Raw genomic sequence first — 576,716 nt, forward strand, 5'->3', positions numbered from 1 at the left:
ATCCTCCTCATTTGACCTCTGAATCTCCCATCTATTCTTCACTTAGCCCTCAGGAATAAGAACTTGAAAAAATTTTTTAAAAAGTTAAAGAAATAAAAGGAATAAGAACTTGTATTGGCCAGCTGTCCTACCCTTGATCTTAATATCTCTTCCAGGACATAATTCTAACATTTGGCTTCCAGCTCGTCATACATCCACCATTTTGATGAAGGACTCTACTGCTACAACCCCATTTAAGACCTCACCATGGTCTCCCTTTTACTTTATTTTACCCTTGAAAATACAAAACCAAATGAGAGGCAGGACAGAAGAGCTGATAATGAGACTGGCATCCATACCCAGGCTTCAGTAAAAGTAAGAGGGATAGAGGCAGAAAGTTGGTTTAGAAGCTATTAGGTGTAACTAGAACCTAGATGCTGAGAGTGGAAGATGTGAAGGTACATTGGAAATCCAAGAGATTTCTTTTAAAGGAGGATAGTAATAGGAAAAAATTTAATTATAAAGATACACTATACCTTATGGCGTACCTAACTCATCCCTTTTAATCCCAATCTGATGGTTATATAAACATCCCCTGCCCATCTGAGGGATAGCTGCAGCGAGAGTAGATTTTTTTTTTTTTTTAGGGTAAAGAGGCATTAGTTTCTCTACAACTTCCACCAGCTTTCCCCTTCAATTCTTTGATCTGGACGGTTGACATTTTTTTGTTCTTATGGAAAGGGTCCTGCACAAATAGTTTTAGGACAAGCCTGCTAAGTTCTCCTTTTTACCACCACATCAAGTCCTCTAAGAAATTTCTATATAGAAATTCTAGATTCTTTATTGAAAGTAGTAGTTTATGTCTATCAAATATTGGTCACTGCACTTAAAATATATGTTATTTTATTTACTAGGTACCATGTATTTAAAATGCTACCATTCAATCATTCAAAAGAACAGTAGCCTTATGCTATACTCCCAGATAAGTCACAAATCATATGTCTTCTTCCATCACCTGTAAAAATAGGTCTGGTGGTATTCACTTCCTCAGAGGTGGCTATTTGATGAAGAATAATGAAAATCTTTACCACAGGCTGATACTGAGCTATTATCTGCTCAGCCTAGGCAGCAGATCATTTTTAGCTAAGAGTCAGAAAGAAAATGTATCTGAAGTGTGATTTGTGAAGAATGGGTTTTGCATTCATGCAGACCTGGTCTGAGTCTTGACTTCACTATTTACTGGCTCTGTGACCATTGGTCATTTATTTAACTTCTTTGTGATTCAATTTATTCATCTGTAAAAATAAAGATAATAGCAGGTCCCTTACAGTGTTTTTTTAGGGGATTAAATAAATCACATTGTCTGATCTGGTATGTCTGGCATTTAGTGACTTGTTATTGTTGGTGATGGAAAAAATAAGTTTATTTCCTGAAGGATATTCTCTCTCATTCCTGTTCGACAGAGCCCCCTCTCAGAGACAGCACGAGGTTAGAGCCATAGTTAGATTGTAATGGTTCTTAATGCCAGCTGCATTTAGACTACTTTGGCATTTTCAAACATAACAACGAGAGGTCACAACCCAGTGCAATTGGATAAAAGTCTCTGGAGGTCAAGTCCAAGCTCAGCAGGTAATTCTAATATGCAGCTGGGAGTGAGGATCACTAGGTAAGAGGAACCATGCATCTGAATTTGGATGATGTGATGGTTAATTTTATGTGTCAACAGGGCCATAGGATGCCCAGACATTTGATTAAACACTATTCCCTGGTGTGTCTGTGAAGGTGTTTTTGGATGAGATTATATCTGTAGACTGAGTCAGGCAGATTGCTCTTCTAATATGGGTGGGTATCATCCAATCTTCTGAAGGCCTAAATAGAACAAAAAGGTAGAGGGAGAATTTGATCTCTGCTGGACTGAGTGAGCTCGGACATTATTTTCTTTTGCCCTCCCACTGGGATTTACACCATCACCCCTCCTGGGCCTTAGGCTAGAATATTCCTCCAGATTTCCTGAGTTTCCAGCTTGCAGAAAGCAGATTGTGGGACTTCTCAGCCTTCATAGTTATGCCAGCCGATTCTTTACCATATATTTCTTTATATACACATATACATGTATGTATATATATGTGTGTGTGTGTGTATATATGTATATATGTGTATATGTGTGTGTATATATGAATATATCTATATCTACATCTATATATACTATTGGCTCTGCTTCTCTGAAGAACCCTAATAGAGATAACATTCCTGTGATCTTTTGTGCTCTCCAAATTTGAGAAGACTATCTATTCTTCTTTGGTAAGAAATATGGACCTCCATTTCCTTAAAAATAATAATCATAGTTGGGTATCACCCTAGATTCAGGTCCAGGATGGAAGAATTTAGCCAAATATATTTATATAAATATAATTATGTGTACAGTATGCTGCAGAGTTATCCAGTGGGTACGTATAAATTAAGGCATGTCTATATTTAGGGACCACTCATGGATGTTTACATATTTGATATGTGTATATTAATCCATTATAGCCATTACTTTTTTTGATGCAAAAATTTTTCTTTGACCAGTGAAAAACCCTTCATGTATTATTTTAATGTGACCTGATAGTCTTTGATAGCACTTATACAACATTAACTACTGTCATTATTTGTTATTCTTATTGGCACATGGACTGTCATATTCTTGAAAAGGTTGTGATTACAATATAGCCCGAGAGACAATGATGTTTAAAATACCAAGTTAAGTCCTTATACAAAGGACTTAAATGCAAAAGGGTCGTGGGGAGAGTAAAATAATAAGGAAAGGTTTAAAAGGGAACACATTGTTATCTCATGCTACATTTACAGCCATAAAGGATTTTTTAGACCACTTCCTTACCAACTCAATCACCTTTATAACAAAGTCAACATTGTATTTATTTCCTGTAGATTTTATAAGCTCCCAGAAGTTTCCTGGTAAGCCCCCGTATTAAAAAGAACAGGTGATATCAAGGCCAAATGCATGTTCCTGACATAAATAGCAGGAAGTCTATGAAGTGTTTGTTGTAAGAAGAGTAGGATTGAAGCATATGCTTGAATATCTATAAGCACAATATGTTCCGCAGCACTATATAACACCTGTGTAGAACAGTTAAGCCATATGTTTCCGAAATAATACTTTAAATTACTATGTAGATGTCAAAAGGGAAAATGCACATTTGCACAAAAAATAAACATGTGTTTGCTATGAATATAATTCTTTATGGTTTCTTCAAATCTTTTGTAATTGTAACAAGTTTTTATCTTGTAGTACATGCCAAAATGTTTCTAAAATCATAAAAGTGTAACAAACTAAAAATCTTACAAGCACTATTGTCAAAAGGATGATATTAAAATTTCTATACAATGCTGGAATTTAACCAGCACATCTTTAATGCAACTCATGGGATTTAGTATTAAAAATTCCATGTGTCACAAAAGAGCCAATGTTAGGTCTATTAGCTTTTGATATTTGCTTGGTCTCAAGTGAAAAACTTTTTACTCTTTTTTGCCAAAGGCTTAACATTATGTGAAGATGATCTGTAATGTCTGTGTGTATGTGTAGCTTAGGGTTAGAGAAGGGGAGGTAAGAGGGATGAAGTAGGTATCTTCAGCCTGCTATGTGTGGCTAGGGAGTTTCCTACCTGGAATATATAACAGAGAAGAGGAAGACTTAAATTTTAGAATAAATGGAAATACTAACTTTAAAAAGATCACAAAAAAATGCAGGATTATAGTATTTGTATTTTACACTTACCATCCTAATGGTTTGACCTATGGTGCTCCTGGAACTACAATTTGATTTAATTGAAAGGGTAATTTAACTGAAAGATTTCTTACAATGTATTTCCAAACTGAGGTCTTCTTTGAGCCTATTTTTAATGACTAGCTAGACACTGATAATTGGTAACATTCATTTGTGAGACATTATTTGATAAAGCAGTGAATATAGTAAATTGATATAGTAGTGAATAGCATTTTGTTTCTATAATTAGGTAAAACAACCAAATTTCATTTACTAGCCATTAGTTTGCTGAGTAAACGCCTATTCACAGTTAACATGAAAGAAAACATTCATACAACTCTGGTCAAAACATTATGACCTCCTGGTTAATTAGGGTCCAAATTACTGGGGTGGTTCTGTATGAGTACAATGAGATGCTCTGTACAAAAGTTTGAGGGAATAAGTCTGGGATATGCTTCACAACTTACCTCTCTCTTGGAGATTCACAATGCACACAGCATATCAAAAAACTATTCTAAGATATTCTGTAATAAAAAAGCCTATTTAACTCACTGTTTCCCAAACTTAATTGACCGTGGTTCTTTTTTTTTTTCCCTGAGGAAAACCTATCATTATTCTGGTAAAACATGTTGGCTTTCCTGTGCTCCTTTTCTAACAGAACCTGATTTCATTGGAATAGCATCATGCCGAGTGCCAGTGCATCATGAGGTCTCTAAGCCAGCCTTGGCAGTCCCTAGTGGCAGGCCTGTGATGCACAATCTGGCCACTGAGACCTAAGGAGAAGTTTGCTTAGAGGCTGTTCCTTGATTTTAAAAAAAGGAAAAGAAAGGAAAGGAAAGGGAAGGAAAGGAAAGGAAAGGAAAGGAAAGGAAAGGAAAGGAAAGGAAAGGAAGAAAGGAAGAAAGGAAGAAAGAAAGAAGAAGAAAGAAGAAGAAAGAAAGAAAGTAGAAAGAAAGAAAGAAAGAAAGAAAGAAAGAAAGAAAGAAGAGAAAGAAAAAAAAGTGGTGGCATAGAGAGAAGTTTTTATTATACTTTGGAGGCTATTATCCGAAAAATAGGATGCCTGTAAAGGTTGTGGCATGTTGCAATCAGGAAGTGACAATCTTGAGGTCAAAGGCTTGGGAAATAGAAGGATAAAAGAGCTTGGACCTTTGATGGAATGGCTGAATCTGCAAGTCAACTTAATGATAGCTTGCCTCTATACTTCTTATAAAGGAAATAAATACAATATAAACCACTATTGGGAAATCCTGGCATAGAAATACTGATTTCCTGTGAGATTGAACATTCAGTACATACTGATGGGGAAAGGACACATGATGGATTTCTTAGGGCTCAGGCCACAGGGATTAATTTAGCTACAAGTCTTTCCCCATGCAAGACTGAGCTTATTACTCTGATCATGGCAAAGCTCGCCTCATATGGGCCAGTGTGGCTCAAATAGTATGGGGCATATCAGTAGAGATAGATTATGCTGAAATAAGAAACAATTGTAAAATCTCAGTGTTTTCCACAACAACAGTTTGTATCTCACACAAGGTACATATTCATTGTGGGCTGGTTGGGCACTGTTTTGAGTCATCTTCACTCTGGAACCCAGGCTGAGGGAGATTCCCCGTCTGGAACGTTGCTAGTTGCTCTGTAACAGAAAAGGAAGCTCTGGGGAGTCACACACTGACAATCAAAGACTTGGTCCAGGAATAACACCCACCATTTCCCACAGCTCATTAAACAGAACTGGTTACAAGATCCCACTCAACCACAAGGGGGCCAGGAACAGGAAACAGAAAACACTCACCGTCAATTGCTATCACTCACATCAGAATGGTTGGTAAAGCAATAGAGGTTTCTAGTCAGAAAGTATGCTTGAGTACTTTGGATTCTTTCTGGGAGGCTTGGGCAAAAATAAAGCCCAGGTTCCTGGCTAGAGAATTAGAGGGAGCTGGATTTGGCATTTGCTAAGTGTTAGATAATGTATCAGGATTCTATCCAAATGGCCTAAAATTCAAGGCAGGACTCTAGCCCTAAGAGGGAAGCAGAGGGGCCATTAATACATTTACCCTTGCTTTCTATTGGCTGAGTGCAGAGAGATAAGCCTTCCATACACTTTAACTTGAAACAGGACTTTCTGGGGCCAGGTGGTATGGGAGAGATTATTTTAAGTCAAAGAAGCAGGAAGGAGAATTTAACCAACCTATGGTTGAATGAAAGCCAGGGAGAATTTTAAAAGTCAAATTTGAAGGAAGTAGTAAGGCCGGAAATAAAAGAATAAGTAAACAAGGCCTGAACTCAGGAGGATTACAGGTGGAATGAAATGTAATGTGAGGTATGGACTTTGACAAATGGCTTAGGAAGAATGCAGTGAACCATGTGAGAGGACTCAACATTTATCTTGCTTTGTGACTAGCAAAGGATAATTGCACAATTTCAAGGGTGATGCTGGATTTGACAAATACATATTTATATTTTAGGGGAGAATTCTATGATTTGGTGAGGCCCCAGGTGCCCAGAGGCTAATGACAAAAAGATGAATTCCAAACCCACTGGCAGGAAGAGTTGGGGCTGGTCTCAACTGGATGTATGTGGCCTGTCTCAGCCCAGGTTACATCAGGGATGGAGCAGAGCTGAATCTTTAGGTAGAAGCTTAATAGATCTCAGAAAGACAGCGCTGGCCATGTTTCAGCTTTCATCATTTCTGGATGAGCCTTTCCAGACACACCTACATCCGTGGCATCCTTGGACCTCTATAGTGCCTATCAGCTATAGTGCTCATTGGCACCTAGCTCTAGCTTTCCATGATATCTCTTTCTGTGTATGTCCCTTCTCTCTTGAACCTAATGCTGGCCCCTTTGTGCATCAATGGGGACTGTTCCAGATCTCTTGACATTGTAAAAGCTCAACAATTAGTTAGTTGTTGATGATAGAACACAGAAGATTCACCCATAGGAAAGTTGTCCAACTTGACCTGAAGCAATGCTTCTAGAAATTTGATGATGTAAAAATGGATTGGAGAGGAGAAAAACTGGTATTCGTTGTACTTGTATTTTATATCAGGCACTGTGCCAGCACTTTGAAATATCATCCAATTTATTCCTCACATCAGCCATCAGGCAGATTTTCTTTTCTCCTACTTTATAGGATAAGAAACAGAGACTCATAGGTTAACTGGCTTGCATGAGTTCACATACCATGTCAATTAGTAAGTAGCGAAGCTGTGATATGAAGAAGGACTTGGTGACTCCATGGCTCAAGGCTTTCTCACTTTACCACTCTGCTTGCCAAGAGAAATAACATAGTACTTTGATCAACCAATGAGCATCAGAAGGGACCTCCTAGCTATTTATACATCTGCTAAAGAAGGGAACTATGGAGGAGAGAGCAATTAGCAAACTAATGAATCATCCTCTGTTGCACAAATAAGCTAATTGAATTTATTTAGGAAGAAGTAGTAGAGTCATGCTGCCTCTGTGTTCCAGCTACACAATCTTAAGCCAGTTACTTAAACTTTTGGGGCCATGGTTCTTGTAGTTGTAAAATGGGATCGCACTCTTTGTCAGACCTTCCTCACCAATTTATTACGAGGAGCTGAGGTAATGTATGTACAGTCAATATGGAAACAGTAGGGAAATATTCAAATGGAAGGCATCATGACTGTCTTTGTCTAAATATCAGAGATTTTCCACTTCAAATGTGTTAATGTTGTACAGCAGGGAGCCAGGCTCACCCCAGATTTTTAATAAGAAAACAGTTCTAATGAAGGCTTCGGGCATGACTACTTAAATAAACAAAATTTAGGTCCCAAGAAATCCTTATTTTAATATGCAATTTTAAGTGATTTTTCTGTGCAGAATGGAAATAGAGCATAAGATTTAAGGGTGCATTAGAGAAACCTGAATTTATTACCAAGTAGCCTTTGTTTTTATTTTAAGTTACTTATGTTTAATGACTTTATTCAATTGTCAAATATTCAGACATACCTGGTAAAACATCCTTTTTAAAAATGTAGTTTTTCAGGACACCTGGGTGGCTCAGTGGTTGAGCGTCTGCCTTTGGCTCAGGGCATGATCCCAAAGTCCCAGGATCCGGTCCCGTGTTGGGCTCCCTGCGTGGAGCCTGCTTCTCCCTCTGCCTGTGTCTCTGCCTCTCTCTCCGTCTCTCATGAATAAATAAATAAAATCTTTTTTAAAAAAGGACTTTTTCTTTTAAGTTCTTCCTCTAGAAACTGGAAAAGGGAAAAAAAAAGCTTTTTCTATTTGACTCCCTCCTATTACTGTCAGTAGCAGTTAAGTGCATTTATGGAGACACAAGGCAGCACAAAGATTCCTCTGTGATTCATCAGAAGGCCCATCTTAAGTATAATTACATTACACAGCTCCACGCAGTCATTAGTTTCTTGTTTAGTGACAATGTCCTTCATTTTAAATCCTTTGATGGTAATTATTTGTAACTATGCCCTTGAATTTGGAAAGCATGTGTACCGTGGCCCCACTGAACAATGGGTATTTCTAAACGAGGACGCAATTGGCTTCCCCTGTGGGACCATACAGGAAATGCTCTGTAACAACTGAAGATTTGCAAAAGGTTTCTGAGGGCTTGAGCTATGGTCCCAAACGAAGGTGTGTGGTTATCCGTATGTGTGTGCAATAAAAAAACTAAAAGCAGTGCGTTAGGTATAAGGCATGATTTTCTTAACCCTTCATAGACCACAGTACACTTTCCAGTTTTTGACGTTGCCTAAATTAAGGCACGTTAATATGTATCATAGATTGGCCCCAAAGTGAGGTACTTGTGAGATATTTTTAGTTCTACAAGTTTTCTTTGTGCAGAAGAATATCTCGTGTTTGTGTATTGATTCATTCATCAAGCACCCAGATGTTCTGGGAACCGTTTAGGTGCAGAGGACATAGACCCTAAGAGAGTTGGCACCCTATACAAGAGCTCCCAGGCCAGTGGCAGGTGGGACAAATAAACCCAAATAACTGGATTATCCTCAGACCTGTGAGAAAGCGTGGATCAGGTTAACATTTCAGCTTCTTACCGTCACCTGCGGATTTGGTACCTCCTCACAGCTGGGAGTTTCTAGGATGTCCTACCATGCTTTTACTGCTCCCTTTGGAGCTTAAACCTCGCTATTCCTCTACTGCCCAATGCATCTGGCAACAGCATCGATCGTGCTCTGAATGAATATAAAATCCAACGCCCAGTCTGGGTCTCCTGGAGAGAAGGCATCCCTTCTGGATGCCTCACTTGGACCCCAGGAACCCTGGCGTCAGGTCTTTGGGTTTCTGCAGCTCTGCAACATGTCACACCATTCTGCCATTCTTGTCTTTTATTCCCCACTTCCCTTTCCCCACATTTGTTCTCTTAGGCTTTTTGGAAAGCCACATTTATGTTCTTCACATATGGCAAGTATTTTTGGTCAAAACTAAAAACCTATGCAATGTGTTCCTTGGCAAAATGATTCGCTAAGCAAGGCTGGCTCCAACTTGAAAGAAAAGCTTTCAGTAGGCAACAAAACAAAACAAAAATCCCACAAACCACTCTGGCTACATTGTAATTCCTATTCATAAAAGCAAAATACACTTATCCTTTACACGTGTGCATTAAGTAAAGCCCCCTTTCCCGGTGCAAGTAGGTGAGTGTTGGGAGTCATTAAAATTTTTGTTCTCCAGCTACACATGGTTATAGGAATCCACACAGATACTTAAATTTTCCTAACACTCTGCATTTATAGTAGGGACCAGAATTATTTTCTTAAGAATTAACCCTCTGGCCACATGGCCCAAAGAGAACACCAGAGAGGTGGTATTTGTGGAGTGCTTATTATCCACAAGCCACTGTGCTGGGGACTTTACACGTAGGTTTTTCACGGATTCCTCACCACTAACCCTCAAAGGTAGATAGCAGGATTATCCCGTTGATGGATGGGGGCCCTGGGACCCAGGGATTAAGAGTCTTGCCCAGGAACTTTCACTGCTGAGATGCCAGAGGATTCCTAGGTAGTTCCCACAATCCTTGCCTCCTCTGTATATGTTTTCCTCTTTCTATAAAGCAGGGGGAACCCAAGGTCAGGTTTGGGTCACCCTTAAAGTGTGGGTCACCCACAGCATGAGCACTATAACGAAAGAGCAGGTGCCAGGGCAGAGTTCCTCTCCTGCTGTTGCAAGGGGGTGACCCCTGAAACTCTGCATCCGGACGAATCTGAATTTGAATATTCTCTCTACTGGTGGGGGTAGGGTGCTCTAGGGACCAGGCCCTGCTGAGCCTCGTTTTCTCAACTGGGACATGAGGTTAGTGCTGCCTGCCTCTCAGCGCTGTAGTAAGGACTGCAGAGAACAGAGAGGAAAAGACCTAGTAAGTCTTCATTCTCCTACCTCTGCGTTCCTACCATACACAGCTCCTGTATTCATTTCTGCTTTGCCAGAGCAGGCCCAGGCCTGTCCTAGTTTCTGAGTCAGGGCCAATCAGCTTTAGCAGTTTAAGCCTGTCTGGCCCAGGTCCTGACACCTCGCCTGGGTCCTGCTGTACCCCGACTCTTCCTCTGAGGTACGGAGTCTGACTCCCCAATCCTTCTCCCCTCTAGCCCAAGTGCTGGCTGGGGTCTAGCTGAATGAGCTGGGCTTTCTCCCACTGCTGGTTTGGATGCCCAAACCCACCTCCAACCTGGGCCGTGTCCAAGATGTCAAAATCCGTGGGATACTGCGGAATGCCCTGGTAGAGCTGGCCTCTGCCACTGGGTGGGTGGTCCTACTCAGTAATTTTCATTGTTGCTATTCTGAGCGTCTTCTAGATCCTAGGCCCTGCAAAAGATAGGCGTGGCCCAGGCAGGTGAACAGAGTGCTTTATGTACATCATCTCATTTAATCCTCACTGGCCTCCTGTAAAGTAGGTACTATTCATATCTTCATTTTAAAAACGAGGAAGCTGAATCTTAGGAAAGTTAAGGATCGTTCTCAAGTCACACAGCTAGAGAGAGGGAAAGCCAGGCCCTGAGTCCAGCGCCAGGGCTCAAAGCCCTTCCCTCATGCTGCTTTCCATTCCACCTGTCAACCTTCTGCTGCTTCCCCCTTTTCTGGGTGTTGGATGGGCCCCACAGCAGCAGGGGCCCTCTCTCTTATTGGAGCATCTCTTATGATGTACTCTGATGGGTTCACTTGTCTCTGCCTCTCTCACTTGCATTAAATGAGGAGCTCTGGGCCATGCTTTATTTATCCCCATGCTCCGGTGCTTTGCACAATACCTGGTACAGAAGTACTTCAAGATGTTTGTTGACTGACTTTTAGTGGCTTTTTTCCCCTCTCTGCTGAAGTCTGTATGTCCTCTGTCCAAACTCATCTGACTTACAATGGCTCTAGAATCAACATTGCTGGTTACTCTTGGGTCTGAAAGGGTGTGTGAGGGTGTGTATGTGCATATGTGTATGTCTGTGTGTGTTTCATGCATGTGTTACGGTATCAACAAAAGAACCATCATTTTTTTTTTTCAAATACTTGTCTACATCAAAAGCTTTTAGCCATTATGTTTCTTTAGTTTCTTTTAATCTGGAAACTTTCCATAGCCTTTGTCTTTATGAAAGATATTTTTGAAGAATATAGTCCAATAGAATGCTGCCTATTTTGGGTTTGTCTGATGTTTTCCATGATTAGATTCAGGCTATGCATTCGCGGCCAGACTGATGCTGTGACCTCAGGGTATCACATCTAGAGGCATGTGATGTCCATCTACCCATCTGAAGTTCATTTTGATCACCCAATCCAGATGCTGTCCCATTTCTTCCCTGTATAGTTAACATTGTTTCTCCCCTGGTAACTACGAAACAATCTGTCAGGGGACATTTTAAGACCATGCATGCATCCTGTGGCTTGTCAAAATTCCCTCCTGGATCCACTCATGGTTCCTATTTGTACCTATTTTGACTGCAAGATGAGGATCCTGTCATTAAATACAATATCTGATTCTACACTGGATCCTGTACAGGAGGGGGGAAAATACCATGAAGGACTTTGAGTTTTTGACAAAATTAGAATACAAATAGAAATTTAAACCAAAGTGCTCTATAAAAGTTAAGTCTATGGGAATTCATTCTCAAACGACTCAAAAAATTCACTTGTGTGTATACACGTATATGTGTGTGGAGAGAACATACAAACAAAAAATCAAATGTTAAAGGGTAAAAAGGTAAAAGTTGCATGGGTGTTTCTGGTATAATTCCTATTCTTGTAACTTTTCTCTAAGTTTGAAATTACTTCTAAATAAGAAGTTAATAATAAGCTTTTGGCCACCTATAAAATAAGCACTAGATGTCCTACCTACAGCAGTGCACATCTTTCATTCAATGGCTGACACAGCCGTAGTTAACAAGTACGAGCTTTGCCTGGACTGCATATGCCCCAAGGTCTACTGCCATAGGAGACCCGGTGACACTATGCAAAATGTCTGTCTTTATGGTGGTGTCTGTAGAAACTACATAACAGTGGTATTTTGAAATGGAAGACTCCAGTTCTGGTTGCACACATCTCAGTTGTCTTTATTAAAAGATGATACAGGAAAGATAAAGTGATACTTAAAGGGTCTTGAATACAAGAGGAGAAGACAGAGTCCCTAATGCAGTGACGCAGAACCTTCTGGCACTGGCACCTGCAAACTCTCTTCAGTCTCCTTTCATGATCGCTGCATATTCCTTCTGGTGTTCAACCAGCTTCAGGAATACTTGATATTTCTTGTCATAGTATCTGCGGGAGAAAAATGAATATGTTGAATGATCTCAGACAAAAACGTTATGCAGCTTCCCCTTAGATTTAGAAGAACAGGAATGTATCTCTTATGGTTGGGCAGACATCTCTCATTTTCTGAATGCTTATAGCATCCTGAGCAATGGATCAGCATGATTCATAGTTATATCTGCCACCTACACGGGGGTGTTATTATCCTCATTGTCGAAGCAAAGACATTTGCTCAGAGAGGCACATCTAAAGTAATCTAGCTCCACACGGGCAAGGCTGGGATGCAAACTGAGGTCTGACTTCACGGCCTCAGCTGTAACTCACTAAGAGGCTGAGGCTCAACACAGGTCCTCGCTCATCCACAGCTTCAATAAATATTTCAGATATGACTAGCCCCAGGTCTGATGACTGGTTTAGAAACCACAGTCTGACCAGGGATGAGACCAAACATTTTCATTACCCTTTGTGGACTCCACACCTACGTTTCCTTTGCAGACTGTTTTACCTGGAAGTGCAACCCTGTGAAAATGTCACTAATATCTTCCTTCTATAGGTGCCCTGCTGTCCAGGCATCCCAGGGTGGACTTTGCCCTCCTAATTTTTGTCTGGGTCTTGGTAGACCTGTTATCCCTGGACCTGTTTGAATGTGGTGTTGACCAGGAGAAGAGGGCAGAACAGTCTGATTTTGAAAGGGATAATAGCAGCTATGACAAATCATACATGAACACTTGCAACTTTGTCCTTACTCCTCTTGGTTGGGAGGAGCTGACATGGGGTGAGGGGTTGATGAGGCCAATTTAGCATGTCTCAGTAGATTCTGGAATGTTCTGGAAAGAAGTCTTTAGGAAGGATTTTTGGTGCAAGCTTGTGAATCTGAAGAAAGAGATTGCAAAAGCAACCCTGCGTATATGTAGGGACTTCTTGTAACATGCAGAGCTAAACAGATTAATATGGGTCCTCCCCAGGAGACTTATGAGCTGTAATGGGGCCAAATACAGAGTTAAGAGGTGAACTCTGAGGCCTGGATCTGAATGTCATTTTGGCCAATACTAGCTGTGTGACACTGGGTATGTTACGTAATCTATCTGTCTAAATTTCCTTATCTGAAAATGAGAATGATTATAGGATCTATCTCAATAGAGTTGTTATATGAATTAAATGAGGTAATGCATGAAAAGCACTTCAAACAGTGCCTGGATCTTAGTAAGTGTTATCTGTGCTAGTTATGATCACTACTTTTTTTAAAAATTAATACTCCAACATTATCATCAATCTTACGATAAGTAGTTTCCACTAAAATCAGTTCTATGGGCATTGAAAGTTATTAATCATAGAACGATTTAGGGGACAGAAATTTTCTCCTTCTAATGATATCCTCTGACAGTTTAACATTAAATACTTCTTAGTTATATGGGATGGATTTCCTGACTCTGGAATCTCAAAACAGCTCGAAGGGAGCTTGGGTCAATAACCTTCTCATAACATTGAAGATTTCCCATTTTAATCCTGACAATTTTGCAGCAACTTTGTTCACTGGTCTTATTCCTTGTACAGTGGAAGAAGCATTGGCTTTGTAGGCAGAGAAGTCTGGGCAACTACTTTAAATGGTGTAAGTCTCAGTTTCCCTGCTTTAAGAAGGATGATAACCATACCTACATCATAAAGTAACTGAATTTTAGACATGAAATACTGTGTGAGCTGCAATGTGCTCATAAATAGAGATTGATGTTGTTTTTATATCCTTCCATGATCGTGGAACACAAAAAGATGGATAGGCTGTATTTTTCCTTTTTTTTACACATGGAAAGCTGAGGTTCAAGGCACATTGTTCCCCTGTGCTTTTTTTTCTTTTTTTCAAAACTTGTTTTCTTGCAAAATACACATAACATGAAATTTAGCCATTTTAAGTGTACACTGCAGTGCATTAAGTACAGTCACACTGTTATGCAACATCATCACCTTCCATCAGCAGAACTCTCTTCATCTTGCAAAACTAAACCTCTGTACCTATTAAACAATAACTCCTCATTCTCCTCCTTCTTGCAGCCCCTGACAACCATCGCTCTACTTTCTCTCTCCCTCTATGAACTTGACTCTAGGTACCTCACATGAGTGGAATCATATAATATTTGGCCCTTTGTGACTGGCTTTTTTTCACTTAGCATGATGTTCTCAAGGTTTGTCCATGATGAGGCATGTGTCAGAAAGTCCTTCCTTTTTAAGGCTGAATAGTGCAGATATACCACTTTTTCTTTATCCATCCACCTGCAATGACCACTTGGGTTGTTTCCATGTTTTAGCTACTGTGAATAATGCTGCCATGATCATGTGTGTATAAATATCTCCTTGAGATCCTGATTTCGGTTCTTTTGGGTACATACACAGAAGTGAAATTTCTGGATCATACGGTAATGCTATTTTTAACATTTGAGGAACCACCACAGTGGTGGTATCACTTCACATTCCTACCCATAGTGGACAAGAGATCTAATTTCTCCACATCCTTGCTGACCCTTGTTATTTTCTGGTTTTTGATTGTAATCATCGTAAGGTGTGTGAGGTGGTATCTTATAGTTTTTGACATTCATTTCCCTAATGATTAGTGATGTTGAGCATCTTTGCATGTGCTTATTGGCCATTTGAACATAATCTTTAGAAAAATATCTATTCAAGATCTCTGCCCACTTTTGATTTGGGTTGTTTCGGTTGTTGTTATTTGGTCTTAGGAGGACTCTGTATATCCTATGTATTAATCCTTTATTAAATATGATATACAAATATTTTCTCTAATTCTGAAAACTGCCTTTTTATGGTTGATAGTGCCTTTCAAAGCACCAGTTTTTTCCACAGCACTTTTAAGTGACTACTCTGAGTGCACAGATAAATTCAGTCTAGGCATGAAGATGAGATTTGGGATCTTCTAAAAAGCATATTGAACCATGGTCACTAGATTGTGTTCTCTGTGATCCTGAATTTTAAAATCAGCTAAATCCTCTCTCTTCCAAATTCTCCCCATACTCAGTCAGTGGTTTCTGTGTAGCACAGACCTAAGTAAATGTCTCATAGAGATAATAATGTGATTTGAGGTAAGGAGATGAAGGGAGTCGTTCAGAAGGAAATGCCATCTTTCTACTTGTAAGCCTTGGGGCCACCTGTAGATGGTGCCAGAGCACCATGTGTGCTGCCTCCAGAGGCGTGCTCCCAGCTGACTAAGAAGCTAAAGATTCTTTTCAAAAGAACATGTGGATTTGCTGAACGAACTTAAAAATAGACTTCCCTCAAATGTCTTGGGAGGGTCAGCAGAGAGATGGAGAAGAATAATCTGTTTCTACAAAAGAAGGAAGCTGCTAGCGGAGACTCCCAAGGCCATTGGGAAATACAACTTCTACATGCTCCTGAGTCGAGCTCCCCCCATGTATCTCTGCCTGCCTCTCTGACCTCAGTATTTCTCAGAGAGGGTTTTATATTCAGGGGGTTAACAATCCAACTGCATTTGGAGACCTTCTTTAAGAAAAGGAAAATAAATTGGGTTGCTTTTCCATGGGCATTTTCAATTCCGTTAAAGACCGACCATGCTTTGGTGGGATCAACACCTTTGCCTGTTACAAGAGGTGGAATTTACTTTTGTACTTAACATTAAATATAATTGTAAAGTCACTTGCACAACTGTCTTCCATTTTTATTTTGCTTTTTATGAAGATTTTATTTTTTAAGTAATCTCTATGCCCCATGTAGGGCTCAAACTCATGACCCCGAGATCAAGAGTCACATGTTCTTTAGACCAAGCCAGCCAGGCACCCCTATCCTTCCATTTTTATAGTCATCACCAATGGCTTAATAGAGGCTGTTTTCATCAATCACTAGATTATTGAAAAAGCCTTCTGTGTGGCCTCTCTGCTTTTACCTGTGGGCCTTCTAATCCAACCTCCGAGAGGGATCTTTCTAAAATCTACATCTGGCCAGGTCTTGCCACTGCCTAAAGTTCACTATCCCCAATCTGCCCATAGGATGAGGTCTGAGGTCTCCAGCATGGCCTCAAAGTTCCTTATAAGATGACCCCCTCCACCTTCCCTCCTTTTTATTTTACCTCCTGCCAGTCCCCAACCCATACTTTGTATTTCAGAATTCTGAGTTGTTTATAAGTTATCTGAACATGGCATGCCGTTCCCACTTTTATAACTTTGCATACGTTAGTCCCTCTACTGAGAATGTTCTCCTCATTTCCTTTAAGCATTAAAGTCAGGGTAGATTTTATCTCCTCTCAAAAGTTTTCTCTCACCTCTACATGGTCACATTCCTTTCTTTCTTAAAGGCTACTTTCTTACCTGGTAATACTTCTATTGTAGAACTTATCCTTTCATTTTGAAATGATCTATGTGCATACATAAGATTATGTCTCATTCCATTGGAAGCCTTGCATATAGGCAAATTAGGATAATGCCTTGAATACAGCATCTCAATAAACTAGTATTTTGTGAATTGGGATTAAAATACTGATCAAGGTCATGTTATAGTCCCCAATGTCAAGTGATATAAAGGACAGATGGACAGACAGATGCTACTGTGCCCTTTGATGGAATATATAAGAGATACCCATTTCAGAACCGAAGACCAAATTTGCTGCTAATGACCTAGGGAAAAGAACCCTGATCTGAGGGTTCAGAAATCTGTATTTGACCCCGAAGTCTGACCCTAGCTATTTCATGACTTTAGGTAACAAAGTGACTTCACCTCTCTGGGACTCGTATCACCTATTAAATGAAAGAACTGGATTACTGGCCCCCAAGGCTTATTCTAGCTCTCCAGTTACATGTCTTTGAATGTCCTCATTCCTCAGCATCGTGCATATAAAAAATATAAACTTACCTTTTATCCTCAAGTCTGGGAAACACAACCTTCCCAACTTTGCTCATTCTTGCCATTGCCTCCTATCAAAATGGAAAACAGAACACAAAGAGCTGAGTTGGAAAACTGAACTCAAGGTGAGGTTTGTCACAAGCAAGAACATTCTATTTTTTTTAAGATTTTATTTATTTATTTGAGAGAGAATGAGAGAGAGAGAGAGAGAGAGAGAGAGAGAGAGAAAGAGACAGGCAGAGGGAGAAGCAGGCTCCAGGCAGGGAGCCTGATGTGGGACTCAGTCCCGGGTTTCCAGGATCACGCCCTGGGCTGAAGGCAGCACTAAACCGCTAAGCCACTGGGGCTGCCCAAGAACATTCTAATTAGAATTTACTCCCCTTAAGATATTCAGTTAGTCCGTTTTTTTTTTTCAACTTATTATCATTGGTAGTAAGAATACACATTAATGAACATTAAAAGTTACATCAATGTTTAAGCCAAAGCCACACAGCCTTGGCTTAATACATGATTGAGTACTGAGGGCTCCAGGGCCTAACTAACCCCAAAGGCAAAGCACCTTTGTGATCACCTGAAGGGAGTGGTGGGAGGAAACGATTTTCCCTTATCATTACCTGGACACAAGGCCTTAACAATGCAATGCAATCAGTCACTAAGCACATTGTTTACTTAAACTCAAGATAACAATAACTAGGTGGACCCCCACTTCACACCTGCTTTTTAGGATAACATACTTAAGAGTTCTTCTGTTCAACATAAGGCCTTATTCCGGCACTCTCTAAAACTGTGAACACAGGTGTGAGGCTTCTGGGCTGAGTCTAATTTACTTGAGTTGTGGACTGTGACTTTAGGACATTCCTGTCTTTACAATGGGGCAATCAGGTAGACACTGAGTTGCAGCATCTGTGTGGACGTGGCTGATATGTGTGGCATCAAGACCAATCACAGCTTGTGTGGGCTCCATTATAAGAATGAGAGGGTTAGGCTTCCTTATGCAGTCTCCTAAAGCTGGTAAGGCAATGGAAAAGTTAGAAGGAATGGAGTGAACCCAAACTTTGGAGTCCAACAGACTTGACTAGGGAGATGACAAGCAATGGCATGACACAGCTTCTCAGATAGGCCTGCCTTAGAAATGGCTATTGAACTCATTGTTAAAGATGTAGTCATCCTGGGGTCACATATGCACACCTTTTTATTCCACATATTTACTAATTGTTATGTACCAGACATTATGTTAGATTTGCATTAGATACACTCTTTGTCTTGTGAAAATTTACATAGTAGTTGGGGAAGAAATAATTTATGTATCTATTATATAAGTTTTATGTTACATATATTATTTACCACTGATTCCCTTCTGGTATGCCATGTATTTACTGGTTTACATGTTCCTTAAGTTCCTCTTACTCCTTGCCCTACCCAGTATGCAAGCTACTTGAGGCCAGGAGCTTTATCTTTTTACTGTTTACTTAACACCTAAAATATTCATTAAAAAAAAAAAAAAAACAAGTCCCTTGTATGTGTTGAGTGCAGCATTCAACATATATAGAAAGCAGAGATGAAGATTACATGGGCCCTTTCATCACAGGGCTCACCATAGAGTGGAAGAGACATTTACTCTGATCAAAGGAGAGGGTGATAAACACCTTGCTAGAAGTGGATGAACTTCTTTTCAGTAGTTATTCAAGGGTTAGGAAACTTGGTATTTTCTCATCTACCAACCATTTACACATACTTTCTACTCTGGCTAGGATGCTCTAGCAACTCTTCCCCAACGATGGCAAGAACATTCTGAAGGAGTTCTCTGGTTTCCTAGCCCTCAATGGATTTAAAAGTGCTGACTAGGAATCAGAGATGCTGAGGTTGGCAAGCACAGTGACAACAGAAAGAAATGGCAGTCTTAAGGAAGAAGGAGATTTTCTAAATTATGAAAAATTACCGAAAACGAAACCATGGTTAAAAGAACCAAAAAAAGACAATCTGGGGCCATTTTGTGGAGGGATAAATAGTCAAACACATCTTAGTGAGGTTGCTGCTATTCCACTTCACAAGGATATTTTAAGAGCTCTGCTCACCCTGTATTTTCCCTCACAGACTAAGTTCCAATTCCCTTCAAGTAAACCCCACATCTTGTGAAGATGGCCTCAGCAATCCCCCGTCACCAACTCTGGCGCTTGCCCTCTAGTCTGTCCTCACTTCTTCTTTTGGAGTGACACTCTGCAGGGCTCCCAGATTGGCTTCTGCTTCCTCTACCTCCTTGGAATCCTGAAAACGCCCTTGGGAAATACTCCTCTAGGTTGAGCTTATGCCGCGGCCTTGAGATGACATTCCAAGATGGCCTTCATGGGTGGGACCTGGCAAACCTGTATTATAGGAGGTGCTCCATAAAATGTCCCTTCCCTTCCCACTGAAATACAATGGCAGCCCACAGGGCTTTCTTCCCTTCTTCGCATTACTTTTGCCTGTTTGTAAAATAAATTATCGAGAAATAAACACCAGCACTAGAGATTCTCAAGGCTTTAAAAGAGGTTAGTTTGTCCCCTAAACAAATATAGCTTTAAACAGTAAACTGAGCTCAGGTATTGACTCCATTGAGGAGGCTTTTTCTGACTCATCCCTGCCGCCTGCCTCCCACCTAGATTGAATTATTTGCTCCCACTGCAACTTGTGCTACCATCTACCATAGCACTTATGACATAGTACCACATTTTTTTTGTTAACACACCAGCCTTCCTGACCAGTCTATGAGCTCCTTAAGACAGGAACTGTGATAATTATTTCCTCTGCCAAACTCAGCATCTGGTATATCGTGTGCACTCAGGGAATGTCTATGAGATGAATGAACTTAAGGGTCATACACGTGACAAAATGTGAAAATGGAAGTTTTGGCTGAGATCTAAAGTTGACAGATATAAGATACCAAAGTGAGCTGGAAACAGACCACCCTGAAGAATCTGTAAAAAAAAAAAAAAAAAAAAAAAAAAAAAGGGTCGTTGAGGACCCATTAATCAACTCTTAAAACTTTCACCCACATGGAAGAACAGAGAGAGATTTTTAGGAGCGAATTGTTGTTTTATTGTGTATCATCAGGTCTACTTTCAAGGGAGGAGTGAGTCTCCCCATTGGCTAGTCAAGAGAGCAGGGCTTCACTGAGAACAACAGGGAACCTGATATGTGTTCACTGTGGGACACAATGGACTGAGTGGAATTCCCATCTGGAAGAGAAGGGCTGGCTGGCAGCTTCAGTGTAGAAGTGGAGGAGCCAGCACTGGAATCAGCCAGCACTGTCAGAGTCTGTCAGGCTCCAAAAAGCATGGCTGGTTCCCATGGACCCTTGGTGGCCCACATGTGAGAGAGCTGTCATGGATTGTCTCAGATACCATCCCATATGGCCACCTCATGAGGCAGTGGGAGTGTGCATAAAGCTTGAGATGACTTATTCCGTGTCTTAGGAATGAAGAGAAAACAGTCAACTAGAGTAGGGTAGCATTAACAAGGGCAAGAAAAGTGAGAGGTTTCTACAAGTAGAGAATTTCCAAAACAAATTGTGTGATGGAGCCTGGCTACAAACACCTAATAGGCTAAGGGAACTGATCAGACAAGAACTTTCTAAACCCTTGATCTCTCTTCCTGTATACTCTCCAACTACCTCAAAGGAATAAGAAAAAACAAAACAAAACAAAAAAATGATTATGCTCCAGAGGGAGTCAGCAGGGAAGAGAGAAGACCAATCCCAGCTACGTCTTCTCATGTGCAACAGACCCCAACTGGGAAGTGGGGAGATGTCTCATCTTTGAATGAAAACTCACATGATGATTATTAAATATTCCTTGATAATCTAATATCTGAGTTTGGGCTATGTCTCACAACTTAAGGAGACCATAAAACTTATATTACCTAGGATCGACTTTGTACTTATCTAAGAAAACAATACAACTACCGGGATTTTTAACCAGAGCAAAGAAAAACTTGCTCTATTGCCTAAGTGTTAGGGGGTGGTGGGAGTAAAAAAGTCAGTTGTTTGTCATTTCTATCTCAAGAATCGTGTTTGTCCTAACCACAAGTTATATACACACAATAAACACTGGATAAAAATGTATCGGAACATTAACAGGTTCAAGAGCATGGGTTGCAATTTTTTTCTCTCTTTTTTGTCTTTTCTAAATTTTCTACAGTGGCATATGTGGATTTGATAATTTAAGGATAATAAAAAAAATACTGCATTCTAAAAAAAAAAAAAAAGTTATGCTTAGATAGGCACTCAAAACAACTCGTGCTCATCCCGTCTCCTGGGAGGCAGGGCTCCTTACGGGTATTGGACACAATAAGGAGGATGCCCGGAGAATCACTGCTATCATCAGACACAGCACTGCTGGCTTTTCTCATTTCTCCAAATAACTAATATAAAGCCAAAACCTCAGGAACCCACTGGCTGCAATAAATCTGGAAATGACCACAGCATAACAATATGAATTTATTATGGGAATGCTGACACGTGCTAAATATAGTCACCCCCCCACAATATATTTCTGTTCAAAAGGGTTTGTTTGAAGTTGGCCTCAAAATTCCTACTTTTTGTCAGCAGGCAGGAGCTGGACAATCTTAATTTGCAGCACGCTACCCTCTTTGTTTGAGAGTCTAGACAGCACAATGAATACAGTGACTTTTCTCTTTCCTTTTTGCCCACACAATGAATGCTTTTTAAAAACAAAATATTTTGTAAAATCGCATTTTAATCACTTCTTTTCTTTCTCTCTATAAGGCAGAGCTATAAATAAACCATGAAAGTTCACATTTGATCGTCACTTCTGAAAGCAAGTCAAGGGTTTCTGTAGGAAAAAATAGGGGCCCTGTACCATGGTCATGAAAGACTGCATTCATGGGGTTTGACCCTTCCCTGCCGTGTCAAGGCTGAGATACCAGTCCACACACACTGCTCACCACTTCTTGGGCCATAGCACCAGTAATCACCAGGCCTGCGTGGGCATGGGAAACACCCAGTTCTCATGTGTTATGGCCTGGCTTGGGAGCTAGCAAAGGGCGTTAGGCTTCACTGGGGTGAGTTATGCAAGGAAATTAAGGTAAGGGAAGAAAGGGGCTCTTCAATACCCATGGAGAAGATGGGATTCCATGAGTGGCTGACACACTACTACAGGCAATTTGAGGAATGGGGGATCTAGTACCTTCTCCCCTAGCCAGGGGAAGCAAAACAGTGGCCTTAAGAATTTGGGAAGGCTATCGGGTAGTCTAGACTTAGGCACTAAAGGACATGGCAAGTTTGGGAGTGTCCAGAGTCACAGTCTTCAGGGAAGAATACTCAGGACCTAGCCTGGTGGGAGCTCTACTGTGCATTCCCCAAAGACAAGAACCATGTGATTGCAGATGTCAAACTTAGCATGGTCCTAGTTCTCATATGTGCTTGGTTAATGTTTGCTGAGCTGCTGAATGAAAGGGTGAGGTCTTTCATAACAGGGGCAATGTAAGACCATGTAAGCCAGTGTCTCTGAAATGGCATATATGTACTCCAGGGACTGCACAAATACACCATTAGGACTCCAGGAGAAAACACTAAAAGTGCCATTTATATGACTTCTAGTCTAAAGAAATTAGTTAAGCTTTACCAGCATTTAATAAGGAGATTGTCACCAGATTGGTCAGTTGGTCTACACATTGGGTAGACATGAGTCACATAAGATGTGTCAGGTTCCTTAAAAGAAGTATGGGATTTCTATGCCATACAGGGGATGACAGCACGGTGATCGCCATGGGGTCCCAGCATCCAGAGATCTGCTCCATGTTGTCACTTACATTCTCTAGTTAAGTGCTTTTTTAGTTTCATTACCTTGTTTTATTTAAGCTAACCTTCATAAAATGGACAAGCAGCTGAAAAAGATTTAGTCAATAGATTAAAGGTAATGGTGATAATTCAGATCCAAGTAAATAAGAAAATAGTGACACTTCCCCTTGGTACTAGCTCTTCATATTAGAATATAAAAAGCAATGAAGACCTGGTCAGATAAGATAAAAACTGGGAAGAAATGAAAATGATCTAGAATACTGCCTGAGATATAGATACACAGGCATATACAAAGTCATTCAGAAATCATCAAAAGACTTTAGAAATCATTAGAAACCCATCTGGCTCTAGATATGTAATACACCTTTAGGTATTGTATAGTGTTAATATGAAAATATCATAATAGGCAAGAATTGGAAATATTTTACTTCAGCTATATTTCATCTGCTTTACAGTGTATATAATCTACAAGTACAGTAGAACACCCCTATGCCTTTCCATCAGTGAGTCTCCACGTACTGAGGATGCAAGCTTGAAATGTTTTTGACTGATTCAAAAAGTGTGGCATCCGTTGATTTAGCAGTCAACTCCCACGGCCACTGCTATGTTAGTGGTTCAAGGCAACATTTCCCAAGTGCTTACTGTTTTAGGCTGTGGACTGTGCTAATTGCTTTATGTATGTGACCTTTTTAGTCTTCAACATGATTTTATGACATAGATATCATCTCTATCCCCATTTTATGAATCAGGGGAGAATAAAGTACAAGTCATTTGCCCAAAGTCATAAAGCCAATACGTAGTAAAGCCAGAATTCAAGTCCAGTTCTAACTCCAAGCCATCGCTTAGCCCCACACTCAGACTTGATGCTCCTCTCTTCCCTCTAATACAAAAAGCCTGGCCCTTGAATGAGTCCCCTAAGTTTGAGTTCAAATCTCATTTCTGCTGCTTATTAATTGTGTGAACTCCCTGGGTGAAAACTGCATGTGTGTGTGTGTGTGTGTGTGTGTGTGTGTGCATGTGCACAATATGCCAGTATAGTACATTGTACCTTCTTCCAGAGATGCTGACACATAGCTCTGAATACATGAATCTGCCTTCTTGACGAACTCTGAGTCATTTTACTGGAAAACAAGTTCACATGGTAATGTGTGGGCTGAAGCACATGACCCCTCCATAGAAAAACAGAAAGTATAGCAATGTGATTTTGTTCCTCCAACAAACATGAAGAAATGGCTAGTTGTTCTTTTATTTATTTTGTTTTTTTTTCTTTTTGATACAGTCATCTTTTGACCTGCACCTGGTATTCTGTGTAACCTCCATGCACTGATGACAACAATGTCAATTTAGAAGCAAGAAGGAATGGGAAAAAGGAAGAGTGGGAGAAGTCCTAATCATTAATCATGATGTGAAGAGTTTCACTTCACTTATAATTTTAAGTTCTATCTATATATTTACATACCCACCTACCTATCTACTCACACACATTCACACATAGCTCTTGTTTAGGGGTAGTGATTACATGGGTATACACATTTATCAAAACTCATCAAACTGTGTGCTTAAGCTCTGTGTATTTTTGCTTTATGTACACTGTATATCAATGCAAAAATTGTAAAAAAGAAGAAACACCTATAAACATGTATGAGTGAATGTGTTGGAATATTCATATTTTATGTAACTTTAATTACATAATGCCTACCAAACAGAGAAACAAAATTGAAGCGCCCAGCTTCCCAATCTTGACTGCAAATACACCTCATACTAGCCTCCTGATCATAAAGGATGGGGGGGGGGGGGGTGGAGAGGCTCTGCAATGCTTCAGGAGATGGAGATGCTAGTGGAAAGATGCTGGGTTTTGGAGATAGGCTTGGCATTGCATCTGGGTTCTGCTAACTTACCCGATGTGTGAACTAAACCTCAGTTTTCCCATTTATAAAGTGGGAATAATAATACCTTCTTGCAGCGCTGCTAAGAATTTCAGCAATCCCCCTCTCTGAACCACCACGTCCTGACTAGTCTCTTGACTTAATTAATAGCCCCTAATGGCCCCAGGGCCAGTCAGAGTGATTTTTCAGGAATAGAAAATATAGTGCAGTGATTAAAACGATAGACTGACTATAGCAGACTGCCAGAGTCTGGAGTTGGGCATTACCACTTATACTGGCTATATCATCAGGGACAAATGATTTAACTTCTGTAAGAACTTCTGTTTCCCCTTCTAAAGATGGGGATAGTAATAATACACCTCTCACTGGACTGCTGTGAGGATCATGAGTTATTTTAGGTAAAGCACTCAGAATGGTACTGGTACATGGAAAATGCTCCATACATTTTTACATATTTACTATCCTACTAGCATACAAACTTCATGTGGCCAGGGGGGTTGACTGGATTTATTTACTGCACTGAAAACTGTGCCCAGCCAGAATAGGTAATCCATAATGATTTGTTGAATGAATCCACAAGTGAGTTAAGTCTCTCTGGGCTTTTTCTACACAGAGTGCTGCTGACATCACATGTGGAGGTTTTCCCTCACACCAATCAATCTTGCACCTCTCCAAACACCAACAAACAACAATTGTCCTGCAATTCAATTCAATTCAATTCTGACACTACCCAGAGTTAGTGTTCAACTCTATAGGTTTAAGGGTTCAGTCCTCCATGACTACCTCCCATGTCAGTGTGTCACAAGTCCCTCCTGTACTTCTGACTATAAACTGGGGGTTCTCATGAACAGCCATCCCACCTTGGATTGGATAATTTGCCAGAGCAGCTCCCAGGAAAACAGCTCACTTACTATTACTGGTTTATTATGAAGGATATGATTCTGTAACAGCCAAATAGAAGAGATGCATAGGCAAGGTTTGGGGATGAGGGGATGGGCACTCCCACACCCTGTGGGGTACACCACCCAAAGCTCTCCAAACCCTGTTGTTCAGGGGTTTTTTGGAGGTTTCATTACATAGGCTTGATTGATAAAAATCATTAGCCACTGATTGAATCAACCCATGTGGAAGCTGTCTGTGATCCCCAGGCACCAGTCATCTCATCAGTATACAAAAGTATATATCATTTTTCATGCCAGAGATTCCTTGGATCTGTGTGCCAGGAATCATGGATGGAGATAAAATCTTTAGTTTTTTTTTTTTTTTCTATAATAGTTGCTTTGACTACTAAACACAGCAATAGACCCCCGCTGCCTTTTGAATGAAATTCAGATTTTTACAGAATGGACTAGAACTTCCAGATCGTGCTTTGCTGTCATCTTCAACCTTCTTTCACTCACTGTCCTGGTCATGCTGGAAACCACTGGCATCTTGCTATTGATTGAACATGGCAAGTTTGTTCCTGCCTGCTCTTGCTCTGCCAGGAATGCTCTTCTGGGTGTTCAACTGTCTGGATTGTTCATATGATTTAGGGCATCTTCAAACACAATCTTGAAGAGCCCAGGGCAGCCCCAGTGGCCCAGCGGTTTGGTGCCGCCTTTGGCCCGGTGTGATCCTGGAGACCCGGGATCGAGTCCCGCATTGGGCTCCCTGCATGGAGCCTGCTTCTCTCCCTCTCCCTCTGGCTGTGTCTCTGTCTCTCTCTCTCTCTCTGTCATGAATAAATAAATAAAATTAAAAAAAAAAATCTTGAAGAGGCCAGACTTTGCCACTTGGCTGAAACAGTCCACTTCTACCAAACATCTATCAGATCACCTCATTTTCTTCTCTTTAAAACCCTTCCTAGCACTTAGCATCACCTGAAATTATATTGCTAATTTATGTGCATCTTCATTTACTGTCCCCCTCTTCCTCTGTGGCCCTCACCTCTGCTTCTCCTTCCTGAATCTAAGCTCCATCAAAGCAGGGTCCTTGGCTTTCTCATTCATTGATGTATCTCTATGTTTAGCAGGGCATTAGTTAAACATTAGCTGAACATATATACTTATTTGATTCTTATTTTAGTAAGGCACTGTGTATGACTTGCCTCATCTGAATGCTCACAAACATTCTGTGACAAAGGCCTTTTTATCTAAATTTATAACAGAGGCTCACAGAGGTTAAGTGACTTGCCTAAGCTAATATGTGGCTTAGGTAGGATTTAAAACTTGCCTTAACTCATGAATAAGACCAGGCTTATTCCTTATTCCACAGCCAGTCAATTTGCAGATCTTTGGGTTAGTCCATGACAATTTATCTTCCCCTGAAGTCTTTAGGGCCCTGTAAGACCCTAAAAGCTTACTTTCTCCACTGTCAAAGACAAATTCAATTATAGTCATCATATTGTGTTTACAAAGGCAGGAAGGTGGATTCACTGATGTAGAGAAAGATTGTTCATATTAATTTTTGAAACAAACAAAATTCCTGCCAGCTGTATGGCCCTGAGTGAGACCTTTCCCCTCCCTGGGACTCCCTTTCCTTATCAGTAAAATGAAGGGGTTGGATTAAATTATTTCTAAAGTCTTGCCAGGTCTGCAATCTGTTGGTTTCATGCACGTGTCTTTTTTTGATTAACTCCCAGTTGACAAGCGAAGCAATTACTCTGTGATATATTTTATTAGGCTTTTACTCGGCCCACTCTGAGAGGCAACATGCCCACTGTGTTTCTCCAGTAAGGCGTAGTCTCACTCCAAATTTAACCACAACAAACTAGCACAGGGGAGTGTTTCTACAATAGAGAAGGCTACCTACCATTGCTGCAATATTCTGAGGTGGGGTCCTAATATGTGGCCTGGCTGCTTAGGGGTTGGGTCCAAATATGAATAGGTGAGCAACTATTCTTCCTCCTTACCTGAGCTCGACTTGCCTCCTCTGGGTTTTCTAAAAGCCAAAATATCAAGCTTCTTACTACAAGCATCAGACTACAGATGTCAAAACTGTAAGCCATTACCCATCTAATGATCTATTATCGACTGGGGAAAAAGGGTCCTGCTGATATTCTGAGAGTTCTGGAACTCAAATAACAATAATAATAACTATAAATCAACAACAAGAACAATAATAATAATTAGTAGTAGTAGCTAACATAGTACTTACTATGGCCTAGCACAGTATTAAACATTTTGCCTACTTTATATTCCCACTTGAAATATGAGGAAAACACACAGCTTTCGAATCTTAACCATTCACTGTAAAACAAAGACTTCAGTGATACAGAGACCATAATTCAAATGCTAGCCCTACCATTTAGTGCTCTGAGTCTCATATTCTTCATTTTGAAAATGGGAGCTTTAATACTTATTTTATAGGCTTGTTTTGTAGATTAAATGCTTAAATCTAAAGTTATTACTAAGACCACTATCTACCCATCAACTGAAACAAGCCCTGTTTTCCTAGAAGCTTTATTAAAAGGCAAGAGTTGCCAAGCATATATTTGGGTACATTTCAGGTTGGTGGAGTGGGTGGGCTAGTGAAGGTGTTGGGTGTCAATATTCTCATGGCTCTGTATAATCATTTCCAGACAATTATTCCTCCATCTGCAAGCAAAAAGCTTTGCTCTTTTGAGGTTTATAGCATCTGGTGATAGATATACGATCATGCCCACATCCAATGCAGCTCACTGCTGTCACCCTTGGCCTCTTGCTTGTATCCCTATGTTAAATGAAGCTGAGACCCAGATCACCTAGTCTTCCCATCTACCTGGAGATTTGTCAATATCTTGGAAAACTTAAGTATCGATTTACATGACCTATCCAATGCTTGAGTCTTATGGCTTCAAAATGCTTCCAACTCCAGGACCATTCATCTCCACTTTACTCCAGCATTCATCCCCACAGCCAAACTCTGAAACTCATCACCAACTGGTACTGGTACATTTATGTATATCCCAATGCTCTAATAGCCACTTTCTGGCTTCAACTGCCCATCAGTCTAATTCTCTCCTTTATCCCATCATTCCTACCAAAGGTCCTTCTTCACCTCATGGTAGTATCAAGATTCTCAAGCCTTTCCTTTTTCTTTCAATCTCTGCACAGACCCCTTCTGGCTCTAATTTCTTTGGTAGCTAGGGTATAATCCACCATTTATTATATCAAACACATTGACCAACAAGAATCATCACAAATACTCGCTTAGTAAAATTTAATTGGTACCTCTAATTCACAGAAATCATTTGGCCAGTATATGCTTCATTTATGGCTGGAAGAGAGAAATCTCCTTTAGGACAAAGGAGGCCAATGGGTGATTGCCACTCAAGAAAGCACAACATCTGGAAAGTTTTCAAGAGTTTGAACACCTTAGAAACTTATATTACCTGCCTCAAAGTTAATTCTATACAGACAAGATTCTCTGGCCAACAGATCAGGAACCATAACTAGCAGCAAGAAAATCAAAACATGACAGTATTAATATAGCACACAATGACTGAGGTGCAAGGAATGTTGGGTAGCTGCTAGGGCTAATTTCTCTGTGTTTAGGTTAGGTTGGTAAATAGCCAAATTATCTAATACACAGACTATCTATCCACCCACCCATCCCTCCATACACTCTAAAGCTCCCTGTGTTGGATCTCCAAGTCTCCTAGGCCAAAGTCATATTAAAGGGTGGATTCTGGACACACTGGTTTAGCTGTTGGGGCTGGCCACTGACTCTTTGCAGTATAGGAGTCCTTCTGGAAAAGCCAGAATTCGTTTCAAACCAACTTCAGCAGGGAAAAGACAGGAGGGAGCTTGAAACAAAAGCCAGAGTTGGGCAGGCCAAGGAGGGTACCAGAAGGCCAAAGCAGGAGAAGGGCAGGTGGGAAACTGGGAAGCCAGGAGGCGAGAGAGGAGACAGAAGTCAGAGAGAGGGAAAGGAGTGGAATGCAAATCTTGGATACTTTACTGTGCTGTCCTTCCAGTTTGGCTTATAAGCTTTTCTTTATTTCCAGAGCCCCATGGTTTCCTTCTTTCTTAGCGCTGAGCACACATTAGGACAAACACCTCTTTTCTTATATGTCTCCCCAACTAGACTATGAGATCTAAGAGGATAGAGACCATCAACTTTTGCCAGTATTCCCAGTAACTGATATAATGTGACTTTTCACTAAATGCATGCTGAGAGAATGAACAAAATGAATGAGTAGATGGATTGATGAAATAACGAATGGATCAGAAGTCAGGAATCTGTAAAAAGCAACTTTGGGATTTCCCTCAGTGAAACTTGGTGTTTCCTGTCAGTTCAACATATTCTTCAACTGTCAGATGTCACAGCTAAGTTCATAGGCTCTGGACTGACTAGATTGGAATGTTGGCTCTTCTAACTGAATGGCTTGGCCAATTTACTAACCTCTTTGTGCCTCAGTTTACTCATCTGCAAAAACAGAAATTATAGAATTACTCACAGAGTTACTAAGATAAAAATAAAATGCATGTACAGCATTTAAATTAGTATTTGGCACAAGGTAATAGCTTAAAAACTGGGGTTACTTGTATTATAATTATTACACTCATCTCAACCCTAGCACTACACAGGATCCTATAATATGTTCTTGAGTGCTACTATTTAAAGATAGTCCTTCCAAATCTTCTGTTACATGTGACATGCTGCCTGGGAATGATAAAGAGCATGGAATGAAGAAACCATCCAACACTGAGTTCCAGCTGATGCCTCTGGTTCATGAGGGGAAAGAAGATGAATAATGAACAGAACGGGGGCTGTGGGGAATAAAAGTTTAGGAGCTTCTAGGTTTAGAAATATGGAGGTTTTTTTTTTTTTTTCTTTTTTTAGATTGGACTTCTAGGCCTTTTACCTAAAACAAACAAAGAAAACAACAACTGTGTCAGCTGTGTTTACGAAAATGGGCTTGCTGTGGTTTTCACGGACGTGGGGGATTCAGTCCACTTCCCTCTGCTTACTAAATCATGGACAGGCACATGATGTACTGGAAAGAGAACTGATCCAGAAATCAGGAGGCTCTGGTCCTGCATTAACCTTGGTCTAAACTCTAATTCTGAACAAGTTGTTTCCTTTCATTGGATCCCAGTTTCATTTTCTCCAAAATGGCAAGTCTGAGCCAGATGTTGGTTTTGTGGTCTAACAAATGGTGACTGAATACCTGCTGTATACCCCAAGCGTTGTGCTAGGTAGGCACTGTGGACACATCAGTGAGCTGGGCAGCTCTGATCCCCGGACCTCATGGGGCTTAGGGTCTACTAGAGGAATGCAGATGCTAGAGGAGAGGGCCAGAGGGAGATAAAGCTAGTCTGGGGGTTAGGGAATGACCTGGCAGTGTAAAAGGAGTTGGCCCCATAAATAAAGTTGATGAAGAGGCATTTAGGCTGCACAGAATGCATACTTGACATTGAAATATTATGGTGTATTTTAAAGGACTAAAAGAAGTCCAAGAGTCCAGAAAGAGTGACCAGAGCCAAAGTTACAAATGAAGACAGGAGTCAGAATTTGGCTGGTCTTGTAAATCATTATGCCAAAGTGAAGAGAAAGCCATTGGAGGGTTTTAAGCAAGAGCAATACTATTCGTTTGTAAAAGGTCACCTTGGCTCATATGTGGACAATGGATTAGAGAAGGTAAAAATGGTGGCAAGCAAACTAGCCAGGTGAGAAGTGATGATAACCCAGACTAGGGTGGTGAGTGTGGAATTAAAGCCAAGTGTAAGAATTCAAGAGACATGAGAAGTAGTTTAGAAAGTGACCATGAGAGACTGAAGTGGAAGGGAAGGAGAGTGTGGGCTCACAATGTCCTTGAGCTTCTGGCAGAGGAGAGTGAGTAGATGTGGTGCCATTTATAGACTGTGCCACGAATGGGCCGGGGCCAGTTTTGTGGGCAAAGGTGTAGATGATGAATTCAGACCTGAACATGCTTCAATCCAGATACCTAAGAGCCCTTTAAGTGGACCTGTTATATGGACAGCTGCTGAGCTGTGGGCTACAGATAGTAAATGAGTCCTTAGAAGTGGATGAGATGGACAGAATTATCTAGAAGACTAACATACAGTGTTGTGCAGAGGACAGAGGGGAGCTGGCAAATGAATTTGGAAAGCAGTGTTCAGAACAGCAGGAGGAAAATCACAAACTGTGCCATCAATGGAAGAATGTGTCAATACAGGGAGTGTTCCTTGTTGCAAAATGTTGCTAAAGGTAAAGCAGGGTAAGGACTGAAAAGCCCTTTGTGCTGAGCAATGGTCTAGGATAGCATTACTGACTGAGGCTAGTACAATTTTGGCTGGAATTGTGGAAGTAAAGAGCTGATCATCCTTGGTTAAGGAGGCAGAGGGTGCTGGTGAGAAAATCAGGACAACGAAGATAGCCATCTTTTAAAATACTTTTGATTGTGAGAAGGTAAGAATTGGATGGGGCTGACACACAGGAGAGAGGATTTTGTTTAAGATGAGAGTGTGTGTAGTAGCATTGTCCAAAAGAAATAATGTGAGTTATGTAATTTAAAATTTTCTAGGGGTCACTTTAAAAAGTGAAAAGAAATGAGTAATTTTATTACCTTTTATTTAACTTATTATACCTTATTATAAATATCATCATTTCACAAGTAATCAATACAATTAGTAGATATTTTATGTCCTTCTATTCATAGTGACTCTTTGAAATCTGGTGTGTAATTCTCTACATTTCAAACCGCACTAGCCACATTGAAGTGTTCAGTAACCACATTCGATTGGTGGCGGCTGTATGGGACAGCACAAGTCTAGAGCACATTCCAATGCTGCCGAGAAGGAGCAAGCTAATACAGAGGAGTGAGAGGATAACGGATTCAGTGGGTTGTCGGGGGGGGGGGGGGGGAATGGAGGTGCCTCTGACAAACAGGCTCTTCCTTTATAATCTCTTCCATTACAATAAATGTGAAGGAGAAAAAGTCTGAATCTGGATATGAGCAGTGATGTGCTGATAAATGTTAACAACTGGCTCTACCAAAAAAACCTAAAATCAAAACAAAATTAAAAAGCCCTACTTTGTAGCATTGGCCAATTCTGCTAGTGTAAAGCCTGCTGTGGCCACCTTCCATTTACTAATGTGATATCAGTGAACACAGAGCGCACTCGGGAAGAGACCTGCGCAGTCAGCTCTCATGCCAGGTGTGAACCAACTGTGGCACGCCATTGGATCTAAGATTTTTTTTTTTAATTTTTATTTATTTACGATAGTCACAGAGAGATAGAGAGAGAGGCAGAGACACAGGCAGAGGGAGAAGCAGGCTCCATGCACCGGGAGCCCGACGTGGGATTCGATCCCGGGTCTCCAGGATCGCGCCCTGGGCCAAAGGCAGGCGCCAAACCGCTGCGCCACCCAGGGATCCCAGGATCTAAGATTTAATGGCAGGTGTCTTTCTAATGGCTTCTGTTGTCTCTTTAAGGTAGGTGGCAGCTGAGAATAAGGAGGTCCTATGTCTGAATGCGAGAGGAAAGATGTGGCTGGGAATCCGGGAGGTTTGATGAAGTTATTACAGAAAACAGGCAATTGAGCTGACATGTTAGCTTCCCATCAGGAAATAGATGGACTCTCATGTTGCGCAATTGAGGCAAAACTCAATACTGGGTTTATTTAAAAGAAGGTTTAGGAAAAGAAACAGTACCCTATGACTAGCAACAGTGGGGAGCCCCTACCCCTACTGCCTCTTGGCCCAAAGGAGCAAGGAGAGTGAGAGACTCCCAACACCCAGAGAGAATGCCGGAGGGAGAGGTCACCTGTAGGGATGGTGGCCCATGGTGGATGGATCGGCTAACCTGCGGCAACCCAGCAAGGAGGGAACCCAGATCTTCCATCTCTCCTCCAGGCACCTACTGGAGCCTCCCACTGGTCACACCCAACTACACACCAGGTGAGGGAGGCAGTCTGGGGACAATATACAATAACACAAGCCTGCTTTGTGGTTGTATAGCATCTTCTTACAGTGCTCAGTGGCCTTTAGGAAGGCTGAATCCATCCTGGATGGGGATGTGGTAAGATAAAAATAATGAAATAATTAGAAAAATAAAATGGTCATATGGACCCTGGCCATGTGGAATGAGGGAAGAGGGGGCAGGAGGAAAATAAACCCAGCCCTTCAGAATGCATGTTAACTCTGTCTGATGGGCCAGGAAACTGAAACTCAAAGCGGTACCGCAGCTTGTCCAAGACAACGGGTTTAGTGGTGGAGTCACGAGACACGTCTGTCTAGCTTGAAAGCATTTTCCACCCTACTGTTGCATCCACAAGCAAATGAATAGTTGCATTATTGGAATTCTCGACCCCTACAGATAGAATCCTCTATCTATATTCTCCATGTATATATACATTCATACACACTGAAAAGCATAGATGCCTTTGGGTATTTTCACAACAGAAGCTCATCCTGGATGTACAAGCTAAGAGGTGAAGTGGGCTAAGATGAGGAAAGCACAGAGTGTCTTTTCTGAAATTAAAGTGGAGCCAAGTTCTCAGGCACGCTCTGTTCCTCACTCTACATCTGCTCTGGCCTCTCCTTAAAGCAGCACCTGATCAGGTCACCTTACCCATGGCTAGTGGTGTGGGCCGATGGGGGAGATGGTGCCATATGACCTCCCCTGTGCGTGCCACATGGACAGAGGCCATGTGTGCTCCCAGGGGCTGGCCGCTCGGCGATGATGGGCTGAATGGAATTTTTCAAGGACCATGTTTTCTGTGTCAAATATTACACGGTCTGACAACAGGATAAGAGATGAGAAATCCGAGCTGCGGAGCCAGGGGCAGTGCCCAGGAAGCTCTGGAAACAGTGAGGCTGGAATTCCTGTGATGTGACCTGAGAGCCTCATCTCTCTGGGCCCATTTATGAAATCTCCGCATTTATAAAATTTGGCCAATACCTAAGAGGGGAGTCGTGGGGATTAAGTGAGCCCAAGCTCCTGGTACTGGTAAATGCTCCGCCAAAGGCAATTCCTTCCATTTCCCTGTCCCCTTCTGCTCCTTCTTTGTTTTGCAGCATTATCACTTTTTTTTTTCTGACACTATATTCCATTCACCGAAGTTAGCAGTGGTTTTCCCACAGCTTCCCAATCATGATTACACCAGGGTTTTTTCTGTGTTTTGTTTTGTTTTGGTCACCTTTGGGCCTTGGTGACCCCAGGTGACCATTTTGTGGAAACTGCGGCATTTTGGATCGTGGCTTCTTCCCCTTCTTTGAATAAACACTGAAAGCTTTCTTTCCCACTTATTCCAACTCTCGTTTGCCATCTGGTGCCTGGGTCGGCCGCATCTGTGTTTGCTTAATGACTTTAGGCGAAGGCCGAGTTTACATATGGGAAGAAGGAGAGGGCTTTGCTGATTTCTTCCATATGTTCATTTATTCGTATATTATGATTTTTGTAATCTCACCAGCATAGATCCCCTTAGACAATCCTTACACTGTTCCCTGGGACCCCCTCCTTTGTGTGTTCAGCTGGGAGTTGCCGTGAGAACGTTTTTTGCAGCGTCTGTTACCTTTAGCATTGCTCTGTGCGGCTTTTAGATGGGTACAAAATTAAGGTTTCATAGGTTCTTCTTTTGGAATGGAGGAGGAGGCTTATTAGATTTGGGTGATTCTGTGGAGTTGGGAGACCTGGGTTCTAGATCCTTCTCTCCATCTGCGAATAGTGTTAACTCGGATAAGCTCTATAGCTCTCTGGCCATCAGACTGCTCGTTGAGGATGAAAAGCCTTGGGATAGGTGTGCTCCCACACCTGCAGGCCCCACAGAGCTTTCTCTATCCGCTTTCCTTCTCTTCCTCTGGGTCCTGGGATTCCTGCTTTTATAGATTTATACCTCAAGTCCCAATGTGTGCTTTCCCTCTTCCCAGCTCCTGAGCAGAGGTGTGCATGGAAGAAAAAATCCAAGAAAGGCATCCTATCTTCTGCATAATGCAGGAACGGGAATGCAGGATGAGCTCTATTTCTTGTTTTGTAAGAAGTCATCTTTTAAAATTCTTTTTATTTTAAAGATTTTATTTATTTATTCATAAGAGACACACAGAAAGGCAGAGACGTAGGCAAAGGGAGAAGCAGGCTCCCTGCAGAGAGCTCGATGTGGGACTCGATCCCAGGACCCCGGGATCATGCCCTGAGCCAAAGGCAGATGGTCAACCACTGAGCCACCCAGGCATCCCTGTAAGAAGTCATCTTGATTTCTTTCTCTACAGTATACTTTGGTCTCACCTTACTGTAATGGCCCATGAGCTCTGGAAAGCCATGGACCTGGGTTGGAAACCTGCCTCTTTTCTTCCCAGCCTGTGCCCTGAGTAGGTTTCTTAATTTTCCTATGTGGTATTCTCCCTTCTCTTAAGTGGGAGTACTGCCTGCCTGGCAGGGATGGTAAATGGACAAGGGATCATTAATCCTAGCATGGTGCTTTGCATAAAGCAGGTGCTCACAAACTTTGGTTACCTCTGTGCATGGTGGATTCAGTGGTGAAATGCCATGGTGCTGACAATGCCCTCAGAGGAGGAAACGGACACTACCCAGGGAAGATCACAAAATCAGTGGATGCCAAACCTTGACCTAGAACTCAGGACTTTTGATTCCCAGGCTGCAGATCTTTCTCAGGAGCTGAAGGGGGCTGGGGAAAAGTGGGGGACTGGGTTGCATTTACTGGAGACCAGAGAGATGATGGCTAAGGAACGAAGGTGGCCTAAGCCTTACTCATGAGGGCTGGTAAGTGAGGGCTGGAAGGGCGATTCTCAAGGGGACCAGGAACATGTATTCAGTGGTGGGAGGGGAGGGAGCGGATCTCTTTTTGTGAATGTCCTCAAATTGCTCTAGGTTTTTTCTCTCTCTCTCCCCACCCCCCTCCCTGTGTCTCCTGCCTCTCTTTCTGACCTTATTCCTTCCTGACTAGTCTCTGTGCCCGGGAAAGTGAAACCCCAAAGAACAAAAATTATTTGAATGGATGTTTCTGGATATGGCCAGACAGGCAGGTGAGGTTGTGTTGGATAGTTTAGGCAAGAAACCTTTGCTAGTTTATTTGAAAAAGTGAAAATAATCTGAGATAACAGAGAAATAATACATCAGGTCAGAGGCAAGTGGAGAACAAGAAACTATCTTGTGCACAGCCTCCTCCTGTGGCCCCCTCTGCTCAGAAGCATGAGGAAGAGCAGTGAGGTAAGGGTGGTCCGGACAGCTGTCTCTAAATCACTTTTCTGTCAGCCCACAGTCAGACTCTGAGAGACGAGGGTCCTCCCCTGCTCCAGGGACTGCTTCAGGGTATTGGGGTGTGTCTCGGCATTCCTGTTATGTATGACATACATGTATGTGTAACATGTGTGATGTGTACACACATGCACTTTGTATGTTATGGCTTAGCTGACATTAAAAGGATGTGCAGACATTGGCATGCAGCCAGCAGAGGACAGAACCACATACAAGGAAGGGAAGTGACACACGTGAGGAATGAGAAGGCCAGCGTGGTTGGAGCAGATGGAGCGAGGGCAAATGTGGGTGAGACAGGACCCAGAGGGAGGCTGAGGCCACACAGGGGACCTCACAGTCTCCTTTCCTAGAGTACTAGGAGGCTAGATGGGCCACCACCTGGCTGCCTTGATGCATTTGGTCTGGCAGGAGGCAGGTGCAGAGGCCCAAGGGGCAGGGAATTAGGGTGGTGCTGGTAAAGAGGGAGAGGTACACAGAAATGACAGGCGTTCGAGCTCGGTGATGGATCTGATGGGGGTATGAGGGAGAAAGAGCTGTCGGAAATACTGAAGCACTCTTAGGTTTCTGGATGTAGGGGATGCCTGAGTGGCTCAGTGGTTGAGTGTCTGCCTTTGGCTCAGGTCATGATCCTGGGGTGTGGGGATAGAGTCCCGCATCGGGCTCTTCACAGGGAGCCTGCTTCTCCCTCTGCCTATGTCTCTCTCTCTCTGTGTCTCTCATAAATAAATAAATAAAATCTTAAAAAAAAAAAAAGATTTCTGGGCTTAGGTATCTCTCCCCCACCTTAGCTACAGACAGAGAGAACTGGGAGGTACTGAGAGGTGTTTGCTTAGACCTGAAATGGCTCTTTGGGGGTCACTGGATGAGGGAGAAGCAGAGCCTCAGCCTGGCCTCCTGCTCAGAGAACAACAGCTACAAGAAAAGAACATCAAGAGAAATAATGTTGCAAAATTCCTCACAGACCTGGCCAAAGCTTACATCAGCCAGTCATGTGCGTTTTAAGCTCTATTATTCAGTTAAGAAATGGATTTGTCCTTGTAAGTGCTACAAGATCTGGCACTTACACCTGAGATGTGAAGGCGCTTTTTTTTTTTTTTTCTTTTTAAAATAGCAGAAGCTCCGGGGACAATCTGGGAGTTTTAAATACAGCCTCTGGACATACAACACAGTGCCTGGGCCCAGACTTTTCCACCAAGGCCTCTCTCAGTTTCCTTAGGGTGGTGAGGGAGAGATGGAAGGTTAAGAATATAGGTGTCAAGACCCACGACATGAGGCCATTGGCAAAGGTAGGGCCTTTATGCACAGACATCGTGGAACAGTAAACTATGGCCTGGAATCCTGTAAACCTGGAATGGGGGGGGGGGCGTGCTCCAGCCAGAAGAGAAGGTGTGCAAGATTTGGGCAGGCAATTCAAGGGGCAGGGGGTGGGGGTGGAGTGGTCAGCAACTTTTTAAGGCTGGAACATAGAGGAAGAGATCCTCTTAAATCAGAAATTGGAAAGAAACTTCTATCTCCTGTACCCTCATCTTTATCAGGTTCCTCTTGAGGGAGCAGGTTTTACTTTCACCTTTGTGGAAGAAGTGGAGACAGAAATAACACCTGGGTGGCTCAGCAGTTGAGTGCCTGCCTTTGGCCCAGGACATGATGCTGGGGTCCCGGGCTGGAGCCCCACATCGGGCTCCCTGCATGGAGCCTGCTTCTCTCTCTCTGCCTCTCTCTCTGTTTCTCTCATGAATAAATAAAATCTTAAAAAAAAAAATCACCACCCATGAAGCACTCACTAGTAACAGTGGCTAACATTCTTGGGTACCCTATGTGCCTGGCATCTGTCAAAAGTATATGTGCTTTATTCTCATTAATATTTGCAGCAACCCTGAAAGATAAGTATTATCATTATTGACTCTATCTTACAGGGCAAGAAAAGAGAGGTGAACAGACGAGAAAGAATTTGCCCAAGATCACCCAGCTAATAAATGGTAGTAGGTGCAGGATTCAAACCCAGGCAGTAGAATCCATTCACTTAACTCAGTGGCTACCAAAGGGCAAGGTAGTGGGAGCTACCTTGGGTGCAGGCAATGGGGGGGGGGGGGGTGCACTGTCTCTAGAGAATTAAAATATAAAAATAAAACCAGTTAAAAGATCCATCTCTGGGGTACCTGAGCGGCTCAATGGTTGAGCATCTGCCTCTGACTGAGGACGTGATCCCAGGGTCCTGGGGTTGAGTCCCACATCAGGCCCCCTGCCTATGTCTCTGCCTCTCTCTGTGCCTCTCATCAATAAATAAATAAAATCTTTAAAAAATCCATCTCTTTTTTTTTTATTATCATATACATGAACAATAGATGAGTAGTAAAATCTCCCCTCTAGGGCAAACCTTTCCTTTTTGATGTATCTCCCACTCCTCCTAAGCTACTGGTTTAACCACTCTACAAGGTAGGAATTAGAAGTCACATTTTGCAGATTTCCAATCCCACCCAAACACTCTCATTGCATCTGCTGCTCATTTAAGCCCCAATAACAAGTATATTACTTATATGTGCATGTGTTTGTCTTTGCCGTTGGACCATCAGCTTCATGAGGGTAGGGGCTGTGTCTACAGTTCGTGCTGAAGTGCCTGGCTTAACATGATGGTGGTGTTGACCCAAAAACATATTTGCTGAGTGAACAGACAGGCAAAGGAATGGTCAGTGTAAAATGGCATTTTCTCTATGAGTCTTCCTGGAGGGAAGAAGAGCCTTGCTCTTCAGAAAGGAAGGTGGGAAAGGTGATATTGGAAGAAGCTGTCAGAATGAGCTGGGCTCTTCTTTCCTCCAGAGCAGCTCTGGAAGTTCTCTGCCAGGTGTGAAGAACCTGGGTCTCAGTGAAGCTTCGATTCAGGGCACCCCAACATTCCTCCTTATGGAACTACCATTCCCAGGAAGGAAAGACTCCCCTCTTAGGGACTGCTATTTGAGAGCTGATAGTTTCTGGACCTGTCGAGGGCCAGAAACTCCTTATACTAAGGCACAGATTTAGGATTAGCTTTAGGGTCACACAGTCCTTAAGATCTAGATATAAAAGATCCCAGCATGCTCCTTGGAGCATCTATTTTGTTTTTGGCATGTTTCTAAGTTGCTAGATAAATGCAACTCTACAAACACCTCTGTGACCTGGGATGTCATTTTTATTTTGAAATGGGAGCATGTTTGTTTATAAGTTCATTAAAATTAAGAATTCAATACGAAGAATTTAAACAAAGAAAATATATATTTTGCTAAAGCACGATGGAGTCAGCATCCCTTCAGCACACCTCTTTAAGCCCATTCGTTAAACAAGCCTGTAATCCTTTGTAAAACATTCTAGATGTCATGCTGTATCATGTCCTCTTTTTTTTTATCCTTTAAAATATATTTTTATATTTTGCCCCTAAAAATAAAATGATGTCCTAGGGCAACCTTTCTGGGTGGTGCATCATCGTGAGATGAGAGTTCCCAGGTCTCCTCTGAGAGGTGGGTCACCGTGAGGTTAGTCCTCATGCTCCAAGCCAACATCCAGGAGGGAAGCTGCATGAATTTCATGGTAAGGTGGTACAGTAGGGGCAGAGGTGCTCTGACATCACAACCAGCCACGGAATGGTTTAGAGTTTAACACGAGTCTTGGCAGAGAACAGGCAAAGATAGGGTCAGAGGGAAAGTTTCCTGATCCCCAGCGTCTGCCATGATATATTTGAAAAGTTCCTCGGGGTTGAGGGAAGGGTCCTAAAGAAGAAAGTCCTCGGTGAAGGGTGACACCAGAAAGCTTGCCTATTTCTCTGACTCACTACCTGGAGTTTTCATCCTACGAGACAGTTAAATGAAGGCAGTACGTCCAGAAGATGAATGTGTACACATTTGTTATGTCTGGCAAGAAAGGATTAACGAAATAGCATAGTACAAGCATGTTTATCATATCCACTAGCTAGAAGATGGGGAAGCCTAGAGCAGGGTCCCAAGGGAGTGGGTGGGGATAGGGGGAGAAGTGTGGATAGAGGGAGCTGGAGGAAAGAAAGGACTTTACACACTCTTCATAGCTTAAGGAGCGAGAGACAACTAGATACCAAGTAGAGGGGGCTTTGGAAGTATTTTTTCCTTTTGTCCAAGATCCTATCTTGTCCCCTGTCTTCCTTCCACCCTCCCTCTCTTCTTTTCTCCTTCCCTTCTCCCCCTATATGTGTTTATTGAACATCTACCATATGCCGATCACTATTTTAGGCTCTGGCAGTCACTGGTGAACAAAATCAGCATGGTCCTCGCCCTTCGGAAATTTAGAGCCTTGTAGGAGAGACAGACAGTAAACAAATGTTCCGCCAAATATCTGTAATTGCGCATCACAGTAAATGCTATGAAGCTGAAAGACAAGGGGCTCCACCATGTTGTGTGAGGAACATGAGCTTCGATAGGGGGTGGGGGGGAGGAGTCAGGGGATCCTTCTCTCTGGAAGTGGCCTTCAAGCTCATAGCTGAAGGAAGAGCAAGACCTAGGTCAAGAAAAATTTGTGTGTGTGAGGGGGAGGGGCAGCATCAGCTTTTATTCCAGGGAATAAAAGAAATAATCACAATAATAGAGATGATAAAAGCAATAGGTACTTATTGCTTACCGAATAGTTTCTATGTGCCAGTTGCTATTGTAAACATCTAATAACTATTCATTTAACCCTCACAACACCTCTGTGAAGCAGTTTATCATTACTGTCCTCATTTTTCAGAAAATAAAGCTCAGAGAAGTGAAAGAGCATGTCCATCACAAAGTGAGAGGGTAGAGAAATCTAGATAAAGCTCAGGTAATCTGGCTCCAGCGAAGGAAGACCTGGTGAGGAAGGGAACGAAGGAAAAGAGTGAGGCTGAACTGTGGCAATTGCAGGGGTGGAGGGAGAGGGCACAGCCAGCCACTCAGGGGCCAGATGATCCCTTCTAGAATCTTTCCTAAATTTGATGGTAGAAACGCACTGCAGGGGTCTTAGAGGGGTAAGACTGACCTTTTCCAGAGCCCTCCCTGGTTGCAGGGGGGAGGCAGCCTGCAGTAGGCGCCCAGCTGGGAGAGCAGGGCAGGAGTCCAGGTGGGAGTAACAGGGGTTTGCATCAGGTACCCCGTTACATAACTAACTGACTAGCTGGGCTTCTCGGTGCTTCTCTTCCCTCCCCTCTCCTTCCCCTTGTCCCCAGCTCTCCCTCTCGTTCCTGCTCCTCTCAGCAGCACGTGGAGGACCCCCAGGTAAGACCCCTGCTCCCGCTCCCTCTGCCGAGCTGCAGATGGACCCTGGCATTCCGTCACCTTCTCCACGGCACCCTTCCCACCTCCCCACTCGGGATCCTTCTCTCCTCGCCTGTGTGCCGGAGGGAGCAGCTGCTGGTCTCCAGAACCCAGCTGTTCTCCCAACTTCTCGCAAGTGTTTCTTAGCGTCAATGCTTCTAATTAGTTAAAATAGGAAGGGGGGGTTGGTAAACAGAGGAGCAAGAGAGAGGCCTAATTTTAGCTGTAGCCAAAAGGACTTTCCCTCAAATACACTGTGATCTCAAAATACTTAGCCAAGCGCATATGGCCACGGTGGGGAGAGGATACGGAGAGCACAGAAGGAACACTCAAAGCCAAGGGGGACCGCCCCTGCCTTCCCTGGGCCTGGATCGAAGAGGAAGGCGATGAAAACAGACCCAATCCTTCCCCTGCGCCAGGCACTGGGCGAGCTTTGTGAGTCAACTCAGCCGTCCACTTCCTCCTGCCAGCCGGAGGGGGCTGCAGCAGCTGCGATCACCCCATCACCCCATCACCCCGGCGTTACAGAGGAGGGGACTGACGCTCCAGGGGGCTGACGGTGAGCCCCAGGAGAGCCAGGATTTAAACTGGGTCGCTCTGACTTCAAAGTGCCCAGCCAAAGGAAGACAGGGTCTCAAACCGGGGTCAGATAGAACGTACTGGGTGGACAGCTTGACCAGAGATGCAGGGCAGAGCAGAAGGACAGACATCCCAGAGGGTGCTGCCGTCAGAGCCCTCAGTGGCATCACTGCAGACACTGGCACAGATCGCCCAGGGCCTCGGCTTTTTTCCACTCCTGAACCCCCTTCCAGCCCTCACAGGATGTCACTAACAATTTACAGGTAGATAAATCATTTGGTGAATGCCCTCCGCCTTTCACTACAGAAGAGAGAGAGAGAGAGAGAGAGAGAGAGAGAGAGAGAGAGAGACCACTGCTTTCTGCAATCTAAGAAGATGCCCTTTGGCAAAAGAATCTGAACTGGCTAATCCCACCCACCCCCGCCCTAGCCTGCCTTCCTAAGGTTGTGGTGGAATCTGGGCCACCTGGTAGGGCTCATCACGTCAGCTTCCTTCATCTCAGTTCAGGCTTAAAAGGCCTCTTCACTGGGAAGCTCCCCAGTGAGGTTTTCCACGCACATCTGGAGACTTTCCACAATAGGCCTTTGAAGCGGCCTGAAGTATTCCGGGAAGCCGGGCTCACTGGGCTGAGGTTTAAAGAGCAGAAGCCCACATTTATTTTTCTTTCCCGCCTTCTTTGACAAAACTCCCCCCCAGTGGTTTGTGGGCATTTGCAAAGCGGCCCTGATTTTCAGCTCACCGCTTTGAGGGCTGAAGGCTTAAAGAAAAACAACAATAAAGCACATTCTAAGGAAGCCCTGATCCCATAAAGGTCTGTGTCTGTGTTTGGCTCCTCCGGCCAGACTCTGACTCGTGCCTTAGTCATCTTCGTAGCAGAAAGAAAATGAACTCTGGACCCAAACAGACTAGCTCCATCACTCAGCCCGGGTGACATTTTGTCAAGTCACTTAGACTTTCTGATCAGTGAGGTGAGTTAACAGTCCCTGCCTTGTGTGCAGGACGGATGGTTAGAAGAGGTGAGGTGAGAAAAATCACTTCACGTGTTGTCTGCCACGGACCTTTCTCCACTGCCAGGATTGTCCTCGCTCACATAGGCAAGCCCCCACTCATTCTCTACAACTCGACTCAGGTGATGCTTTCCTCTTCTGGAAATGTTTTACCTTTCTCTTGCCCAGGCCAATTCCAGTACGTGTCTTCCATGCTTCAATGCCTCTCTATCCTCTAAACCACAGAGAGTTGTTTTTTCCATTTTAGCTGTCTGTCCACCACACCCCCTACCACCACTGGACCTACAGACACATGGTGTTTTTGTTTTCATTGTTGTATCTCCTCACTGGGCACAGTGCCTGGTACATTGAAGTGCTTAGGGAATATTGACTGATTAATTAATTTAACAACTATTTATTAAGCACCTATTCTGAGCAGGGAGGGTACTTATTCTAGCTACTGAAGATACAGCAGTGAGTCAAAGAAGCGTAGCCTCTATTTTCTGTAAGTTTACATCCTGGCATGGAAAGTCATATATTACGGAGATACACAGTCGGCCCTTGAACATGGCAGGCAGGAGTGAGAGGCGCCAACGTCCCACACAGTTGAAAACCTGCATCTAACCTTTGACTCCCCCAAAAACTTAACTACTAATAGCCTACTGTTGACTGAAAGCCTTACTGACAACATACAGATTCGATTTACATGTTTTTTTTTTGTTTTGTTTTGTTTTTAATTCATGAGAGACACAGACAGAGAGAGAGAGGCAGAGACACAGGCAGAGGGAGAAGCAGGCTCCATGCAGGGAGCCTGATGTGGGACTTGATCCTGCCGGGATCAGGCCCTGGGCTGAAGGTGGCGCTAAACTGCTGAGCCACCCAAGCTGCTGACATGTATTTTGTTTATGTGTTATATACTATGTTCTTACAATAATAGAAGAAAATGCTAATTAAGAAAATCATAAAAAGAAAATACATTTATATTACTGGACTGTATTCATCGAAAAAAAAAAACTCCATACGTAACTGGACCTACACAGTTAAGACCTGTGTTGTTCAAGGGTCGATTTTATAGAGGGATTTCTGGTTATAGCTCGAGCATATAAAAGCCTTAGAGGTCCTTACTCCCTTCCTTACAACAAGAAAAAAGCTAAAAAACTGAAAATCACTGATATTTCTTGTATCAAGTGGAGAACTGAGGTTGCAGGGGAAGCCACCCCCCTGAAATCTGGAGACAAGAGAATCCAGACAGTCACAGTTGAGATCTTCTTATCTAGAGCAGAAGTCACTAGAGTAACAAACTGTTAGGGGCAATTCAGTTATAATTTTGAAGTGCTAGGGACTAGCATGAGACTGAGAAACTCAGGGGCTGCAGTCTTAATGGGAGACCCACACTGGCATGGGTTTTACCACCAGGAACCTACGGGGTTCTCACCATGAAGAGGTAAGAATGATCCCCTCTTGGCTCCAGCAGTGGGAGAAGAAGACTAAATGCTATGAAATATGCCAGAGTTTGCTATAAATGATGACCTACTCATAAGGAGAAGACTTTACCAGAGTTTTGTCCCACCTGGAAGAAGGACATCTTCCCACCTCTAGTTCCCTCTAGCCTTCCTGTTTCAGCCAAGAGAGAGGCAAAAAGGCAAGAAACATTCATTTGTGAAGGGACACAGCCCAGGGACAAAGGCTCACTAAATCTAAGATTTAATCACAAGATTATAGAGTACTTTCCCTTCCCCACACCTTAAAACCAAACCAACAGGGCTCCAGGATAATATAGTACAGCTAACAGAACTACAAGACACAGACTATCTAAAGGAGAGGCTCCCAAGGAAAGCTCAAAGACTGAGGGGCAGTTGAAGCCCAAAGTAAGCAGAAAAAGCCAAGAAAAAGAAGCAAGAAGAAAAAAATAAAAAGATAAAAAGAAATAATAAAAAGCAGTAATCAATTAAATTGAATACTGGAAAATAATAGAGAAAATGAATGAAACCAAAAGCTGGTTCTTTAAAAAGACCAATAAAACTGATAAACCTTTAGCCAGACTGACCAAGATAAAAAGAGAAAAGGCACAAATTACTAGTATCAGAAATTAAAGAGAGGTCATCACTACTGAGCTTAGACACTAATCAGATCATGTAAGAATCCTATGAGCAACTCTGTGCCTGCAAATTTGATAATTTAGATGAAGTGAATTATTTCTTTAAAAGATGCAAACTATCAAAATTCACACAAGGAGAAAGAGATAATCTGAAGAGACCTATATCTATTAAAGAAATTGAATTCATAATTAATTACCTTCCAAAAAACAAAGCACTAGGCTCAGAAGTTTTCACAATGAATTCTACCAAACATTTAAGGAAAAAAATTATACCAGTTCTTTACTATCTCCCCCAAGAAAATGGAAGAGAGAGACAGACAGACAGACAGACAGACATCCTAACTCATTTTGAGATCAGCATTATTCTAGTACCCAAACTAGATAAAGACCTTATAAGAAAGGAAAATCAAAAACCCAATGTCTCTATGAATATAGATGCAAAAATCAACAACATAATATTAGCAAATCAAATCCAACTACATATAAAAAGAACAACACATCACAGCTAAGTGGGATTTTTCCAGGTATGCAAGGATGGTTCAACATTCAAAATCAATAATGTAATTCACTACAACCACAGGTTAAAGAATCCAAATCATATTAATAGATGCAGAAAAAGCAGTTGATAAAATGTGCATCTTAAAGTTCACTCTGTGCACTATAATGTTCAATGGTTTTTAACAAATGCATAAAGTCATGTATACACAATGACGATAGCATGATATTTTCACCCCCTCCCCTAGAAATCCCTGTGCCTCACCAATTTTATCCTTTCCCCCACTCTCCTGGGTCCATTGGTAACCTCTGATCTTTTTACTACCCCAATGATTTTGCCTTTTCTGTAATGTTACATAATTGGAATCATGCAATATGTAACCTATAACAGAACACGCTATATATGACAAGCAATCCAACTGTATTACAACTTTATGAAACAATCTCACTTAAGGTTGTAAGAGATAAAGGTGCTGACCTAAGTAGCTCTGGGGAAATGTGAAGAGTTTGTAAAACTGAAGGCAAAAGAGACTACCTCAGCACTGTACTTCATTTGATAAAGCTGTAGCCCAGAGGGGTGTGAGTGAGCAATGCTGGTATTTCTACACTTGTGTCCTAAAATAGGACAATTACAATTAAGGAAATGTAGGGTGGATGGTAGGAGGCAGGTTTCTCACTATTTGAGTAGGAGTTTATAGATAAGCAAGAGAGGGAAGCTGGGATGATCTGTGTGGTGAGAGATTACTCTTGGAGATAAAGTCAGCTAATGGTTAGCTTCATGTAGACAGAGATGATTGCATATATATTAATATTTATAGATATGGGTATGCACACAGATTAGTACACACATAGGTATCAGCGGGGAGGGTTTAGAAGCAACAACAGCTCAGTAGCAATGAGCACACCTGGTACCCAGATCTGTGGGTTTCTGTGATCATTCTCCAATAGATAGAATCAGGGTTCCTTGGAGAAGTACCTGATTCTAGTACTGGGGGAGGAAACAGACAAAATGAGTTTGGAGGATCTTGTAGTGTCAGAAAGTAGGGAATTAATAAAAAAGAACACATACAATTTGGAGTTATTTCAGAGATAAAGGATCCAATTGAGGAGTTCTACTGGCCAAAACCAGAATAGCTGAGGAACAAAATAAAGTAGTACTGGATTATAATCCAAAATATCACATAAATATCTATGAGTTCACACTGATCTAAAGAAACGGAATGCACGCCAGGACACCTGCACCCCGATGTTTATAGCAGCAATGTCCACATTGGCCAAACTGCGGAAGGAGTCTTGGTGTCCGTCGAAAGATGAATGGATAAAGAAGATGTGGTCTATGTATACAATGGAATATTACTCAGCCATTAGAAACGACAAATACCCACCATTTGCTTCGACATGGATGGAACTAGAGGGTATTATGCTGAGTGAAATAAGTCAATCGGAGAAGGACAAACATTATATGGTCTCATTCATTTGGGGAATATAAAAAATAGTGAAAGGGAATAAAGGGAAAAGGAAAAAAAATGAGTGGGAAATATCAGAAAGGGAGACAGAACATGAAAGACTCCTAACTCTGGGAAACAAATTAGGGGTGGTAGAAGGAGAGGTGGGCGGGGGGTGGGGGTGACTGGGTGATGAGCACTGAGGTGGGCACTTGACGGGATGAGCACTGGGTGTTTTTTTTTTTTTTTTTTTTAGTTTTTTTTTTACTGGGTGTTATTCTATATGTTGGCAAATTGAACACCAATACAAAATAAATTTATAAAAAAAGAAAAGAAACGGAATGCATGAATGAATGAATGAATGAATGAGGAGAGACAAATGTCTCATGCAGAATTCCAAATTTATAGAGATATTCCACCCATGAGGAAGTGCGGCATAACTTCCTTATGTGTGGGCTGCACATAATAGTGACTTCTTCCAAAGAGTACAGGGAAAGAGGAAAAACAAAGTCGTTTTACAGTGGAAAAAGCTGACAAACATTATCTTAGCTAGATGATCAAGGTCAATACTAGCTATGATAAGTCATGTTGATACTATGTATCTTGATATAATGTGAAGAGAATGGCATTTTGTCTCCAGAGTCTTCTTCCCCAAAAATCTTAGCTCTGGTTGAATCACCAGAAAAATATCAGACAAATTCCAGGTGAGGAGCGCTCTACACAGTACCTGACCAGTACTGCTCAAAACAGTCAAGGTCATCAAAAACCAGAGAAGCCTAAGGAAACATGATGACTGAACGTAATGTGATATTCTGGATGACATCCTGGAACGGAAAAAGGACATTAGGTAAAAACTTAGAGAATCTGGATAAAGTAGGAATGTTAGCTAATAATGTATCGATACTGGCTCACTGGTCATAACATATACAAAATGGTAACAATAAGGGGAAGATGTCAATGTTAAGGAAAACTGGGATGGGGTTTATGAAAACTATAGTCTCACAATTATCCTATAAATAAACTATTCTAAAAAATAAAGCTTGCTAAAATAATACACATATGTGTACATACATACACATTTGTGTATATTAAGTCAGGTGGTTCTATGTTCTAGAAGAAAGAGACAAGTTGGGCGGGGATGATGGAGGATGAGTGGGGCAGGCGGTCTGCCTGAGTGGCCAGCGATGGCGTCTCTCTGATAAAATGTTTGAAATGATAACTCTCGGGATCCCTGGGTGGCGCAGCGGTTTGGCGCCTGCCTTTGGCCCAGGGCGCGATCCTGGAGACCCGGGATCGAATCCCACGTCAGGCTCCCGGTGCATGGAGCCTGCTTCTCCCTCTGCCTGTGTCTCTGCCTCTCTCTATCTCTCTGTGACTATCATAAATAAATAAAAATTAAAAAAAAATATTTAAAAAAAAATGATAACTCTCTGATAAAATATCTGAAATGATATCTGCTAAAGTGATATATGAGCAGAGATGGACAGGGAACGAGGGAGGGAACTGTGGAAATATCTAGAGAAAGAGAATTCCATACCAAGGGAACCAAAATGTGAAAGCCCTGAGCGTGGGAGTGGTGTTGAGTACGCACAAAGAAAAGAAAGAAGTCAGGGTAGGTGGAGAGGCCTGGGCCAGGAGCAGAGCAGATAATGGAGTCAGAAAGAGGGTGGGCGCTGGGCCAGGTGGGCCCTGTAGGCCACAGGAAGCAGGAAGCAGGTGAACCAGTAGATGTGATGAATGAAAACTCTTCATCTTGAAATTTATTCTAGGTACTCTAGCCTTTAAAAAAAATTTAAATGAAGAGTCATCATAATCCACCTCCCTCCACCCTCCTCATGAACACACACAAATATTCTATCATAACAACGCCAAAATTTCTTAGCCTGCAATTATTCTGACAAACCCCTCTAGTCCTGTAGAAGCTGTCTAAGGCATGCTATATCCTCTCTGAAACAAAATCTCAGATGGTTTCTAGGCAGGCAAAGTGAAATGAAGGCTTGAGGCCAACTTTTCACATAATTCAATTTAAAAGAAACTTACATATGCCTGAAATCTTTAGATAATGGAAAGAAAAGTGGATTTTCCTCTCTTCGTTATTAAAGTAATTGGCTCAAACTCTCATTTCATTTTGTACTTGTAGGCACAACCCAGAGTCTGTAATTAGTTTCAAACCACCAAAGTAGAAACAGAAGAAAACCTCAACTAACTGAAGGACCTTTTTTTTCCTTGACATACTTGGCTTTCAATGGCTACAGGCAAAAGGCACCAATCCAAAAAGCTTATGACTGAGACTTGTTTAAAAAACAAAATAACTTGCAAAGTCTATCTTGGGTGCGTCCCACATGAGATCCTTACCGGCCACCTTCTCCATCTCTACTTCTAGTCCTGGGTTAGGAGAGACAATATCCTGGGTGAGGAGAAAATCCCCACTCGTCAGAGAGCCCACCAGGCTCATCACTTGCATGCCAAGGAAGGCACAAGAACTCTCACCAATAAAGATGAAATCCCAACCACTTTTCTGTGAACTTTTTTTTAACCAGAGATGTTCATAAACAAAGGCATTCTACTGCATGAGCATGAGAGTAAAATGTGACTCTCAGTAGTGGGGACTCGATCTCAGAATATCTTGAACTATTTAAGGGTAGTTGGTGCCACACTCAATCACTGGGCAGGTCTTTGGAGTCAACCTCCCCAAACCTCAGTTTTTCATCTGTAGAATTACAATTATGGTATCTGCTTGCAAAGCCCTTATCAAGATTAAATGAAATAATGTCCCTAAACACCTAGAAGACTGTCTAGCTTATAAAAAGCAATTGATGTATGTTGCTTTCTTTTTTTTTTTTTCCAATATTTATCTATTTTAGAGGGGGTGGGGTGGGGAATGAGGGAGAGGGAGAGAGAATCTTAAGGAGACTCTGTGCTGGGTGTGGAACCAATGAGGGGTTTGAACTCATGACCCTGAGATCACGACCTGAGCTGATATCAAGAGTCAAACTGAGCCATCCAGGTGCCTCTGTGTGTTGCTTTCTTTTCTAAACATCACTTCTACAGCCTGTATTTATACCTGACATGGATCTGGTAAATAGCTGTCTCCTGATAAATGTGGATACATAACTATCTGAATGAAATATCTCAACAATGGTACTTTCTGTCATGTCATGAAGTCAGGAATGATACTTTCTGCCATGATACTTACTACGATGCTGATAATAACAATCATTTATCGAGCACTTCCTGTTGGTAGGTGCTGTGATACACTTTACAAATGGAGAGCTTGAAATGAGCAATTTTCCTGGGATGACACAGCTAGCAAGTCGCAGAACTAGATTTTGAGCCTACAACCTCCTGATTGCAGCAGCCATGCTCTTACCTGCTGGAGCACTCTGTGCATTATTTTAGAGCACATTTAAAACACAAAAGGCACTTTTGACTTCTTTTGTTAAGAAAGACTCAACTAGGGTGAATAAGGCTTTTTGTTGCTCCCCAGAATAACCTCGCCCAGTTGGACTGGCAGCTACCAGGAGCAAATGGGACCGGTTGAGCTACCTGGGAATGGCTTTGAGAAGGTGACTGAACAAATCATTCAGTCCTGTTCTGAGGGGCCAGCATAAATCTGGTGGGGATGCCACGCATCTGGGCTGGCAGGGGAGGAGGATCCTGGAGGCTTTTCTTGAGGAAAAGAAGTAAAAGTGCCCCAAGGGCAAAGGAAATTATTCCAAGAAAGGGAGCTGGAGGAGTGGCCCTGGGTGTCAGTTTCACAGTGGCAGGAAGCTAAAACCAAGGGCATGGGGAACGGCCAGGAGCCAGGAGGCTAAGGGTGAGGGTCTGGGGTCAGGGGATACAGTGAAAGGTTCTAGATAGGCTGTGGGAGATATCAGGCCGTAGCAAGCCTTCTGACTTCCAACAGTTCCCAGGGATGTGCTAGGCTTGTTCCTCTGGGATGTTTCCACTTCCTTGTCTTCTTTCTGTGGTTCTGTCCCATGATGCCCCAATGCCCCAATATGAGCTTCTCCTTTCTCTCTCTCTCTCTTTTTAAAAAGATTTTATTTATTTATTCATGAGAGACACACAGAGAGAGGCAGAGACACAGGCAGAGGGAGAAGCAGGCTCCTTGAGGGGAGCTCAATGCGGGACTCGATCCCAGGACCCTGGAATCACGCCCTCAGCCGAAGGCAGACGCTCAACCACTGAAACACATGGGTGTCCCAAGCTTCCTCTTTCTAATTCTGCTTCGTGTTCAAGGCCTCCTCACACTGGATCACCTCCAGGAAATAGTCCACACACCCCACACCCCTGGTCCATCTTCCTGTCCTAAATACAATCTGTACTAAAGAATGTTTGAATGCTTGCTGTTGTTCCAATATTTTGACTTTCTCACCCCACTTAGATGGTAAGCCTTTCTTGAGTAACAGCTGAGACTGTTTTCTTTAATGTTAGTTTCAGCATAAAACAAATGTTCTCAAAGCTCCCAGTGACTTTTACTCTGAGGGTTCCCAAATGGAATGTAAAAATTCCTGGGAGCTCAGGAGCACCTGGGGGGCTCAGGTTAAGAGTCCAGCTCTTAATCTCGGCTCTGGTCTTGATCTCAGGATCGGAGTTGGAGCCCCACACTGGGTTCCACACTAGGCATGGAGCCTACTTAAAAACAAGAATAAAAAAAAAAAAATCCTGGGAGCTCAGAGGTTGGGAGTGATTTCTTCTTTTAAATGAAGACAATAGGGGCACCTGGGTGGCTCAGTGGTTGAGTATCTACCTTTGGCTCAGGGCGTGATCCTGGGGTCCCGGGATGGAGTCCCACCATCGGGCTCCCTGCATGGAGCCCGCTTCTCCCTCTGCCTGTGTCTCTACCTCTCTCTGTGTGTCTCTCATGAATAAATAAAATCTAAAATAAATAAGCAAATAAATGAGGACAGTAATATCAATCTCATAGAGTTGTTTGACAGATTGAGATAACAGGTATGAAACTGCTCAGAAGTCTCCCTAGTTGAATAGACAGGTCTAGCAGAAGAGAAGGAAAAGGCAAATAGAACTAGTGGGAGCCTCAGGCAGAAGGAAAAGGAGTTGTGGGGGGGTGGGGGGAGGATGCAAAGAATTGCTAATGAAACTGATGTCGTCAGTGTCTCCCGTGTGTCAGGCACCGTGCTAGGTGCTTCATGTATATGATGTATGGGACACTGGTGAAGAGCACACATCCTAGAACCAGGCCAACTGGGTTCCAATTCCAGTCTGATATGCTACCAGCTGTGTGAGCTGTTATTAAAACGCTTATGGCTTATTTTCTTCATCTTTAAATTGGGATAATTTAAAGCAGGAGTTGGCAAGTTTTTTCCTCTAAGGGGCCAGATAGTAAATACTTCAGGGTTTCTGGGACACACAGCTTCTGTTACAGCTACTCAGCCCTGCAGTTGTAGCATGAAAGCAGCCATAGACTCTATGGGAGCAAATGGGCGTGACTGTCTTCTAATAAAACAGTATTTGTAAAAAACGGGCAGTGGGCAAGAATCGGCCCACAGGGAGCGGTTTGCCAGCCCCTAATACAGAATCTACCTCATGGGGTCCAGAGGACTGAAGAGCTAATAAAGCTTATGCCCTGCACACAGTAACCCCTCCACAAAGGGTAGCTGTTATTATTATAATTAACCCGAGGAATAGGTGTTACAATGCCCTTGCACAGGGAAGAAAACCAAAGTTCAGAAATGACTGGAAAACTTCTCCAAGACCTGGCATCTTCTAACAGCGGCAGGGTCAGACGCAGAGCACAGACTTGTGGGACTCTATAGTTGTCCCCCACAATTTTTGTCAACTTCAAGGATCTAATCAGAGCCAAGACCCTATTTTGTACACCCAAAGGGAAACTTGCTCTCATCCTGTATCTCCAAGTGTTCAGGGACTTGACTCACACACTGGTCACACACTGAATGATGAAATCAGTCCTGAGATCCAGATGGGCATTGTCGGAAAGTCCCCAACTTCACTTCCTTTCTATCCTGACTCCAGTCGGTGGGGAACAGGTGTGGAATCCGTGTTCACTACCCTCTTGGGTGCTTACACAGTCTCAGCCCTCCCTGGCCTTGTCGGTTTCCTATGACACCGGGGGATCAGCTGCCTTTGGGGAGCCCTCATTAAGTGCACAAATAGGGCAGCCTTCCCAAATCCCACATTAGTTCTGCTTTGGAATGCCAGAACTTTTCTACCATGGAAAAATGCTTCATGCCCTGACTCTTAACAAACCCAGCAAGTTCAAATGCATTTCTGGGGTGGGGGTTGGGGGTCAGGAATCCCAAGCTGTTATGTGAGAAGGCAAGGAAAGAAAGGGCTTTTCTTGAAAGGGGGAAACAAAGGGCATGCAGAAATGTCACCAAAATGCCCTGCAAACTCTCTAGCTTGCCCCAAGTTGTTCTTTTGTCTGAAAGCCTGTGATTTATGTAACTCCCTCCCCAGGTCAGTGATTGGCTTCTTAAACCTGAGACTATGGAGCCAGTGCCGGCATAGATTTCTTTCCATATATCAAAGACACGGAATAAAAAGAAAAAAGAATCCCCATTAAATGGCACAGACTTGGTGCATTTCCAAAATAGCCACCTATCAGTTTTATCACTACTTTTCTCTTCTCCTTCCTCCTCCTTTCCTCCGTCCGCCCTAAAACCAAGTCTACTACCCAGACTATTCTAAGGAAAGCCTCTCCGGTTCTGTAGCTGAGAAGATACCGTAATGATTGGTTTTGTGTATGTGGATTTAACAGCAATCAGCTGTCTGCTTTATGTTTCATTCCACATCTTATGGAGTAAAACCATTTAGGCTGCAATCCCCCACAGGCACTGTATGCTGTCTACTTCTGGAGTTTAGTGGACCACTGTGTTGATGTATTTTCCCTCATCAAAGGATGGAAGTGGCTTGGCCTTCAACTTGATGTTCCTACAAGACAATGCAATGGTAGAAGCTGGGCTGGCAGTCACACAGATCCATCCACCACTAAGTCTTTGAAGCCCAGAATCCAAGTGGATCTTCCAGGCTCCAGGCTGACAGATGCAACCCTTCCACTGGCCGCCGTGGGCTTTCCGCCCAGGGAAACAGCAGCCTCTGTGGGGCTTGCTGTCTCAGGAGAGGTGAAGGGGCCTTTCATCAGGGTAGCACTGCTTATTACCCCAATAAAATTCACCTTTGAGTCCTAACACTTTTAATGATCGGTTATTAACAATTATACCAGGACATAAGACACAGGCTATCCTGGATGTATTATCACCTTTCCTCAGGGGCTATCAATGGTTGGGAGATTTGGGGAAAAAATTGTCACCAGGCCCCATTCTCTCTAGAGTCACAAGAAAGGGGGAAGTTTCAAACTTTTAATTTTGATTTCAATGCCTTATTTTGCATTGCCTCTTCTGACAGACTCTATCAAACTTTAGACTTCACAAAAGTGAAGATGCACCTAGAAAATACTGAAGCATACAACAATACTAACTGTATGTGGGGTGGACCTTTCTAATGCTGGTGGCTGGGGAAAAAGGCTCCTTCACACAAGCAGGAAGGGAGGTCTTCCTGTAAGGCCTAGCTCAGGAGCTCCCAAATTTTGGACCAACAAGATCACCAAACCCTTTGGAAACCAGCTTTTTATTTTGCCACATAAGGACCTTGGAAATAAAACATAAAAAACCCCAACTACTCAACATTTACTCTGACCATTATGGCAGAATGAATAATATAATGAATAGAAGATTTTTAACATCCAAAAAAAAAAAAAAGTTATCATGACCTCGGAGTAGAGGGAAAACACTTAAATTGTCTACATTTAACTTTGTTAAAAACTCAATACACTGCTCTTATTTTTTCAATTTCCATTGGCTAGTGAAACTTTGTTAAAGCCTGCAGCGAGGGCTAGTTTCACAGGTGTGTCCACTGTCTTGTCACCCAGAGCCCCAGGTCAGGAAGAGCCCCAGTTTGGGGCTTAGTGATCTGTAATCACCATCTTGAAATTTTTAATAATTTTATTTATGGATTTGTGCTTTGCCCGTGAAGGCTGAGGGGACACTGGAGTGTGGGACAGGGGCCCTCTGCTGTCTTTCCTTTCAAAGAGCTGGATCTTGGCTGTCTGCAACCTACCCTCTGCCTCCCACTGCTGACCCTGCACGAGGTGAAGGGTGTGTGTGGGGGCAAGCACAGGTGTGAGGAGAGCCAGGCCAGGTATTGAGCCCGTGGCATCTCAAGGTGGGGCAAGGTGGTGGCTCTGCCTGCCACCTCCACTGCCATGGGGTATTGGGTGGGTAACTGGGAAAGTGCAACACCCTGGGGGTCACCTGCCAGTCACCAGCTGAGGCAGCAGTCCTGTGGGAAGGCAGACTTCCCTGTCCCTGGCCACAGCCTCACATTTTCATTTTGCACTGGATCCTACACGTTCCGCCTGCAGTAGCTGCCAATGACATCTGAGGACCACTGGATTACCCAGAGACCCTTGTCCCTAAATAGTCCCCTCCCTTCCTCTCACTCATGAGGAGACTCTGGGCAATGGCTGTGATTTCCAGATTTTCTTGTGGAAGGCCCATTTCCCCAGGGGCTAAGCGCTGGCCCGTTTTCTGGCCTGGACTGGGTGGCAAGTCATCATTCTTAACATCCTTCACTGGTGGGCAGCACTTGACAGCTCAGAAAGCACGCTTGTACTGTGTGTATGTGTGTGTGTGTGTGTGTGTGTGTGTGTGTGTGTGCGCGCGCACATGCGCACATGCATTAATCTTACTTTCCCCAGCTGGATGAATCTGAGAGAACTTATACTTTGGATTTTCTGACAAATCTAGGTTCAAGTCCCGACTCTGACTTTCCAGCTATGTAGCTTTGAGCAAATGATTTGCTTTTATCTCAACCTCTCACTTTATAAAAGAAATACTAGGATCTACCTACTTCACATATGCTAACTTACAGATGAAATGTAGCTATGCATCTAAGTAAGTGGCAGGCGGCCAATTAAGAGATGAGGAATGATGTCCCAGGCACCCTCCAGGCAGAGGGGTGTGCCCACTGTTCAAGGGGGCCCAATATTCACTGTATAAATGAGTGAAAAGAATGCTGGAAATCTGGGAAAATGCTTCTCGAGGAACAAGATCTGAGCACACTGATTTAGACAGGTGAGAAGAAGTACTGAAACTAGGGTTGGGGTAGAAAGCATCGAGTACGAACATAACCTCCTTCCCATCTCTCCCACATTCCTGCTCTGCCTTTTGGAGAGGACAGCAGACCTGTTATTGCACTGGAAATGTTCAGGAGGGCAGCATTAGGCGTGTTTTGGATGAGGAATCAGAAAGTCCCAGAATCCAGTCTCAGGTTGTGTCTCTATAACCTTGGGAACATCACCTCCCACTCTGGAACCCAATGTCCCTTTTAAACACATTAGAACCAAATGTCTTTGAAACGCATTAGATTAGATGAGTTGTTCAAAGATATTTCAGCTTTAATAGAGAAAGGAGAGTTATAAAAACATATTTTGTAACACGCTGGGACATGCCTGCGGAACTAGGGTGGGCCCCTTCGAAGCAGTGGCTTTCTGAAGGCAGCCTCCAGGCCAGGGCTGCTGCTGATTGCTCAGGCAAGGCTGTCGGCTGGGGCTCCCCAATGGCAGACATCTCATGATGCCTGTGTCTTTCTTCGCACCCAAGGCACATGTGTGTCCTTGGATTGGGCTGTGACTTGACTTTATGAGCAGTGACAGATTTAGCCATGTTCACGTGGGGTGTTTCAACACTCACCTCCAAACAGAAGGAGCACAGTGGGCTGTTGTGATGGGAATTCTGGGGGATACTATTTATGACTGTGTCTTGGTTTACCCTTGGCCTAGGACACAGGGTACCATTGGAAATGGCCTCAGCTGAAAACACTCTTTTGTCTTTCAGGGCAAAATTTCCAAATTTTTACATGCAGTCTGTTGGCTCCAGGCCTATACTGCCCCTGCCTCTGCCTCCTCTGGTCTCTCAGAGAAACAGGGGCACCCCCCGCTCCACCCCTCCCTCTCACTTGGCCTATGAGTCATTCTCAACAGAGGCAGACATATATTAACAGCCTATCACTAGGGATTTGGGACCAAACAGATGTAGGCTTAAGTTCCAGTTCTTCCAATTTTTAGTTCTGTGACCTTCAGCATCACTTAACCTCTCTGACCCTTACTTTCCCCAGGTAAAAACAGGAAAATAATAGTACCTACCCAACAGGATTGTTTTAAGAATTAAATGAGATGCATTCCTGCAGATAGATCCCGATGGATATGCTTAATTGTGTTTTTCTCTCTGCCCTAATCATTTTGCCTTGTTCCATAGAAACCAAGCTTCTGTTTCCTGACTTCGATCCTCTTTCTTATCTCCAGATGCACCGGAGTGGACTGGGCTGTACTGCCATTTCTTCTGCTTTGGGACCCCTGTCTGTAGGCAGGGATCCTCCCATAGATGGACAGGAGACACAAGTATCAGTAGTTGCTCATTTTATTAAGCATTTTCTATGTGCCCAATGTATTACCATTTCCCCCTTACAAGAAGCCTAGAGATAGGCACCATTACCAATCCAGTTTTACAGATCAGGAAATTGTATGTCAGAGAAGTTAAGTCCAAGGTCCCATGACAAGAATGGTAGAGGCTGAATTCTAACCCAGGATCTGACTCTAGAACCTTCTCTTATAATCACCAGCCTCCCTGCATGCTCACTCTTGTCCTTCTCTGGAATCATTACCACAGTAGCCACCACCGATTGAATACCTATTTATCACTATAGACATTATTCCTATCCTGTGTGGCTTTCCCAGCAATCACATGAATTAGATGTTTTCACACCCATTTTACTAATGAGAAAGCTGAGGTTAGAATAAGTAGGTCATGCAGAGTCAATTGGCTATGAAAGGAGGAGATGGGATTCAGACACCAAATATGTTCTCTTCATAGCTCCTTGAGCTCTATACTTATGGGCCAACTGCTTTATAAACATTAATTCTTGTAAGAGCTCCATGAGGCAGGTGATACTAGAATTCCCATCTTACAGATAGGAAGTCTGAGGCAGAGAAAAATTAAGAAACTCGTGCCCAGGACTCATTATTAAGAGTGGCAGAGCTGGAATTTGAAGCCATGCTGCCCAGCTCAAGTGTCTGAGCTCCCAGCCTAGCCTTTTGCACTATGTTGATAAGAGAAGTGAAGGATGCCAGGCAAGGCGAGGGGAAGTGGGGAGGGTTTCTGAGGCAGAGGGAATTATCTCTGCGTGGGTAAAAGGCTCAGTGAACCCAGGAACTACAAAACCTCTGGAAGAAGGAACTCTCCACCCACATAGATTGAAGCAGTCCCCCAGAGCCCTGCCTCTCTGCTCTAAAAAGGGTCGGCCACCCTGGAGAATTTTCCAGCATTGAGCAATGGTTGTAGGTGTTTTGTTTCTCTTAGGCCCACTGAGATGTATCATGAGGAAATTGCCTTAGTTAGACTCTTGAGCAAGCTGATTCTACTATTCAGCTACAAAATCCTCAGAAGAGATGGAAATGAACAGTTTAAATGACCAGTTATATTTAAATATCCAGGGGGGAAAAAAGGCCTTTTGTCAGGAAAGACAGAAACAACCATGTATTGACTTGTGACCACATGCTGAAACGTGGGAGTTGTTAAACCTCATAATAACCTTTGAAATTGTGATTCACCCCATTTTACAGAGAAATAAACCAAGGCACAAAGCAACAAAGTGATGCCCCCAAATCAAGTGGCAAGTAAAGGATCCTGGATATGGTCTAAGGCCCAGATAAACAGCTTTAGGGTACATGCTCTCAGCTGCCTCTCATTTGCCTATGATTGAGATCCATATGGTTTTAGAATTTTCTCATAATTAATGGTGAAATTACCAAGAATGTCTGCACAAACCCACAGACCATTCTGCTAACCTGGTGTGTTCTGGTCTAAAATGTTAACATGCTGAAAAATAGTTTTAGGAGAAGAAACAGTTTACAGGAACCGTTTCCAAGAAATCCCAAAGTCATAAAGACAGAGAATAGCAGATGTAAGTATATGAAAATTTAAAACTCCTGTACAAGACATCATAGCAGAAGTAGATGGTGTGGGACATATTTTAAGAAAGCCCTCAGTGTGTATGACAGACAAAGGATATACAGAGCATATAAACAACTCCAAATCAGTAAGAAAAAGACAACCCCATAGGAAAATGAAGAAAGGATATCAATAGGCCATTAATGGAAAACAGAAATCAAGGATATAAAGAAAATGTTCATTCTTACTAGTAACAGAGCAAAGACAAACAACTATGAACAGTCATTTTCTGCCCAAGAAACTGGCAAAAATGTGAAACGATTGACAATACCCAGTGTTGGCAAAGGCGCAGGGACACTGCTGGCAGGAATACAAATAGGGATAGTCTTTTCAGAGGACATTTTGGGCCACAGCTAAGAATATTTTAAATGCACAATCCTTCCAGTAGTAATTCTACTTTTTCATATCTCTCCAAGAGAGGTTTTCATACTTCTGTATAGAGACCCATACTAAGGATGATCCTTGTATCACCGTTTACCAAAGTTACATACTAGAAACCACTTAAGTGTCTATCAATAGGATAATGGCTAAATAATTTTTTAATATATCAGATTCTGGAATTACACTCCATATGTAATAGACACAGGGCAGCTCAATGTGCACTAACAGACTCCAAAATATCTATATCTATATCTATATCTATATCTATATCTATATCTATATCATCTATCTATATCTATATCATCTATATCTATATCTATCTATCTATCTATCTATCTATCTACACACATATCTGTGAAAGCATGAAGAAGGTTAAGAAAAGATACACAATGTACAGCAGTGATTACCTCTAGGAGCAAGACAGGTTTGTGCCTTTTGCCTTTTACTCCCTAGATCTATACTGCTCCAGTCTTCATGATGTAAGTCTATTCCCGTCATTTTTCACATACCTACAAAAGAAGAGGGTGGCCACAGAGAGCCACTTGCCTTGTTCTCTGGGTTACGCTCGCCCAGGACTGAGAAAGACTCTGACCCAGGGCTGAGCTTCCTCTGACTGAGAAAGACTCTGACCTGAGGCTTCCTCCTCTGCTGAGGGAAATGGAGAGGCAGCTTCCTTGGAAGCTGCCTTTCCCTCATTCTCTCTCTCGGCTCCCAGGTGCTCACACATCAGAACACACGTGCACACATACCCCGTCCTTTTGTGCACAGAGTCACTCAGGGTAAGTACTGCATAGGCTAGTGCACGCTCAAGAACTTGTGAATCATGGACCAAAGTGATTCTTGTCATCTTGATAAAACTTGTACACAATCACACCCCAATACGACCGCAACAAAAATAACAAATTGTCAGGCCCCGTCAGCACAAGCCTTGATTTAAACCATGGGGTCCGACGGGCACATATTGGATGTGAAGTTCCTTAAATAATGTCTCTGCTGGCCTAAAACATATCAGATGTTCCCTTAGCCCTAGCTCGCCCAAGACATAAACTATGTGTTCAGGGGAAAGCAGAGTCAAATGACTCATGACAGAGTTTGTTTTTAGTATGAATTATTTTTTCTGGCTCCTTGCTTTTAAAGACGGATCCTTTTCGGATGGGCTGAAGCAAGGGCTGCTGGGAGCTGGGCTCAGGAGCCTTGCCTTCCCACTGCTTCTGAAAGCAAAACATGGAGCCCTAAGCAGAGAGCTTGCTTTCCCATGAAGTTCACTCCCATTAGTGCTGCTTCTTCCTTTTCTTTTCAAAATAAACCACGTGAGGGCAGCCTCATGGTAGCTGGGTGGGCTGGTGGAAAGAGCACTGGATTTGGAGCCCAAGAGAACTGAGCTCCTTTTCCAGTGCTGCCATTTACTAATGTTAGCGTGATGCTGGGAATGTCATGTGCCTTCTCAGGGCTGCAGTTTCCTTGGGTGTGAAATGGGAAGAATAAGCATCCCCCCACTGGGTCATCGTGGGAATTCAATGAGGTAATCCAGGTAAGGTGTCTGCCCCCCATGAGGCACTCCGTTCTCAGAGTGCACTGGACTGGACCTCCAGGCAGAGACAGTGTCCTATTAGCCTCATATCCCCACTACCTGCCTGAGAATGGGGCAGAAATTATGTAAGGGATGAAGGCAGCAACGTACTTTGTCCTTGCGATGTGCCAGGTGCTGGTCTGTTTTATGTCAATTATCTCATTAATGCTACAATTGACCCTGTTAAATAGAAACAAATATTCCCCACATTTCTTGATGAAAGAAAGAGGCACAGAGAGATTAAGAGGGCTGACGAAGGCCACACAGGTGGTCAGCAGAGGGGCTGGGGTCTGGAAGCTTGCTGTCTGACTCTAGAGCAAGAAGAGGAGAGGGAACATGGGCAAACAGAGGCTCTCCATGTGGAACTGAAGGGAAAGCTACATCTGGAAAATCCTACCTCTCGGATCACTTTAGGGGAATGAGAAGGACATCAGGAGTGTGGACATTCATGGCCCTGGCAGGTCATAGGTAATGGACAACCAGAACCTACCCATGAATGTAGTGGGTTAGGACAGCTCCTCAGGGTGCTCTAGGCCTGGAGATGCCCGAGCTTCTGAAGGCATGAGCAGCTCAGGATATGGCTGCTGCCCTAGAAGGGCCCACCTCCACCACCCCCCCTCCTTGGCAGAGAGAACTAAAATGAACATGGAACTCCCGAGCTGGGAGGGACCACTGACATTCCTTGGTACTCCACTATACAGGTTAGAGAAATGACACTTGCTCAGTGCCACACTACAAGTTAATGGTAGAGCAAAGACTGGAATCCAGATCCCTACTCCCAACCTAGGAATCTGCCTCTGGCATCTAAAATACACCATTGTCCCGTCTATGCACAGCCCTCAACTTAAGATTTGTTTCATTCATCCATTCCATAGTTTTCATCCAAGCCGTGAAAGACAGGAATGTTGGCCATTGGGTTTTGGATACATCCAATCCCACTGATAAAGCCATCCCCAGAGTAAGACGAATGCTTAGCCTGCTATCCCAATAAATCACTGAATAATCTGCTAGGCAAGCAACCTTTTGATAATGAGGTGGGTCTCCATAAGAGTTTGCCTACAGGGAAATAATGGGAAAAATCTGGAATAGTGATTTATGGAGGTGAATTAACAAAATGCCTTTTGGCCTTATGCTTCTAGCCCATGAGCTGCCCCTAATACCATGTATGTAGACAAAAGCGTTAAACATTAATTTATTCACTCATTCACTCAAATTCACATTTTCTTCCCAATACACAACTGAGTTCATTTCAGGGTTCATAACTCCTTTGTTCCCGAAAGCCACAATTCTGCATATCTTCTTATCTCAGCCCATCACACACACACACACACACACACACACACACACACACACACACCTACCTTTGTTTAGTTAACATTCCCAAGCCTTGTCTTAACTGTCACTCCTTCAGAATGTTTTTTCTGACTCCTCAAGGCTGGGGGAGGGGTGTCACCTCTTGTCACCTATTTTGGCACACAGTACATTCTATCACAGTTATCTATATCATCGTATTTCTCCTCTGTAATATGTAAGAACCTTGAGCACAAGGACCAAGTCTCTCTTGTTCAGAATTGTGTTTGTGAACAAAGATAGACCTAGCAGAGTGGCTGGCATGGAGATGGCACTCAAGATCCACTTGTTGAATAAATGAACAAAATAAAGAAAGTGCACTGAAGAGTGATTATGAATAGCCTCAGCCCTCAGTTAGCTTCCAGTTGAGTGGAAGACACACAAAGAGTGGCGGACCAGGAGGTGGTGGACACACAAAGGAGAGTCACCATACATGTGAGAAGTATTATACCCAAGGTCTGCCCTGGACTGTGGCAGAACTGACTCATGAATGACTAACTCTACCAATAAAGTTGGATTTCGCTTATGTCGTATGTTCATCTTCATCTGATTTTACAGAATACAAATGTGTGGGATATGAGTTTACATGGAAGACACACAGAATGTAACATTTCTCAGTCCAATTCTTTTGCTTGTGAACTTCCCTGTCCCCTTACTCCCATAGATGACACTTCAGGATTTTGCCATTCCAGACCATTTCTTTGAGTTCAGTGAAATAAGGATCTGAGGCAGGAGGAAAAAAAAAAAAAAAAGAGTGCCAGAGAGCTGAGAAGGAAAGACAGAGAAGAGATTCACATCACAGAATTCTTCTTACTTAACACACTCCAGCCTCCCAGGTCTTTTTGCTTTTCCTCAGACACATTCAATTAGTTCCCACTTCAGGGCCTTTGCACTTGCTGTGCTCTCTGCCACTTGCATCTCATCTCAAACATCTCTTCCTCAGGAAGACCTTACTGCTCACACTGCCAGTCCTTCATGCTCCTCTTGCTCAGTTCCCTGTGCTGCTTTGTTCCTTTGGGTTGCTTTACTTTCTTTCTGAGGATTTTTTGCGACCTGAAGTTATAATATTTGTTGTGATTACTTGTTGCTACAACTACTTGCCTCTGGATTCCTTGCAACTGGAATATAAGCTCTCTGAGGGCAGATACTGCTCGCTCTCTCCTTCTTTCTTCTCTTCTCTGTTTTGACATTGCTTTCTCAATAGACATAGCAGGAGGGACTGAACAAGAAGAGACAGGTATCAAAGGCTGAAAAAGATGCACAAGCTCCCAAAAGGAAAGACGTTTAATGGAGCAAAGGAAAGTGAACCAAAGTGACTCTAAAAGTTCAAGAAAGAATTAATCATATTAACTCTTGAATTGCACACTACCATGGCAGGCTCAGGCATGACATTGTTGAAGTTTCCTTTTTGGGAGTGCACAAGCATTCTGTGAACATATGTAAAATGGGGATAATTTTAGTTCCTGCCCTATGATATTTTTGTGGTGACTAAATGAGTTAATTCATGTAAAGTGATCTGAACAGTACTTGGCATAGAGAAAGCATCCATAAATGTGGCCTATCATCATCATCACCATCTACAAAGAGACATGACATACCGATAATATCTATTTATAAGAATTTTATGTATTCTATGCACTCTATTTACTGTTTCTTTTTAAAACGAAGCACAGAGGGGCATCTGGGTGGCTCAGAGGTTGAGCATCTGCAGGTCGTGATTCTGGGGTCAACATTGGGCTCACCGCAGGGAGCCTGCTTCTCTCTCTGCCTGTGTCTCTCATGAATAAATAAATAAAATCTTAAAAAAAAATAAAGATAAAATGAAGCACAGAATTTCTACAAACACATGTCCTGAATTTTGAATCGAATAGAGACCAAAAACAGTTTTAAAAGAATTACTTACTCATCAGTGTTCCTAATCAAGGGATCTTACTGCTTTTAATACACACATTTATGATTGTATTAACCCGAGATGCAAAGGCTTTAGGACAAGGTAAACGTGAATAACCATGGAGGAGCTCGAGGAGCTGGAAGAGGTAATCATGAATCATCCGTGGAGAGGATACACTGGCTGACAGGCCGAAACAGAACTTCCTAAGGACTAATGCAGAGAGCAGTGAAGAAAGAAAAGAGAAGGTCTTTTAGATGGGCCAGAGGTAAGAAATCAGCACCAGACAGGGAATGGAAGCACCACCAGCCATCTTCATTTCAGTGAAATCACTACAGAAAATTCCCGTTACAAGGATAAAAACAGCACACAGGCTGCTGAAGACCAGAACAAAAGTTAAACACATTACACAAATCCAATGATATTTGTTAACAACTTTAAAAAATCAGCTGGGAAAGAAGATATGACTCTCTTAAGTTTGGCTAGTTCTTGATAAAAACAGTTCTTGGTTACAGCCCTTTCTGGTCGGCCGCCAGAGTGGAAGCCTGGTGGATGGAACTCGCCACCTACCTCCTCAGGCTGACCTTGCCTTCTCTCTCATTGGACCCCAAGACCCACAAGCATTTTGTCATTGTATCTCCAAGAACAGGGTGTGTGTGTGTGGGGGGGGGGGGGGGGTGGGAATTCCTTTTTTAGAGTACCGAGAAGAGTTTAGCGGCCCACTCCATGTCCCCTATGGCCCCTAGATGTCGCTAGTACAAAACTAACAGAAGCCTGAATAGTTGGCCAAAAGAAAAAAAAAAAATCAAGAGTACCTTTAGTACAAAACGCTAAAAGCAATAACAACTCAAAGGCAGACTACATTTATTACGGAAGCTACAATTTAGTATCTCTAAGACAATTATTAATTTCCTTTTTAATTCAACTGCTCACCTCACAAGGAGACATCTCATTTTTCAGCCAAGAAAAAACAAAACAAAACAAAACAAAACAAAAACCCAAAACCAACTCAGTGTTGTTTTCTTGCTCTAAAACATTTACATTTAAGGGCTCAGTGGAACCCCACACTAGGCTAGAAGTTTGTAGTATAAATTGCTTTATAATCAAAATTGGTTTGATAAAACAAAAGAACTAGCACACAGAGTAAAAATATAAGACAGCAAATGAGAGTAGGCTGGGGTAAGAATACGGTTATGTTAGTTTGATATTCAACCAAAAGCTGTAATCTTATTAAATATACTTAAACATGGTTTTCATTTAGATTTGGCAGCTTGATTAATGGGATGTATTAAATAATACCTGGCTGCTAAGAGTCTATTTGGGAATCAGTGCCACATAAAACAGGCAACATGTACAATTCGGTTTCATTGTTATTTAAGGCTTCTCTGTTCTCTTGGCGGTGTGAGCACACATATTAAAAATTAAGTACACACACTCAATGTATGCTCAAGCCTCTTAAAAGGCTCTCTCTTTAAACAGAAACATGCAATGGAAAATGAACTCAACTGGTGAAAGGTAATGGATTCATGCCTTTGGGGACAGCTGTCCTGTTTATCAAAAGAAAGGAGGGGAGGGTCAGAAGCAGAAAAAAAAAAAAATCCTAACTGGTCTGCAAAGAGAGATGGCCAACTTCAGAGAGGAGCCGAAATCAGTTTTTACAGTCAGGCTTCCTTCTGTGCCCGAGTTGAGAGGTCGGATGAATGGCACCTTTCACCATGAGGCCATGGGGGTATCGAAGTGGGAACAGAGTATCTTAAGATATGGGGAATGTGTTGGTGGCTAAATAAATGCAGGCAGATGTTGGTTCCCAATTCATTAAAGAAACACTTTTATTTTTTAATGGTGGGGGTGGCATCTGTCAGTTCCAGGGGCATTGCATTGGACACTGATCAGGATGTATGAGTTGGGGGGAGGGCTGGGGTAGTTAAGTATGATCAGGGGGACAGATAATAGGAATACTGCAAAGAGCCAAGTACCTTAATACAGTTCTACTCAGTGTGTGCGGTGGAAAAAACATATATCTGACATGGAAAAGCTGCACAATTATGAGCATTTTCTCCTTTCCAATATCATGAAGTTCCTTAAAATCCTCAGGCTGGAACAAGACATCTCAGAGTGGCCAGAATGTCAGATGACTTCACATTACATCTCTAAACAACCTTAAATGAAGTGAAATGGATCACATTATTATTATTATTACCATTATTTTAAGATTGTATCATTTTTTCATGAGAGACAGAGAGAAATAGAGGCAGAGGCAGAGGGAGAAGCACCCTCCCTGCGCAGCAGGAAGCCCTATGTGAGACTCTATCCCAGGACCCCGGGATCATGACCTGAGCCAAAGGCAGATGCTTAACCAACTGAGCCACCAAGGGATCCTATTATTTTTTAATTTGAGAGATAAAGTTTAAAACTAGAGAAGTCCAGAAAATATCTTATGACTCAGAAAGAAAAAAAGAGCAAGCCTTTTTTTTTTTTTTTTAAGATTTTAATTATTTATTCATGAGACACAGAGAGAGAGAGAGAGAGAGAGAGGCAGAGACACAGGCAGAGGGAGAAGCAGCCTCCATGCAGGGAGCCGGACGTGGGACTAGATCTCGGGTCTCCAGGATCACACCCTGGGCTGAAGGCGGTGCTGAACCCCTGAGCCCCCACCCTCGGTTGCTCAAGCAAGCTTTTTTGATACAGGTATCATTCTGTCCATTTACAGATGACCTGATAGAGGCCCTGAGAGGTTTATCACCCCAGATCACAGATCTAGTAAGGCAGAGAGGTTGGGACTGGAACCTGAGGCCATTTTACTTGGAAATGCACTTTTTAAACCTGTAACCCCTACAGCCCCACTGCTTCTCTGTGGATGATGGAAGACCTCAGACAGGGGCAGTGAAAGAAATTGGGGGTGAGGGTGGGAATACAGCATGCAATCTCCCTGACCTCCCTGTCACAATGGAAGAAGAGGGGCCACGTTCTTTTAGAGACTCCTTTCCCCTCTGCTATCACCCATAACTGAGCCATCTATGTCCCTCGCTGGACAGAAAGCATGGACATGTCGAGCATGCCCAAGTCTTTGTGGCAATGACGGGTACAATCCAGGACCACAGAGGAAAGGCTGTGTCACCTTAAGAATACAACCAGGGTAAAACAGAATCCTGATCCACCCTACCACATGGATGAACCTTGAGAACTTGATGCTGAGTGAAATGAGCTAGTCACAAAACGGCAAATGCCATATCTTACTTATTTGAGGTTCCTAGAGTCACCATATTCATAGAGACAGAAAGTAGAATGGTGGTGGCCGGGGGCTGGGTGCTGGGAGGAGGGGGTAGTTGTTGTTTACTGGGTACAGAGTTTCAGTTTTGCAAGATGAAAAGAGTTCTGGAAATTGGTTGCCCAATGATGTGAATAATACTTAACACTCCTGAGCTGTCCACTTAAAAGTGACAAGTTCTATGTGATGTGTATCTTACCACAGTGAAAAAACAAACAAACAAAAGAATCTCTTCAGGAACACCTTCTCCAGTGATCATTTACAACGTTCTCTTGCCTGGCACAGTATGAAGCATGACCTTCTGAAGTTTTAGATTTGTGTGAGTAAAAGTCCTTTAATGCTACATCCCTGCTACTTTTCTGGAAAGCAGGAAGTCTGGAGGAAACGGGTCTTTTTATTATTTTTTTTAAGATATAAAATTTTATATCTGCATGTTTTATATGAATTCTCATCTTGGTTCAACCAGCTAAGACTGAACAAAGCACTTCCCTTCTCTGTGTTCCAACTTCCTCATTCATAAAAGGGGGGAGTGGGTGAGATGATCTCTGAGGGCCCTTTCAATTCTCAGATTCTGATTCCTGTTTTTCCAAATGCAAACACAATTTACCTCTTCAGTACTTCATTTATTATTGACACTCTTCAGAACATTTTTGCAAGCCACTATTCACTTCTGAAATACCTACTCAGCCATTAGAAATGACAAATACCCACCATTTGCTTCAACGTGGATGGAACTGGAGGGTATTTTGCTGAGTGAAATAAGTCAATCGGAGAAGGACAAACAGTGTATGTTCTCATTCATTTGGGGAATATAAATAATAGTGAAAGGGAATATAAGGGAAAGGAGAAGAAATGTTGGGAAATATCAGAAAGGGAGACAGAACATAAAGACTCCTAACTCTGGGAAATGAACTAGGGGTGGTGGAAGGGGAGGAGGGCAGGGGGTGGGGGTAAATGGGTGATGGGCACTGAGGGGGGCACTTGACGGGATGAGCACTGGGTGTTATTCTGTATGTTGGCAAATTGAACACCAATAAAAAATAAATTTATTATTAAAAAAATGAAATACCTACTTATTGCATTTTCCCCAAGGGCTAAAAGCAAGGAGGAAGGATGCAGGATGAAGTAGGCTGACAGGAAACAAAAGAGTTAAAGGTGTCCTAGAAGGAGCACTGGACTGGGAGTCTAAGGCTATGAGGTTCAGTTGGGACTCTGACTTGCTAGCCACATGAGTCAAAAAGGAAGGGAGCATTTACTGGGGTCTTCTCTGCATGAGGCACTTCCATACATACCACCTTAGTACTTTACAATTTTGGCAATTCACACACCATCTTCATAATTGTTTCCACATCCAAGTACTACCTGTAGTATTTATTATGTAGAATATTTTTTTCTAAATTCTGAATAAATTCCTTTTTCTCTTTGTTTAAAATTGCTATCTTCTAAGCGCTAATGCCTATGAGAACCCAAGTATGATGTTGGTTGTATTTTTTTCCTAATATACATTAAAATAAGTATGTAACTATCAGAAAAAGAGAGTCCACATGTCAGCTAAAGTCACCTTGGGTGCCACTGGTGGGGTATGTGCATCTGGGCGATGCCACATTATCCTACTTTATCTCTAGTTATGGCTGCTGGACATTGAGCTACAGAGTTTAGTAACCCATTCACGTTTGAATCAACACTCTCAAAGTAATGTGCTGGTTCATGTTCCTCTTGTCTTTAGAACGAGTGGGTTCTATAAAATGGAGCACATTTCTAAGATTTTTCAAATTTCAGGGACACTAACATTTCCAAAATTACTTTGGAGGCGACATACAGTAAATGCAAGCTTTTATTTTGCCAAGTAAGAACTCAAAAAAGTATTCTCATACCAGGTAACTAAAAAAAACAAAACAAAAACAAAACAAAACAAAAAAAAACAAAGCAGAGATCTTTCTACACCAAATGATTGGGAAGAGTACTCAGGATAATGTAAAGCATTTAAGAAAAACATTGATGATGTTCCTCATCTAGGTTTCTTAGTTTGCTGAAAACTCTGCCTCAGGCCAGCCGCTTGACACGCTCAGCACCCATGGGCCACAGACGCAATGGGAGACGGCTCTGGCATCACCCGAGTCTGAGTTCAAGTCCTAGTTGTGCACTCACCACGTGTGGCTTTGTGAAGCTAGAGCCTCAACTTTTCATATGTAAACCGAGGCCACGGCTCACTGTGGTGAAGATCAAACACAGAATGTGTAGGAAGTGCCTTGCACAGTACCTGGCCTGTGGTAGGACCCACAACTTACCTTTTTTTACCTTTCTCATCCTATCTCACCAGGAGGACTGCTCTCAGGATATAAGATGGCAACTCATGGGAAAGTGCCCTGAAAATGTGTTCTGCAGCTCTAGTCGTTTCTTTAGATCTCAGCTTAGTAGCAATTTCCTCTGGGAAGGGAACCTTTCCTTGACCCGCCACATTGGATAAGAAGCCCCTGCCCCTGGTCCCATGGCACTTTGTGCCCTGCATCTGCTCACTTGCCACACTGTATTCAAATTGCCAGGCAACCTCCCCCTTATCCAGGAGGCCCAGAAGAGCCCCGAGAGAGTGAGAGAGTGGGGACTATGCAGGTTGTACTTATTGTTGCTTCTCTACCATCTTTCATGTAGTTGCTGCCAAATTCGGCACCGGTGCACTCTTCTTTTGTTAAATGCACACAGTTACTGATGGGAACACTGGCAGGATTTTTCGAATCTGCTTTCCGGTATTGCTTGTGGCATGCTTGATGCTTTGGACCATGGGTTTATGGCAGCATTCCCAATTGGTCCTAGAAACATCAGCTCCAAAGATAATTCTTTGGTCAAGTAAGTTGGGAAAGACTATGCTCTATATGCCACCCCACCCCAGGAAATTGCCAATGCATGTTTCCATGGTAAAGCCTTAGGATACTTGCTATAAAGATACTTAGCTAACTTGAACACAGCATTTTCCAAATGAATTCTCTCCAGGAATACCTTTTAATACACCAAAGACCACTCTTTGGAAAGCTCTGGCCTATAAAGAACTTGAGCTCCAAGCAAATTTTTTTGATGGTTTCTGTCAATTCTTTGTCCTGGTTCTCCTTCCCCCACTTAAACTATGCAGCTGGAATCAGGAGAGACATAATATATTGGGCTGGACCAAAAGGCAATGCAGACAATAGAACCTTTGAGAAAACTAGACATATGAATGAGCTGACCAGTCCAGGAACTGACCAAAAGTATTTTGACAATGACCAGAATGCCCTCATCTGTGCCCCATGTCAGAGCGCTCACACTTCTGTGCACATATATCACTACGACTGCTCTTCTTCCCTTTCTCTTCCATCATCATCATCATCATCATCACCACCATGACCACCATCACTGCCATCACCACCACCACCATGACCACCATCACCATGACCACCATCACCATGACTACCACCACCACTATACTTCAGTTTTATGGTAATGGTCTGTGCCAAGCTTTGTTCTAAGTACAGGTACTTTCTGTATTAATGTATTTAATCCTCACAACAAGCTCATAAGAGAGGCGCTAGCATCATCTCTGTTTTCCAGAGGGAGAAACTCAAGTGCAGAGAGGTTAGGGAAGACTTGCATTTTATAGGATGGGTAGACCAATTTGCAAATCTATGCTAAGAAATCTTATTAAGAGACTGACACACTGTGCATTTCAGTGACTGTTCTGAAGTGAAGCAGTCCATAATCAGCCACGTCTGTCTGATTCTAAGACAAGCTCTTCCTACGACATCAGGCTGCCTCCTGGTGTTAACAATACTTTATCTTTGTGGGTTATTTTATGTTTCCTAAGCACTTCTATAGCCTTCATTGTTTTAAAATCTCCTGACCATGCTTCGACAAATGCGATCATTTTATAGATTTTAAAATTGAATCACAGAGAGCTACTACTAGTCATAATAATAATGATATTAATGATAGCCACCTCTCACTTTTGACAAACTTATTGTTCACGGCAAAAATGGCTTAAAAAGGGTAGACTTGGGGCTCAGATGCAAGTCTTCTGATGCCAAGTCCAGAGTTTGCTCCACCCTTGAAAGGCGGGTCCCTCCAACAAGATTAGCCCAGCTGTGGCAGGAGAGAGAAGTTTACAGCACCAGCTCGGTATTCGGTTGGTGTGGTTTTTAAAGTAACTCAACATCTGTCATTAATTAGAGTTCCTGTTGCCATGGTGATGGTTTATTATTGCTAGGCTGATAAGATGGCCAATTCAAGAATACTATCTTTCTCCTTTTCCCTCTCTCTACAGCAAAGATTTTTCACTTTCTTTCCCCTCTCACCTATGAGACATCTGAGCTTTTGCCACAAAGAATGATGCGGTGTTCTCAAACAGGGACCCCTGTTGGTTCTCTGGAGATAATCTTTGGAATTTTTTTTCCCTTTCGCTCAATGCAAAGGTTCTATCAACCCAACTTTGATTCACATTTCATTTCTTCTACTTATTAGCTCTCTGAACAAGTTAATTATCTTCCTCGGGCCTTACTTTTTCATCTGGAATAAGTGATAAAGGAGACCTAACTGGCAAGGTTATTGTGAGAATTTGATATAACGAATATGAAGATATCAACACAGGGCTTGGAAGGTAATGGATACTCAAGAAATGATAGCAGGTGTGATAATTAAAATAACAGCGATAATTATTATTTACAAAAAGATGAGATGAAACTGGGGTTTAGGGTTGGGGGCTGAGGTCACTGTGCCTTCACTCATTCATCAATCACTCTAATTTGTTCGTCCACTGCAACTGTCCTTTTTCTTTACAGCTCTTAGCCCAAAGCATAGTATATATTTATTCATATTTACTTATTTAGCTGTCTCTTAACCCTCAGCTGTAAATGTGATGAAAATTGGTACGACAGTTATTTTGCTCATCATTTTACCTATGAGGATATTTGTGGAATGAGTGAACAAATATTTACCAAGCAGCTATCCCATGTCAGTTTCTGTGTTAGGCACTGGAGATATGGAAATAATTAGAGCACAATTTTTACCCTGGAGGCATTCACATAAGGGATCTATGAAAATTGACAAAAACTAAAGGAAATGAGGCATTCATCTCTACTCCACAAGGGTTTTTGATAAATCTAGTGGCATAAATGGAATTAAATCTGCAGTAATCTTTTAGCACAAAGCATCAATGTGGTGGGTGGTATGGATATCTCAAAGCTCTAAGTGCCAAGGATTCAAACTGGTGGTGTTAAGCCCCCAAAGTAATTAGAAATTCTCTTTGAAACATAGAGTTCAGAAAGAAAGAAAGAAAAAGGAAAAGAAAGGGAAGGCCTTTCAGAGGGCTGGTTCTCTGGCTCCTCCCAGAACAGTCTGATCCCCTCTGCTGGTGAAGCAAGAGGTCAGATCCCCAGACGGAAAATCAATCTCTAAGAGTCACTGGATAGAATTTCTAATTCACTAGTGCCATGACACGCAGTCTGTTTCTAGCCAAGGAAGATGAGGCCCAGAGGCTTTAGCTTCCCCAACCCACTGTACACGATCAGGCCAAGCTGACACCCCTCCACTAGCAACACACAGCATCTAATCGTCACACCGGCACAGAGGTCCCATTGTGAGAGCCTTTGAATATACCTTTCTCAGTGGCTTGGATCTCCCATTTTGAAGTTATTTTATTATTGCATTAAGTAATAGGATTAACTACTTTAATGTATTTGGGGTTATTTCCTTTGAAACAATCTAGTCCATTGCTTCTCATGTTCTACAGAGCCCTTCCAAGACTGCCATGTCCACCGTGGGGAAAGACAAGGTGTGATGGCATAAGCAGGAGCTGTGCTTCATCTTCTGTCTTTCTTATATATCAGCCTCCCCAAATGTTCCACTGCTTTACATTTTTTGAAAACTAGACCTGATTCTTTCAGTCTCAAGATGAGAGACCAGAGGCCCAAAAAGGTAGACCTGTTGCCCCAGCTCACACATTGGGCTGTTCAGGAACCAAACCACTAAGGATGGGGGAGCTTAGTTTTGAAACATGAGGGTAATTGAGAATCGTAAGGAGCAGTTTGGAGTGAGTGCTGGCGTGAACAGGGAAAGCTGTTTCAGCTATAATCTAGGTGGTCTTGGATCGGATTTTATCTGTTAAAGACTTTAAATCTGAGTATATCCACAGAGGCGCTGCAGCTTTAAGTGGCTGGCTTTCTGTGTAACCAGCCAAGAATCTATAAAATTTCACCTCCAGTTCAGTACAACATTTATCCAGCATTTATCCAACATTTATCCAGCACCCACTACTGGCTAAGGATGAGGAATACTTGGTCCCTTACTTAGAAGTTCCCATTCAAATGGGGTAAGCAGACACTGAAATATCTAAGGGCGGCACCAGAGGTAAGCACAGGGGGGTAGGGAAGGGTAGAGGTGAGCCTTACCCAGAAGAGTTTCCCAAAGCAGCTTTAGAGATGGGTTTTAGTATTATCCCAGTGAGCAGACTATGGGGTCAGAACATCCGGGTTCAGAGCTCACCAGCCATATGACCTTGGGAAGTATTTAGCCTCTTTGTAATTCAGCCCTCCTAGAATGCAAAGCTTAACTCATATCGGGACCTTATGGGACTCTAGTGAGGATTATGTGAAGTTAGTACACAAAAAGTGTAGAGACCAGGGCCGATCCATACTACATGAATCATTTTCAGGAGCCCCCTGAAGATAGGGTTCACAGGTCCCCACTGCACTACAGGGCGCTGGACCCACGACTGCCTGCTGTTTCCTAGTAAGTCTAAGCACTTGCTTGAACCTCCACTTCAGGGTTGTCTATGAATTTCTCCTCCGGCGTCTGTAGTGGTTAGTCAGCTTACTGAGATGAAGACAACCGCTATAATCCAATTATCCAAACCAGTCTGGTCTGCCAGGATCCCTCCTCATCAGAGATGCTGACAGGTGAAACCGACACGGCCAACATGGTAGGAATTTCACTCTGAGTGACTCTATCCAACACACAGGCTCCTCCCAGCAGAGGTGGCAGTTGACAGGGAGGGGGGTAGGGAGGGGAGAGGGGGTAGATTCTGAGCTGCTGTGTGGTGGGTTGCTCGCTTCCCACAACCCAGTGGCATTGTCCCAGAAGGCGGCCTTCTCCATCCTGAAATCCTCAAACGTGGTATGTTCCAAACCCCCTATACACAGACAGATGTGCTCTAGTGAAATGGGACCGTTTCTAGGGGGTATTTATTTATTTATTTATTCTAGGGGGTATTTAAAGAGTGTTCTTCTATTCCAAGGACTCTTCAGACCTGGAGATAAGTAATAAACCTGTGTCATTACTCCCAGGCTGAATTAATTTACAGGCTATTTTTCTTAAGCAGGAAGCAGTGTTATCATTTAGGAAGCACTAAGGTTGTTGATTTTTTTAAAAAATGAGACTATTAGTCTACAACTTTTTTGGGGGGGTTGTTTTTAACAAGAGAGTCAAGGGCTGTTGGGCAAAGGGTGCTCCCAAGACTCCTGATCAAATTCCTAATTGATCTGTTTATAGGAAACAACCCCCACCTCTGAACTGAGTCATTACATATCCAGCCTTCTCTCTTGCTACTCTCACCCTGGGCTCTTCTCAGGGACTAAGTTGATCTTCTTCCATCCATGTTTACTCCTTTGCTCTCAACAGCACCTCCAGAGAAGTCCTCTTCTGCTGCTTCCCTGCTTATCATAGATTAAAATTTCTATTTCAAGCCTCACTTCTTATCCCAACCATACTTCTCTTTCCTGCTTCTGGCTGTTAGTTACCAGACAGTAGATAATATAATGGCAAGCTTTGGCTTTAGGTTGCTTCATTTTTATCTATTCATATTTATCTAGCCACTTATGGGTGGCTTTTTCTTTTTTTAAAACAGTTTTTAGGGGGATCCCTGGGTGGCTCAGTGGTTTGGCACCTGCCTTTGGTTCAGGGCATGATCCTGGAGTCCCGGGATCCAGTCCTGCATCGGGCTCCCTTCATGGATCCTGCTTCTCCCTCTGCCTATGTCTCTGCCTCTCTCTCTCTCTCTCGCTGTGTGTCTCATGAATAAATAAATAAAATATTTAAAAAAATAAAACAGTTTTTAATGTATTTTTTATTTGTAAAAAAATGATTGGCCCTATACTGCATAATCCAGCACTTTGATGTGACTTGTCACAATGTGTGCTTGGGGACAGAAAAACCTGCATTCAATTTCCAGCTTGAATCTTAACACTCAGTAGGACTTGGATAGGTTCTTTTAATTTTGTGAGTCTGTTTACTCATTTGCAAAACAGAATCAGCACACTTTCCAAATAAATCTATTGTGAGAATTAGGTAAGAACAGTTAAGTATTGTCCCATAAGGAAATTTCTACACGGAGACCACAGCAATATGAGTCATGCATGCGGCTTCCTTACTGTCTGCATTGAACCAGGAAGAAAGCTTGGAAAACTCTGAGGAACAGATACAATTCTCCAAGAAACACAGGCTCTAAGACACACAAATTTAAGCTCAATTCTTAACGTCATTACTTAATATCTGTGGGACTTAGGGCAAATCACTTGCCCTCTCTGAGCTTCCATTTCCTTATTTGGGGAGTGTAAATAATCACATACCTAACATAGCAACTCACTTAGAATAGTGAATGGTCCTGAGCTCTGGCTCAAGCAAGAGGATTTCTATTCCTTTAGACTGGGCACTACCCTGAACTGTGCCTGGCTCTGACTTGTAACCAAGTCTGGTCTCCTTGAAGAGGCAGTAAGCTACATGAGGCTGTTGGCCTCAAAGCCGGACTTAGAGTTGAGTTATTCAGAGTTGGGTATTCGGTAAAGATGCTTAGGCCAGTTCCCTGTCTTGGGCATCAGTTAGTGAAATTGAACTGCTCTCCATGATAACCAGCCCCTCCTTCTCCAGTGAGCCTAGCTCATTCTAATAGGGAGAGAGGACAGGAAGTAAATTCACTGTAAGGATTGACTTCTCTTTTAATAATTAAAAAACAACTATAATTAGAGTCCAGGCAGAAGAACTAAACTACTCTAGGTCTTTCAATAGAAAGAATTTAATACAAGAAATTGGTTTTATAGGTGACCAAAGGACACAAAAAGCCAGGCAGATGATGTTGCCACAACTCAAGAGATCTGCAACAGCAGAAAGCTGCTCAACCCCTTTCGGGGATCAAGGGAATTATGGGAGACTGTGGTATGACTAGAGCCTGGAGCTGGGGATGCCAGGCTGGAGTTGAAGTGAAAGAGCTGAGTGGCCAGAAGTGGAGCTGGGGAATCACACCAGAGCTGCAGCAGGTGCTTTTCTAGTAAAGGGAGAGAAGACCTAATGACTCCCATCTTCCTGCCTGTCAGTCTTTCACCAGTAACCCCCACTAGCCAAACCTACCCAGAGGCCAGCTGCAAAGGAGCCTGGGAAATGTAATACATTGCGGAATGGGGCCAGAGCGTGGGAGGAGGGGAGAAAAAGCTAAATGCGAGCAAACAGGCAAAGGACCAGCCTGGCCATCTTTGAGTAACAAATCCAAAGCCACAGCACGGTGTGTGATTTAGACAGTCCGCTAATAATAGTATTGGCATAGATATTACCATAATTTTGTCCAACTCTCACTGAAAGTTTACTCTTAACTGTGCTAAATACACATATCATCTCATTGACTCTTCACTACAAACTTATGAAGGATATACCGTTAACAGTCTTATTTTCACAAATGAGGAAACCAGCTTGGCATGGAGAAGGGATTGACCTAAGGCACAGCTATGGCATTTGAACCACAGGATTAGAACCAGATTTAGGTGATACCAGAGTCAGTGCTCTTGACTATGGTTCTAGCTATTCCTTATAATATGAATCATAGTGCAAACCGTAAAAGGGAGGGTACTGGATAAGTGGAAACTTCTCATAATTCCTGAGAGGGTATTTTGAAGACCTGCATTTCCAGGGCCAAAAGCCTAGAACACTGTGGGTATTAAATGTACCCTTAGAAAAATAGAGATTAAAAGAATGCATCCCTTAATGCAGTTTATGAAAGTCCATGGTGTTCCCTCTTGAAGGCAACAGGGTATTTTTGCTAAGAGGATGCCAAGTTCAGTGGCCTCTGTAGGCTTGCTGTTTACTGATACTTGATATGCTTCAACATCTGTTGCCCTTCTCGATTGATGGGTACTTCATTTTAGCACTTCCCTGATGCCAGGCTAGTGAAAAGCTTTGGTACTGAGGTCCCCTAAGCACTGCTGGGTCACTGGTGCAGCTTTGTTTGTAAAGCTGGCTGAAGGGAGGGATATTCAGGGAGGAGGGGAGGAGGGCCACGCCATCCATTGACCACGCTGCATGTTCTCATTTGTAAGCCTGGGTCAAGTGACACCTTTAGAAAGTTATAAACCCCGGCGATCCTTTACTTGAAGTCACGTTTCAATATCATGCTCTGGGCTCTTAACAAACTAGTATATGATGAATTCTTTTGCCACTGTGAAAGTTCATGGAAGAATTGTTAGGTTGGTTTTTAAAGGAATAGCAATTTTAGGATTTGGTACCAGGGAAAATGTAGTCTCTTTTGATGAACGGGTATACTTCCTTGAGTCTGTGGACACCATATGATTTGACACATTTCCCAGTTTTGTCTTGGTTGTCTGGAAGCTCAGAGTAATTCCCTTATTTATGAGTCAGAGACCTATAGGCCAATCTGTCCCATAAATCTGTTTGGTTTGGCACTCGCCAATCCAGGGTTAAAATAATTTGAGTTTCAACGTCCTCAGGCAGAGTATACACTCTACAACTTGGCAAAGAATCAAACCATTTTGTCCTTTGCTGGTATCTCCCCATGTTTATATGGATTGCCTGGCACCTGAAGGCACATGAATTTGAGGATCCCCTAGTCTAAGTGGTTGGTGTATTCTCTTCTTTCTGCATAGTTTCTGATTTGTGAGTTTTATTTTGTTTAGTTGTATTCTGCTTATTCATATATCACAAGCTTCCTCAAGTCCTTTACAGAAGTGGAGTATAAATGATAAATAAACAAACTGTTTTCTTCCCTGAGCAAAACTGCCAAGATCAGTGAAAGCAGCTGCATTCTCTCTGCATCCAAGTGTGGGTCATTCTTCTGGCTTGCCCCACCTGCTAAAGGGTCACCATGGCGGTGGGTTCAGTCATATTATTCCCTCAAGCGCGAGAAAGAATTTCTTCCTTACTAGTGAGTGAGGGCCTCAGCCACACAGTCACGTGGCATTGTCTGTTCTCTCTATGGCATGTTATGTAAATCTAGCTGTAGGTGCTCCCCCTGAAGCAGCGGGCTGCAGGGCGTTGGATCTGTAGCAAGACTGCCTGAGTTGAAACCCTCATCCCACCACTAGCCATCTGTGTGACCTTCGGCCAGATTACTGATGTCTTCATGCCTCAATTTTCTGCTTTATAAAGTGGGACGATACCACCTACTTCACAGGTTTGTGACGAGAATTAAATCAATACAGGAAATAACATCAGTGTTGTCCTGCATGCCAGGCACTGTGTTATATGTACTATTGTTCATAAAATCTCTGTAACAACTCAGTGGGTCAGTTAATATGAAACTGATGCTCAGAGAAATTAAGTAGCTTGCCCAGCCAGGTTTGCCCACAAAGCTAGCAGCCAAGAACAGGCCATACCCTGGAGTGTACATGTCACATGGCCCCTCCCCTAAGTTCTAGCTCCATCACCAGCTAATCCTCCATGGCCCAGTTCAAACGTTGCCTTCTAAGGACTTTCCAAGTTTCCAGCCCTCAAGAGAGTGGAAGACACTCCTTCGTTGGTGCTCCATTATCCTATCATACAACAACTGTAGTTTAAACTAATAATGGCCAACTAAACCCTATTTCACCTTACATGTTCTAACGTGTTCACTGTTTACAACATAAATTGTGAGGTGATAGATCTATGATGCAGGTATTATGGTTATCTTTTACAGATGAGGGATCTGAGGCACAGATAAATTATGTAACTCACCCAAGGTAAGTAGCAGAGCCGTGATCTGAGCCCAAGCAAGGCCCCGAGATCTTTGCTGTTGGACTTTCTCATAGAGGTAACTGCGTGTGTCCAGATCTTCCCCACTAGACTGGAACTACGTGGGCATGGAGATGCCCTTCATTCTCCTTTTGGACAGTACTAGTTTTGTCCTCTGGTCATCCACGCCTGGCCCTGTTGCATGATAAACTCTTGCTGCTGACCCCTGGCTCAATGAATTAAATAGGAAGCCTCATCACCTACTTGAATTGAGGCCCACGTGCATGCCTTTTCCCCATCTAGTCTGCTGGCATCTGTCGGCTGAGCTCGCAGATCCCACCCGAACTCCAGCAGTAGAGGAGAGCAGAAAAATGCACATCCTGACATCACAGGAAGGACTGGAGTAAAAGGTACATTAATGGGAGCAAAAAACAAGCCAGTGGAGTGATTAATTTGGCCTCCCCTTCAATATTATGTTTACACAAGTTGATTATATAGCACTTAATTACTAATTTGCCCTACTTAAACCAAGACTGCTTTTAATTTTTAATGAGATAAGGGAAGGAGATGCCTTTACTTAGTAAGGAGAGCTATTTTATTTCCTTCTCTTGTTTGGCCCAGCCAGTTAATAACGTATCTAAGGAAATGCATCCCTCTCATGAATTCTTCCTCCCCATCATCTTCTCAACCTCCCAGGTTTAAAAAGGGATGGAAACAGACAACAGCTGCTTAGAAACAGACTGACTTCACCTTCTGATCTGGTTGGCTGGGTTGGGAAAGGCCTTGCAAAATGTAGAAACATGGAACCTATAAACGGTGCTGACTCTTTGGGCACTGGGTGGATCTATTCCCAGAAACCATGGTTGGTTGTTAGTGACAACAGAGAACATGGTCGTGGGTGTCCAAACAAGGCAATCCTCCTATAATCCTGCATTATTTCCTGGGTGTGAGTGTCAGGTAATTTTAAGAACAGCTCTGGGGAGGTCTAGACATAAGAAGAATAAAGAGATTGGCATCAGATCTGGACTCGATTGCTAGCTCTGCCACTTGCTTGCTGTTAGACCATGGGCACATGACTTACACCTCCTGAGACTCAGTTTTCTATCTGTAACAGTGAGGTGAAGAACCTATCTGGCAAGAATTAAGTATCATCTAAAGCACCTTAGCATAGTGCCCAGCTCAGAAGATGTGTATAGGACATTATTAGTTGCTTTTTAGCAGAGGTAAGGCAGGGAAATGAGAGCAGGTGTAAAGGAGCACCTTTGAGACCCCAGGATGTCTCGGGTCCTTGTCTGCAGAGCTGTGGAGTCTCCATCAGAGTGACTCAAACAGCCTGGCCATAATGCCATAAGGACCTGGCCCAGAATGTGAATAAGCACACTGACTCTTTCATCGAGAACATATTAGTATGAATAAAATGTCGTAACTGATTTACATTCTGATGCAAGTCTCTTATCTCACCACAAATCAGTAACAAACCATTCACAGATTGGTCTCTTGTCTACAGACCAACTTAACAGCCCAGCCTGGATGACTGTGTTGAACATTTGCATATTTCCTGAAGACCCCTTCTCCACCCTTCTCCAGGCCTTGCGAAGCTCACTTGTACCAACGGTATCAACGAGTTCCTTTGCCCTCTGACTCTCAGTCCAGCCAATGGGGAACCCAGCAGTAAATCAAAAAGTGGGAGGAAAATGAGGTCAGTAATTCAGCTCTTTCCTTCCAGAGTTACTGGCAAGCAGGCTGACTCAGTAGTCTCTTGTGGGGTTCTGGGGTTCTAGCAACTGTGCTCTTCACCTCATAAGGTCCAACTGTTACAAACCCCAGGGTACCACATCCTCCCTCGTGACTTCTCCACGCCCTGGTCTACAGTCTTGTAAACAGTGCCTCTACTAAATTCTCTAAAATTATCCTAATTTAAAACTAAAACAAGATGAAATCAGAGAGACAAATCATAAGAGACTCTTAATCATAGCAAACAAACTGAGGGTTGTTGGAGGAGTGGGGGTGGGGGAGGGGATAACTGGGTGATAGACATTAAGGAGGGCACATGATATGACAAGCACTGGGTATTATATAAGATTGATAAATCACTGACCTCTATCTCTGAAACCAGTGGTGAAAATGAAACTAATGAAATTTGAATAAATTTTTAAGAAGAAGAAGAAAAATAAAATTATCTTAATTTAAGAATGCTCTCTATGGGGGTGTGGACTAGAACAGTGGCATATTAAGGTACATTCAAATTCTTTTTTTTTTAAGATTTTATTTATTTATTCATGAGAGACATACAGAGAGACAGAGGGGCAGAGACACAGGCAGAGGGAGAAGCAGGCTCCATGAAGGGAAGCCCGACATGGGACTCGATCCTGGGTCTCCAGGATCACACCCTGGGCCAAAGGCGGCGCTAAACTGCTGAGCCAGCTGGGCTGCCCAGTACATTCAAATTCTAGTTGTCTACTACCAGTACTAGTTTTTTTTTTTAATAATAAATTTATTTTTTATTGGTGTTCAATTTGCCAACATACAGAATAACACCCAGTGCTCATCCCGTCAAGTGCCCCCCTCAGTGCCTGTCACCCATTCACCCCCACCCCCTGCCCTCCTCCCCTTCCACCACCCCTAGTTCATTTCCCAGAGTTAGGAGTCTTTATGTTCTGTCTCCCTTTCTGATATTTCCTACCCATTTTTTCTCCCTTCCCTTCTATTCCAGTACTAGTTTTTTAAACAATACCAATCACACTCAATCACAGAAGAATACATTTCTATCTGGGAAACCTTACCTTTGAAATCTTAGGCTAAGCCTTGGATTCTGGCTCTATCCCTATCTAGCCATTGGCTTTTGATAAGTCATTTCACCTCTTTTAACCTGCGGCTTCATTTGTAAAATTATTATAACAGTATAGGAAACGTCCTTATTTACAACTTTTAACATGATATCAAATTTCTAAATGTTCAAATTTCTTTGATATGCATATTACTAAAGACTTGCCACTCAACTTTCTGAATACATGGTACTTTCTTATGGTTCACTGCAGAGTACCCAATACCTCCAGTAAACAACCGTAAAATAATTTTTTTCTTTCCAAATACTTCTTGATCACTTGCCTCAATGCTACAACCCAAACTCTTTCATTGACTTCAGTAAGACCTCTGTACATTGAATGAATCTGAATCAAACTTTGTCCAATAGCATGTGGTATGTACATATGTATATGTATGTGTATGTACGTGAACATCTGTGTGTGTAGTCATTTGTTAGGGCCTTTTTCTCAATTATAAAAAATTCCTGACTTAACTAAAGGTCTTATCTTTCCTGGTCTCTTATTTGGGTCCATAGCCTAATTTATTGTTTTGAACATTAAGCTTATACAACATGGATCTGCTCTTCATGAATTATCTTAGTGTAAAAGAAAAAAGAAATTATACCCAACCTACTCATTTCCAGTTTATTTCAAAAGGAAATTTTATTATGAAAAGTGAAGGTATAAATGATCATTACAATGGGAAGTTAATTACTCACAAGCATTGGTTTCCACAGAAAGATCTTATGTATCTTTTCAGATTTGCACCAGTATGAAATGTTGTCTTGAACAAAATAAAGTTAGAGTTTGATAAACTTTATTCTAGAAATATAGTTCTGTAACTCTTCTAAGTTATTTAAGGGCTCAGTAGAGGTTTGACCATTGTATACTTTTATAAAAAGCCCAATTCTTAAGTTTCAAAAAAAAAAAAAAAAAAAAAAAAAGAGGAGGGACATATTTGGGGAAAAAATGTTCATTAGGTTAAATCTTTTGTTAATAATGAGAGATTAAAAAGTGTCTTAATTAAAGCTCTGAATTAAAGTGCTTTTCTGCATCTACCTCTATAAAAAGTAAATGAGTGGATTATGATTTAAAAAGCAAGATATAAAATAAAACAAACAAAACAAAACAATACTGGTGGGCATGGTATGAAGCCTTCTCCAGGAAAAGGAATTAGAAAATTTCTAAATCAAAGAGGGCACACTTCTTTTTATTTCTATACTGGGTGCTCACCCAAACACTGATAACAAATGTATGCTGCTGATAATTTCTATAAACCGTATTACCCTGTGAAGGACAGCTACACTGCCATGTTGGGATCTATGTCTTTCCTGGGGAAAGTATATGTATTTATGGGGATACAGTTTGTTGGAATAAAAAGAGCATGGACTTTGTATCAAATAAGGCTTGATTATCTTCCATGTTTCAGAGTTTCTCATCTGAACACTAGGACTGTTACACACTCACTGGCTGCCACAAAGATTTTATGAATGATGAGGGATGGAGAGTGACAGGCCCTGTTCCTAGATCACCCTATAAGGAGCAGGAGAGTCAAATGCTATATATTATATTCTGAAATAATTACCTAAAAAGAGAATTCTAATTTTCAGCTGATGTTTTGACTTTTATACCCATGATTCCATTCTGCAAAGTACATTGGAACAGGAGATTTACAATTAATCAGAACCTGAATCTGTTGCCTTTTTTTTTTTTTTTTTTTGATAAGGAACGATTCTTGAAAAGATAAGAGTGTACTGTTAACCAGGTGTGGCAATAAGTATAATGAATGTTAGGGCCAGCAGTGCATTCTTAATTTAATCCTTCTTTAAACTACTAATTCTCAGTCCAGGATTTTCTGTTGACTTTCTATGAGGCATTGACATATGGGACAGGACACTCAGAAAATTCAATCAGAAATCTGAATCTATTTAATTAGAAACCAGAATCTCGTATCTCCAGAAACACATGCTTAAGCAGCAAAGGGCAAAAGGCGACTAAAGAAAGTTGATAATATCAGGACCATATGTGAAATGAATAGGATTATAAAGGGCCTGGGGATGAAAGCTAGATGGAACTAAAATTCAGAGCAATGGACTCCTCATACACGAGAAATGGGAGCCCTGAATTTTCATCCACCGTTGGTGGGAGTGTACGGTGTTAATATGTATCCAGATTCTAAAAGTTGGGAAACTTTTTGGCTAAACAATTATATCTCCCTAATTTATTTTATGGAAATAATTTAGGGTATCTGCAAACCTTTAGCTGTAGAGATATTAGCTGCAGCATTCTTTAAAACAATAGAGGCAACGTAAATACTCAAAATGAGGGGATTGGTGAAAGAAGCCTTGGCATATTCTATGGGATATAAAATTATGTGGCCCATAAAAATGACAAATAAAAATGTTTACTACATGTTTTTGGGTGGGGGAGAAAGCTATAGAACATTAGGCATGGTATGAACACATTTTTGTAATTTAAACAAGTGTAAAGTGGTTTAAAAGTATATATAAAAGCGCTAGAAGTATAGAAACCAGAATCTTCACTACTGGGAAATTTTTAGGGTAGTAAGGTCACTGTTTTCATATTTTTTCTTTCAGCTTCCCTGAATTTTCTTACTTTTTCTCAATGAATATGACTGATTACTTGTAGTCCAGGAAAAGGGGGGAGGGAGGCAAATTAAGCAAGGCTGAATGTACCAAGAAATGGGATGGTTTCAAATTTCTGAACGTCTGCGACCTGTGAGTGTCTCCAAGCCTCTGGCAACTAAGATCACGATCATCAGCTTTACTCTGCATAGTGTGAAACTGGTATGTGGATGGTGACAGACTGCCAAACAGCTCTCAAACTCACAAAAGCTGACTCCCACGTAAGGAAACAGAACGGAGACGTCTTGGGTCATCTAGGAAATCCCAGACTTTGAAGCACATAATAGGTCTGAATGTAACTGGCTCAAATGGAAGTAAACTTTGGGACAAAGAACGGCCTTGCAGGCTTCAGCGAAGCAATGAGGGTGTCTGCAAGCACTAACCTCGAGGACAGACCACTGTGGTCAGTGAAGACCACCTCTCTTGTGGGTGCCCATTGCATAAAGTACGAGTAATCAATGGCCTTCAACAAGCCACTTCCATGTGTTGGTCTGCAAGACCCAAGAGTCTGTCTGGAACATGACAAGGAAAGCTGATGGTGGGAACCTAAGGAGTCAAGGGTTTACAGGAGTGGCAATGTTCACATCGTGGGGGAAGAGAGGTTTGGATTAATTGGTTGATTCCAAGGGCTTATTTTCTTTATACTGGTAGGTGCCTGACATTGATTGGGGAGTTCTTCATTTCTTGTCACCGCCCCCTTTTTGCCGACTGCTGCTTCAGAGACATCCTTTACTGCTGTTTTGGGGGGTGGGGGGCAGGTGTCAACATAAATAGCACTGTTAGAGCTTGTTTCAGTATAATAGATTGGGAACAACGACACCAACAAAACCCCTGTCTTTTATGATAAGAAATTACAGAAAGCACATGACATCTGCAGAGCCTGAAGGAAGCAGAAAGTGGAAAGCTGTTTTGTATTTTTGCCTCTGTTGCCATTTGACTGAGTTTTCTTTCATGGTGTCTTGAAACCGGTTTCTTGTTGCATGTATCCTTTGCAGTTCTTAGAACTTCTCTACTGTCTATGCTTAGATAATGTGAGCACGTTGCTATTTCATGAATGTATTTTTTTTTCCAGCTTGTTCCTTTTCCAAGGCCTTGGGAGCCTACAGAAGGGTTATGGGATGCCCCAACTTTCTAATCATAATTATTTGCTTTCTAAGGCATTCAGAACTAGAGAATGACTTCATAGTGCATGGCCAGCCAAGGGAGTGATGATGGGGTGACTTGGGAGATCAGGAGTGGTCAGATGGAAAGGTAACAGAGGTCAAGACTGCGTAGATTCCATATTCCAGTGCATAAAAGGAGGAAGGAAGACGCCTCCTTGCATCCGCTCTCACTTGCTCAATGATTGAACTTTTACCATGAAGTGGCATCTCTGTGGTTTGATTTTATTTTACTGATTCAGCTACAGATCTGAGGTCTCTGTGAAGATAACCGTGCCATGATATTTGTCATACTATCTACTGTAGGTAGAGTTTTGAAAACTACTAAATGGAGAACACCATTTCTAGACAGAGACAACTCTTGAAGATATTATTAGTCATTCTATTCTTTAATATGGATGGATGGTTATATCACTACCCTCTGTGAGATCCTCATTTGAAAGGGGATCAGCAGGAAGCTTTCGAAGTCTAAGGGAAGGGAGGGCAGGAAGGAAGCAGGGAAGAAAGGGAGAGAGAGGCTATGAGGATGGCCACATGAATGAATAAAAGAGCAACCAGTGGAGGCCAGGCACTGGCTTCAAAATTTGAAATAGTAATGGACCTTGTACTTGACTAATCTCTCCCCTTAATATCTTACCTGAACATGCTATCCACTATCCCTCTCCATCTGATAAAATTGGCCCAGAATTGCAATATATAGACAGATTTGCAATTATTATAGGTAAAACTTGCAACACTAAATCCTTCTGACCTATTGCTATCACCATCGGAAGGCACAGGACTCTAACCCTGGCTGGATATCCCCACTCGTGGGCCCAGGAAGTCGGGAACCCCTGTCTCCCCAGGCATGTAGGTTTCTTTCCTAGGTCTGTAGCTTGGGTCCTCTAGACTTTTCCTAGTCTTTCGTTCATCTGGAGGAGATGACTCTGGCTATGTCTACCAAAGTCTGCACACTATGGGAGTATAAAATGAAATCCTCCCTCCAACCACTGAATGTGTGGTCTACCAGAAGAGAAAACAATGAGCTGCTGGCAGAAATCACTCAACTTTCTTTTTTTTTTTTTTTTTTCTTTTTTTTTTTTTCGCTCAACTTTCTTATAAGGAAGGAGGAGCAGGCACGCTGAAGACCAGGTAGGATCTCTGAAGTTCAAAGAAAAACCTGTACTGAAGTTCAGGTTAAAAATATGAATCATAAGGAAAAAGCAATTCTATTCCACATCAACTTGTCAGAATCCTGAGCTTGTCCCCAGGCCTGGGGCACATGGGTTAGTGCCTCTTCTTTGGAGAGGGGTGAAGGAAGCTGTGCATATGTGCATTTACATTTCCAAAGCAGTTGTGAACATAATCATTATAACAATGTTGATGTTTATACCTGGGGTTCATGGAGGTCATTAGATTTTTCAAGGGCTCTTTATCTCAACAGTCCCATATGAGTGGCAATTCTTCCTCTTTAGGCATTTTTTTAAAAAAAGGAAATAATAAAGCAAGTACGCGGAGAGGCCAGGTGACATTGCCTGAAGATACCCAACGAGCAAGCACAGGGGTGGAGACTATAGGATTCTCTCGGGCATGCAATGCCAGATGAGCTTTCAGGGCTCTCTCAGCTGGGGGCTCTCTTTACTAGATTATAGTGTCTCCTAGAAATTACAGTCACGAGGGGCTCATCCTTCCTTGGGTTTAATAGGAGAGACGAGCTTGTCTTTAAAATGTTGTGAGATTTGCAGCTGCTACTCTTGTCACCAATCCCAATATTCAATGCACCCTATCTGAGATTCTGTTCCAGAAGATTAACGGAAAAATCTCATGTAGTGACGATGATGTCAGTGAGGAATTAAGTTCGGTTTCCACGTAGGCAAAGATGTGTGTGGAATCGTCTTGGAGCTAGAAACTCCAGATTTGACCAAGATACCACTGAGGTACATAAAGTCACAGTAGGAAGTATCTATCTGATGAAGCAGCCCTATCCCACACTACTCTTTTTTTTTTTTTTAAGATTTTATTTATTTATTCATGACAGACACAGAGAGAGAGAGAGGGGCAGAGACACAGGCAGAGGGAGAAGCAGGCTCCATGCAGGGAGCCTGACATGGGACTCGATCCTGGGTCTCCAGGATCAGGCCCTGGGTTGAAGGTGGCGCTAAACCCCCGAGCCACCGGGGCTGCCCCCCACACTACTCTTTGTTCAAGCTACAGACTATCCCCTGATTTGTGACCAACAGCAGGTATTTCTTTTCAGAAAATACAGCTTTAAACATTTATGAAGCCAAAACCTATTTTTAACACAAAAAGAAAAAAAAAAATCAAAGTAGGAAAAGAATGAAAATCAGGATGGGATATAGAACCAGAGAGCCTTAGTTTCAATTCTGCTTCTGCCCTTTATTAACTGTAGTCTTGGGAAAATTATTGAAAACTGCTCTGAGCTTTGGCTTCCTCCATATGTAACACAAGGATGAAAACATTTAGCCTTCAGGCAGGGAGGCTGTCAAGATCAAGTGAGGTGTCTTAGTCTGCTCATGCTGGCATGACAAAGTAGCAGAGATTGGGCATTTAAACAATAGAAATTTGTTTTCTCATAGTTCTGAAGGCTAGGAATCCACGATTAAGGTGCCAACAGGGTCGGGTTCTGGTGCGGGCTCTCTCGCTCACTTGCAGGGGGCCACAGGTATGCTGGGTCCTCACATAGTAGAGAGAAAGCACAAGCTCTCTGGCATCTCTTCCTAGAAGGGCACTAAGTCCATCACGGGGACCCCACCCTCATGGTTTCACCTGACCCCAGTCTCCCCGTGAAAGACCCAGTTGCCAAATACCATCACACTGGGAGCTAGGGCTTCAAAATATGACACATGAACGGACATGTTCCGATTACAATATGATGTAAGCCTATGCAGATGCTTCTCAAAGCATCTCTCCTGTTTTGCTTTACCTACTATTTGCCCTAGGAAGAGCATTCTAGCTGTGAGAATGTCCCCATAAACAGATGCATTAAAATAACAATTGACCAATCATTGACATTTCAGCAATAAAGAACCCCACACAATGTTTTTGAGACAGTACCAGAAAATCCAGAAATCGTTGAGAATTCAGCTGTACCATCTTTGATCAAAAACTGTCGTTGAAAGCCACTTGGCATTCACGAGTGGATTCAATTCCCCAGGAGAGATATTTCCCAGATTTCAGTTCCAGAAGTGTGGCCGGTGTGCGATATACAGACAGACCGTGGAATCAGACTCTTGCATCTGTTTCCAACAGTGTACCCTTTGCTTCTGTCACCTTTTTGTAACCCTGTCATCTAACCTCTGTTGCCCGTGTAGGTTATAGGTGTCAGGAAGGTCACAAGAAGGGCACCCAGTACAGTTCTTGGTAAATACGAGGGTCACAATAAATAGCACTCTAGTGACTGGGCTACTGGTATAAAAGCTGGCTTCTCATCCTGACTTGGAGACCTTGAGCCAGGCAGTTAAGCTCTCTGGACAAATATTTCTTGAGCTCTCAGTTGAGGCTGGGGAGCCAGCTTCCTTGGTTCTGGCATTTACTACCTTTTCTGAGACTAACGTACTTCATTTCTTTACGCCTCAGCTTTTTCAACTATAAGATGGGAACACTGGGACTCAGTACGCATTCCTGATCTAGAGAAAGAGCTCCTGTGCGCCTGATGATTACTACAGATAAAGAAACAGAGTCAAGAGCAGAATGGTCAGGTCACAGAGCTAGGAGGGAGTCAAGGCAGGATCTGAGCCCAGGCAGCCAGAGTCCAAGGCCTGTGCTCTCAGCCTCCTCCTGTGCTGCTTCTCTACCTCTCCATAACCTGTTGTTAATTTTACTATTTTACCACTCAAAATCTCTCCATAAAACCTACGTGAGATGTCTTTTGCAATTTGGAGGCAGGAAAAGCCTTGTCTCCCACAAGAAACTAATGTTTCCTCTTTTTTGAAAATAAGAATTATGCAACTTACCATGTGTTCGTTTTTGTCTTGGCTGCCAGGAAGCTCAGAGTCAAGTTGTGTGCTCCATCACAGCCACCACATTATTTCCTTTTTCCTATATCTTTGTTCCTTTTTTCCTATTTATTTATTTATCTATCTATCTATCTATCTATTTATTTATTTCTAACGGTTTCATTTGTGTCCCTTGTTGATAGAGTCCTCAAAATTATCTGGAAAGTGGTGGGTGGAGATGAAATAAGCAAATAGTAACCTGAAATTTATACGAAAAACAGAAGTTTTGAACCTTATCTATTTCCTTTGCTACAAAAATAAAAAAAGGTCAACAGGAAAGTAAAAGAAACAATTTAAGAGCTATTTGAAAGGAGAGAAAAGAAAACTAACAGAAAAACAGAGTGACCAACACTAACAGAGGCCAAGTCAAATGAAAACTGCAATAAATATGTCTGAGGCTAGAAGTGTTTGTGCTTTCCCTGGCTGGAACCTATCATTTCTTAATTACATCCTATGTGTGTTTTGCAAGATGTGAGCTGCTGTCAAGAGGAAGGACAGCCTCAGACGGGGAGGGGCCATGACCCACCCCTTGGTCCTCACATACCTGTACAGAAGTGAAATCCCCCGAGGCACAGGCACCCAGAATAGCAGCGCCCACAAGAACAGACTCCACCTCTTGCGACAGGACCACAGGCATGCCTGCACAGGACAAGGCCACACCTTGGTTAGGGAGCAGGACAGGGGTGGCGGCGAGGGGAGCCAGCAAGCAGCTCCAGCAACAGAAACACCTGATATGATGTGGCGTGAAGGGGGCGGGAGGTACCCTCTCCCCGTTCCCCACAGTTCTCAGTTCTTTGGGATGACTTGATTCTGAAGGATTTCACAGCCTGTGCGTGCTGGTGAGGTAGCCAAGAGCCCCAAGGGACCCGGCACCACAGACATCAACTCTTGAGACCTTTTTGCCCAGTTTTCCAGGCTTCTGCTAGCTGCTACTTGCCATGGGTTCAAGTTCCCTTCAACAAACACTTCTGGAGTTCTTTGCAGGGCCCAGCAAACATGGAGATGAATCTGACTCTGTCCTGCCACTCGGGTCTCAAAGGAGAGGTGGAGGAGAAAGAGGTGAAGACGGTGCAGGGGGTTGGTTCTCTGAGATGCACTGAGGAAAGGGAAGTAGTGACAGGGTGTGATTAATCCTTCTGGTGGCTTCCTATTTCTCTGCATACAAGCCAAAGCCTTTACAATGGCTGGCAAGACCCTCCAGAGCCGGTGCCCACCCCGGCTGTATCCACCCTGGCCTGAACTCCTTGTTTTCTTGAATCAGCTTCGGGGCCCTCGCCCATACTATTCCTTCTGTCTGGGTCACTTCCTCCCAGATGCCCACAAGGCAACTCCCTCTGCGTCCCTGTGTACTTGCACAAACATACCCTTCCCACTGCGGCTTTCCTGACCATTCAGTTTAAAGTGACAACTTACCTGCGACACTCCTCATCCCTCCTCTATTGCCTCAGCACCTTCCAACCGTGCGTGATTACTTCTCTTGTTTACCACCTGTCTCCCCTGCTAGAACAGAAGCTCCATGAGGGCAAGCGCTTGGTCTCAGCTACTGCTGAATCCCTGGAATTGACACTAGTTACCTAGTATCTAGCACATGGTAATAAGGGCTTCAGTGGCAAAAGAATGAGTTTCCCAGACAGGGGGTGGAGGCTCATCAGAATGGAGAGGTATATTCTGGAGGTGTGTGAAGGACAAATAGTGGTCCACCAGGCAGCAAGGAAGTGTTCTGCATGCCAGCTCCTGGAAGTTGAGGGCTCACAGTGGGTTTAAGAGGAGTAAAAATAATTTCACATCCTCGGGATTGTATATTTATATATGTACATATGTGTGTGTGTGTGTGTTGTATAAATAAAATATACATGAAATATAAGTATAAATGCATTTGCTAATCAGGAGATGGCAGCAGACTCCACAGAGGTAAGCTCTGTAGCCAGACCTGAAAATTTCCCTCTATTCAAGACAGGAGACTGACTTTTCCAAAGACTGGATTTGTCTTCCTATCTTTTCTGCAAAGACCTTCCTGGAACATCCACCCCTGGGGTCCCATTAGCTCCTGACTCATCCTCCTACTCCCAGGCTGGGTCAGCTGCTCGGCTGCCCCAGCAGAGTGTCGGGGAACAGAACTCCCACACACAGCCAGGGGGCTCAGGCATGCCAGCCCCCCGACCTCAGGGCCAGCACTTGAGCCACTGTAGGCAAGCATCTGGGGTGGGATCGGGTCTTTGGGAAGAGCTCAGAGCCAGTGCCACTAGCCCTGGGTCCTTTAGCAAGTTACTTAATCATTCAGCCTCGGTTTCCTAGTGTACACAGTGGGGCGGATAGTGAGACTTGCTGCACCGGTTTGCAGTGAGGATTCCTGAAAGAAGGCACACATGGGGCTCAGCACACTTCCAGCCTCTGTTTAGCCCTTGAGGGCAGTGGCTGCCGCTGTCAGAATGACCACTGATTGTAGAAGACCCTCTACATGTGCTTTGCGCAGACTGAGACTGGAGCAGTGGGGGAGGGACAGAGCAGGTGCCCGTCAACCTTCTAGGGGGGAAGGGCAGGCAGTGGGCCACACAGAAGGCCTGTGCTGCCCAAATCAGCAGAGCACGGCATGCCTCTGCAGAGCCCCGGGATTATGTGTGTGTAAGTGCGTGTGAGTGGTACCGTGACCACCCCGGGGGACCTGGCACTAGTTAGAAGATAGCAAGCACCTCCAAATGCCATTCCTCTCCCTGCCCCTCCTTAGGCTGTCAAAAGTATAACTAGTTCTGAGCAGGGAGGAGCTACCTGCAGTCCCCTGTCCTTGGGAGCCAGAAACCAGCATGAGTCCAGTGAATTATCCCCCACTAGCTCTCCAGTTACACCCTAAGCACCCTGGAGCCAGACTGAGAGAGTAGGAGTTCTGGCTTCCTTGCCGATTTAGCTGTGGGACCCTAGGCAAGTTACTGGACCTCTCTGTGTCTCAGTTTCCCCATCTGCAAAATGGGAGGCTGAAATTCCACCTCCCTCTGGGGCTGCTCTGAGGATTGAAAGTGCTACTGTAAGGAAGGCACTACAAACAGTGCTTGGCTTAGAGGAAGCACTAAATTCACATTAGCGGTCAGGATTCTTAACATTTACCTTCTTCTCTCTCAAGCCTCTCTTCACGCCTGTCACCCCAGTGGGGAGGAGGGAGGGATCAACTCACTGCTTCTGCTTCTCCTTTGGGTCACTCCCACCTCTTCCCCATTCACCAAGGGTCCTGGGACACTGGTGCGGGTAGGCCTCATTCATGGTTCCCATATCCTCATGGTCACGTCCCTGACCCACCTCCAGTCTGGCAGCCTTTTCACGTAGCTGCCCAGTCTCAGGTGGGTTATGTCCCTGCTGGGTCCCTGCAAGCCCAGGGCGGGTAAGACTGTGGGTAGACCCAGAGGACTGCCTGCCTGGTCATCAGGGTTTCCCTACACTCTGCCCACACCCCAGCAAACAGACCCTCTGTTTGACTTCTCTCCAATCTCTGAGTGTGTCATCTGTTCCCTGCCTGCTGCCTGGACCTGACTCATACTGACACCAGCACCCTCTGGGTCCCCACTGCACTCTCCAGACACTGGTTAGAGACCCGAGAGCACTCTTTCTCTTCATAACGACCCTTTTGGCAGGACATCATGGTTCCTTCTCGCATCCCCCACCAAGCTCTGAGCTTGGTACGCTGGTGGGCTTGAAGACGGCTCCTGAATCAATCAATGGAGGGGCAGAGGATGAAAACAACGAGTAACACAGAAAGAGGGAAACCCTTGCTGTAACTGCCAGAGCTAAAAAAACAAAATTCAGATGGAGGAACATTTAGTCCCAAGTCAATGGGGGAAACCTACAATTACTTAGTACACACCAAGTATTTCTTGAAACCACAGTTAAACTAACTGCCAGGGGTACTGGGAGATTCTTCGTCCTCACGTAGAAGCTACTTTCCCAAGTTGGCCAAGTCCCATTTTCTCTGCTTGCACGGAGACGCCTGCTCCCCAAATGGCAACGATTTGCTTACAAAATATTAAACTGCTTCTTCCCCCCTCAAACACCTCTTTTTTTGGTGTGGGGCTGTTTTAAGGGAAGAAGTGAACTGACACTTATTGATCACTGACTCTGAGCCAGGCTTGGAGCTTGGTGCTCACAAACTCACAAGCAGGTACTCCTCGGCATGATCTAACAGGGAAGTCGTATTCTTTCTTCAGATGAGGAAAGCGAGGCTCAGAGGGGTAAAGCAACTTGCCCAAAGTCACAGAGGTGATCCCCTGCTCTTTCCAGGACTCCGCACTGTCTCCAAAGAATCTTCTAAATCCCGTTGTGTTTTTGACAGTATTCCTAAGAGTCCTGCAGGTCCAGGGTCCTCTCTAATCCTTTCTCTGTGGGAAAACTAGAGCAACTACAATGTTTAAAGGCATCAAAGACTCTACCTATACACCCTCTGCTGTGTACGTGCCTTTTACAGGAACAAATGCAAATGTGTTCTTTTCTCTGAGCTGGGTGAAGGAGAGGAAGAAGGCAGCTCTGCCTGGAATGCGAACTATTTTATCTGATGCATTAATGAGTTTAGCAGAACCCAAAGCATTTAAAGGCAGATGCACTTTGCCATCACTTGTCAGTCACAGCTTCCTAAAGCAGAGGAATTCCAGCCAAAGAAAAGGTCCCTTTGTCTGGAACTGTAACTGGTCTGCAGCCAGAGACAAAGGGTCCAGTTTCAATCGGAATCCAAATAACGATGAACGGCCTTTTCATTCAGCAGCCCTGGTTTCCAAAGCAGAACTTTCTGTGAAGTGCTGTACCCCTGCTTCTGAGTCAGCTCAGGGACATGAGGCCTAGCAGAGGACCCACTCTCATCAAGGCTTGAGCCACAGTGGCCTGTCAGGCCCCAGAGTCACCCACACCGCCCTGTTCCTGGGGGCCTGTTTCCCATTCTCGAAGGGGATGTGATAGCCAAGGCAGATCTTATCCCTCTCCTGCATCCAGGTAGGAAGGCTTCCTGGCTATCAGAAGGCTGAAATTGGGAAGTGGCTCATAGATCACATTTTACATCTGAATCTTATCTGACTGGTGGACTTCTAGATAAAACGGTGGTTATGGGTTTTCTCTTGGGGGAAATTACAAGGTAATTTGGGTTCCTTTTTTTAGGTCTGTCTTCTCTCTGCCTCAGAATGGTCTTTTGGGAAAGGAAGAATAATCATTACATGATTACAAATTACTCAGAAAAGCTAAGAGACCAGGGCGGGCAACACAGTGCAGGGGGCGCTGGGCCTAGATATTCCTGGGTCCCAGTCCAGGTGCTGCCCCTCCCCTCCTCCTTTGACTTTGGTCAGGCAATTGAACTGACCTCCCTGAGCCTTGGTTTCTTTGTCTGTAAGATGAGGTGCCAGTTTCTACTCTCAGCAGTTTATAAGGTTAAATGTACACAGAGGGATTCCAGCAATCCACAGTGGGATCTTGGTTAATGATGGTAATTTCTATACCTAACATCCCGATATATTTACCCATAGACTATGTGCCTTTTCCATACTGTCCTCTGGCTTGTGCCTCAGTTGACTTATCTCTAAGATGGGGATGAGTAATTTATTTAGTTGGATCTCACAAAGTGCAGGGGTTAACTATGCCCCAACATTTGGTAAAGCTCTTGTCTTCAGGGATCTGCATTATCTGGAGGCAGTACAGGTAATATGATGAGGCAATGTCAAGGGCAAGGCCCTCGACTCACCCAGCCATCAGAGGAGGAATCCAGGGGATGGGAGACAGTAAGAGATCATGATGAAGAGACACCACTGAAGGGCCAACTCATGTCACGTTTGAGCTGGTGCTGTGGGTAGGGCCCAATCCCCTTCTGTTTCCTCTCTCTCTTCCTGCTGTGGTGCCTGGCCATGCCAGGGTGGGTCCCAGGGTGTCAGGAGACGTATGGAGGAGAAAGGAGTGAGACGTATGAGGCCACTAGTTCCAGGGGAATGGAAGTCCAGGCTAGGCTCTGTAGTATCAGCAAGCCTCCTACCAATGGGATCCCTTTCTTAAAGCCCAGGGATCTGCACCAGGGATCCTGCTCTGCTGTGCTCATATCACAAAGGGAGTAGCCCATGATGCTGGATTTTCTCTATCTGTGTCATGAGCTCTGAAAGAATCACAGGACCCTGGGATCTTAGGGTTCACATTCCTATCTGCAGCCAGACCCCTGTTCCCACAGTAGCTGGGCTCTGAATTCTTTCTTCAAAGACCGCTTCCCTGTCACTTCCTCCAGACCACTTGCCTTGCCCTGTCCCAGGTCCCAGCCAGGATGAGTTACCCCATTACGTTTCCCTAAAATTCTGTGCGTTTCTTACTCTAAGCTCTTGGGACACTACATTTGTACATCTGTTTGTCCTTTTCAATAGACTTAGAGATCTTTGGAGGCAGGAATCCTCTTTCTTCAATATTCCCCACAGGCGGGCATCAGAAGAGGTAGTTGGACTGTTTCATAAATGGTTAAATTACAACCTAGCCTTGCTGGTCTCTCTCATCTTATTTCCCAGGATCACTCAATAGTTGGATTCACAGAGAAGTCGCCTTCTCCATCACGACTACAGACACTTCATAGTCATCTTAAGAAAAAAAACAAAACCTTTTAACCTAAATATTCATAATAACTTGGCACATCACCTGTATACCCTATTTCCAACCCTGCCCAGCTGTTAGCCAGGGACATTGGCTGCCACGCCCACGACAGCCTCCTCTCTTCCTCCCCACACTCACCTGTAATGTCCGCATGCATCTGCACAAAAAGTGGGTTCTTGCTCAGGCCTCCGCATAGGAAGAGAGTACTGATCGAGTGCCCTGCTGCCTCCATGGCCTCTATAATGAGGCGGGTCCCAAACTTGAAGGGAAAAGCAGAAGAGAACATCAGTATAGGAGCACAAGGAAACGCTATGGGACGTTTACTGTTTACCCAGCACCAGCCACCACGCTGAGAGCTTTACGCACACAGGCTCAGAGAGCTGAGGCTTGGAGAGATGAGGCTGCCTCTGATCACAGTTAATTCCAACCTGGGTCTGTCTGACTCCAAACCTCTCTTAATTACTATCCCATTGATTTCCATCAGTAAACAACTGACAATGTTAACACAGTTAATGTTAACAGAGTTCACCGACACAAATGTCTGCGGTATGTCCACTGTGGCCCTGGTCCTCTAGCCGGGGCTGGGGATGGAGGCACTGGCTGGTGGCCTCTGAGTCCATCTCTCTTCTTTTTGTAGGAACTAAAGAGGTTTCTAAAGAGGTTTCTTCTTTGAGAAAGGGCACCAATAAAATCAGCGGCAGAAACGTGGGAAGAGAGCTCTAACTGCATGAAGGCAAGAGCAAGACTTCAGACTGACAAAGGGCCAACCTGACCTTTGTTATCATCCGAAACCAGGTAGTGGTTCCCCAAGGATGCTTCCAGAGCCAGAGTCCATTCCAGTCAGTCCTTCACAGTCTGAGATGGCAGGGAAGTCACATGCTCTGGATTGCTCAGGGTTCCACCGTATTTTCATTTCAGACCTTGTGTGCTGGTATCTTCCTAAATGTGCTATGCTCATCCTTGTCTTGCTAAGTTTTACCAAACTCCGTAAAAAAAATCATTGATGCTTGAAGAAAGGACACTACCATAGGATCATCGTGGTGAATGTTAATGTGCAATTCATTAGTTTTAATTAGGATATGTAAACAGTTAAAAAAAATCAGTTTCTTTGGAAGTTCAAAACTGAGAAGCTCACGAGTCCTAATTTTTTGGAGGGTCAGGATTAAAACCAAAAAGATGAACTGTGACATGACTTTAGGAGGCAGCCACGTGGCAATGGTTGAGAAAGGGGTTCTGGAGAGAAATGAGAGATGAATGGTTTTGTTTTGTTTTCTTTTGTTTTGTTTTTGTGGAGAAAGAGCCCTTGAGATGTTTAGAGAGTGACTGACTCTGAGGGATGACACAGTACAAGGTGTGCTCGAGGGGATGCATTAAAGAAATAGGGAGAGAAGGTCAGGGAACCTAAGGAGGTCCTAAGGATCCAGGAGGCCACAGATGAGGCAGCCACCAAGAAGGAGGCGGAGTTGGGGCTGTAAAGAAGTTGAGAGACAATGTCATAGATTCTGTGACAGTATGAAGGTGTCGCTGGGAAGGCAGTACCCAAGGGTGTAGAGAAGGGGAGGAGGTAGTTTAGTGTGAGGGCAGGCTGTATTAGAGCTTAACCAAAGTGAAAGGAGAAGGTTGGGAAGCGGTCAGGACGTCCCCCTGACCACTGACCCCAGGGGATGGGATGTAGGGCAAGTGAAGCCTCTTTTGACCAGCAGTCTGGAGAGCTGTCTCTCCCATACCTGGGGGTGCCTCTGGAGAGGGAGTAGCTAGAAGGTGTTCTGGGGACAATGGGTCATGAAATCCTGAATGTTGTGTAGTAAATTATGAAAGACAGGGGCAGTTCGGGAGCAAAAGCACAGCAGTTCCAGCCCAGAGGCCTTCAGCTATTAGTGAATCTGGTAAGAATATGGATTAGGTAAAAACTTAGGCCTCCAAAAATAATCCACAGATGTAGTGTGTTAAAAAAAAATTAAAACATGTTGTACCGTATAAGGCCAGATCCTGCTTATTGCATGTGGCTGATTACCCCCAGATGTTCTTTCTTAAGCTTTTTGGGGGTCATGAACCCTCTTGAGAATATGATAAAACCTACTGACCTTTCCAGAAGACAGTCACTTAAAAAATAGTATTATAAATGATTTTGGGAGGTCTACAGATTGCCGTTACGTCCACCTGGATCATTCGCATCTGTGGACTCTGAGACAGCCCAGTCTACTCGAGAGCATGATGAGTCTGTAGTAGCCAAGAGCATGGCTTTTGAATTCAAGAAATCCAGGACGGCATAAGGCATTTCACCTACTTCTTGACTCCAACCTGTATCAAATCTTTCTAAGACTCAATCCTCATTTTAAAAAAAGTAACAGTAATACCATATTCCTGTGTTTGAACACTCTGAATTGTCAGAAATGTTAACATGCAAAAATAGTCTTAATGTGCTCTTAGATTTGATGAACTATTAATACCACGGTTGCTGCTGTAGACAGTGTATGTACAACACACACAAGAGTGCTGAGTACATGGAAGGGGTGTGGAAATGAGCGTTATTCTGGTTATTAGCTGTATTCTAGGCACTCTGCTATGCACTTTGATGTCATTTCTAATCTGTGGACAAACTCAAAAATCGCACCTTGTTATCCCCATGTAGGAATTATGGGATTTGCCTGAGGCAGTGCAGTCTGCATGGGGAAGGGGGCGGGGGACAGCTGCACGCACCACCCCCTCAAATGCATGGAAACACCATGCAAAATTGGGATTTCTGATACTTCTAAAACCACAGACCTGCGGCTCACGTGATTAGCAGGCCAGAGTGGAGAGTAACACAAAGCACATTCCCTTGGGAAAAGGCAAAAAAGTATCAGAACAAGAGGCACTCCCTTGGGAGGGGCTGTGACAGCCTGCCTGCCCCCCATGTGGCATTGTTGGCTGGAATTTCCCACTAGGGTTGGCAGGGCATTCCCTTTCGGGTGTCCTAGGCTCCACTCTGTGAAACGTTCCACCCTCCTTAAATGCCCTGCCACAGGGCTTTGTGCTAAAATGATTTTGTGCTCACCTTTCTGGAAAAAATGTTTTCACAGAGAAATTTAAATTAAAATTGGGCTCTTCCACTGGGAATGTACAGAACCAAATGCAAATCGAGAGACTTCAAATGCAAATAGTACTTTTTAAGGGTCTATTCTGAAAGGAAACTACAGATGAACAGGCTATGGATAAACTGGTTGTTTGACAAGTCTTTCAATTAAGTGTGATCGAGAGAGAATTTTACTTCGTGGAGAGTTTCGCACAGTCCCAAGTTAACTTCATTACAATATCTCTTTCATTCTATTCCTGCAAAATACCAACCACAGATATCCCTATAGAGAGCAATTTGTTTAACTTTAACCTATTCATAACGAGTAGATGCTAGGGCAATATTCAGAGCCAATGAAACAAAAAAAAAATTTTTTTTCAAGTTAAACATCATGGGAAAATATCTGTGATCAGGCGACTTCATTAAAATGCACATTTCTGCCTCAAATATCAGCATACCCTCGTACCTTTGCAAAACAAGTTGAACTCCTCACAACTCAACTGACCCCACAATAAAGCCTTGTCGAAAGATGGGTCTTAAATTTCCTTCCCTCCATGGTATTATAAAGGTCATTAAGACAATGGACAGAACAAATATGACAGCTTTTAATACATGTACAACCCATTAAATACAAGAGTGATTTTCCAAGTGGTGGTATTTGGGAACATGGAGCTTGGCTCCACCCAGCCCGTGTTCCGTTTAACCTCATTTATATATTTTTGGACTCTTGCTGCAATGTTCTTACCAGGAAGGGGGCCTCTGTGAGGCAATCCCGGCCCAAATAACAGTGTTTGCTGAGATGTGTAAAATAACAACTGGTCTTGGAAATGCCTGAAAGCTTACTTCGTCCATATAGCTTTTACAAACATTTTGAAGAAAAATGCAGGTTGGTGGAGTGGAAGAGCAGAAGACTGGGAGTGAGAAAGGCAGTTCTCAGACAGGCTCAAGGTCTGACTCTACCACACACGAGCTATCTGACCTTGCAAGGTGGTTTTCCCTCTGTCTGGATAATAAGGACAATCCCTCCTACTTACAGGGTGACTCCCCTAAGCCACGGTGGGTAGGTACTCTGGTGCCTGGCACAGCAAGTGAATGTCAACGAAAGTTCTGCCTCTTAACGTGTACTCAGAGGATGAGCATCGCATAGCTCCGATTTTCTATTTCGATGCATCCATTTCATTCCACTCTAAGGCTTTTCACACAATAGCACTGGCAATTCGAAAAGGAAAGTTCCTCAATACTTCATACGTCTACTTTTATTCCAGAAAGCCATGGCTTCCAATCCCAGCTCTGTCACTTACGAGCTATATGAAGTTGAGCAGGTTAATGAACCTTGCCAAGGTGTAGGTTTCTAATGTGTGGAAGGGGGATGCTAACATCTAACTCATATTAGGTTAAGTCATGTAATATTTGTAAATATTTAGCACAGTGCCTAGCACATAACATCCCAAAACTACATTATTTATCATTGTCACCATTATTACTATAAAACAGGATCACTAAGGAATTGTCTTTACTACTGATGCACATTATTCTCCTCCATATTCATTTTACTATTCACTCCCTCCATTGTGAGAGATGTCAGAATGATCTGTTTTTGACAAAGCTCCGATAAATAATGCTGGCTGATTGATTTCACTGAACTGGCCAAGCTGTTAAATTGATGACAGTTGCTTCAGGAAGATAAGAGTCAAACTGGTATGTAAACTACAAGGACTGTTTGATCTAATCAAGTTGGCCTATTCTATGTAAGACCATACTTTCCCTTAGTGGTTGGGAAGCTCTGCTCTCTTATCATATCTACATGGCACCTGACAAAAGGGAACATAAGAAAAGCACCTCTCTTAGTGATATGGGTATACGAAAAATGTATGTAGTTCTATTATTTGAAGGAGTAAGATTATGGAAGTGGTATATGGAGAAACAAAAGAACAATGGCATATAAACATGTCCACGTACCATTATCATAAAAACTTTCTGTGTCTCTGAAAAATAAATCTTGAATCAGAATTTAGTGAACTGATTTTTCCTTTCGGTTGGTCCATATTCTCTTACCAGAGTGACTAAGTTTCACTTAATTAACTGTAATTTTGGGATTCCTCCCAGTTCTAAAGCCTGGAAAGCTAGGACCCACTCGTCCAAAACTTCCTAACATACGCAGATACAATCTTCTGTAGCCCATTTCTGGATCACCTCTGGAGAATAAGATTCCTTAGATGGCGATGGTTAAGCTTCCAGGATTTTGTTTTTATTTTGGATTGATCTGCAGTGTAGGAGTTCCTAATGCTTTAAATTCTCCCCTCCTTCTCTCCCTAATCATCCAAACCTCTCATTGAAGCAGCTAATTATCTAAAAACAAACACTAAGGATGCTTACTATTTAAGGAGCCCTATAATGAATCCTTTTGCGAAGTGAACAATATCGTATGTTTTATAAGTTTGTACATTCTTAACATCAGCTTTTCTTAATGCAAGTATAAATGGCATCTGCTTCTACTTAATTGAACTTGGAAGACAAATTAAATGACAAGTATGATGTTCAAAGACCCGAACTCCTTTCAGCTTTTCAGCTACACGAGGTGATTAGTAAAGCAGGTGAAGACCTTCTTCAAGATTTCCTTCCGAAAAGACACGCATCCCTTGCTGGCAAGCTCCCTTTTAATTAACAATCTCTGTCACAAAAGCACATGATGTATCTTGGAGGAACATGTGGCCTAACGTTTATTGATAGCCCTAAGTCTCTTTAAAAAATGGCATTAAAGTGTCTTACAGCAATGGCTTGAACTGTGGCCAGGTAGAGAATGGCAAGATCATCGAGGTCCTGAGACAGTTTCAACCCGGTGACCTGTAGGGATGAAGAAAAGAAAAGAAAGAGATGGCCAAAAGGAGCTGCCATGGATAGAGATAGTTCCCATGAAACACGTTCAGATGTGTTTTCTTGCCCAAACAAGTTCATATGCAAATCCCCTTTTTGTGAGCTGAACGTGAAATGCCTACCAAATTGTTTAATCTCCAGACCTGGGAAAAACTATCATTTCTTCTCCAAGAGAAAGTGCCCTGCCTTGTATTAAACAAACAAAACAAGACAAAGCAAAACAAATACTATACAGAGATGGTGTTTGATACTCCTTACCATGGCATTAAATGCCTTTCTTCGTCTCTAAAAAAAATGTTCTTTTATTACAAACACCCATTTTCTTTGGCTTACGGGAATCAACACGGAGCAGCAGCTTCTAGTAAAAGATGATCTTATTCAGAGTTTTGCCGTTGTCAGAATTCAGTGTAACAGCATCCAGGGGGTACTCAGGGTAAAATAATATGTCTCCTATAAATGTTATACCTACTAGGGGATAATTTACAATCTGTGGTTTGCAAGGGAATCCCATTAAAGTCAATCGGAACCACATGCTTCTATGGAGTATGTCAATTTCTGAGAGATTCCAGAACTGAACAGGATGCTGAATTTGGATGCCTTCAAGACCTGTTCACAGTCCTTCCCTCACATCTCCCATCTGTTAATGTCTCCTCTTGGGGCATTTCTAGAGGGTGAAGAGCTGCTGGGTTCTTCAAACCTACTTCGACTTTTGTGAGCATCCATACCAGAGTTTACTTTGTATTTTCACATTACAATTTATATTAATATACGTTTACTCAGAGACTACAGGGGTATGATCCTGAGTGCAATGAGGTGGTTACACGCAGCCTGCATCAAAAGAGGGGAGCTGAGGGGTCTCCCCAGGTCCTTTCCAACTTCGTCTCTTTGGTCCCATTTCATTACCCTCTCCAGACTGCACCCTGAGCCATGACGAAGGGGCGTGTTGGCCTATTGCAGGGCACAGACACCATTCCGTTGCCCAGACCAGAGGACCCGTCAGCGTTCTTCCTCGACTTTTCCCTTCTTCCCGTTTACACAGTCTCCAAATTTTGTCCATTAGCTCCCCCAAATCTGTTGTGAATCCATCCCTTCTCTTCATCTTGTCACTCACTTCCTCAATCCAGACCACTGTTAGGTCCTCGTGTGCTGAAAGAGCCCCTTTTCTTTTTTTTCTTTTTTTTATTTATTTATGATAGTCACAGAGAGACAGAGAGAGAGGCAGAGACACAGGCAGAGGGAGAAACAGGCTCCATGCAGCGGGAGCCTGATGTGGGATTCGATCCCGGGTCTCCAGGATCGCGCCCTGGGCCAAAGGCAAGCGCCAAACCACTGCGCCACCCAGGGATCCCAAGAGCCCCTTTTCTAATGGTGCTCCTCTCCACCATGGAGCTAGTAATTGTTGTCATGTGCAAATGTGATCCCAGGACTCTGTTAAAAATTCTCTGTTGCCCTCATCTTGAGACAGAAATGCCTGTGCTGTTTTTCGAGCCTCTTCTTGGGCTTGCCCCTGCTTACTTCTCACAACATCTGTACAAACCCTTCCTCACTTAGTATCCTTTGCTCCAGTGCTTCTGATTACTCATGGGAGTCTGCTGATGCAGGGATTCCTGGCCTCAGTAGGGCTACCTGCTGATAGCTTCTCTTGGTAAATAACTGGATAACCAGATGAGAACTATGCGTTTGATTTTAACACATGGGGACATGGAAGGTTTGAATGAGGGACCAGAGGGGAATTCTGGGTACGCATCTTCCCAAGCCAATAACCCTGTGAAGGAACATCCCTCGTAAAGTTCCCCAGAGACCTACACATACAGTGAAAACACTGGAAGTGAGGGAGAACATGAACACTGTTGACATTATAGAAGTTCACAATGTGCGTAAGGAAATAATGTGCCCCGGGGAAAACAGAGAATGGAAACCAGAACCTAGTGGTTCTGACAGACGATCCGTGATACTCACACAGTATCGGCAATGCCTAGCACCATGTTGGGCACATAGTAGGCACTAAGTTACTGTTTGTTAAGTGTGTGAATTAGTGACAACGCTCCTTTTTCCTTTTGTATACCACTGTCTTTCCTAACCTCCTAGCCTTTTGTGTCTAATTCCATGATTATGGGAGGATAATGTCTACAACCTTGGTTCTTCATATATTTACAGAGGGGAAGGTCATTTGCTCCATACCCCAAGAGGGAACACAGGAAGATCACTTCTAGTTCCAGGCTTCCAATCCCACTCCCCTCTACAGTTAGCTTTCCTCATCATGGTGGCTTATATGAGATTGGGGTAAAAGGAGTGTGTGTCCCTGTAGCTCATATAGAAACTTCGTATGAATTAGGTAAAAGTACTCCCTCCAGGCAGACTAATGCAAAAGGCATCCCATCTGGGAGAATGAACTATAAAAAGGAGCAGGGTGGACAGGATCTCAGCCTTGTCGTATGCCTCTTCATCCGAATGTCTTGTGTGATCGACCAGCAGCATGGGATGCAATCATCCTGGATAAATGACTAATCATGAATGGTCTCTCTCTTCTGTACTCACCTGGCCTCTACTAAGAAAGCTAAGTGGGCCAAGGTCTAGACCTTCTTCCAGAACCAGTCCAGGAGGCAGGTTACCTCTGGCTCCTCTCTCTGGTCATGACTGTGATGTGACTCAAGCCACAATCCTTTGTGTGACTGGTATGCGTCTGCTTAGCAGACTCCCATCTTCCTATAGGTAGGTCCTGAAGACCAGATTTGGATAAATTGATGGAATTGGGAAGAAATTTGACTTTGTATACGGGATGCATTCTCCTCTTAATTGACGAACCCCAGTGCTCTGTATAACATTGATGACAAAACTTGTTCTGATATCCTTCTCAATTAGTAACAACCCATAAGACAGAAGGGATGTAATATCACCAAATTTCATTATCATAATCCTCAATAAATATTCCTGAGAATTTCCCCAAAGTTATTGGTATTCAAGCAAAAAAAAAAAAAAAATTCATGGCCTCTTCTCTAAATTTCTAGTGCCTCTAGAGCTCAGAAATCACAGAAAAGAGAAGATGGTTACTTTTCTCCAGAAACTGAGAATGAGATCATGTAAATGAGCATTAAATTCAACTCCTGAACTTGCTAGTAGCTCTGACAAAATGGACATAGGATGTGTGACATAGCTTTTCTTTTTTTGGTTAATAGAACATACCTATCATTCATAGAAGAAAACATTCTAGGCAAGAACGTACTCAGCAGCAAAAAGGATTAACCAAGCACCATTCTCCCATAGCCAACTCCAACATCTCTTCACCACTAACACCAGGGCCATGGAGTTGAAATGTGACTCAGTGAAAGACATTCCTCTCTAAAATGTGAAATTACTATGATCTGGGGTCCTGCTTGCTTGACATCTCATCTAATACAGAGATGAAGATTCTAGAAGGGCAGATAATCATTAATTCCATTTGACTTTTCTCTCAAATGCTAGGGATCTCAGCCCTGCCTTGGCAAAAGCCAAATGGCTGTCAGCCCAAGATACAATTTTCTAAGGAGTGCCTGCCATATGGACCACTCAGGAGGCTATAGAGACCCCTTGGGGAGCCATCTCGGTAGGGAAGTGGCAGCAATACCCCTGGAATGCCAGGGATGTCCTGGAGGACGTGCAGCTTTGTAACCAGTGAGAAGGTCAGGATGTGACAGAGGAGCAGATACCATGTGAGGGTTGAATGGTTCCATCAATAAGAGGAAGTGGGAAGAAAGCATAAGTGGAAGCAGTGTGTCTATAGAAGATGTGCAAGTACCTAGTTTGAATGTTTGGGCAAGACAGTGAAATGTGGGGGGAAACCCCATGGGAGAGTTGCACTGGTAAGCATATTTTATTAATTTTCCTATTGTGCAATGGGGATAACTGTAAGAGAAAACACTTAAAATTGATATTTAGAGATGTGGTGGATATGGTGGTCACAGAAACTACAATTGATAGCAAACTAGAATTGATAACTTCAACATCCTCGATAGTGGTTATAAAATGCTTATGTAAATCCTAGGTTTTTTGAGCTTGGAAGAGAAGTGTAGGGGAATGGTAAGATGACAAGCTATGGAGGAAGACACTGAAGTTCAGATTTTGACATTCTTCCAACAACTGGCTGCACGATGGTGTGAGTTTTATGGACCTGTTTCAGCCTCAATTTTTTTCATTTATGAAATAGGAATAATGATACCTCAAGGAATTTCTGTAAAGATTAAATATAATTTGCAAAATGTTTTACTTTTTTAGGAAGCTATACCGAGTCTATAAGAGCTAAACACTTATAGTGGCAACTATATGAGCATAGGTGGCAATTCATGTTGATTTTCCTTTCCTTTCCCTTAATAAATGTTCATTCTCCTTCTCTTAAATGCATGAAGGGTTCAATTCCATTCATTAATTGGAATATGGGAATTAAGTGTCTCCCAACATGGTATGGGTACCCCCAGGGTATTAATGAGGGACACTGAAGATTATATATACACACACACATACACACACACATATATATACACACACACAGCAGGTAAACAGGGCAGAATGTATGTTGACCATCAGTGTCAGGATCACAATGTCAAATATAAGAACAACAAGACTGTGGTGAAGCAAAATGATGAATGTCTCAGGAATAGGAAGCGGCGGGGGGCAGGAAGAAGGTGTCTCACTCGCAAGCACTCCTTAGAGAAGCCTTAGTCCTTATCAACCTACACACTCTCATTCATTCTGTAAATAGGAAAGACAGATGATTTTACCCTAGACTTCACCTTAAATCTGGCTGCCACTCAGTAGCTGTGAGAGCTTGGGCATGTCTCTAGTCTATTCCTGGGATCCTAGCTGAATGCAGATTTCCTGAGCTCCAACTCCAAATGTATTGGATCTTTGTTGTAGGTCCAGCAATTTGCATTTAAGCAAGGTCCTAACACACAATAAATTGTGGAAATACTTGTCCTTAACCTTGGCATTATGGATCACAGGTTGATAGGTCCTAAAATAGTTGAAATTAATTTTTTAAATGTAGTAGTAACTCAGCTATTTTTTTCCTCCTTAGCTGTTAAAGGAGTTAGTTATATTTGTCAGTAAGAAAAAAAAAAAGCTTAGAGAAAAAAAATCTCAAGGCATCTCTAAAGATCACAAAAGATAAGAAAACAAGATCCCCAGCACTGAGACTTTCTAGGCCCATCAGAGCTTGATGGGGTATCCAATGCTTAAGGGAATTGGTTGAAAGCTTTCCAGAACACAAAGGAACAGCAAAAATACTGTTTGCTCAGACAATAATGCAGGCAGAGCTGATGGACACACAGCAAGGAAATGAGGAGGATCAGAGAACAACCTATAGAAAACCTCTGGAGAGAGGACAGAAATTGAAGAACAGGTCTGAAATAATCAGCAGCCTAGAAGAGAAAGGGAACAAATTTCCCCGAGGTTTCAGGAAGTACCAGAAATCAAGGCTGACACTTGGCATTGCCTAAAACTCACCCAGATTTGGGAAATGCAGATAAATGTGTGAACACAGTGTGGTGAATGAACTCTAAAGATGTTCCCTCAAGATTCCTGTCCCCCAGTTACTCAATCAAATACCAATCTAGGCATTGCTGTAAAAGGACTTTGCAAATGGAACCAGTTCCTAGCCAGGTGACCTTAAAATATAGAGATTATCATGGATTATCCAATAGATACCCAGTGTAATCACATGAGCCCTTACAAGCAGCAGCAGAAGGCAGAAAAGTCAATCAAGCAATCCAGTAAAAGGCAGGAGAAATGCAGAAATGGAAACCAGAGAGATTCAAGGCATAAGAAGAACATGGTCTGCCATTGGTGGCTTCGAAGATGGAAGAAGGGGAGGGGGCGCACTGAGTCATGAAATGCAGGTGACCTCCAGGAGCAGAGGACCCCTGCCTAACAACTAGCTAGAGAATAGGGACCTCAGTCCTACAACTGCATGGAGCTCAATTTGGCCAAAAATTTGAATGGATTTGGTAGATTATTCCTAGAGTCTCCAGATAAGAGCCCTTGTTCTGGTCTTACAAAAACTGAAGCAGAGAAACCAGCTGAGCCAGCCTGGGCTTCTGACCTGCAGAACTGTGAGATAATAAATTTAAGCCTCTCAGTTTGTGGTAATTTATTAAAGCAGCAACAGACAATCAAGAAACTCACGATGAGTAGACTGACATTCTCCCTCATGACTTTATTCTATTGGTGAACCGCACATGATAAGCTAGTCATTTGCTATTCCCCAGATGTAATAGTCACTTCTCATCTTTGTTCCCCTTCTGATGCTCTAAATTCTAAGTCATTTTAATGTCCTCAGTGTTCCAGTATCCCAAAGCTGCTCTGGTCAACTGTACTGGCCCCTCGTTGGTGTCACCCAACCTGTCTTGATTTACACAAACTTGGATCCCATCTTTGGTCCCCCAGCCTTAGATCTTTCCCATTATTTATCTGTTGGGTCCTCCCAGCAGATTTCTACCTGATTCATTCTTCAGTCTTTTATCATGCCTTACTACCCTGGGAAGGACTCCTGTTTATAATCCATATTCCTCCTGCCGTCTCCTCTGGGTTTTACTTGTTGATTGGTATATTTAAACAGGGAAGATAGAAAGCACTAAGAAAATAAAGTCTGAATCTGAAATAATTTAAAAAGTCAGTAAAATGAGGGGAAAATATGGTAGACATACTGAAACAGAATTGGAGCATGAAAACACAAAAACCCATTTTTTCTTAAAAATTTTTTTTTCCTCCCAAAGGATGTCAGTGACCTCAGTTTGAACTGACTAGGTTCTAATACTTCTGTTTATTCCCCCTCTGGGCAAACAACTTTGACTCTCAGAGCCTTAGTTTCTTCACCCTTTTAAATGGAACAACAACATTGTCAGGCAGGATTACTGAAAAAGTTAGTGAAGCATCTATCATGGTGCCTGACACAATGCAGTTCCAGAAAAAAAAAATGATGCCTATTACAAAATAAAATACCAGCTTCTAAATTAGTTGCTTCAATAAAAAAACACATTATGGGAAAACCAGCTAAATGATACTTAGGATGCTAAACTTTGCTATAGGTCTCAATTTGTCATAGGCAAAAATAATATGTGAAAAACAGTGAAATGAAACAGCATTAAGTTTTAACAAAATCATCAACAAACTGGTGTCAAAGAGTCTTCGCAAGCCTGATAAATTTATTAGTCAAAAGCTGCTTGATTTAGCTCATGAGCTTCCAGCTATGTCATCCATCTCTCCATTCGAGGAAGCCACTGAGATACAAAATTCCTACCACACTGGCTGTTTTGTACATCAACACTTGATGGGATGAGCACTGGGTGTTATACTATATGTTGGCAACCTTCTACTGAGCTCTTGCAAATACTCATCTGAGTTGCCGACTCCATCGACATCTGACTCTGTTTAGTAATACCCATCTCTAGCTGGGGTTCAGTCCTCTGGGAACTGGCTAAGATCTTGTAATGCTTCTTTCCTGACTCCCTCCTAGTTTTTCATATGCACACTTGCTCTGGGCTTGCTTTGAAGAGCCGTTGGAGCAGCACTCAACCTCCCCAGCAGTTTGAGCAGCATATGGCCTTATGTTAGAAATCACAGCTCTTCAAAGAACCAGAAAATAACTTTCTGTTCTGGGTAGCACTGTGCTTGCAATATGAAGCAGAGAAAACACATTTCAACCACCGGTGAACATGGTGTTTTCATGGCCCGATATGCCTGAGGTCACCTGCACCTGTGATTAAATTTGATTAATTTACTTCTTGGATATTTCAAGAACAAAGAGGTGGTATTAATTCGAGAATAGAAACTGGTCATATATACAAGAAGGCCAGAACTCTTTCAAAATTCCTACCACACTGGCTGTTCTGTACATCAACACTTGATGGGATGAGCACTGGGTGTTATACTATATGTTGGCAAATTGAATTTAAATAAAAAATTTAAAAAATGTAGGGTACATCAAATTTGGGTTTCCTGTTGTGTTGAAAGACTTGAGGGCCAAGGACTTCCATGGAAAGACTAAGCTCCGTACCTGTATGAAACGTGGTTTATGATGGACCAAGTGATTGTTTAGCTTCACCAGCTGGTTGTTCACGGCTGATGACCTCCACGGCTGGTGAGTCCAGCTGGTCCTCGGACTAAGGCGGATGGCTCAGGACTGGCTGCTCAGCGTTCAGACTGAGAATTCTCACTTAAAATCCTAGTCATCTTCTAACAAGCAAACACGGGCCACTAAGCAGAAGCTACAGTCTCAAGAGTATTTGCTGTTGTTTGTCTGTCTACGATGTGACAGTCTCCCCATTTGATCTGACAACGACCCTGCAAGGAATCCTGTGCTGGTTCTGCTTGCGAATGAGCAGACTGACCTCACAGCTCTAACCTCAGAGGTCACTATCTTCAGGGCAGGATGCAAATACAAATCTGACTTCAAACCCCGGGCTCTCTTCAATGTTTCACAGTGGTAAAAACTATTCAACCAATCGTTCCAAATAAAAACAATCACCAAAAAAGTATCTGCAACAGGCAACCGTTCTTGGTATTTGGCTTTATCCTTCTTTATGCATGACCATGCCATGCTTCTTTAAGAGTAAGCATTTTTTCTTTTGTTTTGCTTTTAAAGAACCTAGAGTCACCAGTGTTAAATGTTTTGATGCTGATTACTATGACCTGAGCTTCTGCTTCCTTTACACATCACATGCACGGCCCTTACCTAATTCATCAAGCGTAAAGGAGAACTATTTACGTAGGTGGCTACTTGGTCCAGGCGTACTATTAAGTTGCCCACCCCCTAAACTCTTTCTAGCCCAGAGCCACAGGCCAATAATGCATCACCAAAGGAGAGTGAAGCAGCAAGATACATGGAAAGGAGCCAAGTGTCACCAGAACAGAAGATGATGCTCTCATGCATCATGGAAAGATTCCTGGGTGATGCCCTGTTCCTACTTCTGAGGGCAGGCACCCCTAAAGCAGAAGGGTTTAGAGCAAGGTCAAACCAGGAGTGGTGATTACTTTGTTATCTGAGTCAGTGAGGGTGGAAGGAAATAAGAACCATTACTGAGGACAGCGAGCTCAGAGCTTAAATCCAAGGGCCAGGGTAGGGACAAACACGGCAGAAAGAGTGAGAAGTCTGGTTTTCAGGGGAGCGAGGATTAGGCTGTGAAGTGTGCTTGGGTACCACACCATGCATGAGATGGCTGTTAGGACTCCTGTCTTACAGTCCTCAGCGCATGGAGTGAGGTCTGGAGGAGTGAGTTAAGGCAGCCTTGTGGGGGTGTGCATACTGGAGGTCAGGATTCACATTTTTATTTAAGCTCCTCATTTCTTGGCATTGTGATCTTGGGCAGATCACGGTTCATTCCTCCCTTGACAAATAAAGACTGAAACATATTGCTTAGCCATAAGGCAATTATTTGAGGCCGGTCTTTGACCTAAACGCTGTTGAAATTGAAAAAGTGAACAGGCCACAGGTAGCCTCTATCCTCAAAATGTTTTTCTAATAAATGTAAAATATATGCTATGTACGATAGTGCAGATCTTATTTTCTCCCATAAAAATGGTTTTTTATTGCCTTAAATGTATGTTTTAATTCTGCTAGTGTATTTTTAATTGCCTTATCATTTCCTTTTTCTTCCCATTCCACTGCCTTTCCATCTGAGCTCATTTTTCCTCCACTAAGTTTCTGTCCTATTTCAGAGATGTTCCCTTCAAAAAACAAAACAAAACAAAGCAAAGCAAAACAAAACAAAACAAAAACCCTACTGAATATGCCAAAGAGGTTTTAATATTTTCTTTCGGTTTCAGTAGTAAATAATTCTTTGAGAAGCCTTTCCCTAAGTATTCCAATGGCACTCTTTTTGCTTTGTATGCAACCCGTTTTTCCTAATGGACTCACTTTATTATTTTTTTATTCATTCTAACTAGAGAGCTATACATATTCAGTGTTTCCCAGCAGACCGTACACATGATTTACTCTCTGCCCCACTCACTGCAATTTGGATGGGCCTCTTCAGATCTATAGCTGGCAGTTCCCAGAGTCCAGCAATTTTTATTTTGGGTCGCTTTGGTGGCCTCACCACTGCCCAGTTTTCTAACCCCAGAACTTACAGCAGACACATGCACCTATACCCCTCCTCCAAATTCACAGTGTTTCCTATTTATCTCTCAATAACAGAGTTTTATTCAGGATCCTCAGAATGTAGGACATCACCAGTCATCCCAAATCAGACTTTATGCCCAGTTGGCTTCTTGGGTTGGCAGTTTTCTGATGGACTGAACTGTAAAGGAAGATAAGGTCTGGGTTGTGGGAGAGTTCTGGAAAGTTAAACTCACTAGCTGCTTCCAAAAAACCAAAACACCCTAAAACCACTGGCAGCAGAATAGAGGGAAGACTGTCCTGTTCTTAGGCTTAAAGGGATCTTGCATTATTCAGCTAAGGAGCAAAAAGGTGGAAAGGCCTGAATTCTGCAAGGCTAGAGGTTCACTTTGTTCATATGTCATAGATTTATTCAGCAAGTTCCAGTTAGTCTTTTAGATTCTGGAAAATCTTCCCAGATTCTCTCTGAGACTGTCAATTCTAGTGTCACTAGTTCAATGACATGTAAAATTTCAAAGTCAGCATGGGTTTATGCTTTTTTTTTTTTTTTTGCATCTTCACATGTATTTTCAAATAAAGTAGAGGAAGGCAATGTCTTCATAATTGTGATAAAGTGGGAGCCTCTTAGCTTCATTTACCTATACACTAATATTGGTATTTTCTTTATAGATTTACTTATTTATTTGGGGGAGGGGAGGGGCAGCGGGAGATGTAGATAGAATTTTAAGCAGACTGCACCAAGCATAGAACCTAACACGGGGCTCAATCCCATGGCCCTGAGGTCACAACTTGAGCAGAAACCAAGAAATCAGATGCTTTAACTGCTTTAACTGCCTGTGCCACCCAGGCGCCCTGATGTTAATATTGGTATTAAATACTTCTCATATGGATAGTAAGAGTAGCAATTAATCCATTTAATATTAGCAAGTTATTCATAGGTATGTTTTTAAAGCAGTACATGATTTCTTCCTTATGTCCATGTTGATCATCAGTTAAGTACATATTAACTACTTAGATGCCCAGAGAAATGTTTCAGGAGCCAAAAGAAGAAATCATATGTGTTTCTTTCCCTACTGAGAATATCATGACAATTCCATGCTAAATAGACATTTTATCAAGCACTTGCCTCTCCTCCCTTGAAACGTGCTCCATGAATGTAGGAATTGTTGTACCTTACTCCATCGTAGAAGTGGTTGGCACGTCTAAGTAAGAAATAAGTATTGACTGGACATGACAATAGAGATTTTTAGGGTGATTGGTCTGCTGTTATCTGAAATTAATTGAGGGAGAGAAATATTAGGAGAAAATATTAGCCCAGAATTTTTTCCCCTCTATCTTATCAAGGTCTCCTTCTCCTTCCAGTGTGGTGATGTAAACTCACAGAGTGGCAGCTATTCCAATGAAAATCCAACCCAAGAACAGTTACAAAGAGAAGTCATTGCTAAGAAATATCATGTGACATATGAGGTATGTTTATTAAACAATAAAAATTTTTAAAAAACTAAACAAACTAGGATTTTCTGATATAACTGGGGACATGTCTCCATGCAAGTAGTCTTCTTTGGTGAGTATCTGCTTAGCTGTATTTATTATAATGAGGCAGGTATTCTTCAAAACCCTCCATTGACTCCTTTGGGATTACATTCTGGATTTAGGTTATCTTTTTTTTTTTTTTAAAAAAAAGACTTTATTTATTTATTTGACAGAGAGAGAGAACATAACCAGGGTGAATGGGAGCGGGAGAAGTAGGCTCCCTGCTGGGTGGGGAGCCCCATAGGGAACTTGATCCCAGGACTCTGGGATCATGACCTGAGCCAAAGGCAGATGTTTAACCAACTGAGCCACCCAGGTGCCCCTGGTTTAACTTTATAAGAATATCCTTATGATGGTACTTCCTCAGTCTCTGGATGTCAGGCTTGGTTTTAAGAAACAGACAAAAGCCACTGGGAAACATGGGTCTTGCCACACTGGGTCTGACAGAAGTTGGCAAGAGAGGGCCCCCAGGGAAGAACTCCAGACCCATGAGCATTTCACGACATAGCCCTGCTTTGTTCTGGGGTCATTTTATGAACTGGTCATGCTTCTTAACATCTTTCACATTTTAAAGGTCCACTATATTTGGTTTCAGATACTTGTCTTCAGTTAAGACTCTCGCTTTTGTATCCATACAAAATGTGCTCTTCCCCAGCCTCTGTTTGTACCCAGAGAGCCAGTTATCTGCAAGTACAGCTTTCTGGCCGCAGCCTGTGGCCACATGGCCCTCTCCCGACATTCCTCTTCTGCTTCCACGAGCCAAGTAAGGAGGCCAAGCTCATTATCTGTTGTATGGGCACGCTTCATGGACTCCAGACAGACATAACTTATGCTATGTCCAATTTTCTTTTCTTTTCTCGTGACTCCTTTTTATTAGCACAAGTTGATTATGTCAAGTAGGTAATGAAAATAAAGATCAGGTCTTCCCGTTGGCATCATAAAAATATTTAAAAACAGTCTCAATAAAATTAATCACAAAACCATAGAATTTGGGGTCTTGCAGCTCTTTAAGCCAGCAGCCCACGCCACCATCACGCAGCATAAACCCTGATTTGCTCACAGCCTCCATTCTGATCTCCCCACCTCCACTCACAGCGCACTCTGTTTCTCAAATTTTTCACATCTTCCTAGATTCTGAATTCCTGGCTTACTTTCTTCTTATTTGTGGCCCCCCCTTGGCCTCTGAAGCTTGGTTCTATTTCTCTAGTTTGAACATGCTTCCTCCAACCTCAAAGATGATTCTCAGTGGCTATACTACTTAATCTTGCCTGGCCACCAGAGTGTCCCATCCTAGCTTAGGTGGCTATGAAGGCTGCCACAAGTTCATTCTGGCCCCTCCCGGAGCGCCCAGAATCTTAAGCACCACCAGTGACCCTAAGGGTCACCAGCAGCTCAATGTATCCACCGACGTAAGTTACTAATTTTATTTTACTTTGAGCAAAGTTTAATCTGAATCCTAATAATGTTAACATGCACTCTGAACAGCTCTGACTCAGAGCCTGAGCAGATATGTGGTTGTGGCAATCAAGACCATGGGTGGTAATATTTACCACTTATTTACCGGGTGGCCTGGGGATGGAGACAGAAAACATGACTCTGCAAAGTGATGTAAATAAAAAATCACACAGGCAGGGGCTCATGACTTCTAGCTGCTCCACAGGACAAAGAGGCAGCAGTAGCTAAATCTAAGAAATAGTGCTTTTAACGCTTTCAAGGTTGGCTCAGAAACAATGAGAACTTTCAGCAGCTCATCCTGGGGAGCGGCAAGAGCCTTCACAACAGCAATGCATCTGCAAAAAGCCTGTGCGCCCTTGGCCTGTCTTGTTTATTTTTCCTCTTTTCCTTTCCCCTCACTTTGCTTCTTCCAAACTCTGTAGCCCTTTGGCCCGCCTTCACCTTCGTGCAAGGACTGGCTGTTACTTACCATGCCCTTCAGTGTCAGATCTGCTAAGGGAGACCGGTTGCCATGGAAATCTGGCCAAACATGTAAATCAACAGTGAGAAAACCCACAGGCCGAGCCTTCTTAATCAGATCCAGGTGACTGTTCAAATATGCATATACACTCTGGCATCTGGAAGAGAAGTTGATTTTGTTTTTAAAAGGGGGGTGTAGGGTCGGGAAGCAAACTGTTCTACAGAAAGAAACGATTTGTACTTCCATATCAGATCCAGAAAGAGAGCAGAGTCCCTAGTTTCAGCAGAGAAACTACCCAAAACCACAGGAACCAGCATACTATGCTCTCTGATCATGCTGTGCCATCACCCAGAGTAGGTAGCATGTCCCGCTGCAAAGTGGAAAGGCTTGGAATCAGAAGACCAGGTCCAGGAGTGGCTTTACCCCTAGAAAGATGTGTAACCATGAGAAAGTTATTCAAACGTTCTGACCCTCTTTCTTTGCATCTGTAAAAACAGATATCATAATCCCTGTCCAACTTACCTCATAGGGTTATTGTGAAGATCAAAGGAGACTATATATGTGAAGAGAGCATATTTTGTAAACTGTACAATACTGTACATGTGTAAAGGATTTTTAAAAATCAGTATTCCTAATTGTAACAATAATGATGAGGTGACAGATATAAAGGTAAGTTCCTGGACTTGGGATGGGAGTTGGCTAAAGGAAGTAATGGGACAGAGGAATGCAGTTAGATCAGGAATGAGGAGATTTGATTTCCAACCCCAATGTATCAAATGGCATCACATTTGTTCTTTCTCCTTTCTAAGGCTCTGTCTCTTTGGGTGCAGAATGAAGGAGTCACACCACCTCTCTGTTTTCAGTGTTTGTGTGAGAGGGAGATAGGAGGGGACTGGGAACCAAGGTAGTCCTGGGCTCATGTGTGGATTCTACTCATCCTAGCTGGGTGACATGGGCCAGTGACTTACGCTCTCTGAACTTCAGTTATCCCATACATAAAATGGGCATCATGATAGCTATCTTACTGAGCTAAATCTTACTGCAGGGCACAGAGACTGAAGTTGGTCACCTTTCCCCTCTTTAAATGTACTTCTGTCTCAAAGTCTTGAACCAATGATTCTAAGGAAAGTGAGTTTATCAGAGGGTGGCTTCCATGCTACTTCTCACTGGTGGCCTCGGGAAGATAGCTTTAAAGGTTAAAAGCACTGCCTGAACAGTGGCAGGAAAAAAAGTATAGGAAATTAATGTCCAAGGGACATTAATATCTTCGATATTAACCTAACATGATATTATTTGCATTTCACAAATGCTTTAGGACTGCAGCTCGAACATTTCTGGTTCCAGTTTTGTGACACTGTGAATGTTCCTTTGGAGCCCATGAAGTTCCCGAAAGTTTCCTAATTTAAGCTTAAAAAAAGAAACAAACAGGTAGAACAGTGGTTTTCAAATTATTTTGTTAAATAAAAACTGTATGTGGAGCTCCAGGACAGAAAAGACAGGAGAAAAAACTGGTCTATGTAAGTGCAGAAGTGAGTGCACAAGTCAGCCTCTGTGTGTGTGCACCAGCGGGTGCGTGAGTGCCTGTGTGTGTGCGAAGGTATGCTGGGTGGAGGCAATCTATTTGCTTCTTGCCATGACACCTCATTTCCATCTGTAAAAATCTTCTGCCTTGGATCCTACTTGAAGGATAATAATACTGCTGGAAAAAGGCTCACTGGCCACAGCAACATCAGCAGCCATGCCCCACCCAACAGCACACCAGGCCCTCAATCCAGCTCAGTGAGCCAATAGCACCCCTTTACAGAATACCAATAACACCCCTTTACAGAAGATGCTCAGAGATGTGAAGACACGAGAGTGAGGCCGAATTTAAATAACCCTATCTCTGTGTGATCCCGAAGCCATGTGCCTTCTGGAACCCAGGTCTGAAATGACTTGTCGGGCCCACATTCAAACTGTTTTTTAGCACGATTCTATTCTATGACAATGTTGGGAAAGGGTCCTGGAGGCCTCTGTGGAAGGCAGGCCCAGAGCCTTACACCTGGGGAGAATATGATCACATTCTGTTTTTCTACTTCCCAGTTCTCTCCACTCATGGTCCAACAGGAACCCCACTGACAATAAAAGCCACAGAAATGTCCTTCCAAGCCAGAAATCAAGAGTGATTTCTTGATTCTAGCAAAATCCCATTTCTGAATACCATCGCTGCACTTAAAGGGATATATATATATATTTTAAAGCACACATCTATAAATCTTTTCATTTGCCTCTCAAGGAATCTCAGGGCAGGGCATTTGGTTTCAGACATCTGGGTCAATAAGAATCTATAGGCCTAATTACTATTGATTTGTCATTGTCTCATTTAATGTGGGTCTTTGCAAACAGTGAGATTCGTTTAGCCTCTTACATATATGGTCACTCATGCACTAATGAGATCCCTGGGGGACGGGGCATATGCTTACCCCTTTGACTCCTAACCTCCTCACAGCTGTATGTTTATTCTTTGAATGCAGCCATTCTCCTGCATGTTTTTTCAATTATACCTTACCATGTGTGCTATCTGAGTATATCATTCAAAATGAAATGCACTTGGAAAACATTATAATAACAAATGCACATCATTATTCACATAATTTTAACCTTACATGATGCCTTTTTTGGTTCTGACTTTGTTTAATTTTGTATTTTTTACCAATTCCTTCTCAAACGGCGGTAAGCCCCCTTTCAGCTCGGGAATCACATGTTAACTGTTTCAAGTGGGTGGTTCTCCCTCCATCTCACAAACTCCAGGCTCATATATCTTCTCCCAGAGGGAGGAATTCCTGCTGCCCTGGTCCTCACTGTGTATGATGAAGAAAATAGAGTTTCAACAACCACAAAGTGACTTCACTGGGTAGCAGTTGGGTAGTCAGGTACACTAAGCCTCCCTAAGCCTAGTTTACTTTTCTGTACTTGGGGCTAATTCTCTTACATTACAGGCTGCTATGAAGATTCAATATAGAGACCGAACACTATAAAATGATAGGTAATCAATAAAGAGTTACCCTTCCTTCCCATTGTAGGAAATTCATTTCTAGTTTTAAAAGTCCAAGAGTCAGGACTGATTTCTTTGTTTTTCTTTTTTTTTTTTTTTTTTTCAGACTTTATTGCTTACAATCTTCAATGAGGACAGCATCCCTGGAATCTCAACTCTTTCCTGCCTCTCTAAAGTCATTTTAATTCTTAGGATTCATGGGCTACTTGTCCAGAAGCGTAGTGACCGTATTTTGAAGTCAAAAGTCAGAAAATACAGTCCAACAGCAGACATTTGTGCCCCTTCCAGAAGTTGAGAAAGCTTGTCTCCAGTTCCCCACTTCCTGACCCGCCACAAGATGGAGTCTACTGAAACTGGTCCTGTGGTGAGGAATAATACCCTTTACTCTCATGACTTCAGGTACCATCTAGGGCTGAGGACTTTCAAATATATGCTCTTATCTCCTGCCAATTTCTCTTATGAGTTTCAGGTCAGATAGCCAACAACCCAACACATGCTTCCTCTTGGATGTCTGCTCTTGAAATGGAGGATTTATTTCCTAAGTCAGCACAGTCCTCAGTCTTCTTGAGAGGACCCCAATGAGCACTTTCCTATCCTTGCATGCAAAGTAGAAGCCAAAGAAAGGCATTATAATTTCTACTTATTTCGGTTTAAGAAACATTTCTCATCCAAGAGCCATCAAGAATTTACTGGCTATCCTGGCACTGCCTAGGGGATGAAAGGTGTTAATATTGTCACCCTCGTTTTATGACGGTCCTAGCTCAGAGGAGCCTAAATAAATACTTGCTGATAGACTGATGGCCCCAGTTGTCAGACTGAGGGACTGAGACTGAAGAAGCCTCCAGGGCCAAGGAAGCAATGTGAGAACTTTGGAGTGGAATGGAAAGTGGGAATCAGCTTTAGATGTAGAGTCTAAGAGTCCCTAGAATCTTCATTTCCTCATCTAGAATTAAATGAGATAATATACATAAAACTATTAGCAACTACAGTGCCAGGAACAATGCAAGTTCTCAAAAATGTTCATGTCTTTTCTTTTTCCTTTTCTTGCACCAAGGGAACACATACAGCCTTTCATGGGGAGCTTTAAGTGTAGTTGAGATTTGGCATATGGGCGCTAGTGCAATTGAAGAAACTGCTCCTCAATGGGATTATGGGAATCAGAAAAAAAAAAAAGCCTGAGGAAAAAATCAGATCAATAAACACTGATTGTCCTTATAGAAATGACAGAAAAATCCAGGGATGGTGGGAGAAAAGAAAGGTTGGGAGAGACAATGCGATTTAGAAAAACTTCATTCTGATAATCCTAAATTAGGACCCGAAACCAGCAGAATCACAAGAAATGATCACTGCTTGCAGTGACTTCTGCAAAAGTAACTCAGAACAGGCTGGGCTTCTCTGATAATAGTCTTTTCCTTTCCATAGACGATGAGCTCGCTGAGATGGAGGGCCCGATCTTTTACTGTATCCCTCCCTCCCGACTAACGGTCTAGTTTACTCTCCACAGAACAGCCAAAGTAATCCTTCTAAGGTATATCTGATGGTGTCTTTCTTCTGCTCAGAAACTAAAACCTTGAATAAATTCTAGTGTCTTTACATACCACAATGATCCTCATGCTCTGGCCTTGACTAACTTTCAAGCCCTCCTCTGTTACCAGCTCCCTCCCACTCTGGTTCAGCCAGGATGGCCTTTACAGTATCTTGAAGCCTGCCAAGCTGACTGGTGCCTTCAGGCCTGGGGCCTTGCTGTCCCTTACATCGTCTGGTGTGGCTTGGGGCTCTCCAAAAACAGAACACTCCTGCCTCAGATCTCAGTATCAGCAAATCCTATTTGAAACTGTAGAAACAAGTACTAATAAACAGATTTAGTATTTTATACTCTTGATTTGCCATACAACCCAAACACTATGGCTTGCTCCCACTCTTCACTCAGAGTCTTGCTCAAGTGTCACCCGACTTCCTCACCTGAAAGAGTTCCCATCCATTACCCTAACGTCTGCCTCTTAACTCATCTCTTTCTTTAGAAAGCTTACCAATTCCTGTTGTGCGAATGTGTGCTCTTTCTCTACACATGTTTGTATGTATATAAACGTGTGGGTGTGTGTAATTTACATGAAAGTAGGGACTTGTATTTTTACTTTATGATCTTAAATGCTCTTAGACACTCATCACACATCACCTTGGTTCTGCTACCAAACTTGCACATAAACTTGTATTTTAAGCCAACACCTTCTGACCAAACCCTGCTATTTCTAGAATCTCATTCTGAGACATTGGGAACTAATGTTCTATAAAACAATTAAGACAATAATGGGAAGTTTAGAGGGAAAGGGCCAAAGTTATGATCAATGTAAGGAAATCTCTATCTAAGGAGTGGAATCGCTGGATATTTGGCCTCACATAGAGAGAGACTCTTGCCAGTTGCATGCATGAGCACATCTAGTTACTGTTTACTTAATTCATAAGCCAACAAAACATTATTCTTCAGGGGTGAGTCTGAAAAGATTATGGCAAATCAAGAGTATAAAATACTAAATCTGTTTATCAACACTTGTTCCTACAGTTTTAAATAGGATTTGCTGATGCTAAGCTCTGAGGCAGGGGTGACTAGCATTCTTTTTTCAGAGAGCCTTAAGGCATCCCAAAAGAGACATGCAGTTTCTGATTCCAAGGGATTTGTTGTCCTTTCCAAACAGTCAAATTCACTTGAATAACAGTTATGCCTATTTCTTTCTAAGACCTAATATATAATGGGTCCTACAATCTTGGAATATTCTGTTCATATATTTGGTAAGATGGAGAAGCACTTTCCTTTATAAGACAATAGAAAGTGAAAGGAAAAAGAATCGACATTTATTGAATATCTACTAAATAGATGAGCTGCATGTAAAATTTGAGATACAGAAAGAAATGCAGCAAGAGTGTGGATGGGACCACCTTGGTAGAGATGGTAAAGAGAGAAGGGAAGAGGGCCAGCAGCCTAGGGATAATAAACTTTGATATGATGGTCAAGACACCTGGGTGGCTCAATAGGTTAAGTGTCTGACTCTTGATCTTAGCTCAGGTCTTGATCTCAGGCTCCACATTGGACTCCACACCCAGTGTGGAGTTTACTTTAAAAAAAAAAAGAAAAAGAAAAAGATCTTGAAATTGAACTTGAAGAGGAGACTAAGAAGGACAAGCCAGAGATATAGGAGGAAAACTAGGAGGAACAGCATTCCAGAAAGAAAGCCCAGGAAAGAGAGTGTTATAAAGGAAAGGAAGGTATGATCATTGGTACCACATTCTGCTGAGAGTCCAAGGATGAGGACTGGAAAGCACCCTACAGACTCATTAACAGAGGTCACTGAGGACCTTATCATTAACTCTTTCAGGGGCAGATGGGGACAAAATTTAAATTGAAGTGGGCAAGGGATGAGTAGAAAGTGAGGAAGTAGTAGCCATGAGTGCAGACAATGCTTTGGAGAAACTTAGCTCTTAAAGGTAGAAACACAGGGAGGTAGTTGGAAGGTAGTATGAAGTCGACTAGTATACAGAAAGAGTTGGGATTTAAATCCAGTTCTGACTCCACATAAGAATCCTAATAATTGCTGCTTCTGGATCACCTCAGGCTGCTGTTTCCCTGAGTCTGCACTGGTAATCCATCAATCTCTTTCCTTTTCTCAATCACAACTACTCTCATGAGGCTCACCCATAGAAGAAAGTTCTGGAAATTTTGAATATTTCCATGCAAAATCTATCCCTTAGGTTTGTGTTCAGCTTTAAGATCTTCAGAGACTGGCACTTCCCCAATCTACTTTCATCCATATAACCCCTGTAAAATAAGTTAAGCAGGGTGGTATTATTGTGGTTTTATGGGTGAGGGAACTGAGTCATTGAGACATTTATGGTAGAACTGGCACAAGAATCCAAGACTTGTCATACCTAGTCCAGGGTTCTTGCTACTTTACCACACTTTGCATCAGAAGGTCAGCAGGTTATGGATGACTGATGTGCTGCTTACCCCTAGAACCACCACCACCAAAACATCCTCCTCTTTTATAAAACCATTAGTAATAGCGGCAGAAATAGCAGTGGTACCTGTTGTCATAATTGCCATAGTAAAGTTTACAAGCCTTGCCAAATACGTTACCTCATTAAAATCAAAACAAATTCTCAGAGGTACTCAGTGCTGGTTCTCTCAGAGCTACTATCCCATGTTCTGATGAGGAAACAAGTTCATACAATGATGCCTATCGGAACTGGGATTTGAATCCAGATCTCCAAGCTCCCAAATCCAGTGTTTGTGTTTGTGGTTTATAAATGCTGGATCCCTTCAAGAATCTGATGAAAGTTATGGCCTCTCTTCACAGAAAATTATGCATTAAGTAGACAATTAAGGGGTTCATGGATGATCTAAAGGTAGGAACCCTTGCTCTATGTACTGGCTAAGAGGGGTTTCTCTGTTAATATTATAAAATACCTTGCCTTTCTAGAAAAGCCCAACAAAGCATTATTATCATAAACAGTTTGAAAAACAATAAACGGATTTCATTTTGAAATAATTTTAGATTCATAGAAAGAGAAAGAGTAAACAGACTTCCCTTACACTCATCATCTAAGAAATTAACATAAATATGATATTATCAGCTATCTGCAGACTTATTTGAATGTTGACAGTTTTCCCCCAACTCATGTCCTTCTTCTGGGTCCAGGGTCTAAACCATGATCACACATTGTTTTTGTCTTCTCCAATCTGAGACAGTTCTGCAATAATTCCTGAAATTTCAGCATCTTATGAAGCGTCCTGGCTAATAATTTTGTAGAATGCACTTCAGGTGGGGCTTGGCTGATGTGTCCGGACATTTTTACTGAGGTGATCCATTTTTGGCAAGGGCCTTACAGAAATGATGTCACGTCCTTCTGGGTACATTATGAAGGGAGGTGCTCAACACTGAGAGATCCTGCTGCCGGTACTGTTTGACTTTGATCACATGGGTGAGGCACTGTTTGCCAGATCTCTCCACTGTGAGTTACTGTTTTTCTTTTGCTATTAATGAGTACCTTATAGTAAGATACTTTGGGACTATGCACATAGCCCACTGTGCATCATACTTTCCCTAATTTCAGCTTCCATTGGTGATTCTCCCTTGCAACAAGTATTACTACGGTGTTTGCCTAATGAGAATATTCTAGTTCCATTATTTCCTCCACATTTATGCTGGGGATTTACCCCAAAGATACAGATGCAATGAAACGCTGGGACACCTGCACCCCGATGTTTATAGCAGCAATGTCCACAATAGCTAAACTGTAGAAGGAGCCTCGGTGTCCATCGAAAGATGAATGGATAAAGAAGATGTGGTTTATGCATACAATGGAATATTACTCAGCCATTAGAAATGACAAATACCCACCATTTGCTTCGACGTGGATGGAACTGGAGGGTATTATGCTGAGTGAAATAAGTCAATTGGAGAAGGACAAACGTTATATGGTCTCATTCATTTGGGGAATATAAAAAATATTGAAAGGGAATAAAGGGAAAAGGAGAAAAATGAGTGGGAAATATCAGAAAGGGAGACATAACATGAGAGACTCCTAACTCTGGGAAACGAACTACGGGTGGTGGAAGGGGAGGTGGGTGGGGGGTGGGGGTGACTGGGTGACGGGCACTGAGGGGGGCACTTGATGGGATGAGCCCTGGGTGTTATTCTATATGTTGGTAAATTGAACACCAATAAAAAATAAATTTATATAAAAAAATAATAATTTCTAGGACATGGTCCCTGAAGTGGACAAGAAGACCTGCCCTTTCTTCCCAAATATTTATTTCTTCAATAATTTACTTCTATCAGTATGGCCTCGGGGAGTCACTTTATACTACCATTACTTATTCTGTTGATCAAATTGTCCCCAAAGGCCATGGAGAGATTCTTAGAACTGTGTCCTATGCACTAGGATGACAAGTTGTCTTCAAGTACTTCCTTACTTTCTGGCATCATCAAATGTTCATGTGTGTTCTCTGTCCTCACCCTGGAACTGGCCAGGTTTCTAAGAAGAAAGTTTTAAGTAGATGATTAAGGAGTTCATGGATGATCTAAAGGTAGGAACCCTTGCTCAAGATAGGGTATGTGGTATCGGACCCAAATAAAGTGTTAGATGAGGAAGTTCCATGGTGTGATCCTTCTCAGAAGTTTTCTGATTCCTTTTAGGTAGACAACAGTATTTAAAAACCAGGATCTGGTGCTAGGTATGCATACTGCTACGAGGGGTCATTGTTTCCAGGCCATCTCAGCAGAGAGCACAGGGAATATATGTATGTATACTCACACACGGATATGCACACTGTATTTATTTCTGTCTATGACTATAGCTCTGTCTAGAGACAGCTGTACCTATACACATATATACAAAATCTCAAGTTGATCCTAATACCTCCTACTTCCACTCACTACCACAGGGTTCACTGTAAACTTCCCCCTTCCCTATTTAAGAGAAACCTGGCTCTCATTATCCACAATATATTTATTTATTTGCTTAGTTGTAGTATACACATAAAGGATTTTTTGAAGAGCTAATCCAGACATTTATGAAAAGCAAATTTAGGAATTAGACTATAATACTTAAAATTGTTTTAAAGATTTTATTTATTTATTAGAGAGAGAGAGAGAGTGAAAGAGAGAGCGCTCACACATGAGCAGGGGGAGGGGCAATGGGAGAAGGAGAAGCAGACTCCCTGCTTAGCAGGGAGCCTGACACATGGGGCTTGATCCCAGGACCCTGAGATCATGACCTGAGCTGAGGCAGATGCTTAATTGATTAAGCCACCTAGGCGCCCCAGAATATAATACTTATATATGGTTATTTTATCTTTAGCCATACATTATACTATCAAAATATTCTTTCTCAAAGCTACTTAGGTTCTTTTCTTTCTCAAATCCTTAATGTGGTTATGGTATTCATTGTTAATACAATAGATTTAGATTTTGCTAATTGTATTTCATTTTGCACACTCCCACCACACACATACATCCTAGTATCTATCTATCTATTGATCTACCTACCTACCATCTAACCTACATACCTTCTATTTTCAAGGGGCATGTGAAGTATCACCATAGTTCTAAGAATTAGAGTTCTATAAAAAAGATATGCTGAGAAAAGTGCTACCTCCACCTCTTACCCTGTTCTCACTCCCCCATGTTTCCATCCCATTCCTACCCCAACCTCCATGTAACCAGTCAGTCTCATCAGGTTCTATTTAATCTTCTTTGTGTTTCTTTTGCATAAATGAGTAAATACACATATAGTTTCTTACAGTCACCTTCCTTTTAAATGAAAGGGAGTATAATGTAAACACTTATTTGCTTTCTTCACTTAACAAAAAATCCTAAAAATCACTTCAGGTCATTTCTTATCCTCCACTGTACAGATGAAAAGCCAGGTGTAAAGAGGTTGGATAACTTGCCCAAGGTCACACACCTTGTAGAGTAAATCTGGATTCGAGCCCCAGAAGTTTGGACTCTGAAATTCATGTTCCTTCTACTACATTAGAGTCTCTCATCCACAGTTCCTGGCATATTTTTTGGAACCTCTAGTTTTATTGAGTTCTCTTAGATCATTTTCAAAATTAATATATGGATCATCCAGATGACTGTCTTATAACCAAACACTGCAGGGCATTTTCATCACCCAAGGGGAACTGAGTCACTCAGCTGCCTAAGGTGAATGTCCTCAGTGCAGGAAAGCGTGGGAAGTTGTAGGGGAGGAGTGAATAGTGATTCACTATTTACTGATGCCTAGTGCATTCACTGTGCCTAGGTTCTAGAAATACAGTGGAACATAAGAAATACAATTAGCAACAGTTACCTGGCAGCGGCCTTGGCTTTTAGCTCAGGGAAGGCAGCATGGCCCTGCACCATGTGGTCTATCTGAAAAACAAAAGTGATGGGTCAGTGTTATAGTTTCTCTGACTTATATGGACGCCAGAAAAAGAGATATTAACATATCTGTTTCTTTCAACTCTGTCCACAGAGGACCTAAGAATGTTAAAATGCTAACTCAACTAGTGTCCGGCTCTTTCAGAAACTTAGCTTTGCTTCACCTACTGCCAGCTTCTTGATCCACAAACCAAAGCAGTCTAAAGAAAAATGAGCAGGAAATGAAACTCTCCAGGCTAAACTGGTAGGAACAGGTAGTATCAGGTCCAAAAAGGAGGTGTGAGGACAAGAGTGGGAAGGGGTAATTCCAGGACCTGGGTGTTAAAGTGCCAAGCTCTGGGTCACACCATTTCTGTCTCCTGGTTCAGGCTGTTACCCCAGGGCAATAGCAGGCCTTGAATTACTCACCCTGTCTTACTAATGGAGAAGCTGAGTGAAACGGACTATGAGGAGGGATTATCAATTCAAAAAATAAGAAAAGAGTTGCCCTAGAGCTGTCAAAAGGACGTCTCCTGATTGGAAAGTTATCACATTAAAAAAAAAAAAAAAGAAAAAAGAAAAAGAAAAAGTTATCCCATGAGAAATTGGGGCATAGCTCTCCAAGGACAGTAATGTCTAAACCTGTGGACAATAATCTACTTCTCATTTGAAATCCCATGTCTGGGATTTTATTCCTTGGTAGCTCTAAACAAAATAATAAATAAAAGTATCAGGAAGGGAAATGTTTCCCCATGATGCTACCCTGCTTGCTAAAACACACCCAACAGTGTGCCTGTATTCCTGAACCTAATTTGGGCGTCTTCCCAATGCTCACATAAGTCTCTAGTACTCCAGAATCATTCTAACTACTTAATTTATTTTTTATATTTACTTTTTGTTTTTTTCTTTTTTAAAAATTTATTTATTTATTTTAAAAAGATTTTATTTATTTATTCATGAGAGAGAGAGAGAGAGAGAGGCAGAGACACAGGCAGAGAGAGAAGCAGCCCCCATAGAGGGAACCTGATGTGGGACTCAATCCTGGGACTCCAGGATCATGCTCTGGGCCGAAGGCAGGCCCTAAACCGCTGAGCCACCCAAGCATCCCTCTCTTTTTAAAATTTAGTTAAAACATATAAAACATAACAACACATAGTTCATCATTATTTTCTGATGTAGTTTTCAACAATTCTTTAAGTCGCATATAACACCCAGTGCTGGTCATATCACATGCCCTTCTTAATGTCCATCATCTAATTTATTTTCATTCAGACTATGAACCGATTGGTTATTTTGGCCTCATGGAGATAGTCACTCTCTCAAAGAGTGTTTCCTGACAGCCAGAGCTGTGTAAAGGGGAAGATAATTTTTTTCTGGAGCCACAGAGATCAGGTCTAGGTTCTGGCTCTGATACTAACTAGCTGTGTGACTTTGTGCAAGACACTTAACTACTCAGAACCTCAATAACCTCCTTAGCCCTCCCCCAGACTCCCTTTAGAACAGGACTGCTGGGCTGTAGAGAGTGTCTACCACAACGTCAACAATAGTATAAATACTAGCACCTAAACTTTGTATCCACACTGAGCTAAGCTTTTTACATACATTATTATCTCATTTATTCATTACACTATTCCTGGGGAAAAGATAACACTCTCTACTATACAGATGAGAAAACTGAGACCAAAAGAGAGTAAGCAATTTGTCTGAGGTTGGTCACAGGGAGTAAGTGACAGATCTTCGTTTCCAGTTGAGGTTTCTCTGTACCTAAAAGTCCTTGTTCTTAACTACTATGCCGTAACATGTACTAAACTTGTAGGTCTATGTTGCTGAATTCCATGTGTACAGTTATGAAGAAATGCTCAAAATAATACCAAAGCCACTGGTCATTTCAATGAGAAAAAGCTACATGGGTTTCAAATGCTAACTTCCTCCAGATTCAGCCTTGGGTTCCTGTGATGAGGGGTGTCAGGACCTTAGAGTTTACAACAGTAAAGGATAATTAAAAGCATTCCTTGATTTGAGGCCCATCTCTATGGGAAGCACTTTCAGAGTTCAGAGAAGGGAGATTTAAATTAGCATCCAGTGGGAAGCACAGAACCCAGACGTGTGGTGCATGCATGAGTATAGTGATTCACTATTTACTGATGCCTAGTGCATTCACTGTGCCTAGGTTCTAGAAATACAGTGGAACATAAGAAATACAATACATATAATACATATTAACATAATGTCAGAGGTCAATAATTTGGCAATAATTATTTAGTTGGGGGAGGTGAGGCTTCAGTTGGGAGGCTGAGAACAGGTAGCTTGGAGGAGTAGAAAGCTAGAGGCCAGGCATGCTGGAAAGGAGGCCGTGATGAGTAGATATGGAGATGGAAAGAGATTGATGGCTGCGGACAGTAAGGAGATTGGCAGAGCCCTGAGCCTAGCATATCATAGCTGCTCTGTAAATATTTCTGGAATAGATGTGGGATGCGCAAAGCACAATGGAGACACACCACATGCTTACACAGTACTGTGTGCTTCTCAGATGCACTACCACACACTTTACATTTGTGTCTATTTTTGTGGGCCACACTTAGGTCACAGGTGGTTGTTAAATTAAAGAATAAATGGAGTAGCGACAATACTGGAATAATGGGGGAGTGTGGGGGCAGAGAGTGGGTCTTGAAAGTCAGGTAAGTGCTTATACTTTTATTGAATTAGAGGCCATGAAATTATTTAGATCTGGGGAGCAGAATGATGAGAAGTTAAGAAAATTAGCCTGGCACTGGATGTTATGCTATACGTTGGCAAATTGAACTCCAATAAAAAATAAATTAAAAAAAGGAAAAGAAAAGAAGAGAAAAGAAAAGAAAATTAGCCTGGTAGGGAATGCAGGACAGAGACATGGCCAGGTGTAGAGGGCAGGAAACGTAGACAGGGCTCAGAGTCTGAGGGTGAGAACATGAGGCAAAAATGTTTCCTGTTCTTGCTCTATTGTACTATTTAGCAAGTTTTAAAGAAATCATTAATTTATATGTCTTTCTTTACCCTACACTCTGAGCTCTATTACATCAAGAGCCCCATTATTTCCCAATCCCCACTGCCTACATCAGTACCTGGCACCTTGAATGAATAAATGAGATATATGTAGAAGAAAACAAATTTGGTAGCTGACTAGTTGCAGAATGTAAGAAAATCAGATCAAGAAAGGTGTTTGGGTCTGAGAAGAGGCAGTGTGGCCATCTTAATCACATATTTTTATCGTTGGTATTTTTGATGCTTTATTTTTTATTTTTATTTTTTAATTTATTCTTGAAAGACACAGAGAAAGAGGCAGAGAGATAGAGGAAGAAGCAAGCTCCTCACAGGGAGCCCGATGCAGGACTCAATCCCTGGATATTGCCCTGAGTTGAAGGCAGACACTCAACCACTGAGCCACCTAGGCATCCCATTTCTGATGCTTTGAATCTATGGTCTTACTGTCCCCAGAGAGACTGCCCCTGGTAAGGCTGGCAATTTCTAGACAGCAAAGGACTCAACTCATCTGTGAGCATGCCTTTCATGTGCAAACTACTTCAGGGCCTACCTTCCCCCACCTCGCCTATGGGCTACTGCTTCCCTGCTCTAAGCACGCCAGGGCCAGGTACCAACCAGAGGGCTAGGGACAACTGTGCTGCTTCCCGTGTGGTCCTGCATGATGGTAAGGCATGCCCTCCCCAATTCAGAACTGTGAGCAACAAGCTATCCTTTCAGATCCCCTGATCTGTTGGCCTCATCATATCAGAATAATAATAAAATCTACATTTTAAAACAGTAGCTTAGTGCAAAGAACACAGGCTTTGGAAACAGACAGACTCATGTTCAAATTCATGGTCTATGCCTATATTCTGTGCTAAGGAGGAAAAGTTACTTGACCTTTCAGAGCCTCATCTTGTATGACTGTAAAATAATGATAATAAAGTTTGCCTTGCAGGGGTGCCTGGTATATAGGTGGCTCTTAGTTCATAACATCTATTATTAAAAAGAAGGGGATGCCACCAAAAGGGCCAAAAGGTCGGGAGAACGGAATTTCAAATGGTCAGCTGCATTTTTCCCCCCTCAACAGCATCTGGTAGAAAAGCCTACTCTGGTTAGCAAAGACCAAGTCAGTTTTTCAAATAACTAAGCACTCATTTCAAAAGCCTGGAGTGCCTGATCTTAGGGTTGATCTCTCTATTTATGTTCTATTTTCTAATGTATTTAGCATGGTATAGAACACAGTGTCCTATTAGTGGTTATTTGTTTCCCAGTGAAATAACCAGTTTAACCACAATGACCGTATTTGCCAAGTGGTTGCCTTAGAAATATAGACAGAGCTCGCCTAACTTTATGACTATTTTTTTATTTCCTTCATCTTCTCAGATTTCAGCTCTGAGAGCAAACAGAAAAGTCTACAAATGATATGGATAGGTAGGAAGCTTGTACTGGACAGAGTCAGATCTTCTTCAGGGTGGCTTTCTAGATCAAGAGGGAAAAGCCGTCTTCTGATATATAACTAGGGTTGACTTTTAGGTCCTTCCTTGTAAAGGTGGCATCTGCATTTGGAATACGGGAGAAATAGAAACATAACCCGCTATAACACAGAGATCATAAACGGGTAATACAAAGGGACATCTGGCCCACAGATGTATTTTACTTGGGTTCTATCATGCTTAAAAAAATCAGCCAATATTTTTAAATTGGGAGATTCCACTTGAAATCCAGATTTTGGTTTCTCCCAAAGAACTGGCATATGCAAGACATTAGGCCACCCATATTCCCCCACGGCAAGAGTCAGCTAGAGCCCAGGGATGACTGATCCCTTCATAAGGGACTGCACTGTTCAGTATGTAGAAGACCCTGTCACTCCCCACTTCCTCCCACAACAGACACCAGATTTCACCAATTTCTCAGTATGACCACACAAATGTTTTACTTGTAGGAGAAATCTATTTCTCTATGCCCATCTCTCTATGAAAGGAAGGAACATAAAATCATTCCCTAGAGTGCTATAAGTTGAAAGAAAAACTTCTCTATAAAAGTAAAAAAAAAAAAAAAAAAAAAGTTTGCCTAATCTGTTTATGCTGTCTGACTCCTTTAGGCATGTGAGTTTCCAACTCTCGAAACGGCGCAAACACAGACAGGAAGTCCTGAGACCCAAGTCAGTTCTGGCTTAGGTCTTGTTCTTAAACAAGACCATTTCTAATTCTTTCTCTACAACACTGAGTAAATTAATATGACAAAGAGCCAAATGTTTGTAAAATCAGACAGAGCACTGCAGTGCCTGAGATCTCAAAACTGTGGGCACAGAGCTCATAGACGAGAAAAACACATGAAAAAGGCAAGCTTAGAATCCCAGAATTTTAGGTTCTATGACCATTTTGCTGAGGCAAAGCTATCTTATGGCATGGTGGGCTTTTCTCTGTTAAGACCAATTTTATGGAGCACTTGGCTCAGTGGTTGAGCATCTGCCTTTGGCTCAGGTTGTGATTTCAGAGTCCTGGGATCGAGTCCCACAAGAGGCTCCCTGCAGGGCACCTATATCTCCCTTTCTCTCTCTGCCTATGTCTCTACCTCTCTTTCTCTGTCTCTCGTGAAAAAATAAATAAAATCTAAAAAAAAAAAAATCAAAAACAATTTTATTGGTTGTCCTCAAATTTATTGAGGCTGTCTTCACCTTGCTTTGAAAAATGAAATCATTAGGCTCAGAGAAATGTTCGTCACTTGCCACAACTCTCTTTTGGCCATTTGCATTTACCTGAAATGTCCTTTTTTTCATCTCAGCTCTTCCAACTCTTTACTTAATCTCATCTCCTTATCTCAAAGCAAAAACATTTTGTCTGATTTTTCCCAGCCTTGAAATTCTCATAAAAATCTAATGGAAGAAGAAAGCCCAACCTAGACAATTTCTTTTATGTTGTTGGAAAGAATTGTGGGTTTCAATACTGAACAGCTCCTAAGAACAACAAACATTCCTGAAAGAAAACGTAAACTCTTTAATTTTTCCCCACAACTTTAATATTAGCTTGAGATAGAACAACTTCACTTATAAGTAGACAAATCCTGATTTAATCCAGTGCTAGTTTGGTCAGTTTCATTCAACAACAAAGTTAATAGCTTTGTGTATTTTTATAGTTTATTGATTAATTCACTTATTCAGGAAACTAATGAGATATATGGCTATCCTATGCTAGGTATCACTCTAATAATTGAAGACACAAAGATAAATGAAAATCATTCCTCTCAAAAAGCTCTGCCTGTCAGTGGAAAACAGGGCTGCCAATATTCAAATATGGTCTTGACTGATTATGCTCTTTATAGATTCCACAAATGTTTATTGAACTTTTATTCTGCTCTAGCCATAGTAACACAGGAGATCCAGTAGCCATAGAAAGGCAGCTTAAGACTTCATATAAATGCTACCCCAACCTCTGGATGATCTCTGAGTTACATTATAAGCAGCCCAGCTAAAGCTGAAAGAACTCAACAGAGATTTCAGTAGGTGCTCATCACAGGAAAGACAAAACTTGAGAGTCTGAGTTCAACCAAATAAACTACCTGTTAAAAAAAAAATACTCTTCAGAGGAATAAGAATAACCCAGTGTCTCTATAATTTATCAATCATAATATTCAAAATATGATCCAAAATTGCTAGCTATATAGAAAGAAGGAAAATGTAATCCATACTTAAGAGAAAAGCCATTTAATGGCCAATGATCCTGAGATGACACAGATGCTGGAATTAGATGGGAAGAATTCAGTAGTTTTGTCTAGATTTGTCTCCTGTCCAAGGGAAACAAAAGCAAAAATAAACTATTGGGACTACATCAAAATAAAAAGTTATTGTACAGCAGAAGAAGCAATCAATAAAACTGAAAGACAATCACTGAACAGGAGAAGATATTTGCAAAAGACATATCTGATAAGGGATTAATATCCAAAATATATGAAGAACTTACACAAATAGGTGAAGGGGTTTGAGAGTACATTTAACTTGCTGAGCACTAAGGAATATATGGAATTACTGAATCACTATATTGTATATCTGAAATTAATAGGATACTATGTTAACTATACTAGATTTAAAAGAAAATAAAGAATATATACATCTCAACACCAAAAACCTAAATAATCCAACTAAAAATGGGCAGAAGACCTAAACAGACATTTCTCCGAAGAAGACATACAGGTGGCTCACGACACATGGGATGGTGCTCAACATCACTCATCATCAGGGAAATGCAAATCAAAACCACAATGAGATAATCACCCCACAAACTGTTAGAATGGCTACAATAAAAAACACAAGAAATAACAAGTATTGGTAAGGAAGTGCAGAAAAGGAACCTCCATGCACGGTTGGTGGAAATGTAAATTGGTACAGCCACTATGGAAAACAGCAGGGAGGTTCCTCAAAGAATACAAAATAGAATTACCATATGATCTAGCAATTCTACTGTTGTGTATTTACCCAAAGAATACAAAAACACCAATTTGAAAAGACATATGCACCCTTAGCTTATTGCAACATTATTTACAATAGCCAAGATATGGAAGCAACCCAAGTTTCCACTGATAAATGAACAGATAAAGAAGTGGTGTATGTGTATACGTATATATATATATGTGATATATATGTATATGTATATATATGTATGTGTATACACACACACACAATATGGAATATTTCTCAGCCATAAGAAAGAATGAAATCCTGCCATTTGCAACAACATGGATAGAGCTAGAGGGTATACTGCTAAGTAAAATGTCAGAGGAAGACAATACTATATGACTTTACTTATATATGGAATTTAAGAAACAAAACAAATATACAAAAAAAAAAAAAAAGAGAGACAAACAAAAAACAGAACAAACTGATGGTTACCAGAGGGATGGTAGGTGGGTGGGGGGATGGGTGAGACAGGTGAAGGGGATTAACAGTACACCATCATGATGAGCACTGAGTAATATATAGACTTGTTGAATCAGTGTATTGTATACCTGAAACTAATATAACACTGTATGCTAATTTTACCGAATATAAAAAAATAAAATCAACACAAACAAAAAATTCACCATATATCCTAAAAAGGAGGGGAGGTGAGAAGAGCACTACAAAACTGTTGCTTGATCTGAGCACTGGTATGTATTGACATTGTTGAAATTCAATAAATACTGCATAAATATCATGGCTCACCTTAATAAATATTTAAATAAATAATAAATAAATTTTAAAAATGAATTCAGTAGTTTAATAATGCTTTAGGATATGAAGGATAATATTCTCATAATAAATGGATAAGAAACAAAACTATGAAAAATGGAAATTCTAGTCTTTGAAAATGTAATATCTGAAATATTTAGTGGATAGGCCTCACAGCCAAGAGATCATAGACAAAAGAGTCAATGAACTTGAAAACAGACTATTAGAGTGTATCTAATTGTGAGAGAGAAAGGAGGAGAGGGATGGAGGGGGCAACTGATACAGGGAGAGGGAAGAAGACAGAGAGAGAGGTGGGAGAGGCAGAGAGACAGACTGGAAAAAAAAGTCCCTCATAGGCCTGTGGGACAATAGCCAAGGTTCTCAAATATATGCACTTTTGAGTCACAGTAGGAGGAATAAGAGCAGATGGGGCCTTGGTAACTGAGGTAGGGATGTTAGTATGGGTGCCAATGAGGATACCCATATAGAACATAGACACCCTCTGATGATATTAAGGGGCAAATATATGGCATCATCCCCCAAGGAAAGTACCTAAGCCAGGGGCGGTACTGGCTCATCAGGACCAAACCTCTATTGTATTTGATACATGAAGATCTTCCATATCTACTGCCTGTAAAACATTTGTCTTATTGCTCCTAGCTTCACATTGCTGATGTTTCTTACTACTACATTAGGAAATGTATTCCTGCATGGGCTACCACCTATGCTGAAGTTTACAATCACTCCAAATGCTGTGTCTGTGGAAAGCATCTTTTCCTGGGTCACTGGGAAACCATACTTCTAAGCACTTTCTTTTGTCTAATAGGTATATTAACCTTGTGTTGTTGTTTATACTGCTGGGATGGTATGTGGCTGCAATATTTACTTATATTTAAATAAATAAATACTGACAATTTCCCAAACTTAGTGAAAGACAGAAATTCACAAATTTATGAAGTTTATTAAACCTGGGAAAAGAAGGCTAAATCCAAAGAACACCACATGTGGGATACCATAATAAAAATCAAAGATTAAGAGAAAATAAAGAAAGTAGCAGAAGAAAAATAACATGCTTGTAGACATGGGAAAAATAATACATATGATGGTGCCAGGATATAATACGGTAACATCTTTAAGTGCTGAAGGAAAACAAACAAACAAACCTGCCAACCAAGAATTCTATATTGAGCAAAAATTTCTTTCAAGATAGAAGGTAAAATAAATTCATTAAAAAAAATAAGAGATTTTTTTTCTTTTTTTCTTTTTTTGCCAGTACAGCTATAAGAGATGAATAAATGTTAAAGGAAACTCATCAGGCTGAAGGGAAATACCAGACAGATTTTCAAATTTTCAGAAAGAAATTTAAAAAAAGGGAAATGCTGATTATGCAGGTAAATACAAAAGATAATGTTTGGTTCTGAGAATTCTTTGAAATACATATGATTGTTATGGATGGAACTGCATCACCTCTCAAAATTCAGATGAGAAGCCCAAACCCTCCATGTGTGACTGTATTTGGAAATGGGGACTTGATGGAAGTAAGTAAGGTCATACAAGGTCATAAGGGTGGGCCCCGAATCCAATAGAATTGCTGTCCTTATAAGAAGAGCAAGGATCTCCAAAGCCCTCTCACTACATGCATGCGCCTGGAAAAGACCACGTGAGATCATGGTGGGAAGGCTGCTGTCTACAAGCCAGCAAGAGAGCTCTCATGAGAAATTGAACTTTCTAGCACTTTGATCATGGACTTCTAGCCTCCAAACTGTAAGAAAATGAGTGTTTATTGTTTAAGCCACCCAGGTGATGGTATTTTGTTATGGCATGCTGGGAAGACTAATACATTATTTAAAGCAAAACAACATAGCAAAAACTACATTGTTGGACATAGAGCCTATGTAGCCATCACACATACTACAACCACAGCATAGAGAGTTGGGGGATGGCAAATGGAACTATAGAGTTGAATGCTTTTTATATTTTACATGAAATTATACAGCATACAGTCTAAATAGACTGAAAAGTTTAGGACGTTTATTGTATGTAATTTCTGAAGAAATAATTTTAAAAAGAAATTTAAAAAATCATGCCTAAAAAGCAAATAGGAGGATTAAAATGGAATTCTGAAAGCTGCAAGATATTTCAATAATCCAAAAAGATGGAAGAAAAGGAGAGACAGAGAAATAAAAAACAGAACCACTGGAGAAAACAAAGAGCAAAATGGAAGACCTAAATCCAACAATATTCATCTTTGCATTGAATTTTGGATAGTTTTAACACTCTAAATATCAAAGATTACAAGACTGCAGAAAAGCAAGACCCAACTATATACTGTGCATAAAATATGCACTTTACATAGAGTGGGACAGAGATAATGGTGTTTTGACTGATGGTGTTAAGAGTAAGGTTGAAAAAAGAAAAAACCAGATGGAGTGGTGATATACATTTTGGAGTTAGAATCCATAGGACTTTCTGACTGGATGTGGGCAGAGAAGGAAAAGGAGGAGTAAGGAATTAATCCAAATTTTCTGGCTTCAATAAAAATATAAATGAAGGTGGTCTTTACTCAGATGAAAACAAATAATTCAGGATCAACACAGAAAATATCAGTTACTAGAGTCAGAAAACGAATTCTGGAATCCTTCCTCCCTCTGCCTCCCTGATATTGAATCCATCTTCTTTCAATTGATAGCAATGCTATCCTTTAAAAACCTTGACCTCTCTCTCTTCCGTACACTTCATATCCAATCCATCAGCTCTACCTTCAAAATATATCCTCAAATACAATCACTCTTTACCAACTCCAACGCCACCATCCTCACGTCTTGGCTCTACACAGTAGCCTCTTTCTGGCATCCCTGCTTCTGTCTCCACCACCCTTACTCCACAGTTTATTCCCACCATAGCAGGCAGCAGTTTGAGTGATCTTTTGAAAACTACCTCGTATGTGTCATGTGCTCATTATTCTCCAGTGGCTTTCCATTGCACTCAGAGTAAAAGCCAAAATTCTAACAGTGGCCAATAATACAGCCCCAAATTACCTCGTGAACTTATTCCCTACAACTCTCATTTTGGTTCCCTCTGCTCCATCTTTGTGGCATCTTTGCTATTCCTGTAATACCGCAGGCAGGCAATCCTCCCTCAGGACCTTTGCACTGGTTTTTCCTTTGGCCTGGTATGTTCTTCCCCTAGGTTTCCAAAAGGCTAATAACTTCCTTCCCTTCCTTGTTGTTATGCTTGCATGTCACATCAAAAAGGCCTACTCTGACCACCTTATTTAAAATTTGAAACTGCTCACCTGAAACCATATTCCTACTTCCTCTTTTATTTTTAACAACTTATACCATAAAATAAACTGTACTACTTTCTCTTATTATTTATTTTGTAGAATGTAAGCTTGACAGGGAGCAGATTTTTGGAGTGGGGTGCAGTAGAAGCTGTTTTATTCCTTGCCTATTTCTCAGTCAGAATAGTACCATGAACGTAGGTGACTCCATAAATACTGATTGTTTAAATAAACATCACTCTAAAGAGTGACAGGGTCACATCTATGTGCTTTTGTCACAATTCTTAAAGAGGATGTTGTGGAATGTTTGTGTCCCTTCAAAATCATATGTTGAAATCCTAACCACCAGTGAGATGAATGTATTGGGGAGTGGGGCTTTGGAGAGGTGAGGAAGCATGAGGGTGGAGCCCTAACAAATGGGATTAACACCATTATAAGGGTATGAAGAGACCAGAGTTCTCCCCTCCCACCATGTGATGATACAAGGAAAAGTCAGTCCTCTGCAACCTAAAAGAGGATCCTCACCAGAAACCAACCGCGCTGCTGCCTTGATTTTGGACTTCCAGCCTCTAGAGCTGTGAGAAGTAACTTTCTATTGTACATACATCACCCCGTCTGCAGCACTTTGTTACAGCGGCCAAATGAAGACACAGCTTAGAGAGGGAAGGATTAGAAGATTAGAAGGAAGAAGGTAATTAGGGAGCTGTGCAGGAATCCAGATGGGTACACAAAAAATACAGTGAAAGCCTGGGTAGGAGAGAACACAGAAGCATTTGTTTAATGCAGAGTTGGTCTCTATATCCATGAAGTCATTCCAATTAGTCAATGTGAAATGTGGGGGACACACCCAAGTCCATACATAGGTTCTGTCAATACTGATACACATGCTATTTTTTTCTCTCATGGCCTTACGAAGCCTGCCAACTGGCTTTGCTTCAATGTCCTCGAAAAGAAAGTCACACCAACTCACAATAATTGCTTCTCTGTACAAGACGAGTGTAAGAAAAACTAAAAAATGTACCTTCACAGAAGTCAGGTCCAGAGTTATGGAGAGTTCTGGGTCTTCTGGTAGCTGACTTGGGTTTGAACGAAAGCTTTCTCACTTGTAACTATTAAGATCTTGATCAAGTTAGCTTATTGTTCTGAACCTATCTATTCACTAGTAAAATGAACAGAACAACACTGACCATACAGACATGCTGTGCAGATTAGAGAGAATGCTAAATCTTAATAAAGGGCCTGAAAGTGTCCCATTGTAGATACTCTTAGTAGGCGGCAGGGGTGGGGCAACCTACATCAAATGCCACACTGACTTAAAATTATCAGGCTTGTATCCCACCTTCCAAGTAGAGGATAAGCTATTAGAGGACAGGAGTCATGTGACTATATTCTTGCCTGGCCCAGAGTGATCACTGTACCATGAGGAAAGAATGAATGAATAAAGGAGTGAAATCACCACCTCCATCCATGCACAGCACTGTGCACAGTGCAAGTTCTCCATACCCTACTCATGGAGGACTGATGGACCTCTTGAGGCTCTAGCCCCAGGCTGAGTGGCAGTGGGGATGGAAGGGGAAAAAGGCCTCACAATGCACAAATGCTAAAATTCTGAGCACACAGCATCTTGCTACTTTGTGACACTGGAGCTCAAGCTCATATATTTAAATTCTGGGTTCAAACAATTCAAAAGTAGGGCACCTGGGTGCCTCAGTCAGTTAAGTGTTTGCCTTCGGTTCGGGTCATGATCCTGAGGTCCCGAGATCGAGCCTCACATCCGGGCTCCCTGCTCCACGGGAAGCCTGCTTCTCCTTCTCCCTCTGCCACTACCCCCTGCTTGTGCTCTCTCTCTGTCAAATAAATACATAAAATCTTAAAAAAAAAAATCAAAGGTAACCCCCACCCAAGCCCAATTATTCCAGAAAGCCAAAGCCACCACAGAGGCAGCTTAGGAATTTGACTAAGCCTCCCTTACTCTACACCTCCCCCAATGAAAATGACTCCAAGTTAAGACAGACAAGAGTGCTTGCAGAGAGGGATGGCCAAAGTCCAGCTGGAAATCAGCTTCAGCATCTGGATGCAGTGACTGCATGGGCTGGTGTTCTATGGAAAAGGTCTGGGCAAAAAGCAAGGTTTTCTGCACAGCTATTCTGGAGAGAGTATTGACAAGCACGAGGCAATCCCTGCTGGGTGCCCAATTGATGCAACTAAAATCAATCATCCACTGGATGGAGGCATGTGCCCTTCTAAAAGGAAATAAGTGTCAGTAGCACAAGCTTGAAACGAGTGAAAAATGAATCCAAATCTTAGTCAAATGAAACTGCAAGAGGTCCAGAGCCAGAAAAGAGTCTATTCTGTTTTTTTTCTTTCCCCCTTCATCCTGAAGTTAACCAGATGGAGATTTTTTTTTTCCTCAGTACCAAGCTATTCACATACTTGGAATGAAGGATTTGCTTTGGGATGGAAGATCTTTTTTTTTTTTTTTTTTAATTGTAAAATTGAGACAAAATAGCTTTTTTTTTTTTCTTCCAAATCTAGAGTTTAGGTAATTTTTTCTTTTTTTTTCTTCCCTTTTTGCTCCTCCTTCCTTTCCCTCTTCTCCTTTCTCTTCTGCTTCAGATGGTATGTTTGTGGTTGTGTGTTTAGAATCTACTGTGGACAATGTAATAATGGAGCAGACACTTGCAGACACAGCATATCATAGATGTATATTTGAAACAACATAAAACATATAACTTCCTCTTACCGTATCCTATGTGAAAACAATGTGCTGTAAAACCAGAGATCAGAATTTCACAACAGACTACATGAGGATAAGTAAATGGAAAGGAATGGCAAACGGCAAGGGAACCACATAGAAAGGCCACTGGTGGTGCACTAGGAATCTCTCTGGGCTGGGCCTGCTACTCTGAGTATGCATTCTTCATCTATCAAATAGGAGTAACAACTGTACCTATTTCACAGGGATTTTGAGAAGAGAATTAAATGAGATAGTATATGCAAAGCTCTTGGCATTGAGACTGGGAAATAAGCCTTCGACATAAATATTAGGCATTGTGGTTATTATGAATCCCATTCAAGGATTAACAAGATTATGTATATAAATCCTTTCCACAGAAAAATATTCTCAATAAAGTAGGATTTTTATTACTATTTTAATCACTATTATTCTTATTTTATCTCTTTATTCTATAGGTTGTTTCTGTCTCTTTGCTTGCCTTCTTTGGACTAGACTGTGGCTCTACCGGGTAATCTGCTCTGTTCTTGATTTAGATTTTGCCCCATCATGCTAGCTTCTGGATTTCCCAAGATTTTGCTCTCCATAACCCACAGGTCAATCATGCCCCACTTGTATGGCCAATGAAACTATTAAGTAGAGTTGTCCAAAGTGTAACTCCAAGTGAAGCTTGGTTGGTGATGGGGCAAAAGCAACTAACTAGGCCGATGATTCCCATAACTCCTATCAAAAGTCATAGTAGACTATTAGGAAGATTTTATTAATGGCCAGATAGAGGTCACATTTTTATTTAAATTCAGGCTCATGAAACAGGCATAACCAATTCTTATCCACAAAGATATGTCATAATGTTTGGGCAAAGATGGCTTATATCCATAGCAACAGAGCAAACTTTGAGCCAAATACTGCAGAAAGTATTTCCAGACTGACACAGATGTTCAATTTGCATATTAAGTCTCTGAAAACCTGTTGATAGACAGCTTCGTGGACAATGCATCATGCACAAAGAGTTGGTTTACTGGATCATTATCCTTATTTAAAAAAAAAAAAAGAAAAAAGCCTCTGGATTGTGTCATCTATGAGTTCTGGGTCTGCGAAGGGTGATCAGACTATGCTGCAGGGTTGAAACAGGCTATATTTCAGTAATGGGTTTTCCATGTGTCACAGAAAGGGAATGGATATTTAAGTTAAAAGTTGTGTAAACATATGACACTCATTTAAATAGGAGAGTATAAAGCCCGAGTCCCCTGGCACCTTCATACAGCAATGTCAATATCTCAACTTCTCTAGCAATGGGTTATTAAGACCAATCAGATGTCTTTATTTTATAGACACTGAGCTTCCCTACTAGACAATGAGCTCCTCAAAGCCAGGGTCTGAGGGAAGTCTCATTCATTAATTTATGTCTGTAGCCTGGCACTAGAGCAAGCACACAGAACATGTGCTTCAAATCCAGTCATCCACCTATGTTTCCACCGACTTTGAAAGAGAGTATGAGGCAGCTAAGTATAAAATAGCAATGTACTAAGAAATGGAAACAATGATGATTTGCATCCATAGCCAGCTTTGGACCTGATCACTTATAATTTGGTTGAACATTTAGAACAATTGGTACAAGACTGAGACCATAAACAGACGATCTCAGTGTAACCCAGCAAATATGAGATTGGCTAACTGAGCCTAGGTCTCATTTTCCTTTGCCTTCCACATGTAATCCCTCCAAGGCTTGCTGATTTCCTGACCTCAGTTCTCAGTCATCATTGCCACTGTCCTCATTCAAGCCCGTATGGCTTTCTGTCTGTGGACTAACCTACTACAATTGGTCTCCCCACCTTCAGCCATGTGCTCTCCAGCCTTCTTCCTTATGGCTGCTAGCCAGAGTTTGTACATTTTTTTTTTAAGATGTTATTTACTTATTCATGAGAGAAACAGAGACATAGGCAAAAGGAGAGGCAGGCTCCCTGCAGGGAGCCTGATGTGGGACTCAATCCCAGGACCCCGGGATCACGCCCTGAGCCAAAGGCAGACACTCAACCACTGAGCCACCCAGGTGTCCCCAGAGTTTGTACCACTGAGATCTGAACATGTGCATCCATTCTTCCAACCTTTCACTGCTTCCCCTTGGGCTACCAGACAAAGATCAGTTCCTTAGGATGTTCCACAGGGACTTAGGATGTGGTTCCCCCTGAGCTCTAGCTTTTTTTTTTTTTAAGATTTTATTTATTCATTCATGAAAGACAGAGAGAGAGAGAGAGAGAGAGAGAGAGAGAGGCAGAGACACAGGCAGAGGGAGAAGCAGGCTCCATACAAGGAGCCTGATGTGGGACTCAATCCTGGGACTCCAGGATCATGCCCTGGGCCAAAGGCAGGCGCTAAACCGCCGAGACACCCAGGGATCCCCAGCGCTAACTTTTATTATAAGCCATTCTTCTAAGAAAAGTTTATGCCACAGCTGAAACTTTGGACTATGTGCAATTATCTCAAATATGCCTGTTATTTCTCACTCCCATATTTTTGTTCCTACACCAGAAGATGCAGGAACTCAGCATAAACTCTGCAAAGAGTTTTTTAACCTAGCTTTATGCCAACTCCATGCCTTGTCCCTCTGGTATAGTATTCATCTCACTTTTATGGGTCTTGTATCTTTCCTATTAGAAAACCTCATAGAGGGTATTATGCTGAGTGAAATAAGTCAATAGGAGAAGGACAAACAGTGTATGTTCTCATTCATTTGGGGAATATAAAAAATAGTGAAAGGGAATATAAAGGAAGGGAAAAGAAATGTTGGGAAATATCAGGAAGGGAGACAGAACATAACGACTCCTAACTCTGGGAAACGAACTAGGGGTGGTGGATGGGGAGGAGGGCGGGGTGTAGAGGGGAATGGGTGACGGGCACTGAGGCGGACACTTGACGGGATGAGCACTGGGTGTTTTTCTGTATGTTGGTAAATTGAACACCAATAAAAATTAATTAAAAAAAAAAAAGAAAACCTCATGGATTCAACAATTTTTTAAAAATTCAATTAGCCAACATATAGTACATCATTAATTTCAAGTGAAGAGTTCAGTAATTTATCAGTTCCATATAATACTCAAAACCCAGTGCTCATCACATCAGGTGCCCTCTTTAATGCCCTTCAGTCAGTTACCCTATTCCCCTTCACCTTCCTTCCAGCAGCCCTCAGTTTGTTTCCCAGAGTTAAGAGTCTCTCATGGTTTGTCTCCCTCTCTGATTTCTTCCCATTCAGTTTTCCCTCCCTACCCCTATGACCTTCTGTGTTGTTTCTTATATTCCACATAGGAGTGATATGTATATTCCACCATATGATAATTGTCTTTCTTGGACTGACTCATTAATCAAATTTTTATCAAGCACCTTCTATGAACTGAGATGGAAGCAAAGAACAATGCTTTCAGGCACTGAGCTAGAAGCAAGAAAAAGTATGATATGGCTCCTGCTTTTAAGGAACTCATAGATTTCTGGAAATGACAGATTAGTAAACCATTAAGAATAATAGAATACTTTAAGTAGAGTTGTATCTTAAAGGACAAGTAAAATTATCCAAGTGGTAACTCTCTGAGCAGGGAAAAAAACACATCCAAAGGCGCAAAAGAGTAGAATAACATAAGCCATGAGGAAGTTGTGGGCAGGGTAATCTAGTCTTAGTGGCAAGTACATGAATGGGACTGGAGGGGAAGAGCCACGAAAGGTATGATGTGTCCATAAAACTATCTATCTCCAGGGGTATGGAGAACTACTGAAGAATTTCAGCTGGTGAGTTACATGGTCTTTTTTTACAATGTAGAATATCACTTTCACTGCCATGAAAAAAAAAAAAAGGATTTTTGTGTGAAAGATAGGTGACAAGATGGGTTAGTCATCATTGCCTGGACCAATTTCCTTTGGCAAATGCATGCTGCCTATGCACCATATGTTAGGCTGTACACTAAGAGAAAGCTAATTCTTCTGATTTTAGCAGCCTGCAAATCTTCCAGATACTGGGTATATGGATAGTGTGACAAAATGGGCTGGTCAAGGCTAGAAAACATTTAAACCCAAGTTGAGAAAGTGTCAACTTACCAATTTTCCAGTAACACTCTGACCACCTTCATTCAGCCAGAACCCAGGGATCATGGCTGAGAAATAAGGGCCCCAGACCCCTGGTACAAAGATTGGGTCTTTGCTGATCTGAAAAGAAAAAGGCAAAGTAAATGAAAATAACTGATGCTCAGGACTAGAAGCCTTACCCTCCTCCCATCCGATGTTTCTATGACCATGAAATTCAATTTCCCATTAAATATCTTCTTTGGTAAGAGAGTCATTCCTTCCAAAGGAAGGGCATGGCTTCATCTTTGGAGGCCTTGCTGATAAAGTCATTCAGATGTTAGGGTAGTAAAAGATATCTTTTTGAAAGAAACTGATGAGACATTTCTTTGCTGGCTCCCTCTCTGTAGCCGACACATTGCAAAAATGGTGCCCATTCTCTATCCTCCATGTATCCAACCCCTTTGCAATATGACTTTGCAGCTCCTCTCATTAACAGGTGGAGTCCCTACCCCTTGAGTTTGGGTCAGCCTGGTGACTTGTTTTGGCTAACAGAATGAGATGGAAGTGACACCATGCCAATTTTCCAGGCTTAGGCCTCAAGAGGACTGTGTGCTTCTATTCTTCTTGGTTCTCTACCTTTGCCAGAAGAGCTGAGAGTAGCCTGCTGGGTGGAAGAATAAGCAACAGAGCTGAGTCTGCCCTAATATAGCAAGTGACATCTCACATACAAGAGATAACCCAAACAAGATCAGCAAGTCATCCTAATCAACCAGCACTAACAAGCCCAGATCACCAGAATCATCCAGACAACTGGTGACAATCTTAGTGACATACAACAAGATGTGTATTTTTGTTTACAACTCTAAGATTGTGTGTTTATCACCTAGCATTTCTGTAGTAACAGATAACTGGTACATTCCCTTCCTTCTACACTTACTAGTCAACTAATAGCATGCCATCTCCCTCTCTTGGGAGCTGAGGATACAGAGATGAATCAGAGTTTCTGTCTTCAAGAAGCTACCCACCTAGAGGGGAGCTCTACAAGTAAATAGACAAATAGCATACAGTGTGGTACATAGGATGGTAAAGACACAACACAAAATGTTATGGAGGGGCAGAGGGGGTAAGGCATGAATGGTCTCAGAGAACACAACATCGCTTAGATATAGGATTGAGCCAGGCATGTTAAATCAAGGGAATGGCTTGAACAAAACCATATTTCAGATTGAGGAGATGCATAGTTAAAGGTGGGGAGTGGGGAGGAAAAGTGAGTGAGGCATATCAGGTCTACTCCCACATACCTTCTGGACAGGCAGCAAACCTATTCATTCATTTGTTCTACAAATATTTATTCAGCCCTTATCATATGCTTGGTACTATGTCACATCCCAGGGATATAGAAATGAACTGAATATTCATGATTTCTGCCCTCATGAAATTTATAGTCCAGCATTTTAGCACAGGAACAAACTTTCTTTAAATGTCTTGACCTGCACTATTCCAGTTCCCTTTTTACTAAACCAGCTAGTCCTCAAATCAGTAGGATTTCCAACCCTCAAACAGAAAGGAAGTGAAGACATGGGAACAACACAACACTGTTAACTTTAAATTCCGTGAAATAAAGATAATTTATGAAAAGGGACACTTAGCACCTAAAATAGGAAGAATGTCAGGGAAAAAAGAGATTTTTGCAAGAAAAGATAGTTCGGCTTACATTGACATATCCACTCACTTCCTTATTGGCTCAGCAGATGTTTTCTGAATCCTCACTGTGATCCCATCTGCACCAAGCATTGGTAATGAATGTCAAACAAAACAGCTTAGGCCCTGCCCTCATGAAGCATTCTATATTGAGATGGGGACAGATGAGAGTGATCATTCAAGTTTGACCAGGAATCTCCTAGGCTTAGCACTAAAGGTCTTGTGTCCTAGAAAACCCTTTCGTCCTAGGCAAATGGGACAAATCATGGGGCACTCTCAGATAGATATTAATCAGATCATCACACGAATGTGTAATTATAAATTGTGGTAAATGGATGAAAATCAAAGGGTACTGTAAGAGCAAGTAAGTGAGGCACCTAATCTAGTCTAGGGGTCACAGAAGGCTTTTTTCAGGAAGCAATATTTGAATTAAGGTGTAAATCATACACAGAAGTTGTGAGGGTGTGTGAGTATATATATGAGCATGTGTATGTGTATGTGTATAGGACATGGAGACTGTTCCAGCCAAAAGGAGCACACACAAATGGTCTTTGTTTTTGTCACTTTGTCTTTGCCCATGAAAATTTCTCACATGCTGGGCCTAGGCATTACTCATCCCACAGTGTCTTTGGGGTGAATAAGACAGCTCATGTTCACAACCACTTAGAAACCAGTGTTTGAACAGGTGGATAGATAACCACCAAAGTCAAATCATCTCTTGTCATGTCCTGCACCCCCTCCTCTTCTAGCACTGTTAGCCCCATTTGATAGATTAGCCTCAGAGAAGATGATGTATAAGATGTCCACGGTCACACAGTCACTGCTCAAGGTGGGATTTGAACCCAGGCAGATGTTGGCCTCCAAACGTATGGCATATTTTATTTTTCACTTGTATACATAAATTTGTTTGGAAGATTATATATCACCCCCCACCCCATGTCACAATTTATTTAAGCTTGTTACTGAGTCAGCTGCAGGAGAGCTTCATTGGAAGATGAGGGTCTGCTGCTCAGAAATGTCAAGTGATGGCTTTGCCTTGCTCTGTCCAGGGAGAAAATTTTGAGCTGTTTGTGCTCACTCTTTTGAAATGGCACATGCTTCTCATCAGACATCTGAGTAAAGCAAGGAAACCAACACACAGAAATATGTTTCCCACAGCATTTCCAATCACTTCTAAACTCTATGTTCTTGGAGAAAACAAGTAATAGTTTGTTTTAAGAGAGAGAGAGAAAGAGAAACACATTTGTATATATCTGTGTGCTTTAATCCTTTGCAATAGACCTAAATATTTAAGGATATTTTTGTGAAAGCCCTTTCCCATGCTGATGGCTATCTTGGCCTGGAGGTTGCTCTGTTCCCAAAGAAGGGAGTTCATTTAACTCCACTGATAATAATTGTCTGTATAGAACATTGATTTCCTAGTAATAGTGGTCCTGCTGGCAATCACAACAGCCAAAATTGACTGGGTACTTATTAAAGGCCTTATTCTAAGCATACGATAAGAATTAAACCACTTAACTCTCATAAAAACCCTGAGGGAAGATTCCATCACTATTCCTACTGTATAGATGTGTAAACTAAAGCAGAGAGAGTTTAATTCCATGTCCAAGGTTATAAAAATGCAAAGCAGCCAGGCACCACACTCTGCAGGTTCTATATTTGTCTCTGCCAAAGCATGGTCTTATTTTCAGGCTACCATTGCTTCTTTGAATCTTTCTTTGCCTCTTAAGGGTAGAAAGCAAGGGCCATCACAACTAACATAGACTCACTCAAATGGAACACACCTGTCGGCCTTGATGACAAGTTAGGGAATCTGCATTTCTAAAAAGCTTTTGATAAATTTTCCCCAAAAGGCTTGTGAAGAGCAGAGGAAGAGAGCATGGGTTGAGTCAAAGACCTATCTTGATTCTATTCCACCCTGCCATATTCCAGCCAAGGGATCTTACACGATCCTTCATCTTTCTGGGCCTCAGTTGCCCCAATTAAAAAACAAGAGGGTCAATATGAATGTTGGAGGACTTTGGTGAAGATAGAATAAGCTGTCAACTACAAACAGCTTACCATATATATTCAATACCAAATACACATGAGTTCTCCTTGAAATGAAGCTCGTGTGATGGAACAGTAAGGTGACAGGACTGAATGACCACAGCCAGAAGTAATTATGACCAGGTAAGAAGGTCTCTAGATTTGCTCGTGGTCTGATTTAGTCACCATTCTTACCCATGAAGTAGAAAATGATACAGAAGTAAAGCTTATCATATTTTCAGATGGTATAAAGATGGGAGGATATTATGCTCCATTTTATGGAGCATGTCCAAATTAAGATTCAAAATTACTTCAAAGAGCTAGAACAGCAAGCAAAATAAAAGAAACTAGCTAACATTTGTTGAATTGTATTGTTAAACATTCATACTTAAAAGGTACCGGAAATATTCTCTTCCATAATATTCCTTTTCATGGGTGGGGTGGCACATGAGTATTCAATTTGGTAGGGTCTAAACACTATGTACACATGTGCCATATTCTTTATTTATGTGGGATAGGGAATAAAATTATAGAAACCGGCAGTGATACAAAACATTTGGTTGCACACCATATGCCAGGTACTGAGATCAGCATCCAGCCTATAAAAATAATAAAGTTAAATAATAATAACAATAATAATTACTAGTAAGGCATGGCCCCTTTCCTCAAAGGGCTCCTCGTCTATAACCAGGCAGACAAGTGGTGGAAATTTAGAAATTACGAAAAAGCGCGCTAAGTATTACAGTAAAGTAGGGAGGAGTGTGGTAGAAATCGAAGCTGCGGGCACTTTCCAGAGGTGGCCACAGGGGAGCTAGGCCTGGATGGAGATGTAAGTGTTCCCTTACTTAGAGGAGGGTAGCCCAGGCAGAAATGATTGAGCGGGCAAGGCTCACACTCATGAAGCTGTACAAGCATTTTGGTTTTCACGAGGGCTTAAAGTTCTGAATTTTACTTTAAATAGAAAGTCATGGGGCACGCGGTGGCTCAGCAGTTGAGCATCTGCCTTCAGCCCAGGGTGTGATCCTGGAGTCCCGGGATCGAGTCCCACATCGGGCTCCCTCCATGGAGCCTGCTTCTCCCTCTGCCTGTGTCTCTGTCTCTCTCTGTCTCTCATGAATAAACAAATAAAATCTTTTTTTTTGTTTTTAAGTCATAAGGTTTGAAGGATTGGTATATTTTTGTACTAATATACCCTACTGTTCGTCAAAAATTTAATTTTTAAAAAAGCCACGGCTTTTGAAAAGGAAAAAAAACGTCTCAGGGAACTAAGTCAGGCAATGACAGTAAGAAATAATCATATAGAAATAAAGATAATAGTAAGAAACAATAAAAGAGTAATTGCTAACAGTTACTGTGGGCTTATAACATGCCAAATAGTCTCCTAGGCTCTTTACAGACATCCTATCATTTAATACTCATGACAGCCCAGTGAGATAGGTCCTATTATCATACTTACCCCACAAATGAGGAAATCTAAATTGAAGGAGGTCAGATAGCTAGTACACAAAAGAGGAGTAGCTTTAGATCCAAACAAGGTCCAAGCTACAAATACCAACTTATTACCCTCTGCAGATTTTATTTTCCTCATCTATAAAATAAATAGGTTGGCCAAAAATATTTAGTATCTCCTTGGTCTTTGAGAATATCTAAGATCCCATGAAATTGAGTCATTCTTCCTCAGCTGGTCAATCAGAATTCTCCAGCAAGCAATTTTAACACAGGCTCTGCCCTGTGGCTCAGGGGATCACACTGGGTGATCTTTTGGGGCTTCTCTAAGCACCAACTTTGCCCCACCACCCCGGTGACCATGGCCAGGATTATCAGGGGCCTTTCTTGACTGTCAGCTTCATGGGTTGTATTTAATGGCTACTATCCATAACATCTGCCATTCACATATCATTATTCAACAAATACTTATTAGACACACACTGAGTTCAAACTATCGCTTGAAACAAGAAAAGATACAGAAAGACAGGCATCAGAGCCATGTATTCTCCTGAGGTTGGCAATCTGGTAGAAGCTGGAGTGCAAGATGGTCTGGGTTGGTAACTCTGGTATTAAGTTATTTGTAAGTTTATATTTGTGTTCACACTTGCAATTACCCTGATAGTACCTGGAGTCAAACAGGCACAGCCTATCTTATAGCTGAAGACAAAGGCAGGAGGAGGGTAAGCAAACCACCCGGGATCACAAGGATGGAATTGGTAGAGCAGGAATTAGAAGCGTCTCTCCATTTGTTCCTGCCTCTTTTCATGTCTATGCCCAAGCTGGCTCCATGTCATCGAAGGCTATGCTCTTGTCAGCTGAGCTGCCCTGCAGTGCTAAAGCCCAAGCGCCTGCTCACACCTCTTGCTGGGAGAGATGACTGGGCTCAGAGCAGGGAGCTACTCCAGCAATTTCCGTTCTGCTTTGCCCCCACCCCATCATACCGAGGTTGGACTAAACCTCTGGCAGGGGCAGCAGGCAGGCTCCAGGCGCCAGTGGTCCTGGGAGGGAACAGGAGGTTTTGTTTTGAGTGCCTCCAGCCAGGTTGGGAATTTTAGAGGGTAGCCGCAGGCATGTGTGGGACTGAGTATTTCCGTGGTGGCTCATCTCTCCCTCCAAATGGACTGTGCTATCGTCTTACTAGAAAAAAACCATTTATACACATTCCAGCCAACTCCCAGCTCACTACACAGTACAAAAAAGAGCATAGAGAATTCGGTTTTTGAATGGGGCTCTTAGCACTGACCTCTATTTTTTTGCACTTCTCAGATTAAATTGGAATGAGTTGTGTGCCTTTTCTATGAAATAGTGAGTAGACACATCTTATCTCAAAGACAGTGAACATGGTTTACTAATGTGAGCATAGACCTTGAAGTTAGACAAATCTGTGCTTCAATTCTGGTTAGGGGGGCTGTTTATTTTTTTATTTTATTTTTTAAAAGATTATTTATTTATTTATTCATCAGAGACACAGAGAGAGAGGCAGAGATGGGCGGAGGGAGAAGCAGGCTTCCCACAGGGAGCCCAGTGTGGGACCCTGGGATCACACCCTGAGTCCAAGGCAGATGCTCAAACACTGAACCACCCAGGTGTTCCAGAGGCTATTTATTAGCCATGTGCCTTTGAATCTGTCTGAAACTCCATTTCCTCATCTATAAATGGGATAATCTCACCTCCCACAGAGTTCTGTGTGAGTCCTAAGTGGTATAATGTAGATAAAAATCTTAGGACATAACATGGCTCTCAAGAAATGTGAAATGATAGATGGTTTAACGCTACTCCTTTTGGGGACAGTGCAAAGATCTGGAGTACAAACTCATGAGGTCAGGTCTAGACTCTACCTGTCCTTAGTTCTGTTCCTTTGGGAGGCTCTCCTTCCTCTTCCCTCCTAGATTCACTCCTCTGTGTCTGTCTCACTCATCACTTCTCCTGGGGTCACCTCATCCATGTCCATGTGTGCAAAGGCGATTTTCATGCAGCTGAGTCCCCAATTTTTCTCCCCAACTCAGGCCTTGCTCTTGAGTTCAAAATTGGGCACCTGACCTAGATGTCTAATCATCGTGTCCACAATAGAGCTTGCCATCCTTCCTCTCAGGGCTGCTCCTGTGCTGGGGTCCCTGTCTGCCTATTTACCCAACCACTAGAGTACCATTCTTAACCTTAAGACCCAGTCACCTTTCTCCTCTGCCCCATAACAGGTCCCATGTCCTGCCAATTCTATTTTTTAAACAAAGCTTATTTCTCCCTGTTGCTACTGCACTAGTCCAGTCCTTTATTATCTCTTCCAACAGTAATTAAGCTGGTTTCCCTGTCTCAAATACTGCCCTCCTCCTGTACCCCCAAAACCCTCCTCAGAGAATCCAACTTCCTTACCTCCAAAACAATGATTCTTCTAACACACAAACCTAATTATATCATTCCCTTAACATGCTTTAGAAGTTCCCCATAACACATGAGACCTTTCTGACCTGGCTTTTATCTACGGGTCTTGACTTATCACACATGGTACAATTTCCTCATCATATACCCCATCATTTTTACCCCACTGTAGCCTAGAAGCTCCCTAAGTGTGCCATTTTCTCATCTCTGCATCTTCATAAATTCTCCTCTCCCTGTCTAAAAGGCATTCCTTCTGACCTCACCCTGACTAACTCTTCCATGTCCTTTTATAGGATTTAGCTCAATATTATCTGCTCTGGGAAGCTTCTCTAAACTCTGACTGGCTAAGTTGCTTCTTCCTCCATCTTCCAATGTTCTAGTATATGTGCTGCTGAAGCGAGCACTTCCTCCATCTTCCTTAACCCTCTGTACTTCTATGTTGTGGGCTGTCTATGTTGTATGTATAAGTGTATATACCTGTATCTATAAATCATATGTAATGTGTATTTAGTATATAATATGCATATAAAATGCTTTATAAATAAGTCACGCAAGGCGGCTAATGGCTAAAATTAATAACAGTGTCACAGACATTCAGAGCAATAATAGAATAGAACATGTGTTCAATCACAGAATTAATGTGGCACATAGTTAATAAAGCTCAGGCTTGCCAAACTTTCCTCTCCTCTATCTGGAGGTTTCGGAAAGGTTAAGAGTCCTCCAGGATAGAGTATGCCCTTCCTAGAAATCCAATCCCTTTATTTCAGTTTGAGCAAAACAAGAACACATGAAACCTGTCCACAGATATCTCTTGGGGCTTAGCAGTTTGAGCCGGCAGGAGGGCACTGAATGGGTTTGTCACCCAACCAAGCAGTCCACAAATTTGGGATGAAGGGAGACAGCCAAATGTTGCTTGCAATGTCCTGAGTTCTTTGCCAAGTATTTTGGACTCCTTAAACCCCGAATTCCTTATTCTTCATCATTTTGAAACCCATATGCGATCACAATAGAAATGTAATCCATATGTTTCTCATTCAGATACACTTAAAACACACCCAAAGTTGCTTTGCAAGAGACTGAATAGCCAAGAAAACTTTGAGGCCTTCCTAAAATTTCCCCCAATTTTCTCTCCCTTGCAGACAAGAAGCCACACTTAGCCTCCTCTATACAGATTCCTGACTGGCTCCAGGGAGCTCAGACCAGCTTTCAGCCTTGAAAGCTCCAAGAGCCGTATGACCCCAAAGATATAAAAATCATAGCTTGCATCTTTTTCACAGCCTAAACAATCTGTGGTGGGTAAACAGTTATTGGTCTCTTCTGTGGATCCTGTGAGGCAGGGAGGAGGGGCTGGTGGCCTGTGTGGGGGAAGGGGAGGCAGCTAATGAGAGGAGAGAGGATACCCTTTTTGGTGCGGTGGTCACCAGATGGATTCTTAGCTCTGTTCCAATGTCACATAGTGAGCTGGACTCTGAGAGTCAAAACCGTATCTTCTATTTCTGTCACGTCCCCAGGAATGAGCATAGGACTAATTGAGCACTTCTCAAATATGACCCAGCCAACGCCCTCGTTTGATCCTAAACTAGCTGTTAGGAAAAGCAGCTCTCTCTTAGAGATTTCAGTTAAAAAGACGCTAGGGCAGCCATACAGCCGAGGCTGATCAGCAGACGCGGACAAGGATGACACAGCCTTTTCCCTGTGACGAGCGCGTGGCCGCCCCACGCACAGCACCTCTGTCAGACAGCCTCTGATTTCTGACTGCGAAACTGTGGACACCTCCTCTTCCTGCCCAGCTCCTGATCAGCTCCTGAGTTTCCCTTGCTACGACCTTTTGTTTGGATTCCAGTGTCTGGTCTCAGATATTGTATCATCAATCTGACCACAGATTTAGAGATTGGTCTGACTCTCAATGTTTAGTCCTAACTTGCTATGTGACTCTAGTCCTCGGGGTGATCATCTGAAAAACGGGGCAAATAGGACCTCTTTTATAGACTTGTACAGATGAAATGTGGCACAGTCTATTACAGGCCTTGGTACAGTGCCTGGTACATTCAGTGACCCAGGGAAATGGAGCCTGTACTAATATCATCACCTCTATACTGGCCAAGGTGTACTTCTTATTTATGGAGCGGATTACACGGAGGCATTTAATTTTAAAAAGTAAGATCTGACACCACCTTGACGAGAATTCTGAAGTAGGGTACAGGGTTTGTATTGGCTCTAGAGAAGAACAAGCTACGAATCAACACGATCACTCAGATGGATTAATTTCTATTTGAAAGATCTGTCACTGGGAACAAACACAAGTGAGACGGACCCTGTTGACAGCGTATGGCGTAAAGGCAAAGAGAAGCTTGGCTGAATTATATCAGGGCCTCTTTTGAAAGAAGTCAGAATTCCTGGGCATTCGCATCAATCACTGCCTTTTGGAAGCACTCCCCCAAAGAGCCCACTCCTGCTTCTCAGGTTTGGCTCAGGGAATTTGGGACGTGCCCATACAAATCTGGATCTGAAGAATCCCGATCTTTAGAAATCTTTCTGCAGTTTTGGCCTATAACAAGATGAGAAGGCTATAAAGTGGCCAGGCAAGGAGAACTAAAAATTATGCATAGACACTTGTGTAGTTCCCTGAGAGATAGCAACAGTATTATCAACCGACAGGTATTTACTGAGTCTTCAGGTGAAAGACTTCATCCCTCACATCTTCTCTATAACAAAGCAGACTGCAAAAAGCATTAAAAAATCGTGATGGGGGATGCCTGGGTGGCTCAGTGTTCAGCGCCTGCCTTTGGCCCAGGGCGTGATCCCGGAGTCCTGGGATCGAGTCCTACATCGGGCTCCATGTATGGTGCCTGCTTCTCCCTCTGCCTGTGTCTCTGCCTCTCTCTCATGAATAAATAAATAAAATTTTAAAAATTTCTTAAAAAAAATAAATCGTGATGGTTAGATGGGAGGAGGTCAGGAGAAGGATGGAGAGAGAGGGTAGGAGCCCCATGTTCTTTGGTTACCTAACAGGTTATCAGGGACAGCACACATGTACCAGCACGCCCATGTCAGGCGGTTATCCGGGCCCGCCTTCCTGCCATCGTGGGGCCTGGCCTTGGAATCCGCCACAGGACGGTGTGCCAGGGAGCCACCGCCATCAACTGAAGGGACGTCTGTGTGAAGCTTCTGTCATCCCCGCACGGGGCACTTTACATCCATTTCTCTCACCTGAGATACTGCACAAACCCATGTCGCCCAGTTTTGATGGAAAACTGGGCTTCAGAGATGTTAATTCAAGTTCACAGGCTCACCAAGAGGTAGAACCAGGTTTTAGACTCAATCTGACTCAAGAGTCCACAGGCTTCCTGAGACACCCTTCTTAGAGGAAAAAAAAAGCTGTCAACAGGAGAGGCAAGGACACAGCCGATAGCACCACCTTCAACATCTGGTCTGGGGCCGGCCCAGCTCCCCTTGTGCCCTGAATGGAAGATGCCCCTCGAAAAGTCAATGGACATGATAGGATTTTCCTGTTGGAGAGGAAGGGAGGGAGGGAGAGAAGAGAAAAAGAGAGAGAGAGAGAGAGAGAGAGAGAATACATTCCAGTGGTATCTTTTCCCTCTTCTCCATATTCAACAGCAGTTCTTTGAGAATGCTGAGTGACTCTCGTGTTGAAGAAAAAAAAAAAAAAAAAGAAAGAAAAGGAAAGACTTAAAAATCGCTTCCCTATTTGAATGAGTTCCTAAGAAAGACAAATGGTCCACAGAGGTAAGGAGACTGAAGGAAGAAAAGGCACTCAGAGGGAAGGCGGACCCAGGGGGGTTTGCCCTCTGCCTGTACTCTAGAAAAGACCATGCTAATAAGTCAGATATGTAAACACTGTGGAACAATCAGAAACAAATGAAAGGAGGACTTGAGAGGAACAGTGTTCAGCTGTGGCCCAGGGCCAGGAGGCAGCTTTTGTTATGAATAGATCATCTGCATGTGAAAGAGACCTGATTTTAACCCTTGGCAGAGGCTACCCAGTGTATAAGAATGTATCAGGCCCATCTGGACTTCCTTAGAGAAAGGAGAAAAAAGGGGGCAATAGGGAAGAAAAAAAGGGGAAAAACCCCAGCTATCTGTGAAATGATATGACATGATGCAGGGCAGGGTTACAGTCCTGTGAGAGTGGTTTAAACAGTTTTTGTGTTATTAATCAGTAACACATTTAGCTCACAAAAATAACAAATGACAATTATAATGGGCTTTTTTTTTTTTTTTGAAGGCATTACAGGTGAATGGGGAGGGTAAGGAAGGGAGGGTAGGCAGCCTGACATTTGCCTACTAGGTGCTGATTGTTTTATACACATTCTCATGCACAATCTTCATGATAATCCAGCCATTTTCTCCAGTCTAAGGTGAAGAAACTGTGACTCACAGATGTTCAAAGATGCATTTATGGTCATATAGGTACCAAGTGGCAGAAGTGATCTGAGTCCGTCTGACTCTGAAGGCCGGGCTCTTCTTACTGTATCTGGCTAACTCAAAGAACTACAAAAGTCAGATGAATATAAGGGGCCAGTGGAACCAGCCCTCCCCCTTCCCGGACATTTGAGTTGTTGCTGTGGGTTTACAGAGACCGGTCCAGGTAGTGCCTAAAGGGACTCTCAAAGAGAAAACCAAACCCCAATTTCTGGAGATCCACGTGCTTCCGTACGATCCTGCCTTCCTCCATCTCTCCACTCATCATGCAGTAATCAGAAACAAGATTAAATGAAACTGGCCACCAATGCCAGCCTGGCTTCCAGGATGTGTGAATTCCGGCAGAACTCTGCGTGTGCTGATACTCTGTGTGTGTGTGGTGTAGACTTCTTCGCCATTGGCCTAGCAATTTGAGAATCTGGCTCTCACCTGAGGGACAGATGACAGAGTGAGGAGTAAGAGCTATTTTTCCATTTCACTGGCCTGTGCACTTAGGGTGGTGACTGAGCACTCAGCCATGGGAGTAGGAAACATCCCTGCACACCTGCCTCTGGGGGATACAGAGAAGGGTGTGGGGGGTTAGTGAAGCCTGGGGCCAGTGACACTGTTTCCTTCAGATTGCCTAGTGCCTTGGAGAGAGAGAGAGTTTTGGTCCAGCCAGGTCAGGAACCATAACCGCATGATCCAGCTATGAGACCCCGACAAGTGCCAGTTTCCTCCAGGGTAAAAGGCATGGGAGACTATTCGCCTTCCAAGACATTGGGAAAGAACTGACACAATGCAGAGAAAGCCCTGACACACCACCTGTACATAGTAAATTATCAACAAGAGCTGATTATTTAACTTTCTGTACTCTTACTTTTTTTTAAGCCAGGAAATATTTAATCTCTACTTTTCTGAGTTCAGAGTACAGACTGGCCCGGCTAATCCTGGTAAGGTGCAAACAACAGTGGTGCCAGTAGAGGGTGGGAATAGCTGGAGACACAGTGAGTTTTAGGTGGAAGAAATCTGGGTCTCATTTTTCATGCCAGACCAAGAGGATTGTTTGGATCTCAGCTTGGGTTCCTAGTGAGTTCACGGTAAAAAAATCATCTAATGTTTACACTTGAGGCATTTCTGTTAATTGAGGCTCTGTACTCATCTGTCAAGAGTTTACGTAATAGCTGCCTTCTAGAGGGGTAGGGCTATTAACTGAGATCGTGTGTGCCAAGCACCTGGTGTGGTTTCCCCACACACAGTAGGTGCCTAATATGGGTAATGAAAGGGGGCTCACAAAACATCTGGGGACTGCTGAGAGTCAAGATTCTCCAGAACAGAGACACTTCAAGCAATTCTTCAGTAAACATTTACTTGAGCACCTACTATGGGGATCAGGTTCTGTGGAAACAGAGATGAAGAGATGTTGCTCTTGCCCCCATTTTCAGTGTAGTTAGGGTATGTGACAGTTAATCTACAAATAGCAAGATACTCTGATAAGCACCTCAAAACAGTTCTTAGTACAACAATGGCTTGAAGAGACTTATGGTTTGGCTGGAACATAGAAAAAAAATCCCACAAACATTGAATTGCCATATACCGCAAGCAAAGGACTATGTCAGTGGCTTTACATGCACTATCTCATTTAATAATTATTACAGGCCTAGTAAGACAGGTATTGGTATCCCCATTTTACAGATGCAGGAACTGAGGCTTACAGGGGTTACATAACTTGCTCAAGATAAGGCTTGGAGCAGGAGATATAAAAAAAAACCCAAAAAAACAAAACAAAACAAAAAACAAAAAACAAACCTATGAGTGGGAGGACAAGCAGAGGTCAGATCATGAAGGTCCTTTCATGGCAGGCTAAGTGGTTGGAATTATTCTCTTGAAGGCAATGGGGAAATAATCCCAATTTATGTTTTGGTTACTTTGTAGCTAGCAGTCCACAGACCCACTGCCGTCCCCTCTCCAGCACGTATTCAGGATTACCAGAGGCTGGACTTGCACAGTGGTTCATTTCAGTTTGTTCTGATTCACAACTGAATGCATAATGAATGATAATCACCTGTTATGTTGCCCAAAAGTTTGTGGTCACAGGCTACGTAAGTGTTCCACACAGAGCTGGGCCTTCCCTGGCCCTCTGGAGGCTCCAAGCTCCAGATCAGCTCCATGGTGGGTAAGTATGTGTGGTTTCTTCTATTTTGCTAAGTCAACAGTTCCAGGCAGGGGAAAAGAGGCCTTGCCTCAAAATATTTTTCTCCAAAACCCCTTCACTGCTTCACCTCATTCTACCCATCTCCTCTTTCCCAAATCACCTTCCCTATGACCTTCAGACCCTCTATGCTTTCAAGGTCAACTGCTACCTTTACCTTGGATTTTTAACCACCTGATCTGCCAATACATAAATGGTGATCCTGGGGCATCTCAAAGGGGCAGGGATCAACTGTCAGCCACTTCAGACATGCTCTGCCCTGATTCAGTTAACATGTGTCCCAAGACCCTCCCTTCATCCCTCTTCCATGACATGGATGGTCCAGATGGCTAGCATTTGAATTTAGTTTTCCAAATCCTGACTCTCCCTGAGGACTCTGGCTTAAATGCACTCCACTAGCTCTACCTACTCCAAAAGTCTTTGTGAGGATCATCACCAGAGTTGGACTCAGATAAGGGTACCAGCCTAGAACCCAACACCTTACAGAGGGGCTCTTGCATGAGGCCAAAGGCAAAGGTACTCTTCCATGAAGGCAATACCCTATATCAAGTATGTTCCTCATTAAATATCCCCTCCTCCCAGCCTGCTTCAATGCATCTAAAATGTCTACATGCTACAGAGGGTTTCCAGACAGCTCTTACAATCACCTATTCAACCAATACTTGATACATCTAGAAAGTAGGAAAGGCCATTGCTTTTTATTTTATTTTTTTAAACACTTATTAATAAATGAGAGCAGGGAGGAGGGGCAAAGGGAGAATCTCAAGCAGACTCCTCGCTGAGCATGGAGCCCAACATGGGGTTCAATCTCACAACCCTAAAATCATGACCTAAACCAAAACCAAGAGTCACACACTTAACCAACTGAGCCATCCAGGCACCCCAAGGCCATTGCTTTTTAGAGAAAGAGATGGAGGTCCTAAAAAATAAAAAATCAAATGAATCACTCAAGTTCATCTAGACAGAAAATGTTAGTCAAAATTAAGACTGTTCCTTTTATTTCTCTCTTGGTATAATACTGAGAATGGATATACATGATTTGAGAGAAGTAAAAAAAAAAAAAACCCTTTTATTCCCCCAAAGCCATCATCCTTCTGGTCTCCTGTAGGATGATGCACCAGAGGAGAGCCTCAGTCACTTAATTTAAAGATTTGATTTTGGTAAGAAGACAGATGTTGCATAGGGACACAACCTATAATCAGCTGTACCATACTATAAAAAGGACATGGATGCATTTAAGATGGTGAGAGGCTCTCCTACATATGCCACACCAGACCTTTCTACAGAAGTTCTTGGTACAACTCAACAAAAGCATTCAAACATTAGAGATATCAGTATATAGTTGTGGCATTAAAAAATGGTGGGTTCCTTTGGGTCCTCAATACTGGGAGAGTCTTCAAGAACACCTTCAAGATATCAAAAAGGTGAGCATTCACCACCACTACATCTCCAAAACTTAGCACACTTCACAGTGGAATGCTGCTAAATGACTGTTTCATTCAAAATTTACTGAAAGCCAACTTTGTACCAGGGACTATATTAGACACAAGTGCTAATATAAATGAATGAGCCACAGTACCAGCCCTCAAGGAATTCATAGCCACGTGAACAAGGAAGACATAAACCCAGGTAACTAACCACAAATAGGGAGGAGTATGCACTGAGAGAGAGGTATGTGCCATGGGAGTACATAGATACTTCACCTCATTTATTCTGAAAACTTCTGGGAAGTGGTGATGCCTGAGCCCAGATCTGAAGTGGGGGTTGAACAGGAGAAGGAGTGGAGGGAAGGGGATCGCAGGTAGAGGGAGAGGAAGCAAAGGGAGAAGCAGCAGAGAGCATAGTATGTCCTGGAGCAGGGCTGGAGGAGAAAGGTGAATACTAATTCCATGGCGAGTTGACTGATCATCATGCACCATGCTGTGCAGTGGGTCATTAGAATGCTAAGGATTCAGAATAATTACTTTAGGGGATATGGAAAGGAGAAGGATAACATGTTTCCAAACGGGTAGGAGAGATTTTGGCTAAGATCTTTTTTCTTCTCTGGGGCTCCATTCCATCTTCTGTAAGTGAGAGTACTGAGTTAGATGATCTTGACATGTGCCTTCTGGGTCTCCCATTCTGTTCATCAAATGGGTGATTACAGTTACAGGAATATTTTTCATATTTTTATAGAGTTGGTAGCTAAACATTATAGATGGGTGCCTGAAAAATGTGTTAAGCTCTGATGAAGGAGACAGACCATAGAATATGGCTTCTAGTGACTTGAAATCAAAGCTAGATCTGCCACTTACTATGTGACTGGTAAACCCCCTCACCCACTCTCTCATCTATAAAGCAGGGATAGCAATGCTTTGTAGGGAAACTGTGAGGGAGAGAGTTTACCAAATATGTTAAAATATCTGGTTTACAAGCAGTTACTCAACAAATGCCCACTGACTCTACTGATTGGACTAGACAGACTGTAGCTCAGTATATTCTTTCAACTTTTACTGTCTGTCTGCTACATGTAAGACCTTGAGTATGCAGAGATGAATGAGCCACAGCAGCCGTCCCTGAGAGCTCAAGGTCTAGTGGCAGGGATACACATTTAATACATTTTCATAAAATAAAATGAGTATAACAACAGACATATAAATAAAGTGCTCTAGTAACACAAAGGAAGGTGAGACTATTTTTGTCTGGGGTCATGGGAAGAAGCTCAGGCCAACTTTAGAGAAGAGGCTGTTTATGTTCACAAACAAGCTACCCAGGATACCAATTAATCTATCTCATTCAGCACAAGTTGTGAGGTCATTTTATCTCTAGGCCCAATTTTGTCCAACGAAGAATTTTTCACCTGGGGATTCTAATGAAATTCCTCCTCATGCAAATGGTCTCAGGGTATAAAAATAAGGAATAAGTTAAGAGAAAGAGAGGAAAAAAAAAAGAAAAGCATTAGTTCATCTGTAAATTTTTAACTTTTCCAAGTTCTGTCATGAAATATTACCAGTTTCTTGGCCAAAACCTAATGGGATCCTATCAGGAAGGCACAGAGGTGAGGTGACTGATCAGCCTCATCTCCCAAAGCCTTCAAGGGAAGCTCTAAAATGCTGTCATGGGATCCACAGACCCAAGTCATTTCCCCCATGTATAAACCAGATGAAAAGTTCATCTAAGCCATTGCTGACTGCCACCACTCAGCCTTTGATTATAACTGATCAGGGCCATCTCAACGCTTAAGTAGGCCACATAAAAGGAAGTATTCTCACTCCCCACAGTCACAGGGAAGGACACTCAGTGGAAGAGATGGGCTTTTTCCTTAACATTAAATAAAAGAAGCTTGAAGAAAGTGATGGGTGTATCATGTGCCCCTGGACGTGTGGAGGAGGAGAGGAAGGAAGAGGGGAAGCAAGGGGAGGAGGACAAATAGGAAGGGGGGAGGGGGAGGAGGAGGTGGCAGAGGGGGAGAAGAAGAACAAGAAGAAGATCAACAGGACAAAGAGAAGGAACAAGGGAAAATACATGTGGTGGGGCTGTGGGACTGAAAATTCTAGATTTAGGATGCACACTGTTGCACGCAGTTCAAAGATGGCTACGTTTCCAGTTCCACAGTGTGAGAAGGACCTGCGGTTGCTGAGTTAGTCATCTGTAAACCTAAAAATCAAGAACACGTAAGTCAGATGCAGTGGCTAAGATCATGAGCTTGATTAAAGTGCAACAGAGCTGAGAGCTAGGAGTCCTGGGGAGAAAGATGAAGTCTGGCTAGGGTGGCAGCACAGAGGAGGGGTATGGAAAGGAAGCCCAGGATCTTAGCAGGCTCAGCTGGGGTGCAGATGTAAGGAACAGGGAAAAGAAGCTTTCTTGACAGAAGGAAGGGCATGGGGAAAGGCTAGGGCAAATTAGAAAGCAGTCCTTCATTCAAGAAGTATCTCTTGAATGTAAGTGTCTACTATATTCAAAGCATTGTTCAAGGGGTCAGGGACATAGCTATGAAAAAACAAACTCCCACTTTCATGGAACATATCATCTGGTGGAGAGTGGGGTGATGAAAACACATGAATATTCAAATACATAATATGTCAGCTCTGATAATGCTATTTGGAAAAAGGAAGCAGGAGAGAGGTTAAGTAGTATGGTGAGGGCAACCATGGTTATTTTAATAGCGGGTGATCTGGGTGGACCTTAATTATGAAGTTGCATTAACCAGAGACTGTAAGGGAAGGAGGGAGGGAAGCATGCAGCTAGGCATGATACAAGCAGAAAGGCAAGAGCAAGTGCAAAGGCCCCGTGGCAGGGAGGTGCTTGTTATCTTATATTAGTAATACAGCGGGAGTGGTGTGAACAAGGAGGAGAGTGATAGATGGGGGCGGAAAAGTAAAGATGAGCAGATAAATGGGGGTATCCCACTCCTAAGTGGGATATGGGGTCAAGAGAGTTTTTTCTCCCTCCCTCCTCTGGTTCATTAAAGACAGCTATTAGAGCATGCTCTAATCTTCAATGATTAAGTAGAGAAAGAGATTTGTCAATACAGGAGGGGAAGCGAGAATGAACAGAGCCTCATGTATGTCCTAGTTTATTGAAGGACGCTTACATGTAGGTGTATAGTGGGAAAACAGCTTTATTCGCTCCTCTACTCTGTCAAATTTTTTTCTGTGAACTGTTTCTCCTTGTCCTGAGATAGAATTTTAGGTGGTTCCATAGTATCCTGAAACTCTTAAATTACAAAAAGTCTACTGTCCACCTCCAAGCATTAAATGCGTGCACTCCATTGTAATAATTAAAACTCCCATCTTAACTGAATTAAAAGTTCTCCCTCCTCCAGCTACAGTTTATTTCAGGCTTAGAAGCATACCTGGAGAAGAAGACAGGGAGGAAGCAATCCTTCCTCTCTCGCTCTCTCTCTCTCTCCTTTTTTTTTTTTTTTTTTTTTGTTTTTTTCTCTACCTTCTCCTCCCTGGGAGAGAATGCCACATAGGGGGTGGGGTACCTAGGGAAGGTCCTACTTGACAGATCTGGTCATGATTGGGTTTCCATGTATCCTCAGGGTGGGGTCCCTATCCAGGATGGGCTCCTTCGTCATGTGGTCTTGGTGTTTCACTACAATGTCCTCTGGGGACTCTACCTCCCCACTGCAGTGTGCTTGAAGCTAGCTTATTCTCTGTCCATTGCTCTGCTTGCAAGTCCTTTTCAGTCCTGGTCTTCAGGTGGTTTACCCGTCTATTGGGAACACACTGATCCTTCAGGTGAACCTTTTGGATGGGTTCCAATTAAAGATCTGCCGAGGGATCCCTGGGTGGCGCAGTGGTTCGGCGCTTGCCTTTGGCCCAGGGCGCGATCCTGGAGACCCGGGATCGAATCCCACATCGGGCTCCCGGTGCATGGAGCCTGCTTCTCCCTCTGCCTGTGTCTCTGCCTCTCTCTCTCTCTCTCTCTCTCTGTGACTATCATAAATAAATAAAAATTCTTTTAAAAAAAAAATAATAAAGATCTGCCGAGCTGGCTCCCCCTTGTGCTGGACCCACACACACCTTTGTCTTGTTTTTAGTGGACATACAGCCTATTCCCAAAGCAGCCCTCACTTCCTGCCTTCTAGCTCAGACACAACAGTCAACCTCAGCCTCTTTCCTTAGTCCTCGCTTTTGACTTCTTCCATCATTACTTTTATATCCCAGGGCAAGTTTTACAATCTTTTAGCAAGTCCTGCAGAGGTGATCTGGTCTCTGAGCCTTTTCCAAAAACTCCAGGGAAGGAAGACCCTTCTTGTAGGATCTGCAACATGTAGCTGGAGCAGACAGTGTGCTGGGAGAGGAGGTGGACAGATCTGAAGAGGGCTACACAAATTGACTTTTACCTTCTACGCAAGACAGTGTCATCAAAGGCTTTCTGAACAGAGACCCAAGTTAGGAAAAGTTAATCAATTTTGAGAGACTGGACATTCTAGTACTGGTTACATGAACTAACTTATGAAATGAAATTCCCCTTTGAAATGGGAAGTACATGCAGGATTAGAATCACCTTCATCAAGTATTTAAAACTACTAAGACATTTCTTACCTAACTTCCTGCCTCTTTTATGAGAACCAACATCCCTCGATTGTTCCCCAATAAATCTGTATATGTTCTTACTTTGTCTTTTTGATGTCAACTTTAAGCCTGCCACTGTAGCCAACCCCCCTCCAGTTTAATACTGGAATTCTCAACGCTCTAGTCACACAATAACACAGTCCTTTGAATACTCAACTTCATTAGAGTCATCACTTCTACTACTTTGTGGACAACATATAGAAATTGAAAGACAGTGGCATGAGATGAATGGCTAACTTAAAGGAGAAAATGAAATAAGCAATTATTCTATTAAAGAGAGCATTTTATTTTTGTCCTGATTAAATCATCTTCAGCCACCTGGCTTCAGTTCAAATAAATGTGAATCTTTAGGGGCAATGTCTAATGGCCATGGGCAGAATGTTCTGGGACTGACTCACTCATTTATTCCTTCATATGTCAAATGACTAGCTGACTGTGCCAGAGGCTGAGAGGAAGCAAGAATGGCAGCACCATGAACTCAATTCATTTTATGAGGGGTATGGAAAGTAGTGAGATTTTTGGCTGACTTTAAATAATAATTTGCTAATAACTTTAATTCATTCATCCAACAAATACATATTAAGAATCTTCCCTTCATTCGATCATTCATTCAATATTGAATGCCTAATTAAGTCCCAGGCCCTGTGCCAGACACTGCGGATGCCATCGCAAGTCAATGGTCACTGCCCTCATGAAGTTCACAGTGATGGAGCTCTGTGGCTATGGAATTGGACTGCCAAATAAAATAATCCTTAGTAGCTAGTCAAGCACAGGATACTGATCATCTGTCCTGAAGCCTAGTGAAGATCATTTCCTCAATATCATAAAGGGTATATATCTCAAAAATCTCCAGCAAATACCAGGCTCACTGGAGAAATTTTAGATACATTCTCTCTAACATAAGGAACAAGAATAGATTACTTTATTATCCTAACTGCTCACCAAAATACTGGAGATCTTGACAAACACAACTAGACAAAAGTTCACAACAACCAGAGATACTGAGAAGGAAAGAGGCAAAATTTTGGAGGTGACAGGAACTCATAGATATAGCTCATACTGTCCCCTCTGCTTGAACCACACTTTTTTCCAACCAGAATATTACAGTTCAGCCTTACTGTCTTACAGAAGCCTTCCCTAACCATTGAAACTACATTAGGTCACCCAGCTCTATAGTTTAAAAATTACTGGGAAAGATATTATGCATGCCGACAGTGCATGACACATGTACATTTTAAAACTCAGCAAGAGAGTATTTAGCAAGGTTAGTGGATATAAGATCAATGTTTTGAGATCAAATGTATTTCTCTACTCCAGCAATAACTAAACAGGAGATAGAATAGAAAACTAGATGCCATTCATAAAAGTGATTGAAAGTCACAATGTAAAAATCTGATTCCTTTGCTTTATCAGAATAAAGCAAAGGAATATATATATTTGAAAAATCTGATTCCTTTGCTTTATCAGAATAAAGCAAAGGAATATATATATTTGAATTAGAGTATAGAAATAAACTAATATATTTTTACTTACTTTGAAAAAGGCATTTATGTGTCACTTCTTTCACAAAGGGTATGGAATGCTGAATAATGCCCCCCCCCCCCAAGAATACCTATGTCCAATCCCTACAACCTGTGAATGTTCCCTTCTAAGGGAAAAAAGGATTTTGTAAATGTGATTACATCAAGGATCCCGAGATGGAGAGATAATCCAGGATTGTCTAGATGGGCTCTAAGTGCAAACATAAGGGAGACTGGCCACAGATGTGGAGGCAATATGACTATGGAGGCCAAGAAGAATGATGTGGCCACAAGCCAAGGTAAACCAGCAGCCACCAGGATCTCAAAGAGGCAAGGAACAGATTCTACCCAGGAATCCTCAGAGGGAGTAGGCCCTGCCAACATCTGATCTCAGCTTAGTAAAACTGATTTTGGACTCCTGGTCTCCAGAACCTTAAGAAAATAAATGTGCATTGTTTTAAGCCACCAAGTTTGGAGTAATTTGTTATAGCAGCCATAGGAAACTGAATAAAGGCTGAATATATTTTAAATACTGCCTCAATACACGTGTGCATACTCACTCACACACATACACAGAGATATCACAGTAACACATGGAATATAAGACTAATGAAAATCAGAGTGGAAATATGGCAGACAGAAGGTTCAATATTTTAGCTTGAGTGTTCAATTTTAACTCTGAGCTTTCTGGCTTGTAGAGTTAGAAGAAAAAGATGATTATATAGCTTTTACTATTAGAAGACAAAAACACAGTGATGTTTAGATGAAAGATCACTTTTCCAGTCATATAAGTTCTAAAATAAATTCTCCAGTAGGACTTTAGAGGGGTAAAACAAGTGACATATTAACTCATCAGCATGGGTAGAGCCAATATAGGCATTGCCTTCACATGGCCTTTTTTTTGTGTGTGTGTGTATTTTAAAATTTTTTTATCAAAATGAATTTAGACTTACAGAAAAGTTGCAGAAACAGAAGAGCTCCATATACCTTTCACCTAGGTTCTGCCAATATTTTGCACAAGGCTTGTACCCATAGTCTATATGAGCTTATAAATTCTTTTTTCTGAATCATCTGAGAGTAGGTTGCAGATATAATGTCCATTGACTCTTCAGTATGTATTTTATAAAAATAAGGATATTCTCTTATATAGCCATCATTCAACTATCCCATCAGGAAATAAACACCATTATGATTCTACTATTTAATCTACAGACCTTATTCAAATGATATCAATTGTCCACAAAATGTCCTTTACCTTAAAAGAAAAATATAGGACTACACATTGCCTTCAGTTGTCACGTTTCTTTAGTCTGCTTTTATCTGGAACCCTCCTGTCTTTATCTTTTGTGGTCTGGATATTTTTGAAGAATTAGAGGCAACTTATTTTGTAGAATATCTGTCAATTTGGGTTTCTGACTTTTCCTCATGATTAGATTCGGGTTAGGCATTTTTATTTTTGTCAGGACTGCCACAGGAGTCATACTGTGCTCTCAAGGCTACTTCTTGGGAAGACTTGCTAAGAGCCAAGGGGGAAAATATTTAATTTTTATATAAAAACACAGCTGATTGTGTTAACTGAAAAAGCTCCTGAACAGCAACTGAACAAGTTGAGTTTGTCCATGGAATGCCTGAGAACCTGCTGCTGCCATCCAGCCAGACCCCTGGTCACTAGGCAGTGGTGACCCTGGAAGACTAGGTGATACATCTAGGAAGGCTGTATTGCATTGACCCTACAACGCTGGTGTTTTTATTGCCAAAAATGTCACTGACTGCATCTTCTAAACATCTTTCAAATATATCTACTTCTCTCCATCTCCCTCACTATAATCCAGGACAAGCTGCCAGGATATCACCTCTCATCTGGACCACTAATCTCCTTATATATGTGGTCCCCTACCATCCACTCTGGCCTCTCTCCAATCTCTTCTCCAAAATTGCAATTATTTGGATTCTCTGTAAATCCAATTATGTTACCCATTGTGTTTAAATAAAACTGTTCAGTTTTTTGTAAGATAAAAGACCAAAATCCTTCATAAGGCTTATACATCCAGCCTGCCCTGCCCCATTTTGCTTCTTCAGCCTTAACAGGTACCACTCCATTCTCCTATGTCACCTTGAATCTGCCAATCTCCCTCCCATTATCTTGCTGCAATTTCTGGACCACTTTCTTCTCAACCACCATCATGTAGACACCTCCTTCCTCCCCTATCAGCTCTGCTTAGTTACTTAATCAGTGTGTCAGCTCAAACATTCTATATTTCTTCCATATCCTATTTCTTTCACTTAAAATTGATTGGTCTATGTTGTTCATATAGCTTTAGTTCCTTCATTTTAAATATGTACACCACTATAGGAATATAATACAATTTATTTATCCATTCTGTGACTGGTAGAAGTTTGGGCTGATTCAAATTTGGGGCTATATGAGTAATAACTCAAATACCCTTGTACTTGTCCCTGGGTCCCTGGGTACATTAAACAGGTGTAATGCTTCCTCCAGGTTTTTACCCAGGAATGGAATTAGTGGAGTGCAGTGTACACGCATATTCAAAAGACATTACTTTGCTGCTTTACAACGTGACTGCATCAGTTCATACTCCAAACAGCAGGGTATGAATGTAAAGCATTTATCAAGGTCTGTAATCATATATTTTTGTGACTGTTTACTTAATATCCTTCCCTTCCACTAGATTGTAATGTCTAACAAGTCTACTTCCACTTATTATTTCCACTCCAGCACCTGGAACATATTAGATGTTGAAAAATAACTGAATGAAAGAAGCACTCAGGATAAGAAAGTTTAATATCGTCAATGTGACTATAGTCTGACTTCAAAACCCAAGTCTTTTCTTTTCTTTTTAAAGATTCTATTAATTAATTAAATAAGTAAGTAAGTAAGATTGGCCAAAGGGCAGAGGGAGAGAGATACTCTCAAGCAGACTCCAGGCTGAGTGTGAAGCTGATGTGGGGCTTGATCTCATGACCCTGAGATCATGACCTAAGTGGAAATCAAGAGTCAGATGCTTAACTGGCTGAGCCACCTAGGTACCCCAACTCATGTCTTTTCTACCACATTCTATTTTCCTTATCTCAAAATAACGATGATCATTGGTTTCCTACTTATTAGTTTGCAGTGTAATGGTAGTAATCAAATGAGATTACAGATGCCAATCCAACAAACACGGAGCACATATTAAGTATCCAGCAGTGTTCTACTACCATGCACCTGGACCCCAAAGGTCCACAGATGAGATATATGAAAGCTGACTGTCCATGGCAAATGCCTTATGAATGTATGTGGATTAAGATTACTTTGTAGAGGGCAGCCCGGGTGGCTCAGCGGTTTAGCGCTGCCTTCAGCCCAGGGCGTAATCTTGGAGACCCAGGATCAAGTCCCACATCAGGCTCCCTGCGTGGAGCCTGCTTCTCCCTCTGCCTGTGTCTCTACTTCTCTCTCTCTCTGTCTCTCATGAATAAATAAAATCTTAAAAAAGAAAAGATTACTTTGTAAAGGAAGACTGGGGTCTCAGATATCACTGCAGGGAAAACCAGGGAGACCAATTAATGCTTTCAAGTCCAAGCTGCACCTGTGTCCCAAATTATTCACCAGCACAAACAAAAGGAGCTTGCTCCAAGCCCTGATCAGCACAAACATTTTAAAATGCTTTCACCCAGGTGGCATCATCTTTCATCTGTGCCAGGGATCCAGGAAGGACTGGGCAGAGAACTGGCTTAGACACTCTGCTTCCGTTTGGCGCTGTGGGTTCAAAAGTAAACTCTGACTTCCTATTTACACTGAAAGATCTTAGGCTTTTGTGGTTTCCTGTTGCATCCTGGTGTGTCTGTGCTTCGGTGTCTGTGTTTGTCTTCACAGAGCTGCAAATGGAGTCTCTGTTTCACTTGATTCTGCTTTTCATGAGAAAATAAGAACTCTCCCATTTCTAATTGTTGGAAGATTCAATCAGGTACTGTATCCAAGTCCTGACTTCCCACGCCGTCTGCACCTACACTCACCCAGAGAGTCCTTATGTGAAAGGAAGGGGATTGGGGCACGGGGGTGGTTCAGTGGGGTTAAGCATCTGCTTTCGGCTCAGGTCATGACCCGGGGTCCTGAGATTAAGCCCTGAGTCTTGTCTCTCCTTCTCCCTCTGCCTCTCCCCCAGTTCATGCTCTCTGTCTTGCTCTCTTTCTCTCAAATAAATAAATAAGTAAAATCTTAAAAAAAAAAAAAAAAAAGGAAAGGAAGGAAGAAGATTGAAGGAACCTCCTAATGTGTCCTAAACTGACAGGGACTGACTGTCCAACTTGATTTCCATCATTTTACATTCATTCATTTCACTTTTACCTTTGTCAAGTATGAATTTAGAGTCCTATGTACAAGATGTTCTGAGAAGCCAGAAAGATACTGTAATGGCTACTCTGGAGAAGCTGAGAGAAGTTTCTCTGCAAGTCCTCCCTTGGGCACATGCAAAAGTACAGATATACTTCTTTCCAGGCAGACCTACACCATCAGACCTTGTGGGAGGGGAACCGGGGGAGCTGCATTTTTAGGGAGTTCTTCAGATCCACTGCATGCACATTAACTGTAATCTAATGGCCTGCAGATCGGAGCTTTTTTTTTTTTTTTTTAAATCAGAGAATTTCCAATCACAATGGAGACTAGTGACAGAATCAGGAGTCCTTCCTGCAAGGAAGAGATTTTCCCCAGCTTTCTGAGCCTTCAATTTGAGTAAATAAAGATGAATCGACTAAAGATGCAGGGGAGAAGGCTTGGTCCTATCATTTGCTAGCTGTGGGACATTGGACAAATCACTTACCTTCTTGAAGGCTCATTTTATAAAAGAAAACAGCACCTGCTCTGAGGGCCTCACTGTTATTCCAAGTATCAGATTCCACAGGCACTTAAACTCCAAAACATCAAGAAAGAGTCATTTTATCATCACAAAAACCTCAACAAGAAAATAAAGCCAACCCCTAAGGTTTCTCTTAAACAGTCAGAACCACTCCACCTTCTAACTATCCCAAACTCTGACAAACATTTTCTTTCCTTTTACTGTGAAGGACATTTTGTGGTCAGGTGATGTAATTTGAATAAGGTCCACAGATTAAATAATAGAATTGTATTGGTGTTTATTTCCTGATGGGATAATTGTATTATGGCTGTATAAGAGAATATCCTTGTTTTTATAAAATACATACTGAAGCATTTAGGAGTAAATGGGCATTATATCTGCAACATACTCTTAAATGATTCAGAAAAAAAGAATTTATACACACATACAAAATATGGGTACAGTGCTTAGACAAAATATTAGGAGAATGTAGCTGAAGGGTATACAGAATTCTTCTATTTTTGCAACTTTTCTCGAAGTCTGATACTGCTTTTTTAAAGATTTATTTATTTATTTATTTATTTATTTATTTATTTATTTATTTATTTATTTAAGAGAGAGAGAGAGCAAGAAAGAGAGAAAGCAGGAGCAGGGGAAGGGGCAGAGGGAAAAGCAGACTCTCCGCTGAGCAGGGAGCCTGATGTGGGGCTTGAACTCAGGACCCTGAGATCATGACCCAAGCTGAAGCCAGACGCTTAACCCCACTGAGCCATGGAGGTGCCCCTGAAATCATTTTTGAATAAAAAATTAAAAATGCCAAAAAGGGGGGGTACCCAGTTTCTCCTAAACATTGTTAACTGTGTATTATGTGCTCCTTTCAAGGTTTTAGGTTCCCCCAGATTTTTCTGAAAGCAGAGCTTAAAGCTGGAGCCAGTCCTGGGTATGCTAGCAATATAACATAATATGATATTATGTTAACATTTTCAGGGAATGGATACAAAAGTCAGGAGTCCAGCCAGACCTCACTTCCCCTAATAGGTCCTAGCTCTCCAATCTCTTCAACCTCAATGCATCATTTGTTAAATGGAGAAATGTACTCTTGTGGGCTGTTTCAGGTTATTATCTTCTAATGACATTTACCTTTTGCTTAATCTAAATATATTAGTATTGCCCTTTTATTAGGATCTAACGCATGGCTACTACTCCTTTCTCTTTCTTAAATCAATCTTACATATCACGACAGTGAGGACTGGACATGCTAGATACAGACTGGTGAAGAACTCAGCACATGGCCCATATATAATAAATCCTTTCAGCTAAATGTCCCCTTGACCTACATCATTTTTAAGTATAAACATATTCCTTGGTCATTTTTGAAATGCTGCCCCTCATACATTCTTCTTCTTTACACATGAACCTGACTAGCCTTTTCCTTTCTGAATATTTCTTTCTCTTTTTCAGATCCAAATTTTACATCCTTAAACTGGGGGTTTGGTGTTTCCTATCTATTTCACAGAGGGTACAAATTATTTGCTGTTAGCACATCTATGGAGGTAAACCCAATTATAAACTATCTGTGGAGCACCTACCCTGTGCCCTAGAGGCAGAGCATCAAGTAGGCTTTTCCCCAACTGCTCAAGGAGCTCACGCTTATGGGGAAGACACGGAGAATAACAAGTGATGGGCTGGAGCTGTGACGAAGAGCTAGGGAGGCCCAGGGGCTCAGTTAACTAAATGTGGCAGAGGAAGAAAAAAGCCTCATGGAGACACCTGAGCTGGAACTTTGGAGAAGACACACACCAGGGACGGCACAGTGACCGAGAACAGGCTCTGAGGTCCATGTGCTTCGGTGCCACCTCAGCTTCACATCTTGCTCTGTGACCTTTCCAAGCCTCAGTTTACTCTTCTGAACACTGGGGATCATAACTCTATGAGAACCACTGCAGAGTTTACTGGGAGTATCAAATAATACAGAAAATGCTCAAGAAATATGAGATATAACAATGGTGATGATTCTGGTGATGACCATTCTCACCACGCAGAAGGGAGATGCAGCCACTGTGGCAGAGAAAACACATGCTCAAAGGCTAGACATGTAACTGCACACGGACCTTTTTCCAGAAGAGTAAATAGAAGCTGGTACTGCATCTAAAGCATTTCATAGGGGCACCTGGGTGGCTCAGGGGTTGAGCGTCTACCTTTGTCATGGTCCTGAGGTTCTGGGATCGAGTCCCACATTAGTTTCTCTGCGGGAGCCTACTTCTCCCTCTGCCTGTGTCTCTGTCTCTCTCTCTCTCTCTGTCTCTCATGAATAAATAAATAAAATCCTAAAAAAAATAAACACCAAGTTATTCCCTGATTCATTTCATGGTAAAAGCTGATGTGAACTGATCAAACTATTTAGAATCTGTTTAACCTACTTGGTGTGAATAGTCACAAGTTTTATTGTAGACATACTCACGTGTTTTACGAGGGGTGCTGCTCCAGACCTGTCCGCCAGTGTCATGTAATACACTGCATACACCCAATATTAACTTTTAAGTCTGAGTATTCTCTATTCTTAAACATTTTAGGCCCCATAGAATTCAGATAAGAGTGTGTGAATGTACCTGGTGGACTATAGATGAAAAATGAGGTATAGAGGGATAAAACTAAGCCTCAGATCACATGAACTCTCCCATGCCCTGATAGGATTCTGGGATTCAGGAGATACACTGAGAGATTTTAATCAAGACTGTGAGGCCATCAGACTTAGTACTGAGGAGAGTCTTCACTGTGGGTCTATCAGAGTAGTCAAATCCATGTAAATTAGTGTTGTACACCACAGAAAAATGAAAACACATATTAATAAAACTGGCCAAGTTCTCTTAGGTTCTCTCTTCTTTTTCACAGGCCATTTCCCTAATTCCAGAGAACCCTAGCCCTGTATTCCAAGATCATAGTAAGTCTCTCAGCTAGGAGTTACATGGAAACCCAATGAAGTTTCAGTAAATTTTAACATGCAGGCAGATGATAGCTGCCCGAGTCAGGGAGGCTCCATGTCTGGTCTATGCCAAGTACATCTTCCAGTTAAATGTCCCTTTGACCTACAGAACCAAGGCCCAGTCTTTTCCTAGCTCCACACAAGGCCAAAACCAACGGTTAAAAAACCCACACATAAATTTGGCAGTTAGATGTAGGGGATGCTTTTCAGTTCTATGTTTTTGCTTTTGGACTGTTTCAAGCTATAATTCACTGAAAAGCTCAGTTCTCAAGTGGGTGGAATTTTGTGACTAGATTGACCAATAATGCTGTGTCAGGTAGGAGGAGTCTGTTGATGAGAGAAAGAACCTAAGCCTTATTGAACATTAGGTACTTCACATGCTGGTTCTTTCTTCCTTAGAATAACCTGCAAGTCCTTAAAAAAAAAAAAAAAGTAAGTTTAACTGGAATGGCATGATCTGGTCTTCAATGAACTTTGATGTATATCGGGTCTACTGTATATTAGCTGCCTACCATGTTTCTGCCTGTCCCTGTCCCTCTGTCCATCTCTCAATCCGACATGTACTGGTTCCAAACCAGGTGTAAGGAACTGTGTTAAGTGCAAGTAAATGGAAACCTACTGTTTTGAAATATCCCTCTGTTCCCTCCCTGAGTAATAAAGGCTACCTGCTGGTATGGCAGGGGTGAATTTTATAATATATGAATGATCTTTCATTAAAACAAGTGTTTTTTTTTGTTTGTTTGTTTGTTTGTTTTTTAAGGCCACCTGGGTGGCTCAGTGATTGAGCATCTGTCTTTGGCTCAGGTCGTGATCACGGGGTCCTGGGATCGAGTCCCACCTTGGGCTCCCTGCATGGAGCCTGCTTCTCCCTCTGCCTATGTCTCTGTCTCTCTTTGTGTGTCTTTCCTGAACAAATAAATAACTAAAATCTTTTAAAAAACCAAACAGGTTTAAAAAAAATACATGATAGCATTGTAGTAACTTTCACCTCCTCTGGATTTAAGACTCCTATCTTCTTTAAATTGATTATTCTAAATCTTTAACAACGTGGTCAAATGTTCATTTAGTTTTCCCTTTTGAACATTTTTTTTTTCTATTGACAGTAGGGAGCCACTGACTATTCACTAGAAAGAGACTTTCAGTCTCAATCCTACAGTCCTGACTGTTCAATAAATTCTCATGGGTTCTTCTGGGATCTTTGGTTCCTTTGACATTATTGTTCCTTATGTTCTCACACTGTTTAAGTGAACAGCCACTCTGGAAAACTGCGTAGAGCATCCTCAAAGAGTTAAAAATAGACCCTATGACCCTACCCTATGACCCACCAATTGCACTGCTGGGGATTTACCCCAAAGATACAGATGCAATGAAATGCCAGGACACCTGCACCCCAATGTTTATAGTGGCAACGTGCACAATAGCCAAACTGTGGAAGGAGCCTCGGTGTCCATCAAGGGATGAATGGATAAAGAAGATGTGGTCTATGTATACAATGGAATATTACTCAGCCATTAGAAATGATGAATACCAACCATTTGCTTCGATGTGGATGGAACTGGAGGGGATTATGCTGAGTGAAGTAAGTCAACTGGAGAAGGACAAACATTATATGGTCTCATTCATTTGGGGAATATAAAAAGTAGTGAAAGGGAATAAAGGGGAAAGGAGAGAAAATGAGTGGGAAATATCAGTGAGGGAGACAGAACATGAGAGACTCCTAACTCTGGGAAACGAACAAGGGATGGTGGAAAGGGAGGTGTGTGGGGGGGGTTGGGATGACTGGGTGACGGGCACTGAGGGGGGCACCTGACAGGATGAGCACTAGGTGTTATGCTATATGTTGGCAAATCAAACCCCAATAAAAAATATACAAAAAATGAATAAGTAAGTGAAAGAAGAGAAACTACCCCTAATTTACCATGGCCTAGGGGACAAAATAAATGAAAATTTAATTAACATATGAAAAAAGAAGCCCTTGAAGCAGACAAGGGGAATGGGAGAAGGGAATGAAAAAAAGAAAGAAAGAAAGAAAGAAAGAAAGAAAGAAAGAAAGAAAGAACAAAAGAAAGAAAGGAAAAGAAAATCAACAAGGCAAAACTACTAAAACTCCTGAACTAAAATGCACGTAGAACTAAGTGAATGGGTGCGTGTCGTGGTCCTTGGCACACTACTCAGTCCTTGGAGAAGGCTCTATGAAGGCTGTCTTTAGCATCTTTTTCCATGCACACTGAGCCTCTGAAAAAGCACAAACATTCCAGTAACTGCTAGGTTGCCCTCAGCAGCCACACTACCAGAGTTACCACACAGCAGATGAGTGATAAATAGGAAAAGGGGGAGGAAAAAATCAATGTGGTTTTCATTTCATGCTCTTCCAAACAAATATAAAAACATCTTCATGAGTTGGGAGGTTGGCCGCATGTCTTCAAATTGGCTATTCAAGTACTTGACCACAGAGCAGCAGGGAATACTCTCCTCCCCGGGGATGATGGTGACAAGTGATGCTGTTTATTTTTATTGTTATCGTTAGACTGGTGGCCTCTTGAAAGGCAATGATTTGAAAGCCCGGGAAGAAGCAAAAACAAGAGCACTGTGGTCTAGCCTTGATCCAAGCCTAACTTTGCACTTCTCGTCAGGCTTTGGGAAAGGTCTACCTTGTAATGACCCCACCCCTGTTCCCACAAAACACACGTGTGCACGGTTAGCTTGCCTAAGTCTCCTTGTTCTGCTAAGAGTTGAGGATATCAGCTCTGGAGTCCAACAGCTGAGTTGGAAACAGATCTCTAGGACTTACTGGCTATGTAACAAGTATATTGTCTTTCTGACTCCATTCCTGTAAAATGGGAGGATAATTCTGATAACTACATAAGGTTGTTAGGGAAATCTGATCATATATTTGAATTTCTTACCCCACAATAAGCACGTAGTACACATTAGTTATTACTCTTACTGCTGCTAATTTTATTTTTTTCCTCTGCTTCTTTGACCATTCCTCCAGGCAAGCTGCTGTCTTTGTGGAAAGCCAGGCTTAGGCCAGTTGACATATTCCCACAGAAGCTTTTGTTTCTGACCTCTCTGGCCTTGTGTCACCTGACCTTGTGTTGTTCCTGGTGATCTTCCAGAAACATGGGACCAGACAGCCCTGCCCAGCTTTTATAGGAGCGGAATGGCTGGGTCAGAGTAGGTGTGACTGTAAGAATATGCTAAACTCTTGTCCAAAATTGTTGTGTCATTTAATGTCCCCACATCCTTGCCACAACTTCAGCCAATCTAAAGGCTGTGGTGGATCTCCTGGTGGTTTAAATTTGCATTCCCCTTAGAAGTACTCCTGTGGAGCATCCTTTGCTCCTCTAACACATGGGGCTAAGGGAAATAGTGCCCCAGGCCTGGGCCACAATGCTTTAGGGGAACTTCCTCCTCCATGATGTTAGGAAACTGCAGAGCTGCACCACAGCCATCACCCAAAGAACATGACTCTAACAACATGGCACAGTCTGATGGGTGGTATTTCTCTGGTGAGAGTCCAGAGCCTAGGGCTTCTCAGTTCTCTTTTCCCAAGAGAACAGACATCAGGCTAGAGAAAGTCGCGGAGCCAAAGTGTGTCTTGAACTGCTGGAAGGAGGACTGGCTGGTGGGGTGGGGGGGAGGTTAGTTCTCCTCCTAAGGGCACAAGGTAGTGGGGAGTGTGGACAGAGCAAGGGAATGGAAAGTTCTGGAGGACTGCCATGATGGATGAAAGCAGAGAAAGCAAGTATGGCTGGTTTGTGTCTCCCAAGACTCACTAAGTAATACTGTTCGATGAAAATCTTACTTCCCAGAGAGGCCAATCAACACCCAGATATCCCTGGGAAAGTGGGCTGCAACAGACTGCCAACAGCTCACACATGGGGGTCTTCTTCCCATCAGTCAGGCCCCACTGAGCAGAGACATGATGAAAGGTGACACCACTGGATCAGGAAGGAGAAGACTCTCTGGAAAATCCAAGCACTTGCACACTTCTGAATGGTGGGGCAAGTGGGTGGGAAGCCATCCAACCACACACTCACTATGCATCTATCAATCCCTAGCTCCGAACTGGACAGGATGGGCCGACTGGTGGCACAGGAGACATGGACCCACAAAACAAGTCCGCTTCATCTGAGATACAAGTTGGTACCAGTAAAACACAAATAACAATAACTACTGGTCTATGCTAGGGGTTGATGGAATAGAATAATAAACCATGTCAGAGTAACCTGAGAATTAAGTCAGGTTGGAAGAAAATAAGTAAAAACCAACATTTATTGTCTGACTTTTAAAATGATAATGAAATAATTTCTATAGATATATTTAGAATAGTGCCTGAATGATAGTAAGCACATAAGGGATTGCAGATACTACTGCTTTTGTTTTTTTTTTCTGGTCTTCTTTCCTGTTTTTTTTTTTTTATTTCATTTATTTATTCATGAGAGAGACACACAGAGAGAGAGAGAGAGAGAGAGAGAGAGAGGTAGAGACACAGGCAGAGGGAGAAGCAGGCTCCATGCAGGGAGCCTGATGTGGGACTCGATCCTGGGTCTCCAGGATTATGGCCTGGGCCGAGGGCAGCGCTAAACCACTGAGCCACCCGGGCTGCCCTTCTTTCCTGTTTTTTAAATAAGCTTCATTGAGGTATAATTAACATTCGATAAGCTGCATATATTGAAAGCATCTGATTTGATACGTTTTGACACAGCATACACCAGTGAAGGCAGTACCATAATCAAGGTAGACATATCCATCAATCCCAAATTTTCTTTGTGCCATCTGTTTTCTACCTATCCTCCTGGCTGCCACTGCGTCTGCTCTCCTGGTACAGGCAACCACTGATCTGCTTTCTGTCATTACACGTTATTCTGCATTTCTTAAAATTTTTTAAAAATGGAATTATGTTATCTGTATTTCTTTGCGTTTGGCTTCTATCCACATACTTATTTTGAGATCCATGCTGTATGTTATATGAATGGTTCATTCCCTTTTATCGTTTAGTAGTATTCCCTTATAATGGACATACCAACAGTGTGTTCATCTAGTCACTGTTGATAGACATTTGGGCTGTTTCCAGTGGGGGGGCTAACACAAATAAAGCAGCTGCAAGTATCCTTGCACAGGTTTTTGGACATAGGCTTTCTTGAGTAGAATGGCTGGTGTGCGGTGACTCTGTAAGAAACTGCTAAACTCTTTTCCAAGGTGGGTATGCCCTTTCATGGCCCCAGCAGCAGCAGGTAAGTTCCAGTCCCCACATCCACACCCTGAGGTTGGCCATTCCAGTAAGTGTGTATGTCGCTGTGGTTTGGGTTTGCATTTTCCTAATGACTAATGATGGGGAGCATCTTCTCAGATGCTTGTCGTTCAAATCTTTTCTTTGGTGAGAGGTCAGCGCCCACATCTGCCCATATTCTCATTGAGCATGTTCCCCCTCTCCTCTGGAGCTGTGCGAGGAGCTGTTAAACTGAAAGGGAAGAGCAAGGACTCTGGGGTCAGTCCCTAGAGGGCTCGAACATAGCAGGACCCACTTAACTACTGTTCGCCTCAGTCTTCTCACTTTGGACATGAAGACAGTGATGGTGGCTATCTCACAGAATGGTTGATCACATGATATAAAGGATGTAGCACCTACCACTGTAGGTGCCTGATAGATAGTAGCAGCTAAATACTATTTATTGTCTGTCTCCTCATAATGACCGAGGCTTGGCCAGCAAGGTTAAATGTCCTCTCTGCAGCACAGTGTGGACCTTCCCTGGCCTCAAATGCCAGGAGAAGCACTAACCTGAGCTTCCTGAGTATATGATCTCTTACTGCTCGCTGAACCCTGGGCCAGCCTCCTGTAGAGAGCCTCCTGAGAATGCTGGTGAGTGAAGAGGGAGCTGGGCACTTCATGTACAGAACCCTAATTCTTTCACTGGTAGGTATAACAGTGGTCCTATTTGTACCATATGGACTCACTTCCCTGTCCACCTTTCTCAATGACCTCCGCCGATGCCACCTGCTAAAGCGACCAAAATAGAGAAACTGGTCCTACCTGCCTACTCTCTTTTTAGCTGTGACACCTGCTAACATCTGTTCAAGGCATATGGCTGTTCTCCTCACCTAAGGTGCCCTCCCAATGGGACTGTCCATAACCAGACCACAGAGGAAGTCACCTGCATGGTGTTGTGGACCCATAGAGAAAAGCAAAGCAAAGAAGAGAAAAGACAAGGCATGTGGCCTGAAACTGGGCTGGCAAGAAGTATCCTGGTGGGATCAGGGAAATGTCACATCCTGTAGGAAAGCTTCCTTGTCTACTCAAGACTTTGGGTGGGCCCTCCTCCCTATTTCCACCACACTCCAGTCGTGCATTTACCATAGCAATTCTCATCTGTGCTGCAGGTGTCTCCTTCTTGTCGGTCTTTCTCAATGAAGGCAGGCATGCCACTTTCATCATATTGATCTTAATACCCTTAGCACTTAGCCAGGCAAGTATAAGACAATGCTTTCGTCATGAGTGAATGATTTAATGAATGATTTAAAAATAAACTTATAATTTTAGAATAGTTTTAGATTACAGAAGACTTATCAAAATAATATAGGGTCCCCATATACCTCACACCCAGATTCCCTTACCTTTATCATCCCACAGGAGGTATAAATATCACAATTAAAGAGTAATATTGATATATTATTACTAAAAGCCATACTTTATTCAAATTTACTAAGTTTTCATCTAATGTCCTTTTTCTGTTCAAGGACCCCATCCAGGACCCCACATTACATTTGGTTGTCACATCTGTTTAGGCCTGTCTTGGAGGTGATGGTTCTTTAGACTTCCCAGTTTTGAGGAGTACCGGTCAGGTATTTGATAGAAATGCCCTCAGTTTGGATTTGCTGATTTTTCTCTTAGGATCAGACTGTCGTTACGGGTTTTGGGAAGCATGATGAAGTGCCATTCCCATTAAATCATATCAACAGTACATATTATCAACACGGCTTATCACCTTTGATGTTGACCATCACCACCTGGAGAAGGCAGCATTTGTCAGACTGTAAAAATATACTCCCCCCCACCCCTGCAACTTTTTCATACTGTGCACTTTGAAAGAAAGTCACTACATGCAGATCACACTTAAGGAGTGGGCAGTTATGCTCTACCTCATTGATGGGGAAGTATCTACATAAATTATTTGAACTTCTTCTGCAGGAGAGATTTGCCTTATTAATTTAGACATTTATGTATATCACTATGGACTCAAGATATTTGTGTCATTCTTTATCATCCAATCCCATTTTATTTTGCTGCTCACAATGTTCCAGTCTTGGTCACTGGGAGTGCCCTCCATTGGTTCCTGACCCTTTTTCCTTTTTTTTTTTTTTTTTTTTTTTAGCATTTCCTCACTTTCTAGTACTACAAGATGCTCCAGGTTTAACTCATCCATTTCCTTCTCCAGTCCTAGAATCAACTATTTCTCCAAGGAGTCCTTGGTCTTTTTATTGGAAAAATATATTAGGAACCCAAATCTGGGAACCAGGTATGCCTGAAACAACTAGCTGCTGGTGTATGCTAGCTTGAGATCTTCTCAACTGTCAGAACTAGGAAATACATGTATGTTCCCTAAACTACAGATATCTGTAAACACTTGCATATGAATCTGCCTGTAATCTAGATGAAGCTAAATGTGAGTTCATTCTGATGCCCCTAATTCAAATCCATTACCACATGGATCATCTTGGCCTTCATGAATCATTTTTTTTTTTAAAGATTTTATTGATTTATTCATGAGAGACACACAGAGAGAGGCAGAGACATAGGCAGAGGGAGAAGCAGGCTCCCCATGGGGAGCCCGATGCAGGACTCGATCCCAGGACCCAGGGATCATGACCTGAGCCGAAGGCAGACGCTCAACCACTGAGCCACCCAGGTGCCCCTTCATGCATCATTTTTAATAACACCATTGTATTTGGTCTTTTGTGCTAGGTATAGTGCCAAGCTGTTTACAAAGATCACCCCATTTAATCCTCAAAATAACTTTATGGGTAAATACTACTGCCCGCATTGAACAGATGAGAAGACTGAGGGAGCAGAAGACAGAGAGCATCTTACCTAAACGCAGTAAGTGGTGGGGCCAGCTCAGGAGCCTACGTCTTTGAGATTGGCAGAGAACTACCATCCCCACATTCAGCTAAGACCTTGCACAACCTTCACTTCTGAGTGATTTAAGATGCAGATGTAACTACCAGCCCTTAACTACTATTCTGTTTACATCTTATCTCTTCAATACTTCCCAGGGTCCTCTCCCCATCTGACACACTAACCGCAAGACAGGTTGCCAAGTTACAATCCAACTTGTGACCCCAGGAGAGGGGGGTTGGAGCAATGGCAAGGATCAGCACCATCTGACCCTGTGACTTTCCAACCTCTGGCTAACCCCTGCTGTGAATTATCTGGGGTCTTGGTGACTTGGTAATTAACCCTGAACAAGCAGCTCTGCTTTCAAGGAGTTAAAAAAAGAACAAGTATTTTTTTTTTTCCTTTTTAATTAAATAAATCTAAAGGAAGATAAAGGTATTGCCTACACTTGTATCTTCCAAGATATCAAAGGCCTGATTAGAAACTCTTATGTTCAACCTCAAGGTTTTTTCTAGATTCCTGAAAGTAATAGGGACAGGAAGGTAAGGAACTTCTAAGTTTTTGTTAACATTTGCTTACTTGGACATCCATCCATCCATCCAATCACTCATTCATTCATTCATTCATTCATTCATTCATTCATATCTAGAAAGAGGCAACCTGGATCAAGCACAGAATGTTCCTGGGAATTCTGACTCCATCAACTTACTGAATCAGAAACATAAGCAGTGCACAGACAGGAAGAAATAGAATGCTTCAGACCAGGTTGAACACCATTTTTTGAAAAGCTCAGAGCCCCTTCTGGTCCCTGTGTTCTGTTTGGTGAATTTTTCCTGACAGTTGGTGGTTTTATTTGCCAGAACCACAACAAAGGGGGTCCTTGAGTTTCCCTGGGAGTGTTTCCTTAGACCTGCACTTCTCTAGACCTCACAAAGGTGTTATTGTTGCTGGCTCACTGGGCGCCCGGCACCTGAGCAAGATCAAAGGCACTTTCTGATGCCAGCATGACCACAGTCTCGCCCTCACCACATAACATTAAAGCTGATGATTAATCCCGTTGGCCCAGAAGGTCCCTTCCCACTCCCAAGTACAAAGCGGAGTGGGGGTGGGGACTTTATTTCCAGCACAACACAACCATAATAAACTGGCATTTTATGGCCCTAATTCATTGCAACCAACTGCAGCTGCCCATCAAACTCGTTAAAGCCCAAACAGTTGCTTCGTGTGAGCCTTATATATCACTAGGAAAGCGTACTAAGAATCTCTACCATATCTGAGTGTCTGCTGTGTCCTAGATATGTACATGCAACCATTCATGTTAACCAGTAGCACCTGAGACTGGCAGTGCCACCCATGATGGGATAGAGGAAGAACATGAGATTTGGAGAACTAGCACACCTCTCAGGTCACGAGTACAAAAAGCACACGAGCAGGGGCTCAACCCATGTCTAGATAGCTCTGATGCCCAGGCTGTCACCACTTCAGGGACATTACAATAATGCACAACACAGCGAGGCACTGAACAGAATGAGTTTGGGAATGAGATGGAGCTAGGTCTGAGGGCTCAGCGTGTGACCGAGAGAAAATTTCTAGACATTTCCCTGCCTTATTAGTTGCCTAATTTGCAAAATGGATCCTGTAGAAGAAGGCAATACCATCCCCATTATGAGACAAGAAGAATGAGACGTGGTCACATGACAGAGTCCCTCACATTCATTTGGATTTGCTTCTGCTCTGAAACCTGAATTGAGTGTAGTAAAAATGCCTGAAATTCAGATTTCACAGGAGAAACCAGATTAGATGTGTCCCTGTGAAAATAGGGGTGATTTAAATAGGTTTCAGCCAGTGTTCAGTTAAGACAAGCTAACCAGTGTAGACTCGTGTCAAGGGAGATAAGAGCTGGCTACCCCCACTGGCACCTCCTGCTTGAGCGGCCGGACGCCACTGCAGATCTCTGCCTTCAGTGACAGCTGGGGGATTTTAGAACTCAGTTAAAGAAACTCCACTTAAGACCTTGTCCACGGAAACAAATAAAAGGGAAAGTTTTGTTTTGTTTTGTTTTGTTTTGTTTTGTTTGGGGGTAGGGGAGAAGGGGAGGATCAAGGGACTCTATGACCTTGGACTCTAACATAAATGTTCCCTCGGTAGGTGTCCCTAACCCTGAACCCTTCCCAGGCAGAGTCAGTCACTGTCTCCTTTCTGCCTGACAGCACCAGTACTAGTCATCAAGAGAGAACCACTGTGAAGTGCTCCCTTTATGTGAAGCACATCACATAGCCTCATTTCACGCTCAGAGCACCAGGAGCCATGGACTAGAACTCTCCACATTTTGCAGAGAGGGGATCTGAGGCCCAGAGGGGGTGAGTGCCTTGCCAGGGGGCCCATACTCAGTCAGCAAAGGAGGTAAAATTGGAAAGCAATGAGGATGGCTCTACCATCTCCATGAAATGGAAATGTGCTCAGGAAATACCAGGCACTATGTGGAATATTTACGTGTACAATTTCATTTTATATTAACCCTGTCAAGTCTGTATTATTAATGCCACATACATCAGCGGAGAAACTGAGGCATGGATCAAGTGACCCGACGAAGGTCACATGGCTAGTGAAGAGCACAGCTGAATGGGCTCTAGTTTAACTCATCACATCTCAATCTCAAAGAAGGCAACTGAACTGTGCACAGTGTCTGGCACATAGCAGAAGCTCAGGACCACAGGTTCAATCGGAATTGACATTCTGGGGTCTCATACTGGAATGCGAGCTCTAATTATGGCTCATCGATGGGAGGTCATATGTCACCCTTATGTCCCCAAGGTTTAGCATGGCTCCAGACACAAGAAGAGGGGGTCAGTAAGTCATTAGCCGTATCACTATTTACTCAACCAAAATATTTAACGGTAAAAAAATAAAAAAGGCTCACTGGTCCCTACTGTTAGTCAACACAGTTTGACACGGCACATGGTTCCCTCCACGGCTGCAGAGATTCTTCCCTGGACTGTATCCACTCTAATCCTCGCTCCACCTTCCCGCTCCTCCCCCACCCACCTTCGTCCTCCTCCTTCCTCCCCCTCTCTCCCTCTATTTTACTCATCTGGGAAAAATCCAAGGAGTCGTCCATCTAAGTTTAACAGAGTAATGACTTTTAAATAAAAATATGGTAGAAATGGGTACTTATCGAAATGGAATGCTTTCAGACTCATGCATTTAAAGAAGATATAAATTTTAGGGCAGGCACTAAATTTTAACTGCAATCTTGGAAAACGCCTTCCCACTAATTCATGGAGAAAAATTAACAAAGTGAAAATCGCTTATCAGTGTTCTTTTGAAGTCATGATATGCAGCCTAATTCTATAGATCATCAGGGCGCTCCCAGGGAGATGGATTTATATTGATTGGGAGAGAGCTCAGTGGCCAAGGAAAACAGACACCCCTCTGCGGAGAAGACTCAGCAACCCATTAGGGACAGATTGGCCTGGGAGTCCAGCGTTACCATCCTTGGATCCAATTTCACCCCTCATGCCTGGGCTCTCTGGCCAGGCTGATGTCAAAGACAGACTCAAACCTTTCACACTCTTTAGAATCTGGCCCCTAGAAAAAGAAAGATCCAGCAAATCGAAGCACAGCTTTTGGGAGAAGGGCTGGGCTTCTGGCTAGAGGAGCAGAAGGAAGGGAAGAAATGCACATCCCCTCTTGGGCTGCCCTGCCCCGCCCCCGGGTGGTGGCCCTGCCCTCGGCCTGCAGACTCACCCCCATGTGACAAGAAGATGTTCCACAGATGATAGCCAGCCGTGACGTCACTGGCTGTCCCTCACAGGCGAGGCCGTGCCCTCTCACATCTGCTCCAATCACTCCTGTGAGAAAGCAAAGCAAAACAAAACCCTCTTAAAAAATAATAAATAAAATAAATAATAAGAAAAGAAAGCTAAGAACAAGCATACAACACTCCTTTCTACAGCCAAACATTAAGAAAGTCTTCCTGTGTAGGCCAGTCTCAAATGGAAACCAAAAGAACATACGTGCCTGCCATGAGGAAACTAGGAAACACATCCGGTCTTTGTGTAATCTGGTCAATGTACAGTATCTAACCATTGTAGTCATAAAGGTAACCATAATTAGAATAATAAAAGCAGCAGCTATCAGTGATTTTGTGCTCAGGAAATACCAGGCACTGTGCTGAATATTTATGCATACGGTCTCATTTTATATTAACCCTGTCAAGTCTGTATTATTAATGCCACACACATCGGTGGAGACACTGAGGCATGGATCAAGGGACCCGATGAAGGTCACATGGCTAGTGAAGAGCAGAGCTGAACGGGATCTAGTTTAACACATCACATCTCAATCTCAAAGAAGGTAACTGAACTGTGTGGTGATTGAATCTTTTTGGCATCTCTAGGTCCCCATTCTTACGACTACTTGTCACAGAACTCTTGGTGTAAAGGACAGGGTGACTGACAGTGAGTTCCTGTTAAAGGAATGTGAGATAATGGAGACTTTCCCATAAATGGTATAAGCACACGCTTCGTCCCCACAAGACTGTATTTGTTGATACTTGCTGGATAAATGGAGTTAAAAACGTGATGATGGAGCTAAAAAGACTAGAGTCTAGAACTGTCTTTCGCTTATTTGAGTGTCCAACAAGCATCTTCTGTGCACAGAACTATATGGCAGGCGTTGTGAAGTGGGAGCTGCAAACATGCCAACCTTCCTCACGACAGCACAGGCAGGAGGGCAGGGCAGGGACTGGGCTCCCACTGACCTCTCCAGCTCCACGTGATGCCAGCCTCACCCCCCTCTCTGCTCTCTTTCCTACTTTAAGACTTTTGCACTTGTTCTTCCCTCCACCTGATATGCCATTCCCCAACCTCTCTGCCAGGCTAACTCCTATTTATTCCTCACGCAAATGTTCCTTCCTCAGGCAGCTCCCCTGGTCCTCCAGGAAAGACAGGAGTCTCCCTATTCAGTATCCAAACACATCCCTGACCTTCCCTAGCACACAGGACACTGGCAGTTTTAAAAACCCTACACTGCCTGCCTCTTCTTCTATGATAGAAGCTTCTGGAAGTTGGCACTTTCTCATCCACGTGCTTAGCAGCCCAGCCCCTACACAGATGCTAGTGCAGAGCAGGAGGCAGAAGTCCCAACATGTGGGGATGCAAAGGTAAAGGAAGACAACTCCCCATCCTTGGGGTGCTCCCAGTCTGGTGGGAGGGAAAGAACCCGCAAGGAGCACTTTAATGCGGGGGGTGGGGCCAGGATAGGATGGAAGCAGGGGCAGCTGAGGCAGGAGGGGCTGAGCTCAACCAGTAGGGGTTCAGGGAGGTTTCCCCAGGAGGTGGGTCAACACTGTGTTCTGTAGGAATCGGCCAGGGGAAAGGTGGTGTGTGGGTGCCTCCTCAGGCCACAAATCCCTAGATTTGACAGCACTGGCTGCTCAGCGAGCAGGCCTTTCCAGAAAGCAGGATCTAGAGGGCCACTGACAGGCTCTTCCATTCCAATAACTTTCTAGGTTTTTCCAAGGCTTTTTCCAAGTTCTACCTTCCCAAGCACAGCAAGTTGAAAATCTCAGCCATTGGTTCAGAGGGCCAGCAGCAGGCGGGGTAAGACTCTTTCAAACTTTCTGTGGTGATTATCACTGCAGTGTGAGGTCCGAGACTGAGCCTCTAAGAGTCCCGGGCCTACTGGCTTTCATCAAGTCCCCCCGCTCTGCTCAGTACTGTGCGATCCTGCAGACTGCAGCTCCCAGACTCCGCACTGGGCAACGTCGGCGGGGAGATCTGAAGGCCGCAGGAAGTAGAGAGCCAGAGTACGTCTCCTTCTCCTGCATTTCAGCTCTGCCCTTGCTGCAATGGGTGTGACATCAGCTGACACCCTTGGACTCTGGTAACCTTCTCCTTCCTTTGTCTCTCCAGCCCAGGGGTACTGGCAGCTTCCATTTTCCTGGTCTCTGGCTTACTTCACACAATATAGCTTCACTTGGTGCTTCACTATTCAGGTCACCAATTTTGTGTACTAAATTTCTTGTTTTTTTTTTTTTTTTTTTTTTTAAATCTTATTTATTTATTTGATGAGAGGGAGGGAGGGAGGGAGAGAGAGAGCAGGGAGCCCAGTGTGGGGCTTGATCCCAGCACCCTGGGATCATGACCTGAGCCCAAGACAGACACTTAACCGACTGAGCTACCCTGGTGCCCCAATTCCATTTTGTAAATACTTAGTGCAGTTTACATTTTTCTAGGTAGACCCTGAGCGATACAGCTCCCCATTCAGGGCACAAAGGCTTTTGCACAGGAAGAAACTCTAGATAATGAGCCAGTATTAATTGAGCTGGTTTTGCACATGCTCACTCTGTACCTGTCTCATTTTATTCTTGTAAGCACTGAATGTGGCTGGTACTGTTATCATCCTCATTTTGGACAAGAGGAAACTGAAGCTTACAAATGAGGGGTAACTTAACCAAGTTCACGCAGCTCACAAGAAGCAGGGCTGGGATTCACATCCAGGCAGCCTGATTCCAAACTCTTGGTTCTTAGGTTGTTCTCCAAAGTAAAAACCCAATAACCAGGTGGCTGATATTTATTTACCTATCTGCAGCTCTCAAAATACTGGGGTCTTGAAGATACTAATCCTGTGATCTCTGATAGAAGAAGGGATAGCCACTGCTTGTCCACAGTGTTAACTAATAAGTCCAGAGGATTTCCGATGATGACCCATGTTTATTGACCCCACATATATAAAGTACAAGGTTTCTTTTTTTTTCTTTTTTAAAAATTTTTATTTATTTATGATAGTCACACACACACAGAAAGAGAGAGGCAGAGACACAGGCAGAGGGAGAAGCAGGCTCCATGCACCGGGAGCCCGACGTGGGATTTGATCCCGGGTCTCCAGGATCAGGTCCTGGGCCAAAGGCAGGTGCTAAACCGCTGCGCCACCCAGGGATCCCAAGTACAGGGTTTCAAATAGGAAAGTGGGGGAAAAGAAAAAGAAGTCTGTAGTGAATACTTCCTTGTTTCTTCTCCAGTAGATTCATCGTTGATATATCTAGGCTTGGAATATGAGAACCAGGGCATTAGAAAGGGAGAAGAGTGGAATCTGCAGATAGCAAGACCAGCCATAAAATGAAGACAACAGCAGTCTCATATGGTGGCTCGGATACTGAGGAGATTTGAAAAATGAAAGTTTGATCATCCATGGTAGCTATGTGTCCATCACCATCACCACAGTGACCCTCACCACTAGCACAACTATCTGCATCACCATCACCTGAATTCTCTCTCAAGGGACAGCTGGATTCTTTCTTCCTTTCTAGCAAACATAACAGACATCTAGGACAGGCTGAGTACTGCGCTAAGCTCTTTAAATAGTATCTCATTTAATTCCCATGGCATCCCTATTCTTTCTCCTCTTCAACAGATGCAGAAGGAAAGTATCAGAGTATTCAGCTCACATGCCCAAGGAACAGGATGCAGGCAGAAGAAGGAATGTCAGGATTTGACCCTGTCCCGTTTGATTCCAAAGCCCATGTTCTTTCTACACTCCTTCAACTTTTGATGTCATATTGTCCCAGATAAAGGAAATACATCTGTAAGTGTCGGCACACCACAGAACATTGGTAAGAGCTGTGGGTTCAGACTTAGAAAATCTGAGTTTTAGCCCCAACTCTGGCAAAACACAGCAAAATCTGAACTGTTTCTTCACAACCACCACGGATGTGGAGACATGGACCATGACTGGAGATCCTTTCTCAGCTATGTTCCGCACAATACACATGGTGCTTCTTCAAAAAACCAAGTAAGGTGTCTCCTTTCCTGGAAACAGGAAGACAGAAACATGCCCCCCTCAATCCTACACCCTCGAGTTCTAAGACGTCGATCGCCTCAGCTCAGGCTTGTTTAACAGGGGTGAGAGGCAGGTCATATCTAAGCTGTCGCAGGAGCGGCCTTCTAACCCTGCTTCATGCCCATCCCACTCCTCAGCAGTGCACGGCTGATGCCTGCTGTGAGGCCGCACAAATCCGAGAGCTGATGAAGCTGATGCATCTCGTTGTTCCTTGGGCCGCAGAGAGCTTAGAGGGGCCTTCCCTGAGCAAAGAGGCCCAAGGCAGGGAAAGGAGCAGAGGGCAGGAGGAGCTTTCTCCTTTCTGAATAAATACATTGCACAATCCGTGGAGGAATCACAGGCTGCACATGTTCATCAGGAAAAAATTCACGAGATGAGATTTGGACAAGCCCAGCCCTCAACACGGCAGGGGCCCTCCATATGACAGTAAAATGTCAGTTTACTCAGCATTCTACAGAAAGTTTAAAGGGCAAAATTAGCAGCTGAAGAAATAGGTACAAAAAAAAAAAAAAGTGAGACATTTGATCATATTTTTTCCTGAAACTTGCACAATGCTCAGCTGACGGTAGTTGCTCAATAAATTTTTGTTGAATGAAAAAAAAAAAAAAAAAACCCAACGCATTCATCAGAAAAACAAGCTTACGGAGTCAATGAAGCAAGACAACGCTTCTTATTTAATGATTCCTACCCCATCCACATACACAAAACACAGTGCTTATCAAGAAATAGGTTTTAAAGCAAAATTAGAAAAAAATGAAAACTTCACATACAACTCTCCTTATGTGCTGCCTCCCGTCCTCTCCCCATCATCAACCATCCGTCCTTCCTTCTACTTTTTTGAATATCGACTATATTTATGTAAAAGAAAAAAGAAACTTTGCAAATGTTATGATTAAGAGTAAGTTATCCTGTAATTTATGAAGCCACACTGCTTTGAAAACTTTAAAGGATTATATGGAAGAAAATCATCTCGAGTTCTAGCATTTGTGTTATAATTATCTCATACTTTATAGCTATATAAAGTACTTTATAGCTTGCAAAGCATCCTCAAACACTGTACCCTTCATTTAGCTCTTAGAAAATCCTGTGATATGTGTGATTTTCTTTCCAGGTCAGAGTCAAAGAAACTGAATTTCAGAGACGTGAAGTAACTCAGTCAAGTTCATTTAGCTACTTAGAGGCAGAGATAGGTTCAAACTAGGATTTTCAGCCTCCTGGTCTGCAGTTTCCCCCCACCGTGTTTGAAAATAAAAAACGTCTGCTACAGATGTGTTGGCACTTGAAAAAAATTCTCTTGAGATAACAGCCTCAGATACCTTTTCTGAAGAGAAAAAGAATGAGGGTTTTGAACATTACCTAAAACTATATTATCTTTATGTAATCGGCCATGTGGAGGAATGAACTGATTGATAATTCCATCCAATTAGTTGTTCTACTAAGCTTAGATGTTCTACTATGAGGCTGATAGGGTCCCCTGAGGAGGAGGCTCCCTGGAGACCACCAGCTTACCTTTGCAAGGTCTACACCAACAACGGTCAGCTCCTGGAAGGGTTAAGAACCGTATCGAAGATAGTTACTCTGCAGAGGTCCAACCACCAGTCTATACACAAGAAAACACTGAACTCTCTATTCTTTTGACTAATACTCATTCATGCTACCTAGAATAGAATATATGGGGTTGGCATCATAGTGCTGTGCTTAAAGACATTGACTTGTTCGTCGTGGAACCTTAATCACATATCTTATCTTTATGTTTCAGTTTCTACATCTGTACTATCTGAATAATGGTATCCTCCTCCAGAACTGTCATAACGGTTAGATGTGTTAATATATGTAAAGCGCTGTCCAATAGAGAGAATGCTCTGAGATGATGGTAATGTTCTATATCTGCAAGGTCTGACACAGTAGTCACCAGACCCATGCGGCACCGGAGAACCTGAAATGTGGATCGCGCAACTGAGGGACTGACACTTCTATCTCATTCAACTTTGCTTAAATAGCCACATGTGGCCACTGGATACTGTACTGGACAGTGCAGGTCAGAGCATGTCCAGTACTATACGAACAGCTTACTGTTTCTATTATCGTAGTTATTGTCCTCAGACTGAGAGGCTTGGCTCTCACTTACATGCCCTTGGGCAAATGCCTTGATCTCTAAGAATCTCAATTTCTGTTATCTGAAGAATCTAGAATAATATCACTTACCTTACAAGATTCTGTGGGAATTCAAATGCATATGACCATACCAGTACTCAGTAATGAGAGCCATTAAATCCAGGACCTGTGGAAGTGTTTGGCACAGGTGTACAGTCTTTTTTTTTATTTTTTATTTTTATTATTATTTATTTATTTATTTATTTTTAGGTGTACAGTCTTTTTCCTTAGTCTTGAATGTGTCTTGCTCATCCATACCACTGATCATTTGCTCATGCTGCTCCTTCTGCTTAGGATATTCTTTCTACAATACACTCCATCTCCCAGCAATCACTGGGGAACACAGACTACATCTTGAAGACTCAACTCTTTCATCAGGAGCTTTCCCTGACCACATATTTCCATCCTTGCAGGTAATCTGGCCAGGGGGAACCAACAGAACCTCCCTCCTGACAGCCCACTCCCAGATACTGTCCAGATCCTATCAGTGTATCTGTGATTTCTTTGTGTGCACAGCTGTCTGCTTATACTAGACTATGAGCAGACTGAGGCCAGGGCAGTGGCTCACTAATTTCCATTGCTATTGTTGTTTAATACATGAATGAATGGATGTGGCATAAGGCAGGTACTAGTAAAGCCCAAGGCATTTTTCTAGATAAAAGTGGCAGATGTACTCATGGAAAAATGCTCTGTGTCTTAAGATGACTAATGGTGAAAAATACTAAAGAGGTTTGAGTGACAGCTCATGGGTAATAGTAAAATTCTTACTGGAGCCTCACAATACACCTTGTTTAGAAGAGTCAAAATCACTGGTAAAGAAGAAAGGTCCTAAAGATCCTTGTGCTTACTGCAAGATAGCTTTGTGCCTGACACTTTGTAAAACTAGGGATCACAAGCAGATCTACTGAACTCTAAATCCTAAGGAACCTACAGAAATGAGTTCCTTTCTTTTCAACTATGTGCAAGAATGCTAAGGATTTACACTTGGCATAGTTGAACGCAAATCCCTTTCAGGATTTATTGTTATAATGCCACTACGGCAAGCCCAAAGGGTTCAGAGCCAAACACTAGAAGGGGAGTGAAACAGCTGAAAAGATTTCTGTGAGCCTCATGTTTGATGAAACATCACTTTGGCTTTGAAAGAAATGAGGTTTAGAATTCACCCAGTCTAAATCCTAAAGTAGACTTATCTTTAAAACAACAACAACAAAAACTCCCATACTTCCTAAGTCTACAGAGAAATTTTACACACTTTCACATGGCTACCATCCCCTGTCCCCACATGGCACCCTCCACAGAGCCAGAAAGGGAACAGTGAAGGTCTTCTTCTAAATGAGATGTGGACAGATTTTCCCCAGATATCTGACCTTGTTCGGATGTAAGGGTTAAGAACAAGGGCTGTAGAATGGACGACCTGATCTCAAGTTGGGCAAGCTGGTCAAATCACTTCACCTTCGTGTGCCTCAGTTCCCTCATAAATTGGAATGTTGATACTGTATAACTCATAAGACTATCATGCAAATGAAGTGAGAAGAACAGTGCCTGGAACATAGTTTACTCAATGTATTTTGGCCATTGTTGTGACTACTGACAACTCTCAGTCTGCGGCATTAATAGCACGGCTTGGCAGGAGAATGAAGGCATTCACGTTCAGCATGCTGCGTGCTTTGCCTGAGTTATCTGGGTTTACTTGAATTGACTGGAACATTTGTTTTTTTTCTGTCCTTGAGTACACAATCGGTGACAGAATGAGGGGGCCCTCGGGAATAAGGAAGATGAGGTACCTGATAGCAGCAGCAATCCAGGCTAACGTTTTAAACATTGTTGAGAATAAACCAAAGGCTGTTTTTATCTCTAAAAGCCACAATAATAAGTAGTACTATTCATACTGCAATTCAACTTGGCGGTGGCATTTATCACTTCTTTCTAAATGCTATATTCTTCTGTGACTCGCACCAATCAGAAACCAATACAAGAGCCCTGGTAGGGCCAGAGAACAAAGAATCAACCTTCAGAGAACAGGGTCTCACTTCTCCATTCCTCCCTTCTAGCCAGAACGATCAAATCTCGAAGGTAGACTAATATGTAATAGCTTGGAAATCTGAGCCTTAGAGAATGCTAGCAAAGTCCACAGGAAAGACAAAGCAAAAACTTGGTTTCAAAAATTCCTTTCTTCCTAACCTCAAAACAGCCTCCAGACTAGTTGGCCATTCTCATCTATGACCTCATAGAGGACAATTTTTCACTTGCAGGCATTAGACATGGTAAAGGGTCAGGCTGAAATCCAATGCAAACGGCCAAGTTAACACACGAAAATTACTTTCTAAAATAAAGAAATCAAAAGAAAGAGGACTGGCCCAAGTACAACAAACATACCTTATGAAATAAATCCTTAAATAGATCTGAAACTATGGCTCTGAATCACACAGCTTCCTTCTGATATCTTATAAATTAGTTCGGCACCTACAAACCGAATCTAATTATAAGCCAGGCAGTGCACTAGGAGTTAGAAATCTATAGATGGAGGTTGTCTCCTTTTATTCTACAAGGTCCCAGGCTAGTAGGGGTGGAGACATATATAGGCGATGCTTATAAGACAGTATGGAATAATTCATGTCGTAGGCCTGAGTAAGTCTAACAGAAGTATGGAGCCCTGGCCCCTAACCTAGCTTGGACAATCAGGGAGGGCCCTCTGAAGGAGGTGAGGCAGGAGTTACATCAGGCAGCATGGGGAAGAGATAGGGAGGGAAAGGTATTTCCAGCAGACCTTGAGACAAAACAAAAACACCAGAGAAGGAGAAACAGAGGCTGCAAGTTCGCTGGGCCACACAGTCTGAGGAGAGGAGTCTTGTATTCTGAAGAACTTGGTTGGTGTAAAGCTCTGGGACTGAATCAGACAAATCTACATTTGATTCCCACTTTACAAGTGTGCTCAGCAGCCTTCGACAAGCTAACTTTGAGACACAGCTTCCTCAGCTGTTAAGGTGGGAATAATGGCATTTGCTTTATGGAGTCACTATTCCTGGCTTTAGCACTGTATGTCCAGCATCCCAGGACACCTCCCCACAGTCCTGAGCAACCTGGGATGGTTGGTCACCCTAGTATAAGGCAGGTAGCCTTGTGCCTGGGATACGGGACCTGCCAAACAGATGTTAGTGTCCCATTTCTTCCTGGGGAAAGCAGTAGTACATTTCTTACAGTAACCTTCTTTTGGCCCAAGACAAATGTCTCATTTGTAAAATTCTCTGGTGGCTCCTTTAAGATGGAGAGAGGAACCAGCAGCCCTGTTCATACTCTCAAAGACACAGAGCAGACTAGTGAGATGCTTCAGGAAAACACTAGGAAGGACACAGGACTTGCTCAGACAGCTTACAGGACACTCAAACTATGGGTCGAGACCTGAAATCTCAGAGAAAAAGATCTCATTTGGCAGGCTGGCTCTCCCCAACCTCTGATGCCAAGCTCAGCACCTCCTCCCTTGCTATGAGTTTCGGTTGCATCAAAAACTTCCAGAGGTTTTGTGGGGTTAGTTGAACATTGACAGATTCTTCAAAGCCTGGAATTCACTCTGAGAGCCAAAACCAGGCCAAGTTTCTATGGGGCTAGGATTTCCCCCAGGGAGGGTCACAGGGCTCCACCACACCTAGACTGATTAATCTACCCTTGCCCCAAGCTTCAGACAACAAGGAGACAAAAAAAGAAAAATAGATCCTGAAGCTGATCCTGATTCAACACCCCCAGCCCCATTCCCAGGAGAGTGAGGGTGGGAGTGTAAGGCGACCCCCAGCACCGGATAGAAGTTGGGCCAGAACGGCAGAGAATTAAAAATGATATGCAGAGCAGCTGGGAGAGGAAAAAAAAAAAAAAAGCACAACAAAATCTGAGCAGGATGAAGGGCCCAGGGTTTTAACACAATGAATGACATGTGGCTGAAATAGTTTCAAAGAGAACAAAAGCTTAGATAAATAAATAGTGTGGAAGATGAGAGCAAAAACGAATTACAGGAAATCCCACGAGGAATACACTGGCATTTTTCAAAAACTGCAGTTGAAACAACATCTCTGCTTCAGCAGAGATCAACAGTCAGCCCTCCTGCTCCACCTATGCACCTGCCCCTGATGCCCTGGCCAAGGGCTGTGCTCCCAAGAAGCAGGTTCCATAGGGTTATGGGTGAGAGCTAGAAAGATGCTTCCAGGCACCTGAGAAACTCACAGTATGATCTCAGGCAAATGAGCTAAGCATCTTGATTCTCCAATATCTCATCTGAAAAGGGGAAGTACAAGTGTAAAAATACAACCTTGGTTTGAAAGAACAGTGCTGGCACATGTTAGGCCCTGAGTAATATTCTCTCCCTCCTGCACTCGGTAGGATTTGGTTTGAGCAAAGTTCATCTAGTGTGACTCTACGTCAAGTGCTATACTCGACGTTGTGGGGAAATAATACTTGCAAAAACACAATCACTGTCCTCAAAGAGCTAACAAACTCATGGGAGCCAAGGAACACAGCAGACGGACAATAGAAGCACAAAAAAGCCTCTGGCAGGAGGAAATAAGTCCTCCCCGATGGGGGTGTGGGTGGGGGTGTGGGGGGAAGCATTCCTCACTGAGGCATTCCTCCCTCTTTGCCCTGATGAGCCCCACTGACTTGAGCGCTCCTGCATTCCAGGTCCTGCCACGGCCTATCTCAAAAGCCTCAGCGCTTCCTTATATCACATCATCACAGCTGTTATGTGTGTAGTATCTGCGTGTGCCAGGCACTGTTCCAAGTGCTTTGCATAAATTAATTTATTTAATCCCCACAACCACTACTCTGATGCACATCTTGGAGATGATGACTGAGACCAACCAGGTAAAGCAACTGACCCACGATCACACAGGGAGTAGCAGGTCATGGCGTGGCATATAAACTCGGTCTGGCTCCGGAAATCATGCTTTTCCCCAACCATTAGGCTGTTGGAATGATCCACCTGGTTTTGGTACACACAGGTACACATTTCTATTGAATATATGCTCCATGTCTGCGTTTCTCACTCTCGGCTTTCTTCCGAAACTCTGTATTTCCAAGGGCAGAATTTTTCAATGATTTAAGAAGCAACTCCCAGTCTACACCCAAAAACCCCTGCAGGCAAGCCCAGACTGTGGCCAAGTCAGTGCGGTCTCCTCCTGAGCTTGCTGGAGCAGTGACTCGGCAGTCCCCTTCAGGGTGGTCCAGAGGCGGCAACGTGTGGGAGGAAGAGAAGCAGCCACCACCTGCCAGGGCCTTTCAACCTCCCAACCTCACAAAGGCCCAGCACAACCTGCTGCACTGTTCCTGGGCAATGTCCCCCAAAGTCAGCCAGTTCTTCTCATCACCCACGTCCCCTCCACATCCTGCCATCTGCCTGTCTACCTGCAGCCCAAAGTCTGGCTTCTACACTCCGTCATCTTTCTATGGGGCTGTGGGTCCTGTCTTATTCATTCAGGCCTCTAACATGGAACAGCGTCAGCTGGTGGCTTAAACAATACACAGTTCTCACGACCTGGTGGCCAGAAGTCTGGCTGAGATCAGGGTGCCAGCATGGTCAGGTTCTGGTCAGCCTTCTTCTCCATTTACAGATGGCTGTCCTTCTGCTGTGTCCTGACAGCAGAGAAACCCCAAACTCTCAAGCCTCTTCTTAGAAGGGCACCAACTCCATTCATGAGGGCTCCACCCTCAGGCTCTAGTTATCTCTCAAAGGCCCCATCTCCTAATACCATCATATTTGTGGTTAGAATATCAACATATGAATCTGAGGGGAACACAGACACTCAGTCCATAGCACAGTATGGTCCAAGATACAGACAGAGGGGCTTAGAGTCCTTGGTCATACATACAAGAGAAGGTCCCTGTATTCACATTCCATGGAGAACACAGTAAGTGATGATCTAATTTCAGCAAAGCAGGTTGGAATTCTACTTAACACACTGGTCTGGGAATCTTACTGTTCAGACACCATAGAAGAAAAATATATTACCACCTTTACCCCCAACATGCACCATCCATTGAAAAAGTGGATTTTGAACATTATTTCTCCCTTTCTTGATGACTTATCAGTATAGCAAGGAGGAGGTGGGATGTTAGTTCCCACCAACATTTTTAAGTAACTAATCCAGGCCCGCAAGTGTGTTGAGTTGTAAGGTGCTTCTTTGTATGATAATATATCCTGAGTTCACGCCTATCACATTACTTCTGATTGCCTATTAAATATTAAACTACCCATCTCCCCCTACTCCACTCCTGATGGCCAGACCAGGTCATTCTCCTGCCTGCATTCCCAGCACCTTGCACAGGGCTGCATGATGCTTACACTTAATAACTTTTATTCCCTTTGAAGTTTTTAACAAACTTTATCAACAAAGTATAGCATGCATTAAAAGGCCACAGATTTTAAGTGCAGACTTTAGTGGATTCTTACAAAGTAAACACACCTACCCAGATGAAACACATCCCTTCATGCACTTTTCCAGACACCGCATCCACCAAGAAAACCACTATCTGGATGTCAAGACCATAGGATTTGCCTGATTTTTAATTTTTAAACTCTTCAGTATGTTTTCTCCGTGCCAGCTTCTGTCATTCATATTTCCAAGATTCAACCATGTTGCTGCTTGCAGCAATCTCTGTGCATTTTTATCACTGAACGAGATTTGATTCAGACTATATCAACTATTTATTCATTCTACTACCGACAGACATTTGAGGGTTGTTTCCAGTCTTCAGCTATTACAAATGAAAGTATTCTGTGTATTCTTGTGCATGGTTTTTTTTTTTTTTTTGAGGGGTGGGGTGGGGGTGCACACCACTGGTGGATAGATGCCTAAGTGGGGCTATGGACTCAGACCGTATGGAGATATGGCCAACTTCTTTCCAGGATGGTGTAGCAACTCCCACTCCCATGGCAGTGCTTCAGCCCCTCGGGTGCTTCACATCCCCAACAACATTTGGTTAATTTTAGCCAACTTGGTGGGTGTGTAGTGGTATCATATCATTGTTTTAATTTTGACTTTCTTAGCAACTAAAGAGGTCAAGAAATGTTTCATATTTTATTATTCATTTTCATATCCTCTTTTCTGCAAAACTATCCAAATAATTTTTACCATTCTCCTGTCAGCATGGCAGGAAATGGTTTGTTGGTTGGTTGGTTTGTTTTCAAACTAAAGTGTAGACATTCTTTATATACTCTGGATATAGGTCCTCTGTTGTATGTATTGCAAATAGCACCTTTCATGTTGTGGCTCCCATTTAGACTCTTTCATGGCATATTTTGATGAAAATAATTTTCTAGTTTTAACATAGTCCAACTTTATCAACCCTTTTCTTTATGGTTGTACTTATACTGATGTCCTATTAAAGGAATATTTTCCTATTGTCAAGTCATGAAGATCTTCTTCTAAATATTGCCTTTAAGAAACTTCATATTTTGCATGTGATATTAGGTCCATAATCCATTTGGAATTCATTTTCATGTATAGGATAAGGGCCAAAATTCAATTTTTCCCATATTGATATCTAACACAGCCACTGTCGTTTTCTCCACTCTTCAGTCTCTTTTTAATTTTTTAATCTTTACCTCTTTTCTCTTCCCACTGGTTCTGCCTTGGTCCCAGCCTTTAATATCTCTTACCTCAGTGCTGTCTTATCCTGAGCCATTAACTTCGTGGTCTCCAAAGTCTCTACTTAAAACTATTACCTTAAGAATAAAAATCCAAACTCTTTAAAACTCTTTAAAAGGGTTTGCAAGGCCCTTAAAAACCTAGTGTCCACACATAGTTCCTATACGTCTGAACACGCACATGCTAGACAACAGCTATACTCAGTATTCTCATGCTTTTGGATTTTTATTCATGCTGTCTCCTTCTGCCTCACTCTCCCCTCCCCTACATCCCTGCCTGCCCAAACCTACTTTACCCATTTGATATATTCCTTTTTTGTCTTTTTTATTTATCTTTCAGGTGCCAAATCAATACCATTTCTGAAGGAGAAATCTTCCTGATTAATTCAGGTTAAATGAGTTTAGACTCCTGTAATATCCCATGCATGCTTCCATCCCACATCGTGTTATGACAGTTTACTTGTCTGTTTCTACAATTAGAATGTGAGCTCCCTGAGGGCAGGACTTAGGTTTGTTCATATGCATATCCCTAGTTTTTAGCACAGTGCCTGGCACTTCATCAGGATGTGTGACCTGTTGGTTGAAAGTCGAAGCAAGTATTTTTTTTTTTTCACAGCCAGCTATTATTTCTTACTGGAAATCTGCCATATTTTACCAAAATTCTAAGTCAACAGTGCTGGGTGGCACCTGAGAATGGCCCTTGGACTTTCCTATAGTCTGTGGATTTTGAGACAAGTGTTTTTTCAGCTTTTGGAGGTCTTCTGTTTTGCCTACTTAACTTCAGGATTCATAGCTCTAAATGGATGGATGAGTTCACTGGATATCTCCACCAAAGATAAGAGATTTTTTTTAAAAAAAAATATTTTATTTATTTATTCATGAGAGACACAGAGGGAGAGGCAGAGACACAGGCAGAGGGAGAAGCAGGCTCCCTGTGAAGAGCCCAATGCGGGACTCAACCCCAGGACCCCGGGATCACACCATGAGCCAAAGCTCAGAGGATCAACCACTGAGCCACCCAGGTGTCCCAAAGATAAGAGATTTTAATGAATGTCTAACTTAGAAACTGGATAAATTACTGACTTGAAATTATTTAACAAGTTATTTATTATCTTATTCCAAATAAGAGAAAATTTATTTCAGATAAAGAAGTCACTTTGATGCACTTAATTTAGTAATAGCTAGAAGATACATAAAGAGAATTTAACATTTTACATAACTCTTGCCTAATCAATGGATTTAGAAAAAAAAAAAAATACTGCCAAATTCCATCTTCTCTTCAAATTCCCTGTCCTCCTTTCCAGGCCCACTGCCACCCTCTTGTTGCAGGCTACCCCTTCTCCACCACTCTTCCTCTCCCCCAACTAGTGTGTATAGAACTACACAAAACCCTCCTGGCAGTGACTTAGGTAAATGCTCCTTCAATGGCTTGCCAGTGCCTGGGGAAAGAGGGAAGAGCACAGACGTTTCAACATGGAGGCTCCAGGACTGCCAACCTGTGCCCACTAATTGATGTTTATAGCCCCACATTCTAGGAGTCCCTGTTGGACCTCAGAGATTTTGGCCAAATTGAAAAGCTTATCATTTCCCAACCCCGTGTGCCTATTGCGTTATGCTCTATTCAGAATACGCAACATTTCATCACGTCCAGTGGAGAAAATACCTATTGTCTTATGTTCAGTTCAAAGCTACTCGTCTGTGAAAGTAAAGGAAATGCCATTAAAAATGGAGTTGGGCAGCCCTGCAGGAGGAGCTCTCATTCTGGCATCACCAGCAGAAAGAAGGAAGAAAAAGAATTATTCTGCAAGAGAAGACATTTCTTTTCACATGGGAATTCCATCTCCTGATTATAAGAAAAAGTAGGAAGATCCCTCCCTGCTCCAGCAGTGACGCACTAATCACCACTTATAGTCAATGAGAAACTGCCACACTTCGAACTCTTATTCTTCTTCAGTGAACTTTTGTTCAAAACAACCCTCCCAAATTGTCTCCCTCCTGCTACAAACACAAGCTCCTCCCCTTTGTTCTCCAGACTTGTCAATGGTTCACCATGTTAACTTGTCCCAAATTGCAACTCCTCTGCTCTTCCTGAATAAACTCATCCTCCTAGTAAGATAACTGTTTGTTTTATTTTTAAGGTTGACACCTCCCATGTCCCTGAAGGAGCATGGTAGCTGATGCTCAGGGGGTTATCATTACTAGTTGTGGGACCTGGAGCCAGCTGTGGGAGTTGATGTCAAGATGACACGTGGAGACATCCAGCACACGTAACTGTCATGCTGAAGTCATCAATGAATGCCAGAGTATCTCTGTCTTTCCCAGGCCTTACTACTGTTTCAACTGAGACTCCTCCCTTTTTCAAATCTCTGTATGACCTGGTCCACATGTTAGCTCCATCTTATTAAATCACTGTCTTCACCACATTAACTAGTACAGTGCTTAGCATGTTGTTTATAAACAAACCCATTAACTACTGTATATAATCATTCACTTGCTGAGTTAAATACTGGGGTCTGAAGCTACAAAGAAGAATAGGACCAGATTTTGCTGCCCACAAGAAGCTCACAGTCTAAGTAGGGCAGACAGTAATGCACCCATCTTTTTAAGTGTTTCAGTGTTATTGTCTGTGCATTACCTGTAATGACAGAGAGGTGCAGGGGGAAGAATGGTTTGGCCACATGCATTAGGCCAGGCAATCATGTCACAGCACAGTAACGCAGACAGTGCATGAACAAGAGCCACATTATTCGGGCATATTTAATGTATTTCACAGAAAGGAGTTGTGTGGGTTTTTCTTTACAACTTTCAGCTGTGAGAGGCCTGATTCTAGAAGGCATGTAAGGCTTTTTCTTCTATTACTGATCCTGCAGGGAGTCCCCCCTCAAGGCTTCACAGTGGGGGAGTCACAGGTTGATAAACTTAAATCCAGAAGCTAAAGTCAGCCCAGGGGCTGGCAGCAATACAGATCAATAACCCAAACCATCCTACCAACACAAAATGTAAGAGCCTATGCTTTCCCTAGACCTGTCCATTTGATTAGAAGATTTCCCATGTTTTCAGTTTTAAAAAATATTAGAAACATTTTCAAAACATAATTTTTTTAAAAAAATTTAAGAACATTAAAATTTTTTTTAAAACATTTAAATTTTAAAAATTTAAAAAACACCGGCATTTTGAAAAATTATTTAAAAATTTAAGAAACATTTGTAAATAAAAAAGTTTAAAATAACTAGGGGCTAGCTCAGTTAACACAGGCTTGGGTAAAACTATATGATGGTAAGAAGGGAAGACCTAGAGTCGGACAGACCAAGGGTCTCAAAATTCCACCAGACTCACTACCAGAGCCTAGGTCAAGTCTCATCTTTCACTTTGTATGGGAGGGTAAGAATGCAGGGGTAAGAATGCACGAGCTGGGATCCCTGGGTGGCGCAGCGGTTTAGCGCCTGCCTTTGGCCCAGGGCGTGATCCTGGAGACCCGGGATCGAATCCCACATCGGGCTCCCTCTGCCTATGTCTCTGCCTCTCTCTCTCTCTGTGTGACTATCATAAATAAATAAAAATTAAAAAAAAAAAAAGAATGCACGAGCTACAAGCTTGGGTCCATACTAAGTATTGCCTAGGTGAGTACTTAGATAATGCCTCGCTGGTGGTAAGTATACCAGACCAAGAGCTCTTCATTGCTCTGCTGTTGAAAGAAAAATTTTAAAATGTACTCTTTCCATTAGAGCCTGGATTTGATTTTGTTTTTCTTGGATTATACAGGAAGATACACAACCAACTGGAGTCGAGGCTGCCCTTCAGGCTGTCTTTTAAGATACTAGTCATAAAGTCCTTCATCCCCAGGGGAACCTGCTGAGCAGATTCGGTAGTGGTAGTGGTGCTGGGTGTGGGGATCTGTACTCTAACTTGTTCCTAGGGTGACTATACATACTCAAGCTTGAAAAGTAAATATGGACAGAAGCCAGATACTTTTTAAAAAACATCATCCATAAATCATTCTAAGTTTAAATTAAAATACTTTTTTTTTTTTGGATTACTGCCTTGTAAATTCAATTTTTTTTTTTTTTTTTGGTGAATTCAATTTTCTACAAATGATTGGAAACAACCTAAATAACCCATTCTTTCAAGTCACTTCTCCATATATTTTCCATTCTCTATCTCCAGTAAACAATATTTGCTAACTAAAATGGGAACAGAGAAGTCATGTGGGAATGACTGTCTTGCTACCAACAAAATGAGCATGGAATATTGAGACGTATGGGCACAGAACATCTTAGGGCTCTGGGAGAATTTCTACCAGTTCAGACTTCAGTGAACGCAGACAAACTTTGCACTTTCTCTGTTTGGATCTGAAGCCAGAGAAGAGATAACAAAGTGAAGAGAAAGGAGTAAAGATAAAATTCCTTGCACAAAACCCAGTGGCAGATATCAGAGGAGGTATGAGACAGTGAAAAGTAGCACTGCCTGGCCTTGGACCCAGTGGATGAAGGAACAATTGCCTTGAGGTGGAGAAGTCAGAGATGGGGAATAAAGTTTCCCTTCCAGCTACCATTCTGCAGGTTGGGGTAAGAGAAGTTGCAAAGGTAGAGCGCAAAGTACTGGCAGTGAGTGGGTCATTTCTGAATCCCCAGAGTCTGGCAAAATACATATCTGCTTAATTCTGTTGATGTAAGCTTTTGCTCTAAGCTTAAAATGAGATGGTATCTTTATTCCTGGTCATACTGTTCTTTTGGAGTATCACCCATTGGTATTAAAAACCATAGCTGCCCTCCCAAAGGCAAATGCTTGCTGTAGAACACTTGACATAGTTTTCATATGACAATCAGTGCTGAAGAGGCTATTTGTATAGTTAAGGGTTGATCCAACTTAATTGTAGCACCCAAACTCCTTGGCTTGGAATTCAGGGACTTTTACAACTGAGCTTCCAACTGGGAAGAGCTAACACTGGGATGAGCACTCTCATGTGTCAGGAGAAAGCATCTATATAACCACCCAAGGAGGCACCATCATCATGATCCCCATTCACAAAAAAGAAGTCTGAGACACAGAGCAGTTAAGTCACTTGCTACTAAGTGGAAAAGCTGGGAACTCCAGAGGAGTCTGCTTTATGGCTTCTGTCTCCCCACTAGCTGCTGAACTCCTCCAGAAAAAGGACTGAGTCATCAGCACCCTGGTATCCTCCATGCCCAGGGCGATAGCTGAGGCCAAGCATCAACCCAACATATATTTGCTAATTGAATTCGTCTCTACCTTCTTTCTTATACCCTGAAATGCTCCCTCACTATATTGAGGTCTGTTTCCCCAAATGTCACCACTCTGGACTAAACTTTGTACTAGTAGCAACTCTTGATACTTTCCATCACTTTACATAAACCATCTCTTCATAATACTTGGCAGTGCCCGATATATACACATGCTTGCACACACTCACATAAACACATATAAACACATGTACAAAGTACACACACGTAAGCAGACACATGTATATACACAAACACTTGTACACCTACATATATATGCATGAAACACAAACATATTCACATAGGCACATTTATGAACATGTGCATAGACACATGTTCATACATATGCACAATACATGTGTATACAGATATGTAACAAACATATGCACATGTGTATGAACACACGTGCATGCACAGGTATGTGTGCACGCAACATATAAAAATATGCACATGCATGTTTATAAAGGGGTTTAGGAACTCCCCCAGCAGGATAAAAGCTCTATGAGAGTAGGAACTTATCTTTGTTCACCACTATATCCAAAGCACCTATGATGATGCCTGACACATTAAAGGAAGATACTACATATTTGTTAAATAAAGGAATGAACCTTTGAATTTCTCTTGCCCACAGCTATCATTCATTCTGTAAATTTATTGAGATCACATTAATCACAGCTAAATATACACAGTACTGTCACACAGTATTCTAAGTACTTTGTCAACATGAGCTCATTTACTCCCAAAGCGACTCTGTGAGGTAGGTACTACTATTCTTTCCATTACACAGTTGGAAAAAGTGAGGCACAACATGCCACGTGACTTCCCAAGGTCACACAGACAGATAGCAAGGGGAACCAGGATTTGAATCAGTTATGTGTTCTTAACTACTGAGTCAGGTTTCCTCTAGATCTTTCATTTTCATTTCATTTGTCCTCAGAAGCCAAATTCTCTCTCATTTTTAAAAAAGATATATTTATTTTAGATAAAGCATGAGCAGGAGGGGCAGAGGGAGAAGGAGAGAAAATCTCAAGCAGACTCTGTACTAAACATGGAGCCTGACATGGGACCCAATCTCACAACCCTGAGATCATGACCTGAGCCGAAACCAAGAGTCAGACGCTCAACTGACTGGCCACCAAGGTGCCCCTTCAGAAGCCAAATTCTGACATCAGAGTCACAGTCCAGAGCATGATAAAGATTAGAGTATGGAAAGGTGGGGTGGGGGTTATGCTGTTGAATGGTACAACTAGAGACTACTGTAAATATTTTATAGTCCAAGAAATTTTCCTTCTTAGTTTTTCCAGACATCGACACTGGTGGCAGGGTGCTATGAGGCAATCCTCAGGATAGATCCCCAGTGTGGAGAAGTCAAAAATCATTTCTCTTCACTCTTTATACTTACTTCTACAAATGCATGGCTAATAGAAAACTGGAGGGAGGAAATTAACCAGGCCTATGGACCGATGGTAAGGAAGCAACCAGCAGTTCAGATGTGAGGCTGCCACCGAGGGGTGATCGCTGGACATGTGCATTTTCCCACCAACAGCTGCTGATGTGCAAGCCCTAAAGTAAATACTGGTACTCAGAAATATCATGTGGATGGGAAGCACCATGTGTTCAGTTCCCACGCCATGAAAATCAGTGGACCTTTGGGGTAAGCCTACTTTTGTCAGCAGTGACGCAAGTGCAGTATTAGACACCAGGCCCCCAACACACACTCTTCTTGTAGTCTTCCACCTTAGAACTTGGAATGGGAACTCCTCCCAACAGGTGGCTGGCAGAGGCAGAACCTGGGGCTAGGCTCTCTGTGTGTTGTTTTTGTTCCCAAGATCAGCAAAGGAAAACAGCAACTCATCTCTTCAGTCATCTATTAATACGAGAGAACAAATGGAAACTTCTGACAACCACATAAAGTCCCGGAGCTAATGAGTTGGTAGAGATCCGCCTATAACTGGGGGCTGTGGGCACAGGCACTCTTGTTGGGTCAAGACATTCTGCACTATTTACTAGGTAGCACTTGCTCCCTTGTTTGATGCAAAGGCTGCACCAAAGCCAATGGGAAGCCACAGGAAGAAATCCACCGATGAGGGTCGGAGTCCCAGATCCAACCCTTCCTGACCCTATAACCTTAGGCAAATCCTTTCACTTCCAGGGTGACCACTGGCTCAATGATTAAAGAAGGCAAAAAATACCAGGCAGTGGTTTCAAAATGGCAAGTTACACACAGATGAGATTAATATTTACATTAATCAAAAAAGTTAACAGAATTAATATCCTCTTCAATGATACTGATCTCCCCAGGATGCAGCAAAAAAATGGCAAAGATGGTCTAGTCAGCCTGGACTGACAGCAAAATAAATAAATAAATAAATAAATAAATAAATAAATAAATAAATAAATAAATAAATAAATAAATAAAGGCAAGGATGGTCTGGTCAGCCAAGACTAACAGAGTCCCAGAAACCTATGCCACTTTAAATATTCATTATTCAGTCATGTCCCTACTCTCGGCCTCAATTTTCTCAACCAAAAAATGGATCTAGAAACACACCTGCCCAGAAGAAGGTTAAACACAAACTCCATCTTTTGTTCCAGATATTCATGTTGGTCTAAGTATAGGCTGCCCATAAGAAAACCAGGGCAGGTAGGAGAAAACTCATAGGCCCTGGAGTTAGAAAGCCTTGGACCTAGAACCCAACTTTAGCATTTATTAAAATGTCCCTTTGAGTAAGTTATTGCACTGTGATTTCCTTATGTTAAATTCAGAAAACAGTGGTAGCTCACAGTGAGGCTGGGAGCCGATGGTGCTATGAAAGCAGTGAGCGCAACACTTGGCACAGAGTAGGTGTTTATTAAGTGGTAGGTGAAATAAAAATAACTACTTTGAGCTCTTCACAAGGAACCCGAATACCAGGTGTTTTTATTATTACCAGCTTTTGACGGAGACTTATTACTGGTTGTGAGAGCGAAACAAAGCAACTTGTTCATACGTGGCTTAGAACAGCCGGCTGACTTATTTAACAGCCTTCCATAACACTGTAGCATTAAGTGAACTAATATATACACACGTGTACCACAATACACACACATGCATGGATGTACACACACACATACACGAGCGTATGTGTCACATGCTATGTGTATACAGCTGTGTATGGATATATGCACACATATGTGCACACAGTGTGAACACACCCATTCTTTTCCTGGTCTAGTAAGAGCCCTTGACACATGGAATCATTCCTTCTTCCTGCTGTGGAGACAGTGCAGCCTAACAGGGGAAGAGGCACTGACAGATGAATTAGGAGGGCCCAGTTTCTAACTTCAAGTCTGCCAGGAACTTGCTGGGGTGACCTCGGATGACTCACTGGCTTTCTGGGCCTCGGTTTTCTCACCTGCAATTTGAAGGATCTGAGATCAAAAATCTTGGAGTCACCTTTCGGTTCAAAGCCTATGATTGCCTGTTATCCACAGGAGTGAGTCAATAACTGAAGATGCTGCCATTTCCGAGCAGTGGCTGTATATCCTGAGTTGTGTGGCACAAGAGGGGCAGGATAGGGAGAGCTGGCTGTAGCCCTAAGGCCCCACAGTCCTCCCCACTTTCTGACCCAGAGGGAAAGACTGGTCTCCCAGCTGAGGCCACTGTTTCCTGCAGCCCAGGGCAACCCAGCCCTCCGAGAGAGCCTCAGGGCCTGGGGACAAGAACCCAAAGCTATCCTTCCCTGCCCTCCCCATCCTTCTGCCCCTCACCATGCCTGCAGCTGCTAAGGTCCCAGCCAGCGGTGGTTCTCATTAACCCAAACCTCAACTTAAAACAATAAACTCCAAACTCACATTACCAAATTCGTCCTCCCCCACTCTGATTCCCATCCAAGAACTCCCAGAGCTGCCTTCGCTCTATCTGCTCAGGCACTGACACGGCTTTTCTCCTTCCAGATTCCCCAGCATGACTTTATCTGCTCTTCTCTCTCCCTCCATTTCTTACAGACTGTCTATCTCTCTGGATCCACCTTCTCTTTCCCTCCTGGCTAGTCCTGGGCCTGGGCCTGGGCCCTGGGCTCCTCAGCACAGCTCTGGTTTGGTCTGATCTGTCTCCTCGGCAGCTGCCCAGAGCCAACTTGTCCCACATGCTATCCCCTCTGGGTACCAGGTGACACCTTCCACCTCATAACTGGCTTCCTGGATCCCCCCCAACATTCAGGCTCGGAATCCATGGTAGGGGTAGAGCCTATGAGCTCTATGTTTTTAAAGGCTCCCCCACTTCCATTTAACGACCTTTGTGTTTTGATCTTTCCAAATCCCCTCATGGTTATTATGTTCATCAGCTCACTGATTTACTTAACATTGTGCGCTCTATGATGGATGACGGGCGTACAAAGGTGAGCATGACTGGAGAGGGGGTGTGACACTGAAATAGAGGCAAAATGTTGCAAATGGAGAGGGATTCATTTTTTTCTAAGAGCGGGGTTAGCTTTGGAGGAAGTAACACATTACACTGTGTGCTGTCCTGAGTAGGACTGTCCAGGTGACGAGGAGAGGCCACCCCAACCAGAGCAAGCAGCAGGAGGAAAAAAGGCAAGGGGGCAGGAGGTGAGTGATGTGCAGACAGGAGGATGGAGCAGGCTTGCCTCTCAGGGAGACAGATAGGGAAGGAATCCTCTTGTCCTTCCCCTCCCCACTCTTCACTCTCACTTTTGTCTTCTTACCTCCTAGCTATTTTTGCCTAAGAGTTAACTGCATAAAATATAAATCTAGTAACAATCTATTAATCAGCAAAACCCTTATTTTGGGTTATTTTTTGGCTACCACAGAAATAAAATGGTACAGAGAAATAATATTGCTGAGGGCGTTTCAGTCTATAGCAGGCATCTCTGTCCTCAGCTCTACTGATGTTGGAGGCTGGGTTGTTATTTGCTGTAGGGGCCATCCTGAATAATGCAGGATGTTTAGCAGTATCCCTGGCCTCTACCCACCACATGGCAGTCGGACAATCAAAAGCTGTCTCTAGACGTGGCCCAGTGTCCCCCAGGGTGGGGTTAAAATCACCCCTGATTGAGGACCACTGATTTAGAGAAACAGAAGATGAGCTTTGGATCGAGTCAAACACAAGATCAAATCTTGTCATGACGTGAGTTATGGGATTATGGAAGTGTTCTGCTTTGGTCTTCAATTTCTTCATGTGCAAGACAGGAAATCACCTTTACTTAGTAGAATTATTGTGAAAGACAAGAGATAAAGTAGGTAAAGGGTCAGATAGAGCATTTGGCCCAGAGAAGGCAAGGAAGAATGGTCATAATGGTAGAGGTGCCAATAAGAGTAGTGGTCCTAATATTTATTTTTATTAATTTGATGCTGATGTTGTCATTGTTGGTATTATTATCAAGAATAAAGCCCAACTGATGTTAAAAAGTTACAATGAGTAAATAAGTTCTGCTTTACCCAGAAGCCATAATGGGGCAAGAAATGTCACAGTTATATTGCCAGACACCACGTCCTCTAGGGATCCTTTTATACTTCTTTGAGTCTCAATTTGGGGCATATTATATGCTTTTCTGAAGCTCTCCACACTTGGTATATATAATTGTTTATTCCATGTTTATTCCATGTTTATTTTCACTACTAGACCATAAATTCCCAGAAGTCCAATTCTCTCTCATATTCACCTGACACTCCCATCCCTAGTAGTTGGGTATCAATAAATAATAAATATATCAATAAAATGATATATTTTATTAAGAATTTATTTATTTGAGGGAGAGAGAGAGAGAGTGTGTGTGTGCATGAGCGGGTTAGGGAGCAGAGGGAGAAAAAGACTCCCCAGTGAGCAGGGAGTCCAATGTGGGGCTCGACCTCTGGACTCTGGGATCATAACCTGAGCCACCGACTGAGCCACCCAGATGCCCTAAAATGATATTTTTTAGGGTCAACTTCAAGAGTAGACCAGATTACACTTTAATTGATATGCCATTGCATACAGCAATTAGAATATGTGAGCTCTGGTACCAGAAGGCATAGATTCAAATGATTTATCACTTACTAACTGTGTGGCTCTGGGCAAGTCAGGTATCTTTGTGAGTCCATTGTTTCATTTGATAAGTGGGAACAAGATAATAGTATGTATAAAGTTGCACTGAGAATCAGCACTGCTTCTAGACCATTGAAAATGGAAAGATAAGCAGCTGACAAGTTTTACTGCCCACTGGAATAAACTATGTGTTGCTGTAGGAGGGCAGAGACCAGAAGCTCTTTTTATAAAACTGGTTAAACCAATGCTTCTGCTATTGAGAAAAAAACAAAAAAACAAAAAACAAAAAAAAAACAAGAATGGAAGAAAGGGAGGGAGGGAAGGAATTCAATTATCCTCATTCTGGTTTGACTCTGCAACTCAGATTTTTGCCAATTCAACACCTGGCAAAGAATCCAGTATCTGGAAGCCAAGAGCAATGCTAGACCTAGACTCAAAGTATGCGCTTAGCCAACACCTGCTAACATGATGGGACACCAATTTCCAGACATCCAGGAGCGGATCAGAGAGGCCCCCAAACCCAACTCTTTTGCTTCTTGGAGAACTGAGCCAGGTACACCTACCTACTGGGTAGGGATAAACTGCCTCTGTAGTGCGAGGCTATTCTCTACCCCACCCCCCCTCAGTTGTAGCACCTATCCCTCATGGAGGAGATGCACTCATTCGCTTCATTCACTCATTCACTATACATGCATGTGTTTAGGGTCCTCCCTCTGCAAAGCACTGTGCAGGCTACTGGGATGTAAGGGTGACATGACACAGTACTTTTGCTCAAAGAGCTTACGATTAGTAAACGAGACCAGGATGCACACGCAAGACTGGGTGACATGCACAGGCAAAGGGAAGCAAGTCCAAGATACACAGGAACAGAGGAAGGAGGGCTTACGTCAGCTTGAGGGAGTCAGGGAAGGCTCCCAGAAGAGGTGGCACCAGAGTCAAGATTTGGGGGATAATCAGGAGTTTATCTCATCAGTTTAGAACAACCGAGAGAAGGGAGCCTGAGACAGAAATCGGGTTGTTATTGCCTTTCAGGACAGCAGGGGTGCTGAAGCCAAGAACAGACCTGGAACAAAGTTAACACTATTTTTATAAGCTAGAAAAATATCAGCAGCAGGAGCCCTGGCCAGAACCACCCCCACAAAGAGCAAACAAAGCGGCTCCTATCTTCTGGCTGGCCGCTGGAGAACTTACTAACCAGCACCTTACGAACAAAATGTTCTTTAATCTTTGATTTTTATTCCCACAAAGTCCTTCTTCCTCTTTTTCCAGAATGGGAAAAAGCATGGGTTGAATTTTACTTGCCTCTTTGATCTTTATCCTTCTGTCCCAGGCTCCCTTGAGAATGAGAGCCCAGGGAGATTTCTCCAAAGCAGAGCGCCGACCCCTCCTCCCAGCCAGAATGTAGGGTTCGGTGTAGGTCATGCCGGGTCAGCACTTGAAGAGGCTGTAACTGTCAGGGCCTGCTTGCAGGAGGCTCACATGGCCTCCGATTCTGATCTCCAAAGCTGGACTCATGGCCCAACATCCAGTAATTTCTTAGCATGGAGTTCATCTACCCCTTTCTTGAGACTGCTTTCTCACTTCAAACTGTACAGAATCTAGAGCAGTGAATCCTGCATTCTGTGACCAAGTGCCAGGCAAGGAGAATCAGGGCACATCTGGGGCAAGGCAGATAGAGCCCAGAAGCCTGAAGTTCTCCAACTGCCTATCCAAAAAGAAGACAGTTTTCCTAGAACACTTCTTACAGTAGTTAACTCAGAGAACTCCCAACGTAGAAGCTCTTACTTTACGTCAGGCATTGTGATTCCAGAGTGAGAAAACCAGAGATGCCTCGTAATAATGTGCCTACTATGTGCCAGCTGCTGCACCAGCTGCTTTACCTACTCACAGCATCAGCTTTCTTTCTTTCTTTTTTTTTTTTTGATTGGAAAGGAATCTGAGCTTTATTCAGGAGGCCAGCAACCTGGGGACATCAGCTTTCTTTTAAAGATTTTATTTATTGATTTGAGAGAGAGAGAGAGTATGAGCAAGCAGAGGGGCAGAGGGAGAGGGAGAAGCAGGACCCTGGCATCATGACCTGAGCTGAAGGTAGATGCTGAACTGATTGAGCCACCCAGGAGCCCAATTTTTTAAAAAAAGATTTTATTTATTTATTTGAGAGAGAGAGAGAGAAAGAGAGAAAGAGAGAGAGAGAGAGAGAGAGAGAGAATGAATCTATCCTTAGGGATTATGCAGCTGGATGGTGGATGATCTTCCCAAGGCTCTCAGAGGGCACAGACAAGGAGAGCAGTGAGAAGAAACATCTGTTCCAGGACTCCTCTCTTCCTGAGACACCCTAGTCCTGAATTAGTTGTAAGGGGAGAGGAGGAAGAATTGGAAAGTACATGAAGGATAAAACTTGGTCAAAATCACGATCATGAAAAAAAACAACAACAACAACAACAACAGGATCATGATTGTCTCACAGTTGCCAAGAGAAGCCCTTCCCAGCCACCACCAGCCCCTACGCTCCACCCTTTAAGAATCTGAGGCCCTCATTCTACCTTGCCACATCAAGGACTTACTTTTGGAAAAAACAAGGGAAACTCACTAACTGAAGAGCATTAAAAAGAACAAAAAGGGCAGCCCAGGTGGCAGAGCGGTTTAGTGCCATCTTCAGCCCGGGGTGTGATCCTGGAGACCCCGGATCGAGTCCCACGTCAGGCTCCCTGCATGGAGCCTGCTTCTCCCTCTGCCTGTGTCTCTGCCTCTCTTCTCTGTCTCTGTGTCTCTCATGAATAAATAAATAAAACCTTAAAAAAAAAAGAACAAAAAGCCTCAGCCAAAGCTTTGAGGGGTAAAATTCCTGTCACTGAACATCTCTGATTTAGGAAAAGAGGTGGTAATTCGGCCGGGGGGTGGGGTCCTGTAATGGCCTGGATTCCTCCTAGGGCAATTCAAACCACACTTTCTGAGTGTCTACAAGTTAGCAGGTACCACACCGTGTGCAGCAAAGAAGTGAAAATAGGTGCTTTGGGCCATCCCTCCAGGAGGTCTGGGAAACTAACAGGAGTCCCAGAGCCTCTGTAGGTGCAGCCTTTGTTTCAGCACGTAGAGGTCCAAGCCTAGTGCTCCACACCCAGGTGGGGGTGGGTGGGAAAGAGCATGATCAGTGAAGAAGAAGCATGATGGAAAAGGATTCCCTGGCTTCAAACATGGTAGAGGATGCCAGGATTACTAGGGGACAGGAAAACTCGCTGTCTATCTAGACCACAAGTTCTTTCTGTGCCTGCTCTCTGAAACCAAAATCATGTCATTCTAATCAAAAGCACACATTGCTCTCATTGAAAAGTGAGGGAAACACCCTTGCCTATACTCAGTATTATCTACCATTCAACCAACCCGCATGTATTACTGGCTGTTTACAGTTTCTCAGGCATTGTGTTAGATCCTGAGCACACAAAGATGAACAAGAAAGACACATTTGTAGACTGATGAGTGTCTGGAAGTCCATGGACTATATAGAAGAACCAGATACTTTTATTTTTACAGGATACTGCTGCATCAGGAAACACAAACTTCCACTCTACAGGTTAAGGCCATTTCATCTTATTCTTGCCTTAATGGGACTGTATTCATTTAATAAATTTATCAAGCACCTACAGGAACCTGGTCCAGGGCTTGTGATACAAGAGTAATAATATAATGCCCTCAAGGAGCTCATAGTCCATTAGAAAAGACAAGCAGATAAATAAGTAATTACAACCCAATGTGATCATTTCTCCTCGAGGGGTAGGTAAAAGTGGTGAAAGAAGCACAACTTAGAGATTTTTACAATAAATCTGAGTGCTCCACAGAAGGCTATGCAGAGAACAAAATGTCTGCTATGATTTTCAAATTAGAGTAGAAGTTAGCCAGTGGGAGAAGTAGAGGACTGATTGGTCAATCTGGGAAGAGAAATACACATGTGTTTACACAGACTGGCTCCTGGGAGCACAAGTCAATGTAAGTATTTCAAAGATACCTCTAGGCTCTGATATGAAGCATGGAATAGAATAGAGTTCAAAATTTCTTTGACTATGATCCACAGTAAAAAAATCATTTTCATCATGGGTCAGTGTGTACATACACTACACATAAAATATAAACATAAGTTCCATAAAAACAGTGTTTATTTACCCTTATTATGTGACATGTGCTCTGATGTTTTCTACTCTAGTTGAATCTATTCTGAAAACCCAGTGGTCATGACCTACTACACTTTACACGTGACCTACAGATTGCATGAAGTCTTAACCATCATTAAAACAACAATAACATCACTGTTAGAAAGAAAGGCTAGGGAAAAACATGGCTATAATGGAAGTAAGAGATAGTGAGAATGAGAACCAAAAAAAAAAAAAAAAAGAAAGAAAAGAGAAAAGAAAGGACGGAAGAAGGAAAGAAAGAAAGAAAAAGGAAAGAAAAACAGCATTAAGGATATAGAGGAGAGAGTCATTACATTTGACTGTAACCTCTGTCTTACTGTCCACCTTCCTATTAAAACTTGTGTAAGAGACACCTTGGTTTGGTTTGGTTTTAAATTCACTGTCCCCTTGGGGTACCTGGATGGCTCAGCAGTTGAGCATCTGCCTTTGGCTCAGAGCGTGATCCTGGGATCCGGGATCGAGTCCCGCATCAGGCTCCCTGCATGGAGCCTGCTTCTCCCTCTGCCTGTGTCTCTGCTTTTCTCCCTGTGCCTCTCATGAGCAAATAAATAAAATCTTTAAATTCACTGATCCGAAGCACCATGTCTAGAACACAGTTAAGTGTTCAACAGGTCTTTGAAATAATGAATACATTTGAATGTGATATGTGAGAGTTATTTCGGAGTTGAAATCAAGACTACACTCTAATTGGATATAAGATATAAGCCAAAATTATGAAAATAAATCAATTAGACTTGTAAGGATTTTGGAGTACCTTTAGATAAAAACGTATAGATAAGTACACTACCACCATATGTGCTAGTTGGAAGTTAACGTATCTTTTTCAAATTTCCAGTAAACCAAAGAACCATCCAGATATTGATTGAGATCATTTTTTCTTATTATTCTGTATGGAGAAATTAATAAAACTATAAATTCTACTTTGATAAAAAGTTCTATAATTCTATCGAAATGCCTAACTGTAAAAAGGCTTTTCATTCCCACATCTTGAATCACCAGCCCTTGATCCCTGCTTTAAAAACAGAAAAGAACTGTGTTCGGCTCTGAGGTATATTCCGTTTGAACCTGGTGTTGCTCATGGATGCAGAGTGAGAGTTTACCTAGGCCTCCCGCGTGTGCATCAATAAGTGGAGCTGCCACGGCAATTCCAGCAGGAAGGCCAAGGTCTTTGGCTGCCTCTGGTGTGAGCCCATTTCCAAGAGAAGCTCCAGGAGGCAGCACTTGGTTTCCTGGGTAGACAGGAGAAAAAACAAACACCCGTCAGTTTGAAAAACACAAAAGCAAACATCGGGTTTTCTTATGAGTATCTCTCAGCTCCCTCCCCTCTCTTCTGCCTTTTCTCAACCCCATCATGATAAAAACCATGCACCCACGAACAGTCCTTTTGCTCATTTGGTGACTCAGGTGTATGTCCTTGGTTCCTATGGGTCATGATCTGTGGTACTTTACAAAATCAAAAGAAGGCACCTTTCAAATTGGAGAAAGATTCCATTCGTGGGAAATTTCAAAAGATATAAACACCGTGGACTCTTAAAGACAAAGCTAATATGGTTAAATGGTTCCAAATGGACTTCCTAACACAGCAGCAGCTCTATCAGCATACCTTACACACACACATACATGTCCATACACAGATATTCTTAAGGAGGTTGAGAACATTTACATCGTGTATCCTTCCTGTGACGGGGAAAAGGCAGGGAATTATTTTATCCCAATAAAAAAATCTCTTGAAAGTTTTTCTCAGGTGGAAAAGCAAGCCCCGTCTAAACCTTGCAAGCTTTACAAGGGTGCAGGGTGTCTGGTGGCTCAGTCGGCTAAGCATGTGCCTTTGGCTCAGGTCATGATCTTAGGGTCCTGGGATCCAGTCTCAAGTCAGGCTCCCTGCTCAGAGAGGAGCCTGCTTCTCTCTTTCCCTCTACTCCTCCCCCCTGCTTGTGTTCCCGCTCATTCTCTAATAAATGAATAAAATCTTTTTAAAAACAAACAAACTTTACAAGCCTGCTACTTGCACAACCACAGAATACAATCTGAATGGCGTTCTTTGGAGTTGTGCAATGCAGTGACCCTGATATTTCAAGTGACCTTGAATTCCTGCATTCAGGCCTTCAGTGAAGAATTTATTGATTGTCTTGCTTTGTGTGGGCACTGTGGTGCTGTAAAAGGCAGTCCTTGCCCCCAACCTAGTTAGGGAGATGAGATCAGGACACAGACAGCCATGCAAGTCAGAACAGAATGAAGAAATCCATCTGTTCTCAGGTGCTTAGCAGAGGCTAAGTCCTCGCCTTTCCCCTGCCAAGAAATGTATAATAAGTATTTCTGCACTGCAAGGAGGGGGTGTGGGTGGACACCCATATATGCTAAGACCCCTCTGAGCTCCAAGATTTTAAGATTCTGAACGACGTGGGGTCAGCAGTTTGCTGGGCACTAAGATGCCCACCCTTTGGTAACTGTTCCACGGAGCTCCAGGGGTAGACTGAGGTACCTCAGGACTTCTGGGGGTGGGGTGGGACTGGGTGTTGAGGGAAGCAGAAAGTGAGTGGCTCACCAGCCTCCTCTAATTAGAAACAAAAAACCTCCACAACACCATTTTTATCCATTTTAGATACTGAGCTTCTCCTGTAATTGAATTTGAAGAAAGTCTAGCAGAGGAAAGTGAGCAGAAGAAGCCTGGAGCCCCACTGCAGTGCATCCTAGAGTGTCACTGTCCAATATGGTAGCCACACAGTGTGTGCAGACGGAACACTTGAAATGTGGTTGAAACAACACAAGGACCTCAGTTTTTCACTTAATTTCATTTTAATTCATTTCCATTTAAAAATTGGTACTCAAAAAAAACCCCAAAAAAACGACTGGTACTCAATTCAGTTACTAAAAAGCTTTTAAGTATGTCTGAAACCACTCTGGTGTGCAAATTGACCTTTTCAATGCTAACTGAAGAAATCTTAATATTTACAGTGAAGATTTAGTGTGAATTTTCAGACACTAAATGTACTAAGTGGCAAATACACATCAGATATCAAAGACTTTGTATGGAAAAGTACAGAAAAGAATGAATGTAAAATATTTTGTTATAAGTTTTATATCAAATATATGTTGAAACGATGTTTTGCATATTTTAAGTTATATAAAAGATACATTGAAATTAATTCCACCTATTGCTTTTTACTTCAATGTGGCTACTGAAACATTTTAAATTAGGTATGTGGCTCATATGATATTTCTACAGGATAGCCCTGGTCTAGAAGATAAAGCCAAGATGCTCCAACGATGGGGTACAAAGCAAGGAGAACTTCTCAGCTGCTTTGAACACCCAAGCCAGCAGAAACCTGAAGGAGAGCAGTGCCCTTTGCTGAGGACAGTCTCCAGAGACATACAGTCTCAACTATGTCATTACATCTAGTATCCAGCATGTAAGTAGCAGCATTTGCCTTTACTGAGTACTTCTGTGCAAGGGATTGTGCTAAGGGTATACAATGCATTTTCTCAGTTCATTGTCACATAACCCCATGTGAAGGATAGTATTACTGTCCCCACTGCACATATGGATGGGCAAGTCAGTTTATAAAGGGAAAGGGCCACAATCATATAGCCTAAGTGTTGGAGCACAGGCCATGGATTCCACTCTGACGGACCAAACCTATGCTCTTATTCATTAAATTACACATTAGTTCATCTATTTTTTTTAATTAAGTGACTGAAGAAAACAAGTGCTTTTGTTTTTTTTAAAGATTTTATTTACTTACTTACTTAGAAAACAAGAGTACATGCAGGTGGGGGGAGGGGCAGCGAGAGTGAGAGAGAATGTCAAGCAGACTCCCCAGCAAGCACAGAGCCCAAGGCAGGGCTTGATCTCAAGACCCTGAGATCAGGACCCCAGCCAAAATCAAGAGTCTGGATGCTCAACAAACTGAATCACCCAGGCACCCCAAAAGAAGCACTTTTAGAACAAACGTTATGTGTGTCTAAAAAGGAGCACCATTTGGAAATCATGCTCTCCACCTATAGATTTTTTTTAAAGGGTTAATTTTCATAGGGAGGTAAAAAATGTTTTACTTTCATCCCCAATCTTCACAAACATAAAGGGTATAACTTTCATTAAAATAAAAGATTCTGGACAAAAGGGGTGATTGGAAAGATGGGGTACTCTGGTAAGTCTTCTGGGCAGTAGTTAAGAAAGGCTTCTGGAGGACCACAGGTAGACTTCTCAGCAGAGGCAGCATCTCGAGTCAAGGCCAAGAAACATGGGAGACTGTCAAAGAGGCTGAGTGAAGAGGAGCATGAGCTGGGGGTGTGTGGGCACATAAGGATGGAGATGGAAGAGGGGACGGAGCATGCACTGGAACCCAGACACAAGTGTCTGAACTCAAACATGAAAGTAACCGCGAGCCTCTGGAGAAGTACTAAAGCCAGGGAGTGAGGTGGTTGGATTTGTGCACTTTTATAGATTTCTTGGGCAGCACTGTGGCAGAAGACAGAGAGGAGTTAGGGAGAACAGTTGTGAAACTATTTCGGTAACAGAAAAGATGAGGCCCCTCATCAAGGTATGGACAAGAGAGAGGCAGAAACAGGCAATAGGAGAGATTCTGTGAAGCAGGAAGTGACAGGTCATGGCAGGCACCTGGAGTATGGGGAGTATGGTAGATAGGGAGATGCCCCCGCCTGGATCCCCATTAAGGACAGACTTGTAGCCCAGTAAGGGGAGTAAGGTCTGCAGACAGCTGCCAGCTCCTTCTAGGCCACTGTGCCGAGGTGATCCCTTTCCCAGGGCAGCCAGGCCTGATGACTTTGCGAACTGGGAGCAGAAGGTCTCTGATGGGCACCACTCACTCCACTCCGGAGCACTCTGCTGGGCTGGCCCAGGGCGATGTGACTGGATTACAGCTCTAAGTCTCCCTCCGCCCAATCCTCCCCTCTTCCCCTTCCTATTATGGATGGAAACCCCTAAGAAACATCTTAGATCCCCAAGTCTGGCTCAGCATCTGCTGCTAAAGAAACCAACTGAAGGCAGTCAGCCAGTCTTTCTCCTCAGGCCAGTGGTCCAGGAATGAAAACAAACATGCACAAAGATTCACAACCTCCTTTGAACTGGAACCACAGCCTTCAGGAATAGTCTATCTGGGTCAAAAGCAGGAAGAAGCTTTGTTTATTTAGAGACAAAAAGAAACAGCTTGGCATGAGAGAAGATGACAGAAGAGGCGGGAATCTCTGAGAAATCACCCCCATCAGATCGTCCTTTAAGCTTATCAGCCTGGCGTGCATCTGAGGGACCAGAGGAGCTGTCAGAAGCAAGCTTTAGTGCGCCTTGACAACTTTTCTGGAAATAATCCTCCTTTTGGCTCTTCCTTGACCATAAAATTAAGTTAATCACAGCATTCATTTTCCCAGACTTAATCAAGACCTCACAGCCTCAGCACTGGCTGTCTCTCCTAGCCTTTGTTCAAGCATTTATCCACGCATCTTAACAAACATTTCAAGAACAATGGTGGCGCCTGTATATTTCTGCCCACCTGTGGCAACGTTGAGGGGTTAGGGTGTACATGAAAGAGGCTCACAGTGATCTGGGCAAATCAAGGCTCCCAGCCTCTCATCAAGTGCTCTGCAGGTGGAATGTACATGGTCCTTCTGGAGCACAGAGGAGGGACAGTGAGTTGGCCCAGGGGAGTGCAGGAAATCAAGATGAAGGTGACATTTGAGCCTAGTCTGGTAAGACAGGTGGCAGATAGCTGGTTTCAGAGCTAGAATGCTCAGGGGAGCCGGATGCCATTAGAGCAAAAAGTGGTTCACTGCAGGGAGCCCCGAAGGGACATGGAGTATGAGGCATCCGTATGCTGGAAAAGGGGCATCGAAGAGGAGAAGAGAAGTGTGGGCATCCAGCAGGGCAAGGAGCCCCAACTAAGGCAGTGAGGCCCTGCCAGCCAACAGCTTTGAGCACTTAGTTTGTTTTTTAAGAAGATAAAGCTTTCAGTGGAGAAAGGCTAGAATAGGAAACAGTTTTTATCTGCAAAACTATCAAGCCAACTGAAAAAAATGCAGGCTGCAAAACATTATGTAGAGTATGACTTCATTTTAAGAACAACAACAAAGAGGGTAGATGGACTATTTGTAAAAATATATTCCTGGGGGAAAAAGAAATGAAAATTGTTTGTTTCTGGATGAAAAAAAATATTATTTTTTTCTTTTGACCAACCTATACTCTCTAAAACTCTTCTACCTTGAACACACATTTCTTGTGTAAAATTTTTAAAGGTATTTTCCCCCATAAATTGGGGTAAATAAATTAGGGCACATGTACTCAGTAAAAATGCTACACAGCCATTAAAATGAATGAGGAAGAATTAAGGTATGAACTTGGAAGGAAGTTCAAGATAAATTTAGTTTAAAGGTCAAGACAGCATTCAGATAGTGTTTAGAGTATGATCCCATTGGTGAATTTTGTTAGAGTACAGAAAAATGCAAGCATGTATACTTCCAGAAAAGTCATAGAAAAAGCACACAGCATATTGTTACAGCAAGGATGGGGATCCAGGGCAGGGATGGGGACCCAGGGCAGGCCACTTGTCTGTATGATCCCTGCTTCCTCTATACCATAAGCCTTTATTTCTTTTGTGATCAAAATGAACTAGCAAAAAAAAAAAAAACAAAAAAAACAAAAAAAACAAAAAACAAAAAAAAAAAACTAGGTTAAGTTAAAATGAAAGCACAGTTAAATTAAAGAGAACACTGCACTTTTTCCAAACCCTGCTCCTCAGCCTGAAGGCAGGAGAGGCCCAAGGACAGTTCACTTATTTTCTCAATTTGGCTGGCTTCTGGCCCTATCAACACACTCTCATGTTGCAGTATAAAAAACTAATCACTCTAAGGGTTTGTGGGCTCATGTCCACTGGATTCCTATTCAGACGGGAAGATTCAGTGTGAGTGGTCAAGAGCTAGAGCCTACAATTATCTGGTGGTTGCAGTCCCTCTTCACAGGCGGGGGCTACTATTACACCAAATCTTTCCCTACCAGTTTTTCAATTATCTATGACTAATGAGCACTTTGGGAACAGTTTCAGACACACACATAATCCTCTTTCCTGACGTCAGCAGCAGAAATTAATGACTGTGTGGATTGCTGGGAGACAGAAAATGCATTATAATGGTCAACAGAACTGTTATCCTCTCCAGGAAGAGGAGATGGAGGAGGGGTATTGTATTAACTGGAAGGTTTCAGAGTTCGTTTGTATTCCTACAAACAGGAGATGAAACTCAGGGGAAAAGTGGGCTCCAACTTCTTGGAAATGTCAGAGAGTGGTCTGGGCACGGGCAGCATGTAACCCTGGTCCCTGCTCAGTTTTGCCAAGGTCAAGAGGCCAACCAGACTGGCTGGGACAGGGCTCTCACCTGGCCCTTCCAGCAGTAGAGGCTTTCTGGGTGCTCTGGGACTGAATCCACTTTCAATCTGGTTTAGGAATGGGGGGACAGAGAGGAGATTAGACTCTTGTGCTCTCCAGCAATAGGCTGGAGTTATCTTAAGAGCACATGGTGGTGTGTGTAAGTTTGTTGTTTCATGCAGGCATCCTCTGGGCTGGTGGGGGAATTTTATAGGTGGTTGTGATCTGGTCTGACTTTGGTTCAACTCCAAAATTTGGTGAAGCATGAACTAACTCTCACCAAAAAAAAGAAAAAAAAAATACCATCCTGTACAGATGGCAGCCAGTAGATTCACTACTGATACTTTTTTTTTTTTAAAAAAAGATTTAATTTATTTATTCATGAGACACACACACACACACACAGAGAGAGAGAGAGAGAGAGAGAGAGAGAGAGGCACAGACACAGGCAGAAGCAGGCTCCATGCAGGGAGCCCGATGTGGGACTCAATCCCAGGTCTCCAGGACCACACCCTGGGCCGAAGGCGGTGCTAAACCGCTGAGCCACCCGGGCTGCCCTCACTATTGATACTTTTAAAAAAACTGACAATATTAGGGACTTGACCCATACCCAGCACCTCTGTAGAGATGGCTGTGTAGGCAGGTTAAATCAGGGAGCTTTCTGGAACCACAAATGATACAAGACTGACTGAAGAACACTCAGGTATTATTGGCTCCTGAATAGGAGTCACACACACCCAGAAATATTCACTCAGAGAAATGAACAAAACACCCAAACCTGACATGCTCTGCCATCTGTTGAAAGACAACTTCTAAAACATTAATTTGTTCATTGCCCTTCATTTGCCTCCTAAAAATGACCTCATTTCAACTAGGTATTAAATTCTTCTTTAAATTATTGACTAATGGGCACCTGGGTGGCTCAGTAGGTTAAGTGTCTGCCTTCGGCTCAAGTCATGATCTCAGGGTCCTGGGATCCAGCCCTGTGTCGGGCTCTCTGCTGAAAGGGGAGTCTGCTTCTCCACCTCCCTCTGCCTGCCACTCTGCCTACTTGTGCCCCCCGCTCTCTGTCAAATAAATAAATAAAATCTTAAAAAAATAAATTATTGACCAAATGAAAAACTTGAGGATATCCTCAGCATTCATTACTTATTACAGAAGTGTTTACTGAGTACCTACTACATGCCAGGCACTGCTGTAACGTGGAAGATGCATTAAGGAACAAGACAGAGAAATTCCCTGTCCTCATAGGGCTTACTTCCAGTAGACATGTGATTCTCATCCAATATCTCTTCTGAATTATATCTTGTAAATATTTTGTCTTGTAAGCTCTTCTGTGGTTTGGACTGTCACTTATAAATCTTTATATCCCTGGTCTTATATTCTGACCTATAGTTGGTGTTTAATAAACATCACATATTTTAAATCAGATTTTGAATGACGCTTATCCTACATTTTATTTTCTCCCCATGTTTTTTTTTTTCCCTCTCTCTCCTGCTAAACAGAGAATTGCTCAAAGATGATTTTATTTATTTCTGCATTCAGGTCCCTTTCCCCCAGGACACAGAAGTGCCTTAGAACAGTTCTCAGTAATATTCATTCAACTGAACTTATAGCTTTCTTTTAAAAACAGAAGACCATAGACACAGATCAATCAACTCAGACAAAAATATTACACACACACACACACACACACACACACACACACACACACACGATGCTGAGTATCAGCTAGGAGAGTAAAGAGAAGAGGAACGTGCTTCCTAACATAATCCCACCAGTAACACATCCTCATTTCTCAAACTCAGGGACAGTGCAAGGTATCATTCAAGACCCGTGTGTGCCTAGAAAAGGGGGACCAGCAAGCCCATGTCTCTCACTAAGCACCCGGGTGCTATGGTGCCGAGACACTGTGACAATCCCATAGTGGAATAAAGGATCTCAAATTCTTCTTGCCTGGTCAAGTCTGACTCAAGAAGTGGATGGTGGTGAATGTAGAGGTGAAAAGCCACAGGTCTTATTGTTAAGTGGGTCTGAGAAAGATAGAATGGACACCAGACCAAGGGGTTTAGACTTGTTCTGACGGGCACCTGGTAACTATTATAGGTCAGCGAGCCAAGGAATGGTGCACATAACTTATATTTTAGGAAGATAAATATCATAATAATAACAGTGCCTGTTTATCGACCCTACGGACTGATTACTGTTTTTGGCATTTTTCAGTTGCTCTCATCTTTAATGCTAGCAACAGACCTATGAGACTGGTATTAGATTCACTGCATTACAGCTGTAGAAATAAAAGCACAGAAAGGTTATTTAATTTGTCTAGTCACCTATCTGATGAGGGGCACAGTCAGGCTTTCAATCCAGGATTCCCAGTCTAGGATCCAAAGTCTAGGGTCTCTCTACTATATCATGTAGATTAGAAGAGGCTGATACTGGAGCCAGGAAGAATAATCTCAAGTGTTTGTTGAGTCATGAATAGAAAAGGAAGGCAGTTTTGTTTGCAGAGGCTCCCCTGGTGGGTCATGTCCTGGGACAAACCCCCAAGAGCCATGAAATCCCAGCATGCTCAAATCTTTTAGCTCCTTCCTTTATTCCCTTAGGCACATTCCAAAAACAGAGACCCTGAACTTTGAATGGCCCATCGTGACCATCGACCTCATTGTATTCCTTTTGCAGTCCAGAAAACCAAACCCAGAGAGGGAGGTGGCTTCCTTGGGGCTACCCTGCTGTGATGGCAGAGTCTAGACTGAAGCCCAGAGCCCCACTTCTCCACACTCCCTGCTGTGGCAAATACTAGCCTGTACCCATCTTCCACTGGGGCAAGAAGATCACCCAAGCCAGGACTCTAACTCATAGGGCAAACAAAAGGGCTGGCAAAAATCCAGTGGATTCCAGTGGTGTAGGCTCCCAATTCTCAACTATTCAGAGCATACAGTGCAGGCTTTTCAGCTTGAAATCATCCACTTTGACACCCACAGTGACCTAATTCTCTAGATAATTGCCAATGCCCTATTTTGCTCTCACCTAGCCTAAGGCCACCTCCAAAAGCCTTTTCCTGGGTAGATAATTAATCATTTTTTTTCCTCTACAATCCCACAGCATGTTTCTTGGAATTACATCATTCTGTTCTACATAATGACTTTTTTCCTTGTGCCTCATTCTTCAGTGTTAGATTATAACCACCTTGAGGGTATAGCTCTTTGCACAGGTGTATTTGTAGAAGGCATGCAGTTGAGCAGTTCCAGTTAGGAGGTGGGCAACCTTGTGAGGGTGGGCAAGTGATTTTATTTCCTTGCTACCGTTTCCTCACCTATAAAACTACTATAATGCTATTATATTATGTGAGACTCAAGTAAGGTAATAGCCATAAAGCACTTAAGGATGCTGTCTGTACGTGGCAAATGCTCAATTAATAGGAAATATTATGATGGTTAGGAAAACTCCATATTCCTGGTCTATAAGATGTTGCCTGGCATATAGTGTTCACTCAGTTCATTCTGGCTGAGTTTATAAAGCTTGAGGAGAGATCCCTGATGTTACAGCATGTGGAGATATATGCTTTTGGGGTCATGAGAGCAAACCACAGAAACTGTGAAAGCTGTTAAAATATTCACAGTGATGGAATTCAGTTTTCCAGCACAAAAAGTGTCTCCCTGTAGTCATGTCTCCATGGCATGTCTCCAGAGTGAAATGTTTTAAAAGTGCAGAAGGTGTTCTCTTTGGAGTTATTTTAAGGACTGAATGCTTATTTCAAAAGGAAAAAATTATTATTTTGTCAGCAAAAGTCTTGACTGTAAGATGACCAGTGCTTTCAAGACCCAGGCAAACAGTTCAGCCATAGATAGTTCCCCCACTTTTTGGAAAATATAAATTTGGAAATATATAAAAATATTTTAGCTGTCATTATCCTGAAGATATTACCAGGTTTAAAGCAGTAATCTTCACAGTTTGGGTTGGTTTGTTTTTTAAGAATCTACTAAAGAATTCACATAAAGAAAACTAGAACGTACACAGGTACCTCCATTTTTTCTTTAGTTCCAAAAATTCATTAAAAACAAGTATCAGAGGGGTCCCTGGGTGGTTTAGTTGGCTACGTGTCCAGTTCTTGATTTTGGCTCAGGTCATGATCTCAGGATGGTGAGATAGAGCCCCAATTAGGCCCCACACTCAGTGGAGTGGGAAGTCTGCTGGAGATTCTCTTTCTCTCTCTCCTTCTGCCCCTTCTCATGGTTTGTGTGTGCTCTCTCTCTCTCTCTCTCTCTCAAATAAATAAATCTTTAAAAAAAAGCAAACATTAGGATCCTTTAACAGAATGTTTTATCATTAAATAGGTAGGAAGGTAATCTCAAAATAAATGACATTAAAAATAATTAAACACAATTTCCTTTTATAACCTAATTTTCTCATTCTATCACATACCCCTTTGTCTGGGGCAAGTGTTGGTCTTTAGTCTAGACCACTATTTGCAAACTGCTAGTTTACAGAATGCTAACAATCTCCTAACAAGGGGTCAATCTACAAGATTCCAAACAGCGAGTGCTCACGTGGAAAAAGTCAGTGGGTCCGGTGTTCACCACACAACGCCAAACATCTGGTGATTTGAAGACATCTGGGGCTTTTTTATCATGTAGACCAAACATGATTCAGGTAATTGACCAAATTTTTCACTTCCCAACCAGATGTCTTACTTTCATATAAATGAAGCCAATCTTGTACTTTCATGTGCAAATAAGCTAGACATAAATTCACCCCTGGAGGGCAGAATTAATTGCTTATTCTCAATGAATACTAAATTACATATTATTTTTCCTTTTTTTCCCATGACTCTACCTTTGAAAAAGGTTTTCCACTCTTGCTTTGAAAAGCATATATTTCATCTTAGAAATGTTCTGTCTTTTAACAAGTCGGTTCCCCTTTGTGTGTTTTACAGCAAGGCAGTGTGCTGTAATGAAAAGAGTATGGTCTTAGGAGTCAGGATGAATTGGGTTCTAATTCTGTGCACACCCCGACTCCCAACTTTTAAGGTCCTTGGAAAAAGTTCCTGAAACTCCCTGAGTTGTTTCTTTTGCAGTTAGAAAACATTAAACCCAGGGCAACTGGGTGGCTCAGTCAGTGAAGTTTCTGCCTTTGGCTCAGGTCGTGACCCCAGGATCCTGGGATGGAGCCCAGCATCAGGCTCCCTGCTCAGCAAGGAGTCTGCTTCTCCCTTTGCCTCTCCCCTCTGTTTGTGTGCAAGGGCTGGCTCATTCTCTCTCTCTCAAATAAACAAAATCTTTAAGAAAATAAACAAATCCTTAGACATGTCTGGCACTCATTTGATGTGCATATCATTGAGAGACAGCATAGAGCCACTATGCTGTCCTCTGGGAGCTCTGTCAAGACACAGGCAGGTGCTCCAAATGGCGTGCTAGAAAAAGTCATGCCTCATACGCTGCATGCACACATACCGTCCAACAAAGGCAATGGCTCTAGTCAGGATTTTTAAGAAAAGTATGAGTAACTTCAACTGTGGCTTATTTTTAAAGGGAGTATCAAATTTGTAAAGAGGAAGGATCTGTCTGAAACCTTTCCTCTTTTCGTACTGCTTTCAAGGACATACTGGGATTTGCTCTCATAGTATTTGTTTAAAGAATTCATGTAGTTATCAATGACCCTCCACCTTCTAAGCCGTTGTCCTGACAACCAACCATTTACTGGACAGAATATGGAAAGCAGACGACAACGCATCCCTTCAGTCCGCTTTTGTAGGTAAAGCTCAACAGTACGGAGACAATACTCAAAAGACCAGAGCCTTTGTGTGTGAGATCCTTCAAGGGGAAATATAAATACGTAGATATGAACACACAAAGAAGAGAGCATTGTTCCAGGTGAGGAGAGGCTGCCACGTAGACCTCACTTCTAGTTTAACAGCCCTTGTGGTTCAGGAGTCATGCTACAGATAAATATAGCATAGAAAGACAAAGGCTAAAAAAAATTTTTTTTTTAATTTTAAAAAAAGGACAAAGGGCTAAGTTTGTTGTTGCTACAGCTGTTTATCCTGAGAGTTAGAATATTTTATCACCAAAGCCCAGAAACATCTCAAATATATGAAGAAAAGAAATGCAGCTATGGTTTTTAAACATTCTTCCCAGGACCAGAAATTTTTCCCCCCAAAAGGAATCTTTCACAGAACCCTAGCATATAAATTTGATCAAGTTCAAAGAAGATGTGGTCTATGTATACAATGGAATATTATTCAGCCATTAGAAACGACAAATACACACCATTTGCTTCAACGTGGATGGAACTGGAGGGTATTATGCTGAGTGAAGTAAGTCAATTGGAGAAGGACAAACATTATATGTTCTCATTCATTTGGGGAATATAAATAATAGTGAAAGGGAATATAAGGGAAGAGAGAAGAAATGTGTGGGAAATATCAGAAAGGGAGACAGAACATAAAGATTCCTAACTCTGGGAAATGAACTAGGGGTGGTGGAAGGGGAGGAGGGCGGGGGGTGGGGGTGAATGGGTGACGGGCACTGAGGGGGGCACTTGACGGGATGAGCACTGGGTGTTATTCTGTATGTTGGTAAATTGAACACCAATAAAAATAAATCTATTATAAAAAAAACAAAAATAAAATAAAATAAAATACTAATTCAAATTGATACACACACACACACACACACACACACACACACACACACACACAAATCTGATCAAGTTCAAGCAGAGAAGGAAATGCCCAAGAATGATGTGCCCTAGTGCTGACACCTGAGGGACATCCAGATACGGAGAGCTGAGGAACAGAAGTCTGAATCTAGAACTTAATCTATAGTAGAGACTGCCAACCTGGAGACTCAAAAGAGGAGAGGAACTGGGGTTTGGAGAGGAACTGGGGTTTGGAGCTGTAATACTAAAGCCCCTTCTCTTAGGCTTTCCTGTAACACAGAAACTGAAGAAGCAGCAAGTGTCCACTACTTAATCACAAAGACAGTGACCTCATCCTGGGTGAAGGAGGACAGTAGCACTGCAGCATCCAAAGGAAGGAGTGGAATTTGCCAGGTTGGCATTTAGCCAAAATGGTAGTGTGAAATCCTTGAAGCCCTCACCCACACTGCCATGGGAATTCAGCAGGGGAAGATTTCAAACATGATGCTCTCGCTTGAAATCTCATTTAAATCTCCAACTATGTCATTGAGTGTGTGTGTGTCGTGCACTGCAGGAGGCTCATGGAGATCCTGGGGAAAACACTCGGGTGATAAGAAGATGGAAGCTCCAAGCTTTGTCCATGAAATAGAATCTGATTTCTCCAGTTTTTAAGTCTCTTGTTCTTTGGACACAAGACCTGCAAGAATGAAGGACCTTAGGCAAAATGGAAAAGGAAGGTTGGCGCAAAGCCCAGAAGTGTCCCCAGCCATCAAATCCTCTCACAGTGGCCAAAGGGGCGGCTTCCAGAGGGAGCACTTGAGGGTAGGGGAGGGAGACCCAAGCTCCAACAGGCTTTGGTGTGTGAAGCTGAGAAAGTGTGCATAGAGGTATCTCGAGGGAAAGACTCTGCAATCGTAGAGCCTCTAGAAGGTGATCAGGGTGGACATCCACAGAGAGGGGCATCTGTGAGGCCAGTCCACCAGGCCCTAGTCCAGATTATCAGTATTTATTTTTTTAAAACAAAAATTGAGATCATGAAACTGTTACTCCCTGTGGTTGTCTTTCAGTTTACAAAGACAATACAACTTCATTACAGACAATTCAAGCAATTTTATAAAGAGACAGGAGAAAAGACCCTCCCCTTAATTTTCCTCCTCCCAGAGAAAACTTGCCACTATGAGACAACACCATTCCAAAATATTAAGATACACACGTATTTAACTTTAATATAATGGATAATATAAGATGCAATTTTATATTCTGCCTTTTGAACTCAATAGAATGTCAGAGCCATCTTTACTCTCCAATGACTACGGTGGATTCTTCTTGAAAATATATCATATTCTGTGATTTGAATTACCATATTATTTGAAGAATCCTTTAGTGCTAGTTTGTTTCTGATTAAAAACACATCCAGACTTAGTAAGGAAAGGCTTAGTAAGGACTTCTATAAGGAGGCAAAGGGGTTTTTGCAGCTGGTGAGGGGAATTATTGTAACACGGAGAATGTTGTGACCACAAGATCTGCAAGTATCTCAAGAATTAGACAAAAATGGGTCTTTCTTTCACATAATGGAATAAACAAGGTGAGAAAGAATGTAGGGAAATGGCATAAAAGACAGTGTGACTAGAAAGTAGATCTAAGAGTATTTTACCTTGAGGTCAGTATATTTTGAGGGAGGGACCTGTGATAGTTGATCGTATGTATCACCTTGTCTGGAAGTTTGGATCTGCAAGCTGCAATTTTGTTGTCCCAGATATTTTGTCAAATATTATTCTGGGTGTTTCTGGAAGGGTGCTTTAGATGAGATTAACATCTAAATCAACAGACTGAGTAAAGCAGATCGTTCTCTGTAATGTGGATACGCCTCATCTAATTAGTTGAAGAATTGAATAGAACAAAAAAAGTTCTACTAGTTTGGGTCTCCTCAGTAAGAAAAAATCCTTTCCGACTGACAGCCATCTACTTCTTTCTTTTAAGATGTATTTATTGGGAAGAGAGAGAGAGAGAGAGAAAGCATGCACAGTAGTGGGGTGGGCAGACATAGAGGGAGAGAGAATCCTCAGCAGACTCCACAGGGAGCCTGATGCCCGGCTTGCACTTACAACCCTGAGATCACAACCTGAGCCACAACCAAGAGTTGGGTGCTTAACCAACTATGCCACCCAGGAACCCTGTGCCTGAACATATTCAAATGGGTACATCGGCTTTTTCCTGCCTTTCGATTTGAACTGCAACATCAGCTCTTCCTAGGTCTCTAGCTGGCCAACTCACTCCAGAGATCTTGAGACTTGCCAGCCTCCACAATCTTATGAGCCAATTCACTGTAATGTACACGTGCACACAATATGGGCAGGAATGCACACATGTGCACACACACAAAATTGCTGTTTCTCTTGAGAGCGCTGGCTACTGCAGGACTCTTAGGGAGGGCTGTATCCCAGCCCAGGGTGAGGATGGGGCAAAGTTCAGGGCCCCAGTGGAGGGTTAGAATCCTAATCAAAGTTTGGTTAACAAGCATTTTGTTCCAGTTGATCAGCAAGGACAAGCAGTTCAGCTAATCATTCATAAGACAGAGAATGGGAATTTGGAGGGTCTGCGTCTGGACTTGTCATAAGTAAACAAGGGAGGCATCTATGAGTCTTATCAAAGTCAAATGGGGAAGAGGAATTCTTTGTTGTAGGCCATTTCCTGGAGCACACAGAATGGTGGCGTTTATTAACCTTCACAATTTTCTAGGAGCACAGGGCTCAGGGAAAACCCAACTGTCATTTAGTTATTCTTATTATAAATAATACTATAAAGAACATCTTTGAACATGCATGCTTGTCCACATGCCATCATGGCTTTTTTGAGGAATTTAGGAATGGCACTTCTGTTACCCTTCACTTCACAGTGGAAGCCATAAAAAAATAAATAGGTGATCGATATTCTCCAACCCAGCAGCTCACGTCTTTAAGGAGCTAGAAAAACAAGGCAAAGTATGAACACTTTTCTCTAGCCTGAAACATCAAATCTGAAACAACCTGAATCTCCTACCTTTGATGGATGCTCTCCCAGTTCCCTTGCTCAGTGAAATAGAACAGAACCAGCTCAAGTGTTGAATTTAGGCACACTCAGTTCAAATCCACTCCAATATTTACCAGCCCTAAGAATGTGGGTTATATAACTGCTCTATTTCTCCTAGTAAAAGATGGAAAGAATGGTACATAAAAGGAATGCTCAAAAAGTGAATGACATGATGGACGTGGGAGAGCCCAGCACACTGCATATCACTTAACTGATTTTCCATAAATATGTTACCTTCCCCTTTCCCCCTATATAGAGGAAGTTATATAGGAGGGCGTCATGATACAAGGGAAGGGGGCTATTTCGTAGTAAGTGCCAGCTGGGATCTAAGCAAGGCACGACACGCTACTTTACAGCTCGTTATCTCACTGAACCTCATTAATCCTGTGAGGGAGGAGCAGTCATGCCCATACTGTAGATAAAGAAACCCCAATACAGGATGGACTTGGAACTTGTCTGAACCCCACCTTCCAGTAAACATCAGGATGGGATTTAGGATGATGGTCACTCTGGTTATAAAGCCCAATTCTTCTCTGTCAGCCAAACGAGAGAAAACACTCACCTCCCAAGGCTTGGGGAGAGCTCTTGGTTCTGCTCACTCCTTCTGGGAAAACTACCCTCTCCTACTAAAAGTGACACTTGCAAATTCCCTAAGGTTCTGCTTGGTAACTGTAGCCTGCCTCTGCAATGCAAGGCTAGTACTGCACCTCCCCACCAAGGGGCCTAGAGCCAGTGCCGCACGCCACAAACCAGGGGACTATCCAGCAGATGCTCCAGGGTTCCACTGCCTCCCTGACCCCCTTCCCTGGCAGTTCCTCTTGGGAACCATGGAGGAGCATGCAAAAGAGGCAGAAAAGAAACCAGCTCCACCAGGCCTGAATAATTCACAAAACGACTTCAGAGTACAGCTAACGTCCATAGCGCGAATTAACTCCCGAACTAAAGAGGAAAAGTAAAGCATCTGGGTTTTCACTATTCTTACCCCAAGGTGAGTGGGAAGGGAAGAGAGGAAGACTAAACCGTCACTGATTCAATGCCTGGGGGGTAGCTATTCACATCCCCATTTCTCAGCACAGCCCTGATAAGCACAGAAACTGGGAATTGATACCACCTGCCTGACTCCAAATCCGACTCCAGCGCATCGCCCTTCCTGTGTCTTAAAGATTTGGTCAGAACCAAATAACAAGGGTTTAAGAACAAAAGGGAAGAATGGAAAAGGCATGACTGTTCCCACCGCTAACACTCCTATTTTTATCCCTTGACCTGTCCCCTCATTTCTTGGCTGCTGCCTTGGGCCAGTGTGGCCAAAGTGGGCTCCCTGGGCACCTGGGTGGCTCAGTAGTTTCGGCTCAGGTTGTGATCCCAGGATCCTGGGACTGAGTCCTGCATCAGTTTCCCCACAGGAAGCCTGCTTCTCCCTCTGCCTGTGTCTCTGCCTTTCTCTGTGTCTCATGAATAAATAAAATCTTTTCTTTTAAAAAAGTGGGTTCCCCAACAGGCAGTGGGAACAGCTCTTGGGAACTGTTTTCCTGTCGGGAAAGCACAGGTGGGGGCTCTGCTCTAGACCCAGTAAGGCAGAAACTTGGGGCAGGGCAGGGGGGCAGCAGTCACCTGTCAGGCGGTTTTGGTGAGAACCCCTGTATTATCACCCGGTCTTCATCCCTGGCTTCTGGTCAATGGTTCTGAAGGGAGACCCCAGAATCCTTATTTTTAAAAACTCCCAAGCAGATGGAAGCAGACTCCTCCCCAAAGAAATGCTTTTACAATGAGACCACTTAAGGGCATTACGTGCCCAACGTATGAACTTCACAACTGTCTCCTGGGTTTAAGTTACGGCTTCTTTTCTAACTAGCTGAATGGCCTCAGCCAAGTTACTCTCCAGTGTTCTCCTCCTTGGTAAAAAGAGTTCATAACACATATTTCAGAGCATGAAAGTTAAAAAGATTATGTAAAACCCTTCTTAGTGCATCTGGTACACAGTAGACAGCAAGTTAAGTGGGGGCTATTTTTATTAATCACCTAAGAAGATGAAGAAAAAGAGTCTGCGTAAAGAGTCTCTCTTAAAAAAAAAAAAAGAACCTCTCATGTCAAGTGGGAGGGACTGGCTGCACAGGAGGGGGACCCCTTGGCATCTGCGAACCTTCCCATTTCCCTTGTCCTGCCACACAGGAGACTCTCTCTTGCAGGGAAACGTGACATCCTCTAATTAAGCTGCCTGCACGAATCAGATGCAGAAAGGAACGTGGAAGGATGTGCAAGGGCAAGCGGGGGGCAGTGTGAGAGTACTCGGAAACAACGTGAACACAGGAACGGCAGTGCCAACAGAGCTGGAGATTCGAACAGGAAACTCTTGCTTCCAGGAGAGCCGAGCTGTGACACGGGGACACAGCAAGTGGCTTCTAGCCTGCCCTCCCCAGCCTGAGCCGCACAGCATGTGCAAGCCACGGGAGGACAAGAGTGCGGAACGTCAACGGTGGCAACAGAGGACAGCCCACGTGGGCATTCAGGCTGAAATCCATGTTACAAAGATGGCCTTCTGCTCCGTCTCTGTTTTAAAACAACTATTTCCCCCCATGGTGTGAAAGAAGCAAACTTTACCTCTTCCTGCTTGAAATTTGTACATTTATCTTCGTAGGATGATTGTGGGCTTTTTCAGGTCTCCATGTCCGCTGCAGCTGTTCTTTCTCCATGGAGTATCCTTCCCTGCTTCTTCACATACCTAACCTCTACTCCTCAGAAAGCAGCTAGAGGTCACCTTCTCCAGGGAGGCCACCTGAAGCCCTGCCCCTTCTGCACTTGAACTGCACTAGATCTCTTTTCAGGGCAGTGGTCACATCTAGCATTAACTGCACATTTCCTGAACTCAGTGTTTTCTCAGAGCATGTTTCACACACACACACACACACACACACACACACACACACACACACAAAGCAGCTGTTGAGGTATCTGGGTGGCTCAGTAGGTTAGGCGTCTGAGAGGCATCTGCCTCTCCTCCTGCTTGTGCTTTCTCAAATAAATGCTGCTGTTATTATTTTTTTTAGATGTTATTTATTCATGAGAGACACACAGAGACAGGCAGGGACACAGGCAGAGGGAGAAGCAGGCTCCATGCAGGGAGCCTGATGTGGGACTCGATCCCAGGACCCTGGGATGACAGCCTGAGCCAAAGGCAGATGCTCAACCACTGAGCCACCTAGGTGCCCCACATCTAATCTCTTCTAATGCAATGTATAAAGTACATGATGATCTGTCCCCACCAGCCTTCCTGGTCTCAACCCCCGTCACTTCCCATACATATCCTATTTTGGCCATGCTAAATGACTCCTGGATGCCACACATGCCTTCTCCAGGCCAGACTGTGGTAGCATGAGACACACAACAGTGAACAGGAGGACAGGGACTCAAAGCTGCTGTTATTAGAGAGCAGATACTGGTGCAAATAAGTTCGGGAAATGTTAAGCTGAACTGAGACAGGTATCTATACTGCAACAATTCTCAGAACTTTAATATGCTGGTGTACAGTAAGAATCTCTAAGGAAGTATGAAATACAAAGCCACAATCTGATTTTATCATGGGAAATATTTTTTTTTCCCTAGAAGCCATCTGTAGTTCCACAGTGCATGTTACGGGCCATATTGCTATCTTTTACTGACATTATTGGCTTTCTTCCTTCCCAGACTGTAATTTCCTTGTGGGCCACAGTATCTGTTCAATATAGGACTTCTGGTATCTACATAACCACCTGCTTTATGGTAGATACTTGCTGCATGCCAACTGCATGTTAAAAAGCTACCATCACATTTCCCTTTTCAAAACCCTCCGCTGCCTTTCTATTATTACCCTTAGGAAAACTTCAGATGCCTTACTCCAAGGCTCACAAGGCTCCACATTTTTGGAATCTCTTATCCTATCTCTTGCCATTCCCCTCTTGGACTACAGTCTACTAAATCGGCCTTTTTTACTTCCTCAAACCTGTCAAGCTTCTTTTTCTCCCTGGAACTTTGTACATTCTATTGTCCTGTTTCATTTTAATTGCCAGGAACATTGCCACATGTTCACATGGCTGAAACCATCTCCATGATGAGATGGGAAGACCAAAAGTCTTCCCCACATTTCAGCAGGCATCTTACTTCCATCATTACATACATCAGCAGTGGCCACTGTTTTATGTATGTACTTGCTTATTGTATGGAATCCCCAATCCCTTGCTCACACTATAATGTAATATAACCTTAATGTTCTTGCTAATTGCTACTGTCAACAATACTGAAACATGTCTATCAATTATACTTAAATAAAAAATTTTAAAAAAATTTTAAAGAGTTCTGGAATAAAACATGATGCTTACTGAATATTTGTCAGTAATTGAAAGAATGAGTTAGACTGAATTATGTATCACAGTAGGTAAGAGCACCAGCCTTTCTTCTAGAACAGGATCAAATCCTCACCTGCCGATGACTAGCTCTGTGACCAAAGACAAGTCATTTAACTTCCAAAAGGTCTCCTGTAAAATAGGAAATAACAGACTTCTATTTTAAGTAATAGACTGAACATGTTAATTAGATTTTTTTCTCTCTTTCTCTAAGATGGGAACAAAATAAAAGCTAAGGAGTATTTTGTTATTTCAGTTACAAAATGAGCATAACAAAACATTTACCATCTTAACCATTTCTTGTTTAGTGTGGATCAAGTACCCTGGCATTGCTATGCAACCATCACCTCCATCCACCTCCAGAACTCTTTTTCTCTTGCAAAATTTAAACTCTAGACCCATTGGCAATAACTCCCTATTCCTTTGCTGCTGCCAGCAATCGGTATTCTAATTGCTGTCTTTCTGAATTTCCAATCAGCTTGTCAGTACCCTATTCTTGAGTGTAAACTGACAGCCAAGGACCACCTGACCATCTGAAGATGGCCTCTAACTTGAAAGATGGTAACTCAAATAAAGCAAATTAAAAAGGCAACAGATATTTGGAGGAATCAGAGGTTATTTATCTGTTTTTTAAAATTTTGTATTTATTTACTTAGAGCATACTCATCAACAGAGGGAGGAACAGAGGGAGAAGGAGAGAGAGAATCCCAAGCAGTCTCCACACTAAGCATGGAGCCCAACATGGGGCTTGATCTCATGACCCTGAGATGATGACCTAAGCCAAAATCAAGAGTCAGCCACTTAACCGACTGAGCCACCCCAGGCACCTCTCAGGTGTAACCTCTCTTGATGCATATACTACAGTGTGGGACCAGACAGTACACATACAAATGAACAGTCATAATCAAAATGACAGGCATAGAAGGGGAAGCTAACCTGGTCACAGGCTCTTAAGCAACTGAGAGCTTAGATATTGTATTTTACCTTTATCATCCTAAATGTATCTAGCCACTCTCTTATAGAATTCCAGAGCTGGGAGAATGAGATCTGAAGAAATGACGTAGACTGATTGCTTGCCTCCAGCAAAAACATCATGTTAAGTGTCTATTATTACCATACAAGAACAAAACTAAACGGAAAAATTTTGAAGTTTTCAGAGGTGAATTCCATGGCCTAATGTCAAAGAGTGAATCACAAAATTCTAACCTTCATATTTACACCTCTTTTCTCGATACCTTTTTCACATACCATAATAATCTCCTTTAAAAACAGATTTCTATATATGTGTCAAGAACCTGCAAATGTTCTTATCCTTTTAAGAACATAGATGATTCACAGAAGAAAATATATATGAATAATAACATATGAGAGAAAGTTCAACCCAAAACAGGTAAAGAAATTAAAACAAATCACATTCAATTTTCCATTGCATTCCAATTTTAGAGATCATTGAAAATGCAATTTGGTATAATCTTTCTGGAAAGCAATTTGACACTGTATATCAAGGACCTTAAAAATAATTATGCCTTTGACTTAGTAAAACCATTAATAGAATCTATCCTAATGACTAACATCAAATCTGACAAAGGTCTGTACACAAACAACAATCCTTAATCTTTATACATTAGAAATAAAATAGGAAAGATAAATAAAAAATAGAAAAACAAAAAACAAAAAAGAACTCAGAAAAAATTTAAATGGGTGCAAGAAAAATGTTAATTAAATCATATTAGATAATCAAATAACAAAGAGTTGTAATGACATGCACAAATTATTTCAGTTATATAAAATAATCATACACATATAGTATAAATATTATGAACATATACATGTATTATATATATTTATGTACCCAGATTAATAAGATCTACACTAAATATACATTAGTTATAACTTAAAAATATTTAAAAGAAATATTTTCATAGTTATTCCATTTCTAACAATTTACAATATGTAGAAAATAGAAATAAAAAGGTCCCTCACAGTTTTTATGTGCTTTTCTACTATAATATTTATATTCTAGAGTCAAAAAATTGAAAACATTTGTGTCCAGCCTTGACAGAAGGCTCAAAAATATAAGATCATCTGATGAAACATTATACCATTATTAAAATAATGCTTATTTATAAGAAGTATAATGGAAAAATGGAAATACAAATACGCAGTAAGGTTACTTTAAAGCTGCAGGCAACAAGCATACAAAGCTGAGTTTCAATTGTGTTAAATAAGCCAGAAAAAACAGGCAAAGTTAACTTAGAGTGATGAGACTGTTTTCTGCTTACATTTACTCTGTGAGGAGTTTTCTTCAGTTGCTTTTACATTTAGACTCTCTTTGAAATAGAAGAAAAACTTTAAAAAGGAGATGATGATGCTGTTACTGGATGGCCTTTGCAGAGACCTACACTGACATATGTTTAAGATCATGTTTCTGTGATGTTCACTTGTGAAGGGATCTCAGTTGAAGTCAAGCTGGGGAAGAGCCTTGGGGCATGGGACTGGCAGTGGGAATGGAGAGAAGATCATTTAGAAGTGATAATGAGCTCAGGTGGTCCAAAGCTCCTCGGGCCCTTAGATGTGTCAGGTATCTCTGGATAATTATTAGTTTGGAGGGTTTCTGTAGCATTAGAGCAGCTTCAGCCCAGGTAGGCCCAGGTAGATTTATCTCTACCCTGGGCTTAACTGAGTGCCTCAACAGCTACAGACCTCACCACTGAGTGACCGATTGAGAAAGATGTTTAGTGCATCTTCTTAAAAGCAGGAGAGTAGAAAGCCATAGCAACATCTAGAATGGATGTGCTCCCAAACTGTGTTGAGGTTAGGGCCACAGCAGCTAAGGAAGGGGACATGACCCCTGCCCTCATGAGATATATCATCTAGCAGGATCATTAAACCCAGAATTACAAACAATCCATGAGAAATTCAAATGTAATGAGCATTACAAAAGGAAGTGCAATAGATTGTGGTTTGCACAGAAATGATACACAACTTCAACTATATACGGGATTCAGGAAGCAAATGTAATTCTCTTGTTCTTTGGCTTTTTCTCAAGTGCTTCAGGTCTTGTCTCCTTGACCCACCTGTGGGCTCATTCTGGGCAGAAATGCCACAAACACATGTGTGTACCTGGCACAATGCCAGGCTCAGAGTGGATGCCTCACAGGCCTGGTGAGGGATTGTCTTATCCTGCTTATTAGTGAAGAGTCTGAGGCACAGGGGAGTTAAATAATGTGCCTGAAGAAGGTCACTCACATAATCACTGACAAAGGCAAATCAAGAGGATCATCCTCTTACATGCAGAAAAGCTGGAGTCTGAGTATTGCTTTTGCTTGTTTTTTAACTATTGTCAAGTCATTCTCCTGCAGTGATTCAGAGAAAGTCCTAGAACTGAAACTGGCTTCATCTCGGCTTGGCTGTGTGCCCTTGGACAAATTACTTAACCTCTCTGTGCCTCTGTTTCATCATCTGTAAAATGGGGCTAAGAGTCTCTTAGAAGACCGTTGAGTGAGTTATGTGACTTATTAGAAATAAAGCTCTCACAACAGCTCCTGGCATACAGAAGGTACATAATAATGGTAGCTAAACTTATATTAATGTACTTATTCTTTCCCCAAACCTGATGAGTCACTGTTTCTATTAGTTATGATTAAATGTAGCAACAAATCCATAAAACAGTGACATAAGAATAAAATAAAAAAAGAAATTTCTCTCATGTAGAGGAACCGCCGAGGTAGCAAATCCAAGGCTGGAATCATCATTAAAGCTCACTGTTCAGCCATCCCTAGAGTATGGTCTTGGCCTTCCCTATCTAAAATAGCTGTAAGAACTCCAGCCAACCTATCTAATTCAGGCTTGTAGGAAGGGAAAACACATCCTCACTCCCCCCACCCTCTCTTTAAAGGGGACTTCACAGGAATCCCACAGAACATTTCCACTTACATCTCATTGGCCTCCATTTAGATGAACATTTGTAGCTGCAAAGGAGACTGGGAGATATGGTCTTCAAGAGCCCTATACATAACTAAAAGTCTGAGTTCTGTTAATAAAAAGAATAAGAGTATGAAGATTAGGTGGCCACTTAGCACTTTCTGTACCACTGGTCACATACCACTAGGATGCAATGAAATTGGAAAGTTCATTCCAGTCCTGTTCCATTTTACCAAAGTTTTGAGGTTTATAACAAATGAAAAATCATTTTCTGAGCACACTTTCTCAAGATCTATAATGCTATCTCTACTTTAATTATTTTGAAAGCACACCCCCCCCACTTAAGGAAAATGTAACTATATGGGTCTGATTCACTCTAAATTATTGAAAAATTGATTTTTTTAAGAGGTGTTTGCTAGCCAAGACTTTTGGAACCATCTTAATGAGCTTAAAAAATAAAACCACAGGCTCTTTCTTTTGAAGAGCAAAATCATGTTTTCACCAATAAGAGAAAAACTGAACCTCCAGATTAATGTGGTTACATATTCCTTAGCGATAGATAACCTATCTTTTATATATCTTTGACTTTCAAAAAAAGACTCATATTGTCATTGCTATCATGATGAATTTTACTTTTAAATGCTTATTATTTACTTCATATTAATTATGGATTATCAATAATTTGAGTGTTTTTATTGACCAATATTTTAAAATAATGGACATGATAGTGACTCTTCATGGAAGCATTACTTACTGATGTATTTTTCCAATCACAAGGATATGGAATGAGGCTCATAAAAAAGTCAGATCTGTGATTGAACATCCCTTTCAAATAAACATCATAGTCCTGAACAAATGCACTTTTACTTCCTGGCAAGCTTACCAGATTTCTCCTGCATCACAGAAACAGGCCATAAGAAGCTATTCCTTTAAGGGCAATGGGAAGAAAGATGATGGAGCAAATGGACTGCATAAGAAAAAAGGGCAGGAATAGAGAGGATACAAGACAGTGCAGAAGATACATCGGATCTGGCCCTGTTTGTGGAGATGACTCAGAAAACCAGTAAGCCAAATGATTCAGCACCGTCCCTATGAAATATGCATGGAAATGACTGGAGTTTTAATTGACTGGTAAAAAGCATGAGCTTCTGAAGTCAGACAGGCCTGGTTGTGGATCTCTGCTCCTCCATCAAATAAGTATGAGATTTGGGGCCAGTTATCTAATCTCTGTGAGTCTTGATTTCTGTATCTATAAAGGAAAGTAATAATAATAATACTGGCACCTCACTGGTTTGTTGGGAAATTTACCTGATAATTCACATAAAATGCCTGGCAGTGGTCCCTGGCACATAATACATACTCAATAAATAGTTGCCATTATCAGTACACGATTTCCTTTCCTTCTCTTTTTAGACCAGATATCCTCCCTTCAAGAACCCTCTATCCTTCATCTTTTATTCTTTAAAAAAAGGCAAATTGCTGGAGCTACAGGGGGTTGGAGAGAACTGTTTGAATTCATCTCCCTAGGACTTCTAATTTCATTCAGGTGAAGAATAATAGTGAGGAAATTGCTTTAGACAATGGTTTCTGCTCTTGCTGTTGATTTAAACTGTCACTATCTGCTAAAAATGAAAATGCAAATTTTGAACAAAGCCAAGGTTTCATCTAGGACAGGAAGGCAAAGTTTGGATTGGCAAAAATTAAACGAAAATGCCACTTACTGAGCTGGCACAACAGAAATGCCTCAAAAAGCAAAGAACTAAAGTCAAACCAGATACAGAAAAATAGGCAATTTATGACTTAAGACATTGTAGAAAATAAGCCTCTTTAGGTAAAGTTTAGTTATAATCACAAACTCCAGAGCAGAATATTTTATGCTTATAGGTCCATAATAACAAAAAACAATGTTTCTTCAGAGTCTATTTTTCAGTAATAATAAGTTAATAATCTGTTTTCACCATAGTCTATGTACACATCCTGGGAAGGGGCCTCGGTATGTCTTGATCATGCTGTATCTCCAGCATCTAGCACAATGCCTAGCACATGGAATGCCCTATAAATATCTGTTGAACAAATGAATACATGAAGGAGTGATTTTCATCAGCATTTTCCTCCATGCATGTTGACAATTTTCCTGGAGAACCACTAAACTTGGCCAAAGCGGTTGGGGAGTAGTAGTGTTTTTGATCACCAACCAATGCAGGACTAGTGAAGCCAGCTGGGCTGCTGACCTTCCAGTATGTAACAGCTGGAAGAAATCTGAGAGACCATCTACTCCAAGGGTCTCAAAGCATAGCTGGGGACCAACCATCACCTGGGAACTTGCTTGGAAGGAAATGCCAGTGCTCCAGCCTCACTCCACATCTTCTCTATCTGAAACTCTAAGCCGCACCCACAAATCAGCATCTCAAGAAGCTCTCCAGGTGTTCTGATATATATTCCAGTTTGAGAGTAACCTGTATAGTTCAACGCCCTCAGTTCACAAAAGAGTGGAAACTCAGGAAAGGAAAGTCAGTTTTTCCAGAATCACCTTTTGTAATAATTGGGCAATTAAAAGGTGCCAAATTTACCACTTCTTGGCTTTGTGCCATTATTTTGCCTCTCTGAGCTTTGGTTTCCTCCAAGGTAGGAAGACTACTACTCACTTGTGGTGGTAATAATAATTAAATGACACTATATACGAAGGGCATGAACCACAGTAGATATTCAACAAAGATTAGTTCTCATGCTGCCCTGTCCCATCATGCTTTATGGTAGACTGAGGGATAGTGTCACAGGATTTGAGGTGCATTTCTAGAAAAGATAGAAAAAAGATGCTGGAAAACTCACATTCAACTTAATCACCAGGGCAGAGACTAAGAGTTATACATTCTCTCTTCCTCCTACAGTGTATGCTATTTCAGTTGCGTACATGGCCACCAGCTAGAGAACGCATTTCCCAGGCTCTCCTATAGCTAGTTCTGACCTTTTGATGAGGTTCTGGTCAATGGGATGACAGCAAGAGTGATATGTATAATCACTTGTTCCTGACTTTAGGAAAGGAACATATGTTCCTCCTCTTCTTTTTTTCCTTCCTGGGGACTAGAATGGTTTTCCCTTCAGTCATGTGGACCAAATCCTACGGATGGCAGAAACCAGTGAAAAGGCTGTATCCTTCAATCCAGTCAGGTACACTAGCAGCCCTGGACCAAGAGAAATAAAATCCTTTCTTGTCTGAGGCCTGTAATTTGAGATTTTATTATAGCAAGAGTCAATATTCTAAGTAATAAAAACCAGGAGCTCTAGTCATATATATGTTTATTCAAAAACAACCATTATATATAAAATATATAAAATATACTATATAGGGGAAATTATATATATATATAATTACATATGTTATATATATAATTTCTCCTTTACTTATATAATTTCCTTTTTAGGAAATGTAGTCAAGATTCTTTTTTTTTTTTTTTTAAGATTTTATTTATTTATTCATGAGAGACCCAGAGAGAGAGAGAGAGGCAGAGACACAGGCAGAGCGAGAAGCAGGCTCCCTGCAGGGAGCCCGACGTGGGACTTGATCCTGGGTCTCCAGGATCACACCTGGGCTGAAGGTGGTGCTAAACCCCTGAGCCACTGGGGCTGCCCCTTTTCTTTTATTTTTTATGGGTCAAGATTTTTATATCCAAAAATTATATAATACATATATATTATATAATTATAAAATGTATATGTTATATGTAATATATAATATAAAATAGAAATATATATTATATAATTATAAAATATATAATATATCTAATATATATATATTATATGTATCTCCAAAGCGCTCTCTCTTTTAAATAAATGGTCATTGTTGCAGGGGCAAGAACTTGCTCAAATATGAAAACGTTTGTTCAGGATTCATACAAGTGGGCTTGAGTTTGGACTTTGCTACCAAGAAGACTACAGATTTCACTTTAGATTTGTTCTGGCAAGCCCGCAAGAGGTTCTAACATCAGACTGTTTTTTGAAATAATTCCAGGGTGACCTAAGCCATTAAAAGAGGACTCAGCTGGTGATAAAAGGATCTGGGTAAACATGATCATCAACTTGACAAACACATTCATCTGGAGACATCTAACCCTTGGTCTGTACCCCTATAAACTGACTTTCCTGAAGAGTTTAGTATACCCAGGAGAGTATGTATGGCTCTTGCTTACCACCTGGTTATCAGAGAGTCCCTGTTCTTCCCATATTTGCAGAGCTGGGCTAGAGGTGGCACAGTGGAAACAAATCAGTTACACTGGCCAAGAAGTAGTTAACAGAGTCCTGAACTAGCATTCTCAGCATCAGGAAATAGGATTCTATAAATCAGACATTTTTCCCTATCGGTTTTTACAAGATACTCTCTGTGAAATAAATCCTAACACAGACACATTCCCATGGGAACACCGTTTCTTCTTATGCATAGAGTTGCAATAAAGTGAGCAGTGCCCCTCTTGGAAAGCCTCTCTCTTCCCAAGTCAGGAATCTGCTCAACTCAGTCTCTTTAGACTGTTAGCATGGCAAGTACAATATCAAAGGCTTTCCAATGAGCTGAGCTGTGGATGATTTTAGCAACATGGAAATAGAAACTATGGGAATCCATGCCCTGAGACTTCAAGCTGATAGCAAGACAGTTAAAAGGATCCCGAGCAAAGTGAGTAATTCATTTCCACACAGCTCTATTTTGTTGGTGTTAATGTTTATTAAAAATGTACACCTTTACTCTCTTCTTGGTGCTTACATGTCTATGGTGCTGATGAGGCAAGAAAACTAAGTACAGAGGAAGAGGATGAGCATCAGGAAAAGAAAAGAATCATGTTGGGAAAACACACAAATGACCGTCAGGAGACAGAATTTGCCATAAAGCGATTCAGAAATCATCCTTAATTATTCCACCTTCTTGCCTTTCAGTTATCCATCTTGTAAAACAAAGTACATGTTTGCCATGTCCCTTTCCAAATACTAACATTCTGAAATCATTTTTTTAAAATTGAAGAACGTGATATTCTAAAGGAAAAAGAATGGCACAACTGACCACATCACTTCATTGTTTAGAATCCTTCAATGGTACCCTGATGCCTGATGCAACGGTCTCTAAACATTTTAATTGTGCGTGACACTAAAAAAGTCTTCAGCATAGATTCCCAATGTATGTATTATCTATAAATTATATGCATGTGCTAGTGGATTTATAAGTTATATGTATCGTGAAACATGTAAAAGCAAATGTAAAAGAAAGAAATAGAAGCAACAGAAATTCTAAATTTTTTTCCATACTTATTGGACCATCTTGCCTGACATCACTTGGGGCATAAAATCCCACTGAGAGAACATCAACACACAGGATAATGTTTAAGAAACTCATCATGACACAGAAAGGCCATTATAATTTGGTCCCTGCCTGCTTATCCAGCTTCATGTCTTTTTCCTGCCACAAACTTAATGTTCCAGCAACTTCTCACCTGCACATGGCATATCACTCAGCTCTGAACCTTTACTTATGCTGTTATTTCCATCAGCAATACCTTTTACTCAGCTCTTTCACCTAAAAAACACCTCCTAAGTTGTCTACTTAGCACAGTCTCCCGTTCTTTCTTAATAACACAATTCGGATATTGTTGGAGGCTGCAGTGTGACCGGTAAAAACCTTATCTTTTCCAGTTTCCCCTACAGAGAGCGGTATTCATGTAATATACTTCTGGCCTTACAGTGAGACGTGAGCAGAAGTGACGGGGTGAGGTGTTGGAGGGAACATCCAGAAATGGAAGCAGACTCAGTTAACACACACACTTTTACCCTTTGTTTTTGTCCCTCTCCTGCCTACAACAGAGACTTGATACTGGAAGCAAGACAAATAAGACAGAAAAGCCATCCCTGTGGTGAGGAGGTTAGGGGCACAGAGGAAAAGAAAGGCAGTGAACCAGAGGACAGAGATCAAAGGAGAGAATGGTGCCAGAAGGGGAGGCCATGCGAGGTGGGGGGCTTTTGTTTCACGCCCCAAGCGCATTGGGAAAAGTTGGGAAGGTTTATGCTAAGAAGTCACAGTATTCCATTTTTACTATAAAAAGCTCATTTTTACTATAAAAAACTGGTGGCAGTGTGTAGGATGGGTTGAAGAATGCCAAGTTTCTGTCCAGTGAGAAGTTTAGAAGCTTGTTGAACAGTCCAGGTGGGAGGTTACAGGAACCCAAACACAGAAGCATTTAAGATGGGGAGAGTGAATAGATTCCAGAGCTATTTGGAGCACAGATCTGCCAGCGTGTGACAAGTGAGCAGATTTCGGGGATCAGGGAGGAAGCGTCATGGGCTTGCAGAACCGGATGGGTGGTAGTAGCATTTATCACGATTAACAAAACAGCAGATGAACAGCCCCTTCCTCTGTGCTTATAACCAGAAGGCCCCACATCACAGGGGCCAATCACTCAACAGAGCAGATTAATGATAAAATCATGACTGCCCCTCAGCAAGATGTCCGTATCATTCAACAACCCTCCAAGGTTTCTCTAGGCCTCTTGTCCTCACCCTCATGCTCTACTTAAACCTTTCCCCCTCCTGACTCCCCTGCTTCTCTATCACACTCTCAGATGATCATCTTATCTACTTGACACAGAAAACAGAAGCCACCCAAAGGGAGCTCCTTCCACTTCCCACTTCTGAGTGTACCCTCCTTCCCAGGTCTGAGCTCATTGCCTTTTCCATAGTGCAACATGACAACTATTTCTAGAAGCCCTTCCTCCTACCTTCTCTGGACACTCAGGATATCAATTCTCTTTCTTCTCTCCAGTATCGTCAACCTATCACTCCACTACCAGAACCTTCCCGCCAGCAATTAGAGATGCAAATCTCTCTCCTCTTCAACCAAACAAGCAACAGAAAACTCTATCCACCTTCAACTCTTTTCCTCTTCCAGCCACTGCCTTTCCTACCCTCCCGACCACATTTCTTACAGAGTTGTCTAAACTTGCTGTTTTCTCAGCTAGTATTCCCAGTCTGGCATCCAACAATCTTGGCTTGAATCCACACTAGCCAGCTGTGTGACTCTGGGTGATTAGCTTCATTACGCCTCAATTTTCCTCTTCTGTGAAAGAGGGGAAAGGGATAACATTCCTTCATAACATTGTTTGTTGCTATATGATTAATCCCTATCAAGCACCTGGCACCGGGTCTGGCATCCAGTAAATGCCTGGTAAATGTGGGCTGCAGTTTTTATTAAATTATCTACTCCCCAACCCTTACCTCCCCCCCCCCGTTATAATATTATAATAAAGGGGGTAGCATTCAATGAGGTCTCTAAGTCACTTTATCAAATGGATAGTTTTCAGTCCTCGTTCTCTTATCTCCCATTACTCTTTAGCTTCCCTAGTAGGCCTCTCGCCTGTAAGTGCTGAGATTCCTTTTCCCCAGAGCCATTTTTCTTCTGCTGCTAGAGTCTTCTACAAGTACCCACAGCTCTGATATCAACATCGGGCACCTGGGTGGCTCAGTGGTTGACCGTCTGCCTTTGGCTCAGGGCGTGATCCTGGGGTCCTGGGATCAAGTCTCGAATCAGGCTCCCCATGGGGAACTTGCTTCTCCTTCTGCCTATGTCTCTGCCTCTCTCCCTGTGTCTCTCATGAATAAATAAATAAAATCTAAAAAACCAAACAAACAAAATCCATCAATAACAATGGCTTCCAAATCTCTATTTCTAGCCTTATGGCTCCAAATTCTTACTGCTTTCTCCAGGTCTTTGTTTGGATATCTTGGAGGCATGAACACATGACCTTCACCTTATTTTACTTGTTTTAACTCTCTTCTGAAGCATCTATTTGTCTCTGAATGTATTCTCTAGCCCTTACTCATTCATACATTTATCAATATCTATGGAGCACCTGCTACGTTCTAGACTTTCTTCTATGTGCTATCTTGTCTTAGAAAATATTTGAAGGAGCCTATAACAAGTACACAAGGATGGAATAAGGTCAATGGGGACAAATGCAAAATAAAACCACAGACAGAAACTAAATTAATTGAGACAGGGTTAAACATATTCGCCAGTAGCTGAAAAATCCACTACAGGGGAGTCTCAAATTTGCTTTAAATCTTCAAGCAGCCAAAGGGATGAATGATATCTTGCCAGTTACTCAATATAATGTCCATGAGAGACAGAGAAAATAAAGTAATTATTCAGAAAAAGTAGGATAAACTAAAAATAATGTAAGTACTCAGATCAGACAAGATTTTCTCCATGAGGCCTACATTATGAGGGGTCTGGGTGAGGTCATTCTAATTACCAGGTATTATTCAGATACTACTCTCTCAATGTGGCAGGTAAGTGAACTCAGACCCTCAGAGGTTAAGTAACTTGCTTGATTCTAGTCATACAGCTAATAAATGGCAGTACCGGGATTCAAACTCATAGCTATATGGCTCTGAAACCCATTTTCTTTCCATTACCCCAAAGTGCATTTCAAAAATAAATATCCCTAACCCAGCAGCTCCAAGATCTCTACACACAAGGTCCATAAATAGGACGACTATGACATTGCAGAAACTCTGTATCTTAAAGATCCCCCAGCAGCTTCTGTACTTTCAGTTTAAAGACAGATGCACAGTCCATGGTAGGAAAGAATGGGGGAAGGGAAGCAGAACATCAAGTATTAATAAACATCGTCAGATCATTACCTGGTCCCTTAAGTAGCCTCTGAAGTAAGAGCAATGGGGAAAAAAAAAAAAACTGCAAGAGGCTCTTTTCCCCTCCTAATAGATTGTACATTTCGACAGCTAAAAGGGTATGAAAATTTAACGGAATTTTTAATGTCTTTCTAGGTTTTACGATACCACAAAGAGATCATCTTTGTTCTCCTTGCCATGAGAACAGATGGGTGGTAGGGGTGGTGGGGCCATGACTCACCACCTCCTTGTGTCCGCAGAGGCTGTACATGCAGCAGGCCAACTTCTGGGATCAATAGGGTTCACAACAATGCAGTATCTGCCAGCAAATCTTGGAAAGGCCATTAGTCAACCGGTGACCTGCCAACCTGACCACAGTGGCCTTCTGATGTGGATTCTCAGAAAGGTTAGCCTGTGCTGGGAAACTGAAAAGGTCAGGGGTATCTTACAATCAAAATCCACAGGACTGGGCTGAAGGGAATCACAAAGGAGCTGGAAGTCAGGGGTAAGGGCCACTCTGGAAACCAAGGTCATCACCCACTGGCTGCAGGCCCAAGAGAAGCTAAGTAAAAGAGACAGCAACTATAACATGCCACATACAACAGACATGGGTGGCCACTGGAAATGGCTGCTTTCCAAAAACACTTAACTAAATGACCCCCTGTGGATGGCAATAATGGCAAGACGGTCAGATGTCCAACTGGGGTATAGATGCAAGTCTCAGTAACTTTCAAAAAAGGGGAAGCATACAAAACTGACTTGTGAATTTTAATGTGGATGAAACATGTGCCTTTGCGAGTGTCATATTGTCCACTTACTCTCCTAGAATTTCAGAGAAGCCAAGATAACTCTAATCCTCTGAGAGCCATATCCTGAGGCCTCTTTTCCCTATGCTAGTTCAGAGCAAAGGAAGAAGGAATCTCTGAGATGGCTTGCATCTTTTGTGATTTTCTTGAGTAATCTCCTTGAGTCAGCAATGAGGAGGGGCTCTGGGGTCTCACAGATGTGAATTAGAATCTAGCTCCATGATTTATTAATGTTTGTGACTTTGGGCAGCTGATTTCATCTGGTTAGACAATCCCAGACTGGTCAACTGTTTTCTTTCCCACATTCACTGGATCTAAATTATCTTCTTTATCTGGGTCATTCTCTTGTAGATAGACTATTTTTTCCCCCAGTGGCTCTTATAAATGCTAGGCCTGGAATGGAACATAGGATTTCAGATATAATCTGACCAGAACTGAGGCTCTTGCTGATCTTGACCTGAACATTGCAGCTATCTTAATGCAGCCCAGCCCCAAGAGGCTCTGCAGCCTGTGTTCAGATATGCAGGCTCTAGAGAAGACCTCTCTGGCTCCATTACTTACTGTGTGACATGAGCAACTTCCTTAACCTCTCTGTGGTTCAGTTTCCACATCAGTAAAGTACATATACATAGTACACCTACCTAGACTAGCTAAAAGGATTAAATAAGTTAATAGTTATAAAGCATATAGAGGTGACTTTACGTAATAGGTACTAAACAAATACTTGGTTTATTGCTCCTTAGCAATCAAGCATTCTCTAAGAAATCTAAGCTATCACTGAGATTATATATACACCACTGAGAAGCTACCTTTTTTCATTCTTTTAATTGAGGTATAATTGACATAAACCATTCTACTAGTTTCAAGTATACAATAATTTGATATTTGCATATATTGTGAAATGATCACATTAAGCCTAGTTAATATCTGTCACTTTACTACAAATTTATTTTTTTGATAAGAGCTTTTAAGATCTACTTTTGAAGCAACTTTCAAATATGCAACACAGTATTATTAACTATAGTCCCCACATTGTATATACATACATCCCTAGGACTTACCTGTTATAACTGAAGTTTGTACCTTTTGACCACTTTCATCCGTTTCACTCACCCACCACCCCTGCCTCTGGCAACCACCATCTGTTCTCTGTATCTATGAGCTGCGTATTTTGTTTGTTTTAAGATTCCACATATAAGTGAGATCATATGGTATTTGTCTTCCTCTAACTTATTTCATTGAGCATAATGCTCTCAAGATATACCCATGCTGTCACACATGGCAAGATTTCATTCTCTTTTGTGGCTGAATAATATTCCATTGTGTATACACACATGTACACACACATATACCCCACGTCTTCTTTATCTATTCATCTACTGATGGACATTTATGTTGCTTCCATGTCTTGGTTACTGTAAATAATGCTGCAGTCAACATGGTGGGGAGGGGGAGGGCATATATCTTTGTGAATCAGTGTTTTAGTTTTCTTTAGTTAAACACCCAGAAGTAGAATTGCTAGATCACATGGTAATTATACTTTTAGCTTTTTGAGGAACCTCCATACTGTTTTCCACAGTGGCTACACCAGTTTATACTCCAATCAACAGTGCGTGAAGGCTCCTTTTTCTTCACATCCTCACCAACGTTTGTTATTTCCTGTCTTTTTTGTAATAGTCATTCCAACAGATGTAAGGTGATATCTCATAGTGGCCATTTTTATTAATAGAGCTTTTCATTTGCATTTCCCTAAAGATTAGTGACACTGAGCATCTCTTCATGTACCTGTTGGCCTTCTGTATATCTTCTTTAGAAAAGATATATTGTCTTTTTATTTTTTTATTTATTTTATACTGTATATTCAGATCTTTTGCCTATTTCTACCATGCATTTGTTTAGTGAAAATATATAACTTAAATTTATCCCTGGTAAAAATTCACCTTAATTTTAATTACCCTTCTAATCTGTTGTTCTTTAAAAAAAAATTGTGAGGGGCACCTGGGGGCTCAGTCAGTTAAAGGGCTTCTTTTGGCCTGGGTCATGATCTCAGTGTCTTGGGATGAAGCCCCATGCTGGGCTCTCTGCTCAGCATGGAATCTGCTTCTTCCACCATCCTGCTCATGCCCTTATTCTGTCTCTCAAATAGATAAATTTTAAAAATCTTAAAAATTTTTTTGAATTATGTTATTGTATTAATTATGTTTCCCTGTTTTGTTTCACTTACATATTTATTCATCAAGTCCTCTATGTGTTCACCTAAGTTACTGATTGAAAATACTATCAAGGGCAAGTTAAAATTCAATGCCACGTGTCATGCCACTAGGGACTCACGAGGAGTTGAGATTAAGTCCTTTATCAATTGTCTTTGAGACAGTTTCTCAGCCCTTTGGGAATCCATACTGAATGTATCATTCATTCCAAGGTCTTCTATTTTAACTAGGAGAAAACTGCTAGAAATTCCTCAAAAAGTTACACACAAGATATATTTCTTCTATGCATTTTATTTATCAATAGTTCTCAAATTTTAGTTAACTCATTTATTCAATAATATTTAATAAACAGCTATTCTGTCAATAAATGAATAAATACATACAAGAATATGGTAACAAGATAATAACAAGTACTAAGAAGAAAACATAAGAGAGAAACAGAATACTGCTGGTGCAGTGAAGGGAGTGGTAGCTCCAGGCATGAGGAGGCTCTTCTCTAATGACATTTAAACTGAGATATGAACAAGAGAAAGAGATAATCATGTCAGTATTTTGAGGAAAGCCAAGGCAGAGAGCCAAGTTAATGCAAAGGCTACATGCACTAGAAATGTTTGAAAAACAGAACACCATTGTGATTGGACAATAAATAAGTGGGGGCATGGCAAGAAATAAAGGGGGAGAGCTATCACATAGGACTTTGTAGAGCATGTCAAGGGATTTAGAGTTTTTTAAAATTATAATAGAAAGCCACTGGAAGAATTTGGCCAAGAGAGTAGCATCATCTGATTAACATTATTAAAATAATATTCTGACTACTGAATAAATTATCAGAGGAAAGAACATAATCAAGGAAACCAATTAAGACACTGGTGCACTAATCCTGCAAGAGATGAAAATACTTTGAACTAGGATGGGAATAGTGTAAAGAGGTAGGAATGGCCCAATTCAGGGTTCATTTTGGAGTCCAGCAGACAGAACCTGCTGATTAATTGAATGTAAGGTGAAAGAGAAAGAAAAGCATCAAGAACAACTTCTGGATTTGGGTCTTGACCAACTGGGATAACTGTTGTACCTTTTATGGAAAACAGAGGAGACCACAAGAAAAACGTTTTGGGTAGTTGGGCCATGTGGGCAAATCAAGAGTTCTGTGTTGGATCTCAATCTCCCCCAGCCAGCCAGCGTTTATTCAGTGGTGATGCTGGACAGAGGAGACAACATGAACCATCTAGCATATAAAAGCAGACAGACAAAATGGCAGCACTAGATGCTACTGGAGCTTAGACTATGTCCAACCATCTAAAGGACAGCGTTACTGAGAAAGTAATTTCCAAAACAGACAACATCTGAGGTTAGGTTAGCCGAACTTATCATAAGTGAACCTGTGCTACTTCCTATTGACAACTTCTTTTACAATTACATGCATAATAATCAACATCAAGATATATCATTAATATGAAGCACACAGGTCAATCATTTTTAGGGATCAAGCTTTCAGAAAACTGGGAACAGTAACTTATCTGAGCAGCAATTCAATATTGCTCTCAGGGACTCCAAGATCACATCTGCAACTTATTTTCTTAGTTGTGAATACCCAGCTGAGCATGAATATATAACCCTGACTGAGATGGTCAAAATACTCCCTTAGCTTTTCCATTTTCTTTCAACGGTACTCAGTCTGAATGAAGCCAATTCTCTGAGATAGTGATTTCAACATTGTCTTACATCCTGTTGCAACTTTCTCATCTCTAGCCACAGTGGTCTTCCTTCATCATGCTGCCTCCTACTAGTCACTGCAAATTCTGTTCCCTCTGCCTGAAACAGTTTCCGGCTCTCTTCACAGAGCTAATGCATATCAACCTTGTCTAAACATCCATTCCTCAAACATTGCCTGGTTTCCCTGACAAGGCCATATCCCATTATTACACACTCTTAAAGCCCCCTTGACCAACTCTTTGTAGTACTTACCTCAGTGCCAATTTTGTGATTGATTGACTAATGCACTCTTCACTACACTGAAAACTCTAGAAAGGCCAGAACTCTGTTGACTTTGGTTCATCATTATTCACCTACAAGCAGCATGATGCCTAGCAGTAAGTGAATGAATGAGAACAAAGAAGGAAAATCAGGGTGTTTCCTCTCTCTCTCTCTCTCTCTTTTTTAACCAAACCATTAATATGACTCAATCTTTGCAAACCAGTGACCCAAACTTCTTAGTTTTTCTTCCTATCAATACAGTTATGAGAAGTCCTTTTTGGTTACTCCTAAAATTTGACATTAGGGGAGCCCAACATTAGCTCCCTTTATCACTAATGGTATTTTATGTAGTATTAAATCTTTTCATGGCAGTTAATTTAGCTACTGTTTATTGGGGGTTTTGCCAGAAATCAGACACTTTAAATACATCACCACTCCATCATGAAGACCATACAAGGTTGGTATTCCTACACCTTTTAATAGATAAAATCAAGTCTCAGACACTTAGTGACTTCCACAAGGTCATACAGTCAATGTGATTCAGGGATTTGATTATAGGTCTAACTCAAAAGCTCTAACTTTGGGTTTTCCCAAATGTAAATCTGGAATAAAAACTATTTTTTCAAATCTGATGGGAAGTCAGTGTGAGAGTGCATGAAAAGAAATATTATTTTAAAGTCATAAAGCACTGGAGGCATATTAGTCACTGAGTTTCTTAGCTAATTATCACCTATGTATTCTGTATTTTTTATTTGCCTATGGATGTGTGCCCTTTTGTTCATGAGAAAAAGCTAAAGATTACCAGTTATGGTGTTGAAGAATTTAGGAAAACCTATAATTCTGGTCAAGGTAAGCTCTCAAGGAGGTAAGACTAGAATGTGATTATGATTTTGAAGCAGAAGTCTGATTATTTTATTATATGTTGCTTGGAACAAAAGCTTATGTACCCAAGGGTAGAGCTCAGGGGGGAAAAAAAAGCATTCCCCAAAGTCAGAAGAAGTTGGCAGTAATTACATGGCATTATTCATGGGGTATTGACTTTGGCAGACATGACTTATCACCTAGGGAGGAATCTGAGTTCAGGAGAATGAACAGTTATTAAGATAGTAAGTAGTGACATTTTTTGAAGATTTACTATGTACTAGAATCTTTACCTGCATTATTTCCTTTAATCCTCATTATATGCCAATTAAGGCTCAGGAAAATCAAGTAGCTTATCCAACAATACATATGGCAGAGCATACATGGCTTACAGATGACAGAGCCATCTGGATTCAGGTCTGACATTGGTGACCAATTCTCAGCCACTAAAATAGGCAACAGTTAGCACAGTATTAAAATATTTTGGTTTATCTATGTCAGTAACATAAAAGCTTGACTGATATATTTCTAGATACAACTATCCCTGGTTGCTTGGGCAAAGTCTAATTCCTGCATTTGCAAGGCTGAAAAGTAGACATTGGATTGGGTGAATTCACATTATGTAAGCCTGTCCCCCAGCAAAATTCTTCTGGTGCTAAGTCCCTTTCAAATGACAGTAACCAGATGGGTTAAATAACCAAAATTTGTTGAAAAGGGTAAGACAAGGAAAAGTGGCATTGGAATACTACAACAGCCACAGGACTAGGGGTCAGGAGATCTGGTTTCTAGTCTCAGCTCTATCACTAAAGTGCTCCAGGACCAAGGAAATTCACCCTACCTCCCTGAATCTTGGTTTTTCACCTACAAAATGAGGACATGATAGCAAAATCTCTATGATCCCTTTAAGCTCTATTTTTTGACTGCCCAGCAGAAGAGAAGTTGGAGGCTGATCTCACTTTTGGGGGGCTTCCAATTTTCTTCTCGATGCCATACTGAAAGGAAGGGCAGTTCCATGAAACCTTATACACAGCAAGACTTCTGAAAGCCATTACCTTACAGCATGATGTGGTCATCACTGCTCCCTTGCCCTCCTGGCTCTGCAGGGCTATTCCTGGAAGGGTTAGCAACTGAAGCAGTACTTCTGAGAATCTAAGAGTGGCAGTGGTGAGTGGGGAGAGCAAAAATAGTGTTTTTAAGCCCAAGAGGCAGGGAACTGAATGTTGAAAGAGTAAAGATCCTTGTCCTTGTGGTGTCAAGATACATTTTAAAAAGATGGTGACTGGGACGCCTGAGTGGCTCAGTGGCTGAGCATCTGCCTTTGGCTCAGGCATAATCCTGGTCCTGGGATCGAGTCCCACATCAGGCTCCCTGTGAGGAGCTTGCTTCTCCCTCTGCCTGTGTCTCTGCCTCTTTCTGTGTATCTCTCATGAATAAATAAATAAAATCTTTTAAAAATAAAAAATAAACAAAAAGATAATGACTAACATGTCTACAGGTCTTTGTAAACCACACTATCTTGTGATATCTGATATCTCCTTTCAGCTCCACAACAAACCTTTATGGTAAGGAGATAGGTAATGGGTGCTGTATGTGATTAGAGGAAAGAAACAGATGTAGTATGCACAAGCACATGCACACACAACACACACTCATCTTCATATGAGCTACAAAATTTACACTGTCCACAATTTTATTTATAGTATTGGTAGGAGTAATAATTAGAACCGTCTCTTGAGAGGAATGGAGAAAATCTTAATGAATCTCCTACCATTGACCTGCTCTTTAAGGAAGGATAGAAGACCCATTAGAAATTAAACCCAGGCCCCTGGAACAGCTTGGTGGCACAGTTGGTTAAGCGTTTGACTCTTGAATTTCAGCTCAGGTCATGATATCAGGATTGTGTGATAGAGCCCCAAATCTGGCTCTGTGCCCCACAAGGAGTCTGCTTGGGATTCTCTCTTCCTCTGCCTGTGCCCCCCACACCATCAAATAAATAAATCAGAAGAAGAAGAAGAAGAAGAAGAAGAAGAAGAAGAAGAAGAAGAAGAAGAAGGAGGAGGAGGAGGAGGAGGAGGAGGAGGAGGAGGAGGAGGAGGAGAAAGAAAGAAGAAAGAAGAAAGAAGAGGAGGAAGAAGAGGAAGAAGAGGAAGAAGAGGAAGAAGAGGAGGAGGAGGAGGAGGAGGAGGAAGAAGAGGAAGAAGAAGAAGAAGAAGAAGAAGAAGAAGAAGAAGAAGAAGAAGAAGAAGGAGAAGAAGAAGAAAGAAAGAAAGAAAGAAAGAAAGAAAGAAAGAAAGAAAGAAAGAAAGAAAGAAAGAAGAAAAAGAAATAATAATGAAATCCAATCCCCTCTCCTTTCCTACCCCAGGTCCACTATGCTCCAGCCACATCCAAAAGTTCATGCACAACTATAGTCATCTGTGTCTCCATGCCTTTACTTGGGCTGTTTCTTCTGCCTTGAAAAACATTTACTACCTTTGCCCGGTAAACTACTGCCCATATTTTTTAGACATCTCAAATGTCATCTCATAAGATGATTTCCTTGATACCACCTCCTGTTGTGACTTTCTGCTCTGCTTCCCCCCACAGTATTTTGAACATGTCCTAAACTTATTGGAAAACAAGAAAAACACTGAGATTATTGATTTACTTGACTCTTTCCCAAAGACATGAGATTCCCAAGGGTATGGACCATGATAAAGTATTTTTATTTCTCCTGTCCTGAATCTAGAACCTGGCACATAGGAGGCACTCAGTAGTGTTTGTTAGTAGCAGTAGTTGTTTGGACGCATGCATGATTGGATGGATCACTAACTAACATGAAGACTTCTAGATCATTCTCCATCAGGCAGAAGTTTTATTTTATTTATTTATTTATTTATTTATTTATTTATTTATTTATGTATGTATGTATGTATGTATCTATCTATCTATCTATCTATCTATCTATCTATCTATCTATCTATCTATCTCAGGCAGAAGTTTTAAATGATAAAAATAAGACAGTAAAGTACCCAGAGGATATGAACTTGCCTCAAGTGCTAAAAAGACCTTATTCTATCACCTGGAAAGAAATGAGAAGGGTAATAAGAAAAAGTGGGGTAAGACCAAAGTCTAAGGGTGAAAGGCAAAGACAAAGCCCAGTGCAGAGCACCCATAGTGATGGCCTCCACAGGACATGAGAGACAGTGGTGTGAAAGGCCTCACAGACCCTAGAAAACACAGGGATTAACTACGGCCAAAGATTTATCCAGACTTCCCAAAACATATACTAAAAAAAAAGCATCAAAACCTCATGATACCATGATGGAGCAGCAGTTTAGCAAAATTCTAAATGAAAAATCCCACATTCTAAGGAATGAATGCATAAATCCTTGCAAACATATCTAATTCTATTGGGAAAATTTAGATCATTGGGTATTAATAGCCATAAAAGGATTTTTATAATACCTACAACTATGGATATGATATCTCTGAATTCAGATTCCCAACATTGGCCCTGATGTCTATCACTGGTAGAAACCCCTTAGACCTGTTTCCACAAAGGAGATTTCCTCTTCTCTGCCTCAAGATGGAGTAGCATTCATGAGAACTCTCTAATCTCATGCTTCTACACTAATATACATTCCATCCATAGGAGGAAGGATCACTTAGCTGATCCATGAGACCTGGAGAAAATCCAATCTCCCTGGGGCCATGTCAACAAGGAAGTAGTGCCACTGCCTTGACAAGGAGTCAGTGCAGGTTTGGCATGTGTCTCTCTTCTTGACCCACTTATACGCAGGCCAGTGGGTTCTTTCAGTTGTGAATTAAACAGATCAAGTGCCAAAGCAAGCCCTGCCAGGTCTCATCTCTTTGTGTGAGCTCCTTGACCTACCAATGAATGGATTAGGTCAGTGTCATGCATGTCTCAGGGTCTAGCCAGGTTCAGAAAAGAGGTAGGATTTCCCCACCATGCTCCTTAATTCAGTACTGAACTTTGCTTCACTTGGCCCTGGGAACTGTCCTCAATTGTTTAGACTGTAGAGTAGAACAGTGGTGAATACTGGGCCACGGATGTCCTCAACACACACTTGTGATTAGTCATGATTCTTTACCTTCAGTGTGAAGCCCACATGATAAATATCTAAAATGCAGCTTTAGTTGACTGCAGGGTTACTTTATGAAAAAGTGAGAGTCCTAATCCTCCTGAAATAATTTTGCTTGTTTTTTTGTTTGCTTTCTGTGAAGGAGTTTGAAATATTTCCTGTCATGGAACAGTCTTGGAGAGACTGGCTATAGGAATGAAGCTGGACTGCAGCTATCATTCAGGATTGCAACATGTGTTCTACAGAATTCTTTCTTAAGTGGCAAATATATTCATGAAAAAAGGACTGTGAGCACCAAAATTATGAAATGAAATCAGTCTGTCACCTAGTAATGTCATATAATTCAAAACAATTTATGGAGAGTGTATTAAGTATTTTGGACAATTGAGGCCAAAAAAGGAATTGTTTATCAAATCCTCCATTCAAACATATATTCACTCATTCACCAAGTATTTTGTCAATATGTATTATGTGTCAGATAGTAGCCAGCGCCCTGTGCCTAAAATTCAGTCTTGCAGAGAGAGAGGAGGTTAAAAATATAGCCTTCCTCCCATTAGGGAACAGTCTTCCTTCATACATGCTGTTATCTTCAACTTTGCCTCTCACTTAACAGTTAGTAACTCCTTCTACCTGAGCTTGTAAGTCTCTTCTTTGCCTGGTTTGCCTGACCCCACATAATGCATGATCTGGAAGCTAGCACCCTGCACTCTTGTACATAACAAAGCTCTTTCTATAATGCAAAAAACCATTCTGTATTTCAGCCATGTTGTGCACCTGAGTTTCCATGAAGTGGCCTGCCCTAGTAACATAGTGAAGCACTCTTCCCAGGAAGTTAAAAGGCAATTAGGACATGCTGAAAGAAAGCCTGGATAATGGATGAGAGCAGGTGGGATGCTGCTCATCTTCCTAACGGTCCTTTCTTCCTGCTGTTCTCTTCCTCCCTGTTTGCTTTTGATAGATATGTAGGATTAGATGGGTGACTTGAGGATGATTCACATGGAACTGAAGGTCAACATTTATTGGCACAGATCGTTTTATTGGACGATGGGTAGATGATTCCTGCAAGACACTGGGTTTCCCATCAACTCTGAACATTAAACAGTTTCATTAGTATAGTGTCAATTGCATAGAAGTATAGAAGAAATGTCTACAGTATTCTTTTGATTCACAAAACTGTTTTTCACCTTACTTTGTATAATGTTCCCCAAACCATCCAAATAGCTCCTTGAGAGAAGGCATTAGGTAGTAACATTTTAGCTTTGAAAATCTGCATGTAAGTTACTTAAAACATTGTAAATTTCTTCCCTGTCCTTCAAATGCACCATATAAATATTGCATTTGATCCTTAACTTACACTTCATCAATAATTTATTTCATAAATATCCCTCTGTAAGACCATCAGCTGCTGAGGTGTTCAGTTTTCGGGGAAAGCATTTATTTACTGCACGAGCCCAGGAAGGCTGGTAAAGACTTGGCTAAAAGCTCCACATGGAGCAAATTATGGTAATTGTATTAATGCTCAAATCCATGAAGCTCTGCTCAAATCTGCTAAAAGGTTTTGCACTTTATTGCCCGCATCTTGATGGGCAATGAGTCCACTGGAAATGTTTAACACTTCACAGGGAAGCTTCCGGGATTCATTTCTCATAGTTACAAAAATTACTGAAGAATGTCTGGAGTATCTACCAGAGCAATCTCTGAAAGTCACAACTGAGAGTTAACAACCTCTTTACTATCTTCCACTTTTGGATCACACTGAAACTATAAGTTCAAGTCACCAGAAATGAAAATCAAAGGAAATATCACACAATTAATTTTGATGAATGGGTAAGTTTTAATTCATGTAATGGCAATATTCTGGTTAATGATATGTCTCCTTAGGACATCCATTAAAAATCCATTAACTTAACAGGCTAAATCTAATAAAGTTACTCTGGAAATTTTCTGCTAGATTAACATTATGGATTTTTAACGAATATTTCCTGTAGGTATTGCTCTATTAGCAAACCTAATATACTAATTAAACATGGGTTTTGTGTCAGGGTTGGGGGAGCACCAAGATGTTAAAATAAAAAAAAAAAAAATCAGAGCTGAGGTTGGACCCAAGTCACCAAAGATACTACTAAATATCAGTAAATAGCACTGTAGCTTTTAAAAGCAAAGTGCCAACCTACCAGGTCTAGCCATCCCAGTCAATTTATTCATTTACCAATCAATCAAATAGTAATTGAGCTACTAAAGTGTACTGTGCTCTGGCCAAGACTGAGGACACAAAGGTAAATTAGTAAAAATCCTGATGTCAAGGCACTCATGGTCTAGTATAGGATCAAGACACACATAGGTTACCAGTGTGTACTATACTAAGATAGAGTCAATATACCATGAGAACACTCAGAAGAACAACTAAATTTAGGGGGAGGGGAGGGCAAAAGTAATTGAAGTTGAAGTTTGTATTCCCATAAGATATCAGCTCTTTCTAGGGCCTCCCACCGGGAGGGTTTCAACCCTGACTTAGCATTTACTGCTTCTGCATGAGGTTGGAGGAGATTATTTATCAAAATTTCACCTAAAACAAGGTAACATTACTTCTGTCATGGATTGTGAGAATTACATGCAACGAGGAATGGGAAAGTACACAGAAATGTGCTTGAAATATAGAAGGAGAAACAGGGTTAGTATTTGTCACCTACCATTCATAAGCACACAACGAGTATTAATTGGAAGTCGATATAGCAAAAATGGTTAAAGCAGAATTTGGAATCATCCGAACATGGGTCTGAATTCTGCTGCTACCACTTGCAAACTGTGCGACCATCATTTAAACCCTTTTCCCTTTCCTGATCCTTGGTTTCTTCAGCTGTAGAAGAGGATAAATAGAAACAACTCTGTTATACAGTTTTAAAAATTTACAAAGATAATGGTTATAATGCAAAAGTATCATGTCTGAGAGGCATAAACTGTAAGTTTTAATTGCTACCATTAATTCTGCCTTCATAGGTAAGACTATATGGAAACATTAAGAGATTTGTCTAACTTTATTAGTGTCAGAATGAGAAACCCTCTAGCTCCTGGTTCAGGATTTTAGACCTATCTTGCCAGCACCCCTCATTTACAAGACAAGAGACCCTCCCCTAGCACTTGGTCCTGATGGTCCTCCATCAAGACAGCAAGTTCATGGGGTACCTACGGAATAGCAGACTGGGGACTCAGGACTTGGTGGTTCTGCTTTAGCTCTAATGACCAGTGCACTACTATCTTAGTGCTATGGGCTGAATTATGTCCCCAAAATTCCTATGTTGAAGGCCCCTAATCTCCAATGTCACTATAGTTGGCAATAAGGTGTGTAAGGAGGAAATTAAGGTTAAACAAGGTCAAAAGGGTAGGGCCCTGTGGTGCCTGGGTGGCTCAGTCAGTTGAGTGTCTGACTCTTGATTTCAGCTTAGGTCATGATTGGGCCCTGTGTTGGGCTCTTAGCTTAGCAGGGAATCTGCTTAAGAGTCTCTCTCTCTCTCTCTCTCTCTCCCCCCCCCCTTTTCCCCCTCCTCCTACTCATGCATGCTCTCTCTCTCTCTAAAATAAATAAATATATCTTTTTAAAAAGGCTAGGGCCCTGATCCAATAGGACTTGTGTCCTTAGAGGAAGAGACCAGTGAGCATTCTCTTGTGCACACTTTCTCTGCACATGTACAAAGAAGAGGTTACTGGAGCACATGGTGAGAGGCAGCTGCCAACAAGCTAAGAAAAGAGGCCTCAGAACTAAATTTACCTTGTTGGCACTTTGATCTTGGACTTTCCAGCCTCCAGAACTATGAGAAATAAATTTGTTGTAAGTCACTCAGTCTATGGTGTTTTGTTATAGTAGCCCTAGTGAACTAAGACACCCAGGACAACTCTTTGCCACAGTTTTCTCTTAACTCTTGCCATCTGTCTCCATTCTAACAACTGTTTGGTCTTACGCATTCCATCAACAGATTTTTATCAATATCACTATGCCAAGACTCAAGGGTAAGGTACAGTGATTCCTGACCTCCAGAAGCTTCTAGGTAAGCATGAGCTTCCTGTGTGGATGCCTACTTTCCCTGTTGAGCAAGAAGCACTGTCTAAAAACCCAGCCTGGTTGGCAGGAGTCCCAACATGCCAGCCTCTAGCTGGCTCACTCAGCCCCCAAATAAAAGATCAACGCTATTCCCCAGTTGCTGTCCAAGCTACTTCTTCCAAATAGCAGAATATCCAGAATTTTAAAGCCAACCATCATACGACTCATGGTATTAATACTTTTCCATGACCTCTGAAGTTATACTCCACTTATCAGCTGAAATCCCATCACACTTACTCCTGTCCAGTTACGCACACTCGTTCCAGTCTAGCTGATGTTGGTTCTGGGTGCTAAATACTGAACCACTGTATAATCCCACTGGAGGCCAACTACATAGCTACAACTGCTCCCTTAGTTTTGTATATCCCAGTCCGCTTTGGTGGAAAAATGTGTAGTTAGAGACCCTAGTTCTAACACTGATTTGATACCTTAATCGTGGACAAGGACCTGAATCCCATTTTTCCCATCCATAAAATGGGAATAGCTATACCAACAGGTCTGTGAGGGCCAATTATTTTTTTATTTTTTTTTTTGTGAGGGCCAATTAAAGATAATGTATATAAACCACCTACCAAAGGAATCAGAATATAGCTGATGACAAATGACTGCTGCTTTGCTTTCTTCTTCTTTTCCCTGGTCCCATGCTCTTCACCTTCTCTACCAGCTCAGATCCAGACAGGATTTCAAGGGAGCCACAGAAATTCCAGAATGGCTCTTTCTATATACTACTCTGACTGTTCTTTTCCCTAGACTCAGCAATTAATAGTTAAAAAGATGATAGACAATCAAATTATACTATTTACAACATAGTAGTATAGGTGCTACTTGAATCTTTGATGATTTTATCCTGAAACTCTTGACCTTTAATAGACGGGTCACGAGGATTTCCCCAGAGAAAGATTGAACTGAGATAATCTACTACATGACTCAGTTATCAAGGGCAGTCAGAAGTTGTAGCAGATACCAGTTTTTCAGCAATATTTAATAGCACAACTTCCAAGTTTAAGCTGGCCATATGCATGGACACATGGCTACCCGGCCCATAGCCACATTCCTCAGCTACCCTTGCAGCTTAGTGGAGCCTTATGACCAAGTGCTGGTTAATGGGATGCAATCAGAAATGATGTGGCTCATCTCCATGTTATGGTCTCTCCAGAAGAATGTGGATGGATTCCTCTGGTCCTTTTCATTCCTCCCACTCACTGACTGGGAACTGATAAGAAGTGGAGTCACCAACTTGGACCCAAGGTTGGAGGCCTTGTTGTGACAATGGCAGAGCTGGCCTGATAGTAACTTGCCTCTATTCTATTATAAAAAAGGGAATTACCTTCCATCTTGTTTAATCCACCATACTTTACACTTTTATTATTATAACATTTAGCGTAAACACGAAGTACAATACATTTCTATTTATTTAGGGATAATTGCCTATCTGATGACAGCTTACTACAACTGCAAGTAGTAACTATAGGAAACCAACAACTTTCTGTGAAATGAACATGCAAACCTTAAACTTCAAAATGCCAACCATCATTACATATATGTGTCTAGCATATCAATTCTTTCACCAAGTCAATTCCTACTAGTCACCCACATCTTTATTACCCAGTCATATAAAAGTGAAAGTCTAGGACTTCCTTAGGCAGGAACCACTGGCTCATGTTATAGTTTCTATCTTGTTCCTGTTCTTCTAATTTTTATCTCTTCAAATATTTTTCTTTCTGTTCATGGCCTTACCTGGTTCCTTGAATCTAATTCACAGAGCATTTTCCTAGTACTGATTGGAAACAATCCATATACCGCCCCCCCCACTGCCCCAGTTATGCTCTTCCCAGCTACTCCATGCAAATGTCTTCCTCTACCTACCTCAATGACTATGATTTTATATTTCAATGCAGACTTCCACAGCCTATATCTCTACTCAGTTCCTGAGCCCCAACACAAAGGCCTACTAGTCATGGCTGACCCATTACGATAGACTCATTTCTCTTAGAAAAACAGGGCTGAGTTTCTGCAATACTTCTTTTAAAGTTTTTATTTATTTATTTGAGAGAGACAGAGAGCATAAGCAGGGGGAGGGGCAGAGACAGAGGGCGGAGCCTGATGCAGGGCTTGATCTCAGGACCTTGAGATCATTACCTGAGCCAAAGTCATTCACTTACCCAACTGAGCCACCCAGGCACCCCCTGTACTTCAATTCATTAAAATAAATAAATAAATAAAAAACAAACAAAAAGACAATAACCTAATATATATATATATATATACACCTAATTACTCTCCAGATGTTTTCATTTTGTTTGGTTTTTACCTATTTTGCTATAATTATCTGCAACAAAATCTTCTAATCCGATCATCTTCCAGAAGCTATCATCCCAGCCTTTCTCTGCAGAGTATGTCCATTTGCACACGAGGGAGCAGAGAGATCTAAGAAAACAGAAGAGAGGTAAAACCAATAATATGAGTCAGGTTTCCTTTATATTTTGCCAAATACCTACCTAGATAGCTGCAGTAGTGTTAAAGAAGTAGAATAAGCCAAAGTAAGTAATTATACATCCCTGTTCAAATCTAAAGACTCCATTTGTACCTGGCCATGGGTTGATGGTTGTGGGGCTGAGTGATGGGTAAATGGATGCTTACGATCTACTCTGTTTTGTGAATGTTCAAAATTCTCAATAAAAAAGGTAAAAAGAAATGTAAAAAGTGCTTGGTATATATATATATATATGGTAGCTCCAGTCTAAAGCAATGTTTTAACAGGAGTTAGGCTGCAATGCTGGAAGGTACTTTCCAGCTTCATTTCTCCTACACTCACCCTTAGAATTCTATACTTTGACAATAAAAAATCAGTTGCAGTTTTCCGGAAAAAAAAGAAAAATCCTCGCACATTTCTGTGCCTTTGCCCTACTTCTGTTTGTTTGGAAAATTCTTCCCACCTTCCTCTCCCTGATAACTCAAACACTTGTTCAGCCCTGGCTGAGTTGCCAGTTCTGGGTATAGGTGCTCCTCCTCTGAGCTCCTGGAACATGCAACATCCCTTCTACCACAGCCCTTAAAATGCTGTGTAATTAACTGCTTCTTTACACATCTTCCCAATAGTGTTACTGCTTTCTATACTCCTATTGTGTCTATAGCAAACCTTATAAAACAAAACCTAATAATATCACTCCCTGAATAATACTTTTCAATTGCTCCTCATGGCCTTCAGGAAAAAGTCCAATCCTTAGCAGGGCTTACAACACCCTTTGTAATATGACTATACCAACCGCTAGATTCCCACCTTGCCAATTCCCACTCTTGCTTGCTCCATTCTGCAAAACTGGATTATTTGAAGTTTCCCGTAGCAGGCCTTGATTTCTCACTTCCCTGTGCACGGAAATCTTTGTTTCATTCTGCTTACAATGTTCTTCACTATTAAGTATTTGCTAGTTAGCCTTCATGACTCAGCTCAGATTGTCCCTTTTCAAGAAGCCCCAGTGAAGGACAAGCGGAGTCCAAAGCCTCTTCTCTAAGTTTTAACCTGGACACAGCCTTATCAATGACCATAGTAACTGTCTCTGCCTGTCATTCCCCTAGCTCTCCCACTAACTCCAGCTACTCCTTCAAAGTAGATCCAGCCCGGCTCAGCTCTACCTCTAGTATTTAGTCCACATTGAGCCACAATGAATACTGAATGAATGGCAGCACTAACAAAAGAATATGGTCTGTCTGCCCCACTACAGGTAAGTGATAAGCCTGGGAAGTTCACACAGTTTTACACACAAATTATCATATAGAGTCAAGGTCTAGGTGCATCTCAATCAATCATTCACACTGATTCACTTACCCACTCAAATATTCAGCATTCATATATTTACTACAACTCTGGTACATTGTGATGCCCTAGGGAACTAATATATGCAAAAGACTCGGTCCTCTGCTCTCATAGAAGTTGACACATAAGCTGGGGGAGACAGAAATTGATCAATCACACCTAAAATCATATACTAACAATAATGTTCTAAAAAGGAGGTAAAGAGAGAAATGAAAACTGTTAGTAGGGGAATCTGATATAACCCGGTGGGAGGAAAGGGAGAAAATATCAAGCAAGAAAGTCTCCATGGAGGTAACATATTGTGAGACCTAAATGTCTTTTGAAAGCCAACAAAGTTATTGATCATTACTGATTTTTTTTCAGTTGTTGTGTAGACAGAAGAGCACATTGAGCTGAGCTAGGCAGAAAAGATATCCTAAAACAGTGATAGCACCAATAGAAATGTAATACACACATGCTAAATCCTTTACCTTACTTAAAAGATTTTTTTTTTTTAAATTTTGAGGTATAGAAGGTAGTCACCTATGTAGCATATACTAAAGAATACAAAGTAGGCTAATTCCTCCTGGCAGGATGCTTGGGATTCCAAATTTGGAAGCTCTGAGAGCTTACTGCAAAGAACAATGCTTTGTAACAGAAGATGGTGTAGACAGATTATTTCTAATGATCCAACCATACAGAACAACTCTTTGCTCTCCAAATGCCCCATTCATGTGCAGAATTCTATGCCTCTGATCTGACTGCTTAACTCTGCCCTCTGTCTTAATTGCTTATTGTTCTTTCCACTCATTCTCATCTACTAGGCAAACTTCAGGTCATCTATAATGGTCTAGTTCGAAAGTCACCTCTACACTACCTCCAACTAAACTCATGGCTCTCTCTTTTGAGGTAACATTTTAACTTGAAAATACTACATTCTCTTTCTTTTTTTAAAGATTTTATTTATTTATTCATGAGAGATACGGGGGGGGTGGGGGGTGGGCGGAGACACAGGCAGAGGGAGAAGCAGGCTCCACGCAGGAAGCCTGACGTGGGACCCAATCCCGGGACTCCAGGGTCACACCCCGGGCCGAAGGCAGCACTAAACCACTGAGCCACCTGGGCTGCCCTGCATTCTCATTCTTAATAGCAGAGGCAGGTTGAGTTCCTGACCCCAAATCTCTGACCCTCCAGATCTCTTGCCATGTAATCTGCAATGCTACCTCACTCCCTGCCATCTCCACAATGTGGACAGGATCTCCTTTCCTACCTCTAGATTTTTGGATTGTCACATGACTGGATTTGGTCAAAAGAATAAGTCAGGAGGACAGCATTCTGATTTCAAATCGAAGCTTCAAGAAGCATTACATGTTTCTGCTCGCTCTCCTGAACCTCTGGCATAGCTTTGAGAAAATCATGTGGAGCTAGCCCACTGGGGAGAGAAGGATAAGAGATATGTGGAGCGTATCTCTTCCAAGAGATGCTTGTGATCCACCAAGCCCAGCCTGGATCACACATCCCTCCAGGCAATCAAGACCTGATGCAGTGAGTTCAGCTAACACTAGAAGAACCACCCAGCAGACCACAGCCTAAAAGAGCCAAATACGTGATTATCGTGTTAAACTATGGAGCACTGGTTGTGGTTTGTAATGGTTAATAGTTACACAACTCAATACTTTATAGCACAACTAAGTTATTCCAAGTAGATTTTTCCCCCCAGTGAGGGCAAGGAGAGTGAAGTCTCAGTCCTCACAGCAAGTTCAAACAGATGGCCAGGGAGCCTGCTTTGATGGAAAATGACTGAGCCCAGGAGGCAGGGAGTTGCCAGGTGCAGATGCCTGGGGCAACTCCATCTTCCATCAGGATAATTCAAACACTATTAGGGTCCATTTCCCATGGATCCCTTTAAATCAACTCCTCGGCAATATGAATGTGTAAAAGTAGCAGAACTGGCAAAGTGTAGAGAATACATCTGAGGCCACAGGTTCTCTCGAAATCTCCAGGACAGAGAATATGATTTTATCTTAGTGAGTAGCTGCCTTAGTAAGATACAGGTAGCAGAAGGAAAGGGTTGCTTTGCCCCTGAGGCCTCTTTTAAGACCAAGGTTCTGTCATTCCCTGAGGTGTTCGTGAGCAGTGTGCAACTCCCAACTTCACCATCCTGCAAGCTGCCCTACCAGCAGCCCCTTGGGGGTGGAGGATGTACTTCGTAGGATTACAATTGCAGGCAGGGGATGGTGAAAGACTGGGGCTACAGTAGCAGGCTAACTTGTTCCACAGACAGGCAGCCAGGGAGGACTGCTATCCCAGGGAAAAGAGGCTATTGGCTGCTTGTTCTCTGGAGCCAGAGTGCCAGGGCAGAAACTGCTGTCCTTCGCTGCTCTCAGATCTGTTAATGCCGAAGAAACTATAAAATCCCATGTGCAAGTCAAAAGAACAGCAATCAATGAGCAGGCAGAAAAACAAAAAACAAACAAACAAAAAAACCCTAATGTAGGGGACCAGTTCATGTGAGAGCTGATATCAGAAAACATGTGGAGGAGACAGGCCTCTCTAAAGAGAGGGTGGTGAAACCACAGGAACTGAGCATTACTAAGGGAAGCAGCAAGAGTTTGGAAGGAGGCAAGAAAGACTTTCCGAACAAGAATCACTGATTTTAAATTTTAAATTTAAAACTTTCTGCAGGGACACCTGGGTGGCTCAATGGTTGAGCATCTGCCTTTGGCTCAGGTGGTGATCCCAGAGTCCTGGGATTGAGTCCTGCACTGAGGTCCCCATGGGGAGCCTGCTTCTTCCTCTGGCTGTGTCTCTGCCTCTCTTTGTGTCTCTCATGAATAAATAAATAAAATATTTTTAAAAATAAAATAAAAATAAAATTTTCTGCAGGAGAACTAAAAAGAAAGAAAGAAAGAAAAAAATCACCAGCACTGTTGAAATTCAAATTAATGATCTGGAAGATGAAATGAACAACATATCATAACTACCCAGAGGAAAGACATAAAGAGAGAAATGATGAGGGAAGAAAGAAGAGGCGTGGAGAGCAGATCCAGCAGTGTAACATGAGAATAACTAGATTTCTGGTTAGGATTTCTTTTTTAAGAGAGAAAAGGAAAAAATTTTTAAAAAACCATACACACACACACACACACACACACACACACACACAAAAGATGAAAGAGATGCTATAATTAAATGAATACAGTATTTTTTTTTTTAATATACTGAGCACTGAGCTGAAGCAAGATTTAAGCTTGTAGATTAAAACTCTCATTAAGTCCAGGAAGTGAATCCAGGAAATACTTGAATTTCAAGCATAAACAGAAAATTATACAAGCTTCCAGACAGAAAGAGTAAGTTCCTTGCAAAGGCAAGAGATTCAGACTAGCTAAGGAATTCTCATCTACATCTCTGGAATGTAGAAGACAGTGGAACAATGTACAGACTATTAAGAAAAATGATCCAAGTATCCTATGCCCAGACAAAATATTATTCAGCTGTCAGGGCAGAAGAAAAACATTTTCAACATGCAAGGACTCAAAAAGCAAACTTCCCATATACGTGCTCTGAGGACAATACTTGATAATGAACTTAACCAAAAAGACAAGTGATTCACATAAGAGACATCAAAGACTAGAGGAACCAGTGGTGGTGAGCACTGATATTCACTCTCTCTCCACATGTGTGCACACACACATACACATATATTTAAATCTACATAGATGATGATAAATGACGTAAACAGGAATTTGTAATACTAAGTTTTCCTGCTATATTAGAAGGAAAAATCTATTAATGACCTGGAAGTGAAAATACTGTTAGCAAAACATCAGAGTCAGAAACTGAAGAAGGGGTACATAGGAGCACTATGCACATGCATGCGTATGTACACTAGGGAAGAACAGAAGTTTAGTGTACGGAATGAAAAAGTAATTTCTAACAGAGGCAAAAAAGCTTAGTAGAATTCTCAAAATAACAAGATTAAAAAAGAATAAAGTTAAGAAGTCAGTGTAACCAGATTAAACCAATCAATAGGGAAAGGCAAAGATCGTAATGTAATATAAATAGAAAATAAAAATATGGAAAGAATAAAGTCATTTATTTCAGTTATGAAAACAAATGTGAATGGGCTGAATTCAACAAGTGGTCAAAAGATAGTAATAATAATCACACTGGCATTAAAATTGAGTTATATCTTCTTTACAATGTAGATTTTTTTAATGTGATAAAAATATTTTTTATAAAAAGGTCAACAAAGAGGGGCACCTGGGTGGTGCAGTTGGTTAAGCATTAGACTCTTGGTTTAGGCTCAGGTCCTGAGGTTAGGGTCATGAAACTGAGCCTCTCACTGGTCTCCACACTCAGCATGGAGTCTGCTTGGAACTCTGTCTCTCTCTCCTTCTGCCCCTCCCCACCCTTTGTTCTTGCTCTTGAAAATAAATAAATAAATCTTTTTTAAAAAAGGTCAACAAAGAAATAAATACAATTTTTAATATGACAATTTAAATATCAAAGTAGAACATAAGATCAAAAATATTAGCCAAGACTAAGAGGAGTATTACATAATTACAAAATTCTCAATCCTGTTGAATATTACTGTTCATTATATTTTATGAATGAACAACATAATGTGAAATATATGAGAGCTCCCAGATTTAAAAAAAAAAGGCACGTGAAAAGAGGATTTATTTAAAAGATTTTACTGTACTTTCAGAATTTAAGGAAACAAATAAACCAAAAGGATAACAATTAATATGACTACTGAGGAATTAAAGGGCTCAAATACAATTTATAAGCTCAACTCTACATGCTCATGTAGGGGAGAGAGAGGGAGACCATTTTATGATACAAACAGAGACTAGATAGGCAACATGGTATTTTACAGAGAAATTCTCAGTTTAAAAGTTTTTATTAGAAATGAAAAATGTCTGAAAATTAATAACCAAAGCAGATAATTTAAGAAATTATGAAAAACAAAAATAGATTAAATTGAAAAAAAAAGATCAAAAGGAGTAGTAAAGATAAAAGCATACAAAAGATAAAACATAACAAGATAAAACTCAGGCAATCAAAAGAGCCAAAATATGGTTCGAGGAAAAGACAATATAAACAAGCAAAAAATCCTCTGGTAAAACTGAGGAAGGAAAAGGAGAGAAGGGGGACGCCTTGGTGGCTCAGCGGTTGAGCATCTGCCTTCAGCTCAGGGCATGATCCCAGGGTCCCAGGATCAAGTCCCACATCAGGCTCCCTGTGTAGAGCCTGCTTCTCCCTCTGCCTATGTCTCTGCTGCTCTCTCTGTCTCTCTCATGAATAAATAAAATTTTAAAAAATAAAAAAAAAAAAGGAAAAGGAGAGAAGGAAAAAAATAACAAATATCATGACTGAAAATGGGGGACATAACTACAGATAAAGCAGACATTACTAGAAAAAAGATATTAAGTAAATAAATTATGCTAGTACATTTGAAAATTTAGATGGAACGGGAAATTTATTAGAAAGACAGAACTTACCAAAATGACTCAAGAAAACTTGAAACCGTAATAAACTTATTACCATGAAAAAAATAAGCCAATAGCTAAAAATCATCCTTCAAATGAAACTTCAAGCCTGTATGGTTGTACCAGAAAATTTTAACAAATGTTCAAGGAACAAAGCACTCCAAATTATTTCAGAATCTAGAAGAAGAAATGATCCCCAAGTTATTTATGAAACTAGGATAACTATACTACAAAAACCAAGCAGATAGTATTGGAAACAAAAATCAGGCCACTCTCACATTATGAATGGGGGCACAAAATTCTAAGCAAGGCATGATCAAATTTTATATAAAAAATGAGGGGGAAAAGTTTATCATGAACAACACTCCAAAACATTTTAATAATACAAGGTTTATGTATTTTGCTATAGTATTTTATTAAAGGAGAGAAAAATGATCAACTTATATTGAAGAAAGAAAAGTATTTGATGAAGTTAAAGGGCACATCAGGATAGAAACTCTTAGTGGAGTAGCAATAATAGAAGCTTCTGCTTCTAACCATGATGGAGTAACAGAGACTGGATTTTACCTCCCCACTTCCAACCTTAAGAAATCATAAAAGGAAAAAAAAAATAGATGACACAACTGCTCTCAGACCTTGAACAATAGGCAGCACAGAACTGTGATCCCTGAGAGAAGGAAACAAATGAAGTGAGCCCTAACATCACTCTGGCTTTCTGCCAAGAAGCCTATTCCTGACCACAAAGCAGAAAGGATGCCAAGGAAAACAAGTCAGGGTCACAAAATTGAGAAAGACTGAGATCAGGATTTAAGGAATTTGAGGTGGCTGGAAGCTGTGATGGCACAGACTTTCAAAAAGAAGGTAGGTATGCAGAAAGAGGGTCCTTGAAATCTGCAGAGTCCCATCAAATATTTAACTATGAAGATGCAGATACGTACATGGATGCTCCATGAGGTCTGGTGAGAGGAGACTGGAAGGCCAAGAGCTGAACAGTTCTCAGCTCACAAAGAGCTGAGAATGAGAATCATCTGAGTTACTAAAATTAGAGTGGAACATCCTCATGGATCACTTGGGACATTCTGTGGAAACCCTCAAAGAATGATTTAGAAGTATAACTGAACCTTCTTGTGTAAAGTTTCCAATAAAAGTTTTGAAAGAAGGTTCCAAAAGATAAAACAAAGCCAAAAGCATATTAACAGTCTGCCAGAAAAAGTAGCTCGTCATTAGAAAAACAAGCAAACAAACAAAAACAAAAACAAAAAAGACAACAAAACCCAGACACTGGACAACATAAAATTAACAATGTCAGCATCTAATAAAAAATATTTCAAGAAACAATGGCCAATTTTTAAAAATTTGATAAAAGCTATTGACCTACAGAGTCATGGTCACCGAAACCAAAGCAAGATAAACACAAAGAAAACCACATCAAGACACATTATATGATCAAATCGTTTTTTTTTTTTTAAAGGTTGACAGTCTTAAAAGTGGTCTGAGGAAAGACTCACAATGAAGAATAGTCTAACGAGGTCAGCAGACTTTTTACCGGAAATAATGCAACCTAGAAGAAAGTGGAATATCTTTAAAGTACTGAAAAGTTTTAAAAAGAAAAACATCAAACTAGAAAAAATTTTTTAAAGATTTATTTATCTGACACAGAGAGCACAAGCAAGGGGAGCAGCAGAGGGAGAAGGAGAAGCAGGCTCCCCACTGAGGAGGGAGCCTGATGTGGGGCTCAATCCCAGGATTCTGGGATCATGACCTGAGCTGAAGGCAGATAGATGCTTAACTGAGCCACCTAGGCACCCCTCAAACTAGAATTCTATATTCAGAAAAAAAAATATCTCCAAACAATCAATATGAAAGATAGGCTTTTTCAAACAAAAATTAGCATTCACTTCCAAGAAACATGCAAGACATGTTAAAGGCAATTCTTCAGGGAGGAGGAAGATGACACTAAATGGAAATATGAATTGATACATAGTAATGAAAAGTATCAGAATCAATAAATATGTGGGTGGATACAAGAGGCCTGCTTTCATTTTTAAGTTTCTTTAAAAGAAAATGGACTTTGTGCCTGTATCTTTAAAAGATAATTTAGAAAAAAAAAAACAAACCCAATGCACTGTGGGGCTTACAACATATGTATATACAAAACATGACAATAATAGCACCAATGATAGGGAGATTTGAAAGATATTATATGTGATGGGGTGTAAAATTATTTTAAGGTAAACTGTAGTAAGTTGAAGATGCCTATTATAAATCCTAGAAGAACCAATAAAAAAGGAGATAAAAATCAATAAACCAATTTGAGAGATAAAATGGAAGACTAAAAATATTTCAGTAATCTGGAAGAAGGTAGAAAAAGGGAAAAGTTACATAGAACACACAGAACAAATCAAAGGCAAATGGCAAGATGGCAGATTAAACCTAGCTGAAAAATTCCAGTGAAAAGGCAAAAATTGTCAGGCTGGATTAAAAATAAAAAATGAAATCCAACTCCAGCTGTCTGTAAGAAACTTATTTAAATACAAAGATGCAAGATAGGTTCAAGGGTGGAAGGAGAGAAAAAGCTATGTCAAGCACACACTAATAATAAATAAGTACAAGTAGCTATACGACTATCAAAAAGTAAACTTCAGAACATGAAATATTACCAGGGAAAACGATAGGTGTATTACATAATGATAAAAGGGTCAGTTCATCAACATGACGTGTGGGTTAAAGAAGAAGCCATAGTTTGTTAAAATGGCAATTAGAACTCAGCTAAAGTTAGACTTTTGTCCTTGTGTTAGCTCAGAACGAATAGGCAATGCAAAACTGTACATGAAATTAAAGATTCACGACACTATAACTGGATGTGACCACCTAAGGTCACTGTTGTTTTTTAACATCGAAATGCCTAAAATTCAGCAGTATCAGTGGCCCATGTTGATTAAAAGGTCTGACAGGCTGGAGGTGTCCAGAACTGTGGGCTTTATAGTATTTTAGCTAAGAGCATGTTTGAGTGGGGGAAGGTCAGGAGGTACTAAGGCATCTACCACCTTCTAATAAAAGAACGTTACTTTGTTTCATTTCCTGATGCTCCTTCTAGCCTTTTGGGAATTTAGTACCTCTGGTCTGGTCATGATCTCTAACAGCAAGGTCTGTACCTGCTTTATTCATCCTGTCATACCCTAGCCCCAGGCACAGTGCCTCTCTTGCAAATTTTGAGAGCTCAATGTTTATTAAGTAAATGCATGGGAACCCTAGGATGTCAGTTAAAGGAAGAAGCTTTCAGGTTCCTAATCACTTTTTAATTGTTTCTATTATGAGGTCCAGATCTTCAGCTATTGTTCTCTGTGCAGGCTCTAGAAGAGAAAGGGCTAGATTCTTGATTTCCTGGAGTGACCAAGAACAGCAGCAGAACACTGGGTTCCTTGCACAAACCACCCACCTTAATAGAACAAGGAGAGTTTTTTGAAAATAAGTTTCATCTGCCTGACATACCTCCCATCACCTACTTCCCCAGACACAAAAGCATGCCAAATCTCAAATGTATCTTCTCTTCTTCCTTGAAAAAAAGCAAAAAATAAGAGAGTCTTCCAGTTAAAGATGCCAGACTGACAATACACGTTGACCCCTGCTCCCTTTATTTTTTTTTCCCTGCTCCCTTTAAAGATCCCAATAAAATGGCAGTATGAAAACATTTCAAAAGGCAAAAACCCACAATAACAAAGACAATAGGAGAGATGACAGCAACAGAGATTTAAAAGGCAGAAAACACAGATGGATGAGTTGTCAGGCCCTTAGTAGACCTAAGTAGCAGGGTGAAAAACCCAGAGGCACAACAATTTCCCTGCAAAGACCCAGAAAAGTTCAGGAAGTGGTAACACCAGGTACTTTAGAAAGTGGGCACAAAAGTGGGGCTGACTACAGCAAGACGGCTGAAAGCTGGGTAGCAAGTGAGCAGAACCCCTGCACCCTCAGGATGCTCAACCAGGGTACTCCCTCTCCTGTACCATGAAAAGACAGCAAAGGTGCACCTGAGACCAAGTAGGGTACAAAGCCCAGCTACAAGTAGGAGCATCTTGACAAGAGCAGAGAGACAGAGGAAGGAAATGCCTCTTCGCAAGTCAGCCCTCAAGATCCTTTCCCCAATTCAACTCCTGGGGCTCTGGCTGCCAGGTTTATAGCCCAATGATTCATTTTTTGGGGAATCTGAACAGACAGAAGGAAAGACCTCAGGCCATTTGGGAGGGTAGGGCAGGCTCAGAAATAATAAGCCCCTCTAGTCTTAGTAGGATCAAAATGCCAGTAAAGCCCTTTTTTAATGAGGAATAGTGGTAACTGATATAATTATCATCATCATCTTCTTCTTCCTAAAAAAAAAAAAATAACACATTCAGACAATATTTACCGTAGACTCAGTGTGCACATATTAGAGTTTTTCTAGGCAGGGAGGAGCCCCCCCAGCTCTGAGAGAAACAAAGGCCAAGTGTCACAAGATTCCAGCCACACTCCTGAGACCATGAAGAAGCCTCAGCAAGAACAAGAACTTTGGAGTTTCCTGCTTTTACCCAGGGCAAAGCACACATCAAAAGCACATGCCTGCTGAGTTCCAGAGGTCTGATCATTATCATGCCTTTCTCAACAAGATTTTATAAAAATGAAGTCGGCACTGCTGCATTATTTATATGCAGTTCGCTGTATTGACATTGCCAGGCCCCCACTTTCAAGGGAAGCCTTTTGTTCTCTGCTTGGGTTAGGCACAACCTGGAGAGTCTCAATCGAGCAAGCTAGTGAATAACAGAATAATTAGAGACCGAGAGTGGGGATAAATTACCAAGCTATTCCTGGCTCCAGCCTTCAGTACATCCCAGGCCTGTGATGGCTCTGTTTCTCCAAGCCATAGAGCAGACTGAATCACCAGCTCTGAAGATAAAGCTCAAGGGGAGACAGGACTGGGGCTGGATTGCTAATTGTATCAACAAAGACACCAAGAGGGCCTTATTTCTCAAGAAATACCACTGCACTGATCCGAGCCGCTTCTGTGAAAGAGCTGTCAGATTTCAGGCTTGTTACTATTGGCTCTGTACTTCATCAAGACTTGCTGACAGGTCCGTGACAGACCGAAATAATATATGCAATGATGCAACACAGGGCAATATTAAACTGCCTTTTCAGTGAGACTTGCCGATAACATGGTTTGAACGTGGCCGTGACAATATGGGGGAGCATGAAAGAAGTGAATAAATAATCGAGTTCAGAGAGTTTTCCCATGCCCCCAAGGAAAAAGAGATCTAAGAGTCAGAAAGCAAAAAGATCCTCAAGTCGCTGCCAAAACATTCTAAGATCTTGGGGAAGCCCCTGGATTCATGGATTTGGATTTATCGACTCATGGATTTGGATTTATCTCCTAATAAATAAGGATGAAAATGATGAGAGGCAAAATGAGAGGTGGGGGAGTTAAAAGGGAAGGGAAGGAAGGTGGGGGCAGGTCAGGAGTCCCTGCCACAGACCAAGCACCACATCCAGTCCTTTTATGCAACGTTATTACAACTGTTCTCACAACAAAAGGGTAAGGACATGATCAGTATCCCCATTCAACACAGAAGGACACTTGAGACTCAGAAGGTTGGGTAACTCCGTTGAAGACAGGCCATTAGGATGGAGCAAGGCAGAAGTTTATTTTTTTTTCAAGAAAATTTTTTTTTAATTTTTATTTATTTATGATAGTCACACAGAGAGAGAGAGAGAGAGAAAGAGAGAGAGAGAGAGGCAGAGGGAGAAGCAGGCTCCATGCACCAGGAGCCCGATGTGGGATTCGATCCCGGGTCTCCAGGATCGCGCCCTGGGCCAGAGGCAGGCACTAAACCGCTGCGCCACCCAGGGATCCCAAGGCAGAGGTTTAGAGGCTGGTCTGAGCGATTAAAAGTCTACACTTGTTAAATATGCAATTTTTCGGGCCAATTAATGGAAAGATACTTACAAACCCATCAGAGCATGTGGAAGAGTGTAATAAATTTGAGATATCTGATTTCCCTATGTTTATGTTGCCTGTTAACTCCTTTTCTTAATAAAGGAAAAGTATAATAATAAAAGGAGATGAAGAACCAGATCTAGGGGGGCAAATAAGTAGCCACCTTAGGTGTCCTGTGAAGATGTTCTGGTAAAACTTAATATGTTTAAGAGATGCATACCATAGTTCAGGACACAGCGACAACAGTGAGAGGCTCCCTCAAGGTGCAAAATGAACACTGTTTTCGAGAGTTCAAGCTGTGAAGGCAACTCACAATGAGTACCAGGAAAAATATGCAAAATTATCGTGAAAAGACACAATGGCTTCCAGGACTCAGTTCACAGGGAGCAGACTGAAGGGATTAAGACAGCTGAAGAATGAATATGCCAATCAAATGCGTGGTTAGTCTGCATGGAACACAAGAAGCAGAAGCCAGGCAAGCGTCTGTGGAGACAGGGAATAGATGTGAGGTTTTCAAGACTCTCAAGATAAATTGTATCTAAGGAAAGGAAGGAGAGGAAAAGAACTGGAAGATGAAACAGAAGAGAAAAAGAAAGAGAAAAACAGCCTCAAAACTAGATCCTAGAGGGACGAACAGGCACAGCACAGAGGATTTTTATCAGTGAAACTGTTGATACTATAATGGTGGACAAATAAATGGTCATACATTTGCCCAAACTCACAGAGCATCCAACACCAAGAGTGAACAGTAATGTAAACCATGGACTTTAAGTGATGATGCTTAACAGAGGTTGACACCAGCATCATCACTTGTAATAAATGCACCACTGTGGTGGAGGATGTGGAAAACGGAGCAGGCTGTACGTGGGTGGGGCAGGCAGCGTATGGGAAATCTCTGTGCCTTCGCTCAATTTTGCTGCTCTAAAACTTCGCTCAACCTAAAACTGCTCTAAAACATTAAAGTATATTAAAAACAACCACCACTCAACCAACTGACCTCACTTCTCCAATATCCTTCAAGGATCAGGATCCAGAAACTGGCAAAAACAGTATGTCTGCTCTTTATGAAGATGCAGCCAGGCTTGCTATTAATGTCAAGAACGTGGCAATTTTGTAACATAGACATCGAAGCCACTCATAGTAAATATCAACCCTTGAGGTCAAGGGATTCACAGTCTTTCAGGGGGAGAAGAGCACCTAAGGTCACCCACTGACATGGGCAGAGCTGGCATTTGAACCCAGACAGTTAGCTTCAGAGCTCATGTCCTTAACCTATCCACACTGCCTCCAGGAACACACTCCTTGCCTGATAGGGGAATTTTACAGGTGAGAGACAGGTGTTTAAGAGGAACACCAGACAAAGAGGGCAACTCTACTTGGGAATATTAAGGAATCTTCCCTCAGGAGGAGTAGCATGAGGCATAGCTGAGTCCAGAAATTTGAAGAGGAGTTTGCCAGGTGGACAGAGGTTGCAGAGGAGATGTTTCCAGCACAGTGTCTATACCAAAGTATTCAGTTCAAGCATGATCCTACCTTCAGATAGGAGACAGAATAACTGACTCCTGGGAATCTTCCATTCTCTGAATTTCACTGCTGATATGAGGAAAAAATTGCTGGGCATATGCAAATGACAGAGCCTCCATATACTTCATTTTCTTTGTCTATTAAGGAGAGCAATAGTACCAGATAAATGGGACTAGATAAATAGTAATTTGCCTCATAAATTCAATAAAATGGAGTTAATCTACATAAAGCATGTAGCATAGTCCCTGATACAGAGCACATGCCCAACAAAAGGTAGTAATTTTTCTTCTTGTTTTCATCAACATGAGTATCCGCATCATCTCATAGCTACCTCTGACGAAGAAAATATCAATGAAAGAGAAATAGTCAAATGAAAACTCCCTTTGACACAATGCTAAGAACACTAGAAATAAGATGGGTTTTCAGATCTAACTTGATGAGCATTATCTGACCTAAATGAACTTGATGCTGTAAACCATCCAGTGCAGCCTTGCTAAACTCAACATAAAATGGAGTTGGAAACCAAAATTTTGGTTTATATCTTGAACTTACATACCAATACTGGGCCCCCTCAACAAAGTTAGGAGCAAAGCCACTCAGACCACTCCACCCATCCATGGAGGGTTCATTATTCCCCAAACATGTTTTTGCCAGGACTGAGCACGGCACCGCAGAGATACAGAGGTGAGGACGAGATCTCCTGCCTTGAGTGTTATAGAGGAGAGAAGGCAAAGATAAACATGCAGGGGGAATGGAAAAAAAATTAAGAAAGGCCTTCATACAGATAAATACAATGGTGTAGGGGAGCACAGTAGCCTACAGAAACCAACTGTGGATGTTCTGGAAACCTTGATGAAACACCAGACAGAAATGAAAACCTGCCTAGGATGTGCATCCTAGGCATCCCTGCATAATGAGTAGGAGGGTATCCCTGTTATGACCCTTCTCTGGCTGAAACAAAACTGCGGCTTCCAGGATGGGTCAGGCCCCCCACTCACTTCTGTGCTTGGTCATGCCTGAAACACCTTCACCTTACTTACCCCTGGTAAATCTTTTTTTTTTTTTTAAAGATTTTATTTATTTATTCATAAAAGACAGACAGAGAGAGAGAGAGAGAGAGAGAGAGAGAGAGAGAGACAGGCAGAGGGAGAAGCAGGCTCCATGCAAGGAGCCTGACGTGGGACTTGATCTCTGGTCTCCAGGATCATGCCCTGGGCTGAAGGCAGTGCTAAACCGCTGAGCCACCCAGGCTGCCCACCCCTGGTAAATCTTAATCATCTTTAGGAGAATCATCCTTCACAAATTTGTCCAAGGGTATGAACGATTGTGCTTCTAGTCCTCCCTACTGTGGCACCTACTGCATTTTAATCGCTGGGTCAACTGTCCTCTCTCCCACTCTGGACCGTAAACCAGAAGGATAGTACTTTCTGCATCCTCCCCTTCCTAGTAAGGCTGACACATAGAATATGCTTAATGTTTGCTGACTTGACACCTGTCAACGATCTGATGTCTTCTTGAGCCTATTCCTGCATATAAAAATACCCATTTTATTCTTGCAGAGGAAGTCTGCTCTGAGTGTTGGATTGGAGTTCTAGCATGGCAACTCAGTTCCTAATATGGATTTTAAATGAGCTCATATTAAAAACAAACGAAACAACCAACAAACAAAAGGACCCAGAGGCCTCTGCTCAAGTATCAACCGATATCCCTGCTGAACTAAATACAGAAAGGAAGTTGCCTGTTGGCTATCCTTAATAATCAGCAAGAAGGAGCTTGTGGGGTTTCTTAATTGGGAAACCATACAAAAAGGTAAAAGTGCACTTAGAGTGTACCATGATCTTTTTAAATCTCCTGTAGAATTATCATGTGTTTTTCTAATTGAGAAAGACTTATTTATAAACCAGATCTGGAAAAAAAAAAAGGCCTAAATTTACTCTATTTCCCTTGTGCATCATTTCTGTTTCTTTTGAACCTCGCATAGCAGTTTGTGACAAATAAATCATGTCTTATAAATTAAGCAACTGGAGAAACTGAGATGGGAATGGTTGATGGCAGGTTTGAAAAGACACCACCATATATCACTCAGGTCATAGTATTTCAGTCACCCACCAATCTGGCTGGTTTGACTGATTTTCAATGGTGTGAGACATATTTCCAAGTACACCTGAAATCAACGATCACTTACCGATCATACCTAGCCTGAGTTTTTTTGTTTTGTTTTGTTTTGTTTTGTTTGAGCCAAAGACCAAAAAAATTAAAAAAGGAGTATTCCAATAGAAAAAGAAGAATGTCAGATGCAAGGGAGAATTACACCAGGGGAAGAGAAGGATATGGAATGATGGAATAACCATCTTTAGGAAGGAAAATATTTTCAGTTGAAAGCAGCTGTTTTTCATTTCTACGAAAGCAGTGAGCATAAATTTCAGAGAGGTAGGATTCAGAACGAGAGCGAAGGACACGTAACTTACAGGGCCAGAAGACATGATGAACTGATATGAGAAGATGATGGTCTTCTTGAAAGGGATCTTTGAAAAAGAAGAGCCCCTAGCAGTCTAAAATGACCAGGAGAAATGTCTGAAGAGAAGGGATTACATTATGTAGATGACTTCTAGTGTTTTTATCATTATTATTGTTATGATTCGGTTCGAAGATTCTGTGATTCACTTCATTTACTGTAAAGCCAACCTCTTTGATGACAACCAAAGAATAATACGGAAGAACAGCGTTTCTGAGCATTTCAAATTCATGAAAACTGTTGTGCCAAATTTATGGCCTTATTTAAATAAAAGCACGCAAGTTTCCTTTTAAATTTCAATTTAATAAAATATATTGAGTGGCTATGAAGTGCAAATTCTGTGCAAGGTGTCAGCAGCATGGAGATAAAACATGAGTCCTGGTACTCAGTCCACTGGAGGGAAAATGAGCCCATCAATTACTGGGATGAAAGTAGCTATGGAGTGAACAAGAATAGAAAGATAGCATGTAGTGGGGCTGTCAAAAGCTGGACAAAATTTTAGGAAGAAGTAGATTATGAGGTGGGTATTAAAAATTCATAAAATGGTAAATGTTATAAACCTATAGACAAAGACACAGAAGTATGAATATTTGAATCATGCCTGGGAACAATGTCCTTGCTTAATCTGAACAAAGGTAGGTGTTGGGAAACTAAAACAAAACAAAACAAAATCCTTGAAAGTTGGCTTGAATCATGTAGGTGACCTACTATGTAAAATTCCAAATGTGAGGCAAGAGACATATATTATCCCTGAAGCAAAATGTATTCATTTCCTAATTATTTCCCCCCTCAGCTGGACTGAATCAGGCCAAATTTATTAGAACATTATTTTTTAACAGAAATCCTAATATTGGAAAGTCACAATTTAGGCAATTAACTGAGACTGCCAAACACATGGAAAACCTTTGGCTTCCCATCCACTGTAATGGATCCATAAGGGACCAATATGGATTTGATTGCCTAGTGGAAGAGCAGCTAATGGAATGGACTTGGCACTTTCAGTAAGGGGTGAAAAATGTTATCACAATAGATATCTGATTTCAAAAACCTTTCCAAACCAGAAGCAGAGAAATACCAACACCAGCCATCTTTAAAAATCTAAGACATGCCTAAACTTTAGAGCTAGCTATTTCAACAGAATTTGTAGAGCATTCTGGGTTGTCCAATGAAATAAAGGAATACCCAACAAAGAGTAAGTTCCCAACTGGTACTTATTGCTCAAGTAAACAGAATGTTTTAGGGTGCTGAGTAATATTATGGAAAAGGTGAAGTCTTTGGAAATAGGCAGGTGTAGATGTAAATCCTAGCTTTGCCGCTTGCTATGTGATAAGGTTTGGACAACTCTCGGAACTTCTGCATTTTTCTCCCACCTAAGATAGAGGTAAGGATACAGAGCCTAAAACCTTGTTGTGAGGAACAGAGATACTATAAAAACAAACACTAAAAACTAGAACTAAAACTGGGTGGCTCAGTCAGTTAAGCATCTGCCTTCAGCTCAGGTCATGATCCCAGGGTCCTGGGATCCAGCCTCAAAGGGGGCTCCCTGCTCAGCAGGGAGCTTGCTTCTCCCTCTCCCTCTGCCCACCGCTCCTTCTGCTTGTGCTCTCTCTCACTATCTCTCTGTCAAATAAATAAGTAAAATCTTAAAAAAACAAAAACTTGGCACAGAAACTGCAGGCCCTCAAAAAACAATGCCTATTATTAGCAGTACTCATATTGCTTCACCTTAACTTACCACATTTAAACACACACACACACACACACACACACACACACACACACATACACACGCACTTCCAAAATCTGTGCATCAAACCTAATAGAAAATCTCCACAGTAGTCTCTTCTGAAACTCTAAGATCTCTCCCTGACCAGGACAGAGACCATACGGAAAGGGTGGGTTTACATTTATAGTTGTATACCTTCAAAATTTTTGCCAAGAAAAAGTAAAAACAACTAACAAAGGACTTAATGGCATGGAAGTGTCTAATGCTGACCTTAGTGAAAGTCAATCTGTCTATTCACAATCTGAAAGCCAGTCTTCAGGAATTTAGATATGGTACTATCCACCCTCCTGAATTCAGAACCAAGCAGGAGAGGCCAGTTATTTAACATATAATTACATAAATACAATTTTCTCCAATGGGAAAAGTGCAGGGCACTATGAAGTCATGTAAGAGGGGCCAAGTTTACTCTGAGGGTCAGGAAAGGACTGTTAAGTCCTGGACTGAGGGATCAATAATCGGTGTTGTCCAGTAAAGAGGGAGGGAGAGAGAGGGCAGGGTCCCAAACAGGGGGCAGCCACAACATCAAAGGAACACATGGCGCCTGTCAGCTCTGAGCCCAGCACCTTGTTGGACACTTGACTCATCAGATTTTTGCCTCACAACAGTCCTGGTAAGAAGAAAATAAATTAAGTAACCGATGCACAGTTGCACTGCCAAAATTACTCACTAGTATCAGCAACTGTGGTTCCTTTCCCAGATGCTCCCTAGCAGATACCAGTTGCTTAACTTTTTTAAGTTCCTATATGTGTATATATGGTGAGATGTGCATACAGGAGTAGCTGTGTCAGTGAGATTAGAAATTAATGAAGTTCTAGGTCTCAAACACTTTTATTAACTAAAAGAAAAAAATTAAAAAAAAAACACACATGGGTGTGTATGCACCCTCTAAGCTTTAATAAGGTACAGAAGACTCAAAGATGAGCTAGTAAATGATCTCCAGATCTTACCATGACTTGGAATGGAATGGCTAGTCTAGAAGGGTGCTTAGCAAGTGCCTGGCCTATAGAGAGAGCTCCATCACACGGTATGCGGTGTTATTACTGTTATTACCTCAAAGGTGGGCTTATCTCTGCCCTCACCCTGTTCCTTCCGGTTCAGGATCTGTATGGACCTGGCTCCCAACCACCAATCCAGAGGAACATCTAATCTGGTGGTCACGGCACATATCTTCACATATAACACAAATTAAACCATAGAACTCCTTAGGAAACAACAGAACTCTGATCCTTGTGACCCCTGCCCCATTCACCAAGGGCTGTGAGGAAGAAGAGAAGCTACTAAAGAGCTTCATCATAACAACTTGTTGAGATGATACTGGGCATGGAAGAAGACACCTGGGTTCTGGATCCTTCCTCAAAGACAGAAACCACCATCTAAAGTTCCTCGAATGGCCTCCTCAGCTCTAACTAAGTGAGGGGTCGGGGAAACCAAGGGCCTGTGGTGTGGTATTATGGGCCAGTTTGGACAGAACTAGTAAACACCCACCTCCTGTCCAGCCTGTCTTGACCTTCCTCCAAGCATAGTGGCCTCAGGCCATGATCAACAAACATCGCCCCCAGTGTGCTAATTTTAGCCCGAGTTATAACAGTCAAAGCCCGAGTTCTTCCCTTTCCTGTGTTGTGACAAGACAAATGCCAGGCTCCCTCACCCCTGCGGTCCAACTTCTCTGTTAGCAGATAAAGGCAGACATCTACATCCGTAAGGAGCAAGCACCTGCCTGGGCCGAGAAGTCTTATCCTGGGTGAGGCTCCGCAGAGAAGGGAGGTGGCATAGGAGGAGACTGAGGAGCTCTTCCATCACTCGCTCACCCTTTATGCATCCACTGACTTACTCACTCCCTTGACAAATGCTTATTTGGCACCTGCCACCAAACAGGCCCGGGGGAGCTCCTGGGTCCACAGAGATGATTCAGATGAAGAGGCTGTGTTTCCTGGGGCACGGGGCAGAGGAGCCAGAGGTTACATAGTAAATCACACAAATAACTACAGGGGTAGGATCTGTGATGCATGCAGTGATGGACATGTGAAGGCGGGCCCCGATCTTGTCCAGGAGTTTGAGGAACAATTCTCGGGGAAGCTGTGTTTAAGCTGAAACTATAAGGATCACAAGGGCTGTGGGAAGAGAACTGACAAAGGGCATGGACTGGACAGGACGTGGCCTGACTGAACGACTGCGCTGTCATGTGGTGACCCCGCATGGAGGGTGTGCAGATGAGCGTGGGAGTGGAGGCCAGAGGGACTGTAGGAGCCAGACATCAAGGTCTAGAGCCCTGCCAGGTGCTGAGAGAAGCAGTGAGGCACTGATGGGTTTCTACCAGGGGACAATCCCGATGATGCCATTAGTTATGATGTGACATTGGCTAAGTCCCAATCTCTGATTCTGCCCAGTGAGGCTAGTCTCTGCCCACGTGCAATCTCATTCAATCAACAGATATATTTTTTAAGATTTTTATTTATTTATTCACGAGAGACACAGAGAGAGCAGAGACATAGGCAGAGGGAGAAGCAGGCTCCATGCAGGGAGCCCGATGTGGGACTCAATCCCAGGATCCCAGGATCACGACCTGAGCCAAAGGCAGACACTCAACCACTGAGCCACCCAGGTGTCCCATCAACAAATATTTCTCGACTGCGCATCTCCTTTGTGCCAACCAGTGTGTCACACAATGGGATGGGGCAGGGAATAAGACAAGTCCTTGCACTGCCAGTGTGTATATTCTAGTAGGGGTGCCAGACACAGCACACAAGCTAAAGGGGGAGATAAGAAGCATGACAAGGAAGAGTGTAACTTCGGGGCAGGATGGGCAGAGAAGGTCTTTAAGGAGAGGACACTGGAACTGAGGCCTTCATCATAAGGAGACACATGGGCAGAGGGAGAGCGACCGTGAAGGTCCGGAGCTGGCAAAGGGACCATCCACCTGTGCAAGTGCAGCTGAGCACCGAGCATGAGGAGGAGGGCCAGGCCGGCGAGGGAGGAGGCATCCAGAGGGCACGGGGCTTCCGTGGAGTGGGAACTTTACAGTGCCAAGCAGTGAGCTGCTGAATGATGTGACCTCAGTTCCACGTTAGGAGCACTTAGGCTGCTGTGTGGGGAAGGGACAAGAAAAGGCAAGAGTGGAAGGGGTGAGATCTAGAAAGGGCTTCTGTGCTCTCTCTTGTCACCAGAAACAGCGCGTTACACTTCATTATTAGCCAACTACTGACTGCATGACCCTGGGCAAGCAACTCAACTGTCCTCCTCCATAAACTAGCACCCCTACTTCACACTGGGCCACTTCGAGGATTACAAACAGGTCACCACACCATGTGCAAAGGATGTGGAAGAGCACTTAGCTGAGCTCCAAATGCACCCTGGCTATTCTTGTGATTCGCCTCCTTTCCATCTCTGCTACAGGAGTCCAGGCTCCTCGTTTTTATCTGCCAGCATCTGTCCAGTGTTCATCACACGTGTGTAAATTAGGAGTTGCAAATTGTTGACAGAAGACCTTAACTGGCCCAGATATATTTTGCTGGTTAATGCAGAGACTTCAAAACATGCGACTGTGAATGTCTTCAGTTCGTACACGCCCTCCTCGGTTTCCTAGGCCCCTCCCCACACCCTCTTGTCTCACACTTTCCTACCTGTGTACTGCCTCTACAGGCACTTAAGTCTGTGACCCCCAATAGACACTGAACTCCTAAACATGTGACTGGAATGTCTGTCACAAATGTAAGTGACACATAAATCACACATTTTCTCACTTTTCTTCATACAGTCATTCACCATGTGTTCACTAAATACCTTCTAGGTCCTGGGAACTGGGAGAGAAAGAAAGACACAGAGTCTGCCTTAACTGAACTTATACCCCAGTGCCCATGAACGAGGATGCTGAAGGCTCCCTGGATGTAAAAGGTATACTAATAGCCCATCATATTAGGGAACCTAAGCCTTCTACAGATTGTCTTATTCTGCTCTTATAACCCTATAGGGGTAGCTTGAACAAACAGGCTACTCTATTTTGCAGACAAATGGAGGGTCAAAGAAACTAAATTTACTGCCCAAAGTGACAGAGCTAATAAATGGTGGATTTTGAATTCCCAACTCTTGTCATCAATAAAGGCATTGCAAGGGAGGAAAGGTTAACCACATTAGTGAGATAACCTATAAAGTTTTCTCCTTGCAATATGAGGATAAGAAAGGTGAAAAGGATACCTAGGCACCGGCCCACATCACATGGGTAATATAACCTAGACTGGCTTAGGTGGTGGGAAAATCATGACAACGGGGCTGGCAGAGAATAAGAGACTTGGGCTCCCAACAGAGTGCTCACTAGGCTCCATGTGTCAGTGACACATCTGGAAATAGAAAACAGAAATCAGGGAACAGAATATGGCCCCTGTTTTGCCAGATATACGAAAGCATATTTCTTGTTAGGGTGATGAGATTTTGCCAGGAGGTGACACACCCCACAGCAGGTCTGCATGGCCCAGTGAGATCTGCTTCCAGAGGCCCCCTCCGTGGTATTTCCCAAGAAGACTTGGCATATCCAGGAGATCATCCCAGCTGCCTCCATGACAACCTGTGAGTGCAGCAAGCCTACTCTCTGCTCCAGACATACAGAGGCCTGGAAAATCCACCATCATCCTAGAGAGACCCAGCAGCCTTACCAATCCTAAAGATGCCCTTTCTGGATGTCAGTACTACTAGCGGTTTCTTGGCCAACATTTAATTTAAATCTGTGATTCTTAACCAAAGGGATGCTGCCTCCCAGGAAACAGCTGACAATGTCTGGAGATATTTCTGGTTTTCCTTGGGGAGGTGGGGGGTAAAGGGATGTGCCTACTGGTATCTAGTGTGCAGATGCCAAGGATGGTGCTAAATACCCTACAGTGCACAACAGAACAGCCCCAGAAAAAAGAATTTTTTGGTTCAAAATGTCAAGAGTGCCAGGGTTAAGAAACTCTGATTTAGATGTCTAAAATATTTACTGAGGAACGACTACATGCTCAGCCTTGTGCTAAGCTCTGCAAATGCAAAGGCAAAAAGGATAAGTCCTTTTTCTCAAGGAGTTCAGAGTCTAGTGGGAGAGATGACCATGTAAAGAAATAATTGTCAGTGTGATGGGAATTAAAGCAACCACAGTCTAATGTTGGGCTTAGAAGCAAGGGAGTTATGGGCTCAAATGCTGGCTCTGCCCTTTATTTACTAGCTGTATGATCTTGGCCAGGTCATTTAATCCTTCGATTTCTTCTGACACTGTGAATTGAAAATTATGATATGATTTCTACTCCTCCACCTACTCTTATTACTACTATTACAACTTCTGCTAGAGATCTACTACTACTGCTGCCACCAGCATGATCACCACTGCTATTACTACTGCTGATGCTAGAGGGGCAGAGAACCAGAGAGCCAGGAGACATGAAGGGCTGGGAAGTAGAGATGGTATAGCTCCTAAAACGGACCCTTAAAGAAAAAAGGTGTGTTTCTTTGCCATCCATGGAAAGAGACTGTGGCAAAAGCCTCCATGGATCATGCAGACCAATGGTATCATATTAAGGATGGTTTGATTCAGAAGCCATCTGCCTTCCTGGAGGATCTCATGGAAAGTATCTCTCTCTGGACTGCCATGTGAGAAAGAAGGAAGCTATCTCACTTAAACCACCAGTCATACTATAATCTAATAATACAAAAGTATAGAAGTTGGTTGGGTAGACCAGCTAAGGAAAGGTCATTACTAGCAGAGAAAACAGTACATGCCAAAATACAGAGTTGAAAGAGAATCAAGGTATCCCTCTTTGGATCCCACCTACCAGGAGAGTGATGCACAGAGATGGGAGTGTCAGGGAGGAGTGGGATTACTGTGGGCCTCATAGGCCACACTAGGGAGTGGAGACTTAAATCCTCAAATCACTGAAGGATTTCAAACAGGTGAGGAATACCAGATCTGCATTCAAAGACAAAGGTTTGAGGTGGGATGGAGTATCAGCTGGGTGGGGGGTAGAGGAGTGAGGAGTGTAAGGTGAGATGTAGAAGAAGTTGGGGGAAAGGCAGGGAGGATGGCTGGAGCCAAGGAGCCCAGTGAGGAGGGTAAGAGATCCCAGAGAGACTGAAGAAGCAACATAATAATTTCTGCCCAGCATTTAGGTAACAGTAGTAGATATAGAAGGTATGACATATCAAGGCTTGTGGTTTGGGTAACTGATGACAGTTCCTTTACCATGATAAGAAACACAGAAAGAAAAGCACTTTATTTCAGGGAAAAATCACTTGGGGTAGAGAAGCCTACTAGCCAGCAGGTGAAGATGTCTGGTGATAAGCTTGGTCCTCAGTCTGGAGCTCAGGAGTGCAGCTCAAGTCATCTGCATGGTGGAACCATCAGTGGGTATTTAAATCATGGGAAGGTATGGCATTTCATTTACTCTGATGGGACCAAGGTATCTGACAAACTGCATTTAGGTCATCTCCATTATGAAAGAAAGTCCATTGCCTCCTCTACATGTTTATGAGCCAAGATAGTTAAAAAAAAAAAAATTAAGCTCACAAGCTGGAGAATAGAGGCAAATGGGCAAGTTTCAAAACAGAAGAAGGTCTAGAAGACACAGGAGCTTCTCAGAAACAATTCTCTTCTCAGACCACTTCTATTCCTGATGGAATCGTGATCTGGCCCAAATTTAAGTTTGCATGCAGGATCCATGAACATAATCTGACATCTGCAAAAGCCATTCTCCTCTTCAAATAGGATATAAAATGTCTCACCACCCTGGAACTTTGTACCAAAAAGACATGAGACAAATCCCTTTTTGACGCCAACCTTTAGGGTGGTTTGCACAAAAATGTAGCCCAGGGAACATTGAGATTGGGTTTTCAAGGCCCCTGGAGCAATGCTTTGTTTTAAATAGAAGTGGGCATGGCCACTGCTTTGAAAGATCTGCCTGGGGCTCCAGTTATCACAGGGCAGAAAAAGCCGTGCAATTATTTTCTCCCCAATTATGGCTAATTCTCTGCAAGTTAATTCTTGGCTTTTCTAAAATGGGACCAGAAAATTAGCTCGTCATGTGCAAGACTGAAGACACTGGGCCCAGCAGCTTCTGGCCTGGGGTTATTCCCTATTACTTCTTAAGGAGTGAGGAAGGGGCCAGAAGTGGGGTTTTGACTTAGGCATCTTTTAGTCAAGTGAAGAGGGGAAAAAAAAGTCTTCCTTTGGCTCCAAAACAGGATCACGCAGCTATAAAACTTACTGGACACAACTCAGGCAAGGGTGTTGGATGGAAAGAATCAAAGAAAGAACTATGGGCTGAGTTCAGAGGGTTGATGAAACGTGTACCTGTTGTCACTCACTTATTACCCCAGATCTCCCAGGCAGTGTAGATTTAAACCAGACAGGCCTATGGCCCAGCCCAACCGATGTTGGCCTTTTTTTAACCTATTAGCACTCAGTCAAAATTGTGTGCAAGTGTGTGCACACACACGCGTGTGCATGGGTGCATGTGTGTGTCTGCCGGATGAAATCAGGGAAGGGACATCTGGAAGAGGATGAGATGGACCGTCATGGGGTAGAGGCAGAGGCAAGGGAGCAGACTTCACTGGCCATTACTTCAGCCAAGAAAAGGCAACGTCCAGATTCCTTGATTATTTGCAACTGGAGGGTGGTGTTTTCAAGTCTGTTCTGATCAAATCCCCAGACTTAATCGTTTTCAGACAAGAAAAGCAATGGCACCAAGTGAACTGAATTGACTGGGAAGATGGAAACTCACCCAATGGAAAAAGCCAAGAGGAGAAGCTGCCGAAGCATAAAGTGATTATTCCACTCCTCCGAAGATCTCTACTTTTGCACATCGTTTAAACCTCTACGTGTATATTTGGGTATGTACAGTTACTATCTTTTAACCTCCAAGTTTCTAAGGTAGTTTACAAAAAAAAGTTATTGAAATTAACTTGATCAGAGCCACCAGAGAACTCACTCTTCTCAAAGTCTATTCAAGGTCACCTATGCACCCATGTCACCTCTCTTCAATCCTTGGCCTTTGAGGAGACCACCCACTAGAGAGTGTGGCATTCTCAGCTTCCATGAAAGTGAAGAGTCAGCTGCCACATGAGATTAGTCACAGGGTGACCTGCCACTCAGCACACCTGTGGAGTGCTCCTAGACCAAAGCAGCCCTCCCGGCCCTGCCAGAGGAAGGTGCACAGGAAGAGTGCCAGGGTCTCACCCTTTCCTGCAGCAGTGACTAAGGGCCAAGATTTTTCCCCGAGTTCCAGAGAACAAAACAGGCATAAGTGAGAAGGATCTTGGCCCCCTCCCCTTTTTATATTGAAAAAGCCTCTAATTCTGCTGAGGAGTCCACTGAGGACTTGCCAGTACTAAAAGATGCCACCAGAGACTCCAGAGTGGGAGGCCTTGGCTCAGATCTCAGCCATGACCTTGGGGACAGCTGCCTCCCTCTCTGGGCCTCAGTTATTTCATCTGAAAAATGGAGCAAGAGCTGTACAAGTTTAGATGAGAGAATCCAGGTAAAGCATTCTATACCATGACCCCTAGGTCTCCAGCAATCAGCATTTGCTCATAATATTTGGAAAGTACTTTGGAAGCTCAAAAGAGCTGTTCAGACATCAGCTCACAAGTCTTGCGAGCACCCTTCTGGTCCCTGTGCATTTATAGGCAATGCTGTCCACACACTGACAGTTAATTATAATCTGTATTGAGGTATCTTCCAACCACGAAGTAGAACAGGATGGTGATGGAGCACTTGGCTCTGGAGGCAGACGATCTCAGTCCAAATGCTAGCTCTATCTCTTATTGGCGGATGACTTCGGGCAAGTCATTTAATCATCATGAGCCTTAGCTTCTCTAAGAAGAATAAGGCTTAAACTCTTACTAAAGGTGTGCGTGTTCCTTGCCATCATTAATAAAGTCCCATGTAATTGTCAAGACTAGAAAATGTTAGATGATCCCTGTAGAATCACCTATAGGACACACAGAATCATAAAACTACAGAGGCAGAAACGACCACCAGCCAGGTAATACCTGGCCTAGGAGCCATGCTCTGCACACCCACACACAACTGGCAAACATCAGAGCTGATTGCCCTTTCTCACTTAACTGAGATTGGCTTCCTCCACACTGTTCCAGACAGTAATTTCCAGTCAAGAAGAACCGGCATGTGAGCTAATCTATTTGCTCTTTCCAATCCAGTCCCATCATCTGATACGAGAGAAGAGAATGCAGAAGGCAACTGAGATTTAAGTGACCTGCCATGAGTCTCACATCCAGTGACATCCTGGCCCAGAGTGTGTATCACCTAACTCTTCATACGGGGTCACCTCCATCTCTGTCTCTCTGGGTTGCCAACACATTTTCAGGGTGATGGTGGAAGGTATACTTTGACATCTGCCTGGGCACCGGCCTCCGGGCCACCCAGAGGGACCACCGCACGTAGCGAATTGCTTATAATCTACAGCAAGCCCCCTCCTGTGGCAGGTGAAGGAGGAGGAGTGGGGAAAATTATCTCTTTCAAATTCTTTGACTGATGATGTGGAGATCAATAGGCATTCCTGGCCATGTTTGGTCCTCAGGAGCACGAATGTTAGAAATCCTCCCAGTCCACAGAACCTGAACTGAAACTTCTGCTAACAGCAAAGTGAGTCACTTCAGCTGAGGATGGGAATGTGAGGCGACTGACCCTCACCCTGGCCACCCCCTGTCTCACTGGCCCATGAGTAAAGCAGCAGCTATGCAGCCCATGCCACCAGATCAGCAGCAGCCTGAGGCCATCTGTTTCTACCCGGCAGGCAGAAGCCCAGCATGCACTGGTTCCAACTGGATTTCTGTGGGGAGGAAAGCAGAGAGGGCCCCAGCTGCTGTCACCAGACAAGGAGGCGCCTTCTCCTCACCTCTGTCCTGGGCGCCCTCCATGGACCTGAGTCCCCAGCTGTCTTGTGGCTAGAGACTCTCTTTGCCTGACTCAGAATACTAAGTGTGTCCTACCTCCAAAGGCAGAATTAAAAACAATTTTTTGTTGTTGTTTATTCATATCTGTGATAGGGAGAGGAGGATAGGGTAAAAAAAAAAAGATTTATTCTCTTTTGCAGGTGGTACCATCTGTTAAGATTTTTACTTCCCTCCATTCCACAACATGCCTGGCATCCTAAAAGGGCTTTGAAACAAAATAATAATCGTGATAATAATAGCCAAGCCTGTGTCAGTACTGCCTGACTGGGTTTCCAGAACTGCAGGCAACCGTACTCCTCAATGCCCGTCTCCTACAGGGCAATTTGGGATTGCCACGATAATTCCCATGCATTCATTCAGCATGTATTTAGTGGGGCCAGTGGTTTTGGAGACACAGTTCCAGGCACTGGGGAGAGGAGCGCAAGTCCCTGCCTACATCTGAGAGAGTCAGACAAAAAAGGAAACAATACTTCCAGAGAAAAGTAAGTGCTTTGGGGACAAAAACGTGAACTTTCGGAGAGGCCTGCTTGGGACACAGGCCAGAGAAGGCCTCCCTACGGAGGTAACTTGTGAAGTGAGACCACTGGATGAGAATTAGGAACACACCACCTCGTTTGGGTATTAAGGCATATTGTGCTATTTTTTTTTTAGTCCTGAATTCATGCTATTTTTGTTACTGTAATACTGTTATTTCAGACATCACTCAGCAATTTCTCATGTCCTTCCTGACTTTTCCCAACCCACTCTTCTCTCCTTCCTTCCTCTTCCTTGGCATGCCCATCCTGGACCCCCTACTGACAAGCCCTCCGACACCTCTTTGCTACTAAGTTGAGGTTACTCCCCTAGGATGAGCAGGGAGATGAGTAAAACCCGCTGGAATTGGGAGCTGAAGACTATGACAGAGGAAGTGTGCCCCAGGAGGTGGTGCTGGGAGCTCCAGCAGGGTAGGGGTGGCAGGGTTAATCATTCTCCATGTTAGAGACAAAGGCTCTGCAGGGAGCCCAGACAGAGGGAACAGACTCTAAGAGAAGTACCACCAGCAGCACCCAAAGCAAAGCTTCCTAACATATGCCTACATTTTTGTATTTGACGTGCATTACATTTCTCTGGTTAAAAAAAAAAAAAAAAAAAAAAAAAAAACAAGAATTGTAAACACTCTTACACTATTATTCCTTGGCTTTATGTAAAATAAACACTAAAAACTCCATTTCATCATTGTGCTCCAATACCACTCCAAGGACAAGGAGTCTGCTGATTTTCTGAAAAAAAATGGAAAGAGGCAGAGGAAAAGAATTTCAGTCAACGGAAAACAGAGAGTCAAAGAACTCAAGGCTGAAGAGAGCTGCATGTTCAGGGATTTTAAGGATGTAGATATGGCTGGACAATAGTGAGAGAGAGAAAGAGAGAGAGACAGAAGGCAGGAGATGAAGTGAATGAATGAGCCAGAGGTCAGAATCATGACCACAGTGAAAACTCCAACATGAAGATCTGTAGTGAACCACACGTGTGCATGTGCGCGTGCGCGCACACATACACACACACACACACACACACACAGCGGAAGGAAAGCCAGGTGTGTCACTGGGAGAGTAAGCAGAAAGCTCATTGCTGTCATCTCTTTTACACATCAGGTGCCTGCTGCCTTCCAACAGGCCCCAGTGTTAAGGGACAGCGCATCTATGTATCAGATGAGTAGGATGGGGCAGAATATCCACCTCCAATGTTCAAAAGCTTAAAAAAAAGAGTATAGAAACGTGCAAGAACTCTTCATGGTACATGAAAACAGTTACAAAAACTGTGAAATCTATTGTAACTGCTTTGAGCCAGCAGAATTGTGCCATTTTAATCAAATTTAACAACCTCATCCAAATAATCTTTGTTTCTCAGGCATGTTCATTGAACTGTACTGTATAAACTTTTACTTCTTAGGGCCTCATACAGGCATACCTCGTTTTATTATGCTTCTCAAATACCAATTTTTTTGAGAAACTGAAGGTTTATGGCAACCCTGCTGAACAAGTCTATTGGTACCATTTTTCCAACAGCAATGCATCTCTGCGTTGCATTTTGGTAATTCTTTCAATATTTCAAATTTTTTCATTATACTTGCTCTGGTGATCTGTGATCAGTGATTAGGACTTGCTGAAAGCTCAGATGATGCTTAGCATTTTTTAGCAATAAAGTATTTTTTAATTAAGGTATTACACTGTATTTTTAGACATATTGCTACTGGACATTTAACAGACTACAATGTAGTGTAAACATAACTTTTACATGCACTGAAAAACCAAAAAGTTCATCTCACTTACTTCCTCATGATATTGGCTTTATTACAGAGGTCTAGAACTCAACCCGTGGTATCCCTGAGGTGCTGGCATATGCCAGACATTGTGCTACATGCTTTATATGTGATTTGCACCTTTTTTTTCCCCTCATGAGACTACTGTAAGGAAAGGAATATCAATCTCATTTTATGGGTGAAGAAATTAAAATGCAAAGATCTTAAATTCCCACAGCCAGTAAATGATAGAGTCCAAATTTGAACCTAGGTCTCTTTGGTTCTAAAACTTATATTCTTTCCAATACAGCAAAAGCCTTTCTAAAGTTCTGATTCTTAAGACTAAAGCTCACAACCCATTCTGCTGATTTTCACAAGCCTCACCTTGACAACCAGCTTATTATGAAGGCCTCCTTGACCACTCTAGCCCACACTGATCATGCCTTCCATTGGCCTTGAAGAGCACTACATGGTGCCTACCATTTATTTATTCACTGGGCCATCATGTGAATGAACACCCACTCTGTACTGGGCATCATGCCACATGAGACAACAGGGCAGCAGACAAGACAAAGCTCCTGCCCTCAGGGAGCTTACAGTACAGGAGCAAAGACAGACAACAAACAAGGAAAAATCCAACACTGCCATGCAAGTTAGAACAAAATTGTATGTTTTCTTGGGGTCCTTTTCCATTTTCTTTCTAAAATGGACTGCACAGCTGTCAAGTGCAAGTCTCTGGTTGCTTGTGAAGCAGTAAGGGGTGGGAAATGCAGCGGGAGAGACAGGGCCAGTCTTCCATGCTACGTTCAGAGGCTTGACTTTTTCCTCAGGGAAGTAAGAGCTACTAAAGAGACTGGACAAGGAAGCCACACCAGCAGACCCGCCTGTTTAAGAGCATCCCCTCTGAGTAAAGTGACTTGAAAGGCAGGCAGGTTGCAGACAGCAGGGTGTAGGCTGTGGCAGTATGCCAGGAGAGGGACGGTAAGGGCCTGGAATCCACTGGGGACTTTTCCTTCCCATCTGACATTTTGATCTTCACACTATCAAAGAATAGCCAACAAGCTGGATGGTGTCCACAGCGGCACAAAACTCTCACCTTCTCAGGCCTGTTACAAGGTGCCAAAGAAAAATTCAGATACAGGCAAACCACCTAGAAAAGGCTTCTGTCCTCAGCTACTACGATCCTCTGCCAAACATTTCCCAGTGATGACACAGTGATGAGCAGTGACAAAGCCCTTCAGTGGGATCTTTACCCAGTATTGGACCAAGAAAAACAAAGGCTCTGGTATAGCCTGGTCAAGGGAAGCTCTGGTGGCCTGCCGCACTGGTTGGGTTGCCTGACCTCTACACAGAGTACCCCTCCTGTTACACAATCCTCTGAGGCCAAGAAAGGACAAACAGGCTACAGTGTCCAGAAAGGCTGCCAGGCACAAGAGAAAAAACCCAGCTGAGGCCAAATACTCCTCCCACAGGTTTACTGTATGACTTTGGATAAAATACCAAACTTCTCTGAGCTTTAATTTCATCAAATGCAAAACTGGGTAATAACCATTACTTTTCATGCCGTGGCAAACATTAAAGGAGAAGATATAAATGATGAGTCAAGTCTACTATAATAAGAGAGACTCAATAAATATCAGTGGCCTGTTGCCTTTCCATTTTGGATTTGCCATTTATTTGCCAAGCGCTTATATAATAACTACCAGATGCAAGGCCTTGCTCAGAGCAAGTCATCTTAAATAAAAACAATTAAAAATAACAATACCAATGAAAAACGTGCCACCTGGTTGTAGTAAGGTAGAACTATATGGCAATACAATCTCAATCTGTTCCTTGAGCAACGAGAATCCCTCCATTCTATTAAAAACCACTAAAATATAAATAAACAAACAAACACTAAGTCTAGATTGCCAATGTAATGATTATGAGAATCATGTGGGAAGCTGATAAAATTAAACATTTTTAGATTATATTGCCACTCAGACCTATTGAACAGAATTCCCAAGTAATTTTACTATAGTTTTGTTGTTGTTGTTGTTGTTGTTTTTAATGAAAAATGAAAATCTCTTCAGGGGATTCTTGCCATCATGACTGACAATCTGAGGCTAGTTTGGGATCTAATGACCTAATCTTTTGTCTGCTCAGGCTGTGATTAGGTAAAACCAATCTCACAGCAAAATCTCAAAGCCAAGAACTCATTCCTAGTCATAGGCAGTAACAAAGTAAGAGCAGGATCCCAACGTTCCCTTTGGCAAATCCAGACTAATGGATTAAAAAGTTAACCTCAACCTAAATCCTTCACATTCTAACCATGGCAAAATGTTTTAAAAACATGCTGCACTGACCAACTGTGGGGTGGGTGGCCTAGGCAACTTTTGATCTCAGCCCAGTTAGGCTACTCAGGGGCCAGGGAGGCCCAGGAGGTCTGCAACATATATCTGAGTCTCCAGAACTGACTGGCCTTTGTGCCGCCATGAAAATAGGCCCCAAGTCCATTTGCAACTTGATATAAATGTGTCCTTTTTTCTTGTCAGCCCAAGTGACACGAAAGGAAGGAAGAAGGAAAAAGAAAGACAGGGAGGGTGGGTGGGAGTGGGGAAGGAAGGAAGGAGACAGAAAGAGAGAGAGTGGACAAGGAAGGAAGGAGATAGAAACACAGAAAACAGGAAGGGGAAAATACCAAAGAAGTACCCTTAGGAACCAAGACTTCCAGAGATTTCAAACTGTTAATTTTTTAAAAATATTTTAAATGTGTTAAATTTCAAGAATATTCAAAATTAGAAAGAACAGCTAAGTGAACCCTCATGTACTTATCACCCAGCCTCAGATCATTTCAACTCCTGGCCATCAAGTGTCCTGATTCTTCTTAAACAAATTCCAACTCTGTCTTTTTTGTGCAAATATTTCAGTATGCACCCATAAGATGTGGAGAGCTTTTAAAAAGCAATTGCAATATGATTATAACTAAAAATAACACCTCCCTATTACCAAATATCCATTCTGTGTTCATATTTCACCTCATGTTTTATTTTTCTTCTTTTAACAGCTGTTTTTTTCAGGAGGGCTCGAATGAAGGCTCTGATCACAAGTGATACAAGTGCTTCCAAAGCCATAAGTTCATTACAGCTCCCCCTCTTGCAATTTGCTGTTGCTGTCATTAAGAAACGAGGTCCCCTAACTAGCTTTTCATGCTGGAGGTTTTTTAATTCTTTGTCACAAAAAGGATTGCCTGTTCAAAGAAAAGACTTGAGAAGCTTCATTTTAAAAACAATTAGGGGCATGTTGGTGGCTCAGTCAGTTAAGCATCTGCCTTTGGCTCAGGTCATGATCCCAGGGTCCTGGGACTGAGTCCCACATTGGGCTCCCTGCTCACTGAGGAATCTCTTTCTCCCTCTGCCTCTGCACCCCCATCCCCACTTGTGCTCTCTCTCTCTCTCAAATAAATAAATAAAACCTTTAAAAAAAATAAAAATAAATAATAAAAATTAATGACTGCTGGGCAGTTTTTTAAAAACAGATTTTCTGATCAGGTACATACAAAGCAAATCAGAAACATGCCCACTGGCACAAATAACCCAGGATACACATATGCTCAAGGCTTCTTGGTGGCCGGAAAGTTGGGAGCCAATGGGTGTCTCTTTGGTCACTGGGATCACCCATATCTGTGAGTTTCAGTACAGTGCAAAAAAAGAAATTTAAGAATTCAAAAGAACTTTCTGGACTTCAGAGATCTCAGAGGAACAATATTTTGATTATTTCAAGGGCAGACAAATCAGAAATATACAGAGTACATGGCTCTTAATAGACACCAGTATATAAGCAAATTCATACAGGCAAGTCCTGAACCCTACAAGTTTTGAATACTTTGTTGAGCTCGGTGAACCCCAAGCACCCTGTGTTCAGTCTGTCCCTTCCATTCCACAGTGCTAGATTCAGAAAATAGATGAAGTTTCTTCACTCCTCACATAACACCTCCATGAAACAATGTGAAAGACTGATGTTCGAGGACCACCATGGCCTCCTCCCTGGGAATGCTCCTGGAGAAGCAGTGGAGCCCTGTTTCCACAGCAACCCACACGGTACACACCTGCCCACCACCCACCCTGGGGAAATGACTTCAGGAAGCAGACCTTGACCAAGGGTCAGTCTCTTGTGATCTTATCACCTCTGTCTGCCTCACCCTTGGAAGCACTCATAATTCCCACTGGACGTAGGCCTGGCCACTCAAAATCAGATTTAGGAGACATTTTCTGATGCTCGTAGCATTTGGAGACTGGAAGTCCAGAGGGTTAAAAGCTCTATGTGTGTAAGATATTTGTTCATTTTCTTTCCTGGGGTGAGGTACAATTGTGCCTTGTGAAAGGCTCAAAGCTGTTTCTTATAATTTATATTTCATAATTTTAGGAATCAGTGAGGATTTAAGTAGCAAAAAAGCCAAAACGCTTTCTTAGAAAAGTATGGTCACAGAGTGAAGACTGGCAGAAATCACTATTTACAATCTCACCTTGAATTAACACTCAGAGAATTCTTTACTAAACTTACAGGTAGGAAAACCCAACTTATCAATGGTTTCATAACCTTTATTGTAGAGTAATTATTCAGTCTGCCAGGCCAGCTTTGAAAAATATGCTGTGTACTCACAGGCTAAGCTGACCATATTGAAAAAAAGATTCATAGACACATCATGTGCATTTGCAATTTTCTAAGCCCTTGTGGATAATTCATCTTTCCTAATGGCAAACACTTCCTGGCAGACCTATGTCGTGTGTTTAACTCAGGATCTACCTTCAAAAATTAGGGGTTCATCAGGGTTTCCTTTCTCCCTCCAATGGCCTCTCAGAACAGGGTGGAGAATGAGCTCGCTTCTCCATCCAAAAGTCAAGTTTTCCAAGGCCACTGTGACTCTCGCCCCGACCCACCTGCATTCTTCCAGTTCCCCAAAGTCGCTGGTAACCTACCCTCAGCACCAACTCTCTGGCCTCCAGGTGGCTGTCCTGGGGCAGGGAAAGACTATGTCTAGTCCCACTCTTCAGGCCTCATTTAAATCAATATGGCTTCCTCCCCAGCCCACAGCCTGTAGGTTAGCTGATTTATCAGCTTGTATCTATATTGACACAATTAACACGATAATTACTAGATCTTTACTTTATTAATCCAAGACAAAGAGCCTTGACCTGTGTCATAACCACTGGTATACTGTAATCTGGCAGGATTAGGGACAGGTATACTTCTTACCAGAATTACTCACTTTTGTTCAGACCATTCAACAAATAGTTTCTTTACTAGTATTCCTTTCTTTCCCTCTTCACAATGGTGCCAGGAGGTTGTCTAAAAAGTCAATGTAATTGTATAATACCTGACTAACCCTTGGATGGCTTCTTGTCACCTACAAGATTTTTTAAAAGAAACAAAAATATAACAAAACAACCCAGATACACGCTAAGGACCTTTAAAACTTGGTTCTGTCCTCTTCCTCACCTTCCAAACACCATTATCCTGAAAGTCTATTTTTCTAGTCATACCCAATATGTCACCCTACCCTTGATTGCAGCACGCTGTTCCCTGTAAGCTATAAATAGCATTCTATAAAATGTTCCTCACAAAATATGACCTGTGGGCCCAATCCAGCCCACTACCTGTTTTTGTAAGTCAGTCTGATTGGAATATAGTCATGCCCCTTCATGTATGTATTGTCTCTGACTGCTTCTTCACTACAATGATCAAACTGAAAAGCTGTGACAGCTTTTCAAACTGGCAAAGCTGAGCATATTTATTATCTAGTCCTGTACAGAAAGTTTGCCAACCTCTGGTCTAGAATTCTATGTTGTCACTTACCTCCCACCTCAGGTTTTCCTCTAAGAAATGTCTATGCACCTTTAGGAGAGAATAAGTACATCTATCTCTTTGAGGACCAAGACATCAAACTTTTTCTTTTTTTTTTTTTTTTTCATCAAACTTTTTCTGAAGAATGTTCTGTAACTGTGTCCCATATCCATTCCCCTCCTTCCTTAGCTTACCAAAACTGATTTTATTTAGAGTGGCCAGTTCCAAGTGATCAGTCCTGATGCTCTAAGCCATCCAGTGTCATCCAGCAGAACTTGGCAATGACGGAAATGCCTTATATAACCAACAGCCCAATAATGTAGCCACTATCCATAGGTAGCAACTGAGCGATTGAAATGTGGCTAGTGTGCCTGAGGAATCAAATTTCTGACTTTATTTAAATTCAACTAATCTATTTACATAGCCACTATAACTCAACAATGAAATGACAATCCAAAAACAAAAGGAGTAAAGGATCCGAAAGGATATTTCTCCAGAAAGATATACAAACAGCTATTAAGCACATGAAAAGATGCTCAATATCAGCAATGATTATGTAAATGCAAATGAAAACCAAAGTGAGACACCTCCTTCCATCCACTGGGGTGGCTAGAATCAACAAACAAAAAAGAACAAGTGTTAGGAGGTACCTGGAAAAAGTGAAATCCTTCTTCATTCCCACCAGGATGTATAAGATGATGTAGCCAGTTTGAAAAATAGTATGGCATTTTCTCAATGAATAGAACATAAGAGTTACCATATAATCCACTAATTCCACTCCTACGAATTTTCTTAGAAAACTAAGAAAAATGAAAATATGTTCACACAAAAACTTGTATGTGAATGTTCACAGCAGCATTATTTATGGTAACTAAAGTGTCCTTCAACCTAAATGCCCGTCAGCAAATGAATAGATAAAACCAAATGTGACACATCCATGCAGTCGACTCTCATTAAGTTATAAAAAGAAACTGATTAAAAAAAATACTGATACTGGTACATGCTCTAACACAGAAGAGCCTTGAAAAAATTATGCTAAGTGAAAGCAGCCAGACACAAAGTGCTATATATTGTATGATTTCATTTATATGAAATGCCCAGAATGACCAATCCTTGGAGACAGAAAGTAGTTTAGTGTTGTCAGAGGGTGAAGGCAGGGTTAGGAAGGGGGAATAGGTGCTAACAGGTACGGGGTTTCTTTTGGAGGTGATGCAAATGTTCCAGAATTATCAGTGATGATGGCTGCATAATCCTGTAAATATATTAAAAACCACTAAAAGGTACAATTAAAGTGGTCAATTTTATGATAAGTGAATTATATCTCAATTAAAAAAAACCCTTTCAATAGTTATGTGTGGCTATCATGCTAAACTGTGTAGATCTAAGCCAACTGTGACAATATTGTTCTGTACTTTCCTGGCTTCCCTTGTAGCTAAAAGTAGCCATGCAACCTAATTCCAGCCAGTGAGACCTAGGCAGAAATCTAGTAGAAGGGCTTTTGGGAAAACTTTCTCTAAGATTAAAAAAAAGCTGGGGGTGGAGGTAGGGGGGCGGAGATTCTGTTTTCTACAGTTCTCCTTCATCTTCCAGCATTAAAGGCAATTAATTAAAAGTGGATATGATGTGTAGAGCTGCTGCAACTATTATCTTGCAACCATGAGGGTAATTAGCAAGAAGGAGAAGTCTAAAAAATTAAAGATAATGGCTGGCCTTGACATGATCAAATCACCTTCGGACTTCTTTAGGGGTGAGAGAACAGGAACTCAAGCCTATTTGTTTAAAACACTGTTAAATGGGTATATTGTCACATGAGTTACTAATATATGTAAAACATTCAAAACAGCTGCTGGTCTACGGTCAGTACTGCATAAAAGTTAGGTATTATTATTGTCATAACTTAGTACTTCTTAATCCCTCCCCCTGCTTTTTTTTTTTTTTTTTACCAACCTCAAACTGAAAAGTCTGTTCAGACATTCTCCTTTTCCCTGCCCCCATGATAGTTTAATACCTATCTACTCATTTACATTGTTATGTAGAGTTCAGCTTTAGAAGGCGACAAATCATAATAGCTAAGATCCTTTCATCCACCAAGAACCAATTTTTGCCCACCTGCAAATGTATTCCTGATACATGCTTTTTCTTCAGTGCAACCCACTGATTTAAATGTTTCTTAGTATTAACACTGCAGCTGAATGCATTCCCCATTCATTTTTTTTCTCCACTGCAACCAACAGATTTCAACCGGACCTGTCTTGATGGTATAGATCCCACCCTGTTGGCGATGACAGATTCCCTGGGAATATAGGCATTTAACTACAAAGGTGAGGCCATGAAAACATACCACTCCCATTGGTAACAGTTGAGTCCATAAGGGAGGTGGACCTGACCCATGTGAAAATAATCAAAATTCTTCCCCAGGATTTTGGAACTTGAGAGAAGAGAAAGAACAGGTCAGGTGCTCTCTGTTGTAGCAGCTAGGGTTTGCGAGCCCACAAGAACTCTGTAACCATGTGGGGGAACACGGATGACAAGGATGAAGGGAGCATTTCCGAACAAAAGAGAAGACAATGCTGGAACTGTGGAGATGAGTAAAACATGGCGTGGACCTGAGGAAGATCACAGTCTGATAGAGGAAGTAACCGCAATGCAGTGCAGTGAGCGCTGGGCAGTGCCCCGGGTTACAGCAGGTGAGAGGATGGGGTGCTCAGAGGAGAGGCACCCGAAGGGCCAGGGCAGGCTCCCTGGGGATTGGACACCAGCATTGAACCTGTGGCCACATCACAGGAAATGGCATACATGTCACTACAGCATACATGTCATCACAGTCAAGCCAGCTGCTAATTCACACACCTCAGCCCAGAGAGCACAGTGAGGACCAAAAACAGTAACTGGGGGAGTGGGGAGGCAATACTAACATATTTATGAATCGCATTTATGGATGTCTTGGTTATTCTGATGGTTAAAAAAATCTGGAATAGAGAAAATTATAATGGAGAGGAAAAAATCAACCTTTATCTCACAACACAGCTCTATTTGTATTGTATAGAAAAACAATTTTGCTGAAGTATGCCGCTCACATTTTACTATATCCTCTTGCAGCCTTTTCTGAGTCTGTCAACAGCACTGAAGTATTTTCTGTTTTGAGCCTCCCTGAGGTGTTCTGATGTAGGCAGTCCCCTTCTCCCACTATCCAATGAGGAAATAAGGGCCTGGTGAACTGAAAAGACCTGAGAATCACTCAGTTAGCAAGGGAAGCAGATGCGATTCTGCACCAGACTCTCCGACTCCAAAGCACTGCCCCCACCACCACCTGATTCCTCCACAACTATCTGACCACAGGAGCCAACCAATCAGGAGGAATGTCCAAATGTCCCAGACATCTTTCATGTGCCTGTCCAGATTCATTCTTGAACCTTCTCCACCTTGCTTCCTGCCCCAGGATGCTAAGCAGAACAGAGCACACCCAAAGAATCTCTCTGCACCGGGGCCCTGAACAGGGTTTGGCCAATGAGGACAGAGGTAAATCAGCAGGCAAAAAGAAAAAGCAGCCTGGCTAAGGCTCCCTGCATCAAAGGTCACACTGGTGAGACTCTCCATACAACAGTCTCTTTGGGACCTGGCGACGCACCCGCCCCTGGTCCTTGAGGCCCAGAGCTGGTACCAGCTCCACTTCTGGTAGCCCAGAGGTCCTGCACTATCCTTTGTGGTTTCCTGACACTTACCCACTCTTCTCAAATTATCCCATCTGACTGTGCCACCTGTTTCATGCAGGGACCCTGGTTGACACATTGAAAAACAGAAGGGACACAGATGCTCCAATGTGTACTAGAGGAATATCAGGGGAGCCTTCTCCTTCTATCATGGGAGTTTCCAGAAAGGGAAGACAAAGAGCAGCCATCATTACAGAGACAGAAATAAACCATAATTGCTATCCTCTTCCTCAGAATCCTGCCTGACCTGGAGCCCCTGAATAGACACAATGTTACCTGGGAACAAGAACACGGATAAAGCAGTATTCTGGGTGAAGATCTGGGACTTAGAGTCTGCTAGGGTACTCTTAACCACACTTCCTTTCCTCCCTTCCCCTTGTCCTCTCTCAGGGCCTTTAATAGCTGAATTTCCTACACCAATGAAATAGATCAAATTAATTTTAGCACAAGAAAGATAAGAGCTATCAACCTCAAGTTCCCCTTTCCCTTACCCAGTAAGAACAGGTGTCAAAACAGTCATATTAGGAGAAAAAAATTCAAACACATTCTGATAGAGTTATCCTCACAATGTCTCATCTTCCAGTAGATTTTTATAAGGGGTGCATTCTAAAGGATCAAAGGCTTTCTGGAGGGAGAAAAACATCAAGAAAAATGACCTGGGAGAGCAATTAAACTGACCTTGGCCCCATGCCCTTATTTCAAAACATGAAAGTGAAAAAGCTTCACAAATGAAAGCTCTAAAATATAAATGAAGACCTTCCTGTATTTTTTCTCAAATAGGCTGTGTGCTACAACCTAATAAAATTACAAATACCAGGGGCGCCTGGGTGGCTCAGTCAGTTAGGCGTCAGGCTCTTGATCTCAGCTTGGGTCATGATCTCAGGGTTGTGGGATGGAGCCCCGTGTCAGGCTCCCTACTCAGCATGGAGTCTGTCTGTCCCTCTTCCTCTGCTTCCCCACCCTCATTCATTGGCTCACTCTATCTCTAAAATAAATAAATAAAATATTTAAAGAGAATGTGCTGGTTGGCACCATTCAATCAGTAGAAATTAATGATGGGAGATGATAACTTAGCACTTTCAGTTACCTTTAAAGGCCAATTTCTTCTTTACTTGCTAAATAAATCTTTCTCTGCTTTGTCTCCCATTTTGCTCATCCTTCTCCTTCCCTCCCCTCTAACCAACAATCAGGTAATCCATCAGTATGCCTGCTGATTCCACCTCCTGAATCCATGAGGGCTCCAAACTTTTCTAAGAACAACCATGGGCACTCCTGACCTCATATCCTCTTCACATCTCAGTTGGGCTGGAGCAAGTTTCCCCACCTCGTCACTGTTGATATTTTGGGCTGGGTCATTTTGTTGCTGTGAGGGCTGTTCTATGTGTTACAGGATATTTAGCACCATCTCTAGCCTCTTCCCACAAGATGCCAATAACACACCTCCTCCTCCCAATCAAAAATTTCTCTAGACTTTGCCAAGTGTCCCCTGAAAAAAAAAAAAATCAACACAGGCTGAGAACCACTGACCTAGAGCATAGGCTTCTATCAGGTCTACATGCATCTACCCCTGTCCCCTCTGGAACTCATCCACCTTACCACGGACAGAATGCAAGTCCAATCAGGTCACTCCTCAGCTTAAACCACCACTCAACTCCCCATTTACTATAGGCTGAAATCCAAAATTAACAAGAAATACCAAAAGTCCCCACCACTGGGCCCTACAGACTTCTCTGACCATAGCCAATGCTTTGTTAACTGCCTACAGGCTCTGTGTGCTTTGTGTGGATGGGAATCACACCAGCGCTCCAATGCCCCATGCAGTTCTCACATCTCTAGGCCTTTCCACTTGCTGTGACCTGCTTCTACACCAGACTGTCCCTTCCCCCTCATCCCCACTTAGAGAAATTCCAAATCACCCCCTATAATAGAGGGAGGGGTTGCAAACTCAAGTGCTCTCAAGGGTCAGGGTCCGGATGGGGAGCTGCAGAGCATATGCCTATACATGCCTCTCAGCTACTCCTGACTACACTGTTTCATCCAGGAGACCAGACCCAGTGTTTTACCAAGTCTGGGAAGCCAGAGGTCTGGATGCTTATGTTTGCTACCTGAATTATTTAAAAATAAGTAAAGAAATCAATAAGCATGGAGTAGTTGAAATAATACATGTCTACAGGCAGAACCTGCTAGCTGTCACCAGCTGTTTATGCTCTATGATCTCTAAGTATTTCTCATGGTACCCTGAGAGTATTTGCATTCCCGTCTTTCCTACAGGTGTGACAAGGTCCTTGTGTCATTCATCGGTCCTTCCACTTGTTCTAATCCATGTGTCATTTCTTTCTCCCATCTACCCATCCATTCATCCATCCAACTCACCCATCAACAGAATTGAGTCCCCATAAGCACTTTGTTAAGAATACAAAAGTAAACAGACACAGTCCCTACTCTCAAAATGTTCCTACTCCAGGGAAGAGATAGGCAGACAATTATGATGTACACAATCATGAGAATATCAAAAGTAATATCAAAGCACAGCACACAGACAACAGAAAACAACAACAACAACAAACAACAACACTTTACTCTCCCTGGGAGAGTTGAACTACTTCTGATGAGATCTGAAGCGAAGGTGAGAATCTGCCAGCATGATAAGAGAAAGAGAGCATTCCATGTCATAGGGACAATCTGCACAAACGTGTGCAGGTAGGCAGAGAGTGGGCACATTTGAGGAACCACAAAAATGCAGTTTCAGCTTGAAACGGGGAACGAAAAGGGGTGAAATTTCACAGGACCCCATTCTTAAGCGTGCAGGGTTTAGTGCAGTTCCCGGCACACAGAAGATACTCATTCTGGTTGTTTGATTACTTAGTTCAAATCTGGACAGGAAGACATGCTGATCAGACACAGCTTAACAGTAATTAAGGAGTCCCTGCATCGTGTGAGTTACACTGGGAGATTACCTAATAGGAGCTAACTAAAGAACTGTTAAGTGGGCCAATACAATAATAAAATAATTACAACAATAACAATAGCAATAACTAAAATTTACTGAGTGTTTGTTACGCTTTCACAACATCTTACTTAATCCGCCTAATAATACTACGCAGTATTATCATTCCCATTTTACCGATGAGAAATGAGCTAGGGCTCCAACCCAGGAATGTCCGAAGCTAAAGTTTGAACTCATAAACACTACAGTGGTATTTTTGGTGGAAAAATCCCTGAGGGTTTCTCGCAAAGCCTTTTGGTTGCGTTTGAACCCAGAGCATCAGTGTACCAAGGAAGAAACGTGTTCTCTTGGGGGCGACTAAAATTGTCCTTCCAAAATAAAAGCTATCGTGTGAAGTAAGCAGAAAACCAACTGCTAAGTGGGTACTGCCACACAATCAAAGTGCAGGTGCCAGAGGTTTTCCATTACCAAAAAAGGAAGGGGGAAAAAATCTGGAAAATGCCACGGAGAGGGGTGGCAGGCAGCATCTCCCTCTTGGAGCTGGGCCCGGCCAGGCCTGTCTGCTGGGACAGCTGGGTGAAGGCAACCAGAAAAGCTGGATGACTACAGAGAGCCTATCCAAAACTGTGACTCGGAGACAGCAGGCAATGGGCTCCCTGTCAGGAGAGGTCACTACTGTTCACTGTCACACACCTGGACTCCCTTATCTGGATATTTGTAAATGATATTAAAATGTTTTCAATGTGAACACCAAACTTTTACAATTTGTACTGAACGTCTCTGATTTGGTTGATCTCGTGGATAAAGCAAATTTATCTAAAACAGGGAAGACTAAAAATCTATAAAGGAAAGATGTGTTTTCAAATACTCTCTGAGGATTTAGCAAGCACAGTTTCATATCTAGAGGATACTGTAACTAAAAATATATTTTTTTTCTCAGCTTACTAGAAGAGGTTTAACTCTATTTGATGACCTCCACTTCTCTTTCTACAGAGAAGTCATTTAGTTTTTACTATTTTATGTTTCTGCCACTGAATTATTTTTCCAACTTTATTAAGGAACAATTGACAAATATAAATGTATATATATAAAGATTACAATGTGATGATGGGATATGCATACAAATTGTGGAATGATTAACAAAATCATAACACTTGTCATTTAAATCCCTATAATACAGATGATCAATGTATTATTTTGTACTGATGAACAGTACACATTCTACAATAACACTGCCTGCATTCAAATCACCACTCCGACCCTTGCTACTGTGTGGTCTGGTCAAATTACTAGTTTTCTCCATATCTCAGTTTCATCATCTGTAAAATGGGTAAGATAATGTAGACTTAGTCTTATTGGTTCCAAATCTGGCTGAATGACCAAATGAAGGTGGTAGCAGAAAGGGAGAAGAGGCAGCACATTAAAAAAATATTTAGAAAGGAACACAAATAAAATGAAGAGATGGATTTATCAATAGGCAGCTTGTCAGCAGGGCAGGCAGCAGGAATGAAGCCAGGGTTTTAGCCTGAACCCCTGAGAAGGGATGAAATAGGCAGAAGAGGCACAAGGTAATGGGAAATCTGAATTTGGAACGTGCTGGTGAGACAAAACTGTGGAGAGCTATGGAATTATGTCTAGTGGCTAGAAACATTTCAAAGAACAGAGCTGAGAATACAGATTCGGAAGTCACTGGCCCATAAATGAAATTGATAAACTACGCCATGTATGCAGAGTTACCCCAGAAAGACTATTTCGGCAGAAGTTGCAAACCAGTGGCCCAAGAGCCACATCTGCAACACAGACTTGTCTTGTTTGCCCCCCCACCCCACCGCCCACCATCCAGAGCTCTAAAAAAAGTTTCAGCCAACATATAAAAATGTTCAGATTGTGAATTTTTTAAGTCTGGATTTCTAGCTTGTCTTGAAAACTCAGGAGGTTCTGCAATCCCAGGTGCCAGCATTCTGGCTCTGGGTAACACAGGCAGCTAGAGCTCACTTCAGAAAGCACCCCCAGACCAGGCTCAGACCGCACAGCCCACCAGGGCTGTCCTCACTCGCGCAGGATATCTCAGCCCATGCCTCCTCTGTGCTAACCTCTGTGAGCTGGGAGGAACGTGAGTCTGTGACTTCTGCTGTATAATCGCTGGCTCATGAGAAGAGCAGAGAACTATGATCAGCAGCCTCTGCAAAGGAACACAGAGATACTCTAGGAGTCTGAATGAGACCCAGAAAGATGTATGAGAAAGGTGAAGGTATGTGTGGTACTATCAAGTCAAGGGTATAGGGCGGTCATGCATTCATCCCTGATTGCTCGGCTGACACCTCCCTTCCCCACCATCAGCAAGCCTCTTCTGCATCAACTTTGACATATACTCCATGTCTCAACACATGTCCAAAAAACCATAGCTTCTCACTGGAGTTGTTGCAATCACTTATTTGTTTCCACTCTTTTTTTAAAAAAGATTTTATTTAGTTATCTGAGAGAGAGAGATGGAGAAAGCATGAGTGAGATGGAGGGGCAGAACGAGAGGGAGAAGAAGACTCCTCGCTGAGCCGGAAGTCAGACGTGGGGCTCGATCCCAGGACCCCAGATCATGACCTGAGCCAAAGGCAGATGCTTAAATGACTGAGCCACCCAGGCACCCCCTCTGTTTCTATTCTTATCTAACAAAAATCCATTCTCCACACAGCAGCTAAAGAAAGCTCATTAACATGAAAATCAGAGCATGTCATTCCTTTGCCAAAACTATCCTAGGACATACATAAAATATCCAAACCCTGGGGATCCCTGGGTGGCTCAGCAGTTCAGTGCCTGCCTTCGGCCCAGGGCATCATCCTGGAGTCCCGGGATCGAGTCCCACGTTGGGCTCCTGGCATGGAGCCTGTTTCTCCCTCTGCCTGTGTCTCTGCCTCTCTCTCTCAATCTTTCTCGCTCTCTCTCTTTCTCTCTCTCTCTATGTCTATCATGAATAAATAAATAAAATCTTTAAAACAAAAAAATCCAAACCCAGAAACATACCCTCTATGGTCTTTCAAGGAGGGGCCCTTCCTACCTCTGTTGGCTGCCATCTCCAATAATCGGCTCCTCTATGTTCAGTCACACTGACCTCTACCTCTCTGCTGTTCTCCAACAGGTCAAGCACATACACCTGTTTGAAGTCCCTTGTACTTCCTCTTCCTCCTGAATGGATCACTCTTCCCTCAGTTCATTTCTTCCCACGGTCCTTGCTCCATTCAGAGGTCACCTTCTCAGAGAGTACTTTTCAATCTTCTCAATGCCATTCCTCATCTGTCTCACTTTCAACCCCTCTCCCTATAGCATTTTCTTGAGAGTACTTCCATTTGTATTTATTTGTGTATTCAGTTAATTTCCCACACTATAGTAAGTTCTACATGGTCAAGGATTTTGTCTGTCTATATGCAATGCTTCCCACAGAGATGATCTCAATAAGTTAAGTTTGGGAGTGAATGAATGAGTGAACTTGAACATGTGATACTGTGAAAGTTAAGGGATTATAGAGAATGGCTATTAAACACAGCATATCTTCACTCAGATTGTCCAGAAAGCAGACCCTGAGCAAGAGGGTTTATATACCAACACTGCAATAGGAAGTGCAATCTTGGGATGCCTGGGTGGCTCAGCGGTTGAGCATCTGCCTTTGGCTCAGGGCATGATCCCAGGATCTGGAATCGAGTCCCACATCGGCTCCTTGCATGGAGCCTGTTTCTCCCAGTGCCTACATCTCTGCCTCTCTCTCTTTCTCTCTCTCTCTATCTCTCATGAATAAATAAATAAAATCTTAAAAAAAAAAAAAAAGGAAGTGCAATCTCCAGGAGCAGGAGTAGAGTGAGGACACAGGGCATGGAAGAAGGAGAGTCAAGATGAAGTTGCCATTATCAAGCCAGTTCCACAAAATTTATTCCTTCTCCATCCACAGGACCATCCACACCCTCCACACTCCAGTCCCCCAAGTGACAACGACCGTATCTTAGAACCATCCGGGATGGGAGGAAAAGGAGCATTGATTCGCTACATGTGTACATGTTGTTGTATACATGTGGGCAAAAAGTGAGATGCAGAGGTGGCCTCAACTGGGAAATGTAATGCTACATAATGGACATCAAGGCAGGCATGCAGCACAAGGGGAGGTACAGTTTATACCTGCAGAATGCCCTGCACGGCACTGGTTGCCACAAGGGCAGCTGGATCAAGAAATGATGCAACTTTTTGTCCTCCTGAAAGGATCTTATGCAGGACAGAGGTGTCTGAGACATAAGAAGCAACGGTATCCATTGCTTTAGCAGCGACCTTCACAACAGCAGCATCAGTGCACTGGGAAAAGTGGACATCATATCACAACAGATGAAGGCATGACTGGGAGCAAACAAAGCAGAATAGCCAGAGAATAGGCTTATCTCAGGGTTCCTCAGAGTATTCGCTGATTCCAGGGCTGGAGCATGGAGAGTCCTAAGTGGCACCCAATGGCGCCAGAGAGGAAAGACGTGCGCCAAAAGAAAATGAAGAGAAGTCAAAGGGACAAAGAAGCCAACCGGAAGGGGCTTACAATGGTGAAATCTGTTGACTACTTGAGCAATATAAGGATAGTAATGGATTGAAGGCAACAGAAGAAAATAATCCAGAAGTATATACTGATATAAATAAATAATTCAAAGAATAAATGAATGGTAGACAAAGAGAAAGCCACTGATAGGAGAGATCCTAATAAATATGGAAGGAATTATGAAGAGAAAAAAATGCCATCTGGCAAAACCACAGGAATAATTGCTACAAGCAAAAATTAATAATGGATGCTAGAATTAGTAGGCAAAGGTATGATAGGAAGCATGATGTTTACAAAATCTCAAGGTATCTCCCCACAAGGCAATTATTAGTTACAAAAGGGAAAATGGTGTCCTTTCAGGGTACAGACTGAAAGACATTAATGTAAGCAAGTGCCATCCCCTGTAAGCAACCCCATTGACAGAACAAACTGGTATCGTGTTCCTCCTGACACAGTGCACTATGAAGGGCATGACATCATGTCTTAGTGCACGATGAAGTACACTAAGAAGGAAGTGGTTTTCCTGCTGAAAATGCATAAACTGAATTTTATCTTGAGGAAGCACCAAGCAAACTGAGAGACATTACACAAAATAACTGTGATGCTTCAAAGGTATCATCATGGTCATGAAAGATGGGTAGAGTCTGAGGACCATTCTAAGTTATAGGAGACAAAGGAGCCAAGAGAACTACATGCACTGTATGATCCTGGGTGAGATTCCGACCCAGAAAGAGGCATCACTAAGATGACTGACAAAACTAGGGAATAATGTAGTACGAATGTTTATCACCTGGCTCACTCATACTGCTGTTGAACGATTACATAAAATGTTGGTGAGAGTGACAGGAAGATGATGTGATGAGAGACATATACAGAAGGTCCCCAGAGTATCTGAAATTAGTCTACTTTTCAGTAGGTGATAGGTACATGGATGTCCATTCAATTACTCCTTATACTTTACAAATGCATTATATTATTTTGCATGTATGAACATGATGGATTTTTCAATTAAAGAAAATTTAAATATACAATGAAAATATAATGGATGTTATTATGTTCTAGGTTCTGTTGACTAACCCTAAGTCCTGTTCTTTCTTGCTTAAAAGAAAAAAAAAGTGCAAATATTAGAACATTATAAAAGGCATCCTGGCACCTAACTAAGATTCTCTCCCTGACGTAATAAAGATAGCTTACAAGACAACTAAAAAGGGACGAGTTGCTTCTCAACCATGTGAGCCAATATTCTTTAGCACCTGTCTCTACACAACTGTAAATCATCTTACATGCCACTGGAAATCTCTGTACATGATCCCAGGGGTAGATGTCCCAGAGGCTAAGTGGAAGGACTATAGATTTGGTATATGAAGTCTTAGGCAAGGATCCCCCTTCCTCCACTTACTAGTAGTGTGACAAGGGGCAGGCAAGGGACTCAACTTCTCTGTCTCCAGATGTGCAAAGTAGAGAAAATGTCAGCATTGTTAGGTCAATCTGAAAGTATGTGCATCAAGCTCAAGTACTTTGTCTGGCATACCCAGATACTCGCATACGGTAGCAATACCTATCATCACTGCTATCTCTGTTCCTGAGGAGGCTGAGACTCAGAAAGCAAGCCCATCTCTGCCTTAAATCCTCACCATGCTAGAAATGAATTGAGATTGCAAGAGAGCATGAAACACAACTCGTCTACACTGACCACCTCACGGCTACCACTGCTGGTGTGAGTGGCCTCATGCCAACAGCCCTCCTCCCAGTGTGAAGAGCGGGTGTAGTAGACATGGCAAAGGTTCTGTAGTCACAGTTGAGCTCAGATCCTGGAGTCACCTCCTGTGTCCTATGTGGCCATGAGGAAATTACCTATCCCTCTAATCCTCAGAATACCACCATTCACAGGGTTATTAGAACATACACTGCATTGATACATGTTGCGTAAAACAGTGCCTGATGCCTAAGAGACTCCACAAACCTTAGTGCTTCCCTCTGGCTGAAGTACCTCAAGAAGGGACTCTCCAAAGAAAGGCCATACAAACTAGGGAGAAAAATACCTGGTGAGAAAGAAAATCTACTAACTGGGTAATCCAGACTCATTACAATCCTAGTTATTCTTTATGTTTCCTTAACCTCCCAGAGGTTCAGTTTCCTGACCTATAAAAGAGAACTACTCCCTTTTTCTCCACAGAATCATGGCAGGGTGAGATGAGAGATGCAGTATCTTCCATCGTGCTGAGGACACACCTAGAGATGAGTACAGACAAGCTGGAGCTGAGGGGAATTGTGTGGGAACTCCCTCAGCCCCCTCATGTCTCCTGCTCCCTTTCTCACGAGCCTGAGTGATGGCTGAGTGTTCAAGGATCAGGGTCTGGAAGCAGTTATCCCTTCAATCCTTTCCTGTCTAAACCATCCAGAGCCCTGGCTCCTGGGCCCCTCACGGAGGAAGGAAAAGTCCATATGAAGGCCAAGTAGAAGTGTCCTGGTGCTTTCCAAAATCCACACTCCCACTCCCAAGCTTCACTACCACCTCTGTCAGCACTTTTCCTATTCTACACTCCGAAATCTTTGTCTGTCTTCCTAAGAAATCCAGGAGAAGACGATAATTCTGTGTGTATGTTGTATTTTAGGCACTTCCTAAAGGATGGATTTAAATGCCATTCTCTTGACTTTGGAGGAAAATCTGAGGACAAAAGACGGATTAGGAATTGTGGGATGGGAGAGGATGAAGATTTGAAAAATAAATCAGGTTAAGGTTACAGGGATAAAAGTTAAATAAGAAAACAAAAGTCCAGTTAAGGCTGCCATGGTTAATGTTACAAATAAAATCAAACACTTCATAGATCTCCAGTTCATAAACCCAAGAAACCTCTGTGGCAGCTCTCAGGAGCTTGAACAACAGGATAATTTTCAAGCAAATCAAAGTGGTTGGGCCCCAGGACAAATAGGTTGAAAGCCCAAGCATAAGCCTGGTCTCAGAGAGTTAAAAGGAATGCAGACTGCCCCAAAACACACCAGCCGTTTGTTTTTCCTGCCACCTTTCCAACGGTCATGTCTGGAGTGAGGATAAACAGTTCTGGGGGGGAAAAATGATGTGAAATACAGACTTTAAGAAAATAAAACACTATAATAACCCTTCTAAAGAGTTATATATATGTGCCTACATATACATATATAAAGAGAAAGAACCTATATATAAACACACATATATGAATGTGCACATGTGTCTGCCAAAATTTTCCAAACTTCTAATGTTTTCAGGTATGAATAGCAAAGGCTAAAACAAACCATTAAGATGCTGTGGGTTGTTTTTTTGTTTTTGTTTTTAGCAAGATCAAGATCGTTTACAAAAACATTCCAAAAACAGTGAAGGGTGTCTTAACATTTCACTTTCGTTTAATAAGATTATACTGGGTGCTTTGGGTTATTATTAATAGCATATTACACTCTAGGTTGCTTAGAAATGTATTGGGTAGGCCCCAGATAAGCCTAAGAAGTAAGGAGAGTGGGGAGAGAGCTTTGTCACATGGCATCCCCATGAGGGGCCAGGAATTGTGTTCAGAGCTGGGTGTGTGCTGCCTCCTTGCACCAACACTACAAAGGTAAATGATGAGTATCAGATTCCCAAGCCCACACAGCTTGCAAGGGGCAGGGCCTATTCTGCTTGCCCTGGAATCTGGGTGTTCTGGCCTCATCATTGCCCATCCCCCAATGAGACGCTGACAGTCTGAAGCAATCTTTCCTAGTATTTCCCCCAGGACAGAGAAATGTCCCATATTCCTGGGACAGGCAAACAACACACGGCAGGGTAAAAAGCAGCTTGTCTGTGATCTCCACTTTAGCAGAAAAGGGACGAGAAACATTCTGGTCCAGGAGTTAAAGCAAGAAGATGAACAATTTACATGTGGCAGGTGATCAATATTTAATGCCGCCTGGTGTAGTGGTTCTTCAAAAATGTCTTTCAGCTCTAGAAGGCCCTTCTGTTAACCCACACTTCAGGGGGTGCACACAAGACTCAGAGAAAATGCATTTTTAATAAGGGCTGTGCCAACACAAGATGCTCCGAATGGAGTATAAGACTCGCAAGGGACCACACACTCTTGGGAGAAAGGGTCTGAAGGTGAAACGGGGGATGAAAAGAAGTCAGAAATATATATTTTTTCACTCTAGGGAAAGAAGCCCTGTTAGAGCCCTGTCAGAATAATTATCAGAATAGATTTTTTTTTTTCTCCCTCAATGCATGAGCTAGTCAAATTTAAGGGAATCGTATTCCAGACAAATAAGCTCTGGATGAGAGGTACTGGCTGCTTTCCAACAGTCCATAGCATCTTAGCTGCTTAACCTGTGCACAAAAAAAAAAAAAAAAAAAAAATAACCTGTGCACACAGAGCTCCAGCATCATGTACTCAACACATATGGCTCGTGGCTGACCACTTCCTCCACCCCTGCTCAGTCCCTCCTGTACAGTGGGCGATTCTTGCTACCATTGTCTCATTTTCTGTCCTGCCTCAGCTTTTGAATCTGATGCTTTACACATGCAGACAGGGAAGAAAGTCAGATTAGCAACAATAGGAAGTTGACAGAACAAGAGAAGAAGGTACATTTGCTGAACCCCAAGAGCCAAAGTCATCAATTAGAACTTGGAGCCACAGGGAACTGCCCAGAGGGTGGGAGAGCCATGAAGGGGATGTGACCACTGCCAACAAGGCAGAGAGGGAAGGACCAACACTCTGGCCTCCCTCTTCTTCCTGCCTCCCATCTCCCAAGAGTGTCAAAATGTCATATGGCAGGGGGCGAACCCCTACAATGCACAATGGAGAAATGCAAGGGCAGCAGATGGATCTGAGCACAAACAGGCCAACGTGAGTGCTAAATTAAAATAGTGTGTGATTGGGGCACCTGGGTGGCTCAGTCAGTTAAGCACCTGTCTTTGGCTCAGGTCATGATCCCAGGGTCCTGGGATCAAGCCCTGCATCAGACTCCCTGCTCCATGTGGAGCCTGCTTCTCCCTCCCCCTCTGCCTGCCTGCCACTCTCCCTGCTGTGCTGTCTCTCTCTCTGTCAAATAAATGAATAAAATCTTCTAATAAAAAAATAGTGTGTCATCATTGCCAAATCTTTCTATATATAATTAAAGCAAATATATACATTCTACACACAATACAGAGATTGAGGAGTTGTAAAATGGAAAAAATCAAGAGAGAGCAAGTGGAAGAGTAGAAAGATATACAGTCTGTTCTCATTATTCGCACTAGTCATGTTCTAGCAAGTCTCCACAAAGGCTGCATTAGTGAATACTGAACCGTTGTTCCCAAAGGAAACACAAGGTTAGGTTCCTGTGAGCTGCTGGTTACACTTTCATCAACAGATCAATACACAACCTTGTTTTATGCGTGCTTCTGTTTAAAAACACCCCATTAAGTATATACTGCTGACTCACTAACACTGAACTCATGGACAACAGCATTTAACTCGTGTCTTAAGTTTACCTAACATATGTATTTTCTCCATAAGACACAATGCAGTGCTCTTGCACTTAGAATCACAGCACTTTGGAACTATATTTGGGGGTCACTTTAAAAATGAAATCACTGGGGTACCTGGATGGCTCAGTTGGTTAAGCATCTGCCTTCAGCTCAGGTCATGATCCCAGACTCCTGGGATGGAGCACCACATCCAGCTCCCTGCTCAGTGCAGAGTCTGCTTCTCTCTCTCTCCCTCTGCCCCTTCCCCTCCTTGTGCTTCTCTTGTAGGCTCTAATAAATAAATAAATAAATAAATAAATAAATAAATAAATAAATAAATAAAATCTTTAAATAAATAAATACTGCAATCACCCACAAAAGGCACAAAAATGGGGAAAATGTGGCACTAAAAGACCACAAAAAGGACAGTGTTTATAGGATGAGAGCAGAAACAAGAAGGCTGAGGGTCATTTTGCTCAACCTCGGCTGAGAACATGTGCATCAGGCAACTCGAAAATTTTTCATCACTCTGTACATGTCTACGAATGACTGCAAAAACCCCACAAGTATTGATTTGAGAGTTACAAATCTACACTTCAAGGGCAGCCCAGGTGGCTCAGCAGTTTAGTGCCACCTGAGGAACTTTATTTACCCTTCTTTTACAGCTGGTCTGCTGGCAAAAACTTCTTATAACTTTACCTAAGAATATAACTTTAGTTTGCCTTCATTTTTGAAGTATATTTTCACTTAATAGAGAATTCTAGATTGACAGTTTCTTTCATACAACACTTTAAAATGGGGCAGCCCCGGTGGCTCAGCGGTTTAGCGCCGCCTTCAGCCCAGGCCGTGATCCTGGAGACCCGGGATCGAGTCCCACGTCGGGCTCCCTGCATGGAGCCTGCTTCTCTGTCTGCCTGTGTCTCTGCCTCTCTCTCTCTCTCTCTCTCTCTCTCTCCCTCTGTCTCTCATGAATAAATAAATAAAATCTTTAAAAAAATTTTTTTACACTTCAAGGAGTTTGCACATATGGAGTCCACAAATAATCAGAATTAATTGAACAAGTTATTTAAAGAAAAAAAAAGGCCCTGGGTGGGACAAGATAGAATTTTGAATCAGTATTTCAGTATTTATCTGTCCCTCCTTTTTATTCTCAAATGTTATCTAGTTGGTGTTAAGATTGCAATTAAAGAGGGAGAAGATTCTAAATTTACGGTTTCAAAAAGGAAAGAAAAACAAGGGACAAAAGCATTAAGAAGAGGAATCATTTAGCTTAGCAGGGGATCACCCCAAATATGCCCCCAGGAAGCACACCCTCAGATGGTTCCAAGGTGTCCTGCTTCTCCAGCCAAGGACTCAAGGTGGGCAAAATGCAAGGTGGGCTGACTGTGGGCCAGGCTAAAGACAGGAGGGGTACAGAGGCTAACTTGCTGAAGAGATAGCACACAGTCCCAGAAAACAACATAGTCTGGAACCAGAGACTCATGCCTGCCCCTACCAGCTCTAACAAAATCTCTCTCATGCTCAGCTCACATTTACTAATGAGATGATGTGAGCCTCTTTTGTCTCAATCCAGCAAATACGACTTGAGCTCCTGCTAGGTACAAAGCACTCTACTAAGGGCTGGAAGGAATAAAACATTTTTTCACACATCATGTTCTACCTGTTTTGTGAAAAATTGAAGGGTCTGGATCTCTAGTTATACCATCTTTTTTTTTTCCTTTTTTAAATTTATGAGAGACACAGAGAGAGGCAGAAACATAGGCAGAGGGAGAAGCAGGCTCCATGCAGGTAGCCTGACATGGGACTTGAACTCAGGACCCCAGGATCACGCCCTGAGCTGAAGGTAGATGCTCAACTGCTGAGCTAGCCAGGCATCCCTAGTTATACCATCTTATATATGTAAATAGCTTCTACCTATAGAGTACTTTATATTTACAAAATCCTTAGAGACGTATTATCTTCTGCCTCGAGTTGTCTGTGTTAATAATTTGTCACTGGTACTGGATATATATCTTCTGCTATAGCACATTTTTAAAATTTATTTATTGGTCTGTTTTCCCTTTAATGTTTAAGCTTCTTGAGAACAGACCCTCAAAAACCCTTGCAGAATTATTGCATTCAGATTAAATCCTTAACAACAACACAGAAGAATTCTTTTATAACATATACAGGTAGGAAAGAGGATCAGAGGTGAAGTGATCCATCTAAGATCTCAGTTATGAAGTTATGTGTTTCATGTACCATATTCCTTCTATTATTCCAGACCCACTGACACTGAAGCATGCCCCAGGGTTGGCACATTATAAAAATGACACAAGCCCAGCCAAGTTCTAGAAGCACGGTTGTACAAACAACACCTGAAACATCTATCCATCTTTTTTTCACGCATACTTTGAGGCAAGAGAGGGAGCAAAGAATTTACCCTGGTTCTGCTTTCTCCATTTGTGTTCAAAAATATTTACCAATAGTAAAGGATCCTCTAAGCTTAGAATGAAGATTCAAATAAAAAGTTTTCACTGACTTTATTCTAGATGCACAAACCTCCTCTGGGGACAGAAGGAAAAACAAAAAATGAAAACCAAATCTATGAAATGCTTCAGCTTCAAACCAGGAATGAAACTAAGTTTCAGAATTGAAAAAAGCATCAGAATAGCACAAAGGCAAAGTAATTTAGCTCTGTGTTCATTCCTTATGCCATTAACAAGCGACTTTTAATCTTTAATCCTCCCTCACTAAGCTGCTTTTACTGTCCCATCTGCTCCTCTTACTCATGCCTTCAGGATCTTATAATTAAATTCTAATTAAAGTTTAAGGCATGTAATAAAGAAAACACTTGCGGAATGCCTTTGATTCAAGAGGCCAAAATAACATTTCAGCAGTTTGAAAAATGAATTATATCCTTTTGCTTAACAAGCACCTTTAAAATGGAATTAAAATGGGAAATTCCAATCTTCCATGATTTCACCAGCCACACATTATGTAAATATGTTCATCATCATGCGTTACATTTAAGTCAGCTGAAACTGTCAGGAAGCGAACACTGCCCAGCATGCATGGCGTGGATGGGAGCTCAGGGGGCAGTGCACTCAGCGGAGTGGTCATAAATGACACCACAGTACCTCGATGTCATATGGACCTCAGCATCCATCTAGCATGACTCCCGAATACTCAGAGAAGAGGCTTCTCCCCCTCCCCGACTGCATCTTCCACCAAATCCCAATGGGTCTGCCTTCCTAGCATTTTCCATTTCTTCCTCCACTCTGACTACACTAGCAGGGCCCTCCAACATCCCCGTGAATACTGTGATACTTCCCCAACTCGAGCATCAGTTCTCTGTCCCAACTGACACTCCACCCCACGCAGCTGACAGCTACTTTTCCAAACATTATCCTCACCAGGTCATTCCATTTTGACAACAGGTTGAAATTTAAGAATAATTGCTAGCTACATAATTACATATAATATCATTCATAATAACTCATATGGCAGGCACTGTTCGAAGTGCTTTATGTTATTATTCCAATTTTCACAACCACACTGTTATCTCAAATAAGGAAAATGAGAGACAGAAAAGTTAGGGTACTGGCCCAAGATCACGGAAGCCATGTAGCAGCAGGTCCAGGGTTTACAGCCATGCAGTCTGGTTCCATAGCTCATACCAAAACCACTCCTAAAACCCCAAACCTGAGTAAAGTATGGGAGGATTTTCTATTCTTCTCTCCAAATCTGACACATGCTCACAATTTTGCAGAGGGACCATGGTTTTCCTGCCTACGCCTTTGCACATGCTGCCTTTTTGTCAGGTGGCCTTCATCATCCACCTGGTAGATTCCCACTCATCCTTCATTTCCTACCTTATGAGACCTTGCCTGATTCCCTGGATGGAGCTGATCACTCTCCCTTTTGCTACTGCAGAATCTACAACCTACCAGACTTCTGTTAGGCGCTAATGGCACTGCCAAGTGACTGTCCGGGGGACCCCTGCTTTCAGCCCCACAACCTTTAAAGAAAGGGTACACAGCAGGCCTTTGATGAATGTGTGAAGAATAAAGAAATGGACAGCTCTCTAAATCTGTACATCGGATATACACAAAGCGTGGTCAGTCAGTAAAGAGAAAAATGCTATTCTCCAGGACCATTTACAGAAGGAAGGAAAGAAAAAGATAATTTACTTTGTAAAACCAAAGGATACTTATGCATCCAGCTCACCGGTATCTCAATACCCTGTTTTACTTTTTTGACTATCAAAATGCATTAGTTCCTTTCTTCCATGACCCTTACAAACCTTGACGGTAAACCTCATTCAGACCACAGCAAGGGCTGAACAGCTCTGGGGAGTCCAGACTTGACTGTGCTGCCTGCATCCCAGCATTCAGTCCAAGGGCTCAGGAGCACAGGGCCACCATGCCCAGGCATCCATGAACCCAGGCCTCCCCTCCAGGTCAGGTGTGAAGAGCTGACCATCTCACCTGTTATTTGATTTGCACTCCAGGGCCTCACTGAGACAGGACCTTTTTCTTGACCCTCGGAGCCAAATAATCCATCTCCCAAGAGATTTGACCCCCTCCCTTGACCATCTTAGTTCTGTTCCAGATAGACCAGCCACTCTGAGCCACAGAGCTGCTACCTTGCCAATGCTCAGTGTCCCTCATGCCAGGGAGCCCCTAAACTTTGTCTCCCATTCATTGAGTAAGTAGCAGGCACAGTACACTACGTCTTTTATATAGCTGCATCGCAAATGCCTCAAAACCTTCTTACAAAAAGCTATTATTAATCTATTCGACAAATCTTTTCAATTATCTACTATGTAACTACAAAGCTAGGTCACATGCCCACTGTCACACAGCTGATGAGTAGCAGAGGGGGATATGAAAACATTTCCTTTTAACTCCCATAATGTATCCCAGGCTGTCAGTCCTCCATCTTCGTCCTTGGAACAGATGAAGGTACATTCGAGAAAAGCATGTACTCAGAAATCTTAATAATACATACCACTCTTTATTATGATGTATCAGTATACATGGCTGACCCAACTCTTCACAAGATTCCAGTCTACATTTTCATGCTGTATCCACTCTACACTACCCACTGTTCCCTGAACTTGCAATCACTTTTCATACCTTCATTCATGTTCATATCTTTGTAATGTCCTATCTTCACCTGCCCATGGTATTTGCTCTGCAAACACAGTTCCTTCACTCATCATCCCATATTTATTAAACCAGTTCCTATGCTAAGTGATAAAGATACAGATTTAGCGCTTACCTTTAGAGAGCTTACAGTCTCCTGGGAGGTTAAAAATAAGTAAATAGGTCAAAACACTAAATAGTATGTTCTACGGCAGGAGTGAATAAGGGTTGTGTGGTAGCTCTAAGGAAAGGGTTGGGACCCAGAATCAGTGCCACCTCTCTGAGATGCTATTCTCTCCCACTCTCTCCCTCATTCTGTACCTAATCCCACCACAATTTATTGCAACTCATATGCTTCTTATTATGCTGTTCATTCTGCAGTCACAACATTTTTCACTTTGACTTACAGTTTATGAAGATTACTTATCTTCATCCCTAGAATCAATTCCTTGAGGGGATTGATTTCCTTAATACACAGATACATATCGAGTAGCTTACAGGAGTGCAGTGGTTAAAAGCATGAGTTTTATCATTTAAATCCTAGCAAGTACTTAACTAGCCATATGACCTTGAGCAGGTTACTTAACATCTCAGACCCTTCAACATTTTCTACATGTCTAAAACGGAGATCAATCAGGAATATACTAAAGTTCAGCATGGCAAAAGCATTTACTCATCACTATCAGTTTTATATTTGGCCTCAGTCTTTGGCATTCTTTTCAATATCCATTCTGATACTAATTTAACCTGTGTGTGATCATCACCAGAGTCTCCTCCATATCTAGATAGTTTAACAACAGTCATTAATATAAAGTAGTTTGAGATTTATTGTTAATATCATAATATTCACTTCTAAATATATGTAAGTGGTTTAGATCCACCTGGGGAGGTGAAAAAAAAATTCTTTACGGGCTTTATATGGTGAAGACGTACCAGTAAGCTGAATATTACATAGTATTACTCATATTATTCATATTATTATGAATGCAAAATGCTATTAATGATGATCTTGAAAACTGTTAATATCATGTACCAAATCAATTATTTAAAAATGCGAAATAATTTAATAATAGATTGATAATAGATAATAGATTGATAATATCAAGAGCTAGGGCATTACCTAGTTGAACTGACAAAGAACACTGTACCTTTTTTTGAGACTATGAGTCCACATAAAAAAGATAAATAATATAAAGCACAGTACTATTAAAAATGAGATAATTCTCATCTTTATGGCACTGCTTGGTTCTAACACTCATAATGTAAAACAACAATAAAGAATACATACAATGTTTGATTGTTTAGTTCCACTTATATCAAGAGGCTTTCAAAAAAAGTTCCAAAAAGAAAATGAAAAAAAGTAAAAGTTCCATTTTGGAATTCTTCATATCTTATTAAGGTGAATTAAGAGCAGAATGTCAATTTTACAATCCCCAAATTTCACAAGGAAGCCAAACTCCAAAATTATGTACAAAAACAATGATGATAAAGTGTCTGATACAAAATTTTAAAAACTATAGAGTACATAAAATGAAAGAGTTAGAGAAAAATGAAGTCCCCAAGACATATCTTGTTCCCACTAAACAATCTTTAAAATCATAAACTTTGGGACACCTGGGTGGCTCAGTGGTCAGGCATCAGCCTTCAGCTCAGGGATCGAGTCCCACGTCGGGCTCCCTGCATGGAGCCTGCTTCTCCTTCTGCTTGTGTCTCTGCCTCTCTCTCTCTCTGTGTCCCACGAATAAATAGATAAAACATTTTTAAAAATAAATAAAATAAAATCATAAACTTTAGAATATGCCATAAGAGGATAATTCCTTAAAACTCTGTGTCATTGGAGGATGTGGGACTGATAGGCAGGTGAGAAGAAACATCTGGGGTTTGTGTTTCCGAAATAAACCACAGTAAGAGGATAAGGGGTGCTCTCTAGGTGAAATAGTAAGGTTGAAACTACCATAGAGGGTTGAGAAGGGAAAGAGTAAGTGAATAAGTGAAGGAAGTGGGCGTTGATCCTTCATATGGAAGATCTGACTAGAGCAGGAGAGGAGAGAAATAAGGAAGTGGCCCCCAGTCTAATTCTATAATATGTTTTCACTTACTAAGGTAAGACATAGAGGCTAAAACATCACAGAATATTACATCTGTACATACCAGTTTAAAGGACTCTTGTCTATTCTAAATGCCAGAAATGTGTGTATAATGCGGACTCCACCCGACCATCCAAACTTACTTGATTCCCAGATGCTTGTCTTTAACTGAGCCATTTTCCTCAAAAAACCTTCAGAATAAACAGAAAAGCAAGATGTTGAGGCCAAGCCATGGACCTGTTCAAGTGCATGAACCCTTGTGCTTTTCCTTACATGGCACCCAGATTTAGTGTCCATCCACTTCTAGATTATATGTACTATCCTAAAGTTCTTAGATATGCAAGAACCCATCCTTAAGAACTTTCTTCCAGTCCCTACAGGTATACATACATATGGTATGAGGAATCAGAAAAAGAAAATTAAATTCTGTTGTATGGAAACATCCTATCAAAGATGATAATAATATCACAGTGCCCCTTGTCAACAGTGCCCTATAAGTGCCAAACACTTTATGTAAAATATATAACTCCTACAAATAATTATTGTTATTCCTATTACAAATGATAAGGCCATGGCCGAGGAAACCTAAGTAGCTAACTTACAACAAGAAATTTAGAGAGGTGAATGCCTGGGTGGCTCAGTGGTTAAGCGTTGCCTTAGGCTCAGGGCGTGATCCTAGAGACCCGGGATCGAATCCCACATTGGGCTCCTTGCATGGAGCCTGCTCCTCCCTCTGCCCCTCTCTCTCTCTCTCTGTCTCTCTCTGTCTCTCTCATGAATAGATAAATAAAATCATTTTTTTTAAAGAGAAATTTAGAGAGACTCAGCTTTGCTCTTAGTCTAGCTCTGTAACAATGGTGAGCAAGCTTCTTAACATCTCTAAATCTTCCTTACCCATCTATAAAATGGATATATAATCTTACCTACCTCAGAGAGTTAGAGAAAGGATTAAGAGAGAAATAATGAAATACTTAACATAAGGCCTGGCATTGTAAGTTAATATTCAATAAATGGCAGTCATTTTGATTTTTACTATTATTGCCCAGTACTATACAACTAATAAGTGACAGCGAGGACACACAAATTCATATTTGACTGATTCTAAAAACAACTCAAGAGTATTTATTGAGAACTGATCATGTGCCAGAATTACTATGTAAATGCTTTACCTGTCAACGGTCACAGTAACCCTCTGATACAGGGACTATTACTATCCTCACCATACAGATGAAGAAATAGATACCAAAAGGCCTCACAGCTACTGGAATCTTGACTGGCTGTCCTCATCCCCAATTTCAGGCACTTCCCATATGATCACTGCACTCACTTGTCCTTCATGATGATGTGCCTACATATTGAAATCACGTACAACACTTCAGATATATTTTGGAAACAGGGCATAAAGAAAGGGACGCTCCTTTGAGTTCTTTAAAAAGATGGGAACTATGTAAACATAAAGCAATGCTATTCATTCCTATTTTGTAAAGACGTGAACAAGTTCAACCATCAGTAATTGTATTGTCCTAATTAGCCAATCGGGTTCAATCGGGTCAAATCAAATCAGACTTCTCTCTAGCTTTTCTTTCTCATTCTGCAAAATTTCACAACATCTGGATTGCCTGAAACACATATAGAGTGGTCCCAAAACCCAGTGCGAACTGACCCACATAGCCAAAAGCCCCCAGATAGACCCATGTGGAAAGGATGTGGAAAGGTCAACATATCCTGTATGCCCAGTACAAATGACTTTTGGAAAGACTTTTTTTTTTCTTTTTATACTTTTACATCCAATAATTGTGACCAACAAGAATCAGATAAAATTGATGGCAGCTGAAGATTAAAAAATGCTGACACAATTGGCTAAAAACATCATGTGCAACTTGTAATAAAAGGGGACAGGATCATAATGTAAGTTGAGGCCCCACAGACTCAATCCTTCCATAGTCACATCTCATTAAGGCAAGAAGCAGCAGCTGGTTTCTCCCAAAAACGGTCCTGGAGGAGCAAAATTAGAAGGGCCCCTTCCTTCAGATGTGCTCGCGACAATACTGAGTCGACGTGGGCGGATCTGTACAGACATTGACAGGTCAGACCCAAGTGCACATTATTCCAAAGGTCAAAGAGTTGGCAAGAATGGATGTTGATGGGTCTATTGTCAAACAAGAATGAGCTCCCTTAAAGTCTGAGGCGTTCACGAGCGGATTCCAAAGTGCTCCCTGCGAATGCAGCAAAGGCGACAATAAAAAATACACAGCTCTGTGTAAGCTGAGATTTCTTTTAAGTAATGCAGAGTATACTTCCCTACCTTTCTATGCCAGCGTGACCTGCCACTAAAGCCTGGGTGAAAAGGAGCAGTCCGTGTAGTGGGATGGTGCCAGCAGACAGCCATGTGGACACTCCACTGCCTACATCCTGCAGATGTCCCTGAAGACCTCCCCCAGCAAAGTCCTTCTGCTCCCAGTTTAATCTGCTCTGTATTTGCCTTGCCCTCTATTTAGCTGTGCTTACCTACTTATTTTTCCTCCATGACTTGCATTCTATCCTGTGGATAACTTCTGGCCAAATTGTTGCTGTGCCACCAAATACTCGCATTATTTCTGTGCCTGTTATCATTCAGGAAATTTTGCTATGTTGTTATCTGAACCCTCTCTGACTTTCAGTTTAGTAAATCAGACTGAGATTCCACCTCATTAATCAGAAACACAACCCTGTGTCCCTCGTCCCCACAGCCCCGGTAGTTGTGGAATGGAATACCAGTGGAATTAAGGGAAGTTCTGGGAGACTCAAATATCACAGAAATGCAATAATTTGTCTTTATTAATAGAAGGTCAAATACCATGTACCTCCGACAGTTGCATCAATATTTTTCCAGTCCCGAGGCCTTGACTTGTAGCACTGGCCTCTTAGACATACACAAAAAACTTATGTCTAAATCCTGACATTGTTAAATCACTTTTAGATACCTTTTTGAAAACAAAAAGATTTAAGACATAAAGCGTTCAACCTGGTGCCTGGCTTTCTCTGGTTGGTGGACCTCCCAGAACTCCACTCCATGGAATACCAGCCATTTAGGAATGCTTGCGAGTCCTTGCTGCTCTGCCAAACCTACAATCCATTTCTCAGAAGACTGTCTGCTAAAGATGCTAGTGACTAAATCTAGCTCTTACTGCTTTCCCTCAACACAAATATAATAGGCAGAACTTAAATGTTCACCATGTGCCTCAATAAATTCCCATATCACCACCACCACCACCATCATCATCATCAAGTACGTATACTATCTCCATGGCACAGATGAAGAAATTTCTGTTCAGCACGGTCACTTTCCTAAAATCACGTATATAAAAAAGCTGAAACCAAGATTCCAACTCCAATTCAGAGTCCAGTGTTGTTTTGTTTTGTTTCTACCACGTGTAAACCAACGTCCATAGTAGCCAAGGATATTTCTGGGAAGTGTAAAGACATGAAAGAGGTTCCTCCTTTCCTGATTCTGTTACCTGCCCCCCCTCTGTAATCCTTGTATCTCTGGGCTCCTTCTTCACCCTCCAATTAGAGGAGCCTGAGAGAGAAGGCTGGAGGAAGGGGGTTTTGTATTCCTAAAGCTCCCAGATCCTGAAATCTATCAGCACCAAAAAACAAGCAAAACAAAACAAAACAAAATCTAATGACAACAACAACAACAAACCATCACCAAGCTACAGATACACCCAAACCCTCAAAATCTCTCAAGAACCTTAACAAAAACATTCACTAAGGTTAGAGCTTGGTCCCCCATATAAATGTCACATACATCAGAGGTACACAGAGGTGAGATATCCAAAAGTAGGACTCATTTAAAGAAAAGCCATAAGTATCATCAGAAAGAGCTAAGTACTGGCAAGTAGCAACCCTCATGCACCGTGGGAAGGGATGGAAACTGGTAGAGCCATAATAGAAACCAGTATGGAGGTTCCTCAAAAAATCAAAAGTAAAACTGCCATGTGATCTAAAAATCCCACTTCTGGGTATAGATCCAAAGGAAATGAAAGTAAGATTTCTAAGAGATATCTGTATTCTCATCTTCATTGTAGCATATTCATAATAGCCAAGATATGGAGGAAAAAAATCTCAGTGTCCATCAGTGGCTGGCTGGCTGAATACAGATGTTGTGGTAAATATATACAATGGAGTATTACACAGCCATGAGAAAGAAGGAAATCTTGCCATTTGCTAAACATAGATGGACCTTAAGGGCATTATAGTAAGTGAAATAAGTCAGACAGAGAAAGACAAAATGATGTCACTCATAAGGGGAATGTGGAAAAGCCAAACTCATAGAAACAGTAAAATGGTAGTTGCCAGAAGCTGTGGGTTTGGGGCAATGGGGAAATGTTCGTCAAAATGTACAAACTTCCAGCTGTAGGTTGTGAGGACCTAACATACAGCATAGTGATTAGAGTCAACAGTGCTGTATTATGTGCGTGAAAGTTGCTAAGAGAGTAAATCTTAAATGTTCACAACACAAAAAGAAATGATAATTATGGGATGTGATGGAGGTGTTAGCTAATGCTAACATGGTAATCCTTTCGTAATACATAAGGGTAGCAAATCAACACAATGCACACCATAAACATACAATGTAATATATCTCAATAAACCTGGAAAAAATGTTTTTATTGTTTACCCTCAAATATAAAGGACAAAGAAAAAAAAGAGTAAAATTCCAGAGGAAATAATTTAGTCTTAGGAAGTGGTTCTCAAACTTTTGCACCCATCAGAAACTCCTGGAGGATCTGTTAAAACACAGATTACTGGGTCCCCCTTTCTGAGTTTCTACTCCGGCAGGTGGGTGTGAGACTGGAAAATATCCATTTCTATCTATCTAATCTATTTCCAGGCAATGTTCATGTTGGTCTGTGCACCCCACTTTGAAGAACCATGGTTTAAATGAACAATCACCTAACAAATTAACTCTTTTGAAAAATAGGTCTCATTAGACTCGCTTAATAATCAGTTAAAAAAAAAGTTACTGAGCTAATTAGTACTAATTAGCATAGCAGTAAAAAGCCTGGATTCTATGACCAACTGCCTGGGTTCAAATCCCAGATCTATCACTCGCTAACTGTGTGACTTTGGACAAGTTTCTTGGCCGCTTTGAGCCTCAGCCTCCTTAGCTACAAAGCCTACATGATAATTCCAGTACCCAAAACACGGCGATATTGAAGGACAGACAGGGCTAGCGTATCCCACGTACTCACAATGTGCCAGCACATATTAGGTATCTGAAATTAGTTTAGACTATCAATACTATTATTAATATACTTTTTTCTACATCTAGAACAATTACTCTGTACAGATCCCAGCGTCAAGGCTTAAGGATGGAGCTGTGGACCAAACATACAAGGTCCTGCACTCACAAAGTTGCAGTCTGGCAAGGAAGGCAACTTAAGCAGTTAATTACCAATTGTTATCTGCTTAAATCAGAGGTTAAAAGCAGGGAAGCAAAGAGAAGAGGCTAGAAAGTCATTTCAAATTGAAGCTCCATCAGGTGTCAAGTACATTTCTTAGAGTGGAGCATAAACCAATGGAAAAACATGATTCTGTGTAATCACACCAAACAGCTTTTCTGAAAAAGAGTATTATGACTTCTGAAACAGAACAGTGACAAGAGAAACTCTTTCCAATCAATGCCCCCAAATTTCTCAGCTCCTAACATGTGTCACACTCTGCACCAGGGGCTGCAAAGGTGAATAAACTCTTGTTTCTTTCTCCAGAGCTTCCTAGACTAGTAGAAGGAAAACATGCTGAGAAACAGTGACTGTGCAGTTGACCCGAGACCAACATGAGTGTGAACTGCAGAGGTCCACTTACATGTGGATTTTTTTCAGTAAATGCCGCACAATACTATAAATATATTTTCTCTTCCTTGTGACTTTCTTAATAACATCTTCTTTTCTCTAGCTTACTTTATTGTAGAATGCAGTGTATAATACACATAACATACAAAATATGTGTGAATCAACTCTTTATGTTATCGGTAAGGCTTCTGGTCAACAATTGACAGTTGTTTAGGAATAAAAACTTATATGTGGATTTTCAAACACGTGGGGGTCAGTGCCAGTAACCCCCCATTCTGGTTAAGGGTCAAGTGTATAAAAGAGGAGAAGTCCTGGGGAGTCTGACAGGCTTCACAAATAACATGACATTGAAGATGGGCCCTAGGAGATGAGCAACAGCAACAGTTCACCAAGTAGAAAAGAGGGCATGGGGCAGCCAGGGTGGCTCAGCGGTTTAGCACCACCTTCAGCCCAGGGCCTGATCCTGGAGACCCGGGATCGAGTCCCACATCAGGCTCCCTGCATGGAGCCTGCTTCTCCCTCTGCCTGTGTCTCTGCCTCTCTCTGTGTGTCTCTCATGAATACATAAATAAAATCTTTATAAAAAAAAAAAAGAAAAAGAAAAGAGGGCATGAAGGATAGTCTCAAGAGAAGGAACAGTATATGCAAAGGCAAGAGGACAGGAAGAGACCCAGAGACTTGGAGGATGTTGGATGGGGCTGGAATGCAGGTGTGTGCTGAAGAGCAGCAGAAGATGAAGGTGGCTCATGTCTCAGTTCTGTGAAAATATCACCAGTTTTCCATATAATAAAATTTATTTGAAGACATTTGGATGACGGTCAAGGATGCCAAGGAAATAAACGCCTAAAGTGATATAATCTGTAGGATTTTTAATGGAAGTCTAGAGTTATCCTTGCACTATACCCTTCAGAAGATCAATGTTTTAATGGCGGACACTGGTATTAAGCTCCATCTATTGAGTCACGTAGAACAGTGTGGCAGGGGCAGCTAACATTTACTGAGTCCTTAGCAGGCTGTCCTAGAAGTTCTATACACATGAACTCTTTCTGTCCCTATAACAAGCCTATGAGGTACAAAGGAGGAAAATACAGTGCAGAAAAGGTAAGTAAATGGTTCAAGGTCACAGCATCAGTTCCCAGGCTCTCATATTATACCAGAATCCAAACTCAGCCTCCTACCCCATAGTTCACATTCTTTTCTCCATGAAGGACTCCTTCCTCTCACACCACTTCCCAGGGCAAATCCAGGTTTGGAAGCTTTTATTTGTGGGGACTCTCTGAGAAAAGGAATACTAAATTATTCATTTAAAATCAGGTGTAATGATGAATATTTACAACAAGAAAAAAATTGAAACAAACAGCTTGAGCTTTGGGGATTGAGGTCCTATTTTTTCTGAGATCAGAAATGCCTAGGTAGAAATACTTCTTTTAGCAACCTCTCCTCACTTGAAATATTTTACAACTCCCAACAACTGCCAGCACTCAGAAGGGTTCACGCAAGTGAGAGTCAAGCTTAAGCTTCACTGCATTCACTTTATGGGAGGCCCATCTCTGCTAATGCCCAAGTCTCTTAAACTTTTCCAACCTACTACAACAAATGCCAGATCTTGGGAACCCAAAGGAGGCAGTTCACCCCTAGGACAAAAAAGAAAGTAGAGCCAACTTCAGTGTGAGAGGAACTAGAGTCTTCATCCTTTCTTCTCTGCTAGTAAGATGGGCCACAACACGGGGAATGGCTTGGGAGCCACAGAAATCTAGCTTCAGATTTTCTCTGCTTCCTAGTAGCCGTGTCAATGCATGGCTTGACCTGAGTCTTATTTTCCTCATCTGTAAAAATGATAGAATGTAAGTATTAGATTGCATAATACTTCCAGGAATGTCAGCTCCCTTCCCTTTGGATATGCCTTTCCTGTGCTTTCTTCTGCTTCATTTTCCTTACCTCACCCCAAGTCTGAGGGTGAGTAGGCTGATCCCCTCTCTATATCCCCAGCACATCCTGTGGAAACCTCCATCGAAGCACATCATTCCCTTGTTAATTCAGCAAGTGCTCCGAAGATGCAAAGATGAAAACATATATGCTACTGTCTTCAAGAAGCTCATGACTGGTGGATAACCACAGTCATGGAACCTTTCTCCACCATGAGTGAGATGCTTCCAAGGGCTGGAGCCATGTTTCAGACATGTGGCGGATTGGACCTAACAGAAAATACTGAGTTCACCTCCCACCTCTCAGCCAGTGCCCACGTCAGCCTCACCCCAGCCTACTTGCCTGACTCCACTTGGCCCTTATCCCGACAAGCCCCAGCAATGCTGGCCTGTACCTCCTTTGCATGGCTGGATCAATGAAGTTTGGTTTCCAGGGCACTAGGCCCATTGTTGGCACTCACCTCCAGAACAAAGAAGAATACTGGCCCTTCCAAGCCCAAACAAAGGCGGACTTCTCCCCCATGGATCTCTGTCCCTTTATGAGCAACAGTATGCAGACCCCTGGTCCTCCACCGAACTACATTTAAAATAGCTTTTGTGAAAGACAGACACAGTGGCCATTTTTGTGTATGTGTGCCAGCAGCAATGAATTGATTGTAAGATGAACAATGCACACTTCTTCCCACTTCTGCCAGAATAGATGACATTGTGTCGTGGGCTGGGGGCGGAACTAAAGAAACCAAGCCTTCAGGTTTATTACATGAAATTCTGATAAAAAGCACTTCGAAGCCTCTTTCCCACCATCAAAAAGCCACACTGGGCAAGATCAGAGCTTAACCATTCAATCCCTGAGATCATTTTCCTGAAATAGAAAACTACATATGTTTCTCAAATTTCACATCAAGCCACTGCAGAGGCCAGACTGCAGGGCTGAATTGGGCCAAAGTGAGTGAGTGAGAGAGAGAGAGAGAGAGAGAGGAGAGGAGGGGGGATGGGGTGGGAAAAGGAGTAAACAGAAGAAAATGAGCCCATTCTTCCACAGCACCACATTTCTCTAGCACAATCTAAACTTACAAACAGCCCCCCTGTCACAGAACTTGTAGTTAGGGTTGCTTATCGGGCAGCCTTTACTTTGTCAAATTAAGACACATTGCTTTGGATTAGCAAGACTCCTTAAATTCAAAATGACTTCATGGTTGGCTCAGAGTTCAGTGTCTCTGGGGCCAGCCGCCAGGAACATATCCACTGTGGAGCCTCCCTCCCCTCTCCATACTGACCTGCCTGACTTTTCCATGGAGACAGCAGAGCAAAATCCCAAGCAGACAGGCTGTCAGTGTTAATTAAAAGTCCAAACACCTCTTTAGAAACTATCTCCAGCTCAATATTTATACAGAATAAGACTCCTAACAGGCAGGGCTAGAGAGAGGAGCGGGAGGTTGAGGCGGAAATAGGTTTGAATGGCATTTGGAACCCATTAATTTTTAAAAGACAGGCTGCCACCCTATATAGACCCAGAGAAGTTCAAAAATGTAACGAAACCAGGAAGATGAATGAGCCGAAGATTGTTTAGAAAGCCGGGGGAGAGCGCTCAGCTTTTGAAAAGAATAATATCTGGGAAATAATGAGAGCTGACACTTTTTATTGGTGAATGCAGTTTTTTGGCACATTTTAATGACATAGGTTGACAATTTTTTGTATTTAACAAAAGGAAAAGCAATCTTCTAAATGGCTTGGGAACAAAGGACTCCCTGACTGCAATTTCTTAATAACATTTAAGAATTCTCTTCAAAGGCCCTTGACAATAATTTAGAGAGGGGAAGGAAGGAAAATGAAGAAAACAAGAAAAACAAAATAAGGTATATATAAAAAAAAGAAACTAAACAGAAGTAAAGAAGAGAAAAAAGAAAAGAAAAAGATATAGGATTTTGACATCAAATTCCAGCCCAAAGGGTTGAATTATAATGGTAGAGTTTAACAATAACTTTCTACAAAGGAATGAGTTTTAAGAAAGAATCCAAAGTGACTGAGAACTTTAGTCCTAGGGGGGCTAAATGGATCACCTAATCCAACCACCAAGTTTTACAGACAAAGAAACCAAGTGCCAGGAGGCCCAAGGTGACCTGGCTGCGCCAGACACCAGTCTTCCAAGTTCCACACCACGCCACCTTGTGCATCTCATGACGTAGGTCTCAAACACAGGCAAGCCTTCACAGTAGCATGGGCCCCAGGACTGACTGTTATACCTTTCATCAGTGACTAAAACTAGGTCCGCAGAATCACAAAGTACAACACATTCAAAAGGCCTAATGACAAAGTTCACAATAGAGCTGTCCAACAGAGGCGGCCCCTCTGGATACGAAGCAAATGTCAGCTACCACAAGGACCACAATGCCCTGTCTGTCTGAGGGATGCCTCAGGGTCAGAGAAAGGACCCTTAAGCAATGTGTGATATAGAGGTGTCCCTTCAAAATCTAATCGCTACTCTATCCACGGGTTTCAACCCCAGAGTGAGACCCCTCTGAGATTCAGACACGTCACCTGGAAAATGAGATCTCTATTTAACGTTTTCAGTTTCAAAGCATTTCCAGCAGAATGATAAATGCAGAATCGTATTCAGAGGTTGTTCTACTTTACCATACTGAAAGGGCAAATGGGATTATATTCTAAAAGTGATGCAAGATCTTAGAGCGAAGTATTAGGTAAAGGAAACGCTATATTGCTGCTTGGTTGGAAAATCACAGTCATACCGGCTATCATCTTTCGGGCACAGAAAATTCATGTCTAGATGTATGCAGCAGAGGGCTGAAAAAAGTGCATAACAAAACCACCTGGGGTCACACATTTTTACCTCCTTTGTTCCAAAGGACAAAGATGAAGATTCTTAACCTTTTCTGTCCAGATTGACTTTACAAATGCAAAGTGAAGGAAGAAACTCATCCTTCCACAGAGTCTCAACATAGCAGATAAAGAGAGACAATCAGTGATCCCACAGTCAAGCATCAGTGTAGGGAAGCAGTAGGACTCCCCATTGCGAATAGTCTGTGCCCTGACTCTGGTGCTTCTGTTAGGCATGGATGAGAAGCCCTTCCGTGTCCCCCTGATGGACCTAGAACAGTCCATCCTCTTCTACCTACCTGGACTTTCAGCCTCTTGACAACTACCCATTTCTTCTTGCCCAGAATAGCTCTGAGACCTTTGCTGAAGTCTCACCCTCCAGGACTCACTGAACCCCCTGATCACATCACAGCCAAGACAAAACCCCCAAATGGGGCAGACAGGCTATCAAACAGGTTATCTGGTTGCTAAAAGGCCCATCCTCCCTACCCCACGCACAAGTTGTTTAAAAAGATTTTAGATCCACCTTAAAATTGTAAAATAAAAATAACAAGAACTGAAGAAAAAAAGAAATGGAAGTAGGACTTCTTACACACTGCTGTGAGGCAAGAACCAGACAGAGGTTTAACTCACAGTGCTTCTTTTTCTCCATAAAGCAAATCGATGTACTTTTTGTCCTCCTTCAACACTAAGTGGGAATTGGGATTGAGAAGGATTAAATGACTTGCCCCAATACAACCAGCTGATAAATGGCAAAGCTTTGGGCTAAGAAGTATCTGGCTCCGGCCTTCACATACATTTGAAGAGTTTAAACAAATGTGTACATACCTACTGCTAGATTAGAGACTAGGTACTTCTTGGATGCTCTATTAATATATATGCAAAGAATAAATGAATGACTGAATGACAGAAACTGTGAACTATATTGCTTCCAACCATACACCACCTCCCCCATAACTTCCGCCATCCTCACCCTCCTCCTGATGACTATCATAAATGGATTACACATCGGTATCTGGGACATATAGGTCAATGCAATTTACTGAGAAATGACAATTCTGCAATTATTTTTTTACCTGCCCAAACTAATTCTCCTTTTTTTGTTCTAGTAGAAAGAGAAACTCAATTTCATTCAGGTAGCAATGCATCCAACTAAAAGTCTATTTTATTTAGCTGGGCTCCATTCAAGTGAGGCGTAACAATAAACCTGAGGGCTGGCCAAGAATATACAAACTGAAGTATTCTGTAGATCTTCTATGAATGTTTGCTTAAAAAAGGCTGAACATGGGTACAGCAGAACATCCTTTTTGAGCACCCCTGTCTTCCTTCTCCCTGCTACAAAGAATACAGACTGGACAACGGAGACTCCAGCAGCTGACCTGGACCATAGGGTCACCTCGAGGATGGAAGTCAGGGTGAAGGATGGTGAAGAAAAAATAAAAGAGCTAGTGCCCTTGATGACTTCACGGGGTTGACACAGCCAAGACTCTACACGTCTCCATTTATTTACAGATGAGAATGAGCCCTTAAGTGTTTAATCAACTGTTTTTTTTTAAATTCTCTATTATGTCTTAGTGAAGAAGAAAAGATCATATTTCTTCTACAGAGAGTGAAAGCACTCCTCTTTCTCAAAAATAAGGGAAAAGGAAAGCTAATATTTGCAGGTCATTTCTCAGCACTGTGAGATATACTAAAAAATAAGCTGATATAAGAAGATGACTGAATTGTTCTTCCTAGAACCTAGAAAAACTGTTTCATACCATTGTTCTGGAAATCATTCTTCAATATGACCATGAAACAATGCAAGTCAAAGAGCCTTAGCATTCATCATGTCAAGAACAACTTTGATTTTTCCCCCCAGAAATCTTTAATTTTATGACACTCCTAAAGAATCCTTATTCAGTTTCAACTAAGTTCTGACCAAAAAAAATGTTACCTCTAGGATAATCTAAATTCAATCAATTTCACTTTCATTCAGATTTCTAACATTAAAAAATCAAGCTTTCAGTCACAAAGAGATGTACTTCATAGTTACAAGGATGACTATAATAAGAAATACAAAAGGAAATAAAGGATTGGTGAAGAGGTAGAAAAATCGGCATCCTCACACAATACTGGTGGGAATGGAAAATGATGTAGCCGCTACGGAGAAATCTGGCAATTCCTCAAAAAGCTAAACACAGATTAACCGTATGACCCAGCCATTTCACTCCTAGGTATATGCCCACGACAAAATGAAAGCAGACTCAAACAGATACTCATACATCAATGTTCATTGCATTAGTCACAACAGCCAAAAGGAAGAAGCAATCTTCCTTCCAAAATTCCAAAAGGATGGACCCAATCATCCATCATGGGTCCACCAACAGTTGAATGGAAAAGCAAAATGTAGTATATGTATTCAATGCAGTATCCTTCAGCCACAAAAACGAAATTCTGGTACAGGTTACACCATGGCTGTATGTGGAAAACATAATGCCAAGGAAATGAGCCAGGCACACAAAAAAACAAATATTTTATGATCCTACTTCTATGAGGTATCTAGAATAGGCAAAGTCATAGAGACAGAAAGAAGATTCGTGATTACCAGGGTAAGGGAAGGAAGGAATGGGGAGCTACTGCGTAAAGGATATAGAGTTTTTGCTTTGGGGAGAGGAGAAAATTTTGAAAATGAACAGTGATAATGGTTGTCCAACACCATGAGTTTAATTATTGCCACTGAACCATACTCTTAACAATGGTTAAAATGGTAAGTTTTATGCCGTATATATATTTTACAATTCATAAAAATTAATATCTATCAAAAGCATTGAACTGTATAGTTTAAATGGCTGACTTACATAAGATGTGAATTATATGGGCAGCACTGGTGGCTTAGTGGTTTATTGCCGCCTTCAGCCCAGGGCATGATCCTGGAGACCCAGGATCGAGTCCCACGTCGGACTCCCTGCATGGGGCCTGCTTCTCCCTCTGCCTGTGTCTCTGTCTCTGACTCTCTGTCTGTGTCTCTCATGAATAAATAAATAAAATCTTAAAAAAAAAAGATGTCAATTATATCCCAACACTTTTTTTTTTTTAATCAAGTCTTATCTTTGATACGCAACTGCAAAAGGCAATGAGGAAGTCAAGTACTAAGTAAAGGATGTGGACTATGGACATGTCACCAAAGGCAGATACTATAGTGGAAGCTTCTCCCTTCTTCCTGCCATGCTGCTGCCTCAGCCCTCAGGAAGTATGAAACTGCACCCCCCCCCAATCTGCTTTCTCCACTCAGAAGCACCAGAGGAGGCACAGCTGACTTTGCACCCTATCTCCCCACTTCCTTAATTTTCTCCAAGCGGGTAAGAGCTCGTCTGATGGCAGAGATTGGACTATATTAAGCCATGTTTTAAGGGTGACTGTGTTAAGGACAGGTGACCAGCCATTCCTACAACCACATCAAACACACTCCTTCTCTTTCCATGCCCAAGTGCAACCAGCATGCTTTGGCTTCAGGTAAGTATACCTGGGCAGGGTCTACATTCATACTACTGACTCAGCTACTTGACTAGAGAGCTGGTTGACATATCCAGTCTTCCTTCCCCCATACATGCACACATACATACTGGTTTAGTTTCACTTCTGAGCTGCACTATCCATCTAATATACCAGAAGCTCTACACATTAGAGGTCAAAGTGTCATTTTCTGAAATAACGAGGTAGGCTTTTGTTCTTCATTTAGCTAATATGCTTTTTATGTAGCCTCTATCAGTCAGAATCCTGGGGAAAATCAAGAGTGAGTGACACTTGGAACCCTTAACAAGGATACCTGTTAGGAATTCAAATAATGAAGATCAATGTTAATTGTCCTAAGTGTAATAATAGCACTGTGTTTACACAGGAGTGTATCAGTAGTACTCCTAGGTGATCGCATTGCAGAATTTAGGAGGAAGTAGATGATGTCTGCAACTCGTTTACAAATGTTTCAGTAAAAGAAATACCTTTGAGACAGAGCACTTAAGATACAAATGGAAGAAAATGTTGAAGAAGGTAGGTAAAGATATGGTGTTCAATATGCCATTCTCTCAACTTTGCTGTAGGTTTAAAATTTTTTCAAAAATAATACCTGAATACCAAAAGTTCAATGCTTTTGATAGATTACATAGAGTTCTCACCAATATTTAAGAACACACCAAAATCCAATATAAATATTAGTATAATGGACATAAGAACTGACATTGATATAAATTAATAAAACCAGTGGTTGCTAAATATATGAAAAATTAATTGTATTTAATAGTCAAAAAATACAGATTAACATAAGATACCATTTTGGAGGCACCTAGGTGGCTCAGTTGTGAAACATCTGCCTTCAGCTTGGATCATGATCCCAGGGTCCTGAGATCAAGTTCTACATCAGGCTCCCTGCTCAGTGGGGAATCTACTTCTCCCTCTTTCTTGACCCCTCCCCCTACTCATGCTCTAATACATAAAATCTTTTTAAAAAATTAAATAAATCAAATAAAATAAGACAACTTTAATCCTCAAAACTTGGCAAAATTGACACAGACATTATACTGACATAGGGTAAAATACAGATATCTAAAACATGTTTTCAGATAATATTTACTGATAAGGAAAACTGAGTAATATATGAAGTAAAAAATAAATTATACAAAGTGGATTTACAATTTTTTAGAACAACAAAAGCACAGTAGAATAGAAGTCTAAATATGATACTATTTTTGAGATCTTGTCAATTCTATTTTGAAAATGACTACAGATCTGGATCAATAACCAGACCAGAATCTTCTCCTGACAGATTAGCAAATAACCATGGAAAAAATAACAGTATAATAATATCCCCTATAAACTCAAAAAATAGAGAACCACACAAATCAGGAAAATAATTGCTATTTTAAATTATCAGTTTCTTCAAACTATAAATTTAACCTCTTTAAAGCAGAAGACAGAATACTGACAACTTACACAGAATTGTATATTGTTGTGGAGGGGAAAGGGAAGGGAAATAAACATACCACATACAGAAATCTAAGGGGAAGATCAACCTGAGATTTTAGAAATCAGCCATCTTTTCTCATATGCCATTTCAGAAAAGTCTCAGAAATTCTAACACATAACTTTTTTTATTTAAAGCCAATTTAATTAACATATATTGTATTATTAGTTTCAGAGGTAGAATTTAGTGATTCATTAGTTGCATACAACACCCAGTGCTCATTCTATCAAGTGCCTAACATGTAACCTTTAAGCAAACTTACCAGTGTGTCTCTTATTCTTAGCCTGGCCATCAATATCTTTTAGTCCAAAGAAATAAAAATAAGTGAATTGAAAATAGACAAATCTTCCATACAGAAAAATTAAAAATAATGTATATAGATATCCCACCCTCAAGGAGGTGAAGCATAACTTCCTACTCCTTAAATGTGGGCTGTGCATGGTGATTTCCTTCCAAAAAGTACCATATACAAGAAAAGGAGTAACTTAAGAGTGGAAAAATCTAACAAACAATACCTTAGCCAGGTAATCAAGGTCAACAGCAACAGTAATGTCATACTGATAGCATGTACCCTGGATATGATATGATGAGAATGGTACTGTGGTCCATCAAAAACATAATACCCAAATCTCATTCATGAGAAAAACATCAGACAAATTCCATTAGAGGGACATTCTATAATATACAGGATTATTCCTCTTCAAAACTGTCACGGTCATCAAAAACAAAGTTGAGAAACCGTCACACCCAAGAAAAGCCTAAGGAGATATGACTAAACCATATATATTTATGGTATCCTGGATAGGATCCCGGCCATTAGATAAAAACTACTGATGTATAAATAATGTATGGAATTTAGTTAATTATAATGTATCAATATTGGTCCGTCAATTTTGACAGAGGTACCATACTAATGTAAAATATTGCTAATATGGGAAACTGGGTGTCAAATATTTACGAATTCTCCTGTACTGTCCTCACAACTTTTCTATAAATCTAAAACTGTTTTAAAATAAAAAGTATACTTGAAATTATAGTTAAATGTAATAGGTCATACTTTTAAATAATTTCTAAAATATTGCCAACCTCTGATAGCTAGGAAAAGAAATTTCTCTCAGCCTCCAGTGTTAGAAACAATTCTACTTCTCCTGATTAGCAGTTAGGTTTTTATCTGTTTACTCAGTTAATCTTGATAATGTTCTATTCTTTACTTTGGCCACTAGGAAACTTAGAAACAAATCTATTAGTAATTATGAAGAATCTTAGAGCTTTTACAAAGTCTGTAGCTTCATTTTAGGTGTTCTTATAATATTTTCCCTCCTGTGTGATTTTTTTTTACATATTTTATCACCTTTTATCTTATTCTTTTACCAGTCATCTCAGATCTCTTTAGAGGGAGGATTTATACATGTGAATATGTTTTTGTCTGATGATACAAAGTTACAGTGTTCAAATTTCTGACTTCCCATCTGTCATGTAACCAAAATTCTGGGTAGTGACCCATCCAAGGGTTGGACTGGGGCAAATTACTAAAGTGTCCAGCTTTAGTTACTGAGCTGCAAAATGATGATACCACCACCTGCTTTAACCAGTGGTCATGAGGACTAGTGGGGTTCACATTTGCTAATATGCCTAGCACAGATAAAGAGAAGGCACCTGAAAATCATAATGATCACATTATTATTAATAACAAAAATAGCAATCATTATTTTCATTCATATAATGAAAAGAATTAAGCTGAATTACAAGTCAATCATAGGCCAGGCGGTGATTTTCTCAGTGGCCCAGATAAACAAGGGTAGCTACCATATTTAGGGGAACAAGGACAACAACCAAAGGTGGGAGGACAAAGCCAGATAGGGGAAGAAGAGAATGAGGAGGACTTCTTACACAATGTCACTGCCAGAAACAAGTCTGAAAGCTTTAAGACAAGGTGAAATCTGATCACTTTTTAGCCTTAACACCACTAGAATAATAAAAAGTAAAAGAGAGAGAGAGAGAGAGAGAATAAAAAACACCCTCTAGTCTTTCTGGCACTCATTTCCCCAAAACGTCCCAAAACAATCACAGTAAGAGCCAAACAAACACCAAATCTGAACTTCCCGTTGGCCCAGATGATGCCAAGGTCATGTTTCACTCCCCAAAGTTTCCTGGTATTGGCACATTCAAACTCGGATCCTCATCACCCTTATTCTAGGAAAGGGGACAGACAATGGGGATTTTTCGTTAAAAGAACCAAGCACTGCTGCAATGCTGTGTGCTATACATTTTGTCCACAGACCCTCTAACCTTCTCAATGACCTTAAGAGAATACATCCAGGTGAGGACCTGAGGCTCAGTGAGGGAACTAGTTCACTAGTTTTTGCAGACAGTGCACCATGAGACACTGAACCCGGGTCAGTCTGACTACAAGGATTTCCCTCTTTCCACCCTGCCAACAACTTCAGGCAAAGACTCCTTGCCAAAATCGAGAGAGAAAGGAAACTAAACAAAATAGCTAATTCCTTCAAAACATTTCTCAGCAGTGCGTTGAAGTTCTTCTGTTACCTTGGTCAGCCTACACAATAACACCACAGATTGGGTGCTGTCACTGTCCCAATTCTCCAATCAAGAAAGTTCAGAGGGCTTACTTGTTTTGTCCTAATTGTGCAGGTTGAAATAGAGAAGGGAGAAGGAATTGAGAGAATAAGGAACCAACAGGAGAGAAAGACAGGTGCAAGAGGCAGGGGTACGGGGAGAGGTTAATCACTTCATAAGAGAAATTTGGTGCCTGGTGCCCCAGGATCCACAGGCTCTGTTCTAGGAGACAGGCTGTAGAAGAGGCTTCAGAAGGTGCTCATGAGTACAGGGCAAGGGGCAGGGGAAGGGGGGATTGCAAATTTGTACTAATGAAAATAGAATGAGTCATGAGTGTCACAGCCAATAAGAAAAAAAAAAAAAAAGGCAGGGAACACTGGACAGCCAATAAATCACTTCTAACATTAAACTTTCTGTTTTCTAAGGGTTTCAGATTGTGGTGGGCGGGGATGGAAGCCCCCGAGCACATTCTGATGGGCCAAAAAGAAGCTCTCGTTTTTAAATTTACCTAGTTCATTAAAAGTTTTAAAATACTTCCAATCCCTCACAGGTGTGAAGTACCTTAGAGTCATATATCATTTTCCTGTATATTCTGTTAACCAATGTTCCCCAAAATTACCTGATCATATATAACCACCTCGGGTACTTGTTTAATGTATAAATTCCCAGGTACCCCATGGAGAATCTGATTCAATAGGCTTAAAACTGGAAGCCCTGGGGATTTGTGCCTTGAATAAATGATTCAGCTGATTCCTATAATCAGGCTAGTTTGGAAAAGGTGCTTTAATAGGACTGTCCCAACAAGCTTTCACGGTAGGTATCATGATCCCTATTTTAAAGACAGGTTAAAGGAGGAAAGGACATGCCCAAGGTCACACAACTCACATCTGGCAGAATGGAGAACTACAAATCACACTGTGACTCCACAGTAGGTATGCATGCCACCACAATTAAATCTGAGCCAGAGCTAGCTTTAAAAGTTCACTTTTGCGGTCTTAATATGGCCTCAGACACCAGGAAATGGGAGTGTAGACTATCCAGTGCCATCAGAAAGAACCAGGGGCGAAGTCAACACCCTGGGTTGAATAACACTCAAGGAAAAACAAAAAGGAAAGCAAGGTCCTCCTCTATCTGCAGTTCTATTTTTGAGCCCTAAAATTTTGGGGGCCAATGGGGTATTGCCAACAGCCGCACTATCAGCACTGCTTTGACTAATAGGTCCATTTGGCTAAAATGATGGAAATGCTGCTTTCACTACTACACAAAGGGAGCAAAAAAAAAGTCCTTCCAGAAATAACTTCAGGCAATTAATGTCACACCAAAAGAGGAATGCTCAATATGAGATCTTCACCCCCCACACAGACATCCCCATTGGTGATAGTAGTAAAACAGTGACTAATTGTACCTTCTGAGGGTAAAGTTCAGACCACTCCCCCAGGGCTTGCTCCCCTAGACAAGGGTAAGTACCTGGGGTATGCTGAGGCCATCATTATACACATGTGGATCCCCACTATCCTGAGACCTGTGGCTAATGTTCACTGGTGGTACAGGGAGATAATTCACATGAAGAATGGCGTGCTTGTGAAACATGTCCTCTACTATCTCTTTTCTGGAAGCCCCTAATACTGAACTCTTATCAACTCTTATCAAGAAAAGGTCCAAATCATACAAAATGAGATAGACAGGAAGAGCACAGGGAAAAATGATACTCCTACTCCAAGCCTCCTTTGACTTCAAATAAAAAGGAAAATGGGGAGGATTTAGCCCTCCCTGAAGGAGTAGACTTTAAGATCAACACCTGCCTCCCTAAATATATGTACTTACACAGGTTTATCTGTCCTCTGGGAAATGATCCTCTTTCTCACAGGTTTGTTCAATACAGATTATCTAAATCATTTTCATGATGAGAAAAACCTTTCCCCTGTCCTGCTGCCTCCCCTTGTGTGTCCCCTGAAACCTGAGGTCAGGATGACAACAGACTTGCAGGCTTTGAGATTTCATATTCAACTTGACTCTATTATACACACACATACACAGCCACACCATTAATCATAGCAGCTGCTGCTTCACACCAAGTATTCTTTAAGTTGTCTCTGCCACATAGCACATAGTTATTTATAACATTCATAATTTATTGAAAAATACTATGACTCCAGCATACAGACCCCCACACTCTGCAATGATTCGGGTACATTAATGTAAAAACCAACACACTCATCCAGTTAAAATCAGCTTCCTTGAAAAACATATCTCTGCCTTCATTTTAAGGCCCCCCCCCCAAAAAAATTTGTTTTTCTTTTATTCACCACGTAAAAAGTGCTTTTGGAAAAACAGTCACATTTCATGATGGACTGTTCATGTCTCCTTCAAATGTGTCCAATTTTAATGAATGGTCTTCACCTTGGATACCAACATTCCAGGCCTCAGAGGAACAATGGTGTTTGGGCATGTGCAGTGGAGGTGGAAGATGGATTCAAGATGTTTCAAGTATGCAAAATCGCATGCAGATGTACAAACAGTACATCCAGTCAAAGCGAGTTAAGAAAGCAATATATATATACAGACACCCGAGAATGGATGAGCGCAAATAAAATCCAACTTGTAATTAACATACCGTGCTGTGACACCTGTTGCCTTCCACGATAAGAAGTCTGGGAGATCAAAGAAATGTCCCGCCTTATCCCAGCAAGTCTCTCTCAAGTTCTGCCAAATTAAATATATATTAGAATCAATTATGGGCTTTTTTTCCCCTACCCCTCCCCTCTTTCAATAGCGTTTCAAATTTTTCAAAACAAAAGCATAGCCAACAATGTCCAATAAAACATCTGTTCAGGGGCTGGAGGCCGGGGAGCAGGATGGTATAAAAGCAGTACCTATATAGGAAAGAAACACTGGCATTTATTGATCCTTCCAAAAACGACCATCCTTTCCCTTTTATCCCCTTGGCCAACGTGGAGGGGGAAGAAGCACGCTCCGAGAGGGTATGCAATCCATCTTCCCAGTGAGGGGTCACAGGATACACTTCAAGACACAGTTAAAATTTCAAAGCTGAACGGTTAGTTATAAGCTGGGAAGAAAACTGCACTAAGAAACTATCACATGTCACACAATGTGCCTGTCATGTAAAATTCTCCCCACATCAACAGTTTCCAAAGGCAGTACAATAGTTGGTTCCTGCCTTCAAACAACTTCCTGTCTAAGCCAAAGAGAATGGCACATAACCAAGATAATCAAAATACTTAAACATTTGTTTCTTCCAGGCTCTTCCACATTCCCAATGTGGTCAGATTTTTTTCTTGCCACTGGGCGGCTTCTTTCCTCTACCACCCTCTTGCCTCCCAACATCCATGTCACCCACACCCTTTGGTTAACCCTACCCACCCTTCCTTGGAGAAGCCTTCCAGGATCTCCTACTCAGGGTAGGTCTGAGTCTCATATGACCCACTCCACCCCACGATTATTTGTGTACTGTCTTTCTTTACTATGAGAACCTAAACTACAACGTCAGAGACCTTGTCAGTTTTATGAACTATGATATTACCCCCACAACTCTCTCCTTTCCTCCCCTACATAGGGCTGGCTAGTTAGCCACAGGGTAGAAACTACTTGACTTCCAGTCCCCTTATGCCCTTAACTGGACCAGGGATGGGCATGTGACCTTCCTGAGCCAATCAGATTCCTTCTTTCAGGAAGTTAGACTTAGGATCCAAATGGAGTTATTTAACTTCTGCCTGTGGATGGAACTGGAGTGGTGATAAACTTGGAAACTGTAAAGTGGACATTTTCTGCCAAGTACCTAGAGAAGTAGAACTTCACAAAGAGAAGAGTAAAGCAGACAGAAGCAGTAGCAAATAAGGTTTTTCCTACCATCCAGGCAACTCTCCAAGTCCTGGTTTCAATTATCCCCTTCCCAAGAGGCCACAATAAAAGGAATGTATCACAAGCACAAGAGTATCTTGGAGAACCTTAAGGGCCACAGTGAAGAAGTGCCACAAGAGATCTATTCCAGTATCCATGAGAGGGTGACACACAGCAGACAATAAATATTTGTTGGACGACTAGAGAGATTGCTCACTTTTACCTTCCAATCTCTTTCATGTGAGGAATGCTTCAGAGTTTAGAAATGGATTCCACCAGTGTTATCTCCTTAGAATGAGGGGAAAGTTCTGAGTGTTCTTACGTCTACTTTACAGACATATGACTGGCCTTTCTCTACATTTCCCCTCAAATTCCCTGAGATCTTCCTACGCACCCCCCCCCCTTTTCTCTCACTACTCTATGAACTATTAAAAGTAATCTCAAAAGGGTTCAGATGTAAATGACAGTGGGAAGCCCATTTTCTAGTCTTCCTGTTGCTGTTGATTTAATTCCTAGGCACTGGGGTGAGAGTTTACATCTAGAGAGGGCAAAGCTTGTCTTCGAACATGTTAATGGCAAAAGCAAAACTTATAGCTAACTCAAAGTGCCTAACACAGCTATGAACTAGCGGCATCTTCAGACCCTAACAGGTCACAATCAGGAAAGTGGTAGCCTTTGAAACTGTGTGAGTCAGCCTACACTCTGCCTTCGGGGCAGTACCCGAAATCACTTTCCCTCTACTCTGTGGTTTCAGTGATCAGTTTCTAGGGAGGAGGAGAAAAGGCAGCCTCCTTCTACGGGTTCCAGAAGTCCAAAGCCAGTCACCAGAAATCAACCACTAAACCACAGCAGCAACAACCAGTGCTTTAAGCCAAAGCTGAACAATGTTCCTCAACTCTGAAAACAACTGCTTCTGTTAGATCTTGTATACGGTCATTAAAAGATTTCACATAATGAGAGCTTTCAGCCTGGAGCCACGCAGACAGCCACTGCGGACAATGGGACTGGAGCAAATGTCTCAAAGAGAACTTCAAGATTCTTGCCAAAAAGAGACATGCTGAGGTAGGAAGGCGTGAGGCAGCCCGGGAACGTCATTTCTTCTTGAGACGGAGCCAGCTTCATCTACCAAAGCCACAGACCCCAGTCCAACTCCGTCTATAGGATGAGAAACTAGAAGCATCTGATTAGAAGGGCGAGGTATCCTTAAGAACACACATGGTCTTGGAGGAAGAGAGAGCAGCAGCAGTAGGCCCTACTTTCTCTACAAAAGCAGTCTGGAGATGAGCCAGCAAAGAGAAGGGGGCAGAGTTTGCAGGGATGAGAGGGGATGTCTCCTAAAGCCTGATCTCTTACTTTGAGATGCTGACAGACTATCTGTAAGGATCCCATGCTGTTCTTATGTTGGGCTACATGATTCACAAGTGCTTTGTCATCAGGTGCCAGATGGGCCAAGAGCATGTAGCCCCATGGATGGATTTTTAATCCAGTTCTGTGGGAAAATCTCTCCTTCCCTCCCACTCCACAGCCAGCACACAGTCCCAGATGAGGGCCTCAATCTTACTGAATTAATTCTATTTTTGTAACCATTGGGCCTGCATCAAGACACGGGGAGTGCCCTCCTCTGATTCCTCCGCAGCTCACAAGGGAGCCCCCACATGCCTCATGTCATAGGATTCTCAGGGTGGTTCAGAGGTGTGTGGGCGAAAATACAGCAGCCTTGTACCAGGAATGTTGAAACAGTTCCATACAAGGCTTAGGCCAAAGTTACATAGGACTTCTAGCCCTAAAGTGAGTGTTCCTTTCTTCTGCTATGCCATAGTCACCGTCCTGAGGCTTCCAGACCCACCAGAAATGGAGGATTTAGCCTTTGGGGAATATCATGATGGAAGCTGTTGCCATTCTTTACAGAAGAATAAAAAAAAAAAAAAAGCCCTTCCAAACACACTTCTGTAGACAATAATAAAACTTCAGAGATTTCACTTCCAATCCTGAGCAGCTCACGTAACTTCTGTGGACCTAATAACACCTTCCATGCACAGATGGTATATGGGTTGGAGAAAGCACAGAGCAGGCCCTCAACACACGCCAACTTTAGCTCTATTTCAACATGTGACAGCTGAAACTAGTCCACACTAGAAGATCTCTGTGTTTAATGAGTTAAGTCTATCTTCCAGTTACCAAGCAACTAACAAAAACTAGTCTTTCCAAGAAAAAAAAAAAAGAAAGAAACCAGTCATGATTTGGGGTATATGACTTGGCACTAAAGGCTTCTGAATTCCAATAACGATCCTTTGAGCTAAGCAATCTCCCAGGCTTGAAAGCAACCAAAGAGAACCACTTTTTACTTTTTTTTTTTTTTTAATCATCTATTACTTCATAAAACCACAGCACTTCTTGGGAGGAGGCTACAACTCAAAGTGCACACAGCTGCGGGTCTCAGCAGAGGGTGGAGATAGAGCAATATATCCAAGATTCAGAGCCAGGCAGCATCCGCCCTGCCAGCATCAGGGCCGAAAGATGTAACTTTCTCCCTTGCCCTCTCTCTCTGTGGTGTCCAGGGAGGCAGCGAGCTATCTCCTGGCTTCTCGATGCCGAAGGAACTAATGGGGAACATGAGGAAAGTCCTGCAGTGTATGTCGGAAGACACCACGGTTTAGGAACAGCATGAGAAAGTAGGGGTGAGCAGCTAAAACAGGATCCTCCAAGTATTTTGCTATTAATTGCAAAGCAGTTCTGCCCACACTATCTGCTGTGTGTGGTAAACAAAAGGGAGGGAACAGAGCTCCCTAATTCCCCACCCAGTAAACCATCCTGCCTGGACAGCCCAAATACTCACAACGTTGTTTTCCACCATAACTACCAATGAAAAAGCAAAACCTTATCTTTACTCTACATTAAAGACTCCAAATTAGGGCATAGGCTGATATGCCAGAGAAGAAAGGTGTTTCAGGAGGAAACTTAATCCTCAATGTTATTCTTAAAAGAAAAATGATGCCGAAAACATAGAGTGGATCATAATCTGTAGCCAGAAACCTCCCAGGATGAATAAAACAACTGTGTGTTTCAAACTCCCAACCACAAAGGAAAGACTAAACACCGGACATATTTCAAGTCAGACAGACAGATACACTGAGTGGTTTGTGCTACTAAGGGCATCTTTCTAAAAACTGAAAACTTACCATTACATTCCTTTGTTTAAAATGATCCAACAGTTCTCATGGCTTAGAATCATTGAACTCCTTGGCATGGCTCTCAGGACACTCAACACCTTGGCTCCAACTTGGCCATTATAATGATGAATCCTTCTGGGCTCATCTCCTAGCATGCTCCACCCGGTACTCACCTCATTTCCTTTGCTTGCCCAAATGCATTATACTCTTGCACATTTCCATGCCTCTATGGAGGCTTGTGCCTCTACTTGGATTGACTTCCCCACCTTCTTCCATAACCAAACTTCAACCTTTGACTCAAATCCAACTCAAATATCATCCTTTCAGTGAATCCCTGCAGGCCCTCACTGCCTAAATCGACCTCAAAATGACAAACTTCCAGAGGGCAAAAATCAGCTCATACATGAAAAAAAGAAAATGCAAAAAATGCAAAAAGTTTTGGGATATAAAAAGAAATTTATTTTTTTTATACAAAGAAATTTAAAGACAGGCCCTTTCAAAAGAAAACTACAGCAGAGCTGGAGAAAGATGTGCACAAAGGAAGAGGTAATTAATAAGATGATGTATGACAATAATGTAATGAGCCTGATACCAACGTTTGGTGAGTCAGCCTCATAACTTTATCATAATATTTGGTGTGGGCCATATATTTTCCTCTAATGAGTAATCATAGACAAGGGTCTCTGAAAGGAGGAAAAGGGCTTTGGGGCTGTAGTAGCCAGAACAGGCTTCATGGGGAAGAGATCTGAGCAGAAGCCTAGAGGTCAAGTCGAATAAGCATCTATGCCAGTACTGAGAACTAAACCCAAGAAACAAAAATCTGAATTGACAGGACCGCCCCCATTAAAGAAGGAATTATTTAACTGTACCATCACAGAACTTATTTGTGAAATGAAATAATTCCATTTCATAATTTAATTTTTAGGAACTAGGATTTCTATACATCCTCCCCCACCATCTTCCCCTAGAGCCCTACTGTTGTACAGAAAGGCAAACTCAGAACCCACACGAGAGCTGATTTCCCAACCATAAAAAAAGTTATCATTTTCATGAAAACTGATCATATTTAGCAAAGCTGACTTTGCCAGGAATGTGATACCACCACATGCATTAGGAAAACAAGGCTGTGGAATGTGGGCTCTAAGAACCCTGGAGTCAGGCAGACCTGAGTTTGATTACTGGCCTCACCACTTCCCAGCTGTGTAGCTTTAGGCAAATTAATTCTCTAAGCCCCCGCTTCCTCAAGTGCCATATTACTAACATCTATCTCAAAAGGATGTTGTGAGAAATAAATGAAATAATGTAGAGTGCCTGATAAGTCAACAGGTTTCACCCTAATTACTGCTACAGAACTCCATGTGTTTCAAAGCACTTTGACGTGCATGATCTCATCTGCTCTGTACAATTCTGCAGGGCAGGGAAGGCAGAAAGTGATCAACCTCACCTTGCAGGTTGAGAAACTAGCAACCGGAAAAGGAGCACACTGTCCCAAGGTTAGATCAGTAAAAGATACACTAAAATGTGGATCTCTAATGACTAGCCCACTGCTAGTTCAGGTGCCTGCCTCCCTACAGCATAATAAAATGCAGAAGCCCCAGGAGTAAAGGAGGGAGCCATGGTGACCTAGACAACACAATTCCTTGTGTGGGTGGTACTGTCTGTGAGAGGGAGGAAAGGACGGAGTCCTAATACAAAGAGGCAGCTTTGGAATGGGTAAGGTCTTGGAACAGACATGAAAGAAAGCAGAAGCTCTAGACAAATGAAGAGGTGAGGAGGTCTTCCCTAATACCTCATTCTCCTGCACCCCTTCATGCCCTTCTTGTTGCTTTTCTGTCTACTTCTTCAGCACCTTTCTCTTAGTTGCCCTTTAAATGTGGATGCTCCCCAGAGTTCCTCCCTCACCCAAATGTTCTACTCACTGTTCACATGCTGCCTAGGCAATCTCAATTACTCCCACCCTTCCATCCAACAAGTCAAATGACTTGCCAAATTCCAATTCCACCCTCTCCTCTGAGACATGCCTCCTGGTCTTCCACTGCACCTGTAACTCAACACGTGCAAGGCAGAATTTGTTATTTTTTCCCAAAATGTTTTCCTCTGCCTTGATTTCTGTCAGTTGATCCAGTTACCCAAAGGGTCATCTTCTACCTCTCCTTCTCGCTCCTTTTTTACATGCAATCATCCATCTAATTTAAACTCTCAGTTAATTCATGAAGAGGTCCCCACCACTTCACCCTTTATTAATATTAGTTAGGGTTCTCCACAGAAACAGAAGCAAAAGGAAATATATATGAGACAGGATATATATATATATATATATATATATATATATATTTCATATATATGAAATCCTACACGTATGAAGAAAATTATTATAAGGACTGGCTCACACAATTATGGAGGCTGAGGAGTTCCAAGATCTGCAGTAGATGGCTGGTGATCCATGAGTTCGAAACTGAGTCCGAAGGCCTGAGAACCAGGAGAACTGATAGTGTAATTTCCAGTCCAAAGGCCAACAGCTCAAGACCCAAGAAGAGTCAGTCCAAGTCCAAAGGCAGAAAGCCCAATGCCCCAGCTCAAGGCAGTCAGGTAGAAACTCTCTCTTACTCAGTATTTTTGTTATATCCAGGTCTTCAACTGACTGGATGAGGCCACAGTGGAGAGGCAATCTGCTTTACTCGGTCTACCAGTTCATATGTTAACCTCATCCAGAAACACCCTCTCAGATCCACTCAAAATGATGTTTGCCCAGCTGTCTGGGCACTCAGAGGCCCAGTCAATTGGACACATAAAATTAACCATCACACTACATCTTACATCACTAACCTATTTTCAGTTCATCACATTCTCTTGCCAAGATCACAGCTATCACACCTATGGCATACTCTACAAGTGGCCACTTCCTTTCCCTGTATTAATGCCCTCTGGCACTCTAACCCGGTAGCTCTTCCATAGAGAGGTGATCTGTTTCTCCATCAGACTTCACTTGGTCTGGCCTTACAATTTACTCTGACCAATGGAATGGAGCAGAGATGCCACTGTGCTACTTCTGAACAGAGGCTTCAAAATACCTTGCTCTTGTCTTCTTGGAATGTAATGCTGCCAGGTGAGGCAGTTCAGGCTGGCCTGCTGGATGAGAGAGCATACAGAGCGGAAACAAACCACCACAGCAAAGGCTCCAGATATGCAAGAGACATTTGCAAAGCCAAGAGTAGGTATGGAGGACACCTACTCTACTCTTGAATGAGTAGAAACCAGAAAGATCGTTTATCTTAGCTCATCCCAAATCAACAACCTGCATAATTATGAAGTAAATAAATGGTTGTGTTTTTTTTTTTACTCCATTAAGTTTTGAGGTGGTTTGTTTTCATCCCAACTGATACAGCCCCTAACTTTCAAATCTTACCCACTTCAATTCCTGCCACCTACACAGCCAATTAGAATAGTCTATGCAACATGTATATTTGAGTATATAAATCACTCACTCATTTATTCATTCATTCATTATTTATTTGGTATTCTCTACATGTCAAGTACTGTGCTCAGTGCTACGGTAATTAGCAAACAACAGACAAAGCTCCTACCTACAGGAAGCTTTCAATCTAGTATACTTTGTACCCTTCAAAATTTTCTACTACCTTTGGAGTTAAAAAATAAAATTCACTAAGATGGCATATACAATCCATGACTTACTCACCAACTTCACTTCTGATCGCTTGGAGATACTATCCTAGAATCATCCACATACATTCTACTTTTTCTTACCATTATATCCACATTCCTATCATATCACATCTGGAATACCCTCCCCTCTTCAACCTGGCCAACACGTACTCATCATTCTGTACTCAACTCAGGTATTACCCACTCCACACAGTCTTCTCTGTTTCCCCTAAGCTGAGTAAGGCGCTTCCATGCTATCCCCCATACCACTTTGTGAATATCTCCATCATGGCACTTCCCGTCATACCCATTCATGAGTCTGTCTCCTTCACTAGACTGAAAACTCTAAGGCGGTGGGGGAGGGAGACAACTATGTTTTTCTTCACTCACTCTATTCTTAGGACCTAGGATTGTATATGCTATATAGATTGATGAATAATGTTAGCTGAATGGATCGATAAATAAATGAGCAGAGATGTACAGGCTAAAGGGGGGTTCATGGAAATAGGAATAAGGAATGAATGAATAAATGAATGAGACTGTGAATAAGAACTGTCCCAGTCTTGCTTTCTTCATTCAAGCTAATGGCTTTTCACCGTCTGTCTTAGGAGCAGAGACTTTCTAGCCAAGCCAGACTGCCAGGAAGATAAATTTCTCCTCTTGGGGTGAGTAGGTCTTTGGAGAAGTTTCATTTTAATTGGAAAATGGATTCATTCACTTCCTGGCTTGGATTCCTGGGTCAGTGCAACCCCATGTTGAATGGCTGCCAAGCACCATGGCAGAGGGGGCTGAGGCAGGAACAGCATTCCATCAAATGGCCTGTGTTCCGGGACACCTGAGGACAACCTGGCATCAGGTCCAGGCCGGCTGACATGAATGTCCCCTCTTCTTTCTTCCCCAAATTTCCTTCAACCCAAACTGTACGTATCCCCAACCTGTAAAGGGCAGGTCTACTTTACTGTTCCATTTGGCATTTCTCTGGGCCTTATTTGGGCATATATATCCCACTGTTACAGAGGTCCACTGTCATTTCCTGCTAGGTACAGAAAAGGTCCACAATGGAGAAATCCCTTCACAACTAGCATAACTTCATCATCTCTTCCTTATAGTGGATGCAGAACAGCTCAACATCACAGAAAACATTCCTTCCATAGAACATTTCTTGCATCTTTTGTAAAGGATCTTTGTAGAAGGCACTGAATACTATATGAGTTTTGTGACCTGGATCCAGCTTCCTCTTTAGCCTCATCTCTCAACACCTTCACCTATCAGCACCCCCATAGTCCCCGATTCTCCAAAAACACTGATGCCATGGCAGTTCTAAAAACGCAATATGCTGCTCTCCATGGAGGCACCTCTGAACTTTCTGCTGCCTCTTCTCCAGAGCCAGACTGCATGGGTGCATATCCTGGCTCTTCATAGCCCGGGGAGGGGGGGGGTCTTTGGGAAGCCTCCTTAACTACTCTTCACTTCAACTTCCTCATCCTATAATAATTACAATACTACAATACTACTACCTGCACCGTAGAGTTGTGGAGGGGACAAATGAGCAAATGCACGTGAAGTGTTCAGAGCATCTGGCACACAGTAAGTACTTCTTAAATGACTGTTCTTATTCAAATGTCAGTGGCACAACCTGTTCCCATCTCCAGGAAGGAGCAGGGGCCTTAGAGACTGACACATTTTGCTTCAAACCTTGGTTCTTCTCCTTGTTAGTTGTGTTACTTCCAGCCAGTAATCACCTACTAGCTACGGGTCTCATGTTCCAGCTACAGCAATGTTTAGTTCATGGTACTGTTAGTAGGATTCAACTCAAGGAGTTTATAGATGTTAATGTGTCCATCCTGGCACATCCCCAACACCTGTTGGTTTCCTCTACAATCCTTACTCTTCTCAAATTATATGGGGCCTATCTATCTCTCCAACTAGACTGTTGCTCCTTTATGTGAAGGACCATAATTTACTCACCTGTATCTCTACAGTTTGCAAGAAATAATTTTTTCTCTAATGAAATGTGGATTGACCATGCTACAATTTATCAGCCCTGGTGTGTGGGTCAGGTCCGTGCTGGCTCCATGCATGAAAAGCAGGTGAATACTGGCCCCAATCCTCATGCTGTTTATTGGGTAAATAGAATAGAGTCTCCATATGAAACACTCAGCAGTAGTGTACAAATAGTCTATAATAATCCAAGTTTAACAAGACCTGTTATGAACTAAGGATGCTGCATGGTCACAAAAGAAAGACATGGCTGAGGGCAAGTGGCAGAGGAAGAGTGTTACGTAGAGGGTAGAGTCTGACCTCAGTATGGGAGGAAGGCAAAGACCAGGAGAGATGGGATGGAGGGTGGTCTGGCGGGCACCAACTGCCTGAGGAAAGTTCCGGAAGAAGTGTCAACTGTATCCTAGGTCATGGAAAAGGAATCCCGAGATATTCAGGCTGAGAGAGATGTATGCTGAGGCATAGTAAGAGGAAATCTGAATATGTATTAGAAACTCAGGTCAGAAGAGAATGGGAGCCATTGTCAGTACCGGGTGGGAGTGGTTTGTGAATGCATTTCTAGAAAGGTTCAGCTAGAACTCTATGTGCAAAGTCTGGAGGAGAGGGGAGTAGACAGGACGCCCTTTCCTTATACATTTCTGACACAGGAGGAGAAAGCACAAGACAAAAGAGGAAGAAAATAAGGACGAGGCAAAAGATGGACAAGGAGAAAGGGGAGACAGGGTGAAGTTAATGCACAGCTTCAACATGAGAAGTGCATAAAATGAGAAAGCCAGAAAAATGAGAAAGATGTATGGAAAACAACAATAGGACCGTGGCAGTGCCCCTGACGAGACAAACCAGGGGCGGCTGTCAGTCTGCACACTGTCTCTCCTCTGAGCGAATGAAATCATGGCTGATGTCATCACCCCTGAGTCACACACCCACCATGGGAGAGGTGGCAAGAGCCCCTGCCTGGTGTTCAGTGCCACCCTCCTGGACGTGAGGGGTTAATCACGGCTTCATTCTCAGGGTCGCTGTCTCATTTGATCCTGATGGGACTGAAAAGAGGACATTCTTCCTCTGCCCAGGGAGGACACTGCAGCCATGTGGGCACTGGGCTTTAACTTCAGTCCCTTGAGATGAGAGAGTCAGAAAAGGCAAGGAAGACAGTTCCCAGCTTTCCTCTGCCTGTGGCAGGGTTATAGCAGCTCTGTCCACTGGCAAAAGGGAACTCCTGTCATGAATAACATTAAACACACAGCTGGGACTCAAAAGGTGCTTTCTGACCGATTCACTGAACTGCCTTCCCACGTCTGTTATGCGCAGCCCCACAGGGGTCTCGTAGACCGTTCCCAGTGTCATTCTGCCCAGGTGGCCTCTCCCACAAACCATCCCGCCTGAGGCCTTACCTAGCTGCCCTCCACCATCAGCCCCAGCCCACAGAGCACCTCCTCCTGGCTCCTCCGCTCTAACTGGGGTCTACTTCCACAGTGACCTGAATTCCATCCCACCTACAGTGTACTGTGACTTCATTCCTGCCCCTCTTCTAGAATAGGAGCAGCTCGAGGACAGGCCTTTTATGTTGGTTGCTATATTCCCAGCACTTTACAGAGCATCTGAAATGAAGTACATTTTCAATAAATATTTGCTGAATGAATGAATGACCCTGATTGGCTCTGGCAGGAACTGATCAGCACACACTGTTTTTAGACCACTTCTAAAATACTCATTCTCATAGCTGTCATCCTGAGTGTGCTGGTTGCTGAAGACAAGACCCCATACGTTACCAATAACAGGGCATGTAAAATTGCTCTGGAGCGTCTGAGCATGGACTGACTGACTCCCAGAATCTTCCACTCTCCTTATCCTTGGCCTGGGAGCTGTTATGAGCACACGCTTGAGTAATTTTGAGTTAGAGCCCAGCTTGACCACTCATGAGCTGCATGAGGTGAATCTTCTCAGCCTGTTGCCACCTGTTCAAACAGGACAGTAATACCCATGCCCCAAATTGTCCTTAAGGATTAAGCACACTTTCTTTTTTAATTGCCTGTTCTCACAACAATGTGAATTTTTTCCCCTTCACCCTTTGCCTTCTTAGCTGCATCTAGAGATAAGAATGTGGAAAAACAGGCCTAATTTTCTTTCTCCAAACCAACTGCTTCCATCATATTCATCATTGGAAAATACATGACTCTACCACCAGCACTCTACAATGTACCAAACACCCTCCCCACTAAGACACAGAAAAACACTACTGCCATTAACACCATTTTACAGACAGGAACCGAAGGCCCACAGTGAAGAGAATTGCCCAAGATCGTGCAGCCAGTAAGTGAAAAGCCTGGGTGAAACCCCAGCCTCTTGAATTCCAAGGCCAATACACTACCGTACGGTTGCTGCTTCCCAGGACAAGGGAGGTGCTCAATAAATACTTGCACAATGATTCACCCTCTTTCTCAGGTCCATGGGCTTGTCTCTGACCCCCAGCCAAAGCCAGACCACATGGCCTCACGCCAAGACAACTGCTGTAGGGTTCACTAGGGTCCCGACTCTCTTCTCATCTATCCTAGGTCCACAGAATGCCAGCTTTGCAGGAGAACACCATGGTTCACAGAGACCAGTTGCTCCCAAATACCAGACCATGGACTGGTGCTAGACCATGACCAACAATTTTCACTAATCGATGGTGAAGTCATAATAATAATTACATTGGGGAAGATAAAACCCTCATGACTAAAAATATTATGAATAATTAATTGGCAAAAAAGATCTTATTTCCGAATTGCTTGCTTTGCTTTACTTGGGCAAGCTCCAGTACTCTCTATACATGTAGGATGACTGGGAGAAAATGTCTCTGTGCCACAATTTAGACCCTTTGGCAAAGCCCGAATGAGAGACAGAGGCCAGGGAGGGCAGAGCCACTTACTCAGGCAGCTCGCTCATTCCCTCTGAACACTCTCCCCAGTCTCACATTTTTGAGCCAGAAGACACTGACTGTTAAGATTACGAAGCTTGGAAGCCAAACTAAAGCAGTTTTTTAAGAGGGTGTGGGTATGGGTATTGATGGAACTGTTAAAAAGTTGAGATCAGACTTTTTATTACTGAGGTCACTCACAAGTTTTACCCAACCCATAGGAAGGATTCAGGAGACATGGGATTTTAAGGAGATCCCTGATTCACTTTATCATTCAACTAACAGAGTTGCCACGGCATGACGCACAAAGATAACCCTTGAGTGAGGTCTTAGCTGCAGAAGTGCCTCCAGGATCCCTGGGTTCAGAAGAGGTAAGGAACTACTAGTTAAATAATTTACTAATTTTTTTTTCTGTACTATAAACACTTAAGGTGGATGCAAAGGGGAGGAAGAGGCCAGCTCTTTAAGAGGTAACTAACTTGCTAGATAGAGCAGGGACAAAGCAGAATGGGTTGGAATTTGTATAGGTTGAGTCTAACTTAAGATGACTGAGATTACTTTTTATTCTGGAATTCATATTTATCTTCAAAATTTCAGCCAGCCAAATTTGTTATTTGGGATTTGCAACTTTAACAATGAGAACTAGCTCTCTCTACCCAAGTGTTTCATCTATAGAATAGACAGGGGGACCATGCCTGATAAAGGGTGGAATTTGATCAGATAACTTCTGCAACTTCTTTTTAAATCCATTTTCTGGAGTTAGAAAACCCAGGTTTGCATTCCAACCTTGCCAGATGCCAACTGTCAGTAAGTGGTAATCTACTTCACTTCCTCTAGCCTCATCTTCTTTATCTGCAAAGTAATTGATAAAATTTACCTCACGGGACTTTCATAAGAATTAAGTCCAACAGCAAACTTAAAAGCACACGGTAGATATTTAATAAATTCTAGTGCAAGTGTTTATGATGTTTATATATAGCAGTCAAACAGGGTCAATATCTTAAATAGAATTTAGTAAGTATCTCAATAAGGTAAAGAGTCTTTAAGTTTCAAACTGCTTTTGTAAGTGTAACATCTCAACTTACTGCAAAAACTTAAGGAGGATTGAGGGATGGATAGAAGGGGAGATAGATGGATATACATATGATAAAGCAAGTAAAATGTTAATGGCAAGAATCCAGGTGATGGTTCTGAGTATTCACTACAAAATTCTCCCAACTTTTCTGTATGTTTAAATAGTATGATAATAACATGTTAGGGGAAAATGCCTTTCACAGCCTCTTGTACTTGGTCTTAGACTTGGGAGCTACTTGAGATAAAGGACACTCTTGGCTTCCACTTCGTCTCCCCATCACCAAGCACAGTGGCTTCTACATTGTAGTTATCAGAAGTTTGTTTCACTGATTAAATGAATATATCCCTACAATAAAGAACAGTTATTCTCATTTTGAACAATAACAACAAAAAAAGAGTGAAACCAAGCCATATATTCAGAGAAATGAGATTGACATATCTTTCCAAAAGAATCCCAAGTAGCATCTTCCCTGACTTCTGACTTGCTTCCTCCCTTACTTCAATCAACATCTATCCATGGAGTCTCCAGATTTCCAAGGTGAGAGTTCACCTCCATGAGGCTGACTATATGAATGAGGTCCTCTATCACAACACACATTAAATGCATTGTCTTTTTTACTATGTTTTCTAAAGACAACATTTCCCTCCCATAGGTGCATTTTAGCCACTGTAAGAAAATAATGTTGTTCAATTTTTGTTTAACACTGAATCATCCCATGTAGACATAAAGGCAGCCAATCTTAGTAATCTTGTTCTTGCCTCTCTGGTTGCACTAAAAATGCCTAGAGGTAGCTGACATGCAAGCACAGTGGTCAGGAAGATTGGCAGCAAAAATACTAGGTATTTGGCCTTAATGCTACAGTCATAAGTGTGGCTCTGACCACGCACCATGAATTCATTTAGCAAGTATTCATTGAGTACAATTTTAATGCCAAGCACTGTGTTTGGCTCTGGAGAGACAACAGCCAGGTATGGATAGAGTGATTTGGTCTCTGCTCTTATGAAGTTAAAAATCCATCAACCCAAAGAAAAATGAACGTGATGTAACAGGAAAAAACAAAACAAAATAAAAAAACCAAGATATGATTTAGAACCATGTGAACCTTCACTGAAGACCCAATCCTAATCCTCATGGACAATCATTTCATTTCTTTGAGGCTTGTGAATTCACCTGTAAAATGTGGCAAGTAGCAACATTTATCCCACAAGACCATGTCATAGATCAAATAAAGAAAATATACATCAAAATCTGCCATAAGCCAAAAAATAAAATACAAAATATATATAATAGTGGCTGACATTTATTAAATGTTACCAGTTATCACACCAAGCAAGTCCTTGGGGAGGGAGGGGGAACATCTGATTTTTAAAATTAGTTTGTTGGAGTTTAAAACAAAAAGAATATAGTACATACTTGGCATAAATCAAATATGCAAATCAAGGACATTAAGGAAAGAAAGGATTCACTGTCCAGGTAAATGAAGACAGGACACCAGCCTCAACACTCCGTATATTTAGTTACAAGACCGATTTATGGGCTGACCACCCTGGAGAGAAAATCCACAAAAGATGCTCTAACAACAGCTGACAACACGGTCCACGATCCAAAAGCTGGGAGGAACAGAGCCCCGGTATAAACATTAAAAGAGAAGCTGTCTGATTCATTATATACATCTTGTTTTCTCTTACAGGGAAAAGGAAGCAACTTCAAAGGTTATGCTTAAGACACAGAGACACAGAAGAGAGGCCCAGAGGAGTTACTGTGTCAATCTGGGGCCATCACTTCACACACAAAACAAGCTGTGACTCAAGGTAATAGACTCCAGCCAAGGGGTGGCTCTGGGGTGGAAAGGAGTGGTAATACTCCAAACTTCCTTTTCCACAATGGGGAAGAGTTAAAATGAACTTACATTTGCTCTGCAGTGGATCTCTACTGTAGAATGGAACTATTGGCCAGATATACACAAACAAAAATGATATGATAAATGATTTGGTAAATTCGTTCATCTGTTCATCCATCCATCCGTAAAAATATCTACGGAGTGATCAGCATCAGATGCTAGCAGTGTCTTAGACATTAGGGACACAGAGATAAGCGAGGCACAGTATAGTGTAATAAATTCCCAGGCAGAGGTAAGTGGGGATACCACGGGGGACAAAGGGCAGGAGCCTGATCACCACCTGATGGAGAAAGTCAAGGACGGCTTCCTAAAGCCTTAAAGAATTCGTCTAAGTTTTCCCAAGTGAAGGACGAAATTTTAAGTTTGCCAGCCAAAGAAAAAACCTGAGCAAAGACTCAGAGGTGTGAGAGACTATGGGTACAGCATTCCTAGAGCCACAGACCGAGAAGTTCACCATCTGGAAAATCTTTCCACATCTCTAAGCATTTTGTTATAGGAAAAGTAATGATGGATTCCTTGAACAAATTCCCACAGCCTGGGTCTCCAATCCAAATGCCTAGAGGGTAGTGCTGGAAAAGGAAATGAGCAGAGCAAGCTGGGTGGGGATGGCTGTGAAATGAAGGACACTTGCCCCTTCTAAAGGGGGCAGCCCCTACTCAGCACTGGCCAATTCTTTCCACATGGGAATGTGCGCCCCCCAATGCCAAATCCTTTTGTTATTTTTTCTAAAGAAGCACAAAATCTGGACTTTAATGTAAAATTTCTTAGTTTTTAAATGTTGAAAACTAATTCAAATTTTTTAAAAAGTATTTTTGTTTTGTTTTGTTTTGTTTTGTTTTGTTTTGAAGCACAGGGTAGGTCAAACAAAACCCATCTGGGTACCAGATTTAGCCTGTGGATGGCCAGCCAGCAGCCCTGGCATGTTGCAAGAAACAAATGTTCTTTGAGAATGGGCAGTGAGGACCAATGGATAGAGCCCAGGAGCTGGAGGCAGGCTGGATTTTATTTATCAGATTTATCTGAGAAAGGAAGTGAGTGAGCATGCACATGAGCAGGAGGAGGGGTAGAGGGAGAGAGAGAGAGAAGCAGACTCCCCACTGAGTGGGGAGGCCTATTCGACTCGGGGATCCATCCCAGGACCCCGGGATCATGATCTGAGCTGAAGGCAAACACTTTACTCATTGAGCCACCCAGGCACCCCTCTATACTGATAATTTCTTAAAACAAATGTATTAATAAGACTACAGTTTTGTAATTGTTCCTTTTAATATTATAATGCCAACTTTATTGTTGTTATACAAATATTTATTACCTACCTAGTACTATGCCAGAGTGATTTCTAAGTCATAAAAGGGATCATGTCACACTTATGATTAAAATCCACTGACTCAGGCAGCCCGGGTGGCTCAGCGGTATAGCGCCACCATCAGCCCAGGGCGTGATCCTGGAGACCGGGATGGAGTCCCACGTTGGGCTCCCTGCATGGAGCCTGCTTCTCCCTCTGCCTGTGTCTCTGCCTCTCTCTCTCTCTCTCTCTCTCTCTCTCTCTCACCCTCATGAATAAATAAATAAAATCTTAAAAAAAAAAATCCACTGACCCTTTCTCCCTACTCTTAGAATAAAATGCAAATTCCTGCCCATGGCCTCAAGGCTATGCAAGAGCTGGCCCCTACCCACTGCTCCAACCCACCTCCTACTACTCTCTGCCTTGCTCATACTCCCCCACCCCTAGCCCTGCTGCCCTCCCATGCTGATATTACAGGTATTTCCCTCCCCTCAAGAACTTGCTGCCCTCTCTTCCTGAAATGATCATCATTCAGGTCAAACTCTCCCAAGAGAGAACACGCCAGCCGTGCCAAATCTGTTCATCTGTGTTTTTCCTTTAGAATTTTCCAGAAAATATAATCACTTTGCGTATATATATTTGTCTCTTTGTCTATATTCTGCTTCTCTATACTAGAATCTAAGTTCTCAGAAGCCTAACCAGGGCCCTCTCCTGTCTTGCTTACTTTGGAATCTCCAATGCTGAACACAGTGCCTATCACAAAGGAGACAATAAATAATATTTCCTAAAGGAAAAAAAAAAAAAAGGAACCCACAATCTACTGTTCCTGGCCTCAGATCCTCCTGAAGTTATCACTTACAAATCTATTCCCTGAACAAATTTATCCAAACTCTGCAGAGCAAAACACTTGAAGAGGCGATAGGGAGAAATGGTGATAAGCCCCGATTCTAGATCTGAAATACCAAGGTTCCAATCCCAGTTTTGCCATTTATTAGCTGAGTGACCTCGGGCAAGTTGCTTAACATCTCTGAGCCTGTTTTATCATCTGATATTACTTCATAGTGTGGACGTGAGGATTAGAGGAATTTAACATGGATAAAATGCTTGAAAAAGGGCTAGATATGTAATTAGTACTGTATATACTTTAGCTACCATCTTCATCTGTTTCCTTATTTTGATCCAATTGCTCAGGTGAGCTGTATCTTTCTTTTCCCATCAGGCTATAATCTCTTGAAGGTAAAGACCACTTTTGGACCCTAACAGTGGATTACAGAGATCCCCACAAGATGGGGATGGGGGACAGAGCTGCAGTATGGCTCCCAACATAGGTTTGTTCACATGGTATAAGACTGTAAGTCATTTAAGGTTTCTGAGTTTCAGTTTCCTTATCCACAAAAAGAGATCGTATCTACCCCACAAGACGGGTGTGAAGATTAAATAAAATAATCTTTGTGAAATAAAATAATGCTGAAGCTGGAGGCAACAGTGAATTTCAAGGGAAACAGTAGAAGGTATTAGGTAAATCTGCTTCAAAGTTCAAAGCCAGCTGCCTTCTGGTATAGGCATTACACATAGGATGTGGATGATTCACATAAATGAATGACTCTGAAAATATGTTTTGTACTATTGTACTAGATATTTTCTATGATTGTCTCTGACAACCTCATGGTGGTTTTTAGATGCTTTCCTTAGCTATTAGTCAAACAGAAAAAATACCACTCATTACAGCCAGCTACATGAAATAAGATATTCTAGTGTTTGAAATTCTCTCAGTTGGTGATAGGATATTACTGACATGCCCATCAGTAGAACACAAACATTTCTTACACACAATAGAAGAGAAGAGGCGACTACTATTTGGATATCTACTTGCATAAAGTGCTTTACAAATATCTGACTAAATTATAATAGTTCCACAAGGCTGACACTATTCTCATTTTACTATGAGAATATACTAATGACTATTCTCATTTTACAGCTAAACACTGTGAGACTCAGATAAGTTGATTTAGTTTGTCTGAGGTCCCAGAATTGGTAAATGGCAGAGAGACATTTAAATCCAAGTGTGTCTGGCTTCAAATCCTGTACTTAACTTCTGTTACAGAACTGTGATTTATCCCCCAAATTTCCACAATATCTTGTATCAGCTCTACTGCTAAGGACTGACGAATGTGGGTGAACATTAATAGGCCTATGCATGCAATTTAAAGCCAGAGTAACTAACAGAGAAAGACCATTCCCACCACAATTCCCATTAAAGAAGAAATGGTATATTTCAAAGAAAGGAAATTAACACAGTTTATCTTCCACAAAGTTTCAGGCAAGAAGAAATCTAAGATAAAAGAATAGATGTTATTATATCGTCAAAAAGAATGAAAACATAAGGCCAACCAAGGAACTAAAAATGAGCTGGCCCAAGCCTCTTACTTCACAGAAAGGACCAAAACCAGGTTTTTCTGACCTCTAATGGAGAGGTTGTTTTTTTTTGTTTTTGTTGTTGTTGTTGTTGTTATTGTTGTTGTTTTTCCAATAGTTCCTCATGCAAAGCACTCTACTCACACCTTCCACAGCTAACAGGAAGTTATCAAACCACCTTTCTGGGCATCCCAACACCCCGCTTCCTCCAAAGCATCTACATTTACAAAAAAAGAAAAAAAAAAGGCACATTAGAAGCAGAGAATCATTTCTTCATTTTCCCAGTATGCTATCAGGGGAACAGAAACAGAGAGGCATGAACTGGGGAGATGGGAGGGGCAGATATATCTTCTTAACCTATCAGCAAAACCCTCTGACATTCCAGCCAGTTGGTTCCAGTTGAGAATGAACGATGACAATCTCAAACTATAAAATGATTAGCTTTCTGCTCTGCTGACAATGGCAAAAAGAGGAAATGAGTTAAAAGTCAGATTGGAATACCTCCACACAGCCCCTACAAGCCAGTTAATTATCTTCCATTAACACTGAGCTGTCAGGATCTGCATCAGCCCTTAACTCTCTTGACCTTCCCCAGTCTGCACCTTGTTACCCTGCAATGTTTCATGTTTATAAAGATAGGAGACTCCAGCTGTTCCAGCCTGACAGAACTTAATTTACATTTGGCCTTGATTAAGATGAGAGTCAGAATCATTGAGACCAAATGGAAAAGCCAGACTGCTGGGGGTTATGAAAAATTCAAATGGCATTTTTCCTTTTATCTGACAATTCTTATTAAGGAGACATGCGTCAACCTGAAACACAAAAACTTTAAATGTAAAGGACATGATTAAAATTCCACATTGCAGAACTAGGACCTGAGTGACTTTGCCCAAGAGCTGCGGTGGTCCTAGTCTATCACTTAGGTCTTATGAGAAGTCTGAACTCCAGATTCTGCTTGACTCCCTCTGACATCAGATTCTAGGCCAAGGACAAGGAGCCCATGAATGACAGCAGCACTGAAGTGAGTGGTCAGCTCTGACTCTGCCATCTTGCTCGCCCCTCACAGCCAATCAGCCTCCATGTCCCGCTGATAGTATCCCCTAAAAATTCTGGAATCTATCACTTCCCCATCCCACAGTGCCCACTTCACAGCTCATGACTTCCCACCTGGAGGACTACAAAAACCCCCTTAGTGGGCCGTTCAAATTATTAAAAAACTATGTATTGACTACCTACTATATGCCAGACATTTGATTAGGGGTAGAGAAACAGCCATGAACAAAACAGATAGGCTCTCCATCCCCCCTTGGGTTACAATGGTGGGAAGACCCAGGCACCACGTAAATCATCATACAAAATGATTCCTGCTACAATTTATGAAAGATACAATGAAGTAATAGTGCAATGAAAAGAGATTCCTGATATATGTGAGGTCAGGCAAGGCTTTTCTGAAGACATAACAATAAAGCTGAAACCTGTATGAGTTAGGATGGGTGTTAAATAGCAGGAAAAATATTCAGAGGCAGAAGGCACAGGATCACATCATCATCAAGACCAGGGTCAGCAAACTTTTCTCTAATAGTCCACAAAGTAAGTATTTTCAGCCTTGTGGGCACTCAGTCTCTGTCTCAACTACTCAGCTCTGTCCCATAGTGATGCAAAAGCAGCCATAGACAATACGCAAATGAATGTGGCTGTGTTTCAATAAAATTCTGTGGCCACAAAAATTTGAATTTCACATAATTCTCACAAGTCACAAAATATTACTCTCCTTTTGATTCCTTTTTCAGGCATTTGAAGTAAAACCCACCCTTTGCTCCCAAACCATCCAAAAACAAGTAGCAGGCCAGATCTTGCCCATTGGCCAGAGTGGACCAACCCGCAGTCAAAATGGAGGTGGCAAAGAACAGAGCGTGTTTGAGATACCCTAACGGGATCCCCGTAGACAGAGTGAGTAAGGTGAGGGACACACAGTAAGTAGAAAGGGGGTGGTGAAAATGACACACATACCATCCTCTGGGCCATGTTACAAATTTTGGAATTTATCCTAAGAGCAAAGCCAAGCCAACAAAGTGCTATAATCAGTAAAGTATGAAAACTAGTTCTTACACACACACACACACACACACACACACACATTTTCTCACACCTAACCAGTCTCTTTATCTCTGCCAAAGGTATCTAAGACATTCCCTCCCCCTTGCTTAAAGACCATCTATCACCAAATAAGCCCTTAACAAACTGAGCCCAGGCTACTTACCTGGCCTCATCTCCTACTACACTCAGGGAAGCATCCCAGGCTCTTATCCCAGGACCTGCGTACCTTACCAAAAATGAACCACAGTCTTTCTCAAGAATTTCCTCCCTGTCTTCTCTAAAAGGCAAGACCTCCATTCCTATCTTGAGATTCATCTTGAAGAACTCCTCCCAGAAGCAAATTATTTTCTTCAAAAGTACTGCATATTTATCAAGGTGCTTAAAACATCTGACACCTCTGGTCCCACGTCTCTTTCCTCCTCCTGCCACCCCCAACTGCTTCCCCACTACTACCCCAGAGGACTCTGGGCCCCTCAAGGATAAGCCTGAATGAGTGTGGCTGTGTTTCAATAAAAATCTGTGGCCACAAAAATTTGATCTTTGTGCTTATGTCCCCAGTGCCTGCAACACTGCTGGTTCATAGCAGAACCTCAGTTAATATCTGGTGAATTAAAGAGTGAATAAGGGGGGCACCTGGGTGGCTCAGTCAGTTAAGTGTCTTGTCTGCCTTTGGCTCAGGTCAGGATCCCAGGGTCCTGGGATCAAGCCCTGCATCAGTCTCCTAGTTCAGCAAGGAGCCTGCTTCTCCTTCCACCCTTCTGCCCCTACTCCTTCCTACTCCTGCTCGCTCTCTCTGTCTCTTCTCTCTTTCAAATATACAAATAGATATTTTAAAGATAATTTAAATTTTTAATTTAAAAAAAAAGAGTGAATAAGGGAGTAAACAAATGACAGCCCCATGAGTTAGCAGAGTCTCACATTCTGACTGATGTGCTAGCGCACAACTCTTTGAAAGCTATCTAACCCCCTGGTCTCCCACTCTTCCACAGCCCCATTCAAAAGACGGTACTGTGTTCTGATTCTCCACGAATGTGTGCTCTTCAGGATATAAGGGCAGAGCTTCTAGAATCAGAAGTGGTTTTATAAGTCTGGGGGCTTGTCAGAAAATGCCAATTCTCAGTCCTTACCCCAGGACTACTAAATCAGGAATCCCCAGGTGATTAATAAGATTCCCAGGTAATTCATTTACACATTAAAATTGGAAAAGGATCCTAAACCATCAGGGTCAGGCTTTAAGGAGAAGATGCTAAAACTGGTATTAGACACTATCTTTTATTTGGAATTTGCAATCATTGATAAAACCAAAGTAATTCACAGATTCCTGTATGTGCTTACCAAAAAAAAAAAGAATTGAAGAAATTTTAAAAATAGATTTGAGGCTCAACCTTCAGGTAGTTAAATACACAATGAGATAATATTTAAGGCCTTTCTGAGAAAACTCTGAAATGGAACTGATGGATGGATGGTCAGTCTTAGGTCACAATCCCTGACTGCTGCAATCTAGAACCTAATTATTTTTTATGCACTTTACTGAGTTCGGTTAGATCTCAAGTGCACAGTGGTGAGCATCCAGAGAGGTTCACACCAGATATATAGTTAGATCACCCGGGATATACAGCCCCAAGCTGACATGAAGCAGGTGCTCCGTTAAGGCCCTGATGATGTACCAATGACCACCTACTTGATCCTTCCCACTTAATTGAAAAGTACAGCTTTTCTTTCCTGTAGCCAAGAAGGATGTGATATGTCCAACCCATTTGTTTTCTTGCACCATGTTTAGGCTGGTTTAAAAACACCACTGCCTCTGTTCCTGGTCCTACCCTAAGTGGCATGCTTTTGGAGGGATTTCAGTTACAGCATGATATAATGGGGGTGAGCTGGGGTTTGGAGGCCAGCAGACATGGGTTTAAATTCTGGCTCTATCATCTGTTTAGGAAAATCATACTGCCATCCCTGTCAGCCTCAGTTTCCATGCCGTCTATCAAGCAGAGTTTGCTAAGATTAAATCAATATCTACAGAACGCACAGCAGAGAGTGGGGGCAGTGCAAAGTAGTGCTATATTCTGACTTGTATTTCAGGATATACTTATATCAGGTTTTCAAGCCAGTCCAGACCAACTTTCTCACTTTATAGATGGAAAAAGTGAGGCCCAGGATGAGAACTGCTTTGCTCAAAGTCACACTAGGTGATGCAAGTAGAGTCAGAAACTCTGACTCCTAAAATACTCTGTTTTCAAACTCTTAATAAATATAGAAGGCTTTGTGCAAATTAAAGCTTACACAACAGCTCAATATGCTAAACAGATAACAAGTCAAACCTCCCTTGATTATTGATGACTTCTTTGCTTCTGTCTCTTCTGCTCACTGTGGCAATCCAGAAACACTTTCTCAGCACCATTACACTCCCCTCAACCCCCATACATTTTGAGTAATCAAAGACTTGGCCCATTTGAAACCCCAGAGCCAGTAAATGAATCACACCAGGTCTTACTCATTAGATGGATTCTCTCCTCACCAGACTACCTAGGGATTTTCAAGTCCCTGAGGTTCCCAGAGGACTTGAACTTTCTTGCACATCCATCCCTACTGGGCACCATTAAGCTGACATCACCATTATCCACACTTCATAAAGGATCTGAACATCTGGAAACAGGAACCACCTGCAAGTGCTCTGTCCAGAGATCACTGTATCACTCGAGGACATGGAAACTCAAGTTCAGGTGACATGAGAAACCTGAACATGCCACCATGGCCAGATTAATCCTCAGGGGATACTAGTATATAGAGAAAGAAGTTCTGGTCAGAAGATGTAGACTTAAAGCCCAGCTCTGCTATTTTCTATTAGGAATGGTAATCGGCGTCTCTGAACTCCAGGAGAGTACTGGCTATTAAGAGAATTGATTGCAGAGTCAGCCAGTCTCTGGTTCCAACCCTGGCTCTGCCACATGTTTATCATGTCACTTTGGGTGAGTTGGTTATCTCTATTAGCTTTAGTTTTCTTGTCTTCAGACAACCCTCAGCCCAAAAGAGACAATTCCTGCCTTCATAAGGTGGATGCTAGTATTCAAAGAGATAATCTGTGTCAAACACTTATTAAGGGCCTGCATAGGGCAGCCTGGGTGGCACAGAGCCTGATCCTAGAGACCCAGGATCGAGTCTCATATCAGGCTCCCTACATGGAGCCTGCTTCTCCCTCTGCCTGTGTCTCTGCCTCTCTCTCTCTCTTTCTCTCTCTCATAAATAAATAAAATATTTAAAAAAAATAAAATTAAAAAATAAAGTGCCTGCATAAGGTTAGCACCTAAAAACAAGAATGATTTAACTGAAACCTAATCAATAAATTGGGATCAACCTGGGTTGATCCAGAAGAGAGAGCAGCTCTCTGAGGAAAAGTCAAACATAACAGACTTGAGCACAGTGCTTGGTACAGACAGATCCACAATGAATGGAATCCCCAGCTGTGATGAGCATGCTCTCTCCACCTGAAGGCACTCACCTCTTTTAGCCACAAAAGCTTTGGGGCCTGCATTTCCACGGACATCACACCCCCAACACACTGCAGGACACTGTGCTTGGTTTCATTGATCCTGTGGACTTGAGTGATGGCCCGGTGGTCCAGCCACATGATGATGTTTCGGCGGGAATCCCCTAGCAGAACAAGAGACGTAAGGTCACATGCATATGCTCAGCCTTCTAACCCAAGGGGACACTTCCAGAATCGCAAGAGCACAAATCTATCCAACTACTATGATCTCAGACATCGACAACAGCAAGCACGAGGGCCCCTACCAACACGAATTAGTGCACTCCACCCAAACTCTGGATTTCCCTTTGAGCGATGCGTCCTTATTTGTCACTCCAGTGTTAAATGTCTATACCAAAACCAGTGGGGATCTACCAATTAATTCAATTCTCATTCATTCTCTCCCAACTTCTTCCCTCCTTTCCTATCGCTTCTGTTCCAGAAAACCTTTGCTGAGAGTGTGTGTGTGTGTGTGTGTGTGTGTGTATGCTCAGGAAAAGAGTCTACGAAGTTAAGCCTAAAACAATACATTGGCTTTTTAAGATCTGCTTCCATTAAATACAAACACTTCAACGGAATAATATACCCAATATAACACACCAACTACATCCATACAGTGGCTTTTATCTGCTTATATTCTTACTTCTTCTAGTCACTTTAATTAAAATTCATTAACTTTGGTGTTTTTCCCCCCTCATTCAGTTGGTTTGGTGGAATGGGAAGCACTGCAACTTTTTTCAGTTTGGGGACCTGGCCCACCTGGCCGACCTCATGAGGAATGCTCACTATTTCAGTTACAGGTGGAGATACATTGAGAGTCATTAAATTTTTCTTAGCCTAACTGTCCTTATCTATAAGACAGGGACAACACCACCTAATGGCATATAAGATTTTTCATTCACTAACAAGACCATGCACATAAAGACAAGCACTGGGATGCCTGAGTGGCTCAGCTGTTGAGCATCTGACTTTAGCTCAGGGCATGATCCCGGGGTCCCGGGATCAAGTCCCACATCAGGCTCCCTACATGGAGCCTGCTTCTCCCTCTGCCTGTGTCTCTGCCTCTCTCTGTGTCTCTCATGAATAAATAAATAAAATATTAAAAAAAAAAAAACAGGCAAGCACCTACCACACAGTAGACCCTCCAGAGAAAGAAGAAGTAAGAAACAGAATTTTAAACCAGCTGGAAAAGAAGCACAGGCATGTGCCTCACATTCTACCTCTGCCATCCTGCAGCCCACATGGAAATGAATTGTGCCTTTCTCCCTTTCGTGGTCTCTATTAATTCCTCATGTACTAATGGGCAAACCAATATTCTTTTTACAGTCCTCTGCTTCCTCAGATGGCAAAATGTGGAGATCAGCAATGAATAAACCAGGCGATAATAAAAGGGAAAGATATAAGGGGACACCACAGTAATTGAACCAGATACGTCACACATTATTTTGCAATTGCAGAATCACTGCAGCTAATAACAAATATTTATAAAGCTCCGTGTGTGTGTCCCAAGCCCTGTGTTAAACGTTTTATACACATCATCTCATTTAATCCTCAAAACAACTCTCTGATCTAGGTCATTTCCCATGACAAACTGACTCCGAGATTTAAGATTTGCTTCCTATCTCAGTTTGGAAAAGCATATAGTGTGCTTTAAAACAGATCTGTGCAGAGAATGAATAAATAAATTGGTACAACAAACTTAAACTCAAGCTACACATATCAACATGAATAATGATACCAGCCAAGATAGTTTTAAACTCCACATTTATTGTTTGTTGTTGAGGGTATACACATATGTGGAAAGTGCAGAAATGATGTGTTTGTGAACACCAACTACAGCAGCATGGTCACCATCCAGGGAGGGGGAAGGCATAGACCGAAGCTTCAGGTGGTTCTTCCTTCAAAAAAGTCTGTGGCCAAGAGAGTAAATTTCCATCTGCTTATCCTCAGAACTGGGTACACAGGAGGCTATGAATCTTATTTTCCTTACTTTGCCATGTTTCTGAAAAAAGATCCTTAAAATTGAAAGAAACAATGCCAACCTAAGAAAATATCTAAGTCACATGATCATCACCATGATGAGGCAAGGACTCAGTCTCTGCTTTGCCTGCCTGGGGAGGGTTCAGGTCCCACAAAAGCTCCTCAAACCACAGCAGTACTTTGAAAATAAGAGGAAGTACATGAGACCTTCCAGAGACACATCTAAGATTTGTTTTTAAATAGCTGAGTGATTATACCATATAATGTCACTGCTTAAAGCTTTGCCTCTCAACCCTTCTTGCACATTAGAACCACCCAGGATAGTTTTTAAAACATTGATGTCCAGCTCTCATCCCAGCAACATCAAAGAATAAGAATGTGGAGGTGTAGGCACACATGTGTGCATACATGCATACATATGCATGTGTGTGGGTGTGTGCATGTTAAAGAGGACAATGTCAGGGCTGTCGGGGCACCTAGGTGGTGGAGTTGGTTAAGTGTCTGACTCTTGGTTTCAGCTCAGATCGTGATCTCAGGGTCCCAAGATCGAGTCCCACGTTGAGCTGCACACTTAGTACAGTCTGTTTAATATTCTCTCTCCCTCTGCCTCACCCCTCTACATACTCTCTTTTTCTCTCTAAAATAAATAAATAAATCTTTTAAAAAGGGGAGGGCGACAATGTCAGTATTGCTTCTTAAATACTGTATAAGTGCAACTGCAGCTGCTTCAAGCCAAAAACACCTGCCGCTAAACTTTCAACTAGAATGACAATCAGCTCCTACTGCCTCTACAGGAAGAAGCTCTCAAAAAACAGAATGACACAATGAAATTGTGGGAATCAATTAACTTATTATATATATATATGAAGATTATTAAATAATGATTCACATTGTGGACAAAAAAAATGAGGTTAATCGTTTTTCATTTTTTACGGAAAATCACAAAGAAAGGACTCCACTGAAAGCTCACTGGATCTTTCACTGAGCATCTATTCCATGTCAGGCACAGGGCTGGATGCTGGGATGCCGAGGAGAATATGCCACAGTACTGCCTGTATGGAGCATGTGGCTGCATAGAGAGCTTCCAAAAGGCAGGGAAGCTTTCTTTTAAAGAGTTCTGAAAAAGACTGTACACTAGTTAGGCAGGTGAAGAGGGGATGAGGAAGGAGGCTCTACAAAGCAGAGTCAGCAGGTGAAACAAAGCACAGAGCTTAAACAAGGGATTATAGAAGGGGAGGTGGGTGGAGGGATGGGGTAACTGGGTGACGAGCATTAAGGAGGGCACATGATGTGATGAGCACGGGTCATTATGCTATATGTTGGCAAACTGCATTTAAATTAAAACAAACACCGAGCTTAAAAAGTGTCAAGTTTTAAGAAAATTAGAAGCAATTGCTAGAACAGAATTTCAGTTATACAGTCAGTTTATCCACGGGCATATTATTCATCGACGTATTCACTCAATTAATATTCTGGATCTCTCACAGGAGCTGTGCCAAGCATACTTGTGGGAAATTACTATGAATTAGCACAAATACCTATTAGGTTCCTACTGCAGGGTAGCCTAAGTGGTAACTCCCTGCCAAACCCTGAATTCTCACCCTTGCTTCTTCTTGCTCCCAAGAGCTCCTGGGGCTAGGATGACCCAGCCAGAGTTGTGCTATGAGTTAGGGGGGTTGCAGAGTTGGGAGCACGCAGCAGTGGCACCACGGCCCAACCTGGAACTGTCTGATCTTCAAAGGAAAGATCAAACAAGAAGAGGCTAAAATGAGAATATTTTATCATGTAGTAAAGATTACCATTCTTAAAATACTGTACTTCATTTACTTGGTTTTTTTTTTTTTTTCCTTTCCTTTTCCTTTTTTTTTTTAATCATCTTATCATTTTGGCCAGTTTTGTGGGTTTGGCTTTAATGGTGATGGTTAATTTCCTGACCCCACTGCCTGTTCCTCACCATTACTCCAGTTAACCAATCAAGAGTTGTTCACTGCCACACAGGCATCAGAAGTCATTAAACAACCTTTGAATCATCTTTAAAATTCAAACCTCATTTTCTAGCACAAGATAATCCATTTCAGATAAAATCTAACCTTAATAGAACCTATTGAAAGGCAAGAAACTGGTAAGGGGTACCTGCAGCTGGATGCATTTGATGAATGGGTACATTTTAACCTTTTTGGTGGAATAAAATTATTTCAACACTTATAATTAGGGTTGTAACCTAACTAACCTTTTTATAGAAGTCCTGTTAACAGCAGGCAATTCCACCTACAATGAGGAAAAAGATGGCACCCAGAGAGGGTACACTACATATGTAAGCAGGTCTAACAAGAACTCTCTTCTTTCACTTCAAGCATTCTTGCTCCTAGTATCTTAGCTACCCAATTCAGCTGCACCCAGTAATTCTCCACATACCAGAACTATGGAGAAAACATAAAAAATGCTGATGCCCTAGACTCACCACAAGCCAAGTGAATACAAAGCTTGAGAGTAAGGCTCATGAATTGGGATTTTAAAAGATCCCAGGTTGATTCTAATATAAAGCCAGAATTAAAAACCATATATTTTAGCAGATCAAAGGTTAGTGTCCTGGGAACCTAGGGCTGTTTAACATCTAAAGTCCCACCCAAAATGGGAACTCATCCAACAGCATCCCTAAGAGACCATCACCTGATTGCTACTTAAAGCAAGCCAGTCAAGACAGTGCTAACAGCCTCCCCAAGGGGCCAGCTCCATGGCTGTCCACAGCTCCTAACTGGAGAGTGTTTGCTGCTGCTGAACTGAGGTCTGCTAGTCCAGGTCCATTCCTTTGGTCTGTGCTTTCTGAAGTGGCCCAGATTGGGGCTGTTCTGCCTTCTTGGGCCAGAACACTGCCAGGTGAGCCAGAGATTAGCCACTGAGAACAGGGAACATTCATGTTTGTCTTTGACACTCCAACACTTCATAAAACAGGGCTTGGCACACAGAAGGTGCTAATCAATAGCCAAAAAGGGGGTAAAGTGTGTGTGTGTGTGCGTGTGTGTGTGTGTGTGTGTGTGTGTAAAGATGGGCATCACTATCACTGTGTTCTAACCATTTATCTACTTGCATACTTTGTCCAGCACATGAAATTTATATAAATCGTTATTCTATGAATTAGGTCCATAAAAGTGTGTGGGACACATTCTCTTTTTAGGAATTCATGATCAGATGGAAGAAACATTTCTGAGCATTCAGGTATCAGGCTTAGTCCTCACAACAAAGCTATGGTTCATTATTCCAATTCTTTCAGAAAATGCAGAGGTAAAGAGACTTGCTCATGGTGTCATTGCTCAGCATCAACGGAGCCAAGATCTGGGACCTCCTGACTCTAATTCCAATGTGCCCAGTGTGCCCTAGTCCTTAGAGCCACCTGTTAAGTAAGGCCTGGCCACTGCAGTGTCCACTGCTGAGGGTTCTCAAATATAACCTTGTCCTAAAATGCATGTGCAATGGCTGTGTTGGCAATAACTCACTGACGATGCCTAAAGGCACACTTCTTAGATGGAACATGCAATTTTCAGTATGCCATGGTCTCCACCACTCCCTAATGTCTTCTGTTCATGAAAAGGTTAGATAGAGTTGAAATTTATCTCCACACATGCGCTTTTTTTTTTTTTTCAAACCTGGTCCATCTTACTCATTTTCATTACCTACCTGACTACTATGAACTTCTGGGTTTGCAAGCTCAGTGCTAGCACTGCTTGCTAAAACTTCCCAAGAGGGACAGGTCTTGGACCACGAAAAATTTCTGATGGTGAACCCAAGTGGCACATACATTTGAAACAGCTCATTATTGTACTCACAAGTCTCTATGAGGACAATATCATGATGTGGGAATGTCTTGTGCACTACTGAAAATAGAGAGGCCAATCTCTTTCCAGCTTCTGTGGGATGCATGGTCCTGTCTGCCTTATTCTATTTCCTTTAAATGGACTTGGTTCACCTACTCAAATAAAGATGCTACAGAAGCTTCGTAACACAAAGCAACTGCAGGCACTAACCTTCCCTTCCCAGAAAACACCCACACCACCGGCCTGTTTCAAGGATGCTCACCATGAGCTAATGATCCCACATCCTTCCCTCAGTGGACTGTCTACTGTGCTTCTTGTGCATTAGTGAAATAAGTCTCTCTCTAACCCAGACCCAGTGTCACCACTCCCACCACCTGTTCTCCAAGCCTGTAAACCTCCCCGACATGATTCTGGCCTCTGTGCTCCACCACTAAGTCTCATCCTTAGCAGTAAGAGACACCTGACCTCATGCTCCACCTGAGGCCCAGCCAGTCTCCCATGACCAGGGAAAGAGAGAGTGAAAAAGTCCTACCTTCATGGTTTACCGGTAAAGGATGAAACTGCTTATCCAAAACCACCAGAGAACATGTGGCATCAAACCCAAGCCCTCGGATTTGGTTTACATCAATCCCTTGTACAACTTTCTGTTTTAAAAACAAACAAACAAAAAGATAAATTACAAGACAGGCTTTTAAAAGACTGAAAAGTTATGACTAGAAAGAAAATGAATAACCAAATCGGATAAATATTTACAACAGAAAACAGATAAAAGTTTAATATAACTAAAATAATAGAAGATCCTCTAAATTAGTAAGACAAAGACAACCAATCTAATTGGAAATCAAGCAAAGTACATGGCAAGTAACTTCATAAATAATAGTCAAAAAGTATATAAAAAGATTCCCAACTCCACTTACATAAATAAATTAAATTAATGCAAATAAAAACACATCAATCTTTGCTTTTCACATTGGCAAATATGTATAAGATTAACAATACACAGTAGTAGCAGACTGGGAAAAGTGAACCTTCTCTTACATTATCCTAACAGTGTAATAATTTGGTACAGATTTTGGAGAATAAGTTCATAGTATTTATTAAAATTAAAAACATACATAAGTTTTGTCCAGCCAACTCACTTCTAGGAACCTACCTTAGTGCCTTATTAACATAAGTTAAGTGTCGATGAAAGTTAACTGTAGCACTACTTGAGAATATATTTAAAATTTGGAAAAACCAATTTTTATTATAGTGCATCTGCAAAATGGAATATTATACAACCACTAAAGAGAAGTAGAGAAGTAACTTCTGAGTGTGGTACTCTGAAGAGGCTGGCAAATCCGTTTAGCAAAATAAAAGTATCAAGCTGGACAAAATTATCAAAAACAACCATTTGGGGGCTATGGAACATGAATAAAGTAACATTTATTTATTTATTCTTGAAAAATCAAAGCATTTAAATTTTGAGAAGGATTTATTGTTTAAAACATCAAAATTGTATTTAAAACATTCCCACAAATACAAAATAAAACAAAACAAAAAACTCTAGGACCAGATGGCTCCACTGGGAAATTCTACTAAACATTCAAGGAAGAAATAATTCCATTTCTGCACAAACTTGTTTAGGACATAATGAAGGAGGGAACATTTTTCAACAAATTTTCATGGCCAGCTATACTTTCATACCAAGCCAAACAAGACATCAAAAGTAAAAAACACTATGGACCAATACGTGCTATGAAAATAGGTGTAAAATTCCTTAACAAAATATTAACTACAAAACATGTATTATATACTATGACCATGTGAGGTTATCCCAGGAATGCAAGGGTGATTTAATATCTATACATAAATTAATGTATTATACATATTAATAAAGCATAAACACCAAATGGTCATCTCAATAGATGTAGAAAAAGAGAGAAAAACAAATCAATAAAGAGCATCTACAAAAACCAACAGATAAAATTACACTTCATGATAAAATAAATGGTTCCTTCCTGTTATAAACAAAGAGAAATGTCTCTTCCATCACTTTCATTCAACCTGCAACTAGTATTTCCAGCCAGTGCAATAAGGCAGGAAAAGAAATTTAAAGCACACAGATTGGAAAGAAAGAAGTTTAAGCATCTTTTTTTGCAGAAAGTGGAAAATCCTAGGGATCTACAAAAAAAAAAAAGCTACTAGAGGTAATAAGTATAGTAAGTTCACAGGATACAAGGCTAGCATGTTAAAATTAATTGTATTTCTATATATAAGAAACATATCAAAATTGAAATTAAGGAAATAATTCCATTCAAAATAGCATCCAAAAAAAAAAAAAAAACACCCTCAGGAATGAATTTATCAAAAGAATTTCAAAACCAATGCCCTGATAACTACAAAACATTGCTACAAAAGAAACTACAAATTGGAGAAATATGTTACATTCATGAAATGGAAATTTCAACATTGTGAATGGCAATGTCCTCAATTAATCTACAGATTCTACACAACCTCTATAAAAATTTCAGCAGGTTTTTGGATATTTGGGAGGTTTTACAAATAGACAAGCTGTTCTTAACATTTATGTAAAAATGTACAGAATGTAGAAGAGCCTAGGCATGTTTGAAAACAAAGTTGGAGAACGTAAGCTACCTGATTTCAACTTACTATCAAACTATCATTACTAAATCAGTGTGGCACTGACACAGGATAAATTTATAGATAATATGAAATAGATCAGAAATATAAGAAATAAGCCCACTTATGGTTGATCACTTTTTTTAAGATTTTTAAAATTTATTTATTCATTCATGAAAGACAGAGAGAGAGAGAAAAAGAGAGAGAGAGGTAGGCAAACACAGGCAGAGGGAGAAGCAGGCCCCATGCCAGGGGCCTGATGTGGGTCTCGATCTCTGGTCTCCAGGATCATGCCCTGGGCCAAAGGCAGGCACTAAACCACTGAGCCACCTCGGGATCCCTGGTTGATTACTTTTTTATAAAAGTATGAAGACAATTCAGTGGCATAAAGACAGCCTATTTAATAATAGGGCTGGAACAACTAAATGTCCACATGCAAGAAAAAAAACTTATACTTCTAGAGTTTCTCCATACTCCTAGAGTTTTTCCTCATATGCACACAAAAATTAATTCAAAATGTGTCGCATCTCCAAATGTAAAAATTAAAACTATAAAACTGTGGGAGAAAATGTTTGTGACATGAGTTAGACAAAGATTTCTTTAAAAGACCCATAAAAGAAAAAAACTAACATATTTGACTTTGTCTAAATTTTGCTCTTCAAATGCAACCGTAAGAAAATAAAAAGATAAGCTACAGATTGGAGAAAATATTTACAATTCATACATCTGATAATAGGCCTATGTATAGAATAAAGAATTCTTATAACTGAAACAATAAGAGAAAACCCTATTACAAAATGGACAAAAGATTTAAATACACACATCATCCAAGAAGACATACAAATGTCCATTAAGTATATGGAAATATGCTCAAAAACATTCGTTATTAAGAACATGCAAACGAGGGTGCCTGAGAGGCTCAGTTGGTTAAGCACCTGCCTTTCCACTCAGATTATGATCTTGGGGTCCTGGGATGGAGCCCAGCATTGGGCTCTCTGCTAAGTGGGGAGCCTGCTTCTCCCTCTCCCTCTGCCTCTCCCCCTGCTTGTGCTCTCTTGCTCTCTGTCAAATAAATAAATAAAATATATTTTTTTAATGCAAACTAAATCACAATGGGAAAAGACTGACAATACTGTTAGAAAATTCTAGAGAAAGTAGAAGCCTCACACACTGCTGGTGGAAATGGAAAATACAGCCACTTTGGGAAAAAAGTTTGGCAATTTTTAAACATAATTTACCATACAATCCAGCAACTTTACTTCTTAAGTATTTACCCAAGAAAAATAAAAACATATGTCAACATAAACACTTGTATGTGAATATTCATAGCAGCATTATTCATAATACCTCCAAACTGGAAACAAATCAAATGCCCTTCATAGTTTAATCACGTGATTAATCAGTGTGGTGACTGAGGGCAAGTCACACAATTCCAGCCATTCCAATCACTCTCTTGACTTGCTGGGTCAAGTCTCTATAGCATTTATAGAGGCATGGCTTCCTCTGCCTGGAATGTCCTTCTAACTTGGCTCAGAAATCTCTAGGCAGGGCATAAGATCAATGATGTTGAGTGCAGACTACCTGAGTTTGAAACCTGGCTCTTCCATTTACTAGTTATGTGACTTTGGAAGCCAAAATTCCATTCTCCTTAATTACACAAAACCACCCACTTATACCTCCAACTCTTAATGATGTTATAATAATTCAGTAAAATGTGGTGTGATTAGCCCAACATCTAGTATGCAATGTACAATAAATAGCAGCCATTATTAGAGTAATCAGTTTCCTTAAATCCTCTTTGAACTCATGGGGCATCATTCCATGAATTAATAAGCCAGCCCTAACTTCTACCTGCCATGAGGTTCTGTCTCTATGCACAGAGTGCATGCCTGACTTGGGCAGGCCCATCTCACACAAGCCAGCAGTCAGTCAAAAGAGGAATCTGGTAAGACAATGCAGAACACTCAATAAAACTCACTCCCACGAGGCAGCTTTGGAACAGAAATGAAAATGAGATATAGTGTCAAAAGAGCCACTTTTGAGTTTCAGTTCCACCACCTTTGGATCAGATAAGCCTGCACTAATCACAAAACCTTTCTGACCTTCAGTTTCTTGAGGGTGAGAGTCATCTCCCAAGTGAGGATCAAAAGAGTCAACTGGTTTAAAAGTGCTTGTTCTGTTTTCAAAGATTTTATTTATATATTCATGAGAGACATACAGACACACACACACACAGAGAGAGAGAGAGAGAGAGGCAGAGACATGGGCAGAGGGAGAAGCAGGCTCCATGCAGGGAGCCCGACGCGGGACTCCATCCCAAGGACTCCAGGATCACACCCTGGGCTGAAGGCGGTGCTAAACCGCTGAGCCACCTGGGCTGCCCATAAAAAGTGCTTTGAAACTAGTAAACCTCTGTAGGAAATGAAAAGGATGGAAAACCCACCCCGTGACTTATTAACTACATGCATGAAATATTTTTTTTTTTGTACAAGGCATAGTATACTGTGTCATGTTAGCACATTTACCATTGATATAGGCAAAGGGATAGTGATCGAGAAGGCTAAATAAACACAAACCTTCTCAAGAATTATGGTGGGAGAAACCTTCCAGTAGGAGCAAAGAAAGTATTTCTCTTCAATCTATTTTATGAACCCCTCTGAAGACCTAGAGTTCTATATTCTACTCATGGCCTTCCAATCACAAAGGCTCAACCATTCCAACTCCAAAACGGAAATCTATCACAGGGAACTAGAAGAATAAGTGTTACATGCATTTAAATCTGATTCGGTTAGGTAGCCGTATCACCAGCCTTACATGAAAATGTCTTATGATCATGCTGATCCAGCAGTACCCTATTCCCAAATCCTACCCATCTAAATCATCCCAGAAAGATGGCTGTCAGAGCCACACTACCCAGAAGATACATAGGACTTGACCTGTTGACCAGAGGATTCCTTTTAATCCTCTTATAAATGGAAAAAAAGCAGTCCAGTAAACTCACCCCAATGACTTGGCATTGAGGGAATTTCCACAGCTAGAGAGAAAGCACATTGCTCTTCTAAAGAATTTCCAGAGAAGGAGATTTCTGCAACTTCATTTGGTAACCTGGTCCATGTCTAGCAACTGTCAACTCGTAGCTATGGGGCAGCAAACAAATATTTGGGGAAGGGATTGTGCATTGCTTTGTTCTGACGGTGGGAACCAGTTCAATTCTGCATGTGTTTTAAATCAGCAGGCTCTGCCATATTGGGTGGGGAGGCAGTATTCCTTTGAAATCCTCCAAACTGAGATCTGGAGGGTCAGAGGCCTACCTGGCTTTTTCTTTAGCTCTATTTGGAGCAAGGGTCAAAGCCTAGGGCCTTGCACCCAGAGTCCAACTTGCAATTGAGTTTTGTGGCTGCTACTATATTCTTTCCAATCTTGATTTGAATGCCTTTGTCAGCCTTGAGGATGTGTGGGGTTATGAAATCCCTGGTTCCCTCAGGCTCATCACTCCCTGTTGCCTACACAATTCAATTACTCACACATTCAATCAGTCAGCAAATATAATCAAACCTCTTCTAGGGTCAGGCTGAGCACTCTTCTGGGTATTTGGGAAACAAAGAAGAGAATATTTTTTAAAAATCCGTATTCCTTTGGAGACTGCATTTTATTAGTCAACACCTAAATAAAACATACAGTGGACATATAGTAAACAAGAAAATGATAAGGGGATCAGGAGTGCCAGAAAAGAGGGAGGTAGTTGCTGAGAAGATGAAATTTAAGACACTTAAAGACCCGAGTATCTGACCTTGTGGAAACCTGGTGGGCAAGTGTTGCAGGTAGGAGAATAGCCAGTGCAAAGGCTCTGAGGTGGGAACAGCAACCAGATTAATACAGCTTGTGTGGGGAGTATGTTACCTGCAAGGCTGCTGGAGACACTCTACTTACCAAAATCTACTGTAGTGACTAGGACAATGCATAAATCCAACCATGGACCATGACCTACATGGCATCTTAGCTTAGATTTGGTACTGTCCCTTGAAGATAAACAGAGAAATAGAGAACAGACACTTCCATTTATGTCAGGGACACCAACATTCTTCTAAGAAGGGAAATTCTGAAACTACCTTCATCTCCTTCCTCTCTCCACACTTACCAAGTCCTATTATATCTCCCTTCCAAAGTCCATCTTGTCACTCTTATTTATTCCTCTGCCAACATTCTTACCAGCCATTCATCATTAAAGAGAAATCTTTGAGGTGCCTGGGTGCCTCAGTAGATTAAGCATCCTACTCTTGATTTCAGCTCAGGTAACGATATCAGAGTCATTAGATTGAGCTCCACATTGGGCTCCCTGCTCAACAGGAAGTCTGCTTAAGTTTCTCTCCCTCTCCCTTTGCCCCTCCTCCTGCTTGTGCTTGTACTCTCTCTCTCAAATAAATAAATAAATCTTAAAAAAAAAAAAGTTATTAAGCACCTTTATGTGCCAGCATGGAGTACACATGCTAAACAAGACAGACATAGCCCTAGCCTCCCAGAGCTTATATAGTTCAAAGGAATCTCAGCCTCCAGAACTTCATTAGAAGAAACCACCTCCTAAATGATTTGGCGTCCTTGAATTTAATTTCTGTCCTCTCAAGCACCACTTTAAATTGGCTGCTGGTCAGTATGAAACTCTAGAAAACACCTTACTGGCCTCAAAAGGAGCGTTACCAGATTCACCCCCTCATGCAATGCAGTCTCCCCTCTTCCTCCTATTGGAAAATACCTGCCCCAAACCGAGCTGGCTCCTTCACATCTCCACATCAGCACTTCTGTCCATGCCATTCCTCCAGCTCTGAATGTCATCTCTTAGAGTTCTCCAGAGTCCTGTTTAGCCCTACACCCTTCCTCAAGCCTTCTCAATTGATTGGGAGTACAGAAGTCCCCATTTCTTTATACATTCATTCTTTTGGTACTTCCTGAGTCTACTGGATGTTAGGACCTGGGCGAGCAAACTGTAGTTCCTACCCCCTTGAAACATCAAATCTAGAAGATAAGATAGATATCAACTGAAAAAAAAAAAGATGTATTATTTATTTTGTTATGTGATTATATAATGACTTTATTATTTATTATTCATCAAAAAATGAATGATTCACAAACCATGTGACATTCTATGTAGGAAAAGTATAAGATACTGTCATAAAACTTAGTAAAATAGAACTTAGTTTGGAGGTGCTATGGGGTGAGAAAAGACTTCTTTCTTGAAGGACTTGACTTTTGCACTAAGATTCAGTGCAGCACTATCCAATAGAACTTCCTACAGTGACAGCAATATTCTGTATCTGTGCTACCCCATACAGTAGCCATCAACCACACAGGCTCCCAAGCATCTGAAATGTGGCCAGTGCATCTAAGGAACTAAACTTTAAATTTTTTATTCTAATTAACTTAAATTTAAATAGCCACATGTACCTAGTGACTAGTGTATTAGATAGTGTGAATCAAAAGATGAAGAGGAATTAGATATGTCAGCAGAAAGTGAGAAGAGTAAGTAGGAAGGAGAAAGAATGGGTGTAAATGTCCTGAGACTAGACGGAGCATTCACTGCATGCTTGAGGACAGGATGGAAGGAGAGTGTGGCTGGAACATGAGGAGCTAAGAGAAGCATCATGAGATGAGCAAAGGAAGTAGGTGGAACCCAAACAAGGCAGGGCCTGAAGACCAGGTTAAGGATTTTGAGTTCTATCCAAATAGTAGTGTGGTGCTCTGGAAGGATGGTGAGCAAAAGAGTGACAAGATCTGGTTAAAAAAAAATAAAATCATTCCAGTTCCAAGGAGAATGGATTGGGAAGGAGAAGTGCATACATGAGATCAGTTAGGTTTTTTGCACTAATTCAGATAAGCAACAAAGGTATGTGGTGCTGGACACGGAAAGAAGGCAAAGATCTGACCTGAGTAGGCTTATCACGTACTTTCTGGGTGACTTAGGAAAAGTCACTTAACACTCTGGATCTCCAATGTTCTTTTCAACTGTAAAATGGGAACAACCACCCCTGCCCCACCTACACTGTATGACAATCAAATGAATATGAAAGTGTTTTGTAAACCACACAGGTTCTACAAATAAGAGTTAATATTATTGCTCAATCCCACATGGTTTACTCCCTCTCTGTTCCTTCTCCCTCCAACCATTACTCATATATAACTAGTACAACTTAGTAAAACAATACTTCGTTGGCTTCATAGGTGCTGGGTTTTTCCATTAGACTGAACTATTTCATTCTTAGGGGCAGAGAATATGTTATATACCTCTTCTGTACACACTCCAGGGCTTAGCAAAAATCACAGCACCTAGTAGGTGCTCAAACAATTGTGTGAGAACTAGATGATACTGGACAAATGACTCTTGGCTAAATGACACCTCCAGATTATCTTTTTTCTTCTTCCTAATGGGAGCTGGTACTAATTATATATGAACGTGCAATGTTCTCACTTTCTTCAGATGATTAAAATTGTGGTTCCGAAAAGAGATATAAGCCTTTAAAATCAGGGATGGTGTATACCTCTAGGACTCAGGTGTTTCCATAGCACTTTTTAGATGGGTGAGTGCCAACCCAAAAAAGACCCTCCAATTCTAGTAGTAGAACAAAAATAGGATTTGGAGCCATCTTGCTAGGGATCTTGTCCTATCTCTCATACCTGTTAGTTTCAGAGCCTCAATATCTTCACGTGTCAAACAGAAAGAATGGCAGACTTATCTCACACAGTTACTGCAATACTTAAGCAAGATCAGGGATGCCAGAATTTTGTTTATTTATTTTTAGTTCTAAGTAACATTAACACAGCAACCATTGATTGAGCAGCAAAGCTGTGCCAAGCAATGTGTTAGATGCTGGGAATACAGCTCCCTGCAAGAGCTCAGCTCCTGACTTTAAAGAAACCAAACAAGTCACCAATTACAATGCTATCTGATAAGGATCAAATGCTACATGATGAGGACAGGTGAAGACAGTGGGCTCTGGGGCAGCAGAAGGGCTTTCTCGCCTGTCTTTCCTCTGAGGTTGGCAAGGGAGGACAGAGGATGTTAGAGGTCATCAGGGAAGGCTCCCAGGAGCAAGTTATGCTGAAGATTACCTTGTAAGTACCCATGCAGGAGTTGGGCACATGAAGAAGAGAAGAATGTTCCAGATAATGAAAATAACAGAGACATTTCATCCATTCATGTACTCAACAAACATGAATTGGGCCTATCAGAGGCAAGGCAGTCTAGGGAACTATGGATAAACAAGACGTGACCCCTGCTCAGGGGACACACACTGTTTATAGGAGCAGTCAGGGAAAGGCACTTATAATTCAGTATGGTTAGCACAATGAACAGGGTGAGTTCAAGGTTCCCTACATAGTGGCAAATTCAAAAAAAACTTTAGGTAGCTTAATATGATTTCCAAGCAGGAGGCACAGGGAGCAAAATGAGGCTGGAGAGAGGGGCAAAGGGGAGAGCACAAGTGGGGTGGTAGCAGTCCACCCCTTGCTCATATTAATCATGTGATGTTGGGGCAGTTACTTAACCCTTCAAAGCTCATGTCTTTGAGGTTGGTTTTTATTATTCTGTTTTGGAGCTGTAGCTCCACATCAAGAGGCTGTCATGTGGATAAAATGAAGTGATGGATATCAAGTATTCAGCTTGGTACCTGGAACATAATGAGTGCCCAAGAAAGGTTAGCTGTCATCATCATCATCTTATTATTTTTGCTGCTGTTGTTCTTATTAATTCAAATAAGAGGAAAACTATCTCAGGCAGTGTGAATGACCCAGGGAAAGGAAAGTAGTACAACTGCTCTCAAACTCTTCCTGAAGTCCTTGAAAAAGAAGAGAAAGGACAGACTGTGTTCTACATCACCCTTTGCCCTATACTAGCACTTGACAAAGTCTTACATACAAAGAACCCTAACCAGACAGGGGGTGAGTTAAGGTTTCCAAAAAGCACCTGTGATGTTTCAGTGTTTCATCTTAGAAGTTCATTCTCCACAAGCTACCCATTTCTCTTACTGTTACCATCATCATCACCACAGGGAACGCAATGCTTACTCATTTCCAAGCACTGTTGTAGCACTGTATATGCATTCACTCAGTCCTCACAACAACCCTTTGGAGATAAGCTACAATTATCATTCCCATTTTATAGATAAGGAAACTCGAGCAAGAAACCTGAAGTAACTTGTCAAAGATGACAAGCTAATGACTGTTGGAAATGGGATGTCACGCAGCCCCGGTGGCTCAGCGGTTTAGCGCCGCCTTCAGCCCAGGGCGTGATCCTAGAGACCTGGGATCGAGTCCCACATCGGGCTCCCTGCAGGGAGTCTGCTTCTCCCTCTGCCTGTCTCTGCCTCTCTCTCGCTAGAAAGAAAGAAAAGAAAAGAAAGAAAAGAAAAGAAAAGAAAAGAAAAGAAAAGAAAAGAAAAGAAAAGAAAAGAAAAGAAAAGGAAAGAAAAGAAAGAAAAGAAAAGAGAAAAGAAAAGAAAAGAAAGAAAGGAAAGAAGAAAGAAAGAAAGAAAGAAAGAAAGAAAGAAAGAAAGAAAGAAAGAAAGAAAGAAAGAAAGAAATGGGATGTCAATCCAGGTAGTCTGGCTCTAGAATCTATACTCCAAGGTGTGCTATCTCCTCAACTAAAAAAATAAAAAAATAAAAAAATAAATGCTTCCTTCTCTAAACCTCACACCAGCAATGAGCTGCAAGATGTGTCATGCTTATCCTATGGCTTCTGGCACAGGGCCATATAGACATACCCCATGTGAGCAGACAGCCTAAGACCCAGCCACTTTATTGCAATAGCCTCAATGAGATAGCCTCACTTAGGACAAATGCCCACAGCACTCATGGGGCTCTCGGGGCTCACACTGATGACGGAGCTGGCCGCCACCGGGAGATGATTAAAAATCTACCATTAAACCAAGCTGTACGTAGAGCAGACCTTTTTTAAAGTAGCTTTTCATCAGGGGATTATATTTTCTTCTTGACAATTTCCTTAATGGCAAGAAAGGCTATATGTTAGAAGAACAAAGGAGACCCAAGGGCAAAGAGTAGAAGATTCTCACCACGGCAGGGGCCAAGAGCAGGGAGGGAGGAAGAAAATTAAACAGGCAGAAGAGATGTGCCCCCACTTTTACTCCTATAGGATGCTCCAGCACTGCCCACCCCCACCTCCTCTCTCTGCCTTCCTCTCTGGGGGCACTAACAGCAGCCCAGAGTTCATTAAAGTTTAAACAGACTGATCAATATGGACAGAATGGTGAATTGTCCATCTGCAAATTACCAAGCCCTTCATGAATATTTAAGGAACAAAACTAGGAACAGAGGGAAAAGTAACCAGGACTTTATTTTTCCCTCTGAAAGGGAAAAAGACAGAAGTGCCTCTGTCCCTCCTGATCACCAGGTACTCAAACCAAACAGTCAAGTTGGACAAGTGAGCATCACTTCCTTTCCCGAGCCAGTGGGCAAACTGCAAGCTGACGTCACTCCACATCAACATCTGTCTGGCACAACTCGATGTCCTTGCTTTCTCAAAACACACCACGTGCACGTGCCACTCATGCCTTTGCACATGCTGTTGCCTCTGAACAAAACAAGCTTCCCCCACCTGTCTTTGTGGAAGACAGGAGAGTCCAGGACTGACAGTACAGCGGTGGAGTCAGCCTGAGCCTCCATAGGCTCCCGTCCTGCCTCTGCCTCTTACCAACTGCAAGAACTTGGGCAAGTCACCTAACCTTTCTGAGCCTGTTTCCTCCTCAATACAATAGGGGCTATAACAGGACTATGTTCATAGGGTCATTGCAAGGATTCACATGCACGATGCATGCTAATACAGTTTACACACCACTGGGCACACGTGAAGACACGTTAGCTAGGATTATCAGTGACTTCTTCCACATTCAGTCATACGTGATGGAATCCTCTGCTTGTTCCCCATCCTGGGTCCTGTCCACGTGAGCCCCTCCAAGCTGTCCTTTCCTCAGCTCCAGCCACAGCCACTGAGCCCCCGGCACCTACCGAGGCATAGTGTAGCTGTCGTCTACTGGTCTCTGCCACTAGACTGTGAGATCCCAAAAGGCAAGGCCTATATCTAAAGCGTCCCAACATTGGTTGGGAGTGGTTCCCAGTAGCAGGTGTGCAAAACAGACATGCTCAGTCGGTGGGAGCAGGGGAGCATATGCAAGGATAGAATGCCACAGCTGTGGCCATACCTTTGTGACAACACAGCATGCAGCCCAGATGTCCTCGGACGATTGCTCATGATGGTTGAACTGAGGCTCCCATCGCTTAATTGGCTGGTCTGCAAAAGCCAAAAGGATGCCCCTCTGGTCCACCAGAGCCGCACGCACACTGCCTGTTCCGACATCCACACCCACATAGTAGCTCCCTGGTTCCTGATCTCCGCCAGGCATCATGGTCCCTCCACCTGCCATGATCAAGGACAAAAACCACATGAAGACCAAGTGGGTCTGCAAAATCAAGCCCAAAATATCTTGCAAGTGAAAATAAAAGAGGCACAGCTGACCAACCAGTCACCATTTACTTATTCGTTCACCCAACAAAAACACTGAGTGCGGTGCGTAAACAAGACCAGCAAGGCCTCAGATGCGGAGTTTCCGTTCTTGGGAGGAAGTCAGATGTTAAACTGCTACGAATTACATAATCATTTACCCAAAGTTGTGATACTGGGTGAAAAGTGCTATATGGATGAATACGGGCTGTGGAAACCAGCAAATCTAGAGATAACAGTATGTATTTATTCTCCTAGAATCTGAATCAAAATGAGGACAGTGGCCACAGTACTAAAAAGGAACCTCATCTATCCTGTCAACCTTCCATTCAAAGAATGATCTACTAAGCACCTATTACATGCCTAACACTGTGAAAAGTACACGCATCTGCTCTTTTCCTCACTGTGACTCTGGAAGGAGAACATACTTAAATCTCTAAATTTATAGGTCCTCAGGGGGAGACTCCAAGAGATACATAACTTCTCTCTTAAAGCTAGGTCCACACGCTTAAGAGAGTAAATGTACATTCCAGTGATGCATGGTGCACGGATGGGGAAACAGGTCCCAGAGAAGTGAAGCGGCCTGGATCCACGGCCTCCCATCTGTGCACTGTCAAGTCCCACGCCCTTCCTGTTCATTCTTAACAGCCTGGGGCTGCTTGGGAGAAGAGGTGAGTACACCGCAGCCGAGTCACGAAGTGACTGGGAATTGGGAAGGAGACTCGCAGGGGATGGGATCAGGAATTTGTCAGACGATCTGTTTTCTTTACAGACCCCTTGTGAGTTACGAGGCAATCTGACCAGAGAACACTCAGGAATTCCTTGGCCTTCAGTGCCGCTCTCAGTCCCTCTGGTCAGATTAGCCCACATGACACAGAAATCTCACAGAGGCTTTCATTTCCCAGATCAGCCTTTCGCAGAGCAAGAACAAGCCCCCCAGACAGCCACGCTGGTGAACAGGCTACAACTCCCCAGGTGAGCTGGGGCAGGCTTAGCACCCCGAGTCTCATTTCAACCCAGAAAGTGTTCTGAGCCCTTCCATTTCAAAAAGGTAAATGTTTCCTTGGCAAGGTCACACTTGGGGACTCTAAAACGAAGCCAGCCCGCAGATGTTCAGTTACTGCTTCCTGGATATTCATCCCAGTCAAAAACAGCTTCATTAAAAGTGATTGCTTTTGACTTAATCACAGTGATTCCCCAACGGCATCTGCCCCCTTCAGCTTGCAGGCTCCCTGGCAGGTGGGAGAGGAAACCGGGGAAGCCACAGTGAGCACGTGTACCTTCAGCAGGGCTGCGGAGGACAACTCTCCGGCTCCAGCCTCTGCACTTCCCCATCACCCTGCCTCCCTCGCGTACAGGGCTTCAGGAGCTGCACAGGACCGATAGCACCAGTGGTCAAGCTCTGCATTCCCTCCTTTTCTTCAATCCATTTACTCATAGAGGATTTAAATCAAGTCAAGAAGAGCGGCTCCCTTTGAAGGAAGGATCAGCCCAGCCCTGCCCTCCCTGACTCCTCAGAGCCATCCCTCTGCTGGGTCCTTTCTCAGGATTCAGGGTGGCTATAATACAGCCTGATGCCCTGGGCATAGCATCCCAGGCCCTGTTTGTGGTTGGCCTCGCCAAACGCAATCCTGCCCATTCTTACACCAAACTCCAGATGTCCAGAGACTCCTCATCCTGACCTGCCTCAGGGCTGCCCCACTGCTTTGCACTTGCCCTTCTCTACCTAACCCCCTCTCTTGTGACCTCAGACTTATATTTTCAGTTCCAATTCAACCATCTCCCCTTGCCTTTCTCTGTCACTTGGTGCCACAAGAATACAGTGTCCCTACTTTCTTCAAATCTTAACCATTCTAAAACGTCATTTATTTTTGGTTCCAGGTCCGTCTCCCTTACTGGCCTGAACCTGAAAAATAAGGAACTTTGATTTCTGTATCCCTAGCTCCTAACAGTGTCTGGTATAGAATCAATTTTCAATAAATGTTTACTGAATCAAACCCAGATCGATGAAATCAATAGAAAACACGGGTGAATGGGCTTATCCTTTAACAGTTTGAATTCCTAGTTTTCTACTTATATGAACTAGTGTTTTGCTTGCATTCTAATCTCTGTATGCTTCATTCATCCAGTTAATATTTATTGGATGCCTACAACCACTTTAATTCTAGGACACTCATTTTTTTTACATTTTGTTTCTCTGAAATCAGTGACTCCTACAATCAATGGCATCTCGCAATTCATTGGTAGCATTGTCTTTCTTACTTAGTGGTATATGAAATGATAATGCATCTTGCAATCCATGACTGCCATCCAAAGAAACGCAGATTGGGCCAGGTATCAAGCACCATGCTAAAAGCTGAGGATAAAAAAAATTAAAAAAATTAAAAAAATAAAAAATAAAATAAAAGCTGAGGATACCGTAAAGGACAAAACAGGATGGTGCCCTGGCCCAGAGCTTCCTCAACTTTATCTGCAAGCAGGAGGAAGACTGATCAAACCAGCTGCTCCACCTCCCACACTCACATCTTCTCCTTTGGAATGCCCTCTTCTAGCTTCTCACCATGTCCAGCGTAAAGGCCTAGGAGTGCTGCTCCTAACACTAATCCTAGCATGCCTATAACCCTCTGCCCTTGCCTACCACTCTCCAAGACTATGCTAAACACTTCAGGGAGAAACAAGGAAATACAAAGGAAATGAAGAATCCATACAAATGTTCCGGCTTACCTAGACTGGCCAGCCATCTCCCAGTCTTCACCCCATTCCAGCTAGCCCCAGTGACAAGACAGATTTCTCCATGGGGCTGGCCCAGCTCCATAAGCCTCGGTTGCTCCCTTCTGACTCTATCTTCCTCAGCAGGGCACACATCTCAGGACATCTTATCACCCACTACCCAGACACCCAATTGATTTCCAGTAAAATCCAGAGGCAGAGGTTTACTCTGCAGCTGACACAGGGCTTTCTCCAGTTCTGTTTTCTGGATCCCTGACTTCATTAAACAGGAAAGTGCCCACCCTTCAGGAGAGCCCCTACCGCATATGAAGAGTGGAGCTTTACTATTAAACAATTAACTCCTCTGAGACCAGGATCACGGCTAGATCCTGTGCAAACCCAGTGTGTGGCACACAGCAGGTACTCGATGAGTCTTTGTGACTCAGTGGATACCTTTAAAACCTAACCTGAGGGAATAATAAAAGGCATTATGTTTACTGTGGCCCTAGTGCTCTGTTTTACAGCTTGCTAATATTGCCATACTTTTAATCCCGACCTCAACTCTTGAAGATAATAATTACTAATATCATCCCCATTTTACTGGTGAGGAAATTGTGCTCTGGACAGGTAAAGTACCTTGCCACAATCTGTTGTATAACTAATAAGTAATAGAGTTGACAGCAATTCCATTCTATCTGGCTCTTAAGTCCCCAACCATTCTTAGGGTGCTATATTGCCCGATTCTCCTCCATTTATTAAATGCCTATTTGCCAAGGCCCTGCCTATGCTGTTTAAGACTGGCTACCTCAGAACTCAAGCTGCCCACCCACAGAGACTGACCCTTCCCCAGGCCAGGCTACCTCTCTCTGCAAAACCACCAGTTTCCAGACCATGTTACCAAGACTTCGGTCAGGAATGATCAAACCCACAGAGACCAGGGCCCCACACCTCCCAGCATTGTTCACACACACCTCCCAGTTCATGTTTTTCCAAGAAATAGATCCTAATTAAATATTTCAGGTTCACCATGTTTCCCATTACTATAGTTATAAGTGATCTCTTTGTGATTGTTTCCACACCTGGACCCTGAAAGCAGGAAAGCAAGTAAGTTCAAGCCCTTGGGCGGCTTCCCTGAAACTCGACCCTGAGAGTTTTAAAAACTCTGCCAGAGAATTTTCTGCAACTCATATCCCTTGCCTTCCCCCTCTATGCCCTTTGTTCCTGGGTCACAAGTCCTCTGCTGTGTCCTGGACTTAAACTGTATCCAGTTCCCCCTCTCCTCAAAAAATAACTGCAAAATAGAAAACATTCCATTTTCTAATTGGCCAAGAAAAAAAAATAATAAGGAGTAGGATGTGTCTGTATGTCGGGCACTTGCACATAGGCCTTAATCTCTTCCGAATGAAACTCAACCAAGCTGGTAAACCTATCACCATTCTATACTTCAGGGGGGATGGGGAAATTTACCCGAGTCTTACAAACTGTAAATGGCAGCACCAAGATTTGAACCCCAGCCTCTATGGCCAAGTGTAGGGCTCTCTCCCCAACACCAACCTAAAACTGAAAACAAAATTCTTTGTTAACTTCTTCAATAACAAGCAGCAACAAATGTAGCAACAACTATCAATTATTAAACTCTGCTCTGCAAATCACCCACATGATTTTGTGATTCCATCTACTACTTGCAACATCTCTGTGAGGTAGGCAGTATAAGCTCATTTTCCAGTTAAGGAGACTAAGGTTCTTAGCAACGAAGGTGGTTAGGGTCACACAGTACAAAACCTGAAGAACTGGGACTCGAGGCTAAGTTGGAATGGCTGCAAAGCCCAATTTATGAGGTGAGGTTCAGAACTTTGGTTCTATTTCATTCTAAGCAAAGATGAATATTCTAAAAACAAATTACTGTTAGGGCTACGGGGATGGTGATAGGCAGACAGAAATGAGAACACAGACTGTGGGGACCACAAGAAAGAAAACAATAGAGAAAAATTCAAGCTGTGCTGGACACGAGTCCTGGGACACCTAACTTGTCAGTCTGCAAGATCTTCAAAAGGCAGAAACAGCCTCCTATCCGAGTCCCCAGTATGGATGGTGATGTAAGAAAGACATTAGGGTTTGAAGTCAATGGCCAAGAAAGAATTCTTGAAACGTCTTTGGTGCAAAAAGGTGGTTTTATGAAAGCACAGGGGACAGGACCCATGAGGTGAGGGTCAGAAAGAACTGCGGGGGGGGGGGGGGGGGGGGCATGAGGAGCGGCCCATTATAGACTTTCAAGTGGGGAGGGGGTCAGGGATAGCATAAGCCTCCCAGGTATCTTGGAAACAAGGTTTCCAGGATCTTGAAGGGGCTAGCTATTGCTGGGAAAGGTCATTTACTATTGTTTAGTAAAACCTGAGTCATGAGACCCTTCAGATGTATATCAGCAAGTCATATGCCTGGGGGATGTTTGCCAACACATATCTTGGGGGAGGTAGAGAGATAAAGGAAATTTCTAAAGGAATTTTTTATGTTAAAGTAGACTTACAGGATCCTGGGAGTCTGGTTAAGATTGCTTCTTGCCCTTAGCAAAGTATTAGCATTGAGGCAGCTGAGTCCCTAGAGGAAGGTTACTCTACCTGTTTCAATGACTTGTCAATGGCTTTAGAGAGTAAGGAAATTTAATAATTTTTCTTCTGCCTTTGTTTCCCAAATCATTCCCATCTGAGCAATTTTGACCCTTAAATCTTTAAGGCTGCTGAGGGTAGAAGGTCTCATCTTCTGTAACTTTTTCCTGCTTAATAGGGCTAGAGAGATGTCCCTACCTATGGGTCAACACTGGTCAGCTGGGGCTTATATAGATATAGGAGTTATGAAAGCAGAGGCCCTTGGAGTCAACTTGGCTTGAAGTTACGGCAGTGAAGGAGTCCCCGCACCAGGGAGAGACGCATGGGAGAAAAGAGCAAAACAAGATTAGTATAAGAAAAAGAAAAAAAAAAAAAAGCGCAAATAAGAGTCCTTTGAAAACTGATGAAAATCTTTCCCCAGTCCAGGAATTTAATCAACCATTAAAGGAAAGAGAGGGACTGTTTAAAGCACCATTTTGAGTATCCATGTCAGTTAGAAACACAGAAATATATTTGAGGTAATCAGGAACGTATACACAGCATTTTGTTTCTGTCATAGCACACGTTCTACCTTGTGTAGCAGTTAAAACATCTAATGCTACACTATTTTGTAAAACTGCTTTACACATTTGTGTTAGTTTAAGATTTAGTAGAGAAATGCTATTTTGAGTGACATTTAGGGCTTTGACCATGTCCTTATTAAGAGCTTCCATGTGCCAAACAACCTGGTCCAGTCCCAAAGAGGGAACAAAGGTGAATGCCAGGTGGTCATACGAACAAGACACAGAAAGCATCCACCATGTTTTAAATTTGGAAGGTTGGCTGGGTTGGTAATGGATTTAATGCGTCCATGCATCCAGGCAAAACCCAGAGTACAACATAGTACTGGAAGTCCTAGCCTCAGCAATCAGACAACAAAAAGACATTAAAGGCATTCGAATTGGCAAAGAAGAAGTCAAACTCTCCCTCTTCGCCGATGACATGATACTCTATATAGAAAACCAAAAAGACTCAACCCCAAGATTGCTAGAACTCATACAGCAATTTGGCAGTGTGGCAGGATACAAAATCAATGCCCAGAAGTCAGTGGCATTTCTATACACTAACAATGAAACTGAAGAAAGAGAAATTAAGGAGTCAATCCCATTCACAATTGTACCCAAAAGCATAAGATAACCTAGGAATAAACCTAACCAAAGAGGTAAAGGATCTATACCCTAAAAACTATAGAACACTTCTGAAAGAAATTGAGGAAGACACAAAGAGATGGAAAAATATTCCATGCTCATGGATTAGAAGAATTAATATTGTGAAAATGTCAATGTTACCCAGGGCAGTTTACATGTTTAATGCAATCCCTATCAAAATACCATGGACTTTCTTCAGAGAGTTGGAACAAATTATTTTAAGATTTGTATGGAATCAGAAAAGACCCTGAATAGCCAGGGGAATTTTAAAAAAGAAAACCATAGCTGGGGCATCACAATGCCAGATTTCAGGTTGTACTACAAAGCTGTGGTCATCAAGACAGTGTGGTGCTGGCACAAAAACAGACACATAGATCAATGGAACAGAATAGAGAATCCAAAATTGGACCCTCAACTTTATGGTCAACTAATATTCGATAAAGGAGGAAAGACTATCCACTGGAAGAAAGACAGTCTCTTCAATAAATGGTGCTGGGAAAATTGGACATCCACATGCAGAAGAATGAAACTAGACCACTCTCTTTCACCATATACAAAGATAAACTCAAAAATGGATGAAAGATCTAAATGTGAGACAAGATTCCATCAAAATCCTAGAGGAGAACACAGGCAACACCCTTTTTGAACTCGGCCACAGTAACTTCTTGCAAGATACATCCATGAAAGCAAAAGAAAAAAAAAGCAAAAATGAACTATTGGGACTTCATCAAGATAAGAAGCTTTTGCACAGCAAAGGATACAGTCAACAAAACTCAAAGACAACCTACAGAATGGGAGAAGATATTTGCAAATGACGTATCAGATAAAGGGCTAGTTTCCAAGATCTATAAAGAACTTATTAAACTCAACACCAAAGAAACAAACAATCCAATCATGAAATGCGCAAAAGACATGAAGAGAAATCTCACAGAGGAAGACATGGACATGGCCAACATGCACATGAGAAAATGCTCTGCATCACTTGCCATCAGGGAAATACAAATCAAAACCACAATGAGATACCACCTCACACCAGTGAGAACGGGGAAAATTAACAAGGCAGGAAACAACAAATGTTGGGAGAGGATGCGGAGAAAAGGGAACCCTTTTGCACTGTTGGTGGGAATGTGAAATGGTGCAACCACTCTGGAAAACCGTGTGGAGGTTCCTCAAAGAGTTAAAAATAGATCTGCCCTACAACCCAGCAATTGCACTGCTGGGGATTTACCCCAAAGATACAGATGCAGTGAAACGCCGGGACACCTGCACCCCGATGTTTATAGCAGCAATGTCCACAATAGCCAAACTGTGGAAGGAGCCTCGGTGTCCATCAAAAGATGAATGGATAAAGAAGATGTGGTCTATGTATACAATGGAATATTACTCAGCCATTAGAAATGACAAATACCCACCATTTGCTTCAACGTGGATGGAACTGGAGGGTATTATGCTGAGTGAAATGAGTCAATCGGAGAAGGACAAACATTATATGGTCTCATTCATTTGGGGAATATAAATAATAGTGAAAGGGAATAGAAGGGAAGGAAGAAGAAATGTGTGGGAAATATCAGAAAGGGAGACAGAACATGAAAGACTCCTAACTCTGGGAAACGAACTAGGGGTGGTGGAAGGGGAGGAGGCAGGGGGTGGCGGTGAATGAGTGACGGACACTGAGGGGGGCACTTGACAGGATGAGCACTGGGTGTTATTCTGTATGTTGGCAAATTGAACACCAATAAAAAATAAATTTATTATTAAAAAAAAAAACAAAAACAAAAAAACAAAATCCAGAGTACAGTGGCCTATCCAGCCTGGGGGAAGCCATGGACACAAGCTGGAGCCATGTAGCCACTGGGTCCTGTTAGGAGACAGTCATCTAGTTCTGGATCTCCTTTAACTGCAGTCAAGATATCAAGTGCTATTCAGTTTTAAAGGACCATCTTTTGAATTTATGTAATAAAATACAGTCTGTTGTCACTTTCTAGGGATTAAGGGAGTCCAATCTAGGGACAATTTCTCTTAGCAAAGTTTTTTGTCATCTCCGTGGCCTTTTTACACAAATGAGTAATCCTGTTGTAAACCCTGTATTAACTTCCATTGGTTATTTTTGGGTATAAATATTTTTTCCTTCATTATTAACAAGCCAGTCCTGTGCTTTTTTGAATATCTTTGTTCCTGGGCTATGTGAATTTCCTGGTCTGAACAGACTGGACTTATGGACTTTATTATGAGTTAGGATGGTAAAAGACTTAATATGGTTTATTTTGTGCTGTCTGCTTGGCTGCACAGTCTATCAAATTGTTTCCTTTAGATTCTAAGTCATATCCTTTGATGTCCTTTGAGGTGAATTACAGCCACCTCTTTAGGCAGGTATACACCCTCAAGAAGAGTAAGGATTTAAGGCCCATACTTGATTGGGGAGTTATGGCTTGATAGTAAGCCCTTTTTCTTCCAAATTGTTCCACGGGCATGTGGGACTAGGAAAGCATATATGGGGTCAGTATAAAAAAATAATTTTTAAGGCTTTAGCAATTTCAAAGCATGAGTGAGCACTACAGCACACCCCAGCTTTTCTTCTTCCCTTTTCCATGAAACTATTGCCATCAGTACACCAACTATTGTCTGCACTTTTGATAAGAGAACCTTTTAAATCTGGTTGACTAGAATAAACAAGATCAAGAGCCTCTGAACGGGTATGTTCTATAGAGTAATATGATCAGGTCCAGGCATAAGGGCAGCTGGGTTTTTTTTTTTTTTAATTTTTATTTGTTTATGAGAGAGAGAGAGAAAGAGAGAGAGAGAGAGAGAGAGAGAGAGGCAGAGACACAGGCAGAGGGAGAAGCAGGCTCCATGCCAGGAACCTGACGTGGGACTCGATCCCGGGACTCCAGGATCGCGCCCTGGGCCAAAGACAGGCGCGAAACCGCTGAGCCACCCAGGGATCCCTGCAGCTGGGTTTAAAGTCTGAAAGGTTTCAAGTATATTTCAGGCATCTCTATAAGTATAGCCTACTATTTAATAAGTTGGCCTCCCATCTTCTATTGGTGGCTTTTGGTCTCTAAGATATTCCGGACCTGATGTGAAGTCATTACAGTCAGGGACTGTCCCGTAGTGAGCTTTGAGGCTCCTTTTACCAGGAGGGCTGTTGTATGCTTAGCTAAAGCCTGTTTTTTAAAAAATTATACCTCAACAGAGGTGACTTCTAGGATAAATATGACTAAGAGATAAAACTATCAGAAGCCCATTTGTCTGAGGTCCAGCCTAATTACAAGAAATCACTGACAAGTGGGAGAAGACTTGTCTCAAGAGATAGGGGTATCCGCAAGTGCATCATCAAATCTAATTACAAAAAAGTGGGGCCATCCATAATCTCCACAAGCCCACAATTAACCCCATGGAGTGGGGTATACTTTGGCTTCTAAGGAGTGATTCTATCATCCCAGCCATACAGAATTGGTCAAGGTGCTAGTTGAGGTATAGAATTGTTGAGGAATCAATCCCATTTTTTAAGCTGTTCAAAATAATCATGCCTGTGGGGTCCTGTTAATATCCCCACAGAATAATAAGCAAAGAGACTATCTATACATGAGCCATTATGACAACTTCCCTGAAGTTTACTTCAAGTTGTCAAGCTTAGGCAAAACAACATTCAAAGACAAGCAGAACTAGGATTTAATCTGCAAAGGTGTGTTACCAAAACATAATTTTTCTCTTTAAAATTGCCCTTACTTCCAGACATAGCCAAATCAAGACTAATTTTTTACTAAACAAGTCCAATTTTAACAAACTTGGTCTAATTACATAAGCTCAGCAAGAATAATGATTATCATATAGATCTTTCAGAATCTACTTTGCTGGAACTTTTTATAAGGAATCTCTAGGTTGAATTCAGTAGCCTCTCCGGCCCAGAAGCCAAGCCAGGTACTTGCCATCAGACATGCCTACAATACCTGTAGATGTGGGTGGATTCCTCTTCATGAGGTCCCAAATATATCCTGAGATTCCTGCACCTGCCAGGAAGTGACATTCTTCATTCACCTTGTGAGGCTGCTGGGAACTCTGTAAGCAAGGTATCAGGCCAACAGTTCCAAGGGGTTTTATGACTCCATGTTTCATAAAGACAACCTTAGTTCCTTAAAGCTCTTTGGTAATATCTGAGGCCAAAGCATGTCTCTTAAATAGGATATTCTAGTCAAAGCCTTGGTAAAATAACCAATGTTTCAAATGATGTCCTGTTACAAGAACAGATTCTTATTGAACTTATGCAAATGTATAGAATTGCCATGGAAGAAAGAATAGTTACTGAGAGACCTTTGAATTTCAGAGGGTTCAGGTAGAGAAAAAAGTTAAATGTCTCAATTTGTTCACAAATGTATACTTTACCATGTTTCTGTAAGCCAGAAATATCTTAAGAGAATGTTCTCTTAACTTGAAAGGGTAAACATTAGAGAACCAGCAATGTTTCAAACAAGAGGTACAAAACTATAATCATCTTTTTAGTTCATTTAGTCCTATGCTGAACTAGTTCATGTTCAGTTTGAATGTAGCTTTTTAGTTAGTTCGGGAAACTCCTACCCTAGAATTTCTTTTTATTAATCTCCTTGAAGATGTAACTCATTTTGCAAGGGAATAAGAACAATTATAAATAACAAAAATTCAGAAATGGACCTTGTTAAAGATCTGATATGAGAGTTCATTATGATGCCAATGACAAGAAACTTCAGTTATTCCTGTGACATATGACATTTCAATAATCAAAATATCAAGTGATGACCTTATACCAGAAGGTAACATACCAAATAAACAAGCCTAATTAGTCAACAAGATTTCATTCATGATTTAAATCTTGGGGAACTTTATTAAAACCTTAGAAAGTTTTAAAGCACATGCATAAAGAGGATTAGGGATCCCCAAAGACCTGATAAAGGCAAAACAGAGAAACTGTTTTTTCTGGGCAAAGAAAAGAGCAAACAACTTTGTTTACTTTTTTTTTTTTTTTTTTTGAAGAGCAGACCAACAATTCAAGAAAATTGTCTTTTAACAGAGAGAAAGCAGACTTTCAATCTTATACCTCTATACTTTTAAAATCCATTCATTTCAACCTTAGTCTTAAGGAAGGATCACACCTAAAGGATAAACACCTAAAACTCCTTTCCAAAGATTTCCCTTGACAAACCTTCTGCAACTTTCCTTCACATTCAAATTTTGTCCCAATCCATTTCTTTCCAAATAATCAGTCTCATTTAGAACAAAATTACTTTATTTTACCTTCAATAAAAATGCATTCCCATTCCCTCTATCTTTCTTACATATCTCCTACTTTTGCTTCCCTTATTCCCATCAGTCTTAATTACATTTAGCAAAATTCTGCACTTAGAAACTTTAGTCTCCAGTGTAAACTAGTAGCAACCAATTGTGAATTATTACACCAGAACTCTTTAGATAGCAGATTTATGAATCAGTTAAGCACAAAGAATGTTTTCTAACAGTCTTAAATATCCTTAGTCTCTTTGCAATAAGAAGTCAAAAGCACAAAACTATGTCCAGTAATCAATGCTTTAGCACTTTATTCTTTTGGAAAAGACCTAAATGTCCAATGAATTCAATCCCATTTATCATCCAAGCAAAACTTTAGTTTCAGGTTACCAAAGATTTTGAAAGCTATCTTAACAATTACTCAGGAAATCTTTGTAATTAACCATAATTTTAAGTCATCTCTTTGCTAACAAATTACAAAAGAAATACTATGAGCTTATTTGGCCTTCAAAGAATAAAAATTTTACATTTAATGCTAATTAACTTTAAAGACATGTCTATCTTAAACCAACAAATGTAAATTAGTTTCAATACGGATTATGTTCCACCTGGATCCTCCCCAGTGTCAATTTTTATCAGACCCTAGTGGGGAAATCTGGAGTAGGTGGTGTTAGGTCCAAGGGGCTGCTCTTCTTTGCTCCTTGATAGAGAGGGGAGAAGAAGGCATGGTGCCGGAGGTGCCAAGAATGGCACAGGAACCAGCAATACAGGCGTCATGCACCCAGGGTGGTGCCCAAGCAAAAAGTGATGGATGAGAAGACAGAAGAGGTAAAGTACTGCCAGAAGGCAGAGAAAGGGTTCCCAGTTCTAGAACTCGTCAGGTCTAACAGAGGAGCAGATGCCATGTTTTCCCGCCAACAAGGGGGGAACAGGCAGTCCATGTTGGGCTAGAGAAACAGGGAATTTCCTCCCAAACAAAAGGAGTTTCAGTAGCTACTTGGGAATATTCCTTAAAGTCCCTGTCCTGAGGTAGGCTAACCACAGTTGGCTTCAGTTATAGCCATTAACCCAGGAAATGAGTGAGGGAGAAGCCCCCACATTGATTAGGAGGTGGAACTGTGAGAGAGTCAGAGTTCCCTTTGTCTGGGATAACCTGTTTCCTCCAGCGACCTGGGTTGATTTGGAGGAGGCTTATTTAGATAACTATGATCCAATATGTCCAGAGGGGGGTTACTAGCCAGACACATTTGGGCAAACACATTCTGCCCTGTTTCCTACAGAAGAGATCTAATTGACAGATCCTACTGAGGCCATGCAGTGTTACAGGAGCTCAGTCCTTTCCTAAATTTTGCAATCCAAATTGTTTCCAGTGTGTTAAAAGGCATCCCAAGGTAGAGTCCTTGGGGATTGAATAAGAGCCTACTGAGGCCATGCTCCTGGAAAAGTAGAGAAGGTCCATTACGAAAAATCTTACCCTAACTCCCAGGCGGTGTCCCATGCAGGGTATGTCAAAGGTTCCATGTGTCAAAAGTGATTAGAGGGATCCCTCAAACAAAAATTGCTATTGATCACCATCCTGCCTTACCACAAAGGCATTACTGCAGTAAAAGGCCCTGTTAGAGGGAGGCCAGCACCCCTCCCCTTCCCCATCGCATCCTAGGCTACAGACGGGTGCCTGGTGAATGGAATGAAATACTGTGGCCTGCCATCCTATGCCCTGAAGCCCGCTTTATCACCTACTGTGAGGGGCACACCTTATTTCCTATGCCCTGAAGGTTGCATTATTGCCCTGCCTTTTTTTTAGCCCATGGAGAACACTAGAAAAGTTTTACAAGGGGAAATTACCCAATTTTATAATTTAGTAGAGAACATTGACAGAAGACAGTAAAGATAGAAATCCACCGCAATCTAAGTGACATTCTAACCCATGTAGTCCTTATAGCTAACTTCCCTAAGAAATGGTCCCCAGTTAGGTTTTAATTCCATTGAGTACTGGTTTCGGCCAGCTCCCAGTGGAGGTCCTGCGGCCAGAAGTGAGTAGACCAGGGATGTGAAGGAGATCACAATAGATCAATCAGGAGGAAACCTCCCATGGGAGTCTTAAGATTGGCAGCAGTCCTGGTGACTTAAGTGGCTGTCCCATGCCCAAGACAGACAATTTTGTTATAAGGACAGGAATAAAGAGAGGGCATCAAGTTTCTGGGTCTTATTACCATCTTGGCCAGAGTACTAACTTCCAGCCAAATACAAGCTTTCTCCTCCCCATAGAATAGCCACAGGCTACAGACTGAGCCTACGCAATCCACATGAAAGTGTTCCAATGAGACCACACCCCTTGAAAAACTCCTGAAATGCTAGTAGATGAAGAGGAGAGAAAATACTCGCCAATTTTGCAACGTGGCTCAGAGTCCAGATGAGAAAATTCAAAGTCCTTTGTGGTTGCCAAATAATGTAGGAAAGACATTAGGGTTAGAAGCTGACAGTCAAGAGAGATTACTTGAGATGTCTTTGGTGCAAAATGGTGCTTGTATTAAAACACGGGGACAGGACCCGTGAGCAGAAAGAGCTGCACCAGGGTCATGAGGAGTGGCTCATTATAGGCTTTCAAGTTGAGAGGGGGTCAGGGATAGCATAAGCCTCCCAGGTATCTTGGAAACAAGGTTTCCAGGATCTTGAGGGGGCTAGCTATTGCTAGGAAAGCTCATTTATAACTGTTCAATAAAACCTGAGTCATGAGACCCTTCAGATGTATATCAGCAGGTCATATGCTTGGAGGATGTTTGCCAGCACATATCTTGGGGGGTAGAGATAAAGGAAGTTTCCAGAGAAATTTTTATATGTTAAAGTAGACTTACAGGATCAGCCTTACAGGGAGTCAGCCTCAGATTGCCTCTTTCCCTAGCAAAGTATTAACATTAAGGCAGCTGAGTCCCTACAGGAATGTCCCTCTGCCTGTTTCAAGGAATTGTCAACGGACTGCAGACTGTAAAGAAATGTAATAATTTTTCTTCTGCCTTTGTTCCCCACATCAGACAGGACTCATTTTTAGCCCCTACTGATGGTCAAAATACTGTTCCTATGATAAATATATGGTTCATTAAATAATAGCTTGTATAAATATTATTAGTAATGTGCCACAGGAAACCACAGACTTCATGGCTGATTCAACAAACATGCAAGTTGCTCAAATGTAGCATGAAAAAGAAAGAGGGACATGGACTGAGAGGCTGTTCTTTGCAAAACTGTTTCAGCAATTCTAAAAAGCTTGGTCAATGCTACAAATATTGTGATGAAAACCCACCATTTGGGAGTTGCTCTTATATTTTTCCTTCTTCCTTTTCCCCTACATAACTTCATACCAATAATATTGTTTCCTAAGGCTACGATCCTCCCGAGTAGGTGAGCTTACCTTCAGTCCTATTTCTTAAAAAGCCACTCCTCCAGGAGCAATTAGGTGACAGTGTGTGCACAAACAGTCCCAGGGATCTGAGAGGGAACTCAATATCCTCTTAAAACTGATCTTTGGACTCTGCTGGGAGCTCAGGTACAAGAGTCCCACACTATTTATTTAGTTAGTTGTATTACAAGCAGACAGTTACTAAGTTTGGAAAGAAAAAGATAAGCAGTAAGTATGCCTGTCCACTTCACTCTTCTAACAGAACTAAACAGCACTTCAAACAAATCACACATGCTATAGGATGGCAAGAAAGTTTGGGATGGGAAGTAAAGAGCTAATCTGGTAATAAAAGCTGGTTGTCTATTGGTTTTACCAACAATATACATAGGAGAAAACATTACAAGTTGCTCACAGTTACCCCTTCTCTTAAAATGAAAGGCAGTTTCCTACTGTTCCAATGTCATCATATTTTTTGATTCACTGATATTATATCATTGAAGCGATTAGCATAGCACCTGATGTATGGTACATGTGTCGTAAACAGCAGCAATTATTAGAGCAATTATTATGTCCCTTTCAACACCAAGTCACATCTGGACACCTGCAAAATACATTGTCTATACCTAGGTGTTCTGAGTGTATCTAACATCTCAAATTCCAGTAAACAAAGCAAATATTAAGTGCTTTCTCTGTGCCAGGACACTAGGAATAGGAAGCTGAAAAATCTCCCATTTTTAGAGCTGACAATTTAAAGTAAGAATCTGATTTTTGAAAATCAAATGGTAATGACTCAAATTATTCCTAGTTTTTGTACTTCGAGCTAAACTGAATGCACCTAGTAAAATTACATATGGCAATAAAATGGCTTCATGCTGCCAACAGAATCCTTGCCACATTCTCGGGCCAAGCATCGTATTCCAACACCACCTTTCCCCACACAATGCAGAGATGATGGCTGGAAAAAGGAAGTACCTATTTACTGTTTTCATCACTGTTCCAACCACTAGATCAGAAACTCAGTACTTTTCAGGATACTGAGAATCTTCATGCTCTGGACAAAGCCCATTTTCAAGTATGTAAGCAAGAGGTGACTCAAGGAGGTGTGTAGTATTAAATCAGACAGTAAAAAGGTTGGCTGTTCTTTTAATACAAAGTTGGATTCCAAAAGGCAGAAAAGTCAGAACTCACCAAACCCCCCTGCCTGCCTCACAATGTGGCAGTCACAGCATCCAAACCAAGCCAGTTCTGGATGTTAGCCAAAACCACCACCCTCCACAAGACACACAGGCAAGACGCAACAGCTGACACAAATACAAAATCCAACCATGCTGAGGACAAATGCATAGTATAGGCCCTAAAGAAATCATGGATGGAAAATCTGACTCATGAGAAGACATCCCCAAACTCCAACAACAAACAGTGCCTTAAGAGCAGATGAGACTTTGCATCTTCCACACCCTCTTCTGTAAAACACTGCTGGCTCCTTCTTCTTTTCAGTCCTTGTGATTCAATAAAGCAACTCCTCATTTGTTATAATGCCTTCCAAGCCCTTTATAATGCACCACCAAGCTATTCTCTTTGCAGGGGAAGGGTGAAATGATGCCCCATTTCTAACACCCATCAAGGTTTCTCCCATTTGCAGATGAGGATGCTGAAATTCTGTGAGGATCAATCTCCAGCTGATGGTCACAAAGCCAGGAGAGGAAGGAGGCCATATTCAAATTCCAGTTCATCTAAGCCACAGCAGGGCTCTTGGTACTCTCCCTGAAATAGCTTGGCTTTCCATAAGGACCAAGTTGCCTTTATCTTGTGCAAACTCGGAATGCCCTTCCAAGTCTGTTTATCCTGGGAAACCTTCTTGGACCTCAAATCATTAGATATGGCTTCTCTCTGCTCTGATTCATAAAGACTACTTTATGTCAAATTAATGCTACTGTAAGAAACACTAGATGGTAACTGAGAATGTTTTGCCTGCTACTTGCTTGTACCTGCCAATAAACACAGTGTAGCTTAATACAGTAACGGGGCAAGTACTGGGGTGTGGGGGAGGGGAAGATTGTTAATGTATAATATAGTCCAATACCTTTTAAAATACAAAGTCTCTAAGGACTCTGCCCCTGGTGAGTTCCAGAAACACTATGAGCAAGCCTGGCATCTGTGTGAGACACTCCATTCCTCCTCCAGGATAATCTCCCTCCTTGACCAGACACATATATGGAGAGCAGAAGGAAGACAGAGACACTCTTCAGACAAGGGGTCTCTTCTGAGTTAGTCTATCTTCTATGAATCCAATTTACACTGAGTTCACTAAGAGCCATAGTACAAAGCTGAAGGTCTCTCACTCTCATGCCAGGACCCTGGAAGCAGAAAAATGGCAAAACAGGCAGAAAGAGATTGAGAGTTGGCATCCTGATTCTAAATGCAAAGTTATAATATTTTTTTTAACATTTTATTTATTTATTTATTCATGAGAGACAGAGAGAGGCAGAGATGTAGGCAGACGGAAAAGCAAGCTCCCTGCGGGGAGCCCAATGCAGACCTCGATCCCAGGATCATACCCTGAGCCAAAGGCAGATGTTCAACCAATGAGCCACCCAGGTGCCCCCAAAGTTGTAATATTTTAACCCCAATATGTCATCATTTACTAAGCCAAGCCCATAACAGGGAAAACTGTGTACAAATTTAGTCATTTATTATTACATGGACTCTTTCTGGAATATGAATTCCTGACCTCCGAATTCTGAATAATTTAAGTATATATTCAGTTTCTCTCCCTCAGTCACTTTCTTCTCCAAGGGGCTGCTGTTGATTTGCTGACATAATTAACTATGAAATGATTTTCTACAGAACCAGGGCTTCAAAGCAAAACGGTTATCATTAGCATACTGGCCGGAATCCATGGCTTTTCCGAGAAAAATCACTCAAATTAAAACAACAGAAGAACCCACCAACCTCAGTGACTGCTGTCAGATGTCAGCAAAGTCAGGGAAGGCTCAGGGCAGTATTAGCTAGAGCAACAAAATCCCTTCCCCACACAATCCTCCACAATTCCCTCCCTCAGAGTCCATACTCAGCCAGAAGCTGGCTGGCTGAGGTCTTTGGCCTCTTCTTGTGTTTACCTATTTATGAAGCATGACCAAGTGGATTTAAGGTCCAAGGTGAAAGGCATAAAGAATGAGTTATTTGAAGATTAAACTTTACACTTGGGGAACTAGACAGTGCCATTTCACAAACAGGCCCTGTCGAAATTACCAAGAGGTACGGGACAAGCTCATATTGCTGACCACAGCAATGCTGCTCCTGCCCAAAATAAGCTCAAAGACCTCTGGCTCCTGCCTGCATCTCTAACCTCACCCCCCCAACCACCTCCCTACACACACCCCGCATCTCAACCTCCTATACTCCATCCCTAGGAGCTGTTAGCAATCCCATACATGAAGGTTGGGCACTTTTGTTCATACTGTTCCCTCTTCCTGTAATGCAAAGGAATACAGACTTGCAGTTCATAGAAAAAGAAATATAGCAAATACATATGAACCTTTAGCCTTACAAATAATGGAGAAAATGCAATATAAAACAATATAGTTTTACATGTTGGCAAAAATTTTGCCAACAAGTTGGCAAAAATTGAAAATATTGGTACTACCCAGTTTTGCAACAATGTCGGGGGAAATAGGCAGTTTCATACAGTTTTAGTGGCAGAGTAATGGGTTCAGCCTTCTCTAGAACAATCTGGCACTATCTGTCCTTTTTTTTTTTAACTTAAATTCAATTATCCAACATAAAGCAGATAGTTTCAGATGTAGTGTTCAATGACTTATCATTTGCATATAACACTCAGTATTCATCACATGTCCTCCTTAATGCCCATCACCAAATTACCCCATCCCTCCCACCCATCTCCCCTCCTTCAACCCTCAGGTTTTTTTTCATATAGTTTAGAGTCTCTCATGGTTTGTCTTCCTCTCTGAAGATTTCCCATTCAGTTTTCCTTCCTTACCCTATGATCCTCTGCGCCATTTCTTATATTCCACATATGAGTGAAACCATATAATTCTTTGATTGACTTATTTCACTCAGCATAATATCCTCCAGTTCCATCTACACCCTTTCTGATGGCCGAGTAATATTTCATTGAATATATATATACCACATCTTCTTTATCCATTCATCTGTAGATGGATGTCTTGGCTCTTTCCACAGTTTGGCTATTGTGGACATTGCTGCTATGAATGTTGGGGTATAGGTGCTCCTTCAGATCACTACGTTTGGGGTAAATACCCCAGGATATTGGTAAATACCTAGTAGTGCAATTGCTGGGTCATAGGGCAGTTCTATTTTTTTTTTTTTTAAATCGACCCTTTTACCCAGCAGTTTAACTTCTAAGAATTCATGGATTGGCAAAAGATATATATATATATATATATATATATATATATATATATATATATATACAGGTATATGGGTTATATATATATATATATCTTTATAAATGTACATGACAACATGTTTTTGCCAAGGCAAGCGCACACTCATAAAACCTCTGGAAATAAATTAACTGTTTATTAATAAGGGACTTGCTAAAACTTCTACATAAGCAGCTATTAAAACCAATGAGAAGGGGCTAAAGAAAAATGCTAATGTTATTAAATAAAAGAGTATGTTCTTAGAGACTTCAGTATAACCCCATTTGTGCTTTTTTTTTTTTTAAATAAGACAGACTATCAGTGGTTCTCAAACAGTGGTCTCCAGCAGAACACTATCAGTATCACCAGGGAACACCTTAGAAATGCAAATTCTCAAGCTCCAGCCCAGATCTACTGATTAGAGAGACTCTGAGAGTGAGGCTACAAAAGCCCTCCAGGGGATCCTGACCATTGCTACTGTTGGGAGGGCCAATGCATTGTATAAAGACTTAATAGACAAGATTCAGGAAGAACACACAAACTCCTGCTTCCGAAGGGACACTCAGGGAAAAGAAAAGTTGTGGAAACTTGGAGGGCAATCTCTATCTTCCCCTCTCCGCTGTTTGAATTTTCTCAATGAGCAGCTCTTACTGTAATAATAATAAGAAAGATCTGAGCAGAGCTCTGCTTTGTATAGTTCCCACTGTCTACACCTCACTCTCCTCCCATGGGATCAACCAAACCACCTAATCTCTCTTAAGTGAGCTATCCTTTCAAATGCTTCGAGATGATTCTTGTGACCTCTTATGGGTTGTCTTTCCTCCATGCTATAGACTTCCAGTTCCTCTAAGTGTTCCCCCGTGCTCTGGCTTTTTCTAAAATAAAAGGGATGAGGCGCACTCAATACATTTAATAAGAATGATCTTGACACTCATGTTTCTATCTGACATTGTGCCGAGCTGACCTAAGTGAACAGCACACAGTAAGGTCTCTCTACCTGCCTGGAGAACCCCCAGGATACAACATAGCCTGGGACGGATCAGCAGCCCATTCAGCCCAATATCCAACCTCTGACACTAATATCAGAATAATTTGTTCAGGAGAAAAGGAAAAGGGAGCTCGAATATTTTCACAAACTGTCTATGATGGATGGCTCTGAAGGAGCCCCCATCAAGTACTCTAGTCTTCTCTTCCTAGATCCCTAAAATTAGTGTGACCTGTGTTTTATCAGAATGTATCTTCACATGAATCCAAATGTTTCCTTAATGTATTCTGAGCCAAGCCTCATCTTGGATCAATAAATTTCTCATGAGTGCTTACTCTGTGTGCCAGGCACGGTATCAGTGATGTAGGGCGTGTCCCTGCTAATCCTCCCAACAACCCCAGAGGAGTCCACACTTAGAAAGAGGGTAACTAAGGTTCTGTGCACTTGGGTTACTTGGCCACCATCACAGAGCCAGTGAAAACCAGAGAGGGACTTTTTTTTTTTTTTAAGATTTTATTTATTTATTCATGACAGATGAAGAGAGAGAGGCAGAGACTTAGGCAGAGGGAGAAGCAGGCTCCCCATGGGAGCCTGAAGCAGGACTCAATCCCAGGACCCTGGGATCACAACCTGAGCCAAAGGCAGACACTCAACTACTGAGCAACCCAGTTGCCTCCTGGAGAGGGACTTTAATCCTATGCCTCTGCCACCAGGTCACAGAATACTTTTAAACATTCTAACAGTAGCCCCCTTCTGAGAGTAGCCTCATTCTAACATCAAAGTTGGTCGGTAATTCTATAATCTCAGAATTTGGTCAACTACACCGAGACTGGTCTGTTGAAATCACTCTTAATTTTACAGAGCACCTTCCTCTCAGCTTTCTTTCCCTATGACCCACCAGTAACTGAGTCCTTTTTTAATCTCCCTATCCCATGGCCAATTTAGCAAAACACAAGCTACTCAACTGCTGGTCTGGTCTGCAAGAGGCCCAAATCCAGATGGCCAAGGGACTGGTAACACATTGAGCCTGAATGATTTCTACCTCATTTCCCTACTCTCCCTAAACCCACCCCACACATATATCACTGTGTATGTACCCACTGTTTGAACTCTGCTTCCTGCATATTGATAAGGGCCTCTTCAATAATTAAAGATGATGAAGGAGGGGGTGGTTATAGGAGTCTCCTGAGAAAAGTATGCCTAGTTTGGGAAGAAATTCTCATCATTTCTCTCACGTCTAACCTACTTCTCCCAGACATACTATTCCTTTTCTCCTCCCTCTCAGCAAGTGGCATCACCAACCACCATGATATTTAGCCAAATATCTAGAAGCTATCATGATTCCTGTACAGGTTCTTCTCAGCTTCCGCCTCTCCCTCACTATATACTCAGATCCTTTTCTGCCTACTCTGTGTCCTTGGATTTCTAGGTGCTCCAACCCTCTGTCCTCTAGTTGGGTTGGTCAATGGACAGCACTAGCAGAAGCCTTCAAGGAGGAAGAAGAGTAAGGTCAGGACTCCCTTTATTGGGAGATGAACTAAACTACCTGCATCTCTTAAACTAAGTAATGAATTCTCTCAAGGCAGCTTTCTGCACATAGTTTCTCCTTTGGGGTTCTGGTAATCATTCCTCACCTTGCCCCTTAAAACAGAAGTATAGAACAATCCCACTTTTATTAGCCCCAGGCATTCAGGCTGCCCCCTCATCTCTCTAAATAGTTCCTCTACTGACAATTATCCTAAATGGAGGATGTCTTCTATTTCCTTTTGACTACTTCTTGCTCTGTGCCCTTTTAGGTCGCAAGAAGTGAAAGTGGTCCCATTATTACTGATGCCTGGATACTTCAAAATCCCTTCCTCATACCCTCAAATAGTCCCTTCTCTAAATTTTCTTCTGAAATTCCATTTGAAGACCTCCCTACTAGCTAAGATGGAGTAACAGAAACCATATTTACCCTCCCACGAAAAACACCTTAAAGAAAAGAAGCAAAATATAGGAAACAAGGGTTCTCAAGACACTGGATATTAGGCAACAAAGTACAGTGATCCCAGCACAGTGGGGGAAATTGAAGTGTCCTAAAATGGCTCAAGTTTAATTCCATAGCACAGGAAGCAGAAATCCAGGCCAAGTCCTGTAGTCTCCCCAAGTTGAGGAGACAGAGCCAGGAGTTTGCGAAAACAGGATGTCAGATTTCTTGGGGCAAAGTACAAGAAAGGAGAGAGTTGCACAGAGAGAGAACTGCAGAGAACTGCAAAGGATGCTCCTCAAGTATTCAGTAGAGTACCAACCACTGTATGCATGTGAGGAAACCATCCAAGCCAGAAGCTCCTAGAGTGAACAATCAGTGGACTTCACACAGGGCCATGAATAGTGCCTATTCACACCAGGCAGACTGGAAAACCTTATAATTGATAGGGCACTGGGTACAGTACACAGAAGGGTTTTACCTCAGCAGTGAAGATGAATTAGCCCTGGTCCCACCTAACAAAGCTTAAAGCAAGACTCAAAAGAATCCAATGGTTTCTTAATACCTTACACATGCCCCAGAACAAGGTTCAAGTGTATTTATAAAAATACAAAAATATCTGCCATCAAACAAAGTAAAAATATACAATGTCTGCTATTCAATCAAAATTTACCAGGTGCACAAAGATGCAAGAAAAGACTACCTAAAATGAGAAAAATCAATGGGCACTGACCTAGAATTGACACATTTGATAGGATTAATAGACATAGATATTAAAACAGCTACGATACCTGTACTTCATAGGTTCAGAAAGCTAGAGGAGAGACTGAACTTGAAAGTTCAAACATGGAAGGTAAAAAAGACTCAAGCTGAAATGCTAAAAATGACAACTACGATATCTGCAATGAAAAACTGACTGTATAGGATTGAACAACATGGAAAAAAAGATTAGTGACCTTCAAGATACAATAACAGACACTATCCACTAACAAAGAAAGAAAAAAGATTTTTAAAAAATAAACAGAGCATTGGTGAGCTGTTAAAAAACAAAACAAAACAAACAAACAAAAGAACTTCAAGTTGGGACACCTGGGTGATCAGTGGTTGAGTGCCTGCCTTCTGCCCAGGGCATAATCTTGGGGTCCCAGGATCGAGTCCCACATTGGGCTCCCTGCATCGAGCCTGTTTCTCTCTCTGCCTATGTCTCTGCCTCGCTCTCTGTGTCTCAAATAAATGAATAAATGAATGATTGAATGAATGAATAAATGAATAAATAAATAAATAAATAAATAAATAAATAAATAAATAAATAAAACTTCAAGTGGCATAACATATGTGAAATGGGAATCCCAGAAGGAAAGACCAAAGAGCGGGTCAGGAGCAATATTTGAAGATATAATGGATAGAAATATTCCAAATTTGATGGAAACTATAAACCCACAGAGTCAAGAATATCAATGAACCCCAAGCACAAGAAATATGAAGAAAACTAATCCAACAAACATCAGATTCAAACTGTTCAAAATCAATGAATAAAAAAATCTTAAAAGTAGTTTGTGGGGAGGGGAGGTGACAATAGGCACAAAGGAAAGATAAATATGAGAAGCAAAACAGATTTCTCATCAGAAATAATAATGTAAACTATGAGACAATAGAGTAAGATCTTTGAAATACTGAAAGAAAATCTTCAGATCTAAAATTCTGTACCTTGTGAAAAAAAAAAACTTTAAAAACTAAAGACTAATTCAGACAAACAAAAGATGGAAAAAAAAAATCACCAGCAGAACTGCATCACAGGAAGCAGAGGAGAAAAATGATAGCACAAGGAAATCTGGATCTATAAAATGCAACGAAGAGCACAAGGATAACTATGTGGGTACATACAAAGACTTTTTAAAAATTACTTGCATGTCTTCAAAAGATAACTGACTGCTTAAAACTAAAATAACCACATATCATGGGGCTTAAAACTATATAAAAGAAAAATGTACAACATAAAACAACAGTAGCACACAGGCCAGGAGGCAAGAATGATTAACATACTGTTATAAGGTTCCTATATTATATGTTAAGTGGTATAATCCCATTTGAAAGTTGAATCTGATAAATTAAAGATGTATACTCTAAACCCTAAAGCAACCATTAAAATAATACAAAAAGAAAAAGCTATGCCTAATAAGCCAATAAAGGAGGAAAAAAATGAAATTATTAAAAAAAAAAAACCTAATCCAAAAGGAGGCAGAAAGAAGAGAATAAAAAGAACAAAGAACAGATGGAACAAATAGAAAAGAAAGAAACAGCTAGATGGCATATTCAAAACAAACCATATGAATAATTATATTAAATATAGTATAAATACGCCAATTACAAAGCAGAAATTATCAAGCCTTACTTAGTTACCCAGCCTAACTATATGCTGCCTATAAGAAACCCACTTTAAACATAAAAAACACATAGGTTAAAAGTAAAAAGAAAAAAAAAAGATTTGCCATAAAACAGCATTCAAAAGAAAGCTAAATCATTATCATACTAAGCAAATTTTAGAGCAAAAATAATACCAGGTATAATGACTAAGTAGATTTCTAAGCAAAAAATATTATCAGAAATCAAGAAATAATAAAAGGGATGATTCATCTAGACTACCTAACAATCCCAAATATTAACACATCTAATAAGTGTGTCAAAATATATAAAGCAAAATATGATAGGAGTGTAAGGAAATATGCATATACTCAGAATTATCCTAAAGGATTCAAATACCATTCTCTCAATAATTGATACAGTACATAGACACAAAATCAGCAAGGATCAGTAGTTAATAAAGTTGACATAAATGATATGTAAAAAGCACCCTACCCAACAAGAGCAGAACATGCACTGTTTTCGAGTACACACCGAACATTTACCAAGATACATCACATTCTGGGCCATAAAACAAATCTCAAGACAATAAAAGGATTCAAATCATACCAAAGTACATTCTGTGACCACAACAAAATTGTAAATCAATAATAAAAAGTGGAAAGTCCTCAAATATTTGGAAACTGAATAACACACTTCTATCTAACATGGATCAAAGAAGACATCTTAAAAAACAAAGTATTTTAACTGAATGAAAATAAACATATAGAAAAAGTTATGGGATGCATTTGAAGCAATAAATTTATAGCATCAAATGCCTATTAGAAAAGTCATCTCAAATAAATAATCTTAATTTTCACCTTAAGAAATTGGAAAGAGAATAGTAAAAGGAACCCAAAGTTAGCAGAAAAAAGGAAATAAAAAATTTCAGAGGAGAAATCAGTAAGTTAAAAAAAAAAGAGAGAATATAGAAAATAAATAAAACCAAAAGCTGATTTTTTTTAGAAGACCTATAATCTATAAAATTAATAGATTTTTGTGGGATGCCTGGGTGGCTCAGTGGTTGAGCATCTGACTTCAGCCCAGGGCGTGATCCCAGAGTACTGGGATCGAGTTCCGCATCAGGCTTCCTGTATGGAGCCTGCTTCTTCCTCTGCCTATGTCTCTGCCTCTCTCTCTGTGTCTCCTAAATAAATAAATAAAATATTTTTAAAAAATTAATAGATTTCTGGACAGAATGATCAGAAAAATAAAGAAAAAAGATAACAATATTAGGATTATCTGTTTTAGGAATGAGGGAGATGAAATCACAACAGATTCTATAAATATTAAAATGATGAGGGACTATTGTAATTTAGATATGTACAAATTCTTTAAAATACAGAAATTATCAAACTTCACTCAAGAAGAAACTGATCTGAATAACCTTATAATACTAAATTGAGTTCTCCCTCTTCTCCACAAAAAACAAACTCCTGGCATAGATTCATAGGTGAATTCTACCAAGCACTTAAGAAAGAAATAATACCAATTCTATACTAACTCTTCAAAAAAAATTGGAGTAAATATTTTCCAACTCATTTTATGAGGCCAGAATTATCTTGATAACAAAATTTAACGATACAAAGGAAAGAAAACTGTATTAATATTTATCAACATAGATGGAGAATTCTTAAATTTTAGCAAATAGAATCCAACTAAATATAAGAAAAAAGTAATAATAGGACATGACAAAGTGGGATTTATCTCAGGAATACAAAATTTTACATCCAAAAAAATCAATGAATGTAATTCATTATATTGAGGTTCTTTTTTTAAAGATCTTAATAGAGAAAAAAAAGCAACTGACAAAAATACAACATTTATTCTTCATTTTAGAAAAAAAAAAACAAAAATAGAAAATACAATATGTCTCAGCAAAGAAGGAATAGACTGGAACTTCCTAAGCCTTCCAAAAGGTTTCCACAAAAAATGTTCAACCAGTATATACCATAGTTAATGATGAAAAGATGTTTCTCCCTAAAATCAGAAACAAGACAAGGTGTCTGCCCTCATCACTTCCTTGCAACAATGAACAATGGTTCTAGCCAGTGCACTATAGCAAGAAAATGAAATAAAAGGCATCCACATTGAAAGACATAAACTGTCATTTATTTACAGACAGCATGATCACCTACCTAGAAAATCTGATGGCATCTACAAAAAAGCTATTAGAACTGATAAGTAGCTTAGCAAGATTGCAGGATACGTGACCAATACACAAGCAGCAACAAACTGGAAGCTAAATTTTAGAAGGTAATTTCATTGACAATAGCATCATAAAATATGAAATGCCGATAGATAATCTGACAAAGATGTTCAGGATCTAGTTACTGAAAGCTACAAAACATTGCTGAGAAAAATTACGGAAGACCTAAGTAAATAAACAGATACACTGTCCATGGACCAGAACACTCAATCTTAAAGATGTCAATTTGCCCCCAAATTAACATATAGATTCAATGAAATTCCAATTAAAATCTAAACAGGTCTTTTTTCTGAAATTGACAAATGACTATTAAGCTAATATGGAAATGTAATGACCAAGAATAACCAAAACAACTTTTGAAGATGAAGGACCTACTCTACCTGACTTCAATACTTGATGACTACAGTCATCAAGATGATGTGGTATTGGCATTAAAACAGATAAAGAGATCACTGGAACAAAATAAAACATCCAGAAATGGACCCACATGTATATGTAGTCAGTTGGTTTTAACCAAAGGCACAATGGAGAAAGGATAGGCTTCTCAGCAAATGGTGCAGGAAATATTAATGACATGTATGAAAAAATTAAGTTTGTTCCATATCTGGTGCTACAGATTAACTTAAAATAACAAAATGGATTGTGAATTTAATGTAAAACTAAAACAATCAAGCTTCTTAAAAAAAAACAAAATATTTGAGAGCTCAGGCTAGTCATGACTTCTTAGACACAATTACCAAAACTGTGATCTATAAAAGAATAAATTGATAAAGCAGACATCATCAAGATTACAAACTGACAAATTAGACTTCATCAAAACTGAGAACTCTGCTTATGAAAAGACACTGTTAAGAAATGGTAAGCCAAAAAAAAAAAAAAAAAGAAATGGTAAACCATGCCATAACATGGGAGAAAATATTCGTAAATCACAGGTGAGATAAGGAAATTGTAATGAGTACGTAAAAAGCTCTCAAAACTTAGTAAGCAAAGTCTTTTTTCTTTTTTTTTTTTAACAAATGAACAAAAGATTTCATAAATACCTCACCCAAGAAGATATAGGTAATATACATGAGCAAGTAAGCACATGACAAGAAGCTTGAAAATATTAGTCATTAGGGGAATGTACATTAAAACCCCCCAGAAAGAGGTCTCCACATATTAGAATGGATAAAATTTTTTAAAAAGGGACTATACCAAGTGCTAGAGCAATTGGAAGTTTCACATACCAATGAAGGGAATGTAAAATGGCACGCTTTTTTTTTTTTAATTAGCCAACATATATAGTAGTACAACATATATAGTAGTACATCATTAGTTTCTGTTGTAGAGTTCAGCAATTCATCAGTTGCATATAACACTCAGTGCTCATCACATCATGTGCCTCCTTAATGCCCATCACTCAGTTACCCTATTCCTCCACCCACCTCGCCTCCAGCAACCCTCAGTTTATTTCCTATAGTTAAGAGTCTCTTATGGTTTGCCTCCCTCTCTGATGACTTCCTGTTCAGTTTTCCTATGATTCTCCACACATTCCGCATATGAGACCATATAATAACTGTCTTTCTCTGATTGACTTATTTCTCCCAGCCATCACATCACTTTGAAATATTGTTTCTTAAAAAGTTAAACATATACCTGCAATGTGAACTAAGCCATTCCACTTCTAGGTATGGGCATATGAAAACATATGTCCATACAAAGACATGTATATGAATAGTCATAGCAGCTTTACTTACAGTAGCCAAAAAAGCAGCAAATAATCCACAAACACCTCTCAACAGATAAATCAACTATGGTATAATCATACAATGTATAAAAGGAATGATGAACTATGTGTGCACACTCAACATGGCCAAGTCTTAAGATGATTATGCTAAGTAAAAGCCACCATGCAAAAAAAGATATATATTGTATGGCCCCACACATAAAACCCTAAAATAATCTTTAGGGACAAAAAGTAGATCAATGGTTGCTGGGGGGTGAGTGTGGGAACCCCACAGAGAGGGCAGGGATTACAAAGGGGCATGAGAAATCCTTACGGGTATTATAAGTGTTGTCTCAACTGTGATGATGGTTTCAGATACAAACATATGTCAAAACATCTTGTATCAGACATTTTAAATATACACAGTTTATTGTATGGCAAGCATACCTCAACAAAGCTGTTGAAAAAAACTCCAGTTAGGAATGCCTTTTTCCTGATGGCACGGTAACTGCTCTCTTTCGTTAATTCCTAACCTTTCTACAGCCAACCTTTGAACAATGAAGGGGCTCCTACAATGTCAAAAATCTGTGTATAACTTTTGACTCCCCAAATCCTTAATTTTCTAACAGCCTACTATTAAGGAGAGACCTCACCAAAAAACATCAACAGTCGATTAACACATATTTTGTATGTTATACATATTATACACCGTATTCTTACAATAAAATTAGCTAGAGAGAAGAAAATGTTAAGAAAACACTGAGGAAGAGAAAATGCATTTACAGTAAAAAAAAATGCAGTACAATAAAAAAAAAATCCATGCATAAGTGGACCTGCATTCAAACCTGTGTTCTGGGGTCAACTGTACTCTCTCTCTTTCTCTCTCCAGCCTCAGAACTGTTACCCTAATCTATCTCTCACTTGTATTATAAAAGCCTCTCTCCTGTCTTCACCTCTCCAATTCCCTTTCCACCTTTTGGCCAGAATTAACTTTCTAAAGCAAAATTTGTGTCACTTTCAGACAGCTCCTGATTGCTCTGGAGATACATTTCAGATTCACTATGACTCATCTGACCCTCCCTGATCTGGCCTTTTCACCTTCCCCAGCCTCCTTTCTGGTGATTTCCCATCTCATCCTATCCTATCCAGCCATACTAGTCAACAATGTGCCAGGTGATAAAGTTTTGCACACGCTGTTCCCAAGTCAGATAATCCCCTTCCCTTTTATCCTTCCCCAGCCTACTCATACTGAAGCTTTGAAATTCAGCTCTGGTATTATCTCCTCTGGGAAGGTTTTCCACAAAACCCCACACTGGGCCAAATGCCCTTCTTCCAATTCCTGAGAATTTCCCACATACCTTGCCACAGCACTGATCTCAGTATCGTGTCCTCTCCCTCATTGGACTAGATATAAGCAGACTGAAAGACTAAAAAGCAGAGACCAAGTCTTTTCGTCTTTACTGTCCCAGAGCCTGCCACGGTACCAGGCCCAAAATACATGCCACAAGATCAGGGAACCAATGAATGAGTAGAAGGGCTGGTTTGGATGACCCCTTACATCACCAGCTGGGTTGATTCTGTATTTCTCCTTCTAAAGAGATGGGCAGGTGAGGTTAAATGATCTCTGTAGTCCATTCTGGTAAAACAATTATTTCAAATCCCCTGGCGGAAGGCCGGGGGTCCCTACTCTGACTGGACAAGATTCATTACCTCAAACTGTTTTCAAAACCAGCTGGTAATTGACTGTGATTTGAACTAAGTGAAAGGTTAGGGAAAGGGAACCAGATTCCAGGAAAACACAAGGCCCACAGCAAAAATTAACACAGTCTGGAAGAAAGCCCAGTCTCCTCCCAGTAAACTTCTTAATTTCATCCAGAAAGACACAGATCTCCACCCTCTGGGTTATTCCCTTCTCCCAATACACATGTTTTGATTTCCAAATCCACGAAGGGAGGCTCCCCGGCTCCCTTCCCCTCAAAAATCAATCTCTAGGCCCTTCTCGCCCTCTCTGGTCTGTTCCCCCATCATCCTTTTTTTTTTTTTTTTTTTTTTTATGATAGTCACAGAGAGAGAGAGAGGCAGAGACACAGGCAGAGGGAGAAGCTGGCTCCATGCACCGGGAGCCCAACGTGGGATTCGATCCCGGGTCTCAAGGATCTCGCCCTGGGCCAAAGGCAGGCCCAAACCACTGCGCCACCCAGGGATCCCCTCCCCCATCATCCTTAATCAACAGTCCTCCTCAGCTGATCCCTCCAAGAGCCAGGCCAACCATCATCAGGTCAAGAGCCAGGCATAGGGTCTCATTAACAGGAGACTCCCAGAAGACCAGGAGGTAGTCAGAAGGCTACAAGACCCAGCTGGCAACATAAAACGTGGGGAAAAAAAAAAAAAAATCAGGATATACATTGGTGGATCATTAAAAAAAAAAAAAAAAAGGCAAATAAAAAGCAAAACTGTACCATCTGTAGAATAGCCACAAACCTAGAGAAGACGTGCCTTCTTTCTTACTGATCTGCAATTCCAAAGTGTAATCACTTCCTCCCTCCAGCTCTCCTATTTTAAAAATTAACCTAATGCTCTCCCATAGCTTGGTAATGACTAACCCTTTAATTTAGGGATGAAATTAGTTAGGACAGGAGAAGTGCTTTCGTGGAAAACAGCCAATGATTAGGGAAATTCACCATTTTGCATCTTGTCAATCCTTAAAAGAAGGGAAATGAATTAAAATGGAAAGATAACCCCTAGGCCTTCCCTACCCTGGAGAACTGCAACCAAACAGCATTAAATACCATCTACACTAAAATGCACCCCAACCATTATCACGAGCTGCTGAAAGCGTTTTAAAATTACAAGCAGCCCTGGCCTTTAGAAAAAAACAACAAAACAAAACAAAAACAAAAAACAAAACAAAAAAAGAAAAACCTCTTAGGTAGCCAGATTTTTATTAAAAACTCAAATCTGCCTGGGGGGGAAAATATCCTAAAATAAGGGTCCGGAGGGAGGAAAGGGGAGTGAACACAGGGAACAGGTGAGGGCCGGAGGGGACCCGGGTTCCGACATCCCAGAGGCAGCCTCCGGGGGTGCAGTCAAGGTCGACCCTTCCCTGGAGCGGCCACACGCCTCACCCGGGAGGACACCAGGAACTCTACAGCGTCCCGGGAGCCGAGGCCCGGCGGGCCCGACACTGAGGCGGCCGGAGGAGGAGGAGGAGGAGGACCAGGAGGAGGAAGAGGAGGAGGAGGAAGAGGAGCAAGAGGCGGCGACTGCGGGAACCGGGAGGAGGGCTTGGGCCGCGTGCGCGCTTGGGCTGGAGACCGTAGGCGCCGCGAGCCTGCGCTTCTGCAAAAGCCCCTGCTGCACACGTGGGACTGGGAGGAGGGTCACTTACTTGTCCAATCTGAAATTACATTTTAGCTAGCGGGGCTCTGCAGGTGGCCGCGCCGAGCTGCACCGAGCGGGGCAGGGCAGGGCGGACCCGGGGGCGGGGCCGCCGGCGGCTGAGCCCCGCCCCTGCCCCGCCCCCGCCGGGCGCGGCCCCTGTAAAATGCGCCCCGATTGGTCCTTTGAACCGCGCCAGGGATAGGCCCGCGCGCCTGCCCCGCCTCCCGCGGCCCCTCCCCCCCGCCTCCGCCGGCTGGGGGCGTGGCAGGCAGCCTCGCCGCGGCCCCTCCCAGCTCTTGGACTTTTAAAGGCGCAGAGCTCAGCCGCCCCAACGCTCCGCAACGACCTGTGTTGCACGCGTGCCTAGTGTGTATCCTACACCACTTGTCGTACTAAAGGCCGGGACTGTTTGTAGGCGGATGTAATTAATAACAATATTAGTATTTACTGAAGGCTTAATTTGTGCCAGGTCTTGTTTCTGATACTTTACATGAATTCATCCATCTAATCCTGGGGTCAGCCCTCCGAAGTGGTGTGACAGTCCTCAAACCTACACAGCAGATAGTACCTGCCTTTGCGCGAGTTACAATCTGGGGGCCGTGGACACACACACCCCCCCCCCCCCCATTTAATCCTCGGGACGCTTGCCTTTCCAATAAGCTAGGTGCTAACTATCCCTTTTTACAGATGCGAAGAGTCAGAAACGTTTCTAGCTTGTTCTGAAACACACAAGGAGCTACCAGGGAACCGGAGGGAGAGTTCCAACCTGGTTTGCAATCGGAGTTGTTTCCTGGGCTGTGATGGGACCGCGATTTGGAAGGTGGTTTAGCAAGTCGATGAATCCAGACCCTTTGCTTTCCTAGAAAAGTAAACTGAGGCCCAGTAGAAGGAAGCGAGTTTCCAAGGACACAGCAGATATAAGAGGTAAGCCTAGGTCATAGCAGTGATCTCCCTGGACTGGCCTATTTGCCCTGTGCATTGCAGTCACTGTGTGCTGTCCTTATAACAACCCCAAAAATCAATAGATGCTCTTATTTTTGTCTTACAAGCCAGGATACTGAGTCAGTGAGGCTGAGGCCATACGATTAGCTACAACGGGTAGGGGTCCTGTTTGGGGTCATTTTCTTTCTTCTACATCAGGATTGCTCCCTTTTCATTTCCAACAAATATCCAAAGATATATAACCATGGACTCTTTGGGAAGATAGGAGGTACTGGGATCTGATTACTTAGCACCTGGCTGGATTCTAGTGTACAATAGGAATAATAATATTAAGACCTGTTCATCTTAACCTTTTTAGAGTACTGTGAAGAGCAAATAAGGTAATAGTTACAGAAACACTTTGTAAAGTGTTAGATGCTGAATACATATAACAAGTGGCTTCTAGATCTTCCCCAGTGTACCCCAGGAATAGAATATGTGAAATGCACTTGTTGCCTCATGAGTTATAGCAGGAGGTCTCATTAGGCTTGAATTAATGTGGATTTGTTGTCCAGACTTTATGTATGTCTCTGTTTCTAGGCTTTTTGTATTTGATTTTTGGATTGTTTCCTCTTATTATCATTACTACTCTTGGTAGTAACAGCAGTAAGAGCAGTGGTGAGAGCTCCAGAAGCTATTTTGGACCATGAGAGGACCTTGAGAATAAAACCCACGTACAGCAAAGGGACAGGGTGAGAAGGCTGGGGTTGTTGAAGCATGACCCACCAGACCAACACCCACTGCCCACTTCCACATGAAAGAAATAAACTGCTGTCTTGTGCAAGACACTTTCATTCTGTGTTTTCTGTCACATGGGGCCAAACCTAATCATAACTGATAAATACACCTTACCTCGTGCAAATCCTACAGCAACTCTCTAAGGTGACAGATCCCCAGAGAGTATAACTTGTTCAAGGTCATCCAGCCAAGTGACAGAGGTGTAATTCTGAGACCAATTCTCAGTCTTAATTTCAATTATGACCCACATCCTGTTATGAATGAATGAATTCTGGTTTTTTTCCATTTACTTCCATTCCATTCCATTCATTCTTCTAGGGATGGCAAGCTTTTTCCGTATAGGACCAAATATTAAATATTTTAGACTTTGTGAGTCCTATAATTTCTGCTTTAACTACTCAACTCTACTTCATGGTGCAAAAATAGCCATAGACAATAGTAAACATGTGGATGTGACCACATTTCAAAAAAATTTACTAAGCAAGCAAAGGGGTAATGTGGCCCTTGATTTTTTTTTAATATTGATGTTCCACCACAAAAGCATTGAACCTACATTACAGAAGATGGGAGATTGTGACATTGCAGGCACATGCACACTGTTGACCAATGTAAAGGTCATGAGTGCATGACAGTGTGGCGCAAAAACAGATCCCTAAACAGAGTAATGAGACTGGGTAGTGAGTTTATATCTGCAGGTGAAACCAGATCTATATCTTGGACCACCCCTAGTTGCCTCAGTTTCCCCATGTATTAGGAACAAATAACAATGCAAATGTTATCCGTACATCCAGTTTTCCATGGATGCAGAGATTAAGATGAGATGATACCCATAGTCATATTTTGAAAGCTGTAAATATTATCCAACTGTGCATACATTGCATCACCTCAGGCAAAGCCATATACCCTCCTCTGTATCCTTCATATCCCTGTCCTTATTCTTCTACCATGGAATTCATAGAATATATCAAATGCCTAGTAATTATCAGTGCATCTGTTTATATCCCCTTTCTTCCTCTCTAACTCTACATAAGGGGTTATTGCATTGCACTGGATCAGAAGACTCGATTATTGGAAAGTCTAGACACCCCCTCAGAGTTATTGCCGGGGAACATAGGGATCATGCAGAGTCACTGTGCACTAGGTACATCACAAGTCACAATGGAAAAGCAGCACCACGGATTTAAGCAAGACAGAAAGAAATGGGTTGTGAAACCCTGGAACCAGCTGAACTGGAAGTTTGTGTAATTTCCTTCCTGCTCCAAGAGAGATATGTAGAGGACCAGGAGGCATGCAGGAGACCTGGTGTTCTCTCTGATGACCCGTGAAGGCCTTGTGACTCTCTAATGGCATTCTCTGGAAGCTTTTCCTGCATTAGCAGTCCGCCCCCTCACTAGAGAAAAGACAAATTTTCCCTGAGATTCTTAGAGTCACAGCACAGAAATAGTTATTCTTTTACTTATGAATTCATGTATTCATTCAGACATTCATGTATTCATTCATCTAATAAAGATACATTGAGTGCCTACTGTTCTAGGCACTAAAGAGATGGAGTTGAGAAGAACACATGTTGTCCCTGTCCTCACAGAACTTACAGTCATGAAACAGACATTCAATAAATAAGCACACAGATATATAATTGTTTCAACTGCAAGTAGAAAGGAAAGTAGGATACTCTCAGGGAAGGAACAGATTTAGATTAAGGTGTAACTTAGATTGATGATCTTAAGGAAACAGGTGATTTACATACATAATCTCAGGTCTTCAACAATCCTGTGAAGTAAAGCTATTCTCACAACCATTGTGCAGATAGGGAAACTGAGGCCCGGGGAGATCAGGTGGCTGGCCTAAGGCTGTTAGTAAGTTTGAAGCAGGCTGTGCTCTCTCCAGTACTCCACCACCCCAGAAGGTGAAATTTTTCCTACCTCCCACCTTTGCACATGCTATGCCTCCTTCCGCCTTGAAGTTTGCCCCCTTCCTTCTTCTTTTACTGGGTTCATATTCTGTCTTCAGCATCTAGATGAGGTCCTATTCCTCTGCCAAGTTGCCACTTCTGCTTGAGGCCTCAATATATCTCCTCTAGACTCCTACAACAATAATTATCTACTGCTCATGTGGCACTGAACCTAGCACCCTTGTAGAGTGAATTCTCTTTTTTACAGGCTTGCCTGTAAAAAGTGTAAATATTAGGCTGCTAGAGCCAGACAGACCAGGACTCTTTTCCCAGTTCTGTGTGTTTGCTGAGTGACCTAGAAGAAGTTTCTTAGCCTCTCTGTATTTTAGTTTCCTTGGAGAAGAACAATATTTACTTCATGAGATATATCCTAAAACATTTGTCCCGGTGCCAAACAGATAGCAACTACTCCACAGTGCTTGGTCTTCTATCCATTTCCATTCCCTAGATTGGAAGCCTCTCATGGGCAAGAACCACGCCTTCTACTTTATAGTCTCAGCAATTAGCACAGTTCCCTGTAAGAGCAGGTATGTAACGGGTATATAATTATGGCAGTGACAGCCCTTACTTACCACCTGGGTCCTTCACTACTAATGAAACTTGTTTTCTCTGGCCTTTCTTCCTTTCTTTCATTTTTGATTTAGACTCCTTTAAACCTCCCTTAAACTTGCTCCTCTGTCAGGAACAGGTGCCACAGCATACACAATCTACACCTATCATCTCAGGAGGAAAATAACTGTAATAGTTCTTTGGAGCCTAAACAGGTGGTCAATAAGGGGACACCGCTTTCTAGAAGGGCCTATCTCCACTCTGACCACCACCTAGAGCCACATTTTATACACAAAATCATTAGTCTGTTCAGCCTTCATCTCTGAAGGATGCCAAGAGCTCATTTCCAAAGACAGGAAAACACTCCAACTTACTTTATTCTTCACTTACTCCTTATTACCTGCCCTCTGGCTGCCTGGCTTCTTCACTCAGCAAACATCTACTGAATACTGAGCACTGGCTAAGTGCTAGGCTAGAGCTGCTGCTATAGTAAAAGCACAGATGAAATGCTGTGGGCACCCTAAGGCCAGTGAGAAAAAGAGGGGGTACAAAGTACTAGGGGGGAGGAAAGATTGAGACCTGTGTTCCTGTGGTCTCAGTTCCTCTCAAAGCCCCATGCATGGGGGCAGGGATTGCTACTGGAGAGGGGAAGGCTCACAACAGTGGAACAACATGCCCAAGGTCATCTATCACAAGACCACACGTCAAGCTGCCAAAGAGGGAGTTTCTCTTGAGGAGATAAAGTGGGTGGAGAAGCTCATGCTGATCTAAAGGCTTCTGATGAAGCAAGCCCTAGTAATCTCACTGGTTTCAACCCACAGCCCCAGTTCTCCCCTCTGGGTTTGAGCTGCTCACCCACTTCCCAGTTCCAAGACCTCACTCACCATTGAAACCAGTTCTACACCATCTGTATCTTTCTCGGCTAACACCACCTAATCACAACCCCACAGCCTCTTGGTCATGAGTCAGTTTAATAAAAGTGCAAACTGTGTGATACACCATAACAACAATGCGCATCACTAAACCCCAGTGTTTTTCTGCAGCAAGGCAGCAAGTGGAAGAAGAATCTAGGGCCATGAGATGATGACAAGGCCAAAAGAGAGGTGGGAGGCAGCACTGCAAGTGCATGCTCAAGGCCTCAGGGGCTGAGGAAAAGAAGGAGGACCCTGGCACCTGTGCAGTATGTGGACTTTGGTTGGAGGAAGCGTGCCATGAACTTCTCTAGAATCACGTCATTTGGAAAGCATTAGAGAACATTGGTTTGGGTAGTTTTCAGACTAGATTCTATGGGAAGGTTCCTACAGGGCAGAGGAGAGATGAAATGAACTTCCTGGCCTTCAGTGCCAAATTGTTCTTTTCCCCTAGACACCAGATGAGTGGACTCGTCAGGGCTGAAATCCAGTATCCATTCTGCTAGTCAAACTCTGTGCCTGTGAAGCTGCTCTGCCCTACCAGAGAAGTCAACTTTTCCCAATTTGTACCACGTATAAAACAGAGTTTTGGTAGTTTTGTTCACCCCCACTGCCTCCATCAGGCATGCATGCTAGCACATGTATACGTACAGCCACACGACACATACCCATAGACACACACAGATGCACCGGCACACGCACATAACTGTACAAACACAGGTAGACATCTATCCACACTACACACAGAGCACACAGACACATATGGACATGCACACAAAAACTCATATCATATACCACACACCCATCAACAGACATACACAAATGTAAACTAAACCATAATATGGTGCACAGACATATACCCACAGACACAAATCTAGTCGCATGGAGATCTAGACACAAATCACACAGACATATGTACCCCCAGATATATACACACAGGTACACATAGAGTTTCATACTCACTTTATACCACTGACATATAAACAAATACACATATATATAGACACACAGATGCACACACACAAATATACTTATGTACAGGCACATATACACAGATATAAACACATACATACAACTTTAACAAGAACAACTCTACTTTTTCATTTTGACACAAGTTCTACTACAAAATTCATTTGACAAATGTCCCACTACTGAAAGAAAGGTGATTAATTTGCTCTTTTCGAGGATTCATTTTTTAATGCACTTATCAAATATTACCAATGACAATATGTAGAAATTAAATGATGGTGGGAAGAAAGGTACACTCAGATATGATAATGGTAGGTCTTTTCATGATGTGAGTTGGTAATGAATTTTGTCTTCAGTTTATATCATGATAAAAATATTTGTGACTTTCAATACTACTATAGAACATATAGAATCAGGACTCCTGCTTTATGGTGTATATACTTTTAGAACTTACCAGTATTGGTATCTACCCTTACTTCTTCACTTCCCAAAGGACTTCTGGAGCTGTGGAAAATGTTATGCGGACTTAGAGGTAAGGGTATAACATTATTATTATTATTTATTTATTTATTTTATTTTTGGCTGGGTACAGCATACTTTATTGATGGTACATGACAAGGTAGGGCTCCCCAAGCCCCTCCCCTTCCTCGGGGTCTAGGATGTAAATTGGAGGTCAGGAGATTCTCAGTGTGTTGAGGAATTAAGTTGGGGCAGAGACTCCCCAGCAGCTGAGGGTCTCTCTCTTCCTCTTGTTCTTGCTGGGCTTGGTGGTCCAGGAGGCTCTTACTCCTTGGAGGCCATGTGGACCATGAGGTCCACCACCTGGTTGCTGTAGCCGAATTCATTGTCATACCAGGAAATGAGCTTGACGAAGTGGTCAATGAGGGCAATGCCAGCCCTGGCGTCGAAGGTGGAAGAGTGGGTGTCACTGTTGAAGTCACAGGAGACAACCTGGTCCTCATTGTAGCCCAGGATGCCCTTGAGGGGGCCCTCTGATGCCTGCTTCACTACCTTCTTGATGTTGTCATATTTGGCAGCTTTCTCCAGGCAGCAGGTCAGATCCACAACTGACACATTGAGGGTGGGGACACAGAAGGCCATGCCAGTGAGCTTCCCGTTCAGCTCAGGGATGCCCTTGCCCACAGCCTTGGCGGTGCCAGTGGAAGCAGGGATGATGTTCTGGGGAGCCCCTTGGCCGTCAAGCCACAGCTTCCCAGAGGGGCCGTCCACGGTCTTCTGGGTAGCAGTGATGGCATGGACGGTGGTCATGAGGCCCTCCACCATGCTGAAGTGGTCATGGATGACTGACTAGAGGAGCCAAGCAGTTGGTGGTGCAGGAGGCATTGCTGACAATCTTGAGGGAGTTGTCATACTTCTCATGGTTCATGCCCATCACAAACATGGGGGCATCAGCAGAAGGGGCAAAGATGATGACCCTCTTGGCCCCGCCCTTCAAGTGAGCCCCAGCCTTCTCCATGGTGGTGAAGACCCCAGTGGACTCCACAACATATTCAGCACCAGCATCACCCCGTTTGATGTTGGTGGGATCTCGCTCCTGGAAGATGGAGATGGATTTCCCGTTGATGACAAGTTTCCCGTTCTCAGCCTTGACTGTGCTGTGGAATTTGCCGTGGGTAGAATCATACTGGAACATGTACACCATGTAGTTGAGATCAATGAAGGGGTCATTGATGGTGACAATATCCATTTTGCCAGAGTTAAAAGCAGCCCTGGTGACCACGCGCCCAATACGGCCAAATCCGTTCACTCCGACCTTCACCATTGTGTCTCGGGGCCGCGGCTGGCACTGCACCAGATGTGGCTGTCTGTCGAATGGGGAGGAGCAGAGAGCCGGGTATAACATTATTATTATTCTTTTTTAAAGATTTCATTTATGTATTCATGAGAGGCACAGAGAGAGAGAGGCAGAGACACAGGCAGAGGGAGAAGCAGGCTCCATGCAGGGAACCTGAAGTGGGACTTGATCCTGGGTCTCCAGGATCACACCCCGGGGTTAAAGGTGGCGCTAAACCGCTGAGCCACCAGGGATGCCAAGGGTGTAACATAATTAATTAACATAATTAACATACTAGACAGGAATCTTTGGGTTGTAAGAAATAAAAATACAACTCAGACTTGACTAAACAAATAACAAGTATACAAACAAAGCAAAAGGCAACTTATCATCTCATATATTTTAGCAGTTCAAAAGGTATGTAAACTTTAGGAAAGGCTGGATCCAGGGATATAAATTATATCTTCAAGGATATTTATTCTCCATGTTTTATGTCTTAATTCCTGTGTTGACTTCATACTGAAGTAGCATCAATTCATGTAATAGCAAAGATGGCCAACAATTATTTAGCCTTATAATGTCCTTATGAATATTGATGGAAGGTGATGAGTGTCTCTCCATGCTCCTATTTCTTTTAAGACTGTTGGGAAAAGCTTTAATTGTCCCAGTTTTGGCCAAGTATTCATCCACAGGGATGGATTAAAAAGAGGCAATCTTCACCTGAACGAGAAAAACTGAGTAATGAGGGTTGGGGATGATTCCTCAAAGAGACAATAGGCAGAAAATATACTCATGGATGAGGATCAGTGCTGGAGGCCGAAGGCACAAGATAAAAAATGTTCACATTCTTTTCCTCTAGGAATTCATAGCCTAGTGATAGACATAGTATGTAAGCAAATAGTACAGGAGGTGGAAATAACCACAAAATAAAAGTCTGATAAAATAGACTTCATTAAATAGACACTAAGAAAATGAATAGGTTGGGCAGCCCAGGTGGCTCAGTGGTTTAGCGCCGCCTTCAGCCCAGGGGGTGATCCTGGAGACCCAAGATCGAGTCCCACGTCAGGCTCCCTTCATGAAGCCTGCTTCTCCCTCTGCCTGTGTCTCTGCCTCTCTCTCTCTCTCTTTCTGTATCTCATGAATAAAAAAATAAAAATCTTAAAAAAAAAGAATATGAGTAGGCAAGCATAGAGTGGTAAGAAATATTCATAAAACATATCTGTATAAAAACATTTTTATTTTTTAATGAAAAAAACAAAGTTCCAATTTTTAAAAATAGGCAAAAAGCTTGGATACCTCATAAAAGAAAGCACATGAGTGGCCAATAAATCCATGAAAAGTTGCTCAACATCATTAGTTACCAAAGAAATGCAAATTGAAACCACAGTGAGATACCACTACCTAACACTTAGAACAGCTAAAATTAAAGAGATTGACAATAAATGTTGGAGATAATGTAGAACAGCTGATCTCTCTTATATTCCTGGTGGGAATGTAAAATAGTATAATCATTTTGTAAAATTGTACATCTACACTATGACCCAGCAATTCATTCCTAGGTATTAATCCAAGATAAATAGAAATATGTGTTCACATACAAAAATGATTTGTATGTGAAAATTCATAGAAGCTTTATTGTTAATAGCTCCAAACTGGAAACAACCCAAATGCCTATTAACACAAGAATGGATAAACAAACTGTGGTGTACCCATACAAGGGAATATTAGTCATAAAAAAAAAAGAATGAAGTACTGATATATGTAATGACATGAATGAATCTCATAGAAAGTACGTCAAATGAAAGGAACTGTCCATAAAAGAGTACCAACTGTATGATTGCATTTCTGTGAAGTTCTCAGCTAACAGGATGCAAAATAATTTATGAAGGAAAATAACTGGCTTGAGCTTGTCTGGAGGGTGGAGAGGTAGGGGTCAGGAGGAAGCCTAACCATGAAAGGACATGAGAAAACTCTCTGGAGAGATAGAAATGTTCAAAACCTTGATAGATGTGTGGATTGCACAAGCATACCCATTTGTAACAGTGCGTTTCATTACATGTAAACTTCACATTAAATGAAAAAAAAAAAGTATTTTAAAAAAATTAGGTAGAGAGTGAGGCAAGGTATGGAAAGATCAGGGATAACAGGATGTTTGTAACTGTGGAAGCTGGACGATGGGTACCCAGAAGTTCACTAGACTATTTTATTTACTTTGTCTATGTTTGAAATTTTCCATAAAAAAGAGGTTTTTTTAGGGTAGCCCCGGTGGCGCAGCAGTTTAGCGCTGCCTACAGCCAGGGGTGTGATCCTGGAGACCCGGGATCGAGTCCGACGTCGGGCTCCCAGAGTGGAGCCTGCTTCTCCCTCTGCCTCTCTCTCTCTCTCTCTGTGTGTGTGTGTGTGTGTGTGTGTGTGTGTGTCTCAATAAATAAATAAAATCTTTTTTTTTAAAGAGTTTTTTTTTTTTAAGCAAATAAATTCACATTTAACAATATGATGACTTCCATGAGAAAAATAGGAACTAAAACTAAAGCCCTAGGGCAATTACCTGCCTGGGGAGTTAGGGATGGGAGCAAGGGGTAAAAGTGTCTCTTGGAAAAGGCATTCAAGAAGAGAGGACATTTGGTTTTGGAGTTACTGGCCAAGAAGGACTAAAACGGTTGGAAATGCCCAGAATAGACAGTGAGCCATTAGAGAACACCAAGGAGCTGCTTCTTCTTCTTCTTCTTTTTCTTCTTCTTTTTCTTCTTTCTCCTCTTCTTCTTCTTCAAGATTTTATTTATTTGCAGGAGAGAAAGAGAAAGGAAGAGCAGGGGGTGGGGCAGAGGAAGAGTGAGAAGCCGACTTCCCATGGAGCAGGGAGCCCAACTCAGAGCTTGATTCCAGAACTCCAGGATCATGACCTGAGCCAAAGGCAGATGCTTAATCCACTCAACCACCAAGGTGCCCTGAACCAAGTTGCTTCTAGGATAGGGCACCAAAGGACTGCCAACAAAGGATACTCTTCTGCAATTACCCTTCCCCCATAGGAATCAATGCAGCTTAGAGTGCAGGGTGAAGGATGATTTAAGTCACAACCCTTCTCTGCACTTCCGTTTTCTTACCTGTGAAGTGAGAGGATACAACAAGTTTATTCCTAAGGTCTCTGCCAATGCTTAAAAGTTTTCTGCAGCAGCAAGCTAGCTGTGGCAAAGAAGGAATAAAACAAAGATCTGAGAACCTCTGATTCCCAGAATTTCCCTACTTCCATATTTCACGTGTTCCAAGATGCACACTCCTGGAACTTAACATTTAACATCCCAGAAATCAGGGCATGACTTATAACCCATGACATCAGATTGCCAGGCTCTATTAATGCCATAGTTGCATGGCTTGCCTGGAGGCCGTTGGTTATTCTGGGGTAAGATGACTGGCGACCACAGTCATTGATGTTTTAGTCAACAAACCATCTGTGGACCTTTAGAGGAAAAAATGTGAATTGCAGTTGTTTTCTGGAAAAAACAGAAACTCATGCCTTCTAGCAGAATAAAAAAATGGCACCAACATCAGAATTTGCAAATTGATACCAGCAGGCTGAGAGAATCTTCCCAAGACAACAGCATTCTTTTAAGAAATGCTGTATTCTGAGACTCTCTCAAGGGCTCAGTTGACAATATTGTGTGCAAAACGCATCAACAGCTCAGTCCAAAAGTGCTGGGGAAGAGGTGAACCACTCCAAGTGTGAAGAAGTCTTGGTAATACTTTCACCCATGTATTCTGCTTGTATTTCCTTTTTACATACACCCAAGGGCAATATGTGATTTAAATATATAAGTCTATATTTAGACTTATTTAGAAGAGATTTTCATTAAAAATATATCGAAATCATATCTACTTATGTCTAAAAGATTTTTCAGTATTAACAAAATAAAATAAACTTGAACTAATTAGAATGTGTCTTATCATAGCTTAATTGGCAATGCTTTTTCTAAGACATACATAAATTAATAGTTCAGCTCATAGTCTTACCCGTAATGAAATATGCTAGCGAAACCTGATCCCTCCCCCAGCGCTCACTTCCTGTTTCTCTGTACTCTTTTAAGACTCTAGACAAAGTGTCCTGTCTGAGGGCTTTCAGTCCTAGCAGCTGTGCTAGAGGCTTTACAAACATCCCCTCACCTATCACACAGTAGCCTCATAGGAGATATCACTATCATACCCTTTAATGTTGAAGAGATTGAGATATGTTGTCCAAGGTCACACAGCTTCCATCACTTCCTTTCTGAAATTAGTGGAAAATCACAAAATGACCTTTTCCCAGCTTAGATAAACTCTTTAGAACCTGTCAATAAACAACAATGCATGGAGCCCCTGTGACTTGGGGCAGCGCAGCAGAAGGTTCTCAGGTTTAGAACAGGCTCTCCCAGACACCTCAATGGAGGCAGAGACAAGCTTTGGAGTCAGATAGAACCAGGTCTTAATCTTAACTCTACAGTTTACTGGCTGTGTGATTTTTGAGCAAACTATTTACATTCTTGGAGCCTCAATTTTTTCCTCGGTAAAACAGAATTCATATAACCCAACTCCAAGAGCTGTGCGAAGGTTGAATTAGTCCACTCAATTATTCATTTATTCAACAAATAGCCACAGAGTGCCTGTTGCATGCAAGGCATTGCATGCAAGGTAAAGAGAATACGATTCCAAAGCCCCTACAAAGTGCCAGGTATAGAGCAGACACTCTGGAGAAAATTTTTTTTGTTTTTATTTCGCTGCACCCATTTCCCCTGCTTACCACCACATCATTTTATTTTCGGCAAGTCCCCTCCACCCCCAACCTAAGCTACTGTAATCAGATGCTCTGTCCTTCACTGGCCTGGCCGTGAGCATGTGAACCAGGCAAGGTCCTGGGTGTGTGTTCTCTGCAACTTGGGTCTTCAGCAGAGCAGCAGAGACAGAAAATGGCAGATGTTCATGCATTCCACCTTTGCCAGAGCTCTTCCACTGGGGGCAAAGCTGCCTTGGTTCCTGTTCATTTTCAAGCCTTATCCTCTGCCTTACTATCCCTCTTGTTCATTTGAGGTCACCTTATCATTCCAAAAATTCTCTTTTCATAAGCTACCTAGAAATAGTGTTTGTCACTTGTAACCAAAGAAATGAGATGCCCAATAAAGGAAAAAAATTAATTTCCCTTTCCCGCATATGCATTATTGATTTAAGAGAACAGAAGTACCAAAAGGGTTAATTGAAGGCACAGAGCTCATTTTGTTAGCATATATATACTAAATTCGGAAGAACTGATGTCAGATATTCTAAATAACAATGCCATTGACTTACATTAGTTGGTGTGCGTGTGTGTGTGTGTGTGTGTGTGCGCGCGTGTGTAGAGGTGCTTACTATGGGATAGACACGTGTATATCTTGTCTCACTTAAGCTCACAGGAACCTGTGGAGTGGGTATTATCATCACCCTCGTGTCCAAGATGAGGACATTAAAGCTCAGAGAGGTTAAATAATTTGTTTATAGAACCAGTTACATGATTTGTAGGGCCTAGTATAAAATAAAAATGCAGGACTCCATCTTGAAAAATTATTACAAATTTCAAAAAGTCAGGGCACCTGGGTGGCTCAGTCAGTTATGTGTCTTCCTTTGGCTCCAGTCATGATCTTGGGGTACTGGGATTGAGGCTTGTGTCAGGCTTCCTCTCCCCTGCCCCTCTACCCTGCTCGTGCTCTCTCTCTCTCTCTCTCTGGCACTCTCTCTCTCTTCAATAAACAAGTAAAATATATAAAAAAAGAGAATTTCAAAATAGCCACAGCAGAATATTAAATGAAGTTCAGAGTCCTTCTGGGGCATCGTTTTCCTCTTTCTCTCTCCCCCATACCTGCACAGGTCACATGTCCATAAGGTTAGTCCAGCTTGCTTAAGCTAGTAAGTGGCAGAGCTGAGACTTAAAGCCAGGATTTTCTGATCCAGAAGTCCATAGTCTCAATTTGTGAGTAACCCTACAATGGGACTGCCCCAGATCATAACGATACTGACACCCATTCCAGGTTGTTCACACTGTCTAGGCATTGCCATCAGCTTCGACTCCATTGAGCAGTTGGGAGACTCAAAAAAAGGCTGATAATGATGAGGACCTCAGAAACTCATAGAGAAAAATCATTAATCTAGGACAGTTTTGACAAGTCTTATTGTCCCCTGCTTTCCTCCTGGTTTTCAAGTAAGACCCCACCCTTTGAGAGGGTTCTAGACCAATTAGAGAAAGTTTGGAAGAGGATGAGCAGGATGGTGAAGGAACAGCACACAGAGATTTATGAGATTGTGAGTGGTTAGCCTGTAGACCAGAAGAATCAGTTGCCATCAACTCTCTTCTCTGCTGAGACAGAAGCTCTGTGAGAACTGAGCTCTCTTCTACTTACCACAACACCCCAAGTGTCTGGCACAGTGCCTAAGACCTAGTTAATGCTCAACAAATAGTAAATGAAGCTATTAATTAAACAGTTTTCTGAACGTCTGTCAAGTAGAAGAGGGGTTAGATGTGGGGTTTTTTTCCCAAAGAGGAACATCAGTTCTAATAGAGTAGACAAGTTCCAACTCTTGGATACAGGAAAGCTCTGTATCCCCAGGATGAAACAGGCTACTAGGTCCGCTTCGAAAGAGGGACTCAAATGTGATGATGTGACAAGGGCATTCCCCAAATGCATTTCTTAGAATACCAGAAATAGCGAAAAGGTTTCTACTCCTAAGGAATTTCCAACTGATTGATGGTAGCTACCTGGGCTTCTGTGGAAAAACTGCTCACAGAGACACTCAGTGAGAAATACTGCTCTCCTTTAGACATCCTTCTAAACCTTAATCTCTGTGACTCCATGAACTCACACATTTTATCCATCCCAAAACTCTTGGATAAGGCTAACTTCAACGCCCCAATCACTGTAAGGCAAAGTAAGCAAAACTAAGTTCACCGGAGCTTATCTCTATGTGTAACCAAACCAATGTGCAACTCTTCTGCTTTCAAAAGAATTTTCTACCTAATTAGGACAGTTATTTGAAATGCATTGTCGTCAATAACGATTAAACCTAAAGTTATGGGGGTTTTGAGGGTTCTTTGTTGTTGTTTTTTAAATTTTATTTGTTGTTGTTGTTGTTGTTGTTGAGTTTGGGCCTTAGATACTGTCTATATAATATCCAACCCTCCCGGGCAATGCTAGATGTCAGATTCACCACACATCTGTGGTGAGAGAACTCTGAATAAATCTGTCTAAATAGTAATGATGAATTACATTACTTCATAGTGATGTTAACCTTTGGAGGCAAAAGTCCAGACAGGTTGAGGAATGGAAAATGAGGACATAAGTGAGGGGACAATGCCATTAGCTGTAATCAAAAGAAAAGGCCGAAAGGGGATTACAGCCCTGAAAGGTCAGGGACTAAGCCACTCCAACTTTGAAGAAGGAAGATTAAATATTTGCCAGTTTCCTGTTTCTTCCACCAAAAGAGTTTATTAATTTATACTTAAGACTGCCTGCCTCTGTTAGCAAGTTTTTAAAATGACTGATAGACTGACTCATTTAAAACCAAAGGAAAAATAATCTACCACTATAGTTCCCATCTTCTCTAACCCATATTTTATAACTTTATTTAGATCAGGGCTTGATCTAAATACTGGAGATCCAAATACTCCATGTTTTAAAAATAAAATTGAGAAGGTCATTACAATTTTTTTAGAGTATATGTTACTATATATGTGTGTGTGTGTGTATACACGTATGTTATATATATATATACACATATATATGTACGTTACTATACACACACACACACACACACACACACACATATTTTTCCTCTCCCAAGTCAAATGATTCAAAGTTGTTTAAGCTCTTTAAAGAGTGTCTCTGATTACACTTCCAGGAAAATAAAATCTTAAGAAATTCTAAATCGACTAACTCATTTTTAAGATATCTCCTTTTCTTGATTCAGGTATTCATCAAATGCTGAGCCATGTGCTAAATACTATATTCACTATTTTTACTAAATGCTTTTTCCTTTAACCTGCCTAGGAGGGAGGGAACACTGCCTGCTTCTCATCTTTTTCTTTTTTGTAGAAAATGGACTCTGAGCATTTGAATGATAATCATGGCCACCATTTGCTGAACATCTCTGATATGCTCATTGTTTTTACATCTCATTTAATATTACAACAGTCCTACGAGATAAATGTTATTTCCTGCCCATTTCTACAACGATGAAGTAAATGATCCAAAAAGTTGAACAATTTGTCCAAGGATATTTAAGCTGGCATATGAAACATGGGTTTGAGGCTAGGCCTTATTTCCAATCCTGTTCTTTGCTCACTTTACCTCACTGTTTACTCTTGATAGTCTGGAGCACTTGCACACATGCACCCTTAGCCCCAAATGGTAGGAAATGGTAGGAAATACCACCTACCGCTCTACCAGTGTCCCATTTCTTTTCTAAGATTTTATTTATTTATTCATGAGTGACTCAGATAGAGAGAAAGGGAGAGACAAAGGCAGAGGGAGAAGCAGGCTCCATGCAGGGAGCCCGACGTGGGACTTGATCCCAGGACTCCAGGATCACACCCTGGGCCAAAGGCAGACGCTTAACTACTGAGCCACCCAGGCGTCCCCCGCATCCCATTTCTGACTGACCTCACCTGTTAACCAGTTATGCCAGCTTCCCTTCCATGGACGCACACTTTCAGAAGAGAGAATATATGTTACCAAATAGGAGCAACATTAAAACATCCTATAACCTTCCCCCTCTGGAAATTGTTCCCAGGCCTCCCAAAGTTGTGTCTGCATGTGTTTGTGTGTTTCCTGAGACTCTCTCACAAGAGAGTGATCTTTTGCTTTATTGGGACTCATGGGAGCTCTGTTACTAAGACGAGGATGGCTCTTCTGGGTGCAGCTCAAGAAAGATAACTAGGGACTGATGGTATTGCAAAGAAGATCTCTCCTTTCCCATCTTTAAGATCCTCCAAGGCTCCACATAAAACCCCCTTCTCCAAGAAATCTCCCTGCCTGGACACTGGATGTCCTCAGCACTCCCAGGCAGCACCTCGCCACAGTCAGAACAGCCAGTGACAAGAGGGTATGAGACATTTAATGTAATGATCTCTCCCCCACTCATGCCTGCAAGTTTTTATTTGCCCGTCTGTGATGTGCCAGACACTTCTGAGGTGCAGTAGGCATAGTTCCTCTTCAGGAGTGTTAGAGGGGCCACATGTGACAGAATGGTTACAGAAACTGTGTGTTAAGATCTAAACTCATAGCATTTTTCAAAGAATATGAGAACATAGAAGAGGTAGCAACCAACCCTCCTGGGGGCATTTAGGAAACCTTCACAGAGGAAGTCACATTTAAGTGTAGTCCTGAAAAAAAGAGTAGGAATTTTCTGAAAGGAAGAAAAAATGGTGGTAAAGGTATTTGAGAAGGATCCAGCACAGAGGTTGAACAGTTACAGTGGGCTGGGCGAACACCAGCACTTTCTATTTGACTGCAGTGGAGAGACACCAGACGCCTGAGTCTGAGTTTGGTCAGAGACTGTGAAAACCTTCTGTGCAGGTCCCAAGTCTTGATGCTGTCTTGTCTGTACTACACCATCTTCTTTTCAATTACTTGAATATTTTACTGCATCTCCTGCTTATTATATTAGAAACATGAGTGGGAAATAGAAGGTTGAAAGACAGAGAAGAGAAGCAAACAACTCCATCAGTTCCAAAGATGGAAACTATTAAGCAGAGCTATACCAATAATTTTCAGCTTTAATTAAAGACGTGTGGGACAAAGGACTGTGTATACAATGTGAAGAAAACAAATTACATCAAAGAAAATGCTTTACTCTTTTCTTTCTTTACTTTTTTTTTCTTTTCTTTTTTTCCTTTCTCTTTTAACATTTCCAGAAGAAAAACTTAGGAGGAAAGACAAGAAGATGGGAAGATGTAGTTATCAGGTGCCTGTTCTGTGTCATTATTGCACAACATTGAATTAATTGTAATCCTTAGTTCATAATATACTCTTATCATTTTTAACAATGAGTAATTCTCATCATTATCGACAGTAAAATAATGTATTGTTGCACCTGCTACAGAACCTGAGAAGCAGGACATTGGCATTTATCTGTGTGTTCCTCTTCCCTTCTTCCTCTAGCCCCATCCCAATGAACCACTTTTCAAACTCTCCAACTTGCAAAGTGTGTTGCCTTCATTTAATGGGCAGTATGAAAAAAATGGACAGTACACACATGCACGCATTTGTGTTTATTATATTACAAAGACTTAGCCACTCAGATGCATATAGTTTTGGTTAATTCCTTTCCTTGTAGAGTATATTGTGCTCATACACCACCACTAATTTATCTATTCTGCTATGGGGAGAATTTGGGTTTTTCCCTGATTCCCTACTCCATGAAGAACTCTTTAATTTTTTCCCATCTCCAATTTCAAATCTCCCTCCAACTTTGTGAACTGGGTATTATTAGCTTTATTCTATGGGTGAGAACACAGAGACTCAGAGAGGGTAAGCAACTTCCCTGCCATCACATAGCCACTCAGCAGCAGAGCCAGAGTTTAACTTCAACACAATTCTCTGTGAATCCAAAGCCTGCAGTATCACTTCCTCTCTCCTTGGAGGCCAAGTTTTTCCTCTTGATCCGGTGTGTTGAAGGCTCAAGAAACTCCTCCCAGCTCGCTTTTGGTTGTTCTGAGTGGATTTTTATGAGTCACTGCTGGGGTGAAGAGGGGATTTCCTGAGCTGCCCCTGCCAGGGGATGTCAAAACAACCTGATAACCCAAGCAATTCCATGGGTAATAGTCAGCTGCACTGAAAACTTTGGGACCAGCCAGTTGGGTGGGGCTACATTGACCTAGCCATCCACTGGAATGGTTTTCCTCCTTTTCCACCATATGTGTCCTCAAATAGGTAATAATAATAATAATTAATAATAACAATGATAATAATACCCTACTTGGGAACAGAGCTGTGCCATTTCCAAAGCTCTCTCTCAGTCAGGAAAGTATTATTAGCCCCATTTTGCAGACCAGGAAACCAGGTGTCAGAGAGATTGGGATTCAGCTGATCAAGGGTGTCTTGGAAAAAAGGAGTCTACTCCAGAGCATTTTCTGTTTTTCAATACAAATATCTCCTACTTGCATGAAATCTATCACACTGTGATAGAAACTTTAAAAGAATCTGAAAACCTGATATTCAGGACATTCCCCAACACAATCTTCACTACTAAGAGTCCCTTTCTTTCCAAAGGAAAAATACCCAGTCATCTCTCTAACCACATACTGTCTGCAAACCACAGATTTTGCTAAATGACAGCCACAATACAGAAAGAGGCGGGTGACAACACGATGTGGTTTGAAGGTGCCAGGACAGAACCCTCCCTTGCTGTCTCTTTCCACAGTCTGTGGCAGACACCAAAGCTCCACTACACCTCCATTGATGTCTCGTTGTTTTCCACCTTAGAAGTGTGAGATCTAGCATAAGTCGTATTGAGAAAAATTATTGACAACTTAGACCAAACGTTAGCTGTGAGTTCTTTCAATATCATCCCGGGGCATTGTCTACGAGGCTTACCCTACAATTATTTAATTCTTTATGGTTTAATACATAGTGTACTATTGTTTAAGGCTCAGACAGATACGGTGAAGAAACATACCAACATAAAGGTTTTTTTTTTTTCCCAGCACAGATGAAAATTTTTGTTTGGAAAAAAAATAACTCCAAAGATTATAGTTTTATTGCCCTGAAGGACATTAACCATTTTGTCTTATTTGGACATTCTTTCTTCGGTACACATAAATGCTTTCCATCTTACATGGGTTTTTTTTTTTTAATAATTTTTATGAATCTGTTGGTTTCTTCATTAAGGATTTTGATTAATCTTGTACATGTGTTCACTTTATAACTGCTTATATTTTTAAGGAATTATGCTGAGACAAACCTAATTTTTAATGCCACAATGAGAGTTTCCAGTTATATTACTGCATAATAAATTATTCTAAAATTAGTGATATAAAACAGCACCCTTTTCATTTACTCACAGTGTGGGTTAAGACTTTGGGAAGGGGTTACTAGGAAATTTTTGTCTGGGGTCTCTTATGTAGTTGCAGTCAGCCATCTGCTGGGTCTGTAGGCAACCATAGGTTCCATTGGGCTGGAGGTCAAGGATAGCTCATTCTTATGGGTACAGTTGATGCTGGCTACTCACTAGCAGCTCAGCCAGGCTATCAACAGGTGCCCCTATAAATAGTCTCTAGAATATGTTAGTGTCAAGGAGTCAGACTTTTTAGACCAGTGGCTGGCTTATCTCAGGACAAGCATCCCAAGAAAATCAGTAGAGCTGCATGGCCTTTACTGACCTAGTCTGGGAAGTCCATACTTGAACTTCTGCTACACCTCACTGGTTAAGATAGAGTCATGGAGAAGAAACATACACCTCATTCCTTTTTGGGAAGAATGTCAAAGAATTTTTGGCCTATGTTTTTAAAAGTCACATGGGGAATCACTTTGAACCTTACAGTGGGAAGGAATACTCATATCTGAGCTATCACATTATCAAAAAGATAGTTGGGGAGAGAAGGCAAGAAGAGGTAGAAGAAATAGAGGTAAAGGAGCCAGTATGGAGAGTTTGTGCTACTTGAAGTTAAAAAGTAATTGGTCTCTGTTCATTCAGCATCATGGGAGGGGGAAGAAAGAGGCACATATTAGAAGTAATTCAAATTAAAAATGGAAAAGGCTTGGTACCTGATTGGCTAAAGCTTGCCCCATTAGCTCTGTCATAAAGAGTCTGACCCTATTTTCATTATTATTTTAAAAAAATATTTGACTGCTGACAGCTTTTAAGCCTCACTGTCCCTCGACTCCTTCTTCACCACAACCGGGGAAGCTGATAAGAAAGCCCAGTACTCCCTCCTTTGGCACTACTAGGAAGTTTAAACCATGCATGGAAACTCTCACCCCAGTCCCACCACCACCATAAAAACCCAAGCCAACTCTCTTGTCCCTGCTCTCTCAAACCATTTTTGGATGTGCTTGGAAGCCACCCTGCTCTCCCCAGAAAGCCTCATTGTGTGAATAAGAAACCTTTTATAAGTACCTCCCTTAGCACACATGTGCCATCATCATTCTTGACATGCCAACCATGATTTGGATGGGAGGGGTCCATCCTGCATCTCTAGAGTGACTATGATGAGTTCCCAGTCACACCATATGTATTCATTTTGGTTTTTGAATAGAACAATAATAATAATTAGCATTTATTGCCTTCTATACGCTAGGCACTGGGCTGGCACTTCCTCTATTTGAACTCCTTTAATTGTCACAAGAGACCTCTGTTGGCACTGTTATTACCCCCATTTTACAGATGGGGAAATGGGTCAGAGTAGAGCAACCAGTGGAGGGGAGGGATTGACCAAGATAAGCCCCCAGCCTTGAAGTGTGGTTGAGAAGCTGGAAGAACCATCGACTAAACAAAAGGAACCTGGTGAGGGCCACCAATATGGGAAGAATGCTCAGCTTCAGGCAGGTTTAATTTCTGAAGATAGTGGTATACAAATGAACACATCCTTTGGCATTTAGAGATAGGAGTTTATTCAATAGAAAATACATTGGGCACCATTTAAGTGCCAGTCTCTAGTTAGGTCCCCAATAGAGCTCTGGTAAGGGAACAGAGATGATAGAGTCACCAGCATTCTGGACACTGGAGCTAAGATTTGGATGCCAAGAGATGGAGAAAAGCCTAAGGTTGTGAACTTGCGTTCAGGCATTGGAGAAAGAGGAAGAGCCAGCACATCAGACAGAAAAAGGACGGTGGCCTAAATAGTGGACCCCCTGAGTAGGTGGGTCCGAAAATATGTTTTTATGAAGCTGCCATTTAAATATTGGCCAGAGCCTGGTGTCATCTTTCTTTGATCTGGAAGTGTCTCTTCACTTGCTGGCCCTTTCTAGTTATGCAGACAGAAGGCAAGTGGACACCCAGGGCCAAAGGAATTCTATAGCAAAGCACTTTATTTTTGCCTTTGGGAAGCTGCCCTCCCTTGCTACTCAAAGAGGGTCACTTAGTTGGAAGTAGGAAAATTTGCAAAGAGATCCCAAAGGCGTGGGGATCTGGACTCCCTTTAAGATGTTTGACTTTATTGCATCTTGCCAACCACCAGAGATGGCCCCAGCTGAAGTCTACTGGCAAAAAGCACACCAAGGGTTACTGAAAAGGGATTCCCCATGAGGAAATTTCTGAACTGATTATCCAGGTTCAATATCAGTAGCTAGACGGTGAAAAGGAAGGGTCATTTCCGTCAAGTGTGTGGCCTGTGATTCTGCTGATGGGAATACTTTGAGCACAGTTAGGAGCACAAATGTGCAGCAACTTTGGTTGAGAATAACACTGGAAGAGTAGTACTGCCTTTCCTTAGAGCTCTGCAGCTTCAAAAGCACCTCAAACAGCAAGAATGTCACTGAGTCAGGAAGCGAGGGTGAAGGTAACCAGCCAGGACCAGACCATGATGATGAACCCACACAGCAGTGTCAGAAGCCAGAGCCACTGAAAGTGAAAATGTGACCTTCTCTGTAGCCCAAGTTGATGATGACTCAAGTCATGCAGTTAAGACTGTACCTTTTTTGGTCCCCGTAACTGCATGACTTGACTCATCAGGTTGGGCTACGATCTTGCTACATTCTTGGAATACGCACATTGTCTTGCAGTGTTCTTGATATATGGTAATGGATCAATAACATTCTTATTAATCTCAGTATATTGTTGGTTCTAGTGGTTAAAGCACTAAATGTGACTCAGTGGTCAAAACACTCCTGGTGGAATAATCAAGTAGCGATGCCAACAGCCACCTGCCTTTCAAATCTTATTCCTCAAGTCAACTGTGAACAAGAAGAACTATTGTTTGAGGTAAGGAAGGAAAGGCTGTTGCCAAAGGCATCATCACAACCCAACGGCAAGTGCTGATGATCCTTCCTGCAGCTGGGACCTTGACGGCAGAGGGGAGGTACAGTCCTCACCCTCTTGGGACCGTTATTAACCAGGTCCCTGATTAGCAGCAGGAGGTGGCTTTGTTTGCTTATTTTTACCTTGCACACACAGCCCAACTCCGGGGACTCTGCCAAGGGAAAAAATAATTACTTGTAGATGGGGCCAATCTGGCCAATCTGCGGATTTGGGAAGGAGACTTCCTTATTGTGGACGTCTGTCCTCCTCTTCCTTGCCTTTCTCCTCTGCCTTCCCTATCTTACCTCCTCCTCCTACTTGACTTCTCTCCATTCTAAGCACAAACCCCACATTTCCTATATTCCCATCCACAGGACCTTGGGAACATTTCCTCATCCTGCAGATGTACCACCAAGCACAGCTCTGTGTGCAAGCAGTTTTGGAAAACCCAGGCCACCAGACACCTACCCTTCCTAGAAATTTACAGAGTAACTCACCATGCCCAGAGCTCTGGGGAATCCTGTGGTGAGGGCACCATTTCACTCTCTTGAACTCAGGTCTTTTTAATCTCCTTGGCTCACAAACAAGATCATATCTGATTATTTTTTTCACAGTGCTTATTCATATTGCTCAGTGTTGGGACTCCAAGGGATTTGGATTAGGGCATTGCAGGAATAGGGGAAAGTAAAAGGGCGCAGAAGTGTGAAGCAATTTTGTTGGGCAGGTCCCTGTGGAAGGGGGAAAATATTATAGAATTATGTCAGTGCTATGTGCATAAAGAAGAGGGTGCAGAGAAAGGCCCTTGTCATAAGGAATCAGTTTCATGGAGGCCTCTAAGAATGCTAGTCTGAAAGCAAGTAAGGAAGGTACAAGCGAAATCCATCATCCCAACTCACAGTTGAGCCTCCTTCCTTTATATCTGGGGGGGGTGGATTGGAAGATTGTGATGGACACGTCCATCAGGGAAATTAGGGAAGAGACCTGAGTCGTAAGCTAGATTTTTTCATTTTCTTCTCTTCAGCGCTTTCCAGTTTTTGTCTTTTGTGGCACACATAAGAAATTGTTGTAGTTTGGGTTTTGTACGGCACGCTGCAGTAAATGGAGGAGGACACCACTTGGTCCACAAGTGGAGGGATCTGTATCTCAAGTACCCTGTAAGCTATTTGTGGCCTAGAAGCATGTCCTGATGCAGCTGGAAAGTGCTGCTCCGGGTGATAGGGAGTACCTGAAGAGTTTGAAGCACGTAGTGAACTGATTAGGGTAGCATCAAGGGCTCTGTGGGTTTCAGCTGGGACCCAGAAAAAGATCAGGAGCAGCTGGTCCATCTCGTTCCACAAACTTGCCAGGGTCCTCCCACTACAGGATCCTGTGCATATGTTTTGCTTCTGCCTGGAGTTGTTCCCTCCAGTATTGCTGGTCTCCACTTTGTCCTCCTCCTCATCCTTCTGCTCACAGCTCGCATATCACGTTTTCAAGGAAGCTGTCCCTCATTCCTCAAGATCAAGTCTCCTTTATCTTCCTATGTGTTTTCATGCTGCTAATTTTAATTTACAGCTATGCATTGGTGTTATTATATGGGTAGCTCCTAGAGAGATGAAGTACTTGTCATACTGCTGCCTACACCCCCCCCAACTTCTCATAACCATCCTTTGAAGTCCATCTTGGATTCCACTTCTCACCAATTCCCCCAGTTGGAAATACTTTGGCCCTTCTTCTCTGGTATTCTATAAATATGATTTCTGCACATCTCCAGTAGCTTGGTAGAACAGACATTTAGGGATTTTTTTTCCTACCACTGCTGTTTTCTGGGACTTGCTCCCTCTTGTCTCCCAGGTCCTGTTAGGCAGTCACTGTGGGGCCTGACAGCTTCATTCTGTGTGACTGCGCCTGCAGCCCCAGCTTAGTAGAGAGCAGGGTGGATACTTGAACCAATCAGCCCATTCTCTGGAATTTTAAGGTCTGGGCTAGAGGAAGTTGCATCAACCTGTCTCATATACCTAACATTCTATGAGGTAGCACTCTGGAGCTCTGAAGGGCCACAGTTTTACTTTGTAGAGAACTGGGCCTCCAATAAAGGAGAAAAATGAAGCTGTGCTCAGAAAGAAGCAGAGACAAGATAGTGTCCTATCAGCACTGGAGTCTCTGCTGCCAATGGTTCCTGAACCCCCAACTATATCCAACACTCTCTTTGCCTTGGAGCTGTGAGCTATTCATAGATGCTTCCAGTAAATTCCACATTTGTTTAATTTGAACAAATTAAACAAATTCATATGCACTGATCACTCTTGAGAGCTTTTTGGGATTTGTTGTTTGAATCAAGGACAACCAGGATAGAGAAAGTTAAAACCACAATGAAGCATCACAGAGTTTAAATATGTTTATCTGAAGTCTTCACTGGGACAGCACAGTACAATGGGAAGATTATGGGCTGTCGAATCAGATTTGGGTTTGAAGCCAGCTCAATTTTTCCCAAGCAGAAACTCTGAGTCCGGGCAATTGAGTGCACTATGCTGAGCTTTATCAGTTAAGTGGAGATACTAATACCTACCTTAAAGAGTTATCATCACATGATGTCATGAATGATGCATTAGAGGACTTGACATAGACTCTGGCTAACCACAGATGCTCAGAATCTCACATTTCATTGAATCTAAGATACCATCAATCATGGCTGGCATGATTTTATGTACCACTGAGAAAGGAAAAGCTGATTAATGTATGACATGCAATTGCTTATATGAGATGTTCTGATTTTGGAGCTGTTAAACTATGGAAAAGAAGTGTGCCTTAGAATCAATGAAATGCTATATATGTATTGACCACAGGTGATCTAGGCAATAATGTCAGGTCTTGGTGATATAGGAGCAAACAAGATTGAGATTGCTTCTCGAAGTGCTAGGAACTAATAATTAATACATTTCAGATTTTCCAAAGGATGCAGAATAACCTTAGATGGTAAATTCATCGCTTGCAGAGATGCTTAGGATCAAGAAGTAAAGCAGCAGAGAAATACTAGACTTTAATCCTCTTATATGTTGTTAGATCCTATAGCAGTTATATTTTCATGCTCTGCATACAATCCAAAACAAATTGTCTGCTTACAATTAAAATCCTGCTGAGTTTCCAAGAGTCCAACCCCCAGGGAGCTATTTGAACCCCATGTCTTATCCACAATGACGCAATTCTACTTTTAAGGGACAATTAAGGGGTTTCCTTGTAAGTCAGGCCAAACTTTCTCCAAAATACATGAAGGAAGTGCCTGGAAAAGAAAACGTTTGAGACTTGTTTTCATACTGTCACTTAAGAAGAACAATTTCCAAAAAGGACTGATTTTTTTTTTTTTTTTTTTTTTAAGAAGAAGTCAAATTTGGAAGGCCTGTGCTTTATAGCCCTTTACAGCCTTTTAGTAGAACAGAACAAAGTCCCTTAGGAAACTTAATGTAACAGTAACCAAATGTCCTTGTTAAGCAGCCATTTATTGGTCTATTAAATCTGATCTGAACTGTAATATTTTGTGGTAAATCTTTTCTCAACATAAATTGCTCAGTATGGGCTTCTTAAGGCATCTCCCGCTCTGGAGACAGCTTTTACATCTCCCAGAAAAGGCGAGTCTGTTTGCATCTTCCTGGGCAATTCCTCCAGGAGGGGAAATCTAAAAACATTTCTTTACCTCATTTGCTTAGGAAGACTTACAAGTGATTGTAGAGATAATTCAGTCCCATTGCTTCCTCTTACACATGAGGCAGAACCAACAATTAATTTTTAAGTACTTCGTATAGATTATGCACTGTCTTAGACCCTGGGAATACAGAGATGAAGAAAAAGTTTTCTCTGCTCTCCAGGCACTAGCCATCCAGTGGGGAAGAGAGAGAGGTAAGCTCAGTGGCAAGTGCTAGACAACTGAGGAAGCCACCCCCCAAAGTAGGGCTGGCAGCAGGGAGAAAGAGGGGCAAAGATCTGTATCTGAGTGCATTGTCAGGGTCCCTGCAGGAACCAGGACTCATTCAGATGCTTTAAATGAAGAGACAGTGATGAAAGGACTACTTACAGAATGTGGACAGAACAAAGGGAGCAAACAGGAGATTTAGGGCACCCTGAGAATAATAAGCGAGAAGCTATTCTCTCCCCTAGGGCCAAAGCAGTAGAGGGGAGAAATAGTGTGTTGGAGTCTGGTAGAAACTGGAGTCCTGGAGCAGCCTCTTGCCAGGAGCTGCAGTCATAGGGGGTCATAGCTGCTGCCAGAAAGAAGGCACCAGAGTAAGGATCAGGAAAGAAATGCCCAATTTGCTAATTTTCCATTGGTGTTTCCCATTGGCTGAATCCAACTGGAAGCCAGATTGCAAAAGTGACATAACCTGGCAGAGTCGGCCTCCAGAAGCATAGAGCAAGGCAAAAAAAGGGCAGAAAATGGATCTGAGGGAAAGGGTAATGGCAGACCAGCCAGCACATTGGCGTTTACAATCTCTCAAGGTGCCTAAGTGTGCATCTGCACACTCACATGTGTAGGTGCTCACACCCACAGCACTCACTTACTTAGCAAACACTTAGCAATTACCTACCATGTAAATAATGTAAATAAAAGCTGCTAGAGACAGTGTAGTTGGTTTGGGAGGTGAAGGGTAAACAAAATGAATACAATCTTTACCTTTCTGAGCCTTCTTGTCTAGTGAGAAACAGATGAATACAGTAACAGAAACAGAGTAAATAATCCATAAAGCATGAAGAGTTTTATGTTAGGGAGAGGTCAGAAGGCCTGAGGAGCATCCTGTGTGGGGAAGTAGCTAGTCCAGTCTAGGGCCTATAGAATATTCCCCTGAGAAAGTGACATTTAAGAGACGTGGTGGTAAATAGAAGCCCTATTCACTCACCTACAGGAGTGAGTGGCAGATAGAGGAGTGTTTCTGGTGGAATGGACACATGTGCAAAGGCCCAGGGGCAATAGTGGGTGTCAAGTTCAAGAATCTGAATGAAGTCCAGCATAATTGGAGCTTGGAGCATGAAGAGGAAGTGTTGAAAGGTGAAGCTCATGTGGCAGATTGGTTTGGGCCAGATTTTGAAGTCTAAAGACAACAGGGAATTATCCAAAGTCTTTGATTAGGATTTCCGGGTTTGAAAAAGTCACACTCAGTATGTATTTTCCTCTCAGTCATCCTGATTTAAGGGGATATGGACCTAGTAACACTCAAGATGAGTCCTAAGGACAGTAGGAGTCAGTCAATTCATGACAGTTAAGGGTGGCAGTACAAGCAGAAGGAAGAGCATGTGCAAAAGTTCAGAAATCAAAGAAAGCAGAGCAGGACCCAGGGATTTGGAGCATGAGGGGGACAGGGGCAGTGATGAAGTGGTGGGACACGTGACAGAGGATGCTGCATCCCACGCACCCTGAATTTCAGGGCCACCAACCCTCTTACCATCCCTAGGCACATGCATTCATTTCCCTCAGATTATCTAGCCAGCACTGGAACTGCTAGGGCACAGGGGTGGACATATGTTCTCCTCTGTGTCTTTGCCTATGCTCACTCCTCTGTCTGCAATCCCCTCTCCCACCTTCTAAGAAGGTTGCTTGACAGCAGTTGTGGAAATTATGCATTAAGAGTGCCAGGGCAAGATAAGAGGATGGACAGCAAGCAGGAGCCACAGGTGGAGAGGAAATTTAAAAAATTAATATTTAAATGAACAAAGTTTCCTTCCTAATGCAGGTGGGCCTCATCCACCTGCATTCATTGGGGCAGCAGGTCAACAGGAGCAGGGCTCAGAAAGAACAAACATCCTTGACAGTAATTTCAAGATGGATTCTGTAAAACGCGGAGTTTACAAAGTCAGTTAGTCTAAAATCACCGCACTCAACTTTCTTCAGGGTTGTTCTGTGCTTACCTTAAAGCTCCAAGTCTTGGTGCTTGTTGCCAAACCAAACTATTTGTTCTTTGCCATTAATATTTAGTGACACCTGAACATAGCCTGCTTCGTTAAATTGTATGTCAGGCTCTCTCTCAGACTGGTGAGTTGGATGTAAACTGGTACAAACCACTGGAAAGAAATTTCATGACATATATGAGGAACTTTCAAAGTGTCAATATTCTTTAATCCAGGAATTTCACTAATAATAATAACTAATACAACTGTGGTCGTTAATTTTATGTGTCAACCTGGCTGGGCCACAAGGTGCTCAGATAGTTGATCAAACACTACTCTGAGTGTTTCTGTGAAGATATTTTTGGGTGAGATTAACATCTGCTTTTAAGATTTTATTTATTTATTCATGAAAGACACAGAGAGAGGCAGAGACGGGGGCAGAGAGAGAAGCAGGCTCCATGCAGGGAGCCCGATGTGGGACTCGATCCTGGACCCCAGGATCACGCCCTGAGCTGAAGGCAGATGCTCAACCACTGAGCCACCCAAGCATCCCAGAGATTAATATTTAAATTAACAAAGTTTCCTTCCTAATGCAGGTGGGCCTCATCCAATCAGTTGAAGGCCTAAATAGAACAAAAGGTTGACCCCTCCCATAAATTACAGAAAACTTCTCCTGCCTAACTGTCTTTGAGCTGGAGCATCATTCCCCGCCCCCCCCCCCCCCCCCCCCGCCTTTGGGCTTGAACTGAAAATCTCTTCTTCCTGGGTCTTGAGCCTCTAAGTGTTTGGGCAGAAACTTTACCATTGGCTCTTCTAGGGTTCAAACTCGCTGACTGCAGATCTTAGGCTTGTCAGGCACTACACTGGGGGAGCCAACTCCTTAAAGTCAATCAATCTCAATCGATCCATCTTCTAAGATTTTGTTTCTCTGGACAACCCTAATACAATAACCAAATACTTAACCATAAACAGGCAATATTTTAAGTGATTTACATGTATCAGGATAGTCACATTTCATTAAACCCCCTGAGGTACATACTATTATTTCCAGTGTTGATGAGGTTAAAAGTAAGAAAAGTAGAGTTGACATGCCATGCTCACACTTGCACATCTAGTAGTGTACAGAGCTGGAACTTAAACTGAGGCAGTCTGACTTCAGGATTAGCAGGTTTAACACCATGCCACATGGCCTCTCCGATTTATGTAGACAGTTTATGTGGGTTAAGATCTCTGCACAAAGCTGTGCATTGCCATATTGCTTATCTCAGGGAATACTTTGATACTTTCTAAAGGTATAACTTACTCACAGTAAGTTGCATAAATCTTAAGTATTTGGTTCAAAGAAGTTTTTCATATGTATGTAGACCCATGGAATTGCCAATCAAATCAAACTGTAGGCACTTCCAATACCCCTGCAGTTTCCTGTTTGCCTCTTCCTTGTCAATAACCCACATGCAGAGGTAATCACTATCCAACTTCTATCAACACCATTTTGCCTGTTCAAGAACTTCATAAAAATAGAACCATATTGTAAGCGTATTTTCATGACTGCTTTTCATGAAGCTTAATGCTTATAAAGTTCATCCATTTTTTTTGTATGTGTACATTGATAGTTTGTTCATTCTCATTACTGTGTCCTATTCTACTATATACATATTTCACAGTTTGCCAATCCATTCTCCTATTGATGGATACTTGTGTTGTTTCCAGTTTGGGACTATTATGAATAAGTGGTTATAAATATAAATGTAAATATTTTTGGACATGTCTTTAGTGGGCACATACCTCCATTTCTCTTAAGTAAATGCTAAGGATTGGAATTCCTGCTTCACTGTTTTAAATTATGTTGAAAAACAGTTTTCCAAAGTGCTTCAACTAGTTTATAATGATTCCACTAATGTATGAGAGTTCTGGTTGCCCCCACATCCTTGATAATGCTTGATATAGCTGGTCTGTTCATTTTAGCTGCTCTGGTGGTTTATTGATATTGTGATATTGTGGGCTTATCTTGAATTTCTCCTATAGCTAATGAAATCAAACACTTTTCATGTGTTTGGCTATTTGAACAGCCTCTTTTGTATAGTAGTCATTCAAATATTTTTTCCTTTAAAAATCAGGTTATTTGTATTTTTCTTATTGATTTTTAGAAGCATTTCTTTATATATTATAGGTATGAATTACTTGTTGGATGTATGTATATATATATATAATGCCTTCTAGTCTGTGGCTTGACTAGTCACTTTTTGATGAACAGATATTCTTAACATTAATCCATTTTATTTCTTTTCAGCTGAGTTCTTGTATCCTATTTATATGTCTTCATAGATCAAAGTCAGGAAGATATTCTTCAATATATTTTCCTAGAAGCTTGTTTTAGTCATCACGTTAGGCTTTTAATCAGCTCATATTAAATTTCCTCCATAGAATTTGCTTGGTCTTGTTCTACTTTTCTAACTAGACCTTGTCTGACTTGATAATTATTATTTACTTAATTGTATTTTCTACATTTTTAGACAATTGTTCAACCATACATGGATGGCTGTTTATATTTTTTTCCAGTTTTTACCCAAGATGTTAGAGAGGAGATCAAGCATTAGGAAAACAAACTAAGAATTATTGAGCATCTACTGTGGGTTAGGCATAAAGTTATCAATGAATTGGCCACAGTGGTTGTACTAGATGCTGTTGATACAAGAGCTACAAAAGCCGCTGCAGTTGGACTCAGTGGTTATTTTATTTGTTTGTTTTATTTGTTTGTTTGTTTACTTACTTACTTATTTTTTTATTAGAAAGACCACACTCCGTGGGAGGTGGGGGAGATGGAGAGGGAGAGAGAGAATCTTAAGCAGGCTCCATGCCCACTGTGGAGGCTTAACTCAGGGTTCGATCTCATGATCCTGAGATCCTGACCTGAGCTGAAATCAAGAGTCAGACGCTTAACCAACTGAGCCACCCAGGAGCCCCTGGATTGAGTAGCTATAAAAACACTTCTTTTTTTCCCCCAGGAAGTTTATTTTATTTTATTAAGTTTTTATTTTAATTCCAGTATAGTTAACATACAGTGTTATATTGGTTAAAGCTCTTCTGATCTGGGGTCTTTGTCTCTCATTCCTATAACTGCAGTGAGCAGAAAGTATATCACAGAGGAAATAGAATATAGAATAAATGCATTTTTTTAGCAGAAATGATAGACAAAATTTGTTTGCACCCTAAAACCATGTAGAAAGGCAGGCTTGAAGTGTTGGGTCTTAGGAAGGAGTCTAGAGATAAGATAATAAGAGACAAAGAGAGACAGAGAAAGGGAGAATATGAATCTGGAGGGTTTTTCTCTCATTGGTTGAGCTTTTCTTTTGGGAACAGAGCTGGAGAGAGCAGCCCCTTCTTCTCAATGCAGTTTACTTCCCTTCCTGTCAACATAAATCCCTTTAGGGTCATTGGCAGAGAAAAGTGTGGTTGTTTTGCTTGTTTTTCAGAAGTTAGGAAAGAAAAATTAAACTCTACAGAGCAATAGTAAAAAGGCTCCAGGAGGTATATGGAGGCCAGGTTGGTGTTTCCTCAGGGACGGAAGCATGCGGCGCCTCTGCACTCTCCATGCCATACATCTCTGAAATGACCAATGGATCAGGACTTGCCTTCTCCCTTTCATAAGCTGTTGCTCTCAGAGACAGCATGGTGATGTCTAATGAACCTGGGGTTTGGGTTCAGAATACCTGAGTCTTGTTTTAGGCTTATGCTCATTCTCTCTCTTCTCTCTCTCTCTCTCTCTTTATCACACACACACACACACACACACACACACACACACACACACACACATTGTTGCTGGGTGACACGAGCAGTTATTTATTCTGTGAACCTCATAGTTGTTCCATCTCAACAGTTGGGGATAATCATATTCATCTAACAAAGTCCATCGGCAAATTAACTCTGCTGCTGTTCACGTCTTCACAGATCCTCATGTCCTTGTGAAGGGTCCATATTCCTTGATATGACATACACAGCCTTCATCCAGCACCTCATTTTCTACTCTCCATTTATCTCACTCTCCTCTGTGTCCCCTGTGAGTGACCCACCCCAAAGGACACCCATGTTCCTCTCAGCCCAATTCCTTCATGAAAATAATTCTCTCTTCACACAAAGCCCCTCTCTCCATGATCTGGATAACAAGCTTCTCCTCTTACTTGAAAATTGAACTCTTAGTTCTTGGTGAAATACTCCCTTCTTCTGCAGGCCTAGTCAATAGCTCACTTTTTGTTAATCCATTTCATCTGTGTAAACGTCCGATGTAGAAACTATAACTGTGTGTGCATCTATCTTCCCTGAAGGAATAAGCATTCATATGGTATAAATCTTTGTATTCTCAGTGAATAAACCATGAATTGTCCCACAGCAAGTGAGGAACAAATGTAGTGAGTAAATGAGTATAATTTCAAGAGTTCAGAGGTGAAACATTTCTGATGAGGTGTCAGAAAGAGGGACTTTCAATCTTTCTGCTAGAGGGACTAGCAGAAAGATTGAAAATCTGGAGATGGATTCTGACCCCAATCTTATCTCAACTAGTGACCCCTATCTCTCTGGGCCTTGGTTTCTCATCTTAAACCTAGAGCATGGGATTAAATGGTCTCCAAGATCCCTCTCAGCTCAAGTATCTTCTGATGGTCCTTTCCTTGTGAAACACAGCAGAAATTCTAGCTCTTTGGCTAAGGGACTCACCTCTGAAGACAGTTAAAAATAACCACAAAGTGAAGCACGAGGCAGATGGGCTTTCGAATAGTGGGAAGGGTGTTGGATTGGGCAAGATAATCTAGGTTCAAGTCTTGTCTCTACCACTCCCTATAATCTATGTGATCTTGCTCAGAGAAATCATTTCTTTTCTGGAAACTTTATTTTTCTCATAATGTGGGGGAGAATAAAGCCTTAGCAAAATCTGTGTCAGGATTAAATTTGTAATACATTTTGAAACTCTAACACTCTCTACCAAAAATAAAGTATTGTTATTTTTTTATTATTATTATCTCTCTTAACAATCTTAGTCTTTAAGAGATCAGCCATGAAAGCCAGAGGGGCTTTTAGAGATGATTTCTTAAAAGAGATCATGGATATTAAATTACTGGCCTGGAATTCACACTCTGAATTTTGTAGTCGAAAGCTTTACAATGCTCACCCTACCATCTGCTTGATTGCTCAACTGCAGCCCTCAACCACTTTAGCTTTGAAGTTAGACATGAATTAAACTGTCTCCAGCTTCTACATGGATGGAAATTATTCAGTGGTAAATTGTCTCATAAACTGTGGTCAAATGTACCATAAAACAAACACAATGAACAATGTAAGCTGTATAATAATTTCTCAGTGATACTAGGATAGAATGTGGGGACTCCCATAACTTGGAGAAGTTGATACATATTTACTTAAAGGAAGCAGCATTTTCTTCTCAACTGTTACTTCAGTGGGAATAAGCTGTCAATTGTGTATCTGTATATTTGTATATGTATATATGTTAGTGCATGACCCATATGATCCAGGCACCAAAAAACATAAAGTTTCATAAAATTTTCATCATAATCAGGATTGAGAAGAAGATGGAACTTTTGCTCTCTTCTATTCCCAAGTTTTCTCAGAATCCGTCTATTGACCTATAGCTGAACTTTCTGGGTAATAAAAGAGGAGAAAAAAGCGACCACTCAATCATCTACATAATCCCTTAGTACCATTCATTTCTCCTGTCCCTATTAAGGACACTGAGAAGCAGCAAGCCAGACAGACCTGAGAATCATAGGGTACCACTCTGGAATTTCTGCTGAGGCTATAGAATTGTAAGGTGGCCAGGAGGGTTCTAGAATGACCCAGAGACTCAGAGAGGAGCTGAACCTAGGGAAAAACAACCATTTGAGTTCTTCGTTCATCTCCCACCTAACATATCCTTCTAAAGAAGTGGGAGAGAGATGTGCTTTCCAGAAAAAAGGGAAAGAGAAAGTCATGGGAGTCATTTTACAGTTAGTCAAGATATGAATTTGTGTGCGTCATCTTTTTAGCTACATAGCATTGGATTTATTGTCTATTTACTTCAATGGTTGTTTGGCAAAAAACAAAAAACAAAAAAAACCCTGCTTCCTATTAGTAATTATATTTTCATATACAAAATGTGGGTTACTATCATATGATGATGAAGGGGTCACAAAATAATGATGAAGGGCTCAGACCATGAGATCAAAGGACTTAGAGCCAAATCCTGGTTCTGCCATTTATTAACCATGTATCTTTGGATGAGTTACAAAAGCTCACTAGCTCAATTTTCTCATCTGTAATGAGAAAGGCTTTTAACACTTAAACCTCATAAGGGTTCTGTGACAGCAAGTGGTATACTACCTGTAAGTCATTTAGAAGGGTGGCACCTGGGAGTACCTGGGTGGCTCAGTCAGTTGAGCATCTGCCGTCAGCTCAGGTCATGATCTTAGGGTCTTGGAATCAAGGCCTGTGTTGGGCTCTCTGCTCACTGGGGAGTCTACTTCTCCCTTTCCTTCTTCCTCTGTGCTCTCTCTCTCCCACTCTCTCTCAAATAAATAAATAAAATCTTAAAAAAAAATAAGAGTGGCACCTAGACTATTGCTGTGCATGTTAGTTGTTTATTATTCTACTTTGCAAGCTTCTTAAAGGCAGGGGCTATAGATTCATTCATTCAGCAAGCAATTACCAACTATGTACTCTGTGCCAGGCATTGGAGTTGTGGGGAGATGGGCAGCACACAAGTGCCAAAGAAGTTCTGAGTCTAGTGGAAACAAACAGGCACTGCTCTCTAACTACTCAGATAAGTACTATACAAATTAGTATATGGAAGATATTAAAGGAACCCAGAGTTGTAATGACTAATTTGGCCAAAGTGACCCAAGTAGGATTCAGTCTTGAGGTTCAAAAGGCATATGCCAGATTAACAAGGCAGAGACAACTTTCCAGGGAAGTGTGTGTATTCTCTATGTCAGATACTTATGTGTGTGTGTGTGTAAATGCATGTATATTCAAGATTGTCAAACCATCTCTGAGACCGATGATTTTAAATTTCCAGTCATGATTACAAATACGATGATCTGTCAGTGTTTGTTCTATATGTTTTCAGTTAATTTTAGGTAAACATGAGTTTATGATTTCTATATCATCTTGGCAGAGGTTTTTTAATTATCTAGTATTTTTTATTCCACTAATGCTTTTTCCTTTAAGCTGCTTTTGGCCTCATACTAATATTGCTATACTAGCTTTATTGGATTTAAATGTGACTGTTAGATCTTATCTCATCCACTTAGTTTCAATCTTTGAACCATTGTGTTTTGGATACGCTTTTTTCATGAAGCATATAGCAGGATGTTTTAAAAATTCAATGTGATAATCCCTAGCTTTCAATAGATGAATTTAATTCATTTTTAATTAACTTAATTACTACTCTTTGGATATATTTCTGCCTTTTAAAATATTTTATTTTCTCCTTATTATAAAAGCATTTGGTAGTTGTTTGAGCCAGTATCTATTGGTAATATCTATCTATCTATCTATCTATCTATCTATCTATCTATCTATCATCTTTTGTGGATCTGAATATGTCTTTATCTCTTTTACTGTTTGTTATGGATTGAACTGTGTTCTCATCCCACCCCAAAATTTATATGTTGAATGCCTAACTGCCACTCCTTTCATCAGAATATGATTATATTTGGAGGTAGGGCCTTTAAAGGGATGATTAAGTTAAAATAAGGCCATTACAGTGGGCTCTTATCCAATCTGACTGATGTCTCTATAAGAAGAAATTTGGACACACAAAACGAACACCAGGAGTACATAGAAGAAAGACCATATAGGGACGCAGTGAGAAGATAGCCACCAGCAAGCCAAGGAGAGAAGCCTCGGGAGAAATCAACCCTGCCAACACCTGGATCTTAGACTTCCATCTTCTAGAACTGTGAGAAAATAAGTATCTATTGTTTAAGCCACCCAGTCTGTGACATTTTATTATGGCATCCATGGCAACAAATATGCTTGTGAATGATAGTTATATAGGATATAGAAGTCAAGGTCCATTCTTTTCCCATCAGCACCGTGTAGATACCTACTGAGTTCTGGCTAAAATTGCCACTGTGAGTTACCTGCTCTCCACCTCAGAGCTGTTCTAGGGTTGATAATCTGTCCTTTTTCTCTAGTAGATTTGAGGATTTGCTTGGTATCCATGATGTTCTGCGCTTTTTATCTAAGCACAATTTGTTCTACTTTTATTTATAGTTTGGCCTTTGTGGTGCTTTCAGTCTCAGTCCAATGGTTTGTCTTCCATGCTGAAAAATTCTCATCCATTATCTTTTCAAGTACTGCCTTTCCACTCTAGAAGAGGATCAATAGCAGATAGCTTGGCCAGAATCCTGGCCAGAACAGAACAGCTGTTCTTCTCCCTCCTGTAGCTTTATACAAACCACAGCCCTGGGCAACAGATGGTAAGACTTTAAGCCTCCCTTCATGGATTGGAGAGTCCTGCTCAGACTCTCAGTTTTGGTTCATGAGATTCACTCTGGTTCCCTGCCACATTTGGTTCTCCTTGGTCCAGAAATTTAGCTGCCTGGATTCTTGGCTGGTCAGGTGAAGAGCCTAGTTCAGCCACACCTTTAGACGCTGATTAACACTGTTTTGGTTCTATTTCTGGGTGTGGCCACAGACATGCTTTTTATTTTTTTAACCATTTTAAAAACTTTTATTTTAAAATAATTATGGACTCACAGAAGATTTTCGAATACTGAAAGTTGCCGTATACCTTTTGTCCAGCTTTTCTTCCTAATATTACCATGTTATGTAACACAATTAGATTTTTAATATTTTTCTTTTTGTAGCTTATCTCTTAGTTCTTGGTTGTTGGCACTCAAAAACAGTAGAAGTATGAACTCATCAAGGCATACTGACCAGAAGTTCTGGGCCAGGAATCTTCCTGTTGACTAACCACCTAATCATTCATTCATTCATTCAACAAATATTTATGCACTTATTATGTTCCAAGCACTTTCCTAAGCACCAGGGATATAACAGTGATCAAAACAGGCAAAAATCTCTGCCCGTGTGTTGCTAAGATGTTAGTGTTGGAGACAGGAGATAAAGAAGATACAAATGGTAAAATATGCAGTATGTTATATAGTAATAAGTACTGAGAAGAAAAATAAAGTGTGGGAAGAGGATGCCAAGTGTTGGGGGCAGGGTGGGATGTTTGTAGTGTTATGTATGAAGGATGAAGAAGGCTTTACTGAGAAGGACCCAAAGAGGTGTGATCACGAGTTATACACACATCTGGGGTAGGATTGGGGGGAAAACTGCCCTTAAAATAACCTTGAGAACTAAGCCACAAGAAAACTGAAGTTCAGAGGCATTAAGTAACTTGCGTCTGCATGCATCCTGTGATTTGGACCTAGGTCTTCCTGACCCCAAAGCTTGTGTTCTTATCTGGGTGGCTAAGCATAGATTTACAAGGAGACATACACCCTTCAAAGGGTGCATTCTGGTCCTTTTACTCACAAAACTTAGTGCTAAGCCATGGTGTTCTCATAAACCTTTCAAGAAAACCCTAGAAATCTATTTACAGAGTACTTGAGGTTTTTCAACAAGATGTTTTCATTGAACTAGCTGAGCTTCATAAAATATGACTTTGACCTTTCCAGCCAGTGGTCTGGGAGCTTGAGTGGTCATGGCCAGCCTGGAAGATGGCCAGTGCCTCTGTGCAGGGCAGTTCATTTGTCAGCTCCCACACTAATAGGGAAGCCAATAATTCTTTCCAAGAGTGTTTGTTCTTATTTTGCTACCTTTGGCCACTCATATCATCTACTTTCATCAAAATATATCATGGAAAATGACCCTTTATGAGCAATCCTTACTGATTCCTCCAAAGCAGAGGGACAGCTGTTTATATTGTAAAAGGTTTGGATTAGAGGGATTTTAAAGGACAGCACATATAATTTGTTCTTTAAAAGGTATGCAATAATAACAAACTGGACCCCAGTGGAGGTCTCCTGAAGTCACTTTTGTGTTTGTGAGACTCTCCTGGAGAGTTTAAATGCAGATTCCTGAGCCTGACCTTCAGAAGTTGGATCCAGTGACAAGGAGTCTACTATTCAACAGTTGTTCCTCCCACAAGTGACATTCTTTGGTTCAGGAGGTCAAATGCCAATTCCTGCTGAGGGAACTAATGGTCTCTCCAGGATCAGCCCCAACCTACCCCAGTTTTCCTACTACCCCTTCCCCTTCCTCCCTGTTCTTTGCCCCTTACACTCATCATCTTGTGGACACATACCCTGACCAGTCACATGAATTGTGACTTTTTAAAAAATTTTTATTTATTTATTCATGATTTGATTTTTAATTTTTTTAATTCTTTTTTTAAAATTTGATTTATTTATTCATGAGAGACACAGAGAGAGAGAGAGAGAGAGACAGAGACAGAGACAGAGACAGAGACAGAGACACAGGCAGAGGGAGAAGCAGGCTCCATGCAGGGAGCCCGACGTGGGACTCAATGCCCGGTCCCCAGGATCAGGCCCTGGGCTGAAGGCAGCGCTAAACTGCTGAGCCACCCAGGCTGCCCGGTGAATTCTTATTTCCTTGGACTTCCCCACGAGTACAGTCCCTTGCCTGAAAAGCTTTTTCTCTCATCCCCAAGTATCAAAATCCTGAACCTTGTTCAAGAACTTGCCTAGGGCTCTTCACTCCATAAGTCTTCTTAAATCTTCCAATTAAAATGAATTTCTAATTGCTGAGTAATATTCCATTGTATACATAAACCACACCTTCTTTATCCATTCATCTTTCGATGGACACCGAGGCTCCCTCCACAGTTTGGCTATTGTGGACATTGCTGCTATAAACATCGGGGTGCAGGTGTCCCGGCATTTCACTGCATCTGAATCTTTGGGGTAAATCCCCAACAGTGCAATTGCTGGGTCGTAGGGCAGGTCTATTTTTAACTCTTTGAGGAACCTCCACACAGTTTTCCAGAGTGGCTGCACCAGTTCACATTCCCACCAACAGTGTAAGAGGGTTCCCTTTTCTCCACATCCTCTCCAACATTTGTTGTTTCCTGCCTTGTTAATTTTCCCCATTCTCACAGGTGTGAGGTGGTATCTCATTGTGGTTTTGATTTGTATTTCCCTGATGGCAAGTGACGACAAATACCCACCATTTGCTTCAACGTGGATGGAACTGGAGGGTATTATGCTGAGTGAGATAAGTCAATCGGAGAAGGACAAACAGTGTATGTTCTCATTCATTTGGGGAATATAAATAATAGTGAAAGGGAATATAAAGGAAGGGAAAAGAAATGTTGGGAAATATCAGGAAGGGAGACAGAACATAAAGACTCCTAACTCGGGGAAACGAACTAGGGGTGGTGGAAGGGGAGGAGGGCGGGTGTTGGAGGGGAATGGGTGACGGGCACTGAGGTGGACACTTGACGGGATGAGCACTGGGTGTTTTTCTGTATGTTGGTAAATTGAACACCAATAAAAATTAATTAAAAAAAATAAAATAAAATGAATTTCTCCCTTTTCTGTGGTTTCATAGTTTGAAAGGAGAAGAAGGGAAAAGGGAGGAAGGAGAGGGGGAGAGAAAGGGGAGAAAGAGAGCAGAGAGAAGGGTAGAGAAGGAGAAGATGGGGAGGGAGAGAGGGAGAAGGAAAAAGAATTTTCCTGTGATGGATCTTAACAATGGCTTGCACTCAATAGGTCCAAGTGCGTGACTCTTATCATTTTATCCCTCTGAGGTCCAGCCTTGTTTTTGCACAACGTATTCACTAAATCCTTGTTGATTCAAAGGAACAAATGAGTGTTAGTAGCAATTAACCCATTAATGATTAGTGTGACATAAGTGAAGTTCTACCAAAGTGCCAGAAATCACTGATCTCCTAAGTAGATTAAATGGCCCTGCAAAAGTCTTGCCTATATACTTGTATATTCGGCTAAGAATTTCTTTATTTTTGGTTTTATTTTTTTCCTTTTCACAATTCAAATTTCACCCTAAGCTATGAATCAAATCTCGTTGTAGTTTTAAAAGGTTACTAGCAAGACGTACCCTCTTGTTGACACTGCAGTATACAGGAGTTAAGAGTAACAAGCATGGACTCTGGAGTCAGCACTTCCACTCATTCCTAATTGCTTAATTTCTCTTATAGAGAAACAAGTATGTCTTCTCTCCATCTCCTAAAATGTGGAAAATACCTCCCTCCTAGGCTTTTATAGGCATTAATTTATTTAGATAGTACACTAAGAACATTAGCACAAAGGCTAACTCAGAAAGTGTGAAATAAATGGCACAATTATTATTACAATTGTTCATAATGTTTCTCTCTCCTGGAGCACCTTCAGAAAAGAGTTGTACTCAGTGGACCTATTGGCAGCCTCTCTACTTACCAGGTCAGATACCATCACAGACACCAGAAATTCAGGCCAAGCTGTTTTGTGGTTGCTCATGCCTGTGACAGCATGTGACCCTTTCTCATGAACTTTGTCAAAATGATCACCCCTTTCTGTGCCTGGCTCCCTCCTTTCCCAGCTGAGTAAGTACATACTGGCTTTGGTGGTGCCTCTTCCTACCTCAGTGGAGAAACAGATCCTGAAAAAATGAAGCTAGATGTAGGTCCTCAGAGGAAGCACAACAGTGGCATTCTATGCATTTAATGTTTTATTTTTTTAACTTTTCACTTTGAAATAATTTGAGACTTGCAGAAAAGTTTCAGAAATGGAACAAAGAATGTCTGTTTGCCTTTTATCCGAATTCCCCAAATGTTAACATTTTTTTCACGTAACCATCACACTATTATCAAACTTACAAAAGAAACATTGATACAATATTACTACCTAGTGTAAATTTCTCTAAAGGAAATGTGTCCTAGTGCAAATTTCTCTAACTGACCCACAGATGTCTTTTCTGGTCCAGCATCCAAACCAGCATCACAGGTTGTGTTTTATTGCCATATCTCCTTAGATTCCTTGAATCTGGAACATGTCCTGAGTCATTCCTTGACTAGATACTTTATATAAAACCTTGATACCTTTCAGGAGAACTGACAAATTACTTGGTAGAATGTTCCTCAATTTGTCTAATATTTCCTCATGATTACATTCTGGTTTTGCATTTTTATCAGGAATACCACAGAGATGATGTGTCCTTCTCAACACATTTCATTAGGAGGCACATGATGACCATTTGTCCCTGTCCTGGTGATGTTAAGTAGGATCCCTTGGTCAAATTGTCCTCAAAATGGAGATACTGTGGAAGAATGCAAAAATGCTCCTATCTTTTTTTTCTCACAAATTTTATTATCTATTGAAGATTCTTGCCTGAAACAATTATTACTTTTGCTGGTTGCCAACTGATGATTCTCTATTTTTCTCATTGCTCATATACTTATAATTTAGAATTCTATTCTAATAAAGAGATTTCTCTTCATTCATTCATATATTCATTGATTTGTTTCAGTATGAATTCATTGGTTCTTATTTTAGTCTTCAGTTGCAATCTATTACATTTACTATTTTGTGGCTAACATTATCCTAGACTGGCTATCAAAATAGGACAGTGCTTTCAAGTTGGCTCTTGAATCCTTTTGACATATTCTTACATATTACATTGTTTTTCCTTCTAAGGGTTGTGTTGAATTTGTGTTGATCCAGATGAAGAAAATAAAGCCTCTTTGATCTACCCTTCAGTGAATTTAAACAACCCGGGTGGTGAAACTGTCCTTCCAATGACTGTGATTTAGCTGTGCCCACGTTTCTCTGTATAATCTATATGTAGGTATTATCCAGATGGTATTTGTGTGTACATTTGATCTTTCAATGACTCCTATGTGGTCTGCCATTACTGCCGTTCCATTGGTAGTTTCTTTGAAACATTTTGTAGGAAACCCAACAACACAATTCCCTATGGCCTCTTGAGCTCTAAACCATGCTCTTTCTGCATCATTCCTGCACTGGATTCTATTTAATTAACATTTGATTTTGCATTGCAAGACCCAGATATACATTAGGAGGTCACCACCCAGCCATTTATCTTTTAAAGTAACTGGACTGGTTATTTTTTTAAAGTTCCATCAGGTTAAAACAGTTAGCAATTTTTCTCCTTGCAGTGTCCCTTCAGCCTGGACCAGACGGATAATAGATCAGTGTAGGTTCAGATGCATTACAACATTAGTCATCAATTAGGTTTAAACCAGCACTGTAATATATCATTTATCTTGCCTGCCACGGCTCTTTTGAACATTTAATTTTTTAAGGCCTCTTAGGGTGTTTTTTTTTTTTTCTTCCTAACTGGCCTCCTGCCTCTCTCCTCTGTCTCCGACACAGCCATCTCCTTAAGGAACAATAAAAATTAGATTTGTTTGACCTGCTCTCAGGGTTCATTTCAGCAAGATGGATTTTAATAGCTTTGACTGGTTAGGCAGACAGCTTTTATGTAATATTCCAGACATTTACGCACTGTCTTTTGCTGAGCACTGAGCAGGTGTGTATGTGAGAGGGTGTGTCTGAGTGGCACTGAAGAGCTCCTTACTATTCCTTTCACACAAACAATCCTCTGGGAAATTGCCTACTCCTAGCTATGATGGGCATCTCATTAAAGACCCAAATCATTGGCATGTCTTTCTTCTCCTAATAACATTTTTTCTAATCTCCTACATTTGGCATTTATTGCATTGTTCATATTAAAAGGATGCTCTTTGTTCAATGGGCTCTTTCTAAGTTGACTTGAGTTGTAATGGGCAGTCTCTATTTTTTTTAGGTGTGCAATGACACTTCCCCCATGAATATTCTGATTCAGGGATGGGCATTTTCTCATTGAAATGTGGGTTGAGGTCATGGGAAGAGCAAGAGTTTTGAGGCCATGTGACGTGGGGTTTGAATCGTGACCCAGTCCTTTATTAGATGACCTTTATTAGTCTCTGACTTGACATGGTCACCCCATCTACCTGAGTCTGAGTCTCAGTATCCACCTTGCTAGAATGATAATACCTACCTCACAATGTAGTTACCAGTTTTCAGTGAAAGCATAGTAAACTTGGAGTGCCTGACACAAGATCAGAGATTTTTTTTTTTTTTTGGTATATCTAAATTTAGCTTTTTCTTTGCAAAGTAGAGATAATAATATTTATTCAATTTTCATGCCATGAATGCTTACTGAACATTCCTTGATACCATGTACTCTTCCAGGCAGGGTAAGCAGCAGTGAACAAAACAAAGATTTCAGTCCTTGTAAAGGCTAAATTCTTATGGAGGAAATGAATAGCAGACAAGGTAAACAAAGAAAATATATGGTGTGTTAGATAGTGCTAAGCACTAAGGAGAAAAAGATAAAACAGAGTTGTTGAAAGGATGAAATAAGACAACATAAAATGTTTTTAGCCAGTGTCTTGCATAAAATCAATAGTCCATTTTTGGAAGTTACTCATATCAATCACTCATTCATTATTTCACACGTTTATTCAACATCTGTTGAAACCACACTTTAAGCTAGGCACAGATGCTTTAATTTTGGGTACTTCTAGGACTCTAAGGCAAAACATTCATTCACTCACTCATTCATTCTTATATCTATTGAGGCACTTCACTATGTGTTGGAACCTAGAGATAAATAAAGCAAATCCTTGTCCTAATGGAATCTCAACTCTGACAGGAGCCAAAGAGATAAGAGGAGAAATTTGAGTGGATCTTAGAGGAAGGAAGGATCTGGAAAGACAGTGTAGAAAAAAAGATGAAAGCAAGTTAAGAGTTCCAGCCTGCTTTGCTTACTTGTCTAGAACAACAAACCTGTAATTTCCTGATGCTGATGGTAATGACTTTCAATGACCTAAGGTGCTGGACAGCCCCCCCACCCCCCACAACTTCTAAGGACTTTCTCTGAAGCTCACCAATAACTGAGTGAGGGCAGAGACCAGGCCTTGCTGAGACACAAACGAAACTGCTCTGCTGTTAGAGAAGCCCCCTCTGGCTTTGTTAGAAGAAGATCTGTAAACTATAGGCTGAATCCAAGTTTTGTACACTAGGAAAAAGTCATTGGAGAAAATGAGTAAAATTAGCTAGGATTCTTACCATATTTTAATATATTAAAATGACCCAGTTTTAAGTTTGACCCTGTCAAGAATTTGTTGTTTGAATGTGAAATCTGAAAAATGCAGAGGTTGGATTAAAGAAAATCCTGGCTCTAAAAGGAATCCTACAAAATTAGCTAATCACTTTACACTCATTCACATAGTTATTTATCTAACTATTCATTATTCATATTTCATTTATCTAACCAGGGTTTTGAGCATCTTATTTTTCCCAGGCACTATGATTTGTGCTTCACTACAATAAGACATGGTTCCAGGATTGAGAAGCTGATGCTCTTGATTACATTTTTCAGGGATTATCTAAATTCTCTTTGACTTGGCTAGACATAATTTTAAAAAGTAACAACAATTTTCCCTCGACATTGCTATCTAGAATAATAATCCTGTGAATGAGACAGGACAAATATTAGCACTCTTTGTTTCCATTCTACAGGAAGGGAAGTCAAGGCATTGAGAAATCTAGTGGACATAGCAGAGGCTCATTACATGCCAACAGTTGGCTTGGGTGCTTGTAATACAGAGGTGAACAAGTAGCGTAAGCAACCACTCAAATTTGCCCAACACTGTGTCTGACTTTAAACAGAAGACCTGCATCATGGGAAACCCTCCAGTCTCAGATAAACCAGAGCAGAAGGTCACCTAAGATGTCTTATAAAATTACTCTTCTATCACAAAACACTAAGTGTCATGCCAGGTCCATGAAATGAAATTCAGTATGATTTTATTGATTTAGATTCAAGCAAATGGAAATCACACTAGAAACATTTAATTTTTTTCCTAGGGACCTGAAATGTGTCCAGTTCTTTTCTTTTTGAGCCTCTAATTTAGATAGCCATTGAATAGATGGGAGAGATTCCCCCTTGTGAGAAACCAGGGTTAAGAGAAAACACTGATATAATGTTGGAAATGACAAACCCAGGCCTCTTCCCTTCACACTCTGAAAGAGCAAGTACAGGGACCACTGGCTCTTCTTTGAAGGATATATTACTTAGGGCCTCTTTGAATTATTATTATTTTTTTTACTTGGGATGGGGATGAGGGAGATGGGTGGTAAGGAGACAAAATTCTCTGAATGCTATCAACCATGAATAAATCACTTCACATTCCATACAACTATTCTCTTCTTGGATCCCTGCCTCTAGTTACTTTGTAAAAATGTATTATTCTGTAGATCATTTCATAGAACAAAAAGAATGGTATACAGGGGATTAGAAAAGGTCTGGTCTTTTATACAATTTGAAACTATAGGCTAGTTCATTTCTCTTCTGAGGTCTCAACATTTTTAGCTGGAAAAAGGCACAGCCACACTTGCCTTTCTGGAGGGGCAGAGGAGATGGAACTTACTCCACCCCTTGCAAAATGTCCTGAATTTGATTCTTTATGAACGCTACAGGTAGAAATATTCGGCACAAAACAGAGTTGATAAGAAAACCAAAGACAGTATAATGTGATATTGACTAAAAATGAATAGAAACGTCAATTCTTCTTAAATTAGAACAGATTTTAAAGCTGAATTTTATGGAAGTAATGTTTATAAAAGAAAACCAGGGGGACGCGGCTTCCGCCTGGCTTGACCAACTTTAGGCAGGATGCAGGACCCTAATGCAGACACTGAGTGGAATGACATCTTATGCAAAAAGGGCATCTTGCCCTCAAAGGAAAATTTGAAAGATTTGGAAAAGGAGGCAGAAGAAGAACAGTGAGTCCTTCAGCAGTCAGTTGTGAAAACGTATGAAGATAAGACTTTGGAAGAGCTGGAGGATAATGAAGACAAATTTAATGAGGAAGATGAATGTGCTATTGAAATGTACAGGCAGCCAAGGCTGGCTGAGTGGAAAGCAACTCAACTGAAGAATAAATTTGGAGAAGTTTTGGAGATCTCAGGAAAGGATTATGTTCAAGAAGTTACCAACGCCGGTGATGGCTTGTGGGTAATCTTGCACCTTTACAAATAAGTGATTCCCCTCTGTGCCCTCATAAATCAACACTTCAGTGGAATTGCCAGGAAGTTTTCTGATGTCAAATTTATCAAAGCCATTTCAACAACCTGCATACCCAATTATCCTGATAGGAATCTGCCTACAATATTTGTTTACCTTGAAGGTGATATCAAGGCTCAATTTATTGGACCTCTGGTGTTCAGTGGCATGAATCTGACAATAGATGAGTTGCAGTGGAAACTGTCAGAGTCTGAAGCAATCAAGACAGACTTGGATGAAAACCCTAAGAAACCAATTGAAGACACTTTGCTATCCTCAGTGCGATGCTCCATTCCCACAAGAAGGGACAGTGATTTTGAGGATGACTAAGACTGTGGCCTTGGTAATGTGCCAGACTTCCTTGATGTGACAAATCATCTGGATTTTTTTTAAAAGGGAAAAAGTAGAAATTCTTTTTGGCTTTTAATTTTTTTACAATTATGTTTCAAATCTCATAGATCTCAGAAATTATCGTTGCTGAGAATCGTGTTACATTTCTTAGAACTCTCTTTTTAAATTAATAACCTTTCCATAAGTAAATAAATTAATAACCAAACAACAACAACAACAACAACAACAAAACCAGCAGTGGCAGAAAGCTATAATCAGTGAGAATGGTGAAAATAAACAAGACAAGAAACAACAAATGTTGGAGAGGATGTGGAGAAAGGGGAACCCTCTTGAACTGTTGGTGGGAAAGTGAACTGGTGCAGCCACTCTGGAAAACTGTGTGGAGGTTCCTCAAAGAGTTAAAAATAGAGCTACCCTACCACCCAGCAATTGCACTACTATTTACCCCAAAGATACAGATGCAGTGAAAAGCCAGGACACCTGCACCCTAATGTTTATAGCAGCAATGTCCACAAGCGCCAAACTGTGGAAGGAGCCTCAGTGTCCATCAACAGAAGAATAGACAGAAAAGATGTGGTCTATATATACAGTGGAATATTATTCAGCCATAAGAAAGGAGGAATATCCACCATTTGCTTCAACATGGATGGAACTGGAGGGTATTATGCTAAGTGAAGTAAGTCAATCGGAGGACAATCATTATATGGTTTCACTCATCTGGGGAATATAAGAAATAGTGAAAGGGATTATAGGGGAAAGGAGGGAAAATGAGTGGGAAAACTCAGAGAGGGTAACAAAATATGAGAGACTCCTAACTCTGGGAAATGAACATGGGGTAGTGGAAAGGGAGGTCGGTGGGGGGTTGGGGTGACTGGATGATGGGCACTGAGGGGGGCACTTGATGGGATAAGCACTGGGTGTTATAGTACTATGTTGGCAAATCAAACTTCAATAAAAATATGGAAAAAAGAAAGCTATAATCAATTTGGTTTGTCATGAAAAAATGATTGATTAATAAAATATTCATTTTAGAATTTGCAAAGAAATATTTGATTCTAATAAAATTTAAAGGGGAAAAATCATAAATAATGAATTGTGCTACCTAAAAATGCAATAAAAAATACAAGCTGGCTCAATAAAATTTGCTCCAGAAAACAAATCTTTGACCCATTAATGTGAATGTAATTTAGATTGAAAGAGCTGTTTTCTTTTTTAAAGCAAAGGAGCATTAGTAGAGCAAGGAGATAATATGGCAAAAGTCAGAGTCAAAACAGTAAAGTCAAACATTTGACTTCTCTCCCTCAGCCTGGACTGAGCTATCGACATTGGCATTTGCTTGAGCCCCACCTGAGCTGGCCTTATTGTTTGGACATGAAGTATTGGAGTGAAGAGCTGCATTGAAAGGCTTTGTAGCCTTGTCTGTTTCCAATCTTCACTTCATGCTCACTGCCAGCCTCCTTTCCTTCTTGCCAACTTATTCTAGGCAAGACTTGCAACTGAGTTTGCAATAAACTTGTTTTAGCAAAAATGTTGTTTTGAACACAAATTTATCATGAGGAGGAAAAGAGAACATGTTGACAAAGAGTCACATAATCACTGTCACAGTGGTCCTTCATACACAGAAGTTTATTCCTCAACCCTTGTCCTCTGGCTTCCTCCCTTCTCAAGGAGAGAGCCTAGCTCAATGGAAGGGGCATGAGCTTCAGACTTAAACTAAGCTAGGTTAATAAGTCTTAGTTGTCCCATTTTTTAGTTGTGTGTTCTTAGATGAGTTATTTCATTTCTTTGAGCTCCAGGTTCACTAGCAATAAGATGGAAAGAAAAATATTACTTACTTCCTCACATTGTTGCAAGGGAGAAATGACAGTGCATGTAAAACAATTTATTCACCCAGACACTGTGAACACATAATGAACACAGCCCTTGTCTGCTTATTGCTTAAGGAAGGACTCAGAGGCAATGACCATATTGATAAATTCTTACAGGCACAACTGCTGCTATGAAAGAGATGCTGCAAGGGCAAATAACAGGGATATCTAATCTCATTGAGGGTTGTCTAGGAGTATCACTGAAACTGCGGTACACACGATGGTTATGCCACATTTTCATATATATGTGTATAGGGCCATGTGTATCTATGGGTGTGTGAACAGCAATTATAAGTAGAATCTTTGGAATTAGGCAGATATGGGCTTGAATCCTGGCTTTTTCACTTATGAGTGGATTTTGGCATGGTACTTAATTTTCTAAATTCCAGTGTTTCATCTGTAAAAAGAAGATCGTAGTGTATTTACCGCATAGAACTGTCCTGAGAATTTTCCTCCTCTTCCTGCTCATCTCTGAACTTTATTGGGTGCTTTCCAAGAGCTGGGCACCATGGGCTCAGTAGCTGCATGAAAACTGGGACAACTATAATGTCCTGGGGAAACTGAGGCAATAAGAGTTTAGGGAACTTGCCCAGGGTTATACACTTGTAAGTGATGGACTAAGACAGAATTTCAATCCCAAAGTGGCTTATAAGGCCATGTGTTTTATACACTCCAACTGCATGGAACTCTTCTCCTTATAACTCTTTATCATTGGGTTTTTTTCTTCTCCACCAAGGGCATAGGAATATGTGTTATTCCCAACTATCTCCCCAAGACATATAGGACACAATCGATGCTCTGTAAGTGTATCCTGAATGGATGAGTGTACTGGGTCTGGTAACGGCAGTCATGTTTTAGAGTGGGTGGGTGGAGGTGGGAAGGGATTAAGGACCCACACCCCTCCCTAGTACTTTCAGAAAGGCTTTCAACACCCTTGATTGCTATGTGCTCTGACAAATGCATAAAATATGGTCTCCTTCCAGCTGCTTGCTCGGTCCATTTCTGGAGAGGTGCCAGCCGCCTATTTGATCAGCTTTGAACAGCAATGAGGTAGTTAAGACTGAGCAGGGTGCAGCCGGCTGAGAAATGGGTAAATATTTTATAGACTGTATGGTAAATAATGTATACATTCAGAGAAACAAGGTGAATCTTTTATAGGCCTGAGCCCCTGTTAAGTCTGCAATTAAATGCTGGTGCTAGAAGAAATAAAAGTGAGTCCTAAATCTCCCCACTTTACAGAAGTCAAAGGCCTGCCCTTAAGCCCTGAGTATGAAGTTTAGACTCTGTCCCTGGCTGCTGAATTGTTCAAATGGTAGTGTCTTTCTGCAAAGAAGAAAAGTCCTTTTCCTTATCCCAATACCACCTACAGACATATATCTACAAACATTTCCCTACACACATTTATATTATATTATTTTTTTTTGTATTTTCTGCTGTGAGCTTGTTTCCTTCTCACAGACGATTTATTTTAGTCCTCACAGCAATTCCAGTGAGATGCATGTAATAGGTACATATCAATATCAGTATTTTACTCATGTTTGTTGGGGACCTACCTTGAACCAGGCCATCTTCTAGGTAATGGGGTACCATAGGTCTGGAGTATACAATCTGATAGTAGGAAATTGATAATATGTAAGAGTTTCAGGTACAGATGAATACTAGGAGAAAAATGAAACCACATAAGAAGAGTAGAGAGGGTCAGGGAGAGGCTTCACTGGTAAGATGACATTTGAGGTGACACTTGCACTGTAGATGGTGGTAGGAAGAGTGTTCCTCTATTTCATGGTATTGTAGAGGTTGTGGAGTTGTGTGGCCCAGATCAGGATCAAGATACTCTTTCCTCTAGCTTCTGGAAGCTGCTGAGGGCTCACATTTGCAGCCCTCCCCTGAAACTGCGCTCAACTGGGAGAGGTAACTTGACCACATTTTGCTTCTCTCTCTAGGAGCAGTCTGCATCCAGTGACTAGTTGAGGCAGAGGTACAAAGACTTTACCCCTTGTTTCTGAGGGGGGATAACTCAGAATAGGCATCCTGGTGGGCAATGAGAAGCGATCACTAATAGTATGTGGAGCCCTGAGAGCTCCTGGCATTTTCCAGCCATTCACTTGTTAATACTTCAGTTAGTGGTGCACAGGGAGAATGGAAGACCAACAGAAAGGCGTGCACTAGCCATTGCAATATCTCAGCCATTTAAAAGGTTTAAGGGAAAGAATAATTATTAAGACAATGGAACTGGATGATTGAGTACAATTAATGCATTAGAAAAATATATGAAAAAATATATGAAGGACTAGAGCATTTTATAGTAAAATGTAAAAGTCAGAGGTTCTCCCTGGCAGTATGTAGGGAGGGCAGAAAAAGGTGAGTATAGCTGGAGGACAGAAAAAAGGTGAGGCCCAGGCCCAGAACTTAGTTATAAAAGTAGCAGAGCTATAGAAAAGACTGGATCCTCAACCACAGTGAGCCATCTCAACCAAAACCAAGGCCTTGATTGGGAAAGGAAAGGATTCTGAGACTTGTGGTGGAGCATCTATGTTGATTGCCTATGAAAACCTTAAGAGTTCACGTATCTCTGAATCCTCCTGGCCTGCAGAATTAGTGCACTTCTCCTTGCTAAAAGATAGTGCTCTTTGTTTGGTGATGATGATACAGAAGTCTATGCCTTGCAAGACAAAATGTTTTGAATTCCTCCTGCCAGGGATTCAATCATCTCCATTTATCCTCATGACTACCAGACCAGTAATTATGTCAAGTCCTATCATTACTAAGCAGAGGAAGTACTAGGTCCATTAAGGAAGGAGAGAGGCTATACCTCAAAGAAGTTGTAGGACCTACAGTTCAAAGCAGCAAGAGCTGGGAGGATACATTTGGACCTGAATCCAAAGTGTGGTAGATCAAGAAGAGCAGGACATAAGGTGGGATAAATGACAGTGTATTGGTATAATAATACTATCCTGTGATATAGGATTTAACACTATAAGGAGGGGAAGGACCTCAGAAGATGATATAACAAATCTCAGAAACTTCAATAAAAGTATTAGCCAAATGGAGTAAAGTAGAATCAACAGAATGGTCATAGCAGATGGTGGAAGAGGGGTTTGAAAAGAAGTGGGTACTTTAGAATGAACATATAAGTAAGGCCAGAAACCTACAAATCAATTATTTTTTGTAAGATGACACTCTACTTACCAACACAACAGGAACTGTCTGGACAAAGGACAACAAACACTGTTGAGAAACCTAGTTGCCTGTCCTATATTGGTGTGAGCTAATGGTAGAAGATGGTATCACAGAATTGGGCTCTCTGATAGTATTGGGGATAATAGAATCCCCCAAAATAGGGATCATTTGGTGGTATAAAATCTGGTATAGGGTTTGCCTTTTCTGCTTGTGGGTCTTTGGCTAGAACCACCATCCAAAGATTTTTTTTTAAATTGTATTTATTTATCCACGAGACACACACACACACACACACACACACACACACACACACACAGAGAGAGAGAGAGAGAGAGAGAGAGAGAGAGAGGTAGAGACACAGGCAGAGGGAGAAGCAGGCTCCATGCAAGAAGCCCAACGTGGGACTTGATCCCGGGTCTCTAGGATCACTCCCTGGGCCAAAGGCAGCGCTAAAACCACTGAGCCACCCAGGCTGCCCCCCATCCAAAGATTTATATAATGTTTGAACCATCAATAATGGTTTATATTATGCAATGCATATTGGTACTTAATATCACAATACACCAAGAAGTGGAAGTGGGAGAGTCTTGTTTACTTCGACTTTTAAATGATCCACTTGGAGAATTTATGCTTTTTTCCCCCACCAGTCAGACTTTATGAACTTTGAGGTCCTCATTCTCAAAAGAAGAAAACTTCCACCAGAGTATACTCCAAGAATCCCATTAAACTTTAAGCTATCACTAGTTAAGTGACTCCTGGTCACCTTGGGCTTCTTATGTCAAAAGACTGGCATGCAAAGAAAGGAATCACCATCTTAGTCAGGGTTCTTAGTTCTCATCATCAGCAAGAGGTGGGGTTGCTCTTATATACAATAGGGGCAGGGAGGGATAGGCTTGAATCCCCAGGGATTCACTGGGAGCATATTTTGCTACCCCCATGTCCAATTTTGATAGTAAATGAGCAAGAAGGACATGACTCAGATTCCTCATGGATGAGAATCTGGATTACCCCTGTTCTCCCACATAGATCAGTAGAGGTGCCAGAAGGTAAGGAGAGAGAAATGATGTGAATCTACTGTCTCCAGGAGACCAACTAAAGTGGCAGGGACTAGTTCACCCACTAATTTTCATCTTGTCAGTTTCCCTGGGAGGAGAAAACACAGAATCTGAGAGAAGCTGTTCAACTGAGTTGAATTTATTATATAAAACATGTATAACTATAGTGCTATGCCCTTCAGATCCCCTGTTTAGGACTTGGGTGCTCAATTTTCCAGCTGTCAGGTGTTTGATGAACTTCCATTCCGGGGGAATTGTTGGAGGGGGAAGGGGCAATCAGCTGGATGCAAGAAAGAGGACATCCAGTTGATCTCAAGTCTCAGTCCCAGTGATTCAAGGATGATGGAGAGAAAACAGCCACCACTTGAGGGACATGTTGAAAATTGAGTGAATCAGTTTTTTCTATTTAATGAAGAAACTGAGGGTTGAGGTTAAAGCGTGGTTAGGAGGCTGAATCACCAAGAGTCATAGAGTAGGTTTGCAATAGGTGTGGGATTTGAGCTCAAGGATTTTAATTCAAGACCCAAGATCCTTCTGTCATCTCAGAAGGGTATGTTAAGGCTGATAGTTTTAAGTACTGGTTTTGCAATGGAGGAAACTGAGGATCTGGCAGGCCAAATGACTTGTCCTAAGCCCTGTGACCAACATTTCTGACTCAGAGACCCAGTTTAATTCTGCAATACCATTTTCAGTACAATTCAACATGCTGAAACATGCGTTAGCTATGTGTCCTTGAATGTAAATTTTGAGGAATTGGGCCGTCAAAAGCTGTCCAGTGTCACCTCACTAGTCACAAATCTGTTTGACTTCTGAGGTTTGGCTTTTTTGACTGTCTTCCTCTCTATAATTAATAGTATTGACTGAGGACTCCAATGCAGGTCACCCCATGGCAAATGGCTACCACAGGTAAAGCTTAATAAATATTTATCACTTATGAAGGTAACCAACCTGACTGAAGGAGGCCAGGTGGGTATGGGGAGAAACAGAATTGGCCTATGTCTGAGAACATCAGCTTTGGCATTAGATATGTCTGGGTTCTAATCCAAGTTCAAGACCATTTCCTGGCTGGTTGACTTTAGGTAAGTCACAATCCCTTTGAGTCTTATTTTCCTCATTTGTAAAATGAAGTACAGTAATGCCCACCACAGAGAGCTGCTGAATTATTAAACAGAATCATTCATATCAAACACTTCCACAGGGCTTGGCACACAGAAGTGTTCAGTCAAGATAAGCTTTTACTAGCTACTTTTTGGCTCGAATCTCTATTCTCTTTGTACCCCAGGTTGCCTGTGAGTTCTTTACATTTGCTCTGCTGTCAAATGGGCCCAGGTTCCATACTTGGCATTGACCACTGGATCCTGTTTTCTTCCCCCTTCACACCCACCCCGAGTGTGCTTTGTCTCTGCCCACTCATCTCTGGATTTAGGACTAGACTCCTGCCCTAGTCATGGAGTCTTCTGCATATACACAATCACTCTTTTTCTTGGGATCTCAGTCCATACGAACCTTGACATGCTTACTCATAGGGTAATAGCAATCTAATTAATGACTCACCTTCACTAAGGATTTACTCTGAGCTAGGTGCTTTGCTAAAGCACTTGTATCTATTGTCTCATCTTATTTTTTTTTCAATCAGTATAAGATGTATTGATAAATTTATTTAAGTTTACTAAAATTATTTAGAATCCATTGTGCTGTCTTAATCATTATTATGCCAAACTGTGGAAGGGGCCTCTTATCTATCCATCGAAAGATGAATGGATAAAGAAGATGTGGTATATGTATACACTGGAATATTACTCAGCCATTAGAAACGACAAATACCCACCATTTGCTTCGACATTGGATGGAACTGGAGGGTATTTTGTTAAGTGAAGTAAGTCAACCGGAGAAGGATAATCATTATATTGTCTCATTTAATTCCCATAGCGATCTCAGAGGTAAACTGCATTTTAATCTCTTTACAGATCAGGAGACCAAGTTCCAATAGGTTAAGTAATATACCCAAGGCCCACAGTTCATAACTCATGGAGTGAGGTTTCCTCCTTGGGCTGTTTGACTTTAGAACCTGTGCTTCTGACCCTAGTAACTGTGAATTGCTCCTGCTGCCCATCCAGGGACAGAGGCTGCTGCCTCTATGCCCTTCTGTCTCCCTTCAGAAACATGGGGTTGACTTGTCTGAATGAGGGAAGTACTATCTAATGTGGCTACCTGAAAGATATTAGTTATTTATTTTTGTTCCTCCACTAGAATGTCAGCATCAGGAAGGCAAGGACAATGACTTGTTCTCTACTGTATCCCTAGTTTCCAGGACCAGTGGCTGATAGGCAGTAGGTCCTCAGCAGACAGTTACTGAATGATTACTGGATGAATCCCACAGAGCTTACCAAACCCTTTAGACCCCACCCTCCCAGTATGGCTCAGATGTACATCCATTCAGGCTCAGTAGCCAGGCCTGCTGTCCCGGCCACTTGGTCTCTTGGAAGCTCTCTTTGCCCTTTATATTGCTGCAAAAAGTCTCTGCTTCCCCTCTGTGCACCTTAGAGACCTCTGCTCTGCCGCTGAAAACCAAAGCTAGTCTTTTAATCTGTATATATCCATTGGGACCCAGGATGATTCAGAGAGGGCCTAAGCCATGCATGCAGCAGTCAGCCACTCCACCCAGCTGCCCTATTCCAAAACATTAGCTGCCATTGATGAAGCCCCTCCTAGGATGCTGGGCTGAAGGCATTATTACGTTATTTCATTGAGTCCTTTAGAACATTTTCAAGAATAGATAGTTGTATCCATGTTTGGCAAATAAAGAAATTGAAGTTGGGAGAGAAGAATTCACTTGCCAAAAATCACACACTAATTGGCAGAATTGGGTTTGAAATCCAGATGTTTAATTCCAAAGGTAGTCCCCTTAACTAGTAAGCAGAAGTTGGAGAGTGTGTCAATGGGTGTGCCCCGGAAAGGACTCCTGTATACAGAAGATGAGGAGAGAAATAAAAGAAGTCGTACCTTGACATTGCACCATATTAATCTGCATGGATCCAAACTGAAGACTTTACTGGGCTCAGCCTGTGGCAGCTCCAGTTGCTCTCCTCTCTCACTTCAGTGGGGGTCCCCCAGGGTATGCCATATTTCTCTCTGACATTCTTGGAATATTTTATGAATCATTCTTGGAGTGTAAACTTTTTAACTCTTTTCCTGAGGAAGAATTTCTTCTTCCTTAGTAGCAGGTCTGCATGGAAACTCACAGAACTTACATTAAAAAAAAAAAAAAAAGAGGGACACCCTTTGGTGCTTCAACTCCTGTTGCCCTCACAAGTGTGACTTGTGACTTACTGGAGTCTAATAATTCATTAGTTTGTTCTGGAGTCCATCAAGACTGGAAGGGACCTTTTTTTTCAGAGAGGAGACTTGGCCAAGAGCATGAACATAGATAGATAGAAGCTCAGGTCTTGCTACTTTGAGTCCTGGATTCTTTGCATTCCAACCTCATAAATTCAGGGTGCCTGACTTGGTGCATTTTACTAACGTAAATTCAAGATGAGCCAAATGTTTTAGTTTGGTCAATGGAACTCATATTTTCACATAACACTTTCCTAATTCTATTACTAGGGCAGAAAGCTGAACTGAGTGGGCCTGGGATAAACAATAAGTAAAACACCACAAGCAGAACTAAATATGTACTGCCAAGAATTTATAAATATTTTGTTCTTTGATGGTCCTAATAATCCTGAGAGAAATATTATCTCCATCTTATAGATAAAGAACTGAGGTTCAGAGAAAGTAATTAATTTGTGTAAGTCCTCACAGCTTGTAACAGGGCCAGGATCCAAATCCATATCTACTTGACTATAAAGCTTGAGGTCTTTTCACAGCTCTATGTCTCTGGGAGTAATTGGGTTTTACAAAAGGTTGAATTTCTCCAGAAGTGTAAGGACTCCTTTATCAGTGGCCCCAGGGGGTGATTTGTAATTTCTCAGGAGGGAAGACGGGGACAGCGATAGCTGCTGTTACACCCCATCCATTCCCCATGTCTCACCCCTCTGACATCATAGGCCTGCAGCTCATTTCTAGAAGGCCCCACCCAGAGAAGCTCCACCCAATGGCCCAATACCATGGAAACAAGCCCATGGTCTGGGCCCGGGGTGTCAGACCCTGCTCCCAAGGCAGAGAATAGAGCCAAGGCCTGCATGAATTTCAGGCCAGACATCAGAGCCTAGGACCCAGAGGTAAGCTGTTGGAAGCATCCAACAAATTCCAGCAGTTCCATCTCAGTGACTTAAGATCATAGTTGTATGGAATGCTATTCAAACGGCTCCCAATAGCATTCAGAATGAAGTTAAAACTCTCATGTTGGCATACATGGTCCTTCATGATCTAGCTCTAGGCCTAGCTAGCATCTGTCTCCTTCCCACCCATACTTTAACATCTCAACTGTCATCAATGTTTCTTGCTCCTTTTCTTAAACTGATCCTACTGTCTGGAATGTTTGCTACTTCTTTGCCTGGATGATTCCAACACATCTTTCAAAACTCACCTTCTGGGCCATTACACCTGCTCTGGGAAGTCTTCCAGAAAGTCCACATCTGGGAGAGGTGTCCATCTTATCAACACAACTGTTCTCCATTATACTCCCCTACTTGTCTGCCATCTCCTTCAGGATGTGAGTGATCTGGAGCAGGGACCACGTCTTAATTCATGAGGGTGTCCTCAGTGACTAGGCAAGGTTGGTCATAGTTTGAACAAAATGTCGGGAAGAGCTTGTAAGTATTTCTCATGATCATAGTGAAAATCCTTTCCATGACCAGGTGTACATAAAGATGATGTGAAGCATTTATTTTCCCATGTCACCATCTCCCATGCCAGGGTCCAATTCACGCAGACATTTGGGATCTGGAGCCTTTCTTCCTCCCTTGTCTTCCTCTTCTTTTTTCATACCAATTTCCCACCTGTACTTCCTCTTCCCTTGCCTGGAATCTTAGCTTCAACACAAAGGGGCAGCAGTTACTCTATCAAGCTCTAAGACCTTCTAAGTCTTCAGAGTAGAATATCAACAAGCCAAATCAGCATTTCTCTTCCTAACACTGACCAACTTAGTAAACTTTTGATGTATTTTTGTGCTGACACAACCTTTATGTCTTTACTCTGTCTTACTAATCATCTCTTCTCTGCAAAGGATTTGTGGCAGGAAAAAGGAGGAAGTGAGAGGGAAGTCAAATACTATCTTTCATGTAAATATTTAATGTAAAAGAGAATGAATGGATGATTGGATGGATGAACAAATGAGAGGCAGGATGTGTGGATGCATAAATAAACAAAATGCCCCTCGTATGGCCATGGCCCCTGGCATGGCAGGGCTGGTCATGCTCCTGCTTGCTCCTCGTGTTTGGTCCTTCTCTCACATACCAGGGCCCTGTGCTCAAATATGATGGGGATGCAATTATTTGCAGAATCCTACTCAATGCTGATCACAGGCTTCCTAGTGTCTCCTAACTCAAGGTCCCATGTTCCTAGGGTCATTTACTTGTTAGTGTATCCCCTCCTTGCAAGACTGTCAAGAGCAGATTTGCTCCTCTGTTTGCCCAACTTGATACATTTTTAGGCACAACATCCATGAAGCCTGAGTTATGCATCACAGAAAATTGCTATGGAGCACTTAGGAGACCCTGATGGAAATGAGTTCCATGAGGAAGGGGTGCGACAGGAAGGGCAAGCCTTTTATCTTGGCAGGACTATGACGGTCAGAGAAAGTCCATGGAGTTAGCATGCTGGTGTAACCATTCCTCTCATTTGCTTTCTATCTTTTCTCCTGCATTCAAATTCCTAACCTTTTTTTGTATTTTCTAATTTCAGCTTTCAGCTACAAATGCCCTTTGCCCTCCCTTTTGGCAAAATCTAAAAGATTTTGGTGGGATTTGGGATTTGGTGTCACTTCCCCCTAGATGTTCTTCCTGTGCCCTTCTATAAGAGTTATGTGCCCACTCATTGTGACAGACACAGGAACCACTGCACAGATCCTCTGTAAGAAAGGAGTATGGTCAGCAGGTCATCTCCAACTGTCAGCTCCTCCAGGGTCAACCCAAGCTGTAGAAAACCACTTTGCCTGGAATCACTGGCTTGCAGTCATCAGTACCAAGTAAGGCATTGACATAAAGGGATTTTCATTTTAGCCTCATGGAAAACCGCACTATTGGGCAAACAGCTCCAGAGCCCTTTGTCAAGTTACTCTGTATTAAGGTTCAACTTCTTCCTTTGCCCAGTCCTGCTTCTTCCTTGCACAAATGTCTATCACCAATAAAAACCTTGTACCCTTAAGCCCATCTCAGTGTCTTCCTCTTGAGACCCCACCTGTGACATCCGTCTACAAAGAACAGAGCATAGCAGGAAACCTTAAGAGCTTTGGAGTACTAGAAGCCGCTGTTTGAATCTGGTCTTTCACTTACTATGTATATGACCTTAGGCAAGTTAATCGCCTTCTTTGAGCCTCACTTTGTTGATTTGTAAGGTAGAGATAGTAGTTCACACCTCATAGGATTGCTGTGGTGATTACATGATAAGTACATCTAAAGTGCCATGCACACAGTAAGCATATTACTTTTAGTCACTTGTGCTTCTTTCATCATGGTACTTGTCACATCTATAGTTGTTAAAAATTCGATTGTTTCTGTTCCTTGAAGGCAGGAACTATTTCTTGTTTTTTATTGTGTCCTTTGTACCTAGCACAGACCTGACTTTTCAGATGAGGGGATTGAGCATAGACCTCACACCAACAGTAACTAGCAGAGCCAGAATTGGAACCTGACCCTGACTTCTTCAAAGCAAACTATATTCTATCACAGACTTTCAGAGCCTGCATGTGAAATTGGGGCCTTTAGAAATGCTAAAGAATTTGAATTTTATCCTGAGAGCAATGGGGAATCTTAGGAGATTCCCCCCACCCTCCACTGGCTTATTTATTTATTTATTTAGTCACAATCAGATGAATTTATTTTTATTTATTTTTAATTTTTTTAATTGGAGTTCAATTTGCCAATATTTAGCATAACACCCAGTGTTCATCCCGCCAAGTGCCCCCCTCAGGTTCACAAAGGGTGCAGGGTGGAGGCAAACAGAGAGGCCCAGTCTGAGGGGATGGTGGATGTATCAATTGGCTATTACTGCGTAACAAAGTTAGTGGCTTGAAACAACAGTACTCCTCTAAGCATGACTTATCCAGGGATGGCTTAGCTCTAGTCCTCCATTCCAGGATCTCTCACAAAGTTGTAGTCAGGTGTTGGCTGGAGCCACTGTCAGCTTGAGGCTCAACTCAGAGAGGAGTGGTATCCAACTGAACTCACATGATTGTTGACAAAATTCAGTTCCTTGCTGACTATTGGCTGGGGGCTGCCTTCGGTTTGTTGCCATTGATCTCTGTGTTGAGCAGCTGACAACATGGCATCTTCCTTTATCTAAGCAAGTGAGAAGGACCAGAGAGTGAATGGCAAGACGAAAGTCCTACTCCTTTGCTTTTGTTTCTTTCTTTTTAAAAAGAAAGAGTTCGTGAGAGAGTGAGCAGAGAGAATCTTAAGTAGGCTCCATGCTGGGCTCCCTTTCACAATCCTGAGATCATGACCTGAACTGAAATCAAGTTAGGTGCTTAACCGACTAAGGCACCCAGAAACCCTGAAAAGTCACACTCCTTTGTAACTTAATGTTGGAAGTGACCCTTTATCCCTTTGCTGTCTTCTATTCTTTAGAAACAAGTCAATAGGTCCAGCCAACACTCAAGGGGAGGGAATTACATAAGGGCATAAATACTAGTGGGTGTTATGGGTTCAATTGTGTCATCTCAAAATTCATATGTTGAAGTCCTAACACTAGGTATTCAGAATGTGACTTTATGTGGAGACTTTATTTGGAGATAGGGTCTTTATAGAGATAAGCAAATTAAAATGCTGTCACTACAGTGAACCCTAATCCAGGATGATTGGTGCCCTTGTAGGAAAGGGAAATTTGGAGACCAATACGCATACAAGGAGAACACCGTGTGAACATCAAGACAGCCGCCTACAAGGGGAGAGCTCTGGAGCAGATAGACTATCCTTCCTCAGGGGAAACCAAATCTGCCAACACCTTGATCTCAGACTTTCAGTTTCCAGAACCACTGGACACTAACTTTCTGTTGCAGAAACTGCTCAATTTGTGTGGTGCCTTGTTATGGCAACCCTAGCCCGCTAGTACAGGGATGGTTGGCGGTCACTTCAGAAGCTGCCTCTCACAGAGGCCAACAGTCTGGTAGGTCCAGTCTGATCCTGAGAAAGGACTGATCTGAGATGAAGTTGGATGGAAATCACAGGTCTTGGTGGCTGATGGACAGAGTGGGAGAGGTAAAGGAAGGGTATCTGCTGTGCCCACCTGATTTACACATGGTTCAGATATAGGTAGTGAGGACTGAGGAAGGCTTTTCCAGTGGAGTGTGTACATAGGGTTAGAGACGCAGTAGAGCTGGCTTGCTGAGGAAAGACGTGCCACACACAGTGCAAGCGATGAGCACAGACTACAGGTTCCTGAAAAATATATAGGGCCTGGAATACTGACCCAAGGAGGCAGTAACTACTGTTACTCCAGCACTGCACACTGGACACAAAATTGCTTAAGGAGTTCAAAGAGAATGAGAATGCACTGTGCCTACTCTCAGGGCCACCTCTAAGTGCTTTATCCTACCACAGACCTACCTGTGCCTTCCTTTGTCAGGATTTACAACTTTCACTCATTTGTAAACCAAATTTAAAAGACTGTGTTATTGCATTTACTTATTCCCCTCCCTGCTGGATGAAAAATAGCACATACCCATTAAAAAAAAACAAAACAAAACTGGAAAATATCTTTTTAAAAAAAGAGAACCTTGTATCATCACATGTAAATATAATCATTGTTTAGATACTGGTGTATTTTATTTATTTTTTAAACACAATATGAAAAAAAAGAACAATGTTGTATCCTACAGTTTTTCTTTTTTTTAAGATTTTATTTATTTATTCATGAGAGACACACAGAGAGAGAGAGGCAGAGAGAGGCAGAGACATGCAATTATTAAGAATCCTCTCCTAGTAGAGACATAGGACACGAGAGGCAGATAGAAAGCAGGGTGCTGGCTCCATTATTGGTGCAACAGCCTTCAAATGTGCAGCCACAAGGCCTTCATGCTGCCCTCTGAGTAAGGCTTTCCCATATGGTGGCAGGTGTCAACAGGCTGGCCCAGCTCAGAAGCCCTTCCCACCCTTATCATATGTTCAAGCTCGGGATGGATGGATGGTAGTGCTGGTGGGGTGCCTGTGGATATAGGCTGGCTCCAAAAAAGACAGGACCCACAAAGGCTGAGGTGGGCATATTTCATACCTACTCAACTCAAATAACCACTCTTCCAGGGAGATGTAGAACGTTTTCCCTTCTGGCAGAAGGCAGGGGCTTTCTCTCCTCTCACCTATCCCCGTTCCTTCCTGAGCCTGGCACATGCAAAGCCAGGAAAATAGGTTAAGAGCACCTTTAGCATATCTGCTGTTGGGAGCCTTCTTCCGTGGAGCCCCGGGGTTACCTGTCGCGTGTCTCCAAAGCTCCCTTAACTCACTGGCATCACTGGTACTTGTCTTTGGGCATTAAAGTGACCTATTGTCTCCTCTTCCCCTCATGCTATAGTATGAGTTCCCTGAGAGCAGAGACCCATGATTATACTCACTCTTGAACTCTCAGACCTCAGCCTAGAGCCTGGTTTGGATCCTGAAACAATGCTTGAGGAATGCGTGAAAGAACACACCCAATTTTCTTCGTTTTGTAAACTCCCATCCCATCTTTGACTCTGGAAAGTTCCTATGTCTGGCTTATTCTGTCCCTCAGCATCACCTGTCTAGTGAGGTCAGACACTCAGGACAAGTAAGTCCAGTGACTGCGAGGGGGGTGGGAGCCTGTGCAGCCTGGTCAAGTCCAAAGACAGAGCCCCAGGGGACCAGCTGGAAGGCGCATGATGTAACCACATCTCCAGGCCTGGTATTAGACCCCTCTAATTTGGTTTTGAAAACATGTGGTTTTGTCCTTATTCAAATATTGATTTTAGGTAACTTGAGCCTGGCAGAAAGGCCTCTACCGAGGCCAGTGGGGCTGTTTGTTGCCTTAATGACATTTCTGTGTGTTTGTATAACACGGGCTGGCGGTCTAGTTGTCGCTCCCAGGGAAGATTTACGGGACTTTACACTTTGGAAGATATTGAGGCAAACTGTTGATGAAGGCCCAGGGCATAAATCAGACCCACTCAGGCCAACAAAGGATACTTTGGAAACCTTGCCAACTGCCTCTCTTCATGTGAGTGAGGGGTTGGATGAGGTCAGCTGGTTATGAAGTGTGCTCCCTACAGCCCTCAGATTTCAAGGAGCAGGTGTGGGGAGGCAGAGAAGTAGAGTGCTTTTGGTGGGAGGCTGAACCGTCAGGGGTCCCCAGCCTTCTAGAATTTTATTGGTTTTAGAACCCTTCTTACTAGATCTCTGCAGGTAAAAATAAAAATTTGAGAACCACAAGAATAGAAGACTTTTGACACACCTTCCAGACTTAAAACTAGTACCCTAAAAGGAAACAGCTTATTCGAATGAGGTTTGTCCAGAAGAGTTTAATGAAGGAATTATTAACAAAGGTATGAATGGAGCAAAGGGACACAAACAAGGGATGATGCAGTACTAGTGGCTGGTAATAGTGCCCTTAGAGAGAGCCAGAGCTGTGCCATGGCTTAAGCAGAGAGCAACCTGATAGGAGTTGAAGCCTTTGTAGAGGAATACAGCCACTGCACACCGACCAATGGCCCTGAGGGAGGGAGCAGGGAAAAAACACCTTGACCTCTCTCTCTCTCTCTCTCTCTCTCTTGTCCCTAGATCTTCTGATAGTGTCTTCCATTTGCTGAACCCAGCTAGGACCCAGAGGGTTGACGGGGTCCACAGAAGCCAGGCTCCCAGACCCAGAGAGACTGAGGTGGAAAGTGGATTTGCAGAGGTAAATACAAACTACCCAGTCTATATCAGATTCCTAGACCACTGTAAGATGGCAGCAGGTGGAAAGCCCTGCTTCTCCATCCTCCACCTACAGGCAACTTTCAGCTGCGCATTTCACAGCTTCAGTTACCTTGTTTCTCTTTTTAATCAAATCTGTTGATTTCTTCAAATCTTTCCCTATATGCTATAAAAAATGATTCTGCATCTGCCTGAACAGGGAAATGCTGGTTAGTAAAGATTTAAAAGAAACAGTAAAGGATATTGACTAAGAACATGAACTTCGAGGTCATACATCACTATGTTTCCATATTGCCTCTATCTCTTAGTAGCTGGGTAACTTTGGGCAAATTCTACTGCCTCTTAGAGCCTCAATATCTCACCTATGAAGTGAGACAATCATAGTACCCTACAGAACTGGGGCAGTAACAAAATCAGTTTAAACATGTCATGCACTTAGAGTCAGGCGCGTGGTTAGGAATCAATTGGCAGTAGTTATTCCCAGCTGAGAGTCCACTGGAAAACATAGACACAGTAATATTACAGTCCTCATTTTCTCCTAATCTTTGTGTTTTTGTCTTTCCTCTGCCCTCAGCTCTCCTGGTCAAAACCCAGGAATCTGGAGGGAGTTCTCTTGGGCTAGAGCCACAAGATAGTTAATGAACTGACCTGCAATCCTTGGGCTGACCAAGTTATTGTGCATGTCAATGTTCACCCTTGGGAAAGTAGTCTCACCTCTCTGGGACTCAGGTCCTTCAGATCTGCCGTTCTCCATCTTCACAAAAAACTATGGTATCTTCAGGGCATGCCGAAGTATCCTGGGTCCCCAGCTGAGCGTAGCGGGTTTTTCTCTTTCTCTCTTTAGGTGTGAGAGGTTATGTCAGGGCAGGCTGGCCCCGTTTGTGCTCCTTGGCATGGAAAATCCCATCTCCCATCAAAGCCAAAAGAGACAGAGCTGTGGGCACTGGTGACCCCAGGCAACAGATACCTCCTCCCTGTTCTACAAAATGCTATCTCCTGGGGCCAGGGGAGACAGATAATCAGTTCACATCTCAACAGCTGGCCCCAGCTGTAAGTCTGCACGATTTAACTTGGCTCTCATTGGCACTGAGAATGAGGTCACCAAAGGAAGAAGACAATGGAGAAGACCTCTGGAAGGACAGCAGTAAAACACGCTGCCAAGAGGCGGGAGAGGACCCTTGAGTCATGGGTCCTCGGCAGCTGTCTTTGAGAGGTAAATAATTTCAAGAAGTCCTTGACTGGAAGATAAAATGTGTGCTTTTATGTGTACCAAAGGCCATCCAGAGACCCTTCTCTCATTTGATTATTTTAATTGAATCCATCTCCTTACGGCTTAGGAGTATGGTAGGGTAAGACCAGCAGGAACTGGGATGGGGAGGGGAAAGGTCAGAGTTCCAGAGCCAGACAGGGCCAATGCCCCCCTCTCCAGTACTCTCCTCCTCACCCTGCTGCCAGATTCACTGGACTTCACCCAACACCTTCCCCACCGAAGTTTCCCAAGACCTGAACCCTTCCAGTCTTGTTCCTCTTCCCTTGGCTCATTCCTGTACATTTTTCAAATCTCAATTTATACACTCTTCTTCTCATTCCATATCTTTATTATTTTCTCCCCAGATAGCTGGAATGCAGTTGTGACCACTGGAGTTTGAATAGACATTTTTAAATCGTGAGGCAGAAGGGACAAACTACAGATGGCAGAACTATAATATAGAAAGAGCCTGGATCCCAGATATTGTCATACAGCTTCCTACAAGTTCTGAATTTCCCAACTCTGGATTTCTTTTGTTTTTTTTTTAAACTGATGTAAAATTCATGTAACATAACATTAGCCATTTACCAAAGTATCCAGTTCTGTGGCATTTAGTATAGTCACTAGGTTGTGAAACAATCACCTTTATCTAGTTCCAAGATATATTAATGATTCCAAAAGGAAACCCTCATTAGGGAGATCCATTCTCCTTTCTCTCAGTCTCTGGAAAGCACTAGTCTGCTTTCATTCCATATGGATTTGCCTATTATGGACACTTCATATAAATGGACTCATAATACATGTGGCCATTTGTATTTCTTTCACTTAGTATAATGTTTTGAAGATCCATTCACATTGCATCATGCACCAGTATTCCATTCCTTTTTATGACTAAATGATATTCATTGTATGTATAAATCATATTTTATTTGTGTATTCATCTACTGATGGACAGTTGGGTTGTTTTTACTTTTTGACAATTGTGAATAGTGTTGCTATAAACATTTGTATACAAGTATCTCTAGATTTCTTTTACATAAGACAGAAATACATTTCTGTCTATTTAACCCATTGTTATTTGGATTTTTGTCACTTTCAACCGATCGTACTTTCAGCTGGTACAAGGGGTCTAGCAATTAAAATGAAAAAAAAAATTCTACTTCTTCCTTATCCAACCTGTCTGGAAATAGAAACTATTAAGAAGCAAAAAGATCTATGTGATTTTCTGCCTACTACCATTTCCTGTGTTTCTTTAGGCCTTAGCAACTTTATCTATAAAATGGGGATAAACAGCCCTTGAAAGCAGAGGTCTAACCCAGATAATCTCTCAAAGTCTCTTGTGTTTGATTCTTCAAAGTATGTTTTGAATGGACTAGAGGTTACAGGAAACAATGTGAAACCCATTGAAATGTCATGTCACTTTCTTTGGAACGCTAGTCCAAATTCATTCCCTTTCCTTGCCCTTGAGCTAGACTTGTTGCCTTCATCTCCCTGACCTATAACACCTCTTATACTGCATCTTTCATAGTTCATCTTAAATTTGTTGTGTACGTATCTGTTTTGAAACATGCAATTTTTCAAAAGAAGTCCTTTAAATGAAGCCTGCTCTTCCATATAAAACAAGCATGGAGGAGCCAACTGTAGCAACAATATATATTCTAGGTGTTTCTTTTCACCCAACTCCACTCCTTCACCTTCCTAAGGCCCTCTGGTTCCTTGGGCCCTTGATAAATATGTTTTACTATCTCTTCTAGTTTTCCTGGATGAAGATATTATTCTTTCAGTTGGCAATCTAGTTCTAAGCTCTGGCTTAGAACCATGTCATAAAATAGCCCTGGACCCATGGAACTCTCAATGACTGGTTCAATCCTTCCGTACTTCCCATCCCCAGTGGAAAGGAGTTCAGAAAGTTTCTAGGTCAAAGGTGCTCAGGACATATTTATTGAAGGAATTCCTAAAGAAAGAGAAAGACTTGAACTGATCAAAGTGTTTTTTACCAAGGAATAAAACCTAGAAGCAAAGGCCAATTCTGGTCCTTGTGAATCTGAGTTGAAGATAGGGAGAAAGGCAATTAATTGGACTTCTTTAACATAAGTCTGAAGATATATTGCTAGTTTCCTTATTTCTCTCTAAACTAACAATCTCTCCCTGCCCCCCACCCCATTAGTCAATTCTTGGTATATACAAAGGATACATTAAATGCACTAAACTTGAAAACTTTTTAAAGTTAATAATGTCTAACATATATATCATATAAGTACTTATCACATGATAAGCACTATGAAATTTGTTTATAAGGATCATCTCATTTATTCCCTGCAAAACTCTATGTAGTAGGTTCTATAATAATTTTTACTTTATATATGAGAACACCGAAATTTCTTAGGCTAAGTAACTTGCCCAAAGTCTCGCAGCTAATAAAGGAAGGAGCATGGCTTCACTAAGGTCATCTGATTTTAGTCTATCCACACAGCCACTCTGCCATACCCAAAATGAAATTCAAATTTATGCAAATATTTCCTTACATCCATTCTTTCATCAAGCATGTATTAGTTTCTCTGCTGGGGCACTTGCTTGAGATAAAGAGATAACTAAGATGGGGTTTTATGGGTAAGATGAAGAACTTCAACATTATTATTTCTGGCACACTTCCATAGGCCTTAATTCTCAGCTTTGATCACAAGGTATTTCTAGTAGCGGGGTCCTTCTGAGACTCTATCGCTCCTTAATAATCAGGGGGAAGTAAGTATAACAGGGATACTACTCCTTAAATACCCCTAAGGGTAGCTGAATAATGGAACTCAAAGATACCAGGTCCTGATACCTGGAACCTGAATGTTACCTTTTATAGCAAAAGCTTTATAGATGTGATTAAGGTAAGTAGTTTAAGATGAGGAGATTATCTTGGATTATCCCAGTGGGCCCTCACTGTAATCATAAGTGTCCTTCTAAGAAGGAGACAGAGGGAGACCTGGAGACCCACTAGAAGAGGAGAAGGCAATGTAATCGTTGAAGTAGAGATTGGGGTGATGTACCATAGAAAGCTGGCAACTCTCAGATACTGGAAGAGGCAAGGAACCCATTCTCCCCTAAAACCCAGATTTTGGACAAGTGAAACAAATTTCATACTATGAGAAAATATATTTCTGTTGTTTTAAGCCATCCAGCCTGTGTTAACTTGTTACAACAGCCATGAGAAACCAATACACAATACTTTGCTGCTTTAGTGACCCAGGACAGGTATGAAATACACAAAATATGAAACTGAGTTTCAGAAAAATAAATTGACTTGCCCGGGATCAAACAGTTACAAACAGTAGTGGAGGTGAGATTAAAACATGGTTCTAACTCTGAGATTCACAAATTACTTTATAGTTTATAACCACCTTGACTTAATAGTCTATTAAAATTTTTTGAGGGAACCCAGAGCAGATCTTATTCCTTTCTTTTCTCCTCTCTTCTCCTCTCTTCTCTTCTCTTCTCTTCTCTTCTCTTCTCTTCTCTTCTCTTCTCTTCTCTTCTCTTCTTTCTCTTCTCTTCTCTTCTCTTCTCTTCTCTTCTCTTCTCTTCTCTTCTCCTCTTCTCTTCTCTTCTCTTCTCTTCTCTTTTCTCTTTTCTTTTCCTTTTCTTTCTTTCTTAATACAAATAAAGAACCTGAGGTTTTGCAAGATAAAAAGACATGCCTTAAATCACAGCAGAGGAGCTGAGATTAGAGCCCATGTTGGGTCTTTGAATTGTCCTTGTAGCCACACCCCCCGGCCTGTGTTGGATTCAAATACTGGGTGAGGGGATCTTGTCATAAGCTTCCTGCCAGCCTGCCTGCAGGCACCTCCAGCTTATCAGTCTGACCTTTGGTTTTCCATGGCAAACCCCTGTGCTGAGGAAGCTGCCAACAGGCAGCCAAGGCTTTGTATTGTCCTTATTTAGAATTGCTTTCACTTAAACTAGCCCTGCTCTTGCAAAACATGTTTATTCTGGTTTCCTCTCCCTCCTGGCTGCCTGACCAGTGTGGGCCCAGAGTGCAGATGCTCAAGTGCTTAGAACTGGACCAAGCAGGGCATAGAGAAAAACACGAAGCCCCAGGGAAAGGACACAGGACGGCATGGTTCCCTTTTCCAGGTTGTGTGCCAGACAGATGGACACCCTCTCTTGAGGGTATTGCTGTGAGCCCCCAGGGAGAAAATGGACATTCAAAACACACCTCTGTTGAGATTGCCTTCAACTTAAAATCCCAACAATTTGAGAGTAACGATACTAATGAGGATGACAGTTTTAATAATATAGCAACTTCTTTTTCTTAAATACTATAAACCAGGCACACTGTTAAATCTCTTATGTAGTTTATTTCATTTAAGCCTCAGGATAACCACATTAGCTAGGTTATATCTAATAACCTTACTTTATAGATGGGGAAACTGAGACATATTTACGTCATATGGCTAGCAGGCTATAGGAACTGAGATTTGAAGCCAGGTCTGTCTGGTCTAGAGTGTGCTCTCTTACAAAACACTCTTCTGTAGGGACTCCCTGGTCCCGCCCCTTTGTTAGACCAGAGCAGAATTCAGAGAGCACAATGACTTTTCCAAGGCCACACAGTGACTTCTTGGAAGAGCTAATTTCCCAGGATTCTGGGACAGTGTTTTTTTCCAATAGCTTACCCCAATATAAGCTGCAATTTAAGAAGGAAGAAAAAGCAGCTGGAGATTTCTCACTGTAATTTGAAAGGCTTGTTCTCCTTTTCCCTCATCCCACTGAATCCCATTTTGTTATTGTCTTTGGGGCCAGTACATTTTTTCCATGGGCATCTCTGGGTAGAAACTGGCAATGAGAGGAGAGAGGAAGCCTGGAAGTTAAAGGAAGGTGTGTTTGCCAAGTTCCTTACAATAAGGCTACCTGGAGAACATTCTATGAAACACGTCTTCTGGAGTCATCTCACAGAGTTTGGAGAGTATGCCCATTACACGGGTGAGTAAATTGAAGTTCAGAGGCAACATGTCATTTGTCCATAGAAAGCAGCTGGTTGGTTAAGAGATAGAGCTGGTGGTGTGCCCCCCTGACTGCTCGGTAGCAGTACACATGAGTACGGTAAACAATCTGGGTGTTTCCCAGGCCACAGAGCTCCTCACTCAACCAGCATCCACTTTTTTTTTTTTTTTAATCATTCGGAAATGAGAATGTGTTTTAAAAAAAATTCTTATCTTCCTCTGTAAAGGGAAAAAGAAGGGAAAAGTAAGGCTCCCAAGTGAATTTTCTTCATAGTAGGGGAGAGGGCGATAGCTGGGGAGCCCTGAGAACTTGACCCTTTATTCAAAGCTTATTCAACAAATGATAAGTGAATGTTGATTCTGGGAAAGCACTGTGCTTGGTACTGGGGACTTGGAATCTGGGATTTGGACTACAGACAAGTAGACAGACAATAAAAGCACATAGCCGGAACCCCCAAATCAGGATTGAGACAGAGAGGCACTGGGGCTATTTGTGGGTCGTCTGCACTCCCTTCCACTCCTGTTCAGCCTACACTGGGCTACTTTTAAGTCCCTGAACATGCCGTCCTATTTCTCCATCCTGATTTCACTCATGCTGTTTTTCTGCCCTTCTGTACCTCACAAGCCTCTATGCTCTTTTATTACCTCTATGGAAAATGGTCCTGCAACTGTCTGCTACTTTGTGTACCTCTCCCTTTGAGTTCCTTCAAAGCAGGGATTGTCTTTTGCCATTGTGTTTCCTCTGCCTGTTTGAAAACAGTAGATCAAATTTATAGCATGTAATAACCATGAATAAAAACAGTAAAGCTGGGTTTACGAATAGAAACATCAGGTATCACACTCGGCCCTCAATTACTTGTGCACATTGTTTTAGTTATTTGGTTTGGAAAATCGTGACTTACCCAGGTGAGCAGTCATAAGATACAGTTTTTAAAGAGTGAGCTTTGCAATCTCAGGGGAGTGGAGTTCACAAGGGGGGGCAGGGAGTTCTCATTCAGAAAATGGCAAGAAGGTGATTTGACCTGGCAGCACATGAAATCATTAGATGGTGATATTGCAATCAAAGAAAAGGAAAGGTAAGTATAGATTGTTTCTCATATTGAAGAGACTGATGTTTCAGACAGTAACTGGAGTGCCAAAAGCAAAGAGGGGGTCTCTAGACAGGTGCTAGGGAAGGCTTCTCTGAAGAGGTGGCATTGGAGGAAATAACCGAACAGTGAGGAGGAGCCAGGTATGCAAAGGGTTGAAGGAAGACCTTTCTGGACAGGTAAGAGTAAGTGCCAGGGCCCCAGAGCAGGAGGAAGCTTCGGATTCGCTCTGCACCTTTGCTTTAGGCAACCATGCCAGGGTCTTCAGATCAACCTAGATATCCTCTCAGTGGCCTCTTATAGATGACTGACCTCTTTTCTCAAACATGGTGTCACTTGAACGACCTTGGGAGGCACTGGGCAGATTTTACAGCTGAGGAGTAGGACAGGCATGTGACAGTCCCACACAACTGGTTATTGACAGGCCATAATGAGGTCCCCACAACACTCTGGTTTCAAGGCAAGAGTCCTAACCACAATATCACACCACTCTACAGCCAGAAGGTAGAGTCGTTCCTAAAGCCGAACCTTCTTCCACCGGAAACCAGGGACTCAGTGCCAGGCAGGATTTATGACCCAGTAACTGAGGACAGAAATAATTGGTCACATTAATGCCTGGCAATCCCAGGCTGGGCTGCACTCTCGGTGGGGGGTGGTGGTGGTGGTGGGGAGGCAGGAGTGCCTGAAACAGTGGAGCCAAGTTTACTTCTGTCAGCCCAGGTGCTCTGCTGTGGCCAACATAGCCCTAATGAGCTCTGCATATTCAGGACCCAAATAATTGATGGCCCAATTTAAATTGTGCAGAGGCCACATTTCTTTCCAGACTCTGAAGGAAAAACACCAGTGAGGAAGAATGAAGAACCGCCTGTTCTAAGTTATTTTCCTTCTGTGGTCATTCAATCCCCAGGAAGACCACATCTACCCCATCAAGAGCCTGCAGAAAGAAGGCAATTATCTAGAGAAGCCAAGCAAAAAGGAAAGGACAAAATAAAATTCCTGCACAGGGAAGAGGTCTCAGGCTTCACACAGTGACCTGCAGATAGCCTTCAACATACCTACCCTGCTTCTTGCAAAAGTTTGAGTTAAGGCCTTGGGCTCTGGGGTCAGATGGATCTGGATTTGAAAACTAATTCAACGACATATTACATGTGTGATCTAAGCAAGCCTTAACTTCTCTGTGCCTCAGTCTACTCAGTTGCTAAATGGAGATTAAGAGCATGGACGTTGGGGCATCAGACTTGGATTTCAAACCCAGCTCTGCCACTGACTATGTCATTAAGGACAAGTGACAACCCCCCCACCCCCACCCCCTCGCCCGGCATTAGTTTCTTATCTTGGAAGAGGAGGTGGTTAAATTGTTGCCTTGGAGGACTGTTCAGAACTGACTGAGAAAGACTTAAAATGTGTGTGCACAGTACTCAGGAAAATCATGGTTAACTTGTTACCACTGGTTAAACTCTAGACTTAGATGTTCTCAAAATGTGTGTTTCCTGGACTGGCAGCATTAGCTTCCCCTGGGGACTTCTTAGAAATGCAAATGATAGGGCCCCACCCTAGACCCACTGAATCAGAAACTTTTGGGGGTGGCTCAGGACTCTGCTTTAACAAGCCCTCTGCAAGGTATTAGTGCATGCCAAAGTTTGAGAGTCTCTACTCTAGGTGATCCAGAATGCACCTGAGACACGTCAGGTTGTCTGCAGCTGTCTCAGGCTCCTGCATGCCTTGATGCCATAATCTTCAAAATGAGCTCCCTGCTGGCTCCTTTCTGTCCCCAAACAGGAAAGAAATGCCTAATTACTCAAGATTTTAAGAAGGGCCCCTCAACACTAGGTAACATTTTCCACATGCTTACCATATTCTACATTCTGACAATACTTTCACATGGATTATTGTAATTTATCTCTTCAATAATCCTCTATGGTAGAAATTATTGTTTTGCTGATAAACCAAAACTCTGTGAGATGAAGTACATTAGCCAAAGGTTTATGATGAGTGATGAAGCCAGGAGTCAAACTCCAGTAGTCCATTGCTAGAATGGGAATCAATCAGTTCAACGTGGTTCTACACTGTAGAACATGGAACCATGAATGTGGCTTAACAGAAAGAAGACTTTTGGCAATCGTCTGAATTGTTCAGAAGAGTCTTACCTTAAAAAGTAGTGAGCTCCCTGTCACTGTGGATGTGTGAACATAAGCTGGGTAAATATCTGTATAAATGCTTTGATGTTTGTAAAGAGACTGGAGCTATTTCACTTGGATAGGAAGGAGACTGAAGGGAGCTCCCTGGTTTGGAGAAGAGAGAATCCACTTTTTTGTGGCTCTAAGGACCGTATCAAGATCCGCTCTGATCCTTGTGGCTAGAAGGTATCTCTCTTTCCTCTACACTCTCCTGTCATGTTATATTGGTACTGCTCTTGTAACACTGTGCCCTGTCCTATTGCACTATAGCTCTTTATGGGTGGCTATGTTTCTTCTGTTAGGGAAGAAGCAAGACATATGTTCATTGAGGCTGATAGACCTGTGGGATCATGAACAATAATCTCGACCTCTTTGAGTCAAGATTCCTTGTTATGTAAAGGGGTCAGTAGGGATTCCTTACTGAAGCTAGAAGGATTCAAAGGGCCAGAAGTATGGTGCGTCATACCCTGTACTCGTCTCCAGCCCCCCTACGGATTGTAACATGTCTTCAGGTACAATTCATTTGGGATTCATTTAGATACCATTTCTACTGCTCTTTGTAACCCATGCCTTCCTACCTGAAATATAGATATTCAATATGTGGTACATAGTAGGCACTTATACATTTATTTAAAAAATGAAAGAGAAAGAAACAAAAGAGAAAGCAAGAGACAGAGAGAGAAAGAGATAAAGGAAGAGAAAGAAAAAGAAGAAAAGAAGAAAAAGAAAGAAAGAAAGAAAGAAAGAAAGAAAGAAAGAAAGAAAGAAAGAAAAAGGAAGGAAAGAGAAAGAAAGAAAGAAAGAAAGGGAGAGAAAAATTTAACAAATAAATGCTCTCCCTCATTTGTGGCCTTCACCTGGTAGGCATTCTACCTGTGTGGACGTTTTTCTCGGGCACACCATGGTGTGTGTGTGTGTGTGTGTGTGTGTGTGTATGCACTTAACAGAACAATCCACAACAGGCTGTCCTATGAAGGAGACCTATGGGAGCAGAGAGGAAACAGGAAAGAAAGACTCGAAACAATCTCTCTATAGGCAGCTAATTGCAGTTCTGTGGTTATTTGGGGCAGTTGTTTACTGTGGGAAGAAGCTGGCCTCTGGGATAACAAGCCTCGTGCATACTGATCTCCATCTTGAACCCCTTTGATAGGAGTAGAATGTTTCAGAGGCAGATTCTAGGAGACTTAAAAGCAGGTCTGGTTTTCAACACAGTGCATATTGAACTTTCTCCACTGTGGGAGGCAGGCCAAGTAGTGGTTTTTGAAGCTTTTAAAGGCTCACTGGCCCTTCAAAAAAAAATGGCTGTTGTGGACATATGGTTTTAGAAGCTTTTTAAAAAGCCTTGTGGGCTTATTTTTAGAGCAAACCTTAACCTTGTAAAACTTCTTAAAGCAGCTATGGAGGGCCCAATCACTCAAAACCTCCTTCGAACCCTGGGCAGCTGCTCCCTGAGATTTCCAACATAGGCTTTCCTTGTGCTTGATGTGAGTAACAGGCTGCCAGCCGTGCCTCGGTTAGGCTGCCCCTTGAGAGGGTGTGTCCTAGGAAATGGAAGACCCAAGACTTGGGCCACAGGTGAGTCACCCAAGGAGGCAGAGTTTACTTGCCAGTGAGTGGACCCAAGAATCACAGACACACAATCTTGAAGACTCTCCTGAAGGTAAAGGACCTTAAAAGTCACACAGTCAACCCCAATCTGATGCTAGAACCTCCCTTGAAACACACAAAGAGATGGTTCCACTTCTGCTTGCACATCTCCAGCTATGAGAAAATCATTGACCAGGCATTCATTCATTCAACACATTTGTGATTAAGTACACATTATGTGCTTAGTGTGGTGCAAAGTGCTGAGGATTTATCAGTGAATAAAAAAATCAGATGCAGTCTCAATGTAATTGAATATTACTGGGAAAGACGCACATATATCAGATGATCACATCAATATATAATTGCAAGTAAAAAGACCTTATTTAAAAATTCAAGGATTTGTAAAAGTTTATGATTGGACCCTCTGTGGTCAGAGATATGGGGGAAGATTTGATGAAGAGGTGACCTTTGAATCACGATCTGAAGGATGAGTGAATATTGGCAAGGCAACAGAAGGTTAGGAGAGGGCTCAGAAGGGTGAGGGAACACCTCTGCAGAGGCTTTCAGGGAGGAGGAAGCATTGTATTTTAGTGGAAATGGAAGCCTAGATGTATAACATCAAAGAGAAAGACCTAGTTTGAGGCTGGGGACACGCAATGTGTAGGGCATGCATGGCCTTGCTGCCTTGTTGCGGATTTTGAAGCCTCTAGTTCCTTTAAAGCAGACGCTAGGCAACTCATAGGAGAAGCTGCAAATTCATTCTCAGGTTGCTTAGTGTAGTAGTCTTAAAGCATGTCCATAATTCTCCTCCCTTCAAAAGTCAAAGCCTAAATTCTCTCCTTTGAATGCAGATCTTAGTCTAATTGAAAAAAATGTGGTAGAAGTGATTCTTTGGGACCTCAGAGGCTAGGATAGCTTCCCTGACACTCTTTCTCTTGGGTTTCTTTTTTTGGGGGAAGTTAGTCACCATGCTCCGAGGACATTCAAACCAGAGGAGAGGCCTACATGAAGAGGAACCAAGGCTTTGCTTTCTACAACCAGCACCAGATTATCAATAATCTCAACTAGAAGTGGATCCTCCAGCCCCAGTCAAACCCGCAGATAACTGTAGTCTCAGCTGATATCTTGACTGTAAGTTCATGAGAAACCCTGGACCAGAACTACCCAGCTAAGCTGTTTTTGAATTCCTGACTCAACAGAAAGTGAGGGACAATAAAGGCTTATTGTTACTTCACATGATTGACTTTTGGTAATTTGGTAAGTGGAATAGATATCTGTTTCAGGGAGGCACCTCAAGGTAGGAGGAGGAAAGCAAGGACTTTGGGGTGAGAGACTTGGATTTGAAATCTGATGCTTCAACTTCCTGGTTGTTGGACTGAAGGCATGTTGCTTTATCTCTTGGAGCTCCCATATTCCATCTGTAATGTGAGATGATGCCCACGGGACCCCCGGTAAGTAGTACTATGTAGCCATTCTCAGTTTCCTTGCCTTTCCCCACTTCACATTCAATTAAGACATGCTGTTCTTAAGGCTGAAAATATAAAAAAGGCTGCAGAATGTGGGTATCTTGATTGCCCTGGAAAGAGAGGGCTTGAAAAGTGTCTGAGGCTGCCTCAAGCCCTGTTTCATTCATTCAGGCAACATATCTTCAAGTCTATTCCCCACTGGGGCTTATGAATTTTAAGAAGCATCTCTTGCCATATAAACAGAATTGCCTTTTATTTATTTGAGCGTTACCTCTTCATAGTTGCATGTCTTATTTTCTTCATTTGCATTTCAGTAAGGAAATAGATCTATGATGAGTTTCCTAATGAAAGAGATTTATCAAATCAGTTATTATGAATCATATACATTGTGAAGACATCTTTAGTTAATTCTCTAAACACAACCGTAAGGTATCCATCATTCGTGCCATTTTGCAGATGAGGAAACAGGTATAAAAGCCAGAGATATTACTTTGCACCAAATACTATGTGATCTTCACTAGTTATTCAACTTCTCTTTTATTTTAGTTTTCTCAGCTGCAAAATGGGGGTAGGAACAGAACCTATGCAAAACCAGGTTGATGTGAAGATTAAAGGAATTAGTATGTATAAAATACTTGGAAAAAGTTCTGATATATTTGCATATATTCCTATACAGTTCTTATCATTATTTTTCTTATTTTTAAATCAGTGGTTCAAAAAGTCAAAACAAAACTTCTGTCTAAACCATTTTGCTTGATCCATGTTATCTCTCTCCTAAAATAATAGTCATTCCCATTTTTATGATATTTTTAAAATATCCATTTGGTTCTTCCAACAATTCAGTGACTCAGCATCACTATCTTGATTTTTCAGCCAAATCAAACTCAAAATGGTGAATGGGAATGGCTCAAAGTAGCTTTGGTAGCAACAGAAGCCAAATGGAGATAGCTTCAGGTAAAGAGACAAATTCATCATAAGATGCAGGGATGATTCAGGGAAACAAGCTCATGAGTAAGCCATGGAGAAAGTCTCCAGAAATGACAGAAACTGGGAAGAGGAGGGCTGCAGGAAACTTGGAGAATGGTGTTTCTCCTTCTTTCCCCTTTTCTCTACTTGGCTGATGGACCAGCCTAGTCTTTTTTCTCTGAGCCTGGCTTTCTCGGCTGCTCAGTGCAAATGTTGGTGCATGGTAGACTCCAACAGCTTTCAAGCCCCCAAGTTATCATGCCAACCATAGGAGAGATTGACCTTCTGCTTCTCTCTGTTTGGAGTCCTCATTACTACAGATGGGAGCCTGATTGAAACAACTTTGAGTCAGGGCCTTTCTCCAGTCTGGTCAAATGTGGCTAAGGAGTGGGGTCATAATGTATAGAATGGGGCCAGTTGCTCCTGGCCACTCACTCCTGTAGATTGCTGTGGGAAGGTCATGAGTAGGTGAAAAATACTCCAGAAGGAGCCCAGAACATGAAGTGAGTTTCCTGCCATTTTACATACTGGAATGACTGAGGCAGGATTCTCCTCCAGATCTTCCTTTCCTTGTGAGGCCAACACTATTCCAAAAGGCTTCAGCTACATCCCTTTAGGAGACCAGCAGCTCTTGAGATTCAGGTTGAGGAAGGTTCAGGCATGGTTCTAATTGGCCTCAACCCAGCTTCAGAACTTTTTTTATCTTGCAAACTGAAACTTAGGACTTCTTTTTTTTTTTTTTTTTAAGATTATTTATTTATTTATTTATTTATTTATTTATTTATTTATGAGAGAGGCAGAGACATAGGTCGAGGGAGAAGCAGGCTCCCTGCAGGGGGCCTGACATGGGGCTCCATCTCAGGACCCTGGAATCACGACCTGAGCCAAAGGCAGACCTTCAACCACTGAGCCACCCAGGTGCCCCAGAACTTAGGACTCTTTAAACAACTCTTCTCCCTTCTCCCCCTCCCCCAGCCTCTGGCAACCACTGGTCTACTTTCTGTCTCTGTGAATTTGACTACTCTGGATATTTCATATAAATAGAATAATGTAATATTTATCTTTTGTTGACTGGCTTATTTCATTAGCATAGTGTCCTCAAGGTTCTTCCATGTAGTAGCAGTATCAGGATGTCTTTCCTTTTTTATGGGCAGGCCAACATCTCATCCTATGCATGTACCACATGTTGTTTATCCAATCATCTGTTCATGGCCCCTTGGGCTGCTTCCAGATATTTGGCATTGTGAATGGTCCTGCTATGAATATGGGTGCAAGGAGTTGTCTTTTTGTGATATATAGGACAGACGGAGGATCCTGAGAACCTAATGTGAAGATAACAGAAAGATTATCCTTCCTGCTCCATATTAGAAAATGAAGGGAGTTTTGCTTCTGATAGAAAGGGGGAGAGAAGAGAGGAAAGGCACCAAGGAGGACAGGCAGGAAGAGGTAACCCAGGGTCATGGAGTGGACTAGAAAACACCTGGGGTGAGGGGCAAGGGAAGAACTACTGCTGTGTGGTCTATCATTCGGTATAAAGTGGTTTCAGTGGTTGTTTTGTCCCATCTCCCCTACTCAGCAAATTTTGGGAACGTTTCCTACACACACATACACAAATGCTCTGTGTGAGTTGCTTTTTGGTATAAACTGAAGAAAGAATTAAGCCTCCCATCTGGTCTGATGTGAAACAGACAGAGACAGGGAGCAAAGGAGGGCAAAATCAGCTCTAAACTGTCCTATGCAGGAGAAGCAGATGTTCCAGGGATGCCCCTGAGAGGGTGAGATCCCTGGGATTAACAGACAATTTGGGAAGAGATTTGGACTGCCACAGAACATACTTAGGGCTGTTGAGGCAATCAAATCTAGAGCAGTGCTTCTAAGCTTTAGTGTGCCTGAGAATTGCTTGAGGGACTTGATAAGATGTAGATTTTGATTCATTCTGGAGTGGGGCCTAGGTTTCTGCATTTCAGGCAAGCTCAAGCTCCTGGCTGACGGTGATGCTGGTGCTCTGTGGACCACACTCTGAATCAGAGAGTTCCAGATCTCAAAGGGATGGAAAATTCTGAAGAGTGTCTTAGTGTCGATCTCTCTCTCTTTCTCTCCATCTCTGCCTGTCTGTCTGTCTCTCTCTTATACACACATCATCTCTTGGTGTTCCTGGGGAGATATAGCTCTCCTGTCCTCTGTTGGGGTGAGGCTGTGACAGAGGAAGCCATGAAGGACCTACTGCTCTTTTATTAGCTCTTCATCTCAGTCCTTGGTCTGTCCCTGCCCAGGCAGTGTGGAGGTCATGCCAGGGAACGCTCAGTGGTCCATTCTGCATACTTTGGCCAGGGTATTAGAACAACTATTTTCAGGGGGGAAACCAAAGGCTCTTTCTCCATGGTTGGCTTCAGAATTCCCTCTCTCAGAAAGATGGAGAGAGGCGAAGGAAAAAAAAAAGTTTTAAGTGGTATTTTTCTTGAGAAAGGTTGTTCTGGGGAGCCAAGCATTAATTGAGTACTTGATTGTGAGAGGGTTGTGTGGTAAACTCCCTTGTTTTCCACAGATGTTGAAGGACTCTGAGCCAGAGTTTAGGAAAAATGTTTTCCCACATATCCACCCCTGCCCCAGAGGCTGTGATAAAGTTGGCAAAGGACACTCAGGTCAAGTGGGGCTCCAGCAACCTCACAGAAACATGAGAATTCACAGAATCTGAGGGGGAAACAGTGGCAAGAAAAGAAGAGAGGAAGAGAGGGAAAGCCCAGGAAATAGAGTGCCCCACTCCTACCCCGGCAGAGACCCGTGTCAGGAACTTCGGTTACCAGAGGTGATGAAGGAAACTCTGCTGCTTTCTCATCTAGGCAGGTGCTTCTTTTGTTGGGGGGTGCTTCCTGCCTGAGAGGTAGTCCAGCTCATTCAGGAGCACTCACTCCTCAGGTAGTGTCCTCACTCTGAGCTGAAATCTGGCTTTCTGAAACATCCATGCTCAGGCCTTTTGTGCTGATGCTGCCCTCCAAAGCCACAGCGAGTGAGACACTACCACACCTCTGCAGTGCATCCCGCAGTTAAAGCACATCCCAGCACATCCATGAGTCCATCTGATCTTCAGAGCTGCCGGAAAGGAAGGAAGGGGGCAATTTTTCTTCCAGAGTTTCAGATAAGCAAGTGGAATCATTGCTTGAGGTGGAGGTTGAGAGCATAGGTTCTAGAGTCTGACTACCTGGGTTTATGGCCTGGCCACTCATAATTGTGTGTCTTTGGACAAACCCTTGACCACTCTTTTCCTGGGTTTCCTCTTCTATAAATTGGGCATAATGATATTACATACTGGAGAGGGTTGTGGTAAGGACTAAATAAAAGTAAAGTGCTCTACCTTTGGTTTATAGAAACTTCTCTTCTGCTACTGAGGGGGGAGAGGAAAAAAAGATGGAAGTCAAGTGATTTGCCCAAGGCTAGAAAATGGTGGCACCAGATATAGAACTCAGATATCCTGATGCTAACTCCAATACTTTTTCCATTACAGTCAACACTTTGCATTCTTAAGCCCATCAGAGAGAGAAATTCTCCAGTGATCCTCACATTGGCAGGGCCTGTGCCTGCACTGAGCTGTGTGCACAATAGGAAGAGAAATAGTTCTAGAGAGTTTTGCCTGCACAGGATAGTTGATAGCTTCTTTTGACCTCCCTTGTTTGTTCTCTCCTGTCCCATATCAACCAAGATGGGAAATTTAATAACTTCCTCAATTTCCACCAAAAAAAAAAAAAAGTCTCATCTGATCTTCCCAATACTTTGAGTTGGTCACTGGTGGTCTTAGTTATGTAGCTGACAAAACTCAGAGAAGTTAAGTAACTTGCCTGGAAGTCATCCATCCATTCAGTAGGGACTCAGTGAGTTCCTTCCCCTATACCTCTCTGCCTCCAAACTCACAGGCAGCAGCTAACACCCTGGGGGCCTTAATCAGATTCTTTTAGGATGTCACAATAGGAGCACGGGGTTGGGCAAGCCTTTTATCAGGCCCCTCCAGAAAAAGGCCTCACTCACTCACTCAGGGCGGGGAAGACACCCAGAGGAATGTGAGGGCATGAAGGGGGAGTCCAACCAAACAGGCGGAGCAGGTTTCCAGAGACTTTGGGATGGGACTGAGTGGAATTGTGCATAGGAGGCTATCAGGTCAGGAATTCCAGCTGCTTTCCAGAGGGTAAATCAGCACCACGTTGGATCTGCGGACTCCAGCCACGTGAATACCCAGGCGAGCTACAGAATCCATAGCACGTGGCTAGGAGGAGGTGGGAGTGTCTCATTGGGGTCAAATGCTGAAGATTTACAGATAGGATGAGGCTCTGGGGAAATAGTTGGAGAGGTGGAATATCCTAGGAGTCAGAAGAGATTTCTTGAGGCCATACTGCCTGGGTTCTCATTCTAGTCCTCCACTCATTGGCTGTGTGACCTTGGCCAGTTACTTAAATCCTCTGTGTCTCATGTTCCTCATCTAGGATGCTAATAGAGTCTCAATCATAAATTCATTGTGAAGATTAAATAAATGAGAAGGAGAAAAGCAGCCCCCAACATCTGTGAACTCGCCTTACACTAAAAGCAAGGCTTTGGTGTTGTTAGGTGCTGGCCTGGCATTTGTAGGTAGGCTGCAGTGTTTCTTCTGCTGAACATAAATAGTCTCATAAATGAGACCCCTCCAATAAAGGTAGCTTTTTTTCCCCACACACATACAAAAAGAGAGTCACTGTGCAAACCACAAAAAATATCAAATTTCCCCCTCTCCCGACTAATATGAGTGATGCTGCCACTTTGCTAATTATTTCTTTAGCTTCTTTCTATTATTCTCCCTTCTAGATAAGATTCATTAAGATATCCAATCAGAATTACCCTTGCTTCATAATAGCACCAAATACAGAGCAAGCCCTGCCTCCTTGAACCCTTTCCAAAATCACCTGACCCTGACTTACATCCTCTAGGTCTCTTTTAACACCTTTTACTGCAATACCCCATGGTTCCCCATGATGTGTAGTCTTCCTCATTGCAATGAGTCAAGCAACCCAGTGTTCAATTATAGATGTGTTCCTGGTGGTCTTTGGCCAGAGGCCATGGACACAAATTAATAAATGGAAGCATGTAGAATAATTCCTAGCACAGAGTAAGCACCATATCAGTGATGCCATCATAATTACTGGTTAGATTACCAAGGCAGCCTTAGGCACAAGGAGATCTAAGAGGGAAAGCTACAGGACAGAGGCCACGTAGAATAGTAGATTTATAGCAGGAGATTTCAATTTAAGTCCCAACCTACAATTCAAAATAGTAAATAACACTTTATTGTACACGTCAAAAGTGTCAGACACAGAGTGACTGTTTGATGTAGAGGATCTCACTTATTTACTGTGATACCATGGGCAACTTCCTTAACCTCTTACAGCCTCAGTTTCTCCATCTGTACAAAATGGGAAAAATAAAAATACGTGTAGGTTTGCTGTAAGGTTCCAACAAGAACATAAATGTACTATAGGCCACAAATTTTATTAAAATGTTGCTTAGATAGGCAAAGTCCAGGGGGTAGGCCTAAGGCAGTCCTATTATTTCAACTTGAACCCAAGGTTAACAAAAATGCCCAGAAAGCTAAGTTGATTTGAAGTAAAGTTGCTAAAAAAAAAATAAAAAATAAAAAAATAAAGTTGCTGAAATTCCTATATTATTATACCTTCTTATAGATGAGGCCTACACTCATTTGAGGTTTAATTTTATTTCTTTAGAAAATGGTGAAAAGACCTCTGTCAGGAACCCCTTCCTTGGCTTCATTTCCATTTCGTTCCTTTCCGGGGAGACCAGGAACAATGAAAAGTTTTTGGCTCCATGTCACTTATTGACACGAGCAAGACACTTGAGACCTGGTTTCTCAAAATGGAAATAAAGCCAATTCGTACCTTATATATTTGTGGTGAGGATCCAATAAAAAGGTGTCCATGCTACCATATTATAAGCTACAAAGGGGACACTATTATTCCATCTGAAATTGTGTCCCAGAGAGTGGTCTCTCACTATGCGGACCCATTGTCTGCTTTCTGAGGGATAGGCTATTGGCCAACAACTAAGGTGTTTGCTCACGTGTGTCCATGAATCACCCTTTCTTATTAAGCTATCTACATCAGGCAGGGTGCAGGGAACCCCACATTGGGTTTTGGGAAACAGGTTTCTCTCTTCCTTAACAATCCAAAGGAAAGCAGTCTGGGTTAGTATGGGGCTCTGTGCCACAAGCTACCCCAGGTTTCCAACAACTTGTTTCTCTACCATCCCTAGAGTGTCATCTTCATTTCTGGCTGTGGCTGGGTTACTGTCTTAATCAGATTTCCAGCTTGCAGGGAGGAAATAAAGGGGAATGCTGCAGAAGGGACATTCATTGTCTTTAAGGAGGTGACCTGGAGGCTCCATGTATCACTTACTCTTAGTCACATCCCACACTTCAAGGAAGGATGAAAAATGTAGTCTCTAGCTGGGTAATCAAGTGACCAGTTTCAATTAGGGACTTTTATTAATCTAAATTCCAGATCAGGAATAATAGAAGCAAGGAAAGCATCATGGAAATGAATACTGATCAATTATCCATTGGGTTCCTGAGCCTAAGCTTGTATCTGTATTGAGTAAATATCTAGATGAAAAGCAGAGTAAACTTAATCAGATGCTTGAATTATCCAATGCCAAAAATCAAATGTTTGGAATCATCCCAGTGAATCTTCATATTTCTTAGTTTCTGTCTAGATCTTGGCGCTGAGTAGACAGGCTCCTAGCCACGTAATTCACTACATGAACACTCACACGCACCCACACACATGTAGGCCTTGTGTGTGTGTTCATATAAATCTATATATATTTACAATATAGATATACACTTGCACAGATCTTAATTTTGTACTAGAGGAACATAAGTCTTACTTAGTTACCTTCCTCTTTTTGGTGGGATCATGGTATTGTTGAAAAAAGTAAATTCTGAGGCACCTGAGTGGCTCAGTGGGTTAAGCATCTGACTTCAGCTCAGGTCATGATCCCAGGGTCCTGGGCTCCAGCCCCATGTCAGGCCCCCTGCTCAGTGGAGAGCCTGCTTCTCCCTCTCCTTCTGCCCCTCCTCCCTGCTTGTGCTCTTTCTCACTTTCTATCTCTCATTTGCTCTCTCTCTCTCTCAAATAAATAAGTATAATCTTTTAAAAAAAAAAAAGTAAATTCTTTGAAGCCAGAGGTCTAGGTTTAAATGCAGCCTGTGTCATTGATACACATCGAAACTCTGCATGAGTTACTCCATTTTCTTGACTTCTGTTCCACATTTATAAAACGAGTATCATAGAATCTGCTCAAAATACTATTTTGAACCTAAATACAATGCCATACTTATTTGCCTTACTAATACTGCAGGTATAGTGGGTACACAATCAATATTAATTGTTACTTTATTATGAAGCAAGTGAGCACCAGCACAAGTTAAAGGCAGGGCAAGAATTTCCATCCTCATTCTTAATATGAAGAACAATCCTTTCTTTTTTTTCTTTCTTTTTTTTTTGAACAATCCTTTCTAAACCTGTACTGCTCTCAGCTATACTTGTTTAAAAAAAGAAAATTTGTTAAGATAATTTCTCAAAATAAATTATTTATGGAAGCATAACATAGATACCGAAAAGTGCATAAGTCATAAGCATATGGCTCACTGATTTTTCCTAATGGGATCCTGCCCATGCCATAAGCACTCAGATCAAGAATCAGAACATTACCAGCACCCCAGAAGTCCCTTCATTACCCTCTCTGAGAATAACTACTATATTTTATTATAAATGAATTTTTACCTTTGTATACTTTATAGAAATAGGATCACATACAGATATTCCTACATCTCACTTTTTCACCCTATGGAATGATTGAGAGATTCATCCATATTGTTGCTTGTAGTTGTGGCTTTGCTTCATCACTCTTTGCTGTATAGTGTTTCGGTGAATATACTACAATTTATTGATCTAGTCTACCGTTGATTGACATTTGGGTGGTTTCTGGATTTTGACTATTTTCAATAATGCTGCTAAAAACATTCTTGTAGTTGTCTTTGGTGAATACATTTCTCTTGAGTACGTATCTGTGACTGGAATTTCTCAGTGTTAAGATTTGTACATGTTTACCATTTGTAAACATGCAGAAAGTAGTGGAAGTATTCCCTATTTTTAAAATAAGATTTATTTATTTAAGATAGAGAAAGGGAGAGTGTGGACACAGCAGGGAGGGGCAGAGGGAAAGAGAGTCTCAAGCAGACTCTGTGTTGAGCACAGAACCTGATGTGGGTCTTGATCTCATGACCCTGAAATAATGATCAGAGCCAAAACAAGGAGTCAGATGCTCAACTGACTGTGCCACCTGGATGCCTTGGTATTCCTTATTTTTAATTGATAGAACCTTGAGAAGCTTTGATAGTCCTACATGCTTCCAGTCTCTCTTAGTGGGCCTATATGTCCTGGAATCCAGGGATATACTCTTAATCTTTAGGTAAGGAATCAATAGTTTCCAGATAACCTAGTTACCTACTGCTATACAACACATCCCTTCCAAACATAGTGGCCTAAAATAGAAGAATACATAAATAAATAGAATACATATTTACTACCTCTCACAATTTTTTAAGTGAGGAATCGAGGTGTAACTTGGCTGGTGGTTGAAACTTAAAGTCCAATCAGATTGAATCAGATGTTGGTCTGGGCTGCAGTCACCCGAAGAGTTAATCATAGGATTCACTTTCAGGGTGGTTCTCTCTTATAACTGACAAATTGGTGCTGGCTGTTTGCAGGAAGCCTCAGGTTTCCCCCACATGAGTCTATCCAGAAGGCTGCCTGAGTATCCTGACAATAGGGTCGCTGGCCTCCTCCAGTGTGAGCAACCGAAGAGCCCAAGGTAGAAGCAGCAATGTTTTTTATGACCTCACCTTGGACATCACACACTTTCTCAATATTTTATTGATCATCCTAGTTGTCCTTATTCAATAGGAAAGGGCTCTGCATATAGTCATGAATATCAGAATGTGAGGATCATTGGGGCCATTTTAGAGATTGGCCACCACACCAATAAGCCCTTCCTACCAGCAGATAAAGACTTCCCTGAGATCATTGGATCCCCAAGTGATTAGCACAGGGAACAGGTAAATCTTGATGGACAAGGAAAGGAAAAGAGGAGAGAATATACAGAGCACCTAAGTTCAGGGAGAAAGGTAGGCCTGAACATGCCACCAAGAGGGAGTTTGTTGTAGCATTTTGAGTATCTGAGTAGGAGTAAAGGAAAATGTATTTGGGGCAGAGTGTTTGGAAGACTATATGTAGCGGCCCAGGAAAATTTTCCTTTGTTTACTAATTAGATCATGTTTTTGGACCATGAAGACTCACTTCAGGCATTGTTTGCCTGAAAGTAATAGTCAAATTGAGTATTCTCAGATTTTCTCACAGGTTATTCAATTTACCATCCATCCATCCATCCATCCGTCTATCTCTTATTAAGCATCTAGCAAATGCCAGGTCTATTCTAGAGGCTCATGGGGAATGTAGAAATGAGCAAACACACAAACCTGATATAGAGAATGGGGGAGAGAGAACTAATATCTATTGTGCACCTACTGTATTCCTGTACTTCACATTTATTTTTTTAAGTAATTCTCACAACTACTCCAGATATTGGGCATAATGATTCCCAATTGGCAGATGAATAAACAGACTTGAGAGTTCATTTATTCACTCAGAGTTGGAGCTGAAAAGTGGTGAAGCTGAGCCCTCTGCAGATAACAATGGTACAAAGTAGAAAGTGATTAAACGCAAAAAAAAAAAAAAAAAAAAAAAATCTGCATGTAGTACAACGGCAGCTCAGAGAATAGAGTGAGTTCTTTGGCCTGGGGAAGTAAAAGAATGCCTTATGGGAAGGTAGCATTTCAGCTGGATCTGGATAGATGAATAGGAGGTAATGGGAAAAGGCCATATGTCAGGAGTAAAGAATATCAAAAACAAAGGCATGAAGGTAGGAATGGATATTAATAATGATCATACACATGGAGGCATCCACATATAATGTAGTTAGACAAGTGTGCATGAAAGAAAGAACTGGTTGGTAGAAGTGAACAAAATGGGTTTGGGGCACACAGACAGCAGACAGATACCAAACCTCACTATTCTACAATATGACAGGAAGACAGAAGGCTAGATCATCATTATACACCTGAATGGGAATTCCTTTCAGACTTCTTGGATAACATTTTCTTCCAGATTATTATTAATTAAATTATGATTGTACCTTCACACTCAGCAACAACAATAAGACTGACAAACTATATAAGATTATTCAAATTATTAAATAAAAATGAGAAATGTCATTGATCGGTAACATGGGCAGTAAATGAACTGATGGTGAGGTCCGTTGCTAGTTAAGGAAGGGAGGAAACCTATGGGAAAATTCAGCAGGCTCTAAGGCTATTGATTCCCTGAAAAATTCAAGAATCTCAGAATGAGGAGTGGCCTGAAGGATTATTTCCTTTAACTTTGCAGTTTACATAGGAGAAAACTGAGATCAGAAAGTAGGAGGGACTTGTTCTTTTAGAGCAGAGCTCCTTCTAATACATCTCAGCTTTTTTTTTTCTTTTAAGATTTTATTTATTTATTCATGAGAGACACAGAGAGAGAAAGAGAGGCAGAGACACAGGCAGAGGGAGAAGCAGGCTCCATGCAGGGAGCCTGATGTGGGACTGATCCCAGATCTCTAGGATCACGCCCTGGGCCAAAGGCAGACGCTAAACCACCAAGCCACCAGGGCTGCCCACATCTCAGCTTTATGAGAAGAACGGTACAATCCCTGATACTAGGAAGGTTAAGAGTATGAAGGTTGTTATGAAAATCACTAGTTGTAAAATATGTCTGTTGGGAGTTGAATTGTGTCTTCCTCAAATCCATAATTTGAGATCCTAACTTTCAAGAAGACATGGTCTTATTTGGAAGTAAGGTGGGTGCAGATAAAATTAATTAAGATAAGGTCATGTTGAAGTACAGTGGGCCCTGAATACAATGTGACTGGTGTCCTTATTAAAAGAGGAAATTTAAACATGCACATAGGGAGAGTGCCATGTGAACATGAAGGAAAAGATTGGAGCAATATATCTATAGGACAAGAAATAGTGAAAATTGCCAGGAAGCCACTATAATCTAAAAAGGAGGCATGAAAACAGTCTCCCTAACAGCCCCCAGAAGGAACCTACCCTGTGACGCCTTGACTGTGTACTTCTAGCCTCCAGAACTGTAAAACTATACATTCCTGTTGTTTAAGCTACCTAGTGTGTGTTACTTTTTATGACAGCCTTAGGAAACTGATACAATCACTAAAAGAAAGAAAGGTTATATGGAAGCCACAGGAAGTAGGCAATGGGAGGGAGGAGCAGTGGATTAATGAAATAACAAAGCCATTCATTAATCCATTCAAATGCTGAGTATGCACGAGGCAACTCACTTGGCCCTAGAGCTGATAAATGAAGAAGTAGAATATAACTCTTTGCCTTGAGAAGTTCAAAGTGTGGTCTGGTGAAGTTCACAACAGAAGTAAATGTTACGGGGACCCAAAGGATTTGGATGCAGAATGTAGCATCTGAGCCAAGTTTTGAGGGATGAGTATGTTTGCTTGCTGGTTGCTAAATGGAGTTGATTATTTCTGCCACTGGAAAGAGCTTCCTAAAGTCTCCATCCTGGTCCTCATAGCCATCAAAGAGACAACATCACAGACTTGCTAAATTTCTCCAATCCAGCATTTCAGACAAACAGCCTCAACAACCCAGGCCAGTTATCTCAATTTCCTGCCCTAGTTGGCCTGCCATTCGTAGGAAAAACAGGAACAGAGATGCTGACCTCTGGCTGCTTGGCCCAAATTCCCTTAGAGCTTCAGGCTCCTGTAAGAACTGGCTTCAAAGACTCACCCCAGTGGGGGGTCTTCCTATCCTGGCTACCCAGACCTCTCTACAGTGCTGAAAAGTCAGATTGTGTTATTTATGTATAAAAACAACAACAAAAATAACCTTTTCTTTCCAAATATTCCATGCATAGGAAGCCAAGCCTTCAGCAGATCATTGCTATGTTGACATTTTGAAGAACTATGCTTCCAGGCTCTGGAACAGGAGCCAGGTCTGCTGGCTTTGGTCTTGAGATGTCTTGGCTGTCTCATATTAAGGACCCCCAGGCTCCCAAAATTGAGCTCTCAGCAGCCAGTGCTCTGAGTAATGCTGGTAGGAAACACAGCAAAGAACAGAGCCAATTGCAGCTGGAGTTACATCTGCCTCTGTGCAATGATGTCAAGTGTGTTAGGGGGAAGAAAAGGGGCATCTCTAAACTGTAATTGCTTTCCTACTGGTCAGTCATGCTCCCTGAAATTCCACTAAGATGATGGACCTATTCCTTTAGGTTTATGAGCAAGAACAATGGGACAGGAGAGGGTCTGCACACAAACCAGCAGTCTTTGCTTGGTTGGTTACATTGAAAAGCCTTTAAGCAGGGCATGCATGGTCAGTTGCCCTAGGCCCCAGGGTTTCCCTAGAGTATTGCATCAAGTCTCATTTCAGTGGTTGAAACCTGCCTGGCTCCTTCAAACATTTGTTTTTGAAACCCCTGCTCAACTCATCCATACATAAGGCTTTGACCAACACCTGGATGGAAATATTTTAAAATTTCCATCTCCAGTTCATACCTTTCTCTTCAGGCTCTGACTCTTCTAACTACCTGTCCCTGCACACATGATACCCAACTAATTCATCATCTTTACTCACAAAACTATCCTCCTCCAGGGTTCTCTTTACCCTATTTCCCAAGTCAGAAAATTGGAAAGCATCCTTGACCATTCCCTTCCTAGCATATGAAATCAATAACTAAGATTTACTAACTTTACTTCCTAAAAGTTTCTTCTAACTGTTCTTCCTCCCTTTCTGATAAATTCTCTAATTCAGGACTACATCATCTTTTGTTTAGACTACTAGAGCAGCTTCCAAGAGGGTCTCCTTATTATCAGCTCATCCCCACCCAGGCCATTCTCTACTTAGCAGCTGAGGTATCTTTAGAAAGTATAAATATGCACTCAAAAAGCTCCTACTACAAGAAAACTACCTTAACATAATAAGGACCATATGTGAAAAACGTATAGCTAATAGCATATACAGTGGTCAAAGATCAAAAGTTTTCCTCTCACCTCAAGCATGACTGCTTTAGACTTTCTATTCAACATAACACTGGAAGTCCTAACCAGAGTAATTAGGCAAGAAAAGGAAATAAAAGACATCCAAATTAGAAAGGCAGATGTAAAATTATCTCTGTTTGCAGATGACGTAATTTTATATGGAGAAAATCCTAAAGATAAAAAAAAAAACCTATTAAAGCTAGTAAACAACTCAACAAGTTGCAGAATACGAAACCAACATGCAAAATATCAGTTGCTCTTCTGTACTTTAACAATGAACAATCTGAAAAGAAATTAAGATGATAATAGCATCAGAAAGAATAAAATACTTAGGAATAAACCTAATCAAGACAGCAAAAGAATTGCACACCGAAAACTACAAAATATTGGTGAAAGAAGTTAAAGGAGACACAGATAATGGAAAGACACCTTGTGTTAATGGAAGGCAATACTTATTATTGCTAAGATGTCAATGCTACCAAAAGCCATCTACAGATTTAATGCAAGTCTTATTAAAATCACAGTGATAGAAATGGAACAACCTATTCTAAGATTCATAGGAAGTCTCAAGGGACCTGGAATAGCCAAAACAATCTTGGGGAAAAAAAAAAAAAGAACCAAACTAGAGATCTCACGCTTTCTGATTTTAAAACATTGCAATGCTATGGTAATCAAAAAAACAGTGAGGTACTGGCAGAAAGATAGACATATAGATCAATGGAACATTGATATGGTAATAACCCCTCACATATATGGCAAATGATTTTCAAGAAGAGTGCCAAGACCATTCAATGGGGGAAAGGACAGTTTTTTCAACAAATGGTGTTTAGAAAATTGGATATCTATAAAAAAAAAAAAAAAGTTGGATACTTAACCTTACCTCATATGCAAAAATTAACTCAAAATGGATCAAAGATCTAACTGTAACAGCTAAAACTATAAAACTCTTAGAAGTATATATATATATATACACACACATATATATGTACACACATATGTATATATGCATATGTATACAGTATATACATAATGTATATATATAAATAAATAAATATATATATATATATATATAAATTTACTTTGGTATCCTCACATTTATTGACAAACTTTACAGAAATTCTGTTATACAAAAGAGGAAACTGAGATCAGAAAAAATATGAAATTTGCTTAAGATCAACTAGGTATTAATTGGATTCTGAGCAGAATGTGATTCTTAAGGTAAGACCTCTGGCCAACTCAAAAACCTTATACCTTAAAACCTTATAAAAGAATGCAGCTTTTAAAACCAGAAAGAACATTGATTAAAGCCAAAAAATTGGATGTTTTTAAACCTTTCTGTTGACTCAAGTTCCTCGTCATTAACATGGAGATAATAATATCTGACCTTTTGCAAGTCACAGTAAGAGGAGGTGGGGACAAGGAAGAGAGACCCATGACTTAGCCTTTCAGGCCCTCTGGAGCTGGAGAAATTCACAGCAGAGTCTGAAGAAGAGCTATGTGGGGAGATGATACCTACCCTGGAAATGAGAGGCGATGGAAATAGAAATGAAGGAGGGAAGGAAAATTAAAATGAAGGTGAACTCTGTTTAAAAAAAAAGTGGTATGAGAAAAGATTTTGGAAACTCTTTTGTCTCATCTATCAATGAGAAAGGAATGAGAAATATGTATATCATGTCAATTACCCTAAAAAAAGAAAAATTCTGAGTGATTTCCAAAGGCAGTGTGACATAGCAGAGAGAGTACTGTGAACTCCAGCTTTGGTTTCACAACTTCCTACCTTTGGCAACATTTGGACATTTCATGGAAGTGCTTCATCTTCCAGGTCCCTCTCTCTAAAACAGCAACATTAATACCTACCTGACCTCCTGGGAAGAATAAAGTGAGGAAGAGAGGTATATATTATTCGAAAAGTTACAATGCCATTTGGGTCCAGGTTAAAAATCACTTTTCCTGGCCGTACGACCCACACACCATTTCACTATTCTGAACCTGTTTACTCATCTGTAAAAGACTTAAAAATAGAATCCACCACAGATTGTTAAAAAGATTAAATGAAACAGTGGAAGTAAATGCTTAGCATGGCGTCTGGCGCATATTAAGGACTAAATAAATGGCTGTGTTTGTAGTAGATACCAGCAACAACAGCAGAAGACACATTTCTTTATTGCTGGGAAAGAAAAAAAGTAAGATCTATTGGGAATTCTAGGAAAAGAATTCATGACAATTTTTTAAAAATCCAGCTTGCTTGGTCTTCTTAATTTCTCCTTACTCTGAGCAACAGCAAGAGAATGGCATGCTAGAGGTGATGTGTGTGTCTCTGTGAATTTTTTTTTTTTGACTCTGCAAGGTTAGAAGCTTCTTGTCTCCTGTGATTGAACACCCCCAAGACATTGGATCATTTCCTGAACTTCATTTATTTAATAACTAATCTTTTATTGCCTTCCGTCCTTTAAAACTGGCTGGCCAGTCTCATTCCCACCCCCACCCTACAAGGTCTCACCTCTTTAATCATTTGGATAATGCTGAGACACACTACAAACCATCTTAATGGAGGGCTGATAAGTGAAGGCCATTTTTCCTCCCGTCTGCTTCTCCACCCAGCAGTATTTCGGATGATTTTCAATAATCCCAGAAAATCACTCATGTCGTTCCCCCCACAGTCACCTAGTTAATATCTCCAGTCAACAGGTTTCTTTTGGCTCTTTTTTCTGGGAAAGCTGGCTATACAAGGCCCCAGAACTCCAGAGGAATGAGTCTGTACCTGGAATTTGTACAAACTAAGCGTAATTGCAAGAGTAACATTTTCCCGAGCTAATAAGAATAGCTACCACCTCTGAGCCATAATTGTGTGCCAGGCACTGTGCCAACAACTGTATCTGTATTATCATGCTTAATTCTCATAAAACCTACTAAGGAATCTTCTCATGTCCATTTTATGGATGGAGAAACATAGCCTGGGACACTGGTGCTCAAAGTGTGGTCCTCCAAGTAACAGCACTGGAACATGTTAGCACTGGAAATTCTCCAGCTCTACCACAAAACTAGTGATAAGAATCTCTGGGGGTAAGTGATGTTCAGGAACCTATGTTTTAACAAACTCCTATGCTAGTTCTGCTACAGACTAAACATTTGAAAAGCACTGGAGTACAAAAGGTACATAACTTGCCAAATTCACGGACCTAATAAGTAGCAAAAAGAAACTTAGAAATCAAAGTCTAGCGGACTGCTAACCAAGTCAGAAAGGCTCTAGAATGAGATGGCCCACAAAGTTTTAAGATTTCGAGTAATATTGCCTGTACAATATAGACATCTATTATTTCATATAATAGATGTGCAGAAGTATTTCTATTCTGGGATTGATTTAATTGAGCATTTCATGATGCCTGGGTGGCTCAGCAATTGAGTGTCTGCCTTTGGCTCAGGGCATGATCCCAGGATCTGGGATCAAGTCCCACATTGGGCTCCCTGCATGGAGCCTGCTTCTCCCTCTGCCTAGGTCTCTGCTTCTCTCTCTCTCTCTGTGTGTCTCTTATGAATAAATAAATAAAATCTTTAAAACAAATATTGAGCATTTCAATGGCTTTATGGTTCCAGCTCAAAGGCATCTCTCTCATTCTCCCAGCTTTCTCTTCATGGACATAAGAGAGCTGCAGCAATTCTGGGCATTACATCTTGTCTCTCAATGCCCAGGTGTCTGAAGTGGCGGTGGAAGGAAAAGGCTCCATCTCTTCTTCCATGTCTTTTTATGAACAATACTTTTTTTCCCAAGAGGTACTTTCCCAAATACACCTCCTCTCATGCATTACTGCTCAGCATTTCATCACATGCTCATTCCTAAACCAATCACTGGGAAGAAAAATGGAATAATATGATTGAAGAAGACTAATTAAGATTCCCTCACTTGGGACACCTGGGTGGCACAGTTGGTTAAGCATCCAACTTGGTTTGGCTCAGGTTGTGATCTCAGGATCTTGAGATCAAGCCTGGAATCTGGTTCTGCCCCCAGTGCAGTGTCTACTTGAGATTCTCTCTTCCTCTTTCTCTGTCCCTCCCACTCATGCTCTCTCTCTCTCAAATAAATAAATCTTAAAAAAAAAAAAAAAAAAAAAAGGATTCACCTCACTTGAAGCACATGTATGCCTACATGAACACAGTGGTTGGAAGTTCTAGGTCAGAGCAATGGGGAGAAATTACAAAATGATGAGAAATAAGTTTGGATTCACAGGGTAACATCAGATGATAGGAATCCAGATAGAAAAATTGAGAGTTTATGCCATAAGAAATAGATAGCCTATAAAATTTTGAGTTGGGGAGACAAACATATAAAGACATACATGCAAAGAGTCTGCTGATAATGTGCAGGGTAGATGGGTGTAAGACTCAGGAGAGGGAATGAGGAGGGGGTGTGGGAGGACCAGATATTGGTATAGCTTGGTAGAATTTGCCAAGGCCCTAGTCTAGGTAGGTGGCCATGGCTATGAAGGGTGGATAATAGACAAAGTCATTTGGAAGGAAAATTGGCCAGAATGGGTGACTGATTGGCTATGAGGGGACAAAGAAGGGGATGAGTCAAGGATTACAGGCTGGCTTCATGTCTGTGACCAGTTGTTCTTCTGCCTTCATGAAGCCATGATGGAAAGAAAAGTGCTGACTCCTGCAAAAGGAATTTAGGCAAGTTAAAGAAACACTGTCAGAGGTACCATGGGTTATTTAGGGGTATATGCTTAAATTCTCAAATTCAAAGCTTAGTTCTGTGAATAATAGTAATACTAATAGTGCCATTTATTGCCAGTCTGATATGTCTTACTGTTTTAGTTATTTAAATTTATTTTTATCATAGAAAATTTCAAAATTAAATTTATTTTATTGTAGAAAATGTGTCCTTACAAAAATAGGGAAAATCATGTAATCAACTCACATGCACCTGTCAATCAGCTTCACCATGATCAAATCCTGGCAGGTTGATCCTGTTGCCTGGTTTCTCTCTCAGTCTTCCCCAACATCCCAAGCCCACTGTTATCATTATTTCAAATAACAAGTTCACTAAGACATAACTTGCACACCATATAATTCACCTATTTAAGGTATACAACACAATGTTTTTAGTATATTCGTAAAACTGTGCAAACATCATCACAATCAATTTTAGGACACAATCAATTTTCACCCCAGAAAGAAACCTCATACTCTTTAGATATCACCACTCGGACCGTGCATCTGCCCACCCCTAGCCCAGAGCAACCACTGCTCTGCTTTGCCTGTTAAAAATTTGCCTGTTGCAGTTATTTCACATAAATGGCATCATACAATATGTAACTTTCTGTGGCTGGCTTCTTTTACTTAGCATAATGTTTTTGGGGTTCATCCATGTTGTAGCCTATATCAGTACTTTGTTTCATTTTATTACCCAATTATACTCCACTGTATACACATACTACATTGTCTTTTCATCAGTTGATGGATATTTGGGTTCTACTTTTTAGCTTTTATAAATAGCACCACTATGAACATTTATGTACAGGAATGTTCACATATGAGTGGACGTATGTTTTCATTTATCTTTGGTATATACCTAGGAGAGGCATTTCTGGGTCACATGATAACTCTATAGTTAACCTTTTGAGAAACTTCCAGACTATTTTTCATAGCAGCTGCACGATTTTACATTCCCATCAACAGTGTATAAAGATGCCAATTTCTCCACATCTTCCCAACACTTTAAAAAAAATATTTATTTATTTATGTATTTATTTATGTATGTATGTATTTATTTATTTATTTATTTATTTATTTATTTATTTATTATACAGAGCAAGAAAAGAACTGTGGGGAGAGGCAGAGGGAGAGGGAGAAGCAGGCTCCCCACTGAGCAGGGAGCTCAATCTCAGGACCCCAGAATCATGACCTGAGCCAAAGGTAGACACTTAACAGACTGAGCCACCCAGGTTCCCCTTCCCTAACACTTTTTATTCATTTTATTTTTTTTTTCAATTTTTAATTTTTAATGTTTTAAGATTTTCTTAAGGCTTTTATTTTTTTTAGTGTAGTTTTAGGTTCTCAAAATGGGGAGGAGGGTATAATTAATTCCCCGTGCCCTCACACATGCAATGCATCCCAATTATCAATATTGTCTTCCAGAGCAGTGTATTTGTTAAAACTGATGAACCTATTATAGGGAAAAGGAGAGAAAAATGAGTGGGAAAAATCAGAGAGGGTGACAAAACATGAGAGACTCCTAACTCTGGGAAATGAACAAGGGGTAGTGGAAGGGGAGGTGGGTGGGGGGATGGGGTGACTGGGTGATGGGCACTGAGGGGGGCACTTGATTGGTGAGCATTGGGTGTTATACTATATGTTGGCAAATCGGACTCCAATACAAAAAATTAACAACAACAACAAAAAAACTGATGAATCTGCATTGACATATAATAATCCCCCAAAGTCTGTAGTTTACACTAATGTTTATTCTTGATATTGTACATTCTATGCATTTGGACAAACGTCTAATGACTTATATTCATCACTAGAGTATCATAAAGAGTATTTATACTGTCTTAATAATAATTGTATGTTCTGTTTTGATTTCATTTCCCTGATGGATAAAGATGTTGAGCATTTTTTCATGTGCTTATCAGTCATTTGTATATCGTTTTTAGAAAAATATCTGTTCAAATTGGGTTACTTGTCTTTTTATCATTGAGAGGTAAATGTTCTTTATATAATCAATATATAAGTCCTTTATCAGATATATAACTTCTAAATATTTTCTCCCACTCTGCAGGTCATTTTTTCTCTTTCTGGATGGTGTCCTTTGAAGCAGAAATGTTTTTAATTCTAATGAAGTCCAAGTTAACCTATTTTTTTCTCTTATTGCTTATATTTATGGTGTCATAGTTAAGAAACAGTTGCCTCATTCAAGATCACAAAGGTTTACACCTATGCGTTCTTCTAAAAGTTTTATAGTTTTAGCCCTTACATTTACATGTTTGATCCATTTGGAGCTAGTGTTTATAGATGATGTGATAGGGGTCCTACTTCATTCTTTTGCATGTGGATATCCAGTTGTCCCAGCACGATTTGTTGTAAAGAATGATCAAAAGACGATTGAATTATCTTGGCTCCCCCGTCAAAAATCCATTGATTATCACTCCAGTCACTTTGAAGCAAATTACAGACATTATGTCAATTTATCTGTAAATATATCAATATGTATTTCTAAATTTTAATGCCCTGCATTTTATCTATCTTATCACTGATCCTCACAACAACTTTCAAGGTACCATTATCTACATTTAACAGAAAAAAACACTGATGCTTGGAGGGATTGCATGACTTGCCCAAGATCAAGCAGCTACTCATGTAATAGAGCCAGATCCAAAGGCTGTGCTCTTCTATTATACCTCACCCAGTGTGGTCAAAGCACAGTGAAATGTAGTAATAGTGAGGGCAGCTTGACCCAGGTTAACGCTTGCCTTCCTTTCCTTAAAGGTATCATTTAACTTGTTTACTTTCTTCATTGGCACCGTTACCATCTCTACTTGCCCTTTATACAGCATTCTACCAATTAGGAAAGAAAGAAAAACAACTCTCTAAAAACCCAGAGACTCTCTCTTTGGAATCCAGAAAATGTGAGGTAGAAAAATCAAAACCCCAAGGTGAGAAGTCTGATTTTGCATCAGTTTGAGAGGTAATGCTGTATTTTGAAGTGAGGAGCAGGTTGAAAAATTGTAAGTTTCCAACAGAAAAATGAAATTTTATTCACTTCAAGAAGGGCTTGAATTACCAAATCTTAGCATTGAAAGATACTTCAGTAGTAGTTTGACCTCTTATTTCACTCATGTAGAAATTCAATCACTTCCCCATGGTCACAGGGCTAGTTAGTGGCAGAAAAGGGACTGAAAAGTAAGTCTTCTTATTCCTGTATTAGGGAACATTGGAATTTCCTACTCCTAGAGCCTATTTGGCATCAAATGCCAGATAACTTGTTTCACCAAAGGTATGTGATAATCTCATGAGACTCTGCAAGAATTACAGGAATGAGGAAAAGGGAGAAAAATCACTGAAGAATAGGATTTTTTCCCTTTTTAAAAAAAAGATTTAATTAGGGCAGCCCGGGGGTGGGGGTGGGTTCAGGGGTTTAGCACTGCCTTCAGCCCAGGGCATGATCCTGGAGACCTGGGATCGAGTCCCACATTGGGCTCCCTGCATGGAGCCTGCTTCTCCCTTCTGCCTGTGTCTCTGTCTCTGTCTCTGTCTCTCTCTCTCTCTCTGTGGGTCTCTCATGAATAAATAAATAAAATCTTAAAAAAAAAGATTTAATTAATTTATTTATTTAAGATAGAGAAAGTACAAGTGGTGGGGGAGGGATGGGCAGAAGGGGCAGGAAAGAATCCTCAAGCCGACTTCTTGATGAGCCTGGAGCCAGACAGAGAGAGGGCTTGCTCTCATGACCTTGAAATCATGTTCTGTGCCAAACCAGGAGTCAGATGTGTAATCGATGGAGCCATCCAGGCACTCCGAAAATTGGGATTTTTCTGAACCTGCCCATGGGGTACAGAAATTTTCAAAGATGTATAAGGCAACAAGCAATCCAGCTTCTGAGTCAGAGGGAAGAGATATGATCCAGGATTGGAGAATGACGCATTCTGTCATTTTTTTTAATAAGACAAAAAAAGACAGAGTTGAACTCAGATTCACCTGCAATGTACTGCCTAGAACTCCACAGAAACACTGTAGAGAGAAGACGCATCTAAAATAACTGGGGTGAGGAAAGATGTGCAACCTATGCTAGGATGGGTTTAGTCTACATCAGAGGGCAGCATCCCACTGATGCTGGCAATGCAGGGGGAGAGGACGTCAACAAATGACATGACCTTCAGGACTGGTGGCATCTTACCTCCATGCTGCCCTTACTCCACCTCTAGCAGAGAGCAGTTGTAGGAAGGGTGCTGATGGTGGCTGAGTATGGGTGTTGTAACCAAGCTTTAGGGCCAGTTAGACCAAGTTCAAATTCTCATTCCTTTACTAAATAGCTATGGGACCTTAGGCAAGTCATTTCACATCCCCAAGCTTAGGTTCTTCCTCTGTCCAATGAAGGACATTGTGAGGATTTAACAGAGGGAAGGTATAAAGCATATGGCACCACTACTGGGACAGAATGGAGGTTTCACTTGGGAATATTTGCACCCCTCCTTGGTCTTTTTCAGCTTTGTATGAACTTTGGTCTCCATGCCACCTCTCCGGATACTCTTTGGGTCTCAGGACCCAGATTTTCCAATATGGAATTAAATACTTATTTAATTCTCCTATTGAGAGAATTTTAGAACTAAAGTTGCAGAGGCCCTGCTTAGGAACCTGAGGCCAGAGCATTCATGGCAGAGTGGACCTCTGGACGCCATTCAGCACTGCCTCCTCAGCATCGCTGTGGTGTGCCTGGGATGCTTGTTGCCATGACCACCTAATTATTTCCCCTAGGCCTGACCACCATGACGAACTGAAACCCTTGCCAAACTCCCATATAAACAAGCAGCAGATGTCCGATTTGAAAAACATCATTCCTGAACAATAATGTTTGGTTTCCCATCCATCACATGGACCCATCCACAGAAATGGAGTCAGGGAGAGGTAGCTGTGGAGGAGTCAGGAACAAGAACTCGGGTGCAGAAGGGGGCCAGACTTATGGTCAGTGCCTTGCCCTGGACCAATCTTGCAGGAGGCACTCCTTCCCAACATGACATACCAATTCCTTTATGGAGTCACTAACAACGTTCCATTGGCCTTCTAACAAGCTCTCCACAGTCACACAGTAGCTGTGGAGAGCAAAACTAATGGCTTCTAGACTCAGACAGGTGTGGGTACCAATACCACTTTACCTCTGATGAGCTAGGTAACTTTGACCAAATTCGCTCCTCTGAGGCTCATATAAAATGAAATTAATGATACCTGTCTCATAAAGTCATTGTGGGATTAAAGCAAAGTACATAGAGATGTAGTACAGGGCTTGGACCTGGGAAGTCCTTGGTGAGCATCAGTTATACATTTGTTTTTAAATTATTGCAAAGCCTAAAAAAAATTATTACAAAGCCTAACATGCCCACTCTGCCACAATATATGATGATGAGTGATTTCTTTTGAGAAATACAGGATATCATGCAAATAAAAAGTGTCTTACAAATTATTTCATACAGTACTCTTATTTTATGGAGGATGGACTTGAGACCCAGAGAGCTTAAGGCACTTGCCTGAGATCACAGAGCTAGTTAGCAGCAGGGCTGGGAGAGAATGCCAGGGTTCTGACATCCAACCCAATGCCTTTTCCAGCATCCTATAATGCCTAAGAAAGGGAAGGAGGGAGGAGAATCAGCATTTACTGAGCATGTACTTTTCATGGGATATTCTTTATGAATTGTTTCATTTTCAGCAACAGTAGGATGTAAAGTATTATTACTTATACTTAATAAATGAACAAATTAGAATATAAGCTTTAGGGACACCTGGGTGACTCCATGGTTGAGCATTTGCCTTTGGCTCAGGTCATGATCCCAGCTGGGATCCTGGGATCAAGTCCCTCTTTGGATTCCCTGCAGGGAGCCTGCTTCTCCCTCTGCCTGTGTCTCTGCCTCTCTCCCTGTGTCTCTCATGAATAAATAAATAAAATCTTTTCTTAAAAAAAAAAGAATATAAGTTTTAAAGAGCAGGAACTACATCTTTCTTATTCAATTCCTGTATTCCCAGCCTGGCTTGTACTAGGTGCCAATAAATACCTGCCGGTGAACAAGGAGCAATAATTCACCAAAGTCAAATAGCTTATAAATGGCAGAGCTGAAACTTGAAGTAAAATCTGTTTGATTCCAATGCCCATGATTTTCCTCAGCTGGCCCTTGTGCTTTTTCCCCTGGGGGAACTAAGATTCAAGAAGAAAGAAAGGAAGACTAATTCTTTGAGAAACTTGAAAGTTCCAAAGTATTAAAGTAGGTGTATTTATGTATGTTATCTCATTTGCTTTTTGCAACCACTGAAAATAACTGGTTTTTGTTGTTGTTGTTGTTGTTGTTGTTGTTGGAAATTGAGATGCAGAAAGCCTACCTCAACACTCCGGTTAGCATTTGTCAGAGGCTGTTGTGACTGGCCACACTCAGATCTGTGGTCAGTGCTGCAACACTCAACTCTGCCCTGGAGGAAAGAGGGCTGAGTAAGAACTGGACTTCCTGGGGACTGTCCCTATACACCACGCAGATGATGGGGCAGGGACGTTCTGACAATAAATGGACTGGGAGATAGCTCCAAGCTGTCTGCTATAAAACTCCCCTCTCTTTGCTCTTCCTGAGCATTAACTAAGGGCTGGTTTCAGTCATTGTGGCCAAGTGGCAACTGTTCTCTTGCTGCGGTTTGATCTCTTACTCATTTAACATTCAGGAGGCATTAGTCCTTGAGCAGTGGACAAAGCTGGCCAAGTCACTACACTTAGAAGTCTTTTGCTTTCCCCCTTCAACAGTGTGGGATCCCCCATATCCTTCCAAGAAGCGTCCCTTTGCCTAAGCTTGCCTGAGATGGAACTTTTTCACTGCTAACCAGAAGAGCACGGACGGATGCAGAAATGTGCTCTGGGAGAGGAATGTTACACCTGACACGTCCCTGAATGTGAAACTGGCTGAGTCTGGATAGAGCGGGGCATTGTAACGACTCTGCCATATAGGGCTGGGATAGTAGTAATCCTTGTTGGGCGGTAGAAAATCAGTTGGTTAAAAGATTATCAGTTGTCTGCTAGAGCTCAGACCATTGCTCACAAATTAGGAACTTTAGGTGAACTGGTAGAAAAATGTCAAATTACCATGTGGCTACATCCTAGTAAGTTAGTAATTTGAGCCCATCTGATAGCAAGTAGAGAAGAACCTGGCAGGTTTATAGCTCTGTTTGGAGAATTACTTTCTTTCTACCTGTAGTTAGCAATTTGAACCTGTTGAATCAAATAATCAGGTGCCTTAAGAATATAGCGTCAAGTTGGCACACAAAACAGCCTACTGGGTATTGGGGGGATTTAGAAGAACCCAGGAAACCTGATGGCTCCAGACGTTTCTGAGCAGCTCTGCTGTGCATCTCTGTCTGGGAAAGTAGGAAATGCACATCTGGGTGGGTAGTGATATGAAAAGAGGAGCCACAATGGTAGGAGAAAGGAGCCTTGCCTCACAGCTCCAGATGAGGATTCTTCAAACTCAAAGGCAGAGGCCAATAAGCAAAGATTTAGACCCATGTACAGAGTCCCCAAGTTTGGTATTAAGAACTTGATGCTACAAAAGTGAGGTCCAAATTCAAATGAAATTTTGGCAAGATCTCTGGTGCTGAGTACCAGCAAACTAAATCTCTCCTGCCTCCTCCCTGCCCTAACCCTGTGCGATTAACAAGATGGGCTAAGAAAGGGCTTAAAAGTTGTATCGTATGAAATGCTCAAGCCTAGTAAACAGAAGCTGTGTTCAACCCTGAAAGCAACTCTGAGTCCATGTTCATGGCCTGAACAGAAATGAACTACCAAGGTGGTACAGCCCCTATAATGGAACCCCTCAATTCCCCTCTTAATTTTAATATAGATTAACACTGGCCTAGTCAGTAGAACCCGGGGCAGCTGACTGGCCAAGGAACAAACAGATATTCATGAGAGTGAGTGGCTCAACAGAATCCAGATGACTCTCTAGGCCATTGACTGAGTGTCTTATTGTTTTTTCCATCCTCACTAAGGGGATCTTGCTATCTTTTATTTCCCTGACCCTTGAGTAGTGAGTGTATCAGGAATTAAGTACATTATTTAATTTTTAGCTTGCAAAATCTCAAGGAACCCCAGGGAACTATGTTCAAGAGGAGGAATCAGCATTCCCCAGAAAAGCTGAGCTTGGAAATCACTGGCCCTGGGTTTTACCTCTGAATTTATCAGCCGGATAGGGCTATTTTTTTTCTATTGGGAAATGGTTGACTTTGGATGAAATGAAATTATTTCTACAATAATAATAGCTAATGCTTATTAAAATCTTCCTAAATGCCAGGCAGTGGTCTATGGTTTTATATGCATGACTCATTTAAGTGTCCCAACTACCCTATGAAGTAAGTACTATTATTATCCACATTTTGCCAGAGGAAGTTAAGTACCTTGTCTAGAGTTGAGCTGAGATTTGAACTTATGCCGTGGGTTCTTAACCCTTACATGGCATTTATTTTTAGGTTACTTATCTTGATGGGTTTTCCTTTTTTACTCTCCTACTGCTGTATCTTCTTGGCTGCCTATTGTTACTGATTTTTTTGGGAGGTGCAGTTAACATACATTAACTGGTACCAATTAATGAGTTTTGACATATGTTTACACTCATGAAAACACCACTACTGTTCAAATAAGGAACATATTTATTACTTCCTCCTCCAGTTTTCCTCATATCTCTTTGTAATCTGTCTCTTCTCCTTCCTTCCCTCATCCCCAGGCAAACACTGATGTACTTTCTGTCATTATGGAACAGTTTACATTTTTCTAGAATTGTGTGCAATCGGGACCATACAGTATGTGCTCTTTTTCTATCTGCCTTCTTTCATTCACATAATTATTTTGAGATTCATGATTTAAAGTATGTCAATCATTTGTTTTTTTTAGTTTCTAGTTATTATTTCATTGTATGGATATTGCTATGTGCAATAGTACACAAAGCAGTGCAAGTATAGCTACCGTGAATATTCATGTACAAATCTTTTTGTGGACATACACTTTAATTTAAATAAATGTCTTGTAGTGCAAAGCCTGGGCTGTATGTAGGTATGTTTAACTTTTTAAGACACTGTCCAGCAGTTTTCCAAACCATTGTATTATTCTACATTCTTCTCAGCAATATTCAAGACTTCTGGTTGCTCTATATCCTTACCAACACTTGATATGATCAATCTTTTTAATTGTAGCCATCTAGTTGTCATGTAGAAGTTTTTCATTGTGGGTTTAACAATGTTTTCCTAATAATTAATGATGTTGAAAACTTTTCATGTTCTTATTTGCCATGTATATCTCCTCTCTCAAAATGCCTCTATTTTGTCCCTTTTATTTTTACTGAATTCTTATATTTACTTAGGGTTTTTTTTTTTTTTCATTTTACTTTGTTTTGTTTGGTTTGGTTTTACTTCTTCCCTCTGGAGTCAGCTTCCTTTTTCTCTGAGAAGATACTCTACAAATTAGAACACAGATCAAGGAGATGAACATGGTTTAATAGATAGGGCACAGGTTTGGAAATAATCAGGTATATTTGCACTTGCATTTTAGCTTTGCTACTTGGTAAATTATGTTGCCTTGGGCAATTCAATTCATGCTCCTTCACTTTAGTTTATTTGTCTGTGAAATGAATCTAGTGAACCTATCTCCTGGTGTTTCTACAAACAATAAATAAAACATTCTTCTTAAATGAGTTTCATGAAACAATAGGAATAACCCTTGTTAAGGCTATGTACTAAAAAGGAGACTGCTTATGAGAATTTTGACCGTAAGAATTATTAGAATGCCCTCAATGCCAGATATTCCTGCAGAATAATATCTGAAGTGGCATCTTGCTTATTATTTTCTTTTTTCTTTCTCCTTCCCTTCTGTATGCATAATATACACAGTTTGCAAAAGAGGTATATCATTCACACACATCTGATATCATATCCCAATACTTGCTGTGGTACAACTCACTCACCAGGGAGCAGGGAACCCTCTGATCTCCAGGCTCCTCTTCTCAGTCATCCTGTTTTTACACTGCCCTCATGCCTTTCTGAATCCCTCCCTGTCTATATCCTGCTCAGGTAAACAAAACAATGTTTACTTCCATGTGGGTTACTTTTGAAAGCACTGGTAGAGAATTCCCAGTCTCTCTGAGCAGGGGCTTATAGATAGTCATCAACATCTAATAAGGAGATTCGTCTTCCTCCATTGCGCACAAAGCACAGTAGTAGCTCTGTGGATCTCTATCCCTCACTCTGAGCGTCTCCCTGGGAGTTGAGCTGCTCGTCCTGTGCTCTTGGTCGGGGGAAGGACAGGGCCAAAGAAAGGCCAACAGCTATTGCCCCTGGCTCTCTTACAAGAAAAGAGCATCTTCCAGACAGGGCTCAACCTGCAAAAAGACTCCCCTGCTGTGCAGGAATTATTCACTCTAGGACATGCTTCCTGTGTACTAACATCAAATATTCCTGCTGGCTGCAGAAGCTTAGAATAGGACAGTTTAACTGTTTCATGTGCAGTCTGCATGAGCTGCAAAATCCCCTGCCAGGATGCTGTGTACATAATGGGTGCCCAGTCATGGCAGTTTCCTCCCTAATTCTGATGGTTACTCCCAAACAGCCATCAGGGACATCTAAGTTCTCCTGTGGCTGATGTCCTTGTGAGTGAGGCTCATCTCTACCACCCTCCCCGGGGCTATATCAATTCTTGTGAGGCTTGTTCCATTAGTCCTACCTGTCCTGGATGAACTTATCTCCTGGCTTCATAGAAGATGCTAAGGAGCACATGAAATATCAGAGACTCATCAAAAGGAAAAATAGCTTTCCCAGTGTTCTAGGGCTTAGGCCTTTCCTAAAGAACTTCTGGTACTCTCTACCCTGAGGAAAAGTGACATACCTTGATGAAAGGCTGGTGACATATCTGAGATAGCCACTTCTCTACGTTGGAAAGCTTCTGGTCCTTTTGGTGGAGAAATTCATAGCAATAAACCTGCAGTAGATTACAAAGGGCACATGAAAGGAGACATTGCAATAAACCCAGAGTCCTCTGGGATGCCACAGGAAGATTGGCTTAGACTCAAATGCTAATGGCCCCTCTGATGAGCGTGGACAACATGATTACACAGGGAAGGCACGGCCAAGTTTTGTACTCTCTCCCCAGCTGGCAGGAGCAGTCTTCCTGGAACGACTCCCTCCTACCTCCCATCCTCTGCAATCAAAAAACTTCCGGGAATCTGATTTCCTGGCCTCAGCCTCTTCCAACAAAATGAATGGATTGAGAAATCACCCTTCTCACAAACCTCAGTGCCTTACCTACAGGCACCATAATTAGAAAACAAAACACTAAATTAATTATTTTGTAGAGCAAGTCCTAACCATAGAAAGAATACCACGCAGAGTTTAAGGGATGTCAGGAAACAGAGGATCTGAAGGCATCTTGTGGAGACCTGACTACGTGCCAGGACCTCCCTATGTTGAGCGTCTGATCCTCTGAGATAGGTTTTAATCTCCAGTGTATGAGTAAGGGGACAGAGGCTCATGAAGTTTAAAAAATTTGTCTCAGGCCACAGAAATTAGCAGCAGACCTGGGTTTGATCATGAGTTGGTCTCATTTTCAAAGCTTGTGGGTTTCCCACTGTATGCTTTTTAAATTTTTTGCATTGAGTAGGCTCCTCATTCCATGCATCTGTACCCTCTAGTCTCCAGCCAGGTTGTTGTACCTCAGACCCTGAGGTGGTGCCAACCAGTACCTGTTTTCTATCCTCTTTACACTTTTCCTGAAGCATATTGACAAGCCAGCTGGTTGGAGCTACCCAGTCTCTTTCCCCTCATCCTCTCCTGGCCTCTCTAACTGTCTTCTGAGGGGCCAGGGGCCTTTGTGGAGAAGAGTACCATCCCACAATAAGAAGCAGGGTCTGAGTCTCCTGTTTCAAAGCTGTCACTGCTGTTCAAACCCCACTTTTTGCTTTGGTGATGATGTGTTTGGTTTTTGGCTGATCTGAGAGTACTTTTGCCCCCAAAGCTCACTTGGTGAACGCAGATAAATGGGCTACCCTCAACCCACTGTCAGTAAAGCCCCTCTCCAACTCAGGTTAGTGACTCCACTTACTTTTTTAAGGAGTTCATTTTTCAGAAGCCCCTCTTAGCAAGGATGAATAAGACATGATCCTAGCCTACTAATAGCAGCTCTCATCAGGGTGAAAGGAAGATAGACCCTATCATTTGGTGTTCATGAAATGGAAGCCATTCTAGGTATTTCAAGTAGAAAATATTTTAATATGGAGATTAGATGTTACTAAAGTTATCGTAAGTGTCTGAAAGAGGAGGTTGTAGGCTCCAGTGATAGCTGGAGGTGCTATTGCTGCCCCATCAGGAAGGTGGAGATCAAGGGGACCCAATTGAACAATGAGTTCTAGATTCTAAAATCTGGACCAGATAACATACTTTTCATCTAGGGAATCAGAAAGGCAGCATAGGGAAGCTGTTGTGCTGCTGTTAAGGCTGACTCTGGATAATCATAAAATTGTTGGCTAATTACCAGAATACAAAACAGAAGAATGTCATGTCTCCACAACTGAGCTTGCCAGCAACAAATATCTAAAACAGCAAGATTTTCTTTGTTTCTTTTTTGCTTTCCAAATCTTATGTATGTGCATCTATTGGTGGAACTTAATTGGTATTCAGAACCCCATCGATCTACAGAGAAGTCTGGAAAATGGACTTGTACTACTGATGTGTGTGGATATTGGGAGCATACCTAGCAGTGTCTCCCACAAACTCGTGAACATATGTGTGCACTCAAGGGTAGAGGAAGCATGCTCGACAAGGTACAACATGGGTCACAAAGACGGGAGAAAACAGTTCTACCTGGGGTTCAGGGAAAGTGACAGAAAAAAGACTCTTCCTGCTAAGTCTGAAGAATGTCCTTTAGTAGTTTCTCTCAAAGAAGGTTGAAAGGCATTTGAGGCAGAGTAAATATTATGAGTATGGCAGAGAGTATGAAAAAGTGTAGCATAGTTGGGATCAGCCTATGCTTCCTTCGTCTGGAGCATTAGGGGGGAAAGAGGAGATCTTTGAGCAATGAGGTCCAAGGTAGACAGGACCCCAGATCAAGGCAGACCCCACATGCCATGCTCAAGAGTTTGGACTTTCTCCTGGAAGTGACGGGGGCCTTTGGAAGGTTTGACGCAGAGGAATGATAAAATAAGTTAAGTTTTAGAAAGCTCCCCCCAGATGCTAAGTGGATGACACACTGGAAGGGGGAAGAATCAGGATAAAGAGAGCAGCTGGAAGGCTATTGCAAAATGGCAGACCACACGTGGTCAGGATCTCAACTAGGATCGTGGATGTTAGAATGAGAAGACAGGGCTTGCAGTATATCCAGAAGATGAGTCAATAGGACTCAACTGAGCTAAAGTAATTAGGAACAATTAGTATGTGCATACTATGTGGCAGGTTCTATTCTATATACTTTGCATTTATCAATTTACCTAGTCCTTACAAAGCTCTGTGAAGTAGGCTCCACTATCAACCCGCATCTACAGTGAGGAGAGTGAAGCATGACCGGCAAAAGGCAGAGCTAGGATTTGAAACCAGGTAGTCTAGTTTTTGAAAACAAATATTCAACTCATTTGCTGTGAAACTGATAAAAGTCGCCTTCTGCATTTACTGACAAAATTCACTTCCCTGTACTTCATGATTCTGCGTTTCACTTATGAATTCTGGTTTGGACTCTGAATCAGGAGTTCTCTTAACCTAGATGTTCATGGATGAATTTGTGCAAGCCTAATGAATCCTGAAGTTATAATCAAGATTTTACTTTTTTTTTTTTTTTTCCAGCATTTGTATAATTGTTTTTCTGGGAAGTGGTGGCAAGGCCTATCAAATGGGTTGTCAAGGATTTTCAAATGGATCTTTGACCTAAAAATACATTTAAGAAGACATTTAAAATGCATTTAAGAATACATTTGCCTTAGAGCAGTGTTTCCCAAAGTGTGATCCCTGAGCCTGGGAAATTGTTAGGAATGCCTATTTCTAGGCCCTATCTAAGACCTACTGAACCGGAAACTCTGGGGCAGGGGTTGGGGGTGGGGTTACAGGAATGTGAGTCAATAAATCTTCCAGCTGATTCTGATGGATGCTTAAGTTTGGGAACCACTGCCCTAGAGCAAGCATAAGCATGAGTGATGTGGCAACTGGGGCTGCACCTTAGCATGGGTGGACCATTCACAGTGGATGTGGTATCAAGGAGGGCAGAGCAAAATCTTAGAAGTCTGAGATTTTTTTTAGGCACTCTCAGGAAGGAAATACTGCAACATAAGCTCTGAACCATGCCAATTGCTTGCAAAAGGCACTCACTGAGGGCTTCTGTGATGCTCAGGACATGCACTCCTAGCAGCTGAGAAGATGCAACCTGTGGACCCCCATGTACCAGCCCAGCGGTGCCGCAGATGCCAGCCTGTCCTCTCCAGCAGTTTCTTCTAGGGCTGCAGTTTAGGTATCTTGTTTCATCCAAGGTATACAGACCTTTAATGACATTTCAGCAGAGGATAACCTGCCTGGCTTCCAGGGCATTTAGTATATAGTACGCATTAACTGCTCACAGGGAGGTGCGAGGGTCTCTAGTCCACACCTTGCTCAGTTGACACAACAGCTGTGTGACCTGAGCAGGATTCATGCCTGCCAGGTTTTTTTTTTTTTTTTTTTACACATCTTCTTGGAGACGTGAAAAGTCACAGAAACCACCTGTAGCGCTAGACAGTGGAACTGGCAAGGATTCCTAAGTCCTCCTCTCCTGCGGCCCCTCCCTTACAGAAAGGCCCAGTGTCTCCTTTCTGCTAAGTCACAAAGCTGGAAAGCTCTTAGGGTAGGGAGAGAACATGTGCCTGCTGGTTGGCTTGGAGAGGTTCTGGGAATTCATTCTGATCTAAACAACTATTCCAGTTATTCATGTGACTCAGCCCCTGAGAGCGGGATCTTCCTGTGTCCACAGGGCTGGGTGTTGCTGACTCAGTGCTGAAGAGGGCACCTTGTCAGCCCTCCTGGTCTCCCAGCTCCCCTCCCCCACCCCTTCGTCCCCAGAGGACACCAAAGGGAAGCAGACAGTGAGGGTGAGCTGCTCAGCTGGTTCAGTTTCATTGCTAAATAAGCAGTCAGCCTCCTCCCATTACAGCTGGCACCACACACATCTGTCAGTCTTCTGGGCATTTGGGAGGGGACCTAATCAGAAACAGTTACCCATATGCATCCACCTATGCCTTTCACACATTTTACCCAGCACCTACTATGTGGCCTGGCTGACTGCTAAGGGTACCTTTCAGAGTCCTGGTGGGGGGAAAATGCATTAACAGTCATTCAGGAAGGAATGGAGAAAGCACTGTAGCTGAACTATAGAGAGCTTTCAGAATGCCAAGCAGCAATTGATAACCCTTTCTAGGTACTTGGGAGTTCTCTTTAACACGTGGAAAAATTCAGAGTGTGGAGGAGAATTACTTCCATCCATAGAAGACAGAGGACCAATGCCAGGAGCCAACATGGTACAAGGGAAGGACTTTCTGAAAGAATTAGGCAAGAATGAAAAAAGAGGCAAAGGGCGGGAAGACTAAAGTGGCAAATTTTCCATTTTTGCCATAGGGCCTTTTCTTAACTTAAACCAGCTACACACTATCCACCAGGCAGGATGGCTCCATTTCCCCACTAGCCAACTGCTTGAAGTTTTCCTCTGTCTTTGAGAAGGAGGAGAAAAGATCACTTGCCTGAAAATTTCCTGGATGGAAATTAAGGAAAAATGAAGCCATCAATATGGACATCAGTTGTGTATCAAACCTTGCTGTGTATGATATTATGTGATATCATACGTTAGATCCTAAAAGAAGACACACTGACATGGACACATACATGGTTAGGTGCTGGAGCTCGGAGGAGTTAAGCGACATGCTTGAGGGTATCCTCAAGCTGAGACTAGGACCTGTGTTCTTGCCACTTGCAAACTTACTGTCCATGAAAACACATAATAGAAAGAGATACTCTTGGACACCTGGGTGGCTGAGTGGTTGAGTGTCTGCCTTTGGCTCAGGCCATGATCCCGGGGTCGTGGGATGGAGTCCTGTATCAGGTTCCCCGCAGGGAGCCTGCTTCTCCCTCTGCCTGTGTCTCTGTGTCTCTCATGATAGGACCCCCAAGTCTGTGCCTTTCTCCCATACCACTCTTTTTTTCTCCCTGTTTTGAGGCTGGTTTTTATCTCTCTTTAGGATCTGTTGTCTGTACCTGTAAAAATAGAATCTGATATCATCCAGGATTATGATTTATTGATGGTAATGTTAGAATGAAAAGGCTTCTTCATAATCCCAAGCACACTTTCTTATCATGCATTCCTTCATTCAGTCAGTTTATATTGAATATTCATCCCCTTGTGCCAGACACAAGGTCCTGAGAATAGAGCCATGAAAAAGGCAGGCACAGTTCCTTCTCCGGAAGCTTGCAGTATAGCAGGGAGAAGGAAACATGAAGTAAGTTATACAACCGATCAGTTTATGACAATTGCAGTAAGTGGCATAATCATGATCGCTAATACTTCAACTTACCATGTGCCAGGAACTGTTCTAAGCACTCTACGTTAAAAAAAAAAAAAAAAAAAAAAAAAAAAGCACTTAATTCTCACAGGGCAATGCGGGGAAGAAGAGAAATCAATGAAGGCTTCCTGAAGGAAGTGTCAGCTCGGTCGGGAACAGGAGGAGTTAGTGGTGCTGAGGAGGAGAGGGCCAGACAGGACCAGGGGTATAATCTAGGACTGTGGTGCCCAAGGAGCCACTAGCCACACGAGGCTACAGAGCACTTGAAATGTGACTAGTCTGAATTGAGGTGTGCTATGAATACAAAATACATACTGAGTTTCAGAGATTTAGTACAGAAAATAATAATGTAAAATGTCATTAGTTTTTTTGTACTGATTACATGACGACATGACAAGATCTTGGATTATGGAGTTAAATCAAATATATTATTAAAATTAATTTTGCTTTTTTTTAAACTTCTTTTACTATTAAAAAAATCCTGTTTGATGGCCACTAAGAAAATTTTAAATGATGTACGCAGCTCACATTACATTTTGATTGGACAGTGCTGCTCTAGAAGCCTGGGAAGGCTCAGGGAGCACGCACTTCAGGGGAACCGGAGCCTGGAGGAGGTGTGGAGAATGATGGGGGAAGAGGAGAAGACGCTGAAGGCAAATGCGAACTGCCAACCTTCCACCTGAAGGTCTGAAAGGGTAACTAACTGCAACCTTTGTAAGCCCACATCTGAGATGCGGGGGTTGACTGTACCTCTTCCTCAAGACCAGCTCCAGCTATGAGCCAGGGAATGGTTAATGTTATTCGTGGGGTTGGTATTGTAGATAGAAGAGGCAAGAACAACCAGGGGAAAAAAGTAAAGAAAGATGGAGGAACACTGTAGGGTAAAATTCAAGCCCCTATATCAATGACCCACCCAACCCTATAACACCTTCCTGCCAGCCCCTTTACCCCTCAGACCTCATCTACTCAGCTCCTCCTTCCACCCCACCTCCACTCCAGTTACACTGGCATCATTTCTGGGTCTCAAACATCCCAGGCATGCTCCTGCCTCAGGATCTTTGCATTGGCTGCTCCCCTTGCCTGAACATTCTTACCCCAGCTGTCATACAGCCAGCTACCTTAACTCCTGGTTCAAATATCACCTTTCCAGAAAGGCCTACCTTGACTATCTTATTTAAAATGAAATTTCCATTGGCACTCCCTAACCCTACTCTTGTTTTTTTCCATGGCATTTACTTACTACCTTTTACATATACTCAATAATTTACTATTTTGTTATGTTTATTGTTCATCTCCCTACTAAAAAGTATTCACCCTAAAGATAGTGATCTCATTTTATTTCCTGCATTATCCCTGACACCGAGACAAGTGCCTGACATACAGTAGCTGCTCAATTAACTTTTTTTTTTCTTCAATAAATCAAAGTGTCAGTGGCACCGCTTAGGATACCATTGGTTGATGAATAGATATCCTCCATGTAGTCTTTTCCTTTCTCTCCCTTTCCTGCAGCCACACTTGGTTAACTGTACTTCCCATCCAGCTTTTACTTCTCAGGGTTCTGCTCTGTTCTGGATCCCTCACATAGGCCTCCCAAGAGACTATATAGGCAGCAGATGATGCTGCAGAAAGCAGCACCCCCCTCCCCATCCTGGGACAGGACATTGGGATTCCCAGGTGCCCTCCTGGCTTGGCTCAAATGCAGGTCCCCCTGCCTCTGCTTCTCCAGCTGTCAAGGATTCCAGGCTCCCTGGGAAGCTGAACAAGGTATATAGTGGATTAAGTCTGAGGGAGACAGGGCAGTGATTCTCAAAGGATGGACCCTGGACCAGACACAGCACATTAACCTGGGAGCTAATATTAGAAATGCATAATCTCAGGCCACACCCTAAACCCACTGAATCAGAAACAATGGGAGGAGGGTTCCAATGGTTTTTAATCATGACTGAATCAGTCTTAATTTATTAAATTAAAAAATTAATAAAGCCTCCACGTGATTGTGATGCACTCAAGTGTGAGAATCCCTGGGCTAGCGAAACATGGGGCCTTTGTTAGCAAGGTTTAAAAGGTCAGGTGAGAGGACCAGTCCCCATGGGCAGGCTAGCCCTGGGCCCATGGGCAGCTTCCCTGCTTCAGAGGCCTGCAGCCACAGTATGACCTAGGAAGCCAGAGGCCACACTTCCAGGTCCTCCCAGTCCGCCCCAGGAAAGTCCCCATGGTGAGGCTGTGACCTTCTGCCCGTCCTGCTCCTCCTGGGCTGGGCTGCCCGGGCTCCCTGCCCCAGCCAGTGACCAATGGCCCTCCCCCTTTGTCCTGCCCCTCTGTGTTTCTCCCCTGCCCGATTTGTTCTCCCCATCCCACTTGACTGTTTCATTCCCGCTTAGTCTTTTAACCCAGTTACTGAGCACCCACTGTGTGCCCTGGACATGCATCCTGGGCTCTGGGCAATTCCAGGGTTGCCTGGGGCAGGGAGCTGACCCGGCCTGGTGCTGCTTCTCCTCATCTCCATTGTTTAAATGGTTATCACCTAGTAACACCTCAACCAAAATCAGTTTACTAACTTAATGCAGCCAGCCATATCCTATTGGTGTTATCTAGCTAGGAGAAACTAATATTTGCCTACTTCTGTCTTCGTGCTAGATGCTCATGTATTAAAAAAAATGTGCATTCAGTCCAGGATTTATTAAGTGGCTGGTGATCCAGATGTTGTTCAGGAGGAGCACTGTCCAAAAGAAATAATAATATAAACCACACAGTGTTCTTCAAAGCACTATGAAGAAATTAAAATAATTACATAAATGATTGAAAATGATTCTACATTTTACAGACCTAACCTCTACAATGCCCCTTCAAGTTGAAAAAAAATATATATATATATGAAACACACACATATATATATATATATATAAATATATATATATATATATATAAAACACACACACATATATATATATATGAAAACTGAGCCTGAGCGACCATGCACATTGTCCAGGTACCTACCGTGCTGAGTGGTTTGACCAAGGTTCAGACCCCAGTTATACTGACTCCTAAGCTCATTCCCATTAACCTACAAGGCCAGGTTGAAGTCAAGGTTACCATAAAGAAGAGGGAGATGAGGAAAGAGGACTGGAATGGCTCTGGAGTTGAAACCTTTTTTTTTTTTTTTTTTTTTTTTTTAAGATTTATTTATTTGAGAGAAGAGAGAGAGTGACTGCATGAATGGGGGGAGGGGCAGAAGGAGAAGGAGAAGCAGGCTGTCCACTGAGCAGAGAGCTGGTTGTGGGACTCGATGCCAGGACCCTGAGATCATGACCTGAGCCAAAGGCAGACGCTTAACCGACTGAGCCACCCAAGTGCCCCTGGAATTGAAACTTTTGAATACTGGACTAAGAGTTAGGTGATACTGTGTATTATTGATTAAATTTTATGACCTCTCATGTCCCCACTCACAGGTTACATGCAGAGCTTGGCTTGATGGCTTCCTCCAGATGTGACATGCAGGTTAGTTAGCACATAGGCTTTAGAACCAGGCTGGCTGGGCTGGAAACCTGCTTCTACTGTGGACTTTCTGTGTGATCTTGGGCAAGTCACTTAAGCTCTCTGAGCCTCAATTTTCTCATCTGTGATAATTGCTGTAATTACTGCCTCACTGGGCAGATGACAAGATTAATGGTTTATGTTATGGGTTAGGAAGGTTATCTAGCAGAAGGTGAGCACCTGAGGAATGCTGTGTTGTTGTTGTTTTTTTTTTAAGATTTTATTTATTTATTTGACAGAGAAAGAGCAAGAGCAGGGAAAACAGCGAGGGAGAGGGAAGGGGAGAAGCAGGTTCCCCCCGCTGAGCAGGGAGCCCGATGTGGGACTCGATCCCAGGATCCTGGGATCATGGCCTGAGCCAAATGGCAGTAGCCCAACCAACTGAGCCACCCAAGGGCCCTGAATGATGTTTTTCTATTTTCCTAGCTGTATCCTGCTGGCTTCTCAGCTGAGGCCGGGACCATCTTGCCCAGCAGCCCAGGCCTTTCAGGTGCCTGGCTCTTACCCTGGCTAAGCCCTTTCTTTCCCAGCACAAGGGAAATCCTGATCTCTATTCCTGACTGAAGGCACAGGGGAATTTGGTCTTGGACCTCAGTGGAGTTTCAGCCAAGGCCTTTTTGACAGGCCTATCCCATAGTTTTGTTCGAAACTTACCATCATCGAATGTACCTGCTTTCACAGAGGTTTTGTGCAACACCCAAAACATTTTTTTCCTTAGCTCAGGTGAGCTGGATAAGAGTCCAAAGATGGTAGGGATGGTACTGCGTGGGGCTAAAGAACTTCGGTATTGCTTTGGTGGTTGGTTGATCACACTAGGTGGGGGACCTTAGTTGTTTTAAGTTTTGATTCTCTATTTGAAAATGAACATAATAGCAGCATCTGCTTCCTGGCACATTTGTAGAAAGGAAATAAAACGTTGCCTGTAAGCACTGACCACAGCAGCTAACACAGTTTTTGTACAATGAATATTGGCTATTGTCATATTAACAGTCCTCATGGATTATGTACATTTGGCATTAGAAAGACTTATGTTCAAGTTGTAGCTCTATCACCTACAAGCTGCGTGACCTTAGGCAAATTAATTACTATCTCTGAGTCCTAGGGCTTTTTTTTACCCGAAAAATGGGAACAGAAGCAGTATAGGCACAGTCCGCTACAGTGTTTTCATAGATATCACATAAGGTTCTGTATGTCTGTATGTTGACTATGAAGCACCGTGCCCATCTAGCTTGTTCTTTGATAGTTAATTTTCTGTCAAGGCTTTATTCTCTGTCCTCTGCTGTTCTGAGTTTCCTCATCTTTGCCTTTGTTGCAGAAAACACAGAGAACTCAGTCCTATTGATCTCTGTGCTGGAGCTCAGCAAAATGCTTTGTGTGCTCAAATTATTAAAATTAGAAGTGTGAGGGTCCAGCCTGGTCTCTGCTGCACACTGATCATGTAAACTTAGACCAGTCGTTTAACTTCTCTGACCAATTTCCTTATCTACCAAATAGAGACAGACTGAATATCTGACTTGCCCACCTGTTGAGGTCGATCAGGATAATCAGAAGGGACAAGAAAAACCCTTAGACCCACCCAAGCAGAGTCAACCACCTCTGCTTTGCATCCTCCTGTGAGGGTAGACTGTCCTTCCATCTGTCTGCCCTTCCATCTGTCGTCATCCTGCATTGAAGCTGCTGTTGAATCATTTATTTGCTGGCAGCAGTATAGCACAGTGATGAAGCACGTAGGCTCTGTAACCTAGGATCAAATCTCAGCTTTGACACTTGCCAGTTACATTACTTTGGGGAGCTGAATTACCCTCTCAGTGCCTCAGTTTCCCTATCCATTAGGTAACGATGATAGATGATAACAATGCCTCCCTTGTATGGTTGTTATTGAGGGAAGTCACATTAAACCCAATGGTGGCTGGTGCATAGTTGGTGCTCTGTAAATTTCAATTGTTATTAATATTTCTGTCTTTCTTATATGACAGCAAGGACTGGGTCTTCTCCTCAGTGCCAAAATAAGCCCAGGCACATAGCAGGGGTTCAACAAATAGTAGTTGAGCAAATGAGTCCAAGAATCCCACATGCCATGGATTCTTGTGTCTCTCTTCAGCCCTCTCCCCTTCCTCCCGGATTTGCCCAGTCTCCAGTTTTCCTTAGAAATGGGTCTTGCTGTTTCTGCTTTCTATCCAGTGCCGGTGCTGCTTTCTTGGTCAGAGACTCCCTCACTTCTAATCTGGCTTCCTGTTTGTCTTTCTGACTCAGATTCTTCCAATCCCACCCAACCCATAGCTCTGCTTCGTACCCAACCTGCTACCACTCCTCCTCTGCTTCTGATTACTCTAGATCTCATAGTCTCTACTGACTTATTTCAGAGGACTTCACCTACGGGTTTCAAGGTCCTCCAGCATTTGAGTCCCCTGTAACCATGAATGCACCTGTCCTTTTCTCACTGCTGGTCTGTGCCCTTCTCTGAGCATGGCAACTCCCTCACCATCTTAACCATCCATCTACTCGAAGCACTCACCTATCTGTCCACCACCCACCCATCTACCCATCCATTCATCCATCCACCTTTCTATGCATCTATCCATGCATGCATCCATCCACCCATCCAGCCATTTATTTATTGTCCATCAGGCATTTGATTGACATTCACTATGTACCTATCACTCTCTAGTCACTATATGGAATACAGATGTCAACAAGCAGAGCTGGTCCCCAACTTTATATAATTTCTTAGTCTACCACAGAGAATAGATAACTAAGCCACAATATGTGGAAGAAGGTAGTTTTTGTGTAGTATGGGTGACATAACGAGGTTTTAAATTAGAATCCAGGGTTGAGTTTAGGGATCTGTGAACTCCTTAAAATTGTAGGCAAAGTTGTGTGGATAACAAGAATCATGTGGTATCTATTTCCATACATGTGCATTTCCAGGGAGAGGGTCCATGGCTCTCATTACATTCTCAAAGGGGGTCCCCAGGAAGCACTAGAGGCTGTGTAAGGAGAAGCCTGAAGAAGAGACACCCCTAGTTTAGGGCCCTGAAGCTGAGAAAAAGTGAAACTAATGTTTATTTCAGACCCACTGTATTACAGACTGATGTTTGTTTCTGGTAGGACCAGTCTTGTGTCCCCCAGACACAAGCATCTGTTGAGGCCCTAACTCTCAATGTAATAGCATTAGGAGGTGGGGCTTTGGGGAGGTAACTAAACTGCAATGAGACCATGAGGCTGGAACCCCCATGATGGGATTAGCAGTCTTACAAAAAGAAGAGACATCAGAGCTTCCACTCTCTGCCATGGGAGGACACAGCAAGAAGGTGGCCATCCTTAAGCCCTGAAGGGGGTCCTCAGCAGACCTGTCCACGCAGGCACCCTGATCTGAGACTTCTTAGCCTCCAGAACCATGAGGAAAAAAAATGTGCCTCTGTTTTTAAACTGTCTAGTCTATGATATTTTGTTACAGTAGCTTGAGCTGACTAAGACACTACATGCTGGGCATTGCTTCTCCTAGTTCTGCAACCTTGACATGTCCTTGTTGAGAATACAGAAATGGGAGAGAAATAAAGTGAAGGACACTGGCCTTTCCTGAGCACTGGGCTAGGCACTATCAAGCTTTCAAAATAAGCGTATTATCCCTATTTTACAGAGGAGGATGGTCAGAGTAGTAAAGCAAGGACTGTGGCCGCATAGTCACAAGGGGTGGGGTGAGGGCTTAACTCTGGGCCACCAGGGCTCTAGGATCCAGGATCTCTGTCCCCCTCCCAAGCTTGTCTGTGGATCAAGCATGTCACGGAGTTAGTGCTTTAGAGCTGTACAACACCATTTACTCCTGTAAGAGAAGATGTTGTTGTCTGTGTTTAGAGAATGTTAAAGGAGTTTTACAAGCCTAAGGAATTGCTGTCATTAAATTTTCAACAGCCTCCAAAAAGAACGACCTTTTCCTGTGGATCCTGTCCATATAAAAGGTCAGCGAGTGTTGGCTCTCACCCAGAGTGTTATCACAGGAGTTTCCAGGAACAAGGCTGGGCACAGGGCAGTCACTCAGCAAGCACTTGTGAGTGGGTCTGTTGGCAGAGAGGTGCTTCCAGGGGGCTCCACCTGGTGAGGTCGGCAGCCCGTGTCATCACAGCTGGCAGAAAATGTGTGGCCTCCAACTGTCACCTTGCCCACTACCATGGGCCCTGCCAGCAGGACACACATTCCCAGACCCAGGGGTTTCTGAAACTTCAAGAAAGCTTGAGTCCAGGCCGACTTAGCACCTAGATTCTTCCCCTGCAGCCTAACATCCCCCCCCATGGCACCCCCACTGCATGGAACAAATTCAAACCCAGGCTGAAAACCACTGGACTTCTTGTAAGGGGAGAATGGACCAAGTGACCTCTCACCTCCTGTCCAGTCAGGTAAAATTGGGACGGATTAAGGAAGAAAATACTTTTTTCAACAAAAATTGTGTTCTCCTTGGGGCACCTAGGTGGCTCAGTGGTTGAGCATCTGCCTTTGGCTCAGGTTGTGATCCCAGGGTCCTGGGATTGAGTCCCACATCAGGCTCCCTGCATGGAGCCTGCTTCTCCCTCCACCTATGTCTCTACCTCTCTCTGTGCCTCTCATGAATAAATAAATAAAATCTTTTTTTAAAAAAAGTAAAATAAATAAAATTGTGTTCTCCTTGAAGGCAAAGACCATATCATCCCTTGATTTGGCCTTGTAACTAGCTTTACACTCTGTTCCTCTCCATGCCCTTGACCCTCGTGCTAGTCAAGAACACCTGCCTGAATCACTGCTACAGCCTCCTAACTGGTGTCCCCACATGCATCCTGTCCTGTCCTGCCTGTTCTCGGAAGCCAGACTGATGCTTCTGAATGGATGGATTGCATTCTATCTCTGGCCTTTTTATCATTCTTCAGCTGTTCTCCTTGACGGGTTCCAAGATGTGAAGTTTATCCAAGAGTTCAACACTCCTAACTTATCCTTTGACCCCTTATGCCTCTGTATCCTCTGCTCTGGCCACCCTACCATCTCCCCACCTCAGCTGCACCCCCTCCCCTGCTCTCCTCCCAGCTCCTAGCACCCTCAGCCCCCTGATGAACTCCTCCACAGCCTGCAGGCCGCAGGCACTGACACAGGACCCAGTCCTTTCTGGAAGCCCAAAATCTCAGGCAGGCGGCCTCCTCTGGGCCCCTAGAGCACTCACAGCCTTCTTCACCCCCGTGTTATAAATTTCTGGTATGTTTTCTGTCTTTTTCACCAGCTCTAAGGTCCAGGCAGATGCGTCTGTTTGCTTGCTTATCACCATATTTCAGCGTCCAGCCCAGTAAGACCCTCACTCACATATGAGGCACTTAATTGATGTGTTTTCATTCCCCAGAGCAGGGCTCTGTGCTGAGTCCAGGTCAGACTCCTCGCCTCCTTCAGAGCTTGAAAAGCTGTGTTGCAGAAGGTCCCCAATGTGGAAGCCATTAATGCAACCTCCCCTTGCTCCTAACTGAATTTGCTCACAACAGGCAGGGGGCCTTTGGAGACACCTGAATCTTATTATAGAGCTTGGCCCCAAAGCCAGACATAATTGGGTCGCCTCCCCTACCCCCCGTTTTTAGCCAGATGATCAGCATCTCGTCCCCTTAGGATCCCTGCCTGCTTCTCTGCCAGCATGTTCTGGCTGTGACAGCACTGTCACCGCTGAATGGGCAGCTGCGGTCACATTCAGGGACGGTGAGGCAGAGAGACTCACTTCAACTCTGACATTCAATCTGTCCCTTGTGACTCAGGTTGCCACTTAGCCCTGGGGCTGCAGGATGCAAGCAGGGATAACCCTTTCATTAGCTATCTGTGACATGGGAAAAGGTCAGACAGGCGGGCTGGGCTGCTGAGTCACGGAGCACAAGTGCCCACCCCTTTCTGTTCCACATCGTTGCTGGCCCATGTCAGGGGGCACCTTATCCCCTTGCTGAGGCCAGTTTGATGCAGGGGATGGGTTCAATCAGGGCATTGGGGGAGGATGTTCCTCATCTACCTCTGGAAGGGGAGGGGATCTTGATATAATATGGTCGGGAGGAAAAGCAGGCTGTGTGTCCAACGTCCCTGAGCTAGAACCCCAGCTCTGCAACTTGCTAGTTGTGGCACCCAACGTGAATCACTTAGCCTCTCTGACCCCCAGCTCCTCCTCTATAAGGTGGAGGGAACATTACCTAATGCATAGGAGGATTGTTGTAAGAGTACATGAGGTCAAATGTGTAAGCAGCTTAGCAGAGAGCTTGGCAGGCAGTAAATGGGCCGTGCATGTAGCGGTTATTAGCATACATGGTGCTTGAATTCAACCCCCACCCCCCAACCCCAGTCAGTCACTAGGCTCTGGCCCCTACTCTCCACAACTGCAGTCACATAGTCCCGACTTTGGAACGTGGAGTGTAAGTAGGCTGAGGTGGGAAGAAGCGAAAAGGAACTAAAAGGCTAGTGACATTTGAAAAATTTCACTATCTCAGATTGACAAACCGTTTCCCCCACTCAAATGATTCGTGGCTGTGTTCGTCTGAGGGGAACCAGATGCATAGGTGGGCATGGGGACCACAGAAGGAGCCCAGAGAGCAGAGTTTTATGAAGCCAAGTGTTTGCCTCAAGACCTAGAGAAAACAGAGCTCTGAGACCCCTGAAGCACACACACTCCCCTGCCACTCACTGAATTCAGACGGAGCCTGTGCCCTTTGCTCTTGGCTCAATATCCCCTCCTGTTCTTCCAATACTTCTAACCCTCTGAATAGAGAAAAGACATCACAGGGCTCTCTGGACCAACATGGAGAAGACCGAATTCGCTCAGCGTCAGTTGGCAAGCTGTTTAACCTCCCTTGTAACCTAGCTATCTTTAGCCTCCTTGATGCTATTTTGAAATGTCAAACTAGCAAATACTGCTTCCAGAATGGTTCTGATCTGGGATGTGACAGGATGCTTGGGGGTGGGGAGACGAGGAGGAGGTGCGGACGGTAAAGGAGCCTTCTGGTAGAGGGTGAGATAATGCACCGACTTTACACTGCCAAGATTCCCTCCTTTCTCCGTCCCAACCACCTTCTCCAGGGGCCAGCCCATTTAAGGGGAAGTGGGGCGTCGAGTCCCACCTGGGCCTAATCCAGAGGGATGTCTGCTTTTCTGACCCTGGAGCTAGAACTGGCCATCCCTTTAGCCAACAGAGCAGATGGACTCTTGTGTGCCCAGCCCAGTTCTAAAAATATTTATTCATTCACTCACTCATTTATTCATTCAACAGGTATTTATTGAGTAGCAACTATGTGCCAGGTACTGTACTAAGCACTGGGGATATCCCGGATAGCTTGCAAAGGTTACTATCTACTGGAATCATCTGGGGAGTTTATTAAAATGCAGCTTCTCAAGCTCCAGCCCCAAGAGTAGATGCAGGAGGTTTGATGCACACCAGGAGGGTGCATCTTTAACAAGCACATGGGCATTCTGAGGCAAGTAGTCCAGGGTGCATGAGAAACCCTAGTCTAGCTTATACTAGCATTTGTTTCCTAAGAAGCTCCCCGGTGTGGAAAGCTAGGGATATAGAAAGATATGTTACAGCCCCAGACTTTGAAGAGCTCACAGTTCACAGTATCCAAAAGAGTTAGAGAAATAACATCATTTCAGGTGCTAAATGCTCTGAAAGCAGAAATTAGGAAGTGCTGTTAGGCCCCATGGAGGAGGTAACTAGCTCTGGGAGAGCTGGAGAGGCTTTATAAAGGAGGTGATGATATTCAAGCTGGGTCTTGAGCATGCGAAGAGTTTTTCAGATAGAGAGTGGGTGCACATAATAGTTTCCAAAGACAGAGTCATCAAGGTTATCTCTCACCCCGCCCTCTCTTCTCACAATGGAGATGACATGCCTTGCTCACAGAAGTGGGGCTCTGTGTTCCCTGCCCTTAAATCTTGGTGGGGGCCTGTGACTGCTTCCACCCAGAGGCTATGGTGGAAATGACACCTGTCACTTTTGAGGCAAGAAAACCACAAAGTGATAGACCCTCTTCTTGGCTCTTTCTGTCTCGGGACACACGCCTCAGAAGCCCTGAGCTGACTTATAGGAAGTCTGGCTTCCCTGAAGCTGCCATGGCATAGACACCATGTAGAGAAGCCACAAGGAAATAGAGGGAGATGCCAAAGGAGTCCACCTTTGGAGAATTCTAGCCCCCAGCCTTTGAGCTTCACAAGCTGACACTGAGTGGAACAGAAATGAGCTGTTCCCTCTCAGCCAGCCTACGCTGCAGATTTGTGAGTAAAAGAAGTGTTTTCATGGTTTCAACTGCTCCATCGTGGGGCGCTTTGCAGTGCAGCATTAGATACCTAGAAAAGGCTGTAAGGGCATCCCAGGAAGAGGAAATGATTGCAGGTTCAAAGGCATGAAAGGTGAAAGGTGCATTAACTCTTTTTGAAACTTAGATTTGATATCCTCGTGTAGAATTTAGGGGCCTTGATTCACCACAGATCAAAATGTACGATGAAGCCACCTGTGTGTTTGCCCTAGCAGTGAGGTCTATGCTCTTTCCCCAGGCCTTGTGACCCATCCACCTGGTGACATCCCAAATTGGCATACATGATTTTAACTGTCCTGTCTTTGTGGTAATATAATTTTAAGGGGCATGGATGGGCCCCTTCTCGATTCCTAGGAAAGGATTCAGAGGCTGTTGAAACCTGTGATTCAGGTGTCATTCAATCTGCCTCTCAAGTCTGACTGCATTGAGCATAGTGCCCGGGCAATAGTGGGCCATTGGCAAATGTGACTGAGTCTTGAAGGAGGCTGGTGTGTGAGTGGTGACATCAGAACCAGGGCCTGTGTCTATGACTCAACAGGATCCCAAAATCTTGGTCATGGGAGGGATCTTCATAGGTCATCTTACCAAAAAGCTCGTCGATATCAAGGACTGAGCTACATCCGCTTATGCACCTCTTCTAGTAACCATTCCTGCCTGTCATGAAGTTCTCTTCTTGACTAGAACCCAGATGTCTCCCCTGTGAGGTCACATAAATTCAGCCCATGAGTGAGGAAATTGAAGCTCAGAGAAACCACCCAGCTTCTAAGTGACCAGCTAGATGTGACCCCATGGCTGAATGCCTTCCCACTCCCACAGACTATAAACCCTACAAACTAGGAGCCCACCAGATCTGTACCTTTGCCCCACTCTTTCTCTACCTTAAATGCTTTCTCTGATATCTCATCTCTCCTTTGAAGTCCCTGCTCTAAGTCTAAGTCCTATGGGAGACATTGTTCACAAGTGTATACAAACCCAAAGATGAAGCTTATGGCTAGAATGTTGACACATGGGCCCTTTTCTCCATGGGGCTCCTAAGAAAAAGAGGCAATTGTCACCCAGTGGGGGCCCATGTTATTGTCCAAGTTCTCTTGTCCCTGTGGCTCTGATATGACTATAACATTTAGTGTCCAGTTCGGCCAAGTACAAGGAAGCTCTTTATGCTCCTCAAAGGCTCAATAGGGCAAATTGCTTGAATAGGAATTAGAAATTTTACTGAGAACAGTCCTTTCTGCAGTTACATGTATTTTAGGTTTCTGTCTTTTCCATGATGCCAATAACACAGTCTAAGGCACATTTTCCATGCATACCCCTGTATCTGACCCTGTGATCTCTAATTGCTCCTGAGCAGCCCATCACATTTATATTACCTCCTACATGGCCCCAGACTCTTCTCAAAATACCTAATTTAGAGCTTATACCACACCTTCAAGGTAATGAGGCTCATTTACATAATATTTTTTCTAAATTCTGGACCTCACAATTAAATTTTTATTTGATTTCTTAGAATTCATATGCTTATAGATGAGGAAGATTTGATGCCTATTAACACATGAGATGAGAATTTCTTGGGTTTTTAAGAAGAGAAACTCATGCCAGCAGAAGTATGACAGACAGCTTCTTGAATTAAATGGAGATATTTCAGGCCCAACAGTTACAGTCAGAGAGTCTCAGCCAAATGATAAAGTCATACTGGAAAAACTAAAACTGTTGTGGGTCAAAGGTAGTTGAATTGATGGAATGAGCACTAACTCCAGAGGCATTGGCTTCTAATGAAATGAGCTACAAACCCAAGTTCTAGGTTGTCCATCCATCCATCCATCCATCCATCCATCCATCCATCCATCAAGACACACTCCAGGAAGATGAATAGCATGGCTTGACTCAATACTAAGAAAAAGCATACCTATTTGAGAAAAGATAAGGATATTCCATATGAATGAGTTCAAGTGTGGAGGTGAGTCAGGGTGACAAGAGATGGAGCTTGCTGGATAAGCAAAGGCTAACTTTTAAAGGAGTTTATAAGCCTTGCCCTGAACTTTGTCTTTCAGGTAGTGGCATGGGTGGGGGATGGTGATATTGAGAGGTACAGGAAAGGGAATACTTATGTTAATTCATCAATGTGTTATGAAAATACTTTGAACATTTCAGGAATATTTTTGGAGGTCTCCACATACTCTCCATGTTTTGGTGGTCCTGAGTTTGTAAGGCACAGCCAGGGACTCATTTCATTTCTAACTCATAGCATGATTTGAGCAAGTCACTTCCTACTTGAGGTCCTTAGTTTTCTCACTTAGAAAAGAAAAAGAAAAGGGATGTGTGGGTGGCACAGTCAGTTGAGCCTCTGACTCTTGGTTTCAGCTCAAGTACTGACCTTGGGTCGTGAACTTGGGTCGTGAGATTGAACCCTGCACTGGGCTCCAACAGGGCACAGTCTGCTTGAGATTCTCTCTCTCTCTCTCTCTCTTTCTCTCTCTGCCTCCCACTTCTGCCCTCTCTTTCTCTCTAAAATAAATAAACAAATCTTAAAAAAAAATAGAAAAAAGAAAAGCGAGAGGATTGGCAAATTGAGCACACTGAATAGTTTTCCTTTGCTGAACCGTTCCCAGAGGGTCAACCAGATTTCAGTAGGTGTGATTAATAAATTACAAAAGATAAATAGAGTGCCTTGAAAGATTTTATGTTCCTTATTTAAATTTTACCTGTCTTTACAGCCTGCCGGGAAGCCTGTCATTCAACCCTTAGCAATAAAACAGCCCTGCACAAATGAAGACAAAATAAATCAGAAGCTGTATGCTTTTAAACTCACTAAATGAAAGCCCAGCATGCATGCTGCCTCCCTCCAAATTAATCACTGGATTAAATGCAAGACGTGCACCCCAAATCAATAGCTTGTGACAGAGAACTCCTGCCTATGCTTCAGGAAAATTCCACTTCCTTTCAGAAGTTGTCACTTGAAATGTCAGGAAGTCTCCATTCATCACCCACCTTTGAAAAGGCCACCATCTCCATACTTCACATTTCCTTGCTGCCTTTCTTCAGGGGAATCAAGGCACATTGCGGAGGGAGCCTACTCATTGTCACAGCCTTTTCTGGAGGCTGGAAGAGGGACAGTGTGCAGCAAGGCGAATTATAGAGATGCCTGAGTTAGGAATAAGAAAACCAAACCAGAAAGATGCCCAAAGTCTTGTCCAAAAGTCCCAAAGGAACAAGACTCATCTATTCCCTTGTATGGCAACATAGCATAGTGGGAAGAAGATGGATTTAGGAGTTTGAGAGATGGATTTAAATTTTGGCCCTAACATCACTCTGAGTTTCACTTCTCTTATCTAAGAAATAGAGGAAATACAAATACTGTGTCACGAACTGTGTATCCTTGTGCAAGTTGTGTAACATCTCTGTGCTGGAGTGTCTTCATTCGTAAATCATGAAGGTTAAATGTCCATCCCATTGTCACAGCTCAACACATGATGAGAATGGGGTATTTCATCTCCAGATCAAAGCTCTACCCACTTTCTCTGCTCTTCAAGACTCAACTCTGTCATCACTTTCTCCAATAGCCCCCAGATAGGGTTATGTCCCTTTTCTCTGTCACTATAATAATATTATTAATAATTAAGAAAAACAGTGATAATGATAACATTTAAAAACTGATACTTATTGATTGATCACTTACTACATAACAGGCTCTGAGTTACTTGAATTTACTCATTTAGTCCTCAGAAGAATCCTACAAGTTGTTACTATGTTCTAAATTTTACAGAAACTGAGGCAACAGAGTTTATATTCTCTACCCAAGATCTCATCTGGTAAGCAGGAGAACTGTCCTTTCTCCTAGAGCAAACTGGGCTTCACTCTTTCTTGACTTGACTGTATGACTGTGATAATTCCCCTTATATGACTTTCATCTCTACTGGACTTCAGGTTCCCCTGAAATAGTGCCTGAGCGTTATCCAATTTTGTATTCCCAAAGTTTAGCACAGAGTAGGTGTTCTTGAATTTGAAATGAAAGGAAATTGACTCATCATGCAAAGATAATAGGCTACAAGTATTTAATACTAAGGGCTCTGAATTGAGAAGGTGACCTCCTAGGTCAGAATGTTGCAGAGCTAGACATCATCTCACACGGAAGGGACTCAGACAGACTGGGACAAAGCAAAGACAAGAGCAGTACAGATGAGATAACCAAAAACAAAACAAAACAAAACCCCCAAAAGATCCATACAAAACTCTTCCATTAGTCACATGAATGAAAGACCCTTAATAGATGCTTAATTTTGCTGGAAGTTGCCCTCAGAACTTCAGTGCATGGTATGTATATTAATCAAATCCAGCGATCCCAAGTAAACTCCCAAAGAAAGCAGTCCTTCTCAACCAATTCTTATGTCAGTATCACAGTCTTGAGTTAAAACTTCCTGGGGGGTATTTACAGAGATGGATTTTAGGACTGAAGAGAACTCACTGCAGTCAAGATTCTGATAGTCATGGCACAAAAGAAAAACCTATAAACATATAAAAGGGTCTCAACTGCACGTTATTTAAGGTTTGCAAAAGTTGCAAACATCAACTATATCCAGGTTCATGAGGCCCTGAGGAAATGGGTATGATTATATCCAGTTAGTGGGAGCATAGCTTTGGAGTCTTCACCAAAATTCCATTTCTAGGACTGTATCATAGAAATACCTGCACATGTATCTGCAAATATATTTTCAAGTGTGTCTATTTTAGTCTCACTTGTAATACTAAAAAACTAGAAGTCTCTAAAGTAGGAAATGATTTAAAAATTCTCGTATATTCATACAATGGTTAGGGAGTGATGACAATAAATTCAGTGAGTCCATATGTATTGAAATGGAAAGATGGCCAGATTCTGGCAACCAAAACATGAACCTTGTCTCCACAGGAGTCCTCTAGCAGTCCGTTTCAGCTCTTTTTTCTGATTGATCCATGTCTGTGGCATACTAGACATGTAACTAAGTGATTATAAGGGATAGGAATAGGAAGGGAAGGGTCAGATGGGACTTTTTTTTAGCATTTATATTGGTGACTTCCTTCCTTCCTTCCTTCCTTCCTTCCTTCCTTCCTTCCTTCCTTCCTTCCTTCCTTCCTTCCTTCCCTCCTTCAGTATAATGAATACACATTTTTTTTTGTCATCAATATTTCGTATCTGTTCTTTTTAAAAGTTATGGTATCCAGGGAAGGCAAAGTCAGACTTTCGAGTTTTAGTTCAGTGTGGGTATACCATGTGTTACACTATAATAAAAGTATGGACAAAGCTCCATGTTAATAGAGACAAAAATGTGAAACAAAATAGGACACCTGCCTGGAAGCACAGGGGAAAACGTTTTAGGAGAGGAGGGCCTAAGATTCAGCCTGAGTCTTCATCTGGGAGTAGGAGCTCTCTAGGGGAAACAAGGAAGGCAAAGCTTTCTAGGCAGAGGTGCACAAGGGCACAAACCCAGAGGCAAGGAACAGGTGGAGTATTGTGAGTTTGCATCCGGAAGGACTCTCGACGCTCAGATGATTATTCCTTCTTGCTGTGGGGAGCCAGAAGAAGCACAGTTTGAGGAGTAGCCTGAATTTAACTCTAGCTGGGGAGGAGTCACAGGGAAAGAGGGCGAGGAAGCCAGGACTGATGGCTTGCACGTTGTTTTCATCTGACCTGCTGTGGAATGTGGCTCATAACTCATCTGCATAGGCAGCTCTTCGAGTGGACAAAGGAAACCCAGCCAGTGGAAATTCCTGGGAAACTGTGATGGGGCCCAAATAGGAAATGTCAGTCAAGGGCTTTTACTGATGCTAAGCTCAAATACTAGGAACTGTGCTCCCCAAAGATCCTGCTTGTCAACTGCAGAAGAGACACTTTGGCAAAAGGTATATGGAAAATAATCAGGGTCCCATTGGTATCATCCTTTCCAATGCTTTTGCACTCCCCATCTAGCTGATGCTTTGAGTCAGGGGTGATTATCCTCATTTAAATATCTTAGAACTGAGGCTCAGGGAGATTTAGTGACTTGCTCAAGGTCATATAGCTAAGGGAGAATGGATGATATCAGAAAAACAAAATATCTTTTACTTTTGGAATGATGCAGATTTGTTTTAAAAGATTTTATTCATTTATTTATGAGAGACACACAGAGAGGCAGAGATGTTGGCAGAGGGAGAAGTAGGCTCCGCAGAGGGAGGCCAACGTGGGACTCCATCCCGGGACTCCAGGATCACACCTGAGCCAAAAGCAAACACTCAACCCTTGAGCCACCCAGGTATCCTGATGCAGATTTAACAACTTTATTCCATAACTCCTTATTTGGTGACTTTGGCCAACTTACTTTCCTCTCTGACTCCATTTTCCCATATGTAGAATGTGGATAACATTATCTACCTTCTAGAACTATTGGAAAAATGGAATGAGATTATATATGCTGCCTACTTGCTACCTATTTACCCCTTCCTTAGTGATTCATCCCTAACTTGGGGGGTGTGGGGGGAGAAGCAAATACATCCTGTTAAATGTTCCATTTCCCAGCCTCCTTTGCACTTGGGAGTAGCCATGTGACAGTTCTGAACAATGAAATGTTAGCAGAAGTCTCTAGAAAGGATATTTGGTCCTGAATTGGAGACAAAAGGCTTTCTCCTCTGCTTCATCCTTCTTGGAATGGAAATTCATTCCAAGGAATGGAAGAAATGCAGATTAAGCAGTCATCTTGGAACGATGGAGGAACTGATATCTCTGATGGTAATGTTGGACTGCTTTTTACTGGACCTCTCATTGCTTGGGGCAAATAGACCCTTGTTAATTTAAGCAGTTTGCAGCTGTCCATATTCCTGATGGAGCAATCTAGGCTATGACTTATCATACATACCCAAGGAATCATAGGCATTTTGATTAGAGCAGGGACCTTTCTCTGAGGTGGAGGAAGAATTCAAGTCCCTGTCTCCTACCCATAAAATAGCATTAACCTGCTTAACCATTCCCACCCCACACTACAGTGTTCATTTATCTTGTCTGTCTTGCTTACCTCCAAAGTTAGGTACATAGCCCTCTCTACCTGCAGACCAATCTCAGTTCAGGAGAGATAGATGACATGTGTAAAATCCCTAACACAGTTCCCAACACACAAGTATAAAACAAGTGGGATTTAGTGTTCCCGAGTCAGAAAGTTTTAAAGCATCCTCAGCATACTGGAATCTTTTTACTTCAATAAATACGTATGGAAAAGTTTAGAGGGTCTCCTGATTTATAAGATAAAGAAACCCAATCAGCTTTAGCATGACATTCAAGGTCCTAACTCTTTCATACAGCTCTGGGTTACTCTTCCTGAGTCCCTCGATGACACCCCTTCCTTTGCTACACTAGCACCATAAGGGTTTGCATTCTCTTTGCTATAGCATAGCATTCACACAATCATAGTCACTGTGTCTGCCTCTCCCACTGAAGAGGAGACTTGAATCTCATTTATCTTTGACTCCCTGGTAACCCTGTACAGAGAAGCACTCAATAAATTACTGCTGAAGGAATAAGTCAGTCTCCAGTCAGCACCTAGAAGTCGAGTCACAAGGAAGTTTAGGCTTTCCTGAACACAGCTGAGCGTTTTCATTCTTCAGAAGTGTTGCCCATGCTCTTCCTTTTGCTTAGAATTTTCTTCCTCAGGCAGCCTGAGTGGCTCAGTGGTTTAGTGCAGCCTTCAGCTCAGGGTGTGATCCTGGAGACCCTGGATCTAGTCCCACGTCAGGCTCCCTGCATGGAGCCTGCTTCTGCCTCCCTCTCTCTCTCTCTCATGAATAAATAAATTAAATCCTTTTTTAAAAAAAGAATTTTCTTCCTCTATTATATGTCTGTAGGCTTCCTACTTATCCTCATACAACACCTCAAACATCACTTCTGCCAACTTGCTCAGTTGCTCTCTGTTCTCTCCTAAGTCATCTGATGCTTACTTTGGCTATGGCATATAACTTGCTGCTCACTTATTATTATAATTTGTCCACATGTTTCTTTTCCTTGCCAGCCTACAATCTCTTAGAAGCATTTAATTGTATTTTTCTATCACTTACATTCAACATAGTTCCTGGTAGATAGAGAATTTCAGTGAATTTAGTTACAAGAAAATTTCAATTTATATAAAATTGTGATTTTGAGTTGTTGCCTATCCCTGCCTCTGTACTGAGGCTCATAACATCAGGTATCGAGTTGGGGAATAAAAGGCCATAAGCCTTTACTTAGTATCTACTGTGGACTGGGCATTATTATTGTCCATGTTGTTTCCAGAATAAGTATGAAACCCATTCTCAAAGAGTTTATGGCTTTGTTAGGGAGATGCGCTATACTTACATAAACGCTTTAGAGATTGGTATAAATTTTGGTAATAGTCCTTTGTCACTTTAACCACACCTCCTGGGTCTGACACACAATGCACCCATAGCTCTAAGAAACTTGGAGACAAGCAGTGGCCCTGACTTTATTGTGACTCTTCCTGCCCACTCTCAACAAAGACCTGAGAGCCTGACCCAAGCTGGCCCAATCAGATTCTCTCCAAAAGAAATATGAAATTTGGAATGGCTTGCTGTAGATATTGGAGTTGCTGGAGGTGAGTCACATGTGTGGCAGTCCTCCAGGGTGAAAGGCCATAAAGAATTCTGAGATACCAAAACTGCCTTGGGTTCTCCTATCTTGGTAGTTCAGCATTTCCTTTGATTCTCTAAGACACCCCCAGTATCCTTCCAATAAATTTCCCCTTTGCTTCAGCTAGACAAAGTCCATTTCAGATGCTTACAAGTTAAGAAAAAAAAAAAAAAAAAAAAAAGAACCAATACAGTCTGAATTCCCAAAGAATTTCCTGTTTGGTCTCCAAATTGGTTAAGATTTACATCAGCTGCAAATGACAGAAAACCCATAATAGTGGCTTTAAAAAGAAGGACACAAGATTATTTCTTTCTCAAGTGAATGCGGGCAACCAGCACTAGCTGCCCAATCTGCAGGAATCCAGATTCCCTTTATTGTCAGTCTCAGGATATACCTTCTGTCTGAAGGACAAAGATGGCTGCTCAACCTCCAGTCATCATGTCACCAATCAAGTCTATACGAAGGAGGAAGACATGCCCCTTCCTTTAAAGGTATAATCCTGAAGCTGAACACACTATTTCTGCTTCCATTCCATTGGCCAAAATGGAGTTACGTAGCTCTCATATGTCAGCTATCTTCCATTTACTTGTCCAGACCCCCTGCCTACTTCTCTTCATCTGCTCTCTGCCTGGCGAGGCTGGCCTGTGTAGACCATTTCAATGAGAGAGTATATAACTTCTGGCTTTTATGATTCTAGTTGACAACAGAGGTTCTGGCAGGAGATCAGAAAAAGAGAAGACTCGGTTCAGACTGATTATTTCTCTGGATCCCTCCCTTCAAGATGGCATTGGGCTATCTCTATTCCTCAACTGAAGGTGACTGGCCCTTGTGAAGTGATTGAATCTGTCTGACTTTGCCTTTTTCTAGGCTTTGGTAACTATTTCCTTCCGTCATTCCATTACGCCTTAGGGGAGGCAACAAGCCTAGCTGCTATGAACTCTGGATTACTGCACTATACTTATAATTCCTCCACACCCCATCTTAGTAAATAGCACCTTCATAAATAAATTTTCCTTGGCTTATTCCATTTTGAGTGTGTCATCTCTTTTCTATCGGGACTTTGACATACCTATGTAACTATAAGATTTTTTTTTATCATGGGCCAGATAACTAAAAATTGAGTCTATTACCAAAAAAGGAGAGGAGAACCCATATTTTAGGACAGCTAGCAGTCTTTGCCATGGTCCCATAAGTCTTTCTTGATCACTTCTCATGTCCAATTCTTATGGGTTGAACCTTCTATCCTTATTCCTAATGTCCATAAGGCAAGGTAATCACCATCCTTTTTACATTATACAAAGTTAAATAAAGCTGTAAAAATCTACAGATGCACATCTATATATAGGAGAGTTATAATTTTCTTTTTAAAGATTTTATTTGTTTATTCATGTGAGACACACACACACACACACACACACATACACACAGAGGCAGAGACACAGGCAGAAGGAGAAGCAGGCTCCATGTTGGGAGCCTGATGTGGGACTTGATCCCAGGACTTCAGGATCACGCCCTGGGCTGAAGGCAGGTGCTAAACCGCTGAGCCACCCAGGGATCCCGAGAGTTATAATTATTAATAACTACTCAGGAAGGGTAGTAAAATCAATACATGTTTAGTGGATGTATGGATGAAATGATGAAACTACGTTTTCAGGTTTTTGTTCTGTTTTGTTTAGATTTTATTTATTTGAGAGAAAGAGCCAGAGAGAGAGAGCATAAGTAAGGGTAACATCAGGGGGAGAGGGAGAAGCAGGCTCCCCACTGAGCAGAGAGACTAATGTGGGGCTAGATCCCAGGACGTTGGGATCATGACCTGAACCAAAGGCAGATGCTTGACTGACTGAGCCACAGAGGTGTCCCTGTTTCCAGTTCTTCAATTGCAATATTGGTGTGTTGTGCCATATGATATCCTAAGTCTTTTCGGTATGACCCCCATGTATTATTTTTTTGGCTCTGTATCACAATTTTCCTTGAGTCATAGAAAGAAATAGGGCAGAACTATCAAGCTGAAGGTACAAGGCCCAGGGAAGACATAGGAGAGAGACAGATCTAAGAAGATACCTAACTTGGTAATATAGGCAGGATTAGGGGAGCAGTCAAGATTCTGACTGTTGAAAGAGACAAGAGACAGAGGGCAAGCTCAGCAGACAGAAAATTATCTCAAACACCCAGAGGAAGTACATAGGCCCAGGCAATCAGGAAGCTGGAATCACATAAAAGGCAAGAAAATAGTCAACCTAGACAGAAACCAAGAAATATGCTACCACTTAAGAAAAAAATGTGAGTCACCCAAGTCAAAACCCAGGTGCTATCTATGGCTCCTCCCTCTTCTTTATCCCTATATCTAACCAGTCTTCAGGCTCAGTTGATAATGCCTTCTAAACATCTCTCATTCACAGACTCATCTCAGTTACCATTCCTAACAGTTCAGGTCTAAATTATCTTTGGCTTACCTTAGTGCTACATCTTCCTAATGGATCATTATTTTACCTATTCAGCCCCATTTCCCAAACTGCAGCGCATGACATCTTTCTAAAATACAAAAAGATCATGTTAGTCACCTGAATAAACAATTCAGTGGTTCCTCAGTTCTCCTAGAATAAAATTAAAATATTTAACAAGACCTTGTATTACTCAGCTCCTACATCTCTTTTTAGCCTCATCTCACCCCACTCCTCTTCTTCCCACTTGACACTTCAGCCACTCTGAAATACTTGTAATTTCCCAAAGAAATTAAATAGGCTTTTGCATGTGTATGTTTTACTCCCAAACCCTCCCACTTCCTTCCTCTGATGCATTCTTACTCATCCATCAGGACTCCACTTATAAGCTATTACACAGTCCATTGTGATACCCCCACCTTCACTTAGGTTGGAATAGGTATCTCTCCTCTGTCTTCTCATAATCCCTGGGCTAATCTCTACAGTGTCACTTATCATGATCTATTGTTCTTTCCATGTTAGTTGCCTATTTCTCCCTGATTTATGAGTTCTGTAAGAACAAGAGCTGTAACTCATTTAACATGGTATCTTCAGGGCCTAGCATAGAGGATGACAAAGATGGTGCTCAAAACATGCCTATGAAATAAAAGAATGAACAAGACTAGTAGTATGCAGGATAGGGTTAGGGGCATTATTGTCTTGCTTGTCTTAGACATCACACTTCATTTAATGAAGACTAGGATGCCTTTCACATTTTAGATATTACTCTTAATACATGTTGTTTTGTTTTGTTGTAATATGAATATTCCTGCTTCCAGTCTTGAGGTTTACTCTTTCCTCTAATGAACAAATGAATCACATAGTTAAATTTCCATTTCAAGCCATGACGGAGTGATATGGTTCCGACATATTCTCCCATCATAAACAATAAATAAGGAAATTGGGAAAAATTATATGAAACTACTTGCAGACATTGAAAAACAGATGATATACTATTGTGATTCTTAAGAAAAGGGAAGTAAGTGAGATAAACACATGGCCTTTGCTTGGATTCACATTCTGGATCTTGTTGCAGGAAGGGAATCCTAAGCAGAGTACAGCAATCTCATTAAGTTGAGGAGACAGAGATGAGAGATTTGGGAGGTTGAGATGACTCAAAACTGTGGAGCAGAGTTTCAGAGGAGAACAACATAGGAAAATGCTTCAGAGACTTTGCTGAGTATAGGCAATGTATGCCTAGAGCAAAACTCCATGAGACCAGGCAATGGATGACAGGGGAACTGTAGACTGAGAAATTCACGAGATTACAGAATTGGGAGACTCCATCCACCAAGAATGGAAGGTCCTTGCAGATCTCCTGGGACATTTAGTAGCCACAAAAGTGTCATGTGTTAGCAGTGGATTTAAACAATCCAATCCCTAGACTCTACTGTATGCTTATCCTACAAAGTCTTCAAAAGAAGTCCAGAAAAGATCAAGCTAATTAGCAAGTAACTTATCTGCCTGCCTAAATAAAGCTCAACACTCTTTACAGGATAACAACAAAATCCAGGCACTCAACATAAAACACAATATTCAGTATAAAAAAAAATTGCTAGACATGCTAAGAAGTAGGCAAATAAGTGTGATCTATACTTGGGGGAAAAAAATAAGTCAATAAAAATAGACCTGGAAATATTAGAGATGATAGAAAGGCAGATAAGGACTTTAAGCAGTTATTAAATTATACTGAATTATTCAAAGGTAAACATGAATATAGTAAGGAGAGAAATGGAAAGATATTTTAAAAAAGGAAAAATGAAACTTCTAGAGATTTAAAAAATTTATATTTTATATGCTAATAAAAACTTCTCTGGAAAGATGAAGGGTATAACATATATTGCAGAAGAAAATATTAGTGATCTCGAAGTCATGGTAATAGAAGTTATCCAAAATGAATAATATTGAAGAAAATGATTGAAAAACATTGACCAGTGGGACGATTTGAAATGGTCTGACATAGAATTCCAGAAAGAGAGGCTGGGGCAAGGAGAAACAGAAACATACTTTAAAACATAATGGCTAAAACTTCCTAGACTTCAAAAATGTAAGCTCAATGAACCCCAATCAGGATAACAAAGAAAACTCCACCAGGGCACATTATAACCAATTTTTTAAAATAAGTGATGTATGCATGCAATGAAAGCGTTTTAGTGTATATAAATAATATTCCATAAACCCCGAACTTCCAGCAGTCTTCCCAAGGATTCCAAAGAGAAGATCTCCAAATTTCTGGAGATTACACTATGAACCTCTGCTTCCTTATTCTACGAATTCCTCCTCCACTGAAATTACTCTTCTCACTCTCCCATCTTTGCTCCTCATGGCTAATCCAGATCTCTCTAGTATGTTCCACTGGAAACTCCCACCATGCTTTTTTCTCTTTCATCCCCCAATGCACTCTCAGCACAGAGCCATCTTGTATAGAGCATTTTACTAAAGGTTTAGTGGTGAAGTATGGAAGTCACGTCGCAAGAGAACAAACAATTAAAACTAAATGTCAAACAGCATGTTGGTGGTATACATCATCCACTCCTTGAAGGCAGTGACTCACTGTCTCCACACTCTTGGCTGCAGCCTGCTTCCATGGGGCCAGCCACGTTCCTATCTCTCTGTAATTCAAACACTAAGACTATGACAAGGGCTGACAATGGGAAAACCCTCAAGTCCTGTTATGTTGTGAAATAGAAGCATGTAAATCTCATCCTTTTTTTGAACTCTATTTGCAGGGCCCCAAAAGGCAATTATAATAATTTCTCAAGCAAAAGAGGATTTATTTCCTAAAAGCAAAGTTTTCCTGTATTAGTAATTTCACCTGGGATGATTATAAAAAAATGCAAAGAAGTGTGTTCACCTCAGAGCAGCTGAACAAGAATGCCTTGGCCTGGAACACATTAATCTGCATTTCAGCTAACATCCTACCTCAACAAATTTCCCTGCCTTGATTTTTTTTTTTTTTTTTTTTTAGGCAGTTTAAAACAGATAAAAAAAAAAAACTCATTGTTTTGTGATTAATAAATCCTCCTGATATGCTCTATAAATTGTCCTTTCAGCCAGGGAGGGGTCTTTTACCATTCATTTTGGTAATCTATGTTTAAATTTTCTGTACAGGACTGGTTTCTCTCCCATTCTCCCTCTCCACAGCCTACCTTTGGACCATGAGCCCAACAATACTGCAGTGGGGGTGGAACCACAAAAATGTTGTTGTGTCATAGGCCTTCCTTTGGGTTGTGGACTGTATTTAAGACTGGTAGCCAAGGAAACATCTCAAAAGTCCATAACATGGAGTCTGTCTGTCGTTTCTGAAAGCACAATGTCACTCCAAACGATTATCACTGCTCCTACCCATAGACTATTGTGGGCTGCCTGTGTCCCCAGGGTGTTTTATGGCAAGCTCTGAAAGCATGAATTACTTTTTAGGATCTTTAAATTGGCGAGAGCTGATCAAAGTTGTTAGACCAAGTTCTGGAAAAATGATCTGGGCACGTACTTTGTCTAGAGCCAAAGAAGTGCTTAAAGGGAAAACTTTGAAATAGCAAATAACAGAACTTATCCTGAAGTTCACAGATGCTCTCTACAAATTCTAGAGTATGCCAAGAACTGAATTTCATTTTGGGGGCCTCTTAACAGCAAGCAGACAAAGATCAAGAATCAACACTAAACATGTGGTTTGACGTAAATAAAGTTCTCAAAGCCCCTCTGTTTGTCATTCTAATAATTGATTACAGTATGATTCTCTCTCCCACTCCTGACCCTGCTGAATTGCCTTGATTCTTTCCGGGGTTCCGAATGTAGAGACCGACCTATGTATACATTAAATTTGTCTTTAGCAGCAAGTTTCCCAGGGGCACATAGTTCCTCTGTTCATGAAAATTGTGTTTCTCATGGTCCAGAGATCACTGCATTTGTAAACTTCCTTCTCGTTTTTTTAAACATAAATGCTATATTTGTACTTTCCTATTGCAAATTTTCAATCTCACTGAATATATTTGAGGTGCTAGTTTTCACTAACCATAAGGATGTTCCCTTATAACTCCACAGATAATAACAGCAGCTAACATTTATTTAGTGCTTCTCTGTTAATGCCACCTTATGTATCCATTATGGCCTTCAAACCTCAACATAATCTTATTAAGAAGGTTCTATGTTCACCTTCATTTTGCAAATGATGATAGGGAGGCAAAGTTCTTACAACTACAGAATAAGGGCCAGGAGGTACAACTTCAAGCACTCATACCTAACTATGATGTTACACTCATTCAACAAATATTTGCTAAGTGTTACATGCTAGGCACCATGATAGCCAATGGGGATACCGTAGTGAACAGAAGAGATGAAGATCCCTACCTACCCTGATGGGAGTCCTCGTTTTATTTCACATCTATTATCTGAATTTGTGATAATTTGCCTAGCTGATCTCTGTTGTGGAATGTTTTAACAGGTTTTTTTTTTTAAAAGATTTATTTATTTGAGAGAGAGAAAGAGAGAGTGTGTGTGCACAGGGGGAAGGACAAAGGGGAAGGGAGAGAGAATCCCAAGCAGACTCCCTGCTGGGCATGGAGCGAGGTGGGGGGTCTCAATCCCAGGACCCTGAGATCATGGCTTGAGCCAAAATCAAGAGTTGGAGGCTTACCTGGCTGAGCTACCCAGGCACCCTTAAACTGTTTTTGATTCAGTGTCCTTAAAAAAAAAAATACACCATGAGGGACAACATTCTGATTTATATATATCCAACTTTCTGCAATTTCATTAGAAGAGTTTCCCAGAGTAGGAATTATAAAGTTCAAGGATATGAATATTCATTCAAGCTCTTCACACACATTGCCAATAATTCTCAGAAAAGATGGTTTCAAAGAATGTCCCTTTCACCACAACCTTGCCAGCATTGATTATTCTTTCTCTCCCTTTTTAATCCTATCTACTTGATGGGCATCATGGTCAAACTGTGCAACAACAAATACCACACTGACTTCATTTTATTTGGAGAAAATGAATATCACAGGATCAAAATAATTGAAGGATGACAGTTTTTTAAAAAAATATTTTATTTATTTATTCATGAGCGACAGAGAGAGAGAGAGAGAGAGAGGCAGAGACACAGGCAGAGGGAGAAGCAGGCTCCAAGCCAGGAGCCTGATGTGGGACTCGATCCCAGGACTCCAGGATCATTCCCTGGGCCGAAGGCAGGTGCTAAACTGCTGAGCCACACAGGGGACCCTGACAGTTTGTTTTAAAAACACTTCATACCCCCTCATAATCAAATAGAAAAATTCACTACTTCCTTCTTGGTGTGTATAGATATATTTGTTAAGCTTATCAGTTGTTTCTGAGTAACACACAAGTGTTTATTGACATATAAATCTCTCTCTGGAAAGGCTCATCTACATTCCCACATCTTTATATTAGGGAGCCTGTGAGCTCCCTAGGAGTTGGCTCCTTTGTGAGTTAGTGACTTGCCCATCCCTGAAGGGATACAAAACTGTGCTGGAATGACATTTGATCTAGCCCATTTTAGGGCCTTCCTTGAACTACACCTCTTAATTAGATGTGGTTTCTCCCTTTTTGGGATTTTCAGAGCACGTTTTATATAACTTTGTTATGATACTTAACATATCCAGTCATGTTCAGTGTGTACTTTCCTTAGCTCTCTGACTAGAAAAATAAAGTTAACAATACCTGCCATATAGATCTGTTGAGAGAATTCAATGACACAAGGCATTTAATGCACTTAGTGTGGTGCCTGGCACAGAAATTCCCTCAACAAATACTTGTGGAGTGAAGGAATAATAGTCAATGCACAGTAAATCTTGGACGCTGTTAACTAGCGCAAGGTATACATAATATTAATCAGAGGAACTTGTGAAAATGCCAGACGGGAGGCTCCTCCTTCAGAGATTGCAATTCAGTAAGTCTAGGGTGGAGGTCTCGGAGTCCAGGTGATTGAGACAGGTGGCCTGGAGATTACACTTGACTTTGAAAATCCTGGTGACTTGTGAGCTCTGTGGTGGCAAAGGTAATATGACATTCATCTCTGAATGGCCTTGCACTCATCTGCTCCCATCCCCAGTGGGCAGCAAGTGCTCAAGGACAGGTATCCTGAATGCCAGCCTCATTGTGTAGAGAAGGCATTGGTTACAGGTCTATTGATAGGAAGCAAAGAGAGAACTGATGATTCTAAAATGTGTGTAGAGGCTTGTAATCTTCCCACTCACAATCTCAAAAGCTTAGCCACCGTTTAAATTCCTGTAAGTCTCATGTTCTTTTATGCCCCTTCAGCAGTGCTCTCTTTTGAGTACTTGACTATGTGCCAATCACTTTATTTGATTTAATCCTCAGGATCTCTCTGAAAGGGAGGAAACCGAGGTTCAGAGTTCCCTGTCTGAAGTCACATAGCAAGTGCCAGGTTTTGGATTAAGCATGAGTGATGGCCAAGCCTGAGCACATTCCATACAGCTCCCTCCTGAGATGAACGAAAGGAATTGGGGAGCTTGGCCTGCTGAGGCAAGTGAGGCACAGAGCTCACTGTCAGTGTGTGTACGTGTGTATGTGTTGCCTATAAATTCCTGATTATATGTAATTGCATCAAATAGGCGATTTTTTTCCTTGTAAGTAGATATTGTAAATATAGCATATTAAACAACCCTGACTTCATCCCCAGCCAATCAGCCCCTGCCAGTTTTGCATGCTACATACATACAGCATGACTCAAGGGACCCTCAGGCAGTGGGTGGGTTAAAAATCAATCAAACAATAATAATTTTCATAAGTGAGAACTCCCTTCCTTCCCAGTTGGCTGTTCACTTGGTCCTGAGTCATGAATTTCCTTTTAAGGGTAATATTTACCATAGAGCATGGCTGGTTATAGGGAATACGTAATATGTACTATCTGATGGGAAACTTGTTATTAAAACATTACCTAATGATAGATTTACCTGATAAATAATCCCTAGGATTAAACAATATAGGTTGGGGAGAGACTAGAGAGGGTTTGAAGAGAACAGAAAGGTGAAGAAGAATAAGCCATAGTTTGGAGGTTAAAAAGGAAAAAAAAAAAGGTGTTTGTCTGGAGCTTGGTGTCAAAATAACCCCAACTATAATAGCTAGAATAGAGGAGATAGAGGGAGAGACAGACAGGGACAAAGACAGAGAATAGGAGGAAGAGAAAGTGAAGATGAACACTGGAATGGGCAATAATCATGATCATAAGCATGTTTTATTGAACTGTTGGTATATGCAGGCACTGGCCTGATCATCTGACATATATCTTCATTTTTAGTCTCATGAAAATCCTGGGGATCACTCCTACTACCATCCCCATCCCTCAGATTCCAGCCAGTACAGTAAAAGGGCTAAAAGCACAGACCCTAAAGATAGAGTGTCTGGTTTTAAATCTCAGCTTCCTATGAAACCTTAATTTTTTCTGCTTCAGGCTTCTCATCTATGAAGGAGAGGTAATGGTAATTTTGCCTACCTCAAAGGGTTGTTTAGGGGACTAAGGTAGTTAACAAATAGAACCTTTGCAAACTCAATTCAGCTGCTATTTCAGGCTGAAGGATCTGAGGTCAGAAGTAAAATGACTTGCTGAGGTCACAGAGCTATGAAATGACAGAGCTGGGATTTGAAGCTAGATATGTCTGTTTCCAGCCTCTGTGTGATCTCAGCCTTTATGTTTTGGTGGATGGGAGCAGTGATGGTGGACACTGAAGAGACATAACAGTATGTTTTCCTAAGGTACATGATGTCAACCATTTGAGTCAAACCACCCCAAATTTATGGACCATTTTATAACCATAGAATACAATCTCAAAGCAATCCTAGAGGAGACCATCTCATCCAAAGACTGCAAACTGTCGGCTTAGGTATCTCTCTCTCTCTGTCTCTCTCTCTTTCTTTTTTTTTTTAAGAGAGCAAGTGAGGACAAGCAGGGAGGAGCAGTGGGAGAAGGAGAGAGAGAATCTTAAGCAGGCTCTACACTCAGTGCGGAACCCAACATGGCATTTGATCTCACGATCCTGAGATCACAACCTGAGCTGCAATCAAGAGTTGGGTGCTTAATCAACTGAGCCACCCAGGCACCCCAGGGACCTCTCATTTTCTACAGATTTGTTGTGTTTGGCTGCCTAGTGTTGTTTGGTGTAGAGCTACGAAAACTTTTGAATAAGATACAAAAACTAAAAATTGTCAGACTTAATAAGAAAATCTAGATTTGAGTTTTCTCTTAAAAAAGCTGGGGGGTCTGGATGCATATCCCTAAATGCAATCATCAACTATACACAGTTGCCTGAGGATATTCTCACCACTCCCTACTATCTCTTGCATCTGGCCCACTTCACTCAATTGTGTCCTCATGACAGCCTGTTGAATATGGGGTACCAGAACCCACTCTCTGAACCTTCTTTCCTCGGACCTGATACATAGTTCAGTGAGTTTTTCCAGAAGGGTAAGTTTTTATTCTCCCCACAGATTGGCCCCCTCTTCTTAAACCTTGCATTTCCTCAAATTCCTCTCACAGAATGGGTTTCTGAGAACTGAGCTCCCTGAGCTGACCAGCACAGAGTCCTGGGAGGCAGCTTATTCACATCTCTTAAGATCTTCTGAGATCTCCCATGAGAGCTTCTCCTGTAGACTAGACTTATAGGTCGATGAGGACTTCCTGGTGACAAGGAAGCTCAAGCTCTCCCAGGATATTGGTCTGTCCCAGGGTTCCACTTCCATTGTGCCAGGCTCTGAGTCCCCACAGAAAAGTAATGCTTATCTTGCTTCTAGTCCCAGTTGATCTCATTTAATCTTCAGAATAATCTCCTCACTACTCTGTGAGATATGTGTTGGGATCTCCATTTCACAGGCAGAGAAACAGAGGCTGAGCAAGTTTACTATCTTGTCCTGCAATGAGTCATTGTAATCCCAGAATTCTGTGCTCTTACTGTCTGGCAAGTAAGTGAGTAAAAACTCAGATCTGTGCTCCCTCAGAGGAGGGAGCTTAAGAAATGCTCTCTGAGATAGGAGGTGGTTCAAAAAAGGAAGAGATAATATGATTGACAGGATCAGGACGGACACGTAGAGGGGTGAACTGGAATGCAGCCTTGAGAAACAGGGAAGGCCTTTATGGGGGCAGAGAAGATTATGTATGGAGGCCACAGCTATATGAAGTCTCACCAGTGGGCAATCTTGCGTGTGCTTGGGGAACAGTGACTAATTTACTTTTCTGAAATGGAAGGTGAGGGGGTGAGGTATATTGCAAGTACAAAGGCACAGGAATGGTAGTGTTAATGATGTCAAGCTAGGGATCCTTTATCTAATTAAAAAGGGAGGCCTGGGAGGATTTTGATGAAGGGAGTGATATGGATGTGTCAGATGACAGTGTGCAGGATGCATGGAAGACAGGGAAAGAGGGATTCAAGACAGCCAGGAGAAAGCTGGCTCAACCCTTCCCTTCTGGTGAGATGTGGTGAGCATGTGAAGTAGGATGGAGGCCGTCTATGTTCCCTCTATGTTGGGCACCAGGAGGACTGTAGCCTGGCCATATTCTTGTCAGTAATATCATCACTTATTTTGCTGTTCCCTTTTGCCTTCCTCTTGTCCCTCCACCTCCTTCTTCTCTCTTCCTCCTTCTCTTCTCCTTTCCTCCTCTTCTATAACTACTTACCTTTCAATTGTCTTTTCATATTTATTTTTCACAGTCATTTCCTCATTGGGATATTTTTGAATTTTGACTTTTTGGAACTCTGTAAGAATTAGGATTGGATTCTTCCAGAGTAACAAAAACTCCAAAATAATAAGGAAGCTCCTTTCTCTCTCATGCAGGTAGGCAGTACAGGCCTAGTGCAGGGTTCCCTGAGGGTCAGGCCAAGGTTCTTGCCATCCTCTAGCACTGCCGTGCTCAGCCCTTGACTCCCACTTTGTGAGTCAAGATGGCTCTCAAGCCTTCCCCATTAGATGTTTTGCAAGCAGAAGAATGACAAAAGAGGACACTCTCTGGAATTTGCACATTATAGTTCTGTCTACTTCAAATTAGCAGACCTCATCCCATTACCACACTGCAGAGTTGGAGAGACCAGAAAATGAGGGCTCTATTCTGGGCTACTATTTGTTACAGTTGAGACCTGTTAGTGTGGCAGGGAGAGAAATATTCCCTGTTGGCTGGTTCTGGGACCCATGGAGAGGGAGTCAATTGCCTTCTCTAGTGAAGTCATGCCCCAGCAAACATTTTCTCACCACAGCCCTAGCAGGCCTGGGTTGGGTGCTCTGAGGGCTGTGGAGAAGTACTGAGTATGGTATGTAGGCTGCAGATGCTTACACATTTATATACTGTAAAATCTCAGAGCTGGAAGGGATGGTAGGGGTCATCCATCCCAGTCCAGTCTTTCTCTTCCATCCTAGATAAATTATCTACAGCTTCCCCTCACACATGTCCAGAGTTGGGGGCTACATCTGAGGCAGCTTATTACATGAGTCACAATGCTTAATTCTTACACTGAATAAGATCTGCTTCCCTGCAACTTCTACCCAACAGCTCCGGTTAGGCTCAGGAACAGGTCTTGCTTATTCCTCACTCTAAAAAAGAACTCATTTGCCATGTGAAGGCAGCTCTCACGTCTGTCTGTCCATCTGTTTGTCCTCTGGTTTCCAAAGCAGTCCCCTCCTTTCTAGGGAGTATGTGCCATATGGCTAAGCTGATATGCTTTGGAGTCGTCAGGGCTGGCTCTCCTACCAGCTTACTTGATCTTGAGCAAATGACTTACACTTTCTGAGCCTTTATTTCTCCATTTGTAAAATGAGGCCGATGTTAGACACCTCATGAGGTTATTGCTGTGAGGCTTAAATGAGCTAATGAATGCAAAGTGCAGAGCCCGACACCAAATACAACAGTTATAGTCATTACTAGCATCTTCGTAATTAATAATAATAAAACATCTCTGACTCTTCTTCCCTCTTGAGGTATTAGATAACAGAGGAAACTTTGAACACTTTTGGGAGAAATTTACAAAAATGTGCCACCCAGGATTGCGACCAGGAGCCACAATTTTTTGCTCTCTTTACCCATTTCACTGTGTGGCTGTTGCTGTCCATAGAAAATCGCCTCCTGGGGTCTATGGTTTGCTCTCTCAATTTGCAAACTGCCTCCTGGGAAGCTCCATCTGTTATAATGGGCATCAGCATTCCTCAGGCTAATTCGTTGTTATTGTTAGCAGAAACAATCAGAACACAAGTACATAAACATATTGAAGTACTCAAAGTCTGTCTGCCTTGTGGAGGGAAAAGGAGTCAGGAAGCCTGGGTCCTGATTTCTGCCTTAACACTAGCTAGACTGGATGACCAGGGATAAGTCACAGGGCCCCTCCAGGCCTCTGATTTTTGACAGCCTGCTCAGCAGCAGCATCCTGTGACCAGAGAAAGGATTACCATGGCCTGTGTTCCCCTGGAGTCTCTCTCCCCACCTAGGGCTAGTCCAGGTGGGACCATCTTCTGGGCGGAGGCTGGGTGCATGCCCAGGCAGCCCTGCTTAGTCTGTGAGCCAGGCGGAGCCTGCCTGCTACCAGGGTGTGATTGTTCTTGTGATTTGGCAACACCCAGCAAACGTGTCCCATCAGGGCTGAACTAAAAATAGGTCCTGTGCTGTGGGGCCCAGGAAAATTAGTGGACTAGCACACATGAGGTTGGCTATCCAGGCAGAACCAAGTGGCCACCGCCATCTCAGGGGCACAGTGACCAAAGAGAGAAGGTTTGGCTAATTTTCCCATGAGCATCCTCTTTCCCCACCCTCCTCCTGCACTCCACCCTTGCCAAGGCCAGAGTCTTACTTGCCCTTTCCTCCCACGCCTCTGCGCTGCTTCTGGAAACACTGACTTTTGCAGAGGTGCTGAATGTGGCCTGCAGTGTACTGGAAAGAGCTGGGGTTCAGGGATCAGTGGACTTTGGTTCAAATCCTGGCTCTGCTATTTTCCGGCTGTTTGAACGTGAGCATGTGATCCTCTTGAGCCTCAGTTGCTTCCACAATGGAATGGGATTCCTTGTACCTACTGCTACGGATTGTTATAAATACTAAAAGCAACATGTGACTAAAGCAATGATTCAAGAAATTTATCATGCGTCTGAATCACCTGCGTTGGGCGAATTTGTGAAAACTGAGATTACTGAGTCCTGCCCGCATGTTTCAGATTCAGTGGGTGTGGATGGTACTTATTTTCTTCCTAACACGTTGCCAGGTGATGCTTATGCTGCTGGGCTTGAGATCACCACTAGGTTAAGGGTGAAAGTGTGTGAATCCCGGAGTCATAACACTAGGGTTCAAGCCTTGGTCCCACCATCTCTAGCAGAGAGATTTGGGGCACGTTTCTAAACCTTATCTGGAAAATGGGGGATTAGTCATTCCTACTGTATAGTGTTGATATGAGGATTAAGTGAGTTAATTCACATAAAGCACTTAACACAGGGTCTGGCAAACAGCACGTCTGAGTAAACATTAACTTTTATTAGTATCACAGAGGCTGCAGAGTATGTGAGTTCAGTATATGTTCATTTTCTCTCTCTCCCTGTGGTTATTGTTGGCTTTGCTGGAATCTCTGTCTCCATGCTGCTCCTCCCAAGGTCTTTGTATTCTGAGCCTTGTCTCGCTAGAAGGGCTTATACTGGGAGGATTTGGGGCACCAAAGAGCACAGATTGAATGTCAAAGATTAGAGATCAAAGGACCTGAAGCCCTCAGGCTGAACGGGTTTACCCAAGGGTATTCAGTCAAGAGAGGCAGAACTGAAAGTAGACCCAGGTTTCTTGACTTCTCAGCCAGAACACTTTCCACAGCATCAGGATGTGTCCCCAGAGGCAACCCAGCTATCCCCAAGTGTGCTTCGGGAACAACCAGGCCCCTGTCCCATGCCTGCGCTGTTGCTGGGCACTTGGATTTCTCCTGGAACTGTTTAGGATTGAAGAAGACACAGCTGTAAACATCTAACATCTGAGTATAAATGACTATTTTGATTTCCCTCCGCCAAGGCTAATCTCCTCAGATTGGAATTGCCACGTCAAAAAAGTACAGACAATGTTATAGCTAGAAGAAAGCTAGACATAGCAACTCTTCCAGGGGAAAGAACTTCTCATTTCCCAGAAAGTGTAAAATGGCTGGGGATGCTGGTGTTTGAGGCAAGTTAGGGAGTTCAAGGAGAGCCCAGAGCTGAATCTTCAAATCAGTGGTGGGAGAGAATCATGGCTGAGAGAAGGGAGATCGGAACTAGGAGGGGATGCCTGGCAACCACTGATAATTTCCCCCCAAAATGGTATTAAGACTAGTGCTTCACAGATATTAATGTGCATAGGAATTCCTGAGGATCTTGTTCATATGCAGAATCTGATTTAATAGGGCTTGGTGTGGCCTAAGTGTATATATATATTTTTTTAACCTACCTTCCTACCTACCTTCCTTCCTTCATCCTCCCTCCCTTCCTCACCTGAGCACAGACAGCCCTACGTGGGGCTCCATCTCACCACCCTGAGAAAATGATCTGAGCTTAAATTAACTGACTATGCCATCCAGCTGTCCTGAGTCTGCATTTCTAATAAGCTCCAGGTGATGCAGATTCTGCTGATCCATGGACTAAACTTTTAAGTAGCAAGAGTTTACTCCGCCTTTGTTCATGCTATTCCTCTGCCTAAACCAACATTCCCACTATTTTACAGACCCAGCTCCAAAGACTTCCCTGGACTGAGATCACCAGGTTGAGCTAGGTGTCCCTTTTCTCTGGTATCCTGTACCAAGGTCTATTGTAGCATTGACCATGCTGCACTAAATTGTCCATCCCTTCCTGAGGGTATGGACCAGCATTATTCATCATTATATTCCCAGTATCTAGCACAATGCCAGTCATGGTTTGAGCCTAATTATTATGATTGAGTAAGTGAGTGGGTAAATGAGTAGGTGAGTAAGTGGATGGATGGATGGATGAATAAATGGCTGTGAGGAGAGGGAAGTAGGAAGTAATGGGTTAGGAAAAGTGTGGTGAACAATTAGATTTGGCCTCAAGATTATTATTGTCTAACTAGACCATTTACTGAAAGCCCAGAGTCAGTGACCCTCCTCTGATCCTTACCAACTTTTGCCCCCAGAACGCTGACCCTGAACCAAGAATGAACTCAGATAAATGAATAAGATCCAGAAAGCTTGGAGGTGCCTCACAGGGTAGCTCTAATAAATACCAGAAAACAAAAAGCAGGTGTTGGCAATCTTTCTTCTGCTCAAAGAGTTATTTACACAAGTTTCCAAAGCAATCCCCTTCATCGCTTTTACATGCCTATTACATGGTTCTCTACAGAGAAAGGTCTGGAGTTGTTTAGCTCAGTGGATGAGAGAGGGAATCCCTCAAAGCCAAGGGCAGTGGGAGCTTTTTATCTTCCTCTGCTCAGGGCTGATTGCCTGGTCCTGGCCAGGAGCACTGTGATCCTGCTTGGTCCTAGTGATTGAGAACCGTCAGTGTGAATCCATCCCTCCCATACAAAATGGTAGGCGGTGCCATGAAGAAGAATGAACTTGAGCTTTGATATTAGACAGCCTGGGAATGAAACATGGATACTTTTATTTACTCACCAATTATATAATCTTCCAAAAAAATTTTTTTTTAAATAATTTCAAACTTGCAGAAAAGTTGCAAGCAAAGGACAGGAAACTCCTGTGTCCCTTTGCCCATATTTACCAATTTTAAATATTTTGCTACATTTGCTATTTCATTCTCTACCTTTTGATTTTTTTTTTTGGTTCAGTCTCTGACTGAAGATGACAAATGTTTAACAACACAAAATTATATTCTGAAACAAAAATGTTCTGAAATAAATGAAAATAAAAAGTTATTAAAAATTCACAAAATTAAATACATGTAAAATAAACATAAATAAACTTTAAAATGGAATTGTTTGTAAGTTTGTAGCATTTATAGTTTCTAGAGTTATTGAAGCTTAAAACTGCACTCAGATATTTGGGACTGCAGTGTTATATAATAATGTATAAGTTATATTTTAAAGCCATTGGGGAGTAGATTGCATATATCATACCACATATATCCTACCTCTTATTATTTTAGGGTGGATTAATGAAGAACCAGGATATTTTCTTATATAACCTCAGGTATAACATTAATAGAATTTATATATTAGTCTGTATTCCAATTTCTTCAATTGTATCAATAGTGGCTTTTTCTTCCCTTCCAGTATGTAACTACTTGGTATATTTGTTTGTATTCAGTTATATGTTTCTCTTATTGGCTTGATTTTTTTTTTTACCATGTAGAACATGAACATGCTTCCAGAGTAAAAACTATACAGAAGGTGTCTTCAAAGAAGTCCATCCTCCCTCATCCTTTCTAGATCATTCCTTCAACTTCTTGTGGATAACTAATTTTATTGCTTTCTGGTTTATCATTCTGTATTTCTTTTTGCAAAAATAAGTGAACAGATACATGTGTGTTTTCTTCTCCTTTTTGTGCCAAGGTTAAAGTCCTATCTATATACTTTTGTACTTCATTGTTTTGTGGTTGTTTTTTTTTTTTTTTCCTAGAAGTCATTGCATGTCCATTCATGGAGATGTGCCTGACTCGTTTTTACATGTGAGTATTTGTGGTAGATTATCATGGCCACAAATTATTTACTGTACCTCCTTGCATAAGCTAGAGTCTATTTCCTCTCCTCTTGAATTTAGGATGGCTTTGTGAATTGTTTTGAGCAATAGCATGTGGCATAAGTGATGTCCTAGAACATCCAAACACAGACCTTCAAAGGACTATGGACTTCTGTTTTCTTGCACTTGGAAGACAGCCACCATGTTGTGGAGAAGCTCAGCCTGGACTTCAGAGGGATAATAATTCATTAACATGGAGAATGAATCTGGAGAGCAAAAGACCATCTTGTTGTTTCAGCACCAGATGAGCCCCCAGCTGAATATGGTCAGCTGAATGGACAGACTATAGCACAGGGATAAGAAGAACCACTCAGCTGAGCCCAGTCCACTCAACAGAATAATAAATAATAAGTTGTATTTTTAAAATATTTTATTTATTTGAGAGAGAAAGAACATGAGCAGGGTGGAAGGGCAGAGGGACAAGCAGACT

The 576,716-nt window shown here is 41.9% G+C and overlaps 1 protein-coding gene and 2 pseudogenes across 14 annotated transcripts; 1 reads left to right on the forward strand and 2 right to left on the reverse strand.

Moving 5' to 3' along the window:
• Window positions 1–12,248: 12,248 nt before the first annotated feature.
• Window positions 12,249–425,538, reverse strand: FGGY (FGGY carbohydrate kinase domain containing). 14 transcript variants are annotated; one of them, XM_026006980.2, is made up of 16 exons: window positions 425,450–425,538; window positions 392,940–393,154; window positions 380,642–380,753; window positions 374,291–374,442; window positions 349,049–349,137; window positions 267,581–267,696; window positions 218,296–218,424; window positions 187,865–187,968; window positions 146,405–146,512; window positions 128,049–128,110; window positions 117,176–117,323; window positions 103,527–103,601; window positions 97,841–97,961; window positions 91,662–91,756; window positions 17,335–17,396; window positions 12,249–12,477 (listed from the first exon to the last, which is right to left on the reverse strand). In XM_026006980.2, the coding sequence occupies exons 2-16, from the start codon at window positions 393,141–393,143 to the stop codon at window positions 12,396–12,398; spliced, it is 1,659 nt and encodes a 552-aa protein (XP_025862765.1). In that variant the 5' UTR covers window positions 393,144–393,154; window positions 425,450–425,538; the 3' UTR covers window positions 12,249–12,395. The 14 variants fall into 14 exon arrangements, with proteins under 14 accessions (XP_025862765.1, XP_025862766.1, XP_072586881.1 ...); XM_026006981.2 differs by lacking the exon at window positions 425,450–425,538 and adding an exon at window positions 424,543–424,601; XM_072730780.1 differs by lacking the exon at window positions 425,450–425,538 and adding an exon at window positions 424,521–424,594.
• A 6,747-nt stretch (window positions 425,539–432,285) lies between these two features.
• On the reverse strand, window positions 432,286–433,339 carry LOC140594926 (glyceraldehyde-3-phosphate dehydrogenase-like; annotated as a pseudogene).
• Window positions 433,340–471,838: 38,499 nt separating this feature from the next.
• LOC112926020 (phosducin-like protein 3 pseudogene) lies at window positions 471,839–472,625 on the forward strand (annotated as a pseudogene).
• The last annotated feature ends 104,091 nt before the right edge of the window (window positions 472,626–576,716 follow it).

This window comes from Vulpes vulpes, chromosome 12 (assembly GCF_048418805.1).
Source record: "Vulpes vulpes isolate BD-2025 chromosome 12, VulVul3, whole genome shotgun sequence".
NCBI classification, from domain to species: domain Eukaryota; kingdom Metazoa; phylum Chordata; class Mammalia; order Carnivora; family Canidae; genus Vulpes; species Vulpes vulpes.

Excerpts from the sequence above, each read along its gene's own strand:
- FGGY (XM_026006980.2), bottom strand. The coding sequence starts at position 393,143 with ATGATGCCTGGCGGAGATCAGGAACCAGGGAGCTACTATGTGGGTGTG. Across the intron at positions 374,443-380,641 it reads TTTACCGGTAAACCATGAAG|GGGATTCCCGCCGAAACATC; the intron begins GTAGGACTTTTT and ends TTGTTCTGCTAG. Across the intron at positions 12,478-17,334 it reads CCCAGACTTGAGGATAAAAG|ATACTATGACAAGAAATATC; the intron begins GTAAGTTTATAT and ends TTTCTCCCGCAG.